The sequence below is a fragment of the Hippopotamus amphibius genome, chromosome 6 (assembly GCF_030028045.1).
Source record: "Hippopotamus amphibius kiboko isolate mHipAmp2 chromosome 6, mHipAmp2.hap2, whole genome shotgun sequence".
NCBI classification, from domain to species: domain Eukaryota; kingdom Metazoa; phylum Chordata; class Mammalia; order Artiodactyla; family Hippopotamidae; genus Hippopotamus; species Hippopotamus amphibius.
The window spans coordinates 113,886,818-114,463,533 of NC_080191.1; the positions used below are offsets into that span (position 1 = coordinate 113,886,818).

Consider the following 576,716-nt stretch of genomic DNA (forward strand, 5'->3'; position numbering starts at 1 on the left):
GTGGTGGCTGACCTTTTCTGGGGGCACTGCTTCTGTCCCTGTGTGTGTCCTGCACAATTTCCCCATTCCCTGCTACCTTCTCCTTACATGGTGTTCCCAAAATATTGCACAGTTGTAGCACTGATCAATCCTTTGAGGGAGCCTATCCTATCAATATCCAGCTGGAAAGAAAGATAACTACTGAAAAGATATGGGAAACGAAGTTGGATCTGGAGATTTTGAAAATCACAGAGAGATAAACTTGGGCATACTAGTTTTCTAACATATTTTTAGCAGCTGGATTCCTTTTCAAATGAAATATTATTTGGAAATTCCAATATATAAGACAGTTAAAGAGTGAGTGGGAGACCCGTGGTCTAGGTCTACCCCTTTCATCCTTAGGGGACTTGAGTCAGCCACGTGGAACTCGATGGCTCTGTAGAACTCAGTTTTAAAACATTGCACTTAGCAATTACAAGGAGCAATTATGAGTAATTGAGTAGAGGATTACATTTTTTGAAGTGCAGTTTTAGGAAATTAGTTGGCAGTAGTATACAGAAATAATTGAATGAGGAAAAATGGAGTTGAAGAGACTAACAGATTGTTGCTGATCTCCTGATTTGAGATGATATTAATAATGTCTTATCTCTATACAGTATGTTCTGATAATTAGAAACTTAGCATGCACATTTCTTACTTGCCTCCACAACACTGCCATTTAATATGCAAAGGGACTCTATCTCCATTTTATAGTTGAGGAAGACTCATTCATAAAGACCATATGAAAATATGTAAACTTAGAAATGTAGTTCTCAGTGTGTAAAATAAGATTTTTCTTTTGTTTCCAAAACGGTAGCTTCAAGGTGTGGACGTGAAGAAATGGAACACAGGACAGATATATTTTAATAGGGAACGGAGCAGAATTGACCCAGAGCAATATTTCCCAAGATGTGTACTTGGGTTGTTTATAGGTATAATTCATGGGTGTTATTTGGAGAAACTGAATCTATCTTCAAATGAGGTTGGGTAACACCAGGTTCAACTTATGTCTTTAAGCCATGGTATTGCTCAGAGATTTAATAGGCTGAAGTGCATTAGCTCCCTCTAAGTGGGGTGTATAATATAAAGAATATCCTACACTTTTTTGACACAAGACTCTGTGTTGAGGGGCATTTCATAGAGTTTGATAAGGTTCTATGAAATGCATTTTGAGAAATAGCGGTCTAGACCAGGGGTTAGACAAACACTTTATGTTTGGGGTATCAAGTATTTACTTGATAGTAAATACTTCAGGCTCTGCAGGCCCCGTGGTCTATGTTGCAACTACCCGACTCTGCCACTGTGGCAAGAAAATAGCCATCAATAATAGGCAAACAAATGGGCATGGCAGTGCCTTTAGGGATACTGAAATTTGAATTCTGTATAATTGTCATGTGTCATGAAATCTTCTTCTTTTGATTGTTTCCAACTGTTTCAAAGTGTAAAGGCCATTCTCAGCTCTTGGGCTATTAAAAAAAATAATAACCAGCCAGCAGGCTGGATTCTAGAACTTAGGGCACTACATGGGAAGGACTGCCTGCTGGGTGGGAGAATGCACACAGAGACAGGCAGGAGGTTGAGACGTGTGGTGTGGGAAAGAGTAGGGATGGTGGCGAGGGCTGGCCTTAATGCCCTCAGAATTCTGCCCAGAGCTTGACACTGTTGTAAAGTGTAAGTTGTGAGAACTTCAGTTCATCTCAGCTTGTTGTTGAGCCTGGGCCATCTACCCATGGCAACATTTGGGGTAAACTCACCACCTGTCTCAGTCAAAGTCAATGACCCAAACAGCAGTAGCAAAACAGCTCATTGACTCTCTGGTCTGAGGAAATTTTGTTAACCCTTGATTGCCATCCTCCTCCTTGGCGAGCCCTAATTTCTCCTGCCAAATCCCTTCCTCAATGGCAGGCAATTGTATTTTGGCCCTCTCTCGGGATTATCACACTGTAAATACCACTCATATATCTCAAGGCAATGTTTGAAATGAAGTGAGTCTTTTGTTAGGTGTACTTTCCATTCCTTCTGTCTGCTGAAAAAAAAAACCATAACTTGAGAGTTGTGGGTTAAGTTTTATTTGGGGCAAAATGAGGACTATAGGCTGGGAGACAAACTTTCAGATAGCTCTGAGGAAATGCTCTAAAGAGGTAAGGGGGGCAGTCAGTGTATGTGTGATTTGGGTGAAGGGGGTACGTGCACTCAAGCACATATTTTGGCAGAAGGTTGCTGCTGGTCACAGGAGTGGATGTCTCTGTTAATGATTTTAGTACTTTGCTAGATATGAGACAATGCAAGAAGTTGGGCTCAAAAAATCTTCTCCTGAAAATATCTAACTGAAGGCCTATACTGCCAGTTTTTCCAAGACCACGGAGTGCCCCATTCCTGATCTTCGCCCTAAATTCCTTTCAGGGTGTGCTGAAGATCAGTGACTACGGTGACTAGTGACCTGATCCTCATAGAGGCAGATGGCAAGTGACAAGTTTTAGTTGGCAGGATCCCTTCATGGTTATAAATTCGACCGTGGTTTGGGAAGTACTTCACGACCATTTTGCCTCATGGTACTGGGAATGCTCATTCTTAAGTTAGATGAGGATTTCTTTGATAGGCCATTTAATGTGCTATTACTGGACTAGGCCTTATTAACAGTAGCTAAAAGTCTCTGGACCCCTTGTATTACTAGTCTGTTTTGGTCCAGGAAAAGATTCCCTCTTGTTGTGTCTTCTCATATCTAGAGTTACACTATTATAATCATTGATCTCATATAGAACTATATATCTGGTCAACTGCTTCAAGTCACCTAGTCATCACTTTATTGAAGGCTCAGTCACACATTTGGTAAGGCAAGAAACAATCATTTTCCAAAACAAGCAAAATACAAAAAATATAGCTAGTAGTATTACTAAGGTCATAAGTAAGAATTTTAGCCAAGAACTTCCATTAGGTGCGGCTCAGTATATCCCCAAATTGTCTGAATTTGTTCTGTACCAATCCTTACCTTTAAAGGAAATTATATATTGTCATTGTTAATAAGGCACCCAGCCCAATTTCATTAGGCTGACTATCCTTAGTATGGTTTAATTGTTCCAAACATAAAGAAGCCCTTAAACTTAAATGACCATAGCCTTGTGTAAACCACATAAATCCATCCCATAATTGTGAGAGGTTTCCTTCTAATAAATGGGAGGTTATGGTTTTTGACTGAGATTCAGTTCATTGTTCTGACTGACCTTGAGTGACCCTAAAAGCAAATTCATATTTATGGCCAACGTCAGAGCAGATATTATTAATTGGCCAGGGGAGGGAATCCCACCTAGTAATATCAATAGTGACCTGAACAGGTTATAATTTCGATAAATCCTATAATTTCTTTCTTCTAAAATAAATTTTCTAAGGGCTATCCAACCAGAGCCTTGGAGTGAAGAAATCCACCAAAGTAACCCAGAGGTACTGGATATAGGAAATTGACCATAAACCTAACAATTGAATTAACTTTAACTCTGCATAATATTGTGAAATACATTTGACTTATAAGCAAAGGTATGAGCAGTTATCAAAGTGATTGGTATACAAGCTTGGTTCAACATCTTGGGTCAGGTGCCTGCTTCAGATGTCTTCTTCTCTTCCTGGTCTTGTAGCTTGTCCTCTGAGCATTGTTTTAAGGTTATTTTAAGGTCAGCAGTCCTTCATATAGGCCAATCCAGTGCAGGGGCCATTTCTAAGTGGAAATATTTTCCAAGAGTCAGTTCCTTTCAGCTTCACTGTGCATGAACTAATTAGGAGTACCAGATAAGTTTCTTTTCATCTAGGTGGGAGATAGTCCATTTTTTTATTTTATTTTTTTCCCCATTTTTTAAGCTCTTTATTGGAATATAATTGCTTTACACTCTTGTACCACCTTTTGAGGTACTCCAAAGTGAATCACCTGTATTTATACATATATCCCAATATCACCTCCCTCCTGCGACTCCCTTCCACCCTCCCTGTCCTGACCCTCTAAGGCATCACCCATTATCCAGTTGATCCCCCTTTGTTATACAGCAACTTCCCACTAGCTATCTATTTTACAGTTGGTAGTGTAAATATGTCTATGCTACTCTCTCACTTCATCCCAGCTTCCACTTTGCCCCCCGCCTCCCCAACCCCGTGTCCTCCAGTCCATTCTCTGCATTTGCACCCTTATTCTAGCCCTGTCACTGAGTTCATCACTACCATGTTTTTTTTTTTTTTAGATTCCGTATACACAAGTTAGCATTTGTTTTTCTCTTTGTGGCTTACTTCACTCTGTATGACAGACTCTAGGTCTATCCACCTTATTACATATAGCTCCATTTCATTCCTTTTTATGGCTGAGTAATATTCCATTGTAGATATGTGCCACATCTTCTTTATCCATTCATTTGTTGATGGGCATTTCGGTTGCTTCCATGTCCTGGCTATTGTAAATAGTGCTGCAATAAACATTATGGTACATGCTTCTTTTGGATTGTGGTTTTGTCTGGGTATATGCCCAGTAGTGGGATTACTGGATCATATGGTTGTTCCATTTTTAGTTTTTGAAGGAACCTCCAAACTGTTTTCCATAGTGGCTGTACCAACTTACATTCCCACCAACAGTGCAGGAGAGTTCCCTTCTCTCCACACCCTCTCCCACATTGACTGTTTCTAGATGTTTTGGTGATGGCCATTCTGACCTGTATGAGGTGATACCTCATGGTGGCTTTGGCTTGCAGTTCTCTAATGATTAGTGAGGTTGAGCATCTTTTCATGTGTTTGTTGGCCATCTGTAGGTCTTCTTTGGAGAAATGTCTACTTAGGTCTTCCACCCATTTGTGGATTGGGTTATTTGCTTTTTTGGTATTAAGCTGCATGAGCTGCTTGTATATTTTGGAGATTAAGCCTTTGTCCGTTGCTTCATTGGCAAGTATTTTCTCCCATTCTGAGGGTTGCCTTCTTGTCTTGTTTATGGTTTCTTTTGCTGTGCAAAAGCTTTTAAGTTTCCTTAGGGCCCATTTGTTTATTCTTGATTTTATTTCCATTATTCTAGGAGGTGAGTCAAAAAAGATCTTGCTTTGAAGTATGTCATAGGGCGTTCTGCTGATGTATCCTCTAGGAGTTTTATAGTGTCTGGCCTTACATGTAGGTCTTTAATTCATTTGGAGTTTATTTTTGTGTACGGTGTTAGGAAGTGTTCTAATTTCATTCTTTTACATGTTGCTGTCCAATTTTCCCAGCACCACTTATTGAAGAGGCTGTCTTTTTTCCATTGTATATTCTTGCCTCCTTTGTCAAAGATAAGGTGTCCATCTGTGCTTGGGTTTACCTCTGGGTTCTCTCTTCTGTTCCATTGATCTTCCTTTCTATTTTTGTGCCAGTACTATACTGTCTTGATCACTGTGGCCTTGTAGTATAGTTTGAAGTCAGGAAGCCTAATTACACCAGCTCTGTCTTTCCTTCTCAAGATTGCTTTGGCTGTTGGGGGTCCTTTGCATTTCCATACAAATCATAAGATTTCTTGTTCTAGTTCTGTGAAAAAAGCCATTGGTAATTTGATAGGGATTGCGTTGAATCTGTAGATTGTTTTGGGTAGTACAGTGATTTTCACAATGTTGATTCTTCCAATCCAAGAACATGGTATGTCTCTCCATCTGTTTGAATCGTCTTTGATTTCTTTCATTAGTGTCTTATAGTTTTCTGCATACAGGTCATTTGCCTCCTTAGGCAGGTTTATTCCTAGGTATTTTATTCTTTTAGTTGCAATAGTAAATGGGAGAGTTTCCTTAATTTCTCTTTCTGCATTTTCATTGTTAGTGTATAGGAATGCAAGTGATTTCTGTGCATTAATTTTACATCCTGCTACTTTACTAAATTCATCAATTAGTGCTAGCAGTTTTCTGGTAGAGTCTTTAGGGTTTTCTATGTATAATATCATTCATCAGCAAAGAGTGACAATTTTACTTCTTCTTTTCCTACTTGGATTCCTTTTATTTCATTTTCTTCTCTGATTGCCATGGCTAAAACTTCCAAAACTATGTTGAATAATAATGGTGAGAGTGGACACCCTCATCTTGTTCCTGCTCTTAGGGGGAATTCTTTCAGGTTTTCACCATTGAGAACTATGTTTTTGGTTTCTCATATATGGCTTTTATTATGTTGAGGTAATTTCCTTCTATGCCCATTTTCTGGAGAGTTTTTATCATATACGGATGTTGAATTTTGTCAAAAGCTTTTCCGCATTTATTGAGATTATCATATGATTTTTATCCTTCAAGTTGTTGATATGATGTATCACATTGATTGATTTGCGTATATTGAAGAATCCTTGCATCCCAGGGATAAACCCCACTTGATCATGGTGTATGATTTTTTTAATGTGCTGTTGGATTCTGTTAGCTAGTATTTTGTTGAGGATTTCTGCATCTATATTCATCAGTGATATTGGCCTGTCATTTTCTTTGTTTGTTACATCTTTGCTTGGTTTTGGTATCAGGGTGATGGTGGCCTTATAGAATGAGTTTGGGAGTGTTCCTCCTTCTGCTATATTTTGGAAGAGTTTGAGAAGGATAGGTGTTAACTCTTCTCGAAATGTTTGATAGAATTTGCCTGTGAAGCCATCTGGCCCTGGGCTTTTGTTTGTTGGGAGATTTTTAATCACAGTCTCAACTTCCATATTTGTGATTGGTCTGTTCATATTTTCCATTTCTTCCTGGTTGAGTCTTGGAAGGTTGTATTTTTCTAACAATTTATCCATTTCTTCCAGGTTATCCAATTTATTGGCATGTAGTTGCTTGTAGTAGTCTCTCATGATGTTTTGTATTTCTGTGGTGTCCGTTCTTACTTCTCCTTTTTCATTTCTAATTCTGTTGATTTGCATCTTCTCCCTTTTTTTCCTGATGAGTCTAGCTAATGGTTTATCAATTTTGTTTATCTTCTCAAAGAACCAGCTTTTAGTTTCATTAATCTTTGCTATTGTTTCCTTTCTTTTCTTTTCATTTATTTCTGATCTGATCTTTATGATTTCTTTCCTTCTGCTCACTTTAGGGTTTCTTTGTTCTTCTTTCTCTAATGGTTTTAGGTTTAAGACTAGGTTGTTTAATCGATAATTTTCTTGTTTCTTAAGGTAGGTCTATATTGCTATAAGCTTCCCTCTTAGAACTGCTTTTGCTGAGTCCCATAGGTTTTGGGTTGCTGTGTTTTCATTGTCATTTGTTTCTAGATATTTTTTGATTCCCTCTTTGATTTCTTTAGTGATTCCTTGGTTGTTTAATAGTGAATTGTTTAGCCTCCATGTGTTTGTATTTTTTGCAGTTTTTTTCCTGTAATTGATATCTAGTCTCATGGCATTGTGGTCAGAGCAGATGCTTGATATGATTTCAATTTTCTTGAATTTACCGAGGCTTAATTTGTGACCCAAGATGTGATCTATCCTGGAAAATGTTCCGTGTGCACTTGAGAAGAATGTGTAGTCTGTCGTTTTTGGATGGAATGTCCTATAAATATCAATTAAGTCGAGATGGTCTAATGTGTCATTTAAAGCTTGTGTGTCTTTATTTATTTTCTGTTTGGATGATCTGTCCATTGATGTAAGTGGGGTGTTCAAGTCTCCTACTATTTTTGTGTTACTGTCGATGTCCCCTTTTATAGCTGTTAGCATTTGCCTTATGTATTGAGGTGCTCCTATGTGGCCTGCATAGATATTTACAATTGTTATATGTTCTTCTTGGATGGATCCCTTGATCATTATGTAGTGCTTTGCCTTGTCTCTTGTAATAGTCTTTACTTTAAAGTTTAATATTTCTGATATGAGTATTGCTACTCCAGCTTTCTTTTGACTTCCATTTGCATGGAATATGTTTTTCCATCCCCTTTACTTTCAGTCTATATGTGTCCCTTGGTCCGAAGTGGGTTTCTTATAATCACCATATAGAAGGGTCTTGTTTTTGTATCCATTTAGCCAGTCTGTGTCTTTTGGTTGGAGTATTGAATCCATTTACATTTAAAGTGATTATTGACATGTGTGTTCCTATTACCATTTTCTTAATTGTTTTGGGTTTGTTTTTGTAGATCTTTTCCTTCACTTGTGTTTCCTGCTTAGAAAAGTTCCTTTACCAATTGTTGTAAGGCTGATTTGGTGGTGCTGAATTCTCTTTGCTTTTGCTTGTCTGTAAAGCTTTTGATTTCTCTGTCGCATCTGAAAGAGATTCTTGCTGGGTAGGGTATTCTTGGCTGTAGGTTTTTCTCTTTCAGGACTTTCAGTATGTCCCGCCATTCCCTTGTGGCCTGCAGAATTTCTGCAGAAAGATCAGCTGTTATCCTTATGGGTTTTCCTTTATATGTTACTTGTTGCTTTTCTCTTGCTGCTTTTAATAGTTTTTCTTTGTGTTTAATTGTTGTTAGTTTGATTAATATGTGCCTTAGTGTATTTCTCCTTGGGTTTATTCTGTATGGGACTCTGTGTGCTTCTTGGACTTGATTAATTATTTCCTTTCCCATGTTGGGGAAGTTTTCCACTATAACCTCTTCAAATATTTTCTCAGACCCTTTCTTGTTTTCTTCTTCTTCTGGGATGCCTATGATTCGAATGTTGGTGCGCTTAATGTTGTCACCAAGCTCTCTGAGACTGTCTTCCATTCTTTTTATTCTTTTTTCTTTTTCCTGCTCTGTGGCAGTTATTTCCCCCATTCTATCTTCCAACTCACTTATTCGTTCTTCTGCCTCAGTTATTCTGCTGTTTATAGCATCTAGAGTATTTTTAATTTCAGTTATTTTGTTGTCCATTACTGTTTGTTTGCTCTTTAGTTCTTCTGAGTCCTTATTAACTGTTTCTTATATTTTCCATATTTTGTTATCAAGATTTTGGATCATCTTTACTATCATTACTCTAAAATCTTTTTCTGGAAATTTTCCTATTTCCTCTTCACTTATTTGGTCTTGTGGGGTTTTTTTCTGCTCCTTTGCCTGCATGGTGGTTCTTTGTTTTCTCATTTTGTCTAATTTATAGGATTTGCTGTCTCCTTTCCCTATGCTGCCTAGTAGTAGTTCCTCTTGTTTCTTCCCTCTGCCCCCTACAGTGGGGTTTGTCCAGTGTCTTGAGTAGGCTTCCTGGTGTGTGTGTGGGGGGGGGGGGGGGTCTGGTGTCTGCTTTCTGGTGTATGGCTCTGTGTCTTTTCTCTCTATTGAGCAGGGCCATGTCAGGTGGTGTGTTTTAGGGTATCTGTGAGGTTAATATGGCTTTAGGTAGTCTGTGTGCTGATGAGTGGGTTTGTGTTCCTGTCTTGTTTGTAGTTTGGTGTGAGGTGTCCAGCACTGGCAGTTGCAGACAGTTGGACGAACCCAAGTCTTAGACTCTGATACAGGGCTCCATGAGAGTTCTCTGCAGTTAATCTTCCCTTTGTCTGAGGACTCCCTTGTAGTCTAGCATCCTGGATTCAGTGCTCCCTCCACAGAGCCTCCTACTTGACTTCTGATGGAGTAGTCCAGACTTCAGAGGTTGCTTGTCCCAGCAGTAAAGGGGTTTAAAGAAGACTGTCCAAGCCCCAGACTAATGGCAGAGTGTTGAGTCAAACAAATACTAAGTCAAGGAAACACATATATGTATAAGACACACAAATACAGAATCATATAGAACATAAGGCACTAGAAAGACCTGACAGAAGAACCCCAGTATGCTATCAGACAATCAAAGAGAAAACCAACAGAAATTCAAAACCAAATAAACCAAAAAAACAAAAGAAACCCAACCAACCAAACAAACAAAACACACACACACACACAAACACAAATCCAGGGAGATTTTGAAAGCTAGGATCAAATATAGTAAAGAGCAAGAATACCCCCAGACAGACTGAAGATTCTCAGAATGAAATCAGACAAATATGCTTAGAATTAAGATAAAGACAAAACCTAATAATAAAAACCAAAACAGTGTGTCATCTGGAGAATAAAGCAAGGAAACAGAGCAGACTGATAATATTGCCTACAAATATATTAAGATAAAATACACTAAAAAAGGATAGAAGACAGGGCAACAGAAGAGTGTAGTGTGACTGGAAATATGAAAAGAAAAAGAAAGAAATAGAAATGTATAAAAGATGCAGAGGAAAAGAAGGTAGGAGAGATACAGTCATCACTACAAAAAACTTAGCTAGAAATAGAAATATATAAAAAGGCTAAAAATAAAAATGGAATAAAAAATAGAATAAAAAGTGTGTTATAAAATATGTAGATCCCTTAGGACTAAGATAGTAACTAATAATAATAATAAAAAAAACTAGAACTGACCCCAGAATGGACCAGATCAATAGAATTAATAATAATATTTCTGTTTCCTTGGGGTCTCAGCTGTAAGTGTCTTTCTACCTGCCTTGGGCTTTTTGTGTTACTCTGCAATCAGCAGAGCTTCCTTTATTGTTTGTTTGTAATCACTGGTGTGTGGGGAGAGAGAGGGTACAAGAGTAGCTCCTTCCCCTGGGAGTGAGTGAGCAGTGGTGCCCTGTCTGGGTCACGGTGGCTTTGGCAGCTCAGGCTGAGAGAGAGACTCCAACCATGGCTCCTCCCCCCTGCTACAGCTCCACCAGGGCACCCTGCCTGGGTCACAGTGGCTCAGTCGGCCATGGCAGTGCCTGTTGCAGAGGGATTCCAGTGGTTCAGGTGTAAACAGAATGTCTCCAGAGCTGGGCCACTCTGTGGACTTTTGGCTCTTGGCTGCAGGCACTCTAGGCCAGCCCCACCTGGGGGACTTTGTTATCCCTGTGTGTGTTAGCCAGGCCCAGAGGGGGTCCTTTCTTTGTCCATCACAGGTGCCGAGAGAGAGGCTACACCCATGGCTCCTCCCCTCTGCTTGTGAGTCAGCAGTATTGAGCCACTGCCATGGCCTCCCAGCTTTCCGTGGTAGGCACTCTGCACAGTGGATTTCTTCCCTCCTGTCCTCTCAGTCCATCTCCCCACTGCCAACAATGTTTCTCACCCTGAACCAGTTCTCTGGTTCCCACGTTCCAGCTCCCAGATCCCATGTTCAGCTGTGAACTGACATCTCAGTCCGGACACACTGAGCCGTGGTGCAGACCCTCCGTGTGTTTCTCACTCTTTCCCATCTGCCACAGCTCAGCCACTTCACCCTCTTTGAACAGTCCTAAATGCCTCCCTTCTGACCCAGGGAAATTTCCCATTGGAGAAGGGGTTTCCCCATTAGGTAAGGGACGTTTCCCCGAATTCGGCAATCTGCCCTCTGTTTCAGATCCCCCCGCCCCAGGGTGTGGGACCTGTCCCTTTCCTTTCTTCTCCTCCTCTTTCTCCATTTCTTTTTTTACCCCCTCTGTCCTACCCAGATATGTCAGGATCTTTGCAGTCCTTTCTGGTGTCTGAGGTCATTTGCTGGTGTTCAGCTGGTTCTCTGTGGGAATTATTGCATCTTTTGGTGTATTCCTGATGCATCTGTGGAAAGGGATGCATTCCATATCCTTCTACTTCACCGCCATCTTTCTTCCAGTCTTTTTTTTTTTAAATTGAAGTAGAGTTGATTTACAATGTATGCCAATCCCTGCTGTAGTGACTCAGTTTTACACATATATACATTCTTTTTTAAAATTGTCTTTTTCGGGGGGAGAAAAGATGGCGGCGAAGTAGAGAGACGTGGAGTGCATCCCTCTCCACAGATGCATTGGGAATGCACAGAAGGACGCAGTAATTCCAACAGAGAACCAGCTGAACACCAGCAGACGGCCTCAGACACCAGAAAGGACTGCGGGGAGCCCGACGTAGCCGGTAAGGAGGCATCTACAACGGCTCAAAGAGGGTGAAGCGGTGGAGCTGTGGCAGACGGGAAGGAGTGAGAAACATACGGAGGGTCCACAGCGCAGCTCAGCGTTCCTGGACCGAGACATCGATCCGCAGCTGAACGGAGGGTCCGGGAGCAGGAGCGTGGGAACCGGAGAGCTGGTTCAGGGTGAGATACATTGTTGCCGGTAGGGTGACTGACCGAGAGGACAGGAGGGAGGAGGTCCGCGGAGAGGAGTGTCGGTCCCTGAGAGCTGCCCGGCCATGATGGCGGCTGGAGGCTGCAGGCTCACGGGCGGGGGGGAGGAGCTGCGCGCGTAGCCTCTCTCTCTCTTTCAGCGCCTCTGCAACAGGCAGTGGAGAGATGCCCGTGGGCCACCTAAGGCGCTCAAGGATAACAAGCACCCTCAGGCACTCGGGCGGGGCTAGATTAAAACCCCTTGCAACGCCAGCAGCAGGGAGGTTGCTGAGAGAAAAAAAAAAACAACAACAACAGCAACAAAAAAAAAAAACCCAAGAGAGGCCCAACTCTAAGACTTTCTGTTTACGCCTGAGCCACAGGTGTCCCTCTGCAACAGGCACCTCCAAGCCTGACTGAAACAACAGTGCGCCACTGCTCACTCACTCTCAAGAGAAGGAGCCACTATTGTACCCTCTCCCTCCCCACACACCGACGCTTACAGAGGAACAATAAAGGAACCTCTGCTGGTCACAGAATAATGCAAAAAAACCCAAGGCAAGGAGAAGGACACTTACAGCTGAGACGCTAAGGAAACAGAAATAGTAGCATCAATACTTATTGAACTGGTCCATTCTGGGATCAGTTCTGGATTTTTTTTTTCTCTTTTTCTCTCTCTCTCTTTTTTTTTCCTTATTAAATACGATCTTAGCCCTAAGTGATCTACAAGTTTTATAACATAATTTTTTAATGATATTTTTTATTCTTTTTTTTTTTGCCTTTTTATATACGTCTATATCTAGCTAAGTTTTTGGTAGTATGGACAATATATCCCTCATACTTTCCTTTCATCCCTATCTTTTATACATTTCTATTCCTTTCTTTTTATTTCCATATTTCCAACCACATTACGCTCTTTTGTTCCCCTTTCTTCCAGCCATTTTAAGTTTATTTTATCTTAACATACTTATAAGCAACATTATCGGGCTGCTCAGACTCCTTGCTCTGTTCTCCAGATGACGCACTGCCCTGGTATTTAATATTAGGCTTTTGTCTTTATCTTAGTTCTTAGTACACTTGTCTAATTACATTCTGAGAATCTACATTCTCTCTGGTGGTACTCTGGCTCTTTTCTATATTTGATCCTAGCTTACAAAATCTCCCTGGATTAATGTTTGTATGCATAAGGTGTTATTTGTTTGTTTGTTTGCTTTTGCTTTTGTCTCTGATTTGTTCTGTTTCAGTTGTCAGTTTCTTCTGGGTTTCTCTCTGAATATCTGATAGCACACTGGGGTTCTGTCAAGTCTTTCTAGAGCCTTATGTCCTAACGGATTCAGTAATTGTGTGTCTTATACATGTATGTGTTTCCTAGACTTGATATTCGTTTAATCCAATACTTGGACATTAGTCTGAGGCTTGGACAGTCTTCTATAAACACCTCTATCGCCAGGACAAGCAACCCCAAAAGTTTGGACAACCATGAGGAAACAAAGAAACACCATGCAGGCAAAGGAGCAGGAAAAAAACCCACAAGACCAAATAAATGAGGAGGAAATAGGAAAAATGCTTGAAAAAGAATTTAGAGTAATGATAGTAAAAATGATACAAAATCTCAATAACAAAATAGAGAAAGTACAAGAAACAGTTCATAAGAACTCAGAAAAACAAACAGCAATGGATAACAAAATAACTGAAATTAAAAATACTCTAGATGCTCTAACCAGCAGAATGACTGAGGCAGAAGAATGAATAAGTGAGCTGGAAGATAGAATGGGGGAAATAAACGCCACAGAGCAGGAAAAAGAAAAAAGAATAAAAAGATTAGAGGACAGTCTCAGAGACCTCAGTGATAACCTTAAACGTACCAACATTCGAATCATAGGCATCCCAGAAGAAGAAGAAAACAAGAAAGGGTCTGAGAAAATATTTGAAGAGGTTATAGTGGAAAACTTCCCCAACATGGGAAAGGAAATAATGAACCAAGTCCAAGAAGCACACAGAGTCCCATACAGAATAAACCCAAGGAGAAATACACCAAGACACATATTAATCAAACTAACAACAGTTAAACACAAAGAAAAACTATTAAAAGCAGCAAGAGAAAAGCAACAAACAACATATAAGGGAAAACCCATCAGGATAACAGCTGACCTTTCTACAGAAACTCTGCAGGCCAGAAGGGAATGGCAGGATATACTGAAAGTCCTGAAAGAGAGAAACCTACAGCCAAGAATACTCTACCCAGCAAGAATCTCATTCAGATTTGAGGGAGAAATCAAAAGCTTTCCAGACAAACAAAAGTTAAGAGAATTCAGCACCACCAAACCAGCCTTACAACAGGTGCTAAAGGAACTTCTCTAAGTAGGAAACACAAGAAAAGGAAAAGACCTACAAATACAAACCCAAAACAATTAAGAAAATGGTAATTGGAACACACATGTCAATAATCACTTTAAATGTAAATGGATTAAATGCTCCAACCAAAAGACACAGACTGGCTGAATGGATACAAAAACAAGACCCGTCTATATGCTGCCTACAAGAAACCCACTTCAGACCAAGGGACACATATAGACTGAAAGTAAAGGGATGGAAAAAGATATTCCATGCAAATGGAAGTCAAAAGAAAGCTGGAGTAGCAATACTCATATCAGACAAATTAGACTTGAAAGTAAAGACTATTACAAGAGACAAGGAAGGACACTACATAATGATCAAGGGATCCATTCAAGAAGAACATATCACAATGGTAAATATCTATGCCCCCAATATAGGAGCACCTCAATACATAAGGCAAATGCTAACAGCTATAAAAGGGGACATCGACAGTAACACAATAATAGCGGGAGACTTGAACACCCCACTTACATCAATGGACAGATCATCCAAACAGATAATAAATAAAGACACACAAGCTTTAAATGACACATTAGACCATCTCGACTTAATTGATATTTATAGGACATTCCATCCAAAAACGACAGACTACACATTCTTCTCAAGTGCACATGGAATATTTTCCAGGATAGATCACATCTTGGGTCACAAATCAAGCCTCAGCAAATTCAAGAAAATTGAAATCATATCAAGCATCTGCTCTGACCACAATGCCATGAGACTAGATATCAATTACAGGAAAAAAACTGCAAAAAATACAAACACATGGAGACTAAACAATTCACTCCTAAACAACCAAGGAATCACTAAAGAAATCAAAGAGGGAATCAAAAAATATCTAGAAACAAATGACAACGAAAACACAACAACCCAAAACCTATGGGATGCAGCAAAAGCAGTTCTAAGAGGGAAGTTTATAGCAATACAGTCCTACCTTAAGAAACAAGAAAATTATTGAATAAACAACCTAACCTTACACCTAAAACAACTAGAGAAAGAAGAACAAAGAAAGCCCAAAGTGAGCAGAAGGAAAGAAATCATAAAGATCAGAGCAGAAATAAATGAAAAAGAAAGGAAAGAAACCATAAGAAAAATAAATAAAACTAAAAGCTGGTTCTTTGAGAAGATTAACAAAATTGATAAACCATTAGCCAGACTCATCAAGAAAAAAAGGGAGAAGATGCAAATCAACAGAGTTAGAAATGAAAAAGGAGAAGTAACAATGGACACCTCAGAAATACAAAGCATCATGAGAGACTACTACAAGCAACTATATGCCAATCAAATGGATAACCTGGAAGAAATGGATACATTCTTAGAAAAATAGAATCTTCCAAGACTGAACCAGGAAGAAATAGAAACCATGAACAGACCAATCACAAGTATGGAAATTGAGGCGGTGATTAAAAATCTCCCAACACACAAAAGCCCAGGACCAGATGGGTTCACCGGCGAATTCTATCAAACATTTCGAGAAGAGTTAACACCTATCCTTCTCAAACTCTTCCAAAATATTGCAGAAGGCGGAACACTCCCAAACTCATTCTACGAGGCTACCATCACCCTGATACCAAAACCAGGCAAAGATGTCCCAAAAAAAGAAAACTACAGACCAATATCACTGATGAATATAGATGCAAAAATCCTCAACAAAATACTAGCTAACAGAATCCAACAGCACATTAAAAAAATCATCCACCATGATCAAGTGGGGTTTATCCCTGGGATGCAAGGATTCTTCAATGTACTCAAATCAATCAACGTGATACATCATATCAACAACTTGAAGGATAAAAACCATATGATCATTTCAATAGATGCAGAAAAAGCTTTTGACAAAGTTCACCATCCATTTATGATAAGAGCTCTCCAGAAAATGGGCATAGAAGGAAATTACCTCAACATCATAAAAGCCATATATGAGAAACCAAAAGCCAACATCGTTCTCAATGGAGAAAAACTGGAAGAATTCCCTCTAAGAACAGGAACAAGACAAGGGTGTCCACTCTCACCAGTATTATTCAACATAGTTTTGGAAGTTTTAGCCACAGCAATCAGAGAAGAAAAAGAAATCAAAGGAATCCAAATTGGAAAAGAAGAAGTAAAATTGTCACTCTTTGCAGATGACATGATATTATATATAGAAAACCCTAAAGACTCTACCAGAAAACTGCTAGCACTCATTGATGAGTTTAGTAAAGTAGCAGGATACAAAATTAATGCACAGAAATCTCTTGCATTCCTATACACTAACAACGGAAGAGCAGAAAGAGAAATTAAGGAAACTCTCCCATTCACCATTGCAACCAAAAGAATCAAATACCTAGGAATAAACCTGCCTAAGGAGGCAAAAGATCTGTATGCAGAAAACTTTAAGACACTGATGAAAGAAATCAAAGACGACACAAACAGATGGAGAGACATACCATGTTCCTGGATTGGAAGAATCAACATCGTGAAAATGACTGTACTACCCAAAGCAATTTACAGATTCAGTGCAATCCCAATCAAATTACCAATGGCATTTTTCACAGAACTAGAGCAAGAAATCTTACGATTTGTATGGAAACGCAAAAGACCCTGAATAGCCAAAGCAATCTTGCGAAGGAAAAATGGAGTTGGTGGAATCAGGCTTCCTGACTTCAAACTATACTACAAGGTGATAGTGATCAAGACAGTATGGTACTGTCACAAAAATAGAAAGGAAGATCAATGGGATAGAACAGAGAACTCAGAAGTAAGCCCAAACACAGATGGACACCTTATCTTTGACAAAGAAGGCATGAGTATACAGTGGAAAAAAGACAGCCTCTTCAAGAAGTGGTGCTGGGGAAATTGGACAGCCACATGTAAAAGAATGAAATTAGAACACTTCCTAACACCATACACAAAAATAAACTCCAAATGGATTAAAGACCTACATGTAAGGCCAGACACTATAAAACTCCTAGAGGAAAACATAGGCAGAACACTCTATGACATCCATCAAAGCAACATCCTTTTTGACCCACCTCCTAGAATCATAGAAATAAAATCAAGAATAAACAAATGGGAAATAAAATCAAGAATAAACAAAAGGAAACTTAAAAGCTTTTGACAGCAAAAGAAACCATAAACAAGACAAGAAGACAACCCTCAGAATGGGAGAAAATACTTGCCAATGAAGCAACGGACAAAGGCTTAATCTCCAAAATATACAAGCAGCTCATGCAGCTTAATACCAAAAAAGCAAATAACCCAATCCACAAATGGGTGGAAGACCTAAGTAGACATTTCTCCAAAGAAGACCTACAGATGGCCAACAAACACATGAAAAGATGCTCAATCCCACTAATCATTAGAGAACTGCAAGCCAAAGCCACAATGAGGTATCACCTCATACAGGTCAGAATGGCCATCACCAAAACATCTAGAAACAGTCAATGTGGGAGAGGGTGTGGAGAGAAGGGAACTCTCCTGCACTGTTGGTGGGAATGTAAGTTGGTACAGCCACTGTGGAAAACAATTTGGAGGTGCCTTAAAAAACTAAAAATAGAACTACCATATGATCCAGTAATCCCACTCCTGGGCATATACCCAAAGAAAACCATAATCCCAAAAGAAACATGTACCATAATGTTTATTGCAGCACTATTTACAATAGCCAGGACATGGAAGCAACCTAAATGCCCATCAACAAATGAATGGATACGGAAGATGTGGCATATATATACAATGGAATATTACTCAGCTATAAAAAGGGATGAGATGGAGCTATATGTCATGAGGTGGATAGACCTACAGTCTGTCATACAGAGTGAAGTAAGTCAGAAAGAGAAAGACAAATATTGTATGCTAACTCACATATACGGAATCTAAAAATGGTACTGATGAACTCAATGACAAGAACAAGGATGCAGATACAGAGAATAGACTGGAGAACTCGAGGTATGGGAGGGGGCGGGGGGTGAAGGGGAAACTGAGATGAAGCGAGAGAGTAGCACAGACATATATATACTACCAACTGTAAAATAGCCAGTGGGAAGCTGTATAACAAAGGGAGTCCAACTCGAGTATGGAAGATGCCTTCGAGGACTGGGGTGGGGAGGGTGGGGGGAACTCGAGGCAGGGGAGTCAAGGAATGGAGGGAATACGGGGATATGTGTATAAAAACAGATGATTGAACCTGGTGTACCCCCAAAAAAATAAAAAAAATGAAAATAAAAAAAATTGTCTTTTTCATTATGGTTTATCCCGGGAGATTGGATAGGCTTCCCTGTGCTATACAGTAGGACCTCTTTGTTTATCCATTCTAAATGTAATAGTTTGCATCTACCAACCCTAAATCCCCAGTTCATCCCCCTCCTTCCTCCCCTTCCCCTTGGCAACCCACAAGGCTGATCTCTATGTCTATAAGTCTGTTTCTGTTTTATAGATAGGTTCATTTGTGCCATGTTTTAGATTCCATATATAGATGATATCATATGCTATTTGTCTTTCTCTGACTTACTTCACTTAGTATGATAACGTCTAGTTGCATCCATGTTGTTGCAAATGGCATTATTTTGTTCTTTTTTATGGCTGAGTTGTATTCCATTGTATATTTGTACCACACCTTCTTTATCCATTCATCTGTCGATGGACATTTAGGTTGTTTCCATGTTTTGGCTATTGTGAATAGTGCTACTATGAACATAGGGGTGCATGTGTGTTTTTGAATTATAATTTTGTCCAGGTATATGCCCAGGAGTGGGATTACTGGATCATATGATAATTCTGTTTTTAGTTTTCTGGGGGACCTCCATGCTGTTTTCCATAGTGGCCTCACCAACTTACATTCCCACCAATGGTGTAGGAGGGCTCCCTTTTCTCCACACCCTCTCTAGCGCTTATTATTTGTAGACTTTTTAATGATGGCCATTCTGACCAGTGTGAGGTGGTACCTCATTATAGTTTTGATTTGTATTTCTCTAATAATGGAGATAGTCCTTTAAATGATGTCTTTTCCAGTATGCATTATCCCCTGGTTGCAGATCATCGGGCATCTGATCTTTATCCAAAGATAAATTATTGAGATAAGCTTCTGAAACAAGCTTAGAGTGTCCTTTTAATAGTTCAACTAAACTTATAACAATATAACATAACAGCAAGGAATTTTTTGGGAAGTGAGTCTTAGTAAATACAGACCTCAATTAACTAAACTAGAATTTAGTATCCCCTGAAATATAACCTTTTTCTCTCTAAAATTACCCTCATTTCTACCACTTATAGCCAAACTAAGACTCATTTGTTTGCAAAATAAGTCTGGTTTCAATAAAATTGGCCTGATGATTTATATAAGTGTAGTTGGTCTTACAGGCTCTTTTAAAATTGGCTTTGCTGGAATTTTATATAAGGAATCTCAGATTGAATTTTCAAAAGGCCTCTGAGGGGAATTCCTTGGTGGTCCAGTGATTAGGACTCTGTGCTTCTGCTGCAGGGGGCACAGGTTTAATCCCTAGTCAGGGAATGAAGATCCTGCATGCCGTGCAATGTGGCCAAAAATAAAAATAACAGATAATAAATAAATTAAAAAATAGGCCTCTGAGGCCAGTGAAGCCATACCAAGGGCTTGTCACAGATTTCACCTCTGATATCTACAGATTTGGGTGAATTTCTGCCTTTTCAAAGGTCCTCCAAATAGCTTGAGATTCCTGCACCTGTTAGGAGATGGCCTTCCTAATTTACCTGATAAAGCTGTTGGGAACCTAGGAGTTTCCAATCTCTGGAGGGATCAGATAGAGAGAAAAGTTAAATGTGTCAACTCAGCTTACAAATGTATAATTTACCAAATTGCTGTAAGTTATAATTAGCTTGAAGGGAAGTGTTTCCTTATATCTGGAAAACACATATTAAAAGCCAGTAATGTTTCAGACAAAGTCCATAAAAATTATAACCATATTCATTAGTCCTATATGACTAATCCCTTTTGCTAACAGTTTTATGAAGCCATCAGGTTTTCTATTAGAATTCTTTAATTTCTTACCCAGTTCAGAAATATGATCTGAAAGTTACCAGAAACCTGTACTTGCTATGAGTTTTCTGGAAGAGGAAGCATTTTGCAAAAGGCATCAGAGTAAAATAATAACTGTCTACAAATGACAAAAGACCTGAGAAGACATGATTAAAGACCTGATTACAATGCAGTTGATAAACTTGTTTACTGCTTTGACATAAAACATTTTAAGATAATAGCTAAGATTATGTCTGGTAACATTTTACCAGGCCATATCAGATTTTTAGAAATTCCATATAGTTTCTAGAATATCTGTATTAATAATGTTTACCCATAAAATATAACCTAAGAAGATTTATTACTCTTTGGCAATGCTTCCCATATAATTTAACAAACCAAATGAACCTAATTAGTTTAAGATCTCTCTTTGGGATGTTTCAGGGGCCTTTTGAAGCATCCCAAAATTAGCTAGAGGTCAAAAGAAATTCATTAGAATTTGATTTGGGAAATTTGTCAAAAAATGTCAAAAAGGTTTAAAATACTTGGCCAGATAGGATCATAGGTCATTGTGAAACAATACTTATTCACGTAACCAAATTGATAATAAAAGATTTCAAAGGCAAATGAAGAAAGTTATAACAGATTACTGGTTAAAGGTAAAAGAAACTTTACTATTATCAAAAGCAGATCAACATTTTAAGAAAACTTTGTCCTCTTAAGAGAGAGAAGCCAAATTCAACTTTTGCACCAGCTTATTTTAAAATTTATTTATTCAACTAAATTTATTCTAAACTTAGCCAATCCTGACCATGCACAAAACTCTTTTCTCAGGGTTCCTTTTATAAAAAACCTTCCATAACTTTCTGTTTCCATATTAGTTTTTCCTTAGTTTTTCCCATCCAGAGACAACCAGCTCTAGGACAAAATTACTTTCCTTTCCTCTAACAAAATGCAATTCCATTCCTCATATCTTCTTTTACTGAAAACACACATCCTATTTTCTTGGCATACTTAAATGTTTCCCTTATTATTTCTAGCACTTTTAAATACACATTTGAATTAGAATCCTCAACCCTTAAAAACCTTAATTTCTAGTGAGTACTAAGAAGTAAGCAATTATGAACTGTCTTTTACATTAGCGTTCTAGAGATTGGCAAACATAAATATCAACAATAATTTCTAAAAACATGTGCTTTCTTATAGAAAATCTCAGTGTGGCACCAAACTATTTATTAACAGTCCTAAATACCTTTAGTTTCACTGTGATGGGAAGCTAATGTTCAGTAATTAATGTTTCAGCATCTTATTTTATTTGGAAATGACTTAGCTATTCAATAAACTTTCAACACCACTTAATTTAGCACAATTCTAAAATTTCAAGTTACCAAATATCCAGAGAGATTATTTTTAAGTAGACACTCCTAAAACAATTATTCCTAAACAGTTCGCCCAAAAGATCTCATTTACATTCAATTTACTTATAAAAATTTTAATCATACCAAGTTGTTTTTCTTGCTGAAAAATTTGCAACAGATATAAGATCTTATTTGATTTCTATTAAACGTAGGTACAATGAAGGCATTATACTTAATATTGATGACCTTAAAGACATGTCTATATTAATTAAATCAACAAACTTTAATACCAGGTATTAATTTAATGTTGGATATTTTCCACTTCATGTGACCTCTGAAATTCATTCTGGCTAGTTTCCATTTATATTTCTGAGCATTTATATGAGCACTTCATTTCCTTTAAGCCAGTTAAATATAGTTCATTTACAAATTAATTTTGATAATACCATACATATAGATATATAGGCAGACACAACCAGAGATCTCATAGCTTCATTTTAAAACTTGGTCATGAATCAGGTACTGCAATATAAAACCTACTAGTTTATAAATAACAGTTTGAATAAGTTAAATTAAAAAAAACCTATTTCTTCCTTTTTTTCCTCCTTTTTTTCCTCCTGATTCTCAGGAATTAGAGATGGTCTAGATGATAAGTGTTCCTGAGAGCCCTGCTCTCAACGCACAGGGAGAGAAAAGCAAGTTCTCCTAGAAGGACTTGTTCTCTCAGGATCAGAATCCTGAAAAGATGTTTTATCAAGCCAGGTTTCTCTAACAACTGTGTGTGCAATAAAAGAGCCCACTTTGGCCATTCTCAGGATAAGATTTTCCTTCAATTCCCAATTAAGTAAGTGCTTTTATGTATAAGTTTTATACATACATAAAACTGGCTGAGGTGGTAGATATAGGTCGGCTTTCTGATGCACCTTGTTTCTCTGTTTGAGAGGCTCTATTTCCCATTTTAAAGTTGAATTTATCAGGGATTTAAATTTACTAATGAAATTGTGTGGTGGCCAGTGTGCTGTTTGTAAGCCTAACTCCTCTAGGCATCACCCTAGAGTCACTGCAGCCCTCTTACATGTCTTGTTACTCCCTTTGGTGGTCTAAGAGCACCATGGGTGCTTGGCTCACTGAATGACCAATTCTTATACATGATCCACAGATGAGCAAGTCTTTTAATTAATGAGTGGGTCTATGGAACCACTGCATAGCATGACAATTCTTCCTCTACCATTCTGGTAAATTTCAGTCTCCTGAGAAAGCCATAGCTGACCAGGAGGAGTCTTGTCCTTCTTCTTTGGAGCAAAGCTCTCACGTATTATCTTTACTTCTATCCAAACAAATTCTATTAAGGCAGCCAAACTGAGGAAAGGCATCAGATCATCCACTCACCCAGTCACTCAGTCCAGACTGCTCAGTGTCATCCAAATGAGCAGCCCCCAGTGTCTTCCAACCAGCACCCCTGCCGTATCCTTCAACTGGATGGGTACTTTCCCAGTATCTTTCAGCTGCCTCCCAGTAGCTTTCAACTGGGTGGGGCACCCCCTCAGTATCTTTCAACTGAGAGGCTGGGTACCTGATACATACCACCAAATAAAACTTAGGATCATCAACCAATATGAGAAATCTGAGAATCAGGAGAGATTCATCCAAATTTGTCTTGACAATCTGGTACAAAGTCTCTGGTTCCTTGTAGAGTTCAAGCGAAGGAGAGAAGTCTGCTCTGGGTCCCCTTGTTGGTCACCAAAACTGTCAACTGATAAAAAATGCACAGTGTAAGAGTTGTGGATTAAGTTTTGTTTGGGGCAAAATGAGGACTACAGCCCAGGAGACAGCATTTCAAATAGTTCTGAGGAACTGCTCTGAAGAGGTGGCGGGGAGGTGAGTATATGTGTGATTTTGGTGAAAGGGGAGTACATATCATCAAGCTCACATTTGGCAGAAGTTTGCTGATGGTCACAGGGAGCAGATGTCTCTGTTCGTGATTATAGTACTTTTCTAGATATGAGAAGATGCAAGAAATTGGGCACATAAAATCTTTTCCTAAAAATGTCTACCTCTCTGAAGGCCTGTTCTGCTAGTTTTTTCCAGAGCGCAGAGTGCCTCCTTCCTGATCTTCACCCTGAACTCCTTTCAGGGGGTGTCGAAGGTCAGCGACTACAGTGGCTAGTGACCTAATAGAGGCAGATGGCAAGTGACAATTTTCAGTTGGCACTTTCATTGTAACAGGTGCAAAAACTCAGAAATACTTGAATCAACAACTTTTACTCTCTCATTTTCCTGCTTATGTCTCATCTGCCAAAGTACAGGCTGAACAGGTTTGAGGACAGGAAAGGCAGAGAAATATTTTACCCTCTCACCTCTCCCAAACTCACTTCCACCTCTACCAAAACACTTTACCTGCTATTCTCTCCCAAAATTCAGTAGGCATTTTCCTTTTAAACATATTTTTTCTTACTACAAAAGCAACAAATATTTATGTCAAACACTTTAAAAAGACAGAAAAGAAAAAGGGAGAGTAGAGAGTAAAGAAAAGGCACTTTACGTATATTAACACATATATGTGGAATATAGAAAAATGGTATAAATCAACCAGTTTGCAAGGCAGAAATAGAAACACAGATGTAGAGAATAAACATACTGACACCAAGTGGGGAAAGCAAGGGTGGGGTTGGGGGGGAATGAATTGGGAGATTGGGATTGCCATATATACATTACTAACAAGAAAAAAATCAAATTGTACACTTTAAATATATGCAGTTTATTGTATGTCAATTGTATCTCAATAAAAGTTCTTAAAGAAAAAAAAGAAAAAAGAAAAGGCACTTTAACCCACCACCCAGAGATAACAGGCTTGTATGTTGTTCTGTATCTTTAAAGTTCTTAAATGCAAATTTGATAGAAAATGAGTACACATTCTATAAATACTACTTCATGTCAGAAATTTTATTCACTAAACATAGCAGTTTTCCAATGATAGGTTACATGCATTTTAGCCTAAATCAGTACTTCTCAATATTTCTTCCACAACACTATTTCTGTCGGTAGTTAATATACAGTTAGAAAAAAATGGGAGGAAGGTTATGATGAAATACATTTGGGAACTGGGAGATGCTGCATTCAATGTAGTTAAACAGACTTCTTTATCTCAGGGGTTCCAAGTATCTTTTTTATAATTTATTTATTTATTTATTGGCTGTGTTGGGTCTTCATTGCTGCATGCAGGCTTTCTCTAGTTGTGACGTGCAGAGGCTACTCTTTGCTGCGGTGCACAGGCTTCTCATTGTGGTGGTTTCTTTTATTGCAGAGCAAGCTCTCTAGGCACATGGGCTCAGTAGTTGTGGCACAGGGGCTCAGTAGTTGTGGCTCATAGGCTTAGTTGCTCCGTGGCATGTGGGACCTTCCCAGACCAGGTCTTGAACCCGTGTCCCTTGCATTGGCAGGCAGATTCTTAACCACTGTGCCACCAGGGAAGCCCCAAGTATCTTTAATATGCTGGTAGGTGTTATAAATCCTCAGGATGGGGACTGGAGTATGGATTGTTTCCCACTTTGTTGAACTCTTTTCTCCTCTAAGAACTTTTATTCCACCACACATTCTGGAAGATGCTGGCCAAAATCACTAGGAGCTGAAATCAAAGCCTCTCATTTCTCATGGACATTTAAGACACAATTTTCCCATTCCTAAAGAACTTTATAAAAATTTCTTGCAAATAACTTGCTTGGAAAAATTCTAAGTGAACTTCTCTGTAGTTACTCTTAATATTATTTTGCCTTACTCAGTATAATTTGATGAATAACATTTACTTTTAAGGAGAACAGGGGTGATATATTATTGGTTGTGAATAGGTGCTCTATTGGAGAAAAATAACCAACGTGAACATTCTTTATTAGAATAAGGGGGGGCTTTTGGTTGTTGTTCTGCTTTACCTGTTTTTTATAAAGACATTATTTTTTCAAGAGCAGTTTTAGGTTCACAGCAAAATTGAGAGGAAGGCACAGATTCACCTCCTGCATCTGCACAGGCACAACCCCTCATTACTAGAGTGATACATTTGTTACCACTAATGAACCTGCATGGATGTATTATAATCACCAGAGTAAGGTTTTAAAAACTTTTGGTAAAGCTTGCTTGTATTGTTCTTCTCAGCACAAGTCTATTCTGTGTAGCGCTAATGTCCCCAGGCATCATAGTCAGACTGTTCTACCCACGTGACAAATTCTAGTCTCAAACTTACCATTGATCTTTTGCTGGCGTACAGTGGCCCACGGTGCAAATTTTAATTTTCATAATGTCCTAACTTCACAGGTATAAACTTGAAGTTATTTTTATATAGTGCCATGAGATCCTTGGGCAAAATAGTGAATGTGACAAACTTCAGAAGCCTGCCCGTTGCCAGCCCCCTTTGAGACACTTCTTCTGAGTCAAAGGTGGTCAAAGCTAAGAGACCCCCTCTGCAGAGACAGTGATCACCTGAAGGGATCAGATTTGGAGAAACGGACTGTAATTCAGTCAGTGAGCTGCTGGTACGAGTGGACCCACAGGGCAAGATGGAGGTAGAGAGTAGCAGAGTCACACATCAGGTGCAAAACTGAGCTAAAGGACACAGGAACCCATTTTTGGAGACGTCTGAGGTCTAAATGACCTCCAGGGCCCAAACCCATGAGTCCTCATTGCCATGTCACCTGAGGCTTGGCTGTGCAGTTTTCCATGAATGAGGCTGGCTAAAGGGTCGAGATTCTTATTTTGCTACTTTCCTCCGGTATTTTCACAATGAATTCACCTTGAACAATAATGAGTAAGACTGTTCCTTTTGATGAGAAGAGCCCAACTCAACACAGCTGGAAAGCACAGCTGGAAAAAATGGCGACTCCTCTTTCTTCTTACTGCTGCCTTGATGAAACACCTGTCCAACTGTCCGGGGGGCAAAGGGGATGCCTCCCTATGTCTGCATCTTATCAGCTGGAAGTACCTTGGCCATTACTCTAGAGCCTCAGATCTTTAGCTCAAGGGTTGCAATAGGTGGATGGGCCTCAGCATGTCTGTGAACCCCCTGAGAGTGTATGTAGCATTTTTTTGCTTTATGTACATTTTTTCTGGGGTGAAGTAACACTCATAACTTTCTTTAGACTTTTCAAGATGTCCCTAATGCAAAAATTGTTATAGATAGAAACAAAGATCTAAGCCTGTTTGTTTTGGATCCATGAGTTTTTTCTATAGATCAAATATCTTGACTCTCTATATTAAAATATTAGGGTTTCTTGTAATTTCTCTGAATCCATTCTGCATAACTAAGTTTTATTTTCCTTGGATCTCTGCCAGCTTGACTTTAATACTTTCATCTTAAAAGAAATGGAGGAGTGTCTCTATTGGATGCATAAATAAATAGCACTGAAAAAAAATGTACAAAGAGTCAAAAATCTCATTTTAAGTTGTAAAGTGACATCCTTTTCTGGTCTCATAATGTCTCATGCCAAGGCTTTCAAGCTGAAAGTACATCGACCTATAAAACTGTCTCCTGTGCTCATTCTGTCTCCTTCCTTCTTGCTTAGGTATATACTCTCTTACTCTTTCTCTCTCACCCACCAAATGTAATTCAAAATTCGAGGGGCTGTAGGAAGAAAAGGGGAGAGTTCATGAAGTCACTTTGGTAATGAATAACAGAATGAAAATCTTTGAAATGCCAATAACCCTGCTGAAGCTAAAAAACAAAACTATTTATCATAGTGTTGAAACCTACCCACAAGGAGAAAGGAGAGAACCGGTGAAATCAGTTTCTTTAGATGAACACAAGAATAAAAATCCTTGAAAATGCCAAAAACACAAAAGCTGAAAAATAAAACACTCTCTCTTAAATCTGTTAAAATCTACCCATAAAAGAAGACATTTTTAATTGAAATTAATTTTGTTGGCCTTGAGATAATGATTTCATATACTGAGAAAGCAAAGCAGGAAATTTAATGGAGAGAAGGGGGAAACATGGACTCAGTGTAGCCCACGGATGCTCAGTAAGGTGGGAGCTCTGCTGGGCCTGGGACCCAGAGTGTCCCTCTCCCAGGGATTACATCAATGACCCACATGCTCTTCATGCTTGGTGCTCATGGGAGGAAGGTCAGATGGTAGTGGAGTAGGTGATTTGAGATGAATGATCAACTAAAAAAGGGCACACACAAGAGCTCATGGTCTCACAGGTTGGTCTCTGTTGAATAGGCTAGAAATGTAAATCCTTGGAAAGCTCCAGGGATGGCTCCCCAAAATTACTTTTACTTCTTTCCTTCTGGATCAAGGACAGTGCGAGATTTCATTTTTAAAAAGATGATTATATTTTAATTCTGGTCTATTAACTTTTGTTTGGAAAATATAATCACTTTGCTAAGAGAATAGGAGTAAACAGAAATTTATAGAGAGAACTTTATTTTTTTTTAATTTTATTTATTTATTTATTATTTTGGGGGGGGGTACACCAAGTTCAAGCATCTGTTTTTATACACATATTCCCGTATTCCCTACCTCCCTCGACTCCCCCCCCACCCTCCCTCGAGTCCCCCCCATCCTCCCCCTCCCAGTCCTCTAAGGCAACTTCCATCCTCGAGTTGAACTCCCTTTGTTATACAACAACTTCCCACTGGCTATCTATTTTACAGTTGGTAGTATATATATGTCTGTGCTACTCTCTCGCTTCGTCTCAGTTTCCCCTTCACCCCCCGCCCCCTCCCAAACCTCGAGTTCACCAGTCCATTCTCTGCATCTGCATCTTTATTCTTGTCACTGAGTTCATCAGTACCATTTTTAGATTCCGTATATGTGAGTTAGCATACAATATTTGTCTTTTTCTTTCTGACTTACTTCACTCTGTATGACAGACTCTAGGTCTATCCACCTCATTACATATAGCTCCATCTCATTCCTTTTCATGGCTGAGTAATATTCCATTGTATATATATGCCACATCTTCTTTAGCCATTCATTTGTTGATGGGCATTTAGGTTGCTTCCATGTCCTGGCTATTGTAAAGAGTGCTGCAATAAACATTATGGTACATGTTTCTTTTGGGATCATGGTTTTCTTTGGGTATATGCCCAGGAGTGGGATGACTGGATCATATGGTTGTTCTATTTGCAGTTTTTTAAGGAACCTCCAAACTGTTTTCCATAGTGGCTGTACCAACTTACATTCCCACCAACAGTGCAGGAGAGTTCCCTTTTCTCCACACCCTCTCCAACATTTGTTGTTTCCAGATTTTGTGATGATGGCCATTCTAATCGGTGTGAGGTGATACCTCATTGTGGCTTTGACTTGCATTTCTCTGATGATGAGTGATGTTGAGCATCTTTTCATGTGTTTGTTGGCCATCTGGATGTCTTCTTTGGAGAAATGTCTATTTAGGTCTTCTGCCCATTTGTGGATTGAGTTATTTGCTTTTTTGGTATGAAGCTTCATGAGCTGCTTGTATATTTTGGAGGTTAATCCTTTGTCCATTGTTTCATAGGCAACTATTTTTTCCCATTCTAAGGGTTGCCTTCTAATCTTGTTTATGGTTTCTTTCACTGAGCAAAAGGTTTGAAGTTTCATGAGATCCCATTTGTTTATTCTTGATTTTATTTCCATGATTCTAGGAGGTGGGTCAAAAAGGATCTTGCTTTGATGGATGTCATAGAGTGTTCACAGAAATCTCTTGCATTCCTATACACTAACAACGGAAGAGCAGAAAGAGAAATTAAGGAAACTCTCCCATTCACCATTGCAACCAAAAGAATAAAATACCTAGGAATAAACCTGCCTAAGGAGGCAAAAGATCTGTATGCAGAAAACTTTAAGACATTGATGAAAGAAATCAAAGACGACACAAACAGATGGAGGGACATACTGTGTTCCTGGATTGGAAGAATCAACATTGTGAAAATGACTGTACTACCCAAAGCAATTTACAGATTCAGTGCAATCCCAATCAAATTACCAATGGCATTATTCACAGAACTAGAGCAAGAAATCTTATGATTTGTATGGAAACGCAAAAGACCCCGAATAGCCAATGCAATCTTGAGAAGGAAAAATGGAGTTGGTGGAATCAGGTTTCCTGACTTCAAACTATACTACAAGGCCATAGTGATCAAGACAGTATGGTACTGTCACAAAAATAGAAAGGAAGACCAATAGAGTAGAATAGAGAACTCAGAAGTAAGCCCAAACACATATGGGCACCTTATCTTTGACAAAGGGGGCACGAATATACAATGGAAAAAAGACAGCCTCTTCAATAAGTGGTGCTGGGAAAATTGGACAGCCACATGTAAAAGAATGAAATTAGAACACTTCCTAACACCGTACACAAAAATAAACTCCAAATGGATTAAAGACCTACATGTAAGGCCAGACACTATAAAACTCCTAGAGGAAAACATAGGTAGAGAGAACTTTAAAAGTGGGTAATGTTTCCATTTTAAAAATTGAAACACACCCATATTAATACAATGGATTTATTGTTGATTTCCCTTGACAATGTGCCAGGCAAAAATAATCTTGTCAAGAAACCTAAAACATACTATCCCCATTTTTCTTTCTTTTAAAAAATTTTAAAGTGTAACAAACATACTGAAATGTGCCTAAAACATCACTGTTGTGTGATATTCCATTGTGAGACTATACCATAGGTTATTTGTCTGTTTTTCTATTAATGGGCATTGGGTTGTTCCTGCTTGCTGTGAGCATTCTTTTTTTTAAAAATTAATTGATTATTTTATTTATTGGCTGTGTTGGGTCTTTGCTGCTGCATGCTGGCTTTCTCTAGTTGCAGAGAGCAGGGGCTACTCCTCGTTGCGGTGCACAGGCTCCTTATTGCAGTGGCTTCTCCTGTTGCAGAGCATAGACTCTAGGCGTGGGCTTCAGTAGCTGTGGCACACGGGCTCAGTAGTTGTGGCTCACAGGCTCTAGAGTGCAGGCTCAGTAGTTGTGGCACATGGGCTTAGTTGCTCCGCGGCATGTGGGATCTTCCCCGACCAGGGCTCAAACCCGTGTCTCTTGCATTGGTAGGTGCATTCTTAACCTCTGAGCCACCGGGGAAGTCCTATGAGCATTCTTATATAAGTCTTTTGGTGCACATAGCCAGTGTTTCTGTGGGGTATATACCTAGGCATGGATTGCTGGGTCATTAAAGTGTGTGTATCTTTAGCTTTATTAAATACTGCCAAACTTTTCTCAAAGTAGTTATACCATGCTTCAACATTTCTATTTTTAATTATTATAATGGTATGCCCAAGTCATGTGGTTAAGGACTGCACCTGATTTTCCTGGCAAGAATAGGTTGGTAAATTGGTTTGGGAACAATTCTGCTTGCCAACTCTTGTTTTCCTTGATTAAATTTCTCCCATTGATACAGTACTTTAGACATTAGTTTTCTTGCCTTTGCCATGATAATACAGTCATTTTGAAACCAACCTTTGACCTGTATCAATACAACTATGTAAGATGGGATTAGGAGACCCAGAATAAAGCCAATACCAGGGAATCAATTTGCATAGGACATAATTTCCCTTAGGCTTAAAGCATCTATATTAAAGCTCTGTGATGTGTAGTACAATCTATTTTTTTAATTCTTTTTTTAAAGGCTATTTAAGTGATGCCAATGTAACAGAATGATTTAACACAGTTAAATGCCAAACTGGGATTTTAAATACCGATGTTTTCTTTTTTAAAGTTGGATCCCTGCAGGATATTATGAGGATGCAAGCATCTTCATGGCAGTCTGTCACCTTGTGGCTCCAGAAATTGAAAGCTCATCATGCTTATGGATCAGCACCAGTTTTACTTATTAATATTTTTAGTGTCTGCCTATAAATCAGGCACAGAGTAAAGGGCTTTTAAAAATAGCCTTCTCAGAATACTCAGGTCTGATACGCTCTGCTCAAAGGAATGATTGACATGAGCATCCCCTGCTTTCCCTTGCTGGCTTCTCTCTGAATATGGGATGCACCTGTGTTGGATCCAGGCCCATCAAGATCTCCAAAGATTTACCATCACTGGCCTTTCCTTCTGCAAATCTCTTGCGAAAACCATCTTACTCTTTCATCCAAGGACAGGCTCCAATAATTCAAAATTGGGAGCCAGAGTTTGTGGCTAAGTGTTGGTTCAGCTTACCTAAGCACTGGGCAATAAAGAGATCTCACCTTAAATGAAGTAAATCATTTGCATTCTCAAAGTGAGGTCAAAGATTTTTCGGTCTGTGACAATTGTGGCAATTATACAGTATTAAGGGTTTGGGGGAACACACCAGCACCAGCATATTTTATGAATTTGTCATTTTATGTTTATGTAAAATAAATAATACAATCCCTAACCTTAGGGAGGTTGAAATATAATTCAGAAGGTTATATATATACAGTGGAAATAAGTGAAGGGCAACTGCTAGGATGTACAGCACAGTAAAACAGGACTTCAGGAATTTAGTCAAGGACTAACTCCACAAAGTCAGGTGCTGAAGTGAGGGTCAGAAGAGAGCTTGAAGGAAGTTAGGCAGGGAAAGAGCAGCGGCAGGAAAAGCACCCAAGAGACATGGTGATGGCATGTGAAGGTGGCAGAGAGGCTGGACTGATATGGTTGGATCATGGCTGTGAGCTATGAGAGATGCGCTGGCTACCTAAATGTGGAGACCCTTCCATGGGGAGTTTTGCATGCCAGGTGGAGAAGTGGCACATAGGTGCCACTGAATATTCTTAAACATGACAGAATAATGATGGGAGTGACTTCTGGAAAGAGGGACCCATCATCCTTAATATCAGAGCATGGACAGGCAAGAGAAAACATTCTGGCCTCGTTGAAAGAGAACTGGTTACAGATGTCCGTAGCCACCCACGGTTGAGCAGAAGGTGCATCACGATATAAATGACACCCAGTAGAGCTGTGTGTGTACAACCTGAAAGATGTTTTGTTTGGGGACAGAGAAGTCTGGGAAAGTAAAAAGCCATCTCATAGTCCATGGAAATCATAGCATTAGAGTCTTATAAAGTGCCCCCCCCAAATCAACAGAACTATATATGCACATCAGAGCTTGATATATACACAACATTAACATCTTAAAAGTATATGGTTTGATTTCCATACAAATGCTAGTTCCAGCATGTTCATAGATGCTTTACTCACAGTAGCCCAAGACTGGAAACAACCGCAAAGCCCATCAGGTAAATGGGAAAGACACTGGAGCAAATCCACCAGTGGAGTAGCACTGCAATAAAGGGGAATGAGTGGCTGATACACGCGCAACCCAGATATGTTTCACAGACATTATGCTGAGTAAAAAGAAGCCACACAAAAACAGTACATATAAAAACATTCATACAGAAAGAAAATGCATATTGATCTATAGAGACAGAAAGCAGATCAGAAGTGACCAAGGCCAGGGACTGGAAAGGTGCATACGGAAACTTTTGGGAGTGAGGGAGAAGTTCTTTATCATGATTGTGGTGGTTTCAGAAGTGTATCTGTTAAAAAAATCATTGAATTGTACACTTTAAATATGTGCAGTTTACTGTACATGAATCGTCACACAGTAAATTCAATTAAAGATAGAAGCCAAAGTTCCAAATATTTTCTTTCAAAAATTATATCATTAGAGTTTTTAGTTAGTGATGACTTCTTAGTTTTTAATCCTTCAATGTATTTTTAAAAGATTTCTATGTTCTAATTCTTTCTTATTAATAATCTTTGTTTGAAAATGTAATCTAGTTCCTTTGGAGAATGGGAGAAAACAGATATTGGTATGAGTCAGGAAATGAAAAGCAATTGAATTATGAGAATTAAAAAATAATTTTCTCACTCACATTAACTGAATTTGCATTTTAAAATGCAAATACATTTAGAAATCTTGTTAGAAAAGTTATTGTTATTACTTCTCCTGATCTTTTCCTGATATCATAGAAAATCTAAGTTGAATCAATAAACTGGATCATTTCCCAGCTAGTTTTTCTCCTATTAGGTATTTGATGACGCGGCAGAAAAATCCATCCTGGTTTAGCTCCAGCGAATGAAAAGACAGCTTGTGACACACTTGTCACAGGAACCAGGGAAGATGAAGAGTGACAGGCAAACTTTGAAGGGCCTCTTTCATGTGAGGTGGCAGTGGCTTTCTTTCTTTATGATAATCTTTTCTTTTTCTCCGTGGAGGAGGAGCCAATTACAGTCACAGCTCAACAGGAAGGGGTTCTTACACCTTTGATCATAAAGATATTAATCACCTTCTGCTAGTGATTCTCTGTGGTTTGGTCACATCAATTATTAATTTGTAAAGTATGAGTTTGTCATTTCTTACTGAAATGCTGGCTAGACAAATTGGTATACAGTGAAATGGAGGCTGAGTCAGGGGGCTGTCACTTCACCATTATGAATATCAGACCCTTGTTTGAAAAAAAAAAATTGCAGCTTGGAAAATGTTTTGCTTTTATACAGTCAGCTGACACTATTCAGGACTTGAGCCTTACACCTTTTAAACATACTATTTGTAGGCTCCATTGTAAGGCATTTAGAGTAGTGGTTCTCAACCTTGGCTGCACTTGTGAATCACCTGAGGAGATTTTTAAGAATGTCGAAGCTGTGCCCCACTCCCAGAAATTCTGATTTAATTGGTTTGGGATGAGGCCCAGGCAAAGGTATTTTTAAAAAGTACCCCAGGTGTTTCAAATGTGCAGTCAAGATGGCGCACTACTGATTTAGAGGCAGGACAGTGCTTTTTAAAAGTTCTAAACAAATGGAATACATATAAGTTTTTATAGTCCACATTAATTCAAAAAGGCTTTAAAATAGGTTCCAGAAATATATTCATCTTTAAACTCTGAAAATTATAATTAAATAAATGCAAATTAAAACAAAAATGAGGTACCATTTTTCCCTATTGGTAAAAATTTTAACAATTGATGATATCCAGCAATGTTGAGAATACATGGAAATGGTAACGCTGATACAATATATAGGCATGTTAATTGGTGCCAGTTTCCTGGAGGACAATTTAGCAACACCTATCAAATTTTTCAAGTTTTGTACTAACTGGTCTCTCAATTTCACTCCTAGAAATTTACTTGCAAAATTTCACCAAGATATAGGTTTAGGAACATTGATTGCAAAATTTTTTGTAATAGTGAAAGCCTGGAGAAAATCAGTTCAGGGGACCAGTTAAGTAAATTTTGATACATTAACAAGATAATATTATGAAGACATTTAAAAATATGTGCCCCCTGTATGATGCTGATACCAAAAGATCTCCCAGATATATTATTAGGTTAAAAAAAGAAAAAAAGGTGTAGAAAATTATGTACAATAGGATCTCTTTTGTGTAAATTTAGATAAATGCAATTTAAAATAAATGCTCACAGGGGCTTTCCTGGTGGTCCAGTGGCTAAGAGTTCGTGTCCCCAATGCAGGAGGCCTGGGTTCGATCTCTGGTAAGGGAACTAGATCCCACATGCTGCATCTAAGTGTTCGCATGCCACAAAGATCCCACATGCCACAACTAAGGAACCTGCACGCGGCAACAAAGATCCTGCATGCCGCAACTAAGACCTAGGGCAGCCAAGTAAATAAATAAATAAATATTTTTTTAAAAAGAGCTTCACTAAAAATTAAAAAAATAAAAAAGAAATACTCACACATGCACTTTTTTTTTTCCTTGAAGGAAATGTGGTTATCTTTGGAAAAAAGGACTTTAGTAGAAATGAGAAGCTTCTATTTTTGTTTTGTACCTTTCTGCACAGTTTGAATTCTCTGACCAATTACATATAGAGTAATTATATAGATGTACATACATGTATGTGTGCATATATATATATGGAGAGAGAGAGAGATCACAGAGATATTGTGGATTTGGTTCCAGACCACCTCAATAAAGCAAATATTGCAGTAAAGTGAGTCACACAAATATTTTGGTTGTCCAGTGCATGTAAAAATTATGTTTACATAACTATGTATACTGTAGTCTATTAGGTGTGCAATAGCTTTATGTCTCAGAAAACAATGTTCATGTCTCCTGTAAAAAGAAATGAAACTGGGACATTTGTAGAGACATGGATGGACCTAGAGACTGTCATACAGAGTGAAGCAAGCCAGAAAGAGAAAAACAAATATCGTATATTAACACATATATACAGAATATAGAAAAATGGTACAAATCAACCAGTTTGCAAGGCAGAAATGGAGACACAGACGTAGAGAACAAACATGTGGACACCAAGTGGGGAAAGCGGGGGCGTGGGGTCGGGGGGGAATGAATTGGAAGATTGGGATTGCCGTATATACATTACTAATAAGAAAAAAAATCAAATTGTACACTTTATATGCAGTTTATTGTATGTCAAAAAATGGACGTCTTAATTTAAAACTTCTTTATTGCTAAAACCGCTAACCATCATCTGAGCCTTCAGCGAGTCATAGTAGTAACATCAAGCGTCACTAATCACAGATCACCATACCAAAGGTAATAATAACGAAAATGTTTGAAAGGTTGTGCAAAATACCAAAATGCGACACAGAGACCCAAAATGAGCAAACGCTAATGGAAAAAATGGCACCAACAGATTTGTTTTGATGTAGGGTTGTCACAAACCTTCAGTTTGTGAAAAATGCAATATCTGCAAGGTGCAATAAAACGAGGTGTGCCTGTATAAATATGCCATATAACTGGAGTTTTCTGGGAGGTTAGATAATGTTCCATGTTTTTCTTTATCATACAAACTTTTAAAAGTGAGGAAACCAGGAATAACTATTTTTTTAAAAGTTTACAATAAGACAAAAATATGAGTAATTTGTAATACAAAATACATGTCAAGATCTCTGAGTGCTGACTGCCACACATTTGGCTCTGATATAACAGCCTATAAAATAAAGGAAATACCATCAAATCAATGACGTGACTCATGATGTCTGTAAGACAAAGTGTACTGTAGGGGAAGCCCAGAAATTCATAAAAACTTAAGTGCAATTTTTCAAGGTGGATCCTCAAAAAGAGAATACTGTGTGCAATTACAGGGAAACGCCCTCAGCAGTTACTCATGAAAAGTTCAGAAACTTTTATCTATTTTGCAGAAGGGAAAGCAGTAACAGGGGCTCAGTTACTGGCCCTTTGTACTGAGATGGTGTTCTTAGTTGCAACAGATGGCCTCTTTCAGACAATGTTGCTACTGACCACAGACACCACAGGTAGCACTGGCCATGCTAAGCGCTGGTGCCAGACTGCCCCCTTCCCGCCTCCAGAAGCCAAACATCTTCACTGCCACCCTCCCCAGAAAACAGATCCCCCAAACCAAAGCATTCTGCGTGACATTTGATTGATGGACCTGAAGTCATGTGACTTGCCATAGCTGCAAAGATAGTTGGGAGAGTGGGACAGGTCTCATAATATGGTGCTTCCCCCAGTGTGAGGGCAGGATATTCACACACATGAGATGTGAACTGGTCAGAAAAAGGACAAACACTCACTGAGATTCCAAAGCAGATCCAGAATGAGGGTCACACAGCTCTCAGTATCTGTGAGTATGCTTTGCATGATGCCTCTTGCTTTGCTATCAGGAAGCTCTGCTTACACTTCATCTTAACTCTAATGTCTTTACCAGTTCCAACACAGATCGTACAAACATGTAAACTAATATGAGCTAAAGGCCTGAATATACCTTCTTTCTATAGCCCCGGGTGCTGATGGACATTTAAACAAATAAAAACTGAAATTAAAATTCAATGCATAATGAAATCTGGAACAGCCCAAATACTTTTCAACCAAGAAATGGATAAACAAACTATGTTACATTTTACAAGTGGTACACAGGAATGAGCTACTGATATATGCATCAACCAAAAAAAATACTTAGAAGAACCCGAAAAACGTTATGCTAGATGAAACAAGCCACAATCAAAAGGCTACATACTGTATGATTCCATTCACGACCTTCTTGCATAGGCAAACCTGGAAGGACAGAAGACAGATGGGATGATTGTTAGGGGTACTATGGCGGAGGAAGGGCTTGACTGCAAAGGGGACTGGGGGAATTTGGAGGATGACAGACCTGTTCTATGTCTTGGTTGTTGCAGTGGTTACATGACTGTAAATGCTCGTCAAATCTCTCAGAACTGTACACTGAAAGGTGAATTTTACTGGGTATAAATTATACCTTATCTTTTTAAGTGGGGAAAAAAATTCAATGAAAAGTACCTGTATTCACTTTTTCAACAAATATTTACTGATTACCTACTATGTTCCAGACACTCTTAAATGACTGTATATTTAAGCAAACTAATTTCAATGTCTATAATGCATTGGAAATGATCTAAATTACTCTCCCAATTCCTTAAACTTGACTTACAGCCAAAAACAATGCATGAAGAATTTTAGCAGTGATGGGAAACCGTTGCAAGTAGTTTCTTTAATCCATAACTGACAAAATACTGAAGTCTGGTGTGAAGACATATTGCAGCCAATGGATTTGACGCCCCCCGAGTACCGATTTAGATTTTAGGTGATAATTGGCTGTGCGAAACTCACATTTTTGGTGCAAGGAGGCTTGGAATTTCTGGTGGAAAGAACTGGGGAAGGAAAATGGTGAGAGAGTTCAGGGCAGTCTGAAGTAGTGAGGTGGAGGTAGCAGAGCACTGGCCTAGGAGGCCTGGAGATCTCACTAGTCCTACTCCTGACTTGGTTAAGATCACTTGTCTTTCTGGACTCAGTTTCCTTATCCATAAAATGAATGAATTGGTAATGTGGGAAAGCACTGACTGCACAATACCTCTTCCACAGTCACTGTGTGACCGTGGACAAATCAGTTTTAGTTTCTTCCTATATCAAAAGAGAGATATAATGGTTGCACAAGAATGTTAATACCACTAAACTGTACACTTTAAAATGGATAAAATGGTAAATTTTGTTATACATCTTTTACTACAATAAAAAATTTTTTTAATTGAAAAAGATTTAGACCAAATGATCTTTGGGGTAACGTAGTTTGATCTTTCCTCTTTCTCTTGGAATTAAGTCCAAATTCCTTAACAAAGCCACCCATAGGCTGTGCAGACCCTAGGCAAATATTTTTTGTGGGGCCCCTGCCTATATAAACAGTTTGAGTCACCCCGAATCAGTTTGTCAGCTCCATTCTGGTAACCTGAGCTCACATGATCTCACACAAGAAATACTGCACCTCCTAGCAGGAGCAAACTGCTTGCCAGACTGACCTTCTGGAACCATCACCTGGCACTTCGGTCCCAGGACAATCCCATACTATGAGTCCTGGGGCATCTGGTCAACCCCACAAATGGGGTTGATTAAGATTAAGAGCTCTCTGAAGGAGAGAAACAGTCTGTGCAGGTCTCAGCCTGGGCTCTGGGCATCCCACCCAAATGGCACTGTCATGCGTAACTGGTTCAAAACAATAGAGAGGGACTTAGAAAATTTTGAAGAAGGCCCTCCAATAGGTTCCCTGAGTCATGGGTCTAGGCTGGGAGTAGGGGGATAGCAGTGGGAGTAGGGGTGATTTAGGAATTTGCCCATGTCTAAATATGGTCCTTCTTAATTTGGCTTGTAAACCCTGGCTGTTCTGTCTCAAATGTGCCAAGGAGGCTCTCACTCTTGGACTATACATCTACATAGGGTTTCTCTGCTTGGAACACAGATTCCTCCTGCTGCCCCAACACTCATTATCCCATTTATTTAATTAATCCTATTCATCTGGGAGGTCTCAGAAAATACTTCCTCCGAGAAGTCTTTTCTGATCCCTGGTCCTGGGTTAGTGATCCTGATGGGCTATGTTTTTAGATGGATCTAGGATCTTGGAATCTGGCTTCTCTTTTTCTTTCCCAAATCAATTCACCAGAATATTCAAAATAAAAGATAACAAAATCCCTAAGGGGTAGAATACAAATTTTAAATATGCTTCCTTCTTTCCAGAGGCTGGAGAGGAATGGAGTAATTCTGCATTGAGTCCTCAGGGGAGAAGCCTGCATTCAGAAAAGCGAGATTGATAATAGCCCCTCTCCAAGCTATCTGAAGCCTGTCCCTTGTGGTCTTACACAGCTTTCACTCATTCATTAATTTATGCATCTATCCACCCTTCATTCAATAAGTCCACAAGCATTTTATAGCTTGCTACTGTATATACGGCACTAAACTAGATCTGGGGCTTGCGGGGGGTGTGGGGAGAATCTAATAAGATATGGTTCCTTCAAAATGCTCATACTATACTGGATGTAACCCACTCTGGGATCTAGGGTGTAGTTAATGGTGCTGTGCCAGGGACCCTTGGAGAATCCTGCAGGTGTGTCTGGGGGCTTTCCTGACCATTTGCTATGGTACGAGGAGTATGTTATTTATGAGCACATGAATTCAGAACACTGTTGTTAGGAGAGTACAAGGCTTCACGGATTAGACCATGCCATTGCCCTGGGAACTGAAGGGAGCACAAAGCATGGGATATTCTGCTTTTTCATATTAGATCCCAAGACTGTTTCTATCCTGGCTGCTTTGTAGCATTTCCTATAAGAAAACAGAAGCCCAAATGAGAAGCAAAGAATTATACTAGGAGGTCTTCACTGTTAAGTATCCTGAATGGACAAGACACTGAAGAGAAAGAACTAATGACAAGGTCATGTCTACAGGACCTGACCACAAACAGACCCCTTAATTTGCCCCTCCAAAGACTAGGGGTTGAGGAGGGAATGTGGTGGCCCCTGTTATCTACTCTATCCTTTGGAACCGCTCGACCGTTGAAGGAGAGAAACCTCACCCACACAGGTGCTGAGAAAACAGTTCGGGTGATTTCTGAGATTAACAGGCTTTTCTGTAAAATCTTTCTGACTAATGTCTAACTCTGTAATTGATTTTGGACTGGTAAAGAAATGGAAATGTCTCCTATTTGTCCCAAATTTCCCTAAAAAGTAAAGTTCTAAAGCATTTGTTCCATGACTGATATTTCTACTTCTGTCCCCAAATAGAATAACCAGGAAAGGTTAAGGCTGCCTGGTGTTTTCTCAGTGCCCTCTGCTTGGGAATGAACTATTTTGAGTCTATAACTCCTTTCAGACTGGGATGAAAGCTATGGGACTCCTCCCCAGAAAGATGCACATAAGCCTATACCCAAAATTTTCCATGTAATTTCAGTGGATTCATAGACCCATTTGAAAAATATCCATGGACCCTAGCGAATCTGTGCTCCAGAAAATATTAAAAATGCAATATGTTGCAAAATAGAGCTTAAACTTTAGCTGCATTAATTAATGAGTCTGCAGAAATATTGGACAGTGGTTCTGAGGTTAGAGGTTTTGGGGAAGTTGCAAGGGAGGAGTGAAGTCAGTAGCTACGGAGATGGGCACAGTGACAGAATCTAACCATACGACGGTGACACTACTCCTAGTTAGGATGGCCAGATAAAATACAGAATACCCAGTTACATTTGAACTTAAGATAAACAACAAATAAATTTTTAGTATGGCCCACACATATTTGGAATATCATAGACTAGGTGGCTTAAACAACAGACACTTATTTCTCACAATTCTGGAGACTGCAAAGCCCAAGATCAAGACACTGGCAGAATCAATGACTAGTGAAGGCCCAATTCCTGGTTCAGAGGTGAACATCTTTTCACTGTAACCTCACTTGGCAGAAAGGGCAGGGGAGCTCTCTAGGGTTCCTTTTAAAAGGACACTAACCCCATTCATGAGGAAGGCTCTGCCCTCATGACCTAATCACCTCCAAAGGCCCCACCTCCAAATACCATCACTTTGGTTATTAGGATTTAACATATACATTTCAGGGGGACACAAACATTTAGTGCATTGCTTATACTAAAAATAATTCCCTGTTTATCTGAAATTCAAAATTTAATCCTCTATTTTGATTTGCTAAATCTGGCAACCCTAGTCCTGATCAGTTCTACTTTGGCAGGTTTCCCCATTTTGGACTTGTTATACCTTTGTTCTCTGTGTGCTCCTTTTGACAAGGTCTTTCTCCTCCCTTATCTCTAGATGTACCTTAGTTTGATGCAGCTCTGACAAGAAACTAAGGATGTTTCTTATCATCTCTCTCAAGAACACAGGAATAGTGAAACTGTGTGTCTGTGGTATATGTGTGTATAAGAGAGAGAAAGGACAAAAGAGAAAAGTGATGGATCATTCAGGAAGAAATTTAAGAATTAGTATTTTGAGATAAACGTGACTATTAGAAAATGAAGTCTAACCTGCACTGACTACAGAAGGACGTAGTTGTATAACTAGTATACAATTAAGACAGAGGAGTGGCTTCTTATAACAAAATATGAAAAAATCCTTGAGGTTTATAGAGAGTCAGCAACTCCTTGCCGATGGGAATAAACTCTTCTTGAAAATCAGATAGTTTAGGAGAACTGCTGTTTGCTAATGCCAATATCCTTTTTTTTTTCCTTAAAAAACTGATCTCTGATTTTGATCAAGGCAGTAACGTGTCTGGCTAAAACACATTTTCCAGCATTGTTTGCAGCTAGAATAGTCATATGACAAGCTTAGCCAATGAGACATAATAGAAGATTTTTGGACATTCCTGGGAAATAGTTGCTTTTCTGATGTAGCTGCTACGTTTTTCCTCTTTTTTGCTTCCTTCTTGCTCCTGCCCAGAGTACAGAAATAAGGCTGGGCGTGGAATAGCCATCGTGAGATCATGAAGTCATCATGAGCATGAAAGCCACTTGCTTAGAATGGCAGATCATAAGGGGAAAAGGAGTCTGGGCCACTGACAGCTGTGGTGGGCATCGTGCTGTAACAGCCTAAAGGCCCCTCAGGAATGAAGGCTTTATCCCCAGTGCGGAGACTCTTGATAGCAGGTGTCCCTCACCTGTCAGCCCTCCTTGGGAATTGTCCTCAGCTGAAGACAGACACCTCACCCCCCACATCATGCACCCTTCCTGATGGGTAGCCTGCATCCAATGACTGGTTGATGAGAGGGTATAAAGCCCTGCTCCCTTGTCCCAGCACAGAAACACTCTGATGGGCCAGCATCAGAGCTTCCCATACGATTGTCGGAGGTCTGTTGTGACCACACCAGAGCTCGGCTTCTTCCTTTTACCTAATCCTGCTGCCTTTTCTTACCCCACAGGTGTTAATCCCAAGAGCCCTCCTCAGTAAATATCCTGCATGCAGTCTCCATTGCAGAGTCTGCTTTCCAGAAGACCCTGACCTGCAGCAATGATCTTGCACAGCTACTACACCAAGCTTCCCTCTGAACTTGTGTGGCATGAGAAGATTTTTACAAAATATTGGATAAGCCACAGCAGCTGTATTTCTCATATATTCAGCCCAAAGCAACGCCTGTCCAAAATGGAGGGGTATTTTATTTCTTGAACTGTGGGCTTAAAAGTCTGAATAAAGGGTTGATTCACAAGAATTAGCTTGTGTTGCTGAAGGTAAATGCAATATAAGTGAAACTTCTAGATTGACAAAGAAAAAATTCCCATCTGATTCCTGCTTTGGAATATGGAGATGAGGAAAAGCCATTCCTTAAAGCTGCAGGAAAAGGCAGGGCCTTGACATTTCTTACTGGAAGGCTAATGAAGGATGAACTCCAAAGAGTCTTGCCTAGATTGAAACACAAATATTGGCTCTACGAAAGCTGGCAGCCCTCTTCGACAAAAATAGATAAAGGCACAGGAAGAGTTGGTCAGCGTGGCCCAGAATAAACAATTTCAGCACTAAGGATTTACTGTTCAAATGTGGATTTGTGTTGCTATTGACAAACTCCTCAGACATCATTAGTGCTAGAGAATCTTGATAATTAGAGGTGTACGACTTCATCATAAGTACAAAAAAAAAAAAAACTCCACAAAATTAAAAAGTAAACAAAAAAACTAGAAATTAATAAAAAATAAAAACAGAAGCAAATGATTTCTCTTTCTTCCCAGTGAATGGAATAGAAGGTTAAGTACACATTTGATCATCATTAAATTTGAATTAAATGAAGTCTAAGTGAAACCAACAGTGAATCCAAGATCTCTTGAGACTATAGAAAACCTGAAATTGGTATTCTTCTTAGTATTTCAGTTAGCTGCACTGCGATTATGTTTTTAAGGTGAAGCCAGAAAATCTAAAATCAGAAAAAGGTAAGGCAGTCCTGAGGGCTTCATCAATCCTCACCCAAGGCCATTGCATCATTACTAATAGATCACTAGATCACTGCCTTTTCTTTCTGGGTTTTAAAATTAGCACAATAGAATCTTCAAATAAGGCAGTCATTGACATGAAAATGAGAAATGTGTACTTGGTCCATACAAGTTTTGACTGCAAAGATATTTCCCAAAGTAATTTAAATCTAATGACTCCTCAGACATTTGCTTGCCTTGAAACTGGGGCAATGACAGAGAAGTACATCTGTCATATCACGAAAGCCCCAGAAAAAGCAGGGATTCAAGTTTTAATTTGTGTGCCTGGAATTTTTAGCATAGCTTTTCTTTCCCATTTCTCTACTTTACACAAACCCGTGCTGTATTGAAAATGGCCACATTTGGCACAATAATTGCAATCCTTTAATTTAATGTAGTTCTATAATAAAACAGTACAAGTCACTTTATACTCAGGCTAATGGATTGATCTAGAGACCGCCAAGGATCATTCAAGAGCTGGGTGAAAGGAGAAGTTGAATTGTCTGTGGAATTCTCTCAGACCTAGTGTTCCAAAGCATGGGGCATATTTCCTCCTCAGGATATGTGGCCTCCTTTCTTTTTTAGTAGTGGAATCCAGATTTTATCCATGGCAACAATGTACCCTGCTAAAAAAAATATACTTCCCAGCTTCCCTTGCACCTCACAGTGATCACATGACAGTTCTGAGAAGGGGTTTGGGAGATTTCAGGATGGGAATTGACCATGTTAGCCAAGGAATATGTCTGTGGCCCATATCTGATTTACAGATATGTTTTGCTTGGCACATAGAGATTCAAATTTTCATACAAACTCAAATTTCTAGATTATTAAAAATGTATGAGATGTGATCCATCTTACTTTCCCAGGTTGCAGTAATGAGCTGCAACTCAGTAACAATGCAGCTCCCACTTCTTTCTCTCGCCTTATTGTCTGCTAGTCTCCTTTCTTCACCTGCCTCGCTCTGCCAGCATTTGTTTTGTAAACCTTGCCTTAAACCATAGTCTGTCTCTCTCATTCTTTTTCCTTTCTGTGTCTTATGCCGTGTTTTATCTGTCTGTGCCTTAGCCCTGGAGACAGATGTGTCCTAAAACTCACACAGTGATCATGGCCCGGGGGGCTTTCTCAAAGCTGCAGCTTTGGGATTATTATTCACTCACTTTAATCTTTTAGTTGCTGGTCCTGAACTTGGATCACAGGCCATATTTCAAGGTGAAGTGGACCACATGAAGTCTAAAGGTCTTAGATTGCTCATTTGGCCTTAAGGATTAGAACTGCATTATAAGACAAACCTCAAGGAGTTTTTATCATATACTTTCACCAAAGGCGGCACCAGGGGACATGTGATAGGGAGGTAAGTGGTCCTCCCTTCTTAAAAACTAAGAATTTATGGTTTTATCATTCATCTGCTTGACAAAATACATTTTGATTATCTTTATTTTCCTTACTTACATCATTCTCAGGGGTTGTAGGTACCACAGATTATGCCCATTGAATGAAGTAGTACTTTTTTCATAAATTTCCCCAGGCTCGAGTTTCACAGGACCTTTTGCATTCCAAGATTTCAGAATTGAGTGGGCAACCTATCTGCACTGCTCTTGATATTAAAGGTTATTATTGTCCCACTTCTTAGCTTTTACCATTCTGGAATGAAAAAGTCCCCCCCTTTCTTTCATTTGGCCTTATAAGGCAGCCTTCTACCTGGTGGAACTCTTGCTTTCAACCAGCCTATTGCTCTTTCCTGACACTTTTTCCAGGACTATTGTAACTTGTCAGTAACCAAAGATATACAGAGTTTTATTGAAAAGAAAAAATATATTTCTTTTGAATGATATTCCACAACTGGCTGATCATTTGAGCTGTAGTGCCACATTGAACTGACATCCTGGAATGATGTTACTCCTTTGGTCATAACCAATCATAGAGAGCAATTCCTTTTTGTACATAGATTTTAGGTTATTTAGTAATTACTATATTGTTTTTGAGTTTGTCAATTAATGACATAGTACAATGATTCTAAATTGTCATTTAGAATCATCTAAATTGTGATTCTAAATCACAGTACAGTGATTCTAAATGCTTAGCCAAAAAAATCAGCATTCTCTAGGAACTTAAAAATGTACGTTCCCAGCCTGCACCCCAGACCTACTGAATCAGCCGCTCTAGGGGTAAGGCCAACAACTTTGTTGTATTGATTACAAGCCTTTTAGGTGATTTTAATGCACACTCAAGTTAGAGACCCACTGACATAGTATTCTATAAGTGAATGTGGCATGGTGATAGAAAAATTCATAGGAAAGGAAATTTCTACTTAGAATTAAAAAACTGGAATGTAAAGGAGTGGAACACCAAAAGTACCTCGTAATTTTTTTTGCTTGTTAGGATTTATGGCTATTGAAACAATCACCAGCAATGTGTACGAGGTTGTCTGTGGGTCATATTTGAAGTAGTACTATCTAGGTTTGATGATCTCACTATCGTTAGCAGGGGGAAAGGAAGAAACGTGAGAATGGAGAAAAGAATTTAACCTGAGGGGAGTTTATTTCTATATGCACTTATTCGCAGAGAGAACACAAAGCTAACAGGTAATGAAACATAAAGGCATGTTAATGATAAACCCTGCTAATAGGTAATGGCAGTCGCCCAGTTCAGAGTAGAATCTTCAGAGATGCTCACAGACATAGAGGCAGCTTCCATTTATTTCACAAATGATTATCTAGTACCTTCTCTATACCAGGCATTGTTCTAGGGGCAACTGTTCTTGTCTTGTCTAAAGAAGGACAATACAGAAATTATAAGTTCTGCCCTCAGAACTTAGTCTAGGGGGACTCGCGAAACACTGAACAGCCCATTTTAGTCCCATGTGACAGAAGTCTTGTTAGGGGACATGCCAGGTAGTTGTGGGAGCTCAGAGGGGAGGCTCTGAACTCAGACTCGGAGCTGGGAGTCTCGACAATGGCCATCGTTGAGAGCAGAGGCACAATGTAGGAGCAAACGGAAGGAGATTAGTAAAGTACTTCTCTGCAGTTCATTTCTAATTATCCCTCTGAGGTGGGAAGCATTTGTCCCGGTTTGAGGTTTTACTAGAAAACGTGTGTGTTATAAGGATTGTGAGAGAGGGGAGAGATCTTGGACCATGGAAATCAAAATCCAGAGTCCTCTTTGAAACCATTGATAACCTTAGGAAGTACAGGCGATGGTAACATTGGAGAGAGGGCTCCAGCCAAGAGAAAATGAATCTGTTAAAAAAAAAATCTTTGAAAACAGAAGACCTGGATATTCTTGCTAATGGGTAGCTATTCTGAGATCCTCTCAGGAGGAATTAGAGCCGTAGGAGCTCTTAAGCATGAACAGTCATAAGAGTATACGAGGGCCGTGTTTTGGGGCCCCTTGTTAGTAGTGACTTTTGTCAGAGGACTGTTGCTGATGCAGCAGGAGATGGCTGATGGAATTCCAGGGGAAGCCCAGTATAAGAAAGAAAGAAAAGTAAATATTTTTATTTACTCAAAAAAATTAATTTTAAAAAAGGTAACACATTGAATGTTGATTATGTGCCAGGCTTTCAGTTTGTTTTAAACCTGTAACTTTAAGTGTAATTGGCCAAGAAATTCATCAGTGGTCGTTAAGGTCAGGAGAGATAAGAAATAATAGAAAGAACAGGGTTACATATAATTCTTATCAGATCTAGTCAAATAGCCATTTCATTAAGTTCTTTTAAGACAGGCAAAGTCATGGAGACTATAACTGATGTTAAAAATCATTGAATATTTAAGCAAAAGTAATCTTTGGGATTATCTTTTCTCAGGTCTCTTCTGAATCTTTTTACGAGAATGGGCAACAGCTACACATTTGTAAAATACAAGTCACCCCTTTGAGTGAGCGGATTCTCCCTCAGTCCTGATGGTTTGTCCACACTGATTTTGTTCAGCTTTGCAAAGTATTCTAAGTACATGGTCATGTTACAGTCAAATAATTCTAACCTGCCCATCTTTGTGGATAACCTAGTAAAGGAAGTCTCTATATTGTTCTTTCAGTATCTTCATTTGCAGCAAATAATTCAGCCTGTGAAATATGCTCCTTTCTATTCTTGAGCAAATCCTTTATCCCACCAAGATCAAAGGATTCCACTTATTCTTTGAGTGACTTCCTCCCTTTGACATGTTAAAATAATCTCCTTTTATTGGTTTCAGAGACACTTGCAAGGTGCTCTTCAAAGCGTTTTTGTTGTAGTTATTATTCTCCTCATTTATAATTGATTGGTTTCTTTATTTTCTTCATAAGAACTCCCTTACCAATTTGGGGAAAATGCCCTCTTTTTTCTCTGATAACTCCTATGTCTAATGCTTATTTTCATTCCTTGGTACATTCTTTTAATGGAAAGCAAACAGCAACAAAAAAGTATATAGGCTTTCTTCTGAGTTATTGACTTTTTCAAGTCCTTCCTTTCAATTGTCTCCTAAATAGGGCCTATATTTATCACAATTCCCTTTTAAAAAATCTAGAGTGTATGGGATGGGTTTCTCGGTTTTCCCCTGTCCCACGAGGATGTGGAATTTAATTATGTTATTAATTTTGGCCTAGTGCCTCACCCACAGCAATCTCTAGGGTCCACTTCTGATCCTGTTTAGGATGAAAGTTCCCTCCATTTCCCTTCCTTGTGGGATTTAGAAAGCAGTCCTCAATTTATTAACATCCAGCCCCCTACCCCCACCCCTACCTCACATCCTAATTGAGTATTTGGTTACTTTGTGTTTGGATGAAGTCTCCAATTATTATTATCCAGATAAATTTTTAACATTTAACATTTTATGTCTCATCATTTCACTTGAGTAATCTTCAATATACATTTTTTCAATATGGAGACGTTTTAACATGAATTCCTTTTACAATCGAAAGTTTTCGTGTGGAAAGTTATAACACAAATCTATCCTGTGAAGTTTTTTCAAACAATACTTTTTGAGTGTCTATTATATACCAGTTCTAGACATTGGGGATAAGCAGAGACTGAAATCAAAATCCATGTGCTTATATTCTAGTGAGGGGTGGGGTAGGGAGACAACAAAGAAATAATTTGTCAGATGTTGATAAGAGCTAAAAAGAAAAAAAAGTATGTATGTAGGACGCTAGTTTAGAGCAGCCCTTTTCTGCCAGTTCTACCAGAGAATTAAGCTCGGATGCCCAAGGCACCCTTTATATACAGTGAATTAACTTCTCTCCTATGCAGCTAGAATGATACCAGTGGTGGACCATCCTTGGGAGATGGGAGAAAACTGTCACTGCCATCATTCTCTGTAGGGCTTAATGCACTCATGAAACCCTGGTAGAGAAAGCTGGGGTTAGAGAGTGACAGCTGTGGGAGGGGGTGCTGCTTTGGATCCTCTGACCATGGAAGGCCTCTCTGACCAGAAGTCCTTTGAGCAGAGACCTGAATGTAGTGAGGGAGGAGGGCCTTGCAGATGCAAAGTGAGGGTGAGGGGTAGAAGGTGGTGGCCATGTATTCCAGCTAGAGAAGGGTGGGCTTGGTATATTTGAGGAACAGCTAAGGAGGCCAGTGTGGCTGAAGCTGAGTTATCAAGGGACAGAGAGGTGGGGACAAGAGCAGAGAAGTGACTGGTGAGGGGTGGAGATGGGTTGGTGAGACACGCCAGAGGCATTTCAACTCAAGTCAGTTCAACAGAGATTTACTGAGCTCCAACTGTGTGTCATGACCTGGGGGGTTTCAAAGATGAATGAATCATGATCTCTGTCATCTTGCAACTGACAATATAGATTGTATCACTTGACTCACACTAAGTAAAATAGTGTGATAAATGCTACACCTTAACAATAAGCAGACAGGTGGCTATAGGTGGAGTCTTCCCAGAAGCAGAGCCTGAGCAAAGCATTCAGGTGCTAGTGATCTATAAAGGAAGTGCCCATAAAGAGGAGGAACTCATGAGAGCCAAGTAAGGGCGGGATTTCAAGCAACAGACTTAGCCTGATCTATGGGGAGCTCTGTAGTGTAAATTACACTGCAGAGTTTGCCATATTTTAAAGCAAAAGAGCTGTTAGTCATTGGCTATGGGCTTCCCAATAGGGTGGTGTCACTCTTAGGCACTTTTGGTTCCATATAAGTGAGGTGCCTCCAGTGTCAAAGGCAATCCTCTGAAGATTATTGCAAAGGGAGTGGAGGCTGGGGATGGGGGGTGGGAACAGAGAGCTGGTGAAAGGGATCCAAGAGAATCTTGGGCACCAACAGTCTCCATCCTAGCGCTAACAAAGTTTCTCAGCCTACAGGGTAGGGCTTGAAAGACAGGCAGAGGATAGTAAGCTTTCCTTTGGTGGAAACCATGCCAGTTTGCTTGGTGCTGTGTCCTCAGCCTCTAGTCCAGTACTTACTCACCATAGAGAATCCCAGAGGTGCTTCTGAGTGGGAATGAAAGCATGTGTGAATGGCATCCCAGGCCCAGGAATTAGTCTTGAAAATTTTTAAGGATCATTTGGTGGAAACCACATTCCCCAATATTACATCTTCATCAAGTATGCTAAGCTCTTCTGCATAGGAATGGCAAGGTGGTAGAAATATAGGTCAGAAATCTGGGAGATATAGTCATAAAAATGTCATATACACTTGAGTGTGAGCAAGTGAGAAGTAATGCATCTAACGGACAAAAAGTCCAAATACGTAGAGTATGATGTGTTTTATTAAAAATTACAAAGAAAAAAAAAAATCAGTGAAAAAAATCTCTAAATTTTCAAGAAAATATTTAGGTGTGTCACCAGCTAGTTTTTGTGTGACTTGGTGTTGGACTGAGAGGGTCTTTTTATCACAGAGAGCTTGCTTAAATGTAGATAAAAATCAGTATAGGTGAGGGGCACTAAGATGTAGAGCTCGAAGAGTTGTCAGGAAGGGCTGAAAAGTTCCCCTGGGTGTCAATTCTGATCGGTTGAAATGGGAGGTCACTAACACTGAGTTGAGAAGGAGCCTGAGGCCACATCCACGTTTAGAAGAATACTATTAATAATAGCTAACATTTTTTATACATCTTTATTGGAGTATAATTGTTTTACAATGTTGTGTTAGTTTCTGCTGTACAACAAAGTGAATCAGCTGTATTCATATATATATCCCCTCCCTCTTGAGTTTTCCTCTCACCCACTGGATCCCACCCCTCTAGGTCTTCACAAAGCACCAATCTTATCTCCTTATGCTATGTAGCAGCTTCCTACTAGCTATCTATTTTATAATTGGTATTGTATATATGTCAATGCTACTCTCTCACTACATCCCAGCCTCCCCTTCCCACCCTGTGTCCTTAAGCCCATTTTCTACGTCTGTCTTTATTCCTGCCCTGCCACTAGGTTCATCAGTACCATTTTTCTAGATTCCATATATATGCATTAGGATATGGTATTTGTTTTTCTCTTTCTGACTTACTTCACTCTGTATGAGACTCTAGGTCCATCCACCTCACTACAAATAACTCAATTTCGTTCCTTTTTATGGCTGAGTAATATTCCATTGTATGTACGTTTATCATTCATCAGTCATGGACATTTAGGTTGCTTCCATGTCCTAGCTGTTGTAATAGCTAACATTTATTTAGCTGTGTAAATAAGTATAAATGTAACAGCTAACATTTACGTAACTTCCTACATGACAAACACTGCTTAGGCACTTTATATTGTTTAATTAGCTCATTAACAGCTGTAAGAGACAAGTACTTGTATTGCCATTATATTTCCATTTTGCAGATGAGAAAACTGTGCAATCATTTATGCAATATCTTCCAAGGGACACACTGTCCAGGTTTATACAGCTGGTAAGTGAAAAAGCTGGGATTTGGTCCTAGATTTTACTCATAATCACTAGAATAGAGTTGAATGTCATGATTGATTAGAAAAGGGAGGAAGGACACATTTGCCATCCTTGCATTTGGGTCTTTTCCCCATCTTTCAATGACCTTCCTTTTCCTTTCACAGCCAGTCAGATAAAACTACTTCCTCTTCCTCAATAATCCATCCTCTTGTGCTTTTGTATGGGCTAGCCCTGAAACACCCTTCTGCTAGCCCTTTGCTGGCTAACTCTTACTAGTTCTTTGGAATTCAGTTCAGCCATCACTTTTTACAGAAAGCCTTCTCTGATATCAATAAGAATTGGTGTTCCTTCTTTGTGCTTTCTTAGAGTGTGTGTGCCTCGCTTACAACACTTTTTATTTTGAATTGTAATGACTTAAAATGAGCTAAAGTACAGGGTTCATGTACTGTTTTTACTGAATGAATGAGACTTGATTCCTCTCCTTATCTCTGTTCGACAATACTTATATAGTCTTCTAAAAGTTACCTGCACAGGAATTGGACCACACGGAATTTCCAGCTCTGTTGTGCTTTTCTTACATCAGTTTGGAACTTCCAAACATTTTATTCAGTAAGAATTTTGTTCATTTACATTTATGTTTTGTATTATATGCATGCAATATGGTGTTTTCTTCCATAAACCATTCTTTCTCCTTTGTGGCTAAGCTTGCTAAGTGTGGTATCTCCATCTAAAAAAATCAGCTAGTTGGAAGGGGTACACGGGTGCTTTGACTGTATTAAAAATGTTTTATTTCTTAAGCTGGGGGAGGTATAGAGGGATATATATGTTTTGAGAATGAAATGTTTTACAAAAAATATTTTAAAAGAATATTTATATATATTTTAGAGATAATATAAAGAAAATAAAGAACATAAACTTATCTTAAAATGTCCAGTGTGTTAGGCTAAATCTGTAGACATTTACACTACTAAATGGAAAAAAAAGGTACCAGTTATTAAAACACAGATACATAAACATAAAATGGTTATCCTGGCAAGACGGAAATTAGAATCTTGGGTAATCTGTGGGTATTCATGAATGAAATAAGTTTAGAGAAGCTATTTATTGCTAGAGAGATAAAAACATAATTAGCAATCATAAAGTAGACTGGGGGGTTCTGATCATCATGGAGCAATGGGTGAATTTCTGGAGACTTGGCTGTTTAAATCTTTTAAAAATTTTTTCTATTTACTTATTTACTTATTGATTTATTTATTTATTTATTTAAGCTGCATCAGGTCTTAGTTGTGGCACGCAGGATCTTTGTTGAGATGTGTTGGATCTGTCATTGCAGTACGCGGGCTTCTCTCTAGTTGTGGTGTGTGGGTTTTTTTTTCTTTTTCTTCTTCCTCTTTAGTTGTGTCACACGAGCTCCAGGGCACATGGGCTCTGTAGTCTGCAGCATGCAGGCTCTCTAGTTGTGGCACACAGGCTTAGTTGCCCCACAGCACGTGGGATCTTAGTTCCCTGACCAGGGATCAAACCCATGTCCCCTGCGTTGGAATTGGCTGTTTATATCTTATCTCTTTCTCTTCTTTTCAAACATACCTAAATCTCTCACTATGCAATTTCTGTGGGGTGGTGGGTAGGGTGGGAGGGGAGCTCATGTAAGCCAGCTCCTGATTTATACCAGATACTAGCATATCCACTTTCTGAGACAGGACAGCCAGGTTACACTTGTGAGGCAAGCCAACTGAGAAAGAAAATGAATGACAGCCTGCATGTTCTTTTTTTTCAAATTCTTATCCTCAGGCAAGAATTTCTTTGTTTCTTGATGCTTCTTTTTGTAATGATGACACTCACAAATAGAAAATAAACGCTTTTTTTTTCTAGTTAAAAATTTAAATGACTGATGCTGGTTAAATATCAGTGAAAAATGTCCTTATTTTACCCAGTAGATAAAGCTACAAGTTTACAAGGTGAGAAGAAATTTCCCCCCATTTGAACGCTGTAAAATACATTTTTAAAAGTGTCAGAGTAGAGGGAAGTTAGATTGCAGCCTTATACATCAGGCTTCCATATTTCTGATGTGGCAAATCAAGTCACTTTCGAGCAAGATGGCTGTTGTTGGCAGTGTTCTGAGGGGACCTCACTAATTCAGTTAAAAACTAGGTCATACTCCATTATAGCAAAGGAAAACTCTGTGCAACAGTAGCTTTCCAAGATCCAGGCACTAATTACTTTATGTCACAAAATACAATAATTTGGTAAAATCCCAGTAAAGAGAATTGAGACGCTCTTGGAATATTTTAAAACGGACTCACCTCCTTCATTTCGCTATCATGGCAAATGAAACGAATAGCACAGCTTAAGAGCTTGCCTATATGTAGATGTTCTGTATCAGGAGGTACTGCTCAAGTCTAACTAGTGTTGGCTTCAGAATTGTTACAGGAGAGAGGCTACAGAAGTCTAATCACCTTGAGGAATAGTGAGAGAAAACTGCTGGAAGCAGTGTCACACGACCTGGTCTGAAGTAAGAAGAAGGTCTTGGAGAATATAGCACTTAGACCTTTGAATCACTTTGGTGCACTATCGGGTAATAAGAGCTTGACTATGCTGAACAACAAGTACTCTAGCAGCCAGTCTGAAAATACTTAGATTAAGGTACAGTTTTAGAGATGACAGAGGCATTGGGCTTCCTGACTTCCAGACTCCAGAATTACTGACAGAAGCCTACCTGGACAATTTTGAAGATCCCTAAGATAGGATATTATAACCTCTCTGGCTGATTTTGGATAGTTCTGGCCTGAATTGCCCAAGATGCTGCAACAATTAGGTCCCTGCATGTTACTCCTATACGCTTCTTCCTGAGTTTGCCTGTGTCGTTCTGTGACAGTCTGCAAGTTTCCAGAAAGCAGACACCACTTATGTTGCTTCTCTGGCCAAGAGTATAGCACAGTGACACATATGCCCAATACTTTAGGATGACCTAGTGTTCTCAATAAGGAGGGTCCACCAAATTGACACAGATGGCTGTCCCATGGACTAAGGATGGGTGATGTTGAAATTAAACATAGCTTCCTTCGGCCTGTGTCCAAACTACGAGCGTCACCAGGACACCCCTTGTTTAGTTATTCACTGGAATGCTTTCCATCACTTGAGGAAGGAAAAGGTCTTGAAATTTTAGATAACGTGGAGCAGGGGGTTATAGCCATCGTTTTCCGACAAGTACCCTTAAACTCTTGCTACCCAAAGCATGGCCCTCAGACCAGGAGCATCAACATCACCACCTAGAGCTTGTTAGAAAGGCAGAATTTCATGACCCCATCTCAGACTTACTGGATCAGAATCCGCTTTTTAACAAGATGCCCAGGTCATTCTTATTCATATTTATAATTTGAGATATCAAGTGACCTAGTAATTGGTCAATCCAGCGCCAATCAGCTCCCAAAACAGGAGCCTCAGCCCTTTGTGCGTGCCTCGCACCCGCTCCACTCCGTAGCAACCGAACCCCCAGACACATCGGAGTGGGTGCTGCCGAGGGCAATTTGGTGATTGGCTGGCCCGACCACGTGACCGGCGCTGATCCTCCCGTGCTACTGGATTGGCTCTCACGGGCGCTGACGGACAGGGCCGGGGCGGACCGAAGCCCGGTCGGAGGGGCGTGCGCGGGGGCGCGAAGGCGCGAGAACGCGAGTGCGCGTGCGCGAGCGGTGGGGCTTCTTCCCGAGCCGTCGGAGGGAGCCGGAGCGCCTCTCCCGAGGTAAGAGCTGCCGCGGGGCGGCCTCCCGGCCCCTGCGCTGCGGGGTGCGGGCGAGCGGAGCGGGGGGAGGGCTGGGGTTCGCCCGCCCGGGGAGCCTCGGTTGGGAGAGGATGCAGACCCGGGCTTAGCCATCCCCCTCGGTGCCTCGGTTTCTCTTTTTCTGCCCTCTAATGCCTCTCCCCATCCTCCTCACCGCGGTGATGGGTCCGCGCGAGGGGAGTTGCCCACCTGGCAGCCTCGCCTCCGCCTTTGTTTCCCGCCCGGAGGGACCCCCACCCCAGGTAAAGGGTGAAGGGTGGTGGGGCGGTAGCGTCTCCGGCGCCAGACCTGGGCTGGGGCCGGGGAGAAGATGGCTTTAATGCAGTGGGACCTGTCACATGTGAGAACGAAGGAAAAAAAAATGTGGTGTCACTTTGGCCAAGCCGCGGGACTCGAACTAATCCGGCGGCGGCGAGCAAAGCCGAATTCCTGGCGCAGCCGCGCGGGCGGGGGTGGGGGTGGGGGCAGGACCCGCGGGCCAGCCCAGGTGCGCCGGTGGAAGGGCTTCTCGGGACCTGCCCGCGAGCTCTCACCCCAGAGCGGCACCGAAATGGAACGCTTTCAGCCAGCCGGAGGAATCCAGAGATTTGTAAAGAGATGAAAAAAAATTATTTTAAGAGCGGTTGGGCGCTGACGGAGTAGGTCTAAATGAGAGGCTACAGTGAGCAATTACAGCGAAACTGATGGCTGGTAATTGTGAGGGGGGAGATGCCTGCAGTGAACTGCAGACCAGACCATCACACAGATATTCCCTTCAAGAAAACCGTTTTTTTCCTTTTTTTTTGAGGGGGCGTGGGGGGTGGGGGGGGGGGCGTTTATCTCTGTAAACTGGTTATCTCTGTGAACTGAGGTTTTTCTGGGCTGCCGAAGCAAGTAATGACTTATTTTCAGCATGTTAGTAGGCTATAGGGAGAAGGGAAGGCAGGGTCTAAGTTACACCCATTTAGATCTCCTTAGTTCTTTGAGAAGTACGTGTTTAATTAAAGAAGAGCTTTGGATGCCAAAAGCTGCGAGTGTGTGTGTGTGTGTGTGTGTGTGCGCGCGCGCGAATGTGTGTGTGTAGGGGAGTATGTCTCCTCTAAGTCATGCTTGAAAAAGGGAGGCATCCCCTGCCTCTTTCCTTCTCCATTACCCCATACCTGTCATAGCACGGACATACTGTACATCTTATAACGAAATATAAAAAGTCCCTTCAGCTTTCCACTGATTAATTTGTTAGATATACCTGGTAGTCTGCTTGGTAAGAAATGGTTCAACTAACTATCATTAGGAAGGTTTTACTGTATTCTGGTTTCACTGTAATTCATTTATAACTTATTCTGGTAGGAAATGCACAAGAATCTCTCTTTCCTATTCCTGGGAGACATCCTGATAGGCTTCAAAAGCTTTTTATTACTCTTACCTTCCCCATACAAAGTTTTGTTTCTTTATGAAACAATGTGATTTTTTTCAAGCATCTTCTGAGACACACCTCACGCTTGGCAAATTCAAACTAACTGAGGAGGGAACACTTAAATTTGTTAGCGGGAATCAGAATGAACATCAACTGTAGCAGATCAACTTTTGGTGGTTTTCTGGAGCAAGCAAAAGTAAAAGAGAAGGTGCTGCAAAGTTTGTTGGGAATATAACACATGACCATGGTAAAGTAAAGTATAGATTGTCACAGCTTGAAACATAAAGCAAATTAATGAGAATAGATTTTAGAATTTGTCAGTGAGTTTTAGCTGGTATGCAGTGGGGGAGCAGGGAATTCTGAGGCTGGGGTAGGTGGTATAGTTTGGAAAGGTACATGCCTTTATGTTTAGAGAGAAAAATGTCACTTTTGTTATATAAATACACAAAGTGCATGCAGTGTTTGTTTAGTCTGTGAAAGGGAGCCAAGGGTTTTGGAAAGGTTGAGAAGCACTTATTAGGTTACACAAGGGAAAACAGAAAGATTGACAGGCTTAGTTCATCTTGAGGGAAGCAACGTACGTCAGTGACCTACAGGACAAGGTTTATTCTCTGATTCAATAAAAGCCCAGTAGCGTTGCTTTCAAAGCAAGAACAAAATCATTTCCTTTCTGTCGTTTCTGTCCTCTGGGTCAGGGAGGGGAGCATGGAGAGTGGATGAGAGAGATTAGAGTCTGACGTGCATGCCTAAGCAGTAGTGTCCTTTGAGCAGGATCTGTGTCACATTGTGTAAATCTAAGAGCCTTCACGCTGAGAGGGGTCTGAGCACCTTCCCTCGGACGCTTCCTGTAAGATAGAGCAGAATAACATTGCCACAGGTAGGGGCCTGGGTGAGATCATCTGATACAGAAACATGGGGAAAAAGGAGAGCTAGGAAGTGTTTAATTCAATGAGGCTCTGCCTTTGGAGCCTTGAGGAGGCATTTCTAGGCAGAGTCGCCTCACTATTGGCTAGACTGGCTGGGCTTTATATGGCTCCCAGAGGACCTGCCCTTCACGATAGGGGCGCCTGTGGAGTTCCATGTCTTAGGTTGTAAGCATCAGTTATGCTTGTAATGTGCTCTAGAAAAGAAAGGCTCACAAAGCCACAAATCTAGGCTGCCATTCTTTCAGGTCCTTGGCATGTCACCCACAGGCTTCCAGACAACAACTTGTGCCCTCCCTACCAGTAGATGGCACTGCTGTCTCTGGGAATTCCTGGAGGAGATGAAGTACGGAGGTGGCAAACCAGCGGTCTAGAAAATTTTGAAAGGCTATAATCGGTTCCTGAAGAAAATCTTAAAAAAAAGTTACGAAAGCCAGAAATGTTGATATAAGGTAGGAATGATGATTGTAGGGGTTGAGAATGGGTGCCATTACTGTACTGGTTGTGTGTGGGAGATGAAAAGGGCCCGCTGACCATTAAGCATCATAACAGGTTTTGAAAGCGCTTGGCATACATGTTGTTGGCTAATTGAAAATGAGGTTGAAGTCAGGATTCAATCAAAATTCCCAACAACTTCACAGTTTCTACTTCGTTCCTTATAAAACTAGTCTATACATGTGGACGGAACTATGGAAATACACATGTAACTTTTAAACCTGATCAGTATCCAATAATTACACTCTCCAAAGATAGTGGTGAGGGTATTAGTTAAAAAATATATATTAGTTAAAATATATACACTACCAAATGTAAAATAGATAGTGGTAAGCTGCTGCATAACACAGGGAGATCAACTCGGTGGTGGGTGATGACTTAGAGGGCTGGGATAGGGAGGGCGGGAAGGAGTCACAGGAAGGAGGGGATATGGGGATATATGTGTAAATACAGCTGATTCACTTTGTTGTACAGCAAAAACTGGCACAACAGTGTAAAGCAATTATACTCCAATAGAGAGCTAAAAAAAATAAAATAAAATAAAATAATGCTCACAGTTACTATACTTCAGGGCTGTCCATAAAGGTAGGTCAAAGTTACTCTGAGTCAGTTTCTTCTAAAACTTAAAAATTCCTAACAAGTATTTTAAGATTGAATTAACAATTCAAATCTTGAACTTTGGTTTTATTGACCTTAACAGCCAGGGTTTGTTCATCCCGTCCCCTCTTTTGAAATACCTTTTTTTTCCCTTCATTTTTTTGTAATGCACTGTTTTTTGAGATGGGTTTTGCAGCCATGCTATTTGAGGGACGTGGTGCTGTTGCTAGCGAGGTTACTGTGTGTACGAGCTTTGACACCACTGGAGGCAGAGACGCTGCTGCTGGGAGTCATTACCCGAGTCACCTGCTTCCTCGTGCCATCCGCATTCTGTGGCTCAGCTTATTTGAAGTTTATTTCTGTCTCTCTTCAAGTGAACTCATGAGCTGGTTTTTACTACCAGTGCTGAATCCTAAAATCCTGCTGATGCTAGACTGCGATAGTCATAATGGTCCACTAGCATTGCCTCATCATGCGACCTCACCTACATTCCTTTGTCTTTCCAAACCTCTGTTTTCTCACCTGGTCACTGGGATTGGTGAGATGTGGTGCATGTCTCTTAAAATCCCTTCTAAGTCTAAAAGTCTATGGCCAGGTGATTCTCATAAGGTATTTCTGACGCCTCTGAAAAATTCTCATTTAGAAGGTATTTTCATGCAGTGAACTTAGGGCCAAAAGAAATCTCACTAATATTTCTTCTCAGAGAAATGATTGTGCATTGTCTTAGAATCCTAATAATTCAGAGTTGTAAGAAACCCAAGGGATGGTTTAGCTCAACTTTCTCATTTTATAGACAAGAAACTTCACCTCAGAGTGACTTAACCAAGCTAACAGCTAATTAGTGGCAGAGAACTAGAGAACTAGGACTCAAGCTTGGGCTCATGTCAGTCTTGCCTTCTCTAGTGCTGTGTTTCTTCACTTGCCATCAGTACGCAGAAGATGCTGTGTCTACAGGGCTGGAGCCAAGAAAATTCTGAGTAATTCCTTAATGTAAGATTTTAAAGCGACAGCATGAATAGTGTTGTGTTTGGGCAGAAATTCAAGGTCAGGCTTCTTTTTGCACCTCAATTTTTTTCTTCACTGACTGTTCCTGAGCATGATTCTTTACTATATATGCTTGTATTTTTTTTTTTTTTTTTTTTACCTTTTTTTTTTTTTTTTTATTATTATTTTATTTTATTTTTTTGGGGGGTACAGCAGGTTCAATCAACTGTTTTTATACACATATCCCCATATTCCCTCCCTTCCTTGACGCCCCCCCCCCTCGAGTCCCCCCCACCCTCCCTGCCCCAGTCCTCTAAGGCATCTTCCATCCTCGAGTTGGACTCCCTTTGTTATACAACAACTTCCCACTGACTATTTTACAGTTGGTAGTATATATATGTCTGTACTACTCTCCCGCTTCTTCTCAGTTTCCCCTTCACCCCCCGCCCCCTCCCATACCTCGAGTTCTCCAGTCCATTCCCTGTATCTGCTTCCCTGTTCTTGTCACTGAGTTCATCAGTACCATTTTTAGATTCCGTATATGTGAGTTAGCATACAATATTTGTCTTTCTCTTTCTGACTTACTTCACTCTGTATGACAGATTGTAGTTCTATCCACCTCATTACATATAGCTCCATCTCATCCCTTTTTATAGCTGAGTAATATTCCATTGTATATATATGCCACATCTTCTGTATCCATTCATTATGCTTGTATTTTTTAAACTTTTCTGCATAAACTTTCCTGTAAGAAAAAACTTTCACTATCCTAGAAGAGTCAGTCCCCAGTCAGATATTTTTAAATTGGGTCCGTGGACTCTTTGAGAGCTTTGTGGGTAGAAGAATATTTCCATCTAATTGGCTTCCTTTGTAATCTTATATATTTTCTCTATGCATTTAACAGATTATTCTGAGAAGGACCTCCTAAATCTTCAATAGATTGCCAAAAGGAGGGGAGGACCCATGGCACAAAAATAGGGTAAAAATTTTAGGGCCTAGACTAGGTTCTGGGAAATGGCCAGGATGTGAGAATTTTTGAGGTGCTAGAGACACTGTTGTGGAAGAGAGTTGGGGGTGGAGTACAGAAGTAAACCTACAGGAGTTCTTAGAACGTTCTACCTTTATTAAAATGCTTGAAATTACTCACTAAATGAAGATGCTGATAATAGCATTTTACCCAGCTTAATGCTGGATGTGCAGGTATTGATTTCCATTTATCATTCCTTGCTCAGTAAGTACTCCCTCCTAATTTCACCAAAACACTTTCAGATTTATATGGCTTTATCGGAGACATGCATACTAAGAGGCTCCCGTCTTCCCCAATCTGACTTGATTTCCAGGTAAGTCAATGCCTTTCTGACTTAGGACTGAAAGTTTGGACTCCTGTCTTTCACTGCTGAGGCCCTGTATTTTAGTTTCTGCTGTTAACTCCTAGGACTCATCATGATCTCAGAGATGCAAAATAATTTAAGTGTTGGGGATAAAAAATTTTGAGGTTCCTTTATTTGTCCCCAGGGTTGACTACAGAAACCATTGCTCCTCCTCAGCTAATTATTTTCTTTCCCTTTTTTATTTGCAACCTCAAATTCTCTTTTTCTAATTGTCCCCTAAAAGGAATTACTCGGTGTATATATATGGAAAATAAAAGTTCTTGTTTTTTGGGACTTCCCTGGTAGTGCAGTGGTTAAGAATCCGCCTGCCAATGCATGGGACACGGGTTCGATCTCTGGTCCAGGAAGATCCCACATGCCGCAGAACAGCTAAGCCTGTGTGCCACAGCTACTGAGCCTGTGCTCTAGAACCCGTGAGCCACAACTACTGAAGCCCATGTGCCTAGAGCCTGTGCTCCACAATAAGAGAAGCCACAGCAGTAAGAAGCGTGTGCACTGCAACAAAGAGTAGCCCCTGCTCACCTCAACTAGAGAAAGACCACACACAGCAACGAAGACCCAACGCAGCCAAATAAATGAGAGAAAACATTTTAAAAAACTTGTTTTTGCCAGTAGTTAATTTGTGTTCAAGTCACATTTTGGACACATGAGATATAACTTTGGTGGAGATCGCTATGTTTTGAAGAACATCTGCTTGAAAATCTCCATGTCTGCCCTGTGACCCCCTCACTTACATTTCGTATGATGGTGACCCACTCTGGTGAAGGCTACCTTCTGGTACCTTTTTAGATTTGGGCCAGAGTAGCCATTTCTTCTCGCTTTAGCAGAAGAATAGAAATTACCTTTTCTTCTTCAGAAAGTTATCGATTGAATTTATGTCATAACAAGAAAAACGTCAAGTTTCTGCATTCTAATTCCAGCACACTGAGTTATTGTGAGATTTTAGGGACATTGTTGACTTCTCTGAGTTTGCTTCCTTGTTTGGAAAATAAGAGAGGAGAGCAGTGACCACTTAAATTCTTCCCAGTTCCAAAATCCTATGACTCTATGAAATTTTACCTGGTAACCAGACTAAACATATCCTGAAAATGCTGGCTAGTTGGGAATTCATGTATCATCAGAGTCAGTTCCGAGATAATAATTCTTTATATCTGCAGATCGCTTTGTGGTACACAGAAATATTCTTTAGTTTTTAAAATCTCTTTTCTGCTTAAAGTGTGGTCAGAGAACAGCAGCATTGGTATCACCTGGGAGTTTGCAGGCTGCATTTTATCAAGATGCTCAGGTGCTATGCATGTACATTAAAGTCTGAGAAGTGCTGTTTTGTCTCATTTTGGGTCTCACGTTGACACACAGGTCAATGAGGGAAGCAGTGTATTTCACAGTTGAGGAAACCAGATCTCAGAGTTGTTAAGTAACTAAGTCAAGTTTACTGTGCTAGTGTCTCACCCAGAACTCTATACTCTAAACCTAACATTGTCTTCTTTGTCAGGCTGGAGTCAGGCTTCTGTGATACTGATTACTAGCTGTCCAGCAACCCATGGGCTTAGGTGTGGCTGTGTAACTGAGTGGAAGTGGAAAAGTATTGTGGTCCACTTCGAGGGAAAAAAACACAGAGAGAGTGCCCATGTGAGTTCCTCCATGCTGTTTTACACTCCTCCTAGGCTGGGATGGAAAGGCTCCCAGGGGATCTTGGAAGCTATGTTTAGGAATGGTGGGACTTTTGTCAGTCTGGGTGCCTGGATCACTGATCAGGGAGGGTCACTCCACTGACTGTTCACTTGTCCAGTATGTATACAGGAACCAGAAATGAACTTTTATTGTGCTTGAGCCATTATATGTGTTTGGGTTAAGTAAGTACTTAGCCTACACTAGCAAATTCACTTGAGTGGTGGCTTGGGACTTGAAGTTATGGATCTTCTGGCCTAATGCATTCGTTCATTTTTCGTCTTTGGTAGCTGGTGATCGATCGGTTGTGGTCCACCATGCAGAAGTGAGTGGTGAAAGGCAGCAGAGCTGATGGGTCGTGAGGATGTAAGTGTGTTTGAAGGCTCTCACACCCTCTACTCCAGGGTAAGTCAAAGGCATTGTGTGCCATTGTTGCTCTGGTTTTACTTTTGTCTTTAGCCTCTTGGAGTCAGTGCAGTGGGGTGCCCTGTCTGTGAAAGGTTCCCAAAGCCTTTAGTGATTCAGCTCATAAACATCTTTAAGATCATCACTTACAAAGCTAAAACCATGGTCAGGGTGATGGAATGGAATCTCTGCATGGGAATATTTCAACACAAGAATTTTTAGTGAGTTTGTGTGGGATTTGATTTGTGTAGGGGGTGAGGGTGTTGCTGGGCCTTCCTGAGATTCACTGTAGAGAAGGGAACTAGGCCTGAGTGTCATTTCCCTGTAGCCATATCATATTGTTAGGTCTGCTGGCTCGAATTCCCCTCTTTCAGCATCCTCCCCCTCCATGGATTACTTTGCTTAACTTTGCATTAATCACTGTTTTTCAGGGGGTGGGAAACAGCTTACCAGAGAGTTGATGATTCCCAGTTTGGTGGAGAATAGCAGTAGCAACGCATGTGGTTCTGCCCATTCCATTTTATTTTATCCAGTGTCACTGGAAATCACATGTCCATTCCCTCCTCATCTGTTTGCAGTCCCTAGTGCAGTGGATGTAGGCACTGCAAGCGTTATAACCAAAGCTGGCTTTGGATTTTCATTTGTCCTGAAGATTTTTGAGACCAAAAGGAGAAGCTCACTGTCTGGTGTGTCCTTCTCAGAGACCAGTGGAGGTCTGGGAGGGAGGCATGGAAAGGACATACCATCCTTTCTGAGCTCTCTGGCTTCTAGAGCTTACACTAAAACCAGACCCACTGAAGAGAAAATTATAGTTAATACAAAACTAAGTAGAGCTAAGGATGGTTAGGAAAGATGGGGACAGGAGATTATATATGTATAAAAAAATACTCAGCTGAAAAACTGGATGGAGGGTTATTTTTAAGCATCTTAGTTCAGTACTGTGGAGCCCTTGCTGATAACGTCCCGTTACCCAGGCTCAGGCAGAGGGCACGCAGAAAGGCTGATGTCCTTCCGTGCCTCACATGGCTCAGTAATGAGTACAATTTACTGAACCAAATAGACAATTAGGGGCTGTAGATCTCTGGAGGTTCCCATAAGCATACATCATGACTGCTCTGGAGTGATGCATGTGCTTAGAGATAAGCATAGCAGCGAAAAGGCAGCTGCAAAGCATGTCAACAACTGAAGAATCCAGGTGAGCAGCCAGACACAGACCCCAGCTCAGCGCCTGGGGGTCACTAAGGGAAGGACCTGGTCTTTGCTAAGCTTTCTCGTTAGAGGAAAGGAGCCAGACTTTGCCAGCTTTCCTCATTTTCCTCTGTGGCTCCCCTATATTTTGTCTTAAAAGTAACTAAAAACTATAGCATGCCAGAAGTAGCACTCAACGGACGTGTTTCTTGTGTAAGTACCATACAAGGATCAAATTATAGAAGGAACCGTTGTTTATTGACTAGGGGCCAACGCCGGGAGTGCTGGAGGCGCCAGAGGCAGAGGGGTTCTCATCCTCGGCAGCATCGACATGCTGAGCCTGGCGAGTCTTTGTTACGGGCTGTCCTCTGCATCCTGGGCCTCTGCGCGCCAGATGCTGGTAGTCCCCCCACCCCACCCCACCGCAGTCATGACAATCAAAGATGTCTCCAGACACGGCCAGTGTCCCCTGGGGGGAGAGACTGCCCCTGGTTGAGAACCACTGCTGGAGGCATACAGTGATTTAATCTCGCTCTGAGTTTCTCTGGGACTGTATTTCAATCATTTAGCCTCATTTTGCTCCAGTTTCCCTACTTGTAAAGTAGACACAGCATTTATAACTCAGTAGCCTAAGGAAGGGATGTACATAGTACTGTGTGATTACTTGGGAGCTCTGTAAATGCTAAGAAATACGCATCTCCCCAAATTTCCAGGACCCAAAGATCACTCTTAATCCTCGTGAAGGCAGTGGCTGAGGAGCAGGGGAGTTTGAAGGGTTAATGGTGTTGGAAAGTCTAACAGTACTGGATTTTGATTTTACTTGAAGGCTTCATATTCAGTTCCTTTCAACAATATACTTGTGAATAAAGGCTTATTTTAAATAAATAAATAAATTTATTTATTTATTTATTTGTTTCTTGGCTGCGTTGGGTCTTCATTGCCGCACACGGGCTTTCTCTGGTTGCGGCAAGCGGGGCTCCTCTTCATTGAGGTGCACGGGCTCCTCATTGTGGTGGCTTCTCTTGTTGCAGAGCACAGGCTCTAGGCGTGAGGGCTTCAGTGGTTGTGGCACATAGGGTCAATAGTTGTGACTCACGGGCTCTAGAGTGCAGGGTCCACAGTTGTGGCGCACGGGCTTAGTTGTTCCATGGCATGTGGGATCTTCCTGGAGCAGGGATTGGACCCATGTCCCCTGCATTGGCAGACACATTCTTAACCACTGCGCCACCTAGGAAGTCCCAAGGCTTTTTTTTTTTTTTTTTTTTTTTAAAGTTAAAAATGTGAAGGAGCGTGAAGGAGGGAGGAAGAGGCTGTTCAGAGGAGCAGTCAAGGAAATTGCTTTTGACCGGGGGGGTGGGGGTTGTGGTAATCTCTTAATGTTAAAGTGACTCATGAATAATTAGACCAAAGGATATAAAGACGTAGCCCCCCCAAAGAAAAATATCTTCCCAGATGAGTACTGATCCCAGAACAGATTTTGCAGGTAACACAACAAAGCCCAGAGAATGTTAGGAGAAATATATTTTTATTCTAGAACTTGTACATTTCTGTTTCTTCTCTCCTTTGGAAGTATGGGAAAGGGGTTATCGTCAACCCATAACCATTGAATGATACATAAAATGTTTTAGTGTCACAGGTGTTATTCTGATAATCTTCTGGTACTCTGTGTTGGAATGGTGAAGAAGGCCATTACCCTGATGTAGGCCTGAAGCAGTCATGTTATTTTACTAGAAAGGAAGGGCAAGTGCAGGGATTAGATGTAAACGGTCCTGGCAGGTTTGAGTTCAGCCTTGCTGTGTTTCTGGTCTCTGTAATTATTACATACACTGACAAAATTTGCAACAAATGCTACCATATTGACACAGGCACAGCGTGGACAGAGAGCATGGCCATCATCAGAGGAAGTTCTATTGGATAGTTCTGCTTTAGTCTGTAAAGACCCTATTTGTCAGAAACCCACACTTGTAGTGACAGCGTGCATGCTTGTTATAACAAGACCTCATCTCTTTTAAAACAGGGTTGCGTTTTGGACTTCTCCATCCTGGGGCACTTTTCAATCTGTGAGTGGATCTTGCTGAACTTTTTACCTTGCTGCGGCATCTGCCTGTTACAGAAAGTGCCATGGGCCTGTCTCTCTGATATAATTGAGTGCACTGCCTCAAAAATATTTGTGCTTTAATCCAAGGCTGCTGAGCTGTCTCTTTCCATTTGGTCTCTCTATGCCCTGAGCCTCTGTGATGATGCTTGTTTGTGCAGGAAGTCTCTTTTGATGCTGCCTAGAGCTTAACAAAGAGGCCAGGAGAGGTGGAGAGACAGTTTTCACCTTCCCTTCTTCCAAGCCCCAGCATGGCTCAAAAAAGTGTTTCATAAGAAGATATTAATTCACAAGTTTAATCTCTGAGGAGTTATCCCCTAAAGAGTTAGTCTCAAGTCAATTTTCCAACAGGCATATTATAGCATAAATTTAGTAATTAAGCCCTTTAGCAACATGGAAGAATTTCCAGGTGATATTATCTATTACTAGTACCAACATTAGTTGCTCAGAAACCATTATAATTAGAACAAAGGAAAAGACGTGGAAATAAAGGCACACATTTTAAAAGATGTGATTTAAATCTAACTGAGCCCAAGACTGTTTTGCATGGTAGAGGGGATGAGAACAGAGAGTCTGTGTGCGGTGAGTAGTGTTGCTGGAGGCGAGGGGAAGGAGGTGGCTGGGGCTGGGATGATCCTTGGACAGTCCTCACTCAACTGCTTCACTTCTGATGATGTGGTGCTGGTCTTCTTACAGCCCTCCTCTCTTCACTTTGCCTTTCTTTCCTGCTTTGGTCTGCTCGGAATGTTGGATGGGGCTCAGTGTTTCTCAAGGGAGGAGGTGCTGTTAGCATTTTGATAGAATGATTAATCATTGTGTGGAACTTTGCTGTCCCTTATAGGACGTTTAGCATCCCTGGTCCCTAAATGCCTGTGTTGCTCTAACCAAGTCGTTGAGTCAACCAACTTGGCCCCTCACATTTCCAAATACTGCCTGTGACTGAGAATCACTGGCTGCTAGAGAGTCAAGTGAGGTCCTTTGATAGGAGGGAGGAGTAGTTAGAGTTGCAGAAGGTGCAGTGCTCTGAGGGGCTGGCTCATTAATTTCTGATATGACCTGACCTTTTCCCGGTGCTGGAACTACTTTGGGAGCCAATCTTATTCTATATGGACCAGAAGAATCAGGTTTTGCCAATGGAAAACTTGGTCCCTGAACCTTGAAATCAACCCAGAAGTCATGGGGGTGGGGGAGGGGGTCTGTCAGTGCCACAGAGGTTGGAGAGACTACTAAGGCTCCCATAGGATGCTGGGGTTTTACTCTTAACTTACTGTGGCTGAACCTTCTACATCTACTGAAAGTAAATGGTGGTCCACATGTGGCAGGGATTGACTAGGAGTTAAAAAATGCATCAAGGGCAATTTAAAGACAATCCCAGGGAAAGGGGCTTTGCCAGCCATTTCTTTTCTTTCTCTGATTGCAAAAACTGGCAAAGTAGCCCTGAGATTGTGAGGTTATGTGTAGACTGTCAGATGGGAGATCTGAGATTGTTTTATACTTAGTAAAGAGAAAAGGAACACTTTCAGACATCTTGCTGTGGGGCCGATATAAATATCTTTGATTGCAAGAACAGAAACTCATTCAAGTTACCTTAAGAAATGAAAGGCTTAAGTAAGGATGCACAAGAGAATAAAACAAATGTCAGACATGTGGCAAGTTGGGGGGAATCCCAGAGGCCTTTCAGGATGAGAAAGAGCCAGACCTCATGGAGGCAGGACCTAACTCAGGACCAGGAAGATTGTCCCCGATGTGTTGCAACTCTAGGATGTGGCTGTACTAACAGTACTTGATGAGTCCACATTCTACTTCTCGACCACAAATGTGGCTCAGCATTTCCATTTTGGCTTCTCTCCTCATGTCTTCCTGTCTCCACAACCTCACTGATGGTCTGTGTATGGACCAAGAAGAAAGGAATATGATAATTCTATAGTAACTATCATCCCTCTGGTCAAAGTTCTTCTACCAGGCAGTCTTAGGGGTATTGATGCCCTCTCTTGGTCCACACAGCTGTGACCTAGGTCTTCTTGCCTCAGTAAGGACTGTGGTTCCTCTGGCAGGCAGCAATAGTGGGGTAGACTAAGAACATGAGACCTGTCTGGTAGAAGGACCCTGAATTCTTAACTCTTGAAATCAATATAAACAGTATTTGTGGCTTGAGTGTATAATAAAGAATTGGAAGATTACTTTCAAAGCCTGCATGTTCAGTAGCAATTGTGAAAAAGCCTGAATCCATCCTTCCTTCCTTCCTTCCTTCCTTCCTTCCTTCCTTCCTTCCTTCCTTCCTTCCTTCCTTCCTTCACTGGCTGCATCCCAGTGCAGAATGGTAGGGAAATTGCTGGGCTAGATGATTGGGAAATGAGGAGTTATATTTTCCATATGGATATCCTCTTTTTGCATCTGTCAAATGTGATTCTCTCAACCACCCATGTATCCCACAAGAATAATGGCTAGGTGGCTGTCTGAATGTTGAAAGACGTTTTGACATCTCTGACAAGTGTTGTTCAACAGCTGGGTTTGTAAGATTCCAGTTCTGACAAAGGAAAATAACTTGGCTTATTACTCCAAAAATAATTTCCATATAGATGTTGCCATGTTGGGGATTACTGCCTTACAAAGCTGACTGTAAAATGCTTTCGCGTTGTTGTGTGCTTTGTTCATTAACCCCTAATCTTGGAGAGTTAGTTTCATTTGAGCCAATGATTGAGTATGACTTTACAAGAGAGTGCATCCTCATGTTGCAGAAGGCTCTGTCCTTATTTATGGTTCTGTGACAGGGTGAGAATGATGGTCCTGGCTCCATGGGCCAGCACAGCTGTGACGGGTGTGTTCTGTGGCAGCACAAACAGCCCATTGGCTCACTGAATTCATTTAAGGCTCTTACTCTTCTCAAGTAGCTGGAGCACGGTGGTGCTACGTATAGAGAGTCAGTATTTCCCCTCTTCTGAAAGAGGCAGAAGAGAAGTTCAGCGGGGCTTCTGCAACTGCTGGTCGAGGAAAGCATGTAGTCTGTTATTGAAGGGTGATTGGGCTCAGCTTTCTTACCCAGCTGCTGACTACCAAGGTGAAAGGAGCAGAGGTGAATCTTTTGCTTCAGTTTCTCTTCTGACTCTGTGAAGATCCCTATCCCCTCTCTTGAATTTTTTTTAATGATAAGGGAAAAATAGAGCATTGTTATCAAATTAGTTTTTAACATATATACTCATGTTTCTTCTGAACAGGAAGATTTGTATATGGATAACCACATTTTGCCAGATTAAAATCTTCAATTTTAATTTTAAAGAAGTGCTAATCTTACAGTATAAACTAAAGATAAAGTAAGTCAAATTTGTGCACATCTAATTTATTTTTTACAAAAATAAAACAAAATTATGTTTTTTCTCATAGAATTCTGAATTAATTTGCAGCCCGTGCATGAAAGATTCTGTAGCAACAGTAAAGACATCTGCTCTCTCCAGGGTGTAAAGAGATCCTGAAAGATGGCTTAGAGCCCCAGATCCTGAATCCTGGGATTTTGTCCTGCTGTGGGCCACTCCCTGTGAGGTTGTTGGGGGATAAATGTGCCCGGGAGGCAAGGACTGTGGACACAGATGCTTGAGGGGAGGAGGGCTGAAACCTCCAGCTTTGGTGAACTGTCATGTCCTTCCCATGAGCCACAGGAAAGGGTGATAGATCCTACTCAGGCCTTTCCTCTCCTGAGCTCATCATTGAATCTTGGCCTTCGCCTTTTCAAGAAAGAAAGCTGGAGTATTGATAATATCTTCAAATGTGATTTCTTATCAGCACATCCCCCTTAAAAGAAGCTTCCTGGATGAGGAAGAAGCAGACGCGGTGCATGCTTCCCTTAGCTGTCAAAAGTGATCCCCTTTCTATTGGAAAGAACACTTTTTTGATCACTTCTGAAATTCTTAATTATTGGCATTAGTAAAATATTTACCAAGTACTAAACCACAGGACATTATTAGAGGCCACCAATTAGTGTCTTTTACTTTGGGAGCCCCAAATCCCATGTTAGTACCAGAGTTCCACATCTTTTTCCTTCTGTTGTTTCTCTAAATGCCTTTCCATCTTTTCCCTCCTCCCACTAACCCTGTTACCTAGTTTAGATCCTTTGGTCTCTTTGCCCCTTTTCTTACATCTCTCTTGATTTCCAGAGTTCTGTGATTCACAGCGGCCTGTAGGATGGTGTGCTTCTTAACTAGGCATACAGGCAGTCCACAGTCTGACTTCAGCTTACTTTCTGATTTTCTAATCTTTCTATGCACAAACTGCTCCTTACTCAGACTGGTACTTTGTCCCGTTGTCTGCTCTCACCATAGAATGCCCTTTCTTTTCAGTGACCATTTCGTTTGGTAGCGCTGAGGGGCCTTTGTCCTGTTAGCCAGATCTGCATCTCTATCTGGTCTCCATCAGATTTTAGAAAGGTGACTTTGGGCAAAGTAGTTAATATCGCTCAGCCTCAGTTTTCTTATTTGTAAGATGGGATTCATAATAAATCCCTTATAGGATGCTTGTGAGTGTGGTACCCGGGTCCTCTCCCACGCATGTCCTCACTTCCACCTGCCCAGCACAGAGCTCTGCCTGCCAGCTCATCGTGCGCGCTTGCTGATGCAGTTACTGAGCATCAGAATTGCCCAGCTGATCTGAATCACATTTCTTGATTAGCCATCCTCTGCCTGCCACTGCCACACCTTCTCTAACCACGTTTCTTAGATAAGACCCCAGCCTCCCAACCCTATCAGTAAGCAGCTAAAGATATACTCTCCTAGGGTATGGAGAAAAGGGGACCCTCCTGTACTCTTGGTGGGAATGTAAATTGGTGCTGCCGCTATGTAAAACAATATAGAGTTTCCTTAAACTAAAAATAGAGTTACCATATGGTCCACCAACCTCACTCCTGGGCATATATACAGAAAAGATGAAAACTAATTAGAAAAGATACGTGCACCCCAATGTTCATAGCAGCACTATTTACAGTAACAAAGATATGAAAGCAACCTAAATGTCCATTAATAGATGAATGGATAAAGAAGATGTAGTATATATATACAATGGAATATTACTCAGCCATAAAAAAAGAATGAAATAATGCCACTTTCAGCAAAGTGGGTGAACCTAGAGTCACTGAGTGAAGTCATCCTGAGTGAAGTAAGTCAGAAAAGACAAATATCATATGTTATCACTTATATGTGGGAAAAAAATGATACAAATGAACCAATTTACAAGACAGAAATAGACTCACAGACATAGAAAACAAACTTATGGTTACCAAAGAGAAAACGGGGAGGGGAGAGGGATAAATTAGGAATTTGGGATTAACAGATACACACTACTATATATAAAATAAACTACAGGATTTACTGTATAGCCCAGGGAACTATGTTCAATATCTTGTAAAAACATAATGGAAAAGAATCTAAAAAATAATATATATGTATGTATAACTGAATCACTCTGCTGAACACCTGAAACACTGTGAATCAACTGTATGTCAGTAAAAATAAAATGAAAAAAAAAAAGATTAAATCAGGTTGGTTCTTTGGGGGAAAAAAAGGATACTGTCCTCCCTCCACCTGTGACGGTGAAAATTATCCTGGACCCTCATAGTGTCCTGGTGCATATGCCCACATCAGACATGGAAGGCAGCTTCAGGGCCACTCCATACAACCCTGAGCAATGGTTCATTATCTTCTCAGTTGTGTCCTCTCACTTATAGTGTGATTTATCATGAAGATCAAATGCTATGATTATAGCTGTCATTATAAGGTATACCTCTTTAAAACAAAGTTTTCCAAGGCCCGACCAACAGGCTTTTTATTCCACACATTGTTTAATAAAATGCAACATGACATTAACAGGATTGCTTGTACAAACCATTGGAGTTCATTTAAGCAGACTCTGCCCCATATTGATTCTCAATTATAGCACGTTTAGCATGAATAAACCTGCCGGTGGTCTCAAACAGTGGTGATGCTGTCCTGGTAGCTCTCCCCTCACTGTGGAGCTGAAAGCATATCCGTGCTTCTTTTGTTCACTCTGTTTAAATGATGGTTTTCCACCTCTTGCTGAAATGACTTAAGCCATATGTTAGGCTTATAAATTGTAGTTTTTAAAACCTAACTCCTTCTGGCCCCTTCTCACTCTTTTTTTCCTTTTTTCCCCCTCCATTTTCCTTATTGTATCACACACAAAATAAGGCTTTAAAATTTTTTTCTACTCAAGATAAGAATAAATTAAATACTTGTATTGCTTTTCTGGTTTGATCTATTTTTTTTCTAGTTATTAGCATGGGCTGCAATTTCATATATATGTGTGGGTCTCATTGCATTAATTTTGTCTCTTTTTTTGCTTGTTTTAAAATTTTTGGTTGGAGTATAGTTGATTCACAGTGTTGTGTTAGTTTCAGGTGTACAACAAAGTGATTCAGTTATGCATGTATATATCCATTCTTTTCAGGTTCTTTTCCCATATAGGTTGTTACAGACTATTGAGTAGAGTTCCCTGAGCTATACAGTAGGTCCTTGTTAGTTATCTATTTTATATATGGTAGTGTGTATATGTTAATCCCAATCTCCTATGTATTACCTCCATGCTTCCCCTTTGGTAACCATAAATTTGATTTTGAGATCTGTGAGTCTGTTTCTGTTTCATAAATATGTTCATTTGTATCATTTTTTTTAGATCCTGCATGTAAGTGATATCATATGATGTTTGCCTTTCTCTAGCTTCACTTAGTATGATAATCTCCAGGTCTATCCATGTTGCTGCAAATGGCATTATTTCATTCTTTTTAATGACTGAGTAATGTTCCATTGTATATATGTACCACATCTGCTTTATCCATTTGTCTGTCGATGGACATTTAGATTGCATCCCTGTCTTGGCTATTTTAAACAGCCCAGCAATGAACATTGGGGTGCCTGTGTCCTTTTGAACCACATTTTTCTCCAGATATATGCCCAGGAGTGGTATTGCTGTTTCATATGGTAGCTCTGGTTTTACATAGGAACCTCCATACTGTTTTACATAGTGGCTGTACCAGTTTACATTCCCAGCCAGTGTAGGAGGGTTCTCTTTTCTCCGCACCCTCTCCAGCATTTATTGTTTGTAGATTTTTTGATGATGACCTTTCTCATCAGTGTGGGGTGATACCTCACTGCAGTTTTGATTTGCGTGTCTCTGATATTTAGTAATGTTGAGCATCTTTTCATGTGCCTTTTGGCCATCTGTCTGTCTTCTTTGGGGAAATGTCTGTTTAGATCTTCTGCCCATTTTTTGATTGGGTTGTTTGTTTTTTTTGATATTGAGCTGTATGAGCAATATGGTAGAAAATATTTGCTTGAGTTTATTGATGAGAAGCATAAGTACAACTGCGTGAGTTTTTCTGCATTCTTTGTGATCTGAGCAGTAGCTCATTGAGCCCTTAACAATTGTCTAAATTTTGCGATTTTGTCTCTTTTTACCTGAGGATTTTGGGGGATATATATAAAAAGCCATGAGAATATCTGTGGTATGAAAGGACCCATTACAATATATAGTCAGCCCTCATGTCTGTGGTTCTGCATCCACGGATTCAGCAACCTGCAGATCAAAAATATTTGAGAGAAAAAAAATCCAGAAAGTTCCAAAAAGCAAAACTTGAATTTGCTGCACACTGGCAGCTATTTATATAGCATTTACATTGTTTTTACAGTAATTTACATAGCATTTATATTATATTAGGTACTTAATAAGTAATCTAGAGATTACTTAAAGTATATGAGAGGATGTGCATAGGTTATATGCAAACACTGCTGTTTTATATAAGGGACTGGAGCGTCTGCGACTTTTTCGGTATCCCGGCAGATACCTTGGGAAGACTGAGTTGTTCTTTCCAGATCCTTTTTGGAGAAGAGTTATGATAGAGTTGTTTGTTGTTTGTTTGTTTTGGGTTTTTTGGGGCTCATACTCAGAAAGATTATGTAGTGTAACTTCTTTGAATGGAGAGATTTTATAGGCAGGCAACAGGAACCTCCTAGCCACTTCTCTCCATGAGCCCTGATGGAGGGGGTGCCTCTGTGTGTGTGCACGCACGCCTGTGTGTGTGTGTGTGTTTTAGGGTGGGAAAAAGGGAGGGTGGTAACAAAACTAGGAGACTGAATTGCACAAAGTTGCTTGTCAATCCTCCTGCAGGGGAGACACCAGGGCCTCAGCCATGTGTCCTTCCTCACAGAGCTCTTCATAGCTGGAGGAGGCAAGTTGGATTTTTTTAAACTGTTGATTTGAGTGTTTTATATTATGGGCGCCAGGATGAGGGCACCAGCGGGAAGGAGAGGTGTACAGCAGCTGATATGTAGCCTCTTTGTGACTGTGTTAGGCTGGGTATCCTACTCCTTCTTCCATTTTAAATAACCCTCTCAATTTCCTGCCCTGTGGGCCAATGAGAACTTTTCTCCTACCTGAAGCTCTCCCCTGTTCCCTCAGAATTTAGGAAGAAGAGAAGGTGGGGCTAGACCCTGCCTCAGGTGGATTGATAGCCCCTCTATGGGTTTGTTCCTGAGGAAGGAAAAAGAACTTGCATCTTACTTTACTTCCCATCACATCCTGCTCGGCCCTCGGAGTCGCGGCTCTCAGATGTGCTCTCTCTGCCACACCCTGTCTGTCTGGGGTTCCCTCCCTTTCTTTTGTTTTGCTGCTGGGCAGGCCACTAAATGTTGCGGCTACTCCCTTGTGCCTACCATCCTTCTTCCCAGGGTGGAAAAGATGAGAGAGGGATGCTCCTGAGGGGTGAGGCCCAACAAGAAGACACCTAGAGATGCCAAGGGCAAAGCCCTATTTCCCAGTTCACTCAAGGCCTCCCTGCTTACCTAGCTTTGCTTCTTTGGACATTATAGTTTGAGGCCACATTTTGGAACTAGGAGGCTTTGTTACTTATTGAAATTTTTTTCCTCAATTTCGTACTTGTCTCCACTGTTAGAAAATGAGGTCTTCACAGGCATGGACCCTGCCATGAACTTCTCTTGCATTCTTTGCATGGCCTGCACTGTAGGAGGCATGTGGCAGGGCCTCACAATATGGGGGTTTCATTGCATTTATAGTTTGGCTTTGTAGCCTATCTTACTTATTCCCTTACCTTCACTTAATTACCATTTTTATCTGTTTCTTCAGTGACCACTTGCCTGATTCTCCCTGGAGTAGCGTTTATTTTTCCATGTGGGTCAAACTCTGCATGCCTCCAAAGCTGTCTGCTGTCAGATTGATTTGGCCGTATCTGACTTTGTCTGTTAAGCTGAATCTTACCTTTTCCTCTCTTGTAACCCGGCGAAGAGCCTGCAGTCTCAGGAACATCAGCCTTACATTTTATTTAACGGGCTTCCTTAACTACCAGGAGATGGAAGGGTCTGAGTTCTTTTCCATCAGGTCTCACTTAAATTGGCTATGTGGTTACCGAGAGTCCATTCACCTGTGTGTAGTGTACTGTGATAATTGAGAGTCATCCCAGCTCCCTTAATCATATCACTTACTCTGTTACTTTTGTTTTCATTAAAGTTGTCCTATTGCTTTGTCCTAGTTGTTTAATGCATTTTTTTCCCCTCGCCAGACCCATTTCTTTAAAGGGCAGGGACAAGACCTAATTCTCATGTATCCTTGGCTACCCTTTTCCTCCCTATAGCCCAAGCATAAGACTCCATTCAAATCAGGTGGCCCATAAATGTTTTAACCTAATTAAACCCAAACATTTATAGAATTCAACAGGAAGAAATGCATTTAGTCATTAGCATCTAACCACACCTTAGAGGTCATCTGGTCTACTCTTTTTTTGGATCAATTTATTGATTCTGTTATTTCTTCATTCTTCCCTCCCTCCTTCCCTCTATTTTGTGCCAGGCACTGTGTAAGGAGCAAGGGATCTGAGGTGAATATAGAAGTGGAGCTTACTATCAAATGGGGAGGATAGGCAATGAACAAATAATTCAGTCTGAAAGCTGTAACTACCGGAACTACAGAAGCCCACCATGGGGAGCTGCTTTAGGGTCCAGGGAGGCTTTTGTGAAAATGTCAGGTTTAAGCTGGGGATTATCAACCCGAAGAAGGGAAGTGACTTGTCCAAGGCTAGTCAGTAGCTCCTATGCAGCAGAGCTTGGACTGTAACCCAGATTTCTACCCTGCCCTGGGTTTATTCCTCTGAACTCCGTGAGAATGCTGTGAAAACTCTCATCGTTAAAGTGCTTTGATCTTCTAAATTTCATTGTGTACACACCACTTAGCTATTACGTGAATAGCTTACATTTTGTTGAGAAAATCTTATATGTATTTTTTTCCTTCCTTGCCACCTGTGAAGTAATATACAACATTTTAGTACCTTCCCTCCTTCTGGAGTAGTTATTGGCTCGCCTTCTGTTACCTTCTCTCAATCCTGTGATAGTTTATGTCCTTTATAAGTTTTAAATTTTATTTAATTTCCCCTAATTCATTAGGAGATTTGAAATTTTGTCCTACAAGTAGGTAGAAATGAAGGACTCAGGAATTATAGAAATCGAGAGTTGGCCAAAAGATAAGTGATGATAAATAGGAACTTTAATAAAAATTTTTAAATTTCAGAATAAACTTCAGGGGCTCTCTGAGATGAGCCCCAAGAGTAGAGACTGGAAAGGGATCTTTTTGCCATTTTTCTCTAACTCTTCAAACCTCATTACATATGTGGGCGCAGGCAAAGATGCCAACTGGCAAAAACTAAACAGAACTCTTCACATATTTACTCACAAATTTTTCATGTAGTATGCATGGGAAGAAGAGCAAGGCAGTGGGGATGGAGTCCTGGAGAAGAAAGATATTAGAAAGGGGCCCGCTTAACCTAGAGATATAGTGGGTATTTTGCATTGTGCCTGGAAAGATAGTCCTATGATAGAAAAATTTTACCATTCTGTATTAATTTGCAGAGGAATACAGAAAATATGGTTTGTGCAAGATCACACATCTAATTAATGAAGTCTTGAACTGTGTGAAATTGTCTGCAAAATGTTTATATTTAAGGGCATTTTTTCCTGGGTGATTCTGGTTTCATCAGATTCTCAAACAGGGTTGTCATCACAGGAAGGTTAAGAATAATGGTACTAGCAGAAAATACTGATTTTAAAAAGCTTGGAGTGATAGAATCTTTCCATATGTGTCATGAAAATCAGAAATTGTTTATAAAAAATTGCTCTTTTATAATAAAAGCTTATACATGACAAAAATCACAAGAGTTAAAGATGTGACTAACTGAAAAATATTTTGTTAATATCTCTAACATGCAAGTAGAAACACATTGGCAGTGTGTTTCAACAACATAATGGTGTTGGCAAGAGTGAAGACCTCTGGGGGACTATGGTTGGTTCGGTCTGTGTTGTTATAACCTTTCTGGAGGGCAGTTCAGCAGCGTACATAACTATGTAAGATGTGCACACACTTTGGTTGGGCAATTCAACTCCTAGAGTTTGTCTAGAGAAGGCAGTTGTACAGCTGTTGAAAGATGCATGCACAGAGATACCCATTGCAGCTTTGTGTTTGATAAGAAGAAACTAGAAATAACCTAAGTATCCATTAGTAGGAGACTTGTCACTAAATAATGGTATATGTCTACCGTGGAAAACTATATAGTCATTGACAAATGATAAAGTTCTTCTGAACAGAGAGCCCAGAAATGAACTCACACTTATATGTTCACTTAATCTATGACAAAGGAGGCAAGGATATATAATGGGGAAAAGACAGCCTCTTCAAAAAACAATGTTGGGAAAGCTGGACAGCTACATGCAAAAGAATCAAAGAACTTTTTTCTCATACCATGTACAAAAGTAAATTCAAAATGGATTAAAGACTTACATATGAGACCTGAAACCGTAAAACTCCTAGAAGAAGACATAGGCAGTACACTCTTTGACACTGATCTTACTGGTAGTTTTTGGATCTGTCTCCTTAGACAAGGGAAACAAAAGCAGCAATAAACAAATAGGACTATATCAAACTAAAAAGCTTTTCTCTGTGAAGGAAACTATTAACAAAGTGAAAAGGCAGACTACTGAATGGGAGAAGATGTTTGCAAATGATATATCCAATAACAGGGTTAATATCCAAAATATACAAAGAACTCATACCACTCAACATTAAAAAAAACAGAAACAGCTCTATTAAAAAGTGGACAGATCTGAATAGACATTTTTCCAGAAAAGACATACAGGTGGCCAAAAGGCACATGAAAGGATGCTCAGCATCACTAATCATCAAGGAAATGCGAATCAGAACCACAAAACCTCACACCTGTCAGAATGGCTGTCATCGAAAAGGCAACAAATAACAAGTATTGGCCAGGATGTGGCAATAAGGGAACCCTTGTGCACTGTTGGTGGGACTGTAGATTGGTGCAGTATGGAAAACAGTATGGAGTTTCCTCAGAAAAACTAAAAATAGATCTGTCATGTAATCCAGCAATTCCATTCCTGGGTATATATCCGAAGAAAGTGAAAAGAGTAATTTGAAAAGATACATGCACCCCGATGTTCATAGCAGTATTATTTACAATAGCCAAGACATGGAAGCAACTAAAATGTTCATTAATAGATGGATGGATAAAGAAGACACACACACACCCCCAGCCCCACACACACCCCCACCCCTACACCCATCCATATACAGTGGAATATTACTCAGCCATAAAAATGAAATCTTGTCATTTGTGATAAGATGGATGGACCTAGAGGGTATTACGCTAAGTTAAATAGGTCAGAGAAAGAAATACTGTATGATTTTACTCATATGTAGAATCTTAAAAAAAAAAAAAACACAAGTGAACAAACATAACAGAAACAGAGTCATAGATACAGAGAATAAACTCTCTGGTTGCCAGATGGAGGGTGGGAGGCACACATGGAATAGGTGAGGGAGATTAAGAGGTACAAACTTCCAGTAAGAAAATGAATCAAGGGGGTGAAATGTACAGCATGGGGAATATTGTCAATACAATTGTACTAACTTTGTGTGGTGTCGGGGGTAACTGGGCTTACTGTGGGGATCGTTTTGTAATGTATAGAAATATCAAATCCAGCTGATTCACTTTGGTGTACCTCAAAAACTGGTATGAGAGCGTGCAGAAAATATATTCCAATAAAGAGCTTTAAAAAAAAAAAAAGAAATATCAAATCACTGTGTCCTAACATAACTAACATAGTACGTAAATTACCCTTCAATTTAAAAAAAGGTACTTTATTTTTATGGAAAGTTATCTATGACAAATTAGTAAGTTAAAATAATTCTGATCACAGAAAAACTTAAACACTGTGAATCCACTTATATAAAATTGTTTTTGTATGTGTATGTGGGCAGAAGGACTATAGAATAACATCTTAGTAGTGTTTTTTTCAAGTGACTTTTATTTTTGTTTTAGTATTTTGCTGTGTAATAAATACTTGTACAGTGAGCATGCCTCATTAAAATTCCTAACAATTTAAAACCTGGTTGGTCCTACTGATCAAGTGTTTGTAGCACCATCTAAACAAGGTAGCATGTTATGTGGGTGGAAAGGACTGGACATTGTTTTTATAGAACATCTATTAAGTTCAACCTTATATACACCATGACAGTAGGTGATAGGGATACAGATGAGTGTCTTTGTTGCCTAGGAGCTTAAAGTCCAGAATAATTCCAAAGTGATATGTTACCAAGTAGGTGTGTGGTTCTGTGGCATGGAGTATGTAAGTACCTGCCTAGGGGAGCTTTTGTGATGGCATGTGTATTCAAATTTGTTATTGTACCTTGAGTGTTTACCCACATATGAAAGGAAAATCAGTGAGTGCTTCACTTTGAAGGAGATATTTTGGCACACTTTTATGGACCTCCAGAATCACTTAACTGAGTGTTGCTAACAGTTTTGGCACTTATTTTTAAAAGGATCTAGTAATTTCTTTCATTGGCAATTCATTAGGTATCCTAACCACCTGCAGTTTAAATCTGGTAGCATGGACCCTGAGTCTTCTCCATGGCAGTGCTGGAAAGTCAGGGTGCATTTCCTAGGAGAAAAGCTCATTTATTAGCTCTGCAAATAAAATGAGTGCTTAGTCAATCCTTCATCCAGTTTTTCTTTCTCTGACGTGGATGTTTTCCTTTAGCATCATCATATTATTTTTTGACATTGGAAAATCATAACCTCTTGAGTGAAGGCACAAATGATAGCCATGAAACCTTTTTAGAGTTTTTGATAATTTTATTAATTCTCCTTTAACATCTCATTATTTAAGACTTTTAATTTTCTGTGGGATTAGAAAGTAAAAACATCTGTCTGTAGCTAATGGACATTCTTTTGGGTCAAAGGCTAGGACCTCATGGTCTAAAGAATCTCTTTTAAAGGAAGTTGGTCGATGTCCTCTGCCATCCAGTTTCCTCTTTTACTTTTATGAGAATTTGTGCCAAGGGGAATCTTTGGGAGCATATTCTAACTCAGGACATGTGTACTGCCTTAGAAACTTGAAGCAAGTCTCATATGAAACTTATTTTCACAGAATTAAATTTGTTTCATTCTGAAATCTGGTGTTATTATTTAATGCCAGTTCGTTTCTACAAAGATTTATCAAGCCCCTGTGGATTCAGGGAGAAGAAAGATGGGAGACATCACTTTTGAGGACTTTAGCCAGTCTGAGGGCATACTCAGGGCTCACTGGAGATCTTGGATGTAGAGTAAGAGCATTCAACAGAATTCTGTGTCTTTCCTCTCTGTGGGCCTATATGTGAAGGAGTGGAGAAAGGAAGTCAACCAGGGTGTGGCTTTGCCAAGTGAGCAGGTCCCTGTGAGAGCAGGAGAGATTTTCACTTAGGGAGGGAGTGGTTGTGACAATTGAACATGGAATTTAAACTGGTTAAGGAGGTGAGGCCAGACAGGAGGAGGCTGAGGGAAAGTGAGAAGTGGGAGGATCAGTAGCTCACAGGTGTCACTGAAGTCCCTGCAGTGGGGGTACAAGAGGTAGGAAACTGAGGCTGGTGCTTGTTGGAGAGGAATGTGGAGGAATTTCAGTTAAGAACTGGTATGTGTTCTTGAAGTTAGGGTGGAGAACACGGACTGAGAAGTGGGGGATTGGAAGGATCATCTGCATGGACACTGAATTTACCTAGGATTGTAGCCACCACAGTGATGGAGAGTGACAGGGAGCCAGGAAACCAGATCTTCCTAGAACGTGGGGGAATGGGTGGTATGGTCTGAGTTTGTGTGATTCAGGACTCAGAGTTTTTACAGAAGAGGCAAGGAGGGACAGGGTCCAAATGTGGTGAAGAGAAGCAATAAGGACACCCACCCTACCTCTAAGCCCTGTGGTTTGAGAATGTGGGGAGATAATAGACACCATTTGAGAGGGCTAGAAGTGGGGGAGCAATGTCCTCAGGGAACAGCCAAGGAAGAAGATAGAGGGAGCATTCAGAGAGGAAGAGATCTTCCTGATGGCTGCCTGTGAATTCCAGAGAGCACAGGAAAAGGGCTTCAGATGCTGGGAAGGAGAGGGTGAGAAATAAGGTCAAGAAAAAAGTATGAAAGAGGCTGTTTGGGCATAAAAGTTGGAGGAATGAGAAGTGACCTGGGCTTCTTATTGTGTCTGTTGTCAATAGGAATAAAAGGTGTAGTGAAATTAGTCCTGATATTCCCAAGGCTATGAATATAGGAAATGGGATGGGAGGCAGGCAGTGTGGATATTGAAGCACCCAGGGTTCTGGGTCTTCAAACAGACTCCTGCTTGAGGGGTAGTCTTACACCAAGCACAGAGGGCTCCCATTTAACCCCATCTAGAGGAGAGGCTATCTTAATTCTGAGCGCTCAGCTCATTCTTACCCCTGCCCAGGGAAGGGTAAAGAGTAGTAGAGGGTCATGGAAGGCTCTTCTGCTTTATTCAACTTTGTGAATTACTTCACATATTTCACATATAGACAGCATTCCTTTGACTATGGCATATTTCTGGTAATTACTTTGTGCCTGATAGAGCGCCCCCCTTCTTTTTTCTTTTCTTCCCCTTTACCCATTTGTACTGCTTGTGTCTTGACCGATGAAGGCTGTAATTCACTAAAAGCAGAGCCTTGCGATATGCCCTATAGGGCTCTGCTCGGTTAGATACTGTGTGCAAGAAGGTATTTGATTTAAAACCAGGGATCACTTCTGCCAACCTCAAGGGTATCAGTTCTATCTTCTGGGCAATCCAAAAAGGATTCAGTAGTACATGCCAAAAGAAACTAAACAACTAAATATATGAACTGACCTTTAAGTGATCTCTTTTGGGGAAATTAATGTTTAACTCTTTGTGAGCACTGAAATTCAAAATGAACTCCTTGATAAGTCCTGACTATCTCCCTGTGGGCAGATGCTAGTTCCTTAATTCTCACAAGAAGAGAGCCAAGAGAGATTTGTCAAAAGGACCTAAATTTAATTCTAGCTCCTCTTTCTGGAATCCTGGTACCTTTACAAGGATATAACACAGAAATGACATTTCCTGAAACATTTGAGTTGTTTTAATATTTCACTTCTAAAGGTCTACTTTGTGTGTAAGGGGATTTCTCAGAAATGAATCATAATTTTCAAAACAAAGGGAGGGAACAAATGTGAATATGAAGGTTGATTAGAGAAGGAAACCCATTTTTCTTGTGGAAAATTACAGCATGTGGTAGAGGTTTCAGCAGTAGACTGAAGCAGGGGAAGATGGCACTGATGAAATCATGATTTTAAAAGTACCCCTTCCCTTCTTACAAAGAAATCTATCCTACAGGTCACTTACATAGTACATAAGTAATAAACACAACCAAGTTGACTTACTGGAATAACTTTGCATTGACATGTCCTCATATCTGCAGTATAGCCATTGTCATAGTTCAGTCCCTGCAAGATTCTGAAAGTCCTGAGAGAGCAAAGTTAAATCAGATCCCTGCCAGGCTGTAACTTTTAGAAAGCAGGACAAGACATTTTACATCTTACACGATGACTTTGGGGAAATGATCTCACCCTTTGGGATGTCCTAGATGCCAAATCCACAATGATATGATACTTGAATGAATGTAAATGTATTCAATGTATATTTGTTGAATAAATTACATTTTGGTCAGTGTATTATTTAGTACTGTATATTCTTTTCCAATTCTGTGGCTGCTAGTAATCCAAATGCTTGCGCATAAGGAAATGTACAATATCCAAATGTACAAATATACAAATGTACAATATACATACAGGTACACACACACAGACATATACTGATACAGGAGATACCTGGATATACAGAGAAACACCCTGACTCTTAGCTAACATAATTTCTAATTAGCCAGAATGCTGCATTTCCTAACTAGGTACATACAATAAATTTACTGTAAATGTAGCTGTATTTTGTCCGTTTTTTAATCTTTTGCCTCATAGAGGCAACCGTGTTTAGGAAACTGTGTCTTAGGAAATAAAAATCATCTCAGGAAGGGGTATGTGGCAGCTTGTCATTTCTTGGTAGCTTAAACCTAATCTCTCCACCTCTGACCTAGTTTTGTCATTTTTAAGGTCTAGTTTGTGCAGAAGAAACCCATTTTTTTTTTCATGCTCTATGAACAAGTTATTCTTTCTGAAAAAGTGAAAGAGCCTCAACATAGGGTCATATTCCTTAATTAAGAGCTTCTATGATGAGAGAGAAGATCAAGGTGGTGGAGTAGGAGGATGTGGAATTCACCTCCCCTGACAAACACATAAAAATATATCTACATGTGGAACAGTTCGTAATGAAAACTAATTGGATCCTGACAGAAAGATTCCTGTACAACCAAGCTTGTAAGAAGGATTCACAGGGAATTGGGGTAAGACTGGAAGAGAAGTGTGCCCCAGGGAGAGGACTCAGAAGAAAAGGAAGATTTTTAAGGGCAGAGATCCTCCTTGGGGAGTAAATGGCTTGAGCTACATGTTAGGCAGCCCAGTCCTGGGGTCTGACACAGGGAAGACAAGCTCCCTTGACTGGTTGGAGGGCCAGTGGGACTAATAGGAGGGCTGTTGGGAGCCTGGCCTCTGCTCCTGAGGAGCACACACCTGCTTGCTTGCTCCCCGGGCAGGGCAGGGATGGTGGATTGAAACTGCATGGGTGGCTGCCAGTTTCCTGCGACCACCTGAGTGCATGCCCCAGCCTGAGCTGAACAAACGCTCCAGCACCACTTATTATATCATGTCACAGCTCCACACTGGAGTGATGGCTACCATGACCAGGGAAAGAGCTTGACTGTTAGCCACAGAGGTGGTCCAGACCCAAAGCAGCATCTGAGTAGGGCAGGGACAGCCATTACTGGCACTTGCACAGGCAATGTATCCGAAGAGCCCCAAACTCTGGGGCTGGACCTCCACAGCCTGACGCCATCACATACCAAGAACTGTCACATGCTTAGAGCCTGCTCGGGCCCTTCTTTCTCTAGCATTGTTCCCCTCTGGGGCAAGGGTGCTATTGCTGGGATGTGGGAGAGTTCACACTTAAAAGGAACAGAGCCAGCTCAAACCTGATCCTCAGGGCTTCTACTCCAGCAACTTGGAACCCAACCCTGACCCTGATAGGGCAGTGAAGGCCACTGAGCAGAGGGGAAGTCCTGGTTCACACCTGGTTCAAGCCCTAGCCCCTCCTTCTCCAGCCTTACCTCCTACCTAGGTGATAGCTGCCAGCACACCCTAAGGAAAGATGTGACTTTTGTTCAGTTCAGATCCAGCTCTCCCATCAAAGCCATTGGACATATGCTTTATGCCCACAAAAGGGGGCATGTCCCACATAAAGACACCCCTTCAGGACCTCAATAGGTAACTGACCTAATTTCATAGGGACAGAGAAAGTTAAGCAAAACAGGAAGACAGGGGAATTGGTCTCAATTGAAAGAGTAAGAGAAAATCCTGAAAAAACAAATCACAAAACAGAAATAAACCGTTTACCAGATAAAGAAATCAAAGCATTAATAATAAGAATGCTAACTGAATTAGGGAAAATAATAGATGAACATGGTGCGAATTTTAACAAGGAACTAGAAAGTATAAAAAAACCTGTCAGAACTGAAGAATACAGTAACTGAAGTGAAATACACATTAGAAGGATCAGTAGCTGACCAGGTGATAAAGAATAACGCATAAGTAATCTGGAAGATTGATGGAAATCACCCATTCAGACCAGCAAAAATTAAAAGAAAAAAAATGAGAACAGTTTAAGACACCTCTGGGATAAATGAAGCATACCAACATTTGCATTATAGAAGTCCCAGAAGGAGGAGGAGAGAGAAAAGGATTGAAAATGTATTTGATGAAATTATGGCTGAAAACTCCCCAAATCTGACATACAGGTACATGAAGCACAGAGGATCTCAAACGAGATGAATCCAAACAGACCCACACTGAGACATATCAAAATGGCAAAAGTTAAAGAGAGAATTCTAAGCGCAGCAAGAAAAGTTATATACGAGGGAACCCCCTGTAAGACTATCAGCTGATTTTTTTGCAGAAACTTTGTGGGCCAGAAGGGACTGGCATGATATATTCAAAGTGCTAAAAGAGAAAAACCTACAACCTAGGATACTCTGCCCAGGAAGATTATCCTTTAAATTGAAGGAGAGAGAAAGAACTTCTCAGACAAGCAGAAACAAAAACAAAAAGTTCATCAATAATAAACCTACCCTAAAAGAAATGTTAAAGGGTCTTTTCTAAGTGGAAAAGAAAAGGCTATAACAAGAAGTAAGAATCTATAGGAAAGGAAAAAATCCTACTTGTAAAGGCAGATATATAGTATAGTAAAGACTGAGAATCAACCACTTAAATAATCTAGTACAAAGGTTAAAAGACAAAAAATTATGATAGAAACTATAAGTATAATAAACAGTGAAGAGATAAATATGAAGATGTTAAATATGACATCAAAAACACAAAATGTTGGGGAAGGGAGTAAAAAAAATGTGTATCTTTTAGAATGTGTTTGAACTTAAATGACTACCAGTTTAAAACAAGTATTATAGTGTTAGGTCAACATATATGAACCCCATGGTAACCACAAATCAAAAACCTACAATAGGTATAGAAAAACTAGAGAGAAGGGAAAATAAGCATATCACTAATGAAAACCATTAAGCCACAAGGGAAGAAACTAAGAGAAGAAGAAAACACAGAAGAACTGGAAGCAAGTAATAAAATGTCAAAAAGTACATAGCTATCAATAATTACTTTAAATGTCAATGGACTAAATGCTCCAATCAAAAGACATAGGGTGGCTGATTAGATTAAAGAACAAGACTCATCTATATGCCACTTACAAGAGACTCACTTCAGAGCTAAGACACACACAGACTGGAAGTGAGGAGATGAAAAAAGATATTCCATGCAAAAGGAAGTGACAGGAAAGTGGAGGTTGCCATACTTATATCAGACAGAAACATACTTTAAAACAAAGCCCATAAAAAAAGACAAAGAAGAACATTATATGATGATAAAGGGATCAATACAAGAAGAGGATATTACACTCCTTAACATATCTGCACCCAATACAGGGACACCTAAATATATAAAGCAAATGTTAACAAACATTAATGGAGAAATTGACAATACTGCAATAACAGTAGGAGACTTTAACACCCCACTGACATCAATGGACAGATCATCCATATAGGAAATCAGCAAGGCAACAGAGGTCCTAAATGACACATTAGACCAGTCGCACTTAATAAATTTCTACCAAACATTCCATCCAAAAATGCAGAATGCACATTCTTCTTAAGTGTAATGGAATTATCTGCAGGATAGATCACATGCTAGGCCACAAAACAAGTCTCAACAAATTTAAGACTGTAGAAATTATATCAAGAAAATTTTTTCAATCGCAACAGTATGGAACTAGACATCAATTAAAGAAAAATGAGAAAAGCACAAACATGGATATTAAATAACATGCTACTAAAAAGTCAATAGGTTAATGAAGAAATCAAAGAGGAAATAAGAAAATACCTCAAGATAAGTTAAAATGGAAACACAACACTTCAAAATGTTTGGGATGCAGCAAAAGCAGGTCTAAGAGGAAACTTTATAGCAATGAAGGTCTAGCTCAAGAAACAAGAAGGATCTCAAATAGGCAACCTAAACTACCATCTAAAAAAATTAGAAAAAGAACAAACAAAGCCCAGAGTCAGGAGAATGAAAGAAGTAATATGATCAGAAAGGAATAAATAAAATAGAGACCAAAGAAACAAACAAAAAACAGTAGAAAAGATCAGTGAAACCAAGATCTGGTTTTTTGAAAAGGTAAAATTGATAAACCTTTAGCCAGGATCATCACAAAGAAAAAAAAGAAAAAATAAAATAAGAAAGGAAGTGGAGAAATAACAGCTGAACCACAGAGACACAAAAAATCAGAAGAGAATACTATGAACAATTATATGCCAACAAATTGGACAACCTAGAAGAAAAGGACAAATGTCTAGAAACATACAACCTGCTAGGACTGAATCAGGAAGAAATAGACAATCTGAACAGACCTGTTGCTAGTACTGAAATTGAATCAGTGATCAAAAACTTTCCAGAAAACAAAAGTCCAGAATTGGATGGCTTCACAGGGGGATTTTTACCAAACATAGAAAGAAGAGCTAATACTTGTCCTTCCCAAAACTATTGCAAAAAATTGAAGAACACAGAACAATCCCAAATTCATTCTACCTCACCATTACCTTGATATCAAAACCAGAAAATGACACTCCAAAAAAATTACAGGCTCACATCTCTGAATATAGATGCAAAAATGCTCAACAAAATATTAGCAAACTAAATCCAACAATATGTAGAAAGGATCATACACCATGATCAAATGGCAGTTATTCCAGGGATGCAAGGGTGGTTTAATATCCAAAAATTGATAAATGTGATACACCACTTTAACAAAAGGAAGGATAAAAATCACATGATCATCTCAATAGATGCAGAAAAAGCATTTGACAGAGTTCAACATGCATTCATGATAAAAATCCTCATCAAAGTTGGTATAGAAGGAACATCTCTCAACATAATAAAGGCCATTTATGACAAACCAGTGGCTACTGTATTCAGTGGTGAAAAGCTGAAAGCCTTTACGCTAAAATCAGGAACAAGACAAGGATGCCCACTCTTGCAACTTCTCTTTAACATACTATTGGAAGTCCTTGCCACAGCAGTCATACAAGAAAAATAAAAGTCATCCAGATTGGAAGGGAAGAAGTAAAACTGTCACTGTTTGCAGATGACATGATACTCTATACAGAGAACCATAAAGTCTCCACAAGTGAATTCAGCAAGGTAGCAGGATACAAGATTAATATACAGAGATCACTTGCATTTCTTTACACTAATAATGAGATATCAGAAAGAGAAAATTTTTAAAAAGTCCACTTTATAATTACATCAGAAGAATAAAATACCTAAGAATAAATTTAACCAAGGAGGTGAAAGACCTATACTCTGAAAACTGTAAAACACTGATGAAAGAATTTGAAAATGATTCATAGAGGTAGAAAGATATACCATGTTCTTGGAAGAATTAATAGTGTAAAATGTCACGACTATCAAAAGCAATCTATAAATTTAATGGAATCCGTATCAAAACACCCATGACATTTTTTGCAAAACTAGAAAAAATCATCCTGAAATTTATATGGAATAAAAAAAGACCATGAATTGTGTGTGAAAGCAGTCTTGAGAAACAAAGGAACAAACCTGTAGGTATCATGCTCCCTGACCTCAGACTATACTACAAAGCTCCAGTATTCAAAATAGCATGGTACTGGCACAAAACAGACAACAGACACACAGATCAATGGAACAAAATAGAGAGCAAAGAAATAAATCCACACACTTATCTCAATTAGTCTATGACAAAGGAGGCAAGAATATACAATGGAGAAAATACAGTCTCTTCAATAAGTGGTGCTGGGGAAACTGGACAGCTACATGTAAAAGAATGAGATTAGAACATTTCCTCACACCATTTACAAAAATAAACTCAAAATGGACTAAAGACCTCAATTTAAGATCTGAAACCATTAAACTCGTAGAAGAGAACATAGGCAAAACAGTCTTTGGCATAGATCACGGCAGTATTTTTTTTGGATCTGTCTCCTAAGGCAAAACAAATAAAAGGAAAAATAAACAAATGGGACCTAATTAAACTTAAAAGCTTTTGCACAGCAAAGGAAACCATTAACAAAATGAGAAAACCTACAGAATGGGAGAAAATATTTGCAAATGATATGACCAATAAGGGGTTAATATCCAATATATGTAATCAGCTCATACAACTTAATATCAAAAAACAACCCAATTAAAAAATAGACAGAAGATCTGAATAGACTTCTTTTTCCAAAGAAGACATACAGATGGCTATAAAACACATGAAAAGATGCTCTGCATCTCTAAGAATTAGAGAAATGAAAATCAAAACCACAATGACTTATCACTTCACATCTGTCAGATGTCTGTCATCAAAACGTCTACAGATTACAAATGTTGGTGAGGATGTGGAGGAAAGGAAACCTTGTATGTTTTTGGTGGGAATGTAATTTTGTGCAGCCCCTATGGAAAACAGTATAGAGGTTCCTCAAAAAACTAAAAATAGATCTACCATATGATCCAGCTATTCCACTCCTGGGTATAGATCTGAAGAAAATGAAAACAGTATTTCGAAAAGTTACATGCACCCCAGTGTTCATGGCAGCATTATTTACAATAGCCAAGATATGGAAGCAACCTATATGTCCGTCAACAGATGAATGGGTAAAGATGTGGGGGTGTGTGTGTGTGTGTGTATGTGTATAGTGAAATAAGTCAGACAGAGAAAGATTATATGTGGAATCTAAACAATAAAGCAACCAAATGAATATAATGAAACAGAAACCAATTCACAGATACAGAGAACAAAGTAGCGGTTACCAGTGGGGAGAAGAAAATGGGGAGGGCAAAATAGGGGTATAGGATTGAGACACAAACTACTATGTATAAAGTAGATATTCAACAAGAATATTGTGTATTACAGGGAAATACAGCCATTATTTTGTAATAACTTTAAACGGAGTGAAATCTAAAAGAATATTTAATCACTATGTTGCACACTTGAAACTAATACAAATCAGCTATACTTCACTTAAAAATAAAATGCATGAATAAATTTTATTTTTAAAGAAAGAGCTTCTGTGTTGTATTTAATTGATTACTCCTTGATCTTATTTCTAACAAGTTGTTTTATTCATAACTGGGCCAGTTTTTTAAATGAGAGGGTTTTTTTGTGTCCATATGGCATTCATGTGGTTATGAGTATTTGTATATAGCATTCTAGGAATAAAAATAATTTTTAAAATGAAAATTGCAATACCAGCATGTGCCTACTTCTACATAGTTCAGCCACTTTCAAGGCTTAAAGTGGGTGGGATCACACATCTGAATTTTTCAATATAACTGTAGGGTTATTAATGCTTGGCAATTTTGGGTCTGTAAACAAGGAAATATACTCTTCTGGAAGCTATTCTCTAATGGGTAAATATATTCTCTAAGTTAAATGTAAAGATTCAAAACAACCATAATAGCTATGAAAAGCTACTCATCTTTGCTTCATTAGTGTGGTTTCTGTGAGGTTTTACTGTGATCATAATTCTTCACATGTACTTAGACTCCAATTACCTTACTAGATTCCTCACTAGATTTCTATTGAGTTACTTACACTCACATTTTCTGTGAAGTAAAGACTTTCCTGAACTTGAAATTTAATTGGTATTATATTGGGATAACCACCAACTTTATTCCTATTTCCATCTGGAACAAGCCCTGTTAGTGTTTTGTGTGCCTGGTTGCAGGATGATCCCTTCAATCTGCTCTGTATTATGGTGTTATTTCAATGTATGTCTCATTTATTTCATACCACATCTTGCTCTATAAAGGATTTAGAGTGCTTTACAAAGATGCATTAACATATAACAAGTTAAAATTTAAGAGTGAACATGAAATAAGAAGAAAAAGGGAGGGTAATAAAAAACAGAACCTTGAATGAAGCTAAGAAAATTGCAGTTGATAGGGACTGATATTCTTGCTTTTGAAGGAACAGATGCATGGCTTTGGGCGTTATAGCAGCCATTTTGCAGGAATCTCTGTTCCATTACACAGTATCCTTAATATAAGAACAAACCATTTAGTGCTCTTCTTCTGTAGTTTGGTTGGTGTTAATTGTTTAAAAAGAGTCAGTTTATCATACATAGAAGAGTAGTTATAGTGTATTTGTAAAGTATGAAGAATAAGACATGTACCTCCTGTGTACCTTGTGCATAGCTGAAAAATAGAACATTACCACTTCCTTTGAATCCCCCAGTGTGCTCTTTTCCAACTGCATTCCTCTCCTTTCCCCTTACTAGATGTAATCTGTATCGTAAACTTCACAGTTATTCTTTAAGGTTTTTAAGGTTTTACATTATTTATATATGAAGTAAAAAAAGTGAAACCATCAGGTGCATGTTTTTTTGTGACCTTGTTCCTTGTGCTCAGCATTGTTTGAGATTCATCCATGTTGAAGTTTGTACCATAGTTCCTTCACTTTCCTTTATGTGAGCATGCACTCTTTATTCCCTTATGGATAACAGAGCTATCAAGTTCCTATTTGTGTCTCCAGGTTCATGCCTCCCTTATGTATGTCTTACATAGGTACTCACATGTGAGACTTTCTCTAGACTCTATAATTATCAAATTGTTGAGTCATATGTGCATGTTCAGCTTTGCTAGAGAATGAAAAATTGTTTTCCGAAGTTGTTAAACCATTTGACACTCCAGCTAGTGTAATGGGAACTCTTGGGCTCCATATCCTGATAACACTTGGTATTGTGTGACTTTTTAATATTTGCCCATCTGGTGGGCGATGCATACCTTCTTTATAAAGGTATTGCTAGGCCAGAAGCCTGGCATCAGAGGTGAATTTCCTGCTCATTGGATCCAAGAGACCTTTCTGACAACTTCCCTTTAGTTCCTGAAGTTTTCTTTTATGCTGTCCAGCTACACTTCAGTATCTCTGTCTGCTTCAGCTCTCTGAATTATTAATGTCCATATGCTACCACCTGCTAGATGAAGAATTAAGAACATTTTTCAGATGTCTTCAGTTATGATTTTCTCAGTTAACACAGAAATCAGTAATTACTTGGCACTCCACCTAGTCTGTGCCAAGATATATGCTCTGCTCTTGGAGACCTTATATGTCCTGTTAGGGTGAGGGCCAGTTGGGCTGTGAACAAATTGAAAAGTTCTGTGCAGGAAGCATCAGGTGCTGAGATGGAGCGTAATATGGGAAACGTACTTCAGGTGGTGTGGTCAGAGACACAGGTGAATTTAGCTGAGACGTGATGAATAGGAAGAGGGTAGCTGGGAGATATAACTACAGCTGACCCTTGAAAAGCACAGGGTTTCATTCGAGTGTACTTTATAGTCAGCCCTCTGTATCCATGAATTCAACAAACCAACAAACCAAGTACTGTAGTATTTACTATTGAAAAACATCTGCGAAAGTGGACCCATGCAGTTTAAACCTGTTTCTTTCAAGGAGCAACTGTACTGTGTGTGGGGCGGGTTGGAAGGAGGGGAAGGGACATTTCAGGCCAGGAGGGAGCAGCATGTGCGAGGAGCTCGAGGCAGGGTAAAAGCCCACATGTTTATGAATTGTAAGAAGGCCTGTGTGGCTGGAAGGCAGATGCTGTTTTGGAGTATTGTGGTAAGAGATGAGGTCAGAGATTAAGAGCAAGCCAGATCATGTAGAACCTTCTAGGAGGGTGAGGAGTGTAAATTCACACTTAACTGCAATGGAATGCTGGTGAAGGATTAGAAATGGAGGAGGTGTGGGGAGGATGGCGTGATCTGGTTGAACTTTTAGGGTGACTTGCTGATGTCTGAAGAATGAACTGAAGTATGTTCATAGCATCACCAAACTATGAACATAAGGGGTGCCTGTTATCTGTGAGGGTGCAAGGTGGGGTCCTTACCCTCCAGGGTCATTCACAATTATTTGGGGTGATGAAGCACATAAGAAAATTGATCGCACTAACTGCCAAGGTTGTTGTACGAAGATAGGCCTTAGCGATTCAGAAAAGGGAGCGATCACTCTGGAGGGAGCAACCAGGAAAGGCTTCTTGGGGCAGCTGTGAGATTCTATATGGTCCTGGAAGCATGGGTAGAAGTTAAACAACAAAGAATAGAGAAGGCATTGCAAACAGGACTGAACGGTGTAGACCTCTGGGTAGAACGGAGTGGGGCTGGGAGGTGAATTTAGAGAGAGGGAAAGCTGTACCCAGATTGTGAGAGATCATGTCTTCCCTAAAGATGGCAGCACTAGTGGAGTAGTGAACTGACACGCTTCACGGCTTCGTGAGGATGTAGCTGAGACGAATCTAGTTTAGAAGACCTCACTAGGAATACAGTTTCCTTACGAATAGCACCATTTCATTTTTGATTGTAGCCTGACTTTGTTGGCCCTGGGTTACGATCTTAAGGAACTTTGGTAAGTCACACGGTTGATTTTTGTTTGCCGCTGGGTCTTTAGATAGAAGAAGCAACTCTTTTTTTAAATAACCTAAGAAGTAATTAGACAAGTGCCGGTTTAGTCAATAAAGGCACTTATCTTACTCCCTCAAGACTTTCCTTCATTTCTGCAATAGGAAATGGTTGAGGCAACATGCATTGGCAGGGTCAAGTCAAGTCTGTTTGTTGTTCTGAAGGAATGTAAAGTCCGATTCAGTCCAAATCCTTTCATTTACCATCCAGGCCCTTCTCCTCCATATCTCACTCACCCTCTATTTAACGCCCAAACTGCCCCCTAGGCCTGCCGTTAAGCTGGAAATAGCAAGGCCACCTGGTATTCCATCCTGGTTTCTGTCTTTCTTCGTTTATGCCCATACCTGGGAGTGGTGCGTGGTCTGTCCAGTCTTTGTCTGGTCAAAGTCCAGCTGTATAACAGCATGTACACTCTTCAGTCTCCTTAACTTAACACTTTTCCTCAGTGTCTTGTGTACCTGTAGATAATGTCTTGAATTTAATGATTTAATGTGTACTGTTTTTACTTACAAAAGCTGATAAATTTCAGTCCTCCAGGATGATGAATTTCTCTTTGATCGATGGTCCCCAGCACCTTCCACCTGTAACATGTCCTTCTAAATTTATTTTCCCGTGGAAGCCCACTGCTGCATTTTTGCCCGTTCTTCTCTTTTTGGCTCAGTACTCCCCATCATACCTCATTAAGTGCTCCTCTCTGGGGGCATTGAGTGGCACCACCAGTATAACAGCTGTCATAGGTCCTTGCCTACCTTCTCACACCTGTTTTCAGGTAACTCAAGCCATTTGGATATCTGTCAGAGTCAGATTCAGAGGGACCCTCTAAGTGCCCAGTGTGTGTGATGTTGTGCCTGGCTTCTGCAAGACCTGAGGTTTTGGGAGAAGGGGGATTATACATGTGAGGAGTGAGCCGATAGCACAAGACGGGCTTCGCCAAGCTGAAGCAGCCCAGCCTGGGCACTCTCAGGGCTGTGGTGCACCTGCTACCGCTGTCCTCTCTCCTCACAGCTTATGGGCAGTGAGCTGCAGAAACTGAGGAAAGTGGAAGTGATTTTTCTCTGGAAATGCTTAGGACTCTGATGTAACTTATGAGGAACTGCTGTGAATACAGATGTAAAGGAAAAATAAAATAAATCCTGAAGAATGCTTATTAAGAAGACAGCATGATTTAAATCTCATTATAACATTTCGTTATAAGGACTCATTCTCTATAGTAAAGCAGTGTTCATGTCCTGGCAGATGACCCGCAGAAAAAGCTGTTTGTTGGTCTGACTACAGTAAGCTTTTTGCAATGAATGCTTTCTCTGATTCTTGTTCACTTAACAGCCACTTGTCATTAGAAGTGAATTGTGTTCTGAGCTGGAGATGGGTACCACATAGGAGACAGGCTACTGCAGCAACTCTGAATGTTCTACTGCTCCTCCCCCCCATTTTTTAAATTCAATGTTTTGTGCCCTCAGGGAACTCACACTGAGGAGATGGGGACCCTGGACAGCCAATTAATGAAGGTCTGATGTCCTTGAAGGCAGGAGCCCAGTGTCTTGTACAGTGCCTGATATGCAAAAAGTGCTTAGTAAGAATTCACTTTTTTTTTTATTTGGTTTGGAGATAATTTCAAACTTTTAGAAAAGTTTGAATACAGTATAGATATCACCCACAAACTCACTACCCAGATTCAGATACACATTGTTAATATTTTGTCCTATTTGCATGCTCATGTACACATACTTCCTCCCTGCCTCTCTCTGTGTGGAGGTGGGTGGTTTCCACTTTTTGGTTATTATAAACAGTGATGCTGTACACATTCATGTATAAGTCTTTGGGTGCATATACTTTTTCACTGCTCTTGGAAACATACTTAGGAATGGAATCATGATACATTTATGTTTCTTTCTAAGAAACTCTCCAACTCTTTTCTAAAGTAGCTGTACTGTTTTTATTTCCTACTGGCAATGTATGAGGGTTCAAGCTCCTCTACATCCTCACTAACAGGTGTTATTATCTGTCGTTTTAAGATAGCCATCCTAGTGGATGAAGAAGTATCTCATTGTTTTAATTTGCCATCCCTAATGACTAATGATGTTCAACATTTTTTTTTCATGTGTCTGTTGACCTTTTGTATATCTTTTTTGGTAAAATGTCTATTCAAATCTTTTGCCCATTTTCATTTGGGTTGTTTATTATCTTCTTTTTGAGTTTTAAGTTGTTTTTATATTCTAGATATGAGACCTTTGTTAGATATACGATTTGCAGATATTTTCTGTCTGTGACTTTCATTTTATTAGTGCTTTCTTTTGATGTGAAAAAGTTTTAGTTTGATGAAGTCCAATTTATTATTTTTTTCTTTTGTTTCGTGTTTTTGATGATTCTAAGAAATCTTTGAATAATCCACGACCATGAAGATATTTTCTTATGCTTTTTTACATAGCTTACATTTATATCTATGATCCATCTTGAGTTAATTTTTGTGTAAAATGTGAGGCAAGGGTCCAAATTAATGTTTCTGCATGTGGTTATCCAGTTGTCCAAACATCATTTGTTGAAAACACTGTTCTTTCCCCATTAAATTGCCTTGATGCCTTTGACAAAAATGAATTTATCGTAACTGTAAGAGTTTATTTTTGTACACTCAATTGACATTCACCTTTTTGAAGAAAACGCTTTTCCCCCACAACTTTTTTTTTTTTAATAAACAAATTCAAAATGAGGAACACTATGATGTTTCCTCATGATTAGATTCAGGTTATGCATACCTGGCTAGGATACTATGTAAGTTGTATTGAACCTTTCTGAGATCATTACATTTAGAAGTACTTGATGTCCACCAGTCCTACATTGGTGGTGGTAATTTTGGTCACCTGCTCAAGATGTCCAGTTTCTCCACTGTATAGTTACTATTGCAAATATCTTGCTTCTCATAAATTATTTTTGCCTATGTGTAGCATCCATTGATGATTCTTGCCTAAACCACTCTTTCCTGGGATGGCTGCAAAATGATTTTTCCAGACCTACCCACCCCCACTTTGCACATTGAACCGTCAGCACTAGACATTCTGCTGCTGGCAGGAGCCCTCCCTTCTCTACCATTTATGTATTTCTCCACCTATTTATGATTGGTGTGGACTGAAGGATTACTGTTTCTTCGGTGGTTTATAAGTCATTACAATCTTTATTTTGGTGCTCAAATGATCATTATTTGAATTGAAGGTTTATATAAGCTGCCTAAAGCTGAGTAGCCTCTTGGTCAGTCACAATACAGTTTCATATCCAGAAATAGTCTAATATCCAGTAGTCAGAAATAGTCTATTTCACTGATACCAGCGAAAATCGTTTAAATCTTTCCCGAAGTTTCTTAAACAAGAACCAAAGGGGAGTTGCTCGCATGATGCACAGCACCGCTTATCACGTCCTCCTTCCCTGTCTGTGTTCTTCTGCCTCACATATCACAGCTCCGCAATTGCTCCCCCATCCCTTCCCTCTCAAAACTCACGCTTACTTGTCTCATCTCTCTCTGTCCTTCTTGAGTTCCTCTCTCCTGCATGTCTCTTTGGAAACACGTCTATTCAGGACTCTGCCCATTTTTTATGTGGTGGTTTGTTTTTTGATGTTGAGTTGCATGAGTTCTTTGTATGAGAGTGAGTCAAAAATTATCCGCACTCTGGCTGTAGAATTTATAGAAGTTTTAATATAACCCGAGTGCGGATAATTTTTGACTCACCCTCATATATCTTGAATATTAACCTTTTATTAGATATATTGTTTGCAAATATCTTCTCCCATTCAGTAGGCTGCCTTTTCGTTTGGTTGATGGTTTCCTTCACTGTGCAAAAGCTTTTTAATTTGATATAGTCCTATTTGTATATTGTTGTTTTTGTTTTCCTTGCCTGAGGAGGCAGATCCAAAAAATATTGCTAAGACTGATGTCAAAAAGTGTACTAAGGCCTCTTTTTTTAAATAAAAGCTTTATTGAGATACAACTCAGTCCTTTAAAGTATACAGTTCGGTCCTTTTTAGTATGTGCACGGAGTGGTACAGCCATGCTCACTGTGTAGTTTCAGAATGCTGCCACCATCCCCTGCGGAAACCTCATCCACCTCGGCAGCCACACCTACCCTCTTGCCCCCAGCCCCTGCTGACCACTAAGTTGCTTTCTGTTTCTACGGATTTGCCTATTCTGGACATTTCCTATAAATGAATTCATTAAATATATAACTTTTGTGCTTGGCTTCATTTACTCAGCATAATGTTTTAAAGGTTCGTGTTGTAGCATGTGTCAGTACTTCATTACTTTTTATGTCCTTGTAATATGATCAGTATTGATCAGTAGATGGACATTTGGGTTGTTTTTATGTCTTTGGATATTGTGAATAATGTTGTCATGAATATTTGTGTACAAGTTCCGGTGTGGATATATGTTATCCTTTCTCTTGAGTGTATGCCTAAGAGTGGAATTGCTGGGTTGTGTGGTAACTCTGTGTTTAATCATTTGAGAAATTGCCAGGCTCTTCTCCACAGTGGCTGCACAGTGTGACATCCCTGCCAACAGTGTACGAGGATTCCTGTTTCTCCACATCCTTGCCAACACTGTCATTATCTGACTTTTTAATGCTAGCCACCCTTGTGCCTATGGCTGCGGTTTGCATTTCCTTAGTGACTAATAATGTTGCTTTAGGCTGTTGTTGTTCTTGTCACACATAGACATGTAAATTCAAAACTTTGAGAACACAGCAGAAGTAGCAATTAATTTTGACTGATCTATCAGGAAGGCCTAAAAGGTGAGAGAGATGCTTTTGAATTTTGGTATCATTGTATAGTACTAGTGCTTTGCCCATCCTCACTCCATACCACCTCGTTACAACAAATACTCTTCCCGGGTGCTTATTCTGTGTTAAATTTCACAGTTCATAAGTAAATCAAACTCAGACCTGTCTCCTGGGAGCTTATATATCAACAGCCTAAATCCAGTTACCCTTACAAAATGGCACATGAATGAGTCAGGACAGAGTGTATGGTTCCTCCTGCCTTTCTGTCTCAAGTCTCCTGTTTCTTCTCATTTACTGATTCACAGTAGAGGTGACAAGCCTCAGCTGATTAGCCTCAATTGTGTGGAAACAGTGCTGCCATCAGAGTGTCTTTTGACTGTGTGTGAGCGTTCCTTTGGGATGTATCTACACAGGGAGTAGAACTGCTGGGTCATATTTAAATTTACTCAGTAGTATTTGACTGCTTTCCAGAATAGCTGTATCAGACGGTCCCCCCAGCACTTCTTGGAGGTGCTAGTGGCTTACTGAGGATTTCCCCAAGTCCCCACCAGTGCTTGGCATTATCCAGCTTTCTAATCTTTGCCAGGCTAGTGTGTATGAAGTGAAATCTCATTGTTTTTTGCATTTCTTTGATCACCAGTGATTTGAACATCTCTTGCTGTTTTGCTGTGATTTCTAGCAAGAGGAAGCACCCTTACTGAATAGTAATCTTAATTCTCAAGGAGTCCACCTCTTCACAGTCTTCATTTGTCATCCTTTCCTCCATCATTCTTCATATCTAGCACATCCCTGTGGTTTTAACTTCTCCCCTGCCCCTAATTCCTTTTCCCTTGTACCTTATCCTTTGTGAGGTTGTGGGTAAGATAGGACGTTATTTAGTCCACTCTGTGGTTTGTTGCTGTGGGAAACAAGGAGCTCTCTCCTGCTTTGTACCAGCAGTGAGTCACAGAGGAAGTAACAGATGGTTTGAAGGGTGAGAACAAAGGCACAAAGCCACATGGGAGTAACGTTTCTTTAAAAACCTGCATTCAAGGGGAAGCAAGTAAAGGATGCTGAAAGAGTGAGGAAGCATGAGACAGGTTGCTAAGAAAGGGGGTGGTATCTGGAGATCCTGGGGTCCAAAGGAAGGAGAAGATGATCTAGAAAGGAAAATAGCTTTGGATGATGTGGGACATTAAAGAAAGAGAGAGACTCATTGAGGCTTGGAAAGGGAGGAAAGCAGAAGCAGGATTTAATGGTCTAGTTTTCTAATACATGTACTTTTAAATACATGTATTTAAATATATGTAGCAAGATACATGTATTTTTAAATACATGTATTTGACCTTGTGGTGTATGAAATGTACTTTATAAAATTAAGCCGAAAGTCATAGTGTCAGCCCCCAAAGGACTTAGTTGAGTAGCTGAGCTTTTAATTTCTTTAGAAAACGTGAATCAGGGAAGATACCAATAGACGCTTCTACAACTTGTGCTAAAGCGTGTAGACACTCTAATTCAATGGTTTGCAACGTCTGTCCCACCTGCTCAGCAGGGGGCTTGGGTACACGCTGGTCAGTAACAGTGACTAATGGTGGTTGGATGAGTTCTCGAAGTGTGGTGGAGGAAAGGATGAAGGAGAAGGTTGAGATGAGGATCATGCCTCTAGAAGAATGGGCAAAGAGGTCGACGATGATGCAATATGAAAAACCAGTCAGAGAAACAGCCCAGCGCAGCAGCGCTCTCTGCTTCACCATTTCAGAGGCCTTGTTGCCATATCAGTGCTTCACGCTTTTTGCCCTCCCCACAATACACAGATTTTAATGATCCCTGATCTGCTTTATCTTTTAGTTAGGGTCCTCTGACAACAGGACTTTCTGAATTCTCCCTCTTGGCTTTTGAGATTAGCAGTGGCAGCTGCTGAGAATTAGGTGCCAGCAGCAAAGGAAAAAACTATGGGGACAGGCCAGGGGAAATGCCGTGACTTAACAAGGAGTTGAGGGGCAGGTCATAAGGCCCTCAGCACGTTGTTTCTCTCTCAGACAAGTATTTAAAGCCAGTAGCTCTGGTCTTGGTTAGCATCCCTGAATTTCTCTTATTTTGCACCTCGTCTTGCTAGGGTTCCAATCTTTGAGCCTAGAAAACACAGCAAGTTATTTAAGAACTAAACTGAGAGCCCAGAGTGAAAGGTTAAGATGGAGAACAGATGAAAGATAATAGTACTAATACTCCTTTGCGTGTGTCTATCATTTCAGCTTAGCGTTCTTCTCACACTTTGAGGAGTCAAGGATGTGACTACCATCCTTACTGTGCATACGAGGAGGCTGAGGTACAGATGGGGAGATGGACTTCCTCCAGGTCTCCTGGAAGCTGAGACTGGTCCTAGGGTTTTGAGTAACTTATTACTTATGTCTGTGACAGAATGCTGGAGATGGAGGTAGGAGTGCCTGGGAAAAACTGTTGACCATAAACAGGAGAACTTAAAGGGAAAGAAGGTTAAAGAAAAACTGCAGATGCAGTGTATAATAAAAATGAAGCTGCTCTGCCCTTAAAGTTGATGTCTCATAATCTTCTACTTTAAATTGTTCCCTTAGATTTTTTTAGAATGTAGAATCAGAATGTTAGAGCTGGTTACCTTTTTGATATTCTATTCTGTCTTCATTCGGCTGAAGGCCAAAGGACAGCTTTCCAGGTTGAGATGTAGGAAGGCCTTAGAAGTGGATGGAGCCAGAATTGCCTAATCCCTGCAACAGGGAGGGCTTCAGCCTCTTTTTGCTAAACCACCTTTCCAAGGCTGACTGGAACTGGGCTCAAGTCAGAGCGATCCAGATCTAGGGAGAAGCCAATGGCAGGAAGAGAAATCAAGGCCAGGGCCAAGGAATCAGAATCGGGTTGCAACACCAACGCAGGGAATGACAGTGGTCAGAGCTGAGAGAGTGGGGGGCACTGCCTTGATTCTGTAAACATGCTGGAGCCCAAGGGGCGGGTAGATTCATGGCACAGAGACCAGGACTTGGGGGCTGGGCTCCGATGATTCTTCATTCTTTGTCTGACTGAGCCAAAGACTTGGGTAAGAGGCCAGAGAAGAAAGCAAGTGGGCACCCAGTTGCTTGGGACTGAGCTGGGACGTGCAGGGTTGGCAACTGGTGTTTTGTAAGTTGAAAATTCATGAAAAAGGAATCTGAGGTGTTAGATTTTATTTTTGCAGCGAGAAAAAGTGCCTGTTTAAGTGTGCTTTGTGTTTCTTCTGCTCCTTTTTTCCTTTTCCACTGTAGTGATTGCAATGGTGTTTAGTAAAGAGCCAGCCATTGCGGGGCGGGGGCAGGAAGGCGCTGCCCAGAGGAAGTGCTGGGCCGCAGGGGGCGAGGCAGAGTGCCCAGGCTACCAGTGGACCAAGAGCACAGTGCCAGATTCCAGTGAGTTGTTCAGGCCCAGAAGTTTGATGCTCTATTCTACTGAGTTCCTCCTTGGGGAGCTGAGAAATTCTGAGGAAAAATAAAGGCAAACGCAGTCTCCAGGAGGAATGTTTTGGTCACATTTCCTCTCCAGTGATAGCCTCCAAAGTTTTCAAAATGATAAGCCAGAAATAAGAGCTTCAACTTTTCTTCTTTTTTTTTTTCCCCTCAAGTACCCCTGCACTTCCTGTTTTCCTGTGACCAGGTAGAGTCCTGCTTATTCAGACCAGCTTCGCCTGGCTGCTGCCTCGTCACAGGAGAGGCGGCCCAGTGGGTGAAGGTCTCCAGCCCTTGTCTTCTGCGTAAGGATGGACAGGAACCTGGCCAGGGTCCCCTGAGCTCTCCCAGACTGACTCAGTGTTGCCTCTGCTCCCAGGATGCAGACGGTGTGTGTCTTCCGGGGGAGCGCTAGGGCATTGAGGGGAATCACTCTGGGTGCTGCCAGCTTTCTTTTGTGGGGCTTCTAAGACAAGGTAAATCAGCCTTGAGGAGAAAGAGCTCCCTGAACTGAAATGTGAAACAGAGGGGGTGGGGAGTGGGGCAGAGCAAGTCTCACCTGCATACCTTGGCTCACAGGGTGGAGTCTGGAGAGCTCAGGAGCAGTGCCTAGATAGCTCGGGCCTTTGTTTCCAGCCACCCGCAGATGCGCCCCGGAGTCACTCCTTGCGGACAGCAGGGCATGTGCCCCCTCCTCCTAACCCTTTGAGATCACTCTCTCAGTATCACCCAAGGGACAGCTCCAGCCTTCCTCCAGCTCTTAAGTGTACAGAAGATGGGTTACCCCCAGACAAGCCAGTGTCTGAGCCCCTTGCAATGAGTGATGCTGAGCAGAGCTGCTTGGAATTGCTGAGCTGAGCATACAGGGTTAGATTAAGCAAGGGTGGAAGAAGCCCAAGAAAAAGTAAAGCCATAATTACAAGACTGTCACCCGCTGAAGAACCATAGAATTACTAATGATATTTTCCATTTTCAATTATTGATGGTGACTCAGTAACTGAAGTGAATAAAATCAACTGAAACATAAATACAACTTATCAGAAAGTAATTAGAAATTTGAGGTATGTTCAATCAGAAGAGTTTTAAGATTGGAATTTATCTATTCAGTCAGAGTAATTGCACTAAATAAGACTAAATTATTCATTTGCCACATGTGAAATGTTCCCCACCGCCACACAAACACACATACCGCTCAGTTATACTTTATCACTCTTGGATTTTGTAGAAAAAACGGAGAAGAAACTGATAGATTTATTTAGTTAGTTACTAATATAGTTGATTTACAATATAATATTAGCTTCAGGTGTACCACATAGTGATTCACAGCTTTTAAAGACTGTACTCCATTTAAAGTTATTACAAAATAATGGCGCTCTTTCCCTGTGCTGTACAATGTGTCCTTGTGCTTATTTATTTTATACATAGTAGTTTGTATCGCCTTATCCCCTACACCTGTCTTGCCCCTCCCCCTTTCCTCACACCACAGGTAATCACTAGTTTGTTCTCTACATCTGTGAGTCTGTTTCTGTTTTGTTATATACATTCATTTGTTTTATACTTTAGATCCCACATATAAGTGATAACATGAGTATTTCTCTCTCTGACTTATTTCACTTGGCATAATAATTTCTAGGCTCATCCACATTATTGCAAATGGCGTAATTTCATTCTTTTTCATGTCTGAGTGTGTGTTTGTGTATCCATGTATATATTTGTACTTACACACACACACCCCCATGTTTATCCATTCGTCTGTTAATGGGCACTTGGGTGGTGTCCGTGTCTTGGCTGATGTGAATAGTGCTGCTGGGAACGATGAGGTGCGTGCATCTTTTCAAATTACTGTTTTTGTTTTCTTTGACTATATACTCAGCCGTGGGATTGCTGGGTCATATGGTAGCTCTATTTTTAGTTTTTTGAGGACCCTCCATACTGTTCTCCATAGTGGCTGCACCAGTTTACAGCAGCACCAACAGTGCTAGGGTTCCCTTTTCTCCACATCCTTGTCAACATTTGCTGTTTGTAGACTTTTTGATGATAACCGTTCCGACATGTGTGAGGTGATATCTCGTTTTGATTTGCATTTCTCTGGTAATTAACAATACTGAGCATCTTTTCGTGTGCCTGTTGGTCATCTGTATGTCTTCTTCAGAAAAATGTCTATTCAGGTCTTCTGCCCATGTTTTAATTGGGCTGTTTGGTTTTTTGATATTGAGTTGTATGAACTGTTTACATGTTATGGATAGTAACCCCATATCAGTTATATTGTTTGCAAGTATTTTCTCCTGTTCAGTAGGTTGTCTTTTCATTTCGTCAGTGATTTCTTTTGCTGTACAAAAGCTCTTAAGTTTAACTAGGTCCCATTTGTTTATTTTTGCTTTTATTTCTTTTGCCTTAGGAAACAGATCCAAAAAAATATTGCTATGACTTATGTCAAAGAGTGCTTAGCCTGTGTTCTCTTCTAGGAGTTTTATGGTTTCAGGTCTTTCATTTAGGACTTTAATCCCTTTTGAGTTTATTTTTGAGTATGGTGTGAGGAAATGTTCTAATCTTATTCTTTTACATGTAGCTGTCCAATTTTCCCACCACCACTTATTGAAGAGACTGTCTTTTCGCCATTATATATTCTTGCCTCCTTTGTCATAGAGTAATTGACCATAGGGTGTGGGTTTATTTCTTTGCTCTGTTTTCTGTTCTGTTGATCTGTTTCTGTTTTTGTGGCAGTACCGTGCTGTTATGATTACTGTAGCTTTGTAGCATAATCTGAGGTCAGGGATCGTGATACCTCCAGCTTTGTTCTTTTTTTTTTTTTTTTTTTTTTTTTTTTGGGCCACTTTTTTTTTTTTTTATTTTTTTTTATTTTTTTTGGGGGATACACCAGGTTCAATCAACTGTTTTTATACACATATCCCCATATTCCCTCCCTTCCTTGACGCCCCCCCCCTCGAGTCCCCCCCACCCTCCCTGCCCCAGTCCTCTAAGGCATCTTCCATCCTCGAGTTGGACTCCCTTTGTTATACAACAACTTCCCACTTCAGCTTTGTTCTTTTTTATCAAGATTGCTTTGGCAATTTGCTGTCCTTTTTTGGTTTTAGGATTATTTTAGGATTATTTGTTGTAACTTTGTGGAAAATGTCAGGTGTTTTGATAAGGATTGCATTAAATGTGTAGATTGCTTTTGATAGTCTGGACATTTTAACACTATTAAATTCTTCCAATCCAGGAACACGGTATAGCTTTCCATTTTTTTCATTCATTTTCAAACCCCTTCATCAGTGTTTTATAGTTTTCAGAGTATAGGTCTTTCACTTCCTTGGTTAAATTTATTCTTTTTGATGCAGCTTTAAACTGGATTGTCTTTAACAGTTTCTCTTTCTGATATTTAATTATTAGTGTAAAGAAATGCAACAGATCTTTTTATATTAATCTTGTATCCTCCTACCTTGATGAATTCACTTATTCTAATAATTTTTGTATGGAGACTTTAGGGTTCTGTATATAGAGTATCATGTCATCTGCAAGCAGTGACGGTTTTGCTTTTTCCCTTCCAACTTGGATAACTTTTATTTCTTTTTGTTTTATGATTGCTGTAGCAAGGACTTCCAATACTATGTTAAACAGCAGTTGCAAGAGTGGGCATCCTTGTCTTGTTCCTGATTTTAGACAAAAAGCTTTCAGCTTTTCCCCACTGAGTATGATGTTAGCTGTGGGTTTGTTATAAATGGCCTTTATTGTTTTGAGATGTTTCCTCTTTACCAACTTGGATGAAAGTTTCTGTCATGAATGCATGTTGAATTCTGTCAGATGCTTTTCATGCATCTACTGAGATGATCAGGTGATTTTTATCCTTCCTTTTGTTAATATGGTGTATCACACTGTTTGATTTATGAATGTTGAACCATCCTGGCATCCCAGAATAAGTCCCATTTGATATGATGTATGATCCTTTTTATATATTGTTGAATTTTATTTGCTAATGTTTTCTTGAATAAGTTTGCATTTATAGTTATCAGGAAATATTAGCCTGTAATTCTCCCTCTCTCTCTTTTTTTTTGTTTTGTAGTGTCTTTGGTTATAGTATCAGGGCAATGGTGGCCCTGTAGAATTTGGGATTGTTCCATCCTCTTCAATTTTTTTGGAACAGTTTGAGAAGGATAAGTATTAGTTCTTTTCTGTATGTTTGGTAGAATTCCCCTATGAAGCTGTCTGGTTCTGGACTTTTGTTTGCTGGGGGTTTTTTTTTTAATCACAAATTCAGTTTCACTACTAGTGGTTGGTCTGTTCAGATTATCTATGTCTTCCTAATTCAGAATTGATAGTCTTTAAAGACCCAGAAAAGTATTCATTTATCCAGAAAAATAAGTGTTAAAGTCTTATTTTGTGTATAGCTCTGTGCTCAAAACTGTGAGGGGAATAGCATGCATAAGACATGGCTCTTCCCTTTCAGAATCCGTCAGTTATATAGGGAAGAGAAGACAAACTTAAAAAAGAGTACGAAAATGTTATAGTTATATAATGCTCAAAGGCAGTAAGCAGTACCAGTGGTATGTAATTAGATCCTAGAAGAATGGCACAGAAAGAGCTGTGACATAAGAAGGGAAAGAGATCCTTGATAGCTGCATTTTAGCAAATCATTTCTTTTTCCCCAGATTTGTTTCCTGTGTGTACCTGGAAACAGTTGAGACAAAGCCTGGTCAGCTGAGACAAAATATGTACTGCATTGGAGATGCGTTTAAAGAAACAGCAGATCAGAAGGGTTAATGGTCCCTCCCTTGCCCCCTTTCAAGCAAATGGGCAGGCTTGAAAGCAGAAAAGAATACCTGTTCACCTTCGTAATCTTGCTCATCTGCTGGGATGGTGGTGTTGCGTGTACCTTGTCTTCAATCAGGACCTCACTAGAGGCATAGAGAGGGCTCTGAGTGCAGCTGAGGTGCTTCTCTACAAGACCAGAAGCTTTACACTAGGGCACAGGGTGTAGACCTGAGTTTAGCACAGGTATTTCCTCGCTGCATGCCACGGCATGAATAACCAGGAGAAGTGCACTCTCTTCACATACTCCACCTGTTGTCATTTTGTCCAAGGGAAATGGTTGATAAAGTAGAACTCTGTGTGCTCAAGTGAGCTGCCTAGGCTTTTCTTTACATCAAGAGAAAAAGACCTGTAAGGAAGTCCGCGTTGAAGACTGTTAAACCATATTCCTGAGACCTGGTGGCAGAGTGTCCACTCTCTGCTGCCCACTCCATTCATATTCACTCGTTGTATGTTGAGTAAGTAGGAATAAGCATCTGAAGGCAAAAGGATGGTGAATTTCAGATTCTTTGGTTTGTGATTAATTTCCAGGGGCTTCTAAAAAACTGATTAATGGAAATTGTGATACTGAAACTAAGCAACTCATTTGCCTCTTTGCCCTACCTTCTCTAGGCAAATGCCTCCAAGGGCATTTGTAGGTCAGCTTTGGTGCTTGACAGTGATTTCAGGGAAGGAAGGCTTTATCTAATGCTTGCTTCTTCCTCAAGGCCAAAAGCAAACACTTTCTGCCCTGAGATCCTTCCCTGAGCTCTAGTCAAAATCAGTGGTCTTGTATACTTCCCATAGCTCTTTGTTCATATCTCTTATGACCACATATTTGGTTAGCCAAATGTGTGTCTGTTTCTTCCATTGAATTTTAATATCCTTAAGGACAGATTCCATATATTTTTTACATGCAGAAACTAGAAATAGTAGGCACTCAGTGCTGTATGTGGACTGAAAGAAGTTTATATGGAGGACAGCCAGTGCAGTTCAGTATTGTCATTGCGAAGTACTGTCAGCCCTGTGCATCATGTTTAGGTATTTTCTCAGATTTTGTAAAAATACTAGGTTCTAATGCTCATGGGAATGTACGTTTTATACCCAGGCAGACTTTAAATTGGGTTTCATCATACATGAAACAGAACTTAACATTTTCCTCTTTAGCTCCTTAAAACTTCTCTGGGCCCCTCTATCTGTGAAGGAGAGTGGTCTGATGCAGGGAGCATGGACTCTAAAGTTGACCAGATTGGGTGACTTGGGTAGGCTGTTCTCCTCTCCTGTACCCATTTCCTCACTGTAAAACGGGGGTAATTACAGCTCCCTTACGCAGCTCTAAGTCACACGGTTGGCACGTGTGGTTAGGTTTTGTCGCTTACTCCTTCACCCATACCTTCATCTCTTCTCGACTGGATATTTAACTAGAAGATGATTGTGTTGTTCTCTCAGGCCATCTTGTAGCCTATTGTTTGTGGAGCACAGATCCCCACTTCCTTGTAGTTCAGTACTTCTTTACCACCTCCAGAGTAAAAGTAAAATTTCTTTGCACAGTACTGGAGGCTCTGACTCCCCTTTCGTGCTTCAACACTGTATACTTCTGCTTTCACGTTGATTGATTCCTCTAGGAAGCAGACACCAACCTGGAATTACAGATGCAAGAGGGTAGTGATGGCGTGAGGAGCAGGAACAGGGAAGGGAAAGCGTTAGATGCAGTGCTGGTCTGATACTTGTGAAAAAGAAAGCAGGGAGGAAGGACAGCTGGGTATGAAAAGCCTCAGACTTTGGTGCAGCTCTGAGAAAGTCGTGTCTGACCCAAGAATAAGCTTTGGGTCAAAAAATCACCTAAAGGGGGTCCCTGCTGGTGAAGAATGGCAAGCCTTGCTCAGTCATTGGCTGTAACTGCCTGAGGAGAGCGTAGCCTCAGCTTGAAAGTAGAGGCAGATCCTAAAGACACTCACAGCTGGGAGCTGCTGGCGCACTGCGCTCCTTGCGGCAGATTCTCCTTTGAACATAAACCTGAGCAGCGTACCTCCTGCACGCTGCAGTCGGCCTGGTATTCTCGCCTCTGCCATGCCATATTCCTTCAACCACCAGTCAGCAGATAGGAGTGTCCACTGCAGGTAACCAAGCTTGCTGAGTGAAGCCAGGCTTCTCTGGAGGCCGTAATGGGGGAAATAAGTGCAAGTCAGAAATTCACAATGGCGAGGCTTCCCTGGTGACACAGTGGTTAAGAATCTGCCTGCCAGTGCAGGGGACATGGGTTCCAGCCCTGGTCCAGGAAGATCCCACATGCTGCAGAACAGCTAAGCCTGTGCACCGCAACTACTGAGCCTGTGCTCTAGACCCCTTGAACCACAACTACTGAGCATGCACCACAGCTACTGAAGCCCATGTGCCTAGAGCCCATGCTCTGCGACAAGGGAAGCCACGGCAATAAGAAGCCCGCGCACCACAATGAAGGGTAGCCCCCACTCTCCGCAACTACAGAAAGCCTGAGCGCAGCAATGAAATGCAGCCAATAAAGAAAAAATTAATTAATTAATTTTAAAAAAAAAGAAGTTCACAGTGGCAGGGGCGTGACTACCAACCACACTGAGTGCTCTGGAGGAGAGGAAGCAGGAAGCATGGGAGCAGGTGACAAAGGAACCTAAATTCCTTGAACTCATCTCAGCCTCTTGCCTTCTGTCTTTGCACATGTTGTCCTTCTGCTGTAACATCCTTCCCCTGCTGCTTTGCTTGGCCAACATCCTTCAGTAGTATCAGTGAACACACATATAGGGTGACCATATGTCTCATTTGCTTGGATAATTCTAGCTGGTTCCTTCTGTTCCAGTGTAAGTATTAGCATCACGCTCTCTCATGCTCAAAATATCTTAGTTTGGACAATATATTATGTGGCCATTTATTTGCCAAGAACTTGCACTGTTCTAGTCATAAGGAAAATTCACTTAATGCTCAGTATGTCTTTAAAACAGTAACCTTAAAAAGAAACCAATTTTTCATTGTGAAACTGAGACACAGGTTAAATAACTCCATCAAAGTCACAGCCGTTGATGCTGAGATCTGTACCCAGGCAGTCTGGCCCTGAATCTGTGCTCTGAACCACCAGGCTACGTTGCCTCCCTCAAAGCTTTACTTGGGAAGCCCTTCTCTGATGCTCTGTTGCACCCCTCAGCCTGGCTTAGCCTTTTGTGTATGAGCCTCTGCTGTAACACATTGTGAGTGCCCTGGAGACTGCCTCTCACGTCTCACCCCCCTCACCCCTGGCACCTCACACACACTGAGGGCTCAGGAAGTCTGTTGAATGACTGGATGGAGACAGATGAGAGTCGTTGGTGTGTGCCGCATGGACTGGAACAGGCTCTTGGGTGAGTTATATTGCTCCTTTTTAGATGTTTTCCCCTTTATCCAACCTTCAGATGTTATTTACCTTCTCCTCCTGGCTGAATACTGTCCCCAGACCTACCCAGTTAAGAGCACTGGGGGACTAAAAAGGGACCTCTTTGAAAGAAGTGTGTTCCATAGTTCTTTGTTTTCTTTAATTCTCCTTGTGGTGTCACATTCATTGGGAAATTTATATTTCTTTTCATGTCCCTGAAGTAATGCTTTATTTTTAGATAGTTCTCACCCAGAGGGCATTCTAAAGACAATGATATTTCTGGGTTTGTTATAAAGGAATATATAATTTTTTAAAAACCTACATTTTGCATTTTGCTAAGAGACTTTCAAAGGGATGAGACAGTAAAATAATTGGGCAATGAAGGGGTTGACTCTATTGCTTTTCCTTCTCAGCTTCCACAGGGGCTAGTCCTGAGGTAAAGTAGAAAGGGGACATATAGTAATTCTAAAAACTTCACGCTCCCTTTATGTTCACAGCTAAGACCTTCCTAGATAAATAAAATTTCTTAAGCTGTTGAAGGTAAAGCTCTGAAGCTCTTGACATGGTCACAGGAAGCAGAGAAAAGACACCCAAGACATTACTCTTCATAATGAGCAGGACCCTATGGGGCCTTCCCAGGAAGACCGGCCGCCATGTCCTCTGCTATAGCTCCTCTCTGAAATACCCAGATAATAGTATCTGATGTATAGTCCCTGAATTTTTCAGATGCTAAAACCCACCACCAAATGAAAAAAATTAACTGCTTGATGATGTTGAGCATGGAGCCCCTGGAGCTTCTGGCTCCTAAGGATTGATCACCATCAACCAATCAGAGAATTGTGCAGGAGCTGATCACATACCCTGGGACCCCCGACCCCCACCCCGCCACCCTGCCCTCACCTTGCCTTTAAAAAGGCTTTACTGAAACCCTCAGGGAGTTCAGCGTTTGGGGGCCATGAGCTGCCTGTTCTCCTTTCTCGGCCTTGTAATAAACCTTTGTCTGCTCCAGACTCCAGCATTTCAGTTTGGCCTCACTGCGTTGGGCACAGGAATGCAGTTCAGTCACCTACTCAGCCAAGAAGTTTTCGGTCCTCTGTGCAATGCATATCCCAATATCACAGAGGATGAGATTTATTTCCAACCATTAAATTTTAAAAAAATTTCATAGATTAAAAAAAATTATTAGGGATTTTCAGCTGATAACAACCAGAGAGAACAGTACCATGAACTGCACGCACCCAGCTTTAACATTCATCTGCCTTCTGTCGGTCTCATAACCAGACTCACCTGCTTGAGTCAGGAATGCTGTGCTCTCTAGTCAATCAGTTTTCTCCAAGTGCCTAGTTTCCCTTTGGTTAGGTTCCTTTTACTCTCACTAAAAAAATCAATCTGTTAGACCTATTCCAGCCACTTCTCCTTCTCTTCTTACTCTAGAGCAAGAATGATCTTACATCATGGTTTAGAGCAGGATGCTGTGAAGTTAACTCATCCTGAAATGGTATAGACTCCCAGGAGCTATTGAAAGACACAGTGTCATAGGAGAACAAGGGAAGCAGACTGGGGCAGATCCTGCTGGAATGATGGAGGCATCAGAACTGGTCCTTGAGGGATTATTAGCTTTTGGAGAAGATTTTGGATGGATAACAAAAGAAATAATACCTGCAATTTTTTATTACCATAGTGACAACTGTAACTACCATGTTTGGCTTGCTTACATGCCATGTATTTCTGCCAGGCACGCTTCCAAGCACTTTGCATATATTACCTCATTAATTCTCACAGCAACCACATGAGGTGCAAGAACTATTAACATTCCCATTTTACAGATGAGGAGCCTGAGGCACAAGGGAGCTAACTCACCCCAGGGGGCACACAGCACAGGGAGATGGAAGTTCAGACATCCATGGGCTCACAGAGTGGGAGTGAAGGTCATGGAGATGGACTCCTTTGTTAAGGAAGCCATGACTCGAGGGGTTGGGAGCTTCTCCAGGACACATAGCTACTGGGTGGCAGGGCTGAGACTCTTATCCAGGAACCAGACTTGGGCTGGGTGTGTTGCACTTGTACCACACAACTGTCTCCACTGCCAGGAGGTCCTCAAGAGACCTCATGATACGTCTCTACCTTTCAGTTTTTGTTAGGATTGACTCTTCTCTTGCTGTCTCTTCCTTCCAGGAATATTTCTTGCTTTATATAGTGTTTTTTTTTTATCTTAACTCTGCAAATTATTAAACTTTGCAGGCATTTAGAGAATGCAGCCTATTCAAGGCATAGTATCACAAAGTCAGTGTAAAATTGGGGGGAAGAGTCTCCTGCCTCCCTATATGAAACTCTAAATATGAAATGAATTCTTTTTTTTTTTTTCTACTTCCTCAACCACATAGTCTCAAAGATGTCTGAAGGATGTTTTTTCTTTTGTGGTGCTTGTTCACTTTATTTTCCTTTTAGAATGGAAAAGAGCTATAGAAAGCAAAAATCCAATGTGAAAGGAACATAAGCACAGCACTGATTCTCAGATCAGAGGCTGCAACAAGAGATAGGAATATAATTGAGTTATAAGGGTTTCCCTTTTCCTTTTTATTTTAATGCTTGTATATTAATGGGCTTTTATCTATTAACTCTTACAATAATAGTCTTTTGCCCCCTAAATCTGGCTACTGGAAGTCTCTTTAATCTGGTTTCTCTGTTGTTTTGACATAACCCAATTCATCTTTGAGTTGTTGCTTGCTTTCTGTGACAATAAGATGTCCCAATAAGATGTCATGTTGTATGTTCTTGGTAGATTTTTTTCTTTTTTGTAGTTATTTTAATTTTTTTCTTTTGTGGAAGAATAGAAGGAACAGTTTAGATTATATGGATTTTAGAACTCCTTGAAAAAGTTTGAAAGCCATCAGTTAGATCAGTGTGCCATTTGTGATTAAAAAAAACTATTTCAGTCTTCAAGAGCAATATTTTTAGAGTGGAGCTTTATTTTGGAAATGGAATTTATAAGTTTTCTAAATCAAGTGTTTCTATTTTTTACTAATTTTATCTTTTCTCTTTTTCAACTCTTCCACTCATTTCTCTCTTTGCTGAGCCACAGTTTTAAACAAGAGAAGAAAAAGAATACACTGACAGTTGCTTACTAAGGAAATTTCACATGGAAAGAAATAGAAAGAATTCTCATATACTGACCCTGCCCAGAGGGTTGTGAAAGGGATGACGTACCCAAATATTCGCTGTCCACAGTGACCATCTCTGCTCCCTCCTCCTTGAAGCTGTTCCTCCGCCCTGAGCCCCACTGGCCTGTCCAGGGTTGGCTAGAGGTAAAAACAGCTTATTCACTTCAGAGCCAGATGTGCCTAGAATCACATTTTAGCTCTCTTCTTACTTAATTTCTGGATCATGCAAGTACCCCTCCTCTCCCCCCCGACCAAATCTGTAAAGGGAAGAAAAACCACCCTTTTAAGTTGGAGGTGAGGATTACATGACAAATTCTACCCAATATAAGTGCAAGACTCGAGGAATAGCAAGCATTCAGTCGTTGAATTCCATCTACTTTGCATTGTATTTGCACATGTGGGATATGTATCTGCCTCATTTCTCTAAAGTTTTTTACTGTTAAATATAAGACGACTACAACAACTGCATAAAATAGTTACAGTTTGATAAACTATGATAAGATGTGTATTCTTTGAAACATTGTCCATGTGAAGCAGGTCTCATCTTCCTCCACTGGACAAGATACGCGCTGGAAAACAGGACATGGTCTTGCTTCCACAGAACGGACGATTCTGTAGCACCTTGCACTGCCAGAGGTCAGACATGGTAATGAGAGAGGACATTTTATTTAGCTAAATTAAGTTGGCCCAAATCCAGCAAAGACCCAGTTAACAGAAAGGAGAGCTCTTTGTCCAGGACACTGTGGTTAGGCTTTGCTGTGACTTAGCTGCACAATTCCACACCCCACTTCTATGGCTCTGGAAAGAGTGGCCAGCTTTGTAGTTTTAAAATTACAAAATGACTAGGAAAAATGCAGATGTGTAGAAATCCTTACACTCATCCAGGAATCTTAAGCTCCCACTTGTAAAAGGAAGTTCAGAATGTTGGGAATCCCTGAGGAGGAAGACTCAACTTTAGGGTTTTGGCTCTTTTCTACCTCCAGTCAGTGGTGGCCACCAGTGGTTGGCTGCAGTCCTACTAGAGACATACCTGACTCACCTGGTCTCCCTCTTCTCTAGGCTTCTGCCCTGTTACACTCTCTGGCTATGCCTCTGTTTTGTATCTCCTCACCTGCTCTCCACTCTTCAGGACTCTGGGATGGATAGAAAGTCTTGCTGAGTTCTGAACACTGCCTCTAGGAGTTCCCTGGTACCTTGCCATTCCCACACTGACTCGTCTTTCTAATTCTGCCCAGATCTGGTAACCCTGCTGGGTAAATCTTCTGGAAACTGTGTCCCAGGCTCCACACCTTATGACTACAGGAGATAGCCACTTGCCAACTTGCTCTGTTGCCCAACCCTCATCTGAGAGATCAGACACTGGCTTCTCCTGGTTGCTAGGGAATGTCTTTTTTCCCTTTCGGTTCATGTTTGATTTTTTTGTTTTTGTTTTATTCTGGTCCTTAAAAAATTTCATGAAGCTTTGGCATTATGACAGTTAGCTCTTGGCATTGTTTTTTGGAACCAGGTGAGGGAAACTTACTTCTGTCATGAAGACTGGTTGTGCCAGGCTCACGCTGTCCGCCCCAGAGCACCCTTCTTAAACTCCCTGGCATTGCTGAGTGACTTGCTTTCGACCTTGTCTAATAAGACTACAGGTATCTTGAGAGCAAAGACCGTGTCTGCCTTTCTTCCTTGACACCCAAGCACTTGGGGTTGTCATCCATCTACCGTGTGTGGTGGCAGCCAAAGAAGAGCCTTTTGTTCTGTCTGGTCATCATGTAGAAAGTTAGATCATTGCCTATTATGTCTTTAGAGTCAAGGTAGAACTAGCTAGTGCCTTTGAGAAATAATCCCTTCATTAGAAAGGGAGCCCATTGCCATTAGAGAGCTTTCAGAGAGCTACAGAAAAATATTATAATCTTGGTATTATACCTGTTTGGTGAAGAGAAGCAGATTGTTACTAGAGTGTTGAAATTGACTTAGGTTTTTCTTTCTCAGTCAGGGCCCAAATATTTTACCTAGGCATTTGGGGCAGGACAAGGATGGCCATGGTCATTGCCCTCAGGTGTCTGTAGTCTTGCTGGAGAGACAAGGCCCAGAGTAAGCTAACCAGCAACGCAAGGGCGTCTAAGAAGGGTGCTTTGCAACAGACAGCATGTGCCGCAAGGTTGACAGTGCAGAAAAGGCCTCACAGAGGTGGTAGAACATGAAGGTCTTAAATTGGACCTTCACAAATGGGACAGTTCCTAAGAGGAGAGAGGAGGGCTGTGGAGGGGGAGATGCAGTTGTGAACAAACTAATGTGCAGGATGTATCTGAAGGAACTGAGTATGTAAATTAGGCTGGAGTAGAAAGGATAAAACAAAGAGGTAATGAATGGTAGGTAAATTGAGAAGTGTTCATCGGGGTAGTAGGGGTGGGGCAATGCTGAGAATAGGGTGATTGTGGGGATAGATTGCTGCTGGGGCTGCTTTTTTGAATAGCAAAGCTTAGGCCACTGTGTTCTCCTCCTAAAGAAATTCCAAACCATTTTTATAGAGCTTTGCTCGCAGTTCATCACACAGAGAGTTTTTGCATGATTTATGGTGCCAGGCAGTACATTAACACTGTATTTGAGTGTTTGGCTTGGAATAAATATTGACATTAATAACTCTTTTTAAGGACATTTCTGATTGATACTAGACATTTCAATAGCTTGAATCCAGAGTCATGTAGCTGTGGCATTATGACAGCCTTTGACATTGCTGCTTGGGACCAATGAGGGAAGCTTACTCTGTCATTAATATTGGTTGTGCCATGGCCACAAAGGCCAAGAGCAACCATCCTAAGCAGCTTGGTCATCGTGCATACTTAATGCGTGGGAGATCAGAATGATGCCAGCTGTCTGGTCAATTTGCCAGCGTATGTTCTGTGCCTTTTCTATAATTTTAACATATCATCATATTTTGAATTTTTTATTTAAAATAGATTTTAGTTTGTTCTTTTAAATAAAATGCATATGAATCCTATTTTGGGCCTATAATTCATTTTTATAGCTTTTGTTGGTCCACTTTAATCTGAATATGCCTCATGACCTTTTATGGTGCCCTGTGGTTAGATAAGTTTGGTGACGCCAGTGTAGGTTGTCACTTCATAGGGATAGTGACTGAGTAAACAGCGAACTTCACGAGGAAAGAGAAAAGAGAAGAGGTTCAGGAGCTGCAGAGAGTCTGGCTTAATGAATATCTACCTTCCTTAATGTCAGATTTGTACTAGAGTACATGGTTCAGAGGTGCAAGCTAGCTCTCATTTCCTGACTCTTAGAGGGGAAAAGCTAACCTTCTGGTTAGAAACATTGTTCATTCGTAAGCTGGCCTGCTAAAGGTAGTCTGAATATCTTGAAGAGCTGGAAAAGGTCTGTTGTCTGGCTGCATACCAGTGTTTGGTAAACATTCCAAGTTCAATCAAATGTCAGTTTTGCATGTATTCAATATGTAGATTAATTCCTGAACCAAAATACACAAAAATGAAAGGCTCAGCTAATGGAATTTAAAGGCAAGTTCATACTCTGTGAGCTTTGTAGGTGGAGCATAAGCAGCAGACTAAAATGAGACCAGCGAAGATGAAGAACATGGTAGGGACAGAAGAAGGTGACCAGTGGGTCTTACTTTATGTTCTTATATTACCAAAATCCTGGAGAGCTTGTGGCAAGTGCCTAATTAGAAAATGAAACATTCATTACCTGAGAGGGAGAGTATTGCTTTTAGAGCATAGAGATCCCTAAGATCCTTCACATAAAACATCAGGAGCCAGGGAAGAGGCTGTCAGTGAGCGTTTCTGAACTCTCTGGCATCTCAAGCCAGTGATATGATTCTCACTGATTGATAAATATAGCAGTTCTTCCGGAGAGTCTTTCCCCCCACCTTAATTTTAAAAGGAAATTTCACATAGCTGCTGCTTCATTAGGGTCCTGTTTCTAAGGGTTTTGGGGTCCATGTATCATTGGCTCCTTCCCATGTCAGGTCTGGGCAGGATGACTTTGGGACAGAGCTGTCAATACACATCAATAAGTCATTTCTCACCATTATAAAGATATTATATACTCATATACTGCCAAATAAAGCTTGATAAGTCAATGCACTATCACTCTTGTACTGATTCTGTAAGAAATTCCAAAGTTTCATTGGAAGAGTGAATCTGCCAGAAGCAATCTTCCATGCAGTCAGCATCCAGAGAAATCCATTGGTTTAACAGTTTGGAGTTTTTCCTTCCAGTATAATTTACATGCATATAAATATGTATTTTTTATTTCATAAAATTGGGATCATACTATATAAAAGAATATGTGCCCTACCTTTTCACATATCGTATAACTTACCATGTCATTAAATGTTCTTCGAGAACATGAACTTTTAAGGACTGAATAGTTTTCTGTGGATGTCCCAGAATTTACTTGCTAATGTTCTCCTTTTGTTAAATGATTACTATCTGCTATTTTTTTTTTACATTTTAAATTTTATTTATTTATTATTATTTTTGGGGGGGTACACCAAGTTCAATTCATCTGTTTTTATACACATATCCCCGTATTACCTCCCTCCCGTGACTCCCCCCCCCACCCTCCCTCGAGTCCCCCCCATCCTCCCCCTCCCAGTCCTCTAAGGCATCTTCCATCCTCGAGTTGAACTCCCTTTGTTATACAACAACTTCCCACTGGCTATCTGTTTTACAGTTGGTAGTATATAGATGTCTGTGCTACTCTCTCGCTTCGTCTCAGCTTCCCCTTCACCCCCCGCCCCCTCCCAAACCTCGAGTTCTCCAGTCTATTCTCTGCACCTGCGTCCTTGTTCTTTTCACTGAGTTCATCAGTACCATTTTTAGATTCCGTATATGTGAGTTAGCATACAATATTTGTCTTTCTCTTTCTGACTTACTTCACTCTGTATGACAGACTCTAGGTCTATCCACCTCATGACATATAGCTCCATCTCATCCCTTTTTATAGCTAATATTCCATTGTATATATATGCCACATCTTCTTTATCCATTCGTTTGTTGATGGGCATTTCGGTTGCTTCCATGTCCTGGCTATTGTAAATAGTGCTGCAATAAACATTATGGTACATGTTTCTTTTGGGATTATGGTTTTCTTTGGGTATATGCCCAGTAGTGGGATGACTGGATCATATGGTAGTTCTATTTGTAGTTTTTTAAGGAACCTCCAAATTGTTTTCCATAGTGGCTGTATCAACTTACATTCCCACCAACAGTGCAGGAGAGTTCCCTTTTCCCCACACCTTCTCCAACATTTGTTGTTTCCAGATTTTGTGATGATGGCCATTCTGATCGGTGTGAGGTGATACCTCATTGTGGCTTTGACTTGCATTTCTCTGATGATGAGTGATGTTGAGCATCTTTTCATGTGTTTGTTGGCCATCTGTATATCTTCTTTGGAGAAATGTCTATTTAGGTCTTCCGCCCATTTGTGGATTGGGTTATTTGCTTTTTTGGTATTAAGCTTCATGAGCTGCTTGTATTATTTTGGAGGTTAATCCTTTGTCCATTGTTTCATAGGCAACTATTTTTTCCCATTCTGAGGGTTGCCTTCTAGTCTTGTTTATGGTTTCTTTCGCTGTGCAAAAGCTTTTAAGTTTCATGAGGTCCCATTTGTTTATTCTTGATTTTATTTCCATGATCCTAGGAGGTGGGTCAAAAAGGATCTTGCTTTGATGGATGTCATAGAGTGTTCTGCCTATGTTTTCCTCTAGGAGTTTTATAGTGTCTGGCCTTACATGTAGGTCTTTAATACATTTGGATATCTGCTATTTTTTATGTATATAAAACAGTGATGGTTATCCTTGCACATTCAACTAGTGTTTGTGAATTTTTTAGGATAAATTAATGTAAATAAAGTTATTGGTTAAATACCTACATTTTTAATAAACGTTACGAGGATGCTTCTAAAAAGCTGACTCTAATTTATATTTCGTCTAGGACTGTGAGAGATTGTTGCAGTGTGCTCCACCAACACTGTTACTGTTAAAAATTACTATGCAGATTCATAGATAAAACATGGTATCTTATTTTAATTTGTATTTCTTTGCCCAAGAAATTGAATTTTTCCATATATTTGTGTACCTGTATTTATTATTGTTTTGGCTTATTTTGCATTCTAGAGAGTGATCCTCCTTGCAGATTGACTTCCCATATGAGCATGAGTGATGGGGCAGTTATAGTTTATAACTAACCACAAACCCAGGCAAAGGACTGTAAGCCTTTCTTATGGATTGGTTGATTAGATCAGCCAGTGTATCTACTTCTATAATAATCTACTTAATGCATATCTGTCATAACTTTCTGTTCCTTATTAATTCTTTCCCTGACATTTATTGATTATGGTGCATAATATGATGTAGCAAAGTCATTAAAAAAAACAATCTGATGAGTGGAATAGTTTTTCTTATTACAAATTTACAAATTCATTAATATCATACTTTTAAAACTCCCTATTTTGTTAAATCCTACACTCAACTTATTCACCACCAACCCAGTCAAGTTCTTTGGCTTGAAGAAGACCATGAAATCATCAAGATCATTTTCTGCCCATAGACAAAGCTTACTCAAACTAGGCTGAAAGAGGCAGTAGAGAGAAAGAACCATGTTAAGTCTGAAGGTTTGGTTTTGAACCCTGGCCTTTGAGTGGCCAAGCCAACTTCTCTGAGCCTTAGAGTCTCCATCTGTAAAATGGGAATAATAATCCCAGCTTTACTCCCCATAAAAAGTATTCATTAAAAAAAAGATATATAATATAGAAAATATTGTGTAAACTTTCATAGAGTATGAAAATATAGGGAATTGTATAATTTATTCTTTTTATTTCATTAAGGAATTCAAATTCATGGGCCCAGCACACTTCTGCTGCACTACCTGGAATTCAAATTCATGAATCAAGTAAACATTATTTTGTACATGGCTTTCTAGTTTACAAGCCCCAAAGTTTTATACAAAGTTTGGCTCATATCTGAAAGAGCATACTCCCTAATTCTCTACATCTACTAATCTGCTGTTGCTAAAAACTCTGATAAAGAGATACTTCTCTGATTTGAGAGTCATCTAAGAACTGTCATCGTAGCATAAAGACACGAACATGTCATGCTTGTTTTGATCCTCCCTGAAAATACACATTGTTTGGTACCTTCTCTTGCTAAGTTTCAACTGGTCTGTCCCTGTCTAATAATAAAATACTGATGAGTCTGTAAAGTATGGTGACTTCAGCAATACTTAACAGCTTCTAAATTACAAGGCATACCTTGGGAAGGAGGCTTGCAGCTTTTTCCTCTGATGCCAAGCTAATGCATTCTTCTTTGATGACTGTCGACATGGCAGGGAGGGGAGCCAGGAAGAAACAGTCCATCATTTGAGCCTTGAATTTATAAACAATTAAGTGATGGAAATAAATCAACTTCATTTTAGATCCAGACTGAAAAGGAACCAGCTATGAAAAGTCAGCAGATTCCTTTCTCATTGATTAGTTGGCATACTCGGAGTGCTGTGAAACATCTCCATTTTTCCCTGAACTCCAGGGAAATACTGACCTGCAGCTGTCAGCATTCTCAAGACTCTTTTACCCAAGTGATATTTAAAAGTTTTCTATCAAATTTTAAATTTATAATTTGCTTTAGTTGCACAATTTTAAATATATCAAAATATTATAATAGTTCACTTTTTAGAATCTGTTTTTAAAATAGCATTTGCTATTTTTAAAAAAAATAGTTTTAAAAATAGCGTTTTTAAAAATATTTATTTATTTTGGTTGCAACGGGTCTTAGTTGCAGCATGCGGGGACTTTTAGATGCAGTGTGTGGACTTAGTTGCGGTATGCATGTGGGATCTAATTCCCGGACCAGGGATCAAACCTGGGTCCCCTGCTTTGGGAGTACAGTCTAACCCACTGGACCACTTTAGGGAAGTCCCTAAAAATAGCATTTTAAAACAGCATTCTACAACTGCAAGACAATGGCAATTATTATTTTAGTTAGTTTTTAACTGTTTTAAAAATATGGCTTTACAAAGTGTAATCATAGGTTATATTCAGTATTGTAACTTAGATTTTTTCCCCTTAACATTAAATCCTAAAAAGTTTCCCTAATTCACAGTGTAGTCTTGATGTTACCAAGTTGATATTAGTAGCAAATTCATTTTCCATCAAGTGATCATAACCTTAGCCATGTGTATTGTAGAATATCTCCATAGCTTCTAATTCTGTAGTACTTTTTGAAGATATATTTATAATACATTCATTCATAAAGCATCAAATATTTAAAAGTGAAAAGGGAAGTTGTGTAGAAGGAAATGGCACAAAGCTTGGAAGTATCTGAGAAAGTTCACTTAGACTTACCTGAAAAAGTTGTTCTGTCACATAGTGGCTTGGGAGGGAGAAAATAATCTCACTTTTAACATTTTATGTTTGTGGGTAAGGATTTGAGAGGTTAAGGTGAAGTCCCACTTGAGTGGGGAGCTGGAACTGTCCCTGATTAAAGCCCGAACCCTGAGCACACTGTGCTCTCGGTAAGGGGAGTAGAATCCTCCTCCCACCTGGCCAATGAAGAGAACAGCAAGAAAGCTTGTTCCCCAGGCCCTGGGTGGGCAAATAAAGTCTGCAGGCAGAAGATCTGCTTCGGTAACTGGTTCTATATTCCTTATTATGTGTATAACTTTGGCCAAGTCACTGTTGCTCTTGGCTAGTTCCATCTTATATGAAAAGAGAGTCCGATCAGATAATGTCTAAGATACTTGCCAACATTGTCTAATTCTGTGATTTTTAAACATTCTGTCTGCTCAGCATTGCTCTGAATGGTCTGGAATTATGGGAAATTAGTATGACTTACCAAGTAGAGGAAACTTAATTCTGATGGAGGCAGAAATTTCTCAGAACAGATAGATAGAAGGCCCAATGCTATGTGCTTTAAAGTATTTTTATGTCTTTCTTGGCATCTCATGTTTATTGTTAAGACAGCTTATCTTTCTGAGTTGGAAATCTGGCTACCAGTAGAGATGCTTTCAATTCATTTAAACTCAAGTGGTGAATGGCTGTGACTCCTTTTCTGCTGGTTCCATTTTAACGCACTGAGAAGTCAATCCTTGGCCATCCACGAACCTTCTATCTGCATTTATAACAGTAGTAATGACAGTGAGGGGAGCTGGTGTGTGAAGAGGCACCTGATAGCTAAGGTTTTAGAAGTTTGAGTTGTTATAGTTCATAGACCATTACTGTATAGATGGCAAATATCATAGCCCAAGTTTCCAGTTAAGTCCTTGTTTCCAAAAGGAGCTTCTTTCATGATGTGAAAATATGCAGGTCTATGTTTCTTAACCTTCTCATATCCCAAGTCTCTTCTGATTACTCTCAGAGTTGATCATTCTCTCTTTCTTCCTCTGCTCACATGTGTACAGATACACACATGAAAGGTGCTGATAGCCGGCTTGATCACCCTTGGCACCCATGGAAAAAATGCTGTATTTATTCATTTCAGGGTAACTTGGTCGTAGTCTCAAACCAGCCACTTACTAGCTCTGTGACCTTGGATAATTTATCAAACTCCTGTTTTCTCTTCTTTAAAATGAGGGCTTTTTTGGCTAGAGAATCTCCAAGATCCACGAAATTATACTTTCAGAAGAATAAGGTCTGAGACATAAACAAGTGCAGGCCTGGACCCAGGCACACTGGTAAAGCAGGACATGCTGTCTGCCTCCGAATTTCCTCCCTTTCTGCACACCTCATAATTCACTTTCCCTCCTTCCATCCCCCCAGCATCTGGCACCAGTAGAGTCCTGTGTCTCATGCTGGCTGGCTCCCTTAAGCAGTAGGTTAGCATTTTTATGCCATTTCTTCAACCCTCTCTCCCACTTGGCATATTCATATGCCAGCCATCCTTCAACATTCAGGTTAAATGCCTTCTCAGTGAGGCTGTATTTGATCACCTCCTCTATACTGGTCTTTCTTATCTACCAACTTCCATACTAATATGATTTTTAAAATTCATGGTATTTATTCCTGCTTTGTAGATACAAATAATATTTCTTTTTGTGGATTATAGTCTCTCTCAGGGCAGAATTTATATCCCAGTTCCTGGTATATCTGTTGAATGAATGAATGAGTGAATGAGGGGGGCAGTAAGTGAATGAACCAGTGAATTAGTTCATCACTGTATCCCCCACTTGCTACTATGGTGTTCAGTCAGTCTACCCTCAAAAAAGAGTTGATCAATGAATAATTCCACTTTTCACATCATTCCCTTAGGCCCTTTATAGAGAACTAGCTTCTTGTTTTCTCTTTAATGAAGAGGTTATTAATAGCTGGTAGCCTGATATGTTGCTGCTCAGAAAGGAATTTGTGTTCTAATAGCAGATTCAAAGGTGTGATTCATTAACGGGGTACATTTCACATAATGGACTGAAAGAGGTTTGTGGGAGGTGTGGATACGTGTAATCAGAGACGGGAGGTGGTTCTATGCGTGTGCCTGCCTCTCAGCCTCTCTAGAAAGCTGGTCTGATTTACATGTATTAACTTTTAATTTATTATGCAAAACAAAAGTTCTCCATAGAACACTTAAGAATTGTGGCAAAGCTGAAAGCCAGCTGCTGTTTTGTTCCCTTGCAAATATTCTATCCATTCAATGGCAGTTTTCTCACTTCTGCCATCTTGGCTGTGAATCCATAAGCTATGCTAAAGAAAGAGGACTGCCTGAGGTTATCCCAAAGAATGAAGATCTGGTCTTTATAATCTCTTTCACAGTATCTTCCTGGAGCACATGAGCAGTTCTCACTTATATTCACTCTTGAGGATGCAGAGGGTGGCATTTTTCAAGGCGACTGGGAGATGAGGGAGACTCTTAGGATGTCTCTACTGGTAAGCAACACAGTCTTTCTTATTTCCTTAGATTATAACTGAATGGCCTCACCTCATCCAAGCACACAATTCTGATGGTTCTGCCTCACCCAGCAGTGCGTTCTGAGTCTTTCCTATAAGGTATATCAAAGGAGACAATCGATGGTAAAGAGCATTTAATTCTGAAGACCTGCTTGTTGTGTGATTGCTTGTTCTCTTATTTAATTCAGTCACTGCAGTTCCCTGTGGATTGTATTTCTCACATTTTAGAAGACCAAATATATTTAAATAATTTGGTGTAAAGCCCAGCAAAGTACCGTGAGTGAACTGACATTGAATAAATGACTAGTGAGGAGAAAATGGAGGTTTGCAAATATGACAACCAAGAAACAAAACATGATGACTAGGGCACAATTCAGTTTACCTTCAGCGGTTGGCCCTGAGAGGAAATGTCTAGGTGTCTCAGTGGAGGAGATGCCATTGTCTGTATTCGTACTGCAAGTATCTTCCCCATTCTTTTCTCCATCAGCCACACTGCGTGTTAGAAACACTGTGTATACATGAGGGAAAAAAAACTAAAACTTGGTTAAATTGGCTATTCCAAACAATGTTATTGAAGTTACTTAGAGGCCATGACAGTGGGTCATCATGGGAGCAAGATACAGCCTTTGATCTGTCTTCAGAATGCAGTGTGTTTACGAAAGTAATCACTTAAGGTTAATAGCTCTGCATCTGTGGTGTTTGGTATTTAAAGAAGCAATTTAAATGTCTTTTATTCAAAGAAAAACCTTAACAATGTTCTGTGGTAGTTAATGCATTTTGAATATACTTGAGATTTAAGGAGCAGACAAAAAGGAAAAGAAGTAGATTTCTCTCTTAGATGGTAAAAACCATTTTTTTTTAAAAAATCTAATTTCTTTAAAACAATTGTTATTCAATTTATTTAAACTTATAAAAAAGTTCACCCATTTCTCTCACCCCTTACCCCCTGCCTCTTGCAACCACCAATCTGTTCTCTGTATCTGTGAGCTTGTTTTTGTTTTTTAAATTCCACATAGAGGAGAGATCATATGGCATTGTCTTTCTCTGACTTACTTCACTTAGCACAATGCCCTTGAGGTCCGTCCATGTTGTTGCAAATGGCAAGATTTTATTCTTTTTTTATGGCTGAATAATATTCCATTATATATATTCCATTCCATTACATAACATTCCATTATATAATATTCCATTATATATATATATTTCATTTTATATATATATATATACACACACACACACACACATACACCACAATTTCTTAATCCATTCATCCATTGATGGACACTTAGGATGGTTCCATATCTTGGCTAATTCTGTGATGAACATGGGGATACACATATCTTTTCAAAGTAGTGTTTTCATTTTCTTTGGTTAAATACCCAGAAGTGGAATTACTAGATCATATGGTAGTTATATTTATAATTTTTTGAGGAACCTGCATACTGTTTTCCACATTGGCTGTACCATTTACATTCCCACCAACATTGCATGAGGGTTCCCTTTTTTACACATACTTGCCAGTACTTGTTATTTCTTGTCTTTTTGATGATAGCCATTCTGAGAGGTATAATATGATATCTCATTGTGGTTTTGATTTGTATTTCTCTAATGATTAATGATGTTGAACATCTTTTCATGTTCCTGTTGGCCATCTTTATGTCTTCTTTGGAAAAAATGTCTATTCAGCTCTTAGGCCCATTTTTAATTGGATTGTTTGGGGGGGGGGGAGGATTTTTTGGTTTTTGTTTTTGCTATTGAGTTGTATGAGTTCTTTATGTATCTTGGATATTAGCCCCTTATCAGATACATAATTTGAAAATATTTCCTCCCATTCTGTAGGTTCACTTTTCATTTGTTGGTGGTTTCCTTTTTCTGTGCAGAAGCATTTTAGTTTGATATACTCCCACTTGTTTATTCTTGCCTTTGTTCTTTTGCATTTGATGTAGATTCAAAAAATCATCACCAAGACCTATGTCAGTGAGCTTACCATCTATATTTTCTTCTAGGAATTTTATGGTGTCATGTCTTACATTCAAGTATTTAATCCATTTAGGGTTAATTTTTGTATATGTTATGAGATAGTTGTCCAGTTTCATTCCTTTACGTGTAGTTATCCAGTTTTTCCAGCACCTTTTATTGAAGAGATTGTCCTTTCCCCATTGTATATTCTTGGGTCCTTTGTTGTAAATTAATTTACCATATATGTGTGGGTTAATTTCTGGGCTTTCTATTTGATTCCATTGATCTATGTGTCCTTTTATATGCAAATACCATACTGTTTTAATTACTATAGGTTTGTAATACAGTTTGAAATCAGGGAGTGTGATACTTCCAGCTTTGTTATTCTTAAGATTGCTTTGGCTATTTGGGGTCCATGTTGCTGCAAATGGCATTATTTCATTCTTTTTTATGGCCAAGTAATATTGCATTGTATATAGGTACCACATCTTCTTTATCCATTCCTCTGTCAATGGACATTTAGGTTGCTTCCATGTCTCAGCTATTGTAAATAGTGCTGCAGTGAACATTGGGGTGCATGTGTCCTTCCGGATTATGGTTTTCTCCAGATATATGCCCAGGAGTGGGATTGCTGGATCATATGGTAGTTCTATTTCAAGTTTCTTAAGTAAGCTCCATTTTGTCCTCCATAGTGGTTGTACCAATTTATATTCCCACCAACAGTGTAGGAGGGTTCCCTTTTCCCCACACCCTCTCCAGCATTTACTGTTTGTAGACTTTTTGATGATGACTATTCTGACTGGTATGAGATGATACTTCATTGTGGTTTTGATTTGCATTTCTCTGATAATTAGTGCTGTTGAGCACTTTTTTCATGTCCTTTTTGGCCATCTGTCTGTCTTCATTGGAAAAATGTACATTTAGATCTTCTGCCCATTTTTTTAAAATTTATTTATTATTTTTTGGGGTACACCAAGTTCAGTCATCTGTTTTTATACACATATCCCCGTATTCCCTCCCTTCCTTGACTCCCCCCTGCCCATTTTTTGACTGAGTTCTTTTTTTTCCTGACATACAGCTGCATGAGCTGTTTGTATATTTTGGAGATTAATCCCCTGTCCATCACTTCATTTGCAAATATTTTCTCTCATTCTGTGAATTGTCTTTTCATTTTCTTGATGGTTTCCTATTTTGTGCAAAAGCCTTTAAATTTAATTAGGTCCTATTTGTTTATTTTAGTTTTTATTTTCATTATTCTAGGAAGTAGATCAAAAAAGATATTACTGTGATTTATGTCAAAGAGCATTCTGCCTATATTTTCCTCTAAAAGTTTTGTTGTGTCTGGCCTTACATTTAGATCTGTGATCCATTTCGAGTTTATTTTTGTGTATGGTGTTAGAGAATGTTCTAATTTCATTCTTTGACATTTAGCTGTCCAGTTTTTCCAGCACCACTTATTGAAGAGACTGTCTTTTCTCCATTGTATGTTTTTGCCTCCCTTGTCATAGATTAATTGACCACAGGTGGGTGAGTTTATTTCTGAGCTTTCTGTCCTATTCCATTGATCTATATTTCTGTTTTTTGCCATTATCTTACTGTTTTGATGACTAGCTTTGTAGTATAGTCTGAAGTCAGGGAGTTTATTTCCTCTAGCTCCATTTTTCCTTCCCAAGATTGCTTTGTCTATTTGGGGTCTTTTGTATTTCCATATAAATTAAAAATTTTTTTGCTCTAGTTTTCTGAAAAATGTCATTGGTAATTTGATGGGGATTGCATTGAATCTGTAGATTGCCTTGGACAGTATAGGCATTTTGACAATATTCATTCTTCCAATCCAAGAACATGGTATATCCTTTCATCTGTTTGTGTCATCTCCAATTTCTTTCATCAGCGTCTTATAGTTTTCAGAGCAGAGATCTTTTGTCTCCTTACATAGGTTTATTCCTAGGTATTTTATTCCTTTTGATGCGATGGTAAATGGGATTATTTCCTTTATTTCTCTTTCTGGTCTTTCATTGTTAGTAGTATATAGGAATGCAAGAGATTTCTGTGTATTAATTTTGTATCCTACAACTTTACCAAATTCATTGATGAGCTCCAGTAGTTTTCTGGTAATGTCTTTAGGATTTTCCATGTATAGTATTGATATCATGTCATCTGCAACCAGTGACAGTTTTACTTCTTCTTTTCCAATTTGAATTTCTTTTATTTCTTTTTCTTCTCTGATTGCTGTGGCTAGGACTTCCAAAACTATGTTGAATTAAAGTGGTGAAAATGGACATCCTTGCCTTATTCCTGATCTTAGAGGAAATGTTTTCAGCTTTTTACCATTGAGTATGATGTTAGCTGTGGGTTTGTCATATATGGCCTTTATTATGTTGAGATAAGTTTCCTGTATTCCCACTTTCTGCAGAGCTTTTATCATAAATGGGTGTTGAATTTTGTCAAAATCTTTCTTTGCATCTATTGAGATGATTGTATGGTTTTTACTCTTCAGTTTGTTAATGTGGTGTGTCACACTGATTGACTTACAGATATTGAAGATTCCTTGCATCCCTGGGATAAATCCCACTTAATCATGGTGTATGATCCTTTTAATGTATTGTTGGGTTCAGTTTGCTAGTATTTTGTTGAATATTTTTGTGTCTGTGTTCATGGTGATATTGGCTTGTAATTTTCTTTTTCTGTGGTATCTTTGTCTGGTTTTGGTATCAGGGTGATGGTGGCTTCATAGAATGAGTTTGGGAGTGTTCCATTCTCTGCAATTTTTTGGAAAAGTTTTTTTTAAAGATTTATTTTGTCATTTATTTATTTTTGTTTTTTTGGCTGTGTTGGTTCTTTGTTGCTACACCTGGGCTTTCTCTAGTTGTGGTGAGCGGGGGCTACTCTTTGTTGTGGTATGCAGGCTTCTCATTGTGGTGGCTTCTCTTGTTGCAGAGCATGGGCTCTAGGCGCATGGACTTCAGTAGTTGTGGCACATGGGCTTGGTATTTGTGGTTCGAGGGCGCTAGAGCACAGGCTCAGTAGTTGTGGCACACGGGCTTAGTTGCTCCGTGGCATGTGGGATCATCCCAGCCCAGGGATTGAACCCACGTCCCCTGCATTGGCAGGCACATTCTTAACCACTGTACCACCAGGGAAGCCCCAAATTTAATTATCTGTTTATTTTTTAAAATATTTATTTATTTAAGTATTTATTTATTTGGTTGTGTGAGGTCTTAGTTGCGGCACACAGGCTCCTTAGTTGTGGCATGCAAACTGTTAGTTGAGGCGTGCATGTGGGATCTAGTTCCCTGACCAGGGATAGAACCTGGGCCCCTCACATTGGGAGCATGGAGTCTTATCCGCTGTGCCACCAGGGAGGTCAGAAAGTTTTAAAATTAACTCTTTTCTAAAAGTTTGGTAGAATTCACCTGTGAAGCCATCTGGTCCCGTACTTTTGTTTCTTGGAAGTTTTTTAACCACTGCTTCAATTTCAGTATTGGTCTCTTCGTATGCTCTATTTCTTCCTGATTCAGTTTTGGAAGATTGTATTTTTCTAAGAATTTGTCCATCTCTCCTAGGTTGTCCATTTTATTGGCATATAGTTGCTTGTGGTAGTCTCTGATGATCCTTTGTACTTCTGCCGTGTCAATTGTAACTTCTCCTTTTTTATGAAGAAAGCTTTCATGGAGTTTTTCATGGAGTTGTAACTTTCTCCTCTTTTATGGATTTGAGTCCTCTTTTTCTTGATGAGTCTGGCTAAAGGTTTATCAGTTTTGTTTATCTTCTCAAAGAACTAGCTTTTAGTTTCATTGATCTTTGCTATTGTTTTCTTCATCTCTGTTTCATTTATTTCCGCTCTAATCTTCATGATTTTTTTCCTTCTACTAACTTTGAGTTTTCTTTGTTCCTCTTTCTTTAGTTGCTTTAGGTGTAAGGCTAGGTTGTTTATTTGAGATTCTTCTTGTTTCCTGAGGTAACATTGTGTTGCTATAAACTTTCCTCTTAAACCTGCTTTTACTGCATCCTAGAAGTTTTGCATCATTGTGTTTTCATTGTCATTTGTCTTTAGGTATTTTTTGATTTCCTCTTTGATTTCTTCAGTAATCTATTGGTTGTTTAGTAACATATTGTTTAGCCTCCATGTGTTTGTGTTTTTTACAGTTTTTTTCTTGCAGTTTATTTCTAATCTCAGCATTGTGATCAGAGAAGATGCTTGATGTGATTTCAGTTTTCTTAAGTTTACTGAGGCTCACTTTGTGGCCCAGTATGTGGTCAATCCTGGAGAATGTTCCATGCGCACTTGAGAAGAATGTGTATTCTCCTGCTTTTGGATGGAATGTTCTATAAGTATCAATTAAGTCCATGTGGTTTAATGTGCCATTTAAGGCCTGTTTTTCCTTATTGATTTTCTGTCTGGATGATCTGTCCATTGATGAGAATGAGGTATTAAAGTCCCTCATTATTATTGTGTTACTGTCAGTTTCTCCTTTTATGGCTGTTAGCCTTTGCCTTATGTATTGAGGTGCTCCTATGTTGGATGTATATGTATTTAAAATTGCTATATCTTTTTCTTGGATTGATCCCTTGATTATTATGTAGTGTCCTTATTTGTCTCTTATAACATTCTTTATTTTAAAGTCTGTTTTGTCTGAGTATTGCCACTCTGGCTTTCTTTTGATTTCCATTTGCATGGAATATCTTTTTCTGTCCCTTTACTTTCAGTCTATATGTGTCCCTAAATATGAAGTGGATCTCTTGTAGACCCATATGGGTCTTGTTTTTGTGTCCATTCAGCCAGTCCATGTCTTTTGATTGGAGCATTTAATCCATTTACATTTAAGATCATTATTGATATATATGTTCCCATTGCCATTTTCTTAATTGTTTTCGATTTGTTTTTAGAGGTCTTTTTTCTTTGCTTCCTCTTTTATTCTCTTGTGATTTGATGTCTATCTTTAGTGAAGCGTTTGGATTGCTTTTTCTTTTGTGTGTGTGTATCTATTGTAGATTTTTGGTTTGTGGTTCTCATGAGGCTTCAATATAGCAATCTATATATAAAAAAGATTGTTTTAAGTTGCTGGTCTTTTAATTTCAAATGCCTTTCCAATATCCTACACTTGTACTCTCCTCTTCTCATGATTGCTGGTTTTGGTATCAAATTTCTGTCTATATGACTTACTACTTTTATGTTTTCCTTTACTGGTGAACTTCCCCATTTGTAATTTTCTTGACTTATTTGTGGCCTTTTCTGCCTAGAGAAGTTCCTTTAGGATTTATTGTAATGCTGGTTTGGTGGTGCTGAATTCTCTTAGCTGTTGCTTGTCTGTAAAACTTTTGATTTCTCCTTCAAATCTAAATGAGAGCCTTGCTGGGTAGAGTGTTCTTGGTTGTAGGTTTTTCCCTTTAATCACTTTAAATATGTCATGCCACTACCTTCTGGCCTGCAGAGTTTCTGCTGAAAACTCAGCTGATAACCTTATGGGGTATGTTATTTGTTGCTTTTCCCTTGTTGCTGTTAATATTTTTTTTGTTTTTAATTTTTGTCTGTTTGATTAATATGTGTCTTGGAATGTTCCTCCTTGAGTCTACCTTGTAATGGACCCTCTGTGCTCCCTAGACTTGAATGAGTGTTTCCTTTCTTGTGTGGGGAATTCTTTGGCTATAATCTTTTCAGATATTTTCTCAGGTCCTTTCTCTTTGTCTTCTCCCTCTGGGACCCCTATAATGTGAATGTTGGTGTGTTTAATGTTGTCCTAGAGTTCTCTGTGACTGTCTTCATTTCTTTTCATTCTTTTTTCTTCTATTCTGCAGCAGTGGTTTTCGCCATTCTGTCTTCCAGCTCACTTGTTCATTCTTCTGCCTCAGTTATTTTGCTATTGATTCCTTCTGGTGTATATTTCATTCCAGTTTATCTCTGTTTGTTCTTTAAATCTTCTATCTCTTTGTTAAAAATATGGAACACTTCATGAATTTGCATGTCATCCTTGCACGGGGGCCATGCTAATCTCTGTGTCATTCCAATTTTGGTATATGTGCTGCTGAAGTGAGCACGTCTATTCCTTTTTTCTTTTCTTGTTCTCTTCCTTGGTTGTCTGACTTTCTTTAGTGGTTGCATTTATATTTATTTCTCTTTATCTTTTGTGTATTTACCATGGGTTTTTGCTTTGTGGTTACCGTGAGGCCTATATATAACAAATTACACTCTATTTTAAGTTGATAACAACTTAAGTGTATTCCCACTTTGCTGTGGGTAGAGTATTCTTGGTTGGAAGTTTCTTTCTTTCAGTACTTTGAATATATTGTGCCACTCCCTTCCAGCCTGCAAAGTTTGTGCTGAAAAAATCTGCTGATAGTCTTATGGGGGTTCCCTAGTCTATGGGGGTTTAGACTTCTGATGAAAGTCTAACATAAACATTTTTTAATGTCTTAATGTTCTTTCTGTGGTAAATACAGAATTGCATTTATTGTGGTTCTGTGCTGTAAGTATAAGTACAGAGGAGTTGTTGTTAATAACCCAGTCTCGATGCTTTTACCGAGCGTGTGCATTGATTTTCAGTTGCACACACTCTGCATGTTCATAGCCTGCCACCCTTCAACTTATCATTCTTGAAGGGATTAGACAAATAACACTGGTGATGTTTAGAAAGGATAAAATTAGAAAACATTATATACTTTTATAGAGCCTGTTTTTTCACCTATAAAAAGGTATGATAATGTTTTCATCACAGGAGCTAAATTAATATATGAAATGTATGTGAAGCTGCTTTGCAAATTATCAGCTACTTTATAAATTTATTTTATTATAAAGTGGAAATATCCTTTCACGTCCAATTTTTGTCACTTTGCCTTTCTGTTTATCTAGTAATCACATATATGTATAGGTAGCACTGAGAAGGTTGCTTTAAAATTACTTATTATATTGTTTTATTAATATGTATTATATTTACTGTTACATATTTTATTGTTTTACTACTATCTGAATGTTAGACTTCTATGTAGAATTTATTTATAGTTTGGCATCACTTAGTAATTATCCAGAGAGACAGACATGTGGTTTACAGTTACTTTTTTATGACTAGATCTATTAGTAAAGGAAGATAAGCCTCATCATGTCCATTACTCTTGTGTGGGTGCTGCAGTTAACTCATCCATGACTTTATAAATAACTAGACATGGATTCCCAATGTAAGAGTATTTGCTTCAGTTTTCTTACCTCAACCTTCTAGTTTTAGTTTGATCCAGTCTGAGAAAGGCCAAGTAAATCAAGGACAGAGCAGGGCTTCTTTGTGAGGATGGATTGAAAAAATGAGAATTTCAGCCTAGATAGATGCTTACCAATGGAGATATGTGATGTAATCAATAAAATGGTGAAGGGTTAGGATTTGTCCAATACCCCCAAAAGAGTCCTCTTTAAAACTATAAATAAGCATTAGACTTAGATTCCCCTATCTAGTTCATCTAGTATGAAACCTGGTAGTAATTTTTTTCTAATATTTTTCTGATTATAGCAGTAATATGTTAGTGGTAGGAAATCTAGAAAGTACAGTTGAGAGCAGCAGAGAAAGTAGAAACCCTATAATCCCACTTCATAGAGATCATTGTTGTTAATTATAACCACAATCACTGTAAATAGCCTTAAAAGCTTTGTTTTGTGTGTGTTTATACCTGTATCTAGGTATATATGTAGTTGTGTATATAACTTTTGATTTGCAAAATTGAAATCATAGTGGTTTCATTACTTTAATTCAAAATATTTCCTCATTGTCACGTGTATATGTGTGACATGGTCACTATTTAGGTGAGCCATAATTTATCTGTGCCCTACTTTTGGACATTTTAAGTTGGCTCCCAGTTTTTGCTCTTATATGTAGTGGAGGAATGAAAACAGCCTTATGTATTAAAATTGGTGTGAAATTTTCTGATTATTTTATGATGCACAGGACCTGAAATGGAGTAGCTGGGTCAAAGATACCTATAGTTTTAAGGATTTTTGAAACATATGCCAGATGTTGTCTGTGAGAGTGCAATGAGAGCTCCCATTGCCATACCACTTCACCACTGTCTTACCGGCTCACCAGGTACTGTTTACTTTATGCACTGACTGCAAATTATGTTCCTGTCACCATCCCAGCCTTAGTTAAAGCCTCATCATTTCCTCACAGGTTTACTTCAACAGCCTCTAGTCTTGACTCTCCAAAGTGTTCTCCATGTTTACAACATGATCTTTTTCAGCCAGGAATCTTATCACATCAATGGCTCCTTTACAAGCTGTATGTGAACCTACGTATCCCAGCATGTGCGCAGAGCTTGTGGTTGCATTGCCCCAACCTCTCTAGCCTCATATGCAGACACTTGCCCACTTATAGTCTTGCCTTCAGTCCTCCTAAATTGTGGTGGAAGCCTTCTGATCTGAGACATGATTTTTTAATAAAAAATATTGGTATAAAGGAGACTCAAAAATGATACATTAAAATTTTTTTATTTTACCTTAAAATATATGTTCACATTTGTTCAGCCATCTTTCGATGTAGGGCCAAAGCCTTTCTCTTGAACGTGGTTCCACTCATCAAAGTACCTCATCAGTTTTCTTGTGTAACCACACCAATAGTATATCACTTGGATTTCAGTTTGAGTTTCTTTCAAGTAGAATGAATAAAAGAGCAGAATCTTATAGGTTGTTGTTATTTCTCCCAGTCTTTTATGGCTATCTCACTCACTTGTAATTTGACAGTAATTTTTTGGCAGCTAGTCTTTTTGCATCTTTCCAAAAGATCCAGCCTAGTTTTCTTAGAAACAATAACTTTTTTGGTTCACACTCATATTTCATTGGCTTATATAATATTTAATTAAATTACACAGTATTTAATTAAATTAATTCGATTGTAAGTCCAAGCACAACTGGCAAACACATGTTGGGAACCAATGTAACTGACCCTTAGCAAGCATATCCCTCGTCTCGGGGAGGCATCAAGTGCCCTGGCCTACTGGAGAGAAGCCGTTGGTATTTGGCTTGAGTGTCAGTATGTCTTTCAGAGAGAATGGAGAGTGTAGTGTAAAAGTGTAAAAGTGAGTGAAAAGTTTTTCACTGACAATTTTTCACTGTGTTTACAGCTCCTTAAATAAGTCATAGTCTCTCCCTTCTTTATTTTTGGCCTGCTATTTGCTTTCCGATCCTTACAAATTGAATTCTGGTATCATGGCTTCTTCCAGAAAACTTTTCTTCATAGCCCCTCCCTTTCCAGCTAGTTGCTCCTCCTATCTGCTCACTTAGTGCCGTATGCTGTTGGTTAAAGTACCCCTATATTCACCTGTGAGCCCAGTGAGACCAGGGCCATGTCATTTATCTGATTCCATGGTCTTGCCTTTTCTAAAGTATCAGATAAATGAACTTGATTTTGTTTTTTCAGGAAGGTGGGACAAGCTGAAATATAAATACATATCCTCATTATTACGACACATTTAGTGTTTCTGAAATTTGAATAGGACTTATAATGTGTTTGTTTATAACCTCAGTAGCTGTTATTGAAATGATGGTGTATCTTAAACATCAAAGCAATGAAACTGGGTTAAGAAAAGCGAGATCACTTCAGGGACAACAGTATTTGTCCATAAACACCCCTCCATGCTGCTGTCAGAATCTCTGTTCTGGGCCAGTGCAGCATTTCTTTTTGACCTCTAAGTCCTAAGGGTGGCTCAGGGTGAGGATGCTGTGCAGCCCGTGGGTAAGAACATGAAGACTGGAGTCAGAGTGCCTGGGTTCACATCTCTGCCCTGCCTCTTACTCTGTGCCCTCGGACAAGTCAGGGCCTCACTTTTCTCGTCTATACAATGGAGAAAGTCATAACTTTTAAATGATCCATAGAAGCCACTTAGAGCTGCTTGGCACATTCTGTGCCTTCAAGATACATTAACAGTTGCTATTGCTATTATTGTGACACCAAAGAATTCATAAAAGTGATCCTATAAACAGTATAATTACGGGAGGATTTATAAAAATGCTTTCATAAATAGTAGCATCCCTTTTGCACACTCACTGCAAGGAATTCAAAGAGGAAATACTAGGTGGGTAGATATTTGAATCTGGAATCTACTGTTTATCAGCTGTAACAGTCGACTATTTTCTTAACATCTCTTAGTCTTCATTTCTGTACCTGTAAAAGAGAGATAATGACAGTGCAAGACTCAGAGGGTTATTATGGATATTAAATTATAGGATGCATGTAAAATATGGCTCTTGGAGGATAATAACTGCTTGATAAATGGTATCTATATCTGGCAGTTATAATCAGTCACAGACTTGGTATGCAAAATAGAACTTTGTTTATAACTGAATTTTCTCACCTCTTGAGCCTCCATTTTCTCTATTGGCAGGAAATGAAATCTTGCCAACTTAATGGTAAATTCAGAAACTTCCAGACACTCCCCCTCAATCTCCTTTTTTGAGTGAATACTCAGTTGTTTTGGAGTTCTTTCCTTCTGCCTTCAACTTTCCTTCTCCTTTAGGGTGAAGTTCTGGGGATTAGGTGTTATTCTGAAATCTGCAACACTTCAGATATAGGGTTTCCGCTGGTCTTTGGCTCTGCTGAGTGCACAGCTGAAAGTTTTCATTCTGCCTCCTAGCTGCAGACCCGGCTGATACCTCTGGTTCCGTGGAGGCTGGTGCACCTGCTTCATCTCTGATACTTTGAGGGAACTTCTTGGTTTTCTCCATCACCTCCCTGGAGAGCACAGACCCGTGCAGTGGCCCCCATGCATGTCCATGCTCTCCCTGGGCTGCCGTGGCTCTTCCATCCCTCCGGACCCTGCTGGGTGCTGACCTTCTCTCAGCTTCTGAACTCACCTGGAGTTTCTTTTGCTGTGTCCCCTGTTCCATGTGGGCTTGGCTCAGAGTGCAGATGGGGAGAGAAAGGCTCTCTTTCCTTCTCAGAAACCCACAGTGGTATTTAACTCTTACTCTTTGTGTTAGTTTTCTGTTGCTGCCATAACAAATCACTGGACATTTAGCAGCTCAAAATACCATGCATTTATTATCTTACAGTTGTGTAGGTTAGAAGTTTAGGGTGGCTTGGGTGACTTCTCACACTTGGGTTTCACAAGGCCAAAATCAAGGTTCACTTCAGGCTTACCATGTTTTTAGAAGAATCCAGTTTCTTGCCTTTGGAGGACTGAGATCCCCATTTCCTTGCTGAATCTCAGCTTCTTGTGGCTACCCACTTTCTATGGCTCATGGCTCCTTTCTTCCATCTTCAAGGCCAGCATTGGTAGGTTGAGTCCTCACATTTTGAATCTCTCCAACCTCCCCTTCTGTTTCATCTTTTCTGCCTTCCTTTTTCCATGTATCTCTCTGACTCCTCTGACTCAAGTGATTACATTGGACCCAGCCCGATAATATCCCTGTTTTAAGGTCAGCTGATGAGTAACCTTAATTCCATCTGTGAAGTCTCTTCAGAGCAGTTCCTAGATGAGTGGCTGGATTACTAGCCAGGGACAGGAAATCTTGGGGGAGGTACATGTATAGAATTCTGCCTGTAACATTCTTACCCCAAACCTCCCTTGACTCTCCTCTGTCAGTGGAGGGATAAACTGGCCAAGCATGTATTCCTCAAAAATCATTGCTTATCCTAGGAGCTCAGCTTTTGATATCTGAGAAATGTTCCAAAACGCCAAACAGTTTTCTCTGTCATAGGCTTCAAGATACTCTGGATGTCTAGAACGAAAAGTAACCTTTCTCTCTGTTATATCATGTGTATCCTATGGACAGTGTGTACTGAAAGGCCTCCCTGTTTCTTTGGATGGTGGTTAAAGGATAAAAGCATGCCAGTTTGGTTAATCAAACATTTATTGACTATTCTGTAGACAGTGATATGAGAGATCTGACCTCAGGGAATTTATAACCTAGTAGGGGTGGATTTCATTTAAATAAATACTTACAATAAATGCACAATGTGAGAAGAGTATGTAGGAATACACGTGGTGCTGTCAGAACCTGGAGGAGGAGGCTGGGACTTTCAATTGAGAGGTGAAGTTTAAGAAACAATGGCATATAGACAGGCCTAGAAGAAAAGTGGTGACTGAGAAATAAGTTTACATACTTGCAATCTGAAAAGTACTTTTCTATACTGAATTTCATTTAGTAATCACAGTTACTTTTTGCAGTAGGGATTGTAGTATTTGTGTTACAGATAGAGCAGGTAAGGCTGAGAAACTTGTTCAAAATCAGATTTCAGTCTTTGACTGACTGAGATCGAACGCAGTTTCACTAACTCTAGATCATATGCTCTTTTACTAACCACATTAAGATGAGCAGGAGGAGGAGGGGCAGACCACATGGCGAGGAGTGGGTAAGCAAAGGTAGTGAGGTGGCTAGTGTGGTGTGTACAGCAGCTAGCCTCCAGCAGCCTCCTATGACCCCCACCTACTGGTGTTGGCACCTTTGTATAATCCCCTGCCAAAGTGGATTGGACTGGCCTGTGTAAACAAGAGGATGTTGCAGAAATGATGATGTGTGATTTTGAGGCTAGGTCAGAACAGACCTTGTAGCTCGCAGCTGGCTTTCCTGAGTCTCCAGCTCTGAAAGGAAACAGTCGCCACGCCCTAAGAGACCAGCATCCCTTTGGGGAGGTCCACGTGGCAAGGCCACGGGAAGGCCACCTTGGCAGCAGGTTGTCCAGTCCCAGTCAAGCCTTCAGATGACTGCATCCCCATGGGAGACCTTGAACTAGAATCAGCCAGTTAAGCTGCTCTCAGATTCCTGACCCATAGAAACTGTGTGAGGTATTTATTGTTTTTTCAAGCCTCCAAGTTTTGGGCTAACTTGTTTCACAGTAATAGGTAACTAATACAGCACAGGTTTTAAGAGAGTAAATACTTAATCTTATTTAAATAATGTTGAACAGCTTGTAAAAAAAACTTTCCCTGTGGTCTAAGAACCTGAGTTTTTATTCTGCAAGCGTGAGGAAGACACTGAAGGGTTTTGAACAGCAGAGCGCTTAGAAAAATAGGCTATTGGAGGGTCTGTTACATATGGAATGTTCACAAATTAACTGACTTCCTTGCCATTTGGGCCTGGAAAGCAGCCCCTGAGGAATTAAACATCTTTCAAAGACTTCTGTCTTGTCTTCTTCTGTGTCTGAAAATCTTAAAATCTGTATCTGACTCTTTGAATCCTAGGAATCATATTTGATTTTAATTTTTCTAATTAATAGAGTGCTTCCTACTTCCAGCATTCCTACAAGGCTAGCATGAGCCCCTGAAAGACAAAATGTCTTGTCCTAAGAGTGTGCGAGAGGCAGATCTGTGGGTCACTACCAGAAGAAAGCGTACGTAGTGTGAGCATGTAGTGAATAGATTTCGGCCAAACACAAGTCACACCTGTGACTTATGATTCCTTTTATGTGATATCTCCATCAAAACTGGGAGAGTTTAGAGTGGTAATCTGACTATTTCTGAAGGGAATAACACAAATATTATAACCAAAAATATCCTTTGGAAACTTTTGTATTGTTATTAGACACAATGTATATCTGTTTGCTTAGTTTTCTGTGTAATGTGAGTATTTCTTTGTAATTATAAGAGTTACTGAATTTCTAAAACTCATAGCGGTTATGGCTGGAGAAATTAGAAATGCTGCCTGCCATTGCATGCGTTAATAATGAATAAGCCAGTAAGCGAGCCGGTGCCATAGGTATTGTTCAGTGTGTTTTATATTCTGTTTAATAATGGCAATTTTAATGTATTACTGTGACTTATGTCATCATCTTAACACCTTGCAGAAGGTGCAGCCTCCTGCCTACTAATCTAGACGGATCTTAGTTTGGGTACAACATTAGTATATGCTTGGGAACTGCAGTTTGTAGCTATTACAGATTTTCTTTTCAGGATTGGTACGTGGAGACAGCACTCCTTACAGAACCCTACAAGATAATGAAATCCACTAATTAATCACAAATCCTGTATTTTGGCTTCCATTGTAACTGTAACTCTTCTTCACCAAGCCCATTTGGCCCACTTTTTTTTTCTTTCTCCTTTTTCCCCCATCCATCTCTCAGAAGATTGGTGAAAATGCAATCAGATAAGCAACCAGATAAATGAAAAGGAAGAAAAGCAAGTGGCCTAGATGTTGTAAGAGCTACATAAACTCAAACTCTGGTAATTCTGGAGTTGATTGGAGTGTGGGGAGGGAGGATGGGGGGTGGGGTAAGTCACCAGATACAGTAGTTTGCCCTGTTTGAGCATGTAACCCCAACTTTAGACATTGGCAGGCAGGTTGACAAGCAGAAATAAGTAGTTGGTGCTGGGTATGTGACAGGAAGTATTTTCACATCAGTCCTTCCACTGTGGACCCTGTTTACACAATCCAATAGGTTATTTTTTTTTTCTTTTTCTACTCTCCTTTCATTCTAAGAGGATTACACCCTGCATTCCGTTCTGTCCACAAATCCTCCAGTACCATTTCGTCAGCATGTTTGTGACATTTTGGGTTGGATCAGGATTTGGCCATACCTGTAATGGTCTGGGGAGGTGGCAAGTGTTGTTGGGTGGCCAGAATAGCCAGAAGGTGGTGTGATTTCCTTGCTAAATTGTAGAACAGGGCCAGAGGGATGCTGGGATTCTTCTTTTATTCTTTTCAAAACTCTGATTTGAAACAGATACAAACTCCTGAACTTACTGAAGCAAAACTCTATCGCCTAAGGCTGTGGTTCTTAAATTTGAGTTACTAACCCAAAGACGCAGTCTTTCTGGTTCAGTGAGTATGAAATAACGCCTGATAATTTGCATTTCTAACAGTTTTCCAGGTGATACGGATGCTGCTGGTCCCTTTTTGGGAACTGCTGTCCTAAAGGTTCTTTCAACCTGGAGCAATTGGAAATCAGGCTACCGTCCCCCTGGGGTTTCTCAGTTCTCTCACTCCTTTGAGGCTAGCTTGGCTCTGCCCCACTGCTCCTTGGGTCTAGGGTCATGAGTGTGTGCTCATATCCTGTCCTTCAGACCCAGAGTGTCCCAGACAGCCAAGAACTCTGGGATGCCCAGCCATCTGAATTTCTGAACACAGTATAAAACCATATATTTGGTGCAGAAGTTGTGATCTCCCGTGATCCTAGGAACATTGTCATTTAATCTTGAAAATCACGCTCTAGGTGGGGAGTATTCTCACTTTTATCTGTGAGGAATTGGAAGTCAAGAAGTTGAAATTACTTGCCAGAAGTAAATGGCTGAACTGGTATTTGAACCCAGGGTTATGGCTTCAGTGCCTGATTTTCCTTCATCTAAGTCTCCTGGGTTCCATTTTGACCTCTTTCCTCATTTTTATGTAGCCAAGATTACAAAGATTCTCTTTAATTAGGATTTGAATTATGACTTACATATACATATGTGTATATTTATATATGTATGTGATTATATGTACACACACACATGCTCCTTTGCTTCATTTTTATTATTTTGCATGTGTTTTTAGTATAGTATATAATATCATCCTTGAAGCTGCCCTAAAGCAGTTTAGGAACAGGGCAAGGAATACATATATACCCCCAGGTCTAGTGAACTCATGCACATGCACCTTACTCATCCACACACACTGGCCTTTCTTCCATGCCTCACATTAAGTCTAAGAAAATCTGTCTCTTTGGTTGCCATTGACTTATATTAAGTTCCAGCCATGCCCTTGACCACTATCAGTAAATGGAGTTGAAACTACCTGCCTTTGCTGCTTGCCCTCCCTGCATTCTCCTCAGTACTTCACCATAAAGGAGGAGATTTAGGGCATCGTTTGGTTCTGGTGGGACACAGTTGGCAGGTCTGTATTGACAGATCCACTCTGTTGGAAAACAAGAACAAGCCCTGAGGGCTTTGAGAGTGTGTCTGCAGTGAGAGTTTATATACTTCGTCCACATTAATAGCAGTGCGGGTTTTTTTTTTTCTTTTCCTAAAGAAAACAGCTCTTTTTCCATTGAGGAGTGGAATGGGGGAACAAACCAAAAAACCCTCAAAATTCTGGCATGTGCTGTGGAAGGCCGTAGTGAACAAGAAGCTGGGTTACAGGAAGGATGGTGATAAAAAGGAAGAGTTGGTGGTCGTAGGTAACCCCAGGAATGAAATGACTGGGAAATACAGAATTACTTGTTTTTATTTTTAAGTTTACTTGTGGAAGTGGGTGTTGGAAAAGTTGCAGCTTGTTTATTGTAAGGGGTGGAAGGAGGGTTGTTTGACATCTGAAAGGAAATTATGACAGCAAATGTGGATGGGTGGTGTGTATAACTAGGTACCTGGTGGGTGTTAGAGGTACGTGTGTGCTTGCGGATGTACTTCAGTTCAGCTGTGTGTGGTTTTCTGCAATCTCCTAGTGCTTCTCATGGTTTAACTTGCTCACAAGCAAACACAAAATCTGCATCATGCTCAAATTGCTCCCTGGTATGTTAATTGTATTGAAACAAATTTGTGTTTTCGAACAAGCATTATAGCACAGCCGATGTTACACGTCATTTCTCAGAGGATCCCGTTTCCCTTGTTATTAGAACACTTGACTGCCATCTGTGAGATGAGGGGCATGTAAAGATGGCTCTTTTATACATATTTATTTCCTATCTCATAAAATTTTAGATAATATTAAAAAACATAGTGAGTAAAGTCTCTCTCCAGCGTCACAAAACAGATGTTAATTTTTTTTTTGGCCACGTAAAAATTTCCCATGTAGCAAAATGGCCTTGTTAAGATGATGTGTTGTCACCCCTTGCCCCATCCCACCATGACCTTTGAGCCAAGCCACGTGGGGCTGAGTCACTGATGACTGGTTGTTTCTCTGATAATTTTCTTTGACTGAGAGCCCAAAGAGGTACCTGTTGAAGTGGCTCTGTATTGGTTGGTGAAGTGTGTATATTCATTTGCTCTGGGTCTCAGGGCTTTTCCCAGGGTCTCATTTATTGATTTCAGGATATGGCTGTGTATATTAGATACTTCTTAGCAGATTCTGCATACACAATATTTGTGATGGTTAATTCTGGGGTATGCTGGGTGTTTTATCCTTTTCAGGTCCACCTTGGGGAAAAGAGAAAACCCACATGGAGAAAAAAGCAGCTTCACATCTTTGAGCCTGCATTTGCATGGGAGCCATGTCTGGGAAAAGCATAGATAAAACAATGTCTTTGGAAGAGTATCTGGTCATTTTCAACAGGTTCAATATCTCTCTTCCAATTAGATGTGGCAGCTGAATTCTCATGTGTTCATTCAAATTACAGAGAGATAAATGTTGCACCACTAACATAATTGATGGGAAAGGTAGTATCCATATAAACATGTAGGAAATTTAAAAAAATCTAGACATAGGAATAAACTACAAGGTCCGAGAATTTAGGGCTGGAAGGAAATGTGGAGAGAAAGGATATTTTTGTCCTGTGTTTCATCTTACAGTAAGGAATATGAGTCCCACAGAAGCAGCACAACTAGACAGGAGATCCTGGCTCATTATAACATAGTGGAGCCAGGACTTAAACACTAGGGTTCCTAGCTCTTCTCTTTGCACCATGGTACTGATTTTTGTAATTCCTTAAGTTCTGACCGCTTACTTAAGATTCCAGGTGGCCCTCATTCTGTTGCTGCTGCTCCCTTTAACCCTAGTATTTGTCACACGTGCTTGATTTGATTCCTCTGCTGCCCACTTCCATCTTATTTTATTTTTTAAAGCTGAGAAAAATGAGGGTTACTTGTATTCAGGCCACAGCTACCACTAGTTGCTTTACTTCTTTAGTTGACATCCTTTCTTATCTCAGTGGATAGAAATCTGAATAAGAATAATCCTTGTCCAAGGAGAACAAAAGTGCTAGCCTACTCCATAGGGAGGCCTATTTTCCAACATTCTGTTTCATCTAGTCAGTGATGTCCTCGGATGTGTTACTAGAGATGTGAAGACCTGGGAAAAACACTCCAGAAATTTTCAAGACAAAGATGGTTACCTCTGCAAGATATTTTTTTAAAACCAAATTGGAAAAAGATATATTATGAAAAATGCATAGAATGAAATACAATATTTCAGATATAAAGTGTTCATATGCTATGTGGCCTTTAACCCTGCAAAATGAATTCTTAAAAGCTTGTAATTGGAGGGCGTATATGAACGATTGTTTATGGTGTCAGTTTAGTACAATCTCCATACCCCAAGGACAAACTAATACTAAGCACTTACTGGGTATCAGGCACTATTCTGCACGGCTTATAGGAAATCATTCATTTAATCCTCAATACAACACCATGAGGAAAATGCCATCATTATTACTTCATTTTATGGGGAGAAACTGAGGTTCAAAAAAGTGGCTTGACTTGCCTAAACCATACACTAATAAGTTGAGGAGCTGGGATGCAAGCTTATACTTCTAGCAGAAATGAAGGAAGGAGCTAGAAGCATGTGCCTTAGTCGTGTTTCTCTCACTCATCAGGCACTTCAGGGCATCCATCCAAGCAGCTGTGTTCTCCATTAAAGGAGAATAAAAATAATACACAGTTTTCCTTTTCACAGATTTGTTGTGATAATCTAAGATGATAAGGGAGGGAAGTAGTGTTTAATGAGCATCTACTGTGAGCCAGGGACCATAGGGGTGGAGATGTTTCACATAACATCATTCGTTGCCGCCGTCCCTGCAGTCACTATTGTGTGGTTCTCAAACTCTGATGACTGCAGAGTCACTGCCATTTTTAGAAGATGGATTAACTGCAATCTGTTCTCATGTGTGGGTTTTCTTGTTGCCTCTCATGCCTGTCTTGTTCAACTGATTTCACTGGAGGCGTGAGATTATTTTTAAAGTGATGCATGTTATTTGTAGAAAATTTGGGCAAAGGATTTGAAAAGGCAGTTTAAGAGGAGGAAACGCTAGAGGCTACCAAGCATTGGAAAAGGTACTCCAAGTCACTAGTGATGAGAGAAATGCAAATTAAATCAATAATGATATGTATAGCATTTTAGAGAGCTCATTTATGCCCAGTGTTTCTCCTTCTGTGGGGACCTTCATGCATTGCTATTAGGAGATAGACTGATGCTGTCATTTTGGAGAGCCTGTGACACCACTTGTTCAGATTAGGCCCACTCATATCCCATGACCTAGCAGTTATACTCTTGGAGATGTATGAAAATGTCTCTGTTTTATATATATATGTGTGTATATATATATATATATATATATGCATATACACACACATATATACATAAATATGCATACATATACATACATATGTATATATGTATGTATGTATATGTAAAACACCATAATAGCACATAAGAGGGTATTCACACAAGGTTATTGTGATGGTGAGAGGTAGTTGGAGGTAAACTGGGTGTCCTCCACTAGGGAAGTGGTTAGTTCAAGTTTAGTTGAGTGAACATAAAGGAGTACTGTGCATCTGTTAGAAGCAATTGATTAGATGAACATTTATCAACATGACTGGACCTTAAGGGCATGGTGTCAAATGTAAAAAGTAAGAAAAATGAGATACAGTATAAAACCATTTCCCCAGGTTAAAATACATGCCCGCAAAATGATACTCATTTTGTAAGTGCACGAAATGAGTCTGTCTGCTTTCATGTTTTACACTCTTAGTAGACATGAAGGGAGGTACAAAAGAGGTAAACCCATCAGAGTGGTCATATGAGAGATGCGGAGAAGCGGGGAGATAAAAAGGGAAACAACAAATAAAGGAAAAGAGACTCTTACAACAGTGGTAATAATGTACCTAAACAGGATAACGGTTAACTCAACCCCCTGAAAAGGAAAAAAGTTAGAAAATACAAGTCAGAACAAAGCAAGAAAACACAGTCATGCATAATTCCATTTACAGATAACTGTTAAGACTTCAGTGTGCATTATTCTAGTATTTTATATGCATGTATGTGTATATGTATAGTTTATATATATCACACATATTTACTAAGTAAATGAAATGAGCTCTTTTTTTTTTTTGGTATCCTAGCTATGAAGAGGTACTAAGTGATCTCTAAAATGCCTTCCAATTCTGAGACACTCTCCCTTCAGGGTGAATACCACATCATCAGATTCAAATTTTAAACTCACTTGTGTTCAGCATAACCCAAAATATGTTTGCTAAACACTCTTAGTGTCACCATGAGATACTAGTGCATTCAAAGGAAAATATACCTGCATTTGCATTTAATTCAAATAGAACTCATTTTGGCTTGATTGCTAGAGATCATTTAAGTACCTTCAGACCATTTCACAGGCTGACAGTTTAAGGTTGGATCACAGTATCAGATGAGTGTTAATTCCAAATAGAACAAATGAGGTTAAAATTTGGTCTAATGTAGCAGGGAACCTTCCCATGTGAGTGACTGAATGGCTTTTAATAGGCTAGAGCTGAACACGTGGCTTGTGGGATCTCAGATCCCCAGCAAGGGATTGAACCCAGGCCACAGCAGTGACAGCACCGAATCCTAATTACTAGGCCACCAGGGAACTCCCTGAACAGTTTCGGATGACTGTTTAAAAACAAGTAAATTAGTGAATAATAGAGTTCTGAAGCTTTAGTCTCTGTTTTGTGTGTGGGCTGTGAGCAACCTTTAGTAATGAGTACATTCCTCTCTGCCAGAGACAAAAGCAGACAAAAGTCTATCTAGGCCTCTTACAGAACCCCACAGAAACCTCCCAAGGGAGACTCAGATCTCAGATCATTGCACTGGGAGCAATGATGGAGTGCCCATTGGCTGTCGTTGCTATGGTAACCATTGCTGACCTCACAGGTCCTTCCTAATGATATACTCCACAGGTTCACTTGTAGCATTTGCTGTGTGTGTGTATCTAGGTTTGTTTGTTTGCTTGTGGCTAAGTTATCATGTTTTACTTTGGATCCAAAGTCAGAAGGTAGCAGGCACCAATGCCTTGCCCCTAATGAATGCTAAATGAAGATTTGTGAGGCTAGATTCAGTGCCCTGGGTTTGGAAAAGAATCAAAGTTATGAGGAGTTTCACAGATCTCTGCGGTTCTCAAAGTGTAGTCCTGGAAATCCATGTTGCTGGCTACTTTCTCTCTTGAACAGTTCCAGCTGCTCATTACAGTAATCAGCAGACTTGTGAAGTTTGCAGCTCTGCAACCGGCAAAAGCCCCCCCACATAGCCAGGAGAGAGTAGCTATTTTAAAACTGCCCTTCTTTAGGATTTATCCTTAAGCTGTTCAGGGGGAGGGAGCAGCATGGACTTAGGCTACTGGCTACTCACCAGCAGGTTGCCTGGTCTCTGGGGGTTGGGTGATAGTGGTTCTCACAGCCAGCTGAGTATAAGCCCTTCTTTGGGTGCCATCCAGGTATGGGAATCACTCAGTGGTATAATATCAAGACTGTTTTGGTTTTTTTATAAATTTATTTATTTATTTTATTGGCTATGTTGGGTCTTTTTTGCTGTGCGCAGGCTTTCTTTTTTTAGTTGCAGAGAGTGGAGGCTGCTCTTCATTGTGATGCACAGGCTTCTCATTACCGTGGCTTCTCTTGTGGAGCATGGGCTCTAGGTGCGTGGGCTTCAGTAGTTGCAGCACATGGGCTCAATAGTTGTGGCTCACAGGCTCTAAAGCGCAGGCTCAATAGTTGTGGCACACGGGCTTAGTTGCTCCGCAGCATGTGGGATCTTCCTGGAGCAGGGATTGAACCCGTGTCCCCTGCATTGGCAGGCGGATTCTCAACTACGGCGCCACCTACGAAGCCCTCAAGACTGTTTGAAGACTTTCCAATCCTGAGGTTTTCCCAAACCTAAACTGATACTATAATTTTATCAGATTTTTGCTATTCCTCTGATGAAAACATGATCCCCCCCCCCCAATAGTGATATATTACTTATGGTTGTAGAATATCATGAGCCTTAAATGAAATCATTCATTCCAAAAAGAAGGGAAAGAGAACATCTGAAGTTTTGGAGGTCATTTAATTAAGCATTTGTGTTAAGTTTTGTGTTTGCAAAATATGTTTCAGTTGCCTCTCATTTACCCTACAAGTCTAACCACTCCTGCCCCCAGTGTACACGTCAACTTTACTAACAAGTAAACATTCACGACAGCAGGTAATTTTCTTTTAACATTGCCCCCAAACCATGTTTTTCACTAGCAGAGGAGAAGATGCAGATAAAACTGTGCTTGACATCTGAAAAGGAGCTGTTGCAGAACCTAATAAGGGCCTTGTGAAATCACAGTGATGCCGAGGGCCATGACTCCTTCTCCACCCAGGATTCTGCTTCCCCTGGATGTAAGAGATCGATGCCAGGGGCTGGCAGTTTACTTAAGGGTGTGTTTTGTTTGTTTGTTTGTTTGTTTTAAAAAAGCTTTGTTAAGTTCTAGGCAGTGTGGTGTGGGGCCATCACTGCAGACCAAGAGTGGGAGGATTGGACTCGACACTGGGCTCTATCATTTTCTGACAGTAGGGCCTTGATTGCGTCAGTAATCAAGGCCATACTGTCTCCTACTTGTAAAATGAAGACATCTGCCTTTTTTGTCTCACAGGTGGTTGCATCAAATGAGTAACAGGGATCATTCTTTGCAGCTTCTGGAGAGCTTTGGACATGTGCAAACTCCATTCACCAAGGTCTGATGATTCTACACAGGCTGCAAACAAGCATTTGCATATGTGCCTTTCCTGAGTCTAGGTTGTCAGGCTCCTTAGGCGCCTCAGTTTGAACAAGCTCTTGGAGTGTGTCCCAGAATACCAGATAAGAGAGGAAAGGAAAATAACATAGAAAAGAAGGCAAAAAGGGTAGGCACTCCCCTCCACCCACTCTCCCACCCCATTCAGCACACTGGTTTCATTCAGCAGTTCTTTTCTGCTTTGTATGCACGGACAGAGCCTCTTGTGATAACGTGCATGAATAGAGGAATATAAACACTCATTTAGAAATAAATTGAGATGTAGTTGGCTATAGCCATCTGACAAAGTCCTGGATTTCTCTTCAGCAGTGTCATCCATTTGTAGCCCATTAATTCATGGTCTTTAATAATTTTTTCGAGGTAAGTCTGAAGTTTACTTTGCTTTATCTATGAAGAAAGAACCCACTCAGCAAATGAATAGTGTAAATAAATTTGCTAGGAAACATATTAACCCACTTAAGAGAACAGGCTGTTTTCAAATGCCTTACTTGCATCTATTTGCATCCTAACTATGTACTGATTATGAGTGATTCTAGTCATTGAAGTAGTCCTACGAGGATTTCTACTTGGTAATATTTTATTACCACTTAATTTGAATTACTCTAATAAAACTCCACTTCTTTAAAACTCGTCCATAATTCAATATTGTCACTCAGATCTTCCTTCCATCAGTATGAATTTGTTGTAAGGTATTATTGTAATTAATTACATGCTTCTAAGTCCCTTGGAAGCTGTCTGGTACAATTACACCCTTTGAATAAGACTTTCAATTTCCCTTGGTTTCTTAAGATAAAATGTCTTGACACTTAAATGGCATTGTTACTTTTGAGTGCAGAGAGGAGTTGCCTATAGAAGCCAATTAGGGAGGTAGGTAATTAGTTATGTCCACTGTGACTGAATTCTAGTCCAAGTAGGAGGCCAACTTCTTTCCCTGAAAACTTGGCTAGATTTCTATAATTACAAAAGCAAACCTTTATTCATAAAACAATTTTTGCACTGTGCCTTACCTTCAGTGAACATTGAGTTAATACTTGATGAGTGAAGGTATGAGAATACATATGTCTTTGGGGTTCTCCTTTTTCTTGCATATAGGCTGTCTTAATATTGAGCAGTCTGTATTATGGTAGGAACTGCAAGAGGATTGTATTGAAAGCACTACTGTGTTCATCCCATCCCTCCATTTACCCATCTTTCAACTATTTGGGAGTAACCTACTATGGAACCAGTCAGACACAGAGAAGAGACAATCTCTGCCCCCATGCATATTATATTTGGTGTACAAGCCACTTAACCTTTAGTAGAGAGATTGGTAGTGTTTTGCTTCTCACTATACTCAGAGTTGCTGTGTACTTGGTCCAAGTCCTGTCCCAGCCATCCTTCCGTGGTTACTGTTTTGTGCCTGATTGGGCCACAAGCTCCAAGGTAGGTGCTATGGGCAACAGCTTATTCCTACTTTATGCTTGTGTCTCATGTTTTTCACTTTATGCTGCATTTATGCAACATCTAGGTACTCTCCAATACTAGGGATCTACAGATCTAACTAAATAAAGTAGCTTTGTACTAAAGGTTATAGTTAATATTTTTGAGCGTTTTCTCTGTCTATGCCAGACATTCTTCTAAGAACATCTCATATGTTCCCTCATTTAAGCCTCTGAGTATCCTTGAAGTAAGTGTTATTATTATTCCTATTTTACAGATAAGGAAACTAAGTCACACAGGAATATACTTGTATAAGACAGTTTCACAAAGGCAAACTCTAGCTCTCTTTAATAGTAAGACCATTTTGGCATCCCAGATGTTTTCAGATTGTTTCCATATGTTACCTCACTTGATCTGACACATCCATGGCCATTCATTTACATGGAGAAGTGAGGCAGATGAGGGTGAGTCTCTTCTTTCCACGGTTCTGTAGGTCAAGGACTGTCGTATTTAACCCAGGGCTTCTGAATCCTAGTCTAAGACTCTTCCTCCTTCTTTCTGATCAGAACTCTACTGAAGACTCTGGCCTCTCAGTTGTCATGGGAGATAATGAATCTTGGTGACTGTAAGCAGTTATTGGGAGAGCATTATAATGTAATGTGTTTCATATCCACACCGTTTAGCTGAGGATCTAGTCCCAGCTCTCAGCTTTTTTTCTTTCTGCTCCTTTGTTGGATTAATGTCTGGAACCTACCTTTAACAGCTCTAGAGTAAAAAGCCAGTTCTATGCCCAGGGAATCAATACTACTTGGGAAATAAATCACATAGTTTGCTCTAGCTAAAAGGAAAAAACTCCCACAAATTTATCTGTCATTTTGATTTGTTCTTTCATCCTTTGTAGTGCATTTTCAGGGTCTCAGAGAAGCTGCTCTATGAAGGTGCTTGTTGAAGCATCTTGTTTTACATATGATCAAAAATGGAGAGAGCACTTCTTTTGACAGGAAACTTCACTTCTTGTTACTGAAAACCGTCACAACAGTCATTATGTCTGGCTTTCAGAGACTTCCTGGAGTTAGGAGAACAATAGACAGTTAAAATGGCAGTGTCAAGAACATTCTGGGGTTTTATGAGTACCATGGGAGATTTCTTTCTCTTGAGTTTGTAAGAAAAAGGTAGGAATATTTGGGAGCCTGGAATAATGTGGAAATGAATTTTAATGCTATATTTTTTTTAAATGGAGTGTTCTTTCTAACCTTTGGAAGTTGAAAAATTTAATTTTATACCATGGTTCTCATTTTCTTGTTACTGAGTTGACTACGGGGAATTTCTCTTCAGCTGTCCCTCTCTGCATTTTAAATACTCTCCCCAAAAAAGACACATTTTCAGCTTTCTGACTTTTTATTTGATTAAACATCAGAGTTCTTGGATCCAGTTTATTGGTTCTTAATTTTTATATGTTTGGGGCTCCTGAGGCTGATGATTTCTAATTTAGCAGCAGGAGTTTCTGTTTCCTCCCCTCCTCCAACTCCAAAAAAACAAACAAAAAAGCATTAGGAAGAGATGTTTATTTTGGCTTATTTTTTATGTATTGTAGTGTTTTTCACAAATTTTACCTTAATTTACATAGCTGTAATATGATTTTTTAATTTCCAATCTTTTTGACATATTTACCATGTTCAGCACATTAAAAGTACAGGCTTTGTAAACAATTTATGTGAGCTGCTGCTTCCACTTACGTAGTTTCTCACCACAACATTTGTGGATGGTTTAAGAGACTCCGATATTAGTTACACGGTATACCTGAATGGTAAAAATAACTTGCTGGCTTTATTTTTTTAAAAAACTAATAATATGAAAGCAATTATGAATTATTAACACATTAAAAATATGAGTAAGACTTACTTTGTTTTAAATTAATCAGTATTTTAAAAGGCTGTAGAGTGAAAATGTCTTCCTACCTATTCTCTGATTCCTAAGTATCATTATTTAAAGATGACTAGTGTTAAAGTTTCTGCACATCCTTCCAGAAATGATCTAATGTTCTATTCATCTACACACACACACACACACACACACAAATATACATACAGACACCTAACACACATCTATACTTACATATATGTATATGGAAACATATATGGATTCTGTTGTACAATGTTTTTCTTAGCAGTATATCTTAGATATCTGCCTGTATCAGTATATATAGATCTACCTCACGTTAATGATTGTATAGTATTCCAGTGTGGTGGCATGTCATAATTTAACTTACCTTCTATTTATCAACATTTGGGTTGTTTCCAGATTTATCTTGTTGCAAACAATGATGCAATATCTTTGGACATATCTTTTCGCATTTTTTGGTAAACATATTTGTACGATACATTCAAAGCAGGGGAATTACTAGTGAAAGTGTGTGCATTTTTAGTGTCACTAAATAGTGCCAAATTGTCCTCCAGAATTACTGTATCAATTTATATACTTCCACCAACAGTGTATAATATGTTTCACTTCAGTAAATGCTCACTGAGTACTTAATATGGATCTTCACTGAAATAGGATCTCGGGATCAAAAATTGTCCTGGTCAAGTCATGAAAGTGAATAAAAAGCATCTACCGGGTCAACTTTTGGTTTTTCCTGGCTTAAATTGGCAACTCCCCCCTTCTGCATCAGTGACCTTGCTTTCCTTATGGAAGGCAGTAGCTTTTGTTTTCCTCCAGGACTTTCTTTGACAATCTTGTCAGCTGCTTTTAGGAGCTAGGATCCACTGTTGGCCTCTGTTCTGAAGGGGTTACCAGGTAAGCACAGAATTCTATCAGCAGAACAGCACAAAGGCAGGAGAAACACAGTTTATTCATTGTTGAAACTCCTTCACCTCTTTGGGTTCTCAGAGAAAGTATTTCACTTTAGGGCACTCAAATTATGCTATAGACACTGACTGTATCTTCAGAATTCATTGAGGGGTAAACTGTGGATAGCAGCATCAGTCATTTGGGACCACATTGGTTTCTGATACCAAAATTACCTAAATAAGTAAAATATAATCTGTAAGTTAAAATATCTGGTGGCTAGTCTGTTAAGTAAATCAATAAATCAATAGGAGGGTCCTAAGTACACAACATAATGGATGGATAAACCTGGTTTTCTGGATAGAGGCAAATATACTGGTAATTCAACTTTTATAGCTGAGAATGAGCGAGATAGCCAGTTCTCTAAGAATTGAAATTTCCCTGGAGCTAGCCCAGAGTGAGTGCCTCAGAGCTGCTCACTCTTGGGCCATTGCCTTGAGCCTGTGGGTAAAACCCCTGGAGCAAGAGGAGGCTGCAGTTTGCCCAGCAGCTGTGTATGCTCCAGCCTGGTACCCAGCGAGGCTGACTTGGCAGCTGCTCTTTCCACAGCCAACCCACCAGCCCCTGAGTGTGTTCTAAAAGATAAAGAGAAAAAAAGTAAGCCCCTTTAGAGAGGCTGGAACGGGCTAGTAGTTGCTAGGCAAGTTAAAGTAATTCAGTGTCCTTGCCAAATGTCTGCCATGCAAATAGGGAACTTTCAGGGAAGGGGAGTGAGATAGTGGGGCATGTTGGTTGCCATAGGAATGTTTCCTTGACTGGAACAAAACCACAGAGTGGAGAGAGCAAGACGACTGCATCGGTGGTTCTTTCTGCTTGGGAATGGGAGCCCAGAGTGGGCAGTGGAGCAGAGGTAAGCCACGGAGAGGAAGGGGCTAAACCCAAGAAATGTTCTCTAAGGCTAAGGGTGTGGGAAAGGTAGAAGGATGGTGCATCCTGTGAAGGGAGGAAGGGCCCCAGCAGATAAGACCCTAGATGCCCTGTGAAACTAATGGTCTCTGAAGCTAAAAACGAGCGGGGAGTAAGAATAGTTTAACCTAGGAATATTACTTGATAAACTCATGCTATGCTGCAGATATGAGACTTGGAGAAATTACAATCTAGAATTAAGTCAGGGAGAATTCTGATTAGACTCTGGAATAAACCCAGGTTTAAATTAGATGTACATTTAAAATAGCAAAATTTAGTGGGAAGAGATACTTAATTTGATGATTTTTTTATTTATATAAATATTGTGCTAGATTATGTCTATTTTAATTCATAAGACAAAGGTAGTGATTAAAGATTTGTTAATTAATTATGCTGCTGTATTTATCAAGTTCTGTTTTTATAGGGGGAAAAACAAAGTTGACGAAGTTGTGTGCTACTGGTATCAAACCTTAAAGAGACCCTCTGAGATGGGCTTACTGCTCTGTTAATAAGCACTTTACACATCTTGTGGCAGTTTCCAGAACGATAGCTCAGGGTCCAAGCAGAAATAAGCAGCTTTTAGCTTTTTCAAATGTTGAATCTTGAATGTGCTGTTTAACGCTCTGTGATTGATCAATTACCAGCTCTTAAAATGGATGTGAGAGCTAATCCTTACCTCTCTGGAATGTTGTAAGCATGGATGCTACTGTCATTGAATACAGTTTCTGGGGGTTGTAGAAGACCCCGAGGTGCCTGTGATGATATTGACAGACTTAGTTTGTCATAGTGATTTAGGTCAAAGATTTTCTGGGGTTTTTTTCAGGTTAAAATCTTAAGGGGAACTTTCTTTAGCTGATAAAGTTTTGCTTGTACATGTGAAGTATATATAATTATTATCATTTGCCATATATTTGTGTTCAGAGGATGTTTTAAGTAGTTTCTTCTTTAGAATATATGTATGTATATATGCTGGGATTGTATATAATTGTTTCTTTACTTTTAATGTTTCTTTTTTGGGTCATGTAAAAGAAGACTAATAGAATGTGATATTTATTATCAAATATTTGAATTATAGGGATACATAAATACAAAGGATGCCATACAACCCAGATTAGGGGTTACTGTGTTCTGTTTCAGAGCGCACTCCCTTCATCAGTATTTTGGTCTGCAATTTTAGTATCATTTTTACTTTAATTGATCAGATACTGGTTGATTGACACAAATTAACCTGAGGCAAATTTATAAACCAAATGTCAAATTTTAATTTACTGGGAGAGTGTAATTAGAAAGACTGTCTTTGGACTCTTCACATGGTATAACCTTTCCCTAGTTTGATCTTGATAAAGAAGCCAAAATATATACTGGTTATAATGTTTTTTTTAAAAAATGATGTTCTTATCTAGACCTTCTAGAATCTAAGCAGCACTGTCTAATAAAAATATTATGTGAACCTCAAATACAAGCCTTCTATGTAATTTTAAATCTACTAGTAGCCACTTAAGAGTACAAGGAAACAGGTAAAATTAATTTTAATATATTTAACCAAATGCATACCAAAATTACCATTTTTAACAGTAATTAATATAATTATTAATGAGATATTTTGCATTTTTTCATATTAAGTCTTGAAATCCAGTGTATATTTTCACTTATAACACATCTAAGTTTGGACAGTAAATTTTCACAGAAAACACATGATCTGTATTTAGATTAAAATTTACAGTTGAATAGGGAGATCAACTTGATGATGGGTGATGACCTAGAGGGCTGAGATAGGGAGGGGTGGAAAGGAGTGTCGGGAGGGAGGGGATATGGGGATATATGTATAAATACTGCTGATTCAGTTTGTTGTACAGCAAAAACTGGCACAACAGTGGAAAGCAATTATATTCCAATAAAGAGCTTAAAAAAAAATTTACAGTTGAAAAGGTGGATTCACATACCCAAATCATTCCAAACATGCATATCAATTTTCCAATAACTGAATCAGTGTCCATTTCTAAATTTAATTTAACTAAAGTTAAATAAAATTTAAAATAAAATTCTGTTCCTCTGTCTCACTAGCCATGTTTCAAGCACTCTGGCCACATGTGGCTAGAGTGGCTGCCAAATTGGACAGCGTAGAGGACTGCTTTTCTCCAGCTTCCTTTCTTCACTCCCACATACCTCAGGTTGTGAGACCTGTCTGAGAACTCTAATGGAGAGAGAATCTCACTTTATAAGCATGGCACTACAGACAAAGAGTTTACATTCTTGAAAGGAAATTTCCATTCAAACTATCAATATATTAGAACCTGACAGGGAGTTATCTGTCTGCTTGACTCTATTATCTCCACCCTTGCTCCCAAATATACCCTCATTGTGTTTCCAACAGATTAAAACATGCAAACATTGATGGTGTGCCTCCTTTAGGCTCCTCTGGTCTTGTCCTCCATGCTGGCTCGTTTCCATTGCATCAGTGTATTTCCTGGTTATAGGCCCTCCTTTATCTTTCTCATTGTTTCATTCTCCACATTTGGCTCTAATTTCTGTTTTAGTGAAGGATTCAAATGTTCAGATTCCAGTTTAGTTCTTAATTAAGGTTGTAATGTTTGATTTATATTAATTTGAATAAGGAACTCTTCCTCCTCTGCCCCTTGCTCCAGACTTCTAGAGTGCCTGGGCCAAGAAATCTCATTCTCCCCTCTACCCACGAAAGTATTTTTCTTTGGGCAAATCAAGGTTCTTCAGTACAGTCACCTGTGGTTAGACCTGTTAACCTTTAAGGACCTCTCTTTTTCCCTAGACAGGAGGAATTAAGAAATATATAGATAGGCAGGAAGGTAGGTAATGACTTGGAAGATAAAGACCCTCTTTAGCCTTGCCAGAATTTTTTGCCCTGCACCTTGCTTGGTACATAGCATGATAGAACCCATCACCAGGTAGTTATAGACCACAGAGTTCATCATTTCCTGTTGGATACCTGCCACTTTTGAGGGACATTATTGATGACAGTGTTGAAATTCACCCTTCGTGTTCTGGAACATAAAAAGTGAGAAGTGCTTACAGAGCCTTTCCAGGTCTATGGGAAAATGTGTTATCCAAGACAGTAACAAGTCCTCCCTTGGCAAGAAAGCCAGCTCAGAAATGCAGCCTGTTGAGTCATTTTGAACTGTTTTGAGTAGGAATGCACATTGTACCTCTTCCTCATTACCATCAGAATCAAGTAATTTTTAAATAGAACTTTGTGGAATGATAATCAGTGACAGCAGGAAAACCTTGGATGCCAATCCCTAGTCTGTGAGATGTGAAGGGCGTGACATCAGGAAAGCCAATACTTGCTCTGGGCCTCACTTCTCACTTGTCAAATGAGAGTGTTAGACCAGGTGGTCTTGCAGTCCCTCTTAGCCATCACATGTTTTGATCATCTTGGATAATCCTACAGCTTCCCAGATGAAGAACCAGAGGCCTGCAAAGTTACTTCCTGAGATCATGTAGCAAGTAGGAGGCAGGTCTCTGGTTGTCAATCACATGCTTTCCGCACCCCAGGAGCCTCTTCTTGCACTCAGAGGCTGAGCATGAACCAGATGAAGGTATCCAGAAGAATGATGGGTTCTGTCTTTCCCCATAACATCATTCATTTTTGTCTGCTCATATTTTGAGCCTGCTGGCCAAAACCTCTAAAACCCCTGAGTTGTCTGTGTTTTTGCCACCTTCAGTAATTCAGCTCAGGCATCTCTATGGCATTAAGTCCTCCAGTGACTTCTAAACGAAAAAATATATATCAGTTCTTTGTTGCTGAAGATGCATGATAACAAAGGGAAAAGCAGCAGCTGGAATGCAGGGTTAACTTTGCTCAAATATTTACCACTTAAACAACAACTAAAACAAAACAAAGCAGAACAGAGGGCCGCAGTGCTCCTGTTGAAGTTCCCAGTATGGGCTGGAGGCCTACTTCCGAGTGTTGGAGCAGCATTCACAGGTAGGAAGTTGAGCCTGGCTTTCTCTGGAGGGCTGCTTTTAGCTAGGCAAACCCAGGGCCTTTATAATCCTTTAGTCTGGCATTCAGTTTTAAAAAGAAACCAAACAGAGGTGTCAAGGAAAGGAAACTTATTGAGCCCATTAGGTGTACGAGGCGTGCTAAGTATTTTTATATATTGGCTCATTTAATTCTATAACCACCCTACAAGACAGGTATTATTTCCATTGTATAAATCAATAAAAGTACTCAGAAAAGTTATGTAGCTTGCCTAGGGTCACATAGTAAGTGATCAGGGATCTTATTTGGCTCTAATACCTGATTACTTCTTTACTAATTCCACTAACATCCAATAGCAGTCATTTCACTTTGGTTCCACTGAGTTTGAGGAGGACACCTGATGCTATGCTGAAGATACCAACATAAATAGACCAAAATGAAAGGGAGATACAGTAATGGAGTAAATTTCACTTAAAAGCAGAGGGGGTTAACCTGCATCTCAGAGATCCTTTGAAGATATTTAAAGCAAAAATATTGAAGAATTTTTTTAAGTAATAGATTTATAAAGATACCCACTAATCAGCATCATTGATCAGTGGCAAAAGGTGTAACCCTAAATCAGATTTAACTTTCAGAGGTGGTGCTTGCTGCTTTTTGGGTGAAATACCATGCCATCATTTTGATTTTTAAGAAGCTGTGTTGTTTGGGTTGGTGGTTCTCAGTCTCTTATCCTTTGTGTACATGAGAGGGTGACACTTGCATAGGTATGAATGACAACACTCATCTAGTGCTGCACAGCAAAGTTATCACAGATCTGCAATTTGGGCAGGGCTCGATGGGGACTGTTCATCTCTGCTCCACTCAGCATCAGCTGGGTTGGCTTGGAGCCTTTAATCATCTGAAGCTCAGGCATTCATATGTCTGAAGCCTGGGCTGGGAAGACTAGAACAGCCGGACTCCTCCAGCATCTCTGTTTCTTTGTGGTCTGTCCAGCATGACTGCTGCAGGATAGCCAGACTTCTATGCTAGCTCAGTGCTCTCAAAGCAAATGACCCAAGAGAGAAAGTCGGGCAGGAACCTTATCTTTTATGACCCGCCCTAGGAAATCACACAGCATCCCTACAGTGCATTCTGTTCATTGAAGCAGTTACAAAGGCCTGTCAGGTTCAATGGGAGTGGAAATAGATTCCATCTCTTGATAGGGAAGTGGAAAGTTTCTGGAGGAGCATGTGGAACTGGAAATATTGCAGTAGCCATTTTTGGAAAATACAGTCTGCTGCACAGATAAGCCAGGGTACGGGTTGTATGCTTGTGCCTAAGCCAGATGTATCTCTGGGCATTTCTCGCTCACCCAAGGGAGCATATTGGTATGCAAATGAAATATAATTTATTTCTCTATAATTTAACCCACCATAATTCATGCTCTTCAAAAAAGTAAATCATCTGCAAAATTTTGGCACGCTACCATTAGAAACAAATTACTTGTAAAACATGAATGGATTAGGCTAATGAGGTAGATAGGTTACTCTCCCTAAATTTTTCATCATTGTTGAGCCTGTGCCTGTTCAGTGTTCCTGAATTGTCATCATATTTCTGCTTTTCTACCTTGTGTGCCGAGGTAAACAGCCGAATATTTATGTAAACACCTTTTTATAGAAACCTTTCCATTTAAAGGTAAAAAGTGAAGGCAGTTACACTGAAAATCGAATGTTTCCTGAAGGGGTTTATTCTAGAATTGTATAACATCTGCTGCCTCCTCTTTTGGAGATAAAATGATTATTCAAGACATATTTCTCAGAGTTTACAAAATTAGTATCTTCTCTGAAGCGCTACTTGTAAAATGTGGGAATCCTGTGGCGTGGCACACAACAGACTTATGTACTTTTTGCATTAATTGGACTAAGTTTGTTCTAGACCTTTATTAAAACTGCAAAATATTTCATCCATATTAAAGGGAATATAAAATTTATAAGTACAGTTTAAAGAATTAGAAACATGAATACTTCCGTACGCACCATCCAAGTTAAGAAGTAAACTGTCACCTTCCTTATCCCCTGGAGATCAAACTGTCTTTACTTTTCTTTTCTTTCCTTTACAGTACTACTGTATCTATACTAAAATCTCTTAGTTGCTTGGATCGTCATACAGTGCTTTTCACTTCAATTAAAAATATTTTATGGGACTTCCCTAGTGGTGCAGTGGTTGAGAGTCTGCCTGCCAATGCAGGGGACACCGGTTCCATCCTTGGTCCAGCAAGATCCCACATGCTGTGGAGCAACTAAGCTCGTGTGCCATGACTACTGAGCCTGTGCTCTTGAGCCCGTGAGGCACAACTACTAAGCCCATGAGCCGCAACTACTGAAGCCCGAGCGCCTAGAGCCCGTGCTCCGCAGCAAGAGAAGCCACTGCAATGAGAAGCCTGTGCACCACAACAAAGAGTAACCCCTACTCACCGCAGCTAGAGAAAGCCTGTGCACAGCAACAAAGACCCAACGCAGCCAAAAATAATTAAATAAAGCCATTAAAAATTATTTTATATAAGAAACTTATACATCTTTTGTTAGTTTTATAGTTGTCCCTTGAGCAGCATGGGTTTGAACTGTGCAGGTCCACTTATATGTGGATTTTTTCCAAGAAGTATGTACTCTAGTACTACACAATCTGCAGTTGGTTGAATTTGAAGATGTGGAACTGTGGATACAGAGGGCCAACTGTGAAGTTATATTTGGATTTTCGACTGCTCAGAGATCAATGCCCCTGGCCCTTGTGTTGCTCACGGGTCAAGTGTATCCCTAGGTGCTTTGTATTTTTGTTGCTGTTGTTAATGGTGTCAGTTTGATTATTGCCAAGTGTGCAATCAACATGTAGTTGATTTCTGCATATTGGTTTTGTGGAAGTCACATTTGCTAAGTCTTGCTACAGGCATACTGGTTTTATTGTGCTTCACTTTATTGCACTTCACAGGTACTGGGTGTTTTACATATTGAAGGTTTGTAGCAACCGTGTGTCAAGCAAGTCTGTTGGCATTTTCCCAACAACATTTGCTCACTTGGTGTCTCTGTGTCCCATTTGTATAATTCTGGCAATATTTCAAACTTTTAAATTATTGTGTTTGTTACACTGATCTGTGATCTTTCACATTACTATTGTAATTGTTTTGGGGCACCACAAACTGCACCCACATGAGATGGTGAACTTCTTTGATAAATGTTGTATGTGTTCTGACTGCTCCATTGACTGGTTGTTCCCCCATCTCTCTGCCTCTCCTTGGGTCTCTCTGAGACACAACAGTACTGAAATTAGGCCAGTTAACAGCCCCACAATGGCCTCTAAGTGTTCAAGTGAAAGGGACCGTTGCTCATCTCTCATTTTTAAATCAAAAGCTAGAAATGATTAAGCTTAATGGGGAAGGCATGTCGGGATCTGAGACAGGCTGACAGCTAGGCCTCTTCTATCAAACAGCCAAGTTGTGAACACAAAAGAAAATTTCTTGAAGGAAATTAAAAGTGCTACCCCAGTGAACAGAAGAATGATGAGAAAGCAGAACAGCCTTCTTGATAATGTGGAGAAAGTCTTTGTGGTCTGGCTAGAAGATCAAAGGAGCTACAGTATTCCCTGAAGCCAAAGCCTAATCCAGAGCAAGGTCCTAATTCTCTTCAATTCTGTGAAAGCTAAGAGAGGTCAGGAAGCTGCAAGAGAGAAGCTTGAAGGTAATAGAGGTTTAAGGAAAGAAGCTGTCTCTATAATATAAAAATGCAAGGTGAAGCAGCAGGTTGGCTACACTAAACAACAGATTCTCCGTGTAGACAAAACAGTCTTCTACTAGAAGATACCATCTAGGACTTTCATAGCTAGAGAGGAGAAGTCAAGGCCCGGCTTCAAAGAACAGGCTGACTCCCTTCTTAGGGACCAATGCAGTGCTGGTGGTGACTTTAAGTTGAAGCCAGTGCTTATTTACCTATTTCAGAAATCCTAGAGCCTTTAAAAGATATGCTCAATCTACTCTACATATGTTCTAGAAATGGAACAACGAAGCCTGGATGACAACATGTCTGTTTAAAACATGTTTCAGTGAATATTTTAAGCCCAACTGTTGAGACCTACTGCTCAGGAAAAAAAAAAAAAAAAGATTCCTTTCAAAATACGACTGTTCATTGACAATGTACTTGGTCACCCAAGAGCTCTGATGGAGATGTACAGTGAGATTAATGTTGTTTCCATACTTGCTAACAAAGTATCCAGTCTGTAGCCCATGAATCAAGGAGTAATTTCAGGTCTTCTTATTTAAGAAATAGATTTAATAAGGCTATCACTGCCATAGATAGTGATTCCTCTGATAGAGCTGGGCAAAAAAAATGGAAAACCTTCTGAAGAGGATTCACCATTCTGGATGCCCTTAAGAACATTTGTGATCCATGGGAAGAGGTCAAAATATCAACATTACAGGACTTTGGAAGAAGCTGATTCCAATTCTCATGGATGACTTTGAGGGGTTCAAAACTTCAGTGGAGGAAGTAACTGCAGATATGGTGGAAATAGCAAGAGAACTAGAATTAGAAGTGGAACCTGAAGATATGACTGACTTGCTGCAAATCTCATGAGAAAACTTGAACAGATGAGGAGTTGCTGTTTATGGATGAGCAAATAGAGTGGTTCTTGAGATGGAATCTACTTCTGGTGAAGGTGCTGTGAAGATTGTTGAAATGATATCAAAGGATTTATAATTTATATGCACTTAGTTGATAAAGCAGGTAGGATTTGTGAGGGTTGACTTCGGTCTTGAAATTTGTGTGGGTAAAAGGCTATCAAACAGCATTACATGCTACAGAAAAATCATTTGTGAACAGATTAGTCGATCAGTGCAGTAAACTTCATTGTTGTCTCATTTTAAGAAATTGCTGGAATTCCCTGGTGGTCCAGTGGTTAGGACTCCATGCTTTCACTGCTGAGGGCCTGGGTTCCATTCCTTGTCTGGGAACTAAGATGCCATAAGCCATGCTGTGTGGCTGGAAAAAAAAAAAAGGAAGAAATTGCCACAGCCACCCCAACCTTCAGTACCCCCCACCCTGATCAAACAGCAGCCATCAACACTGAGGGAAGATCCACCACCAGCAAAAGATTAGGACTCGCTGAAGGGTCAGATGATGGTAGCATTTTTTAGCAACAAAGTATTTTAAAATTAAGGTGTGTGAGTTGTTTTTTTTTAGACATAATGTTATTACACACTTAGACTGCAATATAGTAAAAACATAACTTTTGTCTATATTCTAGGAAACCAAAAAATTCATGTGACTCACTTTATTGTGATATTCACTTTGTTTAAATCTTATCTATCATTACTGATTTTTATCTGCTGAAGCTGTCAATTACTAGGAAAATTATATTGCAATTTCTCTCTCTGGTGATTTGTCCATTTCTCTAGCTACCAGGTCAGTTTTTGCTTTGCATGTTTTCAGGTAGTATTAATAGATACACACACATTTATAATTCTTGTGTTTGTGTGTTGTTCCATGTTTTAGGTGTGTCTTTTACAGGCAACGTATAGTTAGATTTTTATTTATTCAGTTTTAAAATGTTTACCTTTAATTAGAAAGTGGAGTCTTTTGCATTTATTGCAATTAATGATGTATTTAAATTTATTTCTATTTCACTATTTTATGTATTTTTATTTGTGAGTGTTTTCTATTTCTTTTCCCCCTTCTTGCTGTCTTTCTGAAATGATCATTTTTTTTCCCATTCCAGTTTTCCCCCTACTTCTTTGGAGGTTATATGCTTTAAGTCTCTTCCCTTAGTAGCCGTTCTTGCTATTCAGCAGACATACTCTAAATTAAAGTTTCCATTTAATGAGTATGTTATCTCATGCTGCAAAATTCAAAGACTTACCTCTCCTCAGCTTCCCTATTTTCCTTCCACAAATTACACATTTTTCTTATAGTTTTAAGTAAAGTTTGTTTGGCTTTATCCATCTGTTTGTCAGTATTTTCCCACATTCCTGTCTTCCATTTCAAAGTTTCCATCTGCAGTCATTTTCCTTCTTTCTGAAGTATATCCTTTAGAATTTCTTTTAGTGAGTTTTTTTTTTTAATAGTGAACTCTAAACTACATGTCAGTGATACAGAGATGAATAAGAAACACTCCCATAAGGTATATAATCGCAGTGTAACTAAGTATGAAATTCAAGATTAGGAGAATGTGTTGTGAGCACATTCTTAAGTATAAGGAGCAGGGGGTTGGCGGACATCTCAGAAAAGGAGATGTGAAGTGCAGAGGGCTCTGGGTGTGTTCAGGGAACATTCATCAGCACAGCAGGCTGGAGCTTAGGAGCCAGTTGGGTTGGTGCCGGGTGGAGCTAGAGAGGTTAGCTAACTAGCTAGTGGGTTGTGGAGAGCCTTAAATGCCAAACTGAAGGCAACGGAAAATTGGGGGGGGGGGGAGCGTTTCAAAGTGGTGGGGTGACATGATTAGATGCATTATTTAGAAGTGAAATGTGTGACTGCCTGGTGGGCCATGAGTGCAGTAGTCATCTGGGAGGAGGCTGGGTAAGTAAACCAAGGCAAAGCAAAGTTAATGAAGAGGAGAAATGAAATTTTAAAAGACACTGACAAGGTAAAAACCTGAGTAGCAGATTTAAAGCAGAGAGTTTAAAGCCACAATGAGGTATCACCTCACACCAATCAGAATGGCCATCATCACAAAGTCTGGAAACCACAAATGTTGGAGAGGGTGTGGAGAAAAGGGAACTCTCCTGCACTGTTGGTGGGACTGTAAGTTGGTACAGCCACTATGGAAAACAATTTGGAGGTTCCTTAAAAAACTACAAATAGAACTACCATATGATCCAGTCATCCCACTCCTGGGCATATACCCAAAGAAAACCATAATCCCAAAAGAAACTTGTACCATAATGTTTATTGCAGCACTCTTTACAATAGCCAGGACATGGAAGCAACCTAAATGCCCATCAACAAATGAATGGATACAGAAGATGTGGCATATATATACAGTGGAATATTACTCAGCTATAAAAAGGGATGAGATGGAGCTATATGTAATGAGGTGGATAGAACTACAATCTGTCATACATAGTGAAGTAAGTCAGAAAGAGAAGGACAAATATTGTATGCTAACTCACATATACGGAATCTAAAAATGGTACTGATGAACTCAGGGACAAGAACAAGGACGCAGATACAGAGAATGGACTGGAGAACTCGAGGTATGGGAGGGGGCGGGGGGTGAAGGGGAAACTGAGAAGAAGCAAGAGAGTAGCACAGACATATATATACTACCAACTGTAAAATAGTCAGTGGGAAGTTGTTGTATAACAAAGGGAGCCCAACTCAAGGATGGAAGATGCCTTAGAGGACTGGGGCAGGGAGGGTGGGGGGGACTCGAGGGGGGGGGCGTCAAGGAAGGGAGGGAATATGGGGATATGTGTATAAAAACAGTTGATTGAACCTGGTGTACCCCCAAAAATAAAAAAAAAAATAAAAAAAAAAAATAAAAAAATAAAAAAAAAAAGCAGAGAGTTTAGAGGGTACACTCCAAGGACTGTAATCTACAGGACTAGCAGGATTGAGAGCACGGGGGTGTGGTGTGCATGTTGGGCATGTGGTGAAACACCATTGCAGGGAGAGGATGGGGTTAGTTTGTAACATAAGCCATTTATGTTTTCAGGACAAATGGTGAGTTGGTTTTAGAAGAATCAGTGTTTAGTATATTAAATATATTTAGTGTAAATATAAATATATTAAATACATTTAACGTCTCTCTGTGCTGAGAACTCAGCAACATTTTCTGATTTTATCTGGTGGTTCTGGTCATTACTGTTTTTTCTTCTTTTGCTTCCTAAGTTAGAATATAGATCTCTAGTTCAAGATGCAAAGGGTCTGTTTTCAGCAATAAATAACATATAATTAAATAATATTTGAATTTCAGTTAAATTTTAGGTCAGGAATTTGAAATGTAGAAATTTGAAATGCTTTCACTGCTCTTTGCAAAATGATTGCTGCTGTGCAGTGCTTGCTCTTGGCTGATGGGACCTCTTGTCAGGCGTCTATTTTTAACCTTAGCACTGTCCACAGGTTGGCAGATGTGACCCAGAGTGTCTAAGAGCATCTGGTAAGACAGACGGGAGTGGAAAGAAGAAAGTCAGAGGCAGAGCAAGGGAAGAGGGAAGGGAAAAAATCCTCCATTTAATTAAAAAAGTATTTGCAAGGCTTACGCTTCCTACCTGCTGTTTTTAGCTGGCAAGATCAGATTCTCCTCCTGGAGACTGCCGCCTGGCCTGTGAGCCCAGATGGGGGCTTTCTTTCCAATGCATGAGTCATCACAGTGATTCAGTGACTTACTCCGTCACTCATACATAATTATTGCAGTGGGCACTGCTGAGAGTTGAAATGATCTTCTCCCTGCCAGGAAGGTAAGCAGCTTTAATAGCAGGTGTGGTGTGTCAGTCCAGAATCTGAGCAACTCCTTGCCTTCTACCTGGTGCCATCATGAAGTGCTCTGGACTCAGGCATGCAGAGGGCCCCATCACATCCAGGCATTTCTTGACAGAGGAGGGAGCTGGCCAGGGTGTTTGGGGAAAGAAGGCATGTGCTATAAAAATGTTTTGTTTGGGGAGCTGTACTCTTATCTGGCAGCATCGTGATCTGAAATATTCCTGGCCTTTTTATGTCGGGGCTGGTGGCTGACCCACGGGATCCTGATGTGTGGATCAGCTGCTGTTACGATATCGGATCTTTTAGAAGTGACTCAGGAGGAAAAGTGTCAAGTAAAAGTTACTCATTTCATTCTGTCTGGAAAAAAAAAAAAGAATTTGAGTTGTTAAATTACAGAATGATTCCTGTAATTTTTGTTGTTGGTCTCAAAAACTACAAATATAGATTCCTATATCCTCCTAGAGATGGCTTTGTCACTATTAGCATCTGCCTCTGGATGGCATCAGTAAGGCAGAAAGTTGGTGACATAGGTGAGCACATACGAAGTGTTTAATTTACCTAAATTTTACCTAAGTTATCTCATTTAATCAATTATGCAGTCAAGGAAACTCAGAGAAGCTCAGAGAGTAAGTCCAAGGTCACTGAGCATATACACGGTGGACACAGTTCAAACCCAGGTATAATTGGTGGCAAAATTCACACCACACTGCCTCTGGGCATGTTTTGGTATTTACTTATTCTCATTTGAAAGAACAGATGTGGTTTCTGTGACTAATTAGTCTCACCAGGTGTTTTCCCTTGATAGAGACACCATCCCTTTATACCTGCCCTGGGTTCCAGCTTTGTATCCCTAGATGCTGTCTTCAAGTAACAAAACCAGAAAAAAAACCTGAATACGGGGCTTGGTCCACAGTGCAACAGCCAGCCCTACTGTATTCTTTCCTTTGTATTCTTTCTTGAATGCCCGTTAGGCTATTTGTCAGTGATGTTTAAACTATTAAAATTTCTGACTGTCCATATCACAAAGACAGATTATACAAAGTTCTGAGAAGGAAAGATGTCAGCTGTATAAACACAGGAATTTATTCCTTATTTTTCCTAGCAATTTAAACTTGACTAAATGCCAAGGATGAACCAAATGTCAAGCTATCAGGAACAACAGAACATATAAAGGTTGTCTTGGGAGCAGGTTTCCTTGGTACCAAACTGAAGTAGCTTCCTGCATTCTACCAAGCTTTGGAGAAACAGAGCTTTTAATGCACATGGAGGGTTTTGTTGTCTTCAAGAGAACTTAAAATCACTTGCTTGAATAAGCAGAATTTACAATAAGAAAGCTTGAGGACATGCATGGATAGCCTTTTATTATGGAAAGAAGCTGTGTTATACAAAAATAAACTCCAAATGGATTAAAGACCTAAATGTAAGGCCAGACAGTATAAAACTCCTAGAGGAAAACATAGGAAGAACACTCTTCGACGTAAATAACAGCAAGATCTTTTTTGATCCACCCCCTTGAGTAATGGAAATAAAAACAAAAATAAATAAGTGGGACCTAATGAAACTTCAAAGCTTCTGCACAGCAAAGGAAACTATAAGCAAGACGAAAAGACAACCCTCAGAATAGGAGAAAATAGTTGCAAACGAATCAACAAAGGATTAATCTCCAAAATATATAAAAAGTTCAGCCAGTTCAATATCAAAAAAACAAACAACCCAGTCAAAAAATGGGCAGAAGACCTATTAAGGCATTTCACCAAAGAAGACATATGGATGGCCAAGAGGCACATGAAAAGCTGCTCAACATCACTAATTATTAGAGAAATGCAAATCAAAACTACAATGAGATATCACCTCACACGGGTGAGAATGGGCATCATCAGAAAATCTACAAACAGTAAATGCTAGAGAGGGCATGGAGAAAAGGGAACCCTCCTGCACTGTTGGTGGGAATGTAAATTGATACAGCCACTATGGAGAACAGTATGGAGGTTCCTTGCAAAACCAAAAAGAGTTACCATATGACCCAGCAATTCCACTGCTGGGCATATACCCAGAGAACACCATAATTCAAAAAGAAACATGCACTCCAGTGTTCATTGCAGCACTATTTACAATAGCCAGGACATGGAAGCAACCTAAATGTCCATCCACAGATGAATGGATAAAAAAGATGTGGCACATATATACAATGGAATATTACTCAGCTGTAAATGAAACTGGGACATTTGTAGAGACATGGATGGACCTAGAGACTGTCATACAGAGTGAAGTGAGTCAGAAAGAGAAAAACAAATATTGTATATTAACACATATATGTGGACTATAGAAAAATGTTACAGATCAACCGGTTTGCAAGGCAGAAATAGAGACACAGATGTAGAGAATAAACATATGGACACCAAGTGGGGAAAACGGGGAGGGTTGGGGGGGAATGAATTGAGAGATTGGGATACCAAATAGTCTGTTAACTGTATCTCAGTAAAAGTTCTTAAAAAAAAAAAAAAAGAAGCTGTGTTATAAAGATGAAAATGTTAATACTTAATAGTTTGAGATGAGAGTTGGAACTGGAGCATATATCTATGTCAGGTACCCGGCCAAAAGACTGCAGTATTTTTAGCATGGGGTGTCACCCACAAAGCACATAAAATGAAGAGCTAGAACCAAGAGTCAGGAGTTACAACAACATGGAACAGAAGGTAAGAGGATCAGTTAAGAGCAGTGACCATGACAGAGATCATCACGCATGGGACAGGTGTAATCTGTTCTCCAGTGCAGAGTTTATCACCAGTTTGAGAGCTCACAAGAAGTGACCCCTGAGGAGCCTCTACTAGTCTCTTTTCCTTCAAGAGAATTCTCAAGAGAAAAGAATAAAACAGGGGGAAGAGAGACTAAATGTAGGATAAAGATTGAGGAAGATCTTTGTGTGTATTTGATACAGGTAGACCGAACTTACCTGACCAGCTATTAATTTTATGCCAACTTTTTGCAGGTGAATAAATTTCTGCAAAGCTCTAAGGAGCCATTTGTACTAACCTCTGCAGATTGTCTACTAACTTTTTAGAAACTCATGTTCTTAAACTGCTCAGAGGCTTTGGTTTTACCACCTGTGTAATAAAGGAGGCAATGCAGATGGTCTGTAGTGTTGTATGATTTGTGGCCACAGTGGGTAGGTATAAATGAGTTTAGTTATCAGTTGATGTGCTAGACACAATTAATGACTGGGGGGGCAACCAGCCAAGAACAGGTAGCAAGTAGCTCATTAGAGCCCTGTCTGTTCTCTGCTGAGCATGCCCAGCTTTCCAGACCATCAGTGATAAGAGGGCTCTTAGCCAAGGCTCTCTTTGGTTGTTTCCTTCCCTGGATCTCCTTATTAAATTTCTGGCTTCTCTGCCATTTTATGCTTGTCCCAACCCATATCAAGACCTCAGGATACTCATGATGTTAGCCTTTCCTGATTGTTTGCCACTAAGATAACTATTGTTTCCAGCAGTGCCCAGGCAGGAATTTTTCCATGCTCTGCTCCAAATAAAGTCAGCGCCCTGCAGCAGGGAGGCGGAACTGCCAGTTCCCACAGCCCTCTCCATCTGTTGAGGCTTGGGTAGAATTTTCAGGTAGTGAAGCTGAGATGGGAGGGGCAAGGGATAGGAGCAATCTCAGGCTAAAACGTCACAGAATCCCACTCTTCTTACTGAGATTCAGTAGGTTTTCTTGAGTAAATCTTTAATTTGTTGTATGCCTTTGGTCAGTTTTCAGAATTCTTAAATGGCCATTTTGTTTTGTTTTTATTTTTTTATTGAGTATAATTGACATATAACATCGTATTAGTTTCAGCTATACAACATAATTTGATATATGTATATATTTTGAAATGATTACCACAATGTTTATTTAACATTCATCGCCATAGGTATATTTTTTTTCTTGTAATGGAATTTTTAAGATTTACTCTCCTAGCTACTTTCAAATATACAATAGGGTAGTGTTAACTATAGTCGCCATGCTGTACATTACATCCCCAGAACTTATACCCAGAAGTTTATATTAATACCTTTTCATCTCTGCGACTCATATCTCCCATCCCTACCCCACACACATACTGTGCCTTTGGTAAACGCAAATGTTTTCTCTGAATTCATGAGTTCATTTTTTTCTTTAGTTCATTTTTTCCGTATGTGAGCATACAGTATTTGTCTTTCTCTAATTTCACTTAGCATAATGCCCTCAAGGTCTATACATATTGTCACAAATGGCAGGGTTTCTTTTTTATGGCTGAATAATATTCCATTATGTGTGTGCATATGTATCACAATTTCTTTATCCATTCATCCATCAGTGGACTCTTAGGTTATTTCCATGGCTTGGCTGTTGTAAATAATGCTGCAATGAAAATGGACATGCAGATATCTTTTTAATTAGTGTTTTCATTATTTTCAGATAAATACTCAGAAGTGGAATTGCTGGATTATATGGTAGTCCTATTTTTAATTTTTTGAGCAATCTTCACATTGTTTTCTCTAAAGGCTGCACCAATTAACATTCCCACCAACAATGCACATCCTTGCCAACATTTGTTATTTCTTGTCTTTTGATGATAGCCATTTTAACAGGTGTGAGGTGGTACCTCATTGTGCTTTTGATTTTCATTGCTCTTGTGATTAGTGATGTTAAGCACTTTTTCATGTATCTGTTGGCTATCTGTATGTCTTCGTTGGAAGAATGTCTACTCATATCTGCCCATTTTTTAATCAGATTATTTGTGTTTTGTCACTGATTTATATGAGTTCTTTATACTCTTTGGATATTAGCCCCTGATAAGATGTGATTTGCAAATATTGTCTCCCATTCTGTATGTTGCCTTTTCATTTTGTTGGTGGTTTTCTTTGCTGTGCAGAAGCATTTTGGTTTTCTGTAATCCCACTTGTTTATTTTTGCTTTTGTTGCCTTTGCTTTTGGTGTCAAATTCAAAAAATCATTGCCAAGACCGATGTCTCAGAGCTTCCCCCCTATGTTTTCTCGTAGTTTTATGGTTTCAGGTCTTACATTTAAGTCTTTAATTCATTTTGTGTATGGTGGAAGACAGTGGTCATGTTTCATTCTTTTGGATGTGGCTGTCCAGTTTTTCCAGCATCACTTATTGAAGAGATTGTTCTTTCCCCATTGTGTACTCTTGCCTCTGTTGTCATGAATTAATTGACCGTATAGGCATGCTTTTTTTTTTCTAGGCTCTCTATTCTGTTCCATTGATCTATGTGTCTGTTTTTATGCTGATATTATACTGTTTTGATTACTATAGCTTTGTAGTATAGTTTGAAATCAGGAAATGTGATGTCTCCAGCTTTGTTGTTCTTCTCAAGATTGCCTTAACTGTTCGGGGTCTTTTATGGTTGCATACAAATTTTAGGACTGTTTGTTCTATTCCTGTGAAAAATGCCATTGGAATTTGATAGGGATTGCACTGAATCTGTATATTGCTTTGGGTAGTATGAACATTTAATATTCTTCCAATCCATGAGTATGGACTATCTTTCTATTTATTTCTGTATTCTTCAATGTCTTAGGGATTTCAGTGTATAGATCTTTCACCTCCTTGGTGAAATTTATTCCTAGGTATTTTATTCTTCTTGATGTAATTGTAAGTGGGACTTTTAAAAATTTCTCTTTCTGAAAGTTTATTATTCGTTTGTAGAAGCACAATAGATTTTTGTGTGTTGATTTTGTATCCTGCAACTTTACTGAATTTATTCATTGTCTGTAACAGGTTTTTGGTGGAGTTGAGGATTTTCTATATATAATATCATGTCATCTGCAAGTAAAGACAAATTTTACTTCTTTCTTTCTGATTTGAATACCTTTAATTTCTTTTTCTTGTCTGATTGCTATGACTAGGACTTCCAACAATATGTTGAATAAAAGTGGCAAGAGTGGGCATCTTTGTCTTGTTCCTAATCTTATAGGAAGGCTTTTAGCTTTTCATGACTGAGTATGATGTTAGCTGTGGGTTTGTCATATATAGCCTTTTTTATGTTGAGGTACATTCCTTCTATACCTGCTTTGTTGAGAGTTTTAATCATGAATTGATGTTACATTTGTCAGATGCTGTTTCTGCAACTATTAAGATGACCATCTGCAACTATTAAGAACTATCATTTTTATCCTTCATTTTGTTAATGTGGTGAATCACACTGATTGAATTGTGGATGTTGAACCATCCTTACACCCCTGGAATAAATCCCACTTGATCATGGTGTATGGTCTTCCTAATGATTGTTGAATTCTATTTGCTAATTTTTTAAAGGATTTTTACATTTATGTTTATCAGGATATTGGTCTCAAATTTTCTTTGCTTGTGTCCTTGTCTGGTTTTGGTATCAGTGTAATGCTGCCCTCATAAAATGAGTTTGGGTGCAATTCTTTCTCTTCCATTTTTTGGAAGAGTTTGAGAGAGATTGGTATTAATTCTTCTTTAAATATTTGGTGAAATTCATCATTGAAGCTTTCTGGTCCTGAGTTCTGTTTGATGGGACATTTTTGATTATTGATTCAATCTTCTTGATAGTAATACGTGTGTTCAGATTTTCTGTTTCTTCATGATTCAGTCTTGGTAGGGTGTATGTTTCTAGGAATTTATCCATTTCTAATAGGTTGTCTAATTTGTTCATGTATAATTGTTCATAGTACTTTCCTATGATCCTTTGTATTTGTGTCGTATCAGTTGTAACAGCTCCACTTTGTCATTTGAGTCCTCTTTTTTCTTGGTGAGTCTAGCTAAAGATTTGTCTATTTTTTAAATTAAAAAAAAAAGCTCAGTTTCATTAATCTTTTCTATTGTCTTTTTTAGTCTCTATTTCATTTATTTTCACTATGATTTTTATTTTAACAAGTTTCAACAAATTTGATTGTTTTCAACAAATTTGTTGAAGTTTATCATTGCTTTTGAGGGCAGAGATTTGCTGAGCTCCTCACTCACGCATTCCAGAAATCCCACCTTTTCTTCATGTATTAATATAATTTTCTTCAAAACCTATTTTACAGTTATATGGCTTGAAATTAGTGCATGTACACTCTAGTTGTAAACATCTGAGTCCCTTCAGTTAGCTCTAGGAGCCCTACAGGTGCAGTTTATCATCACTTGTCCATAAACCATACTAATTTAATGCAAGCAATCAATTATGTATATTACCTGATGATCTATTGGTAACTTGAAAGATCACGTCAATAGGCATTATCTTGTGAGTGGTAGAATATCTGTGGATTTTTAAATTCAGAGGCTAGGTTGACTCAAAAAAAATATTATTAGCTGGGCAATTTTGTACTTAATAGCTTTGACAAGTTTTTAAGTTTTTGGTTTTAGAAAATTCTGAGCAGTTAAGGGGTGGTAAAGTCTTAAAAACACCCTTATAAAATAGAAATTAAGTACAAAACGATTGCTCTGATTTCAGTCTGTTCCTTTCATTTATCCACATCCATTTTCTCCACTGCATAAGAAGTCTTGAGCTATAACACATTCGAGTGATGGAAACACATCACAGTACCAGGAGACCGCAAATTCAAATGAAATAAGGCTCCGAGAATGAGATAGCAACTTGTCATAATTCATTTATTTTCTATAATCATTATATATTGTGCTATTAAACTTTTCAGAATATTTGCGCTGTGTCCCTCCTTACCCTCCCCAGAATTTGCATGTGCCATCTTGAACTCCACCTCAGCAGTGAAATAGGCTGTGCCTGTCAGTAGGTTAGGGGAGAGGTACTCACTGTGGAGGTTCACTTAAAGGATCCAGCTTACCCAGCCTACCCAGCCACAGTGGTGTAGCTCAAATCTTTTGGAATCTAAATTATTTAAAGGTTAAAATCATACCATCTATAAGGGAAAAGTTGATTCTCAGGAGGACCTTGAGGACAGGTGGTTTAAACTGTTGAGGGAAGCAGGTACAGATCTCTCAGGCTAGTTCCAAGGCTCTGGTGCCAGCAGGACCATTATGGTTGAAACAGGCTCACAGCCAGTGAGTGAGGTTCTGGGAGCAGAGCCCATCTCCTGAACAGCTGAGTCTACTGAGAGTTAGAGGTAGAGGGTAAGGACCTGAATTTTGGGGTTGAACTGGAACCCACTTAGGAATCTAGAGCTAAAGATCATTCATGGGGACTATGCAAGGCTGGTGGTTGGTAAGAAAAACTGCAATGAGGTGGGTATGTGGGTGCCTTGGAGTCGTCTCTAGTCCCCATAGATACACCTGGGCAAGAGCAACAAAATCAGTCTCAGACCCTGCCCTGCCTAGGTAACGGGCTGCTAATATCCAGATATCTAAACTGGGCTGAGGCTGCTGGCAAAAGGCCTCCAGAGCCTATAGCTGGTCTGAGATTGGAGACAAGGAAGGACTGACCTATGTGGTCATCTTCTCAATGCCAAGGAGATGTCATTGTCTTTTTTCATAGTAAGAGTTGAACAATCACTGCTGCTGGTGCTACTGAAGTGACCACAAGGCCCAAACAACATAAAGACAAAATATTCTCTCTTGTTTTTGTGATCATTATTGCTGGTGATAAGGACTCCCAGGTTAGTGGTTATGACCCTGGAATAGAAATTGAGTTAGTGTTTAGCTCATTGAGATATTATAGAAAAAATCATGAAGTTGGAATGGATCTTATTTTTCCACTGTCCTGGACACTGTTGGGCAGAAGTTTCTCAACCTTGGTACAATGAATATAATTCTTTGCTACAAGGGAGAGCAGGCTGTCCTGTTCATTGTAGGTTGTTTTGCAGCATCTCTGGTCTCTACCCACTAGATATAAGTAACACCTCAGTTCCCCTGTTGTGTAATAAAAAATATCTTCAGATATTACCAAATGGTACCTGAGGGCAAAGTCATCCCTAGGTGAGAACCACTGCTGAAGGCTACAAAAGAAGTCTGTGTAAGACATGGCTCTGTTCTCAAGGAATTCACAGTCCATTGGATGTATACATCTAATATACATGTCTAATGTGGTAAAAATTATGTTTGGAATATGGTGTACTTCTCAGCATACATATGAAAAGAGTCAAAAACAGAGGTCGAGATTAGCTGACATGAGGAAAAGTGCTGAAGAGGAGCCAGAAATGGAAGTAGCATTTAAGGATGGACGGCATTTAACACGTGTAGGAGAGATGGGAGGGCAGTTCAGCTGGTGAGTAAGAGTGAGTGTGTTTATGGGGAAACTGTGAGAACACTGCCCTGCTCAGGGTGGAGGCATGTGTTGGAAAGTAGAGGGAAGGAGGCTGGGCCAGGGAGCTGCTGCCCTGAAACAGAGTCTCATACTCCATATCTCCCTGGGGCCCCTTAAAAATCACATCCTGAGTGTGAAGTGAGTTCTAAGAAATGGACCTTACATGTACTCAGTGTGATCCTACTCTTCCTCTCTCCTCATGTGACTAAATATGATAATAAAATATCTTCCAGTACTTTGAACTAACAGCCCACGTCCCCTCATTAGGAACTTTACCTAATAAGATTATTAGTGGAATATAATTATAGCTAACACTTACTAAGTTTCACCATGTTCCAGGCACTGTTCTAAATGCTTTACATATGTCAGTTCATTGATTTCCATAACAGCCCTCGTTGTATTACGTTGTCATTTTCTGGATTACATGTGAGGGGACTGAGGCATGGAGAAGTTATACAAATACAAATAATAAGTTGAATACACAGGATTTGAATACAGATGATCTGACTTCAGCTTCTGTGCTTTTAATCCATACTATACGCCCTCTTGACCCATGCTGATAACTTGTTATATGTGACAGAGGTAGCAAAAAACTATATAGGTGAAAGAAACAAGTATGTGGCACTCATGCCCATGGCCTCTGGCCTTTTGGCAACCCAGAACTGTTGCTGAGGTGTGAGCTTGTCTTCTGGGACTTTATATTCTGAATTTTAAAAAAGCTCAACATTTGGAATTAATATCACAAACTACTTGGATATGTTAAAAGTACTAGAAACATATCTTGCTTTAGTAATTTTTTTCCAGTGGGATCTTTTGATTTATCTCATTTCCAGGTTTTATGGACTAATATATTCAATTAATACTTTCCATAGTATTGAAGTACATTATATTCATCTAGACCTGTTATAAAAGAATGCCTTGTGTTTATAAAGCACATTTTCAGTTGCATTATTTTATCCTCAGAACAGCTCCAAAAGCAAAACTGCTTAGGAGACAGAAGAATTTACATTCATATTTTCATTCCTTTGCCTTTTATTATTGCCTGGTATGGTAAAAAGATGTTGTAAATTGCTTTCCAGACAAGGAAACAGGAGTACAAAGAGAGGCAGAAGGAGGGATTAGTGGAATTTCCTTCAGCCCCTGGGTAGATCCTAACTGCTCTCTACTGTACTGGGAGTAGAAACCCCGTGCTCTGCCTCAACCAGGCTGGTCCCCTGCCAGCCCCGTGCACACTCCTCTCTGCCTTCACTCATTGTGTTTCCCTGGCCTGTAGTGCTCTGTCTCCTCCGCTCCAAGTTACGAACATCCCGCAGGGAGGGAAGGCTTACCTCTTACCAGTATATGGGCCAAGTTCCTTGATCTCTCTGGAGCCTCACTTTTATGATCTATAAAATGTACTCAATATGATCTACTATACCTGCTGAGAAGATTTTATTCGGAGAAACTCAGTTAATGACCATTTCATTGTTTTCACCTCTCAGCCTGGCCTGAGACTCATCCGTTTTGAGAAATCTTCCTTTAAAACCTTTCTCTTATTAGAAACTTTCCTACTGTGAATGATTGAATGAATTCATTGTTGTTGGATTAAAGTTGGATATAACAACATGAACTCATGTTTATTTTAATGCACATATGGAAATTGAGTTATCTGTATAGACACAGGTAAATATACATACATATACTTTCTATCTTTGTTTCCTGAGAGGGCCTAGGGACAGTAATACCACTCTGGCAATGAGCATACCTAACGCCTAGATCTTGGTTTGTAAGTACCATTTTCTAGTAAAATGAACCAGTGTTCCTTGAGGAAATAGCTGAATCTAGGGCTGGTAGAGGAAAATACCAGACGAACCTAGAGCATCTTGTAATGCCATAAAGTAAGGAAGTGCTCAAGGAATAAAAACGAGACCATGTTAAAAAGAAACAGAAGCTAATCTAAAAGAACCTCCAAAGGCCAAAGCTGGAGCAATTTTAACAACAAAATAAATCAATATAGTGTTGTATAGTCCAAAGAAGAAAATAAATATCATTGATACCATACTAATATAAATAAATAAATGGGAGGAGGGGATATTCTTTCCAAAAGAATTCCAATTATTAAATTCAGAAGATATAGAGAGAAATAGAAAATCATCATTAGAATACCACAGTAAATTGCTGTAGGCAAGATGCATCAATGAATACTAAATTTAGGGTAAAACTTTGAAGGATGGTATATTTGCATAGATGCAAAGTATCTCTCCCAAAATAGTTATTACTGCAGTGATTTTAACATATGGTGACAAATTCTTTGAGACGTCTTCCTCCACTAAGTGAAGCTTGATTCCTCTCCCCTGGGGTGAGCTGGGCTTAGTGAGTTGCGTCTCTTGAGTAGAGAATGGAAAGGGAACATTAGTAATTTTCCAGTGGAGAAGCCTGGCAGACACCACCTTAACCAGGTGATCAACGTAAACACCGCCAGGAAGTCACGTTGACATCATGTACACCGTGACCTGCTGTGATGAAAAGAATACTTCACCTTTGTGGTATTCTTCCCCAAAATTCACAGCCCCAAATCAAGGCACATTCTACAAAATACCTGACCAGTACTCTTCAAAAGTATCAAGGTCACAGAAGAGTGATGGCAAGGAAAGACTGGGAAACTGCCATGGATTGAAGGAGGCTGTATGCAATGTGGGATCCTGAGCTGGAGCTGGGAACAGAAAAAGGATATAGGGGAGGAAAAATTCTCCCTCTTAGGATATCTGGCTGGACTTAAAAACTACACTGACCTAAGATTATTAACAGAAGAAAAGCATATACCTTTTACTAAATTTTGCCTGTACATGGGGGCCTTCGCAAGAGGATGAAGACCTTGAAGAGGTGACCTGAGCAGGAAGCTTTTATACCTTTTAGACAAAGAAATGTTAGGTTTGTGAAGAAATGAGAAGACAAAGGGGTTTGGGCTAGGGGCAGTAAATTATGGGGAAGGCAATAGGACACAAATGGGGTGGGAGGGAAACCAGCGGAAGATAAAAGTAATTTTAGTAATTTTGTGTGTGCAGATCCATTTCAACACTGATTCCCAGTCTCTGGGGATGAGGATGTTCTTTGTTTCCTGGTATGAAGGGGCACCTTTCTCATGAGAAATTTATGGCCTGTTTTTAGGTAGAAAAGGAGAGGTAGGAGAGCCCTTGCTGCATCTGCTCTTTCTCAAATGCCTCTAGTTCACAATAATCAATATGCCAAAGTGGCATATTTCGGAGTGCTATGTCCAGAACTCCTTCAAGAATATTAGTGAAAAAAAAACAAAACAGGAAAATTCAAATGAAGTTGTACTTTACTCAGTAATATTGTTCCAATGTTGATTGCTTAGTTTATAATTATACTATGGTTGTATAAGATGTTTACATTAGAGGAGGTTGGGTGAATGGTAAATAGGAACTCAGTACTATCTTTGCGACTCTTTAAATCTAAAATTACTTCAAAATTAAAAGTTTTAAAACTTTTCTCCGTTATTTTTCTTGCTTTGCACTTCTTCAGCACCTGAATTTACAGGCTCCACAGGGCCACAATTCACTTACTTATATCTTAATAAGAAATTCTGTTTTTTCAAATATGTATGTTGCCCCAGTTTTTATATAAACACTACAAAAATTAACTTTTTGTAACTTCCTTGGTTCCAAATATAATTCTCTTTAAATATATTCTTCTTTAATGAATGGATAAACAAATGAACAAAAACTGAGAAAACTGGAAAAGTATTGAAATATACCCAGTAAATATCTAGATCATACTGGTTTGTTAGTTTTTTTCCTTTTTTCTTTTTTTTTAAGGTATTTCTCAACCATGCCTTCCTCTGAGGATGAGTTGGGCTCTTTGGTCAGTGATTTTTAAGCAAACAGAGCACAGTTTTCCCAACTATGCTCATATAGTAAATTGTAGAACAATGTCATCAAGGACTGGGTCTTGGAAGGATGTGAGCCACAGTTTATATGTATTATTTCACTATAGAAAAGAGTGCAGGATCTAACATTTGCCTATGTTTTCCTAATTTTAAAAATACCCAGGGTCTTTTAAGATGAGCAGAAGCCATGACATGGCCTGTTTGAACTCCTAGACAAATGTTTCCTCAGGTTATAAAACTCAAGCTCATGTGCTGTAATTAAATTGTGCTTGTGGGATGTACATTGACTGAAAAGTTTATGGCTACTGCTTTCGTTTCCAGGGAATCTTTAAAAGCAGTAATTAAAGTCTGTAATAATAGCTGTTTTTCTTGGGGAAGTTGAGAAATGCATAGGATAACTTTGGAGCCAGAGAGCCTGGTTTTGCTGAGATGGCGGTATTGTCCTTTTGTTTCTAGGGGCATAGTTTTTTTTTAAATTATCTTCTATGAAGACACTGCTTGTGTCATATGATTATGCTTCTAATTAGGTGATCCGAGCACTGGACAAAGTCCTGGGGTTTCACTTTCTTTTATACATTCAAAATATGAATCTACATTATTAACAGAGCTGCATCACAGTACTTCTTATATTACATGGCTGATGAAGATCATTCACGAGGGCTCCACAGCTTTCAGATGTACTGGTGGGGTTAAAACATTCATTTAACCCAGCTTATATAATAATAAAAATGTCTAAATCAGTCAGATAGACTTCACTATGTGTTCTTGCCATGGAGAGGAAGGTCCAGCAGGAACTTGGGTTTTAGGCCTTGCTCACGCTTCAGCACTCACAGACCCTCAGGTGAGACAGTTCACTTTTCTTAATCTTGGTTTCTCTACCTGAAAAGTGAAGAAGGGTTAGAATGTATGATCTTTAAAGTCCCTTCTAGATCAAGAACATGGATCAATTGATAACTTAGCTTTTCTGTTTTAACAAAGGTGTTATTTTATACCAAAGAAAAAATCATTCAGTGATTATGAAATGTCTATAGTAGTTTCTAAAGTGAGGTGGTACTAAGGATGTGATGTACAATATGATGGATATAACACTGTTGTTTGTTATATATCAAAGTTGTTAAGAGAGTAAATCTGAGTTCCCATCACAAGGAAAAAATTTTTCTATTTAATTTTTATCTATATTGGATGATGGGTGTTCACTAAACTCATTGTAGTAATCATTTCATGATGTATTAAGTCAAATCATTATGCTGTACACCTTAAATTTATACAGTGCTATATGTCGATCCTATCTCAATAAAAATGGGAGAAAAAGAAAAGTGAAATAAAATAAGAAATGAAGTCCAGCCAAAATACTTTTTTAGTTAAAAAAAAAAAAGTAGTTGGGTGGAGTCAAGTGGTATTGTGTATGAGGAGATGTAGTCTGAAGGCGCAGACCATCATCACTCCAGCAGGTACCAAGATGGCAGAAGGCCGTAGTCCAGGAACACTTCCGCCTTTCTCTCTTTCAATGCCTCCGCTATACTCTTAAAGTCAAATACCTTCACTTTGCTTCCACATCCTTTCATAATTGGCCCCAGTTTACCTCTCTTGACCTCATTATCTGAACCCAACTGTATCAATAGTGAATTTCTCTCCTTTTCTTTCACTTGCCATGTTCTCTCTCTTCCTGATCTGTATACCTGATATGCCCTCTTCCCAGAAAGCTTTTCTACTGCTTCTTCACCTCTTCTGTTTTATCACCATTCCCTCCAGGAAGTCTGTCCTGAACCCCCTCTGGATCTGGATAAGTGTACCTTCCAGAAGCCCCTTTAGCATCAGTCTGTCTCTATCATCAGCACTTGGCATGCTGCATTGTAAGTGGCAGCTAATTTTCTGTTGCCTTCTTGGGACTCTAAGTCTGAGGGCAGGGAACATGTTTATCTTGTTCACATCCCAGCACCTCACTCAGTTCCTGGCACCAAGAGGCTCAATAAATACTTGTTGAATGAATTGAATGGATTAATTAATGAATGAGAAATAATAAATCTGAACTTGGTCACTGAGGATACTTTCCAAAGTTCACTCAGGAGGTATTCAGTGGGAAAACCACTGTGGAAATCAAATTACAATCTACCTTTGAAGCCCAAATATTCTTTGCAAGGTCATTTTGTCACATATTCCAAGAAGAATCTGCTAGAAACTTGGGGTAGGGGGATGATCATAGGCATTAAGCCCAGGATTTTAACCAGTGGAAATAACAGTAACAAAGCGCCTGTTGTCCTGCAGGAAAACAAATCGTATAGTTTGAGCTAATTTAATGAAGTATTTGAGTGCCAGATCTTTCTTTTGTGTTTTATGTTTAAATAGCAATAGAGCTATTATATAGCAGTTCCTAAATATTTTTAATTGCAGATTGTCATTAAATTTTGTTCTCATGTTAAGTAGACATCTGTTTAACCATTCCGTAGTATCTCGGTTGCCTCACACATCAGTTATCTCTTTTAGTGCTAGTGGCAGAGTCGAACACAAGGCTGAGTAAGAAAATGGGGCATTGAATGACATGGTAAATACCAACAAGAATAGACTGGATGCTATTGTGCATCTACAGTTGACCTGCACGGATAGAATGACAAGGCATTTATTTGGTTGTTGGAGACCTCCACTGATCAAAACAGTATCTGACTTCTCAACTCCATGGGCAAACTTTTGTCAGTTGAGTGAGTCCTTCCAAGATGCCAGTAGAGTGTCCATTTTAATTGGAGATTCAAGTCACACTTCAGAAACAAGAGACAGAAGAAGGTACTTAGCTCTTCATTCACTGTGCCTTTGAAGAACAGCACTGGTTGCTAAGGAACAGCAATAGCATAGTCTTGTGCAAACAGTTGGTCTCTTGGGAATTCACATTACTGTTTCAGCCAGGCTCTGTTCCCAGAAGGAGGCAATATCTCTTTTTGGCTTCTCAGTGTAATAGTAGCATGCTGACTTCAGTTCACTTCATCTATATTGGCTAAGAGATATCTCAGGAGAACCTTCCTAGGGGCAAAGGAGAAGCTAGGATGGCGTTCCTGCCCACCATTGAACACTGATTTGATTCTGGAAAGAAAAAATAAAAAGAGGACATCCACCTTTATAGTTGTTTTGGAAAATTGTCACCATCTCTTTGGGTAATGGCTTTGTCACATGGCTCCTCCATATCTCCCCTGGGTTACAAAGGTCATGATTTCTATTTCACAGAAATAAAGAAATTCAGTGGCTTACTTTGGAGGAATTGGAATTTAACTATCAGAGTCTGGAGAGCCTGGAAACTTGCAGCAATTTCCAGACTTCTCATTACCTGGAAAAACACTTTTAAGTTGTTTTCTGAAATGCCCTTATCTAAGACTTTTAAAAGAGAACCAATTCAAATCATTTCACTTTAAAGTACATTGTAACACAGCAAGCATTTCCGTTAGCTTTTAAAATTCATGCAGTGTAGCAGTTAAGGGCGACTTAATTAAAAAAACAACTGACAGTATCATTAAACTGGTGAGCAAAATAGAACTAATTTCAGACTAAAGTCCTACCTCTAGGCCGCATAGAGTTTTTATTTAATATTTGGGTTTGTTTCCTTTTGTTCTCAGGACAGAATTTAACAATGATGGGGATTGGTTGTATTCTATGTACTTATTAAATAGATGGATTTTTCAGAAGGAATGAAAGCTAACCAAAGTAAATCAGCTTTGGCTCATGCAGAATCAAGTAGACAGTTTCTTTACTGTGTCCAACACTGTTCCAAACAAGACATTCCTCCTAAACCTAAAATTACAGTCAGGAGACGCAGATCCCCATCTTGGCTCCACCATAAACTCTGTGATCCCAGACAAATCTCTTGAATTTCTCTGGAGCAAATGGATTCCAAAGTCCCTTCCAGCCCTAAAATTTCCTTGTATGTTAATATCTGAGCTCAACTGGCTCAAGTGGAAGTGTTTGGAAAAATTCAAAGGAAAGTAATAACCAACATTTGGGGAGTGCCTACTGTGCATTCAGCGTGTTCTGAGTGTTTTTTGCATTACCTCATTTAACCCCTCAACAACCCTATCAAGTAAGTACCATTATCCCACTTTTACAAACAGGGAAATTGAGGAAAGTTAGGTAGCATATCCCTGGGGAGTTCAGTCTATTGTTATATTAAGGCAAATTAGACAAGCTGTTGGAAAACTGCTTTCACCATTGTCACCTCTGCTTTTTATTCAGACTTGGGTGCTAATCAAGCACTTGGTTTTTGAGTCTTCCAGTCTTGGCCCTATATGCAGGAGCACTGCATCCATTCCAGTGTTTCAGGAGGCGTTGTGCCTATGGGGATCTGCGAAAGTGACATTATGATGGCAAGATGCCTCCTAGTGAATTCACCAAGAGAGGAACTTTCAGTACCAAAACAAAGGTAAATGGAAGTCTGTGCAGATCTGTGGAGGCTGTTCTAAGGGTGATGCATTGTCAGTAGCATGTGGTGTGATTTGATGTGATGAAAACAGGAAGTTCGTGCAGGTCAAGTCTCACACCTATGAAACCTGTACCTGTAAAGACAAGTGGCATCTGGAGGACATCTCCAAATGGAGCAGGCTTAAGTTCTCCCTAACAATAAAGTAGTTGATTTAATTTATCTGGTTGGCACCTCTAATGCCCAAAGCACAGCCTTGGTGTTTAGAAAATGGTGATTCTGTAGGTGTTTTATAAATCAACCAAGACAAACTTAGAAATATACTGCCTTTTATGAGGCGAGATGAGATGAGATGGGAAGAGATGAGATTCTGTGCAGAACACAAAGTATATGACAATATGTCCTCAGGAAACACATAATTTAGAGATATATTACATGTATACCATGCATGAAGAGAAATGTCAGATAAGGTGTTTAATGAATAAATAGAGCAAATAAATAGCAAATTGGAATGTACGGCAAATTATGGGTGCAAAGATTGTACCTTAGTAGCTTTTTAACTAAAAGATTAAGATTTGGAGTTCCAAAAACTGTTTCATTTACTATTTATGTGATTTAAACAAGTTTTAATCTCTGTAAGCTTTGGTTATTTTATTTGTAAAAGGAGTGCTGATGGAACCCACACTGTAAGGATAGAGTAGAAATCAAACGAATTGGGCTTCCCTGGTAGCACGGTGGTTAGTTAAGAATCTGCCTGCCAATGCAGGGGACATAGGTTCGATCTCTGGTCTGGGAATATCCCACATGCTGCAGAGCAACTAAGCCCGTGTGCCATGACTACTGAGCCTGCGCTCTAGAGCCCACGAGCCACAACTAATAATGAACCCACATGCCATAACGACTGAAGCCTGCACACCTAGAGCCCATGCTCTGCAACAAGAGAAGCCACCGCAATGAGAAGCCCGCGCACTGCAACAAAGAGTAGCCCCTGCTCTCGGCAACTACAGAAAGCCCATGCACAGCAAAGAAGACCCAACACAGCCAATAAATAAAAGTAAATAAATAAATTTATAAAAATAATCAAATGAGTTAATGAGTGTGAAAGAACTTTGCAGAGTTCTTAGATAATAAGGTTGTCATTTGAGATAGCAATTAGTGATGTTCACCAGGTCTGTCCAGCTTGGTGCCTTTCACATATGATAGAACTGTACTGCCTTGCCACCTGTGAAGTTAGGTATGGCCGTGTGACTTCCTCTGGCCAATGAAATGTGAGCCTAAGTGGACCTTTGTTACTTCCAGGTGTACGTTTTAACAGCCTGTGTGTGATTCACTGCTTTCTCCTTCTTGCCCTGCCACTGTGATTGTGGAAGCATCGTTGGGTCTTATCAACCTGTGCCCCCTTAAGTGGCCTTGGTGAGCAGAGCCCCCAACCAACTAATGTTGAGCATAGAGCATAAGCAGGAAATGCATTCCTGTCCTATTAAAGTAGTAAGATTCGGGGTTGATACTGTCGTATAATCTCCTAGAACACTCTAACTAGACTGTGTATCACTTATCCTTAATATTACTTGAGTACTTGTATATTCAGGTCCTAAGTAAGTTATACTGGTACTGTCTGCTTGCATATTGGAGTTGTTTATATCTTTGCTAACTCCACTTTTTCAAACATGTTGGTCTCAAAGCAGTCATATCTTTTTTTTTTCATCTTTCCTATCAGGTATTTAGAGCATAATAGAACTGGGCTTTTCTGTCTACTTCTGTGTTTTAAAATAGAATGAATAGTTTCATTGAAGGAAAGTTATCGGTCAGAACAGAATTTCTATTTGACTCTAACAGTATTTGGAAGAGTAATTGAAAAATAACAAAAGACAAGTTACCTTCATTGTATATATCTCTTTCTTTTAAAATTTTTAATCTATAGTTATTACAACAAAATAATACCTGGGTCTTATTTTAGGCAGAGTTTTTATACTCTTACTCAGGTTTCAAGTTCTTCCTCTACTTGACATACTTTTCTCACTTTGTGAGAAAAAAAAAAATGGACCCATTTTGGACCATATAACTGTAAACCTGTGCTTGAGAGCCGTGCAAGGAATGGCATTTTGAATAAGAGTATTTTTAAAACTTGAGAAAGACAAATCCCCTTGGATGGTGCCTGAGACAGCACCACTTTATATTGAACCTTTTTCTGCATGAAAGAATATATCAAGTCTCCAGCATAGTCGTCGCTAGTCCTGAGGATCTGAGCCATCAGCTAGAAGGAGGATTCAAGTGCACCAGTCTAGGTGCAAGTGAGTCTGGTGAATTAGCCCCTCTTTGGTCTTGAATGAACGATTAGCCCATCCCCGGGCAGCATGAGTCTGTTGGAAGACTGGTTGATGCCAGCACTGGAGGTAGTGACGTGGGCCTTTTGAGTGTTTAGTCTTCTTAGGTTGAACAGATTAACCCATTTTGGGGAGCAGATTCTACGTGCCATATGCCAAGGTACTGGAGCAGTCACTTTCAAGTGGGTTATCCCCTTTAATCCTTTTAACAATCCCGTGAGTCTCATCAACTCCCTTTACTTACAGATTAAAACTAACATAAAAAAACAGGCAAGTTCTGCCTTTCACATTTCTCTGTTGTGTGTCGTATATCTTAGAGATTGGTTAGATGTGGAAGTAAGCTGGCCTAAGGAAGCAAACTTCTTAGTTCTTTCCTTTAACATCACAAATGTGACACATTTTTCATAGATGATCCAAAAAATGCCAGTTAACAGGAGAGGAATTGCCCGTAATTCAACCATGCATGAAGAGCAGTTGTTGATACCTTGATAAGCCACCCCCAAGTGTGTGCAGCGTTGTGTGGAAGGAAAGGGGAGAGACCACGTCCCTCTTCCAGCAAGGCTGGGAGAACTGAATGGGGCTGGCTCAAGAATGCGGGGCTGGAGAATTAGTTCAGTAAATAGGCAGTCGTGAGAGATACTATCAGGGCTAATGGCCCTGGTTACTGTCTCCCGTTGACCTTTTCCACGGTGGCTAATGTCAACCAGCTGCTAATCAAGGTGTGTGAAAAGTTGGCTAACACAGCAGAGTAGAGCTCAGCCCATAGCTATGTTTACCCCAGGCTATAAACACCACCAGCCTTTCCCCTACAGGCAGAGTGTGACAGTCATGCTGTATCTGTCTGAGCATGTGATGAATCACTTGGAAAAGGACAGCAAAAATTCAGGCTTGCCATACACAAAGGAAAAAGTGTCTGTCTCCCCAGATCGCACTCATCTTCTCCCCAGATCTTCAGTTGTGACATCCTGCTGCCTCTGATAGGCCGTCCTCCATGGCTGCCTCCTGTGTAAGCCGGTGGGGAGGCCCTCCACGTGTCTGTGGTTATCGTGCCAGTTGATAGTGGTGAGGAGGATCTGTCACTCTGGTTATTGTGTGGTCTCCACCTGTAAATTAGTTTTTATTCTAGTTTTCTTAATTAAGTTAGGTAAATCCCCATGGCCCATTTTCCTGGAATTTAGATATTTTAAAGCATTTATACACCTGTGCAATTCTCTCAGTTCTCCCTGGCTGCATTTATTCACGCTCTAAATGGATATTTTATTTTCCTCCATCTGCTCAAGGGGATCCACCCCTCTGACTACTTAATCTTTGAGGGTTCTTATACCTTACTTGGCTGTATTTCTGGTGTAATTCTTTCCAAGAGTAGAACAATGAGTTTACCTTCAGTTTTTTTGTTTTGTTTTGTTTTACATTCAGTTTTAAGAAACCACAATGCTGGTGATGTGACGGTGATTAACACTTACAGAGCTCTGACCTTGGGCCAGGCACTGTTCCACATGCTCTTGTTAACTGAATTCTCACAGCAACCCTATCAGTGGATACTGTTGTTATCTCCACTTTACGGATGAGGAAACTGAGTCACTGAGTGGTTCAATAAATTACCCAGTGTCATGCATCTACCACCGGCAGAGCTGGGATTCAGACCCAGGCCGTGTGGCTCAAGGGCCCTTTCCTGTAACTGCTGCTCTGTCCCCTTTCATTTTGCCTCCACTTTTCCCTTTATCTGATTTTTTCTCAATCCAGGTGAGGTCTCTCCGTTTTGTTTGGCAGAAGGCATCCTCCAGGGCAGGTGGACTTGCCTTAGGACCCACTTCACTTCTGGTGCGTCACTCAGCTTCAGGTTAAAGCCCTCAAGCTCATGAGGGCCTAACACGCAGGGAAATCAGTGTTTGCTGGCTGGAGTCAGGAGTTGCCAGCCCTCCATGACAGAGGAGCTGGTTCTGGAAAGTGGAGCTGGTGGGAGAAGAGGAACTGAGAACATTCAGTGGAATCACAGGAGGAAACAACTGTGTTTGCTGGGTTAGTGGGGCTGGGTGTGCGATTGCGAGAATATGTACGTGGTTCCAGTTCTCAAGCCATAGCTGTGTCTGAAGAGTCGGACTTGGGTCTAAAATAAGCCTCTGTTTTCATTCTAGGTTGTTTATGCAGTCTTAGTAAACAAGAATGCATTTTGCTTAGTGGTTTAGTATCTTTTCATTCCTGAAACCATGTACCGCAGGTTGGGACTTGAACCCAAGCAGCCAGGACTCAACCTGGCCAAAACCCAGATTGGGACTTGAACCCACGTTCTTTTAATTTAGAATCACTCACCTGGTGTCTGGACTTAAGGAGGCTCAGGTTCTTGATGTCTCATCGCAGAAAAAATTCAATGAGAGACAAAGTGATAGGTAAGAAGTGGATTTATTTAGAGAGAAACACACTCCACAGACAGAGGTTGTGCTATCTCGGAATGTGAGAGTGGCCCCAGGGTATGGGGTTGTCAGTTTTTATAGGGGTGGGTAATTTCATAGGCTAATGAGTGGGAGGAGCATTCCAGCTATTTGGGGGAAAGGGTGGGGATTTCCAGGAATTGGGCCACCGCTCCCTTTTTTTTTAAGCTCTTTATTGGAATATAATTGCTTTACACTCTTGTACCAGCTTTTGAGGTACACCAAAGTGAATCAGCTGTACTTATACATATATCCCCATATCCCCTCCCTCCCACGACTCCCTCCCACCCTCCCTGTCCTCGCCCTCTAAGGCATCACCCATCATTGAGTTGATATCCTTTTGTTATACAGCAACTTCCCACTAGTTATCTGTTTTACAGTTGGTAGTGTATATGTCTATGCTACTCTCTCACTTCTTCCCAGCTTCCCCTTCACCCCACCCCCAACCCCGTGTCCTCCAGTCCATTCTCTGCATCTGCATCCTTATTCTTGCCCTGTCACTGGGTTCATCAGTACCATTTTTTCTTAGATTCCATATATATGAGTTAGCATACAATATTTGTTTTTCTCTTTCTGGCTTCACTCTGTATGACAGACTCTAGGTCTATCCACCTCATTACATATAGCTCCATTTCATTCCTTCTTATGGCTGAGTAATATTCCATTGTATATACATGTGCCACATCTTCTTTATCCATTCATCTGTGGATGGGCATTTAGGTTGCTTCCATGTCCTGGCTATTGTAAATAGTGCTATAATGAACATTATGGTACATGTTTCTTTTTGGATTATGGTCTTTCCTGGGCATATGCCCAGTAGTGGGATTGCTGGGTCATATGGTAGTTCTCTTTTTAGTTTTTTAAGGAACCTCCAAACTGTGTTCCATAGTGGCTGTACCAACTTACATTCCCACCAACAGTGCAGGAGAATTCCCTTTTCTCTATACCCACTCCAACATTTATTGTCTCTAGATGTTTTGATGATGGCCATTCTGACCAGTATGAGGTGATACCTCATTGTGGTTTTGACTTGCATTTCTCTGATGATTAGTGATGTTGAGCATCTTTTCATGTGTTTGTTGGCCATCTGTATGTCTTCTTTGGAGAAATGTCTGTTTAGGTCTTCTGCCCATTTGTGGATTGGGCCGCTCACTTTTTGATTCTTATGGTCTGGCCTTGGAACTGTCCTGATGCCTGTGGGTGTGTCATTTAGCTCACTGATATGTTACAGTGAGCGTATACTGAGGCCCAAGGTCTAGTGGAAGTCAACTTGTCCGCCATCTTGGACCCATTTGGTTCTGATCAGTTTATGTCATGTCTTTGGGCTATGTCATTCTTTCAGAGGTTGTGCCCTGCCTCCTTCCCTCCTGTTTCACTCCCATTATCCAAATCTCTGTCACTTGAAGGGCAAGAGGGTGTAGGTACTGACCACCTTGCAGTGGCTGTGGACCCTGGGACAAAAGAAAAGAATGGAGCAGCTTTAAGTTAGGTAGTAAGATAAGCATTCCCTCCCTCCCCCTGCCACCTGCCACCTGGCTTTATGAGGTTGTGCAAGGACCTCTGTTAGCCTATGATCAGGCCACCCAAGATGGCTATTCTCTTGCTCTCTGTGCATCCCCTGCTCAACCAGTGCCTGCTTCACCTACACCCTACTCACCTGACTGGCCTTCCCTCTTAATCCTAGAGCCCAATCAGTAAATGCCTGCATACTTGCCCCAGCCCCAGCTAGTGACTGTTCTAATCTTTAGATCAGAATATTTCCACCACAATAGCTTATCAAAGGGGCAGTGAAGGATGTGCTCCTGGTTTCCTTGGTAACCGATGAGCCAACCTGACCGTCAGTTCCCTCTATAACTGGTAACCTCCTTCTCCCCCCGGGAGCAAAGATTGCTACCATGTCCTGCCCGCCGTCTGCTGCACACAGTGGGGTGTCACTCCAAGACTCTGCTTCAGACATGTAAGCTCCCCCATCCATTAAACCATTGATGTCTTTGTTGCTCACTCTGGGCTCTTTCTTCCGTCTTGATGCTGGGCGAGTGCAGGACTTGCTGACTTGTGGAAACCTAAAGCTTAAACAGGAGTAACTCCATATATGACATATTAAGTCATCTGCCATCTATATTCTTCATTGAGATGTTCTTTAACTTTGAAAGAATGCTCAGATCCTTTTGAGGCTTGAATTAAATTTAGGGAGTACGCTGGCGTGGCTCCCGTGTTACATAAACCAGGAAACAAAGGTCTGGAGGGCTGAAGAGATTTCCTCAGGTTCTCACAATTGTCACAGCTACAGCCCTGATCTTTGGTCTGCCAGCCTTGTATTCTCTTCTGCTACTTCATTTCCAACTTCCGCTTATTGCAGGAGGAAACAAATATTGGTTGGAGTGCTTTGAAGGTTGGCAGATGTCATTTGCTAGAATTTTTTAAGCCTATATTTTAGCACGGCTTTCTTAACTATGGACAAAAGCAGATTTTGAGGTCGGTCTCTGAATTTCTCCAGCCCCTGTCCCTCCATTTCTCCACATCCACTTAAACAGGCATATCTGGAATCCTAGATTGAAAGATACCTTTTTCTAGCATGATTGATATTTACTTACTGTTGGCTTAAGGAGGGCGAGAGGAAGGAAGAGAGAGGCAGGGGAGAGAGGAAGAGATGGAGAAGGGGGGAGAGAGGGAGGGAGAGTGAGAAAGAAAGGAAAGAAACAAGCAAACTACTCGTAATAGGTACTCCCAACTTTGTGACTTGAGGAACCTGGTAACTTTTCTCAATATCTAATTAACGTACTAGACTTGGGCTACCTCAATAATTAACTTTGGTTCCTATTTACTTGGTGTCACTCATTTAACACTGAAACACCAGCCTCAGCAGGAAGCTGAGATTTTGTGAGAATGGAAACAGTGAAAGGGGAAGGTACCTAAAAGCTGTGCCATGGCCTTTAACTATAGATTTTAGGTTTTCATTAAGTTTCAGTGTTAAGCCCTTGGAATAAGCGCTTCCGCTGGATACTCCATTCTGCCATTAAGAACCAAACAAGGCCTGGTTTGCACACTGAGGTCCTGGAAGTCCCCGAGCCCTAGTTCTCATTCTGGAGTTTGAACACTGCCACTCGAGACAAGGTTAAAAATATTTTAGCCCTGGACCCTGGGGCCAGGAACCCTAATTAGAGCAAGGTTGCCTTGGGCTGCCACCTTTGAAATGCTCTCCTGTGTAGAAAAACTAATGGGAGCTTCTCCCAGAGGGGATCTAACCAGTTGACCACACCTTGCTGTCACTGCTCACCTGTGACTTCAAATCTCTGTTGACCTTGAAGACCTGCTTTTGTGAGTCACTCAGCCCAGACAGCCCACCCTACTTGTGTATCTGGGTTGGTCCAGCACTGTCCTTACGTCAAGCCCTAGTCCTTGTGTGTCATATACCTCCTCTGGGGGACTGTATGAGGATTTAATGAACTATGTGCATGGAAAGCAGGGCAACTGACATTAAGGCTACACTGTCATCTGAGTCCCTGTAATGGCCTCCTAGCCTTCCTGCTTTCACCCTGTCCCCCCAAAAGCTATTTTCTATATAAAAACCAATATGATCTTGTAAAAATGAACATTCTGTCTCATCACTTCCTTGCTTAAAGTCCTCCAGTGACTTCTCAGTCTTGCCACACGGCCCCTCACCCACGCCTGTGTATCCGTGTGCAGCCCTGTGCCCTCTGCTCCCTGCCTCCATCTCAGGTGTCAGTTTGTACAGTCTCGCTCCTTTGATTCAACCACACTGACCTTTTGCCTCTTTTAACACTAAGTACCTGCTGACCTTGGCCCTCAGATGCTTGCCCATCAATCTGCACGCGCCTGGCTTCCTCACAACTTCAGATCCCAGCTTAACATCCTCAAAGAGGCCGTCTTTACTTTCTAATTTTTATTTTTTAATATATTTAATAATCATAAAAATTTAAATTTTTACATGAAAGCTGCTAAAACTGTTAAAAGCTATGGGTAATTTTTTACTTACAGTATTTTTAAAAATTGACTGTTCTGGTTGGTTTAGTTTGTGTATGATTTTCTAGTCTCTTTTTTTAAAATTTTATTTTGTTTTTATTGGGGTGTAGTTGTTTTACAATGTTGTGTTACTTTCTGCTGTACAGTGAAGTGGAGCTCCCTGTGCTATACAGCAGGTTCTCATTAGTTATCTGTTTTGTACATGTTAGTGTATATATGTCAATCCCAATCTCCCAGTTGATCCCCCCTGCCGCCCACTTTCCCCCCTTGGTGTCCATAAGTCTGTTCTCTGTATCTGTGTCTCTGTTTCAGAGAGGCAGTCTTTAATTCTCCAGTCTGAAGTAGCCACATAAAGAGACTCTATTTACTTGTTCCATCTCTTTACTCGTTTATTTCTTTACTTCCATTAGGAAACCCCTTCATGAAGACAGGGACCTTTCATGGCCTGTTCTTGTGATTTTCCCAGTTCCTAGACTAGTGTTGAGAACATATTAGGTGGGCAATTAATAGTTACTGAATGAATGACACATGGTAAGTGCTCTATAAATGTTCACTATTTAGTATTAATTATATTGGCAAAAACAAAAAAGGTGGAACCTTAATATAACTGGGGTTCTATTTGGTCCTGATTCTATGCAGTGACATGTTCAGAGAAACAGGTATCCAGCAGAAAAATGTAACTGAAAGCAACGAAAATCTTTACTCACACCCTCGAGAATATGCCCAAGATGGAAGGGTGTATTTTTCACTTACAACAGAACTTATTAAAACCCTGTCTCGCCGTTTCTGCTGCTTACAATATCCAACACTCATGGCAGCCACTCCACCAATTTTCCCTTCCTGCCTTCCTAGCAACTCCCAACCAAAGTACTCACCTCAAAAACTGGTGGCCTAGCTGAGCACCTCCAGGTGTTGGACCCATTTTCTGAATCAGCATGACAAAAAGCCAGGAATCAAGCTGGCTGGCTTGAAACCTGGAGTTGGGAAGGTGGAGGTGAGACTGGGGATAGTCACAGGTTAACACACAAAGAGCAAAAAAAGGGAAGCAATATAGATCTTAGTGAATTCTAAGCTGAGTGGTATTTTAAAAAGACTATACTAAATAGCGCTACTTGGGGAGCATTTATTTTTTTTTTTAATTTATTTTTATTTTTTTGGCTGTGTTGGGTCTTCATTGCTGCACGCGGGCTTTCTCTAGTTGTGGAGACTGGGGGCTGCTCTTCGTTGCAGTGCACGGACTTTTCTCACTGCGGTGGGTTTTCTTGTTGCAGAGCACGGGCTCTAGGTACACAGGCTTCAGTAGTTGTGGCATGTGGGCTCAGTAGTTGTGGCGCATGGACATGTGGGATCTTCCCAGGCCGGGGATTGAACCTGTCAACTACAGTTGACACTCGCCATTAGCACTCGCCGTCTACCTCTGCAAGGACTAAATCACGTGCTGCTGCTGCAGCTGCTGACTGCCAGCGCCCCCCTGAAAGGAGTTCAGGGTAGAGGGCTGAAATGAGGCACTCTGTGCTCTGGGAGAAGCTGGCAGAACAGGTCTTCAGATAGATATTTTCAGGAGCTGATTTTATGAGCCCAGTCCTTGTATCTCCTCATATCTAAAAAACCACCAGAATCCTTCACGGTGACAACTGCTCCTTGTGACCGGCAGAATCCTTCCGCTAAAACATACGTGCTTGATTGCATGTGCTCCCCCTTCACCAAAATCACGTATGTACTCACCTTCCCCCTGCCTCTTTGGAGCAGTTTCTCAGAGCTATCTGGGATGCTGGCTCCTGGGCTGCAGTCCTCGTTTTGCCCCAAATAAAACTTACCTTGCACTTTTCATGTTGTGCATTTTTCTAAGTCGACAGACCCTCGTCCCCTGCATTGGCAGGCAGATTCTTAACCACTGCACCACCAGGGAAGTCCCAGCATTGACTCTTAGGAACTTCTTATTAGGAACCAAATATGCAGAAGGTATATGTCTTCATTCTTGGTTTCCTGCTACAAAGTTTTGGACCTGGGAGGACGAGGTGTCTTTTACCACAGAGCTCTTCCTCTTTTAGAACCTTACTGAGTCTGATTGGATGTAGTTGTTACCTTGCTGTGTTATTTCATTTTTAACTATTGTGTATTAGAAGCTGAGCCTAAAAGGAAAGAGGAACAGTTAGTGGCAGAGAAAAGAACGTGATGCCAGACAGCCTGACGTGAGTAGACCAGGATGAAGAGTGATCTCACTACCCCGGCCTAATAGCGGCCCAGAACCCTCAAGTCGGGCCAGGTCCCACTTTATCCCTGACTTTTTTCTCCAGTAGTGGGTTCTGGCTCTGTCTGTTAGGCTCCCTCAGATCCAGCACACATTGCAAGACAGACCCGTGAGAAGACAGGCTGCGATCAGGGAAGCAGGGCTCTACCCTGCAAACTGCCAGGTCTGCCAGAGCAGCTTCCCTGAGCACACTGCTCCAACCAGCTGACCTCAACTGACTCATCAAGTTATGAGAGGAGTTGGAATAGAGATCACTTCCCTGGGGGATCCTGGCTGTATAATAGCTCTCATTTGTATGCAGTTGAATGATTTGCAGAGGAGCATGGCTCAGCGCTCACAGCTGCATCCTGTCTGTTTATTTCTGGCAGCATGTGAAACAGTTGGGAAGGTAGTTTCCAAAAGGTGATGTGGGCCTTATAAACATCTGGGGCTGAGGTCTTCTCCCACCCCATCTAGATTTTGGTCAGAGGTCTGCATCCAGAGAACCTGGGCTTAATAGCTGTGGCCTGCTTTCCAATCATATGCCTGTCAGTTCTCCCTGTTTCTGCTGCCACAGTCCTGAGCCTCTCCGTGCCGTCTCTCAGAGAGTACCAAGGGAAGGAGTTAGATGTAAATATTCATGAGGGAAAGAGAGAGACTCAGAGGGCCAAGGTCAGGGAACCCCTTTTCTGAAATGGGCTACTGGCTTCTTGCCTTTCTTTTCTTTTCTTCTCATCCATCCTCTTAGAGTAAATTGACATTTAAAGTGGCCATTATCTTCCCCATCCAGTGGAGAAGAGCCAGACAGTGAAGGCAGCAGAGCCAGGAGAGGTGTGGGAAGCACACACGATCCCCGGGAATGGCACAGCGTTTCACAGCCCAGCTTACACCAGTCGTGGGGACATTGCCCCACAATTCCTCACACATGGCAGGAGTCAAGGAGGGTGAGGTGAGGGGGGCAGAGAAACACAGAGGGTAATGGCTGTCGTGGGTCATGGTGGAGCGGCGGGGGCAGAAAGGCTGTTCCTGTTTGGCCTTGCCAGGCCATCTGGGACTCTGCGTGGGGACAGTCGTTTAGGAGCTCACACTGCCGCCTGATCCCACGAGGCTTTCTGCACCAGGAAAACCAGATTAAGAGGATCTAAGGCTGCAGCCTTGAAGGCTGTGGGAGAGGGAGGATGTGTTAGCCCTTTGCTTCCAGGAGGGGTGAGGGGGTGATGCTCAGCAGCCCGGATCTGTGAGCCTTTGGAGAATCTCACCCTTGGGGGAGCACCCTCCTCTGCTCTCACCGTTTTCCTGTCTGAGTCAAATCAGCACTAGTGACCAGGTTTCTAAAGCTTGGGCTGCTGGTGAAGGCCCCAGTTTGCCTCATAGCAGGGATCTGTTCTCTGACAAGCTATCTGTTTCAGCCTCGAGTTTCTGATTTTCAGTTTTCTCACTATCCCAAGTTAGGATTTTGCCTATTTCTAGTTACCCTTACCTAGGTTTCATCTTGTAACTTGCAGTCAGAGATGCACAGATGAACTATATTTAGTGCCTTTTTCTACTATATAGCAATAATAATTTTATTAATCTCAACAGGTAAGACCAAGTGTCAAGTCATGGGTAGGGCTGTGGATTTCTTCCTGACTTGATCTAACACTGTGAAGAGTTTCTTGGCTCCTCTCAAGGCTAAGTTCTTTATGTAACGGAACCAGTAGCTTAACACAGTCCTTAACCCAGTCAGTCTCATGAGCCATGTATGGAAAGCCTGACACCTTGACTCAGGGGGGTCCTCGAGCTGAACAGTGAAGACCCAGTAGCCAGTCATTGGTGAGAATGAATGAAAATCTTTGTATGTATTGGAGCTCAAGAGGCCAGCAGGAGGCAGTGTGATAGAAATACTGAACTTGTAGTGAGAGTCCTAGGTTTGGGAGCATCCGCACTCTGCCAACGTACTGGTCACAGGATATGGTCAAGATCTATAACCTGATATTGTTCAAGTATTAATGACTACTGTGTAGCAGGCACCATATTTGGCATTGTGATACAGTTGTGGATGTGACAGGTTTTGCAGCTAAATGTGACAACCCTGGTTATTTTAGGGGGCTTCTTGTGTGAGTCCCTTCTTTTGTTAACTTTGTGTTCATAATACAAGTATTTCTACTGAAAATAACATTAGTAACACATACATCTTAAAGTTCACATGGGATAGCATTAATGTATCCAACCGGGATACCAGATTGAAAAAAGTACATGGCAGTGTAGATGGGGAATGCACTTTATTTTGTGGGAAAAGATTTCTTTACCCATTTATTCCCATACAATAGCAAAATGTAAAAACACTACTACGATTGACACAAAGGATAGAAGTTGCTTATTAAAGATAAATTTCATGCAGATACATGTAACCCAGTGTTCATAGCAGCATTATTTACAGTTGCCAAGATATGGAAGCAATCTAAGCAGGTAAGTGTCCATTAAGAAGATGTGGTATGTATGCACATGTATGCATATATATATATATAATATAAGATGTTATGAAAAAGAGAGAGACATACACAAAATCGAATACTATTTAGCCAGAAAAAAAAGAATGAAATTTTATCATTTGCAGCAATATGAATGGACTTGGAGGGCATTATGCGAAGTGAGATAAGTCAGAGACAGATAAATGCTGTGTGATATCACTTATATATGGAATGTAAAAAATACAGCAAATTAGTAAATATGACAGAAGAGAAGCAGACTCACAGATACAGAGAACAACTAGTGGTTGCCAGTGGGGAGAGGCAAGAGGGGAGGGGCAAGGTAGGGGCAGGGGATTCAGAGGTGCAAACTATGCTAGGTATAAAAGAAGCTATAAAAATACAATGTACAGCATGGGGAATACAGCCAGTATTTTTAAATAACTATCAAAGAAGTATAACCTTTAAAAATTGTGAATCACTATGTGATATACCTATAATTTATGCAGTATTGTACATCAACTCTACTTCTTTAAAACATAATAAAATTAAAATTAAAAAAAATTTTTTAAACTAATGAAACTCCACTTGGTCCTCTTAAAAGCCATTTTTCCACATTCTTATTGAACACATGGGGAGACAACGGGCTCTAAAGAATAACCTCTGTTTACATAGCATATTTCCATATCACTCCTAACAGGGTCAAAAGCAGCAGAGTAGAGTGGCTGGAAGGGGTGGATTGAGGACAGCCTTCAGATCACCCTCTCATGGAGATGAATAGGCTTCAATGAGGGCTTCTCTGCTTGTTTGGAGCCTGAAAGACAGCCCCTGGGATCCTCCAGAGAGAATAAATACCAAGGGGTGATGGGGCCTGCGGAGACTTCGATGCAGTACGTGGTGGGTGATTCAGTGTAACTAGAAGAGCATTTTAAGATCATTAACTGTAAAGAGAGTTTACAAATCAATAAAAAGACAATATCCCATGAAAAACTCCTCATGACATACTGATAAGTGAAAAAAAAGAGCAGAGACTGTCTGGTACGTATACTCTTACATTTTGGAAAAGAAGTACTTACAGGTGTATGTGGAATATTAACTGCGGTTATTACTGGATAATATGGTTCTGGGCCTACCTTTAGACTTTTCTGTGTTTTCCAAGCTTTCTGCCGTAAGCATGTATTTCTTTTATGCTCAGGAAAATGGTGATTATGAACAAAACCTTACAGTGTTATCTATGCAGAAGAGGGACTATGTGCTGTTGACTCTTCCCCTGTGTCAGGGCTGTACATTAGAATCACCTGGGAGAGAGCTTGTGACCTATACAGCTTTCCGAGCCTCACTGCTAGAGATGCTGACTAAGTTGGACTGGTAGGAGACGAGGCTGCCAAGGAACGTGGAAGCAGGTTCTAGACCAAGTCATACTAAAGAGTGTTATCGGACCCATCATTTCCCATGTAAACTCCAGGTTCATTGTAACATCAGGCAAAATCTGTACTCCAGCTCAAAATTCTCACTCTAACCTTCCGTCCATCTTAGCTCCAGTAGTTGCTCTGCTGGGGAAGGATAGATCTAGTGCAGTTTCCCCTGAGATGCCTCACCAGGCTCCTGGGACTTGGAAAAGGCAGGTATCTGTCAAGCAGCAGATGGCTGTGTGGATTAGCCCGGATGAGTAAAAACAGTGATGCAAACAAAAGATGTGATTATCTGGTTGAATAACAACGGCCGCCTCAACACAGATGTACTGGAAACAGGGGTGGGGTTGGATTCAAAAGTTTTTATTTTCTTGAGTTCATTAACAATATCTTCATTATTTCAGTAGGACTCTGATGTTAGCAGTGGGGAGACATGGAGAGAGGGCTAACTTTATACCACAGCATTCTCATTTTTATGAAGGTAACACTTTCCTTAAAATTTCGTGGTAAGAGATGACTTAATATTATTTTCCATCCACTTGTAAAGAATGGTGATGTGTGTTTCCTGGGAGATTGATTTTATCTATCTATCTATTCATTTATTTAAGTGTTCCAAACTAAGCATTTTAGCTCCATTTATGACTTCTGTGGAAAACTGTTATTCACACTGTCTTCCTGTACATACACAGACCTATATTGTATAAAAAAGAAAAACACAGTTGAGGCTACCCAAATGTTTTAGGCCACCATTCCAGTTCTGCTTAGTTAAAAAAAAAAAAAATTGGTTAAACCAAAACTAGTCAAAATGTGGTACCAAAATTTTAATTGTAAACATACTTAGTTAAAAACATGTTCAATATTCAGAAACACATTACCATTCTAGCATAATAATTTAGGAATTGAAGGTGTGTAAGCAACTAAACATCATTTTACTTCCTCAACAAAGAAATGGTCAGAATATTAAAATCAGAAATATTTAAAATCAGAGTTTTAAAAAGATCGAAGTCTGTTCAAATATACTGCTCAGTTTTTTGGGGTTTTGTTCTGTTTTATGGAGAAAGAGAGATGTCCCCTAGATATGATAGGAAATCACATCTATTCATTAGAATGTATTTCTGATTAAGACACATTCAAAGATATAGATAGTCATTGTGATGATTTATTTTTTGACAGACAGTTATCTACACCTTTTGGGCATGGTTAATCTTCAGACTGATTTCTTTTCCACCCCTAGATAAGGAACAGTTAAACCTCATGTCACTCTGACTCGTGTTCCTAACACTTAGGTAAGTGATGAAGATTAGGCAGGTAAAAACAGTGGGTGTTATTAGCAAGATACAGCTCTGTGAGGTGAGTTGGTCATCAGCGGATAATTTTTTTCATTGTCTTATTTGTGAGCCTGAGGGCATTGGTTCTGGCTTTCTCTTTTCCCCGACATCTGGATAATTTACCACCGGATAGAGGATGATGGTTGTGGCTAGCTTTCCATTAATCTGTGCCTCCATGTTATAGTCTGTCCACATTTACTAGGTACATGAAAGAAGTTAACAAAGCTATGGGAAAAACAGATAAATGTTATGTGCTTTTAGAGAGTAACAATTTTATTTGAGGATGTTGGGGGCAAAATAAACAAGTTTTATTAATGGTAAATAACTTTAAAGTTATTTTTATATTAAAATAAATTGTATATATTACAGAATATAAAGCAAAATATGTTTGGTTTTTTTAAAGATGAAACAGGAGACTTAAAGGAAATTTCCTGCTTAGAGAGGCTATTTTCCACTATACCCTGAGACTCCAGAATGTAGGATTAGGGTAGGGGTGGATGCTATATATATATTTTTTTTTCTTATGTTAAATGTTCTTCTGTGAAGATTGAGAAGCACTGCATGAGGGCATCAAGAAAAATAAATTTAAAAAATTTATTTAAATCGTTGTCCATTTAGTTACAGTTATGCAGGGACTCCATTCAGTTACACTTTTTCTGAAAAAGCCTACCTCTTAAATGAGCCAGGATAAATCACTAATTATCCAGTTTATGAGGACTCACCATTTAGAGAATAGTTTAAAGACGTACAAATTGCTAGATTCTCACAATTATCGAGAAAACCATTGGCTTCCTCACTTACCTGCTTTCAGGTCTTGAGTGCCACTTTGGGCGTCCGAAGTTCCCACGGCTCGTGCATGCCTCGATGCTTGCTGCCGCAGCTTTCCTGCAGACTCTGATGGCGACGGTGATGCGGGTCAGCACCCATGTCGTGTGTACTGTGCGCCCGGCACTCTCTAAGTGCTTTTCACTGAACCCTCGCCATCAGGGGTAGATACAGTTATCCCCATTTTCCCATTTTCTAGATGAGAAAACTGAGGCATGGAGAGTTCAGAAATTTTCCCAACAGCATGTGGTTTAGAAATGGCAGAACCAAGGCTGGGCCCTCTGTGATCTGGCTCCAGGATCCTGCTTTTAAACATTACCTTTTCCTTCTTCTCATCATAGAAATTACTAAACATTTACCATTTATGAGGCTGGAATTCATGGAGTTGTTGGAAGTGATATTGGAGACTAGCTTGAGTCACGTGAACAGCATTAACAAATGAGGAGCCCGTAGAACTAGGCAATCATGAGGCAGTAGGTGTTTCCAGAGAGAATCATTTGGCTAACAAAGGAAATAAAATGAAGCCCTGAAACAGATTCTTTAAAGGTACTTTCATTTTGTTTGTGCTGTGAACTTTCTGTGTGAAGTAAAGGAGGTTGTATGGTACTGTTGGGCCATTTTGTCTAAAAAACACTCCAAAAAAAGTCAGTTTATTCCTTATTCAGAGAATGTGTTCTTTTCCCAATCGTTTTCAAATAAAAACCTGTATTAAAGTGTATGTTTGAAAGTTGTCTTCAGGAAGCTAGGCAACCATAAGAAGTTGATGGTGCCAAGTGCCAGTAAAGGTCTAGAGAAGTCTCATCTGTGGTCAACTGTCCAGAAAAGAAGAGCCTGGGTGGCCATACCTATGCCCCATCACCCCAGATTTCTTTATTTTTCTTTTATCATAAGAAAAGAGAGAACCGTTCTTCCCCTGGCAACCATTCAGGAGCTACATTGTTCCTTACAACTGCTCTAAACTTGGAAAGCCTGCACGCGTGCGTTTAATTTCAGTCTAGTTGACAGCCTCCTTCCTTAGCTGTGTGCCTTTTGAGAGCAAAATCTACGTTCTTTGTAAGTACCGAATGCTTGAGATCACTTCTTCATCACTAAAGTTGCCCCTCCCACAGCCTGAACTCAGTCAGAGATTGTCCTCTAATGAAGAGACCTCACTGCAAAGAAAGAAACATTTTGAGGCACATTTAAGTGGGACATATAAAAATTTTCAAGGAGTGATTTTGTTCCAAGAAAATTAAGCTTTTAGCAGACTAAATCCAGAAGCACAAATTTCAGTTAAACAGAGGATTTAGTCTGCTGAAAGCTTAAGCAGTAAGCTTTTGCCTCTGAACCCCAAATCTACCTTACCTAGTACTCCATCTGGTAGATCTCACCCTGTCTGGGAGACTTGGCTTGATCTTCACCGTTTATCTGTCACACGCGTCAAGGTCTAATAGTTTCTGCAGGCGCTTGACTGCTGGCTTTTTATTCCAGTTTTAATGGAAGCAGATTCCTTTCTTCCCACAGTGGTAGATCAATTAACCACACTGCACTGAGGGCAGGGAAGGTTAACTTTTCTTTTCAGGACTGATAGTCCTAGCAGAATATAAAAGATTATGTTTTGCTTTTATCTAGGAAAACGCATAGATTGGAGTCTCCCCAGAGAGCTTGTGAGAGCGGGCTCTTTAAAAAGACCTGCTGGGGGTCACCCTTTGGGGAGAACAGCTTGAGATTCCTGTATGATTTTATCACTGGGCACATCTGCGTGTTAGCACACCATGAGGAGGGAATCCTAGGAACCCCATGGTCACCTAGGAAACTAGGAACACCACATGGCAGTGGTGTGCTGTTGTCATGATGTGGTCTTTATGTCTGCTACTTTGAAGGCTCATAATAAGGCATTCTCTTTCCATGTTTTAATAGTGTTGTAGGCTTAAATACGCTGCTTTCTGCCCTTATTCGCCTATGTGTGTGAGAGACGCTGCTTCAGCCAGCAAACCTCATTCTCTCCTTGTCTGGGAGCAGAGGGCCCAGGAGGTGTGCTGATACACCTGTCCTTTCAGTGAAGCCTTCTGGCATCCAGGGAGAATACCTCCTGTGAAATAGCACCCAGACCTAATATGCCTTGATGAGAAGGTGTTTCTGTAGAAGGTGCACCTGGCTGAGTTGTGGCCTCTCTGCCACCAGCGTACGGACTGTACTGTTCAGTCAGACATCTGTGTATAGCAATAACACGTGTTACTCCTTCCCTGGAGGTAGAGGAGACTTTATAATAATAACAAAAGTATTACTTGGGAATCTTTGAGCCCTCACTCTGGAATGATAATATATAAATAAAGACAAATAAATAAATGTATGTGTTCATAGATATTAAACCAATGCATCTTCCCCTCCTCCCCTTAGAGTCTTGTCTCATTGCAGCTCATCATTCCTAAGGTGCAGTGGGCGTATGGCTTTAGAGCAGGAGACTGACACAATGGTGGGCTTGAAAGCAGTCAGTGAGGAGTGGGGAGGCCCTTCAATTCCTTTACCTGCTCCTTAGGTAAAGAGAAGTCAAGCCTGGCGGGCCCAGCTCACAGGGTTCTCCCACAGTGTGGAGACTGGAGTCAGGAAGAAGAAAGGGTGATATAAGGGAAATAAAAGGTCTGCCTCTGTCCTGGCCAAGGTAAAGGTGGGAGGAAGGAAAATGGAAAGCGGGAGACAGAGGTGAGCACAAGAGAGGGGCATCTCCAGAGTTCTTTCCGAGCTCTGGTGTTGGAGACCGAAGCATTCAGGGAAGCGTCCAGGTACCAGGTTGTATCCCTGTGCTCCTGTTGGGACTGGGGAGTGGGAAGGAGCACTGTGCAGACGCCTTCTTTGCTGAGGTGAGAAACAGAAGCATCACAGCAGATGTAGGGGCGGACAGGCAGGGCCAGCAGCTGAGCTGGGGTCTGCAGCCAGCTGAGGAAAAGCTAAATAGCAAAGGGGAGTTTGGGCAGGCCTACCTGGGAGCATTGCTGGAGGTGAAAGAAGGGGGCAGCCTCATACTTTACTGTCAGAGGCCAGAAGGGCACATGGTGACAGGGAAACAAGGGGCATCACTGCAGACCCGTGGATGGCAGCCCGTACACGTGTCGGGACTGGTGCAATGCCAGGGGACTCCCCCAGCCAGACACTGGGAGGGCTGCTGCCATTGTAGGAAGAGGGGAGGCTATCAGAGAATCTGAATATTTTCTAAAGGAACTTTAAAAATTATTGTATTAGACTAAATTTTAAGCTGGATTGTCACAGTAAAAGGGTTACATCAGAAGTGATCGGAACTAATTTTTTACTAAGTGGTTGAAACAGAGAATCATAAAAAAAATATATGTATGTATCTTAAACATTTTATTTTAATTTAATGTAAACGTACATTCAAACAGCAGTCTTTTAATGCATGCCTAAGACCTTTTCTTTGCATGTTGGTCTTCCAATTAGAGTTCTGCTGCTTATTTCTGGCGGCAGAAAAAGCATAAATCACCCCCATAATGCTTTGTCTACAATTTCTAGTTATATTTCCTGTACTGCGTCAGTTACTCTTTGACTCGTGCGATGAAATTTGAGCATAGAATCTTCGAGTTTTTACAATTAAAAAAATATTTTACAGTTGCCTTGACACCTGATTGAAGGCATTGTTAGAGGAAACTTGCCTTAATTAAGTCTATTCAAAGCATTTGATTTAGTTTTCATACAAACAACTCTTTCTCTTCAGTCACTTTTTTTCTCATTTCACAGTGTGTTATACTATGTAACTAAAATAACACATAAACTGGACATAAACATAGCTGGAGACACAACTGACTCTTGGAGGTAGACAGTGTGGAGACACTCTGGAGAGAAACCTGTTACCTGTGAGTTTGCAGTGTTGCAAGGGAATTAGTGTGATGTGGAAAGGAACGCAGGGCACTAGTTCACTGAGCAGGTCAGTTAACTGGGGGTAGGTTAAGAGTGTGAGTAGTGTAACATTTTCTCTCTGAGAGCAGATGAGGGCTCAAAAGGAAGACAGGTTAGTTACAGGGACATTTTCAAAGTTTTTTTCTCCCCTGCACTTCCAAGTTGCAGGCACTGTGGGTTGCCCTGTGAGAGCCCGCTGCGTTCCGTGCACAGGCACTGTTTCCCTATGCAGTAGGCTAAGGCCCCCTGAGCCTGCAGTGCAGCAGGTTGGAGGCAGAGTTGGTGAGCTCTTCCTTGACATTCCACCCGTGTGTGCGTTCCCCTTCTTGTCTGCAGAGCCAGAGATCCTACAGGCAAACTCCTGGCTGTGGAGCAGGGGGCGGAACTTCAGCAAGTGCTCGTCAGTTTCTCCAGCTGTAGGAAAATTCTCACTCGGGAATGAGCAGGTGCCCGGGCTGCCTTTGGCGTATGAACTGAGGACCGTCTCAGTCTGTCAGAAGATGCAATCTTCGGGGCGGGCTTCCTAGGTGGCGCAGTGGTTAAGAATCTGCCTGCCAATGCAGGGGACACAGGTTCGATCCCTGCTCCAGGAAGATCCCACATGCCACGGAGCAACTAAGCCCGTGTGCCAAAAAAAAAAAAAAAAAAAAAAAAAATCTTCGGGGCGGGGTTGACATCCTTCTCAGGTTGGAGAGTCAAGAGTAATACCCATTTTTTTGGTTTCATTTGTTATTGTTTTCTCTAGAGCCAATGCTGTCTGCTTTATTAGGGACTGTTAAGGGTTGCTTCACAGTGTTGATAACAATTTCTCATCCATTTGTGGCACATTTCTGAACCTTACTTTCAAAACACTGGAGGTGGCAGTTGGTTAACTCTGCTCAAACCATTTGAATTGATACTGCTGTCCTGTTCCTGCTATAAACACAGCTTGTAATTTATTTCTTACTGTCCTAGCTCTGAGCCATGCCTGCAAAGTCACGTCATGTAAAATGATTTTTAAAAAGCATCAACTGCTATGCTGGGGTCCGTTTTTAATACCCTGAAAAGGCTTAGTTGAAAACTTAGTCTGTTCTGTTTGTGAGTAGAAATGGAAATGTCAGTCAAGAGCATATTGTGACAATCTCTGGGAAATGTGTCATCTATTGATTTGTGCAGTTATCCCTGGAAAGAGCATGTAAGGAAATAAGTCTTCCCAGTCCAAATTTCCTTTTGATACAACCTTGGCAACAAAGTTGGCAACAGCTTTTCTAATCCTAAATTTCAAGTCTTTAAGAATAATTTTACTGGGTGATGCTTTGAGGATATGATATTTTAAATATCATACTGCTTCCAGACATCTGAGATTTTAACATGCAAATTGGTATATTATTTCTCCTTTCTCTCCGTGTGTGTGTGTGTGTGTGTGTGTGTGTGTGTGTGTGTGTGTGTATGTATCCTGTTGTATCAAGTCAGTCGATCATATCAGAGAAACAGACCTTGAGCAAGTCAGTTAGCCTCTCTGGGCTATATCCTCACATTGTAGTATGAAAGAATTGCCCTGTGTTTTATTTTAAGCATTCCACAGTTATAACATTCTTTTATTCTAATGGGAAAGAATCTTGAGATCACATGCTTATGTGAGGCCTGCACATGGAGATAACATAGACTAAAGTTTTATCTCTGAGAGCCTGGACTGATATGATTCACATATGTACAAGGACTGTGCTCTTAGCTTTTGTCTTATATTTTAATATATGTAAACTGAGGGGAGCGGGTACAGACAGATTAAAATCTTTTTTCACTAAATATTAGATCCACCCCTAAACCAATCTTCACCATCAGCCCACCAGTATCAACCCCAATGTTGGAAGCCGTGTAATGAAATAATGTTACACATGGGACTACTGCAGGCTTGAGAGGTGGGGGAAGGAATTCTGGGCCTGGGTCTCCCACAGTTCTCACTAACTCATCCACTTCAGGAGTAGTCTTGAATGTGATCTAACAGGACAACATGGGTTTCCCAGCAATCTCCTATCTATGTTCAGGGGAGGGTCCTAGTTTACATTAAGTTTCGCATATATCAGGGCACTGACCTCTGGAAAAGGAAAAAAGACAGGAACAAATAGTCAACAGGCTTCAGAAAAAAATCCAGTGCCTTATGTGCCATTTCCTCCTTGGAGCCATTAAAGGCTGTCTTTTAGACTTAATTCTCTATTTCTAACCTGCTAAGATGAGAACCGTAGCTAGTCCTCGCCTCTTTTCTCAATTCTCACACCCCATTAAGATTGAAGCTAATTTGTCACATTGACACTGAGGAATATTATTATTCAAAGCTGAATTAAAAAGAGAATTTATACAGAACAAAACCAATAAGCCAAGCAGCCTTGACATTTAATTTTCTTGGAAACCTTTCCCATCGAACCAGGGAAGTCTGCACATTACACATTTGCAAAATGAAAAGTGGTGTTGGAGGAGGATAATCTCTCCATAGAAACGGTGAGTAAATAACGTGAAAGAGATTGGATGCTGTAGATGGTCCTTTCTCCTTCCCTTGTCCTCCCCGTCCCTACCCTGAAGTGACATTGGTGAGCTCCAGCTTCTATAGGCAATCCTATTTATTTTATTCCTTTTTTTTTTTCATAGACATGGAGAGTTGGGGAAAGTAAAGGACAAGAAATTTTATTTATGTTATTGGCCATCGATTCTAGGTTTGCACTGACTATTAAGAATATTGCTTCTTGGACCTTAAGCTCAGTGGATCAGTGAGCAGTGTCCATCTACCAAGAGTTGCTTCAAAATTCTAATGTGAATTATTTAAGGTTAGTTCAGGACCCTTTTTGGCTCCTAAAGTGGGCTAAACATACAAAAGGAACCATGTTTCAGGACCCATTTACTGCCTTTTTAGTCAGGGTAGGTAATGCTGGTTGTGTTAACAAAAAGCCAAAATCTCAGTGTTTTGACATAAAAATTTATCACTGACATCCTGATCCAGTGTAGGTGTCAGGAGTTGGGGTGGAGAAGGCCCCTGTTCCTTTTAGGGACCTAGAATTTTTCTATAATGTAAGTCTGCCTTCTTCTCAGATTCAGCATCCCTCCACTGGCTTCTCTGTATCTACCTGGCCGCTAAGTTAGGAAGAGAGTAGAGGATCATGCAGGATGGACAGAGATGGGTCTGTATCCAGGCGTGGACTAGAACTACTCAGCCACATGGTCCCACCTGACTGCATGGGAGCTTTGGAAATGGAGTTGAGCGCCGTGACCTGTAGAAGGAAGAAGCAGGTTTGGTGAATCCGTAGTACTGACCTTGGCTCCCTTGCCTTTTGCTGCCCATACCTCCACACACCATCCTAGTCCTAGAGTGTCTACGTGTAATGACACCAGGGCATTTAAATGGGCTGATCTAGTGCTTATGCGTATATCCATTTGACCCCATTTTATTCCATTTACTTTTCTCTGGAAGAAGACTGTTATAGATAAAGGAGGATTTTTCTCCTGTCAGGGACAAACGTGTAAATACAGACCCTACTTGAATCGCCATATTTTTAAAGTAGAATTCTACAGGGAGTGACTGCTGACTGTTCAACATACACACATGGGAAGTAAGAGGAGATGTCATCCATTCATCTGTTACGTTAGAAAAATCTTTAAATGATTGTTCCTCTCTACCAAGGTGTTCCTCTGTAGGGAAAAAGAAAACATAGGACTTCAAGATGACTAAATGATCAAAAGAAAAACAAAGCCAGAGAGATTTCAGATTAAATGACAATGGAATAAAGTAACACCAAGATGTCTAGCAACAGATTAGCTGATTGCAAATTTGAGACACAGTGTTCTGGAGAGATTCATTTACACCTTTTAACCTTATTCCAAAATTCAAGGTCTAAGGGATTCTCAACTCAAGTTGGTTCTTGATGAAGAAGCAGTTCAGACATATGAAGGACTTCTTAGATGGGACCAAAAGCAGTAGAGAAACACATTGACAAGGAACTGATAGAGGTCAGGAATTGGCCTGTATACTCTGACTTTTAGTGAGTCCTTCAGCAGAGCATGGTGAAGGCATAGACTGGCATTTTATTGGTCATGCTAGTATTTCACAAGGGAAATTTCTACCCATGGACATTTAAGACCCATCAAATATGGTTCTATATGCTTTTGCTTAGAATCCTTTCCCCAAGAGAAATGTGGGAAAGTACTGTTTTCTTATTGATTATAGTACTACCTTCATCTGCCAACAGAAGGCCAGCACTGCAAGAAAAATCCCATCTCCATGGCAACAGAGATCTCAGCTTTTAACTTGATAGTCACATGAAAAAGAAAATATTTTTTTCTCTAGCCTTAAAGTTTGTAGTTTTGTGAATTTGGGGAGTGACCTTTGGCCACAGGGTTTTGTTAGAGCATCTGGGACAAAGGGCTAATGTCCAGGGTGAAGGCCTTTAGGACTTTTGATATGTCAACCCTGATTTTATTTACATCAGGTCAAGAAGTGATACTTAAGCCATGTTAGATATCGTTTTCCTACCCAGGAACGATGACCTTTTAAAAAAAAATTCAGGAGGTATTTCAACAGTAGAAGAATAAGAAATTTAATTTGTTGAACTTCCCTGAATACTGCCAGACCCCCAAAAACTGGGGGGAGGGAGGAACTAATTAAATTAACCTCCATTGGATGTTAGTGCCTTCTTTTCTTGCTGAGTTCTTCTTCTGCTGTTATTAAACCTCTTAAGACAATAGAGCCAGTCCTGTAAGGGAGGGACACCTGATCACCCTGGTCTAGAAAACTGAGCTTCCCTAGAAGCCATGCTGTAGAGAAATCACCTGCCATCTCTGTTGTAAGACTTTAAAATGACAATGAGTCTTATCAGCCAGATCGCTTCAATAAAGAGGCAGAAAGGATCCTGGGCACTAGAGGAACCTGACGCTTATTGATCACAAGCTCTGTGCCAGGCGCTGTGCTGGCTGCTTGAAGCACTCAGACCAGAGCGTGTGCAGTCATCCTTGCTCTTGTGAGCAAAGAGGAACACTGGCTCATGCTGGGTGTCATTAGAGGCAGTCACTTCTATATGAGGATCTAAACTAAGGGTTCAACAGCATTCTTTAGCTGTTGGTGTTAACGTTATGATTCCATCAGAGTTGTTGACGGAGCTGGTATTTCAAACAATGGTTCACTGCAAAGAGCAAAAACATCCTAAATATGCCAATCTGGCTCATTTTCATTCTGAATGATGAAAAACGTTAAATCTTTTTTCATTTGGAATTAATTGGAGGAAGCAACAGAATATATTTTGAGTAGCACATTGTAAATAGACTTTGAGAATTGAGGTGGGGGTACCTTAAGCAAGACCACATTCAGAGATTGTTTTTTTTAAGAAAAGTGTGGGGCATAAAGAGGCAAAATCAGAGCAGGGAATCAGTTTTAACAAAGTATGGTACCCAACAGAACCTTAATAGCTAGGTTTTAAATTCACCAGTTTTCTCTTCTACTGTTCACTATTGTTGTTTAGTGAGCAAACTTTCACCTCTCTTAGTATGAAATGGGCCTCTTCTCCTTTGAAGTTGTAAGAGATGTTTTTAAAAGTCATCGTGTCTGTCCGGATAGGCTAATTTATGCTGTGGTAACAATCGTGGAAGTTTATTTCTCATTTGTGCTATATGCCAACAAGGACGGGCTGCATCTTTGCTTACTATGATCTTTACTCTGAGTCCTAGGCTGATGATGTAGCCTCTGTCTGGAACGCTGCCAGTTTTGTGGTTGAGAAGAGAGAAGATTCCTTCCTGTTAATCGAACACTGGCTGTTAAAAGATTGAGTCCAGAATCGACTCACTTCAAGACTCCTCATATCTCATTAGCCCAGCAGATCACATCACCAAGTTTGGGCAGGCAAGGAAGTCCTTCTTCTCTCTCTAAACTTAATCTTATGTACCGTGAACTTTGAGGGAGACATCTTTAGTCTCTTTTTTGCTGGGCTATTTTGTCCACCTGGGGGCCACCTTAAGCCATTCAGGGGTTGTTTAAAGGGTTATGAAGGTCACACCTTTAATTTGATCCTTGCCCTGAAACTGAGATTTAATTAGCTTTCATTGCTCAAAGGTCTCCTTGGTTTTTTCTGTTACATTTTGGATTGTAAAGAAATTGCCTTTTCAAATCCTCTAGGACTTGGAATTTCTGGGCTCTCAGTCCCTTTTATTTCTGTTTTACAAAGTATTCACTTCTTCTTTTAAAATCATCTCTTTCTCATGGTACCTTGTCAGATGCAGCCAGCAGCAGTCAAAGGAAGCTATTAGCATTCCATTTTTCACCCTCTTCTCCTAAAGCAACAAGCTCATTAGGTGCATTATATGTATTCTTTGTCACAGGTGACAGTTTTAGCAGACGTTTTCTTGCTGCAAAATGAATTACTGTTCTTCCAGACTCCACTAAAAGAGTTTCCACATTGGACCACTGCCTGACCCTAAGCCAATGCCCTATGTTTTAGGGCTTTTTGTTGTTACTGGAGCACCCCATTCCTGGTAACAACTACTATATTAGTCAGGATATGCTAGGTTATGCTATGGTAACAGAAGACCTCCAGATCTGAGTAACTTAAAACAGGGAAGGTTTATTGTTCCCTAACACTACATGCCCATCACAGATTACGTGTGTCTTTACTCCCCCAAGAAAGGGCTATGGATATTTAATGTCAACTGTAATTATCGATTTAAGTGTTATTTGGCTCATAAAATCTGATTTTGCCCCGTGTTGATATACATCTACTAATTCATGCATCCAACAAATGTTTATTCATTACCCACTATGTGCAAGACTCTGCTCTTAGGCCCTGGGAAAATAACTGAGAACAAGGCATATAAGAACCTTGCTCTCAAATCAGCCCATCTTTCTAGCCTGTTGACTTGGCTTTAACAAAAGTACGTGTTTGAAAGTGCTTTAGGAAAAGCACTTTCCTTTTCCTTCCCATCCTATGAAGCTGTCTTTATCAAGGTCCACAGAAGAAATGATGTTTAAGCCAGGCCTTGAAAAATGAGCAGAGTTTGGTTAGGCAAAGGAAGAATAGGGACCAGCACTCGAGGCAAAGGGGCCAGGAAGGAATGGCATCATGAAACCACGAGCCCTGGGCAGGGAGTTGCTCCTGGGCTGAGCACAGAGGGCATGGGGTCCTCTCCCAGTGGTTAAACTCAAAAGGAAGGACGGGACCCCTGAGGGATCTTGGTTTTCAACCTTTGTCTCAGACCTTTGTCCTATGTCACCTCTGATATGGTTCATGAAGCAGGACCTGTCGTTTCCAACTTCCTGCTTCCAGCTGGTCAAGATTCATACCCTTGTCATTGCCCAGTGGAGAGGGAGCCCCTGAAGAATTTTAGGTGCAGTAACATAAGATCAGCATTGACCTTTAGAAACTAAGAGATAGGAGGCAGATGAGTAGGAGACTATTACAACTGTTTTCTGGGACTCGGGCCCTTCTGGGAATGAACCAATGGGGTGAGACTGCCCTGTTATTTAAAATGTTACTATCGAAAATATAGTAATATCAGCCTGCTTGAATATGGCTGTGTGGCGCTGCCATGCCAGAGTGGCACAACCTCTCAAGGCCAGTCTTTCCAAGCAGATTAGTTTGTCCAGCCCCACCCCACCCTGTGCCAGCTTCTTCCTCATGCCAGCTGGCTGTTTTACTGAGATGAATGGATGTTCCATGGCCAAAGATGCCCAGGCTCTGACAGCTTGAAGAAGTGATGCTTGGACATAGGAGGAAGAGCTGGGAAGCTATTACAATAGCAAAGGAAAGGTATACCAAAGTTTTCACCTGGGAAAAATTAAGATGTGAGAGTTTCAGTCTCTCTTATTGAGAGAATAAGTCCATTCCCAAGACAGAGAACTCAAGGAGGCAGCTGGAATATGTGCTAATAGTTTTAAGAGTTTACTCAAGGAGGCAGCTGGAATATGTGCTAATAGTTTTAAGAGTTTAAGAGTTTATTATTTTTGACGCATTAGGTTTGAGGTTTGAACAGGATTCCTCTGTGGAGTTGTCAGGCAGGTGGGAAGCTCAGGAAAGTGTCCACAGGTAGAGGCAAGACTAATGCAGAGGAAACTAAAATGTGAGCGTTTGAAGGGATTGTGTAGGGTGAAAGTTTAGAGTAAGAAAAGAAGACGGGGAGGCTAGGATAGGCAGGAATTCCCACATTTAAGAGATAGGGTACAGAGGAAGAGGAGACAGAGTAATGAGCTAAGAGGAATGTGGAGAAAGGGGAGATGAGCCAGGAAAGGGGGCACCAAGGAAGCTAGAGTCTGTTTACATCTGCAGAGAAAACCCAGCCCTCAGTGCACAGTGACACTGCCCATTGTGGCAAAGGTCACAAAGACTTTAAAACATCTCCATAGGTTTACTTTTATTCTGTGCTGTATGGCAAATGTTTTTTGCTGCATATCTCTCGAATCTTGTATTCCTAACAGAGACAATTTTGCCCCAAGGTAATGGAAGTTGGTTCTACGGAAGGGGTAGGGCAGCTCAAGTCTTAGAGATTGCAATAGTTTGTGACCCTTCAAGTCTCAGTCCTATCCAACAAAATCTTATTCCTTGGTATTTAATTTGTCTACCTGGGTTTTCTTGGGTACAATACAGGCAGCATTGACATTAAGTTCATGGAAGATACACAGAATACACGCAGTGCTATAAAACTACAGTGAATTGATGTGATGTAATCAGAAGACTTTCAATCAGTCCTTATCTCAAAATCGTATTGTGAGAGGTGGCCTGCATGTATGCCTTTTGGGTACTTCGTGGATATTGGGTATGGTTGATTTTCGGTGCTTTTGTGTATGACTTGGGCCTTCAGAATTAAATTTTAAAAATTTGCATTTCATTATCTTACAAGTTATCCAACCCATTGTTACTTTTGCCACGTATATAAAAGAAAAAAGAATCCACAGTATCTAGCAGTAGCTAAAAGTCATTTACTCACATCAGGCAAAAGTTAAGTTCACCAAAAATAATTTGTTATAGTTTTGTTTTCTCAATTGTTTTGATTTTGAGGGGAAAATAACACTTTTGGATTTTTAAAATTCTGTTACATTGATATTATATAGTTGTGTAAATTACTAATTTGCATGTTCAATTTGATACATTGTAGTTTATATAAGTAAATTATATTGTTACTCAGCAAATATATTTTTATAGTTGAGAGATGTTAATAAGTTTTTAACTTTTAATTTAACTTTTAATTTAAAATGTTTATTTAGTTATCCTTAACCCTGCATTAAGTAAAAAATATCTTTTTACTTACTCCGTTTTGGTATAAAACATACATATACATATACTATGTAAACAAATATACAGGGTATCCATGGTATTAAAATTTCATGGGAGGAACATTTGGGGAAAATGTTCCAAAAGTCTGCTAAAGGACACAGTGATTTAAAAGTTGGGAAATACTACTCTGTACAGTTATGTTTCATTCATAGAGTTTTGGTCTTAGTTTCTATATTGAGAGTTAATCTTCTCTATTTCCTTCAAGAGTGTTTCCTTCTAGCTTTTTTAACCTGTAATTTGAGTTGGCTGCCACCAGGTGGTAGACTCTGGTCTCATGGTTCAGTCAGACAGTCTCAGCTACATAGTTAATGTGGACAACAGGAAGGTGGTGAACTTAGGGCAAGGTTAATGCTATTCTGGTGCCTCTACCAAAATAGAACTCTTGATTTAAAGGTGAAGTGTAACTTCTGTTAGAATTGTTATTGTCCATTTAAATAGCATCCTAAATTTAGAACGAGATTTAAAGAAATAACAAGTTTTATGAATCTTTACATATCTTTGATGATTGCTTAGTTGACCTGAGTTTCAGCCAATTAGTATCGGTAACTCATTTTACCTTTCTGAGAGTCAGATTATAGTCTCTTTGGAGTCTCAGGAAAGTTTGGGATTAAAAAGGACATATGTACAGTTAGTAACAATTTACATTTAACCTTCCCTCTTTCCTAGCATGAATTTCTTCTCTTCATTTTCACCACAGAAACTACCCCCATACACACACACACACTTATTTTTTTGTGCCAGTTTTCAGTGTTTTTTAATCTATGCAGGATGTAAATGTGGTTGTTGATGGACATAGGTAAAGGAAGAATTACAACAGGAAAGGGTATTTGGAATAAATAAATCTTGTAGCAAATATGTTTGAATTACCGGGGGTGAGAAAGAGGACATTCCTTGCGGGTGATGAATATTGAAGTGGAAATGGGCAGCAGGAGGCTTATGTGTGAGTGTGCATGGCAGGAAGTAGTAAGTGTGCCAGCTTGATGAGGAAGAAGGTGTTGGAAGCAATAAAAGATGAGACGGGAACATGCTGAGGAAATCTGATGTCTCGGGCCAAAGGAAGCTTGTGTGGATTCTTAAAAATGAAGTTTGTGCGGTGCATATGTGTGATTTCAGCAAAAGAAGTCAGTAACTTCTCAGAAACACAGAAAAATCAACGAGCAGGCTTTTTCAGGAATCTGTACCTGAGTTATTAGTTGGTCTAGAACAGTACCTTCCCAGACCAGGAGAGACTCTAGAAAGGGTTTGGAACATTGTTTTGGAAAGTAATATTTCATTTCTTACAATGAAGCAAAAATATGTTGATCTAATCTCCCTTGTTGGAGACTAAAGAAGAGATAGAACTTTGTCATTAAATTGAAGATTAAAAACCTTTTGAACAGTTGCTCTTGTTCCTCAATTAAAAAAAAAAAAATCTATAAAAACCAAAGAGAAAAGATGTTACTTTTGGCCACTTTGTAGAGGGACAAAAGAAATAAGTCTTCAGACATGATTCAGTAAATGAAAAGCATTTGTCAGGAGCCTGTGTGATTATTGATGCTGTGAACATTTGGTAGATTTGGGTTTTCAAGGCTAACTTTTAAGAAATTCAGTGTCCAGAAGAGAATAGCGTGGTTTTAGGGAAAGACAGTGAGCTTAACAGGCCTGAATTAGAATCATGGTTCTGCCATCAGCTTAGCTTTATGACCTTGAGTAACGTAAATTTTCTGAATGTTCCCAAAAAAACAAGACCACTAAGGCCTACTTAATGATGTGAAGCCACCGATGAAATAATCCCACCTAGCATATTGCTGGACACACAGTCATTGCATGATAAATGTTCATTTCCTATGCTTTTACCTACAATTTTAACCTATAATGCCTAGATATGAATGGGGTGGGGGGGAGGGCTTAGAGATACCATTAGGTTTATTTCTCGGATTACTAATCAACTGGATTAAAGAGATGGGCATGTTTTTTCCTATAATTAAACTCTTTGTATGAAAGTTGAGTATATGCGGAATCTAGAAAAATGGTACAAATCAGCCAGTTTACAAGGCAGAAATAGAGACAAAGATGTAGAGAGCAAACATATGGACACCAAGGGTGTCGGGACAGTGGGGGGTGGGGTGGGGTTGGGGTGGGGTGAATTGGGAGATTGGGATTGCCATATATACAACACTAATAAGAAAAAAAATATCAAATTGTACACTTAAAAAAGTTGAGTATATTAAGTTAGTTAAATATAAACATTAACTGCAATCAATCATATGTATAACATTTATGTTTTCAATTAAATAAGAAGTGCTTAGGAATAGTAGGAACATTAACTCTCAAATTGTATCAACCTCTACTTAATTTAAACTCACCTCTTTTGCCATGAAGTAGTAATATGAGTAACTTCAGTGGACATTTTCTTGAAATCCTGCCTTTCCCAGAGCATGTTAATGCCAGTTTTGCTGTGGGTAGTTTTCTTCATTTATTAGTTTTTTTTCAAATTACATCTATTCTCTAGTAACTAGACTCAATCCAAACTATACAAAGAGAAAGAAATAAGTTGCCTCTTCTGCTGTATTTTTTAAACCGACTTTCTGAATGTTCAAACTCATCAGCATCAAAAAAGGAAGTAAAAGCCCCATGATATTTTTATTAGTGTCAAATCCCATAACTTTATTTTCCAGTCAGCAGGGAAGCTAATTCTTTTTCTCTAAGTTCACCCATTCTTCCTGGCCAGAAAGCTGCCTAGGTATGATGAAAAACAAAACACGGGTTGAATACCAACTTCCTTTCTGATACAGAGCTGCTTTCTTATATTAAAGGCTTTAGATTTCCCTTCTGGTTATAAATTCAATCTCATGAAATTGTAACATCTTTAACCCTATTTAACATAGCCAAAATTATAAGAATATAAAAATTTTCATTACAATAGCCTGTTTGTATGTTGGCACAACAGTTAACCATGAACACTAACATGGTAAAATCCAGTGTCAGACCTTCAGGGAACTAACACTTGGGGTGTGTGTGTGTGTGTGTGTGTGTGACAACTATTTAACAGTCTATTATATAAATCATGTATGATCTTAAGTCTGGAAAGAAAAAAACTTGTCCCATTCATACCCTGAACTTTTCCATTTCCATATTTGAACATCTTGGTCCTGTTTGCTATACATGGAAGAACAATAAAAACAATAAGAAGACAACTAATTATATCTCTTTATCATTTATAAGATAGTTCCACATGTATTATCTGATTTAATACTTGCAATAAGCAACCTCTGAAGGGTGGTACCATTTCCCGTTCTTTCATGTCACAAAACTTCAATAGCGTGTGTAATATCTAAGACTCCTAAGAGACAGATTGGGACAAGATCCAAGATTTCCTATCTTTACACCCTATTCTTTTTGCATCACATTTATTGTTTTTTCATCCAAACATTCCTTTTGACATCCCACCTACCTGTTGAGGTTCAGCTGGGCTGTCATTTTCAAGTAGGATTCTCCAGTCTTCCCATCTGGAGGAAATTCTTCATACTCTTCAACTCCTACAGCAATGCATATTTCTATTGTGGCTCTTAACCTACAGGGCCTTTGTGTTGTCATTATTATTATAGTATCATTACTGCTCCAGGACAATAAGCTTCCTGAGTCCAGATGGTGTATTATTACCACTTACTAGTAGCAGGCATGCAGAAAAAGTGTGACCGGTCAGTGAATGAACAAATATGAATGAGTGACATTCCAAGAGTCTCTGCCATGAAGCAGTGTTGTGATGACTCACTTAGCCAAGGATCTTTCCTCTTAGAGTTGCAGATAAAGAGGGGAAATGGCTCAGATGTAAGATGAGGCTGAGCTTTGAACACAGAGTGTAGTGCATGGTGAGCCATGGAGGGCACACCTGCTTGGCCATGGTCTTCTCTTTACAATGTTTTTTTAAATTTCTCTTTTCACGCTGGTACCCCATGTGAGCCACAATAGCTCTGGAGCTATCAGCTAGAAATGCCCCACCTTTGTCTCTTATCTCACAGTTCTCTTTTCGATTGGAGCGATGCAGGGACCTTTCCACCTTTCCCTCAACCTTTTGCAGGTGGAAGCAGATCTCTTAGATGTTGGTAAGCCATTGCCACACTGGTTTTCTTGTCATCTTCTCACTGTTTTGCCACTTCTCATCTTTGTGTCTTCCTTGACCACTGTTTTCACTTTGGAGCAGTGTAAGAATTCTTTTTGAAGGAGGTCACATTGGCTCTCTTAATAGTCAGCCTGTGATGAAATCACTGTAGAGATAGCATTGTATGTGCTGCTTTTTCGACTGGACAAATGCTTAGAGTTATTTGGAGTAGGGCTCCCACAGAGCTTTTCCTCATTATGTAGCCTATGAGCTTGAAACTTAATAGTGTATTAGACTACTAATCAAAGTGGAAACAAATTAGCAAAGTAATTACAAAACAATGTATCCCTCCAGAATATATAGCTTCAAATTGTAAGGGTGGCCATGTAGATTGATGTATCCCTTTTGTAAAATAATTTAGCAACATGCATCATAAATTTATGTATGTTTGATACCTCTTTTGACCTGGAAGTTTCCTTTTGGTTGTCTAGTTAAAGGAAATAATTCGTAAAAATATGAATGCAGTGTACCAGGTATGGAATTGTACTCAGCAGTGTAAGAGAAACAATTACAGCGGCTTAACAAAATAGAGATTTATCTTTCTCACGTAACAAGAAGTGAGGAGGCCGACACTCAGAGCTGCTGAGGCATCTCCGTGATACTGATGCCGAAAGCTCAGTTTCTCTGTACACTGGTGCTGAATCAAATCTCAGAGACAGAGGTTTGGGTGAAGTAGAAAAGAACAGTTTTATTGCTTTGCCAGGCAAAGAGGGACACAGCGGGCTCCTGCCTCAAACAACTATGTGTCCCAACCCCAAAGGATTTGATGAGGGGTTTTATAGCAGTGGCTCAAGGGTGGGGTCTCTGACAACATTAGAGTGTGTGCAGGGCTCGCACTCCCTTAATCTCATCTCAGGTGGTCTTGGTCTCCTAGTCTTGATGAGCTTCTCCGGTCCCTTTAATCTTGCCTCAGGTGGTTTCTTGGCTGCTTCTCCCTTGATCAGCAACTGAATCTGCTTTTCGGAACTCAGGGAATGTCATGGAGGCTGGAATCTTGCATACGAGAAATGGGGGACAAAAGGGCCTCCATGCCCAGGAGCCCCACAGGGCCCCGCTCAGTGTCAATACAATTGGCATCCCAGGCTTCTTCAGTGGCTTTTGTTCTCCCTGTCCCTTGTGGTTGTAGGATGGCAAGTTTATTTCATGTCATTGTTCCAGGTGAGAAGAGAGAAGGGCAGACGGACAGGTAAAACTTTCCTAGACATCTCAGGTGGACTTCTGTTTATTTCTCATTAGCCAACACTGTGTCTCCCCTCGCTGCAAGGGAGACTGGGAAATTAAGATGCAGGTTTGGTACATTGTCAGGTTAACTCAAATTGGGTTTTCTTAGTAAGAATAATTGGAAGAATAGCTGTTGGTAAACAACTAGTAATGTTTTCCATGGTCATCAATGTATTGAAGACAACAAAAGTAAAATAATAGAGGCACACTTAATATCCATTTGCAGATTAATGGATAAATAAAATCAAACGTGATAGAGTATTCTGTAACTATATTAATTACAGTTAGGTCATGGAAACAGAAGCCAATCTAAGTATGAGGACTAGGAAACATTTTAATACAGGGAATTAGCAGCTGTACAATCCTTGGAGGGCTAGAGGAGTGAAGGTCAGGAAGACCCCATCTTAGCTTGGAGTCCTCCCAAAGAAGAGCCTGAGGCAAGGACTTTGAGCAGGTAGTTTACTTGGGAGGTGAGCCCAGGGATCAGCTGTGGGAGAAAGAGTAAGGGAAAGAGGGGTATCCAATGTAGGGGTGTGTTGTAGAGGTTGCATTATGATGGATAGGAGCTTGATTCTGTCCGAACCTACTGAGAAACATACAGAATACCTTCCAGACTTGTCTGCTCAAAGATTGAAAGGTAGGAGGATGTATCCACTGGCTCCCAAGAATTGCCTCTGGAGATATTATCTTCCTGTACTTATGAGTTGCCCATGTGTATGTGAGCCAGGTAACTCCCATGACTTCTGAAATGTTGGAGGAAGCCTGGAATAGAAAATGGAGGTGTGTATCCTGCACTTGAGGTGGGATGCTGCCAGCATGAAGTGAGTTGAAGCTTGTGTGGAACTGCACAGCCATGGCTGAAATCAGAGGTAAAACCAAGAGCATATGGACCAGGGTGCAGAGGCATCTGCTAGAGCAAATATCAGGAAATTGGACATGAACGAGTCATAGGGGGAGTAGCCCCTAAAAACCTTAACTGCGTGCAGTACCCAAATAGTTGGTTCTCTGGTGGAGGCTCAGAAGCCTCTGGCAATGCCTTCCATCTCTCGTCTACCACTCTCCCACAGCGGCTACTGGGGAGTGAAGCTTCTTGTTACCTTTCAAATGTCATGCAAGTGCCTCTGACTGGTGGGAATCTTATGGGCAACCTGATGGCAAGGGCCTCTGAGAAATGTAGTTTCCAGGCTTCATGCCCCGAGGCACAAGGGAGAGCTCAGAAGGGTAGAGGTTGTCCTGAATATCAGTGAGTGATATCTGCCCCAGCAACAACTAATGAATTATGTGTGAAGAGTTTACAAAACTTGTTTTAATCACTTCCTATTCTCTTCACTGATGAAGGAGGGATCCCGCCCTATGGGCTTGGAGATGGCCAAACACAGGACAGGCAGCACTGGATAGATGAGATCAACAGCAGCTGATTAGTCACGTGGACTCATAGGTGGGGGCTGAGGACAGGGATGCCATGCAGGGCACGCAGGAGCTGCACTCAGGAACAGCGTAACCAGCAGAGGCCGTGGGAGGCAGGCTTGGTAGTAGCAAGAGGCTGGGGAGCCCCTGAATCATGTGGAGGATGACGTTGGTTTATTTGAATAATTCCACTTGTTTGGAGGGAACTGAAACCCACTACTCAGGGTTAAGCAGGACCTATGCCTGGTCCCTTCAATAAGGAGAGTTGCTTAGCTGGGAGACTTTGGCCATTGGAGCAGAGTAGGGAGGAGAACTAGCAGTGAGGCCATTCAAGGCCTTCCCATTTTACCAGATGTCAAGGCTGCACATAATAGTAAGCCTTAATTTGATGTCTCATACCACATAAATGACAAGTAGTCTCCACTAGTTTGGGTAGAGAAAAAAGGGCATATCTTTTTTAAAATACTAAGATTAAATGGCCCCCATTTAATCATCTTATTTTGCAAAGCAGCCCATTCTTCCCAGGATTTCCTCTATTTGTGGCAAGCCCAGGAACCTCAAGGACCGACTCGATCCCAAGGGTCAGACCTTTGTATGGTGTCCCCTAAGAAAGGAAATAGAGAAAACGGGGCCTGGCTCTTAGTGAAGATGTTGGAAGATACTTGCATGAGTGAAATAATCAAGTAGATGAACATGTGAACCAGAAACCAAGCCGAGCCGAGAGAGGCCCGGAGCTCGTCACTGCCTTTGCTGCTGCAGACACTGGTGTCATTTGCCACCCAGCGGTCGTTCTTCTACCAGCTATTATGTCCATAGGTTCAACGCCACCTTGTCCCTGGTGGAAAAGGAGTGGAGACTCTCTTCCTTAGATCTGAAACCCAGTCTTCCCTGCCTCAGCACCTGCTGCCACGGCCTTTAGTGGGTTGAAGGAAAAGTGGGGAGAATCTAAAGCCAGGAAGCATTGCCAACCCAGCCTGCCCTTACCTGAGCCACTTCCCGGAGTCAGAAATCATAAATAACACGTCTTCTGCACTACACACTCATCGTTTTTCTTTCTTTTTTTTGTCTCTCCCACCCCCGTCACATTTCCACAGCCTCTATAACTGTGCTGTCCCATATAGTAGCCATTTAAATTTAAAATTTATGTCCCCAGCTACACCAGCCACATTTTAAGTGCTCAATAGCTACCTGGTGGCTACTGTGTTGGACAATACAACTTATAGAACATTTCTGTCGGCACAGAAGGTCCTGTTTGACAGCGCCACAGTTTTGTGCACAGTACATCAGTTTTGTAAGATCATTCATGCATTCAGTCAGTATGCTGAATACCTACCACATACCTGACCCTATTCTAAGCACTGAGGATACGGCAGTAGACAAGATAGACAAAATTTCTGCCTTCCAAGGACTTGCGGTTTAATTTACAAAGCCTGCATCCAAATGTCATTGTGTAGCAATAACTTGAAGAAGGACCGCCCTGGAAAACAGATGGCGGCTAAATGTTTTTTGTTTTTGTTTTTTTTTAATCCTGACTCACCCCCAGTCTGATTTCTTTGAGGTGTAGCTCAATTTTCTTCAACTTTTAGACTCCCAAATTTTAGACTTCTGATCTGGGCGGATTTGCAAGGCACAAGTGGCTTACACAGTTGATTTACCTTTAAGTATTGGCTGTCATTGTTAAGTTTTTTAGGTTTTAGGCGAGAGGTTTATTTGAAAGTAGTTGTTCTAGGATTTAATCATTTAAATCATTTCTGGCTGCCTGTGTTTAGAATTTTAATTCAGTGAAAGATCTAGTTCTGACTGATGGTATATAACCACGGCAGAAATACTACATTGCAATCATTTCATTGGTTTTCCTACCACAAAGCCCATGTTTTAGTACACTGCCCCCCATACGGGGCTTACTCGTAGAATATTAATAATACCAGCCTGAAAAGTTGAATTATGGAAATGGGTGGTGTTTCTAAATTAGCCATTAGAATTCAGACACTGTGCTAATGTTCTCAACAAGAGCCGCGAACACCAATACCAACAATCAGGTTGCGCTAATGAATGTTTTCCCCACTGGTGAACTGATCAATTAGTCTATTACAGTTGAAATGCGTCTTTCTGCTCCAAATCCGTCTTTCCCCATTATTGGTTCTTTGAAGATGTAAGGGATTTGTCCAGGGCAATAGCTGAAGAGTAAAACCCTGCCATAGCATAATAAAGGGGTCCAGAAACTCAGCCATGCAAAGCAGGGCTCCTCAGACTTCTGTGTGCATCCTGGAGGGCTTGTTGAAGCACAAATTGCTGAGCCCCATCCCCGGAGTTTCTGATTCTGTGGGTCTAGGGTAGAGCCTGATAATTTGCATCTTCAGCAAGTTCCTGAGTGTTGCTGATGGTCTGAGGACCACATTTTGAGAACCCATTTTGTAAACCACGTGATTACATTACTGTGGAGCTAATGAAATAATGATGAGAGTGCCTACACAGCTAGCCTAGAGATCTGAGGATCCAGCTGCATGATCCAGTTCTATGCAGGTGTAGGCTTGGGTTTGGCACCAGCGGGTGGTGGTCATCTAGTACTGGGTGAACACTGATGGGGACGATTCTGGGTCCTGCAGCTGTCTGGGACTTCCAGGACAGTGAGTGACATTCCCAGTTATCTCTTGGTTAGTGAGCATTTATTTTGTTGTTCAGATCTGGGAAGATAGAGCCTTGGGGGCCCAGCTTCTGGGTCTCTGCTTCCCAGACACCGCCTGCTGCTTCCCAGTCTGTCCTCTCCTCCTTGTTTCCTTCCCGCCCCTAGAAGATGAAGTCTTTGGCCCAACCCTATTTGAGAAGTTGGAAAGCCGGTTACATTATATCCAAAACTGCATTGTTTAGGAATTGTAAAGCAGCCAGCAGGAGGTCTTCTGCTGTTTAACACACTCATCCAAACTCCTTCCTCACTGTCCTGTCTCGGCACCTTTGCACTTTTCCATCTTTACCCGTCAAAATCCTTCTCAACCTTGAACATTAGTGCAGATTCCGTATCCTTCAAAAACCTTGTCTGGTACCCTCAGAAGATGTTATTTTTTCCTTCCTCTGAAAGGATAGAAATCTTATTGTATTCTCAAAACAACCTTGCAGTGTAGGTGTGATGCCTGTTTTACAGATAAGGATGCTGAGACAAGGGTAACACATTTTGTACATTGTTATAATTTGCTGTAATATACTATAATAATTTGTCTGATACAGCTGGTAGGGACAAATCTGGCTGTAGAGTGATTTGTGACATGTTAATCTCTCCCCCTGCTAAACTGAAAGCTCCTTGAAGGCAGGGATTGTGTCTCATTTGCTTTTCTTCACAGCCCCAGGCCCTGCTACTAACACAGTGTTTGTTACATGGTAGCACTCAATATTTCCTAAAGAATGGACCTCCAGGCTGGCTGCTGCTTGCACTGTATCTTCCTGCACTGCTTCTCTCTATGCAGTGGGCTGTGCCCGGCACAGGGAGGGAAGCCCCTGCAGTGTGGCCTCTCCCCGTGCTCCCACTCAGAATTTGCAGCCTCAGCTCCTCACTCTGTGTAGTGTAGTGTAGTGTTTAGGAAAAGGAATGTCATCCACCTTGGGAACAAGTGATTTTGGAGCTGAGGGTGGTTTCAGCTGTGCACCAGGCTCTCAGTCTGCATGCAGCTTCCACACCCTCTTCACTGGGCCTCAGTCTCTCCCTTTCAGTCCTTATCTCTTTATTGTGGGCATCCCTATGAAGCAAGTAGCAGGGACATGTGAGAGGTTTATCAAGGAGAGACTGAGTAAAAGATTACAAAGAGTTCATGTTTGAAACTTGAATTGCATAAGAGGCTGTGGATCGAAGTATTTAAGAAACACTGACTCACTCGTTTTCTGTTTTAAATATAACTTGCAAATATGGTTTCACTTATCATTCCACTTCTTCCATCTCTCGGAAAACTACCAGTTTTAGGAGTAAGAAGAAATGGGACTGACCTCACTGTGGTTCCAGTGCTGTCTTAGGCGGGGGCAAGGATCCCTGGTTCTCCACCAGCTGCATGTTAGAGTTCCCAGGGGCTTCCCTGGTCCACGGAGAGTCTGATTTGCTTGTTCCTCCAGGGTTCTAATGTGCAGTCAGGGTTAGAGCTGCTAGATTCAGTGTTGGGTTTCCGTCCTTGGCTTATCATGAATGCCAACTTTTAAAATTGTCCCATCTAAGAACCTGGAATTAGAATTCCTGAGGGAAAAACCTAGGAATTTATTTTAAAAATAGATTCTGACCATCAGCTAGCTTGGGAAACACCAGTCTTGGTTCTTCTGGATATTTCTTCTAGCCCTTGTAGTCATCAAAGCAAGATAGAGTTATCGACACAGTTAAATGAGCTGTTCGGTACTTCAGGCCCTCACAGGGGAGGTCAAGTGTGTTACTTAACCATGCTTCCTGAAGCAAGGTGTAAAGCTGAGGTGTAAAGTTCATCAGAAGTGCTTGGAATACCATGACTTCCCTGCGGACTTGTTAACTCAAGTCTGTATGCCCGATGCGCAGTGAGGCCAAACACACTGAAACGTAGAGCTTGGAGCAGAGAAAGGTTTATTGCAGGGCCATGCAAGGAGACGAGGTGGCTCATGCCCTGAAAAGCCTCAAACTCCCCAAAGGGTTTCGGGAAAGCATTTTTAAAGGCCAGGTTTGGGGGCGGGGGTGGGGGGGAGGCGATGGGGTGTCTGCAGGGTACATGATTGGCTTGTGCACAGTTCTGTGATTGGCTGATGGCGAGGCAGCAGGGTGGTGTCCCAGGGGTTCACATTATCAGTCCTCAGGCCCCAGGAGGCCTGGGGCTATGTGCTCACGGTCATCAAGTAGGTCTTCCGTTTGGTGGGGGCTTTTCACATCTGCAAAACAACTCAAGAAATTTGCATCAAATACTGTTATTTAGATGCTTCAGAGAGGAGCTAAAGCAGAGGGTGGGGTGGGGTGGGGAGGCCTGTGCCTGGAAGGCCCCCTAGGGTCCTGCTCAGTTACAGACTGTGCTTGTCTGCACAGGTCTTTCCTGTGACCTTGATCCATACTCCAAGTGACCCCTTCCCCTGTTTTATATTGGCCCATCCCACTCTTTCCCACATGATTTTTCATGTCATTATAATTTTTATTCCAGCTGCACATTCAACAGACTGTATCCTGTGGCATTGCTGAACATAAATTATGTATTTTCAAACTGTCTTCATACTAGCACAAGAATTAGAGAAGGCTTTATGTGGATTGAGGTGGGATGGGAGGAGCTGAGGAAGGGGAATGGGGAAACAAAGAGAGTTTGAAGTTAAAGGTCTGTGAATGAAAAATGTTGCTTCCACGTTAGTAAACAAAGGATGCTGCAGCCATTAAGCCACTACAGCCCCTGAAGGCAAGCCCTGAGGGAACGCAGGATAGAGACAGGGGCTGCCAGGCTGCTGGCTGCCAAGCCCTTGGCCACTGCAGCTGCCCCAACGGTGCACCCTGAGGGGATTCAGGATGGGAAAGAACAGCATAGGGCCCTAGATAGCTAAGGTGCGTATCAAAGGAATGGTTTCAGCGAGCCCAGACCTTGCATCTTCCCATACAATGAAAAGCACTAAATTCCTCAACCTGAGATATCTGGTTTTCTTTAATTAACAGTAATCTTTTGATGTTCCAACTACCTGGTCTTTGTTGCAAAAACCCCTGTATATCCTGGCTCCTCCCTTACCTCTTTGGAGCAGTCCCTCAAAGCTGTCTGAGATGCTGCTTCCCGGGCTTGAAGTCCTCAGAAACTCTGCCAGATAAAACATAATTCTCAACTGTTAGGTTGTGCTTTTTTTTTTTCAGTCAACAGGTCAAAATTAGAATTTAGCAATTACCGTGATATTGTGAATACCTTCACATACTGAAATGTATTGCCTGTTCAAAGCGTCCATCTTGGATTTAAGTGCCCTTTCCGCATGTAAACATTCCGATCAGAGATTTGCCTGTTTCATAAGGCCTTGCCTCTCTTTCCATTGTAAAAACTTGGTACATCTTTCAGAACAAATGCCTGCTACACAAAGGAAGTACCCATGTTTTTTTTAGATCCCCAAATTCAATTTCTGAGGATGTTTCTCAGGCAGCGCAAAAGAAAAAAGAAAAATGCATGAGTTTGCTGTGGACGAGAAATAATCTTTTTCATAAGCAGTGCAATCAAAATGATAGAACATGCTCCTTTAGTATTTGGCATTGCTACAATATCATTTAATTCCTTGACCTCAGTGTTCAGTCTTTAACACCTAAACTATAAAAAGGGAAGTGTGATGCGTATTCTCCACCTCACACAAGCACCTTTCTGGCTCCTCATATGAGATAAGTGGTCTTAATACACTTCAATGCTGGAAGGAGGAGGTCTGTGTCATTCTAATGAAACTTCTGGTCCTATTTTTACCGTGCTGCTGACTTCAGTGGCTGTGGACAGCAGAACACCCTCCCCCAACAAACACAAATAAAGTCCAGCTGGTCGTGAGGAACATTCAGGCAGTTACCTCTCAGTCCTCCAAGCAGAATCCACATCGATTGACCCCCTTTTGTAGGCTTTTCCTTAGCGGGAGATGAATAATTTTTGCCCTTTTGTTTGGAATTCAGCATCTCAGTGGATCTGACAACCTCCAATAATTTCGTTTCCAGAGAAGGAAATGTGAAGGGGAGGAGAGGAAAAGAGTTCTATTGAAGGTGTTTTTTATCCTTTGAAGTTTATTGGACCCCAGGGCTCCTGGAGGACAGCGCTTGGATGGAAGGCAGAGCTGCATGCCCTCCCTACCCCCCCCCACGCCCCCTGCCCCATGCACACTGTGCAGGTTCTGCGGCTGGAGAGCCTTTATAAGTCAAGAATTACACAGCCTATTTCTTTTGGTGTGTAGTCTTGGCCCACATGAATTAATTGCTAGTATTTTAAAATAGGGAGAGTCATCTACAATGTCTAGCCTCTCTGAAAATTTAGGGGAAAACTTTTGAGAGGATTTTCAGTTTCTTTAAGAAAAAACAAAAGAAACGAAGACCTGTTTTCCTGCTGACAATTGGCTGGAGACTAAAAAAAACAAAACTGTTTTCTCCTGCTTTCAAGTTTGCCGTAGTCCCCACGACTTCCTATAAACTAAACTTCCAGACCTGAGACAAAGCGACAGTCGCTGCAGTCACGCTCACACTGTTGATCGTAGGCTGAGAGGAGGGTGAACGAGTTATTGCACAAAAGTGAGACAATTTGGAAGAAAGACTAGGTGGGCTACAAGTTTCAAGAAAAATGAGATAGAATTTCTTTTGGGAACTGAAGGATATTCCTGTGTTTAATATGCAAAGCATCTATATCCGAAGAATTTGACTGAAAACACCAGTATGACCCAAGCGCAAGGACAGGTGCTTTGCATGCATTCTCTCAGTCTTTGCAGCAAGCATATCAAGGACCATTCTTACCCCTGAGAAGAAATTCGAGGATCAGAGAAGTCAAGAAACTAGCTCAAGGATCTTGAATAAAGAATATGACTTCTTGACTAAAAATTAAAAAATAAATAAAGCACTACCAGGCACATGGAGGACATGAAGTAAATTGTTAAATGACTAAATCAAAGAGTGAACAGAATTGATATGATTATTCCATGAGGACTTTTTAGAGAAGAAAAGTCTTTCTTGTTCATCATTATTATAATTTTTTATAATGAGAAATACAGTGTCTAGAAAGGGCATGCAGCACAGATAACATATAAATTAAACTTCAGATATCTAATTTTGTAGTATCAGAAATCATGTGCAGAATAAAATCATTATTTCTACTTAAAAAAAAAAAGGACTATGACTTTTATGGTGTTTGTGTCCTTACCTGTACAATGGAGGAGGATGCTCCTTTCCAAACTTCTTCTCAGGCCTGTGATGTTAGTTGATATGTCACCTCTCTTATTCCTTGCCCCCGTCGTTTTCTCAGAGGGCACTCTAAGTGTTTGCCATCACCTTCATCAGATCTACCTTTGTCCCAAAGAGATGCTGAGCCATTGTTCTGTTTTGTTCAAGCTCAGCTACTGGGCTGGATTTTTCATCGTCTTCATTCTTCATTCTTTGCTTTGAATATTTTAAAACATTTAAAAATATTTTAAAGCTGAACTCAAATACCGTTGATTTTCATTACTCGTAATAGTAATGTTCTGTAAAGTTGTCATGAATAATGAATGAATGAAGACCAAACCTATGCTCCTAATGGAAATGTAGGGTTAGGTGCCTATGATCTCTGGTCACATTTGTGTCAACTGATCAATATATAATCTTGTTTTGTATGTGTTTCTGTCTAAAGACACCTTGTGTATGCATTGTTCATTCATTAACTTTGAACTCATAGCCAATAGCACTATAACTCATGCCTGAACAAAGCTTATCTAAGACATATATTTTCTCTGTAAGGCCCATCACAGTCTTTTTTTATATATAAATTTATTTTATTTTTATATATTGGCTATGTTGGGTCTTCATTACTGTGCACATGGGATTTCTCTAGTTGCAGCGAGCGGGGGATACTCTTCATTGTGGTGTGCAGGCTTCTCATTGTGGTGGCTTCTCTTGTTGAGCAGCACAGGCTCTAGGTGTGTGGGCTTCAGTAGTTGCGGCACATGGGCCCATTAGTTGTGGTTCATGGGCTCTGGAGCGCAGGTTCAATAGTTGTGGCGCACGGACTTAGTTGCTCTACAGTATGTGGGATATTCCCAGCCCAGGGATCAAACCTGTGTCCCCTACATTGGCAGGTGGATTCTTAACCACTGTGCTACCAGGGAAGCCCCTATCACAGTCTTCTTGCACTTAGGAGCACTAGACAATACTTCAGCACTATATTTGGGGGCCATTTCAAACAGAGTTGTCAATAAGTGCTGAAAAGCATGGCAGTAAATTGCCTATAGAAAGGACACTGTTCACAGTATGAAAGCTGAAACAAGAAGACAGAGCATTGCCTTGCTCAACCTCAGCTGGGAGCATCTGTGACTCAGATTTTTGCCATTCTGCACATGTATGCAAATGACTGTTAAAGCACCATGAGTACTGATTTTGGGGAAAATTTAGCGATATTATCTCTTGGTTTCTAATAAGTTGAACATTTTTTATACTTTTTAATTTGTATTTTTACCTCTACTTTTTTGCTTTTTTTATTTTTTAGCTCTTCATTGGAGTATAATTGCTTTACACTGTTGTGTCAGTTTCTGCTGTAGAACAAAGTAAATCAGCTGTATTTATACATATATCCTCATATCCCCTTTCTTCTGTGATTCCTTCTCACCCTCCCTACCCCACCCCTCTAAGTCATCACCAATCATCAAGTTGATCTCCCTGTGTTATGCAGCAGCTTCCCATTAGCTATCTGTTTTACATTTGGTAGTGTATATATGTCAGTGCTACTCTCTCACTTCATCCCAGCTTCCCCTTTGCCCTCTACCCCATGTCCTCAAGTCTGTTCTCTACACCTGCATCTTTATTCTTGCCTTGTCACTGGGTGCATCAGTTTTACATATACTCTTCTACTGAATAATTTTTTTTTATGAAATAAAGTTTTTTCCTTATTGCTTCAAACTTTGATTCAGAGTTAGCAGAGCTTCTTTCTCTACCCCCAAGTAATAGAAGAATTACTCATATTTCCTTCTAGCATTTGTATACTTTATTTTCTTACATTTAAATGTCCACCTCATTTGGAGTTTATGCTGCTGTGTGATATTTGGAATGAGTACAATTTTATCTTTTTCCATATTACTCTGCCATTATCTCAAAATGTTTATTTAAAAGCTCATCTTTTGGCCCACTGATTTAATAATGCTGCCTTTATCGTCTCCTAAATACCCATATATGTATAATTTGGTGTATTCATGTGCCAATTTCAAATTGTTTTAATTATAGAGGCTTTCAAGGATTTTTTTAAGCTCTTTATTGGAATATAATTGCTTTACACTTTTGTACCAGCTTTTGAGGTACACCAAAGTGAATCAGCTATATTTATACATATATCCCCATATCCCCTCCCTCCCGCAACTCCCTCCCACCCTCCGAGTCCTGGCCCTCTAAGGCATCACCCATCATTGAGTTGATCTCCCTTTGTTATACAACAACTTCCCACTAGCTATCTGTTTTACAGTTGGCAGTGTATATATGTCTATGCTACTCTCTCACTTTGTCCCAGCTTCCCCTTCTCCCCCTGCCCACTCCCAACCCTGTGTCCTCCAGTCTATTCTCTGCATCTGCATCCTTATTCTTGCCCTGGCACTGGGTTCATCAGTAACATTTTCTTTTTTTTTTTTAGATTCCGTATATATGAGTCAGCATACAGTATTTGTTTTTCTCTTTCTGGCTTCCTTCACTCTGTATGACAGACTCTAGGTCTATCCACCTCATTACATATAGCTCCATTTGATTCCTTTTTATGGCTGAGTAATGTTCCATTGTAGATATGTGCCACATCTTTATCCATTCATCTGTGGATGGGCATTTAGGTTGCTTCCACGTCCTGGCTGTTGTAAATAGTGCTACAATGAACATTATGGTACATGTTTCTTTTTGGATTGTGGTTTTTCCTGGGTATATACCCAGTAGTGGGATTGCTGGATCATATGGTAGTTCTATTTTTAGTTTTTTAAGGAACCTCCAAACTGTGTTTCAAAGTGGCTGTACCAACTTACATTCCCACCAACAGTGCAAGAGGGTTCCCTTTTCTCCACACCCTCTCCAACATTTGTTGTTTCTAGATTTTTGGATGATGGCCATTCTGACTGGTGTGAGGTGATACCTCATTGTGGCTTTGACTTGCATTTCTCTAATGATTAGTGAGGTTGAGCATCTTTTCATGTGTTTGTTGGCCATCTGTATGTCTTCTTTGGAGAAATGTCTATTTAGGTCTTCTGTCCATTTTTGGATTGGGTTGTTTGTTTTTTTGGTATTAAGCTGCATGAGCTGCTGGTATATTTTGGAGATTAATCCTTTGTCAGTTGCTTCGCTGGCAAGTATTTTCTCCCATTCTGAGGGTTGTGTTCTTGTCTTGTTTATGGTGTCTTTTGCTGTGCAAAAGCTTTTAAGTTTCATTAGGTCCCATTTGTTTATTCTTGATTTTGTTTCCATGATTCTAGGAGGTGGGTTAAAAAGGATCTTGCTTTGATGGATGTCATAGAGTGTTCTGCCTATGTTTTCCTCTAGGAGTTTTATAGTATCTGGCCTTACATTTAGGTCTTTAATCCATTTTGAGTTTATTTTTGTGTATGGTATTAGGAAGTGTTCTAAGTTCATTGTTTTACATGTTGCTGTCCAATTTTCCCGGCACCACTTACTGAAGAGGCTGTCTTTTTTCCATTGTATAGTCTTGCCTCCTTTGTCAAAGATAAGGTGCCCATATGTACTTGGTTTACTTCTGGGTTCTCTATTCTGTTCCATTGATCTTCCTTTCTATTTTTGTACCAGTACCATACTGTCTTGATCACTGTGGCCTTGTAGTATATACTTTGAAGTCAGGAAGCCTAATTCCACCAGCTCCATTTTTCCTTCTCAAGATTGCTTTGGCTATTCGGGGTCTTTTGCGTTTCCATACAAGTCGTAAGATTTCTTGTTCTAGTTCTTTGAAAAAGCATTGGTAATTTGATAGGGATTGCATTGAATCTGTAAATTGCTTTGGGTAGTACAGTCATTTTCACAATGTTGATTCTTCCATTCCAAGAACATGATATGTCTTCATCTGTTTGTATCATCTTTGATTTCTTTCATCAGTGTCTTATAGTTTTCTGCATACAGGTCTTTTGCCTCCTTAGGCAGGTTTATTCCTAGGTATTTTTTTCTTTTGGCTGCAATGGTAAATTGGAGAATTTCCTTAATTTCTCTTTCTGCTTTTCCGTTGTTAGTGTATAGGAATGCAAGAGATTTCTGTGCATTAATTTTGTATCCTGCTACTTTACTAAATTCATTGATTAGAGCTAGCAGTTTTCTGGTAGAATCTTTCAGGTTTTCTATGTATAATATCATGTCATCTGCAAAGAGTGACAATTTAACCTCTTTTTTGAATTTGGATTCCTCTTATTTCATTTTCTTCTCTGATTGCTGTGGCTAAAACTTCCAAAACTATGTTGAATAATAATGGTGAGAGTGGGTCAAGGATGTTTTAATGTCTAGTAGGCCTGGCAGTCCCTCTCTCCCTGATCCCATCTTACTGTGTTTTATTTTTTGTTTTTATTTTCCAGGATTTTCCTGGCTATTCTTCCTCATTTGTTCTCAGTGAACTTGTCCTTTCAAGTCAATTTACATATCAAGTATCAGAAGTTTTCATTTGGTTCTTTATTGCTTCTTCCCTGCTACGTGGACATTTCTAATTAGAACATTTTAAGCAGTCTGTGAAAGAGAGAGATTTCCCTCCTGAGTCAATAGCATTGATAGAACTGTTCATTTAAGCCAGAGGGAAAAGAGGAGTTCTACGAGGCTCTCACTCATTAAGGAGTGGTGCAGGATACTTGCACCTTCTCATTTCCCCAAGCTAATAATAATCAGCAAGGTCCCCACCTGTGCTGCTGTCTCTGCATGTTTGGTCAAGTGTCTCCATCATCCTTCTCTCTCATTTTTCTTTTCTTCAGCCTTTTGGCTATAAAACTCTGTACTTTCTTAGGATTTCATTCCAGAAATTAGTTGTCATCCTTGGAGTTCCTAAATTATTCCCTGAGGGACCAGATAAAATTAGTGTTTCCTCTTAGGTGGTTAAAAAGAGGCTTTTGGTGGAATCTCACTGTGCCTCTCTGTCTAGCCAAAGTAGCACAATTGACCTGAGACTCAGCTGAGAAACCACCATTAGAACTCTAAGTGAGTTCAGTTAGGTCACAAAATGAATATACAAACCTCAGTCATTTCCATATAGAGGCAATTAGAAAATATAATGGAAATAGAAATTCCATCACTGTGGCAAAAAATACATATATGTATAAATGCCTAGGGATTAACTCAACAAAGCTGTAGCACTTAAATGAAGGAGAAACGTTACAAAACTCCACAGAAAGACCTAAATAAAGATTAATTTTCAGTAAATACGAGGCCATATATATGGTGCTTGTAGTTAGAATAGCCCTGTGTAATGATCTCAAGTGTCCCAGATGTGTGTACTGATTTGTTTCTTTGATATGCAAATAACGTGATTCTATTCCATCTACTGTGGCAAGTCCAACAGTTTCTTGAAACTCTCTAAGCATTTCCAGAGATGATTGAGGGGCTTATGTTCTCCTTGATCATCATCAACTACACCTATTTCTCTGCTCTCCTGTTATTGATTATTCATTAGTTCATCCGTTTGTTTATTCGTGGCACATTTGTTGCATGCTTACTGGGTCCTGAGCATTCTGTAGATGCCCACCAACCATTGCTTATGGCCCCTGTGGCTCCTACCTCCATTTCCAATCACCCTTGTCTTAGGCCATAGTCTCTTTCATTGCCCAGCTGAGCACCACTAATACAAGGCTGTTTTGTGCAAGATTTTTGCTGAGGTTTTTGAGTCCTAGTGGTGGATAAGTGTTGTGGGGGAGAGGAAGAGGACAGATGTGGTGTCTAAGTACAAACAGCATAAAACAAGAAGCAATGAAAAATTCAATATTATACATATTAAAGTTTGTGGGGAACTTCTCACTTTATCCTTTATTCTTGGGTCTCACCTGCTGCTGTCTTTTGGAATTGCCTCTTCTCTCTCTCAGCATCTCTTGCTTATCATCTCTTAGCCTCTCTGATTTCTAGACCATTTAATCCCTCTTTCCTAGCCTTTGGGAACTCAAACCTCCTCTTATAATGGAGAACAATTTCACTCTCTCTTTCTCTTTCTCTCCCTCTTACTCAGCTAGATCACCTGGGGTTTGGAGGAGGGCAGCTTCACTTTGCCTGACCAAAGAAGTCATTGAGTTGTTGCTTCTTCATCCCCTACCTCCCCCCAAACAAGAGCACTTCTCTTCCTCTAAAAGGAATTCTTCTGATCTCCAGAGCAATAGTCTTTAAAATATTATTTTTTCCCTCAGCACACTTGGATTTTGTAGAGATTCCTTCTGAATTAATAAAGCAAGTAGAAGATAATTCCAACTGTAATCCCAATGATACTTTTTTTCTGAAATATAATAAAATTATCTTAAAGTTAATTTGGGGGGAAAAACAAGCTCAAAGAACAAGGTAAATCTTAAGAAGAAGAGTAAAATGGAGGACTAATTCTACCAAGAGTTTAATTTAAACAGCACATGTTGTTTAATGGAAGAATGAGCAGACAGAGAAGTAAAACATACCACAAAGTCCAGAAACAGATCTAAATGAAATAAAAAATACCAGAGGAAAATACAGGCAACTATTTATGTAATCCTGAATAAGGAAGGCCTTTCTAACCATGATAACATACGTGTGTGTGTGTGTGTGTGTGTGTGTGTGTGTGTGTAATTCTTACAAAAAAATAAAGAAAAAACAGCATGCTTTACACCATGGATGGACTTTAAAAACACTATGCTAAGTGAAAGAGCCAGGCACAAAAGGCCGTGTATTATATGATCCTATCTCTGTGAAATGTACAGAAGAGGCAAACCCATAGTAGATTAATGGTTGCCAGGGACTGGGGAGTGGGGACAATGGGAAATAACTGCTAATAAACGTGGGCATTTCTGTTTAGAGTGATGAAAATGTTCTGGAATTAGGTACTGGTGATGGTTGCACAGCTTTTGAATATGCTGATAACCACTGAATTATATACTTTAAAGGCTGAATTTTATGATACATTAATTATATCTTGGAAAAAATTTAAAGATAAATCAGTTCCACTTGGGGTATCGTAAGAAAAACAACAGTATGCCAGTAGAGAATGATTAAAGAATGTCTTTAAAAAATATTCAATGACAGTTGTTAAATGTGGCAAGGCATACTTTATTCACAACCATCTGATGGGTGCAGGGACCACTGCAATGAGATTTTACGTGGAGGCAAGAGATTGGGCTCCACTCTGAATAAAGCATGGGCTAGTGGGAATTTTTAGCCAAGGAGCAGTGTGGGGGTCAGTGGATGGAAAATTACTAAGAGGTAGCATCAGGGGTAAGGGGTTTGGCTAAACTGACCTAACAGGGTTGTTGCTGAAGGCAGGACAGGTTGCCATCACCTGGGGGATGGTAGAGTAAATCTGATCAGATATTGAGGGTGATTATATATTGAGGGTTTGAGGATGCTGGTTAAACTGATTTAGCAGGGTTCTTGCTAAAACTAGTGTTACCTAACTCAAGTTTGGCTGCTCACTGCTCATAAGCCAATAATTTGAGAGGCAAGTGTCAGTAGAAGGGAAAGATGCTTTAATCAGAAAAGCTGCCAATCTGGGGAGAAGGTGGACTCCTGTCCAGGGACCAACTCTGAAGATTCTGCTCAGCCATGACTATTTTTAAAGGGAAAAATGGGGGGAAGAATCCCAGTGAATCATGGGGCAGGAGGTTGGGTTCTACATCATTCTCTTTTGAGTGCAGACTGGCTGACTCTCTCTTCAGATGTTATCTTGCCTGCATGATCTGCCTGCAGGATTCCTTAAGGGGGCTGTTGGGGATAGAGAACTAATCATTCTTTAACGACTTCATTCTTCACTCTTCTTTTTGTCTAGGAAAAGAATCAGCAGGTGAGGCAAGTCATGGTGTGTTTTCAGGAGAGCATAAGTCTGGAGTTAGGTTAAATTGCCTAATGTTCTCTTTCCTATAATTAGGTTCTTTTAAGGTTAAAAAGGGAACAGAAATGATCAAATGGGAAAGGGGCAAAAGAGCTGCTTTCACTAGATTTTACAGGAAAGTTCACAGATAGGCTTAGGAGAAGGTTAGGGCCTGACTAAAGAATCTTTGTCAAGTGTGAATTTAACATTTTAAAAAGACAAATGACTGATAAACCTATAAAATGCAAATTAAAGCAATGAGATGGAATATGTGCCTATTTACTTGGCAAAGATGGAAAGAAGGTACGAATTTCCATCATTGGGTAGGTTGTAGTCTAACAGACATTTTCATAATGTGATATATTTTCTAAGCTCTTTATTGGAATATAATTGCTTTACACTGTTGTACCAGCTTTTGAGGTACACCAAAGTGAATCAGCTATATTTATACATATATCCCCATATCCCCTCCTTCCTGTGACTCCTTCCCACCCTCCCTATCCCAGCCCTCTAAGTCATCATCCATCATCGAGTTGATCTCCCTGTGTTGCACAGCAGCTTCCCACTAGCTATCTGTTTTACATTTGGTAGTGTATATGTCTATGCTACTCTCTCACTTCTTCCCAGTTTCCCCTTCGTCCCCCCAACCCCATGTCCTCCAGTCCATTCTCTGCATCTGCATCCTTATTCTTGCCCTGTCACTGGGTTCATCAGTAACATTTTTTTTTAGATTCCATATATATGAGCTAGCATGCGGTATTTGTTTTTCTCTTTCTGGCTTACTTCGCTCTGTATAACAGACTCTAGGTCTATCTACCTCATTACATATAGCTCCATTTCATTCCTTTTTATGGCTGAGTAATGTTCCATTGTATATTTGTGCCACATCTTCTTTATCCATTCATCTGTTGATGGGCATTTAGGTTGCTTCCATGTCCTGGCTATTGTAAATAGTGCTACAGTGAACATTGTGGTACGTGTTTCTTTTTGGATTATGGTTTTCTCTGGGTATATGCCCAGTAGTGGAATTGCTGGATCATATGGTAGTTCTATTTTTAGTTTTTTAAGGAACCTCCAAACTGTGTTCCATAGTGGCTATACCAACTTACATTCCCACCAACAGTGCAAGAGGGTTCCCTTTTCTCCACACCCTCTCCAGCATTTATTGTTTCTAGATGTTTGATGATGGCCATTCTGACCGGTGTGAGGTGATACCTCACTGTGACTTTGACTTGCATTTCTCTAATGATTAGTGAGGTTGAGCATCTTTTCTTGTATTTGTTGGCCATCTGTATGTCTTCTTTGGAGAAATGTCTATTTAGGTCTTCTGTCCATTTTTGGATTGGGTTGTTTGTTTTTTTGGTATTAAGCTGCATGAGCTGCTTATATATTTTGGAGATTAATCCTCTGTCAGTTGCTTTGCTGGCAAGTATTTTCTCCCATTCTGAGGGTTGTGTTCTTGTCTTGTTTATGGTGTCTTTTGCTGTGCAAAAGCTTTTAAGTTTCATTAGGTCCCATTTGTTTATTTTTGATTTTATTTCCAGATAATATGATATTGATGAGGGGTAATTTGGCAATATATTTCAAAAGCTTTAGATTGTGTCCTTGTGATTCCATTTCTAGGAATTTATCTCGAAAAAATACTGTGTACCACCATTTAAAATAGAGTTGTAAAGTAGGAATTCACTGGCAGTCCAGTGCTTAGGACTTCGCACTTCCACTGCTGAGGGACTGGGTTCAATCCCTGGTCAGGGAACTAAGATCCCACAAGCCCAGCAGCATGCAGAAAAAAAGGGGGGGGGGGGAAGTATAGTAACACACAGGAAGATGGTTCTACTACTAGGGAGACAAATTTGAATGTATAATACTGGGTTTGTTCGGGTTTTTCTGTAGGATCTTATGGAAAAGAGAACTAGAAGCACACACATGAAAGGCTGAAGAGATAGGTAACTTGTAGTTTCTTGCATGTTCTTATCTATATTTTGTTTAGCTGTATTTTCCAGATATTCTACACTGGAGGTATCTTTTGCAGTCAGAAAGTAATAGAAAAGTTGTTTAATATAGTACAATTTCAAATTGGTGAAGCTTTTGGAGGGTGTTTTGTTTGGTGAGCACAATAACAGAAATGAGATTTCTTGTTTCTCCTTTTCAAGACTAGAGATGCAGGGGAAATGAATTGGAGGTCCTCAAAAGTTCCAAAGCCAGATTCTCACCCTCTAGTTGCCCATGTGAGTAGTGTATGTAGTTTCAGAATCTGATTGATTAACTGGTAGTTTTATAACATAAACTGTGCTGTGGTATATTTACTTCAAGAACTTTTCTCTTCCAATCAGGTATTTTGTGCTTTACACCCAGGATGATACCGAGTGCAGTTCTTTCTGATTATTGACTTGAATTCTGTTTCCCAGATGTAACAATTTTCTTCTCCCATTTTCCTAGACAGAATCATGAATAAACTGGAGGACAAGCAGGACCAGATGATACCATGAAGAGAAGTTTACAGGCCCTCTATTGCCAACTGTTAAGTAAGTTGATGTCACATTTCTTCTTTCCTAGAATAGACCAATGTTGTTGTTTGCCTAGTGCCAGAAACTTACACACCTTCTGGAGAAAGACCAGGGTTTGGTCAGTGAAGGAGGGCAGTACGCTTTCCCTATGCTCCATCTAGGTACTTGAAGTATCAAGCATTAAGTCATTCTATTGCCTTGGGCATCAGTTGCTATACATAATTACTCTGGACTTCACTATGATTATTCTAAATTGGCATGTTAAGCATAGTCGATTTGAAAATGAGTGTCAAAAACATTGTTACTCTTGGCTTTGTGGCGGAATATAGGGTGTTCCTGTATGATCCCCACTGGGCTCCTCATGAAGAAGGAATGGAGGGCTGTGAGATGTCGTCACATAGAACCTATTACCATTCAGTGACTGTACAGCCTTGGACTTGGAATGTTTTGCATAGTTATACATGCTCTTAAATAATGAGTGGTGAAAATGCAGTTTGTTTAGGTTTGGTGGGAGAATGAAGAGTGTTCCATCATGATTTTCTCTGCAGGTTGCTCATGGGTTTTACGGATTGTGCCACGAAACGCCAGTTGCCGTGTAGGGACTGTGTAGCCTTTGGGATTGGATTATTGCTGAATAAATGTGAAATCCAGTACCAATTGGTGGATTTGATGTTCAGATTGACATGTTTGGGACAAAAGACATTGCCTACTCCAGGTCAAACCAAAGCTGTTGAGTTGGGAAAACTTGAAATTCGTTGTGTATGTCTGATTCTTGCTGAGGTACATGGAGGACATATCTTTCCTAGGCTGAGTGGCTCCTTGTTAACTCTTGCCAAGAAAAATACCATGAAGAGACTGAGATGCAAATCACCAGTCAGCCCTTAGAATTTAGCCGTGCAGGTTATGCTGCACCCTCAGTGCAAAGCCCTTTATCTACAGACAGCATTCTGGTTGGGTATTTTAATTGACTCATTTTTGCTATTGAATTCTAATCCCTGAAACACAGATCACATCAGCCTGATTTCAGCCTGGTGGAACATTGCCAAGAGTTATAAGGACTCTCTCATGTTCTTTCTCCACCTATTCTATAGGGTTTGTTGCTTTTTTTTTTTTTTTTAATGATAAACATGCTTGTTAGATAAAAGGCTTTATGGATTGAAGAAGCAGTGTCATCAAGGAATGATTAATTCTGCCTTGATGGAAGACGGAACATTTGGAGGATAAATAGGATTACACAAACACACACACACACACACACACACACACACACACACACACACACGCGCGCTCTCTCTCTTTCAAGAAGGTGAGACAGGTTTTACAGGCAAAATAAACAAGAAATGAAAAAGCGCGTAGTAGTTTTAGAAGGCAGCAGAATGTTTATTGACTTCACCTACACTGATTGTATGCCCCAAAGTTTGCATAATATTATAAGGTCCTATATTATCTGAAAGGCATCAGAGAAATATTCTGTGGTTTAGAGTCAAGTCTGATGCTATAACAAGGCCCATCCTCCCAGGTCCAGCATATTGGAACACTGAAGGGATCGTCCTCAAAAATTGTCTACTAGCTGCAGAAATCAACCTTGTCTTCACACTTTCATTGTTTCCAAGCTTGCTTAGAAGTGCAAGCAGCCCAGAGTAGATAGTTTCCTGCTGGTTAGGAGGTAGGTAGTGGTCCTCGATAAACCACTTGGATTACCTGGTAGCTGACTGTGGGCTGGAGCCCAGCTTTGTACAGAGCTGTGAGGGTGAAGCACTTGGGCACTAGATCAATTAGTCTGACTTCAGAGAATGGTTTTCACAAGTTCACCTGAGATGAAGGGCTGTTATTTATAGCATTTTTTTTTCATGAGAGGAGTTAGATATTTAGTAAAGTCCTAGAGAACTTAAACTCTGGCATATACACACACACAGTGTCATGTATGTCATTGGTCAGCCAGTTGTTCAGTTATCCTGGGTTTACATTGTGCACAAACAAAATGGTTTTTCAGTGTCTAAAACAGACTTGAGAACTACAGAGTCAACGTAAACTTATGTTACTTTATGTAACTCAGCAAACCCATGTTTTTTATTTGGTGGCGGGGACAGACTGTTCTGGTTATCTTTTGTTACATAACAAATCACCCCCAAACTGTGCAGCTCATAGCAACAACAGTCACTTATTTTGCTCGTGAGTCTGCAGTTTGGTCAGGAGCTGGCAGACTCTCTCTGCTCCACTGTGGCTGGGATCTGGGCTGGAGTAACTCCAAGAGCTGGGGCTTTCTTCCCTCAGGCCTTTTCACAGACACAGAGTGGGGCTTCCTCATAGAAATAGTGGCCTCAGGGTGGTCAGACTTCACACATGGAAGTTCACAGCTATGAGGCCTGGGCAAAACCTACAAGGCTTCTTAAGAAATAGTCTCAGAAATGCCAGAACAATACTTTGGCCACGTTGTATGGGTGCAAGAAGGCACTAAGATCAACCCTGACCCAAGAGGAAAGAGACTGGACTCCACCTCTCAAAGGGAAGAGTGGTAGGAATTTGTAATCATCTTTAGTCTACCAGAGACTATCTGTTTAAAAAGAAAAACGGTCAAGCGCCTACTCACTATCGGACGTGAGCCAGTCCACGAGGCTCACTGTCGTCAGAGAAGCTGCTCCCTCTGCGGTGCGCTCTGTGTCTCCAGACCTCTGCTGAGCAGCTCACCTGCACCACCTTGCTCGTTCCAGAGGTAAACGCACCAAAGTGAAGAAGCGTTATCAATGAGTAAGTTAAGGACTGGTCCAGGGTGACCAGGTGGTGAGTGATGGGGTTGGAATTCACAGCCGGGTCTCTCGGACCTCTTTGTTCATGCCCATTTTTTCATCCTGCCTGGCGCCTCCATCACACACAGAAAAAAATGAGCAGTGTGGCCCCTATGGCTAGACAGGTGTGGTTCTAACCCACGATGGGTAAAGCTTGCATCCTGTTAGTGATGCCAGGTAAGGCTGAAAAAAAAAAAAAAAAAAACCATCCAGGCTCTCTCTGGGTCAGTACATCGCAATCACCAGTCATTGAGGCTTATGTGTGCCTGAGGGATGCAGTCTTTGGCAGGCAGGGCAATTGAGGTTTTAATATTTTACTTTTATTACAACTGACTGTCTCCGCCTTTATTTTATTTCTTGGGCTACATTCCACAGTGCAGTACTGAGTATTTCATCCTGCCAGCTTTAGCCCTCCGGGAAGGTTTAACACATTTTAAGTAATACCTTGGAAGGACTAAGAGCTTGAGGAGGAAGGTGGTGATGATGGTTACAAATGCTGCGTTCACTTTTCCTTTTTAGACCTAAGTAATAAAGTAGGTGTGAAGCTGATGCCAGAAATACCTGGGTTTTTGAGCTGCAAGCCACGACTCAAATCCTATCCCTACCACTTAGTAGGTAGCTTATATTAGGTAAGTTACTCAGCCTCTATGTGCCTCATATATAAAATGGGAAAGTGACCACCACCTATATAAGATGGTATTCAGTGAGACAGCGTGGCATATGGAAGACATACAGTAAATGCCTCTTCCCTTAATTGGGCCTTCCTGTCTACAAAAGAAGGATACAGCCTCCCTAGGAGCTCTATTGTAACATTTGGTTCTCAAAACATTTTTACAGAATTTGATCCTTACAAATCTTAAAAGGTAAGCAGGACATTAATTATCACAGATCTCATTCTACAGAGGAGGGAGTTGACACGATCAAGGCTGCTTTTCCCAGGCCATGTCACAATTTTTTTAAAAAAGTGATAATGGAAAGTAAGGAACATCATCACAGATGTTGAAGAAAGTGACATTACTGGGGAGGCACTGAGTCCTGAGTTGACAGATTTGGTCTTTGTCTGGGTGCTGTATACTGGAAATTTGTTGCGTTACTTCATTTTTAAGAAAACCAAGACAATCCTTTTGAGCTTATGAAAATAGGTTTTTGTATACCAATATCTATTTAAATCAAAATTGTTTGGATACTTAGAGTTAAGGAGTAATTACGTCTCATCAGTTAAGCATCTACTTTACACCCAGGCATCTGTATTCTTAATTCATACTCTATATTATTGGTACATCTTGCTTGTTCTTGCATCCTCGGAATATACTGAACTGTGTTGACCACACAAAAAGTAATCCTTTGCTCAACCCAGAGAACTGTCCGCAGGTCCCTATTATACAGAAGGTGGAAGAGAAAGAGAACTCCTGCTATAGATTTGGGCCCCTAACCTGTAGAATTTAGAAGGCAAATGATATCACCTTTTTTGCCTTCTTTGCCTTCTTTACCTGGACCACGGGGATTGCGTCTGTCTCAAAGTTGAGGTATACACACACACCTCCCAAAATCAACTCAACTCTCTACACTTTTTACTCAGCTCTCTAGACTTTCAGATATAATGAGAAGCTGGTTGAGAATGGAGTTCATTTCTGATGGGATGATCTGCCTCTCATCTGATCTCTGGAACTGGGCAGAAGCCCCTAGAAATACTTTACAGTGAGCAAAATGTCTTTGGTGCTTTTTCAGCTCTGACTAGCACTGTTTGCCAACCAGCTACCCAGTAACTTTATTCGTTCCTCCAGTCACTTCTTAAACTAGAAATATCCACATAGTAATATCTTCCACAGGGATTAACATCCTCCCTCTCGTTTTCCTCCATGCTCACCCTTATCGTGTGGTAGACCCAGAGTCCCACCATGTGATCTGTGTTCTGAAGTTCTTGTGTGTTCATTAAGGTAGAAAGCAGTCTGACTAAATTAATGCCAAGGTGTGCCTCATTGGCTAAAGAGAGGGAGTTTCTCCATAACTTTCAGGGATATTTGCATTTTTTAAAGAAATTAATTTTACCTTCTCAAGGCAAACACTATGTTGGTGTCATTTTAAATCATATTGAGTATAGCAGTTTAAACAGGTGAGTTTCCCAGGGCCTGTCCCGTTGTCTGGATCTCCTTGAGTCAGTGGTCTATAGTCTTCAGATCATTTCTCTTTATGGCTTAGCCCTTGCCTCTTTGGCCAACTAAAACCAGAAGTGATCTTCGTATGCCTTATCTGTACCCTAATCATCACCATCCTCCTGGATTTCCAGCCCTGAACACCTAAAGTCCTCTCGATTTGTTCCCTGTTCCAACCAGGATGCATTTGGATACCAGCTCCCGTGGACACTAACTTGTTGTGAATCCATTTCTCTGCATCCTCATTGCCTCTGCTTAGTGAAGGGCTCCCTGTGGTCTTTGCCTGAACCCTTTTAATAGTCTTGCTTCTTGCTGCCCTAATCTCAGGTCTCCACCTTCTGATTCACCCTCACATTGCCGCAGGGTAGCAGCCTGTCTGCTGATGATCTTTCGACGGCTTTGGATTACCAGGAGCAGCAGTTCTCTTAGTGTAGTCCAGGAACCTCTGGGGATCCCTGAGACCTTTTCAAGAAGTCTGTGAGGCTCTCCTTTTCCAACTACATTATCTTTATGATTTAGTCTTCAACTATATTGCAACAGATTGAATGCAGAAGCTGATGTGAGAGCCAGCTAGCTGTCTTTCATAAGCCAGATATTAAGGAGATTTACAAAAATATAAAACAATGGCACCTTCTCATAATTTTTTTGTTTTAGAAAATATGTTTATGTTTTATTTAAAATGTTGTTTGTTAACATGTAATGAGTTTATTGTTATTTTAATGAATTATTTTGTTTCTCAGCTTTAATTTTTAGTATCGTAAGTATTAGTAGCTACATTCCATATAAACAAAGGCTCTTTGTGGTCCTCAGTTTTTAAGAGTACAAAGAGGTCATGAGACCAAAATGCTTGAGAACCACTGACCTAGGGATTAAGCCTAAATTCCTTAGGTTAACATTCAAGACTGGTTAGTAGTCTGGTCCCAGGCTGCTTACCTCTTCCACCTCATCTCTCACCACTTCTCTCCTTCACGTGCGGGTGAGCGTGCGCGCATGTGCACGCACTCACACACACACACCATTACACCCAGGGGATGCCACAGTGTGCCAGCCATCACAACTGACATTTCATCCCTCACAAAATACAGTTATCGCTCAGTATCTGAGAGGAGTTGGTTCTAGGCTGCCCTGTGGATACCAGCTTCCATGGATGCTCAAGTTCCTTACAGTCAGCTTGTGCATTTACAGTGGAGTAAGAGTGTATATTTATTGAAAAACAAATTCATGTGTAAGTGGAGCCATGCAGTTCAAACCTGTGTTGTTGGAGCATCAGCTTGTATTTAGTGTTAGGTATGCATGTGCTTGTTTTCTTGTCTACCAGCTCCTTGGCATGGGGACTCTGTTCATTCCCCTATCTCCAGTCTAATCTAGAGCTTGACTCATAGTGGGACTCAATATATGTTTAATGTAATTACCATATTTCAGCAAATCTAAGATGTCGTTAATTGTAAGATACACTGTTATTTTATGAACCACTGAGAAAGAATAAATGCTTCAACTATAAAACTGTCACATGCCATCAATTACACCTTACAATGTAGAAACACGTGTGTGGATGAAATACAGAATCATTAGGGTGGATTGTGGCTAACTGGATAGCATGTCCCTGGGTTTCTGCCACTAAATTCTCCTTTAGGACCAAGTCTCAGCAAACCCATCTGTATTCCAGCTCCCACCCTAGGTAGGCCCCATATTACAAGGGAACTTCCTTTGGAAGCTGAGAAAGATCAGAGTAGGTGGGCTATCCCTAACTGAAATTGGTGTGTGTGATCTGTCTTCATGGTTTGTTTTTCCTGAGAAGTAAGGGAACGTTTTCCCTGAGATTAAAGAGGGAGAGATGGTATGAATCATAACTGACATGGAATTTATGTCAAACAAGTATTAACTCCAGAAATGTAGGGTCTTTGAAATGTTACAGGCAATCATAAAGATATTGCATTATGTTTGCATATAAAATGAAGAATTTTCATTTCCTCCACCACCATTAAAGGTGCTTCCCTCTCTCACTGCAGGTGCCTGGCCACAACCTCCATGGAGAGTGACAGTGTGGTAGCCACAGTTAAGGGCTCAGATTCCAGATTAAGACTACTTGCATTCAAATCCTGGTTTGCCACGAATCCTTATTGAAATGATTTTCACCTCTTTCCAGACAAAACATGCCAATCGAGTATGCCTCCACTACCAAGCAGCTGGTGGACTGACTGTCCTGCACCCCTTGCAAGTCTGTCGAAAATAAAAGAGCGCATTCCATTTAGTAGCAGAGCAGAGTGCTTCCACCAGTGGCCATAATACTGGTACTGACACGTTTGGTCTCCAGTCAGCATTAGGGAAATGGAAGGCATCCATTTCATCCACATTGCAGTACAGTGTTTCAAACTGGGTTACTCTCATTGGCTTTCATCCGTGTTTCTCAAACCTGGCTGTACATTAGAATCACCTAGAGAGCTTTTAACAAATCCCCTTGCCCAGACCCACCCCAGATCAATTAGAATTTGGGGGAAGGGGGTGGGGAGCGTGGGGCCTGGGCATCAGGGGATTCTAGCGTGCAGCCAGGGTTGAGGACCACTGGCTTATAGCAGTGAGAACTGTGCAGCAGTATCACCTGGAAGGCTCGTTTAACTACAGATTGCTGGGCACTATCCCTGGAATTTCTGATCCAGTAGCTCTGGGATGGGGACGATCATTTGCAGTCCTAAATTTTCAGTGATGCTGAAGCTTTGGTCCAGGGACCACACTTTAAGAATCACTGTCTTAGACTGAAGAAGGGATATCCTGAAGCCAGAGATGCTTTCAGCTTCTGTGTATCACTTGAGCTGCCTAGTGGTGAAGTGGATCTTGGAACAAAATCAGGATCAGTTAGGAAGGAAGAGGGGGAGAGAAGATGTCAGGAAAAGAACAAGCAGAATCACAGTGTCGTAGGGTTGGGAACTGTTAGAACTTGAAATTTCAGTTACTCCTCAGGATACCCTGAAAGTTAGTTTGTACTCTGTTTTAAGAAAGGACACAAGGAATGGATTAGCTAAAGTTATAAAGCAAAGACAGAACACAAGAGTGGCCCTTGGCTCTGACTCTTCAGTGCGGTGGGCCCATTTTAGAACTTGATTTTATAAGACTATTTCTTCTTCGTTTCATGCTGAATAATTCTTTTGCAAATCAAGAATTTCAGACTGGATTTTTTTTTTTAATTATGAAAAAAATTGCACATGTTCTCTAGGGAGAACACATCTCTTTGGTTCTGAAGGTTAAGTCATTCACGCTTTGAAGTGTGACATTAACCCAGGAAGTTTGTGCATACTGGGCCCTTAAAGATGTCATGTTGATTTAATGTCTTTCACATTTTAAGTTGTGATTTTTAAATTTGCATAAGTCAACAACTCTCTTATGCAGATTAAACAAACCTTAGTAAGACATTCTCGTTGTAAACAATGTCAGTAAAGACTGAGGAATAAAATATTTTAAAGAAACTCAACTTTATGACTTTCGAGTGTATTCCATTGCATAGTTGGCAGTAACGTAGGGAAGTCACGCTCACATGCAGAGCTGTTGACTTATGCAAATTTACATGTTAACTTTTAAAGAGTAAATTCAATTTGCTCTATGAAAGTACTTTTGCTAAAACATATGGGAGAGAGCATAGAATTTGGGTTTAAAGAACGTACTTTGAGCTCTCACGTCTTCTCTTAGTAGTTATGTGACTGTGCTCAGCATACTTAACCTCCCAGAGCTGCCTCATTGTCCTTAACTACAGTACACAGGTGATGAGTATATCTACCTTGAGGATGGTTGTGAGAGTTAAATGATCAGGGTATAAAAACATTTTATAAGTTGTAAAATGCCTTCCAAACATGGGTTATTGCTTTTTCTACTGTCCTTAAATAACGTATTTCTTTTGCTGTTACATTGTACTATTGTTTAGTAAATCTCATTTAAAAACTTTAAAAAGGAAATGTGAAAGACGGTCTAGCACATCCCTGCCCAGCTTTCAATTCAGTAGAACACTCATTAATACACATAAAACTCAATGGGAGCTATTCTCACAGAGGATTTTCTGCCTTGTCAGGATCTGATAAAATTCTGGAAAATTGTTCTAAATGAGAGAAGTTAGAGCAGAATTTTTTAAATGAAGAAAAAGGGACTTTTTTTCCCCAGCAGATTCAGGTTGGCTTGTGATTGAATCTTCTCTGGAAGTTTTGTGAACGGTTTAATCACTGCCATTGCAAATATGATGGACACTGGAGATTCTTTAGGCTAGAATCCAAGAAGCTCCCCAGACCTAAGCCACATTGCCTTTGCCAGCTCTCCTTTAGTATCTCCCTCTCCTGTTCACCTGTTTCCCCTTCCTTTCCTTTGGGTCATCTCCCTCACCAGGCTCACTCTTCTCTTTGCTCTTCCCCTTCGGAAGTTTCTGAAACTTTCTCCTGCAGGACATAAATCCATCCCGTGTCTGCTGCAGGTGTCACTTTTGACAGCTCCTCAAAAGTGAGTTTCTTGCCTTTGCTCTGGCTGCACCCGCATATCACTCAGGGTATCAGGGTGCGCTGTGAGCTGTGACCAGTCGTATCACTCGGCCCACCGCGCCCCCAGCATCTTCATCAGTTCCGCATCTGTCAAAAGCTCCCTATGGCTGCTGTATCAAATTAGCACAAACTTGGTGGCTTAAAACACCAGAACTTTGTTTTCTCTCGCAGCTATGGGGGCCAGAAGTCTGAAATCAAGGTGTCAGCAGAGCTGCACTGCCTTCAAAGGCTCCAAGGGAGAATCCTTCTTTGACTCTTCCATTCTTGAGGCTCCAAGATGTTCCTTGGTTCGTGGCTGCATCACTCCAAACTCTGCCTTTATCTTCACTTGGCCTTCCCTCTTATCCCTGTGTCTCTCCTCTGTGTGTCTCTTATAAGGACACTTGTCATTGGATTTAGGGCCCACTCAGATAATCCAGCATGATCTCATCTCAAGATCCTTAACCTAATTACATCTGCAAAAATACTTTTTTTTTTTATGCTCTTTATTGGAATATAATTGCTTTACACTTTTGTACCAGCTTTTGAGGTACACCAAAGTGAATCAGCTGTATTTATACATATATCCCCATTGCAAAAATACTTTTTACAAATAAGGTCTCATTAACAGGTTTCTGGGTTAGGACATAGAACTTTTGAGGGACCACACCTCAACCAGCTAGAGCATGATATTGCTGTACTTCACTGAGTTGGTAATATATCAAGCACTTAGCACAGTGCCCAGTTCAGAATAGGTGCTCAGGAAGTGGTGGGTGTGGATTGAGCAGGGTATGAGGAAATGGAACTAGTGAGCTTATGAGTTTATGCCGCTTTTTGGAGACATTTTCCATAAAGTGAGGAAAAGAGAGGGCTGAAGCTGGTGGTGGTTAGAGGGCTAAGCGTTTAAAAAACAAAAACAAACAAACAAAAACAGTGAATCGAGCTGGTGTATAAGTTCCCAGGAAAGGTTTCCAGAAGCTGAGTGCTGGGGAGCTATGAGCTTCAAGGGACGTGAGATGCCCGTTGAGGGTGAGCTCCTAGGGCAGGAATAGCTCTAGCTGCGATTCCCATGCCATGTACAGTTGGTGCACAGGCTGTGTTTCCAGACCCTGCCAATGAATGCCAGCGCTCAGTCCATAATTGTGCTGTGTTTGATGAAAGAGGCGAGACTTAGATTCCCTTGAACTGTGATGCGTGAGTCTGGATGATACTGAGCCTAAGTGCTTTAATGACTTCCCTGAGATGTTCTCTCAAAGTCAGACAACTGTCTCCCCGTGGAGCAGAGCCCAGGCTCTGTGCTGGCAGCTGCAGGTGTGCTAATTATAAGGCAGCTCAGGAGAGAGGCCAGAGCCCTCTGAGATGAAACGATGCTACAGTTTACTTCGAAATTCCTTGGTTAGATGAAGAAATGAGAGCATACCTACTTTCCCCAAAAGACAGAGTCCTCGAGTCACCTAGATGGGGGACCAGCATCATGCCCCAAGTGGTTGCTAGGTCATGCCCTGGCATCCGGATTGCAGTGGGAGATTAATGGAGGGGAGGGTTGGAAGCTCTAGAGTGGGGCATTTGAACAGAGATGGTGATTATTAAGATTCCAGCTCCGGCCTGGAGGCCATTATGAGGCCTGGACAGCCTCTCAGGTTGGGGGAGTGCCAGCCTGAAGGAAGCCCAAGTGGCTGGGCAGCTTTCTTTTTATTTATTTATTTATTTTATTGGCTGTGTTGGGTCTTTGTTGCTGCACACAGGCTTTCTCTAGTTGCGGCGAGCAGGGGCTACTCTTCATGGTGGCGCGGGCTTCTCATTGAGATGGCCTCTCGTTGCAGAGCACGGGCTCTAGGCACGTGGGCTTCAGTAGTTGCGGCACATGGGCTCAATAGTTGTGGCTCACGGGCTCTAGAACACAGGCTCAGTAGTTGTGGCACGTGGGCTTAGTTCCTCCGTGGCATGTGGTATCTTCCTGGTTCAGGGATCGAACCCATGTCCCCTACATTGGCAGCTTTCTTACCCACTGCGCCACCTAGGAAGTCCCTGGGCAGCTTTCTTATCTGAACACTTGGGGTCTCATCTAAGCAGTGCTCACAAAAGGAGGCTCAGACAAATGGAGTCACAGTATGTCTCTGATATGTTATTATTGTTATTCTGACCTGTGGTAACTGCAAAATCATTGAGCTAAGAAATAAAGCATATTATTTATTTAAATAGCTTAGCCATAGAAATTCCATAAAGAAAAAAATGTCCCATATTTCACCCAAAAAATTGGTCTCATATTGTTAGGATGTTCAGTTTCTCTTTTGGCAAGTGTCTTCGGTCAGTCTCCCTGGAAGCAGACCTTGATTCATAAGAAGTGACTTATTGAGAAACATTCCCAGGGAACCGACAGGGGCCTGGGGAGCGGGCCTGGAAAGGGAAGGCGGCTCCGCCAGGGTGCCGTATCCGGCAGAGCCCCACAGAGGCTGGCTTGGGCTTCGTTTCTCTGTGAGCTCTGGTAAGAGTGCAGGTCACACCTCGGCCTGGTCCGCATCATGGGTGACAGAGCTGGAGGGTCACGTTCCCCGATCTGTGCGTCAGTGCACGTGCCAGGCACTGTGTAAGCACTTTAAATCAGCGACACAGGAATATATGGAAGAGTCATAAAACCATATATTTTCAGAGCTGAATGGAAGTTTCTTTAGTAATTGCCACCCTATTTGACAGATGAAGAAACTGATGCCATCCTGAGAGGATAAGTAACTTATCCAAGATGCAAGCCTGGTTGATGTGAGGGCAGAGGCTCAAACATGGGTCCACGGAGCCGGGTGCAGTGCCCACTCCAGGCTCTCCTTCCACCACCCTCCACCTTGCTTTGTGCTCCAGCCACACTGATTTTCTCTTCCTTCCTCAAGCATTCCAATGACCTAGCCTGACTGGCTCCCTGCTGCTTGGGGCGTGGCCCCCTGACCTCCTCCCAGCAGCTTCCGCTCCACCCAGGCTCTCTCCATCACGTTACCCTGGTTTAAGTTCTGCATAGCACATGGAGCCCTCTGACGCTTTTCTTTGCGCTTTATTTTGCCTGCATCCCCCTTAGGATGTCAGCTACGAGCCAATGTGCTGTATTCCCAGCATTGAGCAGTGCCCGGCTCATGAAAATCCCCCAACAAAAATGGCATTAAAACAGAATGAACCAGACAGAGGACCAATGAGCAGGTTTCTTGGGTGGCTCATATTGTCAGGTGAGACTCATGTAGAAAGGGGTGAAATTATAGTCTCAGTCATCACTGTCTGATAGACATAGAGCATGCAAGCCACAATTTTATATTTTCTGGTAGCCACATTAGAAAAAGTGGGAAGAAATAGGTGAAATTCATTTTAGTAATATATTTTATTTAACCCAATATATCTAAAATATTACCATTTCAACATGTAATCAATATTTTAAAAATTATTAGTGAAGTATTTTGCTTTCTTTCATACCACATCTTTGAAACCCCATATATAATTTGCTCTTACATCACATCTCAATTTGGACACTGAATTTTCATCAGAAATACTTGATTGGCATTTCGATTTCATAAAATATATAGTTGAAAAATTAGATTCACATGCTTAACATTTTTTCTAACAATTGAATTTGTTATCAATTTTTTTAAGTACTTTTTGAGATACAGTTAACAGACAATAAACAGCATATATTTAGAGTGTACAATTTGGTATCCCAATCTCCCAGTTCATTCCCCCCCAACCCTCCCTGCTTTCCCCACTTGGTGTCCATGTGTTTGTTCTCTACATCTGTGTCTCTATTTCTGCCTTGCATTTCCTCTTTCATAGTTGTTAGCATTTGCCTTATGTATTGAGGTGCTCCTATATTGGGTGCATATATATTTATAATTGTTACCTCCTCTTCTTGGATGGATCCCTTGATCTTTATGTAATGTCCTTTCTTGTCTCTTGTAACATTTGTTATTTTAAAGTCTATTTTATCTGATATGACTATTGCTACTCCAGCTTTCTTTTGATTTTCATTTGCATGGAATATCTTTTTCCATCCCCTCACTTTCCATCTGTATGTGTCCCTAGGTCTGAAGTGGGTCTCTTGGAGACAGCATATATGTGGGTCTTGTTTTTGTATCCATTCAGCCAGTCTGTGTCTTTTGGTTGGTGCATTTAGTCCATTTACATTCAAGGTCATTATTGATATGTATGTTCCTATTACCATGTTCTTAATTGTTTTGTTATTGTTTTTGTAGGTCCTTTTCTTCTCTTCTGTTTCCTGCTTAGAGAAGTTCCTTTAACATTTGTTGTAGGTCTGGTTTGGTGGGGCTGAACTCTCTTAGCTATTGCTTGTCTGTAAAGCTTTTGATTTCTCTGTCGAATCTGAATGAGATCCTTGCTGGGTAGAGTATTCTTGGTTGTAGGTTCTTCCCTTCCATCACTTGAAATATATCATGCCACTCCCTTCTGGCTTGCAGAGTTTCTGCTGAGAAATCAGCTGTTACCCTTATGGGAGTTCCCTTGTATGTTATTTGTCATTTTTCCCTTGTTGCTTTTAATAACATTTCTCTGTCTTTAATTTTTGTCAGTTTGACTACTATATGTCTTGGCGTGTTTCTCCTTGGATTTATCCTGCCTGGGACTCTCTGCGCTTCCTGGATTTGGGTAGCTATTTCCTTTCCCATGTTAGGGAAGTTTTCAACTATCATCTCTTCCAATATTTTCTCAGGTCCTTTCTCTCTCTCTTCTCCTTCTGGGACCCCTATAATGCGAATGTTGGTGCATTTAACATTGTCCCAGAGGTCTCTTAGGCTGTGTTCAGTTCTTTTCATTCTTTTTTCCTTATTCTTTTCTGCATCAGTGATTTTCACCATTCTGTCTTCCAGGTCACTTATTCGCCCTTCTGCCTCAGTTAATCTGCTGTTGGTTCCTTCTAGTGTATTTTTCATTTCAGTTATTGTGTTGCATATCTCTGTTTGTTTGCTCTTTAATTCTTCTAGGTCTTTGGTAAATTTTTCGATCTTTGTATCCAGTCTTTTTTCAAAGTCCTGGATCATCTTCACCATCATTTTTCTGAATTCTTTTTCTGTAAGTGTGCCTATCTCCTCTTCATTTAGTTGTTTTCCTGGGATTTTATCCTGCCCCTTCATCTGGTACAAAGTCCTCTGCTTTTTCATTTTCTCTTATCTTTCTGTGGCTGTGGTTTTCAGTTCCATAAGACAAAATACTGCTGATACTGCTTGATTCTGCTGTCTGTTATCAATTTTTAAGTTGAGTTAAAAATGAATAAAATTTTAAAATTCAGCTCCTCAGTCACTAGCAATATTTCAAGTGCTCAGTGCCACACGTGGCTCGTGGCTGCAGGAGTCTGTATCGGTGACATCTGACTGTTGGTCTTGAAGTTCGTCTACCCTTCCTGCCCTTTGTCAGCCCCCTGGTACAGAGCCTGGTGGATGGGGCCCACTGAGGCAGAACACCAGGGCCTTGCGCCAGGATAAATGACTGTGCCTCTAGCTCATCCGTCTCTGGGCATCCTGTTACAAGATAGGAGTTGGTAAATCCCTTTAAGTGAAGTTGTTATATTTTGACATGGTTTAGAAGAAGGGTAAGGTCAGGGGATTCTCACACTGCCCACAGAGAACGTGTAGTCCAGGGTTAGACCCAAAGCACACGTGTGAGCCTCTCTCGAAGTGGGCGACATCAGGCTCTTAGAGCCCCACGGGGCTTAGAAAACAGAGAACATCACGTAAAGCAGAGGGCCTGACTCTGGAGCGGCCCCGCTTGGGTAGCTGTGACAGTGAGCCATGGAGGCACTGCGAGTTTGTCTGTCCATGAAGTCGTCTTTCCGCAGGTCTTCTGCAAGGTCCTGAACTAATGAGCATCCCTCCTCCAAAGCATGTTTTGAGATCCACAGCCCCTCTGTGTGCATCTCACCCTGACCTCTGCTGCAGTCCCAGCCTGGCAACACGGCAACACTGCATCTCCCTCAGTTTCCAGGGAGCTTAATGATGCAGGGGCAGACGTGTTATTTCTCACAGCTTTCCTACACTTGTCCGGGAGGTCTGGGTAGCATGCCGTGAGCTCATTCCACCAGCAACCCCAAAGGAAATTTTCATGGTGCATGCATGCCTTGGGAGAACAAGGGTCAGTGTTACACTCTGAAACATCAGATGTCACAGTCTTCTGTCATGGCTCTAAGTTAATTACCAAGTGACTGTTCTTCCCTGCTAAGAACATTAGCAGAGTAACTCTAATTGAGATATCCAGAGCACAGATGCCCAGATGGGCAAGGGGCCTGATGAGTAGACAAAGGCTAAAGTTTGTCTTGGGGAAACCTATCTCACATCAATTCTCAAATCACAGTTTGCAGGTAGAGCTCTTCCCAAATGAATGAGCTATCAAGAATGGAATTTTTAGAAGACATCCATAGTTTAAATCCCTCTCTGCAACCCCTGGGTAGATCATTTGGTATCCTTCTGTTTTCATTATCTTTCAACTCACTTTCATAAAGAACCCACTATGTACCAGACATTGTGCTAGGCACCGGAATGAAAAGATGTGAGCCCTTACTTCCACAAGCTCCAGGCGAGTGGAGAGAGAGGCGTCACACAGAGAACTAGAGTACAAACGTGGTTCATCGTGACCCCTTATCAGACAGAGCACCTGCTGCGTGTATGGCTCTGGGGAAAAGTCTGGGGATTCAAAGAGATATAAAGCATAATCTACTCTCCAGAAACTTATAGTATAATCAAGAAAACAGGTACGGAAGATAAAAAGAAAATAGTACGTTTTAGAATATAATAAGAAGCCTCAGGTCAAGCCATGTTCTTAAGTCCAACTCAATAGTAATAAAGGTGATGTTTTGATTCAACTTCTGACTCCTCTTTGCATTTTCCAATGGATTCCAAACTTGGAGCAAGGCAGTGATTAGTCCCTAAAACCAGCACTGCAACCAAAGGAGACTAATGAAAACAAGCCGTTTATACTTCACAGTGTTTTCTCATCTGATGTGCCTTTCATCATCCTGACAACCCTGTTGACGGGCATCATTTTTATCACCATGTTACCACGAAGAAAAACATGGAAGCCCAAAGAAGCCAAGTGTTGTGGTCAAGATCCTACAAGGAACTTGGACCCAGGTCTTCTTACTCCAAGTCCAACCCACAGTCTTACCCACAGTCTCCCATATTTTATCTAAATCACAGTCCTTGTCCTGGGAATACTGTACAACCCACTGAGGACAGTCGTGCCATCTGATTGTGTGTTTTTTCTTGGAGTTTTTCAATTTCAGTCGATGAACTCCTCCAGCCTTTCCCTTGCAATATGCCTCATTTTGTTTTAGCAGCTTTGGTGGTTGGTCTTTTTGTCATCGCTACCCCCTGCCCCTAGTCTGTTTAAAGAAATAAAACAAACAGTAGCAGGATAAGGATACTAGCTCCCAAGTCAGATATTGGCTGGGTAATGTTTGGGAAAAGAATTGAGGCAGTGGGCCATTCCTTTTATAAGCCGATGAATCTGGAGTTCATTTAGCCTCATTATTTCTTAGTTAGTAAGCTCTGGTTGTGCCATCCTTATGGCTGTATTTTTAGAAGTCTTAGATTATTATAGCAACTGTGAAAAAAGGATGAGAAAAGAAATCTGGCTCCCAATATATATCCGCTTAATTGTTTCTTGAATTAGATTTGTCTTCATCCAGCCCTCAAAGGGTACTGCACCCATCCTTGTGTGGTTGCTGATGGGACTACCAGCTGATGAGAGGTGTTTCAGGGTGCTGCAGGTCCTCCTCCTCATCCAGTTGTTTATTCTGGGTACCAGCTGGACCTGGGAGGGTCGAGGTGGGAAAGGCCAGATAGGAAGGGTACATAACTGTGACATGACATCTCCCTCATGGTGCCAAGTGAAACGTTATCAATTTGTGTCAAATCTGATATTCTAGTCACGGCACTTAGGCCTTGTTCAAGCTGATGTGATAAGAGGAAGAGATTGTAATGGGACAGCCCCACCATGCACTGGAGAGTGACAAGGGATTTAGGAAGTAAATAAATAAGGTAAACTATTGTGCTGCATCAGAGCAGCTAAGGGCAGGGAATGTTAGCCCTTAAACGGTTTCTCTCACACTATGATTAATTATAGAAAAGCTTTGAAGGAGTTGTAGAGGAAAAACCAGAGTAGGGAATACTCTGAGCATGAAGGATGTGAACTGACGTTTTATTACCACTTCCTGCATCCTACAGCAGCCATTGCTCTCCCATCTGCCCTGCTGCTGTCCTGAGGGCTCACCTGTGGTCTCCTCGCCCACTGAACTCCCATCAGCGTCTTCCCCTAGGGAACTGGATTCTGTTTTCCGTAAGTCCTCAGCACTGAGGACCCACCCCAATAGACTGGTCAGCTGGCACTGTGACAGGGATGCCACCTTGGCCTGGAGTCTCTGGGTATTCTTAAACCCTGCCGAGACCAGCTCCGCGACTTGGGGCAAATGACAGGTACCGCAAGCTTAAAGAAACACAGTCACAGATTTAAGAGAAAGATGGAACCGGGGGCTCAAGACCTCTAGGATCAAGAGCCCCGCTGCTTCCTCCCACGTTGTTTTTATTGAGCTCTCGGCATTCCAGAAGCAAGATAGCATAAGGTTCTCACACTCCCAGTTTCGTCCCACAGTCAAGGTTTTTCTTTGAAATAACCAAACAAAGGCCTCATATGATTGGGGGCAGTGGTCTTTTGCAAGAACAGCAGAAGGAGGACAGCTGCTATTGGCCAGGTCTCTGTTTGCCTCCTGGGTCCCGATCTGAGCTGGGCGTGGGAAGCAACGCAGCCATGGGGGCAGGAGACTTCTTTCAGAAGGACTAAGGGTCTGTGCCCCACCCCTGTTGGCCCCTCTGCGACTGTGCCTGTCTTAGGTTGTTCCTCCCCTGAGGAATCGTACCCATCTCTGGCTAACCAGCCATCCTCCAGGGGCCAAACAGGGTGATATGAGGTGTTCAAGTGAGGAAGGGGCTGCGCCCCCAGAGAGGGTCAATTTTCTGTTTCCACAGTAGCCTATGCCCCCATGGCCTCCATGCCCAGCACCCTTAGTTCCTCCGCTGCTCAAGCAGGACATCCTGCACCCAGTTGCTTGGCCCACATACTTTAATTACTTTTAGCTATATTTATTGTAACATTTTCAAAGTTTCAGAAAGACTTCTGAATGTTTTCCCACAAAACCCCACAACTGAGCTCTTGTGGCTTGTCCAGGGCAAGGCCAGATATGACATATCCTGTTGGACTTCCCACTTTGTCAGCAGCAATGCTGCCTGTAGCTGCTTGGTTTTCTCCAGCTTCTCTTCCTGCTCAGTCTTGGCTCTTCTTTCACATCCTCACTGATTCATTGCTGAGGGGTTACCATGCTTTACTGCCAAGCCCATCCAACGAAGCTTATTTTCCTTCAGCATTTACAGTATTTGAAAAGAAAAAATGCAAGATATGATTGTGGGACCAATGAAATAATCTATTTTGGCTTTTGTTTCCCCAGAAGAATGATGATACAGTTCAGTGAGGAGAAGGGAGATGATAAAAATATTTTGAAGAAGTTTAGAATTCCAGAGTAATAAAGAATGAAGAAATGCAGGTAACAGAGTACAAGAAATTAGAAAAGTGGTCATAGTTGAGTCCAGAGTTATTATGAAGGTATGAAATGAGATGAGGGTGGTGGAAGACTAGGGAAAGAGATGAGAAAGAGGACAAATAGGAGATGGAAAGTTAGAGTTGAGAGATTGGAGAAGTTTTTTAAGCAACCCCTTATCCTGTAGTTATAGTCATAATAATGTGGACAGTTTAAAGTCATATTTTATTTGCTGTTTAATACAATTTTCATAATAGAGTAAAAGTCCCCTAAAGCCCAGCATATGGCACTGTGAAAATCCCATCGATTTGCAAATGTCTTGCAAAATTTTGTTGTTTCGCTCTTAAGGCTATCTACTAACTGCACAAGTGGACTGTTGGGGTGAATTTTAGCAGGGTTTGAGGTAGTGAGCATATCAAAAGCTGAAGATGTTCTAAGAAGTGGAAGAAGAAAATAAAATGAATCAAATGGGCTCAGGCTGCTGGCTGAATAGCAAAGTGTGTTAAATTTGCTGAGTCCAAAAATCAAAACACTATGGATCTGCTCAATGTTCTAAATTATTTATATCAATAAAACATAATCAAAGAAACAGCCAGACCTTAGTGATGAGTTTTCAAGTTCATCAGAGACTTCTACAATAGTGACATCAACTATTGATTCTTAGCCTTTGCCATGGCTACTTAGATGCCACTAGGATAACCCTGTTCATCTTTATTCCATAACTGATGACATTTCAGAGGTGTGTTTGATTAAGAACACAGCTATAGGAAGCACCATTGTTTTAAATTAATCTTGTAGTGATTAATTTTCTTCACATTAAGGAATAAAGTGCTTTTAAATTCTTTGAACAATATAGTAATTTAAGTGATTATCATGTGTACAAGTAGGAAACTTTTTAAAAAGAAAAGGAATTTTTTTATTTTATGAAAAATGCAGTTACATGTATTTTTCCAGCTTTACTGAGATACAATTGACTTATTACTGTGTAAGTTTAAGGTGTACAGTGTGTTGACTTGATACGCATAACATCTTGCAAAATGATTACCACCGTAGTGTTAAATAACACCAGTGTTACATCATATAATATATGATTTCTTTTTTATGATGAGAATATTTAAGATCTATTCTCTTATTTCAAGTATATAATACAGTATTAACCATAATCACCATTCTGTACATTAGTTTCTCAGAACTTATTCATCTTATAACTGGAAGTTTGTGCTCTTTAAACAACATCATCCCTTTTCCCCCACACCCCTGGCAACGACCATTTTAATCTCTGTTTCTATGACTTAAACATTTTTAGATTCCACGTATAAATGAGATCATACAGTATTTCTCTTTCTCTGACTTTTTTCACTTAACTTAGTGTCCTCAGGATCCATTCATATTATCGCAAACGACAGGACGTCCTTCTTCTCACAGCTGAATAGTATTCAGTTGTGCGTGTGTGTGTATATCTATTTATATACTGCATGTGTGTGTGTATATGTATATATATGTATATAGATAGATAGCACCTTCTTTATCCATTCATCCATTGACAGACGCTTAGGTTGTTTCCACATCTTGGATATTGTGACTAATGCTGCAATGAACATGGTAATGCAGATATCTCTTTGAGATCCTGTTTTTATTTTCTTTGGATATATACCCAAAAGTGGGATTGCTAGAACATATGGTAGTTCTATTTTTAATTTTTTGAGGAACTTCCATACTGTCTTCCATAGTGGCTGTACAATATTTACATCCTCATCAACAATGCCCAAGGATTCCCTTTTTCCCATATCCTTGCTAGTACTTGTTATTTCTTGTCTTTTTTATGATAACCGTTCTAATTGATGTGAGGTGATATCTCACTGTGGTTTTGATTTGCATTTTCCTGGTGGTTAGTGATGTTGAACATCTTTTTGTATACCTATTGGCCATTTGTATTTCTTCTTTGGAGAAATGTTTATTTAGTTCCTCTGCCTATGTTTTAATCAGATTGTTGTTTATGTTTTTATTTTTTATTTTTGCTATTGAGCTATTTCAGTTCTTTGTATATTTTGGATATTAACCCCTTATTAGATATATGATTTGCAAATATTTCCTCCCATTTGGTATGCTGCTTTTTCATTTTGTTTTGGTTTCCTTGACTGTGCACAAGCTTTTTGGTTTAATATAGTCCCACTTGTTTATTTTTGCTTTTGTTGCCTTTGCTTTTGGTTCAAATCAAAAAAACAAAAATTGTTGCTAAGACTGATGTCAAGGAGCTTTTTCCTTATGTTTTCTTCTAGGAGTTTTGTGATTTCATGTCTTATGTTCAAGTCTTTATTTTGAATTGATTTTTGTATATGGTGTAAGATAAGGGTTATATGTATTTTTTTTAATTAATTTGTTTATTGGCTGTGTTGGGTGTTCATTGCTTCACGCGAGCTTTCTCTAGTTGCAGCAACCGGGGGCCTACTCTTTGTTGCAGTGTGCAGGCTTCTCATTGCAGTGGCTTCTCTTGCTGTGGAGCACGGGCTCTAGGTGCGCGGGCTCAGTAGTTGTGGCACACAGGCTTAGTTGCTCTGCAGCATGTGGGATCTTCCCGGACCAGGGCTTGAACCGGTATCCCCTGCATTGGTAGGCGGATTCTTAACCACTGCGCCACCAGGAAAGTCCCTATATGTATTTTTAATATGTATCTTTAAGCTTCAAAAATTATGCTTTCTTGGGGTATCAGACCATCATTGTGCTCTCTAATAGTAGGGGTGGGGTGGCTTTAAAAAATTCTCAATTCTCTCAACTCTAATTTGTCTCTGTTTTTCTTCTTTTTTCTCTCATTTCTCAAAGCAGAATGCTTTGGCATTGAGCCACTTGCCTAAAATGTGTATCACAGCAACATGAATCCCTTGGATTTTGTTTGTTTATTTTACTTCATTAGAGGTCTAGTCTAATTTGTATAGTCCTGCTGTGAGCTTCCCTGGGATCTCAGTCTGTCCATAGCCAGCCAGGTGCTGCTAGAGATTAATAGAGAGCTCTGCGAGGAGACACTGTGCTAGATCCTAGATGTATCTCTTAAAAAGCAAACAAACAAAATCTTAAAAATCTTACATTCCCTGTGAAAGACAGATGAAAGTTATCCTTTTTCAGAAGAAACTTTCTTGGACATTCAGTAAGCACTTGCTACGAAGGTACTGCAGAAGATATAACATATAAAGACAGGGTCTCTTCTCTTTAAAATAATTTCGTCCAGTCAGCCAACAGATATTCATTCTTTTCATCAATGTAGGTCATCTGCTGTGACAGACAACCCCAAGATCACAACGGCCTAGCATAACAGAGGTTTGTTTCTCACTCACCCAAAGTTCCCACATAGGTGTTTCCGGTTGGATGGGTTTCCTCCAAGATTTGATCAGGAAACCAGCTTTCTTCCATCTCATGATCCAACTAGCTTAAGTGATGGCCTCCAAGACCACCAAGGATGGGAGATACTCATAAATATTGGATACTTGTCCTCCTCTGCCTAGAAGTACAGTAATACACGTGAACTTCTACTCCAATCCCATTAGCTCAACTTAGTCATATGGCCCCATCTAGATGCAAGGGGACTAGGAAATGCTGTGTACAGCTGTGCAGCCACTTCCCAGAAACAAGTCTACACAAAGGGAGGGAAGCATGAAGCTTGGGTAGTCAGCTAGTCATCTCTGTGTTCTTGACTCTACACTTAAAACTCTAGGTAGAAGGGTAACTAATGAAGCAACCTGTCAAGCATTCGAATTTTCTGACAGCCTGTAGTATAGAATAAAATAAGGGCAATAGGCATGGGTTTTAGAAATAACTAGTTCTAACCACTGTTGCTGTGTAACTCCTGCAGCATTGTTTCACTATTAGGGAGTTCTGTTACCATCACTGCCATCATCTATTGATGTGAGTGCCCTTGAAATAAATGAGTGACCAGAACCACATTAATTTCAAGTTTTGATAGACTCGTGGGAGTAAATATTGCTGTTCACAGATTGAGATGGATGAAAGGAAAGTAAAACATGATTCATTTCAGCTCCCTGCTATGGTAGTATTAAAAGAGCTGAAAAAGTCTGGGTGTGTGAGATGAATGGAAACAGGGCCATTATCTAAGGTTATTCAGGCTGTGAAGTGCGCAGCAGTAGGGGCACCGTTCACATGCAGACTGTGTTAATGGTGTCCTCCTGGAATTATGTGGCTAATCTGTAACGGGCTGAAGGAAAAATTTAGCAGTGGGATAGTAAGAAAAAAATAGTGTTTTAAACACAGTTTATGATGCTTTGACTTGAAGTTCACATTGGGACCCAGCAAATAACTTTCCTTTTAGATTTTTCTGATATAAGGTCTGATCAAGTTTTTCTTGAAACAGTATATAAGGAAATCTTGTTTCATAAGCAGGTATTTCATGTTTCTGTGAAGAAACAGAAAGTAAAATCAAGAGGAAGAGAGTTGAGAATATAATGAAAGATAGAGGAACAGAAGATGGAAGGGTCAAGGAACTGTGACATTTTGAGATTTAAATGAGTGGATGGGGAGACCTTTCTGAGCCTCTGATCATGCAGCTGTGAAACAGGAAGCTTAAACTAGGAGGTCTCTGACACCATCCCTTTGTACAGTATTCAAAGAAACATAGAATGTAGAGCAGTCTCTTGCAGGGGTTTCTGTTTTACCCAAGAAATACCGCGTAAAACAAGAAGGGTAGTTCTGTAACAGAAACATTGGTCTGCAAGTCAGAAAAGCTGGATTCTAATACTGGCTCTGCTACTAATATCACTCTAATACTGCTCTGGCAGTCAATTATGTCCTCGTTCTGAGCCTCAGTTTGCCCATTTCTGAGTCTCAGTTTATCCACCTATAAAAAGAACATCAAGTGCTCTACAAGGTTGTTCCTACTCTTGGTATTCTCTGATTCCAGAATTTTTAAAGGGATGGGTGTTTTTGCCCTAAAACAAAGCAAAGGATGAGTGTCATTGGATCTCCACACTGGAGTCAGATTGCATGGGAAAATCTCACTAAAGAAGAAACATAAGTAAGAGCGTATGTGGTCGTCTCAGTTAGTCCATCGCAGGTGTTACTGCTTATTAAACATGTACTAAACTCGTTAACTCTTTAGATATGATCAGGTTTATACAGGAAACTGAAACACATGCCACCCTTCTGATAGGCCTTTTGAATTCCAAATTTATAGGAAAATTTCTTTTGCCAGTGGTCAATTTAATTTCACCTGTTTTCATTGTTTACCAAGCTTCCCTTGATTGGCTGATAGTCACCTTCAAAAATGTGTTTTGTATATTTGAAATTTGCTAAGGGAATAGATCTTAAATGTTCTCACCACCAGAAAAAAAAAAAGGTAACTATTTGAGGTAATGAATGGATTAGTTAGCTTGACTGTGGTAGTTATTTCACGCTATATCAAAATATCACAGTGTATGATTTAAATACATACAATTTTTATTTGTCAATTATACCTCAGTAAAGCTGGGGGAAAAACAAAAACAAAAAAGCGTTCTGAGCATCTCCTGTGCATTTTGGGCTTTTGTAGTCACTGTGAGTATTAAAGAAAATAAAATGGAAAAGATCATAGGCCTGATCTCACAGAGCTGCTAGTTAATTCCAACAGGTATGGGAAGTAGGTAACTGGAGAGGTAATTTTAAAAACTAGATTGTAAACATGGCTGCAGCACTGTCGGGGGTCCTAAACATTTCACATAAAGGAACATGAGCCGTATTTCTATAAAGGAACATATAAAGGATGTTTATTAAGTACTTGTAGGTTGAATGACTGTGCCTAGGAAATATCCACCTGCAGCAAAGGCAGCCAGTGAACAAATTTATCAGTCACTGTTATGGCTGTTAGTGGAGAAAAGTAGTAATAACATTAGCCTCCCTTGGGAATTTCTAACCATAGGCCCACTTTCTTGTGGTTTGGATTTTGAATCCATATTACATGTTCAGTATGGGTAACTCTGAGAGGAGATGTAAATAAAAATAAATCCAGTGGTAGTACCTTCTGGGAGCCAACCAAAGCAAATGGAAATTCTCTTGGTAGGAAAGCATCCTCAACCAGAGAGCCTCAGGATACCTGCAGATTAACTTCAGCCAAATGTGAGATCTCAATGAAAAGTTACCAAATACATAAGGAAATGAGCTGTGATAGCGGAAGTCAGCAAAAGAGAGAGGAGAGAAAGGAAGGCGGGGAGCACAGGGGGAGAGAGGTTGATTTAGACTGCCGAGAACTTTAGCTATGGAAATTATCAGGTACTGAATATGAACTAACTGGAATTCTCATAATCTGTCAATGTTTAATAAATTACCACAGAATTTGGTGGCATAAGACAAACAGTTGTTATGCTTGCGGAGGCTGTGGGTCAGGAATTCAGGGTCCAGGGGAAGTGGTTTGTGTCTGCTCCATGTTGTCGGGGTCCACCACTGGATAGCTGGAAGGCTGGAGTGACTCCGTCGCTGGCTGCTGCAACACTCTGAAAGCTCCTTCACTCACGTTTCTGGTGGTTCGTGCTGGCTGTGATTGAGACTTTAGCTGGAGTTATCAGCCAGAACATCCAAATGTGAGCATCTGCAGAGAGAGCCAGGCGGGAACCTTATCACCTTTTCTAACCGAGCCACAGAGGCTTGATGTGTGACTTCCACAGCATTCTGTTTGTCAAGGAAATCACAAAGGCCTGGCCAGTCTTAAGGGAAAGGAAGATAGACTTCACCTCTTGATGAGGGTTGGCAAGGTTCTGAGGAGGAATTTGGCACTAGAAATATTCTTGCAGCCATTTTATAAAAAGATAATCTGTCACAATAGGTAGAAACATTTGAACAAATAAGAGATGGAAATGGGGTAGGGGGATCATGAGATAATAGATTATTAAAATTGCTGATTCAAAAAAAGAACAAGCTAGAACTTATAGAATTATAGAATATGTAATCATTGGAATTTGAAACTCAGTGGATGGATTAAATAGCAGATTAAATATCTTTTAAAAAAGAATTAACATACTGGAACTCAGAACTTAAGAAAACACCTGGAATATGTTATGGAGAAATAATAAGGCACAAAATTTGAAAGTGATTGAGACATGGAAGGTAGTTTGAGAAGGCCTAATAGGTATAATTGGGGGCTCAGGAAGGAGAGAATAGACACAACGGTGAAGAAGAAATATTTGAAGACGTAAAAGCTTAGAATATTCTCTAGGATGTATGAAAGATGTTAATACTCAGATTCTGGGAGTGCTGTGAGTCTGAAGAAAAAATAAAAGGAACTCCACACCTGAATATATTACCAACAGTGAGATTGCAGATAAGGCAGAAGAAAAGGTTAATTATAAAGGAATAGCACTTAAAGTGACCATTGGTTTCTCTACAGCCACTACAGCATTCAGGAGACAGTGAAATAATGTCTTTAAAGTGTTGGTAGTTGATAACTGTCAACTTAGAATTGTGGATCTAGTGAAACTATCTTTAAAGCATGAGAGCAAAATAAAAACATTTTCAGATTTTTTTTTAAATAGAGCATTTCACAGATGGGCCCTCATTTACAGAATTTCTAAAAGATGTGCTTTAGGAAGAAGAAAAATCTTGTCAGAAGGAAGGTCTTAAATGTGAGAAGGAAAAATCGTTAAAGAAATTGGCAAACAATATTCTATATTAAACACTATATGGACTTCACTGGTGGTCCAGTGGCTAAGACTCTGCGCTCCCAATGCAGGCGGCCCAGGTTCCATCCCTGGTCAGGGAACTAGATCCCACATGCTGTAACTAAAGTTCCCACACACAGCAACGAACATCCCATGTGCCGCAATTAAGACCCGGCACAGCCAAATAAATAAATTTTTTTTAAGAAAATAAAAATAAACAGTATAATAATGTCTAATTTGTCAGGTCAAAGAAAAACAAAATGAAAGAAATATACTGAACAACAGTAGCATTTAAGTTGGGACAGGTTGAAGAGAATCAAAGTCTTTCCCTTACAGTGTTTGAGAGGAAGGAAAATAAGTCAGCTAACTTAGACATTGTCAAGGTGAGTAGGCATGGAAAAATTTTAAGGGAACCACTGAAAGAATAGAGATAACTTCCAAACAAGTAGAGCAAAAAAAAAGAAAAGAAAAAACCCAAACTATTGTAATAAGAAAAATATATAGTCCAAAGGCAGGCAATAAAAAATGGGCGTAGAGAAGTTGAATGAATAGGACAAGGTAGAAATAAGTACAAATATCAGTAAGCACGGTAAATGTCAGTAGATCAAACTAACCAGTGAAGTGCTTCACAGTTCACTTTACGAGATTACTATACATTTAATGCAAAAGCCAGAGCAGGGTAATGTGAGAAAGGAAGATCACTGGCTCAATCTTATGCTTATCAGCATAATTATAAAGTCACGACTTGGTGGGAGGAATGGCAACCATGAAAGCTACAAAGAACAGAGTGCCTGCACCTGTCACTCCTGCTTTCAGAATGCCTCCAAGGACAAGATCATGCCTTCTTCTGGTTTATTTCTTGGGTGGAGGTTGGCAGGAGGTCTTTATTGATATCAATTCATTTGAGGTTGTCTCTTAATATTCATGACCCGAGTCTGCTACACAGCGTCTGTGTTATATAACAGCACCTCTTTTACGACCCAAGATGTCACAGTCTGATGAGTAATGAGGTGCTTGTGGGAGTTATTGAAGGATTAACTGTAGACTCTTAACCAATCCAAGAGTTGCAGGAGATGAGGCACCATCATAAAGAATTTATCAAAGTGATTCGTCTCTGTTGCTGCAGACAGATTACATTCTCATTCTGTCTCTCAAAGTTTATAACCAGTTTCTGAGTAGTTACAAATGTATTATTAATAATCCTTAGAAAAGCAATACATTTTGGCATGGTTTAAGCATTGCTCAAGTCCAGAAATTTGCAACAATCAGACCTGACCTCATAATATCACTGCCTCTTAAAATCTGACCCTCCTCAAACAAAACCTAAAGCTGTATTATGTCTCTCCCCTTGGATGCATAGGACCTACCTGTCATCTGTTCAGTGGCATGTTAAAGCTTAGGTTAGCAAATTAGGCTGAAGTTACAAATGTGGATCTGCCTCTCCTCCTTCCCCTCTCTGTGAGAGCTGTCATTGAGAGAAGGGCAAATGAAAAGGGATTTAAACCGCTCATAGTATTAGACTGGGTATCTGAGCTGGGTAGAGTAGATGCTGCCTAGTTGTAAACTTTGATTTATTCCCAGTAATGAGGAAAAGTGCAGGGACTTTTCTTCCAGGCACTGATCTACTTAGTGCATAGCCTTGAGCTCTACCTATTGTGAAGAAGTCAGAGACCCAGACAGTTTTTACTAGGGAAAAGGACCTCCCCAACATGAAGGGCTCCAGGAGGAGTTGTTTTGTGTGTTTCCCTCAGGGACCTTGTGGGAGGGTAGGACGGGAATCAGATGACCCTGAGTCCCATGGTAGAAATACCATCCATATCCCACCCTTGTTCCCATCCAGAGGGCATTTCGTGAAGACAGGAAAGCACACTAGGTGTTTCTCTAGAACCTGGTTTGGAAGGCCGTGTGGTAGGTCTAGGCCAGGAGGAGGTGGCTGCTGGGCCCTGCACCCTCTTGGTAAGAGTAGATGAACTAGAGTGGCAGAAGTCCAGAGGAGCCCCTCGGTACTCGGGTGTCACATCCTTGTCTCTGAGGCAGCTGTCTGTCCCACCTGCCATTCCCTGCAGCTCAGGGGACAGAGGTGCACCCCAGCAGCATTCACACTCTCCGGCATCACCAGTGCCACCTGCCTCACGTGTCCATCCTCTTCAGACCTGCCCCCTCGGCAGAAGCCATCCTCAACACTTTGAGGAGAGCAAAAGGAACTCCTCCTCCAGAGTGGGAGGGCAAGGGGGCAGGGGCGAGGTGGAAAGAGAGACAGAGAGAACAAGGAATTGGAAAACATCTTCTCATGCTATGAACAAAGGGCAAAACATCGTGTAGGGTCACTGTTTTTGTGGTTTTTTTTTTGCGGATGAGTAGGGTTTCTTTTTTGTCTTAGAGTGGCATCTCTATTGAAAATAAGAAGATGGTGTCGTTTAAGTCTCTTGAACTAAGTTTGGAGTATGAAGAACAGTTTCAGGATGAGCTGATTGTTAGTACAGTGGGGAAAGCACTAAAACAGACCCTTTCTGTGCCAACAGACCTGTGGACATGCCTGGAAGTAGTAGGGGATTTTACCTTTTCTGTTGTTTTTTGATTTAAAGTAAATGTGAAATGCTAAGTGACTCATTTTCTATGTTTTCAGAATTCTTCTGCCTAATTTTTAGATAGCAAATACTGCCGATGCTGGTGGTTAGAAGTAGCAATTGCATTTTACAAAAGAATTTTGTTGAATTTTTTCTAGCAGTGTCATTATTCTACATGTCTACCTGTTTTAGTACAAGGGGAGGTGAGAAACGAAACCAAGCTCTAATATGCTAAATCAACTCGACCTTTAATATTGCCCTTCCTGCTTTAGTGTTAAATATCCAAGATGTCAGGATTATTTGGGTTTATATGAACTGATTGTGAGCTATATTAAATAACAACAAGAGTTTGCCGTTTGAGCTTTGAGAAGCTTGGATTCAAAACTTGGTCCTGTCATTTACTAGCTGCCTCAGTTTTCCTCATCTGTCTAGAAGGAAGAATATAACCTACCATGCAGGGGGTTGTGAGGATTAAGGGAGATTATTTATCACCAGTTCCATGGATGATACCAGGTGCCTCATAGATGCCAGATAAATAGTAGAAAGTATTCGTTATTCACGTAACTCTCTAGTAAGGGCTCTGGGCTTGATGGCTGTGGTTTAAGGTTGAATGAGAAACTTTGAGGGAAAAAAAAAAGAGCATAATTCACATTCAGACAGAAGTCTAGGTACCCGGTGAGGTTCATGCCCAGACAACAGCCTGCAAGTCTAGAGCTGCCAGTGAGGACTACCTGAGAATTAAATGCTTTTCCCTTTCTTTTTCTCCTTCAGACTCCTAAATCTAGTAAATTGGACTGGAAATGTCAGAAATCTGAGCTATGTGAGGCCATAGGATATAGGAGAAGATCATGAACCTTCCAGTCCTGGCTCTGCTCTTTACCAGCTGGGGGGTGGTGCTTTAGTGTCTCCTCGTTTATTAAATGAGTGGTCCAGTGAGGCAGCGTATGTGGAAAAGGCAGCAAGTAACGGATACACGGCGCCTGGCGTCCATGTTCCTTGTTCTCATCCACCCCACCCCCCACACCCACCTTTGGCTCCTCTTTTGTGTTGGAAAATCCAGTGCTTTCTAGTAGGTCAGCTACCACTTTGGAGTAGCTTCTTGGTGGCATCCAGGCATGTCTGTTGAGCGTCCCTGGAGCAGAGAGCTCCACAAACCTCAGACACATGCCTTAGGGACCAGGTGAGCCCCTACCGTAGCCTGAAGGATGATTTCCTGGAGAAAAGGTTTATTCTTACAGTTGTTACATAGGAAACAGTGGGTTGATCTCTGCCTCAAGTGGCTTACAATTCATTGGCAAAATGTAGAAAAATTTAAATGTAAGATTGGGAGAAGAAAAGTTTGCACTCATATAAATATTAATGAACAGGTTCTTGTTCATGATTTGAAGATAATTATCTTGTTATTTTAGTATTTACAGATCCACGTGAAGTAATCCTTGAATTTTCCTTTGATTTAGTTTTAAGTCCCTGGCTGTCCTGATGGATAGCATTTTAATATAGGATAATAGGTCCACTAAAATCCCTCCCAATCACCAAGACCTCCTTGGCACTTAACACATTACTGGTACGTAGTCAGAGTCTTGCAGAATTCAGTGTGGTCATCTGTCTGACTTTGTACCTTAATAAACCTGGTCTGACCACTTCCTTTTGCTTCTAATGCTTCTGTAGCCTGTGGTGAGATGTTATCCTTTCCTTTATGATAATTGATGTTTTGGTGACCAAAGAAGTGTGTTTGGTGTTCTGAACCTCTCCTGATGGAGTTCTGAAAGAATCTTTTCTCTTCCCTGTGAATGTTTGAAGAACTACCAGAGGAAACCACAGAGAAGTGGACAAGTCCATGAGCTCTGAACTTGCCACCTGCCTTGGCTCAAATGTTTATTGCCTACAGAGTGAAAGCCCCAGTGCCTTCACATATTTATTTAAGAGGTGGATAGTGGTATCCCCATTATGCAGATGAGAAAGCTGAGGCTCTGTGAGGTTAAATCACATACCAGGCTACAAGTAAATACTAGAATTAGGATTTTAGCCCCCTGGATTCTGACTTCAAGCCCGTTTGTTCCTTTAGCTATTCCACATTAGCAGTTTAGGGGAAATAATGGGTTACCAAAAAGAAAATATAAGTTTTGCAAAAGGAAGAGAAAGAGTAAGTGTTTGAGTCCTCATCTTTGAGACCAAGTGGCCACTAGTGAGGACAACTTGCATAGGAGCAAAGAAATACCTAGAGGATGGCTGTGATTCTTATAAATAGGATAGGCCTCAGGAAGCTGGGTCTGGGTGGATCAGTCCTTTGAATTTGTCCAGACAGTCAAGGAGGCAGTTCCTGAATTGGCACAGAACAGGAAGATGCCCACAGCAGATTCTCCAGGGTCCAGATAGGTGGATGCCTTGTGGAGACAGAGCCCAGAGCCAAGGATACTAAGAATTGGTTTTGTGGGTTCAAGGGGTGAGTGAGACTCTCATCAGATGTGGAAGAACTGTGCCAACTCACCACCTCAGGTACACCTTAAGCCAGGTGTTGTGTCTGTGCTTAGCACCTAGCTTGGTTCAGAAACCTGCCTTCAGTGAAGTAATTTCTTGCTTGCAGAGCTACTCATCTGTGACTGTTTTAGACTTGCTTTTTGTTTTTAATAAGAATATTAGGCTTCTACTATGTGCTGGGCATCATTCTTGATACTGAATAAGATAAATAAGATCTCTGCCTTTCTGCAGTGTACAGTTGGGCAACCCAGATGATAAGGAAATGTTTAAAATCAGAAAGAGACCCCCTACTATGCAGAGATCGAACAAGGTTATTGTGATAGTGGGTGGACTGGGTAGTTAGTCTGGTTACGTGGTCAAAAAAAGCATCTCAGAGTAGGTTAACATTAGACTGAAATCTGAATGAAAAGAAGCACCCTGCCCTGCCAAGGTGAATAAAAAAGAACATCCCAGGTAGGGAAGGACAAAAGGGGCAAAGGCCCTGAGGTGGAAATATGCTCCTAATTGTTGAGGAACAACAAGATGGCCAGTTGTGTCTGGAGTGTAGTGAGTGAGAGGACCAGTGGAATAAGATAAGGTGTACGGGGATGAACAAAAGCGAGAAGTTTGGGTTAAACCCCCATTAATCGTTTGAGCTACTTGTCCACACTTGAATTTATAAAGAAACAGATAAGCGAGCCTTTGTTGAGCTTAGTGCTAATGGCAGTAACCACATCATCTCTAGATCCTGTGGTAGTCTGAACAAATGAAGAGTGAGAAACCACAAGGAAGAATTGGGGCTGTCTTTGGAAGTGGTAGCTGTGTCATCCATTTATTCATCAAATGTTTAATATCTGCTAGACGTAGCTAAGTGCTATGAATATAAAAAGGTAAGTTAGAGCTGCCTAGGAAGCTCACACTCCTGTATCCTTGTGGGAATCTTCACAAACAGCCCATCTCAAAGTTACATCTTTAAACTGAGATCGCTGTGGATACTGAGTCAGTTAATGTCTGTAATAGACACAGCAGCCCTTTGATTTCTGAGCTGGTTGTGGTCTTTCTAAGCAGGAACAATTTAGACCTTTCCCATAATGCGTTTCTGAAAGAGTGCTGACATCTCTGCTCCTCCTGGCTTAGAATCAGTGTTTGTTCTCTTCACGCTCTCACTTACCTCTTCTCACCTACCCATTCCTGAGACTTACTAGTATACAGTGGCAGAAAGTATTACTCTTTTCCTGGAGGAATATAAAAGGTGCCTAGAGTGCTCTATTTTCGCCTCTCATAAGATCCAAGCTGCATTCATTTACCACTGAATATTTCCATTTTAAGAAGCTGTTAATCCCAGTAAGCACTGATGGAGGTTTGAAGCCCAAACATTTTAATGAATTTTCATAAATCAAGATGCCAGAGCAGCTTTCTTCATATGTCCTCACACAGAATTATCTGTGGATGGGTTTCCAAACTAAGGTGTTACAGCACCTACTTTGGGCAGGCAGGAGCATTCCCAGCTTGGGTTTAGTAAGCTACAGTCAGCACAATCCAAGAGTGGTAAGGAGAAACTTGACTTCATGTTTCAAGTGTCGGGGACCGCACGCCCTTTTCTCATCCCTGTCTCAGATTCTGGCTTTGATCAGACCCAGCCTTAAAGTTGCACACGTCAGAGGGCAAATCTCACTAACAAATGACTTTGTTTCTTTGGTTTATCCGTGCCCTTTTAACTGCAGTGACCAGTGTACTCACCATTTAGATCAGGTCCCAGGTTAATATCCAGCTTCCACTCAGCATAGCCTCATGTACTTATCTTTGGAATTCCACAGCTGTTAACTTTATGTGTTGAAATGAGAAAGTGTATTGTCTATGGACTAAGTTCCCTCTGGTATTTTTTTTAAATGTCTTAAAATATTCACTTACTTATAATCTCATACTTAATGCAGCTTTCCTGGGCTCAGTGGATCTCTGTTTCAACATATTGTGTCTGTTTTATATAGTGTCATGTATTATTTAAATGCATTTATTATGAAATGGGACATGCACAAGCTTTGCACATTGCCAAAGAGGTTGCCCTCTGGGCAGATTTTTCTATGAACCGCATCACTCATGATCTCCTCCTTCTTTCTCCTTTCATTTACAGAGCATCCTGATACCAGGCGTTACCATAGTAACATAAAAAGATTGTTCAAACAAAAATGGGAGAAAGACAGCACTGAGCTTTCGCCTTCATGGTTTAAGGTTTCTGTGAGCCCACCAACTCAGACAGAGGGTCTGGAGAAAGCAGGGAGCCCTGTCCCCAAGGTTACTGACTATATTTAGAGACAAGAGTGTTGTAATACTTGTGGATTCTGAGGATTCAGTTCATCGAATATTTAATAAGTACCCACTGTGTGTCATGCAAGCAGCAGGAGATGCGGTGCTGCCTTCAAAGAACCTGCAATCTAGTAATCATACCCCTTTCACACAAAAGGGTTGTTTTGCAGAAATCTTAACAAAATTTCCAAATAGAATCCCTTTATTACCAGGCATCTTTTTTCCAAATATCTTGAGAATGGGCTCTTGATTTATGATTATAAAACAAATTTTTGTCCTGAATAGCCTGCTAATGGGATGAAAATATGATCTTCCACTTGAAATACTTAAATAAGCCTTCTGCGTTTTTAGAAGTTCTCTGCTGCTATAGATCATGAGTGATGGTTTATAAAATTTTGCAAACCAATTGCTTTGTTCCCTTGCAGAGATCCTAACCTGTTGAGAATACTGCAGGTGAGGTAGAGAGCACAGAGGTCACAAGAACTCCAGATAGCAGTGAGCTGGAAATGCTTGTAGTTCCTTGGAGAAAAATAATCAAAATCCCATGGTGGTAAATTAGAGGGAATGAATTGGAGTGAAAATTAGCTGAATTTCATTTTTCTGCATACGCAAGTAGCAAGGAACATCTATGTCATCTGGAGCTAACTTATTTCTTGAATGTTCGCTATCTTTGAAAGCTGTATCAATCCTTCAGGTATACTATATACGGTACTATTTACAACATTTTGGTTCTATGCTAATTGCAGTTAGATTAAGTGAGACTTTTCAGTGCCTGGAGAATCTGACTTACAAGTAAAAGTGAAATTTCTTCATGGATCTAAAAGTGTCTTGGTTCATAGATGAGCTCATGATGTTGAGTTATTGAAAGATAAACATTAAAGAGTACTCACTGAGGGGCTTCCTAGGTGGTGCAGTGGTTAAGAATCTACCTGCCAATGCAGGGGACACAGGTTCGATCCCTGCTCCAGGAAGATCCCACATGCCGCGGAGCAACTAAGCCTGTGCACCACAACTAATGAGCCTGCCTTCTAGAGTCCGTGAGCCACAATTGAGGCCATGTGCCGCAACTACTGGAGCCCTTGCTCAGCAATAGGAGAAGCTACCGCAAAGAGGAACCTGCACACCACAATGAAGAGTGGCCCCCGCCCGCCGCAACTAGAGAGAACTCATGTGCAGCAACAAAGACCCAACTCAGCCAATTAATTAATTAATTAATTAAAAGAGTACTCACTGATAGTCACAGCTGATTTATTGGTTTAAATAAGTAGTTTATAATCTCATGTTTACCTCCCTCAAAGCATTTCTGTATAATATAGTTTCTCTCAGAAAATGACTCAATTCCATATAGTATTTTTGTGGTGAAAAAAGAATAAGCTAAACAGAAATAGAATGTTATAAATTTTTAAAATTTGACCTTCCCCCATGCCCTGAATGCTGCATCTTTACTCTTTGACTCACTGGAAGGGTGAAAAGAAGCTCTCAGAGTGATAATACGTAGAAACTCTAATGATACTAAACAGAAAAAGTCAGATTCACTGGTTTGAGTTTTAATGTTATCGTGATTCTACCCTCTAGAAGGATGGACTTTTAAGCAATCAAATGGCCCAAAGTTAGCGGCAGAAGTGTGCAAGGGACACAGATGATCCACAGATTGTGTGGTCTAGGTTTGCAGGCAGCATTTGGGCAGGTCGGAGGGGCCAGTCTGTCATGTCCTTCTACAGACCACATGGACGCTGCTGGAGGTCAGGGCAGGGGAGACCCCTTGCCCAAGTCACAGCCAGTCTAGCAATGGGTGTTTTCTTCGTCTCTAGCCCGAGAGAACTAATTCAGAGCAGTTATTTGATATGCCCATGAAGTGGTCAATAGCTCATCCTACGAAGAGAATAACTGGTGACTTAGGGAGTAATGGGGATCTGGAGGTGAAAATGCTTAGAGTTTAGATACCCGACTTTAGAGAAGCAGATAAGAGTATCGATTCCCAGAGAAGGCTGTCCTTTAGGTTGTTCTGCCAGCAGTACGAGGTCCCTTCAGCCATCCACATTCTCTTGTCAGTTGCTCTTGAGCAAGAACGTCGTTTGTAGCTGCTTGTCTGTGGTTAGAGATTCATGCTGTGAACTTGGAACTATGGCTTTCTCAGCGGAAACACAGCTAACTTGGGATTAAATTTACATCCACAGGTGACAACACCATTTTCTAGCAAAGACAGCATCGTCCTCTACAAGTTGCAGGAGACCATTCTTTTCCTTTCTGCTTTGGGTACAAATTCATCGCAAAAGAAGCATTGATGTTCTAAGCACACGCCCTGGCTTTTGAAACAGTCCATGATATAGGTCTAGATTTGTTTGGAGAAAAAGATGAGACCATGAATGTGCAAAGTGCTTACCACAAACAGATGATGTCTGTAAAACAGGCAGTGGTGAAATTACCTACTTGAGAGGGTTGCTGAGGGAACTAAACGAGATAATGCAGGGGTGTTGATCAGGAAAACAGTACAGGAAGCAGAAATCACTCTAGTAGTTTGAGCAGAAAAGGACTGTATGTAGAGTATTAAGTGCTTACTAAACTATTAGAAAGCCAGGACAGTAGAGCTCAGGAACAGTCAGATCTAAGAACATACCACTATAGCAGCAATCCAGAGGTCAGGAACCAGCGCAGCGTCCACCACAGCCACCTCTAAGCTCCAACAAGGCCGTAGCCAGGATACAGGAACGCTGAACACAGCTGCCTCGCTGCTTCTCATCCTGAGCAGAAGCTGACCTGCAGGACAGTGGCCTCTCACCTGCTTGGGCCTCCAGGTCTCCCACAGCATGTGGTGCACATCCAGAACACTGCCACACACAGGAGTCGGGGAGACATGTTTTAAGCCTCAACCTCTCCAGCTAGGAGGAGGGTGGAATGCAGACAGGGAAACCAAGTCACACTATTCACCACCACAGGAAAGCGCTTACCACAGTGCTGGCTGAAGTCTAGTTACATTCCTGCCGCTTTTGATATTCAGACATAAGTTAATACTTTTAACTCTCACGTCTTCATCCTCATTTCCTAGAGCTCTTTGGACAGGTTGCTATCTAATGGCACCCAGAGACCCAGATTGACGGAGGGGTTGTTCTCCCCCAAGGCTTGAACTTGACACTCTTGGCTTGGGATGCCCTGTTGATCTGGTTGAGGCTGCTGCTTAAGCTCTCAGGGCACATGGTGGTGTCCCATGGAACATACAGCTTTACCTGGGGACACCCCTCACTAGCAGATAAAGTTAAGAGCCTCAGTTAGCAGTTCCAGAGGAGAGGCAGTTTGGTCCATACCCTGTAGAATTGTCCTGTCCAATATAACAACCACTTAAACACACATGGTGATTGGAATTTAAGTTATTTGTAATTAAATATAATTTAGAATTCTCAATAACCACATGTAACTAGCAGACAGGACTACTGGACAGTGCAGACATAGGATAGTTCCGTCCGTTTCAGCAGGTTCTGTTGGATAGCACTGCTAGAATCTGTCTTCACATGTCAGTCAGAACTTGCAAGCATAGCTGAATGCTACAACCTTTGCAAGTTTTCTGAAATATTAATGGCACAGAGTATCATTTTAGGACCCCAGTCTTTTCCCAGTCTGCACCTATAGTCCCAGGGCTTTTCCATGACCTCCAAAGCTGCCCTTTGTGGTTGGCAAGGAGATCCAGGAATATGGTGGTGGCTGTTTGGTACCTCACTGACCAGTTGACCATTAATCAAAGGTCAAATGTCCCTGATGGACCAGTCTGGCATGGATCTACTAGGATCATCACAGTCAGACAGGCAAGGCAGGGTCCTTTGCTTATGTGTTCTTTTTTCAACTTATTCCCTTCAGACAGCTACTTCTTCTGCCTGTAACATTCTGTATGCCTTTGAGGTTTGATGTTCTACCTTGAAGCTTTGAAAGAATTCATTAAAAAATCTGTCCTTGAGCTCCCAACCTGTCGGTAGACAAAATACATGCTTTGGGTTGGCTGTGATCACTGTACCCTGCGCTGTCGTGCAGCGTGCACAGCACTGGCGCTGGCGGGTGGAATGTACCTTCCTCGCATTGTTTGCTCCTGCTGCAGTGCAGTGATTCTGAGCCCTGTCGGCTGGAGCCTTTGTGAACCAATGTGGTTAGCATTCATTCCACACCTACACACTTTCTGTCTTCATCCTTAGCAACAGAGCTACATTGGGAAAATATCCCAAGTTTGCACTTGGGGAGCAGAGAGATGGCTACTGTTGAGCTCCTGCAAAAAGCCTTGAGTGAGATGGTTGAAAATGAATGGAATATTCATGCTATTTTCTCCTCCAGATTCTGTAATTTTCTTGTATCAAGGTAGGTGACAGTGCAGCTGCATAGTTTATTATCTGGCTTCTATAGAAATACCTTCACCACCCTAGAATTTAACATTATGCTTTTGGCTTTCATTGAAAGTAGCTATATGTAAAAATTTGCTGCACTTTTTGTTTTAAAAGTAGTATCAAAAACATAATCCTTTGTGTTTCAGTGCCTCTTATGTAAAGACGTGTGAGATAATTCCTCTTATAATTCAATACTAGAGCAAAAGTTGTCTTTACTGACAAATTTGTGTGCTACTACCTCTTTCATATGTTTTGACAGTCATGTAACTCATTCAAATCTCTTGTCTTGGCTCCAAGGAAGCTCTAAAAATTTTTTTGTTCAGTTGCGGTAGTTTCCCTAGCCTAGATTTTCTGGTATAATAATCATCTCCTACCAATACTTACCATCACTTGTTCTTATTATTATACTTCCCTATATTTAAGAGTTTTGGTTTTTTGTTACTGTTTTGTTTTAGTAATCATATGTTCTCATAAACCTCCTGTTATTTTTGGACGTACACATCAATAAATCAATGAATATCAACTTGGGTATGAAAAGTCACCTGTGGAGACTTTTAAAATGTACATATCTGGAGCTCACAACTAGTGAGTCAAAATCTCTGGGGGCAGGACTGGAATGCGTGTGTGTGTGTGTGTGTGTGTGTGTGTATGCACACACATATATATGTGTATATATATATTCTTTTAAATTTCCACGGGTGATTCCCACATGTTCTTCTGGCTAAGAACCACTTAAGTAACTCAGTGGATGAGTGATGTGATAAAAAAAAAAACTGGAAATTCAGCAGCTGTGTCATAGCTGGCCCATGTGAGATGGCAGATCGAGCAAGTAGTAGCAGGTGCTTAAAAAACTTCCAAGAAAAAGGGATATAGTTGCTGTAAAGTCATGATTCCAGGGCAGTTGACTTCATTCATTTGTTCATTCATATATAAGTGCCTGTTATGTTTCAAGTACGATGATTAGCACTCAGGATACCAGAATGGTACAGTCCCCCACCTCTAAGGAGCTCACAGTCTAGAGGGACTGTCAGACATATAGATAACGACTAGATATTGTAATAAATATGGGGATAGAGACACACCCAGGGCATTATGGCAGCCCAGAGAATAGGTGTCTGGCCAAGTCTTGAGGGAAGAGGCCAGTGAAGCCTTCCTGGAGGAACTATCTGGAGATCTGTTCTCAAAGGATGACTAGAAGTTATCCAGATGAAAGATTTTCTCAAAAGAAGCACCAACATCTACAGCTGCAGAACAGATTACCCCAAAACTTAGTGGCTTAAAGCAATAAACACTTGTTATCTCACAGTCCCTACGGGTCAGAAATTTGAAAGTGGCTTAGCCTGAAGGGTTCTAGCTCAAGGTCTCTCTGAAATGGTTCGCTTGTGCGGCTGTTGACAGGAAGCCTCAGTTCCTTGCCACATGGGTTTCTTGACAGGCCTGCCCATGTGTTCTTTTGACATGACATCTGGCTTCTCCCAGAGTAAATGTTCCAAGAGAAAGCAAAGCAAAAGCCAAAGTATCTTTTATGACCTAATCTTAGAAGTCACACAAAATTCTAGTGATTATACAAGTTAGCCCTATGCGAGATGGAAGGGGACTACACAAGGACGTGAGATCATTGAGGAGATCTTGGAAGCTGGCTGCCATGCAAGGACATCAAGATTAAGACACAGACTGGCAGAAGAAGCTGGCGAGGTGCAGGCCTAATCATGAAGGATCCTAACAGCCATCATTAAGGGCCTGACACTTCATCTATAGGCAGCACAGAGCCACTGAAGGGAGTGGTGAGAAGAGAAGACTGGAGTCAGATTTATGTTTTAGAAAGGCCTCTTGGACCATATGGAGAAAGAGTCATGAGCTGTCACAAAAGTCCAGCAAGGTGACACAGGCCCAGATCAGGGCAGTTGTGATATGGAAACGTTTCTTTGCCTCTTTGCTACTCAAAATGTGGTCTGTGGAGCACAATGCCAGGCAGCATTGGCATCCTGTGAGAGCTTGTAGAAATGTGGGATCCCAGGCGTCACCCTAGACGTAGTAATAGAATCTGATTCTTATGGACCTGAAAGTTTGAGGAGTACTATTACAAAGGCTGCAGTAGAAATAATTATGAATGTGAATGCTGAGGGAAAAAGAGGGCAGAAGTTTGACTCCTAAGTCACACTGGCCCCACTTCAAAGCTAGAAAGCCTATTGTAAACATTTTTACCTGAATCTACAGAATGAGTCTAGAGAGCCGTGGATTTTCAGTGTCGCTAATGATGTCATGTGATCTAATAACAAAAAGCATTCCCATTCATCATGAATTGTAGTCACGTAAATGGTGCCAACAAAGGAAACATACCGAATACCTCCCTGTTGTAAAGCTTCACAGTGTTTTCCAACCAGCGTATTTGCTCTGTCTCAGTCTGAAACACAGATACCTACATTATCAGAAAAGAGGCCATGAGGAATAATGTGATCAACAGGGATCTGGAAAGCTACAAGATAGTGCACATTCTGGAAAATGTTCTAATTTCCAGATGGCCTTTCCAAGTATTGTCTTTTCTGGGATCAGATTTGGGAGCCAATTAACTACTGGGCCTCACACGGTACATGTCTGCCAGGAAATCCATGACTTGCATCCTGGTCAACGGGAGCCACCACCCAGTGGTTCCTGTGCTCATTAAGTACAACTGCATCCTGTAAGGTCTGCTGGCTGGTAAGCCCCCACTGCCATCATCTGCCATGGGCCAGGCTTTGCTTTTTCCTTCCTTCCTCTACCCAGACCTTTACAATTAGGAAAATTATATAAATGAGTTAGTTTTGGATCTCAGAACTCAAATATTTTAATCAGTTCTGCAGAGAAAGAGGGAGGGAGGGAATGAATATATATGAATGAGTGAATGAGTCAGTCGATCCAAGAAACAAACAAAACCTCCGAAAACTTATAACCAAGCATTGGCACAATAAGAGTATTTTAGTCATGGGGGAAGAAGACTTTCCAGTGAGTTACTGATCATGTATTGAGTCATTTTTAGTTGGCTTCTCACAATGATATGAAGGTATCAGTTGCCATTTAGAGTGATTAGGCAGGTCCCTGACCAGTAAACCTGAGGCTCCCAGTGATTACAGAGTCTTGGGCAGCAAATCTCTAAGCTGCCTGTCACCTGTACCCTCATCCTGTGGGGTTGCCAAGGATCCCGAGCTGAGGAGGAAGCTTTCAGTAGTACTGCCCTGTCCTGAGCTTTGGGACTTCCACGTGAGTACTCCCAACACAAACCATTAGTGAGCATTGAAAATAAGATCCATCTTCTCCTCATGGAAATGCGCTAGAGTTGAGGTAAGAGCTGCTAGTTGAGATTATCCCCAAATCTTGTGAAAGATAAACCCGATTTTCCCCTCTTTATGTCATCTCAACGGGCATCATGTCCCTATTCCTCAGCAGGTTTACTTAAGAAGGCATTTTTGAGATTCCAGAAAGTCATCAGTCAGAGAATTAGTGACGTGCCCTCTCCCTCAGCCCCTGCCTTTTCAGGTCCTCCTTAACCTGCTCTGCTTTATTTCATCCCACAGTACTGATCACCTTCTAAACTACAATGGAATATACTTGCTTATCTTTATTATCGCGCTCCCTGCACGAGAATGTGAGCCCCATGAGAACAGGGATTTTAGTCTTTTGTGTTTTCTGCTGGATCCCAAGCACCTTGAAAGTACCTGGCACATTGTAGGTACTTGATAAATATTATTTGAATAAATTTAAGGCCCTAAAGAGCCTTGAAACCTACAGTGCCTTTGTTTAGAAATGAGATTCAAATGCTGAGAGTCTGCGACTGGCCCAGGCTCACACAGCTAGTTTGCAGAGGCAGATATAAAGCTCAAACCCAGATCTTCCTCTCAAGCTTGTGTCCTTTTCACCACCCTCCTGCTGCCTTTGGCTGGTGGAGCTGGGTTGGAGAGGAGAGGCTGCTGGTCCTAGCCCACAAGAAGGGACTTTCTAAGGGCTGACCAGATATAGGCAGGTGTCATGGACATCTTCTGCTCTCGAGAAGACCTTGGTAGTCAACTGTGGCTGAAGCCTTTTGCTTCTTGGTCACATTGGTCAATTTCTGCTGCTAGGAATCTCTCCCTGCTTGAAGAATGGCCCTGCATAAGCACGCGTAATTCTCCAGTCTCCCTAAATCAGCACACAGCTCTGTCAGGAAGAATCATAACCTCCACCCCAACCCTCTTTGGTGCAGCTTGGGTAGAGGGACTGCTGATGGAGTCTATGAGAAGCTGACGCCCCTTCCAAGCCATCCTCCTGAAGCAAGCACGGTTCTGACCTTTGAACCACTGCAGGGTACTACCTTCTGTGACTCTCTGGTCCTTACCACTCCTAGTTACTCCAGATGGTCGCACCACCCAGCTCTGGACCCAAAACCATATCCCAGCATCTGGGCAGTCTTGTTTGCCCTTCCCCTACCCCATACCACCCTCACCATCACCAAGGGGCCACAAAGGAGACTTGTAGAAAAACCAAGCAAGATTGAGCTCACTGATTGAGGGAAAGAGTCAAGAGTTCTACAGTAGAAAGGGGAAACCTAGGAAACAGGAAGAAGACCAGGAAACAGGCAGGGCTCACAGCCTACAGAGGAACATTGTCCGGGGAGTTGACTCAACTACATCACATTGTCATTAGAAAATATTAACTTTTACCCAATGAATACTGTGTTCAAAACCTCTCTCACAAGGCCCACAAACTTCCTTATTACAGGGCTGTCATTTTTCAACAGGAATACTCCAATTCAGCAGTTCAGAAATGATTGCTTGGAAATAATTTCTTCTATGGTGTTAAGTCTCTAGAGAGAAATGTGGAAGGTCTTTCTGGCCATCAGATGCTATTCACTAGAGAGAAGGGGAGAGAGGGGGAGAGCAGGAGTTAACAGCATGGCTCCTTTGGCTTCCCAGGAGCGCCTAGCTAGTGTGTGAGTTCAGGAAGTGTCTCATTTGCAGGGAGAGAGTGATTAACACACCAGGCACTGCTCTGGCTCCCCTGGGAGAGAGAGGAGACAAAGCTGGAAGGCGGTGTTCACAGACTGTTGTGCGCAGCCCCACCTAGAAGCCAGCCCCACTTGTTTTTGTCATTTCCTCCTTCTAGCTCACAGCCCAGCCTTACTCCTGCACCTCTTTTCGTCCCTCTGAATCCCTACTGTGTGTCAGGCTCTGTGCTAGGTATGCTTCAAGGAGGCAAAGGTGAGTCCCATGCGACCTGTCTTCAAAGACCTCCGATGCTCAGTAAAGATATAAGTAGGTGAGCAAATAGTCAACTGCTATTGGCAGAATCAATGCATCCTAATAAACATGCATTGGCATTAGGTTGTGAGCTCTTAACTGCTTCAGGAGCTAAAGCAGGCCTCCAAGAGGAGTTACCGTCTAAACTTGGTGCCTCACAATTTCCCTAAATCAGATTTCCAGATTCTCGTCAATAAGCCCAACCAGGATATCCCCTCCCCTAGGACTTTTTCCGCCTTTTTTTTCATTACTAGACATCTGACCTGTGTGGTCTTAACACATCGGGCATTGAAGGAGCATGTTGGGTCCTTTGTGTATAGCTCAACCCTGTAGCAGCACGGTACACTTTTTTTTTTCCCAAAGGGGGATTTGTTAAATATCTGAAAGGAGACTTCTGGCTACTTGCTTTGAGGTAGGGTCCCATAGGCCCTCCTCTCACTGCTTCATAGAGTCATCCCATTCTAGAGCTGAGCTGATGCTCTAGATCACCTCAGCCTGTGTACACGTGACGGGCATCAGCCACGGGAGGCCACGTCTAGGCCAGGCCACGCTTCTGCATTTTCTGCATCCCTTTCAGGTCCCTCCAAGGAACACACATCTGTCAGCATAGTGGGGTGAATAGGAACAGACCTAACACTCAGAGGAGGAGTGGCGTGTGAGGTGTCGCTGAATCATGAAGCTGGAAGGTCGTCTCGCCCACCTCCCTCATCGTCCTCGTGAACAAGGAGAACCGGGGGAAGGCGAGCTTCATCTTCTCAACCAGGGGAGGCACTGCCCTCCAAGGGGGGTTAGAAATGTGTGTGATCATTTTTGGTTGTCACAATGACTAGGAGTGACACTGGCATTGAATGCACAGGTACCGGGGATGCTAAACATACTGAAACGAGTGGACTAGTCCTGTCCAGTGAGGACTCGCCCAGCCCCAGGTGGCAGCAGTACATGGATTTCCACGGGACTTTGCTTACGGCATGAAGAGCCTGTCAAGAGCGCGAGGAAACCGGCTCTGTAGTCGTTTGCAGAGCAGTAGTTCATCGTTGTATGCGTATTTGAGAGTAAGTCACCAACCCCTCTGAGAACTGATTTAAAGTCTCCTCTTCGGGGACACTTTCACGTATGCATGAACTTTGCACTTAATTTTAATAGGTTATCAGCCCCTTTAAATCCATCCATGAATTCCAGGTTAATAACTCTTGTCTAGAAAGAGACTTAAAGGTAAAAGAAGTTAGACGTGTGTATTTTCTTATGGATAAAGGGTGTCTGACTAATGGAATGACTAATAAACGTCTTTTTCTTCCCTATCAAGTGGGCAGGGTGCTATCCAGACTATTAGACCCCTTTTCCTTTTAACTCATGAGAAGCCCTGGAAAATTCACTTAAAAATTACAGTTCATGTTTCCTAGTAAGAGCCAGCCGAACACCGAATCTTCTTCCAGCACCTTCCTTCCCTTTGTCGTCCCCACATTAGAAGTGTTGGCAGCAGAACAGAGGTGGGAGTGGGTACTTACTTCAAAGGATCCCTCTCTCTAGCTCTGAAGAGTCTCTTCAGCAATCCTGTGTGTCCTGGCAGCGCTGGAAGGACCACAGGTTTCAAATACTAATCAAGCTGTAAATCATACACGTTCAGATTTTCTAAGTGGGCAGTTTCTGACTCATTAAATCAGTTAAATGGCAAAATGCTCCATTTCAGGATGTTCTGTTCCTTCCATTTGCAACAGGTAGTGGATTGTCAAGCCTCTGTGGTGCTGTTTTGGCAGGGAAGGGGGCGGGGGAGACAGGAATGAGGGCAGGAGAGAGATGAGGAAAGGAGAGGAGAGATGGGCAGCTCACTGCCACCCTGTGAGATAGGACTTGGGATCAAGTGTAAAAGGAGAGCCAAATAGTTACTCTTTAAGAACTTTCACTCACTCACACCTGACAGAATGCTCTGGGGCATATTTTCTTGTCCATTTTACTAATGAAGAAACTGTGGCTCAGAGACATTAAGTAACTTTTTCACAGTTACATAAAATTCCAACCCAGCCCTCTGTGACTTCTAGGCCAAGTTCTCCCCACCCCAGTGCTTCCCAGACACCCGGCTAGTTTGTGTAACTCCACAAATGCAGCTAATGATGCTTTCAAACTGCTAAAATTACCCACTCAGCAGGAGCCTCCATACCTTCAAATTAGCGCAGCTCCCGGCTCCAGCACCCTTCGCAGGTTGCTGTGGGTACATGCAGGATGCTGGGGACCAGGCAGCTTGCTTTCATTTCGCTCTTTTTTTTTTTTTAAGTTATTTATTGGAATATAATTGCTTTACACTTTTTAACCAGCTTTTGAGGTACACCAAAGTGAATCAGCTGTATCTATACATATATCCCTATATCCCCTCCCTCCCGCGACTTCATTTAGCTTTTTGATGATCTGTCAAGGCCGCACAGAAACCTGTCAAGGCAACATCTCTCATGGGCTTCCTTCCTTCTTTCTCTTGACTTTGAACCTTTCCGTCTAGACTAATAGCAGAGGCAAGGCCCTGCTGGTGCACAGTGCCTGAGAATGCAGCCCCCAAGGGCCTCCCAGGCCTGGCTTGGACTCTTCAAGAGGCGGCCTGCAGCTCCTTTCACTTAGCTGATGGCTCTGTTTCGTCTCCAAAAAGTTCCTTGTTCTGCTCCCCTTGGAGATTTGTTTGTCCCTCAGTCCAGCCAAATACACTGTGTGCTGGTGGACAAGAAGTCCTTTCCCACTGCCTCCTGTCGTGGGGCTCATAACTACTGCTGAACACGTGATTTGCTGCCCACTGCAACAGTGCTTACCATTCTCTCAGGCGGATGGCATCTTATTACTAAACACCTTGTGCCTAGAAGGTGATCTTTCTGAAGGTAGTGGACCTTTGTGTGTTCCACTTGCTCACCCGAGAGGAAGGCACATCCCCCACCCGCCCTGCTGGGTGTGATTTTCCACCCCTGACCCATCTCCAGTGGCACTGATGAAGGAGCTTAGGTCTGATCAGAGTCTGAGTGAAATTCCACTGCCTCTCTGGCAGGGCACTCACAGCCGAGAATCTCCTCTTCTGAACCTGTCGAAAACGAGCACATCAGATGGAACTAGTGAGCTACCATCTTCCTCATTTGCTTCTCTAAGTCTCATCCTGTTATGGCCTGAAACCACTGATTACAAGTTGGTGTTGGATTTTTCTGCTTCCATCAGCTAGAACCACCAACACTCAATCAGACTCTAAAATTGATCCTAGAATTCCAGCGCCAAGTATAGAGTCCAGAGACTGTTGAGAGACTCGTCCTTTGAAGACTTTCATTCTGGAATCAGGGAAGGGAAAATGGAAAGAGCACTAAGCCAGGAGTCAGAAGACCAAAGGTCTGGCTCAGACTCAGCAACTAACTGCCCACACGACCCCAGTCACTTTCTCTTATAGTTTCCCCAACTGCAAAAAAAGAGTTTTACATTTAGATATTCTCTAAAGCAGTGCTGTCCACTGGGAATATAATAGGAACCACATAAGTAATTCTAAATTTTCTAGTAGCTGCATTAAAAAATAGAAAAAAAGAAACAGGGACTTCCCTGGCAGTCCAGTGGTTAAGACTTTGCCTTCCAATGCAGAGGGTGCGGGTTCCATCCCTGGTCAGGGAGCTACACGCCTCGTGGCCAGAAAAACAAAACATTAAAAAAAAAACAACAACAAACAAAAACAGAAGCAATATTGTAACAAACTCAATAAAGACTTTAAAAATGGTCCAAAAAAAGAAACAGATAAAATTATTTTCAAAATATGTTATATAACCTAATATATCCAAAATATTATTTTAACATGTGATCGTGTATCTCGTATTCTTTTCCCTACTAAGTTTTTGAAACTTAAAGTATATTTTACACTAACAGTGCATCTCAGTTCAGACTAGACATATTTCAAGTGTTCAGTGTAGCCACATGGCTAATGGCTACCATATTGGACAATGCAGTTTTAAAGTCTTCTTGCTATTAATTTTTAAATCTGCCACAGTTCTTTGTTTGAAACGATCAAGGTCAGACGCAGGATTCAGAATTTTTCCTATTACTAGGTAATACAGTATTTATCATGTTATGTGATACCCGTGGGGGTCTTGAGCAGCACTCCATAATCAAACATTTCTGTAGCAAAAAGTGTGACAGTTCACACTGAGATAAATGAAGATGAGAATTAGTATCTTGTAGGTTGAATGTTGCTGGCAAGTGAGTTAAGTAAAAAACTTTCAATTTTCAGAGGGTTTTATCTCTTGAAATTACAAAGGATGTGGATCTGTACCGTGAAAACCATGTGCTTAGTTTCAGTATTTACTTAGTTGTTTCATTTATCAAAGCTCAGCCCAGAACTAATATGGTAATACCGTCATCCATTTACTAGCCATGGGCATGGTATAATAGTTGAGTCTTCTCCCTTATTTTTTCCTTATATTTTTTATTTTTTAAAAATTTTTATTGGTGTATAGTTGATTTACAATGTTATGTTAGTTTCTGCTGTACAACAAAGTGAGTCAGTTATACACATACATATATATCCACTCTTTTTCCTCCCATATTTTGAATCTCAGTAGTGACAGTGATCTCCAGCAAACTTAAAAGGTAATCCACGGGGCCACAATTTAGGATTGTCAGAGAAAATACAGGACACTTAGTTAAATTTGAAATGCAGATAAACATCAGATAGCTTTTTAATGTAAGAATGTCCCACACAGTATTTGAATTTCAGATAAAGTTTATCGAAAATTCACATTTACCTGGCCATCTTATATTTTTAGGTACTAACTCTGGCAGGTTAAAAGCTACTTCAGGAGTACACCGCTGCTTCTTATGGGCTGGCTAAAGCAGTGTGAGGGAAGACTTTCTTTTTCATCTTGCATCACATTTTCTCAGACAAAATATACGAAGCAGCCTGGATGGTTAAGGAGACTAGAAATCTGGTTTTTAAATTCCAGAATCCAAAAAATCCAGAATGACAAAGAATGCAGTTACAAATGTGACTTTGCAGTCCTCATGGCAAACGTCTTTGCAAGGGAACTTCAAGCCAGAAGCTAATCTGACATTCTTTTTTTTTTTTTTTTTTTTTTATTTTATTGGCTGTGTTGGGTCTTTGTTGCTGTGCGCAGGCTTTCTTTTAGTTGCGGTGAGCGGGGGCTACTCTTTGTTGTGGTGTGCAGGCTCCTTATTGCCGTGGCTTCTCTTGTTGTGGAACAGGGGCTCTAGGCGTGTGGGCTTCAGTAGTTGTAGCACATGGGCTCAGTAGTTGTGGTGCACGGGCTTAGCTGCTCTGCGGCATGTGGGATCTTCCAGGAGCAGGGATCGAAGGAAGCCGTGTCCCCTGCATTGGCAGGCAGATTCTTAACCACTGCACCACCTAAGGAAGCGCTAATCTGACATTCTTAATTGACTGTCTTAACATCCTTAAGAACCTTGTCAGGTCACAAACCAATCATGCAGCCCCTAATTTAGGGTCTTCTTAATCTCCACCAAGGATTCCAGAAAGAAAACCAAGAAAGGTGAATTAGGAACCATCTCTATTTTTTTAAATGGGGGGTGTGTAGGGGGGCAGTGGTAGGTGTTTGTTGAGAGCATAACTCCCTCTCTAAGTGCCTCAGAAATTAAGAGGGGATAAGAGGAAGTGCTGCTTTAAAAACTCTCTGGCTCACCCAGGTGCAGGGATGGGGAGGCTTGAAGCTTGCATCAAAAGCGGGCTTCCAGAGGTCCTAAATCCTTGGGAATTTGTCTTTTGTATGCTAATGAGAGGAGCCACGGGTGTAGGGGTGGGGAACTCTAGATAGATTCAGGCTGGGGGCTGGCTGTCCTCACCCCACTCCAACCTTCTGAGAGGGGAGAGAGGCTGGAGATTGAATTCAATCACCAGTGTCCAAGGACTAAATCTATCATGCTTCATAATGAAACTTTAATTTAAAAAAAAACAACTAAACAACAGGGAATAAAAAGTGGGCCTCAGCTTCTGCAAACAGCATCGTTCCCAGCCGTCCCTGCCTAGTCGGGGTCTTTGTGTCTCTCAGAGAGAATCAGCAGAGCAGATAGCAAATTTGACAGATGAAGGAGAGGCCAGCATGGTACCCACTGGTTCGGTGGGCTGCACTCAGGATCTCCCGAACTCAGGTGACTTCCTTCCCAAATGGCTTGTGAAAGTGCTGAATCAAAAACAGCCTGACTGAGGAACTGTTCCAGATTAAAGGAGACCAAAGGAGCATGACAGGCAAATGTGCTACAAGATCTTGGATTGAACCCTGGATCAGAAAGAAAACAACAAAAAATAGTTGCTGTAAAGGACATTATTGAGACAACTAGTAAAATTTGGATATAAGGCATTTATTAGACAGTGGTTTTGTCATTGTTAAAATTCCTCACCGCAGCTGTACTGTGAATAAGAAAATGCCTTTGTTCCTAGTTGTTTTTTTTTTAAAGGGGTCATGGGTTTTGGTGTTTGTTTGGTTTTTTTATAAATTTATTTATTTATGTATTTATTTATTGGCTGTGTTGGGTCTTGGTTGCTGCACATGGGCTTTCTCTAGTTGTGGCGAGCAGAGGCTACTCTTCATTGTGGTGCACAGGCTCCTCATTGCAGTGACTTCTGTTGTTGCAGAGCATGGGCTCTAAGGTGCATGAGCTTCAGTAGATGCAGCACATGGGCTCAACAGTTATGGCGCACGGGCTTAGTTACACTGCAACATGTGGGGTCTTCCAGGAGCAGGGATGGAACCCGTGTGCCCTGCATTGGCAGGTGGATTCTTAACCACTGCACCACCTAGGAAGTCCTGTTTCTAGTTTTTAAGGATAAAGGTTTTATGGTTTCATATGGTTCAGGAAATAAATAAATATACACACACACACACACACACACATAATATTCTCTCACATATGTGCACAGAAGTATGGCAAAAGTTAACTATTGGTGAATCTGTGCGAAGTGTACCGAGGTTCACTGTACTGTTCTTATAACTTTTAGTAAGAATATTTTTCAATAAAAAAGGAGAAAAAGACGGCAACCTGGAAAAACCTAAAAACAGATGTTCCAAGAGGATAGCCATGGAAGGTGGCGAGGGCCCTGCCTCCTTGAGTCAGGAGCTGCTGGAATTAGAGTAGGTGTCGTCTCTCTGCCCTTGAACTTCACTTGACTTTCCATTTCAGGGGTAGTGCGGTGTGGTGCGAAGAGCCTGCACAGCAAACACACAGGCCTGGTGTTCTGCGGGCTGCAGGGCCCTAGCTGTTTAACCTTGCTGAGCCTCAGTTTCCTAACCTGTTCAAAGGGGGGATGGCAGCTTACCTCACAGCCTTGCTGTTAGGATTGGAGGTGATGTTTACAGAGCAGCTGGCTGAGTATCTGGCATGTAATAGCAACTATCCCCCCCCCCCCCCGCCCCCAAATGAAATACATCTTTGTTTCCACAGAAAGACCGTGGCTGGCTGGCTGCAGTCTTTTTTTATTTTCAGGCACCGAAAGCCACCATCTGTCACCAGGTCTGTGGACCTGAAATTCAGGCTCTGCCGCTCTGGACACTTCGAACTGCAAACCCTGATGGAAATCCTATTCATGTAACTGCACCGAGCCGTGTTTCCAAGCATGATTGGTTTCCTAGCAGGCATAATCACTCCAGACGAAATCACCACAAGCCCTTTCTAGACCGCTTTTGAAAATTTTCCTTTCCCCAGCTGCCACACAGCATGAGACGTGAGATCGGGTTATCAACTGAAAAGTGTGAAAAGGATGAAATTAACTCTGGACTTTTACCTTGAGACAAATGACCTCACAAGACATGGGAGGTAGAAGTAAAAAGAACCGTCTGGAGCTGTGAGTGAATGGCAGTGACACTGAACTAGAAACTAGAGGCTGGGGTTAGGATGCCGCTCTGCCACTTGCCGGCAGGGGTTCCAGGTGAGCCACTCTGCGCCCACGGCTTTATTTGGGAGATGCAGATGCTGAGGCTTCAGAGCTGGTGAATTAATCAAAGCGACAAAGTTGGTGCAGGGGCTGGGTACACTGCAAAGAGCTGTATCATGTAAAGCCTTGCTCAAAGGGTAGTTCAGCATCGATTTCATGGGGAGACAAAGGCAGACTCTTGGGCCCCACCCCAGACCTACTGGATCGGAATTTACATTTTAACACCACTCCTAGGGCAATTCAAGTGCACAGGAAAGTTTGAAAAGCTGGGCTAAAACATCACCCTTGAGTTGATTCTTTTTTTTCTAATGGTATAGGGTTTTCCCCCTTTTTAATTTTGTGCTTCCATCATTTAAAAAAAAATCTGTTTACTTATTTATTGGCTGCATGGGGTCTTAGTTGCAGGCATGGGCTTCTCTCTAGTTGTGGCGCTCAGCCTCCAGAGCATATGGGATCTGTAGTTGAGGCTCATGGGCTTGGTTGCCCCACAGCACGTGGGATCTCAGTTCCCTGACCAGGGATCGAACCAGTGTCCCCTGCATTGCAGGATGGATTCTTAACCACTCCATCAGGGAAGTCTCTTGAGTTAATTCTTAAGGTAGTACCTTTAAAGAGGCCTGAGGGGGCTTAAAACCAAACCTTCTGAGTGGCCTGATGTTTGCTGGAACCTCAGAGCTACTTGATTTTCAGTGTTTTGCCTATTGAGGCTGTAAAGTATGTCATGCAAGGGCCTGGGAAACCAGCATAGTCTCTGGTGAACACTAAAAGCACACTGAGCACCTGACACCGCTTTCGCCTCAACACAGGGCTAAACTTAGTCCTCTGTGCCACCCCCACCATGACCCCCATAAGTCAGCTCAGGGACGCCTGTTACTTCCAAGTCCGGCCTTTGTTCTGGAGACCACCGTGTCCATCATGAGACCATTCTGTCTTTTCGAGGGAAGGACTGTAAGGGCTTAGCCCAAGGTCAGCTGCAAGTAGAAATTAGGACAAGTCAAGTAACCCTGAGAAAACTGCTCTGAGGAGGCGAGGGGGCGCTAGGATATACAGGAGTTTTGCAACAAAAGGACAAAAAGAGTACTGTTAATAAAAGAAAACCAGATATCCCAAGTTAAGGAACTTACTGCTTTTCTGTGTATGGGAAGAGGCGAGCTCTGGGCTCACTGAAATCATTCCTTTGATGCGCACCTCAGCTATCTGGGGCCTGTGTTTTCACAACCTGAATTTCCTTAGGGTGCACCGTTGGGTGGTGGGGTGGAGGGACTGCATTCGCTGATGACTGTTACATCTTTTGCGTACTGATAGGGCAAGCAGTGTTTTATTTCTCAGTGGTAATGACCCACATCACCTCTGCTTGCCCTTATGGTGGATGAAAGGAAAGGTCCTGGATGTAGATCCTAACTCCACAATTCTTTTCATCTGCTTTACTTTGGGCCAAGGCCTGCCTAACTCAGAGCCCTCAAGGGCAGGAACTGAAGGGCCTCTATCCTGGTCCTCAGCACTTAGCTCAGTGGCTGGGCATGGTAAATGGCTGCCCAGTGAATGATTTTGATGAAGACGTCAGCACAATGCTTTACAGATATTAGGTACCCAGTACATAGCTATTGGTTGATTGACTAGGCCAGGTGACTTCCCTGTTAGGCACCTATAGGCACAGAGCCCACAACCTGTGAGATCTTCAAGAGACAATGAAAATGTTTCAGACCTGAAGATCAACAACAGAATTAATAACTCCAAAATACAGAAATAAAACTGCAGAGTGAACATTAAAATGTGTAATTAGCTGGCTACACTATATAATACTTGGTCAGCTAGTCAAGTGCAACTTGACCCTGAGAGTTCTGTCCAAATTATACTAAATTGTAGGATGTGGGTACATTTTAACGTCAGCATGTTAAATGTGGCGTGAGTAGAGCCTCCAAAAGCTCGTGTGTAGGGCCCAAGAAGCACTTATAACAGCCCTGTCACCGCAGTCAGGTGACGTGGTCCCCACCCCTCCCCTGCTGGAGAGCCTAGAACGGGGGCGGGTGATCTGCTGCCTTTGGGAAAGAGCTGAGGGCGGGCTCAGAGGTGAGGCCCCAAGACAGTGGCAGAGAAACGGCTCGGCAGAAGTCACGGGAGCCAGAATGTTTGAAAAATTGTAGGGTTTTCACCCTGTCCCAGGATAATTTTCCTAGTATATTTTTTGGTGAAGAGAAAATCTTTTCTAAGGAGAGAATTTTCTGCTGCTTGTCTTACTCTCCTAGTATTGATTAATAACATACCCTACATCCCGTGGATTTCTATTTATTTCCGTAATCACAGGCTGTAGAGATTTGGGGTGGGCTGAGTGTAGGGGGAAAGTGGGAATCAAATTTTTCATCACTTTCCCATTTCCCTATTCCCCTCAGGAAAATAATTTTTGTTCTCATTTTTCATTAAGTTACTCATATAGATACTGTACAGAACTAAGTGGGAAATGTCCCTTTGCTCTGAGAGGCCCCATTTAATAAACATTCCTACAGACAGTAATAAAGGGATTTTTATCAGTTGGCTTTTGCTACATAATAACCGCCCCCCCCCCAAACAAACAAACAAACAAAACTTAGTGGCTTAAAACAACCATCATTTAGCCCACAATCCTACCAGTCAGCTACATGGGATGGACTCAGCTGGGTGGTTCTAGTTTGGGCTGGACTCTCTCGTGCCTTTGTGTTCAGCTGCCAGGTGGGTCAGGGGGATGGCTGATCTGGGACGGCCTCATTTGGGACTGTTCATCTCTGCTCCACATGGTCTCACTTGCTCCAGCAGGCTAGCTCGGGCTGAGCTGGTGTCTAAGAGAACAGACAGAAATATACAAGACCTCTTGAAGTCCACCCTCAGAGCTGGCACACTGTCACATCCACCTCATTCTGTTGGCCCAAGCAAGTCACACAGCAACCCAGATAAAAAAGATGGGGAAATAAACTTTACCTCCTGATGGAAAGAGTTGCAGAGTCACATGCAAGGAGGGCAGATAGGGTGAAGGGAAGAACTGCAGTCATTTTTGCAATCTACCAGAGTCACATCAAAAGAAATATAGCCCTAAATGAAATCAGTAAATAAGGCTTAAACTGCCAGGGCAAAAGAAGGGAAGATGAGGGGTCAGAGGAGTCACATTTAAATGCAATCAGACTGAGGAGGGCAGGAAATGAGCCAGAACCCATCATTGCACTAGAGTTTGCAAAAGTGGCTTTGATGGGGAAATTGAATTCTACTTTAGGAAAGGTGTGTGTGGATGTGGTTCTGCCAGGTAGCTGTGCTTCAAAGGTATGCAGAAGGATAGCATCAGATAAAAATTAACCTTTCAGTAGACACCACGGAGAGTTGGGAACAACCATGGCTGACTGAACATCTTTCTCTGTGCCCTGTAACCAAGGATAGAGAGATTTGAACAAAAAATGTTATGTCACATGGCTAAGAAAGCGGCAAGCAGAGGCAGCACTTCCAGACAGAAGCACGGGAGCAGTTGGCACTGTGTGGTGATGGAGGAGGTACTGTGGCGAGCAGAAGGGGGCTGGTTCAGGGTAAGGCTGCTCCTGGTCCTGGCTCTGCCACTAACCAGCTCTGTGATGTTGCCCACGTCACCTTCCCTTTCTGGCTTTGGTTACCTTCTCTACCAAATAGGAGAATGGGTTTGATCATCTCCGTGCTTCCTTCCAACAGTGGAATTAGGATTATTGGGCTGAGTGCCTCAGCACATAATGGCTTATCTCAAGAAACTATGCAGAGGGAAAAGAGTTTTCTTAGATCTCTGTACCCCTGGGCTCTGGTGGAGTTTTCCTGGCCATGAGCCTCTCTGCCAAACCCAATTTGCTTCTTTTCTTTGAGATAAGGGAGTAATTATGCAAATAAGATCAGAAGGGACTCTACAGAGATTTCGAAGGTTTTCTCCCCAGTTTTCCAGCGCCATTTTAGACAACACAGGGCCTTAACACAGTCATCTTGTTGCTTACCTCATTGCATGAACTCTTCACACCTGGCATGCTTCAAAAACTGTCTTTGACATGCCATTTTATATGAAATTCAGATGCATTTTCTCTTTTATTTTTTATTAAGGTATAGTTGATGTATAATATTATAGAAGTTTCAGGTGTACAACAGAGTGACTCACAATTTTTAAAGGTTATACTCCATTTATAGTTATAAAATATTGGCTATATTCCCTGTGCTGTTCAATATTTCCTTGTAGCTTATTTATTTTATACATAGTAGTTTGTACCTCTTAATCCCCTGTCCCTATCTTGCCCCTCCCTCCATCCTTCTCCCCACTGATAACCACTAGTTTTTTCTTCCTGTGAGTCTGTTTCTGCTTTGTTATATTCACTAGTTTGTTTTATTTTTTTAGATTTTTTAGATTACAAGTGATATCTTACAGTATTTGTGTTTCTCTGACTGATTTATTTCACTTGGCACAATACCATTCAAGTCCATCCATGTTGTGGCAAATGTCAAAATTTCATTATTTTTTATGTGACGTGCCATTTTAATTCACTGATGAATTGTGTCAGCAAGAAGTCTTCAGTTGGTACCAAAGAAGGCTCCCCTGTGCCTGGCACTGATTAGACCACGTACCCTTGTCCTGCTGTTGTGCATTTCCACTTGCCCGTCGTGGTTTCATTTCTCTTTCTCTACTGTTTGTGAAGTTAGGAAGGTGTTTCCTGTCTCCATCTCCATTCAGACTTTTTGTAAAGGGTGAAGTTCGTTGCAGCGATGTTTATAATAGTGAAAAGTGGGGCAAACCTGAACGCCCATAGAGGGAGGAATGGTTTAATAAAACAGGGCACAGCTATTTGAGGGAATACAGTACAGCAGTGAAAAGGAGCCAGGTCTATTCGTATTAATATCAGGCATTTTCCAAAAGATACGGAGAAATGGGAAAAACAGAACAACGTCTAATGTATTATTTACGGAAAAGTTAATTTAATGTATTTCAAGGTAAGTGTAGATGTGTGTATACAAGGTGAGATTGCTCAGGAAGGACCCATGAATAGGTAACAGCAGTTTTCTCAGGTCAGCAGAGTAGATGGGGGGTAGGGAGAGTAATGAGAATATTTGCTTATTTGCATTGCTTAGATTTTTAACATTAAGCATATAATCATGTGTATTTGTGAAATTTTAAAAAAATGTTAAACAGAATTTTTTGTAAAGAATTAGGTGGTAATGGTTTATATTTAACTCTGGACATAAGAAAATAAACAAAAAGTAGGAAAAATTTGCTTACTAGTTCTCAGATTAATAACCCAGCATGCCGTACGTAGAGATGTCATAAACTTTCTGACTCATCAGTGTGAGGGAGAATAACACAACAAAGGTTGCAAGAAGTAAAAAGCCCTTGTGTTCCAACCTGGACAAGAACCATCTGAAAACATCTGCATTTCAGGTTTTAAATACTCTGTCATTTCAGGTTTGTTCTCAGAGCTAATTCCAAGAAGTGACAGCTTTTTTCAAACACTGTGCAATTTAATTACAGTTAACTCCTTACAATTTAATTATAGGAGAGTGCTATTTCTTCATAATCTGGGCAACCAGAAAGCTCACATAATCAGCAGCTTTCCACTCTACTCTGCTTTTTGAAAGTCAGACAAATAGGAGGCTGAAATTGGGGAGCTTTTCCAAAAGTACCTTTCAGGTTCTGTCGTGGAGTCAGTCCAGATGACGCTTAATTAATTTCTTATACCTCCAGCAGTTATAGTACCGTATGCTGATAACTGCTGTTTATAATGATGGCAGTGAGATACTGCACGTTCCTAATGCAACTTTGGAAATTTCAAAGAAAGTTAAAATGTGGGCGGTATCTGGTGTTGCTTTCTGTGCTTTTGAAAATTATAATGCATGTGCCATTTATCCAGTGCCTCTCAGGTACCCAGAAAACTCAGCAGTGGCCTCTCCAGGTTGAGAGATGTGAGAGAAAAGACCTGCGCAGAGTTTTTCCAGGTATCAAGTGTAGACTAGCCACCTGGGCCTGGTGGCTGCTGTACTGGACAGTGTGATTCTAGTGCATCCTGACAGGGAGTCTTCCCGGCCAGGGGGCTGTCGGGTTGCATGGTGCTCAGGGTTGGAGGAGGGGCTCGCTTGCCCTCCACCCAGCCACTCCTCATTCCCTCTTTAGTCTCCTGTTAAGTCCTCAGCTCCCAGGCAGCCAGAGGAGGCGGCATCTAGTCCCTGCAGGGCACACGTGTCCCACCCAGCTCGGCCACCGTGTTCTTTGGGCCGCACGCTCCGTCTCTATCAGCAGGTCAGAATCACTCCACTCAGGGGTCAGCCCTTTCTTCCCCTCCACCCTCCCACCTTTCCTCTACCCTCCGGCCCGCGGTGGCTCCCGCCCCTTCGCAGAGTCCTTTCAGTGCACCCACAGAAAAGACCACTTGTTCAAGGGACCAGCGTGGCTTAGGCCTCCTGCCTCTCTCAGACAAGCTAGTCTTCCTTTTTTTTTTTTTTAATTTTATTGAAGTATAGTTGATTTACAATGTTGTGTTTAATTTCTGCTGTACAGCAAAGTAACTCAGTTATACACATATATATATTCTTTTTCATATTCTTTTCCATGCTGGTTTATCACAGGATATTGGGATAGTTCCCTGTGCTCTACAGCAGGAGCTTGTTGATTACCCATCCTGTATATCATAGTTTGCATCTGCTAACCCCAAACTCCCAATTCACGCCTCCCCACTCCCCCACCCCCTTGGCAACCACAAGTCTGTTCTCTGTATTTGTGAGTCTGTTTCTTTTTCGTAGATGTATTCGTGTCATATTTTAGATTCCACATATAAGTGATATCATCCGATATTTGTCTTTCTCTGTCTGCTTACTTCACTTAGTATGATAATCTCTAGGTTTATCTGTGTTGCTGCAAATAGCATTGTTTCATTCTTTTTAATGGCTAATGTTGTATTGTATTATATGTAATGTGGTATACATGTACCGCATCTTTTTTTATCCAGTCATGTTGATGGACATTTAGGTTGTTTCCATGTCTGGCTATTGTGACAACAGGTTCTCCTTATCCCTGCAGTCACGTGGCCGCCTTCCCTCGGTGATGACTTGACCCTCCTCTCATGGGACAGGTGCCTTCGCCTTCTGCTCCAGTGGCTGCTGAGGCCCCCGGCTGGCTGCCTAGCAACTGGCCGATCTTTTGAGTTTACTTCTTTCAAAAAATGGCTTTTGTCTCTTCTTCCCATGTTATTTTTCTGAATTGCTGCCTGTGCTGTTCGGATTAACATCCCAGATTAACGCCAAAACCCTGACTTATTCAAGCCAACAATGATCCACAGCCCTCCTTTTCTACTAGTTTTTCTACTAGAACATTTCACTTTGTCTTTTGTGCTAGACCTGGCTTCATGCCTCAGTTTTGTCTTCCAGTTCACTAATTACTAAATCACGGTATCACTGCCTAAGGTTTATTCCATGCATTAACTTTTTTTATTTGATGAATGTATATTTAATTACCAACATTTCAATTGGTAACTTTTCTTATTCTTATTTTTGCATTCTTTGCTTTATAATTTCTTTCTGTTTTTCAAGTGGAATGTACTACTTCGTTTAGTGTTTTTGTTTTTTTCTGATATGACCCAAGAGTGGAATGGCTGGGTTATATGGTGGTCAAACTACGTCTTAAAATGTGTGTTGAAGCTCCTGCTCCAGAGTGAGATGGTGAATGTGGAGAGACCTGTGGGTGGCTTGATTCAGTTGCCATCAGACCATGACTTTGGTCTTCCTCCTCCCTGGACTTTCCACCTGCTAGAACTGCAGCCCCAAGCAGTAGCTAGACCCATTTTTTCACTCTATTTTCACAAGCAGTGGAGCCCCACCTCAGCCCCTGACCTCAAGCTACGAGCCTGGTTCCCACCTCCTAGGTCCTGTGAGTATCATTAGTCCCTTTTTTCCTGCCAGAGCTAAACTCCATCACTGCCTGCCTGCCTCCAGATGGATGCCCTGCTGGCCTGGAACTTTAGCAGTTTTCACTGCTTTACCTTTCTGTTCCATTTCTGGCCCGTGGGTATGTTTATCTTGTTATTTAGTTCAGCTGTGTCTTTTTAGTTTTCTGTTTTTGTGTTATAACTGGCATTGCTCTGCGCTTGGGGCAAAGGGAGAAATACATCAAAATACGAACTTACAAAACTGTCTTGACCAGTGGTGATGTCCCCTCCAATACATTTCTAATCATAACACACAAGTAAAAAGTTTTTCACGCCTACATTCATCATTTCCCAAGCATCTGGCCACGAGTATGAAAGAAAACAGTACAATAGGCTCTCATTAAATATTTGCTGAGTGAATATATGAAATATCAAATCTAAACACAAACAACACTCCAGAGCAGAACCCCACAAACTTTCAATGAGGCCCTTCTATATTATCTTAATGAGATGATACGAAGTGTGTTCGAAACTCTATTCCACTGAGCCACACAGGCCCCTAGAATAGGGCAAGCACATAATTTATTATCCAGAAAGATCCTTTTGAGAGTGAAAGAGAATGTTCTTAATAATTACCCCAGAATAATAGACTTAAATAGGGACTATGTCAAGCAAACCGGAATGAATGGATACCTCATCCTGTGACCAACTCGGACGTGTTTAGTTTCATGAAATTCCCACGTAAAGCCACGTGGCATCTTCTTTTTGCTCACTTTTCTGTTGATATTCCAGGTGAGGGGCCACAGCAGTGATTTTTACCCTTTCTTCTCTGGTCCCATCCTTCCCTTCTTCTCTAAAAACATAGTCAATGTGTTTTAAAAATTCAATGTCTAAACTAGGGAACTGAGGTCATTTTTCTGGATCTCTTTCTCTCCTGGAACCTCCTCCAAATCACTGAAGTAATCCATTCTATATGACACTCAACCAAAACCCCACACACCCAAATTCCTCTTGAATACTTTCCCTAACACCCCTCACCAGTCTTGATACCCTTTCAACAAAGCCAGCATCACTCTCTATGGTCTCCTCCAGACTAGCCGTGACCCTGAGAGCCCTTAGCTGATCCAGTCCACTAGTCGTTCAACAGCACACCAGGCTCTAGGCTCTAGCTCTAGAAGTGGCAGTCATGCTATGGTGCAGGGAGGCAGTGTACCTGTTATCCACTGCTGTGTAACAAACCACCCTAAAACTCAGCAGCTTCAAACAACAACCATTTTATTACAGCTCATAATTTAAGACGACAGAAGTGGAGGACAGGGTTCAGCTAGGGGATTCTTCTGCTCCACGGGGCATTGACTAAGAATGTTTAGCGGTATTCGGCTGGCAGGTGGGTTGGCCTGGAGGCTGTCAGACAGCTTTGCTCCCATATCTTAGCAAGGAAAGCTGGAAGGCTGAGCTCAGCTGGCACTGACTGTCAGCTGGAGCACCCACATCTGGCCTTGCCTGCAGAGCGGTCTCAGGGTAGTTGGCTTTCTTGCATGGCATCTCAGGGCAGCCAGAGAGGCTGTCTCAAGACAGCCAGACAGATGCTGCAAAGTTTCTTAGGTCCTAGCCTTGGAGGTCCCAGGAGTCACTTAAATTGCATCTTATTGGTCAAGCAAGTCGCTAAAGCAGACCCAGATTTAAATGGGAAGGGAATGAGGCTCTACCTCTCAGTGGGAGGAATAGCAGAGCATCTGTGATCATCTTTATTTTATCACACCTGACTTTTTAATGATCCTGAAAGGGACTCCAAAATGTGATCCACATATTGTACCTGTATCAGCCTAGGGCTGGAATAGAGCAGTAACAAGAGGAGCAAAGCAGTAGTGAAACCTCTGGCCCCTGGCCGCTGACCAGTGGTGAGCATGCCTGGGTACCCAGTGAGGTCTGGGTAGGTCTGGTGGCTCCATCACCACTGCCTTCGTAACCAAAAAAGCTCCTCTTATCAGGAAAGCAGAAAACAGACCAAATGTGAAAGGGATTGATTCTTCATGTAGACTCTGTTATCTGCTTCTCTGATCCTGTGTTCTTAGATTTTCATCTAATTAATTCTCACATTCTCTATTTTTCCAGCTTGAACATTGAATCCTTGAATCCTGTGCTCCTCTTTGCTTTCAGAGTAGGCAGGGAGGCTGGACAAGTAAGAGGTTCAGGTCCCTCAAAGTCCTGCCTCACTGCCATAGGGATTGAGAGTGTGGCTGGCAAGAAGGTTCTTGGTATTTTTAATAATTCACCTGCTGCAGACAGTTTTATGTAGTGGGGTTCAGGAAATAACGAGCACATCACAGATAAAGAATATGGATTAAAATTCTCCCAAAGCCTTACTCATAAAACCTTCTTAGAAGTAAATCAAGGCTGTGAGTATGTTTATGGGTATAAGTGACCTCCGTCAATGATTCCATTAACCCAGGAAAAACTGTTTGAACGAAGCACCATGCAGTATTCAAGGATACGATGCAACATCTCACATATATTTACTCCCCGAACAAGCTACTGACAAATACAGTTTTGCTGAGTTCCTACCCTCCTAAGTTGCGTGGGGGTTAATAGAGTTACTTCTAGCCAATTCACTCTGTTTTTTCAGGATGATTTTATTAGCTCTTTTGTGTGAGATTGCTGGTTGTCTTTGGGGGGAGCTAGATTGAAATTATGATGTAATGTTGATAGCAAATTATAATAAAATGAATGTTGTGAGAGAGGGTATGCTGATAAGATTCCAAAACAACTTCCCAGTCTAAGATATGCTTAGAGCCTAAAAGAAATGGATGCTGGCTGTAGATGGTTTGGTTGTAAATTTTGCCCTTGGGCTAAGTAAAACCCAAAGAATTTTAGTGAGGGCCTCTCTCAGATCAGTAAACCAAACAGACTGTAAATCAAACAGTAGGGATCAATAATTTGCTCAATTTTGTTGAACACAGATAATCACTTAGGTTCCCCAGCAAGCAAATTCAGGAGAGCTAAATGGAGAATTTGCTGCTATGGCATAAAAGTCAGAGGAGTGTTTAATGTTCCGGATATCACCCTCCCTCACTTGGGCTGGGTTCAGGATGATGGAGCCAGAGACACCAAGATGGCAACAATTTAAGTTACATTGTAATGAAGCCCCTGGGAGGGAAGGGAGAATTATATGTAATTGTTAAGAGAAAATACCAATTGTTTCTTGCCCTCATATTCATTTGTACACCTCGAACAGCTGGATAGATTAGCAGCTGTGCCCCTCACACAACAAATGTGTATGTGGGCAGTTACATGAAGTTGGGACCTCTCTCCTTAAAATGACTTTTCCTAGTTCTTCCAAAATCGTGCTATACTAGATTAGCAGCATTCTGATATACTTAATTTAGCAAAACACCACTGTATCTGAAGTGCCAGGAGGCAGGAAAGAACTTAATTTTATCTCTTACCCAGAGAACATTTCTACCCAGAACCAAGAAATCAGACTGAACTCAATGTGGCTCGGTTGTTGATCAACGGCATCCGATGCCATTTGAATGCCGTGTATTCTCCAAGGTGGGTACACAGAAGTTCCTTGTGGAGAGAATGTTTGCTAAAACCTGTGTGGGGGATGGTGAGTGCGTTTGCAGGGGCCCTGGTCTCTGTGTTCGTGGGTATTCCTTTATATTGGGGAAAATCACATGAAACACGCTACTTTTTACCTGTATGATGCATCCCAGGAGGGGAGCAGAGTGCTTGCGTGTGGTACAGCTGCTGGTGCTGAGATGACAGTGGTAACAATACCCTATACTTCAGGATGCTCAGCCTCTGCTGAATGCTTTACAGTCATTAATTCATTTAATTCTCATGAGGAACCTAAAAGGTGCTGAAATATTTGCAGACGAAACTTGGGATTTGTGTGTCAGTTTTGGGCAACAGAGTATACGGGGTATGGCTGGGGTAGAGTTGGCCATAATTGAATGGTTTTGGGTCTTAGTGATGGGATATGTTTTATTCTGTGTGCTTTTATGTAGCTTTAATATTTCCACATAATGAAAAGCAAAACAAAACCTATGAGGTAGACACTTTTATTTTCTCTTTCCTATAAGATGGGAAACCTTGCCCAAGGGTTTGCATCTAACCACTCTATCCGTGGTTCTGAAGCTGCACCACACATGCTCCCCCAGGGCACAGCTGTTTGCGGAGGGGCGGGGGCAGTGCTGCGGGAAAACAACAGAAGCAAAAACAAATATGACTACATCAAACGGAAAAGCTTTTGCTCAGCAAAAGAAATGATAAAGTGAAAACGCAGCCTATGGAATGGGAGAAAATATTTGCAGACCATGTAATGGATAGAGGGCTAATATCCAAATATATAAAGAACTCATACAACCTTAATAAACACCACCAATGACAAAAACAAGTAATCCAATTTAAAAAAGTGAGCAGAAGAATTGAATAGACATTTTTCCAAAGAAAATACCCAAATGGCCAAAAAAGTACCTGAAAGGGTACTCAATATCACTAGTCATCAGAGAATCAAAACCAAAAATGAAGATCACTGCACACCTGTTAGAACGGCCGCTATCAAGAAAACAGGGAAAAACAAGTGTTAGGGAGAATGTGGAGAAAAGGGAACTCTTGTAGACTGTTGGTGGGAATGTAACTTGGTTCATCCACTATGGAAGACAGTACAGAGATTCCTCAAATTAAAAATACAACTACCACAGGATCCAGCAATCCCTCTTCTGGGTATATAGCCAAAGGAAATGAAAACAGACTATCAAAAAGATATCTACATTCCCGTTTTCACTGCAGCATTATTATTCAAAATAAACAAGGTATGGAAACAACCTAAGTGTCCATCAATAGATGAATGGATGAAGAAAATATGGTATATATACACTGGAATGTTATTCAGCTGTAAGAAGGAAATCCTGCCATTTGAGACAACATGAATGGACCTTGAGGGCATTATGCTTAGTGAGATAAGCCAGAAAGATGAATATTGTATGATATCACCTCTATGTACAGTCTTTAAAAAGCAAACGCATAGAAACAGAGAGTAAAATATGATGGTTACCAGAGGCTGGGGAATGGGGGGATTGGGAAGATGTGAAAGAGGACAAACTTGCACTGGGGAGATGAATGAGTTCTGGAGATCTAATGCACAGCACAGTGATTACAGTCCACAGTGCGGTATTCTATATTTCAAAATTGCTGAGAGCCTGGATCTTAAATGTTCTCACCACACAAAAAAAGTGATAGTTGTATGACATGATAAAGATGTTAGCTAAAGCTGCAGTGGTACTCATAAGGCAGTATATAACTATATCAACTCAAGACATACACCTTAAACTTACACAATGCATATGTCAATTTTATTTTTTTATAAATTTATTTATTTGTTGGCTGTGTTTGGTATTCGTTGCTGCAGGCGGGCTTTCTCTAGTTGCAGAGAGCAGGAGCTACTTTTTGTTGAGATGCACGGGCTTCTCATTGCAGTGGCTTCTCTTGTTGTGGAGCACGGACTGGGCTTCAATAGTTGTGGCATGTGGGCTCAGTAGTTGTGGAGTATGGGCATAGTTGCTCCATGGCATGTGGGATCTTCCCGGACCAGGGCTTGAACCCATGTCCCCTGCATTGGCAAGTGGATTCTTAACCACTGCACCACCTGGGAAGTCCCTATATCTCTATTTTAAAATGTGGTTTATCCATAAAATGGAATATTATTCAGGAAGAAAATTCTGCCACATGCTGCAACATGGATGAACCTTGAAGACATCATGTTAAGTGAAATAAGCCAGATAGAAAAGGACAAATATTGTATGGTGCCGCATATATGAGGTACCTAGCATAATCAAATTCACAGAGACATGAAGTAGAATGGTGGTTGCCTGGGGCTGGGTAGTTAGCCTTTAAAGGGCACAGAGTTTCAGTTTGGGAAGATGAAGAAGTTCTGGAGGTAGATGGTGACGATGGTTTCACAACAATGTGAATGTGCTTATTAATGCCACTGAAATGCACAGTGTTTTTAAAGGGTTAAAATGGTAGCTTTTTTGTTATGTATATGTTGCCACAATAAAAAATAATGCTCGCAAGGAAAGAAGGAGGGAAGGAAGGAGGGAGGGAGAGAAGAAGGAAGGAAAAAAGGGAGGGAGGGAAGAAAGAGTAAGGTTCACCCACTTACTCGTTCACCCATACTTAAGAAATACCTACTGCCTGCCAGGTGCTGTGCTAGGCACGGGGAATACAGCAGTGAACAAGACAGACAAAAATGCCTCCCTGGTGGGGCTTATGTCCTGGTGGGAAGACAGGTCATAACCAGAACTACCAAACACTAAGCCTACACTATGTTTGATAAGTGCTAAGAAGGGCACAAAGCAAGCCGGGAGCATAGAAAATGTGGTGGGGCAGGAAGGTGGCATTCTAGATAAGGTGGCGGGGAAGGCCTCGCCAAGATGGCACTTTGGTAAAGACCTAAAGGAGGTAAGCCAACTCTCAGCCCCTTAACTTTGTTAGTTATCTCTTAACAAAAAAATAAACTCATTCAGAAACAGAGTCCTGAAGTTAAGCTGTACAATAAACAGAAGGCTAATGAGAACTGGCCTTTATCAGATAGAATAATTCATGAAAAAGCAAAAGAAAACCGGTGTATAACTTTTCTTCTCTGTGGATTACCTCACTACACTGGTTTCAGTGAACCTGAACTTGGAGAATGAGGGAGCAAAGGTGATAAATAATTGCACCAGCTCCGTACTATAGCTCAGTCACGATGCCAAACAAAGAAGGGCCTGGAGATTTTATGCAAATAAGAAATCACGTTCTGGTGATATGAGATGCTAAAATGCTTAGCTGTTTTAAATGGGATCTACACTGTACTCACACCAGCTGTCACATAATAACAACTTAACAGTATTTTGCTTTTGTATGTAGATGTTTTATGAATTCGGGAGTGGAGGGCCACGAGGGGATGTTTTTTCTTCAACTACGGGTAACGTATAGAAGTTAATACCAAAAATGTTAAGAGCAGTTAGAACCATCAGTCATTCAAGCAGTAGGTTGTTTTCCTTCTGGCACCCTTTAAAAACCTTATAAATGGAAATAACAGAAAAAAAAAAAGTTTAAATTACCACCACTGGATTTCTTTATGGGACAGGTGCAGCCTTCACAGAGCTGTAGAATTTCCCTGAGCCTCACCCGTGAGAAAATTGCAGGCTCATTGATTACAGGCCCCGACGTCCTGTGTTCCTCAGCCTGCTCGTTGTCTCGCTCCTGTGCCCTTGATGAAGCCATCACGCTCAGAGGGCAGGGTTCCCAGAGCGTCTGGAGCCATTTCAGCCCCTTTGCTTTCCCCCTTGGCCTTTCTCCTTGGCTAAGGAGAAAGTTAACAAGAACCAGATTCTCTCTCTGCACCTCCTCCCCTTCCTGGAAAGTTTGGAGTGACTCCCTCTGTAAATCATCTCTTGTTAAAACCATTTTGCAATGGATCTTCAGTGGTTTCCAATCTTGTTAAAACCATTTTGCAGTGGATCTGCAGTGGTTTCCGATCCTGACTGTACACCTGAATCCCCCCAGGAGCTCAATAAGAACAGAAGTCTGTATTTAGTACAGAGGAGATGAGGCCCACGAATTTGTATGTTTAAGTGCCTCAGATGTTTCTGTTAGAAAACACTTCATGGGAATCTCGAAGGGTGAGTAGAAGTTTACCAGATTGGCAAAGGGAAGCAGAAAATTCTTTTCACATGGATATAAAATGGCATGTGTACAGATATAGGTGAATATTCATGCGTGGCAAGTTCAAGAAAGTGCGGGTTTTCAAACTACAAAAAAGTGTTCAGGTGGCAAGGAAGCTATTTTGTAAGCATCAGGGTTCTTAATAAGATTTCTATTAACGAAGATCTCACTGCCAAGCTCCCCTCCAGCTCTGCAGTTTCAGCCTTACCGGTGGTAAGTTCCTTGCTCAGTCCTCGTAGGCACAGCACCAGGGTCTGGGTTGGTCTCAAGCTTTCCTGTGATCCTACCGCGCCTGCCTCTTGCTTGCCCTTTGCTTTGGCACTGAGTGTCATCATAAGAGAGAAAAACAACATGGCGGGGTCTTGGAACTCGGCTGCTTATAAAATACCTCGGCAGGAGCAGCCCACGCCAAAGTGCTTTGCAGTTGGCAGTGAGTTTGTATGGTTTTTAGCCTGCCTGCTATGGGAACCCCAGAGACAGGTTTCATCAAGTTTTTCAAGCATCTATCCCATACTCTCAAGTGCAAAGTCCTGCCCTCCTTTGCCCAAACAGACAGACGGTGCCCTAGCCACAGTTTCCGTATTGTAGAATTCTGAATTTATTATTGTTAATTTGTTCAAACAAAGCTCTGTGAAGAGCTCTGGGCTTGAGATAGGTGACACTTGGCTTCCTGTTCTGTTTCATATGCTACTTACTTGTTTAACTTAAGCCAAATCACCTGGCCAAGTGAAACGTTCTCTCCTGTCTCAGTTCCGCTTCCTATAAAATTGGTATAATAGCATGCTTTGTGTACTTTTTGCGTCCGGGAATAATGGGGGAGATTGCATGTGAATGGAGTTTCTAGAAAAGGGATATATGCTACAAATGTGGTGCTATTTCTTAAGAACAATGGGGAACAGAACCTTGTATAATTCAACCTTGTAAGGCAGGTTGCTTTTTCTGAGACACAAAGAAGAATCAATTTACCAGTAGGTACCTTTCAGGAAATGTTAACTCTCACTGAGAGCATTTCCATCTAGACAGTCTGCCATTCATCAGAGGATCTGGCCCCAGCTTTCTTCAATACTGAACCCGCAGCTGGAGTCAGTCATGCCTTCCCTTGGGTTCCCATTGAAGTTAGCACTTCCCTCCCTGAAAGCCTTTATCACACTCCTCAAGGGCAGAAACCCTCTTTGTATCTGTCCCCAAGCTTAGCACAAGCCCTCACACATAGTAAGCCCCTAACAAATGTTGGCTATTAAATGAATGAGATTGGACACTGTCCAGCATTGGATTAGATGCACTTCAGGCTAAAGATTAGCACAATACACATTCCTGAGTTGGAATGGATCTTAAGGATTCGTCTTACCAACTTCCTGCCCTTAGCCAGAGCCAACTTTGAAGCACCTAACAAATTAGGGTCCTTTATTCCAGTTCCTTCCTGAGAAGAACGTTGATTTTCCTGGCTAAATAGTTAAGGATCCTTTGTGCAGCTGAAGGAAGTCCATTTCCTCTTTTTCCACTTAAATGAAAGGCATAGAACATGTGCACATTTTATGTATAGGAGAGGTTTTTTTTTAAATATAATCGAAGACTTTTCTTATATCAGAGTCTGATCTAGTTTAGGTTGGAAGCAGGGACCATCATCTCAATTAGAGTGTACAACAGAAGAGCTAAGAAATTGTCAACCTGAATCTTAGAATTACTTCCAATGGCAGCTGGTAACATGGGAAGCAGCTTCAGCACACAGAGGGGAGATGCCACAGCTTGGAACAATGCCATCCTTTTGCCAAAGATAGACTAGACTAGTATGCAGAAGAGCTTGCATTTGTTATGTCTGAATATTAATTTCTACTCTCTGAAGTGTTTAGTCCTCTGTGATGTGATTTGAGTGAATTTAATTTACTACAATTGCTTTTTTGGATAATGAACATTTGTATTTCTCCTCTTTATAAAAATAGAGGGCATCTGCAGGCACAAGGAAAGTGATAGTATTAAACATAAAGAAGAAAGTTTTATTGTCCAGTAAAAATCTTACAACCCTAGAGCTGTTTTGAGCTGATAGCCACATGGCTCTAAAATTCTTTGAACTTCTAGAAGAATGTGGTAATAAAAAGTGAAACTACCATTTTTTGCTATTTGTTTTACTTTTTTAAAAATTCTAATTTAGAGTTGAGAAGCCAAAGAAAACTATAAAACCATAAAAACATGCAGTGTTATGTCGCAGAGCCATCACCTCCTGATAACTCATCTCAGGATGTTTTCTCGACTTCCTTCAAATGTGGTTATTTCCTGACAATTTAATTTAAATACTGGTGTAAGGATTATTTCTGGAGATGGGGGCTTTGCCTCTTGTGATAATTCTCTCATCTGCAAAAGGATAGAATCAATTTGATTCCCAAGTAGCAACATTGAGATGTATTTTTATTGGTTTGCTTGATTATTTTTTAAACTTCTATCACTATTGATGGAAACTAATTAAAACTAAATGCACGTCAGCGCTTATTAAATGGCTGCTACTGAGGTGGTGGAGTTCAGGAAATGATAGGCCAGCCCATTCCCTTAACCGATATGGGCTGATTCACAATTGGAGTAATTTCAGATTTATGAGATTCAAGCATCCATATGTCCCTACTGTTTCCTGAAGGATTCTTTTTAAAGAAATGAATGTATATGCCATTTCAATCTAATGAGAGCAGAACCACCGACTGAATAATGTACACTCCTTGCCTGAAATAAAAATTCACCAACACTAGGAGTGTTACTGTGGGCAAAAGCATTTGGGGTTTATCTATCACGTTAAAGGCTGTTTTCAGCTACTCTCCACTATGTACTTTTATAACAACAAATCATGGGGCAATAACGACTTTAGATAAAACTTGGGATGCTAACGTCACATATTATTAACGTATAAATTGTAAGCTTTTTTCTCATGTTTGCTTCATTAAAAGGACAAGTTTAGAGATTAGTATAAGTTTTCCAAAATTTTTGATCCAGAAACTAGGCAAAGTTTGCCCCAAACCCTGAGAATCATAGCATTTGAGATCTGAAAGACGCTGTTTAGAGCAACTCACCAAGAAGGAGGGATGGAGAAGTGAGCAGAGCAGAGCTCTGGTTCCATACCTACTTGCCATTGTCCAGCCATGTGACCTTGGACCATTAGATAACCCCGTGACCCACAGTTTCCTTATCTGTAAATGGACACGGTGACAACACCTCTGCCTACCTGGGAAGCAGTGAGCATGAAGTGAAATCTGCTGGAAGCATGTGAACTATAAAGCCCAACATCAGGGTCAGTTGCTGTAATTTAGAAAATCCCCTTACTTTTCCAGTGAAGAGCAGAAGTGTGCGTCACTTGCCCAAAAGCATCCTTTGGCAAAACCAGGCCTGGAACCCAGGAGGTCCCAACATCCAGACCAGGCTCTTCATATCCCCTAGGGCACTGAGAGAGCCGGGAAGGAGATAATGAGTGCAATGTTAGGGCCTCCACTGGCTGCTGGGCTATTGGTTACACTCCTTTGCCTCGTCCACTACAGACGGATAAACAGTTCCAGGCTGGAGGTGGTGCTGCTGGGTAAGCGGCACCAACACCGCAGCTGGCCCCCTGGAGACGTGAGAACCACAGAGGGCGGGGTGGGCGCTCACCAAGGCCCCCGGATGGAAACATTCTCTAGCCAACAAAGGGTAATGCGGCTGTCAGTCGGCAACAACCTCTCCTACTAAAATGAAAAACCAAGGCAGAGCGTTTTAACACTGGGAAGGGCTCTTGTCTAAACTATTTCTCCAACATTCTCCCTTATTTCCATTCCTGCTGCTCCTAGTATGTCTAATGACTGCGTGTGTCTACCTTTAATACTCGCGGTCAAATGTTAACAAAAGTCCCTTTTTTCTTGGTTTTCTCTTAGTCATGTTTAAGTTTTTAAAAGAATTTTACTGAATACTAAAGGCAGGCAAAAAACAAACTAAGCCAGAGTAATAAAAGAAACATTAAAGCTATCAAAGCAGTAAAGTCGGAATTTAAATCTCAGAGTATCTGCCCCCAAAGCCCTTGCTTTTTTGAGTTTGTTAAACATAAAGTAACCATTACACTGTTAAAACAGGAATTGCACACAAGAGGCAAGGTACCTAGAACTCACAGGGATTTATACTTACACACAAAGTGTACCAAAAAAATCTGTTGCACAAAGAAATCAAGTTTCTGCCTCTGTTTACCAAATTCAAAGTATCATGTAGCCAGGCTAACCAAGAAGTACCACGTAAGCATAAACTGTTAATACCAGGTTACTAGTCTGCCCAAAAAACACTAACAAAAAGCGATAATCTGACATTTCCATTGAAGTTTATGCTTCTCCAGGTCTCTGTCCCACTCCTCATGGGGAGATGGACAGATTGGAGGAGGGACCTGCCTGAACCAAGGCCACCGGTGTGGCAGAAGACAGTGGAGCAGGACAGAAGGTCGTTGGGGCCATTGGTGGACAGGGGGGCTGCAGGCCAGCACAGAAAGGTCAGGAACAAACATGGGGGGCGTATCAGTATAATTGCTGGAAACCAGGTTTGAATGAAAATGTGTCTGATTCAAAGGTATAGAATCTAAGCAGACAGCTTTCTTATTAGGTGGGAGGAAGAATAGAGAGTACGAACTATTGAGGATGACGGACCCCTGATGATGCCGGCTGTCCCCACTGTCTTGGGGAGCCTGGTCCTCAGATATGTGATCAAGACAATAGAACAAGGCCCAGGTCTGAGCTGAGTCTCAGACCCTCTTTCTGATGGAGGTCAGCGCAGCACCAGGCTAACAGTGGCTTTTCCTTAAATGCATGCAGATGCACTAATGACGCACATTAGGCGTAGAGCTCACTCACTTAATTTAGAGCGTCTCATCCTGGCCCTGCGTCGTTGCCGGGACAGATGTGTGCATGGCTCAGACATACTTCTCTCTGTCTGAGACAGATGTCAGGATATTGGGCCGTGCTGGAACAATGCCAGCGTGTTTATTAGTGACAGAAGATTGTCAACCTCCCTTCCCCCAGCTGAGGTTTTCATTTTTGTAGTTAAAATGCCAATCCTAGCTCAGGAAAGGAAAGATTTTGAGAGAGGTAGGGGAAGAAGTAAGGTGAGGGTGGAGAAGAAAATAGAAAGTGACCAGGAGGTAGAAGGAAAAGGGAAAGATTTGGGTCAGTTGCTTCCTATCACTAAGATGATCTAGGTGATTTATAATTCCCACACATGACTGGGATTCGCCTTGGAAGAGAGTAAAAATGCAGAATCTTGGCCCCATCCCAGAGCTGCTACTTCTTAAAACCCAGGGACCTGTATATATTTAAGTTCCCCAGGAGTGGGCTGTGGACCAGACTTGAGTGCCACTGGCTGAGGCAATCTCTAAGGTTTCTTTGTATCCCTTGAGAATCTTTTCTTATGAGAAGGGAGTAAAGAGGGGGATGTGGGGAAACACAGAGGGCAGGACTGCTGTATCCAAGTTGCTTTGTCCTGGGGAAGAGGCTGCCCTCCTGGGAAAGGCTGATAAGATATCAAGGTCAGAGGAGGAGAGGGAGGGATGCTTTGTGTTGGTGTTGATTTCTTTTGTTGGAGTTGTTTTTTTCACTAACTGTGGACAAGCCCCTGACAAATGAGTGTATTCTGTCCCTACCTTGTAAGTCCCAAATGCTTTGATCTCTTTGATGTCTTTTTCCATCTAACTTGCCAAGATGCTCTGAGCTCCTGTCCTCCCCCCATGGACCACACCACTAGCAAATCAGGGAGTAGGCGGCAAGGAAGTGCCTGCCCACTGACTTTAGTCCCTCTTTCCCCTCCTGGCTGCTGAAACCTCTTTCCCCAATTATCTCCCTCTTTGAGGATTTTATCAGTAGCTTTTTATTAACTCTTGGTGGAACAAGCAGCTCTGCCAGAAGGACCAGGTGATTCATTCCAACCAGGGGCCCGGGAAGAATGTTTCCTTCCCACTGCCACCTCACAAACCTTGTCAAAACTTCCTTAAAACTTACAAAAGCTATACAGAATGTCTGGAAAACAAGATGGCCCCGAATCTCAGTGCAACTGTTTTCATTTTCTGTTGTCCCTTGATGAATTTTCATATTCATATTTTATATGGAGTACTTATGATTTCATGGGACCTTTTCTATTATAAGCATTATCCTCATTGCTGTGTAACCTTGATAATGATCTTTGTAACAGCTGCAACATTCTCCATCTGGAAAAGGTACCACTTTGTTTATCAAATACTTACATAGTGGTTTCCACGTACCAGGTACATAAATATTATAATAAATATTAACTCATTTCATCCTCATAGTATTTATCAACTCATGTCACACACCTAATTACTATTACGCTCATGTTATAGATGTTATGGATGAGGAAATCAAGGCTTAGAGAGGTTAGGTAACTTGCACAAGGTCACACAGTCCGTGAGCGGCAAAGACAGGCATATGCTAGTCTGTGCTCAAAACCGCCGTGCAGTGCTGACATTTTAGTTAACTGTCTTTCTACAATTTAACATTTAGTCTGCATGCAGTTCTTTTTAGAATGATAAATAACTACAAAGAACATCTTATGGCTCATGGCTTTTTTTCATTCTTCCAGATTACTTGTTTAGGGTAGGTTTCCAGGAGAGCTGCCTGCCCCACTCCCTGTTTTGAGCTCACAGAGAGAGGTGGCAGTCCTACACAGATCCCCGCTGGGGAAACCTGCACTGTGGGGGGAAAGATCAGTTTTTTGTGAGGTTGTTAATGCTTGCTTCATGGCAAGTGCCGTCTAGGGACCATCAGGGGAAAGTGTAAAGGTTGCAGCCTAGTGAAGGTGAAGCCTGCGGACGTTGGGTGATGCCACTGGGCCTGCTGTTGCTCACTGCCCCCCAGGCGCCCTAGAGGCCAGAAAGCCATGCTTCAAAGAAGAGGGGCAAATTGTCTCTATTTATTTCAGTGGGGGAATTAAAAGAGTAACTCTTCAGTGGCAAATACGTTAACCAACCAGTTGGTGAGTCTGATCTTTCTCTTTTAATCTAGATGTTTTGACATCCTGTAAACACAAGTCTATTTGGAGGTCAAGCTCAAATCTCCAGAATTTCTGTATAGCTGGAGGTGGGGTTGGCAGTGTTTTTGGAATGGAGTGCTAAGGGGACTTGTCTTGAAACTATGTTTGTGTAGCAAGCAAGATTTTTCTTTCTGCCGTACGTTTGTTTAGGGGGTGGCTTAGCATGGAGGAGCTCATGGAAATTATGCCCCCCTCCACCCCTGGGCCCACCACAGGGTCAGTCAAGTCACGCTTAAGATTTTTGAATGACATTGGACCAAGACTGTCAGAGATCTTAGTGAGTCAAAGGGCATTTCTTTGCTTTTTCTCCCTTATGACACAGGCCCACTATTTTTCTTTGCCTAGTATGATACCATAAATAGCCAAAACTGAAACTTGTTCCCATTCCCCCAGACCAGTGTATATCTCCAGCCACACACACACACACACACACACACACACACACGCACGCACTCTTCTCCTGGACCATCCCAGCAGTAACAATCATACATCTGTTCCCCGTTCTCCCCAATTATAAATGTAATTATCATATCTCATTAACACATTTTATTAAAATGGTCTTCCTATCACATAGAAGTGATAAATCTGAAAACCAGAGATAAGAACAGGGGAAGGTCAGAGTGAGAAGAAAACAGGACTAGCTGATTTTTTGCCCTAAGTTTTCAGGAAGTTACAATGAGCCAAAGAGGACTAAGTGAAGTGTGTTGATGGCATAGTTAGAATTTGTAGGTTACCTGAGAGGTCCATGCCTTTTCTTGCTCGATAGCTCACTGTATCATTTGTCAAGCCATTGGAAGTCTCAAAGTGTTTGTTCAAAAGATAAAGGATTTTTTTTTGTGGGAGGAAAGGGGAAGGAAGTTGGTCCTGACCACAATTTAAAAACATAAAGACCTAAGTAAATAAATCCTGAAGGAGAGTGATAACTGTCCAGGCGCTGTAGGCAGCATACCTGATGGTGTTGCCTGGCAACCTCGGCTGTTCCTGGAGCAACAGACTCCCAGGCAAAGGGGGCATTGGAGATGCATTCAGAGAGCTAATTTAACCACCCCTTCCCCCGTGCTTGCTGACTGTGAATAAAATTGGGTAAGGGATCCTGTTTTAAAGTGCACCTGGGATTTGTTTCAGTCAGGTATGGTAAGACACAGAGACATGAAAACAACTGTCATGAAGGAATGTCTCACAGACCCCTAGAAGGAGCAGGCCTGGCATGCCTCACAGGGCCACACAGGGAAGCACCAGGGCCAGTCGGGAGGCAGAGGGGAAGCATGGGTGAGAATCTTTGTTGTGGTTTTCATGGGAAGGAGAGGGTGAGGCAGGGTAGACAGGTTCAGAATTGGCTACTTGAAATAAGTTTAGTAGTATCTGGACTATAAATTGCCCATATCCTGGACCTGGGGTAATTAGGGCAGAAGGATAGTGTCCCATACTGCAGGGGCCTGATACTGGGAGGTAAATTGTGGGAATGGACTCAGGATTGGTTGGCCTGCATGTCAAAGGCAGCCTCAAAGGCAAATTTACTGTCTCTAAGAATTAGCTAACCCTGGGAGGGGCAGTCCTCCCTCAGGTCTGCAAGGCCCCAGATGCCAGAGCATAAGAATACAGGAAATAAGAAAATATAGTTAATACAGACCCCGATACACACATAAGCAAAAGGTCTACTGTCTGTTTTGTGATATAAGAGGTATCTGTGTTTTAGGGGCTGGCATTCCCAGAGAAAGAAAGGAACCCTAAAAAGCAACATTAGAATTATCTCCTGTTCCCTCACTGTCCCTTTGATGCCCAAGAACACAGTGAGCACACCTACTAATACCAAGCAAGGTGCCTCAAGAAAAGCCATTCTTTCAAGATGTGCACTTCAGGACCTAAACAACTTTGAAGCATTTTACGTAGCACCAGCGTGTAGTGCGTGAGGTACAGGCTTGAAAGGATAACTCTAAACGATGCAGGACTCAGGTCTGGCCATTTTGATTATCTCAACACAGAAAAGTGGAGAATGCATTTTCCTCAGCTCACCTGACAGGTTTAACCAGGGTTCAGGCATGAACTGTGTCATTTCCAATCATGCACAGTGAGCATTGCTAAAAAGCAGTGTCTGGCAGTACTATATTACACCGTTGTTGAATTAGTTTCAGTAATGAGAATAAACATTTGCAGAGCCTTTTGTGTTTGTAAAATGGTTTACAAGCACCGGCTGGCTCACTTGTTAATAATCACTTTGGGGGATTCTTAACAATGCATATTTAGGAGATAGAAGCGATGAGTCGGATGGGATTAAGGGAAAAGACAAGTAATAGAAAAGCATTTAGCACAGTCATTTTTAGTTGCATAGTCTCTGCAAGCCTGTGCTGACTAACTATCATTTCATTGTGTTTGGTTACACATTCCTAATGTTCAGATCCCAGGACAAATGCACACACATTGGGTAAAACCATGTTTCAAGCTTTATATTATTTACTCTTCCTTATTGCCCTTTGGCATCTTGATTTGCACAGAATGTGGGTGCAACCCAGGAAGCACTCTGTGAGTATATCCGCCCCACTACTGTGGGGCAGGAGACCTGGCCCCTGCCCTGCCTCTGTCTCTGCCTCTGTGAAGGAGACCCCCAGAACTTACCTACATCTCTCAGCCTCAGTGTTCTCAGCTATAAAGTGGCTGAGGAAGAGAGGTACAGAGGGCACAGGGGGTGTGTAAAGTCCTGGCTCTTATATCCAATGAATCCATGATCTTGCCACTTTCATTGTTTGGTGCTCCAGTGTGTGACTTCAGGCGTCTCTTGTTCATTACCTCACTAAAACTTAAACTGACACATCAGTGGGACCACAGGAGCATGTATACACACGTATGTACACACACACACCCTAGTTACCAAAGTTTACATACTGGGGAATTTACACACTTGGTAGACTGAAGACATATTCCAAATTGAAATGTAAAGTTTCCATTTACATTTTGAAAATATAAAATTTAAAAAGTAAAATTTCATGGACCTTCTGAATTTTCTATTCTAATCTACATTTAACATAACAGTGTTTTTACTCTAATCTCCAAGTAATATTGGCCCTTAGGGTCAGCATGATCCTGTAGGATCTGGCATCCCTGAAGCCCCCCATGTGTGTCCTGCCTGCCCTCAAGTGTGAGAAGAGCAGCAGTAAGCCTCACGCTGCCCTGCCTTCACTCCTTGCTGGGCCTTCAAGCTTGCAGTTAGGTGGTAAATGGAACAGTGGACATCTTCCACCCTGCCCTGTTTTTTAACTGTCTTCTGATGAGTTCTGCTGGTAGATGCTAAAGTGGTCCAGGAAATATGATCAGAGCCAGAAGCCCGTTTGATAATAAAGCTATCCTATGGGAATTTTTTCTCTGACACTCATCTCTAATTTTACAATGTAACTCTATAGATACATGTGTCCTTTAGAGCCAAGAGTGGTAGCAAATTTCTCAAGAATAATCAGCATATGTAGTATTTATATATTAGAGTTGCCATTTTGAAAACACTTTTACATACATTTTAATGGTAACCACTATATTTGGAGGATGTACGTGCTATATACTCTACCTTCCAGCAGTCAGGTCAGTCAGAGCCCCCATAGGGAACAGATGTCCCTCACAGCAGGGAAGTGGGCAAGTTTTGCATCTTTCAAAGGAAATGTTTTGTAATAGTGATAAATCTCATAGACAATGAACTTTATCAAGGTTTGCCAAAAACAGCTCTTTTTTGGGTGCCTTCTTAAACATCCCACAACGTATATATAGAAAATCAGTATAATGTAATAAGTTGCTGAATCAGAACACTTCTGAAAATAACTTCCTAATGTCCTTCTCCTAAAATCAAGAAACTTGAGCAGTGGAGAAATCTGGCCATTGTTTGTTCATTATTAATTCATTTGTTATGCAATCTTAATGAAAAAGGAAAGCCTGCCTTAGTCATTAAAAAAACCACATACAGTCTTAAAATGAATACTGTTAATTTACTAACCCAAGGTTGATTTAGGAAGGTTAAATCATATGTAATTATGTGATAATTCACTTTGCAAAACTTTACTGCTATCATAATGGAATATCAAGGAAATACAATTTCAATTGATTACTTTGCTGTAGTTTTTTTTTTTTTAATCTATTGAAAAGTCAAATGGTTGTATAGTTGTGTGGTTGCTATTTCCTCTCTGCCTAAGCAGGAAATTGAAGTCTGTTTCTATTAATGTAGTCTCTGACTGTATAACTATTCCTGGCTCGGAGCTCTACATCTTCCGTGCCTTGTTATACAAGCCAACGTAGCCATGTGGCAGCTACTACTTCCAATGAGTCTCATGGTGTAAGATCCAGCCTCATCAAGATATACTACAGGGCTTCACCATCCTAACAACTTCTGAGCCCAAACCTGCAGAATGGGAATAATTATCATCTTCGTTGGCTGTCATGATGATTAAACAGAATATGTGTAAGAAAAGGAACCATCATAATGCATGGTACATACTACCTGGCTCAATCCTTTACCTTTCCTACATGAGCCATTAAAGATCTGTGGTCATCTCACTCCAAAACAGTCATTGACATTCCGATTCAACCACGATCATACGAGAATGGCCTGACAGAGTGGAAGCCTTCTCTGTTACATCTTCCTTCCGAAATTGGCTATACAGATGGTCCCCAACTTACGCTGGTTTGACTTGGGATTTTTTGACTTTACAGTGGTGTGGTATGCATTCAGTAGAAACCATACTTTGAATTTTGATCTCTTCCTGGGCTGGTGATTTGCAGTACAATCCTCTCTCATGATACTGGGCAGCGGCAGTGAACTGCAGCCTCCCATCAGCCACGTGACCACAAGGGTGAACAAGCAATGTATTTACAACTGTTTCGTCTTCCACTTTCAGTCCACCGTTCGATAAATTACATGAGATATTCACCGCTTTATTATAAAATAGACTTTGTGTTAGATTTTACCTAACTGCAGGCTAATGTAAGTGTTCTGAGCTAGGCAGGCGCAGCTAACCTGTGGTGTTCAGTAGATTAGGTATATTAAATGCATTTTTTAAAATTTTTTTTAAAAATTTATTATTTATTTTATTGGCTGTGTTGGGTCTCCTTTTTGCTGCGCGCGGGCTTTCTTTAGTTGCAGTGAGTGGGGGCTACTCTTCGTTGTGGTGCACAGGCTTCTCATTGCCATGGCTTCTCTTGTTGCGGAGTATGGGCTCTAGGTGTGTGGGCTTCAGTAGTTGCAGCACATGGGCTCAGTAGTTGTGGCTCACGGGCTTAGTTGCTCTGCGGCATGTGGGATCTTCCTGGAGCAGGGATTGAACCCATGTCCCCTGCATTGGCAGGCAGATTCTCAACCACTGCGCCACCTAGGAAGCCCTTAAATGCATTTTTGACTTGTGGTTCATCTTACAATGGGTTTGTTGGGACATAGTCCCATTTTAAATCAAGAAAAATCTGTACTGATTCTTTTAACAGCTTTATTGAAGTATGAATTATATACCATAAAATCCACCCATTGCTGGTGAATAGTTCAGTTATCTTCACAAATGTGTGGAGTTGTACAACTGTCTTACAGTTATAGAACATTCTATCACTGCAAAGTTTCCTCTGCCCATTTGCAGCACCCCGTTTCCACCACAGTCCTAGGCAGCAACTGATCTGCTTGCTTTCTCTACAGGTTTACCTTTTCTAGACATTTATGTAAATGGAACTAAATAGCATATGCTGTCTTTCACATCTGGCTTCTTCACTGTGCATGATGTTTTTGAGGTTCATTTGTTCATATCCAGAGAACCAGACCAGAGAAATAGACCAATGGGAAATGAGTACATATATAGAAAGAGATTTTTTAGAAGGGATTGGCTCAAGACATCCGGGCTAAGACATCCCGCAATCTGCCATCTGCAGTCTGGAGGCCCAGGAAAGCTGGTGGTATAGTTCCAGTCCCAATCCGAAAGCCTGAGAACCAGGCTAGCCAGTGGTATAAGTCCTAGTCTGAGTCCAAAGGCCCAAGAACCAGGAGTGCCAGTGTCCCAGGGCAGGAAAAGATAGGATATCTCAGGTCAGTTAAAGAGAAAATTTGTCCTTCCTCTGCCTTTTTGTTCTATTCAGACCCTTAAAAGGTTGTTTGATGCTCACCCAAATTGATGAGGACAATCCTCTTTACTCAGTCTACTGATGCAAATGCTAATCCCTTCCAGAAACACCCTCACAGACACACCCAGAAATAATATTTTTTTCAGCTATCGAACATCCCTTAGCCTAGTCAAGTTAACACAAACAATTAACCATCACAAGCATGTATCAGTATATCATTCCTTTTAATTGTTGAATAGTATTCTATTGTATGGCTATACCACATGTTTTTTATCTTTCATCAGTTGATGGAAATTTGGATTGTGTCTGGTTTGGGGCTATTAAAAATAATGCTGTTATGAATATTCATGTATATGTCTTTGTATGAATATTTGTTTTCTTTTATCTTGGGTAGATTCCTAGGAGTAAAATTTCAGGGTTCCATAGTAAGCTTGTGTTTATCTCTTTAAAACTGCCAAATTGTTTTCCAAAGTAGCTTACCATTTTACACTCCCATTAGCAGTGTATGAACATTCCAGTTTCTCTACATTATCACCAACCCACGCTTCTGTTGTCTTTTTTGTTACAGCCAGTGTAGTGGATATGAAGTGATGTTCATTGTGGTTTTAATTTGCATTTCCCTGGTGACTAATAATATTGAGCATCTTTTCATATACTTATTTGCCATCCATATGTCTTCTTTGGTGAAATGTCTGTTGCCTATTTTTAAATTGGATTCTTTCTTACTGAGTTGTAAGAGTTCTTTATATGTTCTAGATACAAGTCTTTGTCAAATCTATATTATGCAAATATTTTTCCTGTAGCTTATATTTCTATTTTTGTCTATGGCTTACATTTTCATTTTCTTAATAGTATCTTTTGAAGCATGGAAGTTTTTTGTTTTTTGTTTTGTTTTGTTTTTTTGTTTTTTCTTCATGGTAAAGACTGCTTTATTGGTGGCAGCTAGTACAAGTCAATAAATACTGATCCCCAAAGAAGAACTCAAGTTATCAGATTACTGGTCCACAGAGAGCTGAATGGAGTTGAACCAACTGATTGCTGAGAGGATAAAGTCAATCCTGCTTCTTGGGAAATGAAGCCACAGCCAGCTGATATATGGCATATGCTGTTTCTCCAACTGTAAGAATCATGGTGGCTCTATACAGGAGGGCATCAATCAGCTATCCCACCCTTTAGATGCACTGGAATTCCATTATCCTCCTGAAACAGCTTTTGTTTCTCTGCAACTTTATTTTCAAACTGTCTGCGTGAAGCAATACTTATGGTCCTCTGGCCAATCTGACGAAGAGCCAGCAGATTCCACAGCATCTTGGCTCAGTTACTGCCCACCAACCGCAGCAACTGAACACTGGGAACGAAAACCCACACGCCGGAACCGGAACTACCTCAGCATGGAAGTTTTTAATTTTGATGGGTTTTGTATTATTTTTGAAAACTCTGCCTAACCCAAAGTCTGCCCAATCCCATTTGAGGTTTATTTGCATATATCATGACCTTTACCCCAAAGACTTCAGTATGCATTCCCCAAGAATGAGCTTCTCTTACATAATCACAGTGCAGTTACCAACTTCCCTAGATATGCTTTCATCTGATCATCAATTACCTACATTCCAATTTCACCAATTGGAATGTGCTTCATAGCGTTATTTTCCTCCTGAACAGAATCCAATCCAGAATCACACAGTTCATTTAGTTGTCATGTCTCTTTAATCTGGAACACTTCCTCAGCCTTTCGTTGCCTTTTATAATATTAACAATTTTGAAAGTACACTTTCAAAAAACATTGGAAAACACATAGATATTCAGTTTTGAAAATTATTTTAACGTCATTTTAAAAATACATTTTGAAGTAAATGTTCTTTGCTTTTTCTCTGTCTGATGCTTTTTCCCCTTCTGATTCCCTTCATGTTGTGCTTCTCAAGTCAGAATACCACTTAGGTGACGAAGTGTCCTCAGTGCAACACATCTGGGGGCACACAGTGTCCATCTGCCTCACTGATATCAGTTTTCATCACTTAATCAAGGTGGGTCCAATTTTTCCGCTGTTTAACTACCATTTCCCCCTCACATTTAGTAAGTCCTGTGATTTCTTTTTGGACCAGCACTTTAGATTTTTCTCAGTGTTCCTGGCAGGGAAAGGAACTGCTCCTCTACTTGCAATACTACAAGTAATTGCTACCCCCGTGAAGAAAGCACTGATAATGGCATTAAAGCCTGAAGACCTTTTTAATGTGTATTTAAGGCTTTTCCCTAATGCATGGATGATTAGAATTAGAGAAAGCTGCTACCAAATGGATGACAGTTTTCTTATCCACTGTAATCTAATACAGGATTAACTCCTTTCTGCTGTTCTATTAATGTCTCCAGCCAAAGACTTCCCTGATTTGATCCCTGCCATGCTTGTTCATGAATAAATGGATGGAGCTGTGTTGCTGTAGGGATTCTTAAGGTTTTTGTTTTTTTTCGTATTCCATCAAATCAAGATAAGCGAACAGCTCAAAAGAAAAGAAATGGCTCCAACTTTACTGGAAAGCGTAAAACTTGGAGGAAAAATATTTTTAATAGCCTGGGAAAAAGCCTAAAAAGGATGATGACAGATCCGAAGCGGTTGCCACCTCTCATCAGTGTCTTGGCATCCAGTTAATAGGAGAGGACGACAGCTTTGTTATTAAATTATGTAGATGCTCATTGAAGGCACAACCAAATAGGAGGTTCAGTTGCCTTCAGAAGCATTTCAGATTATCAACTGTGATTTCAGTGATGGAACTCAATTTATAGATACACTTCCAATTCTGAAACTGATACTTCTTCTAGGAACATGTATGGTTTGGGAAGGAATGGTTATGCAGCCAGTCTTCACAGAGAACCCTCATTCTCAAAGTCACTTTTGCTCCTGAAGATGTAAGCGTTGCCCCGTTATATATTACAGCCAAGGTCACGGGAGAGCTGTAACCTGCACACGAAAGCTATTTCTCCACCTGGTCACACAGAGGTGTAGGGCTGGAGCTTTGTAACATGGAATCTATCCTGGTGATTAGTGGATGGATTAGAATTTGCCTAAAAAAGTCTGTGGGGCAAAGACGGGTAGCATCAGTTTAGGATTTGGAATGGCCCGGTCCCAACCTCCAAATCTCATTACTATTGATACACCTCTCTGAGAGAAATGTGACAACAGTGAGCACCTAATTTGCATAGCCCTTTTCCCTTTCAAAGCACTCTTAGAAAAATCTAAGCAATACAGCCAGAATGCCTTGGTGTAAATCTTGGACTCACCATCTCATCACTGTATAATCTTAAAATTGTCTAACCTTGCTGTGTCTTCGTTCCCTCATGTGTAATATGGAGATAATAGCGGCTCCCTGCTTGTAGGTGATTACAGGAACTAAGTGAGATAATGTTAATTAAGTGCTTAGAACGATGCCTGGTACACAGGAAATGCTCAATGCAAGTATTGTCGCCATCCTAATATTCTGTGGGAGAAGGCAAAGGCATGGCTTAATATCCTGTGTTTAATAGATGAAGAAGTAGAAGCCAGCAGTTCGATGACTTGCCTGTGACCACACAGTAATTGAGGGGACCTAAGAGAGAAGCCACTCTGAGCTTGTGAGTCCTTCTCTAGGTCCCTAGGGAGGACCCTCCTCCCTCCAGGCTTTTGAGCTTTGCATACCGCTAAATGATTCTGAAGCACAAAAGCCTTGAGGAATCACCTAAATATGTGGCATAGGCCTGGGCCAGACTCTGTCCCCGCAGAAATGATTGCCCCCTGGCCCATGCCCACCAGAGCCTGGATCTGTGGCAGCTGCCAGCACGGGTTCAGTGAGGAGCCGATGGGGCAGGAGCGACATAACCCACCTGCCCCTGCCAGGCGCCCGCTGTCCCAGCAGGCAATCTCGCTGGCGTGCTGGCTCTACCGAGCCTAGCAGTCACAGTGGCAGTAGCAAATATAGAGAGTGAGTCTACCGCAGAAATAAAGCCCACGGAGGGACTTCCCTGGTGATCCACTGCAGGCAGCATGGGTTCCAGCCCTGGTTGGGGAACTAAGGTGCTGCATGCCGCACAGTGCAGCCAAATAGATACATAAAAAAGCAAGCGAGTCAGGAAAGAGAAAGAGAGAGAGAGAGAAAGAAGGGAGGGAGAGAGGGAAGGAAGGAAGGAAGGAAGGAGGGAGGGAGGGAGGGAGGGAGGGAGGAAGAAAATATAGTCAAAATGGTATTTAAAAAGAGGAAATAAAGACCACAGAAATATTTGAGATATGACTTTGGTAACTTCAGATCTTTAGGCAACGAGAATTAAATATGACACAGCTTTCACAGTGGACACCACAGAAGCACTTGTTTGGAAAAATCACTTTTATTTTTGTATTACACATGAACATTAAGAGGAAAAAGCAGAATAATTGAGCACTTGTATCATCCAGTTATTAAGAGAGATAAAAAGCATACACACACTCTGCAGGTTTAGCGAGCACCTGCTCTTAAAGTAAATCTTCTTGCACCTAAGATCCAGGGACAGCGGGAAGCCCTGCAGCCTGTCCTGAAACTCACGCAGATGACAGAGGGGGAAAGGGGGCCGATACAAAGACAAACATTGCTTCCGGTAATCAACTGTTCTGGAGTCCCTATTTCATTAGTCATTCCATTAATCACACAAGACAAGAAGGATAGAAGGAAACATATATGGGGGAGGGGAGAAAAGGACTTAAAAAATAAAAAAGAAATATATTCCTCACATTCTTTAAAAAAAAAAAAAAAGGCTGGAGGAAATGTACCAAAAGTTTGAGTGATTCCTTTTGGGTGGTGAGATTGTGGGTGTTCAGTTTGAATCTTCCTTCTATAGGTATCCTTCGAATTTATAGGAATATATTTTATAATGGAAATTGAAGAAAGCAACCTCTTTAAATCCCTTTACAAGAAAATCAGTATCCGTTGGGCAGCAGCTGTAAAGGTCTACACTGCAGAGCCTGCACCTGTAACATCATCACTTAGGAGCTCTGTGGTCCCTAGGTTTGTTTCCATCCTGTGGAGAGAGTGCTGACTATGAACTAGACACCACTTTGCCTAACAGTTCAAGAGCTCTGAACCTTAGAAACTGAGAACTTGCCATTACAAGGAGAGGTAGGGCGTATAAAAGCATGGGTGAACATCTTTTCTTTGTGGGTAAAGAGATGTACCCAAACCCTGTATCTCACCAGTGCCTCTGGAATGATTGAAAATGAGCCAAAGTGTCAGATTCCTCCTCTCCCCAAACAGGGTCCAGCTGGTGAGGTCCCTAGGGCATATTTGGTCAGTTCTCAGTTTATAATATGCAAGACCAAGGGGGAAGCTGAAAAACAGGGTGTTGGGGAGGTACCAAATCAAAAAGCCAGAAGAGTGACTTGGTGTGGACAGAGCAGGAAAAGCTGGGTAGCCAGGGATGAAGCTGAGGTTGGGGGAAAGTTCTGTGTGGGAATGGGGTCCACAGCAGGTCTTCCACCATCAGTGGTGAGAGGAGCGCCTCTGAGAATGCCAGCAAGACCTGGATGGGATGGTTTGTAAACTCTTTTGAGCTTGTCAGAGTGAGGATTGATTCAAAAGTGAACTGCAGCTGTGCTCCTGTGAACGACTGAAAAGCATTCCCAGTTCCTGGGCTGACACACATTCTGTGTTTCCACAGCCCTATTATTACCCATCTCAATCTGACGACAGTGAAATCGAAAGGGATTTGTATCCCCAAGGAACGCGGGCATTGCTGTTACCGTATTACTGTGATGGCTTAAAAAAAAAAAAAAAAATATATATATATATATATATATATGCCATTCCCTTGATACCAGACGTTTGACAGGCTCTCAGTAAAAATGCTGAGCTTTTACTACCTTTGCTAAGGAAGTAATAAACATTATCTCAAAGAGAGGAAAAAGATTTTTCACAAATCTCGAAGATCTTGGCAGATATCAATAATGTGATTTTTATAAGAAAAGAGAGTCTCCAAATTGTGGGTAATGGATTTACAGATTGCCCAGATGGCTTAGTGAATGAGAGATTGGAAACAGAACATAAATTATAGGCAGGAACATAAACACCAAACCAAAATTTGAAAATAAGCAGAATAGAAATCTGAAGAGCATCAGCAAATAGTAATTGCTTGTAACCGTTTTTTTAAAGCCTTTTTATTTACGTATTTATTTATTGACCGCACCGTGTAGCTTGCAGGATCTTAGTTCCCTGACCCTGAATCCAACCTGGGCCGACGACAGTGAGAGCACCAGGTCCTAACCACTGGACCACCAGGGAATCCCGGCTTATAACCTTTAATGTCATCTTGGCTAGAGATATTGTTTGGTGTGGATGCCCTAAGTAGCAACTGAAAAGACTTTTTTCAACATAGATCAGTCTAGCAGATATGAATAGAGTGCCTTCTATGAAACAGACACCATTCTAGGAGTTGGGGACACAGCAGCAAACAAAACAGCCCAAATCCCTGTACTCATGATGCTGATACTCTAGTGGGGAAAGATTAATAAACAGTAATAAATAAGTAAAACATATGGTATGTTAGATGGGGAGGCATGCAATGAAGAAATCTAAACCCAGAAAGGGGAGTAGATGTGCTGAAGCATGGTGCTTCGGCTTGGAAAGGAGAAAAATGTGCCAGAGGCCCTAATTTCAGGATGGAAATCGTTTCCAGCATGGAGGCAGGAGGGTCCGGCCAGGCACCTCACTCGCTGGATTGCCATTTCTTCATCGATCGAGCGCAGCAGTTAGACTCTGTGATCTTTGTCACAAACAAGCTCGCACAGCTCTGGTCAATGGTGATACTTTGATATACGACACAAGGGAAATTAAGAAACAGATTGGATTTCAAACTTGCAAAGTGATTCACCAAGCCATGTTCTTTTCTGCCAGGAAAACAAAGCCACAGCTCACCCAGAGGGAGCTTCTGCTTTGGGTGGGCGCTCCCAGAAGTGGCCCCACTGGTGCTTCCACTCCCATGTCAGCAGATGGGAGGGAAAATGGAGATAACTGTTTTACATCTTGAGAATATTACAGACTTGTACAGTTGCCTCTTTAATGTTTTTTTCTTTAACATTCACCACTTCCACTTAGTAGGCACTGTCATTTTTCAAGCCCATTTTACAGGTTAACAAAGGGAAAATAAACATTAAGTAACTTGCTCGAATTTATCCAGTTAGTTACAGTGTGAGGATTTAAACCCAGATCTGTCTGATTCCAGAATCTGTAATCTTTCACTACACCTGGCCACATTCTTATAACTCCTCACTCTTTACCCTAAAAATCTTTCCCAGAAGTTAGTGCACTTAGCAAAATCCAGAATGTGGGACACTATACAGGACAAATTACCTGGTTCCTGTAGCAAATTAATTACAAGAAAAAGCAAGAAATAACCTATAGATTAAAAGTGGCTTAAGAGACAACCAATTTTGATGTTTGGACCTTATTTGGATCTTGATTCAAATAAACTACTTAAAATCAGTGACATGGGGACTTCCTAGGTGGCGCAGTGGTTAAGAATCCGCCTGCCAGTGCAGAGGACACGGGTTCGATCCCTGCTCCAGAAGATCCCACATGCCTCGGAGCAACTAAGCCCGTGTGCCATAGCTATTGAGCCTGTGCTCTAGAGCCCATGAGCCACAATTGTTGAGCCCATGTTCCACAACTACTGAAGCGCAAGCACCTAGAGCCCGTGCTCTGCAACAAGAGAAGCCACACTGCAATGAGATGCCTGCACACCACCATGAAGAGTAGCCCCTGCTCTCTACAACTAGAGAAAGCCCGTGTGCAGCAACGAAGACCCAACGCAGCCAATAAATAAATAAATATATTTAAAAAAAAATCAAACCAAATCAATGACATACATTCAGGAATTTGAACACTAACATTTGAATATCAGGGTACTTGATAATATTAAAGAATTATTTTTATTTTTTCAGGTGTGAAAAAAGACTAATGTTTTTTAAAAGAGTAATTTTAAAGGTACATGCTCCCAGAGGAAATGATATGATGCCTGGGTTTAACTTTAGAATAATGCATTGGAGGGAGTATAAGTAAACGAGATTGGCCATGTAGTGATCACTGTTGTAGCAGTTTGTTATACTATTCTCTTCAGTTCTGTATATGCTTAAATTTTTCTGCAATAAAAATTAAAACCAAACCAAACACCCCTGCCGTGGTGAATGCGGAATTGGTTGCACTGACCCCCTGCCACTTTCTTAGATACCCAGTCTCTTCCATCAGACTGGAGGCAAAAACCAAGTCTAATGGTCAGAGCACATCTGCCAGGCCTGTGGCTGCCTTGGTTCACCAGTGCTGGCTAAACGCTGGACTTCCTGCCTGTGGTAGACCCCCATGTCTCATGTCTGTGGCTTTTCTGCAACCAGCCATGTGGGCCACCTCACCCAGGGAACTGGGGTTGATGTGATATCATGAAAAGAAGTCTAGCCTTACTTTTTAGGAGCTGCAGACCTTGAGCAAAGCCTTGCTGAGCCTTAGGGAGTTGTGGTGGTCAAATGGCATAGCATTAAACATAATAGAATAACATAAACCCTGAAGATCTCTCCTAAGAATCTGGGCCCCCAAATGCCCTAGTCAGCTAAGACCTGGCGATGAATGAATCAGGGGGAGGAGTGGTCTCTGTAGAGGGAGTGACTCACATTTTCTGAATCATCTCTTTCTGCCTCATTGGACCACACCCCCTGGGAGAAGGAACCTGCCATGCGCTTCTTTGTGTTCCCAGGATAGTGAGGTGGGAAGAACATGGCCTTGGCGTCAGAAACTCCTGGGTTTTAATTCTCTATCTATCACTTACCTACCACAGAGACTTCAGGAAAGCTCTTAACCTCCGTATTTGTGAGATAGCAATAATAAAGCCCACTAAGAGGATTTAACGAAAGAAGACATTCAATGTCCAGCTCATAGCTGGTACTCAGGAAGTACTAGTTTCACACCACCCTCAGGTTCTCTGTTGATGCTTGGTGACTGAATGAGTGTAACTAGATGTTCCTCTGAACGTCGGTGCCTCAGCAGCAGGGTCACCGGTAAAATTACACAGGCTTTTCACTGCACAAGGGCACCTGGCTGGACTCTGCTGAGCCCCTGAGTGCCGGACTGTCTCCCCGAAGGAAGGGTGCCTTTGTCTACTTTATGCAAAGCTGCTCAGTGAGCTATCAGTGTCCCTGCTCCGAAGGAAAATTCCAGTCACCAGAGAAAGGGATTTGTTTTTATAATGCGTGACTGCAACGAGTGCCAAGAAGCAAGAGGAAAAATAACTCCATATTGTCAGAGCACTGGGCCTGCTTTGAAACAAACCACACTTTGAGACCATGTGAAAATTTCTTGTTGGTTGATTCAGGTCCCTAGCCTGGACATCATGGTACCAAGGTCGCTGAAAAGGACAGAAGCATGAAAATGCAGATTATCCAAATGGGCTACATGTTAGGACTGACGTCCCCCAGGCCGCCCACAGGTCACAGCAGCTCTGTATCCCAGATTGACACCGGATGAATCTTAACTAGTGATAGGAGTCCTCCTGGAAAATGGCCATCCGCAAAAAGGCCCTGAAGGCTGTTGCTTCCTTTGAAACATTTAAAGAGGTGCTGCCTCTCCAAGGCAGCGTCAGGGTCAGTTTGGTCTGGGTGAGCGTTTACATCTTCTCTGTCCCATCACACTACTTATCTCAGAAGTTCAAGGCCACAGAGGCTAAGGGGCAGGGATCCCACCCTTCTAAAAGGAAAGAGCAGAGGGCAGGCCCACTTCTGAAGATGTGTTTGGGGTGGAGGTCAAAATGATTCTAAAGTCTGTCAGGACAAGCAAAGGCAAAAGGAGAGCCAAGAAAGTTTTGAAAAAAAAGAAGAAGAGCAGCGAGGTTCAGTGAAGGAAGAAGGGAAGGCAAGGGGGAGGCGGGCGTAACAAGTACAGCATGAAATACGGAAACACATCAATTTTTTCTAAGTGCCTAATTGTTTGTCCCAGCACCATTTGTTGGAAACTCCTCCTTTTTCTTCTTTCCCAAAACCACCTTTGCAGGCTAATTTTTCATCTTTCAGGGGGGTTTCTGTTTGGTTCCATTAATCTGTCTCTGATTTCATGTCGACATCTCTAGTTGGTATCTAGGAACACTAGTAGTCCAAAGGGGATTTGGAACCACATCCAGAACTGAAGCTAGATGTGTGCTTCCCTAAACAGGGATTAATGTTTGTTGCATTTTGGAACCTAACATCATGAGGTCAGAGGAACTGTTTTGTAATGTGGTGTGTACATAATAGAGAATTAATCATTTGTACCTGAGTGTAAGATCCTACCATGACCTCCTGACCATGAGGGAATAAGGGGATGTTGGAACAGAAACTCTTAAGTTTGTCACCTGTAATTAAAAATCTAGTAGAGATCAAAACTAAAAATAGAGTTACCATATGACCTAGCAGTCCTACTCCTGGGCACATATCTGGAGAAGACTCTAAATCGAAAAGTTACATGCACCCCAATGTTCATAGCAGCACTATTTACAATAGCTAAGACATGGAAGCAACCTAAATGTCCATCAGCAGATGAATGGATAAAGAATATGTTGTTTATATATACAATGGAATATTACTCAGCCATGAAAAAGAATGAAATAATGCCATTTGCAGCAACATACATGGACCTAGACATTATCATACTAAGTGAAGTAAGTTAGACAGAGAAAGACAAATATCATATGATATCACTTCTATGTAGAATCTAAAATATGATTCAAATGAACTTATTTACAAAATGGAAACAGACTCATAGGCATAGAAAACAAAGTTATGGTTACCAAAGGGGAAAGGGGTAGAGAAGGATAAATTAGGAGTTTGGGATTAACAGATACACACTACTATATATAAAATAGATAAACAACAAGGACCTCCTATATAGCACAGGGAACTGTATTCAATATCTTGCAATAACCTATAATGGAATCAGAAAATCTACAAACAGTAAATGCTGGAGAGGGTGTGGACAAAAGGGAACCCTCCTGCACTGTTGGTGGGAATGTAAATTGATACAGCCACTATGGAGAACAATATGGAGATTCCTTAAAAAACTAAAAATAGAATTACCATATGACCCAGCAATCCCACTACTGGGCATATACCCAGAGAATACCAAAATTCAAAAAGACACATGCACCCCAATGTTCATTGTAGCACTGTTTACGATAGCCAGGTCATGGAAGCAACCTAAATGTCCATCAACAGATGTATGGATGAAGAAGATGTGGTACATATATAGAATGGAATATTACTCAGCCATAAAAAGGAATGAAACTGGGACCTTTGTAGAGACATGGATGAACCTAGAGACTGTCATACAGAGTGAAGTCAGAAAGAGAAAAACAAATATCGTATATTAACGCATATATGCAGAACATAGAAAAATGGTACAGAACAACTGGTTTCCAAGGCAGAAATAGAAACACAGAGGTAGAGAACAAACATATGGGGAAAGTGAGGGTGGGGTGGGGTGGGGAGGGAGGTGGGGGTGGGATGAATTGGGAGATTGGGATTGCCATATATACATTACAAATAAAAAAAATATCAAATTGTACACTTTAAATATATGCAGTTTATTGTATGTTAATTATATCTCAGTAAAAGTTCTTAAAATAACCTATAATGGAAAAGAATCTGAAAAAGAATTTATATATTATATAATATGTATATTTATATAATATATATATCTATCTGAATCACTTTGCTATACACCAGAAACACAACATTATATATCACCTATACTTCAGTTTTTAAAAGTGGGAAAAAAATCTGGTAGAGATCAATGGAAGTCCCTATAATTTGATCAGTTTTTCCTTTTTCTGTAATTAACACGACTGTGTGAGTCTCACTGCCCTGCTTACTGTCTGGAGCCCCCATCCTGGGTCTGCAGGTGTCTTCCTCTGTGGCCCTGTGAGAAGCAGAGGGACTCTGGTTGTTTCTCCCCAACCAGGTGAGAACCATGTTACAGGCATTTCCAGGCAGAGAGCAGGTGTGGATTTTTCCTAACCCTGTCCTACCCTCCTCACCTCCTGCTGTCAGCCTATCAGACAGCGGCACATGCAGCCAGTCCACGCTCGCAGAGCAGTGGACAGAGGAAACCAGAATGTGTTTTACTTTTAGGGTCCCAGTTTGTAGCAGGGCACGTGTAGTGTAGGACTGAACCCTGAACAACACTCTGAACCTTCTATATCACAGGTTCCCCGAATAGTCGGGGGAAGGAGGAAGGAATAAAGGAAGGAGGTGGTTAGAGGTGATTTTCACACCTCACTCTTCAGTCTATGTTAAACCCATACCTCTGTTTTAACCCTTATTCCACTGTGATGCTGTTTATTTATTTCTTTATCTGTATGTCCCCCGCCCACTGCCCCCACCCCCCTTGAGCTGCCTAAGAATGTCAGTACTGTTAACCATTTTCATAATCTAGTATGGTGTCTGGAGTATAGAAGGTGATAAATAAGTGTTTTGAAAAACTATTAAGTGAGAGAGTCTCGGAGTATATATAACAACACTAGTATTTTGTGAAAACCCCTGTTCCTGTGTTCAATCCAGCCACATTGTGTATGTGGTGGGTCAGGAAAGAGTCTCCTTTAAAAAAATTAACAGCCCACTGTTGCCTGGTTCCTTGGTACATTTTCCAGGTCTGTGTCAGTAAAACCAGAGAAGGAATCTGGAAAGTGAGGTTGGGGCTATTTGCTAAGGAAGATAAATATTGTTCTGAAAGCAGGTGACACATTGCCACTTGAGTTCATCAGTGCCTAGAGCCCGTGACAGCCTAGTGGTGACTGGAGAGCTTTTCTGGGTCTTGTCTCTGCAGACAGGATTGCGAGGCCTTGCAGAAAAGCTCCAGGGGAAAGGAGGAGGGAAATTCTGAAAGTGGCAGAAGCCCAGCTTCTAGTCGCTCCTTCATTCTGCAGTTTTGACTCTGAGCAGCTTTGCCAGCCACATAGGAAAGTCGTGGGGGGAGATTTTACTTACCCTTTCCTTTGTTTGGTTAGCCTCATTTTTTATTTATTGTTATCTTTTAAAGCAAAGAAAAAGTTCAGATAATTCTTATCACCGCTCTCAGGCACACAAAGTGAAGTCCCAGAGCCCTCTGTTCAGCCCCACCCGAAACTGCACACACAGGAGCACCCACCTCAGAACCATCTGGGAGTGGATGCTAATTAAACATGCTTCCAGGCTGTGATCAGGATTTCCTGGGAGCAGGCTGGAGGGCAGTGTGTGGTTACATCCCCTCCACAGAAGGAAAATTAAAGTTCCCCATAAGGAGGAGCTCGATGCTGGGGAAGATGCAATACGGTTCTCTAAGGAACTTTGTTATCTGGCAGTTTTGCTTTTGAAAACAAACAATCACAATAACGAGAAGGAGGGAAAGGACCATTAAAAAATGTCATAAATAATTATAGCTGTTGACCTACCCTGAAGTGTGCTGGGTACACACAATTCCTTTCGTGAAGACAACTTTTTAAAAAAAAGTAAACTGCCTTCAGGTGAGAAGTCCGTGTTGCTGTGGAGAGCAGCTTGGGCCAGGGGGTCCCACAGGGAGGCAGAGGGGTGGGACGAAGCCCTCTTCTAAGTCTAAAGTCTGTCGGGAAAGGTTAAGCAAGGGAAACAATATTCAAGGTTGTATGTGAGTGTGAGAGAGGGAGAGGGACAGAGAGACAAAGAGGCAACATGTTATATTTGATATATGGCTTACAGTTCGTTTTCTCAGAAAAGCTCTTTTCTAGAATGACAGGTGAAAATATTGAGCAACAAAACCGTCTGGCTTTATAGGAAAGCATCTCATCAGATAGAGTATATCTTGTGTTTTTCTTTTGTTGTTGCTGTTGCTGTTGGTAGGATGGTTGCTTTGTTTTGTTGCTTTTGCTAAGATAAAAAACAGTACTGGGTCTTCCAGCTACAGTCAGCCCTTCCTAGAGAATGGAGCTTGCTTTGTGGACTGGACTCTTAACTCACACTTTCTCTGCTGACCAGGTTGCACCTGTTTTTTTAATGTGTTCAATTTATTAAAAGTAGTGAACAAATAACTTTATAATATATATCAGGCTGGGGAAGAAAGGGATCCCTAAAATGTATATTTGGGATTCACTTCAAAATAATAAAACATTAGAGGTGAGAAGTAGACAGTGTAACATATCAGGCAAGGGGGATAAGAGAGATGCCTAAAAAATAGTTATCATTATACAGTGTCTGGAAATGTACCTCAGAGCAATGCAGGAAAGGAGGGACGTGGAAGGGCGTTAGATGAAGCAGGACTGGCCGGGAGTTGATACTTCCTGGCACATGGAAGGTTCCTAATACTGTTTTGCCTACTTTGACATGGGTTTGCATTTATCTGTGATTAAAGGTAAAAAGTTGTACCTGTGTTCCTCAGTCCCAAGATATGGAAGAGATCACAGTAAAAGAAATCAGGCTGCAGGCTACGAAGACATTTTACTAAGAAAGATACTGACATTTAATGTGGGTGGTTGCTTTACTTGGGGATACTGACTGTCATCAAATGTCTCGGTAATGAAAAAATAATGCTGGAATAAAGAAACTCCTGGTTATGGATTTGATCCAGACTTAATAGGTCTCTCCCATTGCTGAATATTTTATGGGGCAATTTACCATCCTAATGCAACATTCCTCTGATGGAACATTCCAATAGAGGCAGAGAATCAAGACAAATGAGTCTCTTTTCTGAAACCAACAACAAAATATCCAGTGCAGACTGCAGTGTGGATTGAACAGTCAAAATATTGGCTTTCCTCATCTGTTAGAGCCCTCTGGGAGCAGGAGGCACATGGAATGTGCCCTTAGCTGCTATATCGGTGCCATTTATAGACAGCAAGCTACATGTCCACAGGGCTGCCCAGGGACCCATATTGATTATCATTTCTTTCTCTTCTGGTTTCTGCAGAAGCATTCCCCCCTGTGTTCTGTGATGCACGTATTTCCCTGGGGACAAACCTAATTAAATCTCAAGAATCAGAGGAAGCAATCTTATTAATATTCATCAGGGGAATTCTGATGATGGAGGATGGGGAAGTCTCAAGAACGGAGAGGCCAGACCAGAAGCCAATTCGTGTCAAAAATACATACGGAAACTTGGAATTCAATTTTGCAGCTGAGGGCTTTGCATTATGGTCTGCCTAGATGAGTCAGGATCCTTAGAGGGGGATGAGGTGTCCAGTTTGCCACTGAAATAGCCACTTTTTGTGTTGGGAAGGGCAGTGTATAAGAGAGGAAAATGGTTTCTCCACTGAATCATCTCATCTCTTAGAGGTTTGAGGACACTGCAGATTCAGCCTAGGTTAGAGATCCACTAGGAGTAATTCTGTTGAAGGGGGGTGATGAATATCTGGAAAAGTTTCTACATGAATCTCACTGTAGCCATGTAAAAACTGACAAGAGAGAACTTCTTGGAATCCAGGCACCAAATGTGAATTGACACATCCATTCCCACCAGCTCTGGAGGATGGTTATAATACTCCACAAACAGGGAACGCTGGAAACGTTGGAATATGTGGCTGGAGACACCAATGGTGAGGTGCAGAGACCAGAGATCTCCATCTCAACTTGGACACTCCGTAGAGGCAGGCAGACACAGCAGTGTTAGAACAAGATCCTTCCGGTGTGTGGTAGTCGACCTGTTTGAGAAATGTTTTTGGCCCCCAAATTAAATATAGAACCAGGTTCTGGTGCATTTCAATACTTTCTGAAAATAGGGGAGGGAGAGGACCTGTACACCTTTTAAGCCCTTCAATTTTAGGCTTTATCAAGCACCTAGATTCAGTCTTCTTCCTATCCTTTCAGCCGATTGGTCACATTGCACAGCATGTCCCTCTAACCAGGGAACCACTAGGAAAGTCGGTGACCGTTAGTGTCACATTTATGAGCTATTTCAGGCAGATAAATTGAGAGAAGAGAGTCTATCCCCTCTACCGCTCCAGGTGTCAGATCCCTGAGCATTTGTCATAGAACCAGACCACCTCCTCAGCCCCTGACACTTAGCCTTCAAGAGCTCATCTGAGCCAAGGTTTGAATGACTGCGTGTGCCATGATGGCAAGGCCCTCGGGAGCTCTCTGTGTTCAACACCTCTCCTTGCAGGGTGAGCTCCTCTTCTCCCTGCACTCCTTGCAGGGTGTGGCTTATTTGCAATGCCTCTAATTCTGCGATGAAAGGTCTAGACCTGTACTTTCCAGTATGGTAGCCAATAACTATATATGGCTATTAAATTTAAATTTTAATTAATCAAAAACTCAACTCCCAAGTAGTCCTAGCTACATTTCACGTGCTCAATAGCCATATGTGTTTAGTGGCTTACCCACATTAGACAACACAGATTGGTGACCCTATTGGACAGCACTGATAAAGGACATTTTCATTACTGCAGAGAGTTCTTGTGGATAGCATTACTCTATACCATGGATCAGTAAACTGTGGCTTGGGGGCCAAGTTCGGTCCTCCCCCTATGATTGCAGATAAGGTTTTATCAAAAGACAGCCATGCCCATTCTTTTATGTACCATCTATGGCTACTTTCACGCTATATGGGCAGGGTTGGCTAGTCTGCAGCAGAGACCATCTGGCCCACAAAGTCCAAAAATTTACTGACTGGACCTTTATAGAAAATGTTTGCCAACCCTGCTATATTTTCCCAGAAAACTGTACATGGCCACGTACAAAATTTTACACCCAGTTCTAGGACCCCCTTACTTCCATTCATGTAAACCAAGCTCAGCTTACATGTTTCTTTACTAGTTCCATTTTTCTAGAATTTTCAGGCCTCAGTTTCATACTATGATATCTACAAATGCTAGATTTATATGACTTCAAACGATTAAAGACATCATAAATAACTAATACCACTACAGAGTTTAAGGTCATGCTAAACTGTATGTACACTTTCATACAGTATCACTGGCAAGTTTACCATCATTTAAGAATCAGGCCATTCTCAGTGGTTATGAATCTGCCTGCCACTGCAGGGGACACAGGTTCAATCCCTGGGCCAGGAAGATCCCACATGCCAAGGAGCAACTAAGCCCATGCACTACAACTACTGAGCCTGCACTCTAGAGCCTGTGAGCCACAACTGCTGAGCCTACATGCTGCAACAGGAGAAGCTATTGCATTGAGAAGCCCACGCACCACAACAAAGAGTAGCCCCCACTCACCGCAACTGGAGAAAAAGCCCTCATGGAGCAACGAAGACCCAACACAGCCAAGAAAATAAAATAATTTTTTTTTAAAACTACAAAAAAAACCTATAAAAAAAATCAGGCCATTGCCTCTACTTAGTATTAACCCCCTTCCTGCTGTTCCTCTAAGAGTCTAGATTCAATGAGACTTTCTTGTTAGGTTCACTAGCTAAACTGTTTATTATTTGTAGAAAGTTGCCCAAAAATCCTACATATTTCACATCTCTTCTGATTCTTGAGATCTTTATCACTAAAACAACTTCATTTAGCCTTCTCCTTCATCCAGCTTTCCTCTTCATTCTCAAATATCATGCCGCCATAGTCACACTTAGAGGCTAGCAGCTTACAGTTCTGCAGCACATCCTTGCAGGGTTTTTTGAGTTGCATGTTGGTTAGAAGAGTATTTGTGCACATTTGTGCATGTACATACACACACACTCTTACCTAGACATTCTCTAAGTTTAGCTTAAGTACCTGATTTAATTAGTCAAAAGGACAAAATATCATTTGAAGTCATGGTGTGTGGGGCACACCAGGGGAAGAAGGTGATAGTTGTTGCAACATATTCCAAAATGCCTCCCTTTAGCCCCCAGAGGCCCCAGCAGTAACACATAGCTACTGTTTACACACTGGGTTTTCCAAGTCCAAAAAGCTTCGGTCTTTCTACATCACAACTTTTTACACTAACAACTTTCATCAACATCCAGATGAAAGTTGGATGTTTTTCTATTTAGGGCCTTTTGACAAATATTAGACCCTCCTGATTTTTTAAACAAACTCAGCATAAGCAAGACATGAGCATCTTCATTCATTCAACCTGTCATTCATTTTTTTCTCTAATTTGTCAAGTACATGTATTTCCAGGAACTGTCCTAGATGTTGGAGACATGCCAGTGAAATAGACAAAGACATATGTTACCTTGGTGGTGCTTACATTCCAGTGGAGGATACTGAAAATAAATTTATTTTATTTATTTTATTTTTAGTATTGTATTTATTTTATGGAGAAAAATCAACAGTTGGTTCAAAACTCAGCCTTTTAAACTACTCCATGAAATTTACTTAACATAAATTTCTAATAGAGTTGTGATGTGCCTGTATATTTACAAGCATACCTCATTTTATTGTGCTTTGCATATATTTCAGTTTTACAGATTTAAGGTTTGTGGCAACTCTGAGTTGAGCAAATCTATTGGCATCAGAAGATAAATTAATTTTAAAAAGACACAGAAAGTGGGCAGAGAGGGAACATACCTCAACATAATAAAGGCCATATATGACAAACCTATGGCTAACTTCATACTCAACGGTGAAAAGCTGAGAGCATTTCTTCTAAGATCAGGAACAAGACAAGGATGTTCACTCTCCCCACTTTTATTCAATAGAGTTTTGGAAGTCCTAGCCACAGCAGTCAGAGAAGAAAAAGAAATAAAAAGAATCCAAATTGGAAAGGAAGAAGAAAAACCATCACTGTTTGCAGACAACATGATACTATACATAGAAAAACCTAAAGATGCTACCAGAAAACCACTGGAGCTCATCAATGAGTTTGGTATAGTTGCAGGATACAAAACTAATATACAGAAATTTGTTGCATTTCTGTACACTAACAATGAACTATCAGAAAGAGAAATTAAGGAAACAATGCCATTTACCATCGCATTAAAAAGAATAAAATACCTAGGAATAAACCTACCTAAGGAGGCAAAAGACCTGTATTCTGCAAACTATAAGATGCTGATAAAAGAAATTGAAGACGACACAAACAGTTGGAAAGATATACCATGTTTTTGGATTGGAGGAATCAATATTGTTAAAACTAACATACTACCCAAGGCAATCTACAGATTCAATACAACCCCTATCAAAATACCAATGGCATTTTTCACAAAACTAGAACAAAAAAATTTTTAATTTGTATGGAAACACAAAAGATCCCGAATAGCCAAAACAGTCTTGAGAAAGAAGAACAGAGCTGGATGAATCATGTTCCCTGACTTCAGGCTATACTACAAAGCTACACTAAACAAAACAGTATGGCACTTGCACAAAAAGAGACAAATAGGTCAATCGAACAGGATAGAGAGCCCAGAAATAAACCCACACATTTATGGTCAATTAATCTACAACAAAGGAGGCAAGAATATACAGTGGGGAAAGGACAGTCTCTTCAATAAGAAGTGGTGCTGGGAAAACTGGACAACTACATGTAAAAGAATGAAAGTAGAACATTCTCTAAAACCATGTACAAAAATAAACTCAAAATGGATTAAAGATCTAAATATAAGACCAGGTACTATAAAACTCCTAGAGGAAAACATAGGCAGAACACTATTTGACATAAATCACAGCAGTATCTCTTTGGATCCATCTCCTAGATTCATGGAAGTAAAAACAAAAATAAACAAATTGGGCCTAATTAAACTTAAAAACTTGTGCACAGCAAAGGAAACCATCAGCAAAACAAAAAGATAACCTATGGAATGAGATAAAATATTTGCAGATAATACAACTAATAAGTGATTAATTTCCAAAATATATGAACAGCCCATACAGCCCAATATCCAAAAAAACAAGCAATCCAATCAAAAAATAGGCAGAAGACCTAAGAAGAGATTTCTCCAGTGAAGACATACAGATGGCCAACAGGCATATGAAAAGATGCTCAACATCATAATTATTAGAGAAATGCAAATTAAAACTACAATGAGGTATCACCTCACACCAGTCAGAATGACCATCATCAAAATTTCTACAAATAAGGAGGGTGGGGGGGACTCGAGGTGGGGGGAGTCAAGGAAGGGAGGGAATACGGGGATATGTGTATAAAAACAGATGATTGAACCTGGTGTACCCCCCCCCAAAAAAAAAAAGACCTATAAAAAAAATTTCTACAAATAAAAAATACTAGAGAGAGTGTGAAGAAAAGGGAACCTTCCTACACTGTTGATGGGAATGTAAATTGGTGCTACCACTATGGAGAATAGTATGCAGCTTCCTTAAAAAACTAAAAATAGAGTTACCATATGATCTGACATTCCCACTCCTGGGCGTATGTCTGGAAAAAAACAAAAACTCTAATTCGAAAAGATACATACACCCCAGTGTTCATAGCAGCACTATTTACAATAGCCAAGACATGGAAGCAACCTAAATATCCACCAGTATATGAATGGGTAAAGAAGATGTGGTACATATGTACAATGGAATAGTACTCAGCCATAAAAAAGAATGAAATAATGCCATTGGCAGCAACATGAATGAACCCAGAGATCATCATACTAAGCCAGACAGAGAAAGACAAATATCATATAATACCACTTACATGTGGAATCTAAAAAAAAAAAAAAAATGATACAAATGAACTTATGTACAAAACAAAAATAGTCTGACAAACATAGAAAACAAACTTATGGTTACCAAAGGGGAAAGCAGGGTTGTTGGAGGGGGATGAATTAGGAGTTTGGGATTAATTGTTACACACCACTATATATAAAAAAAAGATAACAATAACCTATTATATGGCACAAATATTGAGTGTTACAAGATATTCAATATCTTGTAATAACATATAATGGAAAGGAATCTGAAAAAGAGTACATAGATAGATAGATATAACTGAATCACTTTGCTGTACACCTGAAACTAACACAACATTGTAAATCAACTATACTTTTTTTTTCTATTTATTTATTTATTTATTTTTAATTTTTTTTATTTATTTATTATTTTGGGGGGGTACACCAAGTTCAATCATCTGGTTTTTTTTTTTTTTTTGGGGGGGGTACACCAAGTTCAATCATCTGTTTTTATACACACATCCCCATATTCCCTCCCTCCCTTGACTCACCCCCCACCCTCCCTCGAATCCCCCCCACCCTACCTCGAATCCCCCCCACCCTACCCGTCCCAGTCCTCTAAGGCATCTTCCATCCTCGAGTTGAACTCCCTTTGTTTTACAACAACTTCCCACTGGCTATCTATTTTACAGTTGGTAGTATATATATGTCTGTGCTACTCTCTCGCTTCATCTCAGCTTCCCCTTCACCCCCCGCCCCCTCCCAAACCTCGAGATCTCCAGTCCATTCTCTGCATCTGCGTCCTTGTTCTTGTCACTGAGTTCATCAGTACCATTTTTAGATTCCGTATATGTGAGTTAGCATACAATATTTGTCTTTTTCTTTCTGACTTACTTCACTCTGTATGACAGACTGTAGGTCTATCCACCTCATGACATATAGCTCCATCTCATCCCTTTTTATAGCTGAGTAATATTCCATTGTATATATATGCCACATCTTCTTTATCCATTCGTTTGTTGATGGGCATTTAAGTTGCTTCCATATCCTGGCTATTGTAAATAGTGCTGCAATAAACATTATGGCACATGTTTCTTTTGGGATTATGGTTTTCTTTGGGTATATGCCCAGGAGTGGGATGACTGGATCATATGGTAGTTCTATTTGTAGTTTTTTAAGGAACCTCCAAATTGTTTTCCATAGTGGCTGTACCAACTTACACTCCCACCAACAGTGTAGGAGAGTTCCCTTTTCTCCACACCTTCTCCAACATTTGTTGTTTCCAGATTTTGTGATGATGGCCATTCTGATCGGTGTGAGGTGATACCTCATTGTGGCTTTGACTTGCATTTCTCTGATGATTAGTGATGTTAAGCATCTTTTCATGTGTTTGTTGGCCATCTGTACGTCTTCTTTGGAGAAATGTCTATTTAGGTCTTCTGCCCATTTGTGGATTGGGTTATTTGCTTTTTTGGTATTTAGCTTCATGAGCTGCTTGTATATTTTGGAGGTTAATCCTTTGTCCATTGTTTCATAGGCAACTATTTTTTCCCACTCTGAGGGTTGCCTTCTAGTCTTGTTCATGGTTTCTTTCGCTGTGCGAAAGCTTTTAAGTTTCATGAGGTCCCATTTGTTTATTCTTGATTTTATTTCCATGATTCTAGGAGATGGGTCAAAAAGGATGTTGCTTTGATGGATGTCATAGAGTGTTCTGACTATGTTTTCCTCTAGGAGTTTTATACTGTCTGGCCTTACATGTAGGTCTTTAATCCATTTGGAGTTTATTTTTGTGTATGGTGTTAGGAAGTGTTCTAATTTCATTCTTTTACATGTTGCTGTCCAATTTTCCCAGCACCACTTATTGAAGAGGCTGTCTTTTTTCCATTGTATATTCATGCCTCCTTTGTCAAAGATAAGGTGCCCATGTGTGTTTGGGCTTACTTCTGAGTTCTCTATTCTATTCCATTGATCTTCCTTTCTATTTTTGTGCCAGTACCATACTGTCTTGATCACTATGGCCTTGTAGTATAATTTGAAGTCAGGAAGCCTGATTCCACCAACTCCATTTTTCCTTCTCAAGATTGCTTTGGCTATTCGGCGTCTTTTGCGTTTCCATACAAATTGTAAGATTTCTTGCTCTAGTTCTGTGAAAAATGCCATTGGTAATTTGATCGGGATTGCATTGAATCTGTAAATTGCTTTGGGTAGTACAGTCATTTTCACGATGTTGATTCTTCCAATCCAGGAACATGGTATGTCCCTCCATCTGTTTGTGTCGTCTTTGATTTCTTTCATCAATGTCTTAAAGTTTTCTGCATACAGATCTTTTGCCTCCTTAGGCAGGTTTATTCCTAGGTATTTTATTCTTTTGGTTGCAATGGTGAATGGGAGAGTTTCCTTAATTTCTCTTTCTGCTCTTCCGTTGTTAGTGTATAGGAATGCAAGAGATTTCTGAGCATTCATTTTGTATCCTGCTACTTTACTAAACTCATCAATGAGTGCTAGCAGTTTTCTGGTAGAGTCTTTAGGGTTTTCCATATATGATATCATGTCATCTGCAAAGAGTGACAATTGTACTTCTTCTTTTCCAATTTGGATTCCTTTGATTTCTTTTTCTTCTCTGATTGCTGTGGCTAAAACTTCCAAAACTCTGTTGAATAATAATGATGAGAGTGGACACCCTTGTCTTGTTCCTGTCCTTAGAGGGAATGCTTTCAGTTTTTCCCCATTGAGAACGATGTTGGCTTTTGGTTTCTCATATATGGCTTTTATTATGTTGAGATAATTTCCTTCTATGCCCATTTTCTGGAGAGCTTTTATCATAAATGGATGTTGAACTTTGTCAAAAGCTTTTTCTGCATCTATTGAGATGATCATGTGGTTTTTATCCTTCAATTTGTTGATATGATGTATCACGTTGATTGATTTGTGTATATTGAAGAATCCTTGCATCCCAGGGATAAACCCCACTTGATCATGGTGTATGATTTTTTTAATGTGCTGTTGCAGTCTGTTAGCTAGTATTTTGTTGAGGATTTCTGCATCTATATTCATCAGTGATATTGGTCTGTAATTTTCTTTTTTTGTGATGTCTTTGCCTGGTTTTGGTATCAGGGTGATGGTGGCCTCATAGAATGAGTTTGGGAGTGTTCCTCCTTCTGCAATATTTTGGAAGAGTTTAAGAAGGATAGGTGTTAACTCTTCTCGAAATGTTTGATAGAATTCACCCGTGAACCCATCTGGTCCTGGGCTTTTGTGTGTTGGGAGATTTTTAATCACTGCCTCAATTTCCGCACTTGTGATTGGTCTGTTCATGGTTTCTATTTCTTCCTGGTTCAGTCTTGGAAGATTGTATTTTTCTAAGAATGTATCCATTTCTTCCAGGTTATCCAATTGATTGGCATATAGTTGCTTGTAGTAGTCTCTCATGATCTTTTGTATTTCTGAAGTGTCCGTTGTTACTTCTCCTTTTTCATTTCTAATTCTGTTGATTTGCATCTTCTCCCTTTTTTTCCTGATGAGTCTGGCTAATGGTTTATCAATTTTCTTAATCTTCTCAAAGAACCAGCTTTTAGTTTTATTAATTTTTGCTATGGCTTCCTTCCTTTCTTTTTCATTTATTTCTGATCCAATCTCTATGATTTCTTTCCTTCTGCTCACTTTGGGGTTTCTTTGTTCTTCTTTCTCTAATTGTTTTAGGTGTAAGGTTAGGTTGTTTATTCAATAATTTTCTTGTTTCTTAAGGTAGGACTGTATTGCTATGAACTTCCCTCTTAGAACTGCTTTTGCTGCATCCCATAGGTTTTGGGTTGTTGTGTTTTCATTGTCATTTCTTTCTAGATAATTTTTGATTTCCTCTTTGATTTCTTTAGTGATTTCTTAGTTGTTTAAGAGTGAATTGTTTGGCCTCCATGTGTTTGTATTTTTTGCAGTTTTTTTCCTGTAATTGATATCCAGCCTCATGGCGTTGTGGTCTGAGAAGATGCTTGATATGATTTCAATTTTCTTGAATTTGTTGAGGTTTGATTTGTGACCCAAGATGTGATCTATCCTGGAAAATGTTCTGTGTGCACGTGAGAAGAAAGTGTAGTCTGTCGTTTTTGGATGAAATGTCCTATATATATCAATTAAGTCGAGATGGTCTAATGTGTCATTTAAAGCTTGTGTGTCTTTATTTATTTTCTGTTTGGATGATCTGTCCATTGATGTAAGTGGGGTGTTCAAGTCTCCCACTATTGTTGTGTTACTGTCGATGTCCCCTTTTATAGCTGTTAGCATTTGCCTTATGTATTGAGGTGCTCCTATGTTGGGGGCATAGATATTTACCATTGTGATATGTTCTTCTTGAATGGATCCCTTGATCATGATGTAGTGTCCTTCCTTGTCTCTTGTAATAGTCTTTACTTTCAAGTCTAATTTGTCTGATATGAGTATTGCTCCTCCAGCTTTCTTGTGACTTCCATTTGCATGGAATATCTTTTTCCATCCATTAACTTTCAGTCTATATGTGTCCCTTGGTCTGAAGTGGGTTTCTTGTAGGCAGCATATAGAAGGGTCTTGTTTTTGTATCCATTCAGCGAGTCTGTGTCTTTTGGTTGGAGTATTTAATCCATTTACATTTAAAGTGATTATTGACATGTGTGTTCCTGTTACCATTTTCTGAATTGTTTTGGGTTTGTATTTGTAGGTGTTTTCCTTTTCTTGTGTTTCCTACTTAGAGAAGTTCCTTTAGCACTTGTTGTAAGGCTGGTTTGGTGGTGCTGAATTCTCTTCACTTTTGCTTGTCTGGAAAGCTTTTGATTTCTCCCTCAAATCTGAATGAGATTCTTGCTGGGTAGAGTATTCTTGGCTGTAGGTTTCTCTCTTTCAGGACTTTCAGTATATCCTGCCATTCCCTTCTGGCCTGCAGATTTCTGTAGAAAGGTCAGCTGTTATCCTGATGGGTTTTCCCTTATATGTTGTTTGTTGCTTTTCTCTTGCTGCTTTTAATATTTTTTCTTTGTGTTTTACTGTCATTAGTTTGATTAATATGTGCCTTGGTGTATTTCTCCTTGGGTTTATTCTGTATGGGACTCTCTGTGCTTCTTGGACTTGGTTAATTATTTCCTTTCCCATGTTGGGGAAGTTTTCCACTAGAACCTCTTCAAATATTTTCTCAGACCCTTTCTTTTTTTCTTCTTCTTCTGGGATGCCTATAATTCGAATGTTGGTATGCTTAATGTTATCACTGAGGTCACTGAGACTGTCTTCTATTCTTTTTATTCTTTTTTCATTTTCCTGCTCTGTGGCGTTTATTTCCCCCATTCTATCTTCCAGCTCACTTATTCGTTCTTCTGCCTCAGTCATTCTGCTGGTTATAGCATCTAGAGTATTTTTAACTTCAGGTATTTTGTTATCCATTGCTGTTTGTTTTTCTGAGTTCTTATGAACTGTTTCTTGTACTTTCTCTATTTTGTTATTGAGATTTTGTGTCATTTTTACTATCATCACTCTGAATTCTTTTTCAGGCATTTTTCCTATCTCCTCCTCATTTATTTGGTCTTGTGGGTTTTTTTCCTGCTCCTTTGCCTGCATGGTGTTTCTTTGTTTCCTCATGGTTGTCCAAACTTTTGGGGTTGCTTGTCCTGGCGATAGAGGTGTTTATAGAAGACTGTCCAAGCCTCAGACTAATGTCCAAGTATTGGATTAAACAAATACAAGGTCTAGGAAACACATACATGTATAAGACACACAATTACTGAATCCATTAGGACATAAAGCTCTGAAAAGACCTGACGGAACCCCAGTATGCCATCAGATATTCAAAGAGAAACCCAACAGAAATGGACAACTGAAACAGAACAAATCAGAGACAAAAGCAAAAGCAAACAAACAAATAACACCTTACACATACAAACACTAATCCAGGGAGATTTTGTAAGCTAGGATCAAGTATAGAAAAGAGCTAGAGTACCACCAGACAGAATGGAGATTCTCAGAATGAAATTAGACAGTTATACTAAGAACTAAGATAAAGACAAAAACCTAATATTAAATACCAAGGTGGTGCGTCATCTGGAGAATAGAGCAAGGAGTCTGAGCAGATCGATAGTTTTGCTTGTAAGTATGTTAAGATAAAATAAACTTAAAATGGCTGGAAGAAAGGGGAACAGAAGAGCGTAGTGTGGTTGGAAATATGCAAATAAAAAGAAAGGAATAGAAATGTATAAAAGATAGGGATGAAAGGAAAGTATGAGAGATATATTGTCCGTACTACCAAAAACTTAGCTAGATATAGAAGTATATAAAAAGGGAAAAAAATGAAAATAGAATAAAAAAATCGTTAAAAAAATTATGTTATAAAACTTGTAGATCACTTAGGACTAAGATCGTAATTAATAAGGAAAAAAAAAAGGGAGAGAAAAAAAAATCCAGAACTGATCCCAGAATGGACCAGTTCAATAGGATAGATACTAATATTTCTGTTTCCTTAGAGTCTCAGCTGTAAGTGTCCTTCTACTCGCCTTGGGTTTTTTTGCATTATTCTGTGACCAGCAGAGGTTCCTTTATTGTTCGTCTGTAAGCCTCTGTGTGTGGGGAGGGAGAGGGTACAATAGTGGCTCCTTCCCCTGGGAGTGAGTGAGCAGTGGCACACTGTTGTTTCAGTCGGGCTTGGAGGTGCCTGTTGCAGAGGGACGCTGGAGGCTCAGGTGTAAACAGAAAGTATTAGAGTTGGGCCTCTCTCGGGTTTTTTTTTGTTTTGTTTTGCTTTTTCTTGGCAGCCTCCCTGCTGTTGGTGTTGCAAGGGGTTTCAATCTAGCCCCGCCCGAGTGCCTGAGGGTGCTTGTTATCCCTGAGCGCCTTAGGTGGCCTGCAGGGCGTCTCTCCACTGCCCGCTGCAGAGGCGCTGAAAGAGAGAGAAAGGCTGTGCGCGGCTCCTCCCCACCGCCCGTGAGCCTGCAGCCTCCAGCCGCCATCATGGCTGGGCAGCTCTCAGGGACGGGCACTCCTCACCGTGGACCTCTTCCCTCCTGTCCTCTGGGTCCGTCACCTTACTGGCAACAATGTTTCTCACCCTGAACCAGGTCTCCGGTTCCCACGCTCCCGCTCCCGGACCCTCTGTTCAGCTGTGAATCAACGTCTCGGTCCGGGAACGCTGAGCTGCGGTGCAGACCCTCCGTATGTTTCTCACTCCCTCCCGTCTGCCACAGCTCCGCCGCTTCACCCTCTTTGAGCCGTCGTAGATGCCTCCCTACCGGTTATGTCGGGCTCCTTGCAGTCCTTTCTGGTGTCCGAGGCCATCTGCTGGTGTTCAGCTGGTTCTCTGTGGGAATTATTGCGTCCTTCGGTGCATTCCCAATGCATCTGTGGAGAGGGATGCATTCCACGTCCCTCTACTTCGCCGCCATCTTTTTCCTCCTCTGTAAATCAACTATACTTTAATAAAAAGTTGAGGGAAAAAAAAAAAGACTTGTAATATGAACTGAGGTAGAATAGTGTATGGAAAAAAAATTAAGTATGGTCAGAGGATGAAGGGTGAAGGAACCATTTGTGGGATACAGCGAAGACTGACTCCAAGTGCAGGAGGAGCCTCCAATGAGTTCAGAGACCCTGAAGGCTGAAGCTGCCTGGTGTGTTGGAAGAGCAATATGGAAGTTAGTGTGGCTGGACCAGGGTGGGTGGGATGGGGAGGGAAAGATATGAGGTCAGAGGAAAGGTCAATGGAATTGTTAAGACTTGGGCTTTTGCGCTAAGTGAACAGGAAGTCCTAGAGAGTTTTGAGCGGAGAAGTAACATGTCATATGTTTAACATCATCTTTCTCTGAATGATATTTCTGCCCCTATTTTTAAGCCATCTGGGAAATTCCATTATGTCTCAGTCCACCCCAGACTCTGATTTAATGCTCCTTTTTCCTGGGCCACCCAGGCAGAGCTGGGTCTGAGGACCTCAATCCCAAATCCGTTTCCTCTGGGTCCACCAGCCTTATATCCATTCAGTCCATCTTTTACTCTAGCTGTTGCTGCAGAAATCAGCCTCATAGAGAAGTAATCAGACAGCACTTGCACTCCACATTTCTCTCATTCTGACCCCACCTTCTCTGCCACAGGCATGTGAGAAGACTGTGAAGACCACACAGTCCTGTTGCATGCACACTCCTGCCACAGGAGCAGGTTAACATCCCAAGAGGCAGGCACCCTTTGACTAATGAGGAACAGAGCCAGTGGATAGATTTTTTCCATCTTCTGTCCCTTGGAAGGACAGTAAGATTCTCTCCCTTGCTCCTCCAAGGATCCTCAGTGAGACTGCATCCCAGTTGTCCACAGTGGTGATCAGCTCAGTAACATATGCTTGAATGTTCTTTCTCTCCTTCACTTTTTCACTCTTTCAGTCCCCTGCACCTGTTCCCTGAAATCACTCTCCACAATAAATTACCTGTGTTTTCTATGTTTAAGCCATGTCTCAGCATGCTTTGGGGGGAAAAACAGGGTTAAAACATCCCCTCTCCTTTCACCTTCCTTACTCTGCTCCTGCTTCTTCATTCAAAAAGAAAACAAATCAGAGTCAGAAGACCCTTTAGAGAACACGCATTTCCACAACTTTTGGTTACAGGTCAGGAAACAGAAGCCCAAAGAGATTAATATGCTTCTGCTATAACTTGTATTTGGGAAAAAGATAAGAGCAAGTGGAAAATCAAAATCATGTAAGGGACAACAGAGTTTGGCAGACAGTTCCAAAGTTAAGAATAAGACTTTTTCGACAGAGAGGAAAGAGAGCTAACCTTTGGTATGGGATAAAAGGAATCGGTGTCTTGGAGTTGAAATGCAGAAGTAATTGTACAATATTGTAATAAATAATGTGTTTAAGAATATTCAAAGTGTGTGGTCAGTTGCATCTTTCTGGAGAATTTAGTTTCATGGTAAGTTAATCTGTATGTTTTCAATGAGTATTTCATTGAGGTTTGCAGTGGTGCTGTGGGAGAGTCAAGGGCATTTCGAAATAGCTCCCAGCAGGCTAGAGATCAGGAAATTGAACTTCTAATAATATTTTGGCTGTTAATTGACTCTGTGAACCTGAGCAAGTCATTTTTTCTCTCTGGGCTGTGGGTTGGTTCCTTCTTTGTAAAATGACTCTTGGTCTTATCACGGAGTCGTAGAATGTTGACTTTTGAGGTGGCTTAGAGCTCATCCTCATTTTGCAGGTCCAAAGAAATGAAGTGAGCCTCTGAAAGTCATTGAATTAGAATCAGGTCTGGCACTGTAACCCTGGTCTTCCTGGTCCTCAATCTATGAATGAATTTTGAGATTCTTCCCAACCATGAAATCTTATAATTCCATGATTGAAATATGATAGTATTTCTGCCCTGAAGGATCCCATAATAAAGTTGAGGGGACACTTGGCACATAGAAATAGTTATTATAAGACAACAGATGAGATCCCTTAAGCAGAACAACAACCTCCACTTCTTTGGCCATTCAGAGAAGCAGGTTGTCAGGAAAATCACTGATATTTGAGCTGGGCTTTGAAAAAATGGTTGGATGGAAAAAATCATTATGGATGTAGGAAAGTAGCCAGAGAAAAGTCATGGACCTGGGATCAGCCAGGACACTGACTGCATCTGTCCAGCAGGAGTAGATAGGTGAATGGGGTGGGTGAGGTATGGTCCTGGGAGAGAAGGAGTTCTTGGTGGTGTCACTATTCTGTTTCTTGAGGCAGATCTGAAATTATATATAGGCAGATCTGACTTATTTCAGTCTGTAGCAGAAGGAAATAAAATGTGGAAACCGTGACCAAGATCTCTTGTGGTAATTAAATGAAGAGTTAAATCTGCTAATTTCTGATTTGTCCTCAAGCAGTTTTATTTTTAAATGTCATTTTAAGCATAATTGATACACAGTGTCCCTGGCATCAGGGCTAGTTAGAAAATTCAATTAGTAGAATAATGAAGAACAATTGCCATTTTTTGCTGATAATTCTTTGGAAGAGATTGTTTAAATAAGTACAGTTATTTAGAAACAAATGGACGAGGCCCACTCAGCTTGATAAATTCCTGTTTTAAGTGGGATTGGTGGAAAGGTGAGAGAGAGATTCAGAGTTTCACATTCGGCATGGATAATTAGAGAAATTCAATTATTGAAGGACAGTAACACTTTATATACTTTAAAAACAAAGAAACAAGTGAGGAAACATCAAAACAATAAAACAGAAATCATAAAGCAAAGTGAGAGAAATAAGAGCTAAATTTTATGTGAATAAATGTAACCAAAATCCCTTATTCGGTGACGAAGACTTTCATCTAAAACAATACAGCTAATGTGTTCCATTAACCTAAAACACAATGACACAGAAGACTGGCAAATACAAAGACAGAGAAAAATCAGCCAAAAATAAAGAAGAAATTTAAGTCAAAAAAGCAAATGAAGAGGCAGAATGACACAGAAGTGGCAATATTGATACTGGCTGGAATAAAGCAAGGGGGAAAAGTTTTGGATAAAGAGGATTGTTTTATAAAAGGTGTGATCCACAATGAATGTATAATGTACTATAACAAAGAACAGAAATAGAGCAAAAGCTATTAGAAGACAAAAACTGGAAAGAAACACAATTATTGTGGGAAAATTAGCATGCCATATTTAAGTAAATCATGAAGTCAAAAATAAATAGGATTTAAATATGCTTAATAGTATTTTATGTATCAAGCTTTGTACCCTACAGATGATATAAGCTTTTCAAATATTCACGGATCATTTATAAAAAATTATTCTACACTGGACCAAAAATTTTTAAAACTCAGTAAATTCAAAAAGGTAAATTCTCTCCTTGTGCAACAAAAACTAGGGTTAGAAATTTTTTAATTTAAACCAAAATCTCACAGCTATTAAAGCAAACATCCTAAACACATATTAGATATTAGAGAAAGTGAAAAGTTCAAATATAGATTGCATAGAAAATAGAAGCACAAAAGTTATATGCCAAAGTTTATGCCTGAAAGTGATTAAAATATATTGTTTTATAGAAATAGTCAAGCATATGTAAAGGTTGAAGGAAGGTGGGTTTGTAATAAATTTTGCAACATTTTTTATTTTAAAGTCTTATCTGATATGAGTATTGCTACTTCAGCTTTCTTTTGATTTCCATTGGCATGGAATATCTTTTTCCATCCCCTCACTTTCAGTCTGTATGTGTCCCTAGCTCTGAAGTGGGTCTCTTGTAGACAGCATATATAGGTCTTGTTTTTGTGTCCATTCAGCCAGTCTGTGTCTTTTGGTTGGAGCATTTAGTCCATTTACATTCAAGGTGATTATCGATAGCAATAAATTTTGAATGCAAAAGAAAAAAAAGTCCTTAAGGCTCAAGGCTCAATTTAGACAAATCCATAGCCTTGAAGAAAAGAGAAAGGACCAAAATACACAAAATAAGAAGTGAAAGAGGAGAAATAATAACTGACACCACAGAGATACAAAAAAAAAAAAATCATAAGGAAATACTATGAAGTTACATGCCAACAAATTGGACAACCTAGAAGAAACGGACAAATTTCTAGAAACATACAGCCTGTCAAGACATAATCAAAAAGAAATAGACAATTTGAACAGACAGATCACTAGTAGTGAAATTGAATTGGTTATTTAAAAACAACTTCCAGAAAACAAAAGTCCAGGACCAGACAGCTTCACAAGGGAATTCTACCAAACATGTAAAGAACTAATACCTGTCCTTCTCAAACTATTCCAAAAAATTGAAGATGGGATGCTTGCAAATTCATTCTATGAAGCCACTATCACCCTGATACCAAAACCAGACAAAGACCCTACAAAAAAAATTATAGGCCAATATCTTTGATGAATATAAATGCAGAAATTCTCAACAGAATATTCGCAAACTGAATCCAGCAATATATAAAAAGGATCATACACCATGATCAAGTGGGATTTATTCCGAGGTCACAAGGATGGCTCAACATTTGCAAATCAATCAGTGTGATATACCACATTAATAAAAGGAAGGATAAAAATCACATGAGCATCTCAGTAGACACAGAAAAAACATTTCAAAGAATTTAACATCCATTCATGGTAAAAACTCTCATCAAAGTGGGTATGAAGGGAATACCTCTTTACATAATAAAGGCCATTGATGACAAACCCGCAGCCAGCATCATACTCAATGGTGAAAAGTTGAAAGCCTTTCCTCTAAGTTCAGGAACAAGACAAGGACCTCCACTCTTGCCACTTCTATTTAACACAGTATTGGAAGTCCTAGCCACAGCAATCAGTCAAGAAAAAGAAAGAAAGGTCATCCAAGTTGCAAGGGAGAAGTAAAACTGTCACTGTTTGCAGATGACATGATACTCTATACAGAGAACCCTAAAGTCTCCACACAAAAACTATTAGAACTGGTAAGTGAATTCAGAAAGGTAGCAAGATACAAGATTAATATAGAGAAATCTGTTGTGTTTCTATATACTAATAATGAACTATCAGAAAGAGAAAATTTTTTTTAAAATCCTGTTAAAATCACATCAACAGGAATAAAATACCTAGGAATAAACTTAAGCAAGGAGGTGAAAGACCTATACTCTGAAAACTATAAAACATTGATGAAGGAAATTGAAGATGATACAAAGAAATGGAAAGATATCCCATGCTCTTTGATTAGAAGAATTAACATTGTTAAAATGACCATACTACCCAAAGCTATCTACAGATTCAATGCACTCCCTATCAAAATACCCATGACATTTTTCACAGAACTAGAAAATAATCCTAAAATTCATGTGGAACAACAAAAGACCCCAAATTGGCAAAGCGATCCTGAATAAAAAGAAAAAAGCTGGAAGTATCACCTACCCAGACTTCAGACTGTACTATAAAGCTACAGTAATCAAAATACCATAGCACTGGCACAAAAATAGACACATAGATCAATGGAATGGGATAGAGAGTCCAGAAATAACCCCACACAGGTATGGTCAATTAATCTATAACAAAGGAGGCAAGAATATACAGTGGAGAAAAGACAGTCTCTTCAGCATGTGGTCCTGGGAAAACTGGACAACTACATGTAAAACAATGAGATTAGAACATTACCTCATACCATATACAAAAATAAACTCAAAATATATTAAGGACCTGAAACCACAAAACTCCTACAAGAGAACATAGGCAGAATACTCTTTGGCATAAATCATAGCAATGTTTTTTGGATCTGTCTCTTAAGGCAAAAGAAATAAAAGCAAAAATAAACAAATGGATCCTAATTAAACTTAAGAGCTTTAACATAGCAAAGGAAACCACTGGCAAAACAAAAAGACAGCCTTTGGAATGGGAGCAACTGATATGACCAACAAGGGATTAATATCCAAAATATGTAAACAGCTCCTACTACTCAATATCAAAAGAATAAACAACCCAGTCAAAAAATAGACAGAATAGACATTTTTCAAAGAAGACACACAGATGGCTATAGGCACATGTAAAGATTCTCAACATTGCTAACTGTTAGAGAAAAATAAATCAAAACAAGATATCACCTCACAGCTATCAGAATCGCTATCATCAAAAAGTCTACAAATTACAAATGTGGAGAGGATGTGGAGAAAAGGGAACCCTTGTACACTGTTGGTGGAAATGTAAATTGGTACAGCCACTATAGAAAACAGTAGGGAGGTTCCTCAAAACACTGTAAATAGAACTACCATATGACCCAACAATTCCACTCCTGGGTATATATCCAAAGAAAACAAAAACATTAATTTGAAAAGATATACGCACCCCAGTGTTCATAGCAGCATTATTTACAATAGTCAAAATAAGGAAGCAACCTAAATGTCCATCAACAGATGAATGGATAAGAAAGATGTGAGAAATAGATAGATACACACACACACAAACACACAGAGAGAGAGGGAGAGAGAGAATGGAACATTACTCAGCCATAAAAAAAGAATGAAGTTCTGCCATTTTCAGCAAAGTGGGTGGACCTAGAGAATATTATGCTTAGTGAAATGTCACAGAAAGACACTGTATAATATCACTTATATGTGGAATCTAAAAAATAATACAAATGAATGTGTATGCAAAACAGAAACAGATTGACACAGAAAACAAACCAGTGGTTATACTGTAAATCAACTACACTTCAACTGAAAAATAAAGTAAAATGTGTGTTATTGTATTGCAGTCATACAGCCTTTGGCACCTTCCTTTGGCCAGGGAAGTTCCAGGAGAGGGATTCTGCTGTGAGCAGCCAACACTCCTGTTTGGGGGAGGACAGCCTCAGTGTTAAAGAGGAGATCTGAGTGGCCCACAACATTCTTTACATGGTTAAATGTAAAAGATGAAATTATAAAACAAATGGAGGAAAAGATTGATAAATAGTCCAAAAATGGGGTTGAAAAGGGCTTCCTTTTTTGTGGTATTTTCCAAATCAGATAAAAAGAGATGTAAAACAGCTACCATGACAACAGGTGTTTTCAAGGTGGGGAGTGTTGGTGGGAAGAGAAAGCAGTAGAAAAAGCCACCAGCATCAGGTGGGATCTTCCTTGCCTGAAAGGCTGAACGTCTGGCGGACTAGTGTTTCCTTCCAGTGCTGCTTTTCTCAAAGCCCTGACAAATAGAACACATCGGCTTTGGATTACAACCTGAGCTATTTGCTCCTATGGGACCCTCAGGATTCTTTCACGTTTGTGTATGGTGAGGAGGGGCTGATTTTCAGTCACCTAAAGGGTCCGGCTTGTTTGAAACTCAACATGCTTGTAAGAAAGCATGGTCTCTGGGGAATATTCTCCCACCAGCTCTTACCTCCCCCAGCAACTTGCACTTCCTTTGATAGGCTCACCCCACGTTTGCCTGCCTGTTACAGAAAGCCAAGGTCATAGTTGCTGCTGAACATCCAGCATGGTGGGCTTTTTCTGGACATGTTCTTACTTGCTGCTTTGTTCCAAACCCTTGGGAGGGCCAATGGGTGGTTAGAGACCATGATGCTCTAGGAAGGAAGAAGAAACATTCAGCGTTAATATTATGATAATAGCAGCCACAGCGACTGTACCAGACACTGTGAGAAGCACTTTCATAAATTATCTCACCAAACCTTCATAAGTCTCCATTTTACATATAGAGGAAATGAGGCTTAGAGTGATCAATTGCCCAAGGTCACACAGCTAAAAGCACTTTCCTGAGTTACCTGGATGTGAATGAAGATCTGTCTGATTCCAAAGATCTCATTGTTTCTGCAAGCTCAGTTGTTCTCAGGCTCCATTCAGTGAAGTGGGCTCTAGTGTGCAGCTATTATTATGTCAGTGATTCTCAGTCTTGTTTTCACATTAGATTCAGCTAGGGAGTTTCTTAAAATCCCATTGGTTCCAGTGAGAAGCCAAGGTTGAGAACCACTTATTAGGTGTGCCCCAGAAATAACCTAAAATGCAAAGTTGGTGTCACCTTAAAAGCTACTGTTACCTCCTTCTTATGCTTTAAGGAGATTGCACCATTGAATGTTCCTGTGACTATTTTGATCATTTTATTTACAACTTTTTCATATTAACCTAACAGAAATAGTAACTAAACAAAAACAGAGCGCAGCATCTTCAGTAAGCTTAGCAATTTTAGGTGCTGCTGTGCATCCTCACGTGTGGTGGGGAGTCGTCGCTCTGAACAGTTAGAAAGCCCACGTTCGCGTTTCAGCCCTGCCACTTACCACCTGTGTGATTTGATCTTGAAATTTCTCCGTGATCTGAAGGAAGCCAGCTAGATTTTTGAGCAGCAGAATGACATGCTGGGGTGGGGACACCAGAAGGCGGGGGAAAAAGGTGTTATTCAAGGGATACCAGGGTATTGATAATTCTGCCTTCACCACCCACCTCCGTGAAGTTAAAGGCATGGGAAGCAATCTGATGCTGATTTTGACTCAGGAGTTAGGAGAGCCTGTTTTTGTAAGGATTCCTTAAACAGAACCACATATATTGTTAGTCTTAGTTCTTCCGAAATGAAGGTGTAAGACCCAAGCCTGCCAGAGCAATGACATAGCAAGAATCTGGTGGGCATCCTAAGGATCCTATCCATCAGGGAACCGGAAGCCAGGGGTCCCATGCCCAGGATTGCTGGGTCGGCTTCTGCCTGTGCAGTCTCCTCATCTCTGGCACAATAAGTCAGGACCTTAGATTATCTAACTCGGAGTGGGCGTGTGGGGTCTGGCCCAACTCTGTTGCCCTCCTGCTTCTAGATTGACTGAGAAGTACTAGGTGTGAGGTGTGAACTGGGAGAAAGGTGGTCATCACCTCCTACATATATGGACACAGCTTAAGAGCTAGCCAAGAACCTCATGGCTTCCCTGGTTGCTATGTTCAGATCCTCCCTTTCAGAAAAAGAATAGTGTGGTGTCTTGCCTACTCTCCGTTTTAATCATACAGTGCATTTCCCAGACTTTCCTTCACAAGCACCAGGCAGGCGCGTGATTTCTCCCAGATTTGGTTCCTTGACATTTTGGAGAAGCGCCGATTGGCTTGTGTCCTTTAAGGTTGCTTAGCAGTGAGACCGCAGGAGGCAGGGCGAGCAGCATGGCATCTCACAGGTGGTTCTTGCTTCTCCCTGTTGCCTTTGTTTCCGCCCACTGTTTCAGCTCATTCTAGTCGTCTTACTCCTGTGTAAAGTTTTGATCTCAGTTTTTGTGTTACAAGGCTTATGTGTGTGCCCATCCTGTTGTAAACCACCTTGAAGCCTTTTTGAAAGAGTGAAAGGCATACATCAGAAACAAATTTTATCATTTCGGACCTCCACATCTATGGGGGAGCGTGGCGTACACCACATCAGGTGTGTGCCAGTGAGGCTCTAAGCTGGGGACATATCTGGGGATTGACTCGTGTGGTGGCACCCAAGACACCTGGTCAGGCACCTGACAGACTCCTGCCATGCTAGAGGGCACAGAAGGATGAGCTGGCACCCAGAACATCACGCCACTCAGCCTCATCTCCAGAGAAGCACGGCCAGGAAGCTTGTTTACTACGATGAGTTGTACAGAATAGAAATATTAGGGTTTTGATATTGGATTCTAGCAGCACGTTTGTGAAACAACATAAGGTGGAAAGAATAGAGAGTTGCAATGGGTTAGAGAGACCTGAGTCTGAACCTCAGGCAGAAGAGACACAAGATCCGTAACCAAGAGAAGAGGCCCACAGGACAGCATGTGCTTTCCTCTCCGTGCCAACACGCACCCACGCCTCCCTGGATCCCTGCACCCCCACCCCGCCAAACAGAACCTGGCAGGCCCAGCTCAGAGAGGGGCTTCAAGGAGCCAAGCAGCCTCCCTAACTGTAGCAGTAGTTGTCAGATCTTACTTTAAATGTCATATAACCATTTTTTACAAAGATATAAATTTCTAATTTGGCTTTTTCCTTTACACATTTCTTTGGCATATGTGCTAAGCACATGTTTGGGAAAAAACTAGTTTAATTCTGATTTTCTTCCTTTAGAATGATCAGCACTTCACACTCTCATGCATCATTCATTATGTAAACCAGAATTTTTTTTTGAGCTCACAAGAGGGTAGGCAAGTGTGAAGATACAGTTTTTGTGGGTCATGTTAAGTTAGCACCCGCAAGAATTCTATAGTTAGACCTGTTTCCATCCAAGTGACTTCCAGGGCACAGATTTCAGCTGAAGTATCTGAATATCACTGCGCAGCATTTGGAGATGGTTGCAAAGAAGGAAGATGCTACAACATGCTGCTTCAAGGAAGTTGGTTTTTTCTTTACCTCCTAAAGTTTGAAAGGAAGATTTTAAGAACATATCTTCCAGGACTTCCCTGGTGGCACAGTGGTTAAGAATCTGCCTGCCAATGCAGGGGACACGGGTTCAATCCCTGGGCCAGGAAGATCCCACATGCCGTAGAGCAACTAAGCCTGTGCTCCACAACTACTGAGCCTGTGCTCTAGAGCCCACGAGTTACAACTACTGAGCGCAAGCGCCACAGCTACTGAAGCCTGCATGCCTAGAGCCTGTGCTCCACAACAAGAGAAGCCACTGCAATGAGAAGCCTGCACACTACAAGGAAGAGTAGCCCCCAGTTGCCACAACTAGTAAAAGCCCGCAGCAGCAACGAAGACCCAACGCAGCCAAAAAATTTTAAAATTTTTAAATTAAAAATAAAAAAGAGTAAGGTGTTAAACAAACAAACAAAAACGCATCTTCCTGGAGGTTTATATTGTTAGAGAAGCTTCTGTTCATTTTAACATCTCTGAGACCAGGATGCATCTTAAGATCACTGTCAGCCAGACAGCACTCAGTGATCACAGCCCACGTGGGCAAGTGTCGCTGTAGTCGTTCACGTCGTCATCTCTCCATTCGAGGCACATACATCATTGGTACTATGCATCTTTTTTTTTTTTTTTTTTTTTAATATTTTATTTATTTATTTTTATTTTTTTGTGGCACACGGGCGTAGTTGCTCCGCGGCATGTGGGATCTTCCTGGAGCTGGGATCGAACCCGTGACCTCTGCATTGGCAGGCGGATTCTTAACCACTGCGCCACCTAGGAAGCCCCGGTACTATGCATCTTTAACTGCTATTTCAGATTCTTCAAAAAGATTCACTGTGACTCAGCATTGAAAGGAAAGGTTGTTATGTTGGGCAGAGGGCGTAGAAGCAGAGCAGCAGGGCAGAAATCTGGTATTTGTGGAACAAGAGTTCATCATTGTAAGCATGGTCTCCATTCCATATTCCAAAGCAACTACTGAGTTTTAAATTGGACTAAAGGAAAGAAAGCCCTCACAAGGCAGTTGAAACTGGTTGTGTTTTGTTGCTGAAATGCTTTGAAAGGATTGGCAATTATGTACCACATGATGTAAGTGAAGGGAGGCATGATGAAAGTGTCTAGATAAGTCTAAAGGAGCTCTCTCAATAGTAGAGAACAAAAATTGGAAATGTAAGAAAGCACTGTGTTATAGCTTAATTGGCAGTGTTTTTTTCTGTCTTCCTGGTCCCTAAAACAATAGTATGTTGCTTCTTATGTTTTATGAAATATGGTACTTAAAACAGAAGAGCTTCAATTTCCTTAGATAAGTATTGTATCTATTGCCTGGTTGTTAGCATGAGAAAACTTATAAAATTCACTCCCAGAATTACACATCTGGCCACAAGCTGACTCATCCTCAGATGGTTTCAATGTGAACAAAAAAATTTCATGGACTTCTAGAATGAGGAAGCTGTAAAGGAGTCTTGGGGATTCTAGGGTCTTACAGATGGAGCTGATGAAGCCCAGAATCCAGAAGCCTCCATTCAGTCACTAGACATTTACTTAATCAAATGAGAATGTGAGGCATGGATGCCCTTTTCCCAGCACTCCAAGTAGACATTTGGGGCTTAGAGGGAAGGAGCGGGGAGTGGAGGGGGAGAAGAGAAGAGGGAAGGGATGAGGTTTCAGGTTGGGCGGCTCTTCATTCAGCCCTTAGCAGGGTTTGTTTTCTGTGGATGCCTTCTCTACAAGAAGGTTCCCTCTTACCTTCCCTTTTCTCCCTCTACCCCTGTGTCTTCTTTCTTTGCTTTTCTACTCCTGTCCTCCCTTCCTGCCCTCCTTGTAAACCTTGAGGTGGCAGATTATTTGGTGTGGGGAAGGGAATGGGTCGTGTAAGGAGAAAGCAGTACAAACAGGAGGCCTTGAAGAAACGCTTTAAAAACTTAACTGGAGGGACTTTCCTGGTGGCGCAGTGGTTAAGACTCTGCACAACCAATGCAGGAGGCCCAGGTTCGATCCCTGGTCAAGGAACTAGATCCCACATGCATGTCACAGCTAAGAGTTCACGTGCTGCAAGTAAGGAGCCTGCCTGCCACAACTAAGACCCAGTGCAACCAAATAAATAAATAAATAAATAAATAAATAAATATTTTTTAAAAAAACAAAAAACTTAACTGGAAACGTTTCCATCTCAAATCCTACCATGCTCTAGAGCAGGAGTTGGCAAACTATACTCTGCTTTCTCTTTTTGTAAATAAAGTTTTATGGAATCACAGCTGCACCCATTCCTTTATATCTTGTGCGTGTCTGCTTTGACATAGCAATGGCAGGTTGGCTGTCCACAAAGCCTAAAATGTTTACTGTCTGTGGTCTAGATAAGTGCTTCCCCAAGAGTATTCTATAGAATTCTAGTCTGGAAAGTATTAAATAGGTGCTGCTAGAAAGAAAAAGATTCTCAGGTCAAATAGTTTTAGAAACTCTGCTTTTTAATCAGAGGACTTCTTAGAGCCTTTAATAAGCTAACATGCACTGTGAATTTCTGAGAAGTAGCTGAACTACACAGCATTTTCCCAAGTTTATTTGGGAACCCTTTTCTTACACGGAACCTACCTGATGGGCATAGAGTTCCTCAGAACTCTGAGGAAAATGACTCTTTAACAGTATCCAAGACATATTATTAAGTGAGAAAAGCAAGGTGTATCCAGTACACACTCATCAGTATAAAGAGTGAAAAGGGAAAATGTAGTTGTGTTTGCTTGCGAATGTTTCAATCATCTCTTGAAAGATCCATAATGAACTGGTAACACCACTTACCTTGAGGTGTGTTGAGGCTGGGAGGGAGATTTTTCACTTGATTATCTGCATTTTGACTTTGGGATCATGCCAATGTACTTCATTACCTAAGCAATGTCTGTCAATCAACATAATTAAATTATTTTTTAAAAATGTAAAATGGTAAACCACTTTGGAAAGCAGTTTGGCAGTTTTTAACAAAGTTAAATATACACTTACCATATGTCCCAGGAGTTCTACTCCTAGGTATTTACCCAAGAGAAATAAAAACATATGTCCATGAAAAGACTGATAAGTGTTCATAGCAGATTTATTTATGACAGTCCTAAACTGGAAACAACCCAAATGTTTATCAGCAGATGAATGAAGATACAAATTGGGGCATAGCCAGGTGATGGAATACTAATCAGCAGTGAAGAAGGAGAAAACCACTGAGACAGGCAGCAAGTGGATACATTCCACACAAGTTACACCAAGTGAAAGCCAGACACAAAAGTTTCTATCTAAATCCACTTATGTGAAAATCTAAAACAGACGAAACAAACCTATAGCGATTGAAATCAAATCATTGGTTGCCTGGAGTGGGTGTAGGGGAGATTTGACTGCAGAGCTGCATGAGGGAACTTGAGAGGGAGATGGGAATGTGCTAGATCTTGATTATGGTAGTGGCTAAACAGGGGTGTGCACTTGTCAAAACTCACCCGTCTGTACACCAAAAAATGTGTGGGTTTTATTGCATGTAAATCATACCTCAGTAAAGTTAATTTTAAACAGAAAGAAACAAATGTCTCCCTGAATCGCTCCAAAGGGAGCAGTGAAAGGGGAAAGAGTATTTGATAATGAGAAGATAGAGTCAGGTTAGCCCTCTAGGACGGTTGTAAACAGGATAAGTCTCTGTCCTATAGCACTGGAACCCTGGAGGAATGGGAAGAATTGAGCAGACTCTGCCTGCCCCAGTTCTTTGTTTGCCAGCTGAGGGTTCTGGTCTGGAAACCAGACCAAACTTATTACAGGTCACCTTTTATGACCTCCTAGTGGAACCTGGAACTCATAATGTCACAGGTCTGCCTAGATGCAGCGGGAGGGAACATAGATGCCATCTCTAAATAAATGTCAATATGACATTGCGGGAAGAACCCGTGGAGTGAGATATGTTGGTGTAGTCATGTTTGGAAAGTATAATCTGGCATAGTAGTAAAATACATGACATAGTACCTGGAACGTAGTAGGACCTATCTGAGCGATACCTGTCTGAGCATCACTACCGCCGCCACCACCACTGTTCCTGCTGTCACTTTTACTGCCAGTTAACCTGATGTACCTGTCACTGTTGATGTTCTGGTGCTTGCCCTTCCCGTGATGGTTGAGAGCCCCAGACTCAAAGCTATTTCCAGGAAATCATTTAATGGAAACCTAGCTGCTGGCCCAAAACTTCTGCAGCATAATTCACAGTAAGTGAAGGTGATATCGTCATCGTGAGTGGAGATGGCTGTGAGTACACAAGCTGTAAATAAAATGAAGCCTGGGGGGCAGAGAACAAAGACAGGCTTCCATATAAAGATGTGTGTGTTATGTACCTACAGCCTCCTCTGCAGTGATGCTGCCCCATGGAGCCCCTTCCCAGCTCTCCCACCCCGCTCCTCTAGGGAAAGAAATGTGGCATGAGCTTGGCAAGTCCTTTAATTCAGCGGTCCCCAACCTTTCTGGCACCAGGGACCAGTTTCGTGGAAGACAGTTTTTCTATGGACGGGGGTGGGGGATTGGGGGGGATGGTTCAGGCGGTGATGCGAGTGACGGGGAGCGATGGGGATCAGCAGATGAAGCTTCGCTCCCCCCGCTTGCTGGCACGCCCCTCACCTCCCGCTGTGCGGCCTGGTCCCTAACAGGCCACTGACCGGCTGCAGTCTGCGGCCCCGGACCCCTGCTTTAATTCACAGTGGGTGCTACCCACACGAAAATGAGTAGACGTCTCTGGACTGGCCTCCTTCTGTATGACCCCACTGAAGACTAACAGCAGAATTTGGACTTTATCAATCGAAAGGCATCCATTTGGTAACAGCCCAGGAGAAAATAAAGACCACAAAATGTACAAAGGGCAAAATCATGAAGTCAGCATCGCATCTTTTCCTAATGGAAAAGGATCTCTGCAGCCACCCCTAATCCTCGCTGGCTTATGGTGCTCTTGGGATGCCACTGTATTTAAAAGCTGACCCACTTGTCACGGACTCCGGAGCTGCTGCTTCTCTCTTGCAGTCCGTTTCTGAACCTGAGCTGCCCAGTCGGCTCCAATCCACGACCCAGGGAATAGCAACCACACGGTTTGAGGTTGTGCTTTACAAATGCAAATTAATTTCACTGCTGGCAGACAGCTCAGATTCCATTTGTTCTTGGCTCACTTTAGGTTAAAAAGGTACAGAGGACAAGGAACCCAGCCAGGCCAGAGGGCATTGTTTCCAGAAAAAGCAGCATCTGAAAAAGCCAAGCAGAGTGGAATAGAGCATTGCTGTAGCCCACCTGACTATTTTTATTTCAAATTTAACTGCCTGGACCATTTTCTGGGTGGCCTCCGCACCTACCTTTTCTCCATTTCTATCCTGTGGACGACATGGTCTCCTCCTCCAATAGAACAGGTCACTGATTCCTCTGCACTCCCTTAGGGCGGTACCTTTCAAAAGCTTTGGTGAGATTAGAATCACCTGGAGGTTTTACTTAAAAACATATACACACACAGATTACCTAGCCTATTCCTTGAGTTTCTGATTCAGTAGGTCTGGAATGGGGTTCCAAGAGTCTCTATTTCTAACAAGTTCCCAAGTGATGCTGATGCTGTTGGGTGTCCACACTTAGAGTAGTCCTTCCGGTGGTACATATACCCCATCATGGTATCTGTTATATTCTGCTTTCATTGTTATTTTTACAGCAAAGACTTAGATCAGTCCAGTCCAGTAGAAATGTGACCTGCATATATAATATTAAATTTTATAGTAGCTACATTTAAAAAATGATGAAATTAAATTTTAAAATATATTATTTTGTTTAATCAAATATACCCAAAATATTATCATTTCGACATGTAATCAATACCAAAATAAATATTAATGGGATATTCTACATTTTTTGTACTAAGTCTTCAAAATTAGGTATGTATTTTACACCTACAGCGCATTTCAACTTGAACTAACCACATATGGAATGCTCAATAGCCACATGTGGGCGGTGGCTACCGTACTGGGCAGTGCAGACTTAGAGCATGCTTACTGTGTACCAGACGGTGTTATATAAACCCTTATGTGTTAACTCATGTAATCCTCACAGTACTCCTAGGAGGTAGACAGTGTTATTAATCTCTTTTTACAGGTGAGGAAACTAAGGCATAGAGAGCTTAAGTAACTTGCCCAAGGTCACTGAGCTAGAAAGTGGGGGCAGGGGGCTGAAGCTTGACAGTCTGGCTTCCGGGTCAACCACATTTCCACAAGCTCAACGACAACTCCCTGGAGGGTAGGGAGGAAACATTATCTCTATGCGTCCTCATAGCACAGACCATGCTTAGCTCAGGTAGGACACCCAGTAAATGTGTGCTGAAGGAACTAAATGAGACAGCGAGGAAGGTTTTGTCAAACATTCAGCTAGTAGATTCAGGTAGCCTCCAACCACCACTGTATGTAAGTGGGAGAGAGGGAATATTTTTAAATTAAATTTGAAATTGTCTGTTCTCAGGTTGCTTCCAGGCTAATAAAAAGATGTGAGAAAATACACAATGAGAAGAATAAAGGTCTTACATACTGTCATTTATAGTGGCATTCATGATTAGGGTGACTGGAGCCAGGAAGGGGTACACTGAGAGAGGCTGCCCAGAAGCGGTGAATCTAAAGGGATGTTACATGAAATGGAAAGAATACGGTGGAGTGAGACACGGGAAAGGAATGATAAAAAGGAAGAATCGTCATCAGCACTGATTGGATGCTCTTTACTGCTGACCTAGATCCCAGGAAGCAGACTGGGAGCTGCAGATTTGCATACAACACCTTTCGGAGAATAAGGGCGTGGAAAGAAGTGGGGCTGTGATACAGTTACACCAAAGACCTCAGCCAACCCCAGGGAGAACTCCCGAGCTGGGGTGGTCCTCCCATATTGAGGCAAGGGGACCAGGCCTTTTAAGCCCACGTGAACCAGTCACTGGAGGCAGGTTTCCCAGGAAGGAAGTGTCACCTTGACCTGAGAGCAGTTCCTGAAGAGAAACTTGGCTGTGTATGCTCAGCTGCCAACACTCCCAGCAGCGATGGAATGAAGACCTCCTTGTTGGGGGGCAGAAGGAGCAGAAGGAGGAAGCTGGGTGATGTTCACTACCCCAACTCCGTGCAAAATCTAAAGAACCAACGAGAGAGCACCATGGGGAATGGAAATCACGGGACAGAATCCCAACATAGCCAGCTTGTGTGGGAAGTTGATGGGGGGCCACACGATCAGTGAGTGAGTTTGCACCTAGTTCTCTTTGGTTCCAGTGTCTGTGTTCTCTCCATGCCACTCCAGGAAGGAGGAGAGAGAGGTGAAGAATAGAACTTAAACACCCTTAATTACCAAGCATCCTGTTCCTCGACCTGTAGTAGTCAAGCATGATATGTTCTAGATTCTAAAATCTGGACCACGTTTGAGGGCCACATTTACCTGTGTGCCTTGGGTCCCTGGCTTGTTGGCCGCTGTGGCTAGAGTGAGGAGAAAACAGCTAAGAAAATTTCAGTGGCAAGAAACCACCTCCCCCTCTCCCCCTTCCTCGGAGGTAGGAGCAGCTACCTTTCTACTACTAAGCAGGGTGTCTACAAATGACAACATGCCCAAGTGGGGCTTTGATGGTGGTCCCCACACCACCTCCAGGCTGCACTCTGGAGATCAGAGCCTTTCGGGGATGTGCCTCAGTTTTGATTCTGATCTTATTTTCTTGGGTTCAGATCAGAGGCAGGATTTGAACTGTGTGCCTGGAGTGGAGCTGGATCAGAGTGGAACAGCCTGTGAGAGTCTGACTCTCCATAATCACCCACTTGTCCTCTCTAAGGCCTGCAGAAGCTGGGAGCCCTTTGACCGGGTGGTGAGCTTGCTGGGAGCAGAAGTAATCAAGTGTTACCACTAAGGGCTTTTGCAGATGGCAGTGTCCACTGGAAATAGAAAAAGTGAAGGAAGGTAGAGAAAAACAGAAATACTACATGTGTATCATGGGTCCCCCTTGAATGTGTGACCTTGAATAAATCCTTTAAGCTCTCTGAACCTCAGTTTTAGGGAATGAGACCCACCTCACAAACACTTTTACAAGTACTAAATCAGTTTGCAGGAGTGAAATACTCACAAATGGAATAATGCTTAATAAATATGCATTCTTATTCTGATCATTAGCACACTATGAAGTGTTTCCCACCCGCATAAACTTACCTTTTCAGAATTTGCCAGAATTTTCTCTGCCAAGATGCATTTTATTACCCATGGTGGGGAGTGAGGTAGTGACAGCCATCTCCATGGCCGAGACCAGGATGCCAATTTTTCCGAGAAACGCAAAGCCACACTCCGCCCTCAGTAGGTGTTTGTTGAACATGTGAATGAAGAAATGGATGAATGGTGGAATGGTAGTAAGAGGCTGCAGGTTTTCCTCCAGGAAGCCTTCCTGGGTTCCTCCAGCTTTTGTGGGTTCCCTGAAAGCCGCTGCACATAAAATCTGCTCCATCAGACGTAGTCCTGGGTTACAGCCCACCTGCCATTGTTCTCTCCTTGTTCCGTGTTCTCATCTCCTTGGCTTGATGTGGGCAAGGTGGCTTTATTATCTTTTCCTCCGAAAAACTACCTCCAAGTCCACATTGAATTATTCAGTTACCTAAGTCCACAAATGTATACTCCAAAAGAGAATAATAAAGAGGTGGAGGGTGAGTACCCTTATAATTATATAGGACATGGGTTGAGATTTATTTTTCATCTCATAGGGTTTTGTGAAGATTGAGTAAGACGACATATAAAAATTTCTTAGTAGAGTGCCTGGCACATAGTAGGTGCTCAATAAATGGAGATTTAGAATTAGTGATGGTATCAGGATCAGTATTGGGGAGAAGGAGGGACGAGGTAGGAGGAAAGCTTTCATCCCCAAGCACGCGTGGCCTGGAGGGCCGACTTTCAGATTCAATTCTGAAATCTAACTCATGCCCAAAACCTAAATTATACCTTGGAGTACGGGCATCCTGCCTTGAAATGGGAAATTAGGCAGTTTCACAAGGATGCACAGCTGTGTTGCCTGAGCCGTTTTGTTCCAGGCAGACTGGAACAGGCGGTGAACCTTTGGCAACCAAGGAGAGCAGTGCCAGCCAGCCTGCAGCCCGCCCGACGGGAGCCAGGCCAGAATACCAAGCAGCCACGGGCTCGGGAGCAGGGGAGCTGGTGCCAGAGAGAGCAGACACCCTTCTTGACGTTAGCCCCTCCCCTGTTGCCCCACCCTGCCCACCCCTCCCCCCAGGCGCCTTGTCAGCATCCCTGCTACCTCCCTGCCATCCTCCCCTCCTCTGCTCTCCTCAGCAAACTCTTTCGTGAGGAGGGGCAGGTGCTGAGAGATGACACTTCACCCTGTCAGCAAGCCCAAGAGGATGTCAGGTCGAAAGCCCCAATGCCCTTTTTAGATAAATGACTCTCAGGTGTGATCAGGCCAGGACTCTGTCTTTTGCTTCTCCTCCTGGCTTTGGAGAATTCTGAGCTGAGGGTAGACAGATGCCCGTGTGCTCAGACAGGTACCTCAGCCTCTTTAGGCAGGTCCTGGGACTCCCCAGGGCTTCCTTGGGGTCCGAGAGATCCTGTTATAGTTGCTGAGGTGCCCACTGGACCAGAGTGCAGGCTGTGGAGCTGCAGACTGGGTGGGGGTGGGGGAGTCGTTTTCCTCGGTTTGCAGGAGCCCCAGTTTTGGAGACACCATGGTTTTCTAGGGCACACTGAGCCCTCCACCAGCTGCCCTGCAGCTGCAGCCCCACACAGGTCCTCCTGTCTGTCCTGCTTCCTTTCTGCTGTCATCCACACCTCTCATGAGCACACGCCTGGAGTCGGCAAGCCAAAGCCAGGACTTGCCTGTAAAACCCAAATCCTGGCAGACCCTTTCCCACAGCCCGTTAGAACTTGGAAAAGACATGAAGGCCGGTTTGCTTAGGTAATGCAGAGTGGAACTGGGAGAGGAGTGTGCGGTTGTGGGAGGCGGTTGTGGGAGGGATCTACAGGAAGCTGGTTCCCTCCATCTCAGCCTTCTGCTGCCTCCCGGCCTATGGGATGTGTGTTCATTTGAACCTGTTAATGTTAACAATTAAAACAAGCAAAGAGAAAAGGTGCACACACACACTCTCACACACACACACACACACACATCGCAGGACTCACACTGCTGTTTTCTGTTGTTCACATTGCCTTTGAAATAAACATCTATAATTTTGTGGCAAGCATTCAGCTGCAAACATCTCAAATGAATGGAATTCTCCAAGTCTTCTTTCATCCTCACATCTTTTTCAGAAAACGTGGCTGTGCTCCTCGTACAAGTCAGACGGTGAACTAAGTTCCAGGGCTCCAGATGCTGAAGCAGCTCACGGCCCCAGGGCACTGACCTACATGTAGCAGAGGCTAAAACAACAGTCTCCACCTGTGGCACCCAGACCGTGTGGGGGAACTCTGTGCCTCTTAGTGTCCTGTTCCCACCCCCGCCCGAAACACCCTGAAGTTTGGCATTATCTTCCTTACAGCGAGGAGAACAAAGCTGAACTAATCTGCCTGAGATCCCACCACTAGGAAGTTTCAGAGCCAGGACGGACCTAAATCCCACTGACCCCAGGTCCATCCCTGCCCTCCCACCATACCCTTGGCTGCTGGGCTCTGTGGGGAGAAGGGCCACGTACGATTGGGAGCAGAGTGCCCTGGGAGCACAGGGCAGGGAGCCCCTGCTTCCAACTGGACGAATTAAGGAACCGTGATCTTGTCAAGACAAGGTGACAGTCAGGTTGGGTTTTTGGAGATGGATACGTGGTCGCCTAGCAGGAAAGGGGTGTGGGCAGACACCTTGATTGGCTGAGTATCCAACACCTCGTACAGCTTTCGTGTTTAGACGGCAGGGCAGTTGGAGCCCTGTGGTAATGATGCATCAGCTTTGATTTTCATGCAGGCTGCTTCCTTGGTCAAGGACATTTCTATTCCATGTGTGACATGTAAGATAAACTGAATCCCCACTTGGAATTTCAACAGGTTAAAAAACTACGTGTTCAGGCTGTTAGTCTCCCTGACCATTTCACCTCCCCACTCCACACTCTGAATGAAAACACTTGAAATCGTGAGACGCAGAGGGAATATATATAGATGCAGCAGTACTCATTCCCCTCTAAGTGGGCTCCACAGTGGGTCTGTGAGCATGTGATCTCACACCAGGGTGCTAGGAAAGTTGCCTGCAAACCCCGCTTCAGCTAAGTCTCCTTCCAGGACCCACCCTCACACTGTCCCTGCTGTCTGACCTCCGTGAAACTTTTTTTTTAATCTCAGAGTAGTTTTGAACTTACAGAGAGCTCCTTATACAGCCTGCACCCAGTTCCCTCTGTAATCAGCATCTTACATTGCTAGTGTCCACCTGTCACAAGAAATGAGCTGATATTAATACATTATTAACTCATTATTAATAATTATTACCAATTATTTACTATTATTAATAAAGTCCATACTTTATTCACATTTCCCCAAGGCCCTTTTTCTGTTCCAGGACTCCAGCCAGGATTCCACATTACATTTAGTTGTCATGTCTCCTTAAGCACCTTTCGGCTGTGAGTTTCTCAGACTTTCCTTCCTTATTTTTGATGACCTGATGAGGAGTACTGGTCAGATATTTTGTGGGATGTCCCTCAATTGGGATTTTTCAGATGTTTTTCTTATGATTAGACGGGGGATATACGTTTGGGGAAGGAGAGCTACAGGGCTGAAGTGCTGTCTTCACATCCAGGGTGCATCCTATCACCATGACCTTGATCACCTGGCCGAGGCAGTGTCTTGTCAGGTTCTCTACTGTAAAATATGGACCATTTTTAGGAGTCTTTTCCTTTTAGTTTGGGCGTATACAAAGCAATCTGGACTGGTGCATTTGTGTTCTTTCCCATGATGTCAGCGAGATGTTACCTGAATATAAATGATCCTGTTACTTTATTAGAAGCTGAGCTGACCTTTTCATCCCTCTATTTCTGACTCTCATTGTTTGGAGGGAGTTTCTGAGAGAACATCTTTGGTGTGTAGGTTTGTTCCCCTGTCACAGCTCATTTTCTTCCCTCCTGGGGAAGCTGGCAGCTCCTTGAAGGAAATGGTCATGTCTTCGATATGTTGGCACCATGTACTGCATACATATGCATATTGAACTCATGTCTTCAATATGTGGTCACCTGATACTGGCCTCCACCTTTATTCCATCTGTGCCCCCAGCCCACAAAGCACTGCTGGGATGCATTTGTTCCTTCCTCTCTTTGGGGGAATGTAGAGCTGTAGATCAGAGAAGTCATGATGCTGAAGCAAAAGCCCAGAAGTGAGGTGTTTCTCTTTCCTTGAGTCTGGGCAGGAGAGGAAAGTAAGGAACCCAAGTCAAGATCAACCTGTTGAGCTCCAGCACTTAGAAACCCTGATGTTTAACTCCAGAGTGGTCACTGAAAGAACTTTAATTTCACTTCTGCAAAGATGGTCTTCAAGTTACTATTACTGCCTAACAAACCACCTCAAAACAAAACAACAGTAATCATTCATTTTGCTCATTAATCTATAGTTTGGGCAAGGATCTCCTGTCTCTTCTCCACCCAGACTCGGCTGGAGTAGCTCAGGTGGGGCTGAAGATGGCTCACTCCCTGGCTAGCAGGTCAGTGCTGGCTTCCTCTGGAAGTGAAGCTGGGACTGAAGGCCAGGGACCTCAGCTCCTTTCCACATGGGCCCCTGCATGGACTACTCAGGCTTCCTCGCAGCATGGTGGCAGACTTCTGAGAGTAATACCCAAGAGTAAGGACTAGGAAGAAGTTGTACTATCTTTTATGACCTGGCCTCAGAAGTCACGTAGCATCACTTCAGCCAAAGTCACAAACCACCCATATTCCAGGGGATGGAACACAGACCTCACCTCTCACTAGGCGTGCTGAAGTCACATTTAGGAAGAGTAAGCTGGTTGCAGTATGTTACAGTGGTTATTTTTGGAAAATACAAGCTGGCTAGTGGTTGATTTAGAAGAGGTTTTCTTCCCCCCAATTTTATTTAGCTGTAGTCAACACAGAACGTTGTATTACATCATAATAATTTGATATCTGTATCTATTGTGAAATGGTTACCACAAGTTTAGTTAACATCAGTCACCTCACATAGTTATAAATTTTTTGTGTGATGAGAACTTTTAAGATTTACTCTCTTAGCAACTTCCAAATATACAATGTGTTGTGAACTATAGGCACCATACTGTACATTATGCCCAAAACTTATGTATTATAACTGGAAGTTTGTACATTTTGGCCACCTCCCCCCATTTCCCCCACTCCCTGCTCCCCACCTCCCCATTGGTAACCACCACCATGTTCTCTCTTTCTATGAGTTTGATTTGTATTTTAGATTCCACATATAAGTGAGATCATATGGTATTTGTCTTTCTCTGACTTATTTCAGTTAGCATTAATGCCCTCAAGGTCCATCCATGTTGTTGCAAATGTCAGTGTTTCCTTCTTTTTTGTGGCTGAGTAATATTCTTCTCATGTATGTGTGGTAATACTACATTTTCTTTATCCATTCATCCATCAGTAGACACTTAGGTTGTTTCCATGTCTTGGCTATTGTAAATAATGCTGCAGTAAACGTGGGGGTGCAAATATCTCTTCAAGATAGTGATTTTTAATTCCTTCAGATATGTACTCGGAAGTGGAATTGGTAGATAATACATTAGTTCTGTTGATAATAGTCATTCTAACAGGTGTGATATCTCATTGTGGTTTTGGTTCGCATTTCTCTGATGATTAGTGATATTGAGCACCTTTACATGCACCTGTTGGCCATCTGGATGTCTTCTTTAGAAAAATGTCTGTTGAGACCCTCCACCAATTTGTTAATCGGATTATTTGAGGTTTTTGCTAATTGAGTTGTACAAGTCTGTATATTTTGGATATTTAGGAGGGTTTCTTATTCTTCAGCAAAGATTTGTTGTGGCTAAGGTGCTGGACTAGATATGGGGAAATATCATTGATCCAGGCACAGTCTCTGCCCTCTGGCAGCTTAGAGTTCAGACAGGGAAACAGATAGGACACTGGGCATTTCCATTTAGAGAGATGGGGGCTGGAACAGGGGTTGGCTTAGAGGTTGCAGGCACACAGGAGGGTCTCCTAACAAAGGCTTCAAGGCCCAGGAGTAGTTCTAGTTGAAAAATGCTTGTCCAGATGGAACTGAAGGACTAAGGCAGAGAAGCAAAAGCTGAGGATAAAGGGAGGTGTGGTTACCAAGAGTTTCTGCTTTGAGGGAAAGTTTTGGTTTTTGATTGCGGTCATGAGAGCTGTTACTACTGTTATACCATTGCCTGTCTTCATAAAGTGTTCTCCTGCTCGTGTAGGACACTTTCCTGGATCAGAACTTTCTCAGGACCTCGGGTCTCGAGCAGCCAGGATCGAAGAAACCTGGGTCTAAGTTCTGGTACTGCTACGTGGCCGTTCTGACCTTAGACGAATGACCTAACTGTGTGTTAGCATGGAGACGATGGGAGGACTCACATCTGTCCTTCTTCCCTGTTTCCTGCTTCCGGGAGAGGACCTGTACTGTGCTCGTCTGTGTGTGTGCACAGGCGCGTGTGCACGCTCACGTGTGCGTGCGTGTGTTTTTGTTAGGAAGCTGTGAGCTTGTCAGCTTTCCAGAGTTGTGACACGAGGTGAGTTCATGCTAGCCGGAGGCCATAGGTGTGTCTAGGGCACTCAGGCCCAGCTCGTGTGGTTTCCTTATACTCACGTGTTCTAGAGATTGTACTCTGAGCAGTAATTCCCAACTGGGAATGGACCTCATCAGCCCAACTGTTGAATCAGTGATCGCCAGACATTTCTGGAACCCACCAGGTGGATGGCCTCAGGTATCTCTAAGAACTAAGCAGAACCCTCTGTGCTTTAGCGCTGTGACCTGAGGCATGTCCCCAGCAGGACTTGATGGGAGGCAACATTTGGAATGTGGCTGCTTGGAAAGAGGGCAGCAGCAAAGATGTGCACCCAAAACTCCTTTTTTTTCTTTATGAAAAAACAAACAAACCAAAAACAACAACAACAACAAAAACTCCTGTTCATAAAGAATCCCAAGGTCACAGGCATGAGTACCTCTTCAGAGCAGTTACCCAGCTCACCCTGAAGTCAGTGATGCATATTTATTTCTGAGTGAGGGAAACCATTCTCTAAGGACTGAGGAGGTTTTTGATCTTTAAAACAAAAGGGCTCACTGAAGTTCAGAGGTTGGAGCACTAGAATACTGGGACCGCGGTGATGTAAAAGGAGTCCTGTGGGTTGGTGTGTCATCGTGGGGCTGGCTGGGCAGTGTGTGGCCCAGGGCAAGGATTCCACTTTGTTGGGCCTCAGGCTTCTCATCTGTAAAGTGAAGGAGTGAGATACCAGAGAGCCCTAGTGTACCTTTCAATTAAAAGACAATAATCCTGAAGCGAGAAGAGCCTGTTTCCTGGCATGGTGATATGTTAGTGCCCATGTAGAAAACAGAATCCCTGATGGTAAGACTTGATGTGCATGGATTCTCTTTTGTTTTGTTGTTGAAACATCGGATGCAGACGCTAAATTCCCAAGTGTTCCAGTTACCTATTGCTGCAAAACAAACCCCACCCAAACGTGGATTAAGGCAGTAACAATTGTTTATTTTGTTCGTGAATGTCAAGGTTGACTGGATTCAGCTGGGTGGCTCTGACTTGGGGTCTGTGTGATTGAGGTCCAGTAGTGGCTGGGCTGGGCTCATTTCCTGGGCTTCTCCTCTCTCATGTCGACACCCGACTGGGGCTGGGACGTCTGAGGCTCCTCAGGCCTTCCTGTCCCTCTCCACGCAATCTCTCTACATGCTGGCCTTGAGGCGCCTGGACTTCTTACGTGGGCCAGAAAGCCCCCAAGAGAAACCTGCGGAGGCTGAATGACCTTTCCTACCCTGGCCTCAGAAACCATGTGGTGTCACTTCCTCCCCATTCTGTTCATCAGGGAGGTCACAGAGGCCCACCTAGGTTCAGATTCCACCTCTTGGTGGGAGGAGAGTCTGAGAACTTGCAGACATGGTTATAAATCACCACAACGAGCATCTGGGATGGCTGTGCTGCCGTCTTGCTTAGTGATGGGGGATGGCTTAGAAGACTTCTCAGACACCTGTGGTTCTGTTACAGGGCTTAGAGGCAATGGAGAGAATATCTGGCAGTGGAAGCCTAGTTTAATGGAGAGGGAAGCTCTACTTAGCAGATATTTTGAATCACAAGGAGGGCTTCCTAGGTGGCACAGCGGTTAAGAATCCACCTGGCAATGCAGGGGACACGGGTTCGAGCCCTGCTCCAGGAAGATCCCACATGCCGAGGAGCAACTAAGCCCGTGCGCCACAACTACTGAGCCTGTGCTTTAGAGCCCGTGAGCCACAACTATTGAGCCCATGTGCTGCAACTACTGAAGCCCACACACCTAGAGCGCGTACTCTGCAACAAGAGAAGCCACGGCAATGAGGAGCCCACTCACCACAACTAAAGAAAGCCCGCACACAGCAAAAAAGACCCAACACAGCCAATAAAATAAATTAATTAATTTAAAAAAATTTAAAAAAAATCACAAGGAAAATGAGATAGGATTCTGTTTGTATGTGCAGGGGGAAATGTATATGTGTACCAAATGTGTCGCATGTGTGTAAGCAATTTTAAGATAAAAATCATACAATTAACTTAATTAGTTAAACAGTGATGTGCATAAAATACCGGGATTGGGAAAAAGGAGAGAATTAAAGCAGGGGTATCCAGCTTTTGTATTGTCCTACTACAGGTTCCCCCCAGTTACTTGCAAAATAAAGTTAATTGACTAACTTGTTAAAAGAACATAAACATTAGTATAGAGCCCTGAAATGGAGCTAGAAGAAAACAGGTAAGAGGGAAGAAAAGTCAAAAGAGCAGCAATAGGAAGTCAGTTCCCCAAAGATTGTGGACCATAGCTTTTGAACGTGCAGAGCGGAATGGCGCGTGAACACGGTTGAGAGTGTGGACTCTGGGGCCAGGCTGCCAGGTTCACATCGCAGCTCGCCACTCCTGGCTGTGTGGAAGGAGGGCGCCTCCTGTGCCTCTCGCTGCTGCTTTTCCTCGGTTACAGTGGGGGAGCTAACGATAGCACCTGCCTCGTCAGGTTGTCCTGAGGATTAAATGTGTCAGGACAGGTTCAGCCCTTCAAGTGGCCTGTGGCACGCAGGAAGCACTCAGTACAGATTAGCCATTTCTGTCTTCACCAGTTCCCTCCTTGCCTTTGCCAGATGCACATATCATGCCCAATATGGCCTGTGGGCAGCCAGCCAAATAAACAGAAGGAGGAAGGCCTTTCCTCCCCTTGGGTCCTGGGATCCTGTATGCATTGGAATCTAGGTAAGGGGAGGCCTTCCTGTGACATCCAGTCTCCCATCAATCTGAGGGTTTCCACCCCTACACTTGTCCTTATTTGGACATGCTTTAAAAATCAGTTCCCCATTTAAAACACGTCAACTTGGATTTTAGTTATAGTCTCTCCTATATGGTCGAAATTAGAGCCTCCAGAGTCTATTATGCAAATCTCTGCAAATGATATGCAAAGAGGCAGTCGCCCCAGATTGTGGGGAGGGGAGTGAGCAGGCCAGCACAAAGGGCCTGGAGTGGAAATTTGCATGTGTTAGGGGAGCCCTGGGTTGAAGGCCTTGCACAGTTATTGTGACAGCGGGTGCCCTCACTTCAGTCCTTAACCTTTTGTGCCAAAGAGGAGAGGTGCTTTCCATAGTGAAGGTGACAGCGGATGTTGAAGGAGGCATTTGGACATTGCAGGGTTGTAGCAATTTTTAGGATACAAATGAAAAGGTGATTTGAAATAATGGCTGTGATCCAAGCCGTGTCCCCAACCAGCTGGGTTCTTGGACAAGTCCCTTCACTCCTTCCATTGCACCCTCTGTGAAATGAGGGCATTGGACTGAGTTCCCTCTAGTGTCCTTCTCACTGTGGCAGCTTAATGTCATCCTCCAGGTGAAAACCCTCTGCACTCCAGATGGCAGCATCCATTCATTGTACCAAAGCTTTAAAGTCTGAAGAGGAAAGGGCTGAGGGGTAATTTGCCCTAATGGTCCTCCTAGAGAGAAGAATAACTTCAGGGGATGCTGGCAACTGAAGAGAGCCGCAGGAAGGGCAAACCTGTTTACCTCCACTGTAAGTCTTGCAGGAAGAACAGTCGTATACTTCCCAGCTGGGAGGATTTTAGCCCCCGGAATGCTCGTGGTGGGAAAGTCAAGGGAGTTTCTTTCCCTGAGTATCATTTTAATTTTATTTTTTTTACATCTTTATTGGAGTATAATTGCTTTACAATGTTGTGTTAGTTTCTGCTGTGCAACAAAGTGAATCAGCTATATGCATACATCTATCCCCCATCCCCTCCCTCTTGAGCATCCCTCCCACCCTCCCTGAGTATTTTAAAGACCAGGATGCATTAAGCCCTCTGCCTCTAGAGGCTGCAGAAGTTCTCCCAGAGGCCAGGCTGCCTCTCTCCCACCCCTGGCCTGTCCCTGGGGTCCGTCGGGTCCTCTCTGAAAGCTCTGCGCTGCCCTTGATGCTGCTGCCAGGAGGCGGCAGTGTCCTCGGTCTTGGGCCTTGGATTGAATGGAACACATCTGTGCTTTACCCCAGGGATCCTCTGGACCCTTAATTTTAACTCCAGCTGTCTCGGCAGCCACCAGGCAGGCACAGGTGTGAGCTGACAGCCCCCTGCCTGGGGCGTGTCTGCCTCAGCCACGTGGGGCTCCTGGAGGAGCGGGCAGGTGAGATGGGGAGGTGGGGTGGGGCATCACCAGGCCATGGGAAGGGGAGCTGCTGGTGAGAGGTGGTCCTCTCACAGCTCAACAGGCGTCCGCTCAGCTCCTCAGAGGCCCCCAGAAGATTTGAGTTGCACTCTAATCAGCTCCTAACCTGCCCTGGGATTGACTTTCCCTGTTTCACTCATCTCAGACCCCCACGGCTATCCCCTAGGGTCACTTTCCAAAATAAAGTACCTGCACACGAGTCCCGGTCTCTGCCTGTCCTTCTTCAGGAATCTCTAAGGTGGGACACGCGGATACGTCTGCTCAGTCACCATACAGGGTCCCGCAGCCTGGGGGGCTTTAAACAGCAGGAGGTCGTCTCCTCACAGTTCTGGAGGCTGGACGCCCAAGATCCAGCAGCCAGCAGGGTCGGAGTCCTCTGAGGACTCTCTTCTTGGCTTGCAGGCGGCCGGCCTCTCATGTGCTCCGTGTGCGGGCACTCCTGGCATGTCTGTGTCCTGAGCTCCTCTTCTTGTAAGGACACCAGTCAGATTGGGTTAGGACCTACGCTAACGGCTTCGTTTTGCCTTAAGCAGCTCTTCAAAGGCCCTGTCTAACAGACAGTCCCATTCGCAGGTGCTAGGGTCTGGGCTTCAACACACGGATTTGAGGGGAATGTGTTCAACACTTATATTGAACCAGGGTGCTTGTGAGCCAAGCAAAGGCTTGTAAGGGAACGTCCCTTAAAACCTCAGCGGTCACGACCACCAGCTCCAGGAATAGATTGTCCCTGTGGTGCAAAAATACCAGGAAGGAGCCGGAATAGCCCTGAACCGGTCAGAGCACAAGCACGGTGTTCCTTCAGTGGCTGCGACTTTCCATCCTCTTCTCCTACCTCGTTGGTGGTGGGCGACCAGGAACACCATGCGTTTTGGATACACCCGGGTGTCGTGTACTCCTTCTGCTTTGAATACGTTGCTTAATCTCCCTCAGCCTCAACTTCCTGCCCCATCAGGTGTTTGTGAGGGTTAAATCGAGAGTGAAAGACAGAGCCAGAGTGGGTGCTCAGTGTTAAACAGATCTTAGGATTGACCTGGATAAAGAGAAAACACTTGGTGCATGGGCTAGACCATGAATGAAACGTTAGAAAACTAGGTCTCTTAGGGCGAAGCGTTGGTCCTAGAGATGTGGGTGCTGCAGTCTCCGCTCCATCTGCAGTCCCTCAGCCTCCCCCACCCACTAAGTGAGAGGTGCGGGGGGCGGGGACACTGGTCCACCCCACCCTCTCCTAAGTCGGAGGAGGCCTCAGGGGTGATCCTTGTTTCAAAGGTGTGTCAGGAGGTCTCCTTTCCCTCTCTGCTTCCAGAAACTCACCAGGGCCCCAGCCTTCCCCTGTCCGCTTTGCTGACCACCCCAGGCTCCCAGGAATCACCGCCAGGACCCCTGCTTTGACCATTCATCCTGCTGCAGTCTGGTGGGGGAGGGAGGTGCTAGGAGAGTTACCAGGCAGAGCAGACAGGCCCATCTCTGCCATTGTCTGGGCGGCTAGCAGGGCTGAAGGAAGGGCATGGAGTGACCAAGCAGGGGGCTGCTATGAGCAGAGGGAGCTCTCAGGTCAGAATCGGGCCTTCGAGGTCTGTCAGGTGCCCCTCAGCAGTAGGGAGCGGCTCTTCCCAGGCCATGTGTCCTACGGGGCAGCCAGTCTTCCCATCTATAATCTGAGTAGATCCTACATCTCACATTGACATGAGGTATTATTGTTAAAGATAGGCCCGTGCTGTTGTGACTGATAAAATCCACACACATTTAGAAGAGTTTTTAAACGTATAGGCTTTTGTCCTTGTGCGTTTTCCTCGGTGAACTGAAAGCATGCCCACTCACCCTCACACGCAGTCCCCGCTTTGCTTTTAATGCTCGGAGGGGCTCCTCCTGCTCTAGGAGGCGGGGCTTCGCCGGTGTTTTTCACAGAGCTCAGCCTCATGAGCGCACAGGACAAGCAGGCAACATGGCAGCAGCCACACAGCCAGCTGGCGTTTATGGAATGCACCTCCTCCTGCAGGCTCTGCGCTACGTGCTGAATAGGCACCGGATCTGCTCACCCTCTGAACCCCTGTCCCCTTCGGCCTGTCAGTCTCCAGTAGCACTGAGACGTCTCTGCCTTGTTTTAGGATTGTTTGTGGATTTGTACGCGCTCACCCAGGACCAGAGGCTGCCCTGTTCGTTTTTGTGTCTCCAGAGTCAAGGAGGGGGTAGACCCTCCTTCATTGTTCGGTGGGTAGGCCTGAAAGAGCAGAGGTCTCTCGTTTGCACCTTTGTCTAGTTCGTAAACAGAGGAGTCAGAAGAGGCGTGGGAGCTGGTCCACTCTGCCCACCCAAGCCCTCCTCACCGACCCAGGGCGGATCTCACGGAGCGGCTGACTTCCTTGTGGTCCCACTGCCTTGACCGCTCCCTGGTACAAAGGACCAGCAGGCACTCAGAGGCCACAAGGCTTCTTCCACGCCCCCTCCCCGCAGCCTGTTCGAGCAGCTGCCCTTGGGCGCAGGGCCGTGGCATTTCAGAGGCATTTGGGGGAAAACAGGCCTGGCTGGTTTAGCCAGCTCTGGTTCCCCTGCGGCTGGGTCCTCTCTGGGACAGGTGCTGGGTGGCACCCACCTGATGGAGCTGCCCCAAGTCCCCCTGTTCCTGTGTCTGATGAGCGTGGACCTCAGGGATGCGCCCCACGTTTCCCTTGAGTTCCCGGGCATTTCAGGTTCGTGGGTTAAGGAAGGCCCAGGGCTGCACTGCTCCCGGGCATCTCACCTCTGCTCTCTGTCTCCCTCTCAAGGCTTCCTCCTGACCTTGGCACTGACTGAAGCACGGGTATTTGCTGCCCAGGAACCATCTCCCAGGGAATCTCTTCAAGTCTTCCCCTCAGGCACCACCGCAGACACCATGGTGACAGCACCCCTCAGCTCTACCAGACACTCCTCTGTGGTGGCTGCCCCTGCCTCCGTGGCGACACTGACTCCTCATCCCGACGGACCCTCCTCACAGGCTGCAGCTCCTATGGCCACGACAGCGCCCCATGCAGACAGACACCCTCCTAAAAACACCATCTCCACCATCGTGGCGACGGCAACCACCCCCCATACTGAAGGCCCCCTGTCCACGGGGCCACTTCCTGCTGCCATGGCAACCACATCCTCCCACTCAGAGGGCCGCCCCCCGGGCGAGGCCGTGCCCACCATCCTGCTGACAAAGCCAGGGGAAGCCACCAGCCGTCGCCCCACAGCCCCCTCCCGGGCTACCACACGCAGGCCCCCCAGGCCCCCTGGCTCTTCCCGAAAGGGAGCCGGCAGTTCACCACGCCCTGTCCTGCCTGCACCCAGCGGTCACTCCGGGAGGAAGGAAGGCCAGCGGGGACGAAACCAGAGCTCCACACAGCTGGGGCAGAAGCGGCCCCTGGGGAAAATCTTTCAGATTTACAAAGGCAACTTCACAGGGTCTGTGGAGCCGGACCCCTCCACCCTCACCCCCAGGAGCCCGCGCTGGGGTTACTCCTCACCGCAGCCCCCGACAGTGGCCGCAACCTCGGCGCCCAGCAGGACCTCGTGGGTACCACCCGCCACCCCCCTGGAGCCTGCGGAGGACAAGCCCGGCCTTAGCAGAGCAGACCGGGGTCCCGGCCTTAGCAGAGCAGACCGGGGGGGTGGTCCCACCTTCACCAGCCAAGGAGGGGAGCCGGACGCCACAGCAGCTTCAGGCGCCCCCGTCAGCCCACATCCTGTCCCAGTGCCTTCTCAACGCCCCCGCGGTGACCCACAGGGCCCCAGCCACAGTGACTCCTGGCTTACGGTCACCCCTGGCACCAGCAGACCTCCATCTGCCAGCTCTGGGGTCTTCACGGCCACCATGGGGCCCCTTCAGGCTGCCTTCGATGCCAGTGTCTCAGCCCCTTCGGAGGGGCTTCCTCAGGGAACATCCTCAGCCCCGCAGGCCCCAGCCCGCCCCCCCGGGGTTTCAGAAAGCCCCGTTTCCCCAGCCGAGGGGGAAGCTGCGGCCACCCCCATGCCCACCGTGACCGGCAGGGTGCCCAGTCCTCTCTCCACAGTGGTGTCCACAGCCACAGGAAACTTCCTCAACCGCCTGGTCCCCGCCGGGACCTGGAAGCCCGGAACAGCGGGGAACATCTCCCACGTGGCCGAAGGGGACAAACCCCAGCACAGAGCCACCATCTGCCTGAGCAAGATGGACATCGCCTGGGTGATCCTGGCCATCAGTGTGCCCATCTCCTCCTGCTGTAAGTGCCTCGCCCTCTCCCTTCTCCCCCCGCCCCCCACCACGTCCACTCGCCCATCCCAGAATTCCTTTGCCCCACACTTAGGCAGTCCCCACCAGGTGGGCTGCAGACTTCCCAGAAGCCCAGGAAAGAAGGTTGCAGAACAAGGGCTTATCCCCAGCCCTGGTCCTTGGCTGGTCAGGCCATGGCTCAGATGCCCACTGATCATAAATGCTCCACGCGCAGGAGCTGGGGAGTCCAGTTCAACTCTGCATGTTGCAGAAAGAAACACCAAGCTGTAGAGGGGCATGGTTCCGCCAGGACCCTAGAGATAGCGAGAGGCTGGCAGGGCTGGGATGCGAGCTCAGAGCACCCGTCTTCCAGCCCAGGGCTCTTGTCACGACATCACCCTGCCTGCTCTCTTCTGTAGCAACGTGGCACCAACACACCGCAGGTGAAAGCTGGTGCTTCCAAACGTACAGCCTCCGAGTAGCAGAGCCATCGCCTTCCTCCCCGCCTCACTTCCATTGCCCTTCCTGCTGTTCTCCTCTCTCACCTCTTCTCCTCCTCTGTCTTCCCCCAAGAAAGAAGAGATGAAGCTTTGCTCTTGTGGGAAGTTCTGTTAGCCTTGACAAAAACAGAGTTCTTGTAGCTAAATCGAGGCTTGAAAGTTACATGTGAATTTAGCTGCGGCTCCTCTCCGTTTGGTTTGTCCATGGGTGGTGTGAGTTGATGTTTTGTGGACCTTGTCGTCATCTTTTGCTCTCACTGGTATGTGGGGAAGGGCTCCCCCAGACCACCAGCGCTTCCTTAGCTGCCCACCACTGCTTTAATGAAGAGTGGAGGGGCTTCCGCCCTGACAGCTCCGTCAAGTACCTGATGCCATCACTCGGGACCCAGGGCTTCCTTTATGGTTCCCCAAGTATGTGATCCTCGGTTCTTAGCGGTCCTCTGATGGCCCACGGGAATCCTCGCTGCACCTGCGCCTCCCCGACCCACACAGCCGTCATCCAGGCACCGCCCTCCGCCCTTCCCGGGGTGAGAAGCCCGCAGTGCTCCCCACTCATCAGCCCCTCTCCTGTGACCCCCTCAGGCGGTTTCCATCTCTCCTGGGGGCCTGAAATTTGCCTCCTTGTGATTTCCACACTTTGATCCTAACCTGTGCCCTCTGAAACCACACAAAAAACAAGTCCATCCACCAACCCCTGAGGAGCGTGAAATGGCCCTCATGGGCAGGTTTTCCTTTTCCAGCTGCTCATCCCTGTTCCTTCGAGTGCCTTCATAGGGCCGCCCGGCCCCGCCCCCATCTGCCCCTCCGATGGCCTCCTGCTTCCCCAGAGGGAGCACGGCATTGCAGGTGCCCGGCCGTGACCGAGGACAGCGGGTGGCAGTGGCTCTGTTCTGGACACTTTGGTCACATTCAGGCAAGCTGCGCTGGCATCAGCTCCGTGGATTGTAAGACCTCACGTCACACCGTGGGCTCAGCCCGATCTGCAGGGGAGCAAAGCCCCGGAAGCTTTCCAGAGAGGAGGCTGTTAAGCCAGGTCTCCCAGCCTTTCCTCATGTTGTGGTTCAATCGAACGTCCCCGCAGGAGGTGTGTGCCTTTAACAGGAAGCTGATGTCTGCTTGGCACTGTGCTCTGGCAAGAGCCTTTTTAATCTAGAGTCTGGACTCTTTCCAGGAGTCACCTCTCCCAGCTCTCTGTCTCCTCCTAGGTGCTAAGCAAAACAAACTTCCCGTGTCGGGGGTGGGCGGCCTGCGTCTGCTCAAGGACCCGGTGCAGGAGAAATGAAAATGTTTGCAGGCTGCGTATTTCATTCTTCCGTCAGGCAGCCTCATTGTTGCTCAGAGACGCGCACAGGTGTTCCTAAAGCCATGATTGCCCACTTCTAACACAGGAGAGTGATAATGAGAAAATGTAGTGCTATTAGCCAGTAAATTATCAATGACGGTCATATTTGAGAAGTAACCACATTAGAGACAGCTTTCTAATTTTCCATTCTTTCCATGTGTCTAGAGGCTCTAGTTTACAAAGGGAGTTCCCATTATTTGTAATCATTCATCCTTAAAACAGACTAGCCAGAGGAATAAAATAAAACAGAAAAAGCACACCCACCATACAGGTGGGGGGTAAGCCATCAAATGAAGTGACTTGCCCAGGGTCCCAGTCACACACAAGTCCGCCCAGATCTAGTGGTAGAATCTGTTGGACTCAGCACAGCATTTCCCGAGCACCTACTGTGTGGCAAGCACTGTTGCAAGCACTAGGGACCCAGAGGTGTGTGACGCGGCTCCCCACCCCCGGTGACCAGAGCCCCCTCCCCACCTGCACCCCCACAGGCCACACCCACCCGTGCTTGCAGTTCTAAAAAGACTTCTCCAGCCCTTTTGCTGTGTGTGAGGTTGAAATTAGATGAGCTTTTACTGCAGAGTGGAAAACCCACGGGCTGCCTAAACCATGCATAGTAACATCAGCCAAGACAGAAGCAAGGACGCAGCCTGGAACTGCGCCCCGAGAATGCTTCTGGCACTGACAGGAGCCTTCAGCTGCGGGGACAGAGCATGTTACTTCCGAAAGGAAGATTCCCCCTGGGAACCACAGCCCCCGCTTCCTTCAGTGCCTGTCTTGCATTTCCGCCATCCTCAGGTCAAGCCCTCACTCACCAAGGTTCCAGCCTGGCTGCCTCCACATACAGCTCCCTGTCCTGTGGGACCATCGTTGACCCTGTGAAGTCCCCGATGGGACGGGCACTGAGGAAGAAGACACTTGTCCAGCTTTAGAACACTGCTCTTTGAAAGCACAGATGAGTAACTACCCAGGCTGTTTTCATAGCCTGGCCCCACTTGTCATCACGCAAGCAGACCTCTTCCAGGTCTAAGAGCCCTGTATTTCAGACCTTCCCAGCAGCTACATTTATCTTAAAGCACACTCCCCGGCCCTCAAAGAAGCGTCTTCTCCTTTGCTAGTTTGCCAGAAATTGCAGCACTCTGCCTTGGTAGCAAAATGCATGCATAAATTTCCTCATCTGGCTTTTCAGAGTAGGCCTGGCCCTGGTCCTGCTTTTCTGCATTCAGCAGAAGCCAGACTTCAGAGGCCTGGGCTGCCGGGCAGTCCCTGGTTTCTGGTGGAAGCAGAGGGTGATTGTAGCAAGTCTCAGGCCTGCCCAAGAAGGGATGTCACCACTTCCACCTGCCCTTCGAGATCGTGAGCCCCACCCCGCGGCTGGCAGGATGTATGTTGTGCCAGGTCTGAGAAATGCTTTGTCTCCTGAACTGCGCCAGAGACAGCTACACACCGTTTCAGATGTGCTGAGAACTGAAACTGATTGGCTCCAGGCCACATTTGGCTGGGGCCCAGGAGCCGTGTGGCTCCTGAGCTGGTCTCTGCTGCCACCATCAGGATGCACAGCCCACCACCTCCTGGCGCTGAAGCGGTCCCCGCTCTCGGCTGTCAGTGCGATGGGTTTTCATCAGGAGCTCAGTTGTGTGGCTCTACCTGGCTCCCAGGCTTGTCCTGCACATCCGTGCTAGAGAATGTCTTCATCCAGCCTCCCAGAAGGAGATGGGGGTTGTATAGGGTGAAAGCAGGGAACAAGGCCAGCTGCGGATGTTGTTTATCCTCAGTCCAGTTGAGCCGTCCAAAGCAGAGTAGCGCCTCTCGCTGACCTGGGTCTGTGAGGGTCCACGTGCGCCTTGCCCAGAGCAGGCTGGCTTCCCTCTGGGCACACAGTAAATGCCATTGGGACATCCGCGCAGCACTCAGATAACACACCCCTGTGCCCCTGTGCCCCTTGGCTCTGTTACCAGTGCTTCTGTGAATGTCACTGAAAGCTGGATGTACCTGTATACCTTTTACTCACAGACCCCCAATGACTTTGTAGTTATTATATTTAAAAAACCTGGGTCAGAAGTGCTTTTTCCAGTAAAAAGAATAAGAGATTAGGACGGGAAGGAAGTTTGACCGGGAGATTGTCTCCTTGGGGCTCGTGAACTAATTGAAGGAGGTGGGGCAGCCTTTGGACAAGGCAGGCTTGTCCGGGGGCGTCCCCGAGGCTGGACCAGAGTGTGGTGGCCGCGCCCTCACAGCTCTTCCCTGTGCTTCCTGACCAGCGCCCCCTGCAGGAACCTCCTGGAGCTTCCTCAGGCACATCCCTCCAGGGCGGGGAGTCAATGAGCGCCCAAACCTGCTTTCCCCAGGCCCGTGGCGTCTGTCCAGCCTGGTCTCCTTCTACACCCTGAGGTCTCCCCCAGCCTCCTCCCCAACCTCCAAAGTGGGGAAATGACCGTCCGCAGCTGGGCTGGCACCGCTGGACTCATCCCCCTCAAGGGTCTCTGGTTTCTCGTCTACCCAAGGAGGGGCCAAACTGAGACTTCAGAGCTCCCTGCCCTCTCACTTTCCTAACTTTAAACCCGTGTGAGTCACTCGAGAGGGAGCCTGCTGTGATAGGAAGCCTCGGCTTGGGAGCCAGACACACCTGGACGTAACCCCAACTCTCCCACTCGTCACCTGTGGGACTTGGACAGGTTAACCCTTGGGCCAATGTTTTCTCACCTGTGAAAATAGGACTAGCATCCACTGTGTTAGTTCAAGGCCTTCAGGAGGCAAATACCAAAACAGAATTAGGCCTGTAAGAGATTTATTGGGGAAACCCCTGTGAAGTATAAAGGAAGGGGCTGGAGGAGGCAGGGAGAGCCTCAGACCGCAGTGCTGGTGTGACACCTGAGGAAAGAAGGGGCCGGAGGGCTGGGAAGGAAGAGGCTTGGACTGCAGTGCAGTCTTCAGGAAGTTTCTGCCAGGTGAGGGTAGTTCTCAGGCCATTAGAGGGGACTCCTGTCCCACAGGAACAGGCCTGCATAGTCAGGCACGGCTGGGAGCAGCCCAGGAGGGGCGGCCTCAGCACACACGTGGTGGTGGGTCCGGGGGGCGGCGGCCGGGGCGGCCCCTCAGCTGCGCCCCTGCAGCAGGAGAGCTGAGCCGGCGCTCCCAGGGCTGCAGCAGCCGCCCCAAAGCCTTGTTGCGCACCGCAGAGCTGATGTATGTGAGGTCCTATCACAGCGTCTGCCACGGAGAGGGGCCGGGGAGGGGCAGATCGTGACTACCTTCATCTTGTTGTTAGCAGTTGCCGTGCATCCCCTAGCAGGCCACGGAGGGCACTTTCAGCAGGTGTTTGAAAAGCACCCTCAGGCTCCTGTAGGCTTTCATTTCCGTTTTCCATCACACAGCACATCCCAGCCCTGAAAGGCGGCCCCTGCGAGAAACATCAGCACCGTACCTGGGCTCCACCTTCACATCAGCGACGCCCCTCCTTCCCGTCATCCATCTGACAAGCCACAGCTGATTCCCCACTGACATGCCTGGGAAGCCCAGAGGGCTTACTTCCCCCTCACTCCAGTTTTAAAACTGGAGGAAATAGGGATCTCACTGACCTCCTTGAGAGTCTGGACAGCTGTCTCCCTTTGGAGAAACAGCAGTCGAAGCTTTCGGTGACATGGGAGAGGGGGAGGCCCCGGCCCTGTGTGTGCGCGGAGCTGTGTGGTTTCCGCAGTGCTTCCACCTGCCCCGGGCACGACCCCTCCCGTGCTCAGGATGAGCTGGGACAAGGACCATCAGCCTCAGGGTGACAGAGACCTGGCTTCAGACTCCAGTAATGAGCTGAGTAACCAAGATCAATTCTGTGGACCTCCGTGAGCTGCAACTGCCTCTTCTGAGAATGGGAAGAGCGCCAGCACCTTCCAAAGGCAGCTGTCTTGTGGGTTAAGGCAGACTGTAGAGCACCTGGGAATACAGTAGAATTCCACAAGTCTGATTGTCCTTTTCTTTCTGGAATGAAAGCTCAGACCCCAAAATAATGAAAGTGCTAAACCACAGTTGGAGCCTTGGCCTTGAACAACCCAACAGTCGTGCAGCCTAGTTTTTCTTTCAGGATCTCTCTTCAGGGTTGATGCTGGGAGAACAAGAAGGAAACCCTTATTAGTTAAGCACCTATGGTGTGTCAGGCAGTGCACTTGACATTCTGCATTCGTGGTCTGCTTACAACCTTGCAGAGTCCATAGTGACCAGCGTGACGAAGCGACGCCTAGTGTAGCTCACGACAGAGTCAGACTTGAACCCAGGTCTTTGGGACTCCAAGCCCGTGCTCTTCCTACAGCCGGGCTGGCTTCTGGTATGTAAGTGAAATGGTGTTTCAGAGGCACCAGGAACTCCCTGATAGACATGTCATCAGGCCGGGGGCACTAACAACATGGGAGGGGGAGAAAGCTAGAACTCCCCGTTCAGACCCCTCAGCCCTCCCCGCAGGGCAGGATCCTAGTCCTGCATCCTAAGCAGGCCCAGGCCCCGCAGCAGGGCAGTGTGGGCTCAGAGGGCACTGGACTGGGGTTCAGAGGACCTGGATTCTGCCCCTGCCCAGGTTAGCGGGCTGAGGGCGTGGGGGGTTCAGCCTAGCCCTCTCCTTATGGATGAGTTTCCCCAGCTTGAATGCCCCCAGGCTGCTTCAGCATCCCAGTCCCGGGAGCAGGGTGAAAAGTAGTGTCAGTAAAGGATAAAGACTCCAAAGAAGGGGAGAGGGGACCTGGGGCCTTGCCCCAGCCCTGCCACTTGCTGTGACCTGGGCCAAGTCAGCTGTGTTCCTTGGACCAGAGTCTTCTCATCTGTAGAACAAGGAGGTGTGCCCTAAACTAGCAGATTTTCAGGCTGACTCTGCAGCCTCCCTCCTCACCCCTTCCTCCTTCAACCAGTTGAAGAAAGGGCTCTTTGGAAGGAAGGGAGGAAACCCACAGAGCTTGAAAGAATCTCTGCCAGCCAGTCTAAAATTTCTTTTAGCTCAAATATTCAGAAATCGCCTTTCTATTTTTAAAAATTTTTGAGGGGACCTGGAAAAATGGTAAGCAAAAGTAGAAGTCTTTTTGACCAAAGCAGATTGGCTGGAATGGACATTTGCCCAATCTCTTGACTTTGCCTGGAAACCTTTTCAGGTTGAGATGCCAGCAAGGCCAGCAGCTGGAAAGAGCTACAGAATTCCCCAGTCAGCCCACAGGGCTCTGGGTTCTGGGCCCTGAGGTCTCAGCCAGCTTTTGCAGCTCCCCCGACACCCTGGCATGCACAGGCCCCCAAAGCCGGCCAGTCCTTCGGGCTGTGGACAGAGGTGGGCCTCCACTGCCCCCTGGTGGCCGCTGCCACCACAGTACCAGCCTTTGCGGGCCGCTCAGCCTGCCCCCCCACCCCGCCACCAGTCCCCAGTGCCAATGATAGACACCACCAGGTTGTTGGGTGCAGCCCTGCCCACCCCTGGCCCAGAGTTTCACCCACCCTATGGGCTCTGGTGATGGCGAGCCTGGGCAGGAGGTGCCCAGTCTTCATTTACTGGTGTCTCCCCAAGCGGGCTCCTGTCACCCTGGTCACTGCCTCACCCATTCCCCTGTGTGACCCTGGACAGGCCACCCAACCTCTCCGACCTCGGAAGCCTCCCCTGTCAGCATGTCCAAGCCACTCTGTTCACACCTGGTTCGTCAGCAACACCCAAACACGCTGCTGCCTCCCGGGGCCCCAGGTCTCTGAGACTGAACGGACAGTGTGGCCCATCAGCTGTGTGGAGGCCGGGTCAGGCCTGTCTGTGCAGCGCGGGCCCCGCGTCAGTGTTTGGCATGACTTTGTGAGGCAGAATCGGGGATGGTTGAGAGCACGGGCTTTGGAGTCCAGATGTGTGGGTTTGCTCTTGGGCAAGTCACCTCACCTCTCTGAGTCTCTGTTTCCCTGTCTGTAAAATGGGGACCCTGATGGTACCAACCTCATGGAGTTACGTGGAGGATTAAATGAACTAACGTTTCTGAAGGGCTTGGAGCCTCCTGGCGCGTAAATGCTGTAGGACTGTTAGCAGCTATTTGTTTTTGATGATGGCAGTGGTGATGAGGTCAGAGCAGCTGTTTTTATCAGGGTCCAAGACCTCTGCTCAGAGATTTTGCCCTGTGAGCCTCTGCCCTCTGTGGAAGTCAGGGCTCATTTTGTAAAGTTCCCGTCTCTCTGCCACACTCCCTCTCTGACTGAGAACGCTCCCCATCAGTCCAGACGTGCACATTCTCTGCAGCCAGGCTGCAGGGAGCCCTCCCAGCGAGAGCACAAGGTCTTTCCTTGGAGCAGACTTACTGGGTGGCACTGCAGCCTGCACAAGTGCCCAAAACTGCATCTGCGCCTCCTGCCCCAGGGCCTGTGGAGGCAGCCTCTGAGCATCGCTCCGGCCTCAGCACACACCTCACTCCCCCACACCCACCCTGCTCCAGCCATGCTGCTCCTTCCGCACCCACAGGCCGCTTCTCCCCACCTCAGGCCCTTTGCACGCACTGTTCCCTCCACCTGGGACACACGACCCATGTTCCACACGTGGTCAGCTCCTTACCCAATTCTAGTGTCAGCTGTAAGGTCACCGCTCAGACGAGCCTTTCACGATGGAGCCTCTCCCCAGCTCCCCTCTGCTCTCTCTCTCACTTTGCCATGATTTCATGTCTTTGAACAGTTCTCTTGTATATGTCTGACCCTCAGGAACCCCTCCGAACGCGCGCTAGGAGGGAAGCTCATGGAAGCAGGGCAGTCTTGTCTCTGTCTTCTCTCCCCCTCTCCCCAGCACCTGGCGCAAAGCAGGCGCTCAACGTTTATAGATATTTATTGAGCAAGCGAACAAGGGAATCAATGAGCGGGGGGCACGTGGCTGGCTGTGTGACCCTCCCGGCCGCGCGGGCCTGCTCGCCGCCCCGCCCCCTGCTCACCGCCCCGCCCCCCTCTAACGCGGGCTCTCCCGGCAGCTGTCCTGCTGACCGTGTGCTGCCTGCGGAGGAAGAAGAAGCCGGCCAACCCCGAGAACAGCCTGAGCTACTGGAACAACGCCATCACCATGGACTACTTCAGCAAGCACGCTGTGGAGCTTCCCAGGGAGATCCAGTCCCTTGAAACCTCTGAGGTAACAAGCCCCAGGCCCAGGGCTGCCCCGGGCAGGGCGGGAGGGCACAGGCTCCAAAGAGGGTGGAGCATCCTCGCCTCTTAGCGCCTCGCCTCTTAGCAGCAGCGTGGTCCCAGGAGGAGGCTGCGGGGCCCGCCCCCGCCCCGCGGAATGGGCGCCTGCATGAGCGAGAGTCCCCGGGTGCTTTCTGCACCTGTTGAAGTTTGGGAAGCACGGTCCTTGGGACTTTGCGTTTCTGGGAACAAGTCAACAACAGGTCATTGAGGACCGTTTGGTGGCAGGCACTGTCTGGGGACTGTGGAGGTGAGGGCTTGCTCTCAAGGGGCCCTGGTTCCAAGATGTGGTCGAGGTGGGAACCTGACATCATTCAAAGCAAACTAGGGGTGATACAGGAAGAGGTACAGAGCTGTGGAAACCAGCAGAGGAAAGCCTCACAGTGCAGGTGCTGGGAGGGTATTTGCCCGAAACACCTGGTTGGCCAGTGAGAGAGCTGCACTCTGAACTTGTGTCTCTGACTGCAGAGACTGTGCTCTTTCCACTCTGACTGGAAGGTGGGGCAGAGGCCAGGGTGCAGTGTGAAAGTAGATGGATTAGGCACGGCCTTGGATGGGGTCGAATGGAGTTTGTGCTTTAGCTTGGGCGGTGGAGGGACATTGAAAGTTTTGAGCTTTTTGTGACTTGGTTGTAGGAAGATTGTGCCCATGGCCTGGTGAGGGCACTCTACATGTCACAGTGAAGGGATAGGAAGGAAGGGAAGGAGGGGTGGTTTAGTGGATGGATGAATGGATGAGAAGACAGACAGAAAGACGAGAAATAAGTAGGTCACCTGGGATGCAGTGGAGATGGCCCAGGAGAAGGATGGTGGACATCTGAGTAAAGGCAGGGGGAGCTGAGTGCTTCCAGAGGAATGATGCCCTCTCTGCCTGCAGCCCCGTCCCCCCAGCAGCCAGATGAGCTGTTGTGAACATGATCACATCATTCCTGTGCTCAAAATCTTTCAGTAGCTTCCCATCGCTGGGAAGTTAAAGTTCAACGTCTTTTCAGGGCCTGCGAGGTGGACCTGTCCCCGCCCAGCTCTCCAGCCTCCGGCCACAGTGGATTTCTTTTCATTCCATCATGGCACCAAGTTACATCCCACTCCAGGGCCGTGCGTGGGCTGTCCCCTCGCCTGGCATGTCTTCTGTCCCTCCCCGGCACCCCCTTCCCTGTTCACCTCAGCGACTCCCGCCCATCACTCAGGGCCCAGTCCAACTGTCACCTCCTCTGAGGGGCCTTCCCTGACTGCCAGGCTGGGTTCGCTCTCCTGTACTTTTCCATCGTGGCGCTTCTCAGGGTTGTAATCATGCAGCTCCTGGCCTGACGTGACAGTTTAGGATCTCTGTCCCCCACGTTGCTGACCGCAAGGGGCAATTCTGGGCGCTCGTTTCACTCCATCTCCCAGCAGCATCGGCACAGTTGATTGTTTCCTCCTCAGAACGTCTCTCCTCTGGCATCCGGGAGCTGCCCTGTCCTCCCCACCCCCCAGCAGCTCCTCCGCAGTCTCCAGTGCTAGTCCCCTGTCCTTGCGGAGGGCCCGGGCTCAGTGCTCCCGTTGCTTCTCTTTCTTCTCAGTTCCGTGACTTTAAATCCCGTCTCTCACCGTGACTGCCAGGTTCTGCTGTAGTCTGGCCGTCTCCCCTGAGCTCCAGAGCTGTGTGCCCAGCGACAGGTGCACGCGTCTAACGGGCATCACGAAGTCAACAGCCCGAGACTGAACTCGGCTTCCCCGCCCGCCCCAGCACCGGAAGCCCCGCTGGCGTGTCTCGTGATTAGATGGCACTAACGGCCGCCTTCTCCTCGCACACACCCCATGTCCTGTCTGTCCACGGCCGCATTGGTTCTTCCTCCACGTGAGCGGGCCTCACCACCTGCGCTGCAGCCCCTCATCCAGGCAGCTGTCATCCCTGGAGTCGTGGATTGCTGCCGTCGCTCTGCACACAGCTCTCCCCACTACCGGCTCCCCCCCCCGCGGGCTGTCCTCCACGCGGCAGCCACGTGGTCTTTTCACGGCAGGACCTCCCGTCAGCCGCAGCTCCCAAGCCTCACAGGGCTCCTCTTCACCCTTGGCATGAAGTCCAGATTCCTCTCAGCAGGCGTTTCTCGGGCTGGCCCCGCCCACCTCCCCCCCCCCGCCCACCTTCTCCCCCCGGCCCCGCCCCCGCCAGGGAGCACATGCCCCAGTCCCAGGAGTGAGCGCGTCCTGGTGCCTGTCTCAAATGCTCTTCTCCCGGCTGCCTCCATCCCTCACTTCCTCCGGGCCTCTGCCGCAATGCCACCTCCTTAGGGAGGCCTTCCCTAACTGCTCTAGGCTGGTGAAAACCCCACCCTCCAGCCCCGTGGTGCTCTGCCCCATTCCTGCTGTGTTTTTCTTCAGAACACGTCGCAGCACCTGGCTCTTGCACCCTTCTCTCTCTGTTGACTGGTGTGTATCTGGCTCACCTACTAGAATATAAGCTGTCTGAGGGCAGGAGGCTTGTTTGCTCTGTTCGCTGCCCTGTGCCCAGCTCCCAGACCAGTGCCCGGCACATGGTAGGACTGTGTAAATGGTAATCACATGCGTGAACTTTGCTCACAATTCACCCATCACCCAGCCCAAAACCTGACACATAGTGGACACTCATTTCAATATTTTAGCTGAAGGACAGACAGGGACAGGCCTCACAACAGCCTTGACCTTTAGTGTGGCCAGCGTGCCGTTTGGTGGCAGAAGTGTTCCTGAGACCTGTTACAGTGAGAGAAAATAGGTGACTCGGACAGGGGGCTGGCCCACTTTGAGTGCGGGCTGTGCACCCCTGAACCCTAAACTCCTCATGTTCTCTTCACAGATTGGTAAATGAAAACCAAAGCTAGAGGACGGTGCTGGAGAGCATACCGTCGCAAGGGCCCTGCTTGCACAGCTCCCAGAGCACCAGGCTGCCGTGGGATGCAGGCCAGAGGCCCTGGCAAAGTGACCGCAGCAGCCAGTCAGGATCCCAGGGTCAGGGAGCTGCAGCGGCACCAGCGGCACGAAGCGCAGCTGGCTTCAGGGTGGGTTTCTCACCCTCCTCTCCCAGCCAGCCCGCTCCCCTCGTTCTGCTGGATTCTCGGTAGCAAATTCTCTGTCCCTCCCTGGGTGCAGAGGCCCTGCCCCCCACCCACAGAGCGATTACAGTCACAGGACCATGAGCTCACCGGCGAGCTGCCAAGTGCTTTGCCTAAGCAAGTTTCCCTGGTGCCCTGCTCTCCGCCTGGGCTGATGAAAGCAGCAAAACAGAATCCGGGCATATGGGCAGAACTGTGTTGCCCAGAGGCGCTTGGAAACTTTTCCATGCTGTCTCTTCTTTTTCCCTCCCCGCCTCCTGTTTTCTTCTTTCCTGCCTTAGTTATTTTCTACATAACTTTTTTTCATGCAGAGTAACTTCTCCACCGTGGTTCGCTCTTAAACACTTGCTTTGTGAGAACCGTAAAGCCACAAGCCAGATCTCAGGCTCCAAAATTCCCGTCCACAGCTCAACCCCAAGCCCAGTGGAGAAAGAGGATTTCTGTCCCCTCACTGACATGCCACCCTATTCTCCTTACTTAGATGGCCGGTCCCACGTCCAACCCTTGGATGGGCGCTCAGCTGATTCCAGACAGTGAAGGATATTCTTGTCTTCTGAAAAGACATTTTACAACAAATGGACTTTCTTCCTTTCTCTCCTTGTTACCCATAAAGTAATACATACTTGTCAAAAATTACATGTTTTGTTTAAAAATAAACTTCAGAGTATTAATCGTGGCTTCTTAAAGTGAAGCCATTTCTAAGCTGGTCCTGCCTAAGCCGGTTACATCCAAGGCCTGCCGCTGAGTGTTTGCCCTGAAATAGCCTACAGGCTCTGAGGCTTCTGTTATGTAGAACTGGAACAAACTGTGGCTTTTTTCTCTACGTTAACACCTGGGCCTGAGTTTGAGAAGAGCCATTTTGTGGCCCCCAAGTGCTTGCAGTCCTTGGTAGCTGAGGCCAAGGCCATTCAGATGACCTGAGCGGACTGTCTGTTTCTAGGCTTTTCCACTCCTGGGGCTGTGTAGATGACTGAATTTTTCACTCACCACCTATTGTGTAGTCACACAGAGATTCAGATCTGTGCAGCTCAGCACATCTAGTGCTAGAAGAATTCTGACCAGGCTCTGGGAGGATTCGGGAGGATAGAATTAGCTCTGAAGGCTCTGGCAGGTGGGTAGCAGGGGAAGAAGGAAGTGGGCGAGTGCAGGGTGTGTTCAGGAAGGAAAAGCGGCAAGGTCTCCTGGAGGTCTGTGAGAAAGAGGCAGGAAGGAGAGTCTGGGGCCCAAGTGGACCAGGTTTTGCCCACCGGGGCTGCGAGCCGTGCGCTATGTGTGTCGCGCGTGGAGAGCAATGCCACCTCCAGCAGCCTAAGGTGGAGGTGATTCAGGAAGCAGGGAATCTTCTTCGGGAGCTGCTATAAAAATCTGAAAAAAAGAGCAGGCAGGGCTCTGTACCCCAGCATCAGCAGTGAGGATGGTGAAAAATGGTTGTGGTGGGTAGGGGTAGGGGTGGGGGTGAAGGGGATTAGGAGGTACAAACCTCCAGTTATCTCATACATGAGCTTCAGGGATGTAACGTACACAAGGAATATGGTCGATAATATTGTAATTATTTTGCATGAGGACTCACGGTTATTAGACTTATGGTGACCATTTCATAATGTGTGTAAATGTCAAATCCCTGTGTAGTACACCTGAAACTCACATAGTATTGTATGTTGGCTGTATTTCAGTAACTTCTTTAATATATAGCCAGCACTCCCAAGTGGGAATAAACGTCCCCGTGGGCACGTTTCTTTAAGAATGGCCACCTGATGACCCCTCCCCAGCTCATGCCGTCTCCTCTCTCTGCCCCCCAGGACCAGCTCTCGGAGCCCCGCTCCCCAGCCAATGGCGACTACAGGGACACCGGGATGGTCCTGGTTAACCCCTTCTGCCAAGAAACGCTGTTTGTGGGAAACGATCAGGTGTCAGAGATCTAACTGCAGCAGCCCTCGCTTTGCCAGTCCCTACCTTTCGTCTCTAAATTATCAGTATACAAATATATATTATAAATATAATCTTTGTGTAACCCTGACTTGATGAGAAACATTTTCAGCTTTTTTTTCCTAAGACTTGTCAACATCTTTTTTATAAGTGTGGTTTAAAGAAAAAAACTTGACGGAACAATCCGTGGCTTTATAAAATAAAGGTATTTCTAAGCAAAGCAGTTGCATTGATTGCTTCTCTTAATAACTGTCCTTGAGCACGTGGGGGTCCCGGCAGCCCCAGGCAGGTGAGAGGAGAGACCAGCCTGTACGAGTTGATGTTAAAACGGCCAAGTGCACAGCCTCTGAGTCTTCTTAAAGCTCTGGTTCCTCTCGACTCGATGTGACGGACCTCATTTCCGCCCTCCTCATCCGCACACCAGTGATGGGAGCAGGACCGCCACCTAGAGGGACACTGGTAGACAAGGAAGAGGGAGCACCTCGTCACCCTGGGTGCCCTGAGCCTCGCCACAGCACCGTTGGCTGCAATTCCATCCAAGGTTTGGATGCAGGCAGGAGCGTGGAGGTCATGGGGGACGGCAGCATCCTCGGGCCACGCCCCCTGACATCTCGCGCAGGGAGCCTGCACTGTGCTCCCAGCGGGACTGCTTTCCCCGGTGACTTAAGGCTCCCCTCCAGGCACATCCCCGCATCCTCCCACCACCCACAAATGCATTAGACACCGCGCCTTTCTCTGGAGAGGGTTTAGGTACGGATCCCAACCCTGGAGCTTCGGAGTGCTTGCCCTTCTTCTAGGAGCCAGTGATTTGGGGTTCACCTTCGTTTTCTCAGAAAGCCATCACATCATGCCCCTGAGGAATGTGTTTGTGGAAGAAGCCTTGGCGTGTGGAGCTGTAATTTTCTAAACCTTCCTCCCAGGATCTTAAAATAACAAGATTGCCATAGCAGATCACTTGGGGGAAGACATGGTTGCACCTGAGCTCCACGCTGCAGACCTGCCTGGAGGTTAGGAAGACGTCTCCGCTCACTGCTCTCTCCTTCAGTGGTCGTCCGTTGTCCCCGCTCCAGGCCCACAGCCAACAGGGGTCAGGCCCCTGGAGACATGAGAGGGGCTTCCAGAGACGGCTGCTTGTCCATTTGATCGCTACTATATAGTGGCTGGGAGAGAAGATAACTGCTTTGACACTTCCTTTCTCTAAAAGAAAAATAGTTTGATAGTATATTTTGAATATAGATGTTCTTATAGTCAGATTGGGACCTGAACTTGAATGTTAAGTCATATGTTCGTGTTATTGCCGTGGTCTCTTTATCATAACTTTTTCCTTTCTTCTTACATTTTCCTTTAAAGAAAAAAAAAAGATGGCCTTCAAAAGTGTGTGTTCTCAATGTCGTATGAACCTATTTAACATGAGTTTGGTGATTGTCTCTCTTCAAAGACTCTTCAACCCACAAAGAAGCAGGTTACGTGTTGCTCTGAGATTCATCTCCCAGTGTGTTGCTGTCTGATCTTTCAACCTTATCGTCATATTTCTGTCAGTGATTGCATTTAAAATATCAGTGTGTGTGTATATAGAGAAAGAAATCTGTTTGTAAAGTAAAATTTATATATAATATATGTAATCAGGGATACATATGTTATATATACATATGTGGGATGTATGACTTATTTTTCCTTATCCACAGAATTCAGCTACCATGTATATATAAATAAACTTATTTTATTAGCCAGAGGATTAAGTTGCTAATACATTTTGCATTCTTTTCATTTTTAAATAACCTGTAAGTTTTCTTAAGTACCAACACCACCTGTCCGTCTGCATTTCTTAATCTATTTTAATAGTAAGTTGAATTTTTATCAGTGTGGTGAGCTAGTAGCCATTTCTCATTTGATAAAACAAATTCTTTAGAACATGTTTGGGATTTCTCCCCTCAAAAGTCATTTGTCTTCAAGGTCTTTGAAGATATTGGTGTCAAGATACACCCCTCCTCATCCTCCCCTCCCCCTCCCTGGACTCAGGACCATATTGTAAATATCTTCGATCAGAGAGATCTGAAGTTAACCTTGCCACTGCATGTCACCATTCCATAGAGCAGCAGTGCCTAAACATGGCACCTTTGCAAACAATGGAATCAGGGGCTTGAGCCCTGTTCAGCCTTGGATGATGCATCCTGGAGTTCCCACAACTCCTGGGATCCGTCAGCATCACCTGATTTAGGAGGATGTTATTATAACACAGACCAGTGGGAGCCATGGGCCTTCGGGGTGCACCAGAGGTGGTGTTCACAGCAAGACAGCCACCTCTAAACAACCCGGGGCACCGCCAGGCTTTACTTGATCAAGTTGGTTCCTTAATCTGATAATCATATAACCCACACTGACATTGATAAAGTACCTTCCATGTCATTTCAAGTAGAAAAAGCAGAAGGGAAAAAAAAGGAGGGGAAGAGCACATAGAATATTCCAGTAGATGACCAGGATTTTTAACTGCCTGTGTGACCTTGGGCAGGTACCCTGCTTTCTGGGTATCGGGAGACAGAGGGGGTCCTAGATAAGTCACTGGACTAGGAGTCAGAAGAGGCCTTCTCATCCCAGCTCTGCCACTTCCTGGACAGGAGACCTCGGGGGAGTCACTGCAACTCTTAGGATCCTCATCACACAAGGGAGAATAGGCGATCACAGGACCTGTGAAGATACATCTGTTGTTGTGCAGTACACAGCCCTAGTGACAGTGCATGTCAACCTGGCACCTACCTCCTAAGGTCGAATTGAGAACTCAGGGAAGCATGGAAACCTGCCCAGCACTAGGCGGATTCAGCTGACCCCGTCCCCTTCTCTGCTCAAGGTGCATTCCCACGTTGCAGGATCTGGGATAAATATCCAGCTCTGGGTTTTGATTACTTCATTTCTCTAGGGTTAAACTTAAATGCAGTGGGTTTTAGTTCCATTTTGTTATCTTGGGGTCTGCAAGATCCTTTCTGGGTACTGAGGGCATGAATTAAAGCCCAGAGGGTATCATCCAGTCATAACTTGGAGCATCCTTAAAGATCTTACTTGAAATTTTGTTTTTATTTACTAGTTTTCTGGTAGATGGGGAAACAGAGGCATAGGGAACATCTAGAGCATAATAGGTGGCCAACGTGTGTGGGACCTGAATTTGCCCCTGGTCCCTCGTCTAGTGCATTAGAGAGTTAGAGCCCAGGCCAGTGCTTGGAAAATAAGGTCCAGAGAGGTGAAGCAATGTAGCCAAGGTGAAGCAGCTGATGAACACAGTGCAGGGTGGGGTGCAGGGTGGAATGTGCCAGGGAGGGACCTGAAGCTGCTGCCAGGACTGAGAGAGCGTGAAGGAAGCAACAGGCTTCGTTTGTTTCTCTTGAGTCCCGAGGGCTGCCTCCTGCCAAGGCTGGTTCACAGCTGTCTCCAGGCACACTTCTACAGTCTCACACGCAGCACAGGTAAGACTGGAGAGCCCTGACGTCGGCCCTGGAACACCTGGAGTCAGTCTTGGCTCAGCTACTCGCTACACTTGTGATCTAAGGTCTCTGAGCCTCAGTATACTCACCTGTGAAGTGGGGCTGCTGGGTGCCTGCCTTGCCCTCTCAAGTAGCAAAATACACAGGCCCAGATGACCCACCCCCACAGCCTGCACTGGTCCAGCCTCCCCACCTCCTGCAGAAAAGACTAGGAGGTCAGGCACATGACCTGCAGAGGACGCCTGAGTTGCCTCTCTGCAAACAGCCCTGGGCGGGCCATCTCCCTTTCAGCTGCATGAATGGTGGAAACTCATGGAAAACAGCAGACAAAGCAGCCCTGGCACAGGGAAGCTTCCAGAGAGGCGCAGTCACGGGGAGCCTGGGACTGGAGACCAAAAGCCACTGGGCTCTGCAAACCCACTAGGCACAGCAGAGACAGAAGGGGCGATGAGCACACGGCGGGTGGTGGTGGACGCGCCCGCGGGGGCCAGCTCCAGCATGCCGCTGCAGAGGCACAAGGCCTCCTTCAGGGGGGCGCAGTCACCCCCCTCCCTGGACAGCCTCCCGGCCTCCAGGACCATCGCCGTGGGTGGTCTTGCCCGATCACCCAGGGTCTATGTAGGGATGACCCCCAGCGGGGGCACAGGTGGCCTGGGGGCCCGCGTGACCCGCCGGGCCCTGGGCATCAGCAGTGTCTTCCTGCAGGGCCTGCGGAGCTCAGGCCTGGCCGCGGCACCCACGCCGGGCCTGGAGAGGGACCTCGGCGCCGTCGAGGACCTGGGGGGTTGCCTGGTGGAATACATGGCCAAGGTGCACGCCCTCGAGAACGTCAGCCAGGAGCTGGAGGCACAGCTGCGGACGCACCTGGAGAGCAAGGCCACGCGCTCAGAGAGCTGGGGTGCCCTCCGGGCCTCGTGGGCCAGCAGCTGCCAGCAGGTGAGTGCCCGGGAGAGGCTGCGGACAGCCGCCTGCCGCCCCATCTCTGGGGGGTCATCACCAGAGAGCAGGGGGCCAAGGTGGGGGGCAGGGAAGTGCGTGGTCGGAGGCCAGAGAGACTGACCATAGCCCTTGCACTTCCATGCTGAAAACATTAATGACAGGACAGCAACAATAACGGCCACCGTTTCCGGAGGTGCACACGGGGCCGGGAGGTGCGTGGTCGGAGGCCAGAGAGACTGACCATAGCCCTTGCACTTCCATGCTGAAAATATTAGTGACAGGACAGCAACAGTAACAGGGCCACCGTTTCCGGAGGTGCACACGGGGCCGGGAGGTGCGTGGTTGGAGGCCAGAGAGACTGACCATAGCCCTTACACTTCCATGCTGAAAACATTAGTGACAGGACAGCAACAGTAACAGGGCCCACGCCAGGCCCTCTGCAGGCACAGTCTCCTCTGGGTTCAGCGCAATGCTGTGCAGGGGTTCATTCATCGATTGCATTTTCAGATGAGAAAACTGAAGCTCGAAGTTATGGGCCCAAAATCACACAGCCAGTGGGAAGATGGAGCTGAGATTTGAACTTGAAATTTTATGGCTCCAAAGCTTGCATTTGTCCCATCAGCCTGAGCTGACTCTGTAACCTTTGTGTTAAGAAAGGGTTTTTACAGCCATCATCAAGTGGGATACCACCGAATGGATGTGACACTAGAATCAGTGGCTACATGGAGGTGTGATCCTGTATCCATCTCTACAGGGCTGTCCTGTAGAAACCTGAATCATGCAGGTAATTGACAAGTTCGCTAGCCACAGTAATAAAAGTAAAAAGAAACAGGTGAGGTTAATAGTATATCATGTAACTTGTATTTTAAATGTTATTTCAACATGTAATCAATATAAAAAGTATTAATGAGATCGTTTACATTCAAAGAGAACTTCTGCAATGATGGAAATGTCCTGTATCCACACCGTCTAGTCTGGTAGCCACCAGCCACCTCTGGTTGTTGAGCGCTTGACATCTGGCTAATGAGACGGAGGAATTGACATTTTTATTTCATTTTCATTCATTTAAATTTAAATAGCCACATGTGGCCAGTGGCTGTCTTATTGGCCAGGGGAGGGCACAGCGGTTTCCTCTCTGTCCCTCGCTGCTCTCCTGGGTGATTCTGCAGGGCGCTGAGTGAGCTCATCCGTCACATCTGCCTGCAGCCTGTGGTTCGGATGCTGGGGCCGCCGCCAGATTTGCACAGCTCCTGTCTCTTTGTGGGTGGCTGGCTTCTCTCTTCCCCTCCTCCCACAAATGCTGCTTGGCATCCCTCCGAGCTAAGTCAGCCTCTACCCAGCCAGGAATTGCCAGCTCAGACCCCTTGCACCCTCGGGCACCCAGCATGCAGCCCACGGGCAGAGCTCACGGACCTAAGTTCGTGTGTGGCTGGGTGATGCTGGGGAGATACAGGGGCTCCCCATTTGCCCCTTCTTCCTCCCACTTCTCCCCAGGATGCTTCTCCTCCGCCACCAGCTGGTGCCCGGCTGACAGCACAGCACACAGGACACCCAACACCGTCCTCTCGGCTCTTCCCCAGAGCTGCTGTTCTGCTCGCATCCATCTGTGCTGTGAGGAGAGCCCTCTTAGAGCAGTCTGGGGCCTTAAAGCTGGCAAATCTCAGGCAGACATTCCTCCAGGGTTCTCTCCAACTGTGCTGATTCCAAATATTTGTGTCCTGTAAACCACCAGAATGCCCCTATTCCAATATTGCAATATTGGGATATTCCAATATTTCAGCATCTGCCAGGCAATTTCTCACACTCAGATGCCACACTGACTTTTCACAAGACGTCTAGCATCCCAATTTCTAGGTCAAAATTAAAGCCACAAAACTTAGTCCATACTCAACAGAGACTGACTTGGTCTGGCTCCAGAGGCTTGGGCAACTTACGCAACTTCTTTGAGCCTCAGTTTCCTTATCTGTAAAATGGGTATAATAATGCCGTGGGTATTCTAGCAAGTCCATAGATAAATAAGTTGCATAGGTACTGCCCACAGACTGACCAGAGACCAGAAAAATGCACAGTGAGAGTAGTACAGGCACAGTGCTGCGGGCTGGACGCCAAGACAGCCAACCCCCAAATGGGGGTCATTTGCCTTTTTAAGTGGCTCTAAGTGATATTCTAAGTATGAATACAGAGTTCTCTTCTTCCTCTTTTATAAAACATGGACTTGAAGATAGAGTTAGACCAACCTGTAAAATGGACATGTTTCTGTAGCACCCGGCCCAGTCCTCCAGCCCTGTTTAGCTCTGTTCCTTCAAAAAGAACAAAAGAAAATTCTACATATCTGAGACAGACATATGATTTTTCCCCTGTTGCTGTTGCAAAACGGACCCACATGGGCTACCCGCCTCCAGGCCTCCACATTCAGTTCTCAGATGGCTTTGTCGATATCTGCTCTCCACCCTGTATTCTCCACCCCGGCACCAGAGTGGTCTTTTGGACACATGCAATCTGACTGCCTTGTCCCTGCCCCAAACCCTCTGGGCTCCTCCTCACTGACCGGACACAATCCACAAGCCAGGGCTCAGTCCACAAGGCCCTTTGGAAGCCACCTCCGGCCCAGCCACACCACCCAGCTGGGAGGCCGTGAACACACCACGTGCCCTCGGCCCGGCTGCTCCTCTGAGCTGCTTTCCTGCTCCTTCTGTGATCTCTTGACAGCCTGCACATATATCCACTGCAGCCATTACCGTGTTGTCCTGTGTCACTTGCAAGTCTGGGCTCACACTCCAGGCTCACTTAGGCAAGTGGAAAGGGCATAAGCTGGGGGTCAGGGGAACCTGTATTCGGATATTGGCTCTGCTACCTACTAGCTGGGTGGCTTTGCATCACCTCCTTAACTTCTCTGAGCTTGTTTCCTCATTTGCAATCTGTGGATCGCTTTACTAGGCCGGACTGTTAGGGGGTTCACTGAATCTATTGTATTTAGTAAACTCAGTGGCTAACAGCCTAGAAAGACGGTTTCATTCCTGGCACTGCAGGTGCCTAGAGCCACGTACACGATCGATGCTCATATCCTGGTTCTGCCACCCATGCGGGCCAACCACGCACCCGCTCCGTGTCTCCCTCTCCCCATCTTTGAAATGGAGGAGCTCCTCACCAGTGGAAATGGGCCACTGTAGGCATGAAATGAAGCAAGACATGAAAGGGGCACCCTCAGTCAGAGCACCCGCCCCCGGGGGCTGGGCCTCGGCCGAAGGCTTGCTGCTGGGGCCACGGCCCCCTTCAGGGCCTTAGCGGGACTCCTTCTCTCCCCCTCCCCACCCCCAACAGTGTCCTCATCACCCAAGAGCCTGGGGAGATAGCTCCCTCCTAAGCCCTGTCTGTCCCCACACCATAGGTCCAACTTGTGGGTACTGAGAAACAACACTCTTCCGACTGAGGAGCGGGCCTCACTGCCTCCCTGGGGTGCTGGTCCCGGAGCCCTAGACCCACCCACCAGCCAGTCCCCACAGAGCTCAGGAGGGACCCGCCCCCACCCCAGGCCCTCTCCGCCTTCCCGGCCTAGAGCTCAGCCCCCTGCACCTCCACCGTCCATTTATTTCATAAATTTATTTATTTACTTATTTTACTTATTGGCTGCGTTGGGTCTTCGTTGCTGCACACAGGCTTTCTCCAGCTGCTGCAAGTGGGGGCCACTCTTCGTTGTGGTGCGCAGGCTCCTCACTGTAGTGGCTTCTCTTGTGGAGCACGGGCTCTAGGCATGTGGGCTTCAATAGGTGCAGCACATGGGCTCAATAGTTGTGGCTCATGGGCTCTAGAGCACAGGCTCAATAGTTGTGGCGCACGGGCTTAGTTGCTCCGTGGCATTTGGGATCTTCCCAGAGCAGGGCTCGAACCCCTGTTCCCTGCATTGGCAGGCGGATTATTAACCACTGCGCCACCTAGAAAGTCCCATTTATTTCAGAAAGTGCCTCCTTCTCCTACTGGGGCTGAGAGGCAGCTACATGTGCTGAGGTTTCCTGGGCTCCAGAAACCCAAATCTCTCTCCTCTGCCCTCACTCGGACTTCGTGGCCTGAAGCTTCCTGCCCATCTTTCTGAACACCTGCGCCCAGCCTTCCTTAGCTTTCACGGTGCTTCCTTACCCTCACCCATTTTCCTCCCTCTGCAACCAGCACCCCGCCCTTGTGCACCCAGCAGAACTCCTCCTCATCCTTCAAGTCCAGTTCAACGGCACCTCTGCTGTGAAGCCCTCCCTGATCTTTGACTCCTCGGGACCAGCACTGTGCTTGAAGCCTGGGATCAAGCTCTTCAGTAACTGAGCCCTGAAGGGGCCGAATGGTGGTTGGGCACCTAGGCAGAAATGTCACCTCCTCCTTAGCCTGGGCCCCGAACAGAATCCAACAAGGGTCACCCAAGAGCAGGTTGGGCTGGAAGTCCATTTCAGCGGCACTTTCTCAGACCAGGCTGCAGGAGCAGTGGGGAAGTCGGAACAAGTGACAAGCGGGATTTCCTTTTATACCCCGCACTTCTGTAGCTGTGAAAAGAGGAAAAAATGGTTGGAAAGGAACAGGGACAGTGCTAACTGAGAGCTGCCGGAGCCTTTCTGGGAAGGGGCCTCTCCCACAGCCTCTCCCGCCCCCACCAAGAGCTTTCGCCCATCAACCATGAGGAGACAAAGGCACACTTTCAGGAAAACAAAGAAGAGGTTGAGCAGGGGAAAGAGACTGTTGTCACTGTGGGAAAAGCCACAGCACGGAAAGCAACCCAGAACGGGGGCCCAGGAGCTCACACCACAACAGGATGAGGAAAGTAGCCTGGGGAAACCGTCCCCACCCTCCTTCACTGTATAAGCTTGTGAGCCTTGGAAGAACTGGGGTCAGAGTCAGGGCCAGCTTCACGGGTGTGGGCCCCGTACAGCCCTATGGAACCCGAAGTTGGGATTTAAGGCTCAGTGGCCACCATCTTGAAACTCTCACTAGCTGTGTCTTTGACTCTGTGTTTTGTAAGTGAAGTTCAAGGGCACAATGAAGTGTGTGAGGGACTCGGACCCTCGGCTCAAACGGGGTCCCCATCTCCCTGGGACAGCCAGGTCCCATGACCCCTGCAAGCCCAGGGCCTCTCCTGACCTCCCCTCCTCACCCCACCCCCAGCAAAGGCCGGGTTACAGGGGCAGGGAGGCTCACGGTGGCGTCTTGGGTGGGGCGCAGACCCATGGCTGGCAGCTCCATAGCGCACTCAGCAGGCAACTGACAGGGGAGTGGCCCCACCTTGATCCAGGGGCCTACAGAGGAGCACTGAGGTTCAGTACTCCTGGGGGTCCCCTGGCCTCCATGGGTTAGGGTGGCTGGTCTGTAAGAAAAGGAGACATCTGGCTGGACTTGTCCACTCCCGACCGGGACCTGGCACATCAGTCCAGTGGCTGGCGGGAAGGGTGATGCCATAGTAGTGGGTCACACAGCACCCCAAATCATGGGGCACTGCCCCTTGGGTGCCTATGAGGGCTGAGGCTGCCCCTTGACTATCCCTGTGCTCAAGGGATTGCAGATTAAACAGCAAAAATGACCACGATTGGTCAAGAGAGAAACCAAGAAGAAAGGAAAATGTTGGTACCTTTAGAGGCCCCCCTTTTCCTGCCTTTTGAACAAGGAGCTCCGTATTTTCATTTTTCACTGGGACCCACAAATTATGGAGCTGATCCTAGTTAGCGTTAAATGTATATGAAGTTTCTTTTCAAGTACAAACCTCTCTCTCTGTGACTCAGCTGTGTTAGAACCTCCCAGCTATTGCTAAACAGAAGAACTCCCAGCTGGTGGCCACAGAGGCCAAGGAGGACCCGGGCACCAGCCCCCTGCTCAAGCAGAAGGTGGTCCTTTCCCTCTCTGGCTTTGCTGAGTGCTCTGACTTATCTTGCCAAGTAAACAATACTGACAATAAGTTCTGGCAGCAACATCGGGCCCTTTCATCCTCAAACAGGCCCGATGCAAGCTTGGGATTAGGCAGCCTCCCTGCCTCGGAGCTGCTGCAGATAAAAGCAGAGTGGGGAGAGAGGAGGTGCAGCCGCAGAGTCTCAAAGCGCAGGGAGCACATGGAGGCCATGGCCGCGGAGATGGGAATGTGGAGGCTTAGGTCTCCACCAAAACTGGTGGTCTCCATGGGAGAAAACAGCGGCTTGTACCTCCAATAGCAAAGGCTGTCAGCTGGAGGAAAGGAGAAATCAAAATTATTGAAAGGCAAGAAGATTAGAATTTTTAATGGCCCCGATCTGAATCTTTACCCTGCTCTCACAGTCCCTCTTTCTGTCCCTTGCAGAGAAAGAGAACTCTGGGGATCTACCTATTTGGGGAAATTGCTAGAAAATTAGGCAATCTAGATCTGGGCCAGGTTTCTCTCCCCACAGCACTTGTGGTCCTGCAGGCTTTAAAAAAAAAAGATACAGGAAGACTCCCTCCCCACGGAATAGGTTGTGATTCACAACCTGGTGTCCCTGAAAGGGGGAGGGAGAGAGAACCTGAGCAGTTTTAGAACCTACAAAAGCTTGAATACATTTACCCAAGACAAACCACTCAATTTCTCAATAAATACAATTTCTTTAATGAGAGCAGTCCAGTAAAATATTTACTCTGTTAGCCGATCTATAAGGGACACTGAAGGATCATTAGAAATGTAACTATACAGAGAAAAACATATTGAAAATTCCTCTGAGGAAGAGTGATGTGTAAAACTGGAAAAAATCCTTGGATGGAGCAAGAGAGGGGAAGGAGGCCAGAGCCTCTTGGGTGAGTAATATAGGTGGTCAATGAGCTGCTTTCTAAGAAAGGTGGTTTCTGATTTCCTGGGGGCTCTTGTTTTGCTACATAGAGTGTCTGGGAGGGAGCAGAATTGCTAAAGAAAATAGGGGGGAGACTGAGTCCTGACACTCGGGGCCTCTGTGCCCTTCCCATACGCTGAGCTCGGCTACTCTTAAATCTCTTAAAATCTGATAAAATATGAGGTCCGTGTTGAAGAAGGGGGACAGAGGTGTCTAGATAATTAAAAATAGAGGGTGTGCTGCGAAGACTGGGGATTGTGAAACCAGAGAGCCCCAAGGTCAGACTCAGGCCCCACATGACCTTGAGGCACGTTCTTCCTTGATCTCTCTGCATTTTGATTCCTCATCTGGATAATGAGGATGTTTGGAGACTTTCTTGAACGATTAATTGCCTCTAAGAAGAAAACACTAGTGACCTTCCTGCAGAAACTGAAAAGAAAGGGATGTGTACTATCTCTAGTACTATGTAACATTGGCCAGAAGTAGTAGTCAATGCAATCAGACAAGAGAAAGCAATCGGAAAGCACCAAGAATTGGAACAAAAAAGGGGAAATGTTGGTCTTTCTGGAGAGTGCGAAAGGTTCCATGTGAAAACTTTACAACAAACAATAACGTGATTTTAGTAAAGATTATAAAAAAAAATTAAAGATCAATGCCCCTTATATCTATAAACAACAAAAAAAGATATAATGGAGGATAAAATCTCATTTATGATAGCAAAAAATAAAATGAAATGCCTTTAAATAAACTTAACAAGAAATGTCCAAAGTCTATATGAGACCAAATAAAACCCTCCTCAAAGACACAAATGGAAAGAAATACCATGTGCTCAAATATAAAGACTCAATAGTATAAAAATCTCAGTTCTCCCTATTAATTTATAAATTTAATGCAATCCTAATTTTTAAAATACCGTAGTTGCTATTTCTTAGAATAGATGGGTTTATTATAAACTTCATTTAGAAGAACAAAAAAGGCAAGAAGAGCCAAGAAGAAAAACTAAAAAAGAAGAGGAAGGGGAAGGGAAAGCTCTCCCAGATAATAAAATATACTAGAGTCTCAATCATTAAAGCCTTAAAGTATATGAGGGATAGGAAGGCCAACAGAATATAAGACAAAATTTAAAAGTAGGCCCCTCTGCATATGGAAATTTAGTATTGATAAAGGCAGCTTTTGAAACCAATGGAGGACTTTTCAGCAAGTGATATTCAGGAAATTGGATAGTCATTAGGAAAATAATAAAATAGGATCCATCCCTCACTGTACTCTAGGATCAATTCTAAATGCATCCTAGATTTAAATGTAAAATAGGAAGCCATGCAAGGCTAAATTCCTTTATAACTTGGGGGAATATTTTTTCTTGATACAATTCAAAATCTAAAAGTGATTTATTGATTTTTTAAAATATTGATAAATTTGATTCCCAAAAATTTTTAAATTTTTCATCACCATATGATACCATAAGCAAAACTGAAAGATAAATGACAAACTAAAAAAGAAGTATTTGCAACTTAGAATATAAAGGGTTAATATCCCTATTCTATAAACAGCATTTAAAATTTGAGGTTTTAAAAAAAAGCCAGCAACACTCTTATTTTTAAATAGGCTAGAGATATGAACAGACTTTTGGCATAAAAATTAAATGAAAATGGTTCTTAACCATATAAAAGGAGGCTCAACTTCACTCATAATAGAGAAATACTAAAATAAAACAAAACAAAAACCTACCTGAGATACCATTTGCACCTATCAGATTGGCAAAACTCCACAAATATGTCAATCTATTTTGTTGGTGAAGCTCTAGGGAAGTTCATACAGTACTGATGGGAATAGAAAATGTTGCAACCACTTGTGGAGAAGAATTTGGCAACATCTAGACAAATTCATATGCATTTATGTATATTGAATTTTATCCAGCAATCCCACTTCTAAGAATCTCTCCCAATAACACATTGGCAAAAACATGAATAAGACGTATGCACAAGACTATTTAATTCAATCCTATGAATAATGGCAAAAGACTGGAAACTACCCAGATATCTATCAGTAGGGGACTAGTTGAATTAGCAATGATATATCCACAAAAGGAATGAGCAATAGCTCTGTAACTCTTGTGGAATGATCATCTCCAGGATATATTGTTGAGTTAAAAAGCAAGGTGGGGAGAATATGTATGTCATTCTACCACTTACCTAAGAAAGAAGAATGGATATAGGCACATGCATACATATTCACTTATAATTGAAAAAAATGGGGAAAAAAACCCATAAATGTTTTTTAAATGATCACTTATAGGAGGAGGGTAGAGGGAAAAGGAATAGACACGACAGTTATTTTAATCTATCTTTTTATATGGCGATGACTTTGGAACCATGCAAATATTTTACAGAATTATAAAACAAAACTCAATCTTAAAAAGAAAAACCCTAAAAATCAAAAAGAAAAGGAAACAAATGAATCCAACTATGTATCAAATGTATGGTATAATCACCCAGAGAAGAACTATTCCAAATGACTTTTAAAATCACAGTAATTTGACTACACATCCCTAGGGGAGATGCAAAAGAGTACTGCAAAAAGAATCTTAACTCATTTCAATAAGCATGTTGGTGGTGGTGGGTTGGTATTATCATTCTGACCCTGGGGTGTGTGTGTGTGTGCGTGTACCATGGGATAAAGCAAGAGAGTAATTACGACATTTGTATATTTGTGTCATTGAGAACTAAGACTTTTAATGTAGGTGAAAGGAGACAGTTATAAGACTGATAAAGTTCAGGGACAATGCCTTAGTCCTGAATTTGAATTGGAATTATTAGTATAAAACCATGGATGTCAAAATAAAATAAACATATACCCATTTCCTAGCTCTGGTCAGTGAAAAGACCTAGAAACCATGGCCCACCCAGCGATACTGAGCATTTCCAGCCTCAGATCTTGGTCTCTATTCGCCATCTTTCACTACAATAACAGAAGCTCCTTAGAGAAATGGCTAGATCCAGGTTTGGGGGCAGGAAATGTACAAGATGAGTCTGTGAGACCAAGGAAACTGTAAAGAACTACTAAAGTCACATTAAATGACTTAAGAGCCAATCTGAATAAGCTCCCACTAATCAAAGATGGCTAAGTGTCAACAGGAATGTTAACTGCAACAGACTGAAACACATCAAATACGTTTAAATCTATGAGTTCAGTATTATACCCCTCCCCCCAAATCCCACTAATTAGTTACCTTGGAGTCTGCTGGGGAACCAACTCATTTTTTTGAAAACTGGTAGATAATGAGAAAGAACCAGGCATTTTACCTGTCTTTCCTATAAGACCTGTAGGTACATCATGGTTGAAAAAAAAAAAGTGAAGAGAGGAAGTGTCTTTTTGTAGAAGTATTACAGCTAAAAAAAATGTAATTATTAATTTTATATTTATCACTAAAAGTAATTCTTAAAACAGAATTTGAATATCATCACTTTGCCACCATAATAAAATAATGGATCTAGGCAATAATCATCATCAAATAGCTACTAATCTCACAAAAGGAGAGACCAGCAGACGTGCACCTCTTGGTGGAGTTCACAACACCACCTGTAAAGTAGTCTTGCCAAAACAAAAGAAGGAGGAGGAGGAGGAGGGGGAGGGGGAGGAGGGCTGGGGGGGGGGAGGAGGAGGAGGGGGAGGAGGAAAAGAAGAAGAAGAAGAAGGAGACAAAAAAAAAAGAAAAGAAAAAAGAAAATTGCAAGCTATTAAGCTTCAAGATAGAACTACTAGTTTACAGGAAGGACAGAGGTCAGATGAACATGTTAATTGACACCATGGGGATGAAATCAGCAGATCCAGACTGTGGGAAACTACAGGGCTAAACACCTGACTTTTTCAACAAGCAAAAATTGTGAGGGGGTAAAAAAAGAGATGGGGTGGGGGGGAATATCTATAAATGAAAAGAGATTAAATTGACATATCAACCCACCAAAATGGACTTTATTTGGATCACTGTTCAAGGAAACTGTTAAAAAATACATTAGACAATTGAGGAAAGAGGAACTGGGTATTTGATGATATTGAGGAATTGTTATGAACTTTCAGATGCTATGTTATTTTTAGATTTGTAAAAGTTATGTAGTTTTTTAAAACCATCTTTATAATTTAGCAATACCATACTGAAATATCTGAAGAAGAAATAATATGATATCTAGGATTTGTTTAAAATAATCTGGGGTGGGATGGAAATGTGAGAGGTTATTGGTAAAAATAGATCATGTGTTTATAATCGTTGAAGCTGGTGATGGGTATATGGGGGTCCATTATACCATTCTTTCTTTTTATATATGTTTGAAATTTTCATACTAAAAATGAAGATAGAATATCTACCTCATAGAATTAGTCCACAGATATTAAATGAAATAATGTATGTAAATTGCTGACTGCATAATCAATACCCAGTTAATGTTTATGAAATTGAATAAACAAGAAGATAGAGACATTAAGTGAGTAGTAACATAAACAACTGTGTTTACATACATGAATTCATGAGTGGTTCAAACCACAGACGCTGCAGGAGTTTAGAGAAGGAGTGGGATACTGACCAGCCCTCAGAGGTGCCCTAGGAAATGGAGATGAAATGTGAGACCCAAAGAACCTGCCAGAGGCCCAGGGTGGACCACGTTGGGAGCCAGGACCAGGCATGACCGTCTGCAGGGCAACCTGCGCGTGGGGCCGACTCCCCAACTGTCAAAGGGAAGGTCTGCACTGGACGCTCGTTAAAATCAGCAAGACAGGTTTTATTCGGATTACAGCAGGAGGAGAGAGAGAGACGTCAGACTGGAACTGAGCTCGATTCCACTGAAACAAAAGGCAGAAGGCTTTTTAAACGCTAGGGTGTGCTAGAGGAAAATACTGAAGGAGGTTGAGGGAGGGTGGTCTAGGTGATTCGACCATCCGTATTTGCTACCTGGTACTTATCCAGAGAAGAAACACACTTCTGGTATCTTTTTGACAGGAGCAAATCGGAGCAGGCTGCCCCCTAAAGTTAGTACCCTGCGCTCCCACAGGCACTGGGAGATGGGGCAGCTAGCTCCTCAGATGTTTGCATTTCACAGAGATGGCTCCCAGGTCACACAGGAAACATTCTGGGTGGCAGGAGATTCATATCTCAAAGGAGTAGAGAGAGGGTTTACAATTCCAAGTTTCCTAAAGCAATTGTTGAAAATAAGGTAGAGCAGGAGCCTCTTGTCAGATTTTGGCTGGAACAGTAAATTCTCTTGGCCACTTGAACTTTCTCAGGCAGGCATTTTAAGAAGGCTGGGGTCATCCTAGGGACATGGTCTGGAGGGGCGGGAAGCCATGCTAGAGTTGGTCAGGTCCCCAAATGGAGGGAGGGGGTGGCCGGAGGGTATCCTGAAGTGTGCAGGTCTCACCTCCAAGTGCCAAGCTCTCCCGGCCTGTGCCCCGCTGCCCTCTATTCCAAGAGTGAGTGCACCACAGCACGCCAAAGGCAGGCCGCAAGGGGCTGGGCAGTGAGAGCTGAATACACAACCAGGCAGGCTCAAGATTTCAAATCAGAACCCTGAAGTGAAATACTGGAAACAGCCCAAATGCCCCATAAGCTAAAAAAAGTGCAGCAGAATCCTCTGCAGTTATAAGAAAGAAACAAGGAAGCTCATTAGGTACTGATGGGCAACTAGCAGCAATCTATATTTTTTTGAGTAAAAAGGCAGACTGCAAAACCTGTGTATGCTATGCTCCTGTTTGTGTTTAATAAAAGGGGGGAAGAAAGGAAGGAAGGAAGGAAGGAAGGAAGGAAGGAAGGAAGGAAGGAAGGAAGGGAGGGAGGGAGGGAGGGAGGGAGGGAGGGAGGGAGGAAGGAAGGGAGGGAGGGAGGAAGGGAGACAGGGAGGGAGGGAGGAAGGGAGGGAGGAAGGGAGGAAGCTGGGAGAGCAGACCTCTCTGGAAACACACACAAAGTGTTGGCAATGGATGTTTCTAGTGCGGGGCTGGGTGATGGGAGACAGAGGTAGGAGCAGGCTTACTGTGGACTCTTGCACTGTTAGAATGTTTTATCTTAAAAGAAAATGGTTATAAATAAAACTCCTGCCAATGACTTGTTACTGAGGGCCAGGGAGGGGGTGGGGATGCTTTACCCAGGTCCAGGGCTGCTGAAGCCCCCACAGCCTCACAGCCTCACAGAACCACCAAACCAGGTGCAAGGGAAGAAGACTCTTCTCAACAGCCTCCTCTCAAAACAAAACCCAAACAAAGTTCAAGAGCCTGTACAAGAGTAATAGGAAAGACCTTCTACTGGCCTATACTCTCCAGAAGAACTGATTTAAAACTTAATCCAGGCAAGTGCAGAGGACAAATGTGGTGCCCCTTTGCAGGGAGTTATAGAAAGAATGGCTGAACCCAGCAGAACGTAATCCAGGCCCCCAGCGATGCCCCGGAGGGTTTATGCTGATCCACTGAAGTTGAGGATTCAATTTAGAAAAATAAAACCTAGCGTATCGTTGTCTGGCTGGGGAAAAGCACATAAAGATTCATTTATCTGGCTGTAAACGAGCTGGTAGAACTGAATGTCACAAATGCATTATTCAGCAGAAATGAGAAGTTATTTCAGCCATTATCAGTGAGTAGTGAAAAGCAGTGCACAGGGAGTGGAAAACTCCATCACAAAACCGACCTGCTATTGGAAAACAACTGGTAATTTTTATTTATTTATTTCAGGGACCAGTGAATAACCATCTAAATAAGTCTTAGGGGAAACACTACAGTTTGGAGAGAGAAAGGAAGTTAGAAAGGCCCCCTCTCAGCAGACTCTGGGCAACGTTACACTGGAGGCCAAAAACCCTCACCCCTCAACACCTGCCCACCATCGCCCCATCCCAGGGCACCTGAGGCCCCGCCCCCAGCACCTAGGGCCCCACCCCCAGCACCAGGAGCCCCGCCCTCACTCACCCTCCCTGGCTGCCTGGAGCACATCCAAGCCTCACCACCAGCCTTTAATTGTGTCACCTCTTCATCATCTCCCACCCCTTCTGATAAGGGCCTGATCTCGGGTGGCCTGACCTGCAGCAGCTTTAAGCAGGATTTCGGTCCCCGGCCAGAGACTGAAGTCAGGCCGCAGCAGTGAGAGCGCTGAATCCTAGCCACTAGACCACCAGGGACAGTGGCCAGTGACAAGGCCCTGGCCCGTCGGCTTTGTAGCAATGAATTTCCACAAAGAGATGGAAAGTAGTGAAACAAGTAAAGCGTTTATTAGCAGGAAAAAGGGTACGTGTGAATAGACTCACATGGGCGGGCTCAGAGAGCGAGTGGCACCCTTGTGGTAGTTTGAATCACTTATACAGGTCATCTCTTCTGGGTTTCCTCTGGCCAATCATCTGGCTTTTCCTGGTTCTGCGTCCGTATTTGGTTTATCTCAGGGTCTTCCCCTGTGTGTGTGTGCACATCTCTTAGCCAAAATGGATTCTCGCAGAGGCCTATGGGAAGGTTGGCATCCCTCCCTTTTTGACCCCTGAGGAGCCTTTCTGCGCCTGCGTAGCGGGGAAGGTGTTCTTGACCTCGAGAATGAGAAATGTGTGGCCTCTTTATCTCTTTTCTGGGCAGGGCTCAGCTCCTCTTTCCTCCTGCTCTCGTCTTCATCTTGGAGTATCTGTCCACAGGGACCAACTCTGACTCAGCCTGGGGCCCATCTATCTCCTGCCTCGGGCCCACTGCTCAGGCCTGCTCCCAGCTACTCTGAGGAGGAAGGTTATCTGGTAAATGAATTGACTCTTACTTGGGGAGGGACGTGTCTCTTAACTTACCAGCACTGGTTCACGTGCATGATGAAGGTGGAAATGGCTCTTGGCCCACGGGTGGCTGTGTGGTGTGAATGACACAAAGGGGTGAAGTTCCTGGCCTGTCCCCAAGGGGCACTGCCTGCAGAGAGAATTGCTCCTGGTGGACTTCAGCACCCACAGGTGCCTAGGAGGGAACCTGGAGGCCCCCAGTGCACCCGAGCCCAGCCAGGTCGGGCACTTGCTGCAGGGGGCAAAACCCCCAATTCCCCGGTGCTCTGCCCAGGTCCCAGCCGCCCTCTGGAGTGGGCACAGGCACCCTGGGGGTTCCACACGGTTCCCTCCAGTGTCTCCTAGTGGAATCTGCTCTCTGATAAGACCCATGGAGATGAACTGTCACTATGAGCTGCTGGCCTCGAGTAGGACCCTCATGTCTGTGTGACACCTGCAAGTATTAACAGGAACTTTTACTCAGTGTCTCAGTGGATTGTCTCAACAATGTCTGTGTCACCCAGGAAGACGGGGGTCTGCCCACTGGATCAGTCTGCCAGGGCCGCCGTAACAAAGTACCAAGACTGGTGACAGCGCAAGGCTTGAACAACAGAAACTTGTTTTCTCACAGTCCTGGAGGCTGGAAGTCTGAGATCAGGGTGCCTGCAGGATTGTTCCCTGAGGCCTCACTCCTTGCCTTATAGGTGGCTGTCTTCTCCCCGTGTCTTCTCATGGTCTTCCCTTTACACCTGTGTCCAAATTTCCTCTTATAAGGACACCACTCGTATCAGACTACAGTGACTTCCTTTTAACTTAATCACCTCTTGAAAGGCCCTCTCTCCAAATGCAGTCACATTCTGAGGTACTTGGGGTTAGGACTTCAACATACTAATTGGGGGAGATTAGGGTTGACATCAATAAATTAATATGTATAAAAATAGATAACTAATAAAAATAAAACAAAAATACTAATTGGGGTGGGGGACACAATGCAATGCCATAACACCCATTTTACAGACAAAGAAACTGAGGCCCAGAGAGATTACCTTCCTTGTGGAGTTAGTGTCCCAGCCAGGACCAACTGAGTGTTGTCTGTCCCCCAAAACCGACGAAAAACATCCTGTTAAATTCATTTAAAAGACCCCAGACCCTAAAGGGTAAAAGAGGCTGGGGATGCCTTGCGTGCCCACTGTTTGATAAGATAGAATCAGTCAGCCAGGGCCGTCCTCTGAGAGGAGTTAAAACTCTGGGATGTGCCTCCTTTTTCTCTGCTTCTCTGCCTCTTTTAATTTGGGAGAAACTGCCAGAAACAGTGATTGATCCTTACCCGAGCTCGCTCTAACTGGAACTAACTGCTTTAGCCAGGATGCGTGAGGCTGGGCGCTTTCCAGCTGTCAGACCGCTCAGTACTAGGAACTTGAGAGTTTAATAGCTTGGCCGTCGGGAATAGCACAGCCTCCCCAAGGATTTCTATTTTTCTTTTTCAGTGATTTTTAATGCTCAGAAAATGTGCTGAGCCGTCAGCCCTGGAAGCAGAACCTCTTTATCTGAGAGAACTTGAGGAGCTCCCCGTGGTGCATCTCCCCACCGTGGGCGGTGGGCGCCGGCGTGGGGGTGGTGCGGGTGCTTCTCGGAAAACACACACCTCCATCAGAGGTGCCCAGTCCCCTGCGGGGTGACCGCTTCCCATCACACCTAGCTCCATTGGCCCCTTGAAGAGCGGAGGGTTCTTCCTGGGAGGTGAGAGGCCACGCCCAGTGGGAGGAGCCCCCAGTGCTGACCCCCAAGAACCTGGGTCTGGGAGTGAGGCAGGAGCCTGTTACAGCCAGGCAGGCGACCAACAGCGCGTGGGTAGGGGGACAAAGTCAGGTTTATCACTTGCTGCAGCAGGAGAGAAACATTTGGTGAGGACCTGTGACATCTCAGGACGAGGGATTGGAAGGGGGCTCGTTGTGATGTGAGGTTCGGGCTTCTACTGGGCGATGTGGGAGAAGTTGAGAGTAAGGACTTGTTCTGCATGTGATGCTGTCAGGAGCCGGGGGCTCTTGGACGACTGGGTAGCTTACAGTTTGTAGTCAGTGGACAGAAGTGAAGCAGGCCCAGCTGGAACCGTCGTGAGTAAATTCAGCAGTCCCTCAGGGAGCTGGCTGGAAGGCGCGCGAGTGGCTGCAGAGTGCCCTGGCCTCTGCGTTCAGAGGCGATCACGGCCCGGTCTTGCCTCTGTCCCCTCCCACCAGGATCACAGAGCGACCTGTCTGGTTGTCGCCCAGCTGTTAGCCGCCGCTGCCTGCTCTCAGGGCTGGGGTTTTACTTCTTCCACCCAAACTGGGCTTCCTGAGCCCCTGTCCTCAGTGGCAGGAGGGAGGGCTTGGAGACAGACCTGGTGTGTCGGGGTCTCCGCCTCACAGGTGGCTACGCAGGGCCCTCCAGGCCGGGGCCGAGGTGCGGTTTCTATGGGAGGCAGGACCCACTCTGACCTCTGGGACCCCCACGCTCCTGCCTGTCTTGCCTCCTCTCTCCCCGGGGGTCAGTCACGCGCCTCGGCTGTAAATGAGGTAAAACAGAGTGATGGAGAAGGGCAGGGTGGTGGCCCCAGACAGAGTCTCATGGCTTTGTCCTTCCCCCGCTGAGGCCCTTCTTCAAGTTGAGGGGGGATGACCCCTATTTCACAGAACTGTTGTGAGGAGTCTGGGAAGTAATGCAGGGGAGCTAGAAAGTAAGCTTCCAGGGGCAGGAACTCGGCCTCGCTACTCCCTGATCTTTCTCTGGCTCCCTGCACAGGGCGTGGCGCACAGTAGGTGCACAGTAAAGAGTGATTAAATCAACAAAGACGTGCCCAGCAAAGTAATTAGTTAACAAGAGGTTTTCTATGTCTACTATATTTGTTTTCTAGGGCTGCTGTAACAAAGCATCACTGGGGCTTCCCTGTGGTCCAGTGGTTAAGACTCCTGGTTAAGACTTCCACTGCGGGGGGGGGGGGGTGTTCCTGATTTCTGGTCAGGAACTAAGATCCCACGTGCCTTGCAGTGTGGCCAAAAATAATAATGATGATAATAATTTTTTTTTTAATTATCACTGCCTGGCTTGAACAACAGAAATTGATCCTCTCCCCATTCTGGAGGCTGGAAGTTGGAAATCTGGGTGTCAGTAGGCTTGGTTCCTCCTGAGGGCCCTGAGGGAGAATCTGTTCCAGGAGTCTCTTCTACCTTCTGGTGGTGGCCACATCCTTGGCATTGCTTGGCTTGTAGGTGTACTAGTTCAGTCTCCACCTTCCTTCTCCCTGTGTGGCTGTGTCCACATTTCCCTCTTATGAGGACACCAAGTCACATTAGCCTAGAGTCCACCCTAAAGACCTCATCTTCACTTGATTACATCTGCAAAAATCTTATTTCCAAATAAGGTTGCATTTATAGATATGCAGTGGGGGTTAGGACTTCAACATATATTTTGGGTGGTATACAGCTCAACCCATAACAGTAGCTATTGTTTTTATCACATTATAGTCCTGATTTCTAATATTTTACCCTATTTCCTCAAGTGTCATTTTAAGTGTTCCTGAAATGCCAATATTTCTGCACCTAATCCACTTCACCTTCACTTCCTTTTGCACTTGAAATCGGATCCCCAATTCTATGAAACCACACAGAGCTTCGGGTTCAGAAAGGAAAGCCAGAGAGAGTACTATTCATATAGTAGAAAGAGTAAATGCTACTAAGTTGCTGTGAGATCTTGGACAAGTTACTCCAACACTCGGAACCTCAGTTTTCTTAACTGTTAAATGAAGAGATTGGGTCAAACTGACGTCTCCTTGCAGACACACAGGGAATAGGCCAGATTCCCTTTCGTAACTCCTGTGAGTAGATGGTCACTTTACCACGCTCTCCATGGACATGAAGATACCAGGTACAGCTGACTGCCATGTCTGTCTTCACTTCAAGCGGCTAACCGGCTGTGTGCCCTGCGGCAAACCCCTTTCTCTCCAAGGATCCTCACCTATAAAATGAGAGGGTAGGGTACTCTGATCTCCCAATCCTTGGCCCTAGACCTTTTCACCTTTCTGTCACAGTTCCTCATCATTCCCAAGCAGTGGAGGACGCCTAAGCGAAGAAGCCGCCCTCCCATGAGCCCGGTTCCCTAATCGTTCACGTCTGCACTAGCTGGCCAGCTGGGATAGGAACGTCCGGTACATGTTAGCTGACTCCTTCATTTCAGAGGATCAGGTGGCGGCCTGTGGCCCAGCATGAATGAAGCAGTTTTACTCACCCCACCCCCCACCCCACACACACACCTGCCAGCATACATCCTGGGTCTTGCTAACTGGCAGTGAAGGGAGAAATTGTTAGTCAGAGGGTTTCTGAGCGAGCCCAGAGCCCACATCTGACCTGGGATCACAAAAACCCATATTAAATGTAACCTGGAATTTGCAGCCTGAACAGTCCCCAGCATCATGCGTGACCTAAAGGGAGTACCAGATACAGTGGACCTTCTTCCCTGTTGTCCAGCGTGCCCCCGTGGCCCACTGCTGTCAGTCATCCCCAGAAGCAGAGGTACAGTCCAACGGGTCCTGAATCTAACCCCCGGCACAATGCCAGGCACAGGGAGAGCATGGGAGGGAGGAAGACAGACAGAGATAGCGCATCACAGTGATTCGCGCAACAAGTTCCCAAAGAACTGCATTCAGATTCTGACTTTGCCATTGCCTGGATTTGTGATGTAAAACAAATTTCTTAGCCTCTCTGAATTTTAACATTCTCATCTGTAAAATATGGATAATAACATATATGGTACAGGATTGTCATGGGAATTAAATAATTCACTTAGAGCACTCAGCCTAGTGTCTGGCCAGGCAAACGCTCGATAAACTGTGGTAGTAATTTACGTCATAGTTTGCAGTGGTTAAAATGATAACTGCTTGGATTGCAAGGCCCTCCTATTACCATGTTGCTGGCCAACTCTGCAGTACCCCAGAGTGAAGGAATTAGCCATTGCACAGGGACCATCAGAGATGGACCCTCGGTGTCTGGGAAGCATCTCACCTTGTGGCAGAAATCTGAGAGTGGCCTCCAGGCTAAATCAGAATGACGGGGGAGCCCCTTGGAGGAGGGGGAGTCCCAGGCTGCTGCCTCTGACTGGGTTCTCTTGGCAAGTGGCGCCACCTTCTGGCTGCTCTAGGAACTGTCTTGCGCCCCCTAGTCACCCAGAGGCAAAACGTGACTTGTGCCAAGTTCCAGGTGCGTGTAATCATCCCTTCACTGCCGGAGCCACCCTGATCCTGAGAGGCAAGCCACGCACTCCATGCCGCCCTGCAGTCACTCCGTTCATGTCAGAATTTCCACGACAGCTCCCAATTTCCTGAGGATTATAAATCGACCCTAAAATTGCTCTTTGTCCTGAGACTTTGCATACATTATCCAGCAAGTCTGTTCTTATTCTCTCCTGCTTCCATTTGTGGTGGGAGAAACCACCCCCTCCTTTTCTCTTTCAGTTGCATTTTCTGTGGCTTTGGGTAGGTGAGAGCTTGAGTCTGGAGTAGGGGTCCTGAGTCCCACCTGGTCTCAGCTCACCGAAGACTCTGCCTGGGTCCCTAATCTCTCCCTCTTCAGCTTCCTCATCTACCAAAGAACAGAGGTAATTACACTTGCCATCATGGCCCTGACTCTTTGGAAATTTAAGGAGAATAACATAAGCAGGAAAAGACTCTGTCAGTGTCAGAGATTAGGCTGCCTCTCCTAAGCCTGCGGGTGCAATTAGTGTCACACGTAAGTACAGAATCTTAGGGATGTTGGTGTGAGCTGGCCCCGCCCCCTTCCTCACCAGCAGGCTCGACAGTGTAACCTTTGTCATGCTGGCTGCTGCTGAACAGAATTCCTTTTTATTCTGTTCATTCATCGGGCATTGATGGGTCTACTCTGCACCAGGCACTATGGAATTCAGATATTGAAGAGTCAAAATTCTTGGCCTCCAGGACCTGGAGATCCAAGAGGGATGAGAAGCAAATAAATGAATCCACACATTGTTGAGAGCCTGCCGTATGCCAAGCACAGCGCTGGGTGCGCGATGGATGTCAACCGTGTGTTGAACAGGAGGGACTCATGAGGTCCAGTTACAAAAACAGCTTTGGTTTGAAAGGGACCTCTTCCAAGGTCCCTTTCAACATGTTCAGTGGGAGGTGGATACTGTCTCCTGCCCCTGGTTGAGAACATGGATGGTCTCAGGATTTTTCTGATCGCTTATAAGTAATTAAAATTTCCATGTTTGTTTTAAGTCACAAAACACTGTCTCAATCCAGTAAACAGCACAATTAGTCAATATATTATTCAACCCGTGGACCCTCATTTTCCCCCCTGCCCCGGTGGGGCCCCATGCTCCCCGCCGGCCAGCTGCCCGCTGCTGCTGCTGCTGTTTCGAATGCAGCCAGAGCGTGAGCAGGAAGAAAGGAGGGGAAAGGAGGGAAGGAAATTTCTTCCTCGAGAGACGAGAGGCTGTTGTAAAGTGGCTTCCCAGTGTCTGGGTGTGGCTGGAGTGTAAACAAGATTCCTTTCTCCTAGGGACACTTTTCTAAGCTCTTCTGAGACCCACCCTCCCCCACTGGGCCAACTGCAGGGAGAAGCCACTCCTCAGCTGGTGCCCCATGGCATCCCCACCCCAGCGATGCCCTCTCGCCAGGACCCCTCTCAATGAAGCCCAGGCCGCCTTGGCTGTCGCAGGTTCCCCCTTTGCTGCCAAGGCAGGGGTGCCTCTGGGCACTGAAAGAGGAGTGAGTGGCTTCCCAGTCTAGGCTCAGGCAATTTAACACTCTGCTACACGTGCACGTCTTTTAATCATCTTGCTACTCTTGGGAGAAAGTTTCCTTATCCCCGTCCTACAGACTGGGACTTTTAGAGCATCACACATCCCCAAGGAACAAAGACAGGGTTTGAAGCCCACGGTTCTCCCGTGAGTCCTTGCTGCAGTCACTAAAGGGTGAAGGGCCACTCTGGGGCCTGGGACAGGCCATCATGCCTCTCTGTGCCTTGGTTCTTCATCTTGTGTGATCTCCGAGAGCGCTTTGCACTCTAAAACTGAGTCATGAAATTTCTGAGTTGAGGTTTCCCAGAAGCCAATGGCAGAGAAACCTACAAGGCCTCACCCTCCGGTGTGGGAGGCAGCCGGGCAGCTCAACGCTCCACTTCCTGCTCTAACGCCCTGCGTCTCCCGCAGGCCTGTATCTTAAGCAAGTGTGGGGGAGACAGAAACACCATTTAACTGGTGCTGCATTCTGCCCCCTCAGTGAGGATGTGCCCTGTACCCAGCGTGAGATGGAAGGTGTGAATGTGCTTCCTCTTTAGACAGGCTCGTTTCCCACGGGCCTCTCCTGGTGAGAAGGTTCTGCCTTGCTGAGCATGGTACAGGTGTTTCAAGAGAGGAGCTTTCCAGATAGCATGACTCCTCTTTTTTTTTTTTAATTATGTTATTTATTTATTTTGGCTGCACAGTGTCTTAGTTGTGGCATGTGGGATCTTTCAGTTGTAGCATACAGACTTCTTAGTTGTGGCATGCAAACTCTTAGTTGCAGCATGCATGCGGGATCTAGTTCCCTGACCAGGGATCAAACCCAGGCCCCCTGCACTGGGAGCGGGAGTCTTACCCACTGGGCCGCCAGGGAAGTCCCAGCATGATTCCTCTTTTAAGTCAACTATCTCATCTGAAGAAAAACCCTGTCTGTGCTGGACATATTGACGGTGGGTCCCCCAAATGGCGCCCTCCTAAGGGATTTCCGAGGATAATTTCCAAGAACGTGCACTGGCCATGCTCTCCTAACACCTGCTTTGGCACCATCTGTAGGACTCCAGGGCACATCAGCGCACAGTACCCGGCATGTTCTCTGATGTGTCTTCCTAGATCCTCACAGTCTCCCCGTGGAGTAACAGAACCGGTGTTATCATCCCCTCTTACAGATGGGGAAACTGAGGCTCAGAGATGGGAAATGCGTGTCTAGTGAAAATCAGAGCCAGGACTGAAACCTCGGTTTCTTGTTCCAAGTCTAATACTTTGAGTTCTGTCCTCTCGTTCTTGCTGATGTTCACACGAGAAGGAGCGAGCATGTCCCTGCCCTAACCCTAATTGTCTCCCTATCCAATCCCATTGCTGGACACGGAGTCCAAACGCCCCTTCCTCCTCCCCGGCCAGCCCTGGGCGTGGGAGGTGGGGTGGAGTCTCAGGCAAAGGGAAAGGGAGGACTCTTTTGTAGTTCTTTCAGTAGACTATTAGCCACATCCACCCTGCCAATCTACTCACCGGTCCATTCTGCACCATCGTAATAAGGTGAGGTTATGTGTCCACACAACAGGGAAGGGTTTGTCCCCTTCATTAAAGCAGCATGGGTTTGGAGACCCAGGCTCGGGGGTATAGCATGTTAATTCCTGATTGCCCTTAAGTGTCCCTTAAGTTCCAGTGGAGAGTAACAAACTAATGTTTATTGAGCACTTACTATATGCCAGGATTTGTTCTTAACTCATTTGACCTCACAACATCTCTATGAGGCCCATACTGTTTTTTAAAATTTATTTATTTTTGGCTGCATCAGGTCTTAGTTGCGGCATGCCGGATCTTTGTAGAGGCATGCAGGATCTTTTGTTGCAGCACATGGGGTTCCCTCTAGTTGTGGTGTGCAGGCTCCAGAGCACGCGGGCTGTGTAGTTTGTGGCACGTAGGCTCTCTAGTTGAGGCGCACAAGCTCAGTAGTTGTGGCGCGCGGACTTAGTTGTCCTGCCACATGTGGGATCTTAGTTCCCCTGACCAGGGATCGAACCCGTACCCCCTGCATTGGAAGGCAGATTCTTTACCACTGGACCACCAGGGAAGTCCCAAGGCCCATACTTTTATCAGCCCCTTTTTAAAGATGAGGAAACTCACAGACATAGAAAACAAGCTATGGTTACCAAAGGGGAAAAGGAGGGGGGGGTGGGGATAAATTAGGAGTTTGGGATTAACATATATACACTAACACATATAAAATAGATGACCAACAAGGACCTAAAGTATAGCACAGGGAACTCTACACAATATTTTGCAATAACCTACAAGGGAAAAAATCTGAAAAGAATATATATACACATATATATATGTGTATAGATGTGTATAAACACACAGACATAACTGAAAGACTGTGCTGTACACCTGAAACTAACACACTGTAAATCAACTGTACTTCAGTAAAAAAAATAAAATTTAAAAAATAAATAAAGATGACGAAACTGAGGCACAGAGCAGTTAAATGTTTTGCAAGGTCACACAGCTAGGAGGTCATAGAGACAAGATTTTCAACTTGGATAGTTTGATTCCAGGGCCCGTGTGCTGGGCAACCCCTAGACAGATGATGGCTCGAGACATCCTGACCCTGGAGAGTTTCTGGGATGAAAAGAACACTTGTCTTAGACGGATTCCCAAGAGGCAGAGCCCTAGTCTAGGACTCTCTAGCAGGTGGCATGCTATGGAGGGGTCCCCGGGAAGCCTGTGAGGGAGGAAGGAGCAAACAAACCATCTCAGGCCAAGGGCCAGCTTCAGGGGAACTCAGGAGGGGACGTTCCACCGCAGAGTTGTCCCAACCCCAAGCAATGGGCTTTCACACCCCACGCTTGTCAGTCATTCCCGAAGGACTAGCCCAAGGAACTGAAACGTGGGCTCTGCTGGCTGAGGGCCCTGCTCCAAAAAGAGCCCCAGCTGCAGGATCTGGGAAGTGAAAGCACAGGGAACCCACAGGCGCGAAATTGGTGGAAAAAACAATCCAAGGGGATGTGGCCGAGTGCTGACAGCATCTGAAATAGGGAAGAGGAGCTTGCAATTCGGTTTAAGCCTCGACAAGTACCCTGTGTATTTCTGAGCAACACAGATTCCTCTGATGTTGGCAAGCGCCCAGGAAATAAATCTCGTTAGAGGGAGGTCGAGGATGACTATTTCTGCAGGGCCTCCTCCGGGTAAACACACAGTGCCTCTCGGAGCCCATGTGACCGTGTCCGTGGCCACGTGGCCACGTGGCCGGCCCACGCCTCCAAGCCACCTGCCCAGCCTCGCCCACACTGGGCTGCTCTGCTTGGCGCCACTCTCCCACACCAGGTCCATCCAGGAAACCCACTCCATCTTCTTCCCCGCTGCCCAGAGGCCTCTTCTGGAGCTCTAGAGTCCCCCCGCCCTCCACCTAGTCATCTCCCAGCACCTCTGACGTGCCTTCTCCATCCAGCTGTCCCAGCCACTTTCATTCTACATGTTAGGGGCCCAGGGCGTGCCAGTCAGTGCACTGATTTTCTTTCCCTCATTGTTTTATGATGTTATCTCATTCTTCATTATGAAATATGTCAAACATATGAAAAGGGATACCCAACATCCAAAAGTGTCCACCTTAATGTTATTTGCTGCAGACCTCTTTTAAAAACACAAAATCAGGACTTCCTAGGTGGCTCAGTAGTTAAGAATCCACCTGCCAGTGCAGGGGACACAGGTTCCAACCCTGTTTCAGGAATATCCCACAGGCTGTGGAGCTACTAAGCCCGTGCGCCACAACTATGGAGCCCGTGTGCTGCAACTATTGAAGCCCACACACCTAGAGCCCGTGCTCCACTACCATGAGGAGCCCATGCACCACAATGAAGAGTAGCCCCCACTTGCAGCAATTAGAGAAAGCCCGTGTGCAGCAATGAAGACCCAACACAGCCAATAAATAAATAAAATAAATAAATAAATACATTTATTAAAAAAAAAACCCCACAAAATCAAAGATTTCGGATACAACCGAAACCCTCTTTGGGCTCCATCCTGATTCCATCCCCCTCCCCAGAGGTCACCACTGCTCTACATTTGGCATTCAACATTCCCACCAATGTTGTTCCAATCTTACTATATATATGTAAATCCTTTATAGGATTGTTTTGCATGATTTTAAACTTTATATTCAATTGTATTATACGGTGTAGTGGTCAGAGTTCTCCAGAGAAACAGAACCCATAGGATGTTTCGAGAGAGAGAGAGATTTATTCTAAGGAATTGGCTCACACTGTAACGAGGCTAGAAGTCCAAAGTCAAGGTGTCAGCAGGTTGGAGACCCAGGGAAGCGCTGTGGTTCCCGTCCAAGTCCAAAGGCCATCTTCCGGCAGAATCCCTCCTTCCTCTGCGGACCTCAGTCTTTGTTCTATTCAGTCCTTCAGCTGAGTGGATGAGGCCCCCTGTCCCCCCATTTTGGACAACAATCCACTTTACTCAAAGCCACCAATTCAAATGTCAATCTCATCCAGAATAATGTTTGACCAACTCTCTGGGCACCATGGCCCAGCCAAATTGACATATGAAATGAACCGTCACATACTACTTCCTTCAGCAACTTGCTTTCTTCACGTCTCACTTTGATGTTGAGATGTATCCATGCTGATACTCGTAGCATTTCATTGTATTTATACCATAGGTCATGAATTTTCCTGTTGATGGTTAGAGGTTGCTTTCGGTTTCACGATCAAAAACAGGAGGGGTATGACCTTCCCGTGCACACATGGGAGGGTCTCTCTAGGTCCAAGGGGGGCAAACTAGAGGCAGGCCAAGTCCAACCAGGTGCCTGCTTTTATAAATGAAGTTTGACTGCAATACACTCACACCCGTTCATGCACTAATTGTCTAAGGCTGCTTTCGTACTCCCTAGCAGAGTTGTGTAGTTGTAACAAAGACCACAAAACCGAAAGTATTTCCTTCCTGGCCCACTGTAGAAGCAGTTTCTGGGAATTTCCTGGTGGTCCAGTGGTTAGGACACCACACTCTCACTGCAGAGGGCCCGGGTTCAATCCCTGGTTGGGGAACTAAGATCTCACAAGCTGCATGGCATGACCAAAATAAAAATTAAAAAACTTTAAAAAAAAAAAAAAAAAGGAAGAAAGAGTTTCTTACCCGGTTCCAGGTCAGTATCTAGGAGCAGAAAGGGCTGTGCCCGTCGTCAGCTTTTATACGGCATTGCCAAATGGCTCTCCACAGCGGCCACACAAATTTACCCTCCCGGAAACAGTATGTAAGATCCCCACTTTCTTCACATCCTCACCTCCCAAAGGTTTGCCAGCCTGATGCTTATGAATTGGTTTCTTGTCATTATTTCACGTTTGGCTCTTTAAACATGTGTCACTTATTCATTCAACAAACATCTATTAAGGGATCATTGTGTGCCTAGTACGATCAAGATAAAGCTGCCCCCTTTTACAAGAGAAAAAAACTGAGCTACTCAGTGTTAGAATCACAACTCAGACACGGTGGTAAGGCAAGATGGTCACATGTGGGTGTTGCAGGCATGCCCTGGAGAGGGTAGCACTGTGGAAAAAAAGTCAAATAGCTGACATTGTGCTGCAGGCTTGAGGATGCTCGGTTGGGAAATAAAACAACAATTTGGCTCTCTTCCCACAGTTTCTGACAGTCAGGGGCACCCCTATCGTACGTCTCAGCAGAAAGGATCTATATTTCACACAGGCATCAGTAGAGTCATTTAGTAATTAAACTGGTTTTCTGTCTTTTCTTTTGACCTTAGAAAATAAAACATCTGCAACTATAAGAGAAAGTGAGTGTAAGAAAGAAACTGTCCATAATTGATACAGCAAGACATACAGCTTTATTATTTAAAGTTACCAAGATAGCCAATAAATAAAGGAAAAGGGAGGTGGAGTGTGAGTGAGCTAAATCTTCATTTGTCGGCCAGGAAGTCAATAAATAATGCCTGTGGCTGATAACTCAATCAAGAAATCTGTAGAAATATGGGGCAAGCGCTCGACAAACGAACAGCTGGAGACTATGACGTGGGGAGAGAAAAATGTGGGGTGGGGAATGCTTTTCTTTACAAGCCTGTATGAGCATTTCTTTTTAGTACTGTTTAACTTTTAAACCAATATATGTATTGTTTTGATAATTTTTAAATTGAAATATAAGAAGTACAAAAGAGAGTATCTGAAATAATTACAGATGAAGTGATATGTATGTACTAATCTCAGAGATAGGATGAGAGGTCAGTGGGAATAGAGGGTTTTTTTTTTAATTAGCCGTGAGATTGTAGTTGACGTAAGGAGACGAGTCTCTCTCTACCTTTATATGTGGTTTGATGGACTTGAAATTACCCATAATAAAAAGTTTTTTTAAAAAAAAGGAAAAAAGAGCAATGAGCTGTGAGTTAGACAGATACGGATTAAATTCAGCTGGGCCACTTAGTCCTGTGGGCAAGTTCCTGAATTTCCTGGCCTCAGTTTCCCCATATGTATAATAGAAATTATACAGATGCACCCATTCTGAGGAGGCAGAGATGAGAGACTGTACCTGTCTCGGGGACACACATGTCGGTGGTGGGGAAAGACAGAAAAATATCAAAATAAAGTCTAGCACGACAACTACAGTGATAGAGATATACCCACAAGGAATATGGAGAGTACAGAGGATGTCCAGGGAAGCCTGAGATTTTTGTTTTGTTTTGTTTTTATTTTATTGACGTATAGTTGATTTACAATGTTGTTTTAATTCCTGAGCTGAGTTTTGAAGGATGAGTAGGAGTTAACCTGGCAGATAAGGAAAGCATGGAGGCTGGGTGGCCTAGTTAGGTCATGACACACGAGGTAGCTACGTGAGTGAAGGTCTGGAAGCTGGAAAGGCCCACATCTGTTCAGAAAAATAGTTCAGCCCATAGCAGGGGAGAGAAGAAGAGAGAAAGTCAGAGAGAAGAGCAGGGCCAAGTTGTGAGGATTTACTCACGAGCACACCCCTGAATAACTTCAAATTGCATCTTAGTAAGTTCATTCCAGTAGAAAGGGTAATGGAAAGTTGGAAACGGTTGTTCCAAACAGCAAAAGCAGAAAGAGACAGAGACAGAGGGAGACCAGCTGGCTGCCCAAACAGAGCCTCCCAGGGTCACCGTATCTTGATGTGCCTGGTGCTCAAAACTCAGATTTTATTAGGGCACTTGTAGGAAATGAGGCCCTGGAGGGCCGGCTCATGACAAAGAAACCCTCCTGACACGTATGCCCAGGATGACACACTGGTATACCACGGCGGGTAAACGCTTCCGTGCCCAACGCGAGCCCTCCTGTATCCAAGGTGGCTGGACGCAGGTTGCTGGGTGAGCCCAGAACCAGAGCTGGAGGCAAGAGGATAGGGGAGGCCTTCGGGGAAGGTGAAGCCTGGGGAACTCTGTCCTCCTCGTGACAGAGGACAGCCTCTAGGGACCGGGTGCTCCGCATCGCCCAGCACTGTGGTCACCAGCCCCCTCCAGTTCTGGCCTCTCACTACACCCTCCTCCGACCTCTCCTACTAAGACCGCTTCCCTCAGCCAGAGCGCAGTGTGATGAGGAGGTCAAGTGTGGTGATGGGGTCAAGGCTTACGTGCAGCACAGGCTCAGAAGTGTTCACCATCCTGAACTTTCCCGGAAGGCCTGACCTTAGCCGTCAGTGTCCCCGATTCTCCCAGGACCCCCAGTGGCTGTGCTGCGGGGAGCTGCCTGGGACGTGGCACCGTCTCCACTACTGATGACACATGCCCTAACTCCACCTGCAGGTGCAACCTTAACTCACTGCCTGGGCTTGGTGTCTTCCATCTGCAGGTAACAACTATTAGGTTGAACCAGAAAAGAGACAACTAGGGCTCCAACCAAGGCTGGATAAGGGATGCGAATGGAGTGAAGCTCATCAAGTGGGGAACTGATATGATTTGATTTGGGAGTGAGGGGGAGGGAGGTGCAGAAGGTGATTCTCAGGTTGGAACTAGGTAGCAACCTGGGTATCCCCTGAGGGTCTCCCCTGCCTGGTTGTCCATGAAGAAGCAGCACTATTTCCGAGCTCATCAGTCCAACTGTACATCCTGTACCAGACGCTGTGCTGGGGATGGAACAAGAGCAGGATAGAAAGGAGCCTCAAGGAGTTATATTCTGGTGTCAAATACAGAGACCACAACTGATAAACCAATAAACAAAAACTGGTAATAATTACAAGCTGTGGTAAGTGTTTTAAAGAAAGTGAACAAGGCAGAGGGGGAGGAGCAGAAGGGGGTCCTCCCTTAGGCGGGGTGATCAGGATGAGGGAGACACCCACACACAGAAGAGGGGAACGCAGTCCAGGCAGAGGCGTTCGCACGTGCTGAGGCCTCGAGGCTGGAGAGAGGCCCACGTGGTCCACCAAGACTGGCACCAGCAGGGCGGAGCCTTGTGAGCTGGGCCCTGGAAATGAGACTCAGCTGGGAAGGTCGACACACATGCAGGGCCTTGAGGGCCGCCGTCAGAAGCTTGGGTTTTATCCTAAGCACAAGAAACAGCTCGGAAGAGTTTTAATTGAATTTATTCAGAGCGACATGATCTGATGTGAAGAGTTGAAGAAGATCACTCCGGAAGCAGAATGAGGAATGGACTCAAGGAGGGGACGACAGAGGGATTCGGAGGATGTCGCCGTGGGTCAGGGCGTGACGGGGTGTGCACCAGGGTGACATCGGTGGAGAGGTCATTTAGAGGGAGGTCAAATAGAGGGATTCGAGATACATTGCAGGGGTGGGGGGGTAAAATTGACTAACCTTGGTGTTGGGTTAGATGTGGGAGATGAGAGACAGTGTGATGTCAATACTCCCTGGTTTCTGGGTAGGTGTTAGTACTGTTTACTGGCACGGAGACGTGGGGGCGGGGGTGGTATTAGAGGGCAAAAGTTCCATCTTGGTCATGTTAAGTCTGAGACGTCTGAGCCAAATAGAGATGTCAAGGAGGCAGTGCTGCACAAGCCTGGAGTAGAAAGGAACGTTCTGAGCCAGAGCTATACGTGCAGAAGTCACCAGCACATACATTTCAACCCACACAAACGGATCAGATCCCTTAGGAATTAAAAAGAACAAGCCCCAAGACCCATTCCTGAGAAACTCTAGCACTTAGAGCTCAGACAAGGGAGAAAGGCTGCATGAGTGAGGAAGTGCAGAGATGGCCAACAAGGTAGAAGGAAGAGCAGGGGACAGGGGTTCACGGAAGCCCAGGGAGGCAAATACGTCTTGCGACAAATGGCAGCGGGCAGGTCAGGATGAACACAGAGAAGCATCTGGTTGGCTTGGTGACGTGGAGGCCTTCACCATCTCAGTGAAGATGCAGTAAGAGTGGGGTATAGGAGCAGATGATGCGTTCTTGTTCATTTGTTGCTGGAAGCAAGTCATGCTGAGCATTTATCCTGAACTTGAAAGTCAAACAAATGTGAGAAGTGTTTCCAGGGCTCGTGCATCTGCCAGTGCACCAGCTGAGTCTCATTTCCAGGACCCAGTCTTACCCACCTCCTCCCCCACCTGCAGCTCTAGCTGCTGGGATGCCAATATCGTTAACTCCAAATAAAGCATTAATTATACCCTTGGGCCTAAGTGATCACCCTTTTGAAAATGCTGCTCGTCCTTGCCTTTTTGAAACACAACAATGGTCAAATCCCTCACCTGCCACCACCAGCTCCCTTTATTTTAATAACTGCATCTGCAGGGAGGACGGCAGTAGGAAGGGGTAAAATCCCCATCATCGTAGTACCAGGGACCAGGGTTTTTCAAACGACTATGGATGGAAAAACTGAAAGAAAAATAACATGAAGCCGCTAGGTAGAAGTCTTCACCCAGCCACCCGTGCACCCAGGAAAAGCCGAGCGGGGACAGTGCCGGACCACACACACCTGGTGCAACAATCACTGAACAGCTGCTCTGTGCTAAGATGAAAAACAGTAATCACGGCGGCTACCATCCGTGCTTATCGTGCACAGGCAGCCAGCCGAGCATTTCATGTGCACCGGCTCCTTTGATCCTCACTGTGACCCCAGAGGGGAGGAGTGGCATGACCCACCTAGGGATGAGGAAACGATCTTAGGGTCACTTGTCCCAGTAGCTGCCCCAAATTGGTGAGGGAGGAGCTGGGGTCACGCATAGGTCAACATGGCCATTGCCTACGTACTGTTTACACCATGTGGAGAGTCAGGAACAAACTCCGCAGCGGGGGAGTTGGGGGAACGTGACTCAGATGTAGGATAATTCAAGGAGGGAGGAAGTGTGGCAGCAAGGGCCCACCGTGCAGCCAGCAGCTCTGGCTAAAAGCCTAGGGCTCATCTTCAGTACCTCTCCCTCGCTCTCCCCGTGACTGCTCCATCCCTGCCATCCCGACAACAGCCCTAGTCAAAGCTGCCATCACCTCCCCTGGATGAATGCAGGAGCCCCTGAGCTGGGCCCTCGGCATGGTCCCCTATGTCCTGCAGCCTCCCTTCCCACTTACCACGCAGGTCACCCCTGTGCCTGCTCAAAACCTTCCAGCGGCTTCCCAGCAAATGCCACCTCCTCCCCACTCTTCCCAAGGCCTTGCCCCCCCCCAGCCTGATCCCGTCTTTGCCTGCCTTCCTAACCGCATCTCCCACCATAGCTGCTGATTCCCCCGAAGCAGCAGAGAGCCTGGCACAGAGGAAATAACTGTCACGTGCTGAAGACGTGACGGCAGGAGTGAGTGAGGGAATAAAGAAGCTTCATAGAGGAAGTCATATCTGAGGTGAGCGTTAAAGTGGGGAAGGGTTTCTCAGGCGGCCGGGGCCGGGGGTGTCAGGCGGTAAGACCAGGTGTTCTAGGCAGAGGCCACGGCGTGGGTCGGGACAGCGAGGAGGTCCAGGAGCAGCCTGGGGGCGGCCTGAGCAGGACGGGAGGCAGGTCTGCGCAAAGCAGAGGCTCTCAAAGTCAAGTGTGCATCGTAAGCCTCTGGAAAGCGTGTTAAAATACAGATCGTGAGGACCCACCCCAGGCATCCTGACTCAGGCATCTGAGGTGGGGTCTGAGAATTCTCATTTCTCACAAGCTTCAGGTGGCGCGCATGCTGCTGGTCCAGGGACCGCACTTTGAGAACCACGGGTGTAAAGTCGGCTAAGGAAGCCTCCACATGGAGGCGCAAAGGAAGACAGCGCCGGGGAAGTCAAATGAGGTGGCTGCAGGCCAAGCCGGGAGCAGCTTGAGCCCACACAGCCAGTGGGCCGCCCACCCCCCTCCTCCCTGCCCCGTCCCTCAGAGAACACACCCCTGCCTACCATGACGTCCGACTGCCATTCCCTTGCTACTCAACCCCAGCTACTCTCACCCACAACGTTTTAGGCTTTGAAGGTGACTTCTGTTTCTGCTCCAGCAAGATTAATGGGTCCTGGGACTTCCCTGGTAGCACAGTGGTTAAGAATCCACCTGCCAATGGACACAGGTTTGATTCCTGGTCCAGGAAGGCCCCACATGTCGCAGAGCAACTAAGCTCATGTGCCACAACTACTGAGCCTGCGCTCTAGAGCCCGTGAGCCACAACTGTTGAGCCCATGTGCCTCAACTACTGAATCCCGTGCACCACAACTACTGAAGCCTGTGCCCCTAGAGCCCGTGCTCCGCAACAAGAGAAGCCACTGCACTGAGAAGCTCCAGCACCGCAACAAAGAGTAGCCCCTGCTCGCCACAACTAGAGAAAGCCCACGTGCAGCAACAAAGACTCAATGCAGCCAAAAAAAAAAAAAAATTATAAATAAAAAAAAATTAATGGGTCCTAATCCCTCCAAACCAGCTAATCTCACATAACAATGCACACTGTTGCTGCTATGACAGGTGTGTCTTTTTTTTCCTTCCTTAAATGAAGTATTTTATTGAAGTATAGTTGATGTACAATATTATGTTAGGTTCAGCAGTACAATAGTGTGATTCAACAATCAAATACAGTATGAAGCCCAATAACCATCTGTCCAGGTATGTCTTTTTAACAGGAGACCTGGTGTTAAGTTATGTAGCCTCGATGGTAGGAGTCCCAGCTCTGTTTAGCAAGAGGGTAGAGAAACGGAGCTGTCATCTGCTGCTGGATGCAACTGTTATATCAGTTTATACTTTTCTCCTACTAGAAAAGTGGGCAGGAGTGGTCCCAGGGTCATGAGTAAGTATGTTTGCACTCACAGCATCAGTCAGGGACTGTATATCTCAGTGTTTGGTACTTTTATCACCTTCTCCCCTGGAAAGAAAAGGTGATCAGAGAAGTGAGGTTAATTTGCATCCTCTTCAGCCATAAATCCAAGAGGACCAGGTAGCAAACGTTCATCTCTTGCAGTTTTAAATACAAATGACCTCTCCTCTCTAGGGCCTGACAGCAAAGTGCACAGCCGCACAAGCCCCCTGGGCCTTCAGAGTGAGACCAGAGGTCTGCCTCCGCTTGCCTCAGCCTGCGGGGCTCAGAAATGAAAGCTCAGGGACTTGGAGTGGGAGACGGTTTGGTCTGATTGGTTAGCGTCCTCATACCCCGTAGGGAAGATGTCTGTCTTCGTGATGCAGCCCCAATAGGAACCAGGAGTCCTGACTGTTCTATGTTACAGTAAAGACAGGAAACAGTCCTCCACGACAGAGTCTCTCTTGATTCTGATGCACCTTTCAGTTTCCAAAGCTGATGACCAACATAGGCACACTTTCAAGTCACATTAACCTGGTTTGGTCTTCCGGCTCTGCCACATTCCAGCTGTGTGATTGGGCAATTCACATACTCTCTGCGAGCCTCAGGCATCCTCATCCGTAAAATGGGCGTGTTGATATCAGCATTAGAGGAGGTAGCACTTAGTGAGGTCATGAATATTAAGTACTGAGTGGAAGGTGGGGCACAGTCAGTGAGCTGGGATCTGTATAACAGCTGGCTCTCCATGGATGAAAGGCTCTACTGTATGGTGTCTGCCAACTTCCGTAGTGTAGCTACTCTCACCACAGCTGACAGCAAGCTACCAACATGAATGCAGAGTTGGGAGGAGATGCGCTGGACAGTGTTCCACAGTGTTCCCACCTGTCAACTGAAGAAAAATGCACAACCTAAACGTTGAGAGTTGAGTTTTATTTGGGGACCTTACTGAGGACTACAGCCCAGGAGAGACAGCCTCTCAGATAGCTCCGAGGGACGGCTCGGAAGAGGTGAGGGAGGAGCCAGGATACAGAGGATTTTTTTGCTGGAAAACAATGTGTAGTCGAACATCAAAGATTACCGCTAATCACAAGAAACGGACGTCTCAAGGTAATGATTTTAGTGCTTTTCTATACAAAGGAAGATGCAGAGTCTGGGCTCATTGAAATCATTCCTTCAATATGCATCTTAGCTATCTGGGGCTAGTATCCAAAGCACAGAAGTCTCCCTGTTTTTCTCCAGCCTGAGTTCTCAGGGTGCACCTTGCGGGTGGGGGGCGGCTGCGGTGGCTGATGGCTTGGTCCTTGTAGAACTGGAATAGCAGGTAACATTCTTTATTTACTGGAATGGCAAGTAATGTTCCCTGTCCACACATCATTACAGACAGAATAGAAGCAAATAACCTCAAAAGCAGAGATGACAGTCAAACAATTAGGAAGTGATGAGTATTCATTACCTTTGTATTTTGAGTATTTATTACCTCTGTTTTTAACATAATTTATATAATTGTAAGTTCACATAATTAAAATTTTCATGATGGCTGTGTTTAACCACTGGCTAACAAAACTCCTGAAATATTCATTGAACAGTCTGCCCTGGCAAGGTGGTACAAGCCAGTGCAAGCCCATACAGGCCAGCTCCAGCACGGGAGTGGGGCACACCTGCAGGCTGTAAATCCGACTTCCGTCCCTCTTCCTTTCCTGTCTTCCGTCTCAGGGAAGATTTCATGGTTTTCCCAGGTATAGAGACAAAGATGGTCCCTGTCCCACTGCAGGCGCTATGCTACTTTCGGCCTTGGCCGCCATCCCCATCCTCAGCCTGCACTAAACCTTAGCCGAGGTCCCAGCCCTGGACACGCCGCCTGGCCCTGTCCTGGCTGGGGTCGCTGAGCCACCGCGGACACCCGGAGGACATGGCCTCTGCAGGGCTGAGGGGCCGTGGGAGGACAGAGGAAGTCTCTCTGGGCTCAGTGGTGGCCTGGAGGTCTATTTTCGGATCCCGTCTGTGGAGATGGGGAAGCAAATTGCTCTTTGGCAACTCAAGGCCTATAATTAGCCTCCACTTGAGGCTCGAATAAACCCCTGGTTTTTACTAAACAATGAAAGCAGTAAGGCCTCCAGAGCTGCCCAGCCTCCTCGAACAGACATTGGACAGGACCACCCCATCTACTGGGCAGTGTCCAAAGTGTCCCAGGATCCAAAATTGTCCCAAGCAGCCTCCTGTCCTCAACCCCAAGTGAGGAGGAGGAACGAGGACAGAGCCCCGGCCTCGCCTCCCATCAGCCTGTGTCGCCTACCGACTCCTGCACCATTGCTCCCAGCAGCCTCTTACTTTTAAAGAGCCCGCAGTCCACTGGGAAGACATCACCAATTCACACACTGGGACTGTAGCTGTTGGGTGGAGCAAAGCCCAAGATGAAAGGCAGCACATACAAGCGCTAGTGTGTTTGTGCAGGTGGATTCTTAATCATTGCACCACCAGGGAAGTCCCTATTCTAGAGCACTTTTGAAGCCATCTTCTCTACAGTGGGGGCTTTTGAGCCCACAATCTGGATACCTGCGATGACTTGGGGTCTCGCACTAGGGTGAATATTTGCCATGGGCACGATTGTGAGAAAACGAGCAGGGTAATTGCCCTGGGCTTCAAATTCGTCATCTGCAAATGGCATCAGGGAGCACCCAGAGACAAGGAAAGGGGCTCCTGAATGTGGGGTGGCAGCATGTGAAGGAGGACAGAGAGAGGGCAGGGTCAGAGCAGCCAAAGCCAGTCCTCTGCGAGGCCTCACGTAGCCAGAGCCCTTGAATGAACTATATCCAACAATACTGACTACGTTTTCTTCTGTTCTGTATTCTCGATGCTCTGGCAGCTGAGGCCTCACTGACAGAGAGAGACCGCCCCTTTGCAGGGCTAATGAATCCTAGAGATAGTAACCACTTACCCGTGAGAGTGCCTTTGAGATGCAAACCAGCCAAGCCTGAGTCAGTACCCCAACCTGCCTCCCCTTGCTGGCTCTCACCCTCCGAGAGGCAATATTCCTCTGCCCTGACCACTCAGGGCTGGGTACCAGACAACTAGGGGCCACCCCCATAGCCCAGAGACCATTGAAATTATTCAAACCAGCCAATCCTACCTGCTTACTCTGCCGTGCCCATCCCTTCCTGTGAAAACCATAATAAAGCCTTTTGCCCATGCTTTCGCCTCGCCCTTTCTCTTTCCTGACCAAACCTGGTGCTTCCCCATGGGGCCCTATATGGTGCGACTGCCCCCTTCCCGTGGGAACTGTGAGTAACCAACGATCTTTGCAATGTCAGTTGTCTCCTGATCTGTTGGCCTCACCATACCAGAATAAAAGCAAACTCCCGGGTACATTTTAAAGCACCTTCCTTGGGGGCTTCCAGAAAATGACCTTCAGACCTGGGACAGGGGAAGGCTGGGAATGGCTCACACCATTCATTCACGCAGGCATTCACTCAACAAGTGTTAATGGAATGTCCAACACAAGCCAGAGCTTGGGGACAGAGTGATGAACAAGGACTTGATCCTGGGAAGGGCCACTTCAGCACAGCGGGATGAGGGCTTTGCTGGGGAAACTGAGGGAGCACAGGGGTGGACCAAGTCCCAGGTCCGGGTGGAAGGGATGGTGCTAACCTGTTCCAGTAGGGTCATCCTGTGTTGTTTGTCCACATCATTGAATTTTGCGCCAGCAACCTCATTTTCTCTCTGCTCCAGTCCCTCTCTGACGCACACTGGGGAGCAGGCAACTGGGGACTCTCTCTCCCCTTCTTTCTCCTCTTACTCCAGTCTCTGACCTCTGATGCTGAGTCAGTGAAGAACTTCCAACTCATTTACTTTCAAGAGCAGAGGACTGATAAGAGCTTAAGACAGTGATTTGCATCCTTCTTCTTTTCAATTTTACGTATTTTTATTAAACATAATTTACATATAGTGAAATATACACATCTTAAAGGTACAGCTTAACATATTTTTATCTATTTTACGTCAGTGTAATCACCAGATCCAGATACGGAACCTCTGTATCACTCCAGAAAGTTTCCTCAGATTTGCATCCTTCCTTTAAAGTAACAGTTAGGTTATCCCCAATCCCACGCTGAAGATTACACAAAAGCCAATATGTAAAAAATATATGTTTTTAAAAAAGAAGTTTCTATTTGAGAAGAGGACCTGGGGGGGACCCTGAGGGATGCTGAGGGCCAAGTTTGAAAAACCATCCTTCTCCATGAAACCCCCAAACTGTACATACAATGTTTATGTTCACAGGTAAGGTTTGAGGGTGGACAGAGTTCTAGAGCCGAGCTGTCCAATACAGTGGCCAGTGTAAATTACGTGGCCAGTTAAATGTAAATTATTTAAGTTTAAATAAAATTAAATGTTCAGCTCTTCAATCGCCTTTGCTACATTTTGAGCATTCAGTAGCCACGTGTGGCCACTGTGTAGAAAACAGTGTAGAATAGTCCCATCATCACCGAAAGTTCTATTGGGCAGCACTGGTCTAGAGAGGTCATCAGCTCCTCAAAGGCATCCATGACCAGAAAATGTTGAGACACTAGGTCAAGCCAGTGAAACTTCATTTAAGGAGCCAGAAATTTCGCTGGAGAGCTGAAAGCTTATCATTGTGACAGAGGCCACGGACAAGTCTGCCTTGAGTAATTTTTTTGCTCCAAAAATCCAATCCTACAAGCCCTTAAAAATGCCCAGATTTTATGCTTTAGTGTCTATCTCCTCCCCCCATCTTAGAGAGGGACATTTGAATTCTAAAAATATTTGCTATAAGAAAGATTCTCTCCGTGCCCCAGAGCCTCTGTGCCCAGCGAGAGGCACAGTGTGAAGTAGGACGACATTGCAGTGACCTTGTCCTTGGTGTATGGTTTTTCTAGGTGGGCGAGGCGGTCCTGGAAAACGCGCGGCTCATGCTGCAGACGGAGAACATCCAGGCTGGTGCGGACGACTTTAAGGAGAGGTAAAGCTCCACAGCAGAGGGGACAGTCCCTCTGCACCCAGGACTCCTGGGCCGCTCGGGTAACGCGGCCCAGAGTCTGCAGCAGGCACCCCAGCCTCGCAGAAGGCTGGGTGGGATAACCGCGTTCCCGGGAGAATCTGGAGCCAAGACCTTCCGGCTCAAACCCTCCTTGTAAACACAAATAGGTCCCAAGGCCTCAGAGATTTTGCCAGTGTCACTTGGTTTAGAGCAGGGGGTCTCAAAACCTAGTGCACATCAGAATCACCTGAGGGGTGGATAGAAAACACAAATTGCTGTGCCCACCCTCAGAGTTTCTGATTCAATAGGTCTCAGGTGGGACCTAAAACTTACATTTCTTGCATGCAGTTTATTGCATGTCCAAAAAAAAAAAGACCCCAGAGAGCTGCCTCAACCCTATCACCATGTGAGAACACAGCAAAAGCAGCTTTATGCAAGCCAGGAAGACAGTCCTCACCAGGAATCGGGTGAGCTACAGGCACCTTGATCTTGGATTTCCAGCCACCAGAACTGTGAGAAATAAATGTTTGTTGTCAGAAACAAACAAACAAGCAAAAAAACATTTCCAGCAAGTTCTCGATGCTAATCCTGCTGGTCCCGGGACCACACTTTGAGAACTCCTGGTGTAGAGCAATGCTTCTCCAGCCTGGCTGCATGTGAGAATTACCTGGGCACTTAAAAATGCCAGTGCACAAGCCCCACAGACTAATTCAACCAGAGTCCTGGGGGGTGGGGCCAGGCCTCTGTATTTTTAAAGTTCACCAGGATTTCTTGATGTCCATTCAGCCTTGAGAACCACCTCTTTGGAGTCGAATATAGTGTTTCCTAAAATGTGCCTTGACAATCATTTTAAGTGGTATAAAGGTAAACATTTTATTTTTAATAGTCGTGTATTCATTTTTATAGTTACCTTCTGTTTATGGTCCATGAAACTGTCTTTCCACTATAGTGCTATCATTTACAGTAGCAATTTAAATTTTATTTAATATAAAGAACTGTTAAAGTTTATTGATCTAAGATTTACTCTTTAAGTACACGAATTTAAGGAACAATATAAAGTAAATAATGATACAGAAGATACACATTTGGGGCAAAATCACGTAGATGAATGAGGTTTGCAAAACACCAGCCTAACGGAGAAGCAAAAAAAGACACCCCTTTTATACATGAACACAGTGATTTGGGGACTATTTTGTGGGGAAGGTGTCCTGGGAATTGAGCAGATGGGTGGGTGATGGGATTGTTGTTCCCTAGATTGGTGAAGATGAAGAGGAGGGCATATAGTTGGGAGTCTGTGGGGAAGACCATGACCCCACAGCCATCCTTATCTCAGGAATGAGAAGGGTGCTGTGATGAAGACGGAAATCTCCACCCTCTCCTCGGACCCCTAGTCATTTCCTCTCTCTGAGACCAAGCTTTGCCACCTGCTAAAAGGTCTCCATGAGTGGTCACGCTGCAGTCAGACTCTCAACCAGCCAGTGTTTCCATCTTGCCCAGCACTGGTTGCCAAGGTCACAGGTGCACAAGGAAGTGCAGCCATCGTGCAGCCACCGATGGCTCCCTGCACGATTAAATACAGACACCAGCTGGGACTTCCCTGGTGGTCCAGTGGTTAAGACCCCATGCTCCCAATGCAGGGGGCCCAGGTTTGATCCCTGGTCAGGGGGCTAGATCCCGCATGCCGCAACTAAGACCCAGTGCAGCCAAATAAATAAATAAATAAAATATTTAAAAAAAAAGATGTCAATAGACATCAAACCATTCATACTAAATTTAAGGTAGTATTCAATTACGTATGATTAAGGTAGGATCTGACTGAAATGTCTTTCATTCATTCATTCATTTATTCCTTTGGGCATGCATTCATTCGTTCATACACACCTTTGTCTTGCCATTCAACAAGATAGAATGTAGACTCACTGAAAGCAGGAGCTTGGGCTATTTTGTGCCCTATTGTATCACCAGCATCTAAAACAGTGCCAGCACCAGATAGATGCTCAACAAATATTTGTTGAATGAATGAATGAATTCAACGAATGTTTGAACGTCTGCTTTGTGCCAGGCTCCTTGCCAGGTGCTGGGAGTGAAGGGACTCAGGCATAGTTCCTGACCTCAGTGAGCCCACAGTGTAGTGGAAAGGCAGCGGAGTGAGCAGACAGTGATTACCAAGCAGATATGCCATCTTGGAGATGAGCCCAGATGAGGGGCGGACATTTAGCCTGGTTACAGAGGGCTGACGAGATCTGTTGCCTGATTTGGGTCCTAAACTCACGTAAAAATTGACCAGGCACGTAAAGGAGGCATGACTTTCCAGGCAGAGAGGACAGCATTTGCAACGGCGGGAGGACGCGAGAAGACATGGTGAGTGAGTGGAATCCCAAGCAGCTCAGGATAACCAGGGCGTGTAGAGTGAATGTGGGGGAGATGGATCCTGGAGGACCACACCAGCCATTCCAAAGGGCTTGAAATGATCTGAGAGCAGAGGAGACCCATAGAAGGGATTTGAGCAGTGGCTCCTCGTGACCAGATTTTAGCTTAAAGGAATCTTTGTAGCAGTGGAGAGGAGAGGTGGGAAACAATGGGAGGGAAGGGTTCGGGCTGGTGGAGAGGCAGGGTCTGGATTGGGAGCAGTGATTGGAAAGTAAGTTCCGATCAGATTATTAAGGAGTCAGAGGATGACACTTAAGGCATCTGAGCAGAGGCGTGACTCGATGTGGTTAAGGACAGTCACTCTGGGGGTAATACTGTGGGCCTGGGAAGACAACGGGAGGCAGGTATAGCTCAGGGCCTGCCTGGGGTGGTAGCAGTGGGCAGACTTGAGGGATGGGTGGAAGACCTAACTGGCTGGACTTGGAAATTATCTACATAGACAACCTGAAAAGACAAGGTTAAAGGTAAGTTCCAGGCTTTGAACTTGGGTAATTGAGAAGACTGGTGATTCTTTGAATGAAGTAGAAAATTGAGGAGGGAACACTTACCTAAAATTCAGGGGTCAGTAATGAGTTTGGTTTTGAGGAAGCTGAGCTGAGGTGACGGTGGAGCGGCCAAGCAGAAATGATGGGATGCCGTGGACAGTGTTGTGTCAGGGATGCCTGAAGGTCAAGGCAAGACAGCTCTGGGTGTCAAGAGCACCCAGGGATTCTAACTGAAGCACCATTCAAAATGGGGTGGTGAGAAAAAAGCTAAAAGCTTAACAGCAGCCTTGGGGGATAACACAGGGATATTTCAGATCCTCGGCGCACTGCCAAGAAAACTGTCTATAGGAGCCCAAAACCTCCAGTAATGCTGAATGCACCATGTGCTGGAAGGGACCACACTCCCTGGAGAGGTGAGCAGACTAGGACTCCAGAGGCACGAGGCGGATGCTTCCAGCTTGGGTCAAAAGGGAATAATCCCCGTTACATGGGTGGGTTTCCATTTCAGCTGGAAGGACAGGACTTGTTTCCAAAAGAACTAAATGTTAATAAGAACACAATCCTTCAAAAAGAGTACACTTGGGTAGACAATCTAATTCCACATATAGAGCACGGAAAAATGCTTCAGAAACCATCCCCCACGTGCTGATTCAAAGGGACAGGCCCAACTCTGAGGGAAGTCTCTGGTGGTATGCCACAGGGCTCTGTCCTCACTCCTTTCATTTACTATTTTTAATTGCAAGGTGCTTGAAAGCAGGCGTGGCAAAATGGCAAATGATACAAAACCAGTTGGGGTGGTGAAGAGTTGGAATGACAGAATCACAATTCCGATCCCAACACGTTGGAACAATGGGCCAACGAAGCTGAAAGAGGATAAACATAAACTCCTATTCTTGGGTTCCAATACCAGGTGCACTCAGGAGGACAGAGAAATCGGGCTTAAAGCAGCTCTTGTGAAAAATGTTCAGGGGGTCTCCTTGACGGGACACTCACTGTGAATTAGTAGCAAACACAGCTGATCAAAATGAAGAGAGCAAACATACAAACAAACAAAAACCCACAATGCAGATTTCAGGATCCCTGATGAACAGAATTAAAGAGTTTAAACAAAGGAGCAGACAGTCCCACAAGACTCTGAAGTGATCAGGCAATGTGGAGTTTTGCATTTCATTCTCTGTATCACATTTTAAGAAGGACAAAGACCAATCGGAGCATTTCTAATCATTCCACAAATATATCTTAAACCTGGTGCTGGAAAAACAAAAATGCAAGGGTCATAGTCCCTGCCCTCGACAGCGATGGATATGAAAACCAATTTATAATACGTGAACAATGGAGGAAGGAAGTAGGAATGTTTGACCTGAGGAAGAAAAGGCTTGGAGGGGTGGAGGGGATGGAGACGGGGGATGAGAGGGTGACATAAAAGAGTGTCTCCAAATATTTGTAGGCTTGCCAATGGAAGGATTAGACTGACTTTGGGTGTTCCAGTGGGTGGAACTCAGACCCTTCCAGGAATAGAGACTAAAGCTCTTGAAGGCAGCAATCTGCAATAGTTAGAGCTGTCCAAAGATGGCACGATGGCTCTGGGAGATGATGAGGTCCCTGTCTCTGGAAGTATTGAAACAGCACCTGCATGATCACCTTTCAACAATGCCATCAAGGGATTGTCACCAGGCAGGAGTTCAGATAACTGAACATTAAAGTCCCTTAAAATTCTAAGACCTTAAGATGTTTTCTGAAGTGAGAGATGTGAGACTTCTCCCTTCTGCGGATGGATGAAGCTAAGGTGTGAAATTTGGCTGAGTGGAAGGCCATAGAAGAAAGGAGAGCCAATGGGAGAAATTGACAAAGTTGTTGGGTAGTTGTCAGAAAAAGGCCCTGTGCAAACCAGAGATTGAAACGTCTCAGAGGGGGCAGTTTCAGACTTGTGTCTGCGTGTATACGTATGCCTGTGTTTTTTTGCATATTTCACATGTAAATCCAGGTTTCCGGTTTCTCTTCAAGAGAAGGGCATACCGCTTCCCATGCTGCAGAGATGCGGAAGGGCTGGGCAGCACCGCCCCTTTATGTGAAGCATGTGCTCTCCTGTGCATGTCAGTCCCCACCTCTCGCTGCTGCCCAGACCTGGCCCTTGTCCCTCATCTACATTCCCCACTTGGCCCCTGAAGGCATTTGGGTTTGCAGCCACGGTCCTGAGATTTTACATGGGCTCTTTGGAGAGAGGAACTATGCACGCTCCTCATTTGGAGATCACCAGCACGTAGCCTGGGACTTAGCAGAGTCTCAGTAATGTCCGTTAAAGGATCCTCAGATGAAAAGGATGACAAAGGAGAATAACGTTGACGACGCTGGTCCCCTTACCTGGATCTGACCTCTTGGAGAAGCTTTCCCTAGAGCTCTGGGCTTCCAGTGCCCCATGAGGATGGCAGCTTGTTCATCCAGGTGCCCTGTTACCAGAAGTTGGCTGCAATCGCTTTCATTTTAATAAATCAACACCTAACAATTGCATTAGCAGTGTCCTCAAACCCATGAGAACGGTGACTTTTAACTTTCATTCCCTAAGGATCCCATAAGTGGCCTGTTGGTCACATTTATAATCTGATTATTTTTCTCTGGGGTTATCCAGCTCTGCTGATTGAGTTCTTTTACCTACAGGTATGAAAATGAGCAGCCGTTTCGAAAGGCGGCGGAAGAGGAAATTAACTCTCTGTATAAAGTCATTGATGAAGCAAATTCGACAAAAATGGATCTGGAGAGTGAAATAGAAAGCCTGAGAGAAGAGCTTTGCTTCCTGTCAAGGAGCTATGAAGAGGTAGGCGGGGGCTGGGCGGGCGACAGGACCAGAGGCCCTCACCTGTCTGGCTGACCTTCACAACACAGGTGATGGCAGCCTCTCCATGTCACTTGCCCAGGGCTGCAGGCAAAACACCAGTAAAATATTTTCAAATTCTTGTCGTGGATGAGCTCAGATGGCTTCAGGGACCAGGCTGGTATATAAATGGGGAGAAAGCAGGTCCAAGCAATAGTGAGTGATGGAACGTGTGTTGAATTGGAGGGAACATCCCCTAAGCTTTCTAGTTCAGGCTTTTTTCAACAAACAAAATAACTCCGAGAGTAGATCCAGGCTGCGGTCACTCATGTTAATGAAATCAGGTCAGATCATTGAGTGACAGGACTGAAGGGGACCTCCTAAGGTGATGTGGTCCAGTGTCTGCAGAATGGCACTAATTCTAAATCTGTCTAAACCGCACAAACTCACACCTGTCACTGATCCAAGATCCAAAGTGCTTGCAATTGAAAAAGTCAAAACCCACTTAACCATGTTCACATTGGGAAGTTCCTTCTCTTGTCCAACCTTAAGCTAACCAGGAACCAGTAAGCCCACTTCCTCCTGTCCTTAGCTCCATTGTCTGCCACTGCTCTCCAAAGGTAACCCTTTAAAAACTCTATAGTTGTTTTTAAATCTCTTTCTGCCTACTCTGACTTGATGACATTCATAAATTTCATCTTGCTGTTATTGCTTACTCTATGTTATTATTTCATTATTTATTTATTTTGATTTTTGCTTTGGGTGGGCCTGGGTTTGTGAAGACCAGCATAAGAAATCCATCCTGGGGAAAAAAGAATATAGCGCCCATGCTGCAAAGAGGACCAGGGACTCTGCCTGTCTCTTGAAGCCCCACGTTTGGCAGCAGCAAAATGAGAAGCAAACTATTTCCCACAGAGATGGGCTTCAGCTGGCTAGAATTCTATGTTTTTTCTTTCTTCTCTGGAACTCACTGAGGTGTATGTTGTCATTTTCAGGATGTGAGAATGCTGTACAAACAGCTGGCAGGGTCTGAGCTGGAACAATTGGATGTTCCCATTGGCAGTGGGCTGGATGACATCCTTGAGACGATCAGGATTCACTGGGAGAGAGACGTCGAAAAGAACCGGGTGGAAGCAGGTGCCTTGCTCCAAGCTAAGGTGAGAAGCAGGCCCAGCACCCTCACTCTGCCCTGTGCAGAAGGAGGCCAAGCAAAGATGAATAGCAGCCAACATGCAAGGAAAGAAAAGCAACCATTTCAATCTCATTAGACAGGAAAGAAATGCAATTTAAAACAACAGCTTTTTGTTTACTTGTCTAAATGCAGAAAAAGTTTAAAATGGTAATACTCAGTGCTGGTAAGCATGTGGAAAAGTGGGTGCTTTCCTGAGTTGCTGGGGGGAACAAGCCAGTGTGACACCTTTGAGGAAGGGATTTGATGATATGTATCGAGAACCTTAAAATGCTCCTGCCTCCCAGCTGAATAATCTAGACCCCATCCTAAAGGCATAATTGAAAATACGGATAAAGTTTACATCCAAATATACTATCCCACTGAAGTATTTATTATTATAAGGGTGAAAAAATTGGAAGGGAAAACAGATAAATGTTTAATAACAGGAGAAAGACTAAGCCACAGCCCAACCATGCAATAAAATGCCGAGACCAGCTCGGCGACTCGAGGTGAGTGACGGGTGCCGCAAGCTTGAAGAAGACACAGACACAGACTGAAGAGAAAGATGGGACCGGGGGGCTCAAGACCTCTTGGATCAAGAGCCCCACTGACTCATCCCAGGCTGCTTTTATTGAGTTCGTGGGCTAACATTCTCAGGTTACACTCATAAACAGTCAAAGGCCTCACATGATTGAGGCAATTATCTTTGTTTACTTCCTGGGTCCGAGTTGAGCAGGTGTGGATTTGAGCTGGGGGTGGAGAGCAAAACAGCCCTGGGGGTAGGAGACCTCTCTCAGATATTAGGGGTCTGTGCCCCACCCGTGTTGGCCCCTCTGCGACTGTGCCTGTCTTAGGTTGTTCCTCCCTTGAGGAATCTTACCCGTCTCTGGCTAACCAGTCATCCTCCAGGGCCAAACACAGTGATATAAGGAAGGTTCTATGCACCACCCCTGTTGGCCCCTCTGCGGCTGTGCCTGTCTTAGGTTGTTCCTCCTCTGAGGAATCTTACCCGTCTTTGGCTAACCAGCCATCCCTCAGGACCAAACAGGGTGATACTAGTCTCCACGCCCCGCACCCTCAGCTCCTCCACTGCTCAAGAATCCCATCGCTCGGCCCACATCAAAAAGGTTCCCGAATGTCTTCCCACATCTCCCCCTTTTTGTTTTCGTAGGAGAAGATAAGCCTGTAGGAGAAGATAAGCCTATTCGAGTTATTTCTTTTTCAGTCAATCCTTGGAGCGTTCTTCCTGTGCACCTGAGAACTTAAACATAGGATAATTAAAAGACAACAAAAAGTAAACAAATGCTTAGGAGACTGCTATTCATGCCTTTTATCCAATCCAGTGGATGCAATGCTTTTAATCCATCAGCTATACTTTGTAAAGTAGCAAATTTGGTGTAGAGACTGCAAAAATCATATTGCATGCCAGTTATTTTAGTTTGTAATTGTTGTATGTCCAGTGTGACACCATCCGCTCCATATCCCAGCATATGTGTCACTGGCATCATGGCCATCCCAGATTTGTAATGTTCTTAAACTTAAGGGAAGTTTCCATATTTCTGTTTGAGCTCTGCCATTCTCTAATTGAGGCCAAGGAAGTATTAATCCAATCCTAAGCCATAAGATGGGATAGGGCGAGTGCATGGCAATATTGGTATATGCCATCACAACCTTTTATAGGGATTGCAGGAGGAGTTTTTTTGGTGTAAACCATTAGAGACTGCATACCCCTTAGGGGACCAGTTTCATACTGTTCCATAGGAACCATTAAGTAGTATCACACCCTCCGTCCCACGGCAAACATCCCAAAGAATCTGATCTTGTCTGTCAGCCCATATCCGTTTTATTTCACACAAAGGTCTATCAGGGATGGCATAATTAGTAAACTTAGTATCCAAAGCTCAAACCTGAAAACAAATGTACAAAGTTCATCTCCGGAGATTCTACATCCCATTCAAAATGGCGTTTCTTTGGAACGCTCATGATATGGCTTAATTCTCCGAGATGGAATCCACACAGGTTCCAGGCCTTGTCCTGGTGACACACAAGCAAACCCTCTTCCCCATGTGATTAACCTTCCTGATGACCAGATATTAGTCAATGGGTCCTGCCACCATATCAGCGGCTGTGAATCATTAAAATGAGTCACATTCTTAGATGAGGCTCGAAAATGCCTCTCAGCTGCTGTATCTGTAGCCTGTGCAGATACATTCAAAAAATTAATAGTAAATAAGGCTTTATTTAAAATTGTTTGTTGCCCTTGGGTGATTCCCCCTTTTTGTTTTTGGAGCATGTTTTTAAGTAGTTGGTGTGCTCTTTCAACTATTGTTTGTCCCTGGGGGTTGTAAGGAAGTCCTGTAGAATGTGATATAGACCACATATCAAGAAATTGTTGAAATGCTTTACTAATATAAGCAGGGCCATTATCTGTTTTAATGGCTTGTGGCAACCCCATGACTGCAAAGCATGCATATAAATGCTTTTGCACATGCTTTGCAGTTTCACCAGACTGGGCAGTAGCCCATATAAATTGAGAAAATGTATCAATGGTTACATGCACATAGGAGAGCTTACCAAAGGATGAGATGTGAGTAACATCCATTTGCCATAAAGAATTAGGGCGCAAGCCCCGTGGGTTTACACCAGGTTCAGATTGCTGAGGATTATTAATAATTTGGCATGATGGACACGTTCTTAATATATCTTTGGCTTGATTCCATGTAATATCAAATTTCATTTTTAAGCCTTTAGCATTTACATGAGTTAACTGGTGGAAATGTTGAGCTTCATCCAATACGGGTGCAACAAGTCTATCAGCAGCTCTGTTACCTGTTGCCAGAGGCCCAGGCAAAGTAGTATGGGCCCGAATATGGGTAATATAAAAAGGAGCGTTTCTAGAATGGACAACTCGTTGAAGTAATAGAAAAAGATCATAAAGAGGCTGTGGAATAGACTGCTTGATAGTAGCAGTTTCTATCATATTAGTGGCTTGAACCACATAGGCAGAATCAGATAAAATATTAACGGCCTGAGGTATGTCTTGCAAAGCACAGATAACTGCATATAATTCTGCTTGCTGAGCTGAAAAGTGAGGGACAGGGATTTGTCGTGTTTTAAATCCCGTATATCCCGTTCGGCCCTTACTAGAGCCATCAGTAAAAATTATAGAAGCATCTGGTATAGGATCAGATTTTGTTATTCGAGGTAGAATCCATTGAGTTCTCTTAAGAAACTGCAAAATGGGATTTTTCGGATAGTGATTATCAATTTTTCCAATATAATCAGCAAAGGCAATTTGCCAACTTACACAATTTTGGAAACAAGCCTGAATTTCTTTAGTAGTTAAATTAATAATTATATGTGAAGGGTCAGTTCCAATTAAATGCTTACTTCGAGTTCTTCCCTTCAGAACCAACTGAGTTAATAATTCTAAATAAGGTGACAAGGATTTTACCATAGTATTTGCTAAAAACAACCATTCCACAGTTCCTTCATTTTGCATTAATATCCCCGTAGGTGAATGAGGAGAAGGTAATATAATTAATTGCAATGGCTGATTAACAGTTACTCTCTGTAATTGAGAAGAATGAATTTTATTTTCTACAAGTTTTAGTTCCTCTAAAGCAGCTGATGTTAAAGTTCTTGGACTATTTAATTTTGAATCTCCTTTTAACAAAGCAAATAGGTTAGACAATGCATAGGTGGGGATCCCTATGCATGGGCGGAGCCAATTAATATCTCCTAGGAGTTTTTGCAAATCATTAAGAGTTTGGATTTGATCTGACCTCAGTTCCACCTTTTGTGGTCTAATAGTTGTTCTATCAACTATTGTGCCCAAATATTGATATGGGCTATGCATCTGTACCTTTTCTGGAGCTATTTTAAGTCCTGCTCTATCAAGGCAAAGCTGCATGCTAATATATGCAGAAGTAAGTAAATCTTGATTAGGAGCAGCACACAAGATATCATCCATGTAATGGATAAGATAACAATTAGGAAATTCTAGTCGTACTGGTTCAAGGGCTTTAGCAACAAAATTCTGGCAAATAGTAGGACTATTCAACATGCCTTGAGGTAACACCTTCCATTGAAACCTTTTTCGAGGTTCTTTATTATTTAGTGCAGGCACAGAAAAAGCAAATTTTTCTTTATCTTTGGGATGTAATGGAATGGTGAAAAAGCAGTCTTTCAGATCAATAACTATTAAAGGCCAATTAGCAGGGATCATATTAGGTGATGGGAGGCCTGGTTGTAAGGCCCCCATTGGTTGTATAACTGCATTGACTGCTCTGAGATCTGTTAATAAATGCCATTTACCAGTTTTTTTCTTTATTGGAAATACTGGAGAGTTCCATGGGCTAAAAGATTCTTCAATATGTCCTTTTTCTAACTGTTCAGTCACTAATTCTGTTAGAGCTTCTAACTTTTCTATGGTTAAAGGCCACTGCTCAACCCATACAGGTGTATCAGTTTTCCAGGTCAATGGGATTGGTGCTGGGGGAAGCAGTAAGCTTTTACGAACAGTGGCCACTAGTGAAAAGATTGATATCCAAGACCTTCTCTATTTGCATTACCTTCAGCTGGAATGAGAAATAGTTTCCCTTGATGATATTTACCAAGACCTAACCCTGGCTGATATCCTTGATTTATTAGCATTTCTTGACTTTGCATACTATAAGTATCTATCGTTGGAATGTGGATTTCAGCCTTCCATTGTTGCAATAAATCCCTTCCCCATAAATTAATTGGAAGGTCTGCTATATAGGGTTGTAAGTGGGCTGGCTGCCCATCTGGGCCAATACAAGGCAATATTTTAGCACTTTGCTGCAAGCCATGAGCTCTACCTAAACCTACCACTGTAATGTCTGCAGGACAAGTAGGCCAGCGAGAAGGCCAATGATTACTGCTTATAATTGAAACATCAGCACCTGTATCTATCAATCCTCTAAAAGCTTTTCCATTTATAGTTACTGAGCATGTCGGGCGTGTTTCTAAAATTTTTTCAGAGAGGAAAACTCCGGCCTCTCCTGTGCTTCCAAAGCCTCTCGTTCTCCTTACTTTTGTACTATTGCCAATCTTATAATATGGCAGAATAAGCAACTGTGCTATTCTATCACCTGGATGGGCTTTCCATGGAACCGAAGTTGATATCATCACTTTAATTTCTCCAGTACAATCATTATCAATCACTTCAGTATGAATTCTAATTCCTTTTTGTTTTTCAGTTTCGTTTGGCACTGCACAAGCCCATCGGTCCTCTGACGGACCGGCTTCTTCATCAAAGCTATCATTTGAGCCCTCAGGAGCCCATAGAGGCTCTAACAGAGGCTCTAATACTAACTTAATCAGAGACCACATTGACCAAACAGAACCTGGTACGGGAGTCCCTTTAGAATGCAATTTTTTAAGTTTGCTCCCAACCTTATCCCCAAGTATATAAACCCAGTGTTAGCCTAAAGAAGGAAACTACATACAATATTCTCAACTATTTACAGAATTTCTAACAATCGACCTTCACTTGCTTTTTACAAGACCTTCACTTGCTTTTTACTCCACCTGCCCTTAGGAGCTGCCGTAACAGGCACACATCTGGTTGATATTAATCTAAACTTTATTTCCCATATTTTACCCCGAACACAAACTACCCAAGAGATTTACTTACTGGCAGGATTTTCTCAGAGGCCTCTTACTCTCCTCTTGGGGGCTTCACGGCACTTCCCAATTCTTTACTTTTATCAATTTCACTTTCCGTGAACCTTCGTCACTCAAGCCTTTCGTGCCCCACGTTGGGCGCCACTTGCCGAGACCAGCTCGGCGACTCGAGGTGAGTGACGGGTGCCGCAAGCTTGAAGAAGACACAGACACAGACTGAAGAGAAAGATGGGACCGGGGGGCTCAAGACCTCTTGGATCAAGAGCCCCACTGACTCATCCCAGGCTGCTTTTATTGAGTTCGTGGGCTAACATTCTCAGGTTACACTCATAAACAGTCAAAGGCCTCACATGATTGAGGCAATTATCTTTGTTTACTTCCTGGGTCCGAGTTGAGCAGGTGTGGATTTGAGCTGGGGGTGGAGAGCAAAACAGCCCTGGGGGTAGGAGACCTCTCTCAGATATTAGGGGTCTGTGCCCCACCCGTGTTGGCCCCTCTGCGACTGTGCCTGTCTTAGGTTGTTCCTCCCTTGAGGAATCTTACCCGTCTCTGGCTAACCAGTCATCCTCCAGGGCCAAACACAGTGATATAAGGAAGGTTCTATGCACCACCCCTGTTGGCCCCTCTGCGGCTGTGCCTGTCTTAGGTTGTTCCTCCTCTGAGGAATCTTACCCGTCTTTGGCTAACCAGCCATCCCTCAGGACCAAACAGGGTGATACTAGTCTCCACGCCCCGCACCCTCAGCTCCTCCACTGCTCAAGAATCCCATCGCTCGGCCCACATCAAAAAGGTTCCCGAATGTCTTCCCACAATAAAACATCAGGCAGTTATTAGAAATGATATTTATGAAGCATTTATAGCAATATGGGAACTGCTCAGGCAATAAGGTAAAACAAGGGGAGAAAAGAGAGTACAGAATGGTATGTACCAGGGGCCAGCAAACTTGTTCTGTAAAGGACAACATAGCAGTAAATACTGAGGCTTCCTGGGCCAGATGGTCTCTTCTGCAATACTTAGCTCTGCCACTGCGGTGTGAAAGCAGCTGTGGACAGAAGGTAACCAGTGAGCATGGCTGTGTTCCAATAAAATTTTATTTACAGAAACAGCAAGCGGGCTGGATTTGGCCTTCGGGCTACAGTTGCCAACCCCTGCTCTACACGGTAGGTAAAGCATTCAAACAAAGAAACTAGGCATCAAGAAAAGGTCAGAAAGCAGTTTATTTTACTTCAATTATACGTTAATAAGGCTGTAAAGAAAAGGTCTGTCTTTAAAAAAAAAAAATCAGAAAGAAAACATAAATTGTAAAGGTGTTAGCATTAGCAGCGGTCGTCTTTAAGTGTGAGACCCATTTCACTTGGTGATGTTTTTTCTTTCTTGTTTTTGAGTATTTCTGAAGTTTTTCTCAAGCAGTATGAATTATATTAATGGAGGGAAAGCATCTTTTATTAAACCTCATACATAAGAAAGGAATTAACCATAAAATAGAATGCACAGGGTTTGTTCTTCCCTTCTCCACGTTCCACCCATTCATAACTCTGGAATTCTGAGGCAGAGGATTGAAAGAGCAGAAGAGGAAGGAAAGCATGAAGGATGTGGGGAAAATAAGGTAGAATCTGAAAAAAGGCAAGAGGGCTGCTCCTGAGTTCTTGGTGACCTCTGAGTGGGTTTCAATCCTGATTGCACAGCACAATTATTCAGAGAGCTTTCAAAAACACCCAGGCCCAAGACCAATTAAATCAGAAGGAGGAGAGGGACCAGATGGTTTTTAAGCTCTCTGGCGATTCTAATACATAGTCAAAGTTGGGACCCACAAGAGTTGATAAAAACTCCCAAAAGAAAACCAGAAGGACTTTTTCTGTTGTTTCTTCTCCCGGCCCTCCTCAACCCCTGCCCCCTACGTATCAACAGGAAACCTCCCCACAGGGGCTTCACAAGTCTGGATGCCCCAATGTTCTCCAGATCAGAAAACGTCTTCCACTCCCTGATTCTCTACCCCCTACCCCTTATCAATAGCTCTTCTTTCTAACCTTCAAATCCTTGGGCTAGGTCACTACAAGCAATTTCCACGGCAAATAGTGCCTAACAGTTCCAGTGTGGACATACAGTGCCCACAACCAGTGAGAGGCAAAACAACACAAAGAGAAAGTGAAACCAAAGCACAGCTATGGTTTGGGTCCATTGCTTCTTAGGAGACTCATGAATATTTACAATTAATGACCCTAGAGACCATCAGTCCCATTCCCTCATTTTAGAGGTGAGGAAACTGAGACCCAGAATGGGTAGTTGATGTCCTGAGGTCACACAGCTGGTTGTAGCACCACAGTTCAGCTCTCCTGGCTCTTGGTCCAGGGATGTTTTTCTCTGCATCGGGCTATCACGTCTCCTTGGCTCTGTTCCCAAAGCTAAACCGCAGAGGCCCAGCAATTTGCAAACTCACTGCTGTCCCAGCACTCCTGGGGTCTACACCACACCACAGTGATTATCTCTTTGGGAAAGGGTAGAAGGGCACTGTAATTAACAGAAATAAATCTTGCATAGTGTGAAAAAGAAAAAAAAAAACTGTTATTATTCATCCCTCACCCTCTTGAGAATCATCACCAGCCCAACTGTCATTCAAACATTAATTCTGAACAGATTCATTAGTTGTTGTTTTTTTTTTTTTAATAGAGTAAGCCGAAAGCTACATCTCAGAGAAAACAGACAGTACTTGTTTCAGTTTGGTCGATGCTGCCTGGGCCTCTTGCAGGGAGGTGGAGCTCAGAAAATATTTGCAGGATGAGTGAATTCCTCTAATCATCCACAGAGATCAGAACTGACAGCCAGAAGTCCTCCAGCAAATAGTTTTGTCAGTCGCCGTCACACCCTCGGGGGCTGACTTTTGCCCAGCCTGAACACCTCCTGTTGGTTTCCTGGCGGCCAAGCATAAATGTGAAATGGCTCAGCACACACTGCTTTCAAAACCTTTCGCAGAGAGAATACAGACATGCATTTAATTACCTCTCAGCCCAGAGAGGCTAAAAATTAATTGACCTGATTAATCTGTCTTCACTTAGGTCCCCCCAGAAACTCATCCCGAGACAAATGTTTAAGTGTCGGTGGTTTCTTTGAAAGTGGCGGGAAGCAGAGAAGTGAGCCAACAAAGAACACATTATCCAAACAGCTCCCGCTGGGGGAGACTGGAGCATCCCCACAGGACCCGGGCGGGGGCGCGGTCTGGGGAATAATAGAGAGTACAAGAGAGGAGAGAGATGAGGAAGCTGGGGTAGTAATATCCTCTTCCCTCCGTCATCTGCCATCTGCTAGCAGAGTGACCTTTCAAAGACTTGAGAGAGAGCTCCCAGGCAGAGGTGCAGAATCTGGCAGCAGGGCAGAAGCTGGAGAGAACTAACTTACGGCCTGAGGAGTCAAGGTGAAGGTCATCAGCAACAGCGACCACTTTCCTGCCAACTCTTCTTATTTCTTAATCAGTAAAGGCTTATAAAGAGGTTCTGGCTAGGTTCGCTCTAGCCGTGGTGTTATGGATATCAGGAACCTCAATGGTCCAGTTCTGGGAGCTTCTCAAGTTGCATGATTCAGTGATTGGGGGATCAGGTTGATCCAGAGAATTTCCAGAAAGTTTTAACTTCTGGCCTTTCCTTTTCTGTTTGGTGTGGTTACCCAACTCAGGGTATTTGGGGATACTTCGAGAACCTCCAACAGCATGACATAGCACCTTCCAGACCTCCTGGCTACCCATGGGACATGCTCTCCAGTCTGCAACTAACACACCTTAGAGAGACCACCTTGGGGAATACTGAAGGGTCACTATTCACCTGTTTCCTAGATTCATGTGCTGAGACATTTCCACTCAGTAGAGCATCAAACAAAAAAGAGAGTCCTGAGTACAAGTATGCTCTATCCTGACCTGGGCTAGATTAAGATCTTTCAGTGCCCTTCTTTCCTAAAGCCTTTGCAGAACTTATGGGTGCATTGAAATCATCTGTCAGTCATTGTTAGACGATCTAGAATTCAAAAATAAAACTGATCACCATGTGAGGCCGTTTGTGCTGGTTAGACCTCTGACATCATTTCTGCTCATTCAATTCTCACAACAGCCTCAAAAGCAGGAACTATTGTTATTCCCATTTCACAGACATGTTTTCTGCTACCGGGAGGGAGGGAGGGAGGGAGGGAAGGGAGGGAGGGAGGGAAGGAAGGAAGGAAGGAAGGAAGGAAGGAAGGAAGGAAGGAAGGAAGGAAGGAAGGAAGGATAGAAGGAAGTGTGGGAGGGAGGGAGGAAGGAAGGGCCGGGAGCTTCTAGTTTTCCTGCAGCCAGGCTATTTCTACTAAGTTTTTCTTTCACAGATGCATGCATTTCAAGCATGACATCATCAACAGGAAAATGATATTCTGAGTAGCCAAAATGGCACTTTCAAGAATATTACGCAGTTATAGTCTTTTATGTCAGGGTCAGTCCATCATGATACACAGAATCCCATGTTTCTTCCAACTGACCTTTCCCTTGCAGCATGTGGTCCTCCTGGAAACAGGGCCACCCTGCAGGCTAAGGGCTCCCAAAGTTTCTGAATCAGGCTGCTTAGGATTCGAAAGGTTGACTTTTCCCACTTCAGTTTGCCCTTGATGGGATTCGAGGCCCTCCCCTGATTTCCAGAAGCCCAGCCTCTGTCCCTTGTTCACTGTAGCTGGGTGATGTGCTCCATATTCAAAGGCTTATTCAGTCACCAGCATGAGCTGGGGGGCGGCGGAGGGGGAGGCGGGCGGTGCTCCATGACAAATAGACTGCCCCCATGCCCCCTGCCCTGACAGTAGGTCGCACTTGCCTCTGATCAGTTTAAGGCATTTGTGGTCAGAAACTTTATCTGACCTGTAACCATCATGCCTCAGACAGGATGACAGATTGTGGAGACAGTTAAGAATGAAGAGAGGGGAGCAGATAGAGATGAACTGTGAGGTTATTGATAATCTTAGAGCTTGGAGGAGTCACCAGAGACTGACTGGAGCAGTGCCCTCTAATGGAAATTCCTGCAGTGAGGGGACTGTTCTGTAACCTGTGCAGCAGTCCAGTGTGACAGCTCAGCCACGTGTGGTTACTGAGCACTTGAGATGTGCGTGATACAACTGAGAAACTGGATTCCTCATTTTATTTAATTTTTATGACTTCTTACATGAATAGCTATCTGTGGCTAGTGGCTACCATACTGGACACCCAAGAGACTAGAAGCCTTGGATAACATGTCACCCTGTCATCTGTATTCACAAATGATAACCTACCTTGTGAGGGCAAATATTTTACACAGGCTGCTGTGTCTATGCCTTTTCTTTGCTTGCTTTTACCAAGAAGAGTCAGTGTTTTCTAGGACACATGAGATTGGATTAAATGGATTTCTGGCACTCAGTTGTCACTTGCTCTGGGCTGAAAGACGGCCTGATATGGTCCTGTCAAGACAGCCAACTAGGAGAGTTCCTTTTATGGAGAATAGGGAGAGCAGACCGCCAAGAGTATCTGTAATCTAGAGGTCCCTGTGTGTTGATGAGTTGGCTACGATCTCAGTGGCTCTTCCGTGAAATAAGCACTGGCTTATTCATTCCGGTGCCCTCACAGCAAGCGCTGAAGAGGAGTCACCTAGTATTTCTAGACCTCATAATACGTCACAGAGCAAGCTCTGCAAAAGGGCCCCAGCTTGCTTTTCTTTCTTTTTTTATTTATGCATTTTAATATCTAATACCTTCACTTGGTTCAAAATTCAAACTGTACAAAATGATATACAGTGAAAAATGTCATCCCACCCATGTCCCAGCCACCCAGTCTTTGTTGTAGGGTCAATCAATGTTATCCTTTTCCTGTGTGCCCTTTCAGACATTTTATGCATATACAAGAACCTATATATATATATTTTTTTTCTCTCTCTTTTTACACAACAGTAGCATTCAGGACATACTGCTTTTTAGCTGCACGATATTTTACCGCAGGGGGCAGCAAACTATGGCCCACAAGCTAAAGCTCCTGCTGCCTGTTTTTCACAAATAAAGTTTTATTGGAACATAGCCATGCTTACCATGTGCACATTGTCTGTGGCTGCATTTGCATTACACCAGCAGAGGTGAATAGTTAAGACAGACACCATATAGCCTGCTAAGCCTAGAACATTTACTATCTGGTCCTTTACGGTAAAAGTTGCCAACCCTTGTTCCAGCTCATGGATATCCCAGGGTTTATTTAATCTGTTGATGAATGGTGGCTTCCAATCTTTTGCTATTATAAATAAGACTAGTCACTAACTTTGCATGTCCCTCATTTCCCAGCATAGAAATGTATCTGCTGGATACCTTTATAGACACGGAATTGCTGGGGCGAAAATTATGTGCATCAGTAATTTTGATAAACATTGCCAAATTACCCTCTATAAAGGTTGCAACAACTTACATTCTCTTCAGAAATGTCTTCATGTCCATTCCCTGAATCCTCATGGATCCCATGAGTTCTCACACTTTGTGATCACTTTGTGATCTTTGCCAATATCATAGGTAAAAAATGGTTTTTCAGTATACTTTTTTTTTTAATATTTATTTATTTTTGGCTGCATTGGTCTTTGTTGCAGTGCACGGGCTTTCTCTAGTTGCAGCAAGAGGGGGCTACTCTTCATTACAGTGCATAGGCCTCTCATTGTGGTGGCTTCTCTTGTTGCAGAGCACGGGCTTCAGTAGTCGTGGCATGCAGTCTCAGTAGTTGTGGCGCACAGGCTTAGTTGCTCCACAGCATGTGGGATCTTCCCAGACCAGGGCTCGAACCCATGTCCCCTGCATTGGCAGGTGGATTCTTAACCACTCTGCCACCAAGGAAGTCCCAGTATACTTTTATTTTGCATTTGTCATATTATGAGGAAGGTGCAACATCTTTTTACATGCTGAATTTCATCCACATTTGCTTTTGTGTGTATGATTAGATCATATATTTTGCCCATTTTTATTAGGTCTTGGACTTCTTATTACTGGTTTGTAGTGGCTCTTTGTACATTAGGGAAACTAGTCCTCTCTCCATGATATAAGTTGCAAATATACTCCTAGCTTGGTACTTGTCTTTTTTTTTTTTTTTTCCTTTTGGCCACACCACAAGGTTTGCAGGATTCTAGTTCCCTGACCAGGGATTGAACTCCAGCCCCAGCAGTGGAAGTGCGGAGTCCTAACCACTTGAATGCCAGAGAACTCCCTGTCACTTGTCTTTGTACTTAATTTATGGTAGTCCCAGCTAGCTTTCAAAAGATATTGTTAGCCCAGTAGGGAAAGGTTAATATAGGAGCCAGGAGGCCAGGATTTGGTTCCTGTCACTGTGTACTACGGTGGTGTGAACCAGCTGGTGCAGCTGGGGGCACGGGGGTGGGGAATCAGAGTAGGGAGAATAAAGAGACTGTCTCATCAAGGGGGGCACTGCCAGTCCTCTGCCTGCTCTTTACCCCACTACCCAGCACAGCCACGTGCATTGTAGAGGGCGCGCCCAGGTCCTCATCTCCTATATTGTGTTTTCAGCACCATGACTGGTCAGTACGCACCCACCATGGCAGCCTCGTCCTCACACCTTCCACCAAGGAACCTTCACTCATTCATGTAGACTCTATTTGTCAAGCACAAACCAGGCGCCAGCCCCATGCTTGGAGCTGTGAACATGAAGTCAATTCTTGCCCATCCCAGGCTACCTGACTCTGCCAATCTGAAAGCTGTCTTAGATATTTCTTGACAGTAGCTCTGGGAGGGTGGGAAGGAGTCGTGGGAGGGAGGGGATGGGGGATATATGTATAAATACAGCTGATTCACTTTGTTGTACAGCAGAAACTGGCACAACAGTGTAAAGCAACTATACTCCAATAGAGAGATTTAAAAAAAAAAAGTAGCTCTTTCCCAAGGAACGTGTAGGGATCTTACTTTGAAACTAAGAGATCTGTAAAGACAAAACAACCCAAATCCCTGAGAAATTAAGGTAGAGTGGCTTGTAACTCAGTCTCCTGGCAGGGACAGAGCAGAGGCGAGCCTTCTTAGGAACAGGATAATCTCCATGAACCCGAACAAAAATGCTGTCGTTTAGACCTCTCCAAACATCACTTTAGGAAGAAGAGTATGTTTTTGTCCTCAGAATACCCCTCCTTGCTGAGCCTATTCTGCCTCTTTCATCAGCGGGGCGTGCTCGCTCACGACCAAGAGGGCAGCGGGTCCACCAAGCCACGTGCTCCTCTATGTTTCCTTTGGCAGCTTCGACTGAGGCTGGCAATTGGCCTCATGCCCTAAAGAGAGCAGCTCCAACAGCCAAGCAGTAAATTCAAGGAGAGGTTGGCCCAGCCTAGCCAGGCCAGCTCTACTGCCAATGCTGACATTTCACCGAGTGAGACATGCACTCCTTTTTAATTCCCACTAAGGACAACCCATGTCTCTGGTGAAGCGTGGATGGTGTCCATCTTTCTCCCAAGTAAATCCCACACCTGGCTGGGGTCGTTCAGGTGTGTGTGCTGCCTGTCAAAAGCTATCCTCAGCTAAATAACATTTATATGACACTGGATGACTGGAAAGTACCTTATAATCATTATAATAATGACAGCCAATCCTCCTAATGAAAAGGAGATTTGATTTAATTCCATTCCTGGTAGACCTTCTTCTTCGGTTGTCTTGAGCCTGTGCCTGGGACACATTGCAGACCTTCAATAAACATCGCTGGGTGTGTTCCAGGAGTAAAAACCCTGTTAAGTGCCCAGGAGGTTGAGTAAGAAGTTGTTCCTGCACACAAGGTGCTACAGCTGAGTGTGAGGTTGGCTGGGGGGCAGGTGGGAGGCAATGGACAGGAAGACCACTCGAGGCAGATTGAGCTGTGCCGGAAAAGCAGGGCCAGCAGAGCATTTATGGAGGGCTTACTGAGTGCCCGACAGTGTCCTGAGCACTTGACAGGCTGTTCTCATTTCATGCTCCCAACCCGAGATAGGTACTGTGATTTTATCCATTTTATAGAGGAGGAAACTGAGGCACAGAGAGGTTAGGTAAATTACCCAGTTAGAATGAGGCAGAGTTGGGATTCAAGCCACATGTTCTGACAGTAGAATCAACACTCTTAACAGCAAGGCTGACCCAGACAGATCACATGGAATGGGGAGGACCTGGATTTATCCTGTTTTTTAAGGAAGAGTACAAATGACATCTTATATGAGGCTAAGGAGGGCTTTGTCTTGAGGGACCAAAAAGTTTGGCCAGACTTCTATCAGGATCCGTCCAGACCACAATTCTGTGCCTTCTCCCTGGATAAGATTCCTCTATTACTCAAGATCAGGAACCCTGGAGTCCCCAAGGAGCCCACTGCTTTCCCTTTCTCCGTGAAAGGGGCCGTAATGAGGTCAGCGTGATCGTGTGAGATCTGAGACGCTTAAGAGCAAGGCCGTTAGCTCTGCCCTGGGGCAGAGCGATGCTCGCCCAAAGCCGTTCCCCAGCTGCAAAAACCAGAAAGCTTGTGACTTGCTGGAACCCACGCAGCTACTGCTCAGGGAAAGGCAGGCGGCACACATCCACCCTCGAGGGCTCCGCCTGGACACCTGTTCTGCCGAGAACGCATGGCGCTCCGCACTCCGCCTCCTCCTAAACACTTGCTCTCCCCTCACACTACGCAGCGGCGATTTTTCCCAGTCACCAGGGTGTTTGGGGAAATGGCAACGCTAATCAGCCAAGCGGATGGGGTGTGGAGATGGCCCTTTCCCCTCCATTTGGAGACCCTCCAATTCTTCATTCTGACTGCGTCGCCAGCCTGCTGCTCTTTTTCTGTCGTCACATCCATCCTTCATGGGCAACGCCATGCCAATTTGTAAATTTTAATTTGAAAGTTTTTACCATATTTCAAAATGCCAACATGATCTCCTGCCTCAGAAACATAGCTGGAGTACAAACCTGGGTCGCCCAGCTTGTGCACAATGGAGCCAAGATTTCAAGCTGCTTTGCAAGGCTGGGGACCAACATGTTTGACTATAAGCACACATCCCAGCAACGGCACCGAGTGACAGATCACAGTGCTCCCTTCCTATGTTCAGGGGCTAGAACCACACACCTACTACAAAGGTGAGTCAAAAATTACCTGCACTCTGGCTGTAGGATTTGTAGAAATTTTAGTACAACCGAAGTGCAGATAATTTTTGACTCACCCTTGCATCTGGAGGCGTTAGGTTGAAATGGAAACAGAAGTAGAGTTATTATAATAACGAGAAAACAGAAATCTAAAAAGCCATTAGACAAGAACATGTGAAACTTTTAGGTGAGTTAAAACAATTAACTGTCTCCAGATGAAGGGCAAGCTGATTTGAGAAGATTTGGGACATGATGGAAAATAGCACTGAGGGACTTCCATAGTGGCACAGTGGTTAAGACTCCATGCTCCCAGCACAGAGGGTCTGGGTTCGATCCCTGGTCAGGGAACTAGATCTCACATGCGTGCTGCAACGAAGAGTTCACATGCCGCAACTAAGGAGCCCATATGCTGCAGCTAAAGACCCAGTGCAACCAAATAAGTGAATTTTTTAAAAAAGCAACACATTATTTAAAAAAAAAAAAAATTGAAACCCATAGTGATCAAACTAATTTCTTTTTCTCTTTCCATCTTTTTTTTTTAATAGTTAAGAATTAGTTTTATTTAGAGAGAAACACACTCCACAGAGTGTGGGACATCTCAAAAAGTGACAGTGGCCTTCTCTTTCCATCCTAATTAAAAAACAGTGCAAGAAAGTTTCCCTTTGGTGCTAGGACATCATTAACACTTATATTTATTAATTTCACTTTTCAACAAAGAGAAAGCCAGCTTTGAGACTCAGCTGCTTGGCAAGCAACATTTGCTAGAATATAATACACGGGCTTGTATTAATTTTATTGATTTTTTTTTAGTTATCTCTTATCTTTGGCAAGTAATACAGTTTTATCAGTTTCTGTAGCAATCTAGAAGTTTGCTTCCATGGACCAGGCATCATGTGGAAGTTTTAAATGCAGATTCCTGGGCCCCACTCAGGATCTCTTGAATTAGAATCTGCATCTTCACAAGGTCCCCCAGATGATGCTGACACACATGAAAATTTGAGAACTTAACTGCAGTTTACATTTTAAAGACATTTATTTACAAAGAAAAAGTGAATTGGTTCAAATAAAAATAGTTTGAATTAGTATTTAGATATGTGACAAACCATGCTGGTTGTCCAAGAATATTTAGGAAACACTTGGGTATAGCATTTTGCTAATAAAACTAAGACATGGGGATTCATCTCTCCAGAGACCAGTGTGTACCACCGAACCACAAAATACATTATCTGGGTTGAGAGGAGGGACAGTGTATTCTGGGCTGGGGCTATAGCCTTGGCCAGTAGATTTATCCCACACCTGCTCATTAAGGCTTTGAAATGTGCCTCCATGGGACTGGGCTTCCCTGCATGCCCAGCTCTTACCCATCCTGTGCTGGGGACGTTTCCCAACTGCTCTCTGCAAGGAAATGTAAACATATGTATTTATGTGTCAGTCGAATTCATACTTCTACTTAAAGGTAGCATAAACGTTTCTATTGATGTTTTCTTTATGTAATTCTAGAAATAACAAATTTTAAGGTAAAGTACCTTGTTTTTCCATTTGCACCTACAGCTTCTGTGTGACTTGCTGTGTCTTGTGAAATCTGCCAACCATTTTTATAATTCTGTCATCAATAATAGTGTTACAAAATCACATTACAGAAAAATGCTTGATTATTAATATCTGATTAAGCAAATAGTCACTCATATCAATGATGAGTGAGGATAGCTCTGCTATGCCTTTTGCTTGATATTTTCATTGACCTTAATGAGTTCACTCATCAGTATCGTGAGGGACTTCTCTGTGAATCACATAATAATTTTCAAATACTGGAAGAACGGTGCCTCTAATTTTTATGCCACTCACAATGCAATAGCTACAGATATGACCTGCTTTTAAGTTTACTCTTAACACTATTAACATTTTCTGCATCCCTTTCTTAAATCTGGACAATCAACAAAACAATCGTTCAATCCCTGGTTTGTAGTGTTTGATGATTTCCATGGTGTAAATACTCTCACCGTGGCTGATTTCAAACTAGTGATTTGATGTAAATGAGCACAGAGTTGGGAAGAGATGTGCAGGGGTACAGCATTATGTGTTATTTCCACCACACAGGTACCACTGATGTAAATAACCTCAATAGCATAGCTAATGATAAAATGTAAAATAATTAGGCAGTGATGATGTGTTTATTTATTACCTTTTTTTTTTTTTTTTTTGGTTGCATTGGGTATTCTTTGGTGCGTGCAGGCTTTCTCTAGTTGCAGAGAGCAGGGGCTACTCTTTGTTGCGGTGCATGGGCTTCTCATTGAGGTGGCTTCTCTTGTTGTGGCTCTCGGGCTCTAGAGCGCAGGCTCAGTAGTTGTGGCTCACGGGCTTAGTTGCTCCATGGCGTGTGGGATCTTCCCAGACCAGGGATTGAACCCATGTCCCCTGCATTGGCAGGCGGATTCTAAACCACGGCGCCACCAGGGAAGTACTATTTGTTACCATTTTTAATATAATTGATTTGATTTGAACGATATAATTTAATTTTCAGTGATGGCTCACAAAATTCCTGACAATTTAACACTTGGCTCTGGTGAGCTGTTAGGAACCAGCTTCCGCTTACAGCTGCCCCGGCCACTCTGACTCCATTTGTCTGCCAGGATGCCCCTTTCCTGCCCCCCACCCACCCGCACAGCCCATCTGATCAGGCTCCTACCCCAAAAAGAGGAAGAAAAACTGGGCTGCTAATCACAGGACTTGGTAAACAATGAGAATATTTTAGGGTGATCCACCTTCACTTTGGGGGAGACAGCTCTAATTTGGAGGGTCTTAAGTTGAGGCATTGGTGAACCTGGCAGCATTAAGTACTGGTTGCTAAGAGCACAGCACTGGGGTCGGCTGCTGGGCTTGAATCCCAGCTCTACCCCTCATGGGCCATAAGATCTTGAATAAACAGCTCAATCTCTCTGCGCCTCAGTTTCCTCATGTAAAATGGAAATACCAATGACCCTTGCTCCACAGGGTTGTAAAGATGAAATGATATATGGACTTAAAGTAGTTAAGGGAATTCTCTGGTGGTCCCACGGTTAGGGCTCTGCGCTTTCACTGCCGGGATAGGAGAACTAAGATCCCACAAGCCACATAGCGCAGCCATTAAAAAAAAAAAAAAAAAGTTAACAGAGTGCTTGGCACAAAGTAAGTGCTCAATATATATTAGTTATCATTAGTAGTATTCAACTCCTAGTGGCTTTTACAAAATCATTTTTTGGCTACTATTCCTTGTTACATGTAAAAAAAATATATAGCCAATATTTGCCTGCTTTTAAGGTTCTAAAAGCCTCCACATGTGTAACCTGATGGGAGTCTCACAGTGACCCCAGGAGGCAGCCATCACATGGTTATCATTCCCCACTCAATGTCATCTGTGGGCGGGGACTGGAACTCAGAGAGGCTGAATGATGGCCCAGGGACACACAGCCACGGGCCAACCAATTAGAGCCAGGTCCACGGGTTCTGTTCTCCGTCAGCTGCTCCCAGGGCTTTAATGAACATTTTTGTTGAGCTCTTTATAGCCTCAAATACCAAGAACTGGCAGAACTACTACTGAGATGTAAGCCTTTTGACTTGGGATTTCTTAGCTAGTCAATTAGGTTGGACTATTTGTGCCTAATTCTGTAAATAAGCATTTATATGTGGTAAAGATGGCAAATTCAGAAAGCCAGTAACTTAGGAGACAAAACTTTTCTCCTACATCACTGGCTTGGAGACATTTCATCAGACTGCACTGAAGATAAATGAGGGAGAGCTCTCATGTTTTCCCTTTTCTCCAGCCAAGAGTAACAAAGACTTGCTCCCTTGAATGTAGGAGGAATCAGAATATGTCCATCTTGGGGCTTCTCTGGTAGCACAGTGGTTAAGAATCTGCCTGCCAATGCAGGGCACATGGGTTCGAACCCTGGTCTGGCAAGATCCCACATGCCACAAAGCAATTAAGCCCGTGTGCCACAACTACTGAGCCCATTCTCTGCAACTACTGAAGGCTGCACACCTAGAGCCTGTGCTCTGCAACAAGAGAAGCCACTGCAATGAGAAGCCTGCACTCGGCAATGAAGAGTAGCCCCCGCTCTCCACAACCGCAGAAAGCCCACACACAGCAACGAAGACCCAACCCCAATAAGTAAAAATAAATAAATTTTTAGAAAAAGAATATGTCCATCTTGTTCTGGGGAGAAGATCCAAAGCACAGACCTTCCCCGTATATTCACAGTTGTGGTCAGATGGGTTCTACCGGGAAATAGGGACTCTCAGGTCAAGTTGGTTCACTCCTTATTTGAGGAAGGTGTGGGGCAACTGGCGTGATGGAGAGGGTTACAAATTCCCAATGTTTATCAAAATTACAAATGCCTTTTTTTATGGCTGTGTTGGGTCTTTGTTGCTGAGCACGGGCTTTCTCTAGTTGCAGCGAGTGGGGTTTACGCTTCGTTGCATGGGCTCTAGGTGAGTGGGCTTCAGTAGTTATAGCACACTGGCTCAGCAGTTGTGGCTCGCGGGCTTAATTGCTCCGTGGCATGTGGAATCTTCCCAGATCAGGGATCGAACCCGTGTCCCCTGCATTGGGATGCGGATTCTTAACCACTGTGCCACCAGGGAAGTCCCATGCCTACGTTTTTGACTCAGCAGTTCCACTACAGGAATGTACTCCCTCAGAGATCCTGCCATGTATGGAAAATGAGGGACGGCATCATTGTTCATCACAGGACAAGACTGGAAACAAGCTAAGTGTCCATCAGTGGGGAACCTCCAAATAATCACAGTACTTCCAAGAAAGGCAATACCATGCAGCCCTTAAAAGGAAAGTAATTGATACTAATGAGAAAAAAATATCAAATCGTACACTTTAAATATATGCAGTTTATTGTATGTCAATTGTATCTCAATAGTTCTTAAAGAAAAAATTTTAAAAAAGAAAGAAAGTAATTGATCTATGTATTTACTGCTGTGGAAGAATTTCTAAAAATACATTAAGTACCAAAGCAAGGAGGGATGCTCATACACATGTATTTATAAATATATGAAATATTTCTGGAAGGAGGTATAAGAAGCTAGAAACAGAACGAAGTAATTAGGGCACAGGAAGAAAAGGAGACTTTCTACTATATATTCTTTAGAAAATCTTTCGAATTTTATTCTATTTGCATGCATCATATGTTCAAACTAAATAAATATTGGAATACAAGTTGGAGTGGACGCCTACAGAAAGAGAGTAGTTTTTAAATCACATGGCTGTTTCCTCTGCGTTAGAGGCCGCGGAGTGGTGACAGGAGAGGGTGAGAGGGAAGGACGGGTTCAGGCCCCGGCTCCCCCCTGCTCACCCCTGACTTTCCACAGCAACAGGCGGAGGTGGCCCGCAGGGCCCAGACCCAGGAAGAGAAGCTGGCTGCTGCCCTCAGGGTGGAGCTGCACAACACGTCCTGCCAAATCCAGAGCCTGCAGGCTGAGACGGAATCCTTACGGGCCCTGGTGAGTGGGCCAGGAAGAGCCCTGGCCTTTCCTAGATCAACCTTAGCTCTCGACTGTCTAATTGTAGTCAGATGGCTTTCCCATCTCACAGCACATGAGTTTGGAGGCCTGCAAAGGATCACCCCACACCCACATGGCAAATGTAGCAGACACAGTTAGTGCCCCAGCGAAATCCTCTTGACCAGGTGCTGCGGTGACTGTGCCTGCTGACGCCCATAGACGCCCATAGACTTGCCCTCCGCCAAACAGAAGACGCCCGGCCGGACAGTAGGCCCGCCCCCAGCCCTCAGCCATTGGCCAATGACTGACTGACAGGGAGCTGAAAAGCCCAGCCCACTTGCTTCAAAGTGGACTCCGCTCTGTGGTGTAAGCCACACGCCAGAGCTCTCCAGGGGGTCGGGCTGCAGCCAGAGCCCAGCCGCGACCACCTCCTGGCTTAACACTTTACATCGCCCTGACCTGCTTTCCTTCTCCCCCTTTTCCTGAAAAAGGAACCCCTTAATTACGGACAGGTACCAGGATCCCTGCGTTAGGCTCTGCTTCCGGGGAACCCAAGCAAAACTAGTAAGCTAGTTAACGCCCCAGACGCACTGTGGTTTGTGGACAGATCTCTTGCATTATTAATTACTATTATTAGTTAAAATAATTATTAACGATATAGCAATCCACCCTCTGATCTCTGGGATGGACTGAAGTTCTATTAGAGTCAAGCACAGCTCCTCCTGGATGCCTTCGGGGGCCATATGTATTGATTCAAACCACAAGTGTTTGTACACACCAGAGTGCATGAAGGGGTTGGTTTGTGGTTGGTTGGTTGTTTGGTTGGTTTGTGTATCCCTGGGCAACTGAGATAATCTGGACTTCGCTGAGGCCCAAGAAGCCCCTCTCTCCCATCAGCCTCAGGTCCTGGGCTGTTCGGGTACCTGTTCTTCCAGCACTCCCCATGTGCCTCACCTCAGTACTTCCACCCATATCAGCTCCATCACAATCCACCAGTCCCACCTCCAACTGGAGCCACAGCCTGCCACAAAGTTAGCTCAAGTATTTGTTATAGTTGTTTCCCCTCAGAAACAACTTTCCTCTGCCTGCTGCCAAGATCTTCCCATCACCCCCAGTTCCCTTCCTTCAAGGGTTGTCAGTTCACTTGGTCCATTGTCTTCAGCAACAAGGTCACATGATGCCCAGTCAACTCAGGGAAGATGCTCAGTCTTGCTACAACACAACACACATCTCATTGCTCCACTTTTCTCTGAGTCATCCTCTGATGGGATCTGGGTCAGTGCAAGGGAGTGTGAGGAAAGGATCTGAGGTGAGAAAGATCAGGAAACTACAGCCCAAAGCAATGCTACTTTAACTAAAAAGTTGTCTGAAAGAGATTGCGTTGTTCAGAGTCATGTGGATTTTATGCTAATCCGTTTTATTCACCCGCCCTAACCCTTGATAAAACATCCTAATGTTAAGAGTGCTACCTTTTGCTCCACTTGCTTTAGACACAGTTACGAGGCTGCCAGATGCCCTCATGGCTGCCAAAATTGCCACTCTCTGGTGATAGAAAGTTCCAGGCAAAAGTTAGGGACGTATCCTCTAGCCACATCATCAAAAAAAGCCTGGAGGAATTGCAGTCTAAGTGGCTGAAGCCCACTCAGCATATATTCCACACACGTGTTTTGGGAGCCTACTATGCGCTAAGCCCTCCCTTAGACTCGGGAGAGGCAAACATGAGTTGAAAGTTTCCCGTCTTCTAAACCTTCCTAACGTGTACACAAATGATGGAACGAAGCAGGGGTACTTCCTGTGTTCCCCACAGTGGCTACTCCCAGAAGTCTCCATCCTCACAAGCCCCCAGCCCACCCTTACCTCCTTCCCTTGGCAGACGCTGTCACCTGCACTGTTCTACAGGGAAGATGAATGTTCCCCAGCTTAAGGTCTCCGGCTTCCTTTTCCCACCTCAAAGTAGCTCTGAAGCTTTATCCACTCTCTCCTCCCTTCCATAGACTCCATCTGTCCCCTGTTGCACCATCTGGGACATTCCTCTACTGTCCCCTCCCTCCTGCATTATCAGTGTCCCCACCCCCTGGAATTTACCCCTGGGGATAAAATAGAAGGTCTTCCTTTACCAGACTTTCTAACACCACCCAACTCGGGCTTCATTTCAATGTCCAGAACTCATCCTTTGCTTTCCTACACTTGAGCCCTTGGATGTGTTCTCCCGTTTCTAGAAGGAGACTCCGCCCCCTTCTCTGCCCCCTCTACCTGCTCCTGTCATCCACACCCTGGGCACAGATGAGGTGGAGCTCACCGAAGTGCCACACCCACCGTGAAGCCTAGACCCTGACTCCAGAGCTGGAGTGACCCCTCCCACCCGCCACCCACTCACACGCAGAGCCTCTTGGTCCATGTGGTTAAATGAGCTCACGGACACGGAAGGCACGTCAACGCCTTGAGGGCAGGGACCATGCCTGATTAGTTTCATGTGCCCAGAGCACTTGGTACGGTGCCCAAAACACAGTTTCTTCCAAGTGACAGTGGCAGTAATAGGAGCTGGCTCCCCTGCATTCTCTCATCAGAGCTCGACTCCTTGGGTGTGAGAGGTGATCCATCCAGCGCATTGGTGGCTGCAGGAAAGGGGGCACGAGTGGGAAGATGTCTCAGAATATACAAGAGGACTCAGCAATGACTGAACTTGGGAGGGAAGCAGGGTCGGGACATATCTTTCCCTGGTTGCCGGTTCATGTGGGTTCACCAGCTGGAGCATGAGGAGAGGAGGGGCCCGCAGGTTCGGAAGGGAGCCGACGGCTCCATTGTGGGCACCTTGATTCGAGGGGCTGTGGCCTGTGTATTTTTCCAGTCAGAACCTCGGGAGCAAGTCTGCTTGGGGGAGAGGTCTGTGCTAGATGCCTCAACGCAGGACTTATCCCCAGAGAGGACCAAGTCCCGAGGGTGGTAGACACCCCCCCATGCAGCACAGCTCACAGAGAGGCGGGCTCAGGATGGCGCCAACGGGCAGCAAGGCGAAGAGGAACTAGCAGGATGTGCTACTGAAACACTAAAGAAAGACACGCGGCGTGTGTGCAGGGCAGAGACGTTGGTTCTGGCTGTGGGAATCTGGGAAGAGCGCAGGCGGAGACGGCATTCCAGCTGGACGGTGGGTGGGGGCTCACAGAGCAGGGAAGCGGCCCAGGGGGTGAGCAGTCGCCAGCAAAAAGGCCCCGAGGCAGCTCAGGGGGCCAGATTTCTTTGAAGAAACACCTGCAAACTGCCTCCTGTGTGTGTGTGTGTGTGTGTGTGTGTGTCAGTTTCTCTCTCACTTTTCCTCTTTCATTCTCTCACTCATCTGCTTCTCCTTTTCTCTCATCCCTCTCTCATCCAGCATCTCTCCCGTTCCCCATCCCTCCTTCTTCCTCGCCTCCCTCCCCACCCCCACCCCCTTCGGAAGAATCAGTGCATTAGACTAAACAAGACACTGGCTTCCCCAGGAGAATTCATTACTTCCCCCACTGAGTCACGTCAGCCCGTCAAGGTCATCATCCCGGGAGAAATGGACAGACCAGGCCGATGCCAGCCCCTCCCACTGCTCTGCCCACCTCCCTCTTCCAGGGCTCTGCCCGTCGGCCTTGGGTTTGGACCGTGTTCTCTCTCTTGTAGAAACGAGGCCTGGAGAACACCTTGCACGATGCCAAGCACTGGCACGACATCGAGCTGCAGAACCTGGGTTCGGTGGTGAGCAGGCTAGAGGCGGAGCTCAGGGAGATGCGCGCGGAGGCGGAGCAGCAGCTGCAGGCCCGCGAGCACCTGCTGGCGCACAAGGGCCAGCTGCAGCGGGAGGTGGCGTCCTACCACGCGCTGCTGGACCGCGAGGAGAGCGGGTGCGTCTCTGCTCGGCTTTCTTAGGAAAGGAGTAGGTACTCACAGGCTGAAATGAAATATTTTTCAAACACTATAGAAGTAATGAGTGTGTAAAAAAGAGAAATCACCCCCAAACTTCCCAACACCCACCCCCACTGCCAAAGCCTGTGTCCTTCCAGGATTTTTCTATTCACATACACACAAATATATAAACGAATATATGTTACATACTTATGTGCGTATGCATATATGTGCGGATGTCTGTATGTGTTAACATATGCAGACACACAGACACACACCGTAGACATACCTGTATGTGTTCATACATACCTTCTACTGCATAGTAGTGGTTAGGAATGCTTTCTTTCAGCTGCATGTAATAAAACCTAATTAACGGCACTATAAACCAACGCTCCTGGAACTTTAATGTGCACTCAAAATATGCCAAGCCTGGGCACCCTTTCAAAATGCAGATTCTGTTTCCACAGGTCTGGGGCGGGGCCTGAGACTCTGCATTTCTAACAAAACTCTCAGGTGATGCCTATACTGCACTTTGAGCAGTAAAGACGTAAACCATGTTTACCTAAGAGTTCCAGCATTGAGGTAGGCTAGGCTGCTCCGTGATGTCCCAAGATCATTTCATCCCTCTGATGTGCCATTCCTGTCTTCATCTTTGTAACCCACGATTGCCAAATGCCTACCACAGCTCCAGACATCATAACCAGACCTCATGCATGGCAAGAAGAAGGGGAGGGAAGAGGAGAGCAGAAAGGCTTTTCCCTGCACGGCTCACTCCTTTTTCTCAGTGACGGAAAAATGTTTTGGGAAGACCTCCAACGGACTTTCCCTTCTATCTCACATGACCAGACCCACCTATAGAGGGTGCTGGGAAAGCAACTATTTAGCTTTTCCAGCCTCCATACTGGAGAGAGGCAAGAGGCTGGGAAAGGCATGTCTACGTCTATGTACGTATGTGTGTGTACGTGGTATAGATGTATGCCCATGCACATACATATGCAGGCTTTTTTTAACGGGTAAGGATTCCTGGAGCGTATGCATGAGTCTGGGTGCTTAGCTTCCTTGCCAGCTCTTTAAGGAAGTTCAAGCATTTATTATAATTCTGTATCTTCGTATTGCCCTCCAAGGTCCCTGCCCTGGCACACGCTGAATGAGGACTAGAATAGCAGCTCTGAGAGACAGCTTATCGATTATGTAGTACAACCCCTCAATATTCCAGAGAGAATAAGGCCAGAGCAGAAAAGGATTCACCCGTGATCACTCAGAGGGAGTTGGCGGAGCCACACCAGAGCCCAGGGCTCCATTTCTCAGAAGGCAAGAGGACCACGTGGAAGCAACCTAACCATCACCCCTTTCAAACAAAAAACATGGCATACAGCTCTTTTCCAACTGTCTTTTTTCCTGGATTGATTTCTGTTGATTATAAAAGCTAGATGTTTGTAACAAAGCTAAATTTTGGCAGATGCATGAGTATCTGAGTACACAAAATCATATGAAACAAATACAGAGGATTGCCATATATACATTAATATGTATAAAATGGATGAGTAATAAGAAAAGATATCAAATTGTACACTTTAAATATATGCAGTTTGTTGTATGTCAGTTATATCTCAATAAAACTCTTTTTAAAAGGAAGAAAAACAAACACAAAATGAAACAAGATGTACTTCAAGAATATAAGAACTACCTCCTGTGAGTGCCTGCTATGTGCCCGCACAGTCTTAAGCTCTATGTTATCTTCACAGAGCTCCTAGAAACCCTACCAGAACTACATCCTTATCCCCATTTTACAGAAAGGAAACAGAACCTCAGAGGACTTAAGTCACTTGCCCAAGGTCACACAGCTAATAACTATGGAGATGGGATTTGAAACCCAAACTGTCTTGTTCCAAAGCCCAAATTCTTTCCATGAGACACCTGCCTTTCCTATAATCCTATTGTGATTTCTTTACTAATTTCATCACCCTTTGCTTCTCTCACTCAAATGTGTTTTTTGGGTTTTGTTTGTTTCAGCTAATGGAGAAACACACTCTTTTCATGAAGAAAATGCTGCCTTCTTCACCAAGTGACCAACAAAGTTCCTTGAGGAGTCCCCACTCCACCCCACCCCACCCCACCCCACACCCTGAGCTGGGTTCCCTGGTTGGTTCAGCTTGAGCTTGAGCTGAAAAGCTTCCTGGAAGTGGAGAGGGTCCTGCTGCCTGAATTCAATAGTCTGTAGCTTGAGCAACCTCCCTTGCCCCTCCCCAAATAAACGCTTTGTGTGCAGCTTCCAGTCTGCCTCCCTTGTTCAACCCACTGGCGGATGGAGATGGATATCGCTTTACCTGCCTGGCCTTTCCTCATGGGGCTGTTCTTAAAGGCTTCCGGAAGAGTCCTTGAGCATGACGCCATCTTCCTCGTTGTTCAAGGGTCAGCGGCTCTTGGGTTTATCAACATAAATGTGCTTCCTGGGCGAGAGTTGTGCCCATGGCATGCACGATTGCCACCACTGGGGGCAAAAACAACGTTCTTGCTAGAGAGGGGTCTGCAAGTATCATAATAGCAGGCATCACAGAGCATCCAGGTGTCTTCAATGTGCTCCACATGGGCAGTTATGTGCAGACACACATTTCACTGCTGTTGGCAGAGCACCTCTCAATCAGTTTAAAGGGAACTTCAGTTTAAACCTGTGGGGGATGCATGAGGTTGTGGTTGCCTACACTTGCAGCCTCAGAATATACTCACAGGGGCCTTCCCCAGCCCTCTCAGGGCTCAGGCCAGCCAAATATAGTTCATGAATCTGCCGCCTATCCAGACAAGCCTCCCCTGCCTTCTGATTAAAACTGAAACCACCACCTGTGCCCTAGCGCGGTCTCTCAGTGCCCCAAAACCACACACACACACACACACACACACACACACGCAGCCCAGACTTAATTTCTTAATTCTTCCCCCAAGCTTCTGTCAGTCCACCTGTCGCACAGAATTGCAGGCCAAAATACCCAAGCTGAGTCTCTGTCCTCACATAAGCTGCAAATCCAGACAGGACCATGGATCCAATATGGGCACATTGGAGGACACCCTTCCTCAGTACCTGGGCTTCCAAATAGCCAAGGCCGACATAAACGGAATCTTATTTACCCTTAAGAAAGCTGGAAAAAGGGGAAAAGCAAGACATGGGGTCTCCTGGTTGAAATTGCTCCAACTGGTTTCCCCTTTTGGCTTCCAGATCAAAGGAAGTGTATGAATAAGTCCCGTGGACAGGACAGCTATTGACCCTTGCGTGGCACCTCTGCATAATTCCCTTTATTGTCTGAGACACAGAAATAATCAGGGCACAGAATAATCATCACCTAATGACGCATTTCAGCAAAGCACAGATCCCCTCCGTAGCTGCACACCCTGGGGGGCCCATGACTGAACCACTGGGGAGTACGCCGCTGACCTAGCTATATCAAATGCCCGTTCACTGAGGTCTGTTTCTTTTCTTACATGTTACAATGAATTTTTGCCCCTCCAGCCAAGATCTAAGTCCCTAACCTAAACAGAGCTAAAGGGCCCCAGAAGCCCAGCCATCAGAAGGAGGTACTTCTGTGTCTGAATGGCTGTGGATTTTCCAGAACCTGGAAGCTGTCTCAGCCATGGGAGGAAGGGGAGAATGGATTTGCACACCCTCCTGAGTTTCCAGCAGTTTCCACCAGACAGCACGCTGTGCTGGGTGGCACACACTCGGGCCCCTCGGCTCCGTAATTTCAAAGAGCAGCTGCCGTAAATCATTAAGTTAATCATCCTTTGGCAGGGAGAGCCCAGCAGACTGGTGCTTCCAGTTCTCAGCATGGTTTCTTGCTGTTTCTAATGAGGCTTCATTAACAGGTAAGAAAAGGCACTGCTGGCCCCCTTGACTCCACCAGGGCCTCATTTAACTCACGCTTCCTCTCACAACATCCGGTACAATTACACTCTGGCAGCGGTTCACTGACAGGTGGCAGGGAGGCTGCTGCTTGTGCTGGTCTCAAGGACAGAGCACTTGTTCTGGGGAAGACCCGAGAAGCGCTTCTGACGAACTCCTCCGGAAGTGCAGACGGGCTCTATTTCCAGACCAGGTAGCTCCACTGACTTCTGGCCTGGTTCTGGGAGCACAGTGTAAACTCCCACTGAGATTGCTAGAACATCCATTGGATTTCAGACAAAAGTCTTTAAGTCTCACCTTCATTATCTTCTGTAACACTTCCGAGCATCTGCTGGTACCCAGACATTTTGTTGGACTTTGTGGATCCCAGTAAAAAGAAGACACAGTCTCTGCCATGGTGGGTTTACAATCTTGTTGAGGAGTTCACATGTGCACATAAAAGGAGAAACAAAGCAAAGCAGGCGGGGCAGCTCATTACAGTTTGTACAACCCCTTCACATAATTCAGTTTATCACAGAAAACATGAACATAGACATTCAGATCTGATCTCTGTTGGTTTCGGTAAGATGATTCATCAAGCACCATGCTGGTCTCTGGTTATCTCCAAATAGCATACAAAATATTTTTTCCAGATTTATTGAGAAAAAGTTGACATACAACAGTGTATAAGTTTACAGTATACAGCATAATGATTTGATATATTGCGAAATGATTACCAGGGTAAGTTAACATCCATTATCTTATACAGATAGCAAAAGTATTTTTCTTCCTTGTACTGAGAATCCTTAGCATTCAGTCTCTCAGTAACTTTCATCTATGCCATACAGCAGGGCTAGCTATAGTTATCATGTTGTATGTTACATCTCTAGTACTTATTTATCATACAACTAGAAGTTTATATCTTTTGACCACCTTCATCCAATTTCCTCTCCCCTTACCACCTACCACTAGTAACCACAAATCTGATCTCTTTTTCCATAAGTTGCACTTTTTTTTTAAGATTCCACATATAAATGAGATCATACAGTATTTGTCTTCCTGTGTCTGACTTACTTCACTTGGTGCAATGCATTCAAATTCCATCCATGTTTTCACAAATGGCGAGATTTCTTTCTTTCTATTGGCTGAATAATATTCCACTCTGTGTGTGTGTATGTGCGTGTGCGCGCGTGTGTGGTGTGGTGTGTGTAATCTCACAAATTCTTTATCCATTTATCCATCAATGGACACTTAGTTTGTTTCCATATCTTGGCTTTTGTAAATAATGATACTATGAACATGGGGGTGCAGATATCTCTTTCACATAGTGTTTTCATTTCCCTTGGATATATAGTCCCAGAAGTGGAAATGCTGGATGATGTGGTAGTTCTGTTTTTAATTTTTTGAGGAACCTCCATACTGTTTTCTGTAGTGATGGTACCAATTTACAATCCCACAAGGATTCCCTTTTCCCCACATCCTCTTCAGCATTTGCTATCTCTTGTCTTTTTGATGAGAACCATTTTAACAGGCATGAGGTGATATCTCATTGTGATTTGGATTTACATTTTCCTAATGATTAGTGATGTTGAGCATCTTTTCACTACCTGTTGGCCATTCATGTGTCTTCTTTGGAAACATGTTTTGCATGCCCTTTGCCCATTTTTTAATTGGATTATTTGATTTTTTTGTTATTGACTTGTATGAGTTCTTTACTATACTTTAGATATTAACCCCTTAACAGATGTATAGGTTGCAAATATTTTTCCCAGTCTGGAGGTTGTCTTTTCTTTTGTTAATTGTTTCTTCTGCTGTGCAGAAGCTTTTTAGTTTGATGTAGTCCCACTTGTTTACTTTTTATTTTGTTGCTTGTGCTTTAGGTGTCATATTCAAAAAATCAGTTGCCAAGACCCATGTCAAAGAGCTTTTTTCCTATGTTTTCTTTGAGGAAAGAAAGGGTTTTTTATGTGTTTCCATCTTACATTTAAGTCTTTAATCCATTTTGAGTTAATTTTTGTGAGTGGTGTAAGAAAAGGATCTATTTTCATTCTTTTATATGTGAATATCCAATTTTCCCAGTTATTGAAGAGACTGTTTTCTTCATTGAGTATTTTTGGCTTCCTTGTCAAATATTAGTTGAACATATACATATGGGTTTATTTCTGAGCTCTCAGTTCTGTTCCATTGGTCTATTTGGCTGTTTTATGCCAATATCACACTGTTTTGATTACTATAGCTTTATAATATAGCTTGAAGTGTGATGCCTCCCACTTTGTTCTTCTTTCTCAGGATTGCTTTCACTATTCAGGATCTTTTGTGTTTCCATGTAAATTTCAGAATTGTTTTTTCTACTTCTGTAAAAAATGCCACTGGAATCTTGATAGGGATTGCACTGAATTTCTAAATGGCTTTGAGTAGTATAGACATTTTAACAATATCAATTCTTCCATGAACACAGAATACCTTTCTATTTATTCGTGTCTTCTTTGATTTCTTTCATCAGCGTCTTATAGTTTTCAGCGTAGAGACCTTTCACCTCCCTGGTTAAATTTATTCCTAAGTATTTTATTGTTTTTGATGCTATTGTGCTATAGATAGCCTTTCATAAACACATCATCTTGGGCTTCCCTGGTGGCGCAGTGGTTAAGAATCAGACTGCCAATGCAGGGGACACAGGTTTGAGCCCTGGTCCGGGAAGATCCCACATGCTGTGGAGCAAGTAAGCCCGTGCACCACAACTACTGAAGCCCAAACACCTAGAGCCCGTGCTCTAGAAGAGAAGCCACCTCAATGAGAAGCCCACCCTCGACAAAGATTAGCCTCTGCTCACCACAACTAGGTAAAGCCTGCACACAGCAACAAAGACCCAAAGCAGCCGAAAACTTAAAAAAAAAAATTTTTTTTAAACACATCATCTTTTTGTTTTGAGAAATGGTAAAAGAGGATGGTGCCTCTTTGGGGCAATTCTAGCATCTTATCTGGGTTGCTGGACTTAGAAAATAAAAATACAAGGTGCCCGGGTAAATTTGAATTTCAGATAAATAATGAATAATTTTTAATAGAAGTATGTCCCCCATATAGTTTGAGACATATGTCTACTAAAAAATTATCTGGCAGCCCCAATCATCTCAGACAGAAACACTCCATACTTTATATTCCCCAGAGTTATCCGACCTCAAATAATACACGAAGTTTTGTCCAGAATTTCTAGTTTGGATATTCCAACACACAGGAAGGGGAAGGGGTGACCCAGGCCATGTCCTTGCGCAGTCTTGATTGAAAACTCAGTCTCCTGACACAATAGCACAGCAGGTCCAATCATGTTCAACAAATTAATCTGCTAGTCGAGTGATGAAATAAAGCAAACTATTTTCTCTGCTGAAGTGACTGGCTTAATTAGATCATATAGACTGGTTATTCTGAACAATAGATTGAGCAGGAAACGGGGTTGATCCCATGGTAGATGTGCTGTGCTGCAGAGTCAACAGAAAACCCAATTGTCTCTGTCATGTGCAAGAGGAAATACTCCACTTTCTCCAGCTCCTCCTAAGAGTGAAAGGTAATTCACACCACAGGGAGTCAAGCTTTTGGTGTAGTTCTAGGATTGGACACAAAAGGTATGTTGCATTTTAGGGGAAGGAGTTTTGCAAAGTGGGTGAGCAACAAACTACCTGATTTCTTTGGACAAATCTTAGGTACGTTGGTGTTTTGTTCTGTTTTGTTTTCTGCAGCCAAATTCCTTACTGATGGCCTGGACAGGAAAAACATATAAACAAAGCTCACAATTTTAAACTAAAAACCCTACTTGGCGAACCTGACTAGATAATTAATACAAGTTGCTAACCTCCTTTATGATAATTGGTGGTGCTCTGGGTTCTTTGAGAGGGAATCAAAGGACAGAAGGGCAGGAATCAATAGACTAGCAGTAGATTCAGCACCTCATCATTTAGCTACCGGTGACCAAGAGAAAAGAGGCAAGAGAAACACGTAGGGTAGTTCTCTGTCCTGGGAAAGTGAAAGAGTGGTTTTACACATTATTTTGGGAATTCAGTCTTAGCAGTTTACCTGAGCAACCATCATGGTTAGTAGCGGAAAACTTGCTCCAAGATTAAATCTTCTTCCACAATAACCATTTATGCAGCCCTGTTACATGTCACCATGCCAGGTGCCGAAGATACAGAGATGTACAAAATGTGGACCTGCCTTCAAATAATCTAGATCAGCGCTGTCCAATAGAAGTAGAATGCAAGCCACATGTCACTTTTAATTTTCTAATAGTCACATTTTTACAAGGGAGAGGGGGACAGGTGAAACTAATTTTGATAACATATTTTACTTAATCTCATTATATCCAAAATCCTATCATTTCAGCATGTAACTGATATTTTAAAATTATTAATTAGAAATTTTGCATTCTTTTGGGGTACTAAAGCTAATCTGGCTTATATTTTACCCCTCCAGTCCTTCTCAATTTGGATACTAAATTTTCATCAAAAGTACTTGATCTGTATTTAGCTCTCATAAAATTTATAGTTGAAAAAGTAGATTCACAAATCCAAGCTGTTCCAAACATACTTAAATGCCGAGACCAGCTCGGCGACTCGAGGTGAGTGACGGTTGCCGCAAGCTTGAAGAACACACAGACACAGACTGAAGAGAAAGATGGGACCGGGGAACTCAAGACCTCTAGGATCAAGAGCCTCGCTGATTGATCCCACCTTGCTTTTATTGAGTTCTCGGCATAGCCTAAGGGTCTAACACTCCCAGGTTAATCCCATAAACAATCAAAGGCCTCACATGACTGGGGGCAATGATCTTTGTTTGCCTCCTGGGTCCTGATTTGAGCAGGGTGTGGATTTGAGCTGGGTGTGGATTTGAGCTGGGCGTGGCATGGGTTTGAGCTGGGCGTGGAGAGCAAAGCAGCCCTGGGGGCAGGAGACCTCTCTCAGATATTGGGGGTCTGTGCCCCACCCGTGTTGGCCCCCCTGCGACTGTGCCTGTCTTAGGTTGTTCCTCCCTTGAGGAATCTTACCCGTCTCTGGCTAACCAGTCATCCTCCAGGGCCAAACACGGTGATATAAGGAAGGCTCTATGCACCACCCCTGTTGGCCCCTCTGCGGCTGTGCCTGTCTTAGGTTGTTCCTCCTCTGAGGAATCTTACCCGTCTTTGGCTAACCAGCCATCCCTCAGGACCAAACAGGGTGATATTAGTCTCCAAGCCCCGCACCCTCAGCTCCTCCACTGCTCAAGCAGGACATTCTGAATCCCATCGATCGGCCCACATACTTCAACATTTTCAATGTTTCAAAAAGGTTCCAGAATGTCTTCCCACACTTAAAAGTTTTCCGAGAAGTGAATTGAGGACCAAAAAACTGTTTTCCTTTGATGTTTACAACTATATTGACCACCTATATTCACTTTTTTCAGAAGAGTCCATGTAACTTTGAAGCAAAAGCATGTCAATTTCAAAACCACACTGGTCCATTCACTCTTGTGTCCAATTATTAATATTATGTTTAAGAAGATATTGCATAAATTGAAAATCAATTCTATATCTATAAATTTCAAATATGAAATGTTTCAAACTTTTCTTATAAGTTTACAGGACAACTATTCTATACTGCTTCAATTTTTAAATTAAAATTTTAATTAAATTTAAATAACAATTTGAATTCAGTTCCTTAGCCACACTAGCCATATTTCAAGAGCTCAATAGCCACACCTGGCTGGTGGCTACCATATTGGACAGTGCAGATTAAATTGAGTAGAGGTGGGTGGGATGTACAATGGGCTTAACCATGAAAACGACTGAGGTCGTATTTACAAGCTTATTTGTGAGAAGTCCTGCTTTCACTTCTCCAAATATGTCTGAAGTGCCTGGCAGGCAGGCGTCCCAGAATATCGTAAGTGAGTATAAACTGAGTGGCTGCCATTCCAACCGTTTTGCAGCTTCCTGCAGGTAATCCTTCTACTCCACTGCACTGCTTCTCATAACCAGCTCTTTTTTTTTTAAGTATTCTCTATTTTTTTATAAAAAATGATATATATTTTTAATACATCTTTATTGGAGTATGACTGCTTTACAATGTTGTGTTAGTTTCTGCTGTACAACGAAGTGAATCAGCTATATGTATACATATATCCCCATATCCCCTCCCTCTTGAGCCTCCCTCCCACCATCCCTATCCCACCCCTCTAGGTCATCACAAAGCACCAAGCTGATCTCCCTGTGCTATGCAGCAGCTTTCCATTAGCTATCTATCTTACATTTGGTAGTGTATATATGTCAATGCTCTCTCACTACAACCCAGCTTCCCCTTCCCCACCATGTCCTTAAGTCCATTCTTTACATCTGTGTCTCTATTCCTGCCCTCCTACTAGGTTCATCAGTACAGTTCTTCTAGATTCCATATATATGCATTAGCATACGGTATTTGTTTTTCTTTTTCTGGCTTACTGCACTCTGTATGACAGACTCTAGGTCTATCCACCTCACTACAAATAACTCAATTTCATTCCTTTTTATAGCTGATTAATATTCCACTGTATATATGTGCCACATCTTCTTTATCCATTCATCTGCCATGGACATTTAGGTTGCTTCCGTGTCCTGGCTATTGTAACTAGTGCCGCAATGAACATTGTGGTGCATATATCTTTTGAATTATGGTTTTCTCAGGGTATATGCCCAGTAGTGGGATTGCTGGGTCATATGGTAGTTCTATTTTTAGTTTTTTAAGGAAGTTCCATACTGTTCTCCATAATGGCTGTATCAATTTACATTCCCACCAACAGTGCAGGAGGGTTCCCCTTTCTCCACATGCTCTCCAGCATTTATTATAACCAGCTATTTTGGAAGGAGTTCCCCCAGCAGACTGCTTGGCCTCCTGTGACATAGGTGTTTCATTTTATGATGCATCCCTCTCCTTTCTTTGACCTCCTGGAAGAGGTAATGAATCAAGAAAGGCCCACATGACTTCATGTCTAGCTCCCACTTGCTCAGCTGAACCATCCTGCCAGTTCGCTCTCCCTCACAGTGATTTGCTCTCCAAGGTCCCTCAGTCTAGCTGCATCAGGACTTAACCACCAGCCACTTCAGCTCCTCAGACAGATGTGAACCCCACATCTGGGCTGAATTCAGATTCTTTCCTCGGCCCCATGCAAATCAGGGTATGTGACCAGGCATCTGTTTCAATGTCTCCAAATAGTTCCTAAGTTTTGAGAAACTCCCGAACTGTCAGTTGTAGTTAGGGGGCTAATCTCCTCAGAGAACAAAAGGGACCTTTAGGGAACAGTGCTGTCCAACTCCATAGGGTCTCAGCTGGACCCAGCCTGAGTGCCCTATTACATACTACGTTCATGGAACTTAAGGCATCACTGATTATAAAATGCACCATTACTGGATGTAACACTGAGAAATATAACCAATCCAAATGGAAGCCTACTAGGAGACCCCAGATAAAGCTGAGACACTAAAGCCCTTAGTTTAGGGGTAAGTGAGAAATATACAGAAAAGAGATAGCAAGAAAAAGACAAGCAGACTGGGACAGCAAGAGAAGCTTCAGCCAGAGCCTGAAGCTTATACAACTTGGAGCCATCTTTAAGAAAAGGAATAAAGAATATCTCACTCTTGCAAATTTTACAAAAACAGATGAACATGTGAAGCTGTGACTCAGGCCCCTTGCAGGGCTTAGGAAGAGCCACGCAGTGAGGGGACTTGAAGTTTTAGTTTCATTGGCTTCGGGTAGATCTGTTTCTGCCCCCAGGGGACTGGTAGAAGCAAAGAGAAACCCTTTGTGAATGAACTCAATTTTAATCCAACTGGAAATCAATAACACATCATCAACTGTTATCATATCTTGATTTCAGAGATGTTAAAGTGTGAAACAATGTGCTTCTTAAGACCAACGAAATATGGTACTTATAAAGGAAAGTGGTGATGTAAATGTTGGTCCTGTTTTGACTTAAACAATAACAATGATGATAATGATGATGGTGATGTTGTTGATGATGATGCTGATGATGGTGATGATGATGATGATGGTGATGGTGGTGATGATAGTGATGATGATGATGATGATGATGATGGTGATGGTGATGATGATGGTGATGATAATGATGATGGTGATGGTGATGACAGTGATGACAATGAACATGATGATGATGGCTACCATTTATCAGGCTCCTTCAGTATGCCAGCCTTCTTATATAATGCTTTTCTGTTTCCCCATAAGAGCTTAGTGCCACCACCAAAGACTTGAAGATTCAGAGTGGTGGTCCCTACCTTATCTGCAACTAACTCACCTGGGTGGTCAGTGCACAATCAGGTGGGTCATGGAGAATGATCACAGGGTAAGCAAATGGCAAGGTGAATCACAGCAAAATTGCAGGGGTGGTTTTCACTGGAGCAAATCCACACAGCCCTGGCACCTGGTGTGCCACTATTGACCTGGAAAATGCTTTTCTCCCTCTCCTCTCCTGTCCCTCCTGGCAGAGACAATGGTATACATTTCCTGTCTTGCCTCTGGCCATGTCTGCTCCCCTATACTTGGTCACAGTATAATCTAGAAGGAACCAAAACACCAAGCTGATCCACTGCATATTTTCATGATGTTAATTGGACATGGTGGGCCTAAGGAGCTAGCATCTAGGTCCCTCAGTAAGGCATCTGCATGGCAGATGGGGGAGATTAAACACTGAGAACATGGGTGAAGCCTCTAAGTATCCAATGGTCTGGGGTTGTTGGAACAGACCTTCTAAAGTGAGATACATGTCCTTTACATGCCAGCCACCATGAGGAAAGAGGCGCAAAGCTGGATTTTCAGAAGCAACACAAACTGTATTTGTCTGTGAACTAAACTCAGTAACCCATAAGGCTATAAGTTTTGGGGTTTGAGGATTTTTTGGTTTTTTTACTTTTTATTTTGACATAATTTAAGACACCAAAGAGTTGAAAGAATAAATTTCAAAGAATTCCTGTATACCCTTCACTCAGATTCCACAAATATTTACATTCCAGATAGATAGATAGATGGTTAGATAGATAGATATAGATAGATGATAGATAGATAGATAGATAGATAGATAGATAGATAGATAGATAGATGATAGATAGATAGATAGATAGATAGATAGATGATGGATGATAGATAGATGATAGATAGATAGATAGATGATAGATAGATAGATGATAGATAGATAGATAGATAGATAGATAGATAGATAGATGACAGATAGCCATCCCAAATTCTTAATGCAGTTTTAAGCTTTATTAGCTTCAGAAATATAAATGCTACAAACTTACAAAAAATTATTTTAAAGTATTAAAATTTCTTGTATACTTATCTAGCTCTAGAAATTTTGACTGGCAAACATTGAGACAAAAACTTTAAATTTTGTATTTATTATTTAAAATTTATAAAATTAGGTAATAATTTCTAATTAGCAGACTATTTTTTAATAACAGTTTTAGGTTTATGGAAAAATTGAGCAGATTGTACAGAAAGTTCCTATATATTCTCTCTCTCCCATGCAGAGTTTTCTCTATTACTAACATCTTTTTTTTTTCTAAGCTCTTTATTGGAATATAATTGGTTTATACTCTTGTACCAGCTTTTGAGGTACACCAAAGTGAATCAGCTGTATTTATACATATATGCCCATATCCCCTCCCTCCCGCAACTCCCTCCCACCCTCTTGTCGTGACCCTCTAAGGCATCACCCATCATCGAGTTGATCTCCGTTTGTTATACAGTAACTTCCCACTACCTATCTATTTTACAGTTGGTAGTGTATATATGTCTATGCTACTCTCTCACTTCTTCCCAGATGCCCCTTTGCCCCCCGACCCCCAACCCTGGGTCCTCCAGTCCATTCTCTGCATCTGCATCCTTATTCTTGTCCTGTCACTGGGTTCATCTGAACTTTTTTTTTTTTTTTATATTCTGTATATATGAGTTAGCATACAGTATTTGTTTTTCTCTTTCTGGCTTACTTCACTCTGTATGACAGACTCTAGGTCTATCCACCTCATTACATATAGCTCCATTTCATTCCTTTTTATAGCTGAGTAATATTCCATTGTATATATATACCACATCTTCTTTATCCATTCATCTGTTGATGGGCATTCATGTTGCTTCCATGTCCTGGCTATTGTAAATAGTGCTGCAATGAACATGATGGTACATGCTTCTTTTCGGATTATGGTTTTCTTTGGGTATATGCCCAGTAGTGGGATTACTGGATCATATGGTAGTTCTATTTTTAGTTTTTTAAGGAACCTCCAAACTGTTTTCCATAGTGGCTGTACCAACTTACATTCCCACCAACAGTGCAGGAGTGTTCCCTTTTCTCCACACCCTCTCCAACATTTATTGTTTCTAGATGTTTTGATGATGGCCTTTCTGACCAGTGTGAGGTGATACCTCATTGTGGCTTTGACTTGCATTTCTCTGATGATTAGTGAGGTTGAGCATCTTTTCATGTGTTTGTTGGCCATCTGTATGTCTTCTTTGGAGAAATATCTATTTAGGTCTTCCTCCCATTTGTGGATTGGGTTGTTTCTTTTTTTGGTTTTAAGCTGCATGAGCTGCTTGTATATTTTGGATATTAATCTTTGGTCCGTTGCTTCGTTGGCAAGTATTTTCTCCCATTCTGAGGGTTGTCTTCTTGTCTTATTTATGGTTTCTTTCACTGTGCAAAAGCACTTGTTTCATTAGGTCCCATTTGTTTATTCTTGATTTTATTCCCATTATTCTAGGAGGTGGGTCAAAAAGGATCTTGCTTTGATGTATGTCATAGAGTCTTCTGCCTAGGAGTTTTATAGTGTCTGGTCTCACATTTAGGTCTTGAATCCATTTTGAGTTTATTTTTGTGTATGGTGATAGGAAGTGTTCTAATTTCACTCTTTTACATGTTGCTCCAATTTTCCCAGCACCACTTATTGAAGAGGCTGTCTTTTTTCCATTGTATGTTCTTGCCTCCTTTGTCAAAGATAAGCAGCCCATATGTGCTTGGGATACCTCTGAGTTCTCTATTCTGTTCCATTGATCTTCCTTTCTGTTTCTATGCCAGTACCATACTGTCTTGATCACTGTGGCCTTGTAGTATAGTTTGAAGTCAGGAAACCTAATTCCACCAACTCCATCTTTCCTTCTCAAGATTGCTTTGGTTATTTGGGGTCTTTTGCCTATCCATACAAATCATAAGATTTCTTGTTCTAGTTCTGCGTAAAATGCCATTGGTAATTGCATAGGGATTGCATTGAATCTGTAAGTTGCTTTGGGTAGTACAGTCATTTTCACAATGTTGATTCTTCCAATCCAAGAACATGGTATGTCTCTCAATCTGTTTGTATCGTCTTGGATTTCTTTCATCAGTGTCTTATAGTTTTCTGCATACAGATCTTTTGCCCCCTTAGGCAGGTTTATTCCTAGGTATTTGATTCTTTTGGTTGCAATGGTAAATGGGAGAATTTCCTTAATCTCTCTTTCTGCTTTTTCATTGTTAGTGTATAGAAATGCAAGAGGTTTCTGCACATTAATTTTGTATCCTGCTACATTACTAAATTCATCAATTAGTGCCAGTAGTTTTCTGTTAGAGTCTTTAGGATTTTCTATGTATACTATCATGTCATTTGCAAAGAGTAACAATTTTTCTTCTTTTCCAATTTGGATTCCTTTTATTTCATTTTCTTCTCTGATTGCTGTGGCTAAAACTTCCAAAACTATGTTGAATAATAATGGTGAGAGTGGGCACCCTTGTCTTGTTCCTGTTCTGAGAGGGAATTCTTTCAGTTTTTCACCATTTAGAATGATGTTGGTTTTTGGTTTGTCATATATGGCTTTTATTATGTTGAGGTAATTTCCTTCTATGCCCATTTTCTGGAGAGTTTTTACATAAATGGATGTTGAATTTTGTCAAAAGCTTTTTCTGCATCTATTGAGATTATCACATGGTTTTTATCCTTCAGTTTGTTGATATGATTATCACATTGACTGATTTGCATATATTGAAGAATCCTTACATTCCAGGGATAAACCCCACTTGATCATGGTGTATGATCTTTTTAATGTGCTGTTGGAGTCTGTTAGCTAGTATTTTGTTGAGGATTTCTGCATCTATATTCATCAGTGATATTGGCCTGTAATGTTCTTTTTTTGTGACATCTTTGCCTGGTTTGGGTATCAGGGTGATGGTGGCCTCATAGAATGAGTTTGGGAGTGTTCCTCCTTCTGCTATATTTTAGAAGAGCTTGAGAAGGATAGATGTTAGCTCTTCTCTAAATGTCTGATAGAATTCGCCCGTGAAGCCATCTGGCCCTGGGCTTTTGTTTCTTGGGAGATTTTTAATCACAGTCTCACTTTCCATACTTGTGATTGGTCTCTTCATATTTTCTATTTCTTCCTGGTTCAGTCTTGGAGGATCGTACTTTTCTGAGAATTTATCTATTTCTTCCACATTATCCAATTTATTGGCATATAGTTGCTTTTAGTAGTCTCTCATCATCTTTTGTATTTCTGTGGTGTCCGTTGTTACTTCTCCTTTTTCATTTCTAATTCTGTTGATTTGCATCTTCTCCCTTTTTTTCCTGATGAGTCTGGCTAATGGTTTATCAATTTTGTTTATCTTCTCAAAGAACCAGCTTTTAGTTTTATTGATTTTTGCTATGGCTTCCTTCCTTTCTTTTTCATTTATTTCTGATCCAATCTTTATGATTTCTTTCCTTCTGCTCACTTTGGAGTTTTTTTGTTCCTCCTTCTCTAATTGTTTTAGGTGTATGGTTAGGTTGTTTATTTGATATTTTTCTTGTTTCTTGAGGTAGGACTGTATTGCTGTAAACTTCCCTCTTAGAACTGCTTTTGCTGCATCCCATAGGTTTTGGGTTGTTGTGTTTTCATTGTCATTTGTTTCTAGATATTTTTTGATGTCTTCTTTGATTTTTTAGTGATTTCTTGGTTGTTTAATAGCATACTGTTTAGCCTCCATATATTTGTATTTTTTATAATTTTTAAACTGTAATTGATATCTAGTCTCATGGCATTGTGGTCAGAGAAGATGCTTGATATAATTTCAATTTTCTTGAAATTACCGAGGCTTGATTTGTGACCCAAAATGTGATCTATCCTGGAGAATGTTCCATGTGCACTTGAGAAGAAAGTGTATTCTGTTGTTTTTGGATAGAATGTCCTATAAATATCAATTAAGTCAAGATAGTCTAATGTGTCACTTAAAGCTTGTGTCCTTATTTATTTTCTGTTTGGATGATCTGTCCATTGACGTAAGTGGGGTGTTCAAGTCTCCCACTATTGTTGTGTTACTGTCGATGTCCCCTTTTATGGCTGTTAGCGTTTGCCTTATGTATTGAGGTGCTCCTATGTTGGGGGCATAGATATTTACCATTGTGATATGTTCTTCTTGGGTAGATCCCTTTATCATTATGTAGTGTCCTTCCTTGTCTCTTGTAATAGTCTTTACTTTCAAGTCTAATTTGTCTGATATGAGTATTGCTACTCCAGCTTTCTTTTGACTTCCATTTGCATGGAATATCTTTTTCCATCCATTAACTTTCAGTCTATATGTGTCCCTTGGTCTGAAGTGGGTTTCTTGTAGGCAGCATATAGAAGGGTCTTGTTTTTGTATCCATTCAGCCAGTCTGTGTCTTTTGGTTGGAGCATTTAATCCATTTACATTTAAGGTGATTATTGACCTGTGTGTTCCAATTACCATTTTCTTAATTGTTTTGGGTTTGTTTTTGTAGGTCTTTTCCTTCTCTTGTGTTTCCTGCTTAGAAAAGTTCCTTTAGCAACTGTTGTAGGGCTGGTTTGGTGGTGCTGAATTCTCTTAGCTGTAGCTTGTCTGTAAAGCTTGTGATTTCTGCCTCAAATCTGAATGAGATTCTTGCTGGGTAGAGTATTCTTGGCTGTAGGTTTCTCTCTTTCAGGACTTTCAGTATATCCTGCCATTGCCTTGTGGCCTGCAGAGTTTCTGCAGAAAGATCAGCTGTTATCCTTGTGGGTTTTCCCTTATATGTTGTTTGTTGCTTTTCTCTTGCTGCTTTTAATATGATTTCTTTGTGTTTAATTTTTGTTAGTTTGATTAATATGTTCCTCGGTGTATTTCTCCTTGGGTTTACTCTGTATAGGACTCTCTGTGCTTCTTGGACTTGATTAATTATTTCCTTTCCCATGTTGGGGAAATTTTCCACTATAACCTCTTCAAATATTTTCTCAGACCCTTTCTTTTTTTCTTCTTCTTCTGGGATGACTATGATTCAAATGTTGGTGGGCTTAATGTTGTCACCAAGCTCTCTGAGACTGTCTTCCATTCTTTTTATTCTATTTTTCTCTTTCCTGCTCTGTGGCAGTTATTTCTCCCATTCTATCTTCCAACTCACTTATTCGTTCTTCTGCCTCAGTTTTTCTGCTGCTTATACCATCTAGAGTATTTTTAATTTCAGTTATTTTGTTGTCCATTACTGTTTGTTTGCTCTTTAGTTCTTCTGAGTCTTTATTAACTGTTTCTTGTATTTTCTGTATTTTGTTATCGAGATTTTGGATCATCTTTACTCTCATTACTCTGAATTCTTTTTCAGGCAATTTTCGTATTTGCTCTTCATTTATTTGGTCTTGTGGGGTTTTTCCTGCTCCTTTGCCTGCATGGTGTTTCTTTGTTTTCTCATAGTAGTCCAAACTTCAGAGGTTGCTTGTCCCGGCAATAAAGGGGATTAAAGAAGACTGTCCAAGCCCCAGACTAATGGCAGAGTGTTGAGTCAAACAAATACTAAGTCAAGGAAACACATACATGTATAAGACACACTAATACTGAATCCAATAGAACATAAGGCACTAGAAAGACCTGACAGAAGAACCCCAGTATGCTATCAGACAAAGAGAAAACCAACAGAAATTCAAAATCAAAACAAAGCAAAAGAAAAACAAAAACCAAAACTAATGAACAAACAAAAAAACCACCACACACACACAAACACAAATCCAGGGAGATTTTGAAAGCTAGGATCAAATATAATAAAGAGCAAGTGTACCACCAGGCAGACTGAAGATTCTCAGAACAAAATCAGACAATGATACTTAGAACTAAGTTAAAGACAAAACCTAATAATAAAAATCAAAGCAGTGTGTCATCTGGAGAATAAACAGAGCAGACCAATAATATTGCTTATAAGTATATTAAGATAAAATAAACTAAAAAAGGATAGAAGATGGCAACAGAAGAGCATAGTGTGACTGGAAATATGAAAAGAAAAAGAAAGAAATAGAAATGTATTAAAGATAGAGATGATAAGAAGGTAGGAGAGATACTGTCAGCACTACAAAAAACGTAGCTAGAAATAGAAATACATAAAATGGCTAAAAATAAAAATAGAATAAAAAATAGAAAAAAATATGTTATAAAACATGTAGCTCCCTTAGGACTAATATCGTAATTAATAAAATTTAAAAAAATTAGAACTGACCCCAGAATGGACCAGATCAATAGAATTAAAACTAATATTTCTGTTTCCTTGTAGGTCTCAGCTGTAAGTGTCCTTCTACCCACCTTGGGCTTCTTGTATTACTCTGTGACCAGCAGAGCATCTTTATTGTTCATGTGTAAGCACCAGTGTGTGGGGAGAGAGGGGGTACAATAGTGGCTCCTTCCCCTGGGAGTGAGTGAGCAGTGGCGCCCTGCCTGGGTCATGGCAGCTCAGGTGGCTCAGGCTGAGAGAGCAACTCCAACCATGGCTTCTCTCCCCAGCTGCGACTCCACTGTGGTGCTCTGCCTGGGTCATGGTGGCTCAGTCGGCCATGGTGGTGCCTGTTACAGAGGGACACCAGTGGCTCAGGTGTTAACAGAATGTCTCCAGAGCTGGGCCACTCTGCGGGCTTTTGGCTCTTGGCTGTAGGCACTCTAGGCCAGCCCTATCCAGGGGCCTTTGTTATCCCTGAGTGTGTTAGCCAGGCCAACAGGGGTCCTTCCTTTGTCCATCACAGGTGCCGAGAGAGAGGCTACACTCACGGCTCCTCCCCCCTGCTGCCACCATGGCCACCCAGCTTTCCATGGTAGGCACTCTCTGCTGCAGATTTCTTCCCTCCTGTCCTCTCAGTCTGTCTCCCCACAGCCAACAATGTTTCTCACCCTGAACCAGTTCTCCAGTTCCCATGTTCCGGCTCCCAGACCCCCTGTTCAGCTGTGAACCAACATCTCAGTCCGGACACGCTGAACCATAGTGCGGACCCTCCATGTGTTTCTCACTCTTTCCCACCTGCCACAGCTCAGCCACTTCACCCTCTTTGAACAGTCCCAAATGCCTCCCTTCTGACCTGGGGAAATTCCCTGTTGGAGAAGAGGTTTCCCCATCAGGTAAGGGACGTTTCCCCAAATTCAGCAATCTCCCCTCTGTTTCAGATCCCCCTGCCCCAGGGTGTGGGACCCGTCCCTTTCCTTTCTTCTCCTCCTCTTTCTCCTTTTCTTTTTTTTTCCCCTCTGTCCTACCCAGTTATGTTGGGATCTTTGCAGTCCTTTCTGGTGTCCGAGGTCATTTCCTGGTGTTCAGCTGGTTCTCTGTGAGAATTATTGTGTCTTTTGGTGTATTCCTGATGCATCTGTGGAGAGGGAGGTATTCCACATCCTTCTACTTCACCGCCATCTTTCTTCTCCTTTTCTTTTTTCTTAAAGATTTATTTTATTATTTATTTATTTATTCATTTATTTATTTTTGGCTGCATTGGGCCTTTGTTGCTGTGCACAGGCTTTCTCTAGTTGTGGCGAGTGGAGGCTACTCTTTGTTGCAGTGCTAGTGTTTCTCATTGTGGTGGCTTCTCTTGTTGTAGAGCACAGGCTCTAGCAGTGTGGGTTTCAGTAGTTGCAGCACATGGGCTCAGTAGTTGTGGCATGGGCTCTAGAGCACAGGCTCAGTAGTTGTGGCACACAAGCTTAGTTACTCCATGGCATGTGGGATCTTCCTGGTCCAGGGCTCCAACCCGTGTCCCCTGCATTGGCGGGCAGATTCTTAACCACTGCACCACCAGGGAGGCCCTATTATTAACATCTTGCATTATTAGTGTGGTACATTTGTTACCACTGGTGAACCAATATTAATACAGAAAGTCCATAGTTTACATTAGGGTTCACTCTTTGTGTTGCACATTCTTTGAGTTTTGACAAATGTATAATGACATGTATCCACCATAACAGTAACATAGAGAGTAGTGTGACTGCCCTAAAGAGCCTCTGTGCTCTACCTATTCATCCTTTCTGCCTACTGGAACCCTTGGCAACCACTGATCTTTTTACTGTGTCTATAGTTTTGCTTTTTCCTGAATGTCATATAGTTGGAATTATACAGCATGTAGCCTTTTCTAATTGCTTCCTATCACTGAGCACTATGAATTTAAAGTTCCTGCATGTCTTTTCATGGCTTGATAGCTCATTTCTTTTTATTACTGAATACTATTCCACTGTATGGATGAAATATGGTACACTAATTATTTTTATCAATTCATCCATTGAAGGAAATCTTGGTTGCTATCAATTTGGGGCCATTATGAATAAAATTGCTATAGACATCTGTGTACAGGTTTTGTGTGGACATAGATTTTCAACTCATTAGGAATTCTATGTATTACTTCAGAATACATGTTTTAGTTTTATATACTGTCAGCTCTCTATACTAGAAAACATGCGATTGTTAGCACAGCTACACCCTTTCTCATTTTCCTTCTCTTTCCGTCTTAGTATTTTTTTTTTTTGCTCACATCATTTTTACTTAATCAAGGTCTGTAGTATTCATTCTTTTCTGAAACTATAATTCCTTTTATTGCCCAGCCTTAGTCTGTCTATATTTAAATGAACTATGATTAGTTTAACCACAGCTTTATCATTCTTGGATTCTTTATTGTGTTTCATCTCTTGGTTAAATAGATTTACCTTTAATGAATTTTCCAAAAAGTGCTGATGCCTGATGCATACTTGGCTTCCTGACTTCCTTCATGTTTGAGCATGTCTGACTGATTCTGTTAAGTTTGGATAAAAATTGACTAGGTACAGTGGTCCTGGGTCACACTTTGTTTCCCTCAGAATTTGGCAGACTTTACTTCATAGTCTTTGGCTTGGACTGTTGTGAAAAAGTCTAAGGCGAGCCTAACTCCTGCAGCTTCTTTCTGGACACCTATATAATTTTTGTCCATTTTTCAACTTCTTAAATAGATCAGAATGTAGATCTGCTTTGATCATCATCATTCTTAATCAGTTTTTCCAAGTATGTGATATGCCCTTTCTGCCTAAAAATTTTATTCTTCTTTCATTTCAAGGCAACTTTTTTGTATTATGTCTCTGAATATTTTTCCTGTTCCATCTGTGAGACTCTCTACTTCAAAGCAACCCAAGTGTCATCTGTGCCCTCTTCATGTCTATCATCTCCTGTCTAATTTTAAAAATTGTTGTTTCCCTTTGCTCTGCATTCATTCTGATTATCTCAAGACTCTCCACCAAAATTTGACCTTCAGCTCTATCTATTCATAACTATATTGTTTTATTTATTATATATCTAATAGTATTAACTTTTATTTAGCTCTGCAATATCCTCTTCAACCCATTCTGCTATCTTAGCTGATTATATCATAGATATTATCACATTAAATTAAGAATCTACATGTTCTTGAGAGAGGAATCAAGATGGTGGAGTAGTAGGACATGCACTCACTCCCTTTTGCAAGAGCACTGGAATTACAACTAACTGCTGAACAATCACTGACACAAAGATGCTGGAACTCACAAGAAAAAAAAAGAAAAAGAAAAAGAAAAAAAACCCACATCCAGAGACAAAGGAAAAGCCTCAATGAGACATAAGCACCCACGAGCCTCCTAGATAGCTTCCTCCACAAGGGGGCAGACAGCAGTATCAAGCAGTATCAGCAGTACTTCATCTTGTGGAACTGAAAACCACAGCCAGAGAAAGAGAGAGATAATGAAAAAGCAGAGGACTTTGTACCAGATGACGAAACAGGATAAAAAACCAGAAAAACAACTAAATGAAGAGGAGATAGGCACACTTACAGAAAAAGAATTCAGAATAGTGATGGTGAAGATGATCCAGGACTTTGAAAAAAGACTGAATGCAAAGACTGAAAAATTTACCAAAGACCTAGAAGAATTAAAGAGCAAACAAACAGAAATATGCAACACAATAACTGAAATGAAAAATACACTAGAAGGAACCAATAGCAGATTAACTGAAGCAGAAGGATGAATAAGTGACCTGGAAGACAGAAAGGTGAAAATCACTGATGTGGAAAAGAATAAGAAAAAAAGAATGAAAAGAACTGAAGACAGCCTAAGATACCTCTGGGACAATGTTAAACGCACCAACATTCGCATTATAGGGGTCCCAGAAGGAGAAGAGAGAGAGAAAGGACCCGAGAAAATATTGGAAGAGATTATAGTTGAAAACTTCCCTAACATGGGGAAGGAAGTAGCTACCCAAGTCCAGGAAGTGCAGAGAGTCCCAGGCAGGAAGAACCCAAGGAGAAGCTCACCAAGACATATAGCAGTCAAATTGACAAAAATTAAAGACAGAAAAATGTTATTAAAAGCAACAAGGGAAAAATGACAAATAACATACAAGGGAACTCCCATAAGGGTAACAGCTGATTTTTCAGCATAAACTCTGCAAGCCGGAAGGGAGTGGCATGATATATTTCAAGTGATGGAAGGGAAGAACCTACAACCAAGAATACTCTACCCAGCAAGGATCTCATTCAGATTTGATGCAAAAATCAAAAGCTTTACAGACAAGCAACAGCTAAGAGAATTCAGCACCACCAAACCAGCCCTACAACAAACACTAAAGGAACTTCTCTAAGTGGGAAACATAAGAGAAGAAAAGGACCTACAAAAACAACAACAAAACAATTAAGAAAGTGGTAATAGGAACATACACATCGATAATTACCTTGAATGTAAATGTACTAAATGACCCAACCAAAAGACACAGACTGGCTGAATGGATACAAAAGCAAGACCCATATATATGCTGTCTACAAGAGACTCACTTCAGACCTAGGGACACATACAGGCAGAAAGTGAGGGGATGGAAAAAGATATTCCATGCAAATGGAAATCAAAAGAGAGCTGGAGTAGTGATACTCATATCAGATAAAATAGACTTTAAAGTAAAAAATGTTACAAGAGACAAGAAAGGACACTACATAAAGATTGAGGGATAAATCCAAGAAGAAGAGACAACAATTACAAATATATATGCACCCAATATAGGAACACCACAATACATAAGGCAAATGCTAACAACTATGAAAGAGGAAATCAACAGTAACACAATCATAGTGGGGGACTTTAACACCCCACTTACACCAATGGACAGATCATCCACACAGAAAATTAATAAGGAAACACAAGCTTTAAATTACACAATAAATCAGCTGGATTTAATAGATATCTATAGGACATTACATCCAAAAACAGCAGATTATACATTCTTCTCAAGTGCACATGGGACATTCTCCAGGATAGATCACATTTTGGGTCACAAATCAAGCCTTGGTAAATTCAAGAAAATTGAAATCATATCAAGCATCTTTTCTGACCACAATGCTATGAGATTAGAAATCAATTACAGGAAAAAAACTGGAAAAAACACAAACACATGGAGGTTAAACAATACACTACTAAATAACCAAGAGATTACTGAAGAAATCAAAGAGGAAATCAAAAAATACCTAGAGACAAATGGCAATGAAAACACAATGGTCCAAAACCTATGGGATGCAGCAAATGCAGTTCTAAGAGGGAAGTTTATAGCAATACAATCCTACCTCAAGAAACAAGAAAAATCCCAAATAATCTAACCTTACACCTAAAGAAACTAGAGAAAGAAGAGCAAAGAAAACCCAAAGTTAGTAGATGGAGAGAAATCATAAAGATCAGAGCAGAAATAAATGAAATAGAAACAAAGAAAACAATAGCAAAAATCAATAAAACTAAAAGCTGGTTCTTTGAAAAGATAAATAAAATTGATAAACCTCTAGCAAGACTCATCAAGAAAAAGAGGGAGAGGACTCAAATCAATAAAATTAGAAATGAAATAGGAGAAGTTACAACGGACACCACAGAAATAAAAAGCACCATAAGAGACTACTACAAGCAACTATATGCCAATAAAATGGACAATCTGGATGAAATGGACAGATTCTTAGAAAGGTATAACATTCCAAGACTGAATCAGGAAGAAATAGAAAATATGAAAAGTTCAATCATAGATAATGAAATTGAAACTGTGATTTAAAATCTCCCAACAAACAAAAGTCCAGGACCAGATGGATTCACAGGTGAATTTTATCAAACATTTAGAGAAGAGCTAACACCCATCCTTCTCAAATTCTTCCAAAAAATTGCAGAGGAAAGAACAATCCCAAACTCATTCTATGAGGCCACCATCACCCTGATACCAAAACCAGACAAAGGTACTACAAAAAAAGAAAACTACAGACCAATATCACTGATGAATTTAGATGCAAAAATCCTCAGCAAAATACTAGCCAACAGAATCCAACAACACATTAAAAGGATCATACACCACGATCAAGTGGAGTTTATCCCTGGAATGCAAGGATTCTTCAATATATGCAAATCAATCAATGTGCTACACCATATTAACAAACTGAAGGATTAAAAACCACATGATCATCTCAATAGATGCAGAAAAAGTTTTTGAGAAAATTCAACACACATTTATGATAAAAACTCTCCAGAAGGTGGGCAACGAGGGAACCTACCTCAACATAATAAGGGCCATATATGACAAACCCCCAGCAAACATCATTCTCAATGGTGAAAAACTGGAAGCATTCCCTCTAAGATCAGGAACAAGACAAGGATGTCCACTCTAGCCACTACTATTCAACATAGTTTTGAAAGTCCTTGCCACAGCAATCAGAGAAGAAAAAGAAATAAAAGGAATCCAAATTGGAAAAGAAGAAGTAAAACTGTCACTCTTCACAGATGACATGATACTATACATAGAAAATCCTAAAGATGCCACCAGAAAACTACTCGAGCTAATCAATGAATTTGGTAAAGTTGCGGGATACAAAGTTAACACACAGAAATCTCATGCATTTCTATACACTAACAATGAAAGATCAGAAAGAGAAATTAAGGAAACAATCCCATTCACCATTGCAACAAAAAGAATAAAATTCCTAGGAATAAACCTAACCAAGGAGGTAAAATACCTGTACTCAGAAAACTATAAGACACTAATGAAAGAAACCAGGGGCTTTCTAGGTGGTGCAGTGGTTAAGGATCTGCCTGCCAATGAAGGGGACATGGGTTCAATCCCTGCTCTGGAAGATCTCACATGCCACAGAGCAACTGAGCCCGTGCACCACAACTATTGAGCCCATGTGCTGCAACTACTGAAGCCCACACGCCTAGAGACCATGCTCCACAACAAGAGAAGCCATGGCAACGAGGAGCCTGTGCATCACAACGAAGAGTAGCCCCCACTCACCGCAGCTAAAAAAAGCCCACGCACAGCAAAAGGAGACCCAACACAGCCAATAAAATTAATTAATTAATTAATTTTTTTTTTAAAAAGAAAAAAAAAGAAAGAAATCAAAGACGACACAAACAAATGGAGGAACATGCCATGTTCTTGGATTGGATGAATCAACATTGTGAAAATGACTATATTACCAAAAGCAATTTGCAGATTCAATGCAATCCCTATCAAATTACCAATGGCATTTTCCACAGAACTAGAACAAGAAATTTTATGATGTGTATGGAAACGCAAAAGACCCCAAATAGCCAAAGCAATCTTGAGAAGGAAAGACGGAGTTCGTGGAATCAGGCTTCCTGATTTCAGGCTATACTACAAGGCTACAGTGATCAAGACAGTATGGTACTGGCACAAAAACAGAAATATAGATCAATGAAACAGGACAGAAAGCCCAGAGAGAAACTACGATCAACTAATCTATGACAAAGGAGGCAAGAATATACAATGGAGAAAAGGCAGCCTCTTCAATAAGTGGTGCTGGGAAAACTGGACAGTTACATGTAAAAGAATGAAATTAGAACACTCTTTAACACCATACACAGAAATAAACTCAAAGTGGATTAAAGACCTAAATGTAAGACCAGACAGTATAAAACTCCTAGAGGAAAACATAGGAAGAACACTCTTCGATGTAAATAACAGCAAGATCTTTTTGATCCACCCCCTAGAGTAATGGAAATAAAAACAAAAATAAATAAGTGGGACCTAATGAAACTTCAAGGCTTCTGCACAGCAAAGGAAACTGTAAGCAAGATGAAAAGACAACCCTCAGAATGGGAGAAAATATTTGCAAACGAATCAACAGACAAAGGATTAATCTCCAAAATATACAAACAGTTCATCCAGCTCAATATCAAAAAAAACAAACAACCCAATCCAAAAATGGGCAGAAGACTTAAATAGGCATTTCTCCAAAGAAGACATACGGATGGCCAAAAGGCACATGAAAAGCTGCTCAGCATCACTAATTATTAGAGAAATGCAAATCAAAACTATAATGAGGTATCACCTCACACTGGTTATTATGGGCATCATCAGAAAATCTACAAGCAGTAAATGCTGGAGAGGGTGTAGAGAAAAGGGAGCACTCTTGCACTGCTGGTGGGAATGTAAATTGATACAGCCACTATGGAGAACAGTATGGAGGTTCCTTGCAAAACTAAAAATAGAACTACCATATGACCCAGCAATCCCACTGCTGGGCATATACCCAGAGAACACCATAATTCAAAAGATACATGCACTCCAATGTTCATTGCAGCACTATTTACAATAGCCAGGACATGGAAGCAACCTAAATGTCCATGGCAGATGAATGGATAAAAAAGATGTGGTACACAATGGAATATTACTCAGCCATAAAAAGACATGAAACTGGGACATTTGTAGAGACATGGATGGACCTAAAGACTATCACACAGAGTGAAGTGAGTCAGAAAGAGACAAACAAATATCGTATATTAACAGATATATGTGGACTATAGAAAAATGGTACAAATCACCCGGTTTGCAAGGCAGAAATAGAGACACAGATGTAGAGAACAAACATATGGACACCAAGTGGGGAAAGCGGAGATGAATTGGGAGATTGGGATACCAAATAATACACTCTAAATATATGCGGTTTATTGTATGTTAACTGTATCTCAATAAAAGTTCTTAAAAAAAAAGAATGAGTATATACATATATATATGAATCACTTTGCTGTACAGCAGAAATTAACAGTAATAAATAAATAAATAAATAAATAAATAAATAAATAAACAAAGGGAAAAAGAAAAGAATCTACGTAATTTTTTGGGGGAAAACACTTATGGAGAATATGCCCTGGTTTAAGGGTGATATTTTCTTCCATGCTGATATTTCTTTCCTTTTTTCTTTCTTTCTTTCTTACAAATTTATTTATTTTTATTGGCTACATTGGGTCTTCGTTGCTGCACACGGGCTTTCTCTAGTTGTCATGCGCAGGAGCTACTCTTCGTTGCAGTTTGCAGGCTTCTCATTGCAATGGTTTCTCCTGTTGCAGAGCACGGGGTTCTAGGCATGCAGGCTTCAGTAGTTATGGCACGAGGGCTCAGTAGATGTGGTGCATGGGCTTAGTTGCCCAGAGGCATGTGGGATCTTCCCGGACCAGGGCTCAAACCTGTGTCCCCTGCATTGGCAGGCGAATTCTTAACCACTGTGTCACCAGGGAAGTCCCCACGCTGGTATCTTTCTATGTCATTTATATTTGAATCATTTATTCAACAAAGATTTGAGTACCTACTACTGCAAGACAGTGTTTTGGTCTCTGGCAATACCACAAAACAGAAAAAATTCTTGCTTTCATGGTGCTTTTGCTGTGTGGGTTTGCTTACGTGTGTACACAGAGTGTGTGTGTATTTGGGTTTGCTATGGCATGTTTAAGTAATAACTACATCATTTTTTGCCATTTTACTGATAGTTAACCTGGGCTGTGCTACCCAGACCTTTCATTTCTCTAATGAAGTGAGACTGAATTTTCCTTGACATTTATTATTTTCCCATTCTCTGGAACCAGTTTGAATTCCCTTCAGGGCTTCAGATTAAATTATCGATGTTGATTTTTATCTATTTTTCTGTAGCCTGAGGATACAATTGTTGTGATTAAATTTATGGACTTCAACCTTACAAATGGGAATTCAGTTTTTTGTCATAACAAACTTTTCTTTATAAATTTAATTTTAATTACAGACTATGTAACTACTTTTTCAAAAAGTTGGAAGAGAATAAAGCCATCTATATATGATTCTATTGACAACAATTTATATGATTTTTTTTTTTAGTAACTGGACCATTACCTAAAAGTGAAAAAGCTGAGGAACCAATAGAAGAAGCCCACAGTCTCCATGGTAACTTATAAGAACGTGTGTCATATGACTCTGAGAACTCCTTATTGCCTATTTAGGAGCAAACCATTAAGCCTTTTTCCACACAAGTGAGCAATGTTAAAGGTGTTCCATATCTTGGTTGTATTTCATCACAAAAATAATATACACATAGTTATGATCCGTGTGCAAGTGTAATTTCATTTCTGTCCAAACTGGAAATACAGCCGCCACCTTCTCCTTTGTCTTCCTCTCAGTCAAGGATCACATTGGTTTCTTGGGTGGACTGGAAAGGAATGGTGTCAAGTATCAGAAATGAAATATGTCCTCTCGAGGTTTTCTCCAAAACCAAAGAAGAAGGCAAGAGGCAGGACTTTTGGCAAAGTCAACAAACACATGGCTTCCCTGGTAGCACCGTGGTTAAGAATCCGCCTGCCAATGCAAGGGGACACAGGTTCGATCCCTGGTCCAGGAAGATCTCACATGCCTCGCAGCAACTAAGCCCGTGCGTCACAACTACTGAGCCTGTGCTCTAGAGCCACGAGCCACAACTAATGAGCCCATGCTCTGTAACTACTGAAGCCCGGGCCCCTAGAGCCCATGCTCTGCAACAAGAGAAGCTACCACAATGAGAAGTCCACGCATCACAACAAAGAGTAGCCCCCGCTCGCCACAACTACAGACAAGCTGTGCACAGCAATGAAGACCCAACACAGCCAATAAAAATAAATAAATAAATAAATAAATTTGTTTTAAAAGAAACACACAAAATTGCCTTAAAGCATTCACAAAGAAACTTTTCAAGGACTGACTCTCAAGGGAACCAAGTGTAGAATGATAATACTAACTCAGACTAAAGAACACTCCTGCCTCCAATCATAAAATGTGTCTGAGTTTCCTGGTAGCCAGGGCAAAAAAGAAAATAAAATAGGTGTTGTGCTTCTTTTTGCCTTATAAATGAATGTTTTCCAAGTTATTGCAAGACTCCAAATTTTTCCCACCTTTGCTCTCTGAAAGGACAATTTTTACCTGGATCTTTATGTATACAATTATGAACAATGAAATAGCATTCTCAAAACGTAAGGAGAGATCTACTTATATCTTTTATGATTCCAGAGATGAAGACAATAACGAAAGATGTAGTTTTACAAAGTCAATGTCACAAAGGAATTCTTCGAAGTCCTGTCTAGATTAATGAATCCCTTGTGCTACTTTCTTCTTACTCAGTGTTCTATTTTCCACTGCTCCTGCCTTTGTGCACTTTCTCTAATTCTGTTTCTCTCTTGGGCATGAAAGCAACATCTGTTATAAGCCATTGTTCAACAAACCATTCTGACAGCCAGAAGAGAATGAGTAAGCTGTTGTCAGAGGCAGGTCATGGTGAAAGCAGGAAGCAGGAACCATTCTTCCAATGATGCTCTCACCTCTGCGTGGCCCTTACATCCCCCACCCTTGGTGGGTCCTCACTGATCTGTGGGCTTACAGCTTCCCACTGCCATGTCCCTGTCCAGGCTCATGTCTCAAATATTCCCACAGCTTTAAGATTACCTCTTCTCTCTCTCTGTTTTAATTAGTTTATTTATTTTTATTGAAGTATAGTTGATTTACAATGTTGTGTTAGTTTCAGGTGTACGACAAAGTGATTCAGTTATATATACATATATATCTATGTTTTCAGATTATTTTCCCTTACAGGTTTTTACGAAATATTGACTACAGTTCCCTGCACTCTGCAGTAGGTCTTTATTGGAGGTTACCTCCTCTCTTTATTTTCTATCAAAACCTCTCTGTCCTCAGGGCTGAGTAAAGCATCAAAAGGAAATTATGTATATCAATCCAGGTTCAGTCAGGCAAGCAGAACTGCAATGAGCTCTGGGATAAGAGATTTGGAATAGACCTTATACAATGATGGGAGGAGCTGGGAAGTGGAGGTCAAAAAGGAGTGAGATGAGAGAGTCGCCAGCCTGTCAATCAGAGAAGTACATCCGCTGTTGAAGTGGGATGTAAAGCAGAAGCTGATGGAGAAATGTGTACGAGGCTGTGCCTGTGTGGGCTTTGGGTCCACAGCATCTGGTGATGGGCCTGAGGTTGCTGTTGGTCATCAGGGACAGCACTTGGATAGAAGAGCTGGTCTCAGAGTGCAGGAAAGCCAGGGTGAGCTGGAAGGTGCTGGCACCTCTTCACCTGTCACTGCATCTAAACATGACGATAGGACTTCCTAGGTGGTGCAGTCATTAAGAATCTGCCTGCCAGTGCAGGGGACACAGGTTTGATACCTGGTCCAGGAAGATCCCACATGCCACAGAGCAACTAAGCCCACAACTACTGAGCCTGCACTCTACAGCCCACAAGCCACAACTATTGAACCCATGTGCTGCAACTACTGAAGTCTGTGCACCTAGAGCCCACGCTGCATAACAAGAGAAGCCACCAAAATAAGGAGCCCATGCACCACAATGAAAAGTAGCCCCCACTTGCCACAACTAGAGAAAGCCCATGTGCAGCAACAAAGACCCAGCACAGCCAATAAATAAATAAATACATTTATTATAAATAAATAAATAAATAAACATGACGACCTCCAGAAAGTGATGGCTGCTGCTTCTCCTCCACCTCCTGAATTTGGTGCAAGTTCCTCTTTTCGCCAACTCTAAGCTGAAACCACACAAAAAAGGAGATTCTGGAAACATAGTTTCCAGTTAACCAAGTTGACAATAGAACAATTCAGCAGAGTATGTTTAGATAAATTCACACTGAGTTAGAAACGCCTGATACTCTCTGTGAACTCCTCTGAGAAGGATACTTTCCAGTGAAGCATTTGTTCAGAGGGGTCTCGGGCACTGGCAGGCCAGTGACCAACATCCTTGGAGGGGGATGAGATAGCTTCCTGCTGCCCTCATTACTTGCTCCAGGGCTCTGCAGCCTCTCCACCACCAAACCGCTGATCATAGACAACAGTAAAATGTAGACTCTGGAGGGCTGGGATCGTAGCCCAAAGAAAACCACCACAAACTCATGATTTCTTTAAAGTCTTCCCTTTTATCTTTATTATTCCTGCAAACCCTGTGTCTTCCTTTGCTAGTTTCAGTATCAAAATGAACTTTAAGTTGCTTACTGGTTACATTTCTTAATTTTTTTCTACCCTAACCATTCACTTACACGCAAGAAGGTGTGCCCATTCATCCTGTGGCTTCAAAAGCCCCCATCACACCGTCATGTATGTCCTGGGAAGTGCACACCCAAGACTGAGAAACAGGCTTTCGCTGGAAAGTGGCTCAACTAATCAGCCACTTCCGTGCTTCAAATGCCCAAAGGCTCCCGACCACTCTCTGGATCGAGTTCAATCTCCCTAGCCTGGCATTCAAGGCCCTCACCATCTGGGGTCACCCTCTTCTCCTGCCTCTCAGCACCCACTTCTGCCTCCTGAAGCCTCTCTTGCAGCACATTCCTCAGGGTCCCTGACCACCCTGTGCTCCTGCTGCTTCTGAACCCTTCCCCGAGCTGTTTCCTTTCCTCTGCCCCACTTCTTTGCCCGAAGAAATCTTCCTCAAGCCTCAAGACCCTGCTCCTATGCCTGTCACGTCCCTGAAGCATCCCCACCTCCATCTTTGTTTGCACCGTTACTGCCACGGCTTTGACTCCATTACCTGTTAGTGTTTTGTCTGGCTTCCCAGGTGGCCTGTGAGCACCTCGGGGCAGGCACTGTCAGAAGCCTACCCAACAGCCACGCCCCTCTTCCTGCTTGCTGATGGAAACCCAATCGTATTTGGAGAAATAACGATTAGGCTAAACCCGTTGTGGTGATCCCACAGTCCTCTTCCAGTGAGTGACATAAGCTTGGGCATGTGACTCATTTCTGGTCATTAGGGTGTAGAGAAGGGATGGTAGAGCTCTCTCTCTCTCTCCCCCCCCCCCGTCCCATGTAGGACACAGCAGGAAGGCAGCCGTCTGCCAACCAGGAAGAGAACTCTCACCAGAAACTGAACCATGCCAAACCTTGACCTTGGACATTCAGTCTTCAGAACTAAGAGAAAATGAATTTCTGTTGGTTAAACCACCAAGTCTATGGCATTTTGTTATAGCAGCCCCAGCTGCTCATGGATACATTCTTAAATAGCTGCTATTTGTTAAGGGCTTGTCATATGCTAGACACTGTTCTAAGTATTTTTTAAGCACCAATTCATTTAATATGCCCAACTTTCCAGTGAAGTAGGTACAATTACCATCTTACCCATCATACAGATAAGAATCTGAGGCACAGAAATGCTGAGTACTTAGCCCTAAATCATGAAGATGACCAGTAGCAGAGCTGGGATTTGAACGGAGGTTGTCCGGCTCCATATTCACACTCTCAACCACTATAATATTCTACACGTGCTGCTCAAGGGCTGGCCTTGTCAGTTCCTCTTACAACTCTCCAAGGCCAGCATGGTGCCTGACCCTTTGTAAGGCATTTATTGAGTCCTGATGTACTAGGCAATCTGCCAAGCTTTGTTAACAACTGTCTAATTTCAGCCTCACAACAGGCCTATCAGCCTGGTGGCTGAGGGTCCTGTTTGCCCAGGGCTAAAGGGGTTCTTGGGATGCAGGACTTTCTACTTAAAACTGGGGTGCGTTGGTCACCTTACCTATTAGGTCAGCTCAGGGCTGAGTTATGACTTTTGTTGGTCCAGGAACTCTTGCTTTTGAGGGCCCCTCCCACCGCAGCAGATTTTGGTGGTTCCTAAAAAACTCACATTTTTATGACATGAGGAAAAAAATGTAAAATGTTTTCTTCAACCCTAGAGGTTAATTTTCTTCCTTCTGGTTTTAAAAGAAATCAAACATTTTAGTAAGCTCCTAAAAATATCATGTGCCCCAGTCATTGCAGCCACATCCTCCCAGGCGTAACAACGTGTTGGCCCTGAGTCATAACTGTCATAATTCCCATTTCACAGAGAGTTTAAGTAACTGCCCAATAATTGTACGTTTAGAAAAGTGATGGAGCCAGGATTGGAATTCATTCTAACTCCAGAGCCTGTGCTTTTAGCTTGCTCTATCAGTGTTTTCAAACATTTTCGATGGTGACTCACAGTAAGAAATAAGTTTAATAACACAGTGCAGTACTCTCTCTCTCTCTCTCTCTCTCTCTCTCACACACACACACACACACACACACACACACAGAGGAACCAAAAGGTGAATGTAACAATATTTACCCTTACCGCACATAATTCATGCTGGTGTTTCCTATTCTATTTTATTTGGTTCTATTCCATTTTTTAAAAGCCAATTGCAGCCCAACAGAGTTCACGACCCATTACTATGTTGTGACCCACAGCTTGAAAAACTCTGCACTCCACTTTAATACCATTAATAAATATTTGTAGAATGAATGTCTTGGGTGTAGAGACAGGATAGGGACATCACCCAACACAAATATTTTCAGCCAAATGACTGTCTGTTTCATCTGTCTTTTTAACAACTGAAATAACATGAAAAGGAAACGTGCTATTTTAGAAACACAATGCCAGCGATTGAACATTTTAAAGTATCTGCTTCCTAGAAAGAATGTGGTGAGAGCTTTGATTTTACATGGTTTTGTCTCTAATAAGTCTTAACTCTCAGCATTCCATTCTTCTTAAGACAGGGCATGAAAATGTGCTTCCCAAAACTCAGGATCCCAGGGGCTAAAATGAGTCCACTGTTTGGGGTCTATATATGCCTGTTTCCTCCTTGATTCACCAAACACGAGCCTTTCACCAGTTTCCTTAACTGTGTGCTACAGGAAAATGTGAATTTCAAGCTGTCTATGTAGATAAATAATTGTTACTAAAATAGATAAAAAATGAAGATCAGGTCATGTAAATAAGCTATTGGGCTAATTTAAAATCATTCTGAAGCCTGTAGGGGTTCAGAAGTCCCCTGAAAATAGATATTCAATTCCCATGGAATTAAGAACACTACCCTTCTCCCAAAGAAATGGCTAAATGGGATTTTAAAGTGATCTCTCAAGTAGTTATGGATATATGTACAGATTTAGATAAATTTAGACACACCTAGGATGCTTATAACAACCTGATGTATGTATTAATTTGCTAGGGCTGCCATAACAAAAGCCCACAGACTAAATTGCTTAAACAATAGAAATTTATTTTCTCACAGTTCTGGAGGCCAGAAGTCCAAGATCAAACTGTCAGCAGATTTGGTTTCTTCTGAGACCTCTCTCCTTGGCTTGCAAAATGGCCATCATCTCACTGTACCTCACGTAATCTTTCCTCTCTGTGCACAAGCTTCCCTAGTATCTCATTGTGCGTCCAAATTTCCCCTTCTTTTAAGGACACTCGTTAGATTGGATTAGGGCCCTCTCTAACAGCCTATGTTTAACTTAATCACTTCTCTAAAGGCCCTAACCCTATATACAGTCACATTCTGAGGTGCTGGGGGTTAGAGCTTCAACATATGAATTTTGGTGGAACACAATTCACCCCATAACAGTATACAGTAGCTAAATACATTAGAACCAACTGAAATATCTAACGGTAGGCTAATGATTAAACTCATTCAACAGGACTTCCCTGGTGGCCCAGTGGTTAAGAATCCACCTGCCAATGCAGGGGACATGGGTTGGATTACTGGTCCTAGAAGGTCCCACATGCAGCGGAGCAACTAAGCCCATGCGCCACAACTACTGAAGCCCGCGGGCCTAGAGCCTGTGATCTGCAACAAAAGAGGCCACCGCGATGAGAAACCTATGTACCACAACGAAGAGTAGCCCCCGCTCACCACAACTAGAGAAAGCCCATGCACAGCAATGAAGCCTCAACACAGCCAAAAAATAAATAAATAAATAAATAAAAATAAATAAATTCACTCAACGAATATATACTGTGTGCTTGCAGGGCCAGGTACTGCACCACTGGGTGCTGAGTTCCAGTCCACAGTCGAGTGGGAGCAGGAGATTGATAGACAAGCCATAAGTGAGGCAGCCAAGCATGATACTCACATGCTCAGACTCGGGATGTAGACTTCCTTGCTCCCCCACTTACTAGCTGGAGGACTGGGCAAGTTGTTTCACCTCTCTGTACCTCAGTTTCCTCATCTGTAAAATAATAGCCCCTACCTCCCAGGTCTGTTTTGAGAATTAGTATTTATAAAGTACTTAGAATAGTAGCCTGCACACAGCACTATGAGTGGTAAATAAAGCAATTTGCTAATATCTACATGAGTCTGGCATTGAAAATGAGGTCTGTGGTAGATTGCATTATTGGCCCCAATTTTACCTCCCTCCTTGTATCCAGGCCCTTTGCCATGTAACTCTGTGATTCCTCCACAAGAGGTGGAGTCTGTTTCTCTGCCCCTTCACTTCAGGCTGGCCCATGTGACTTGCCCTGGCCAATGGGATTTTAGCAGATGTGAAATCAGTAGAGATTTGAAGTGTGCTGGAGGGGCGTGTAGCCTTGTGTTTCTCTCATCATCATGAGAACATGCTGGAACTAGCTTGCTGATCCTATGGGCAGGATGGAGATATATGGACCAGAGTCACCCCATTTGACCCAAAACTTAAATGAGAATTAATGCTAACTGTGTGTGTACTGAGAATTTAAGGTTACTTGTTACCCAGCAGTAACTGACTAACAAGTGGTTGACTGAGATTATTACATGACATGAGGAAATGGTCCCAATAAATTAATGATGACAAAGGCAGATTACAAAGCAATTCATAAAGTAAGATCCTATTTTTTATTTTAAATAAATTTGTGTATGTGTTTGTGTGTATCCCTGAAAAAATACAGACCAAAATGTTAGTCAGTGATTGTCACAGGTAGGTGGTCATTTTTATTTTGTATGTATTTTTTTCTATGCTTCAAGTAAGCGAAATGACCATGTTTGGATTTTGTATTTAGATTGTGAAACATTACTTGAGAAGATATCTAGGTGGATGGAGAGATGAATGGTAGCTGGGTGGATGGAAGCAGTCCCTCCCTGGTGCCTGTTCTCTCATCCCAGACTTTGGTCTGGATTCTTCTGTGGCAACCAAACCCACACTGCAGTGGGGCTGGAGGCCACGCAGAATGTCTGTGATTGTAGGATTTGGAAAATGATTTGTAAGGATAGCCTTTCAAGGTGAGACATCTTGTTAAGATTCTTCGAGGCCCTCAAATATTCCTGTAGGGCTTGGAACATCGTGTTTAAATACATTTGGACACATGCCAGGTCAGGGTGAAATTAGAGGTTAACATTTAGTTTAAGAACAAAACAAGAGAAGGCCTGAGGAACAAGCTTGAAATATCTGCTCTGCTTGCAGCAATTACTTCATGTAAGGGCACACTGTCCCACACCATTGCCTTGGCCTCCCCAGAGTGATGAGCCCTGGTAGACGGCACCAGGGTGCACATGGCATGGCCTCTCCAGCCAGAGCAGGACAAACTGTGCAGCCCTGGCTCCGTCTCACTCTCATTCAGAATCCACACTGGCACCACAGTGGCTTCCAGGCCTTGGTAGGAGACACTGTTGGTATTTTCTTTTCTGATCTTTTTTTTAATCATCTTTGTTGAAATATAATTTAGAGACAATAAAATCCATCCATTTAAAAATGTGCAGTTCAGTGAGTTTTGACAAATGTACACACAGCAAGATGTAGAACTTGTAAGATGTGTGTGTGCATATATGTATATTGCAAGATATATATATATATCTTGTAATCAAGATATAGAACTTTGCATCACCATTTCAGGTTCCTGCGGGTCCCATTGTAGTCAATCCCAACCCCCATTCCCAGCCTTAGGCAACCACTGGTGGGCTTCCTGACTGTAAGTTAGGTTTGCCTCTTCTAGAATGTGACAGAAATGAAATTATACAGCATGCACCCTTTTGTGTCTGGCTTCTTTTGCTCAGTATAATGTTTCTGAGATTCATCCAAGTTGTTGTGTGTGTCAATAGTTCTTTTCTTTCTTTTGCTTAAGAGTATTCCATTGTATAGATGAACCACAATTTCTTTATTCATTCTTTTTTTTTTTTTTTTTGGCTGTGTTGGGTCTTCGTTGCTGTGTGCAAGCTTTCTCTAGTTGCAGTGAGCCGGGGCTACACTTTGTTGCGGTGTTTGGGCTTCTCATTGTGGTGGCTTCTCTTGTTGCAGAGCACATGCTTTAGACTCATGGGCTTCAGTAGTTGCAGCACTCAGGCTCAGTAGTTGCAGCACGTGGGGCCCTAGAGCTCAGGGGCTTCAGTAGTTGCGGCACCTGTGCTCAGTAGTTGTGAGGCAAGGGCTTAGTTACTCTGCAGCACATGGGATCTTCCCAGACCAGGGATCAAAGCCGGGTCCCCTGCATTGGCAGAAGGATTCTTAACCACTGTGCCACCATGGAAGTCCCTCATTTACCTTTTGATGGACATTAGGCTGGTTTCTAGTTTGGGGCTATTATAAATAAAACTTTTCTTTCCTTTTTTGAGTTTCAACTGTATTTATTCGATAGCTGCCATTGGACTCAATAGCTACAGAATGAATAATTTTCCCTGAAGCTTGCTTTTGCACTAGGAAAAAATACCTGTGATCAAACAAGTTGATAGTTCATTAAGTCATTCAACCAAGCGCTCATTCAATAAGCCATTCATCCAGTAAACATTCACCTATCACCTACTATTATTCCCAGTAATAATTTAGTAATATTCTTTACTGAGTGCTTAATAACTGTTAAGGTCACCATGCCTCAAATGTTACTGGGATTATCACATTCATTTCTCACAACAGTCCTGCAGGGTAGCTGTGACTGGTCTTGGTTTAAGGTGCTTCTTAAACCATAACGTGCTATGCAAATAAAGTTGCATTTTTTAAACAAAATAACTTTCTGTACAACTTTGGTTTTTCATTTCTCTATTGGCCTGCCCTCCTTTCTCTCACTCACTCCACTAGCTATGAATTGATGAGGTTTTATGACATCTCTTCTTTAATCAGGACCAAATGGTCTGTGACATCGCTCAGGCTTTTATTTTTATTGGCAGACACTGAGAGGAACACATTACACTCCTGACATCCCTGGTGTCAGAGCTAGATTGGTATTCACTCCAGGTGCACACGGAACACTTCATTCTCCAGACACACGATTGAGCCAAGGTGCTATATAAGTCAAATAAATAAGTAAAGTGCTGGAAAGCCAAGGGCAGTTCTGTCCTTATGTGGCACACAGAAATATAGTCAACGTCCTGAGATCCCACTGAATGCTAACACGCACAGGGAACTTTGGGGAAAGAAAGAAAAAAAGAAGATGAGACAGAGAAAGTTTCTCTTAACTCTTGAAGAGTTTAATTAGTATGAGAGCCATGAATAAGCTGAAAGAATAGTTATCAAGAAAGTATAAAGAAAGGGAGCAAACTAGCATATCTTGAGCTTCTACCATCTGCCAAAGAATGTGCTAATCCAATGGTTCTCTAACATGGCAGGTCCTCAGGATTCTCTAGGAGACTTGTGAAAACACAGATTGATGGACCCTACCCCCAAAATTTCTGATTCAGTAGGCCTGGAGTCAAATTCAAGAATTTACATTTTTTTAAATATTTCATTTATTTATTTTTTGGCTGCATCGGGTCTTAGTTGCAGCACAAGGGATCATTCATTGTGGTGTGCAGGCTCTTTATTGTGGCATGAGGACTTCTCTCTAGTCTTGGCATGGGCTCCAGAGCACACAGGCTCTCTAGTTGCGGCACACAGGCTCAGTAGTTGTGGCATGCGGGCTTAGTTGCCCTGCGGCATGTGGGATCTTAGTTCCTCCACCAGGGATGGAACCCGCATCCACTGCATTGGAAAGCAGATTCTTAACAAATGGACCACCAGGGAAGTCCCAAGAATTTACATTTCTAACAAGTTTCCAAGTGCTATTGATGATGCTGGTCCAGGGACCACACTTTGAGATCCACTCAGAGTTGATAACATGGGCTAGACTCACATATTATCTCATTGAAACACCCCAAGAGCACTATGAAGTAGGTTTTCATTGTCCCCATTTTGTACATGAGAAAAGTGGAGTTCAGAGAAGTTCCATAACTTCTGGGGTGGGGGAGTCCTGGGGGGACTTCCCTGGGGGTGCAGTGGTTAAGAATCCACCTGCCAATGCAGGGGACACAAGTTCCATCCCTGGTCCGGGAAGATCCCACATGCCGCAGAGCAACTAAGACCATGTGCCACAACTACTGTGCCTGAGCTCTAGAGTCCCCAAGCAACAACTATTGAGCCCAAGTGCCACAACTACTGAAGCCCACTTGCTTAGAGCCCATGCTCCACAACAAGAGAAGCCACTGAAATGAGAAGCCCGTGCACCGCAACAAAGAGCAGCCCCCACTTGCCACAACTAGAGAAAGCCAGTGCGCCGCAAAGAAGACCCAAAGCAGCCAAAATAAATAAATAAATAATAAATAAATACGTTTACAAAAAAAAAATTTTTTTTGCCCTGAGTCCACAGCTAGTGAGCAGCAAAACCAAACTTTGAACTTAGATCTGTCTTACTCTAAAACCCATGGTTATTCCCACTATTTCAAACTTCCCCCACACATTTCCTGCAAAAGCAGACCTAGAATATTATCTGAGCTGGTCAATGTTGTCAGAATCTCCAGTGTTTGAAAATAAACAGGCACAGTGACATCATCTAGGATCACATGCTCCAAAATAATAGGGTAGTTAACTGAATGGTTTGGAAAGGATCCAGAATGTAGGAGTCAATGACCCTGACCAAAACTACCTGCTTCTTTGAAGCTGCTCAGAATGCAAAGAACTTCAAGGTGACCCAGCACCCCTGCTTCCTTCTTTCATAAAGACAAAGCCTGGTTACAAATCAGATTTTCACCTGACTCTCTCTCTTCTGCTTCCCATAAGCTTCCTGCTGCATTAATTCAGAATAAGGAATAACTCTAAAATGTGTAAAAGCAAAAACTTCAAACATAAGTAGATTTTCTCATGTGAACAAAGAAGTTCTTTCTGTTGAATTCTTGTCTTCTAAAAGACTTTAACTCAGGGACTTCCCTGGTGGTCCAGTGGTTAGGACTCCATGCTTCCAACGAAGGGGACACAGGTTCTAAATATCGTACACTTTAAATATATGCAGTTTACTGTGTGTTTAAAAAAAATCAGCCTAAAATCATCTTATGCCGAAAAGGTAAAAAAAAAAAAAAAAAAGAAAAGAAATGAGAGAGGAATTCCCTGGTGGCACAGTGGTTGGGAATCCACCTGCCAATGCAGGGGACACAGGTTCGAGCCCTGGTCTGGGAAGATCCCACATGCCGCGAAGCAACTAAGCCCATGCACTGCAACTACTGAAGCCCTCGCGCAGAGAGCCCATGCTCTGCAACAAGAGAAGCCACCGCAATGAGAAGCCCTCGCACTGCAAGAGTAAGCTCCTGTTCACCACAACTAGAAAAAGGCTGTGAGCAGCAATGAAGACCCAACGAAGCCAAAAATAAATAAATAAATTTATTAAATAAAAAAAGAAATGAGAGAGAAGACATCACTATAGATTATACAAAGATTAAAAGGATGATGGACAACTTAACTTTATGGCAATAAATCTGACAACTTAGATGAAATGGACAAATTCCTTGAAAGACACAAACTACCAAAGCTCCTTAAGAACAAACAGATAACGTGAATATCACATCTATTAAAGAAATTTAATTTATAATTTAAAACCTTTCCACAAAGAAAACTCCAGGTCCAGATAGCTTTACAGCTAAATTCTACCAGACAAGTAAGAGAGAAATAATATGAATTCTATACAAATTATTTTGGAAAATTGAAGAGGAAGGATTATTTCCCAACTAACTGTGAAGTTAAAATTACGCTGAAATTCAAAGACGTTACTTCAAGACCAAAGACTGCACTTAATATTAAAGGGAGAAAAAAATCACAGTTTCAGTAATGCCTGAAAAAATGGAATCCTCAGTCTCATAAAAGCTCCAGGAAGTAAGCAAGTTTCATTTGTGTCCCTGCTTTGCAGATAAGGAAATAGGATAAGGAAAAATGTTGGGAAAAGTTTGACCTACACACCTCGCCTCTGGTGGTAGGGAAGGCAGAGATAGGAAGATACCCCTATAACCTATTTCACAGTTTCCCTGTGGATGAGGTTAGGAAAAGTTCGAAGTCACTAGAGAACAGAAAAGATGGTCCTTAGGGAAGGACTCCGGAGATGGCAATTCACCTCATGGGAAGATTTTTTTTAACTTTTTTTTTTTTTTTTTTTTTTGGCTACACCATGCAGTTTACAGGATCTTAGTTCCCTGACCAGGGATCAAACCTGGGCCCCCTGCAGTGGAAGTGCGGAGTCCTAACCACTGAACCACCAGGTAATTCCCTAATTTTTTTATTATAGAGAATTTCAAACTTATCTAAAGAAGATAGAAGATAATGAAGTCCCATACTGCTTACACAGCCCCAACCAACAACCATCAACCAGTCTGTGACTCTAGACCTCCATCCATTTCTTCCATCACACACAGTAGTCCCCCTTCTCTGTGGGGAATACAAGACCCCCAGTGGATACCTGAAACTGTGGACAGTACTGAACCCTATACATATGGCGTTTTTTCCTACACATATATACCTAAGATGCAGCTTAATTTATAAATTAGGCACAGTAAGAGATTAACAACAGTAACCAACAGTAAACTATCGGGCTGGCCGAAAAGTTCGTTCAGGTTTTGCCATAGCATCTTGCAGGAAAAAAACCCAAACGAACTTTCTGGCCAACCTAATAGCACAATTATAACAATATACCAGAATAAAAGTTATGTGAATATGGTCTCTGTAAAATGAGGGTTACTTGAACATGAAAACTGTGATACCATGACAGTTGACCTGATAACCTAGACAGCTATTAAGTGACAAATGGGTGGATACGCTGGACAAAGGGATGATTTACGTCCCAGGCAGGGTGGAGTGGGATGGTATGGGATTTCATTACACTACTCAGAATGGTGTGCAATTTTAAATTTATGAATTGTTTACTTCTAGAATTTTCCATTTAATATTTTTGAACCAGAGTTGACCACAGGTAACTGAAACAGGGCAGAAAGCAATATAGGGGGGACTACTGTATTACTTTGAAGCAAATCCCACCCATAGCATCATTTTATCCATAAATATTTCAGTGTGTCTAAAACAGAGCCTCTCAACCGCAGCACTGTTAACATTGTGAGCCAAATAATTCTTTGTTGTGAGGAGCCGTCTGGTGCATTGCAAGATGTTTAGCAGTATCCCTGGGTTCTACCCACTAGAGGCTAGTAACACCTTCCCCCCAGTTTTGTTTTGTTTTTTTAAATTTATTTATTGGCTGTGTTGGGTCTTCGTTGCTGCACACAGGCTTTCTCTAGTTGTGGCGAGCGAGGGCTACTCTTCGTTGCGGTGAGCAGGCTTCTTGTTGCAGTGGCTTCTCTTGTTGCAGTGGCTTCTCTTGTTGCAGAGCACGGGCTCTAGGCATTCGGGCTTCAGTAGTTGTGGCACTCAGGCTCAACAGTTGTAGCTTGGAGGTTCTAGAGCACAGGCTCAGTAGTTGTGGCGCATGGTCTTAGTTGCTCTGCGACATGTGGGATCTTCCCAGACCAGGGATGGAACCCGTGTCCCTGAATTGGCAGGCAGATTCTTAACCACCATGCCACCAGGGAAGTCCCCTCCCAGTTTTAACAACCAAAAATGTCTTGAGATTGCCAAATGTCCTGGGGAGTAAAATCTCAAAACTGAGAACCACTGCTGTAAAAGATGAGGGCTCTTTTTTAAAACATAGATATGATACTAACATATATTTTTAAATTAATAATTTTTTCTTAATGTAATCAAATATCTTGTCAGTGTTTAAATTTCTGTCTCATAAATGGTATAAGTGGAATCTTTCCAATAGTCTTTTAAAAAATAAGGATTCAAATGAGGTCCATACATTGTGACTGATGGATATGTCTTTCAGGTATCTTTTACTCTATAAGTTTCCCCTCCATTCTTTTTTTTTTTTTTTTTTTTTAAGAAAAGAGGTCATTTGACCTGTAGAGTTTCCCACAGTCTGGATTTCACTGATTACATGTTCATAGTGTAGTTTAACATTTTCTCTGTACCTGAGGTAAACAGCCACTGATGATCAGTGCCATTATAATTCTATCATTCTTTCTCCACTTATTAACTGAATTCTTGTATAAAGGGAAACTTCCCCTAATGAGCAAGTTCTTTACATTAGTGATGGCCACCTGCAAGGCTGGGATGAGTAAGATTGGTGATGAGCTAGAGGGGTGGGATAGGGAGGGTGGGAGGCAGGCTCAAGAGGGAGGGGTATGGGGATATATGTATAAATACAGCTGATTCACTTTGCTGTACAGCAGAAACTAGCACAAAAGTGTAAAGCAATTATACCTCCAATAAAGATCTGGGAAAAAAAATAAAATAGATAACATTTAGCACAGGGAACTCTACTCAATACTCTATCATAGCCTATATGAGAAAAGAATCTTTAAAAAGAGTGGATATATGTATATGTATAACTGATTCACTTTGTTGTAGACCTGAAACTAACACAACATTGTAAACAACTATCCCCCAATAAATTAAAAAAAAAAAAAAGATTCTGAAGCCCTGTCGAAATTCAGTAGAAAGAATGGCAAGGTTGACTACTGATGTCTGACGTGGGGATGTGATGGGACAGTAGTAGTGATTCCTATCCCTAATCTAATTAATTTACTCCCCTCTTTAAGAAGTGAAGGCTCAGTAGAAAGAAGAAAGATCGTTACATGCTTAAGGACAGAGTGTTGAATGTCATTATGGAGTCAGGGCAGGCTCAGAATCAAAGTGGTTATTTTTCTTTTTGTTTTTCATGATAATTCCCAGTATTGACAATAGGCAAGGAGATGGCACTTTCAGATACTGTTTGTGAGAATGTAAAGTGGTGCAGTTTTTCTGGCAGACAATTTGACAATATGTAAAAAAAAGTTCGCATACGCTTTGATCTAGAAATTCTACTGCCAGAAATTTATCGCAGGGACGTACAGAAAAACTCAGTGAAGGTTGTTCATGACAAGTCTGTGGTAGTGAAACACTGGACACAACCTCAGCATTCGCCTGCAGGAAATTCGCTAAAGGCAGTGTGCTATCCCGTCAATGGGCTTGCAGCCATGTGAATATTACAGAATACATAAGGGCACAGAAAGATGCTCATGGCATATTGTTGAGTGAAAAAAAGACAGATCTAAAGTAATATCTTCAGCAAATCCCTTTTTCTATTTCTAAAAAAGGAATTTATGTGTATAAACAAATGCATGGAAAAAGAGGTCTCAGTAAATATACCAAAGTATGGACAGTGAATACTATAGTATTAATATTACCTGATGGTAAAATTAGAAGTAATTTATATTTTCTTCCTTTGGCTTATCTGATTTTTCAAAATTTTCTATAAGTAATTCATATTATTTTTTAGAAGAAAAACTCTTAATAACAAGTACTTTAAATTATAGTTGCCAAATATCATGGGACATACTTAAAAAAAATTAAGTAAAATTAATTTTTTGGACATACCAAAAAATTATTCATTGTTTAATCTGAAATTTAAATTTAATAGGGTGTTTTGTATTTTTATTTACTAAATCTGGCAAACCTACTTTTTTTTTTTTTTTTTGGCAAACCTACTTTTAATGCAAAGCAATCAAAGGAGAGATCAGGGTGCCGGACCCTGATGTGCTGGCCCCTTGAGGACAAGAGAGTCATTGATCGTTTCAAGTCTTTTAAACCAGGAAATAGGATTTGATGGAATAAGGAAGGAAGATCAATTTGGAAGCCACGTAGTCCTTATCTGAAATCTGGACTCTGCTACCACCACCATCCCCACTCCCCCACCCTAGCACCATTCACCCCACACCCTGGATGTCCCAGGGTGAGTCACTTGTCTCCTTTGAGCCTCAGTAATAATGCCTGGATCAAGTGAAAACGTGTGTGAAGGCACTTAGTAAACTGCAAGTGTCAAGCGGCACATTATTATCACGTTAGTAAATTACACACACAAGGACACTGAACAGGAACAGAACATCTGCCACAAGCCAACTGCAGAATTGTTCCTTGCAGCAGACTTTGATGGCTCTCTGAGGTCAAAATAACTCAAGGTTTAGTCACTCCAGGACTGAACCCATACATTAACATCTATCCAGATTGTTCTCACGACCCTATTTGTAGATGCACTGATCATTAAACAGCGTTGGAACACTTTGCCGCAAGTCAGTTGTTAAATTACTTGGCGAGTGGCTCGAAGGAAGCCTGCGTGGTTTACGAGTTTGGCAGCTCATAACTCCAGGCGTTCACCTTATCCTCACACACCAGCCTCAGTCACCTTGGAAACTGCCCTGCTCTAGATGCAGAGCACAGAACGCCCAGCTGACATGGAATTAATCAGCAGCCACCTTCTCTTCTGGTCTCTGTTACTGAAAAACCGTCAGTGCCTCTCAAGCCTGACAGCCGGAGGGAGGATCCAATGGGGCAGTTCCAAGCATCTTCCAGGGGAAAACTAATACAGGAGGTTGAGGTTTATCACAATGTGGAAAAACAAATTAAGGGAGAAAGAAATTAAGGGAGAAGGAAAGAGGAAAGGAGGGAAGGAAAAAGAAAAAGAAGAAAAGTTCAGAAGGAAGAAAATTAGAGTATTACCCTGTTTTACAGATGAGGAAACTGAGGTCCAGAAGCCCAAGATCACATGACCAGTAACAGCTCCTCATGGAAGCCAGACACTCTGGAAAGAGGTGACAGGAAAATGCAGCTTGTAAGTGAAGTGTCATGGCACAGAGGCGCCACAGAGAGAGGCGGTCACCCACCAGCCCTTACCCCAAACACTAACCCTGATCTGGGACTCGCCAGCCTCCAGAACCCTGAGAACTAGATCCCTGCTGTTTAAGCCACCCAGTCCATGGTACTTTGCTACAGCAGCCTAAGACATCTGGCAATTCTTCTCATTGTGGTGGCTTCTTTTGTTGCGTAACACAGGCTCTAGGTGCACAGGCTTCAGTAGTTGCAGCACACGGGCTCAGTAGTTGTGGCACGTGGGCTTAGTTGCTCGCGGCATGTGGGATCTTCCTGGACCAGGGCCCAAACCCTTGTCCCCTGCATAGGCAGGTGGATTCTCAACCACTGCGCCACCAGGGAAGTCCTGGCAGTTCTCCTTAACTGTTGGAGGAACTGCTGAACTATTTTCCATGCGGCTGCACCCTTTTTCATTCCCACCATCGGTGTCTGAGAAGGGAGTTCCAGTGTGGAGTCCTACCTTTCTCAGCCCGAAACTTAGGTCTGCTACAGACTCAACTGAGTGACCTCCTTATGTAACCTCTTGGAGTCTCAGTTTCCTCATTATAAAATGGGGATAACAGACTTGAGGGAAGATTACATAGATGACATACAAAAAGCTCCTAGCACATGGTGCTCAACAAATGTCAGTGGTTTCCTGGTCAGTGTGGAGAGAATCACAACATCTCAGTGTGGGAGGGAGCCTGACAGGTACAACACATGATGCTACTTCCTGGGCTATCATAGCAGGGTCCCCCGTCCTGAGTCCTGCCCGAATATCCCCATCGCTGCTCACTGTGAGGCATCAGGGCCGGAACCAACTCCATAGGACATAGGGAGGCATTTCCCAGCATTTCTTGGAATCCTGGCTTTCATAGGGTATAAAGGAGTGCTATGGGGTTGGGGGGAGGAATTCTAAGGTCAAATAACTGGGAAACACTGGGTTAAATAACACCAAAGCAAGTTTCTCTTCTGCAGGACTCCTCAGAGCATTGAGCAGTAACGCACTTTGAAATCCCCAATGAGGAATGGAGTGAGTCTATAGCGTTTCTTAAAACTCGCTGTCCGAGAGAAAAAAGATGGCGGCGAAGTAGAGAGACGTGGAGTGCATCCCTCTCCACAGATGCATTGGGAATGCACGGAAGGACACAGTCATTCCCACAGAGAACCAGCTGAACACCAGCAGACGGCCTCGGACACCGGAAAGAGCTGCGGAGAACCTGACATAGCCGACTGAATATTCGTCTAATCCAATAATTGGACATTAGTCTGAGGCTTGGACAGTCTTCTATAAACACCTCTATCACCAGGACAAGCAACCCCAAAAGCTTGGACAACCATGAGGAAACAAAGAAACACCATGCAGGCAAAGGAGCAGGAAAAAAACCCACAAGACCAAATAAATGAGGAGGAAATAGGAAAAATGCCTGAAAAAGAATTTAGAGTAATGATAGTAAAAATGATACAAAATCTCGATAACAAATTAGAGAAAGTACAAGAAACAGTTCATAAGAACTCAGAAAAACAAACAGCAATGGATAACAAAATAACTGAAATTAAAAATACTCTAGATGCTCTAACCAGCAGAATGACTGAGGCAGAAGAACGAATAAGTGAGTTGGAAGATAGAATGGAAGAAATAAACGCCACAGAGCAGGAAAAAGATAAAAAAATAAAAAGACTAGAAGACAGCCTCAGAGACCTCAGTGATAACCTTAAACGTACCAACATTCGAATTATAGGCATCCCAGAAGAAGAAGAAAACAAGAAAGGGTCTGTGAAAATATTTGAAGAGGTTCTAGTGGAAAACTTCCCCAACATGGGAAAGGAAATAATGAACCAAGTCCAAGAAGCACAGAGAATCCCATACAGAATAAACCCAAGGAGAAACACACCAAGACACATATTAATCAAACTAACGACAATTCAACACAAAGAAAAAATATTAAAAGCAGCAAGAGAAAAGCAACAAACAACATATAAGGGAAAACCCATCAGGATAACAGCTGACCTTTCTACAGAAACTCTGCAGGCCAGAAGGGAATGGCAGGATATCCTGAAAGTCCTGAAAGAGAGAAACCTACAGCCAAGAATACTTTACCCAGCAAGAATCTCATTCAGATTTGAGGGAGAAATCAAAAGCTTTCCAGACAAGCAAAAGTTAAGAGAATTCAGCACCACCAAACCAGCCTTACAACAAGTGCTAAAGGAACTTCTCTAAGTAGGAAACACAAGAAAAGGAAAACACCTACAAATACAAACCCAAAACAATTAAGAAAATGGTAATTGGAACACACATGTCAATAATCACTTTAAATGTAAATGGATTAAATGCTCCAACCAAAAGACACAGACTGGCTGAATGGATACAAAAACAAGACCCTTCTATATGCTGCCTACAAGAAACCCACTTCAGACCAAGGGATACATATAGACTGAAAGTGAAGGGATGGAAAAAGATATTCCATGCAAATGGAAGTCAAAAGAAAGCTGCAGTAGCAATACTCATATCAGACAAATTAGACTTGAAAGTAAAGACTATTAAAAGAGACAAGGAAGGGCACTACATAATGATCAAGGGATCCATCCAAGAAGAACATATCACAATGGTAAATATCTATGCCCCCAATATAGGAGCACCTCAATACATAAGGCAAATGCTAACAGCTATAAAAGGGGACATCGACAGGAACACAATAATAGTGGGAGACTTGAACACCCCACTTACATCAATGGACAGATCATCCAAACAGAAAATAAATAAAGACACACAAGCTTTAAATGACACATTAGACCATCTCGACTTAATTGATATTTATAGGACATTCCATCCAAAAACGACAGACTACACTTTCTTCTCAAGTGCACACGGAACATTTTCCAGGATAGATCACATCTTGGGTCACAAATCAAACCTCAGCAAATTCAAGAAAATTGAAATCATATCAAGCATCTTCTCAGACCACAACGCCATGAGACTAGATATCAATTACAGGAAAAAAACTGCAAAAAATACAAACACATGGAGGCTAAACAATTCACTATTAAACAACCAAGGAATCACTACAGAAATCAAAGAGGAAATCAAAAAGTATCTAGAAACAAATGACAACGAAAACACAACAACCCAAAACCTATGGGATGCAGCAAAAGCAGTTCTAAGAGGGAAGTTCATAGCAATACAGTCCTACCTTAAGAAACAAGAAAATGATCGAATAAACAACCTAACCTTACACCTCAAACAACTAGAGAAAGAAGAACAAAGAAACCCCAAAGTGAGCAGAAGGAAAGAAATCGTAAAGATCAGAGCAGAAATAAATGAAAAAGAAAGGAAAGAAACCATAAGAAAAATAAATAAAACTAAAAGCTGGTTCTTTGAGAAGATTAACAAAATTGATAAACCATTAGCCAGACTCATCAAGAAAAAAAGGGGAAGATGCAAATCAACAGAATTAGAAATGAAAAAGGAGAAGTCACAACGGACACCTCAGAAATACAAAAGATCATGAGAGACTACTACAAGCAACTATATGCCAATCAATTGGATAACCTGGAAGAAATGGATACATTCTTAGAAAAATACAATCTTCCAAGACTGAACCAGGAAGAAATAGAAACCATGAACAGACCAATCACAAGTACAGAAATTGAGGCAGTGATTAAAAATCTCCCAACACACAAAAGCCCAGGACCAGATGGATTCACAGGCGAATTCTATCAAACATTTCGAGAAGAGTTAACACCTATCCTTCTCAAACTCTTCCAAAATATTGCAGAAGGCGGAGCACTCCCAAACTCATTCTATGAGGCTACCATCACCCTGATACCAAAACCAGGCAAAGATGTCACAAAAAAAGAAAACTACAGACCAACATCACTGATGAATATAGATGCAAAAATCCTCAACAAAATACTAGCTAACAGACTGCAACAGCACATTAAAAAAATCATACACCACGATCAAGTGGGGTTTATCCCTGGGATGCAAGGATTCTTCAATATACGCAAATCAATCAACATGATACATCATATCAACAAATTGAAGGATAAAAACCATATGATCATTTCAATAGATGCAGAAAAAGCTTTTGACAAAGTTCAACATCCATTTATGATAAAAGCTCTCCAGAAAATGGGCATAGAAGGAAATTACCTCAACATCATAAAAGCCATATATGACAAACCAAAAGCCAACATTGTTCTCAATGGAGAAAAACTGGAAGAATTCCCTCTAAGAACAGGAACAAGACAAGGGTGTCCACTCTCACCACTGTTATTCAACATAGTTTTGGAAGTGTTAGCCACAGCAATCAGAGAAGAAAAAGAAATTAAAGGAATCCAAATTGGAAAAGAAGAAGTAAAATTATCACTCTTTGCAGATGACATGATACTATATATAGAAAACCCTAAAGACTCTACCAGAAAACTGCTAGCACTCATTGATGAGTTTAGTAAAGTAGCAGGATACAAAATTAATGCACAGAAATCTCTTGCATTCCTATACACTAACAACGGAAGAGCAGAAAGAGAAATTAAGGAAACTCTCCCATTCACCATTGCAACCAAAAGAATAAAATACCTAGGAATAAACCTGCCTAAGGAGGCAAAAGATCTGTATGCAGAAAACTTTAAGACATTGATGAAAGAAATCAAAGATGACATAAACAGATGGAGGGATATACCATGTTCCTGGATTGGAAGAATCAACATCGTGAAAATGACTGTACTACCCAAAGCAATTTACAGATTTAATGCAATCCCGATCAGATTACCAATGGCATTTTTCACAGAACTAGAGCAAGAAATCTTACGATTTGTATGGAAACGCAAAAGACCCCGAATAGCCAAAGCAATCTTGCGAAGGAAAAATGGAGTTGGTGGAATCAGGCTTCCTGACTTCAAACTATACTACAAGGCCATAGTGATCAAGACAGTATGGTACTGGCACAAAAATAGAAAGGAAGATCAATGGAACAGAATAGAGAACTCAGAAGTAAGACCAAACACATATGGGCACCTTATCTTTGACAAAGGAGGCACGAGTATACAATGGAAAAAAGACAGCCTCTTCAATAAGTGGTGCTGGGAAAATTGGACAGCAACATGTAAAAGAATGAAATTAGAACACTTCCTAACACCATACACAAAAATAAACTCCAAATGGATTAAAGACCTACATATAAGGCCAGACACTATCAAACTCCTAGAGGAAAACATAGGCAGAACACTCTTTGACATACATCAAAGCAACATCCTTTTTGACCCACCTCCTAGAATCATGGAAATAAAATCAAGAATAAACGAATGGGACCTCATGAAACTTAAAAGCTTTTGCACAGCAAAAGAAACCATAAACAAGACTAAAAGGCAACCCTCAGAATGGGAAAAAATAATTGCCTATGAAACAACGGACAAAGGATTAACCTCCAAAATATACAAGCAGCTCATGCAGCTTCATACCAAAAAAGCAAATAACCCAATCCACAAATGGGCAGAAGACCTAAATAGACATTTCTCCAAAGAAGACATACAGATGGCCAACAAACACATGAAAAGATGCTCAACATCACTCATCATCAGAGAAATGCAAGTCAAAGCCACAATGAGGTATCACCTCACACCAATCAGAATGGCCATCATCACAAAGTCTGGAAACAACAAATGTTGGAGAGGGTGTGGAGAAAAGGGAACTCTCCTGCACTGTTGGTGGGACTGTAAGTTGGTACAGCCACTATGGAAAACAATTTGGAGGTTCCTTAAAAAACTACAAATAGAACTACCATATGATCCAGTAATCCCACTCCTGGGCATATACCCAAAGAAAACCATAATCCCAAAAGAAACTTGTACCATCATGTTTATTGCAGCACTCTTTACAATAGCCAGGACATGGAAGCAACCTAAATGCCCATCAACAAATGAATGGATACAGAAGATGTGGCATATATATACAATGGAATATTACTCAGCTATAAAAAGGGATGAGATGGAGCTATATGTAATGAGGTGGATAGAACTACAATCTGTCATACAGAGTGAAGTAAGTCAGAAAGAGAAAGACAAATATTGTATGCTAACTCACATATACGGAATCTAAAAATGGTACTGATGAACTCAGTGACAAGAACAGGGAAGCAGATACAGGGAATGGACTGGAGAACTCGAGGTATGGGAGGGGGCGGGGGGTGAAGGGGAAACTGAGAAGAAGCGGGAGAGTAGTACAGACATATATATACTACCAACTGTAAAATAGTCAGTGGGAAGTTGTTGTATAACAAAGGGAGTCCAACTCGAGGATGGAAGATGCCTTAGAGGACTGGGGCAGGGAGGGTGGGGGGGAATCGAGGGGGGGGCGTCAAGGAAGGGAGGGAATATGGGGATATGTGTATAAAAACAGTTGATTGAACCTGGTGTACCCCCAAAAAAAAATAAAATAAAATAATAATAAAAAAAAAAAAAAACAAACAAACAAAACAAAAAAAAACTCGCTGTCCTGGGAAAGGAAAGTCTGCATCCAAACATAAGGCATCTGTCCACACAGCAGGGAAACCACATACAACCACCAAGCTCCACCTCAGCTTGAGTTCTAAATACTCACCCCTAAACGTTTGCATTGTAGAAATTCTTGCCTTTCCTGCTTTATCCCAAATGGCGACTTAGAAACGGCAGCCACTGCTGCTCTGCCATCTTCCTTAATGTCTCCATTCATCCCTGCTGCTTGAAGCCAATTTCCAAGTTCAAGTTCAAGGCGTTAGGTAATCTTCCCAGGCTGAGCGAAGAAAGTCAGCTTGTCAGGATTGAGGGAGCTCGCCTTCCCCATTCCCACGCTGGCCCTGAACACAAGTTGGCAGATTTAGGTTTCCCTTCTCAGCCAGGGTTCTCAGCTGAGTTCAGTAAATTTCCAGAGAGCCAACGTTCTTGGGTCTTGCAATTGCCCTTTTGTATATTTATGCAGTTGTTTTTTTTTAATCCGTGATTTCTTTGGAGGCTGTAACTAAGAGAGGTAAGCAAAGGTCAGGATCTGGGACAGAACAAAAGCCTTAGCAATTTTTTGAGACCTTGGGGAAGGGGCTGAAGGGATTGTTCCAGAAGACCTGACCTCTAAAGTTCACAGTAAAGCAAATGCAAATGAGTTATAACCTTCTGTTGCCACCACCTCCCAGAATGGCAAATAATTCCATCTCAGATGGCGTTCAGATAAATGATCCTCACTTCACGTACAAGCTTACCCTGAGTCCTTTATTCTCAAGGGCACTGAGTAAATAGGCTTTTTCCTGAACTCTTTTAACTAGAATGAAGAAAACAGTCTCAGGATGACCTCATGACAAGAACAACTGGTGCCCGTGAATCTTTATTAAGCACCTACTATGGGATAGATGCAAATCGTCCAACAGCCGGAGAGAAGAGACAACCGCACAAATGCACACAGCTGGGATAAATACAGCCCAGCCCTGGGACCACCACCAGCTCCTCCACACTGTCTGCTCAGCTGGAGTTTGGGAAAGTCAAGAATGTGTGTAATGTAAGGAATCTGATGCACCCAGCCCTTATCAACCCTGTCCGAAGACTGCAGCTGCAACAAGGCCCTTAGGAAGATTTACGCAAGCATGAAGTTAGAAGTGGGTTCGTCTTTTTCAACACACTTGAAAGCAATAGGCACTAGATATAGTGCAAGAAAGGCCGGTGGGAAGGTGGACCTCTGCCTAGGAAGCGGGGCCCTGGCTGCAGAAACTATGCAGTGGCATGTAGCTCAGGACTTTGCATGTCCCTGGATCTTAGCTTTGGTAGGGGCTGGGGGTAGAGCACCAAGGATATTGAGGAAGAGAGGCAGCCTGCTATGGCAGGCTGGAGGTCACCAGCCTTGGCTTAACCTCTGACAGGCTGGGTGACCTCACCAGATCATTTCCCCTTTCTGACCTCAGCTTCCTTATTAGTAAAAAACAGTGAGATGGTTGTTCTAGATCTGTTGATTGTGATTTTTTGTAATTGTATTTTGTAAAATTCATATAACACAAAGCTTGTTGTTACTGACATTCAGTACATTCACAATGTTGTGTGACCATCACCACTGTCTAGTTTCAGGACACTTTAATCACCCCAAAAAGAAGTCCTGCACCTATTAATCAGTCAGTCCCTATTACCCCCTCCCCCTAATTTCTGGCGATCACTAATCTGCTGTCTCTATGGATGTGTACAATTCTATGGCCTTTTGTGACTGGCTTCTTTCACTTAGAATAATGTTTCCAAGGTTCATCCGTATATCAACACTTCATTCTTCAGACTTTCCTGGTGGTTCAGTGGTTAAGAATCTGCCTACCGGTTCAGGGGACATGGGCTCCATCCCTGGTCCAGGAAGATCCCACATGCCGAGGAGCAACTAAGCCCGTGCACCACAATTACTGAGCCCGCATGCCACAACTACTGAAGCCCACGTGCCTAGAGCCTGTTCTCCGCGACAAGAGAAGCCACTGAAATGAGAAGCCTGTGCACCACAACAAAGAGTAGCCCCTGCTTGCCACAACAAAGCCAGCATGCACCAACAAAAGACCCAATGCAACCAAAAATAAATAAATTAATTTAAAAAAGAGAAACTTCATGAGATAATAAATGTTTTTAAAAAAATACTTCATTTTTTTTTAATGGCTAAATAGTATTTCATTGAGGAGATATACCATTTTATCCATTCATCACTTATTAGTTATGGACATTTGGGTTGTTTCCACCTTTGGGTTGTTGTAAATAGCCAAGCATTTAATGAGCATTTGTGTACAAGCACCTGTTTGAGTATCTGTTTCCAACTCTTTGGAGTGTATATCCAGGAGTAGAATTGCTGGATCATAGGGTGTTATGGACTAAATGTCTGTGTCCTCCCAGAATTCATGTGTTGAAGTCTTAACCTCCAATGTCATGGCATTTGGAGGTAGGGCCTATGGGAGGTAATTTAAGTTTAGATGAGGTCATGGGGGGTGGGGTCCTCATGGTGGGATTAGTGTTCTTGTAAGAAGAGGAGACCAGAGCTCTCTGTCCCAACCCCCGCCCTCACTCATGTGAGGACACGGTGAGAGGCAGCCCTCTGTAAGCCAGGAAGGGGTCCTCACCAAGAACCTAACCCTGATCTTATATTTCCAGCCTCCAGAACTGCGAGAAATAAATGTCTGTTGTTTAAGCCACCTAATCTATGGTATTTTGTTACAGCAGCCTGAGCAGACTAAGACACGTGGTAATCTGTGCTTAACTTAGTACGGAAACATCAAACTATTTCCCACAGTGGCTGCATCATTTTTCCTTCTCACCACCAAGGTTTGGGGGTTCTATTTGCCCCTCATCCTCACCAAACTGATACTACCTTTAAGCAGGGAGGGAATGTAGTAGTAAAACCTTTTCTTCTAATGAAATCTTTCTTGGAAACCTATTATAAGAAAACAGATCAAAGAGAAACTGCTGGGGTGGAGGTGACAGCACATCTGAGGAACCCCCGAGGGTTCGAAGAAACACAGTTTGAAAACCATTTGCTCCAGGTGGGTTTATTATACACTTCCTGGCTTAGAATCTGAATATCCCATCTCGATTGCCTTCCAAGTCCATCCTGGTCTCTGGAGGTTTGGCCTAGAGAGGACTCTCCCAATCTTTATCTTTTAGGAAAGGCCTGAGATTACAGTGCTCTTCAACATGTGGTATAGGGCCCACCAATGGAAGAATAAGCTGGTTCCTTTTTTTCTTTTTTCTTTTTTTGCCCACGCCCCATGGGCATGTGAAATCTTAGTTCCCTGACCAGGGATCGAACCCACATCTCCTGCATTAGAAGCATAGAGTCTTAACCACTGAACAGACAGAGAAGTCCAGCTGGTTCTTGTTAAAATTAAAATTCTGGGATCCCACCCCAGACTTAGCAAATGGGAATCTTCGGGGAAGAACCCTCAATTTTTGCATTTTTTATGTACTTCCCAGATGATTTTGATGTCCCCAAATTTGAGAACCACTGAACTGGGGGGGACTGAGAGGTGAAGGTTGAGAGTAAACACAGAAGATTGATAAGGCCACAGTTTTACTGAACTGCTGTGAGCTCCCTCCTCTGCACTTTGAGTGAAAGGGAGAAGCTGGATTTTGCTTTGGGATCCAAGTTCCAACTGGGGCTACTCAAAGGTCATGTTGGCACCACCTCCGGCCCACAGGACAGGGAAGTTCCAAAAGATAAGGACGCTCTTATGACCTCAGGAACTGCGCACAGTGTTCAAACATTTCCAAGTGCTATTTTTTTTTTTAATGATGGTTATTATGGTTACTTTTTTAAATCTGAAAATACAGCAAATCAGTCATAAGCAATGACTGTTTATGTGAGTTTTTGTAGCATTAAGCAATGCCTTCTTTGTGCTGAGAATCAACATTATTTACTTTGGGAATCTTGCCCAGATTTCTGTCAACTCATTTACACGCAGTTTCTCCTCCCAGGCTGGTGATTCAATGAAGTTTTCCCCATCTGGGGCAGGGAACAAGGAAAACTGTCATATGTAGACCCAGCCTAGTGCAGTGAGCTCGTAAGGATCATCAAAGGCCCCCTACCCCAGTTATAGCCCCGGAGCAGGAACCCCCTCTTCAGGCTCTGCTGGAATTCATCCAAGAATGAGTGGCTCCCCACCTGTTTTGGTTACCTGCTGCTACATAGCAACTCTTGCCAAAACTCAATGACTTGACACAAAAACTATTTTATTCTTAGCTCTCACCAGTCTTTGGACTGGCTGAGCTCAACTTAGCAGTTCTGCTACCTGTGATGTTGGTTGGGGCTGCAACCACATAGGGGCTTGACTAGGCTGAAGAGCAGGGCTGCAGAGCCCATGCTGAGTCACTCACATGGCTGGGAGCTGATGCTGGCTGGCAGCTGGGCACTCAGCTGGGGCTGTTGGCTGAAATGTTGACATACAGCCTCTTCATGTGGCTTGGGCATCCCACAATATGGCAGCTGGGCCAGGAGAGGGAGTATCCTAAGAGCAAGTGTTCCAAGCACTGATTTGGCTCTAAGACCTTGGATAAATTACCCAAGCTCTTGGAGCCTAAGCGTCTCTGTTTATCAAATGAAGATAATACCTTCTCCATCAGATTAATGTGAAGACTAAGTGAGGCAGTGTACGTAAAGCCCTTCACCCAGTGCTCTGTAAACAAGAGTGGCTTATGATCATAGCCACACCAATACTTAACCCTGAAGCATCCTTGATACTACATGCTGAATCTCTCTATTCTTTCTCCCTGGCTTATACAAATTGCTGGGCTGCCACCCCTGACTTGAAGGAAAAAAAGAGGTTGCCATCTTTAGTGTGGTCCTATAGGACTAGATGCAGAAATCAGAAACTATGACGTGACTCCTTGGAATGTATCTTAAAGGGAAAAAAAATCTTACAAATATTCAAAGATATTTGAATGTTCCTTGCAACAGTGTAAGTAACATCTTATCAATTAGAAGCTTATCAACCTAAATTTCAATCAGTAATGGATGGGATGTGATACATCCATATTCTACTGGATATTTGTTGCTTTTAGGGTATCCAGCATCTGATCATCCTTACTTTTAAGGGGAAATTCTAAGATACGAATGAAGCACCCCTGCTTTCCACTACAGAAGCAGGAAGAAGGCAGAGGTGCCCACTCCCTGCTCCCTGGAAGGCAAGGTACAAGCATGTGAGCTGAGTGGCCAGTGTGATGCTCCTACCTAAGGTTTTGCCCCTAAAGACACAGGGACAGTTAGTGAGTGTTTTTCAAGATTGCCATGTTGGCAGTGGAACCTAGATTCCAGTGGCATAGAGGTAAGTGTCTAGTGAGGCAGAGCTGCCTCAATGACCTAGACTGCTCACCTTGGAACTGCTATGTGCGAGAGAAATAAACTTGCATGTTCATTAAATCACTCTAAGTTGAACTTTCTTTGTTATGGCATCTTAGCTTACCTTAATTATGGTGATTTTAGAACATGGCCACAAATGCTTTGCTACTCCTTCCATTGAGAAGTAGAGACTATGTGCCCTCTTTTTGAATCTGGGCAGGCTTGTAACCACTTCAATCAATGGGCTTTGGTGGAAGTGACTTCCAGGGCTAGGTCATGAAAGGCCATGCAGCTTCCTTCCTGCTTGCTAGAACACCAGCTCCTGGAGCACTGAGTCATCTTGTAAGAAGTCAGTCTACCCAGAGGCCCCACACTGTGAGGAAGCCCAAGCCACATAGAAAGACCTTGTATAGGCACTCTGATCAGGAGTCCCCGCTCAGCCCAGAGTCCAACTCATGCCAGCCCAAATCTCCAAATATGTGCAAGAAGAAGGCTCCAGATGATTCCACCACCCCACCCCCACCCCAGCCTTTCATCTCACTCCTAGTTTGAGTTTTCCCAGCCGAGGTCCCAGACATTGAGACATCATCCCTGCTGTCTCCTGCTGGAATTCCTGACCCACAGAATTTACAAGTATATTAAAATGGTGATTGTTATTTCACTAAGTCTCATGGGTTGTTGCACAACAATCGCTAATGGAGCACTAAACTGACATACCATAGATTCTATGGGCTACCCAATACCCTTCCAAAAATTTCCCTTTTTGCTAATTAAGTTAACCACAGTGCTTCTGTCATTGCCATCAATAGTCTCGGTTGGTAGATATGCAATGAAACACTATGCCACCCTTAAGCTGAGGCAGCTCTATATTAACTGTCACAGAAAGATGTGCAATGCAATTTTAAGAGAAAATGGCAGATTCAAAAATAATAGGTACAGAATGGTTCCAGTTTTGTAAAATAAAATTATTATTTTTGCATAGAATAAATTCTAAGATGCTATGTACCAAAATTATACAGTATTGTCTTTAGGTATTGGACTTACAGGGTTTTCTCTTATGTTCACCTGTATTTTCTATTTATAATGAACCTAGTTACAGTTACACATGTAATTTTCTAACTCAGAACATTTTTTAAAAGAAATAAAGCCAGGGTTATAGATTCAGAAATTTAAGAGTGCCTGGAATACTTCTCCACCCCTGGGGATTTTGCACGTTCACCAATGAGAGACCTTGAAGCACGTGATCTTTGGGGAGTGGTAGCCCCATTAGGCAGTGTAGTAGCCCCTAATAATTCCTCCTCTTCCTATAAACATATGCTGTTCCTCACATGAAGGAGTATGATTTATTTCCCCTTTCCTTAAATCTGGGCTGTCCCTGTGACTGCTTTGGCCAATGGAATGCAGCATAAGATGTTCGAGGACTTTTGATCTCAAGTGTTAGGAGATTTAGCAACTTCTATTTCCCTCCTCTTACATGCTTGTTCTTGGGATGTTCCCTCTCAGAACCTAGCCCAAGTCATGTGGAAAGGTCACATGGAGGAGAACAAAGATGTTCCCATTGGCAGCCTTGGATGAGCTCCTAGCCAACATCCAGCCCCAAATGCCAGCCATGGGAATAAGTCATCTGGGATTCCAGCCCAATTGAGCCCTGATGACTGCAGGTCCAACAAACATCATGTGGGGCAGAAGAACCACCAAGCTGAGCCCCGTTAACCCACAGACTCATGAGAGATGCTAACATGGTGGTTGCTTTAAACCATTGAGTTTGGGGGTAGTGTGGTAGCCAGCCTCCAAAGGGCTCCACTGACCCCCACCTCCTGATATTTACGCCTTGCATAGTAGCTTCACACATTGTACCAGGGTTGGTCTGTGTGACCAATAGAATAGACCAGAAGTGATGCACACGGTATGTTACTTCCAAGATTAGATGATAAAAGGCCTCGTGGCTCCTGTCTTGGCCACTCTCTCAGGTCACTCTTCATGTTCTGAGCAACCCTTGGGAGAGAAGTCCACATAAGATGACCAGCTTGTCCCGACGTTGCCCAGGACTTTCTGGTTTCAGACTGAATGTCTCACATCCTGAGAACCTCCTTAGTCCTGGGCAAACCTGGATGATTGGTCACCCTCCACCTGCATGGTGAGGAAAACAGAGTTGGAATGAGCTCAAGCAGCAGCAACCAGGGGCCCTGCCAGGCACTGTTCTTCAGGAACTCTAGGAGCTTCTGGACCACAGGGAGCAAGAAACCAAGACTTCTTAGCAACAGCCACACGAGGGAGCCTTCTCAGGAGCCAATCCACCAGCCCCAGTTGAGCCTTGAGACGACTGCAGCCCCAACCAACAGCTCAACTGCAACCTCATGAAAGACCCTGATCCAGAGCCCCCCACCTAAGGTGACCCCCAGAGACATGTGAGACAATAAATACTGGTTATTTTAAGCTGTTCGATGTGGGGTAGTTTGTTAAACAGCAATAGGTAACTTATGCAGGTGGTCTATTTCCCCCTAAGAGTAACAGAACAGGGGTCACAAACAGATCATGGTTTCCGCCTACTTTAAACAGCTCTGATGGTCTTTCTGTTTGGCGATTTCTTTTCCTTTCCTGAAAATCAACCTGAGGGAATTCTGCTCCCAGAGTTCCTGAAGAACAGTGCCTGGCAGGGCCCCTGGTGGCTGCTGCTTGAGCTCATTCCAACTCTAATTGTTTTCCAAGCTTTAACGATGAATCTCTTGGGCTCACAAAGTCCTCCTGCCTCTCCATTTCTAAATGCTCTCTGAGGCTGTCCTGATTTCCCTGAAGGCTTGAGGTGTTTACCTGGGCTGCTTAAATCACCTTCTCTGCTAGAAAGTGTCCCTTGATATCTAGCAACATGGATATCTGTGCGCAGGGAGCAATGCACAGGGTCATGGCCTGTCAGGCATGCAGATATTCTGTGGGGGCCCGAGAGGTCTTAACCTAAGATCTCTCCCAACTGGGCATCAAGGTATCTAAGATTTCACCCTTCGAGTGTGATAAATTCATTTGGGAGAGACAAACTATCCACCAGCACCTTTCTTCCTTCCTTTCTTCCTTCCTTCCTTCCTTCCTTTTTTTTGGCTTTGTTGGGTCTTCGTTGCTGCATGCAGACATCCTCTAGTTGTGGTGAGCCAGGGTTACTCTGTTGCGGTAAGTGGGCTTCTGTCATTGCTGTGGCTTCTCTTGTTGTGGAGTACAGGCTCTAGGTGCATGGGCTTCAGTAGTTGTGGCACACAGGTTCAGTAGTTGTGGCCCACAGGCTTAGTTGCTTTACGGCATGTGGGATCTTCCCAGACCAGGGATCAAACCTGTGTCCCCTGCACTGGCAGGTTCTTAACCACTGCACCATCAGGGAAGTCCCACTAGCACCTTCTTCTGAATGAGTTTATTAAAGACATTCTGCCCTGCCAGAATAGCATAAGAGTACAGTAGTTGGAACTTAATCCAGGGGAGAACAGAAGGCAGATGGGATCTAGAAAAGCTGACCTTGGTCCACCCCCTAATATGTTAGACTGACTCTGTGTACAGTTAGGCTGCAGGGATGCACACGTGCAGAGCTCCCAGCATGCTCGGCGGCAGGCTACTGTGTACACCCAGAGACCCAGAGACACGTTGCAGAGTAAATGAAGGTACAAGTACCATTCACTGACCTATTAGTTCCTGGGGACTGCCACAAACTAGGTGGCTGAAAACAACAGAAATGTATTCTCTCATAGTCCTGGAGGCTGGATGTCCAAAATTAAGGTGTCAGCAGGGCTGGTTCCTTCTGAGGGCTGTGAGGGTGAATCTTTCCAAGCATCTCCCCTAGCTTCTGGTGGTTTGCTGGCAATCTTTGGTGTTGCTTGGCTTATTGATGCGTCACCCCAATCTTTGCCTTCAAGTTCAGATGGAATTCTCCCTTTGGTTCTGTCTCTGTGGCCAAATTTCTCATCCGAATTACCTCATCTGAAGTTCATCATCTGCAATGACCCTATTTCCCAATAAGGTCACATTCATAGGCACCAGGTATAAGCACTTCAACATCTTCTGGAAGGACACAATTCAACCCATAACACTGAGCATTTAGTAAAAAACCGTTAATATCCATGGGACGCCAGACACTTGCTATGATAGTCATTTTATATACATTATTTCTAATCCTCACAAAGATTTCCCACTTTTATAGATCAGAAACTGAGGATCAGAAAGATTACAGGGATTGTTTTAACTCACACGGCTAGAAAGAAAATGTAGGCTCTGGAATCAGATAGCCTGGTTTCACCACTTAGCTGGGAGGTCTTGGGTAAGTTATTTAACTTCTCTGTGCCTCAGTTTCCTCATTTGTAAACTGAGGATAATGACAATTATACTTCCATCATAGCCAAAAAATAGATAGATAAATAAAAATTCCCATGCTTATCCTTTAAAAACATTTTAAAAAAAGAATAAAAGATGCACAGAGCCTGGTGAATTCATGGTAGCTGTTATTTTAGTTGTAGAGTCAAGTGAGATAAGATAGAAGGTGAAAAACAAAAACCATATGATTTCAGTCATGTGTGGAATCTAAACAAACAAAACATAACAAAAACAGACCATAGACGTAGAGAACAAATTAGTGGTTGTGAGAGGGAAAGGTGGTTGGTGGGGAGGAGTGAAATAGGTGAAAGGGGAGGGGTCAAGTGTATGGTGATGGATGGTAACCAGACTTTTGGTGATGATTGTTTTGTACTGAACACAGATGTCGAACCATAAGAAAAGTAGCGGAGTCAATATTTGTTTATTTATTTATTAAACCAGAACATTTATTGCGTGACTAATCATTGAAATCCTTAAGGTGAACTGGATGCTGGAACAACTGCCCTCTTGGGTTTAGGTGTTGTTCCTTCACGGAATCCATGCCTGAATCTCTGGTATACAATTTTTAGGTGTCTCATTCGACCAGTCCTGGTGGTATTTTGTCTCTTGGCTTTAGCACTCCAGTTATGCTTTCTCTTTTGCTTGGCCGGGTAGCCACATTTGCCACAGGTCAGCTTCTGAAGGTGGTAGGCCTTAGAGCCACAGCGGCGGCATAACGTGTGCGTCTTATTCTGATGCTTTCCAAATGATGACCTTCCCTTCATCATCTTGCTTCTGCCAACGAGACCAAAGAGTGGAGTCAATATTTAAATCCACGTCTCTTTAGCTCTGATCCCTTCATTTTCTCCTTTCTAATCCAGCATAGCTATTGTCAGGCACTTCTGCATCCATGGTCTCCCTGAATCCTCACAATAAACGAGATGGTGAACACTTGTGGTTATAACATTATAGATGAGGGAACTGAGATGCAGAGAGGGGAGGTGACTGGACCAAGGTCACCGGGCAAATAAAATATTCTCATCGAGCTCTGCTGCTTCTAATATTTCTTCCACTATGCTATCTGTTATCCCAATATACAGACATAATAGAGTAGAACATTTTCCTCTACAAAGATTTGCTTGATAACCTCTGGATCCAAGGTAATTAGCCAAGATTTTGAGTTCAGTCAGTGGCCTACCTCAAGTCTATGGCAGGCAAAGGGTCCTGTTTGCATAAGGGTCAGTTCCTGCCAGGCTCAGAAAGCTCAACCGGGAAGGTCTGCTGTTAATTCTGAATTCTTCAGAAGGAAGAACTCTTACATATACACACACAAAGAATGCTTATATGAGGCTTAACCCCCGGGGACAAAGCAACAGACTATTGAAAGAGGATGGGTTATATAAGACTTTTTAGCGAGAAGGCCTGAAAGGTGAGAACCAGGCCCCATCCAAAGTTCCTTGGCAAACCAGCCCTGCGGTAGGATTCCAAAAGACAAAAACAAAAACACGTGCAAAAACACTGGAGGTGAATTCCCTTGGATTTCTTTGATAGGCTAGAAAGAACAAAAGCAGCTAAATTCTCTCTCTGGGCTTTCCCCTGGTCTTCCCTCCACCCCTTCTGCCCCAGCCACCCTTCCAAACACAATTCAGTCCTATAAACAACCAAGGAGAGCAGACACCCACAGGCTATATCTGACCCACAGATGACTTTTGTTTAACCTGCACATAGTTTTTAAGTACAGTAGTTGTAAACATTTTTGTTTGTTTGTTTGTTTTTTGTTTTTTTGCATTTCTTTTTTTTTATTTTTTAATTTTTTTAGGTACACCAAGTTCAATCATCTGTATTTATACACATATTCCTGTATTCCCTCCCTCCCTTGACTCCCCCCCCACCCTCCCTGTCCCAGTTCTCTAAGGCATCATCCATCCTCGAGTTGAACTCCCTTTGTTATACAGCAACTTCCCACTGGCTATCTTGTAAACATTTTTAAAGTGAGAAGTTTTACCTAAGAATCTGGATTTTTGTTGTTGTTGTTTTTACTTCTTTTGGAAAATCAAAGGTTCTGGCCACGTGGCTTCATATCCCTGAATGGTAACTATGACAAAGTTGCATAGTGGCTGCCTCCAAGTTGATTATTTTTATACCTAGACCACTTGACTCACTTATCTTCCCTGCCTGACCCCTGTGGGAATCTGAATTTTTCACTCAGGCCGGGTGAGACTTCTCCTCTGCCTATCAAGTGAAACAGATCTAATCTCACCCTGGCATTCAAAAATCCTCCACAGCACGACTTATTCAGACTTACTCCCATGACTACACTTCATTCCAAATCTATCTACTCCTTCGTGCCCAAACAGGTCCCTTACCTTCCCACATTCACACATTTGCTGGTGCTTTTTTATTTCCTCTAACATGCCTTCCATCCCAGCCAGACCTGGGAACTCTCCCACACCCTCAAAGTTCTATATGAGGGCCTTTTTAGAATCTCTTAAACAGATATAATCTTTCTTTCATTCGAGGCTCCAAAGTACCACATTATTTTGAAGTACGGGCATACCTCATTTATTGTGCTTCACGGATATTGTGATTTTTACAAATCTAAGTTTTGTGGCAACCCTGCATTGTCAGATGATGGTTAGCACTTTTTAACAGTAAAGATATAAAACTATTGCACACTTAATAGACTATAGTATAGTGTAAACATTACATTTATATGCCCTGGAAAACCAAAAAAATTCATGTGACTCACTTAACTGCAGTATTTGCTTTAGTCCGGTGGTCTAGACTGAACCCGCAATATCTCCCAGGTCGGCCTGGACTTGCTCTGGACTTTCACAATTTCACGCATTTACATATTACACGTTCTCCTCCTGTGATTCACTTCTGTCCTGGCCAACAGTCCAGCTGAGCCCAGCTTGCCAATCATCTTCACCAGGGCCTTAACCCTGGTGGATGAAGAAGCTGTCTTAACCTTCCTGACCAACCCAGCCACCACATAAATACCATGGAGTGGCCTCAGTTAATGCCACGTGGAGCAGAAGAACTGTCTGGCTGAGCTTTGCACACGTTCCTGACTTTTGTGACAATTCTGTGATATGATAATAGGGTTGTTGTTTTAAGCCACTAGGTTGTAGGCTGCTTTGTCACATAGCAGCAGATAACTGAATGGTTCAGAAAATAAAAATCTTTAAGCTTGTTAATTATTTTCAAGTCCTTTTACAAAATTAAAAATATACACACACACAATTTAGAGAAGGGGAAGGGAACTAATATTTATTGAGCTCCTAATTTCATTTCTTCCTGGCAATTTTATACGCATTATCTTTTAAAAAAATATATTTATTTATTTATTTATTTATTTTGTCTGCACCAGCTCTTGGTTGTGGCACGTGAGATCTTTGTTGAGGCATGTGGGACCTTTAGTTGCAGCATGAGGGATCTTTTTTAGTTGGGGTATGCAGGATGTTTTTCAGTTGTGGCATGCAAGCTCATAGTTGCGGCATGTGAACTTCTTAGTTGTGGCATGCAGACTTCTTAGTTGCAGCATGTGAACTCTTAGTTGCTGCATGCACGCAGAATCTAGTTTCCCTACCAGGGCTCGAACCCGGGCCCCCTGCATTGGGAGCATGAATTCTTACCCTCTGGACCACCAGGGAAGTCCTTATATGCATTATTTTATCTAACACTGAAGGCGATCTAGCTTGTGTTACTATCTATATTTATAAAAAGAAGAAACCAAAGTCCAGAGAAGTTAAGTAACTTTTAGATGATCACACAGCTCGTGAGTGGGGAGAGTAGGGCGGGGGATTGAATAGCCAGTCTACCTATCCAGCTAAAAAAATCCATGTTTTTGTCACCATCTCACATCCCTACACCATCTCTCTTGGCTCAGACTGTGGTCTGCATTCCACTTAACACAACATCACATGTGCTTCTTCATGTTGTTGCAAAGCCTTCAAAACCTTCCTTTTATTTTTTTTTAATAGAAAGAGATTTATTTATTTATTTATTTATTTATTTATTTATTTATTTATTGGCTGCGTTGGATCTTCGTTGCTGTGTGTGGGCTTTTCTCTAGTTGTGGCGAGTGGGGGTTACTCTTTGTTGTGGGGCACAGGTTTCTCATTGCGGTGGCTTCTCTTGTTTCAGAGCATGGTCTCTAGGCATGTGGGCTTCATTAGTTGTGGCACATGGGCTGAGTAGTTGTGGCTCGTGGGCTCTAGAGCACAGGCTCAGTAGTTGTGGCACATGGGCTTTGTTGCTCCGCGCCACGTGGGATCTTCCTGGACCAGGGATTGAATCTGTGTCCCCTGCACTGGCAGGCAGATTCTTAACCACTGCACCACCAGGGATGTCCCCAAGCCTTCCTTTTAAATGGCAGCGTATTATTCCAACCATAGTTTACATACCATTTGTCTATTGTTGAGTATTTACATTCTTTCCAAATCTTTTTGCCATTCAAAGGAATTCTGACAGTTGCATAGTGTCAACCTAGAGTAGGAATGGTAGAGGAAGGGTGGGCCATCCTTTGGTATTACTAGGAATCTCATTTACAGGACTCCACCTCCAGCCCCTCCACAGCCCTCTCCACCCTGACTGCCTTAATGAAACTTGTCACCAGCCATCACTTAAGGAGAGTGTCATAGGCAGAGCAGAGAAGGTGACGGAAAAACAATTCCCTTGGAATTCACACCCATTCAGGCCAGATGAGTTAATTACCTTTTAGCAATTTAATGCTTACCTCCTCAATCTTAGTTTTGACAGCTGGAAATATTAAGATTGTGGCAGGATACTTATTGGTTTTCAAAAGATTATAAATCCTATTTCAAAAGGGCCAGGTGAAAGGTTTTTAAATCCTGTTAAGAACTTTAGCTGGTATCTGGCTAAAATTGAGCAATGAGTAACCATTAAATGGTTTTAAACAGGGGAGTGATAACCTGATCTGATTTTTTTTTTAAGATTTGTTTGTTTATTTATGTATTTATGTATGTATGTATGTATGTATGTATTTATCAGCTGCATTGCGTCTTCATTGCTGTGCCAAGGCTTTCTCTAGTTGCAGCAAGTGGGGGCTCTTCTTCCTTGTGGTACGCGGGCTTCTCATTGTGGTGGCTTCTCTTGTTGCAGAGCACAGGTTCTAGGTGGGTGGGCGTGAGTAGTTGTGGCACGTGGGCTTCAGCAGTTGTGGCTTGCAGGCTCTAGAGAGCAGGCTCAATAGTTGTGGTACACGAGCTTAGTTGCTCCGCGGCATGTGGTATCTTCCTGGCGCAGGGATGGAACCCATGTCCCCTGTATTGGAAGGCAGATTCTTAACCACTGCACCACCAGGGAAGTCCCTGATCTAAGTTTTTGATACAGAAAAAAATACCCTGGTTTGGAGAGCAGGGTTTAGTGATTAATGGGACATGGGGTGAGGAACAGTGAGTACTCTAGCATGACCCTAGGGCTCTGCCCATGGCAGCTGGGTGGGTAGGATGAGAAGCAGGAAGGGAGGGGAATGATAAGAAGTTCTCTCTTGGACCAGGTGAGCTAGGCATGCCTGAGGGCAGGGCCTGGGGCAGGCTGTGATTGGTGCAGGCAAGCAGGCTGATTTCAGATGCTCATGCCCCAGGTCTCTGGCTGGCTGGCTGCTTGGTCACAGGGACTGAGGACCAGAGGGAGGTCCCCATAGGCCAGGCCAGCTCATGGAATCAGAGGGTTCTAGGAAGTCACAGCTGGCCCAGCAGAGGAACTAGGGACACTTGGGAGGCCCCGAGTCCATGAGGCCTTAAAAACCCAGAGACTGTTAATCCGCTCCTTCCTACCAAGGGACCTGGGCTACTCCATCTTCAGGGACTGTTTGAGCTGGAGGTCATCAAGTCCCTGGAGTTTTCAATTTGAAGATTCTGACGGATTCTATACTTAAAGGAAAGCACCACCTCAGATGTAGCCCCAGGAAGAAAATCCCCTGGTCCCTGCCCCCCCAAAGATCTACAGCCAGCCAGTGACAAATTCCAAGGTGACTAGCACAGGCTGGGATCAGTGCTTTAAGAGAGATGCAAAGACTTGGGCCACCTGGGAAAGGCAGACTTTAATCCCATCTGGGTGCCTGGGAAGGTAGAGAAGTGATGGGATTAAAGCCCTAAAAAACAGGTTGACTTCCACAGGTAGACAGGAGAGGGTGCAACATTCTCAGAAGAGGCAACGGCCAATGAAAAGATCCAAAGAGGGGAAATACAGGAGGTGCGGGAGGCTGGAAAGCTTTGCAGCGGCATGATCTTTCCAGATGCAAAGAGAGACAGCTGTGTGTACAGCTCAGACACAAGATTGTGAGGATCTGGGGCAACAATCCAACCTTGGCCCCCAAATCATCTTCATCCTCAGTGGCTAAGACAGAAATTTCCTGTGACATCATCTGGGAAAAATGCTAGGAAGCTCATTATGAACTTGCCCTGTCCCCACCTCCAAAAGCAACTTTCCAGAGCATTTTGAGGTGCATTTTTTGTACTAGCCCCGTCTCTCTCTGTTTTACTATCCTACCTGTATTTTTCCTTTTGCCATCTTTCTATATAAGCCTTTAGATGAGGAAATAAGGTATGTAAAAATAAACCTATTAAACACTAAACCATATCTTTCAAAACCATTCCATTGTCCACCAAATCTCAGAGGAACCATGAGTCTCATGGGTAGAGCCAGACAGGGCAAGGGTCCAGGAGAAGACCTAAAGGAAGTGCGAGAAGGAGCAGGCTTGGGAAGGGGACTTGGGAAGGAGACAGTGTTTGGAGTGAACTGGAACTGAACACAGAAAGTCCTCAGGAACCTCAGGAGGTTATCAAAGTCGACCTGCACACGGAGTTGGCTTCCACTAAGGCTAGTCAGGCAAGACCAAATGCCAGGTCATTTTCATACAAATGTCTCACTCAAGGGTAAAGGGAGGTTTTCAGGCTGAGCATTTTCCACACCCAGAAAACGAAGTTCCCTTTTGCATAGGACACCCCGGAGAATGAGATGACCCAGGGACCTGGGAACTGAGTTGGGGTATGGTGATAGGCAGTCCTGGAGCCAGCACGTATTTGTTGCAGTTTGGTGGAGCAGGGCAGGGTGCGCTGGGATTGGATTTGTCATGGATGTGGGGATAGGGGAGACAGAAGCGCACAGCATCACTAAGAACCTTTCATTAACGTTGCCATTTCATTGAGAGCTTACAAGCAGAGTTATTCTTCATTGAGCTGTGTTTGGCAGCAGCTTTAATACATAACTCTTAATTGTGTCTTATTGATTTATATAATTTTACAATTGTTATGAACACAAGACATGCTCTTTGTTCCTCCAGGGCCAAGACCCACAGAGGCCCATAAGGAGGAGATTTGCCAGCAAAAAAGGTGAAAGATCCCTGAAGCCTCACAAAAATTTTCCAGTTTCTCCCCTTCTGGCATTTCTCAGGCTGGGCATCCCACTGCGTGCAGAGGTCTGCCTGAGGATGGATCTGGGGATGGAGGGGGTGGGGTGCAGCCCCCAGGATCATACCACCTGAGATCAATTCCATGCAGGGGCTTGGGCCGATGTCATCAAAACGCTTTCTTTGTGTAACCATTCGACTGGGGGCTAATCAATGATTATCTGAGGCTATGCCAGGCTCCTCCCTCAAACCCCAGACTGGGGTGTGGGCCAGCAAGTCCATTTCTATTTGGGTTGAGAGGGAGGGTGCCTCCCCAGCTCAGAAGACTGAGTGGAGGGCAGGTAGCACTGAGGTCCTCAGGGGGAGCCGCAGGAACTCTAGGCAGATGGGTACTTTGCGGTGGCTATTTTGGTCCAGCCATTTTGAGGTCACAGGTAGTTTAGCATGACTGAAAGCTGTATAACCAGGAGATTTGAGAGAAGAGGCCAAAATACCAACTGATTTCTTTTTTTTAATAATTTTTTTATTAATTAGTTAATTTATTTATTGGCTGCATTGAGTCTTTGTTGCTGCTGCGGGCTTTCTGTAGTTGCAGAGAGTGGGGACCACTCTTCATTGCGGTGCACAGGCTTCTCATTGCGATGGCTTCTCTTGTGGAGCATGGGCTCTAGGTGTGTGGGCTTCAGTAGTTGCGGTGTGTGGGCTCAGTAGTTGTGGCTCGAGGACTCTAGAGCACAGGCTCAGTAGTTGTGGCACACGGGCTTAGTAGCTCCGAGGCATGTGGGATCTTTCCAAACCAGGGCTGGAACCCATGTCCCCTGCTTTGGCAGGCAGATACTTAACAACTGCACCACCAGGGAAGACCCACCAAGTGATTTCATATTTAGTAACTACAATTATGCAGCATGAAACTTTAATTTTTTAATTGTTTTTTAGATTGTCTTTTTAATTGTTTTTTTAATTGTCAACAAATGTTTAGTGATTGTTTACTATGGGGCTGGTGCCCACTCAACTGGCACTGAAGATCCAATAAGGAGCAGCAGGGTGGGAGAGGACAGATAAAGGACCAGTCATCAAAAACCCCCATGCAACTAGAAATCACATTACATGCCTTAGTAATAACATGAATACTATTAATAATAATAACCAACATTAACCGGGATGACTATTTGTCAGACCCTGAGCTGGGTGGTCTTCAATTCCATCCCCTCATTGAATCCTCACAAATCCACAAGGCAGGTGTGTTTATCATCCTTACTTTACAGATGAAAAAACCTGAGATGCAGAGAAGTTAAGTGACTTGCTAGGAAGAGGCAGAGTTGTGATTCGAACCCAGGACTGACTCTAGAAAACAGGAACTTGACCATGAAGTAAAGAGCAAGGCGCTTGAGAGAAGGTAGAGGACTTGCTTTCAGCATGGGAAGCTCTTTCTATGCTCCCTACACCCTCACCCTTTTCCTGCTTTTTTAGCCCAAGTAGGATGACAATACTATTGACCTACTGACCTGGTAACCAGCACTGGGCTGGCTCTGATTCAGAAGTAGAAAATGCCAGACAATTTCACATCATGAAATAGGATTAGGACTGGAGTTAGGGTCAGGGAGAGTATAAAGGTACCTACCAACGTAATTATATCCTTGCACTCTATGATCAAAATGATTGAGTCAGAAGATTTTGCTTTGTGCCAGAGTCATCTGACTGGCTCCCAAAGAGACCACCAGAGGGTAGTTTCACCTTAGTGAGTTTACCATAGAGCCGAACCTGTTTCACAGCCAAGACAGTGTTCTGAGGTTTGTCAGCCTAGAGAAGACTGACTCCCAGCAATTCAACTCATAGGAGGCTGAAGTATATAAGATACCCATGTGCTCATTAACAGTTGGTGTTAGTCCTTCAGCAACTGGATGTCTCCTCCCTCAACCAGAGCACGCTTTTCCCAATATAAGCAATCCCAGGGAGCCAAATCAGTCATCAGCAGGCTGGTTGATGAGTTGAGGGAGGCAGATTTCATCCAAGTTGGGGTGGGAATTCTGAGTCATCTCCACCTCACAGCAGAGCACTGTGTGAGCTTCATTTTCACATTGCTCTTTCCTGGACAGTGTAGGTAATAAGTGCCAACCTCTAGCCTCTTGGCTTTACCCTACTTCTTTTCCCTTCCTCTTTCTATTTGCCAGCCTCATTCTTTATCTTTATTTCATGCACCCTCCATAGAATATAATTGATTAGATTGCTGATTATTCAACTATCATCACATTCCAGCCCTTCCCCGCTGAGATTACATTAAGGAGGTCACCTTGATGGGTGGGTCGGTTGTTCCCAAGCTCTTCATTCATTTACGAATTTTTTTGTTTGTTTATTCTCAGATATATTAGGTTGAAATATATGAAACTGCTATTTTTATTTCGGTAGGTTAAAAACAGTCAGATAGCTGCAACTTTACGTGGTTCAACAAACCGCAGACCTGATCCACTTGGGTTTAATGAGTCCAACTCCTTTTTGCAAGCCTTGGTGGTAGGTGTATACATGGGGGGTGCGGAGCAGGCAGTCATGCATGGCAGCCCTGTACCTCTTTCTGGAAACAGGCTCTTCTGGGTAGCCACTGGTGTCTGGGACCTCATTCCTCTTGCTGTCCATTTATCCTCCAACTAGAACCTTAATGTCAGGGACAAGCTAACAAGGGACTTGAGCCTGAGCAAGAAGCTCAAATTCCTTGCTACACATGACTGAGTATGTATTCTAAAGCCAACAAGGAACGATGCTAAGGAACACTTAAGATAGTCCATGATCTGTGCAGTCCCCTGTTAATGCGGAAAACTGGGGACTAGTGGAGACATTTTACAAACTTCGGTCAAATGCCTATGTGATGTGGGCAACAGCACCATTCCTACCTTCAAGCACTTTTGTTACCAAACACAAGTCCGTGTTTCCAACGCATAGCGGGGTGAAACAATACCAAAATGTTGGAGTTTGGAGCAGAGAAAGATTTATTGTGGGGCCATGCAAGGAGATGGGTGCCTCATGCCTTCAGGACCCCAAACTCCCCGAAAGCTCTCAGTAAAGCCCTTTTATAGGAAAGATGAGAGAGGGGCGTTGTTAGTTGTTGCAAACTTGGTGTCAGATCTTTTGTTCTTGAGGTCAGGTCACGATGTTCCAGTAAACCTCCACCAAAACAAATGTTATTCTCTGTTCTGACAAGAAAGGGCAAGGTTCCAAGGCTCAACTTTGGCCCTCCAAGGTCCAGGCCTGTCTAAGGGGGGGGGGGGTCCCTGCAGGAGGTGACCGGGGGGCGGGGGGGATGGTTACCCTGCCTGTGAGCGTTTGTCCAGCTCCCAGTCTGGATCCTCCCTCTAGTGCCCAGGCTGGGCTGAAGAGGCAGATCTCAACTGGCAGCGCCCTCGGGGCCAGGTCCCCAGACCCTGCCCAGCCGTCATCACTGAGGGAGCCAGTTGCCCAGGACCTCACCCACCCTCAGGCTCCTCAGGCTGCCCAAACAGGGACGGGATCCAGCAGGAGACAGCCACCTTCATTAGGGCATGGAGGTGGGGATGGGGGAGAGGTTCATAGCTGTTTCAAGGCCTGGACCTGGCCAGTGGGTGGCCGTGGTGAGGGCTCTGGAGCCCTGTAGGACACAGTCCTCTCCCCAGGCTCCCCAGCTCACCTGCTGACCCTGAGGCCAGAGGGCCTGGAAGGCTCCAGAGAGAGGGCTGCGATCCCCCTCTCACCACACTCTCTGCCATAAGGACCACCACAAGGCTGACTATTGGCGGAGGGGACCCCTACAGGTGCTAACAGCCTTGCGTCTGCCCTGACCCTACTACATTTTCAATATGCTATAATTGTGTATATACTTGTGTGCTTCTGGCTACCACTTTTCCACACAGTAAGCTCTGTGAGGGAAGGGCCTATATCTGACTTATACTTAACTCCTAACATCAGGCCTGGCATACAGTAGGTGCTCATTAAATAAATGTTTTATGTAAATGAATGAGTTAATGAATGGATGGTTAAACAACAAATCATGGAAATACCAAGAAGGCATCAAACACCCATAGCAAATGAAAGATCTCTGGGCCTTTAAAGATCAGGAAACAGGCTGCCTGTAGAAGTTAGCAGAGGTTTCCCTAGAGGAGGCGACCTGAAAATAGTTGCTCCCCAACTGGAAAAGGTCATTGGTGGAACAGCCCAGGCAGTAGCTCACAGATCTGAGAGAGAAAGCCACAAATGAAAACTTACTCCCTATTTCTTGGCAAGTCTTTGGCCAGCATGAGCTGCATTCCTTTGAGCTGAGCATGTGTGGAATTTCCAGCCTAGGTAGCAGAATGGAACTTGGAACGAATAGCTCAGCAAAAAAGAACCCAGCGACAATGGGACTGGGCCCAGCTTCCCTGTGCCAGCTCTTGAACTCACAGAATACTTGAGCTCAGTGGGCCTTGTCTAGGGAGATAAATGATGTCCTTTGGGTTGTACCACTTCAGAGAGAAATTTCCATCTCCAGACGGCATTAGAATCCTTAGAAGATGTGCTGAAATAACTGGTAATGGTCTGAGTGTTCTCCACGATTCAACTTTCTATCTGCCAAGGGCAAATGAAGGTCTGTTTTGCTTTAAAGATGGAGGAGGTCCAAACATCAAGAGAGCTGGATGATGCTTCATGGTGAGGGTGAGGGTGAGATGAGGAGTGTGATGATGGTAGGATTCAGGGCTCTGTGTAACCCATCTGGAGGAGCATAGAAGGGGAGATTTAAGAGGAAAACCTGGTAGGAATATATGCTGTCAGTTTTAGGTCAGGGAATTCAAAGAGAAAGAGACTAGCTTCATGGAGGAGAGAATTAACTACAGACAATGACACAACCACAAAGACCCTGGTCTCTACTGGCCTGACCTGAGTTTTTTCATCTGATCAAGTTTGGGGAGCATGCCATCAATCACATTGAAAGATGCAGTAGTAAATTTTGCTGCATTAACCCTCAACTGCTGTTCCTTCTCTGCTTTTTCCCATCGTTAATTCTTTCAAGACACTGATACATTGATGGGAACCTAAGAAAGGGAGGACTGAATTTCAGTTATTCATATCTACATCTTTTCTTCTAGGGAGTTGAAGGCAGGAATGACAAATTACTCTGCCTAGAATAAAGCACATTGCCTTCAATATAGCTAAATAGGTGCTTCACAGATGAGGAAAGAAAGAATAAAAGGAAGGAAGGGAAAGAGGGAGGAAGGAGGGAAGGAAGGGAGGGAGAGAAACGAAGAAAAAGCAATTTGATCAGAGATGTTAAGGAAGGTGGGGGAGGGGGCAATACTGAACTTGGCCTGCATCACAGGAAGATACCTGGTGTCACAGAAGTTACCTAGACACCCATCCCAGGTGGCTGGGGACAGTTTATGTTTGGAGAATTATACATAAGCTTGCTGTTGGCCAAGGCCAGGTCCTTGATTTGCTTCTTTGACATATTCTGAACTTAGTACTTTACTAGTAGTGGAGATGGAGGGGGCACGGGGGAGACAAACTTTAATGAAAAACCTGTAAGGGAAAAGACAAAGAAGTAGCTCCATTTACTGGCTGTGCTCTATCTACCCCACAAGGCTACTAACATAAGTCTGAGTCATTTCCTCAGTGGTTGTGACAGTTCTCTGTCTTTAGAAGGAGGAAGTGGAAAGTTTAATACCTTACATTAGACCCCCCTTTCATATGCAAGGATTCATTTCATTCTCAAGGCCCAGAAGGTACTTAAATGGTACAACTATGTATATAGCATGAGCACACATTTGGTCTCCATTCCTATGATATGCCATTCCCCTCCTATCAGGGATAAAAAAAGATAGATTACAGTGATTATCTCTTCAGGGCTGGGGGTACTATTTAAATGTAAAATCATTTATCTTGTCCAATGCGTATTAAGCACTGTGCCGGCAGCTATAAAGGTACTCTTTCCCCACATATCTTGCAAGACCTAAAATCTCCATTTTACAGATCAGGAGCTGGAGGGTCAGATTTATTTAGCTTGACCTTGGTAGACATATCAATACCTACTAGAGGGTGGAGTTCAGATAAAACCAGTCTCCTTTTAACTATCTACTGGCTTACTAAACTCTTTGAGTAAATGAGAACTAAACTTCAAGCCCACTGCTCCTCACTTTCATGATAATCACCCCCTACGATGAAAATGAGTAGTTGCCAGACCAGAGAGGGTGAAAGTACAGAGGCCAGCAGAGCAGATGGCACCATCTAGCTAGCTTAACACAGGGCCTTGCCGTCTCGCTAAAGTTCAAACGACTACAAGGCCACACTTAGCTCCGGACTAGCAGACACACGTGTATCCTACGCATGCGCCCAGATGAGACCTACCCGCCCCTTCGACCGGCCCTCTTTAGCCAAGTCACCAAACCAGCCCTCTAAATGCCCGCCCTCGAGGCGAAACCCTCGACCAATCGGGAGGCAAGTCATCATATACGTCACTTACTTAGCATATTCTCCTCTCCCCGCCCCCAAGCCACGGCCCCGCCCCGTCTGAGGCAGGGATTGTCGCCTAAGCGCTCCGTCCTGGCACCTGATTGGCTCCTTTTCCAGCTCCGCCTCCGTGTCCTCCCGCCGCCCGCCCCTCCACGCTCCCACAGAGGCGGGCGGAGCTAAGTACGCAGGCGCGGGCGCTACCTCTCGCTCCTGGTGGCCCGCCCTCCCTCCTCCCCCTCCTTTCCCTCCCCACCCCCGTCCCCTCCTCTCCGGGCCTGCGTGCGCGCGTCTTCCTCCTGCACGCTCCGCCGCTAGCCAAGCACTCTCGCCGGAGCCTGTGGCCCGCGCGTTCCTTTTACCATTTGGTTGCGGAGCGGGCGGGATCCTGCGCCGCGCTCGCGGCAGCAGTGGCAGCCCCGGCGGGCTCGGGCGGCGGCAGCGGCACGCGAGCCCCGAGGAGGACCGTACCACCGTCCGCCAGCACGCGGGGGGAGCCGGTTGCCCCCGCTGCACACGCCTCGGCGACCCCGCGGGGCTGAGGCGTCGCCGCCGCGCCCGGGAGCGTGAGCGCCGAGCCGCCCTCGACCCCGAGCTCGGAGCCCCGCGGGCCGCGCCCGCCGCCGGCCCCACCCATCCGGGCCGAGGAGGCCGCGGCCATGGCCGAGACGGAGGAGAGGAGCCTGGACAACTTCTTCGCCAAGAGAGACAAGAAGAAGAAGAAGGAGCGGAGCAACCGGGCGGCGAGCGCCGCTAGTGCTGCGGGCGGCGCCGGCGGGAGCAGCGGGGCCGGCGGGAGCAGCGGCGCGGCGGGCGCGGCGGGCGGTGGGGTGGGCGCGGGGACCCGGCCAGGCGATGGCGGGACCGCGGGCGCCACGGGCCCCGGGGCCGCCGCCAAGGTTGTGACAAAGGTGAGGGGCCGGGGGGCCGGGGAGTCGGGGCCGGGGCTTGGGCCGCGCCCGCCTGCCCGCCCCCGCCCGCCTGCCCGCCTGGGGGAGCGGCCGGGGACCGGCCGGCGGGCTGATGGGCGCGGAGGCTGCCACGTGACGCGGGCTTCCCACGGCCGGCCGCCCGCGCTCCCCGCGGGACCCCAGCCGCCTGGCTCGGGCCGGGGCGCGGGCAGGCGGGCGGCGGCACCCTCCCGGGGCATCGGCCGGGGTCGGAGCTGCATCGGTGGGGTGACGTCTGCCCTGAGTAATTTGGCGTTCTGATTTCAGCCCAGTCGCCCGAATTTTCTAACAGTCACGTCTGTGGCAGCTCTGATGGGCACGGCTTGGTGTCGAAGCCCCTAAAAGAAAAGTCTCATAGCGAGACCGAGCTAGACGTTGAGGTGTGGGCTTCGTGCGGCGTTTCCTGGTTGCTTTTAAAGTAACAGGTCTCATGAAGGAGCCCAGTGGAAGTAGCAAAGTTTAGTCACGTTTGTCCTCCAGCCTAGTCACCCTTGGGATTGAGCAAGGGCTTTGGCCAGAAAACGAGTCCACACTTTAGGTTCCACTTTTGATCCCTTTTTCGTAGTCTGATAGTTGTCTAAGTTGTGTTTTCATAAATAGCTTTAATTGATCAAATGGTGTCTGTGTTACAGGATGAAGATGAGTGGAAAGAATTTGAGCAAAAAGAGGTTGATTACAGCGGCCTAAGAGTTCAGGCAATGCAAATAAGGTACGGTCTTGTGGCAGATGTGTTTAGATAAGCCATGGGATAGATACTGTATGTTTGGGGGTTTTTAGCCCCCAAACAGCATCCCAGTATTCCTGGGCGTTAGATCTGCTTTTTAGGACTCTTGATGGATTTTGCCTGTTCCTTCTCTCTGATGGCAGTCGTTCTATATGCTGATCGAGTTAGCTGCCAGCTCCAAAATCCTGTGAGAGCTTGCCTACTTCGAATCTTTCGTTAGGCCTTTTTGAGACAGCTAAAATGGATTTTGTGGTTTCAGAATTTTTACTTTTAATATCGGTGGGTTGAACTTAGTTTTCCTTTTTGTTTCAAAAAATAGCATGCGTGGTTTTCAGATCCTCTCTGAGAAGCAAGTTATATACGTATTTGTAACTGAAGCATGGAGGGAAATACGGATTTTACTTATTCACACAGTGAAACCAACTTGTGTAATCCGCGGTGAGGTCAAGAAACTGAACATTACTCATGGAGAATGCCCCCCTCCTAACCCCTTGTAGTCACTGTTTTCACCCCAGAATAACCACTAACCTAACACTATAGGTTAATTTTTCTAGAAATTTATAGAAATGGAGTCATAGTCTGTAAGTATATTTTTAAAGTTCAAGAAAACAGTAATTTCTGAAAAATGGATTGGGTGGCTTAGAGGATTTGAAATTAACGTATTTTATCAAGTCCAGTCTATGGTAGTCACATGAACTTCAGGTTCATGTAAATAAAAGTCATGTTTTTGAGGGTCTTATGAAGTAGAAAATCTATTGGTTTCGATTAAAAACTCGTTTATTCCCAGTTTCAAGAAATAAGTGACCCCAGGGAATTCCCTGGCAGTCCCGTGGTTAGGACTCAGGCGGGCGCTCTCACTACTTAGGTACCCAGGGCTCCTCCCTGGTTGGGTAACTAAAGTCCCACACTCCACATGGCGTGGCCTAAAAAAGAAAGAAGTGACCCCCGGGCACTGCCTCCCAGTTTGAAGTTTCTTATTTACATACACCCATGACTACCTGGCACAGTGGAAAAAATACTTTTCCTTAACAGAATACTGTCTTTTGACCTCTCTAGATGGTAATATTTATGGTGTTAAATAACTTATTAAAAAACTAGCGCTAACGTTTATGACATTTGTTGAATACTTACCATAGCTAGGCATTCATGTCCTAGGTTCTTTTCACATTGTTGTGTGAGCTTAAGCAAAGTGAAACCTGACTGATAGTGGGAAACTTTTAGGAAATGCAGCTTCTCCACATTTGAAATACCTTCTGTGGTCTTGTGAAGCAGAGGTGATTAGACTGGATTTCCAACCACTTCTTGGCTTCCTCCACGGGTTTTTGAAGAGGTGTAGTTTAGAAAATACTCGTTTTCTTTCTCCTGGGGCTTGACCTTTGAAAATGGGGAGGTAGGGATGTGGAGTTATTAACAGCCGTTTGTGGTTGTGGAACTGTGTGTTTGGTTCCTGTGTTCTACTGTAGAATAAGGCTCTTGCTCTGCCTTCCCTGATTGCGGGCCCTGGACTGCATGTTCTTGAAGATTCAGACTTACTGAGCAAGAGCAGCACTTTCTGAGGGAAAAGGTTTCAAGTTCATTGAATGCTAGAAGTTGATTTTTATGGAGGATATTTAAACTGCACCTATTTTTGTCATTGAATATACATCCTATATCCATTCAAGGATATTTTTTCTTCCTTTTTCGCTACTCCTGAGGTGGTGAAACATTTCTAAAATCACTTATATCCTTCACCTTTGCCAGGGGCATGAGTAAATCTCAACTCCTATGAGGATTAAGTCTGCTTGACCTGAAGTAGACCAGCTTTTATACTGTATTTTTCATATTAGCATTTAGTCATTGCCCCTGAGTGGCCATCCAGAGGCCTTTCTCTTACCTGCTAACATTGAAAAACATCACCTCCTTCGGGAAGCTGCTTTAGTGGATCCTTAGTCACTGTGGAGTCTGGGGTCTATCTCCGTTGCCTTCATAAATCAACAGAGGGGAGTCTTAACAGCTGAAAGGCTTGAGGGTGAGACGCCATCAGAGGTTTAATAATAATGATTAAGACTGGAGCAGCATGGGTTTGAACTGCATGGGTCTCCTTACACGCAGATATTTTTCCATAGTAAATGCTGTATTACATGACTGGTGGTCGGTTGAATCTGCCCACATGGAGGAACTGCAGGTTTGGCATGTTAACCCCCCTGTTGTTCAAGGGTCAGCCATATACTGAGTATCTTTATAAACTTTGTATTGAACGTTCTTGACAGTGAAAAACTCAGTAGGAGCGTGAGTCCCCAAGGAAAGACACATTGGTTCAATAGAATGGGAAGTAGGTTACTGACACAAGCAGGGCCGTAGTTGATAATGTGGCAAAAACATGGACTTTAGGGAAGGACAAACCTGGGCTTACATTTTAGCCCTGCAGTGTATGTGTGACCTCAGGTGAGTTACTTTGCTGGTGAATGTTCTTTTCTGCAAAATTGAGATGACTACTCAGGATTTTTGTGAGGATTTTGAACAGGATGTAATATATCCACTTGGTTAAGGTTAATCAGCTTCTCTATTCAGGGGGTAAATTAGAATGACTTACTCTTTGGAATTTCTCTGCTATTTAACCATGAGGGATCTGCTTTATAATACCAGTATTTGAGGAGAGGGGGTAGTGGAGGTGCATAGTATTATCATGGCTGCAGTCCTCCTCTGGTGAGTCCGTTCGCTATGGACTTTACTAATAGAGAACGTGGCATGTTCAGGTTAGCATCATTATAACCATGCAGACAAAAATCCTTCTCAGAGTTGCTGGAGATCTTGAATGATTGTCTTCTATGGCTTGGTCTTACCTTTTGGGTAGAAGCCCTTAGAAGGGGAGAGGAATGAGATCTCTCTCTCCTCTGGGATTGGAGGGGGGATGGATATACCTTTAATTTGTTATCTTTTCTATCCATGAGAGGCAGCCTTGCTATTTCAGTATGGGACAAGTAAAAATGAAACTTTGGGAATTGACTTAAACATATCTTGAAATTCTCCATCTACAGTCTTAATTTTTTCTCCCAACTTTTTGTGTTGAAAAATTACAAACCCTAGAAAAGTTGCAAGAATAGTAGAATAAAGTAACCTTATACTCTTTGCCTGAGTTTTACCAATTGTTTTTGCCACATTTGCTTTCTCTTTAGTTAAGCTGCATACAGTCTTAAAAGTTCTCAGCACTAGTCCTTAAAGTAAGTTAGCATGCTGGACGTTTGTTGAAGGTAAGTGTGCAATTGAAAGGGGAAAAGTTTTCAGCAGCAGAAGACATACTATATTAACATCCTCGCTCACATTTACCAACTAGCTCAAGATTTAAATACCAAGAGTATTATGAGGTCATGTGTCAAGTTTTGTGTCTAAGTTAATCTTATTTAAGATTACATCATTGTTTACAGAGAAGTTCTGAGAGGCAGGCTGTTGCGGTGGTGATAAAAGAAGGGCCTAGCACTTGAGCTTAGATTATTGGTTTGTAGTAGGACCTGTAGGCCTTTCCCATCTTTTAAATGGATTTGAGGGAGAAAGATTTCACTTACTACTAGTATTAATGGTGAGCATTTGTCATGTTTCAATAAAAAATTGAGTCCTTGGAGCCCATTGGTTTTCTTAGGAATCTAGATCTTTAAACCCATTAGGTAGAGCTGGTTATGTTGGTTAAGTTGTCCTTTGAAGTGAAGAAATCGTTCCAGCATCCAGGCTGGATTCGTTGTGGCAAATATTTGTTGTGACTGCTGTGTGCTGGACATTGGGCATCAGTGGCAGGATGTCCTGGCCTTGTGAAAAATAACTCATGCTCCACTGAACACCAATAGATCATTTCAGTGATGTGTAGGGGCTGTGGAGTCCAGGAGAAGAGACACTCAGGTCTACCATGAAGGGGTCAAGAAAGTCCTTGGATGAGGTACAGTGACAGTTTAAGTCACCAGGCATGGCTCATAGGCCATTTCTATCTCCCCGGTTTACTCTTGTAACAGTGGTTGGAGAGTAGGGTCAAATCAGTGGTGCTGCCCAGCATTCCAGCAAAAGTGCAGGCCAGCCTGGATTTTGTTTTAGCTGCTGTAGTGTTGGGGAATGGGGAGTTAGGATGCATAAATGCTCCTGTAATGTCCCTTGAGATAAGGAGGTAAGAATGTTCTGCTCTTTATAAATATACTGCTATAGGATGTGTGATCCTGATCAGTCTTACTGAAAAAAGTGAATTTCTCAAATCTCAAAATACAGAAAATTTTCGTATCATATTTTAGAGCTGTAAAGAGTAAAATGAAGTAAGAGGCAACCTGACAGAATATGGGTTCTAGAGTCCCGCTGATTTGGCTCTGCTACTTTGAGGCCTGGGGAAGGTACTTAAGTATCTGAATATCAGTTTCCTGCTATGTACAATAGGTCTTCTCCCTGCCTTAGTGTGATTTTGAGATTTAACTTTGTAAAGTGGGTACAGCACTGCCTGGCATGGTAGACACTCAGTAAATACACCTTTTTGTAGTATTATCATTCCCCCACCCCACCAGTAGTGCCTTAGAGACTAATGCACGCTTAAGACAGTGTACTTGGATTGTGGTGCTGAATTTACAATAGCATTGTAGTTTTTGAAACATCAAATTTAGCTGATGAGAAGCTGTATATTATATTTGGGTCAGACGTCAAATTTCAGCCTAGTTGTCTTCTGTGGAGATAATTTTTTGCTACATGTTTGGTTTTTGGCATTTGGAGGTTTGACATTTTCTGGAATATGTAAATATGAAAGAGTAACAGGATATTTAAGTTATTTCTATCCTGCTATTGTTACTGTGGCATTTTGGCAAGGCTCTTAGCATCTCTGGGCCTTCTCTCCCTCTGGATGAAGTGTCTTGACTAGATAATTTCCAGTGTTTAGTTTAGCTAATATTTCAGAAACTTACAAAGCCAAAATACTAGGTTGTCTTTATGCCTATTATCAATATACAACCCCTCTAATTAAAACAGATCACTCTTATTTTCTGGTAATAGTTTGTAATCTAGAGGTATTTTAGATTTCTGATTTTTTTTTTTTTTATTCACTTGTCTCTAGGGGTGAAAAGGTGATGAACATAAGACAGTAAAGGAATCTTCTTTTACTTGAGACTCAGCATTCTTCCAGACCAAATTGGAGTTTTTCTTCAAAAAACTTTTCTCTTTTTTTGCAGATTAGGAAAACAATGTTTTTGTTTTTTAGAACACTTGAAAAGTATAACAGCATAAAGAAATATGCAAGAATTATTCATAATCCCTTCTGCTTAGGAATAATCAGTGTTAAAATTTTTTTTGGTTTTCAGTTTATTGCAAGCTGATAATCTATAGTTTAAATAATATTAATCACCAAATATTAAAATAATTTAAGGGAAAAGCTATTTTAAAGTTATGTATATTTTAACAGTTGTGAGTCAGTGCATAGCTGAAATTAACCATTTCAAAATGTAACTGACCAAATGAAAGTTATCACCATTTGGGGATATAAGAGTATAAAAGTGCCATGAAGTCACTTAAATCTTTGTGGGGATCTTATTTATCTCCCTGTCTGGCATGGATTGGGTTGCTGGGACATTGCTAAACTACATAGTCATTTATAAGGTGAGTAATACCTGTGCTTTTACTCATAGACCAAGCAAATTACATTATAGTGTAATTACATAGGTTTGGCTTCAGAAGTGGGTAACTTTGGGGGGGGGGGGTTATTTTATTTATTTATTTATTTTTACAATTTGATATTTTTTCCCCTTATTAGTAATGTATATGTGGCAGTCCCAATCTCCCAGTTCATTTCACCCCAACCCCCCTGCTTTCTCTACTTGGTGTCCATGTTTGTTCTCTACATCTGTCTCTATTTCTGCCTTGCAAACCGGTTGATTTTTAAAGAACCTTTTTTTGGAACAATTTTGATGTTTGGATACTACTATTAGACTCCTGAATAAATTATGACGTTCATACTCTTTTTTTTTTTTTTTCTTTAATACTTGGGTGGTTTTGGGTTTTTTGTTTTTATAAATTTATTATTTTTGGCTGTGTTGGGTCTTTGTTGCTGCACACGGGCTTTCTCTAGTTGTGACGAGCGGGGGCTGCTGTTCCTTGCAGTGCACGGGCTTTTCATCGTGGTGGCTTCTCTTGTTTCAGAGCATGGGCTCTAGGCACACAGGTTTCAGTAGTTGTGGCACGTTGGCTCAGTAGGCAGGCTCAGTAGTGGTGGCGCATGGGCTTAGTTGCTCCGAGGCATGTGTGATCTTCCTGGACCAGGCCTCGAAGCCGTGTCCCTTGCACTGGCAGGCAGATTCTTAACCACTGCACAACCAGGGAAGTCCCAAGATTCATACTCTTACCTGATCATTCTACTTAAAAGCTTTAGGAAGCTAGGTCATACTGCTTAATATCCATTTTAAAAGAACATGTTTTCATGTTGGGTTCCCCTCCCCCCCAAGTGAAAACTATGTTTTTTCCTGTTTTAAAGGCGGTATATGTGCTACTTGTATGAAAACTCAAATATTAAAAAACATGTAATACCAAACGCTTACAGCACTTACTGTGTGCAAGGTACTGTTCTCAGTGCTTTGTCTATTAATCAGTCTTCATAATGGGGCCATTATCCCCATTTTACACATGGAGAGACTGAGGCATACAGAAGTTAGATGCTCTGCTTAGTCTTCCTGGCTAGTAAATGACAGGGCCTGGGTGTATTGAACCAAGCAGTTTGGCTTTAGAATTTGCTCGTAATGGCTTGCTGCATGGAGAAAATAAAGTCATGCATTCTAGCACCCGCTTTTTAACATTTACCCAAGAAATCATTCTAGATATCTTTCTACTTATATTAGGTGCATAGATTTTGTTTTAGTACACTGTTGGTTTATATAACATGATTATTACTTCCATGTTAGTATAGGCCTAACATCATTTTAAATGGCTACAAGGGATTCTCTTATGTGTTAGCAAAAAGGAAAACTGAAGGCTGGCTTAGCCATACTCTCCACCCTTTTTTCCTCTCAAGCTATAGTCAAGTAAAATCTTGCTGTAAATGCAGATTAAAGGTAAATTTGTTCCCCTCTACCCTTTCTTGTTGCCACCCTAGGCCTGTAAATTCTGGAATCACCTCTGGTTGGTGGGCAGTATATGATGGTACCATTATCTGAGTGTCTTTAAAGGAGACCATTAGCTATTCAAGAAATTTGTCATATAGCCAGAACTTACATGTCATATAGCCAGGACTTGACATGGAAGGAGAGCACCCTTAGAGGTCACTTTGCAGACACCAAGAGAGGCCCTGATCTTCCTTAGGTCACAGCCAGGGTGGGAGTCATGTGTACGTTGTTATGGCCATCATCATGGATCAGATATCAAAAGGAGAAACTGAAAGAGTGGAAGGCCAGGGACAGAGCTTTAGGCAGCAGCATGTTTTTCTAATAGAGGAAAGCATCATTAGATCGATGACGGAGATTGATAAGATGAAGACCTAGGAAACACCACCACTGTCATGGAAAATAATCCATCCAGGGAGAAAGTCGGTGGTCTGTGCCAGGTGCATTATTTGCAAGGGCAAAGAGTTGCAAAAAGGAAGTTTGATTTGACAGTTATCTTTGTGCTGTCAAGTGAGTGGTATAGAGAGGCAAGATGTATGTACTTGATAATTTAGCACATTCGGGTTTACATAAAACAGTAATAGGTAATCGAATGCGAGGAGAAATAATCTGATACTTTGGAGAGATTAGAGACTTCTGACTCGGGTCAATTCAAGAATAAAGGAATAGAGACTTCCCTGGCAGTTCAGTGCTTAAGACTTTGCCTTCCAATGCAGGGGGTATATGTTCCCTGGTCATGGAGCTAAGATCCCACCTGACCTCATGGACAAAAAACCAAAAAACATAAAACAGAAGCAATATTGTAACAAATTCAATAAAGATTTTAAAAATGGCCCACATGAAAAAAATCTTTAAAAAAAAGAAATTAAAAATAGGTATTAAATAGAACAGTTCAGGCAGTCGTGGAATGGTATATTTTGCATTTATAATCACTAGTAAGGCAAAGACTGAGTTCTTGTATTCTTTAAATGGGTGATACATCTCTGATGTTAGGGGAACCAGTTCTGTATATTCCATATGTCTAGCCAGTAGAGACTGACACTAATAAAATCTGAAACACTGATGTAAATACTGAATGCTAACTTGTTTTCCTCTGTTGGAATGTGAATTAATTTTGAGAGTATTTTGTTACATGTACTAAAGGATTAGCAAATGAAATTATACAGCTTTTAAAAACCATGCATTTGATCACGAAAAATATGCATACCATAAATGCCTGTTTGTATGCTTTGGTCCTAGAAAAAAAAATCTAGTAATTGTACTTTTAATCTTTCAAGTTGCCCTTTTCTCTGCATTTCAGATTAGATTGACCTTTCTTCCCTCCCTTAGTAGGGACTGCTATAAATAATCAACACAGATTATTATAAGCCTGGGATGTCAGTACATTAAATATTTCTAGCTGTTCTTGAGTGTATGGAGTTTGCAAAAAGGGAAATGTCAGAGTGGTCTTCTGAACCTTTTTCCAGTGATGAATCCTTTTACATGAAGTTAAGTTAAAGTCCCAGTGCATAAAATAGATAAAATCCCCTAATTCGTCCTCTTTTTTTTTTTGTTTTTAAACAAGTGAGGCATTTGAACTTGAAGAGGTTAAGTACCTTCTCCAGAATCACAGATCATTATTGATAGAACTAAGGATTTGGACTGACAGTTCTCCTGGTGTTTCTATAATTGAATTCACTTATTTGTTTTCCAATAGTGAAAAGGAAGAAGACGAAAATGAAAAAAGAGAAGATCCAGGTGATAATTGGGAAGAAGGTGGAGGTGGAGGTGGTGGTATAGAAAAATCTTCAGGTCCCTGGAATAAAACAGCTCCGGTACAAGCAGTGCCTGCTCCAGTAGTTGGTAATCTTAATTTTTCATTTTCATAAAGATGTCTGTGTATAATTTTATATGCAGTCAGCTTTCAGCTAAATGCATGCTTGCACTGGGTGAGTGGGGTCTTCTTTCCATTCCTAGGAGAGAGAGCTTTGTGTCTGATCTAAAGGCTTTCATATCCTCAATAAAGCAATTTGAAAGTTAAGGCTGTAGGCTGCTTAAATCTTAGAGCAGTCCTATAGCTTGCAAGATTTACATGTTTAAGCTTTTTTTTTGTTTTTTTTTCCAGTTTTTGACAGCTGACTAAGGAATATTGGGTACCTGTGTCTTTTTTTTTTTTTTTCCTATTCCCATTTTACTCTGTCTGAAGAATGAATACTAGGAAGGGTGGATTTTATCACTCCTGAGGGGATGAAAAGGGCTTCTTGGCTGGGGGGAGAGTGGCAACGGTAAAGAAATCTTAGATCTTACAATGGTTTTTGGCCCATCAGTGGGACAGAGTATGTAAACATGTACAGTGTATCTGTGGTATTAACATTTTTTTGGTTGGGGTGTGGGGGGCAATTAGGAGAAAGGCTCTAGGGAGGCAGTAATGAAAAAATGTTGAGAAATAATGCTCTTTTTTTCTAAATGGGAATTATCTTTTTATTTTATTAACTTAATTTAATTCAATTTAATTTATTGGCTGCACTGGGTCTTTGTTGCTGTGCCCGGGCTTTCTCTAGTTGTGGCAAGTGGGGGCACTCTTGCAGTGTGCAGGCTTCTCATTGCGGTGGCTTCTCTTGTTTCGTTTCAGAGCACAGGGTCTAGGTGCTCGGCCTTCAATAGTTGTGACGCCCAGCCTCAGTAGTTGTGGCACACAGGCTTAGTTGCTCTGCAGCATGTGGGATCTTCCTGACCAGGGATCAAACCCATGTCCCCTGCATTGGCAGGCAGATTCTTAACCACTGCATCACCAGGAAAGTCCGAAAAATAATGCTTTAATGTATACCCATTTTATACAAAATAATATAAAGAATAACAAATCACCCCAGATGTTACTGTCCAAAGATCACAGACTACTACCATATGGCAATATTTTTTCATTTTTCTTTCTAGCTGCGTTACACTTCAGCCAGTAAATGATGTAGATGTTCATTTGAAAGGAAGCTTTTGATGGTTGGGAAACGTGTAAAACTCTGAATCCATATTGAGGATGGGGGGGATGATATGTAAGAAAAAGCTGGAAGGCTGTGTTCCCCAAATCTTGACCATGGTACAAGACTTTGGGCTGCCTTTTTTCCCTGTTTTACTAGAAAATAAAACATTCATTGATGATGTAGAAGTGGTCATATTCTGAAAGGCAGTCCCTGATGAGGCCTCTCTCCCAGGGCCACCAGATTCCTTTCCCACTTCCAATGAGTTGACCTAATAGGACTCATTTACATAGATAATTAAAATTATACATGGAAGAGAAATTAGAAGACTACCTTTACCGTAGAAAAATAGGCCTTCACTTTCTGACACTTCCTCAGATAACTTTCCTTCTGTTGTTCAGAGACCCTTAATGCAAGTTTTGGCTTTTTTCATAACTGTTAAATGATCAAGAATCCAGGAATAGCTTATTAAAATGCCAAGCACTTGAATAGTCTCTCAAAACTGTTATGAAATGTTAGTTACAGAAACCCCAGAACCAACAATGACGAGTGGCGTGTATAGGCCTCCTGGGGCCCGGTTGACCACAACAAGGAAAGCACCACAAGGACCACCAGAAATCTACAGTGATACACAGTTCCCATCCCTGCAGTCCACTGCCAAGCATGTAGAAAGCCGGAAGTAAGTATTCTCAGTATTGTATTTTGTTTTGGAGCCCTGTCCCTTGGCCAGGGAGTGGGGTGTTTGGGACTTCTGAAAACCCACCTAGGGAGTTGTAGTAAAGCCCAGGCTGCAGCTGGAGAGGCAACTGAGAGTTAGGGTAGGACTTATATGCCCAGGACTTGGAGGATGGGGAGGACCCTGGAGAGGGGCGAGGGGAAAGAGCACCAAAGACAGGCTTCCTCTTCAGGTTTCTCTTATCCCTAGTTTATGTCATTCTGTGGCATGACAGCTCTCATCTAGTGAGAATTCTTAATAAATATTAAGTACATTATTGCTGCCTCTGTGTTCCTTATAATATAGAAACTCGAAAAGTCAGCAATATTTCATTGTATTCCTAGTTAATTTAAGTGAAAGATGTTGGCATTTATACATCTAATATTAAAAATAATCTTATTTCAGCAGGTACTTAATGAATGCTACCTGGAGTTAAATGATCACACGTGGCACATCCACATCTTATTTAGGGACATGAGTTTTTTAAAAAGTAAATAAAATGGGAAGAAATGTAAATGACATCAGATGGAAATTTTTGGGAGTGGCTTTTAAATTAAATCCCAGCCTTTTTTGCCTCTTTGAGAGCACAGCTGGCTTGAATTTAAACCTCCACTTTGACTTGTTCCTCTGCTCTGTCCTACACAAGGGGCAGTGATTCACCACACTCATCTTTATCTGATCCACTCCCATAAAGTAGAATTGCAGAGAGGTCTTTGAATAATGAGTAGAACTTTACTTAAATAAGAAAATTGTTGTCCTTACTTTACACATAGAGAGATATATGTATTGTCTTTTATTTGCTAAGAGTAAAAGTGAGTCTTCCAGTAAGGAATCACCATGTCATTAAACAGCTTTTTAAGTTTCCAGGTCGTAAAGGTTTGAAGTTGGTCCTAAAATAGGTTTCCAGTTAATAGTATTCAGTAGATTTGCTATCACAGAAAATAGGACTGTAGAGCTTCCGTACAGTATTCTCTGTTTTCTGTTCAGTTGAAGCCTTAGAAGTGGTTTTGATAAGGATTTTATATATCAGTTTCCCCCTCCTGTCCCTTTCTCAAGATTTTTCCAAGGGGTGGCTTTTATTAAAATTCAAGGAAGGATATTTTCAAAACAACCTAGTGAAGAAGAAATATTTACTGATTACATTTCTTTTCCCTTAGGGATAAAGAAATGGAGAAGAGCTTTGAAGTAGTAAGACACAAAACTAGAGGTAGGGATGAGGTTTCAAAAAACCAGGCCCTTAAACTTCAGCTAGACAACCAGTATGCTGTGCTTGAGAATCAGAAAAGCAGCCACACACAGTACAATTAAGGAATGGTGTTTGCTAACCCTTCTAAGGTAACTAGACCACAGCTAACCACCACGGACAGCCATCCATCATCTGATCTCTGCTGGATCTACAACTGATACAGACCACTCGGTATACGTGACCAGACCTATTGCACTATGGAAATTTAAAGTGTCACAACTGCTCTTTATGTGTATTGGATTTAGGGGGATTTACATTGTTATATAAATGTGTGAACTAGATTCAGCAGTGTTCTTTCATAATTACTCTTCAAATACAAAAAAAAATAAAAAAACGGCAGCCAGTGGTCATTTCAAAATCTTTTTATGTTCAGATACTGAGCCTTCGTAAGGGTTGACTACCTCAGATTTGCTGCACTCATTGTGGACTTCATGTGGATCACAACTTCTGGATAAGAAGGTTACAGCTATTGTGTCAGTGTGAAACTTGAAACCAGCTCTACTGGATTCCTAGCAGAAATCCTGCAGAAAGTCAGCCATCTGGGTTCTGATCTGCTGTAAAAGATGAAGATTGAAGTGACCTTAATTAACCTGTGCTGTGCCCCACCCACGAGGAGTACTCAGTAGTGGGCTGTGGCTGTGTTAGACTTCCTGGAACATGCCGCTCTCGAAAGAACTGATGTGTTCAGATAATCTGTGTAGGGCTGTGATTTATAATTTAAACTTTGAGTTGTATTCTGAGGTAACCACAAATTAAATTCAACCAAACTTGGGTTACCAAGTGGGAAAGGGGGTTGGAGGAATAATCTTATTTCTTTTAGTAATTTTTTTTATTTGGGTAGTGTTTTTTCTGTGTTCCATATTAAGGCCTTTTCCTTTTTCTTTTTTTCTTTTTTGCTTTGACTTGGAATAGTTCTTTGACAGAGCATATTGCTTGGCTAAGTAACCTGAATATGCATTGGAATTGGGAAATGTCTCATGAATTTGCCAGTCTCTAGAGTGGAACCAAATGGTCTTTGATGTAAAAGGCAGTAGATGCAGGGGGCTCTACTTCAGGTGCTGCTAAAGCCTCCTGTAATCAGGTCTAAATTATGTAGTAAACTGTGGTGGAAGGAGTATGGTTTCTGCTCAGGCCAAGGGAGTCACTGACCTGTCCCTACAAATTCAAAGCAGTGAGAGCAGAACCTCAACCTAAAACCCACTTAAGTTTTCATGGATCTTGCGTGATCTTTGACAAGAATTCCAGATGCACTTGTGCCCAAACATTTAAGGTATTAGACGTTCTGTAGACGCAGAGATTGTCCCAGCCTAGCTCTGTTGTCAACCTTCTGGTGTGTCTTTATGTTGTTCATTTGGAGAGTCAGGGGCAAAAGACAGGTGATATAGCACTTCTGTTTTTAGTAATTACAGCTTAAACTATCCAGTAATTTTTAGTCCTAAAAAGGGACATCAGGATGCTACCCAGGATTACTGAAAAGTCTTTCCATCTAATAAGATAGTCTGGTAATTTCCTAGTTTTGTATCTTCGGTTCAATAGATATATTTCAAAGTGGCATGTGACCACTTGATTCAGAGTCCGGGTTTCTCTATAATAAAATCCCTTTGCCAAATGTAGGAGTTGCAGACTTGCTACTGGCAAGAGTGAAGCAAATGAGTGAGTAAAACTATTGTGATGTGGGAGCATTTTCCTCTAGGAGTTCAGTCTTGATAAAAATGTCAGTGCAGTAATTGCACTCCTAGGAAGGTTACAGAATCACCTGAGAGGACCTGCAAACCATATCTGGGCAATAATGTTGGCGTTATTTGAGGTTGCAGGCAGGATGCCTACATTCTGATGTACTTGGGTAAGTAGCTGAGCCAGCCAAGGAGAGGCTGGATGATTGAGAAACAAAGGATTCTTGGTTAATCTGAAGACTTCATTTGGAAACCAAAAATCTTTTAACAAATAATCTTGTGGACCTTGAGCTACATATTTCCCCTGAAAAAAAAAGTATGCATTTTTTCCAGCAAAATTTTGTTGGGGGTTATGTTACTGAGGAATGAACTGAGATGAATATGTGGAAATGTTATTTCATGGCATAGAAATCTGAAGACCTGCAGGAGATTTAAAAATTCCAAACCTTGTTAGGACTTTTCACAGGATTGTGAAATTATCAAAATGCACATGAATCAAGTTTTAATATGCTGTATGATGGGTGGATGAGGCTGTCCATTGTACCATTTCTTTCTTTAAATTCTCAGGCATGGTTTGGCAGTGCAAAAACTCTGTAACATTAACAAATTCAATAAAAAGTAAATATATGGATTTTGGAGTCTGGTGGTTTTTACTCTTGGTAACTTATTCTCTATTTTTGAAAATGGAGAATTAATGACATTCACCCTTTGCTCTAGAAGGATGATAATCTTATCTCGAGTGACCTTTCCATTTGAGAAATATTTGCTGAGTACTCTTAATGTTTAAAAAAACCAGACCTGGAATGAAGCTGTGATGAATATTCTTTTCCAAAGATACACATTGAAATGTACTCTTGTCTTCATTGCTATATTAAATTATATTATCTTAGACCATGGCAGGGGAATCTACAATCTCTGCTATGTAAACTGAAGATTTGAGGCCTTGTCCTCTGAGAAGCTTACAAATTTCTCAAATGAGAGCCATTTTAAATTTCAGGTTTTAGTCTGGATTATAGTCTCTAAATTTCTAAACTAGAGAAAGTATATTTTCTGTAATTTTTGGTTGGAGCGTGAATGTTTTTGAAATATCAAAAATCAAATACAAGTTTTTTTAAAATGAACTGTTCATTTGAGAATGTAAGTGTGTGTGTGTGTATATTTTTCATACCTACAACTCATTTATTTTGTAATTGGAAGTATGTACCTGTTTATAATGTCCCTCGTCTATTTTGCCCATCCCCCCATGCTTGCTCTATCTATGACTGTTACTGTTATGTTTTTGTTTTTTTAATTCTACATATAAGTGAAATCATTTGATTTCTTTCACTAAGCATAATACCCTCAAGTCCATCCACGTTGCTAGTGGCAAATTTTCATTTTCTTATGGCTGATTATTATTTCATTGTATACATGTAACACATTTTCTTCATCTGTCTGTTGATGGACACTTAGGTTGCTTCCATGTCTTGACGGGGATGTATGTGTCTTTTCAAATGAGTGATTTTGTTTCCCTTGGATAAATACCAAGGAGTGGTATTGCTGGGTTGTATTTTTAATTTTTTGAGGAACCTCTGTACTGTTTTCCATAGTGGCTGTACTGGTTTGCAGTCCCACAAATAGTGCATGAGGGGTTCCCTTTTCTCCGCATCCTTGAAAACACTTGTTTGTTGTCTTGGTAGGTGTGAGGTGATACTGTGGTTTTGGTTTGTATTTTTCTGATAGTGATTGATGTTGAGCATCCTTTCATGTGCCTGACTGTTGTATGACTTGTTGTGGAAAAATGTCTTCTCAGGTCCCCTATCCATTTTTAAATCTTTTTTTTTTTTTTGGCCATGTTGTGCGTTGTGTGGGATCTTAGTTTCCTGACCAGGGATCAAACCCGCCCCCCCTGCAGTGGAAGTGCAGACTTCTTAACCACTGGACCACCAAGGAAGTCCCTGTATGAGTTCTTTTTATATTTGGATATTAACCACTTATCAGATACATCCTTTGTAAATATCTTTGCCCACTCAATAGGTGGCCTTTTCATTTTGTTGGTAGTTTCCTTCACTGTGCAAGAGTGCAAAAGCTTTTTAGGTTTAGTTTTTTTTTTTTTTTTTGCCTGAGGAGACATAAAAAGTGTGTGTGTGTGTGTGTGTATTTACTAAGACCAATAGTAAAGAGCATACTGCCTATGCTTTTTCTTCTAGAATTTTTATGGTTTCAGGTCTTACATTAAGATTTTAACCCATTTTGAGTTTATTTTTGTGTATGGTGTGAGAAAGTAGTCCAGTTTCCCAAATAATTTATTGAAGAGGCTGTCTATTTTCTGTTGTATATCCTTTATACATAGATTAGTTGATGTTATAAGTGTGGGTTTGTTTCTAGGCTCTCTGTTCTGTTCCATTGATCTATATGTGTTTTTATGCCAGTACCTTACTGTATTGATTACTGTACCTTTGTGGTATACTTTGAAATCAGGGCTCATGTTACCTCCAGCTTTGTTCTTTCTCAAGATATTTTTAGCTATTTGGGGCCTTTAGCATTTCCATACAAGTTTTAGAATTATTCTAGTTCTGTGAAAAATATGGCGTTTTGATAAGGATTGCATTGAATCTGTAGGTTGCCTTGGGGAGTATGGTCATTTTAACTATTCAATCCATGAACACAATATATCTTTTCATTTGTTAGTGTCATCAGTTTCTTTATCAGTGAGTACAGGTCTTTTAGCTTCTTAGATTTATTCCTGGTTTTCTTTTTGATGCAACTTTAAATGGAATTTCTTTTTATGATAGTTGTTAATGTATAGAAATCCGACAGATTTCTGTATATTAATTTTGTATCCTGTAACTTTACTGAATTCATTGCTAAGTTCTAATAGTTTTTTGGTAGCACCTTTAGGATTTCTGTATATAGTATTAGTCATCTGCAAACAGTGACAGCGTTACTTCATCCTTTGAAATTTGAATTCTTTTTATTGCTTTTTCTTGTCTGGTTGCTGTGGCCAGGACTCACAATACTGTGTTGAATAAAAGTTGTGAGTATGGGCATTCTTGTTTTGTTCCTGATTTTAGAGGAAATGCTTTCAGCTTTTTATCATGTGTTGTTAGCTGCGGGCTTGTCATATATGGGTTTTATTATACTGAGGATTTTCCCTCTGTACCCACTCTGTTGAGAATTTTTATCAGAAATGGATTTTGAATATTGTCAAAAGCTTTTCTGCATCTATTGAGATGATCATGGTTTTTATTCTTCAGTTTGTTAATGTAGTGTATCACATTGATTGATTTGGGGATATTGAACCATCCTTGCATCACTGGGAGAAATCCCACTTATGATCCTTTTAATATACTGTTGAATTTAGTTTGATAATATTTTGTTGAGGATTTTTGCATCTGTGTTTATCAATGATATTGGCATGTAATTTTCTTGTTTTTGTGGTATCTTTGGTTTTGATATCAGGGTGTTGGTGGCCTTGTAGAATGAGTTTGGAAGTGTTCCTTCCTCTGCAATTTTATTTTTTTGGAGTTTGAGAAGGGTAGGTTTTAACTCTGAATGTTTGCTAGGATTCAGCTATAAAGCTATCTGGTCGTGTGGACTTCTGTTGGAAGTTTTGTTTGTTACTGATTCAATTTCCATTCCTGTTAATAAGTTTGTTCATGTTTTCTGTTCCTTCCTGATTCAGTCTTGGGAGATTGTACATTTCTAGGGATTTATCCATTTCTTCTAAGTTTTCTAGTTTATTGGCATATAAATGTTCATACTATTCTCACGATCTTATATTTTTCTGTGGCATTGGTTGTAACTTCTGTTTTCATTTCTCATTTTTACTTACTTGGGCCCGCTCTCTTTTCCTTGGTGAATCTGGCTAAAAGTTCATCAATTTTGTTTATCTTTTCATGGAATCAGCCCTTGGTTTCACTGATTTTTTTTTTCTGTTGTATTTTTAGTCTCTGTTTCACTTATTTCTGTTCTGATCTTTATTATTTCTTTCCTTCTACTTTGGGTTTGTTTTCTTGTTTTTCTTTTTCTAAGGTTATTTGAGATTTTTCTTGTTTTCTGAGGTTTGTATTACTGTAAACTTTCCTCTTAGAATGGCTTTTGCTGTATCCCATGGATTTTGGATCATTGTGGGGGTTTTTTGTTTTTTTTCAGGATATGTGTATAGTGATTAGCATTTATTTATTTATTATTTATTTTTGGCTGCATTGGATCTTCATTGCTGCATGCAGGCTTTCTCTAGTTGTGGCAAGCAGGGACTACACTTTGTTGCAGTGTGCAGGCTTCTCAGTTGCGGAGCACAGGCTCTAGGCCCATGGGCTTCAGTAGTTGCAGCAAACAGGCTCAGTAGTTGTGGCTCGTAGGCTCTAGAGCGCAGGCTCAGTAGTTGTGGCACATGGGCTTAGTTGCTCCACAGCGTGTGGGATCTTCCTGGACCAGGGCTCAAACCTGTGTCCCCTACCTTGGCAGGTGGATTCTTAACCACTGTGCCACCAGGGAAGTCCCCGGATCGTTGTGTTTTCATTTGTCTCCAGGGTTTTTTTTTTTTTATTTCCTCTTTGATTTTTTTCAGTGGCCTATTGGTTGTTTAGTAGCATATTGTTTTTAGCCTCCATGTGTTTGTATTTTTTGCAGTTTTTTTTACCTTGTAATTAATTTCTAATTACTTATGGCAATTACTTATGGCATTATGGTTGGGGAGGATGCATCTGTTAAGTCCATCTGGTCTCATGTGTCATTTAAGGCCAGTGTTTATTGATTTTGTGTCTGGATAATCTGTCCATTGATGTAAGGAGAGGGTGGTGTTAAAGTCCCCTACTATTGTGTTACTGTCAATTTCTCCCTTTACATCTGTTAACATTTGCCACATATATTGAGGTGCTTCTATGTTGGGTGTATGTATATTTACAATTGTATATTTATAATTGTTATCTTCTTGGATTTACAGTTGTTATATTTACAACTGTTAGATTGATCTCTTGATCATTATGTAATGTCCTTCTTTGTCTCTTTTTAAAGTCTTCGTTTGGAAGTCTGTTTTGTCTATTTCTTCCCTGGCTTTCTGTTCATTTCCATTTGTGTGGATACCTTTTCCCATCGTCTCACTTGCAGTCTGTGTGTGTCTTTAGATCTAAAGTGAGTCTCTTATAGGCAGCACATAAATGGGTCTTGTTTTTGTATCCATTCAGCCACTGTGTCTTTTAGTTCATTTACATTTAACGTAATTATTGATAGATATGTACTTATTGCCATTTTGTTAGTTGTTTTCTGGTTGTTTTTGTAGTTCTTTTCAGTTCCTTTTTTTGTTCTCTTCCCTTGTGATTTGATAACTCATTGGTGTTATACTTTGGTTTCCTCTCTTGTGTGTGTATCTGTTGTAGATTTTTGGTTTGTGGTTACCATGAGGTTTATACATAGCAATCTCTCTCTATATATGATTATTTTAAGTTGGTGATCTCTTAAGTTTGAACACATTTTTAACAACCCTGCATTTTTACTCCCCCATGTTTAATGTTTTCGACACTGTATTTTACATTTTTTTGTTTTATGTATCCATTAGCTATTTGTGGATATAGGTGATTTTACTACTTTTGTCATAAAACCTTCCTAGTAGCTTCATAAGTGGTTGATCTACCACCTTGACTGTATGCTTGCCTTTACCAATGAGATTTTTCTTTAGTAATTTTCACATTTCTAATTGTGGTCTTTTCTTTTCCACTTAAAGAACCAGTTTCTTGTAGAACCAGTTTAGTGGTGCTGAACTTTTATCACATATGTTCTTTGCCTCTTTATACTCCTGGGACCCCTATCAGGCAAATGTTAATACACTTGATGTTGTCCCAGAGGTCTCTTAAAGTGTCTTTACTTTTTTTTTTTTCTTTTTTCTGTTCAGCTTGGGTGATTTCCACTACTCTGACTTCAGTTTGTTGATCCATTCCTGTGTATCATCTAATCTCCTCTTAATTCCATCTAGTGTATTTTTTTTTCCATTATTGTATTCTTCAGCTCTGTTTGAGTCTTCTTTATATTTTTTCGTTAAACTTCCCACTGTGTTCATCCATTCTCCTGGGTTCATTGAGCATCTTTATGATTACCTTGAACTCTTTACTGGATAGATTGTTTATCTCCCTTTAGCTCTTCCTCTGGGGTTTTATCTTTTTCCTTGTTTGGGGCATATTCCTCTATTTCCTCTTTTTGCCTAACTTGCTGTTTTTATTTCTATGTGTTAGGTAGGTCAGTTGTGTTTCCTGATCTTGGAGAAGTGGCCTGATGTAGGAGATGTCTGTGTGTCCCAGCAGCACACTCCCCTCTGGTCACCAGACCTATATGCTCTAGGGGTGCCCTCTCTGTGACTTTCTGGGCTCCTCTTTTGTGGTGGGGCAGACTACTGTGGGCATGCTGGTAATCATGACTGGCCCCTGATCCAGTTGGTTACCAGGCCCTGCCTAGTACAGAGGCCACTAGCCACTGGTGGACAGGGCTGATTCATGGGCCACTGGCCTTGGGGGTGGGGGTGGCTTCCAGGGCTGCTGCCAGCCTGCTGGTGTGAAAGCTGAGTCCTGGGATGATTACTTGCAGGTGTCCCAGAGCTGGTGTCTACCACTGGTGAGTGAGACCAGGTCAGGGGCTAGTGCTGGCCTAATAAAGGGTGGAGCTGGGTCCTGGGGTCTCTGGTTGTAGGGGCCCAGGGTTTTGGAGTTGGTATCAGCCTGCTGGTGGTCAGGGCCAGGTCCTGACATGGCTGGCTTAGGGCTTTGGAGGTCCTGGGGCTAAGTGCATGCCCAGTAGGGGCCAGGTCCTGGGACCCTGGGGGTCTCAGGGGTCCCCACAGCTGCTGCTGGCCTGCTGGTGGATGAAGTTGTGTCCCCATGCAGATAGCTGTTTGTCTTGGGGGGTGCCCAGGACTGGTGCAGAGAGGCTGGTGGGTAGGCCCAGGTCTTGGTGCTGATGAGCTGGAGGGAGGATTTCAAAATGCCGTGTGCCAGCACCAGCGTCCTCGTGATAGAATCAGCGCCCCAGAATGGCTGCCCCCAGCCACTGATGTCAACAGTTTACTGTTTGGTCATTCTTTGTACTTGATTGAGATTGTTCTCAACAGCCCTGTTTAAAATAGAACACACACAAAAAACACACTTCCTGTCACTCTTCCCTCCTGTAAGTTCATCCATAGTTTGTTTTTTTTTTCACCAACTTTGTTTTCTGAGATAAAAATCACCCTTTTAAGTTGTACAATTAAATAATTTTCAGTATATTCTCAAAAATTACGCAACTATTACTACTTCTAATTCTGGAATGTTTTCATCATCCCCAAAAGAAATCCCATACCCATGAGAAGTCCTTTACCACTTCCCTTCAAATCCCCAACCCTAGGTAACAACTATTACTTTTTCACTATAGATTTCTCTATTCTGGACATTTCATATAAACAGGGCTATTGAACATGTGGTCTTTCTTGACTGGCTTCTTTCATTTGGCATGTTTTTGAGATTCATCCATGTTGTAGCATGTATCAGTACTTCCTTCCTTTGGATTGTCAGACAGTAGTCAGTTGTGTGGATATACCATATTTCATTTACCCATTCATCATGCAGTGAACATTTGGATTGTTTCCACTTTGTCCTTGTTATGAATAATGCTGCTATGAACTTTCATGTATAAGTTTTGTGTCAACATGTTTTTCAGTTCTCTTGGGTGTGTATCTAGGAGTGAAATTACTGGGTCATATGGTAACTTTTTGAATAACTACCAAACTCTTTTCCAAAATGGCTGTGCAGTGTCTGAGGATTTTGATTTCTCCATAGCCTTGTAATTACTTGTTCCCTGACTTTTAATTCTAGTCCTCCTAACTGGCGTGAAGTGTTATCTCATGGTTTTGATTTGCATTTCTGTAACGATTAATGATGTTGAGCATCTGTTCGTGTGCTCATTGGCCATTTGTATGTCTTTGGAAAGATTCATCTATTCAAATCCTTCGCTAATTTTTAAATTGAATTTTTGTCTTTTTATTATTGAGTCGAGTTCTATATATATTCTGGGTACATGATTTGCAAACATTTTCTCCCATCCTCACTTTCTTAATAGTGTCTTTTGAAGCACAATTTTTTTAATTTGATGAAGCCCAATTTATCTTTTTTTAGTTTTTATGCTTTGGGTGTATCTAAGAAATTACCTAACCAAGGTCACAAAGATGCTTGTTCTAAGAGTTTTGTGATTTAGCTCTTTCACTTAGAACTTTGATCCATCTTGAGTAACTTTTGAGTTACTTTTTGAATACGGTGTGAGGTAGGAATCTAACTTTAAGAGGGAGACAGTAAAGAAGCCAGCCTCTAGGGCATCCATGCCGACCTTGGGGTGGGAATGCAGCAAAAGGCATTTTCAAGCCTAATTTGAAGAAAGGTTAGTTTCTTTTTCCTTCTCTAGCCTTAAATCTAGCAAGAGGAGTGGAAGCACAGCCTCATGGTTAAGAATACACCAGAGCTGAAACACCTGGGGTGGAATCCAGGTTCCTTCATCACCCGCTCTATGATTTAGGTAAGCTTACCCAGGCTTCATTTGTTTGGTTGGTTGGTTTTGGGCTGTGCCATGCGGTTTGGGGGATCATAGTTCCCTGACCAGGGATCGAACCCAGCCCTGGCAGTGAAAGTGCCAAGTCCTTGAACCACTGGACCACCAGGGAATTCCGATGAGTTGCTTCTTGAGCTTGATATAAAGGTAATGACTATTATGAGGAATATATTAATCAAAGAGCAGAAATACTGCTCTAAATAAGCATTTTTATTATCTAAAAATCAATGAGAAGGGACTATGTCCACATCAAGTGTTCAGAATATATATATATATATATATATATATCATTAAGGTATTTTAAGCCTTTTAAAATTATAACCCAAGTGAAAACTAGCATTTTAGACAATAACTGGATATAGTAACAGAAGATGGGCAGAACTTAAGTTGTCAACTCTTATTTTACCTGTGAATACCCTCCCCCAACTGCACTCCACAGGGATCCAGTCAGAGCAGCAGCAAGAAACTTGTGTAAGGATGAGATCCTTTGTCTCCAAATATGATGGAAGATAGTGTGTAAGTATGAAGGAAGCAGCACCCACAGCCTGTCTTAACTGGTAACAGGCTTGAACAGACAGCTTTAATATCAGGTGAGAACAGCTAAAGAGGCACCCTTTCTCCCTAAAAAAGGCAGCAGATTCAGCTGAGGGAATAATTTTTAAAATTTGTTACAAATATTTAGTGTGATGTTCTACATTTTTGCAGTGCCATTTTAGGAAACATGGTCTTCTGTTTTTTTCTTTAAACCTGAGCAGTTTTTGACCCCAAGCTCTTGGGTTTTAAATCTTAAACCAAGGTATTTTACCTTTTCTTTATTATGACAAAATACCTGGCAATAATTTTCTCTACCATCTCTTAACTCCTGTTGTATAATTTTACCTTTTTGCCCCAGAAAACTAAAGCTTTTTTTTTTTTTAAGATCAATTTTATTTTTATTTATTTGGCTGCATCATGTCTTAGTTGCGGCACTTGGAATCTTCTGTTGCAGCTCTCAGGCTTCTCTCTAGTTGTGGCACGGGCTTAGTAGTTGTGTTGTGTCGTGCAGGTTTAGTTGCCCTGTGGCATGTGGGATCTTAGTTCCCCAACAAGGGATTGAACCCGAATCTCCTGCATTGGAAGGCGATTCTTAACCACTGGACCACCAGGGACGTCCCAGAAAAATCAAACTTTGATTTTGTAATCTTTCGTGTAAGGGAGGCAAAATGTACAAAATAAACTATTGATAATTTTGAATGTGAGCATATGGAAACTCAAAACATTCCCTCAGGACAGAGACTCCGTGTCCTTGATTTTCAGCTCCAAAGTTCAGACAGTATATCATCCCTAAAAAGATTGCAGCTGAAGTTTTTATCCTGTATCGATTTTCTTCCTAAGAAATGAGGCAACTCTGTGGGTTACATCCCTGCTTCTCAAACTGCTTCATTTTGGAATAACCTGGAGATCTTTTAAAAAATACTGATGCCATAAAAAATAAAAAAAAATAAAAAAAAAATAAAAAATACTGATGCCGGACTCCCACCCCCAGGCATTCTGATTTAATTGGTATGGAATGTGACCTGCACACAGATTTTTTCTTTTCCTCCAATTAATTCTAATGTGTGGCAAAGTATGGGAACCACTGGGTTACGTCAGAGTGAGATGAGTGATCTCTCTGTGACTGAGTGGGAAAACAGTCCCAGGACTAGAGTACCTAGGAAATCCTTTCGATTGTATTCTTAGCCCACGGAGAATTATCATATTTCTAAATGCATTATTGGAGAGTGTGAAATGGAGGGAAATGGATGCTAAAATGGGGAGGGGGAAAGACCTGTAAGCTGAAATACTGTGTTTTTTTTTTATGTACACCTTTTTATAGTTCAGTAATTATCAGCATAAAGACTGTGTTAAATAGTTCTCACTTGCCAGAAAACTGCCTCACCATCAATATAATTACTGTAGCCACTTTGTTTTCCTTCTAGTACAGTAATTTTGTTTGACTTGTGTCTTGACAGTAAACCTGACCATTCCAGAAGTTACTCACTGTAAATGTTAATCTGCCTTACACCAGCTGCTTGTAATTTGCCCTTCCATCATGTTGCCCAGCGACAACACCTCTGGGTTCTAAGGGTTTCTGTGGAATTCTGAATTCTCCCTGGCGACTAGGATATGAACATGATTAACTTTACCAGAGACAGGCTCTAGCAGCTGCACTATCCTGTGGCTCACCTACTCAGCCCTGGAACCTCAGATGCTTTACTGCCCCCAGTCCTGGCGGGTGATCGGCTTCAGTCACTTTCTAGGGTCGTGTGGGTTGCACTGAAGCATCCTTTTGAATGGCGTGTGGGCACAGAGAGGAATCCTCTTAGGCTTGTCTCTGACTTTAAATTGCTGGAATTACTGCAGTTGTCTTCCTGGGTTTCTCAGATTTTACAATTCAAATGTATGCCTTTAATTAGGACCTGAATTAAACTTGAATGTCAGGGACTCCCAACCTCAGTAGCACCACATTAGTGTAATGAGGGTGAAAGTGGGTTGCACCTTCTGTTACGTTCCTGTGTCCTCCTCTGACACTCCCTTCTTCCTTCTCTGTCTTTTTTTTTTTTTGGCTTGTTGGGTCTTTGTTGCTGCATGCAAGTTTTCGCTAGTTGCAGCAAGTAGGGGCTACTCTTCGTTGTGGTACGCAGGCTTCTCAGCGCAGTGGCTTCTCTTGTTGAGGAGCACGGGCTCTAGGTGCAAGGGCTTCGGTAGTTGTAGCACAATGGGCTTAGTTGCTCCGCAGCATGTGGGATCTTCCCAGACCAGGGATCGAACCCGTGTCCCCTGCGTTGTCAGACAGATTCTTTACCACTGCACCACCAGGGAAGTCCCCTCTATCTTTTTTAAACTTAGCTCCAGTCTGGCAAGAGTGTTAAATAGCAAATCATTTGTTAGAATTTTTTAAAAGTGCTCATATAGTATTTAACCTTGGGCCTGGCACTCTTCTAAACAGGTAACAAATGTTACTCATTTAATTCGTGGCATTCCCTTAAAGATGGGAAATAGGTTCTGAAAGTTTAGGTAAGCTTGCCTGGGTAGGCTTGCCTGAATCACAGAGTGGGTGATGAAGGAATCAGGATTCCACCCCAGGTGTTGGCCTTGGCGTGTTCTTAACCATGAGGCTGTGCTTCCACTCTTCTTGCTAGCTAGAGAAGGAAAGTGGGAAAGTAATGTTTCTTCGAATTTGGCTTGAAAACGCCTTTTGCCACATTCCCATCCCAAGGTCAGCATGGATGACCTAGAGACTGGCTTCCTTACTGTCTCCCTCTCAAAGCAGCAGAGTGTAGAGTTCCTGATACTGAGGTGAGTTGTACTACCTTTAAAATTTTTTCTGGGTGTGGGATTTTATTGTTTTTATTTCTAATACATTAGTGCAGAGAATAGTACAATTTCCTCAAACCCATAGCCCAGCTTCAACAATCATCAGTCTATGGGCCACTCTCATTTCACCTGGGAACACCCGCCCCATTTCCCAGATTAATTTAAGGCTAATCCCAGACTTATTTCGTGCATAAATATTTCACCTCGGGATAAAGATTCCTAATCATAACACCATTATCACACCTAAACAACTAACATTTTCTTAATATCAAATATCCTATTTGTGTTAACATTACTCTGATTTCTCCTGGTGCTTTACAGTTGGTTTGTTTGAAACAATCCAAGCAAGGATGACCCATTGCATTTAGCCTTTACAGCTCCTGTAATTTTCCCACTGTATTCTTTTTTTTAAAAAGATTTATTATTTATTTATTATTTATTTATTGGCTGCATTGGGTCTTCGTTGCTGCACATGGGCTTTCTCTAGTTGGGGCAAGCGGGGGCTACTCATCGTTGCAGTACATGGGTTTCTCATTGCAGTGGCTTCTCCTGTTGCAGAGCACGGGCTCTAGGCACACCAGCTTCAGTAGTTGTGGCATGTGGGCTCAGTAGTTGTGGCTCACGGGCTTAGTTGCTCCTCGGCATGTGGGATCTTCCTGGCCCAGGGATCAAACCTGAGTCCCCTACACTGCACCACTAGGGAAGCCCCCCACTGTATTCTTACCACAATTCTGGTCATTTGGCTTGTAGAGTCGTCCTCATTTGGAATTTAGCAGGTTACTTTCCTATGTCTCCTATAAATGAATACTGTGCCCATTATTAATGTATAGCCTTTAGTTTCCAAAGCCACTCTTCTTTGCCTTCCGCTATTAACGAACTCTGGACCCTGTACACATCTCTGCTTTGCCAATAGAGGGCGCTGGAGGAACACCATAGTTAGCAAGAGGACCATGCCTTTCTTGGGGTCCACTGGGCAGATTGGCTTGTGGAGCCTGGGATGTTCACCTCAGCAGCCCTTGTGGTTCAGCCATGGCTCACACCTTCCAGCTGTTACTTCAGCCCATATCCCCAGCAAGTTTCTCTTCCACTGGCAGGTTGGCTGTTCCAGTGGCAGCCATGCTTTCCCCTCACAGGTTTGAGCCTCAGCCTTGGGAGGGACCCTGCCTTTAAGTTGCTAAGTTCCTTTCTTGTTCACTCTTCCTCAGCTCTAGGGCTAGTGGCTGCTTTCTGTAGTTGCCACTGCTATACCCCTTAGCACACTCTTTTACCGTTCTTGATCGTTAACCATTTTTACTAGTTAAATAATTCTTTATATTTTTCCTGTCTAAATCACTGGTTTAATTTTTTTTCCTGACTGAATGCCAGCTGATGAAATGGTACCAGGAATGGTCTCAGGAGACAAACCTTCCAAGATTGGATTTGGGGATTGGTTTGGTGCTGCCTTTGGACTCAAGCAAAATGATGAGCTCCTTGCCAGTGGGAAATGGGATACTCATAGTCCATGGCGGGCATTACAGCTTAGCTACCACCTCTGCTTGTGATGACGTGTCTGCTGGAGCAAGTGCTTGAGAGCCCCTGGACTTGGGCTGCACTTGACTTTTATGGCAGTAACAATGTCTGCAAGGGCTAGGGTGGGGTTGGTTCTCCATGCGCTGGAGCGCTTACAAGAGGAAGTGACAAGCTCAGGTCCTTAAACTCTCAGCTCAATCACAGGCCAAGGACCACAGAGCGTCCATGGCAGCATCAAGAGAATCATTTCATGGAGCCAGGGGGCTGGTGTTGCTGAAAATCAAACAAAACAACCTGTGCAAGTTGCAGAATTAGGACATCAGGTGAACTCACAACCTCATTAAGTTGCTCACGTGAGATTTAGGATATTGACTGGGAGAGATGGGGAAACTTGGAATGACAAGTTCTGGTTAGACTCAGACTAAACTGAGAGTGTTAAGTCAAGTCCCTCTGAGCCTTCCTTGTCAGTGGACACAGTTTGCCATCTTGTGTTAGCTGAGGAGGCTAATCTTTTCTTGAAAATCTTGAGATTCTTCACTTGGGTCAGATTGCCTTGCAAAGACATGCTCATTCTCAAGAACTTCTTTGCTGCCACTACCCCCATAGCAAATGACCAAAACAGGAAAAAAAAAAATTAAGATTTCCCAAATGTTTATTAGCAGAAATCTGAAAAATACACGTGGGAGTAGTATTTGAAGAGCATTAGAGTAAGGAAAATAGGATATACCACTAGGTTAAGCTGAATCCACTGATATGGGTTCACTTACCAGAGATTCTGGACTTAAAAGTATGAGCTCTGAAGTCTCTAACGTATTACTTCGTTGGTTGACTGAAACTTGGACTCTGGGGTAGCCTGTATTTTTAGTTTTGGTTTAGTTTTTTTGAGGTATAATTGACATGTAACATATTAGTTTCAGGTGTACAACATAATGATTTGATATTTGTATATATTGCAAAACGGTTGCCAGGATCAGCCTGGTTAACATCCATCACCATACATAGTTACAAAAACTTCTTTCTTGTGATGAGAACTTTTGAGATCTACTCTCTTAGCAACTTTCAAATATGCACTACAGTGGTGCTAACTGTGATCATCCTGCTGTACATGACATCCCCAGGAGTGAGTGATTTATAGCTCTTGATCACCTTCACTCACCCACTTCACACCCCCTGACCCCTGCTTTTTGGCAACCACCAATCTGTTCTCTTTATGAGTTTTGATTTGGTTTAGACCCACATGTAGGTGAAATCATATGGTATTTGTCTGACTGATTTTACTTAGCCTTATGCCCGCAAGGTCCATCTATATTGTGACAAATGGCAAGTTTTCCTTCTTTTTTATGGCTGAATAATACTGTGTTGTATGCATCTACCAATTTTCTTTGTCCATTCACCCATCGATGGATACTTAGGTTGCTTCCATATCTTGGTTTTGTAAGCAATGCTGCAGTGAACATGGGGGTGAGATGTGGTTTTTTGTTTTTGTTTTTGAGTTAGTGTTTTTGTTTTCTTCAGAT

The 576,716-nt window shown here is 42.5% G+C and overlaps 4 protein-coding genes, 1 non-coding gene and 1 pseudogene across 10 annotated transcripts; 3 read left to right on the forward strand and 3 right to left on the reverse strand.

Annotated features, from left to right (window-relative positions):
- The first annotated feature begins 61,055 nt into the window (after window positions 1–61,055).
- TMEM108 (transmembrane protein 108) lies at window positions 61,056–396,290 on the forward strand. 4 transcript variants are annotated; one of them, XM_057740285.1, is made up of 6 exons: window positions 61,056–61,117; window positions 63,127–63,241; window positions 239,091–239,176; window positions 379,148–380,602; window positions 389,379–389,533; window positions 394,453–396,290. In XM_057740285.1, exons 3-6 carry the CDS (start codon window positions 239,137–239,139, stop codon window positions 394,573–394,575), a joined length of 1,773 nt encoding a protein of 590 aa, XP_057596268.1. In that variant the 5' UTR covers window positions 61,056–61,117; window positions 63,127–63,241; window positions 239,091–239,136; the 3' UTR covers window positions 394,576–396,290. The 4 variants fall into 4 exon arrangements, with proteins under 4 accessions (XP_057596268.1, XP_057596269.1, XP_057596271.1 ...); XM_057740286.1 differs by having other exon boundaries at window positions 239,095–239,176; XM_057740288.1 differs by lacking the exons at window positions 61,056–61,117; window positions 63,127–63,241 and adding an exon at window positions 101,126–101,139.
- LOC130856173 (U6 spliceosomal RNA) lies at window positions 132,372–132,475 on the reverse strand. The gene has a single exon (XR_009054470.1). It is a non-coding gene; the product is annotated as a U6 spliceosomal RNA (small nuclear RNA).
- LOC130856090 (cytochrome c oxidase subunit 7A2, mitochondrial-like) lies at window positions 320,242–320,639 on the reverse strand (annotated as a pseudogene).
- A 2,159-nt stretch (window positions 396,291–398,449) lies between the features above and the next one.
- On the forward strand, window positions 398,450–471,723 carry BFSP2 (beaded filament structural protein 2). The gene is made up of 7 exons (XM_057739232.1): window positions 398,450–398,988; window positions 437,358–437,440; window positions 443,029–443,185; window positions 444,178–444,339; window positions 465,450–465,581; window positions 469,227–469,447; window positions 471,462–471,723. Exons 1-7 carry the CDS (start codon window positions 398,500–398,502, stop codon window positions 471,463–471,465), a joined length of 1,248 nt encoding a protein of 415 aa, XP_057595215.1. The 5' UTR covers window positions 398,450–398,499; the 3' UTR covers window positions 471,466–471,723.
- A 61,415-nt stretch (window positions 471,724–533,138) lies between these two features.
- LOC130855937 (60S ribosomal protein L37-like) lies at window positions 533,139–533,432 on the reverse strand. Its single transcript, XM_057740036.1, has one exon. The coding sequence runs from the start codon at window positions 533,430–533,432 to the stop codon at window positions 533,139–533,141; it is 294 nt and encodes a 97-aa protein (XP_057596019.1).
- A 13,297-nt stretch (window positions 533,433–546,729) lies between these two features.
- CDV3 (CDV3 homolog) lies at window positions 546,730–562,442 on the forward strand. 3 transcript variants are annotated; one of them, XM_057738814.1, is made up of 6 exons: window positions 546,730–547,377; window positions 548,049–548,125; window positions 556,922–557,067; window positions 558,696–558,855; window positions 560,049–560,098; window positions 560,511–562,442. In XM_057738814.1, exons 1-6 carry the CDS (start codon window positions 547,126–547,128, stop codon window positions 560,525–560,527), a joined length of 702 nt encoding a protein of 233 aa, XP_057594797.1. In that variant the 5' UTR covers window positions 546,730–547,125; the 3' UTR covers window positions 560,528–562,442. The 3 variants fall into 3 exon arrangements, with proteins under 3 accessions (XP_057594797.1, XP_057594796.1, XP_057594798.1); XM_057738813.1 differs by having other exon boundaries at window positions 560,049–562,442; XM_057738815.1 differs by lacking the exon at window positions 560,049–560,098 and having other exon boundaries at window positions 546,732–547,377.
- Window positions 562,443–576,716: the final 14,274 nt, after the last annotated feature.

Coding starts and splice junctions, on each gene's coding strand:
- CDV3 (XM_057738813.1), top strand. CDS start 547,126: ATGGCCGAGACGGAGGAGAGGAGCCTGGACAACTTCTTCGCCAAGAGA. Junction 547,378..548,048: donor CCGCCAAGGTTGTGACAAAG/GTGAGGGGCCGG, acceptor TCTGTGTTACAG/GATGAAGATGAGTGGAAAGA. Junction 558,856..560,048: donor AAGCATGTAGAAAGCCGGAA/GTAAGTATTCTC, acceptor CTTTTCCCTTAG/GGATAAAGAAATGGAGAAGA.
- BFSP2 (XM_057739232.1), top strand. CDS start 398,500: ATGAGCACACGGCGGGTGGTGGTGGACGCGCCCGCGGGGGCCAGCTCC. Junction 437,441..443,028: donor GCGGACGACTTTAAGGAGAG/GTAAAGCTCCAC, acceptor TTTTACCTACAG/GTATGAAAATGAGCAGCCGT. Junction 444,340..465,449: donor GTGCCTTGCTCCAAGCTAAG/GTGAGAAGCAGG, acceptor GACTTTCCACAG/CAACAGGCGGAGGTGGCCCG.
- TMEM108 (XM_057740285.1), top strand. CDS start 239,137: ATGAAGAGAAGTTTACAGGCCCTCTATTGCCAACTGTTAA. Junction 380,603..389,378: donor TGTGCCCATCTCCTCCTGCT/GTAAGTGCCTCG, acceptor CTCTCCCGGCAG/CTGTCCTGCTGACCGTGTGC. Junction 389,534..394,452: donor AGTCCCTTGAAACCTCTGAG/GTAACAAGCCCC, acceptor TCTGCCCCCCAG/GACCAGCTCTCGGAGCCCCG.
- LOC130855937 (XM_057740036.1), bottom strand. CDS start 533,432: ATGATGAAGGGAAGGTCATCATTTGGAAAGCATCAGAATAAGACGCAC.